This window comes from Rhinolophus hipposideros (genome assembly GCF_964194185.1).
Source record: "Rhinolophus hipposideros genome assembly, chromosome: 9".
Lineage (NCBI taxonomy): Eukaryota > Metazoa > Chordata > Mammalia > Chiroptera > Rhinolophidae > Rhinolophus > Rhinolophus hipposideros.
In genome coordinates, this window is record NC_138055.1 from 47368529 (window position 1) to 47934509 (window position 565981).

General features: G+C 36.3%; 2 protein-coding genes across 5 annotated transcripts; both read right to left on the reverse strand.

Annotated features, from left to right (window-relative positions):
* Nucleotides 1-707: 707 nt before the first annotated feature.
* On the reverse strand, nt 708-314261 carry NELL2 (neural EGFL like 2). Of its 3 annotated transcripts, none has more exons than XM_081060876.1 (21): nt 314049-314261; nt 313571-313656; nt 312990-313118; nt 267902-268052; nt 234356-234529; nt 234170-234266; nt 231768-231840; nt 231517-231599; nt 230491-230619; nt 228584-228686; nt 174448-174539; nt 170401-170503; nt 161919-162047; nt 141367-141492; nt 91956-92078; nt 89030-89125; nt 21681-21821; nt 12037-12230; nt 10613-10789; nt 8877-9101; nt 708-1442 (listed from the first exon to the last, which is right to left on the reverse strand). In XM_081060876.1, the coding sequence occupies exons 2-21, from the start codon at nt 313623-313625 to the stop codon at nt 1392-1394; spliced, it is 2451 nt and encodes an 816-aa protein (XP_080917002.1). In that variant the 5' UTR covers nt 313626-313656; nt 314049-314261; the 3' UTR covers nt 708-1391. The 3 variants fall into 3 exon arrangements, with proteins under 3 accessions (XP_080917002.1, XP_080917003.1, XP_080917001.1); XM_081060877.1 differs by having other exon boundaries at nt 313972-314205; XM_081060875.1 differs by having other exon boundaries at nt 313837-314061.
* A 102425-nt stretch (nt 314262-416686) lies between these two features.
* DBX2 (developing brain homeobox 2) lies at nt 416687-451574 on the reverse strand. 2 transcript variants are annotated; one of them, XM_081059925.1, is made up of 4 exons: nt 451043-451574; nt 437054-437149; nt 425969-426156; nt 416687-419576 (listed from the first exon to the last, which is right to left on the reverse strand). In XM_081059925.1, the coding sequence occupies exons 1-4, from the start codon at nt 451464-451466 to the stop codon at nt 419244-419246; spliced, it is 1041 nt and encodes a 346-aa protein (XP_080916051.1). In that variant the 5' UTR covers nt 451467-451574; the 3' UTR covers nt 416687-419243. The 2 variants fall into 2 exon arrangements, with proteins under 2 accessions (XP_080916051.1, XP_080916052.1); XM_081059926.1 differs by lacking the exon at nt 437054-437149.
* Between the last annotated feature and the right edge of the window lie 114407 nt (nt 451575-565981).

Below are 565981 nucleotides of genomic sequence, written 5' to 3' on the forward strand. Positions count from 1 at the left end.
TGAAGGACCAATTCTTGAACACATTCCCAACCCTCACATATTCCCTGCCTGTTGTGGATCAGTTAGAATCCTGGCAGGAAACAGATGTCACACTCAAGCTGGCTAATTAATGAGAATTTAACAAAGGGGCCATTTATAAAGATATGGTAGAAAATAAGGAAACCAACAAGAAATAGAGCAGGTATCTCCCGAGCACAAAACAGCCAGAGTTGTTACTATCCTTAAGCCAAAAAAAGCAAATAGAAGAAGTTATCAGAACCTGGAGAGGGTAGCTGAACAGAGAGGGCCACCTGTCAGGAGAGGTAGCTTTCAGTAAGGTGACACTAATAATGGTAGTGACCTGGCAGAAGGGAATCTGCAGAATAAATATCCAAACTGTATCTCCTTCTGATATCGTGCCAGTGATCTCCACTGGTCAAACCAAGCCAGAATCCAGAGGACAAAAGAACTCATAAATAAGGTTTATATAGGTCAGCCCCCAGGATACAGAGCAGGGTAGAAAAGGTGATTGAGAGGACCTAGAGAGGCAGATGAAGGAATCCATCACATCCCCCACTTAAGCATATAGTTTAGTGAAAATCACCTTTCAATTTGAAAATAACGTGGTGGATGTTTTTTTTTTTATTCAGCAGAACTAGAAAGCAATTTGTATGTTAAAGCATCTGTGGGAAAAAGGAACACACTAAACAAGACACTTGGACATGTGATAAGGTAAGAGAAATATTTATTTAATTTTGCACAAGAACGAGCTTATACTTAACAAATTCAACCAAATAATAATTAAGTGCAGTAAAACAAGGAAATAGGAATGACTTTTCCTGTCAGAAAATATTAAATAACCATGCCTGTGCGATATTTTTTATCATTACAAGAACTTGTGTCAGATTTCCTTTTAGAGTGTATACTGTACATAACACGTTCTAGCTTTTTTGCTTCGGAAAATATAATTAATTCACTGCCTTACATTAGATTTTTTTTTGCAGTGAGGAACCTAACTGCTTCGTGAAGATTCTGATCTAGAGAAAAATTTTCTGCACCAGTGAAGCTAGAGGCTTTCAAAGCTCTGATGGGTTCGGGCTTTATATCCAGGGCTCATGACGTCATGGTGTATATTCCACACCCATTCTTCTACACGGTGATGTCAGACACAGTAGAGGCAGGATTCTGATCTAGTTTTGCCCCAATAATTTTCCTTTTGTGATTTTCTCAAGCTCCAAAAATGTCATAATTCAAAGTCCACTCAGCTATTAACAAAGCTGCACTTAGCTGCCTACAAATCATCCACTTTAAGTTTTAACTTTTTAATTTTATTTTTATCTTTTTTTTCTTTTTTTGGTCTTTTTAATGAAAGAACATTCTTTGAACAGAAATCTCCTGTGAGACAGTTAACGTCACAGTTCCTGAAGGCACTGTGGATCCACTGAGCAACAGATGTGGCCATTCTAGGAAAAAGAAGGGGGGGAAGAAAAACATTGTATGAATTTTTAAGCCATTAGTAAATACTCACACTGATTGGCTGGTACACACAAACATAACTATATGGTTTGTTTGTTATTTCTGCATCCTTGGAAGTTCGATCCAATGGCCCCATCACTTTTCATGTCTCTCATATGGTAGAACTAATTATGTCCAGTTATTTGTGGCAAATTGTAGGCTAGCTTTATTTACCCTATGGCATTCTCTTATATCACATTTGTTCTTTTATTTATGTATCCACAAAATATGCATTGAGTATATTGAGTCCTAGATACGAGTATATTGATGAATAAAGCAGACATGGTTACTACCCTCATAGGGCAGGGCTTATAGTTTTTCTGGGGGTATGAAACTAATAAATATCAAGCAAAAATGCAATAAAAAATTGTGGCAAGTACTAGAAAGGAAAGAAACTAGGTGGTGTCATGAGAATGATAAAAGATGGGCTGCTTAGATTGGGTGGTGAGGGGAGAGTTCTCTGTAGAAGTGATATTTAAGCCAGACCTCAAGACAGCTGTATGAAAAGGTAGACCAGAACCACGGGGAATAGTATGAGTAAGGCTTTGAAGTTAAATGAGTTCTGTGTAGTTAAGAAATGAAAAAGGTCTGGATAAGAATTTTAAACTGGTGAAGAAAACAGTGTAGAGATAAAGTAGGAAAAATAGGCAGGGAAGGGCCAGCTATGCATTAGTTTTTATAACAAAATAATATAGTATTTTGTGACTCCGTATGGTGAACACACAATGTGATATATAAATGATATATTACAGAATTGTACACTTGAAACCTATGCAAATTTACTAACCATTGTCACCCCAATAAACTAATTAAAAAATAATATAGTGTATTACAAAAAGTAAAAAGCTTCATATCTTATTCTTTTGATTCCTTGTACACTTACTTCAACTAGCTAACAGATAATAATGATGATATTATTACTACAATCGTAAAAGGATAATACCCTTCTATTTTCCAAGTGCGTATTCTGTAGACACATTACAGGCACTCTAAATACATTATCTAATTTCAACCTCACAGCATTCCCAGTAGATTCACTATAAATAGTCACACTTCTTAGGTTCAAAAACCGAAGATTAGAAAGCTTAAATATCATATCCAAAATTGTACAGCTAACAAATGGTATATCTGGAACAAAAATTCAGGTTAGTCTGACTCTAAAATTCATCCTCTATTCAATATTTTCTCAAATAATTGACTTTAGATCATTAAAAATGTATTATACTTTAATATAATAAAATCAAAAGTGTCTGTTCCTATAAGATAAAACTTAAAAAAAGAAAAGATTTTTATACTTTAGGCTTTGTTGAAGCATACCAAATAAGGAAAAATACAATCTATATCCAACCTAATCCTCTTTCTTTATAAATTATTATTAAGCAGTGTTCTTACTCTGACAGCAAGAGAGAGTCTCAAACATCCTTTGGATCTCTAGTGGCATTTTAAAGCTTTGTCATCATGCTCAGAGGGAGAGATTTATTTTTTTTAACCATAATCTGATTACATGATTTTTCCCAATCCATTGGCCTAATGAAATGAGGGGTGTACCAGTTCCTGAGAGTATCAGTTCCTCAAGTGGTATGACTTTTGAGCAGAGAGTTAAGGAATTTCTGGAGCCTTTTGCCACCGAGTATGTGAAAGTAGCACTAGAATCCTATGGGGGAGAAATCACTAGTATGGTTCCAATGAGCATTTTTTAGGAAAGGACTGTATATTTCCCCAAATCTTCCAGGAATGTTTTCCTTATTCCATATCAATATGTTCTGCTATAACAAGATAAATGCTGTATAAACCATATCATTGGAAGCCTCTCAATTAGGGAAACATACTTCATGCACGAAAGATATTAAAGATACTAATGAAACATCCCATTGGGGTTCTGGTTTCAGTAATGGCATAGTTGTTTATATGAGACTAACCCAGCCACAGACAACTATAAAGTCTGGACAAAAAATAAAATAACTATTTGAAGCAATGGAAAGTGACACTGGAGGGGTTTCAGTTTTTGTAAGAAGAGAAATGTACTTGTGATGTTCATTTTTACTTGGCATTTCCCCTTAGGGTACTCCCTAGACTGTGCCGCTTACGGTAAGTACAACTCAAGCAGAAAGCCACAATCTGATAGGTCCTAGATGTCACAGAACAACTTCTAGGGATGTTGGAGTAGATGGAAATTCAGGAGGAAATATCTAGATAGGAGGAAGTGGGTCAGCATATAAATGTCCATCAAATCTTTGACTGACGGGGTTTTGAATAGCAGAGAAGACTTTAAATAGACAGAGTCACAGTTTAAGGGTTGAAAGGTCTGAGCAAAAATTTCAGGTGCTGCTCATTGTGTGTAGCAGTGTTTAAAACCAGGGTTTAAAGCAATAATTGATGTAAAACACAGTGTTATGTTATATTATATTATATTATATTATATTATATTATATTATATTATATCTGGTCTTATATTATATTAAGAACAGGTCTTACGTTAACTTTTGCTCCAAAAGACACATTAGAGCTGATGGTCCAGCTAGGTCTTATTTTCAGGGAAACACAGTATTACTGAACTGTATACTTGAAACCTATGTAACTTTATTAACAACTGTCACCCCAATAAACTTTAACTTAAAAATAAATGATGGTAAACCTCAGCAGAGAAATGAAACTATACATAGAATTAAGTGGAAATTTTAGAACTGAAAAGGGCAATATCTGAAGTGAAAAATTCACTGGATGGGTTTAATTGATTAGAGATGACAGAAGAAACAGTCAGAAATTTGAAGACCAAACAATAGAAATTATCCTTAAAACAACGAAAAAAATATTGAAATAAAAATAGAGCCTCAGTGACCTTCAGGATATTTTAAACCACATTACATATGTATACTTGGAGTCCCAGAGACTAGAAAGGAGAAAATGTGGCAGACAAAATATCTGAAGTAACAATGGCCTGATTTTTCTAAAAATTTGGAGAAAGAACATCCATTTAGGTATTGAAAAACTCAGAAAACACCAAAGAGGATTAAGACCAAAAAAAAAAAAAAATCACACCTAAATGCATCATAGTCAACTTCTAAAATCCAAGGCTAGAGAGAGAATTGTGAGAGGAGACGTAGGATAAAAGGACATATTGCAGACTAGAGAAAAAAAATATAGATAGCTGAATCCTTACCAGAATAAATGGAGACTAGAAAACAATAGAGTATCACCTTTAAATTTCTGGGAACAAATCTGTCAATCCTGAATTCTGAATTTAGTAAAAATATCTTTCAAAAATAAAGACGTTTTCAGATAAATGTAAGTTGGGAGGATTTATTACCAGTAGATCTGCAACGTGGAAAATGCTAAAGAAAATTATTCAGGCTAAAGGAAAATGACATCAGATGGAGACTCATAAATGTAAGAAGAAATCGAAGGGGGGTGGGGAGAGGGAGATGAGGGTAAGGCGGATCAAATACATGGTGATGGAAGGAGAACTGACTCTGGGTGGTGAACACACAATGGGATTTATAGATGATGTAATAGAGAATTGTACACCTGAAATCTATGTAATTTCACTAACAATTGTCACCCCAATAAATTGGAAAAAAAAAGAAAGCACCAGAAATGGTAAATATGTGGATAAATATAAAGTATAGCATTTTTTTTTCATCCCTTAATTTCCTTAAAAGATATTTGACTATTGAAAGCAAAAATAATAAGATGAAATTTTAGGGTTTACAGTGTAAAATAATTATAAGCCTAAGGGGTGTAATTATATTATTCCAAAGTTATTACATTTTATGTGAAGTAGAATAATATTAAATCTTATTATATTGTAATAAAGTAATAGTAATATATTGTATTTCTAGGCTAGCAACTAAAATAATAACAGAGTTATAGTTAAAAATCCAAAAGAACAATTAAAATAGAATAATATAAAAATGTAAATAAACAAATAGAAGGAAGAAATGCATGAATAGGAATATATAAATAGATGGGACAAATAGAAAACAAATGGCAAAACGGTAGCTCTAAATCCATCAATGTCAAAAATTACATTAAATGTAAACAGACTAAATACTTCAATCAAAAAATGAGATTGTCACACTGGATTAAAAGGTAAGAACTAATTACACATTATCTATAAAAAATGCACTTAAGTATAAAACCATAGATAGTTTGAAAGTGTGTGGATCAAAACAATATGCTGTGTGGCTAAATGAATACAGACAAAATTGACTCCAAGCCTAGTAGTCTTGCTAGAGATAAGAAGGGACATCACATAATGATAAAAAGTTCAATTACAGAAGACATAAGAGTACATACTGTGTGATTACAGTTATATGAAATTTTAAAACAGGCTCTACTTAATATTTAATATTTTTTCCATGTGGGATTTGTTTTGGTACGTAATAGCATATAAAATCACTTCCCTCACATTGCTGTCCATCCATTCAAATATTTGTAGAATATTCCTTTTTTCCTGCATTGAACTGCAAAGCTCTCCTGATCATCTATTAAAGTCTTCACTATAATGTTGCCCATTTATGGATATTTGTTTCCATAGATAGATCTAATTATCTGTTCTAATATTGGTACAGAGGTCTACTTTCAAAACTTTAAGTGCTGTTTCTGATAGATGAAGGCAACATTTAGGAAGTTAGTAGCTCCATCCTTATAAAACTATTTTTTTTCTACACTTCAATTATTTCAATATTACATCTAGAGTCTCCCCAGGAGTTAAAAGTGGCCACCCGGTTTCCAGTTTCCAAAGTGTCCTGCTCAATGTTTATTTACTAAAGAAAATGACCCTCTAGTCCCTCCTCCCTCGTTATTTCTCAACTAGATAGATCCCTCTCTTATTTAGAGCTCAAAGCATAATAGTCTGATAGCACTCTGACCCATCATGAGAGTGTGTCCTCTCAGATTTAGGAAAGGCAACCTCAGTAATTCACTTTTAACTCAAGAGTTTAACTTCTGAGTGGAGGGAATATTTTTTTTAACTTAAGCAAATTAAATTTAAATACATCTTTAAAAGGCAAGGGAAATTTTTACCCTATTCCACCCAGCCAACTCCGAATTATTCAGATATCCTCTCCAATGTCATTTCTTCAGGAAGTAACTGGTTCAAATGTCGTGCAGCCTCTTGGCTACAGTGTGCCTTTCCTTCGAGCATCCATCACAGTTTGCAATGTTGTCTTTATTTGTTTCATGACTTCACTAATGTCTATTTACTCCAACATCAACAATAACAGCCAATGTATTTTGAGTGCTTACTCTGATTCCAGACACTGAATTCTTTACCTAAAGTCCTGCTTTGTCCAGTAGAAAATTCTGTGTTGATAGAAAAGTTCTCTGTATGTGCTGTCTAATAGGATAGTCACTAGCCACATGTGAGGCTACTGAGCAGCTGAAGTGTGCCTAGTTGACTGAGAAATTTAATTTTAATTTAATTTAATTTTAATTAAATAGCTACATGTGGCTACTGACCACTATACTGAATAGCACAGCTCTAGACAATAAGATGTTAGGCAATAATTTCCAGGAATGATTGTGACTGTTTTTGCTTATCATTATACCCCTGGTACTAGCACAATACCCCACACAATTTGTATTTATTGACTAAAGTGAATAAGCCAGAGAGGGGTCCTATGGGGAGATAAGTAAAAATGGTGCTCTGAAAACACCAAATTAGAAGACTGCTTACCTCCAATTCAATATCTGGAGCCTGTTTTGCATAAATTTTAATTTTTAAATAATACAAATATAAACATAATAAAAATGAGTATTGGGGATAAATTTGGCAAAATTGAGTAGATTATAACAATTCACATTTAATAAGGGGATAGGAAAACAATCAAATAGCAACTTCTGATAATTAGCACTTACCTGACAAAAAGTGAATTTAATGCCAAAATACTCTTTCTGGAATACATTCCTACCACGAATCAAACAAAATTCTAGTAGTTGTATATAAGGCAGTGATTGACAAGCTTATTATGCTCCTTAGCCCAGAAAACACTCTAATGTTTTTCTGCCTATTACTTAATGCATTTTTCTTATTGAACGTATCTGTCTGAGCCATAGTTGGTGTGCTTTTCATCCCATTACGTGATATGTATTTTTGTTGTCACTGCTCAAAACAATTAGATTAAGAGTGTAAGGGGACTCAACTCTGGTAATTAAATGTCAGAAAGTATTTCCCTGTTGGTCATTAATGCTGAAGTGTCTAGATATGAACTGTTAAATGTACTTATACTAAATGTATATTAAAACAACATTGCACATACATTATAATAACTTTTATTAGTATAATAACTTTCAAATTTGCTAATGCAGTTTCAAAAAACAACATTAACTATCCACTCAGAAAACTCTGCTTGATTGACAAATTGCATTGATTGAACAAGCTAGAAATTTTGGTTTGAAATAAATAATAGTATCTCAAAGCTTAAAGCATTTTATATTTCTTTATCCTGTTACATCAAGCCATTCTAGTAAGAATTTGCACTGAGTGAATCTGAATTAAATTGCTCTAACTATTGAAAATTGTTTTTAAATGGAAATGCTCACTTTGAAAAACAGAGTTGTGTTGTGCTGGGAAAAATTTGACATCTTTGCTCTCTTGTTGTTAAGACTTCCAGATTTTTTAACTTAGTTTTAGTGTTGATTTCAAAATTATGACCATGAAAAACAGTGACCTGTAAATCAAATGTTTGTAGAAATAATCATCAAAGTAGAATGCTTTCAACTTTGTCAATATACTCTGTCTACATGATTTGTATTTTTGTTCTCATTGAAGAGATACAATGCTCTATTTTTCTACAGTAATAAGAAGGAAAATCTTGATGATTTATGTCCAACTGCAAAAATAAAATATGGTAAATAACAGATCTTAAAATTTTCAACTCAGTGTAACTGACCACAGCAAACCAAGAAATATGCCCATTTTTGCTTTATTGATTTTCACTTTGGAAAATGTAATGTATCTACTTTGTCAACATATCTTACAGACCTCATAAAAGGACCAGATAAAAATCAATAAAATAATAAAATAATATCATCCTCTATTATGAAAGAAGAAACAGGAAGTTTGGTGTTGTAGGTTTATTTTTAAAGAGGTGTACACTTAGATATTTTAGGGTAATTTAAGTAGGTTGCTTCTGTTCTGGTGATAGAAATAAGTGATCATTCGGTGTCTGGCGGTGCACCACCTTCTCCCTGCACACGCATTGGGGGATGCGCATGACATTCAGTACTAACAAATCTGAGTAGCACTTCTCCCACCTCTCTTTGAACAATAAATAGGAAATAAAATGCTTCCCATTGGCAGGTTAAGCAAGCACGTGACCATCTATGAGGTCTGGGTGCAGCTGGCCAGGTGCTCCCGACCTGAATTTGATGGGCTTTACCTTGCACTGGCAGAGAGTACACTCGGTGCCATGTTTGATCCAAGAGGAGCCAGTGAAGCGAACCACATTCATCTCATCCAGGCAAGTTTTGGTGATGTCATTGCGGATGGTGTCGGCCTGGCAAGGGTCAGTGACACAGCGCGGGCAGCACTCGTTCTCGGGGAGCACACTGAATTCGCACTCCACCTCTGGGCAAGTCAGGGGCCAACAGTCAACTTCCCCTTGCTGTAAGGAAAGCAGACATGCAAGGGCCCAGAGAGAAGGAGGACAGGATGGAGGGAGGGGAGGGGATGGGAGAGAGACGGGGGAGGGAGCACGACTTTTACTGCATACTCAGTTTATCTGATGGACATTTATACTCAGGCCTTCAAAGCCATAATCAGAGCGATGAGGTCTATAATGAGGCTGGATTGTCATTTCGTTCTCAACAATTTAAACAAGAACAACAGCAAAGCGAAAGCAAAAAACATTCTCTTCAAATAATCAAATGTGCACACCCCCATCTTTCCAAAGAAAAAGGAGAATGATTTACTATGGAAGAGATTTTTATTTAACTTTTTGCCTACGAGAGGCTTTTTTTAGTTCTTTTGATATTTTCCCCCTAACTTTACATTTATTCCCTTCTGCATAAAAAAAAGTTGTGTCTATTTATGAGAAAATAAACTAATATATGAAGGGAATTTGACAGTTTTTATTTGTTTATTTATATATTTCTCAGTGTAGGGATTTTGGGGAAAAATAATTAGGAACTGCTATCAGTCTTTTTTATTCCACCTGGGAAAATTGTGTGAACTGGATCTTTCTAAAATGTAGTTCCCACCTGTTTCCTATTTTCTTCATAATTCTGAATCTCATGGTTTTGGAGATGAAAGCATCCTTCAGGCACAAAAACTGACCTTGTTCTTTCAATTGATTTTTTGGGTTGAAAGTATAAAAAGAAAGCAACAAAAAAGCCCTGCCTTAAAAGTATCCTCAAAACTAGCCAGAACTTTAAAGGTAGCTTCTGAGAAACTTTCTTCTATGAAGACATGTAGACCAAATTTCCTTTCCATTTACACCACTAGAAAGAAATAAGAAATTTAGTCACATGAAAAAAAAAGGTGTTTTCTTTACCAAGTCTATATTTTCTTTTTTATCTACTGTTTCCAGTAGAATTTTCATAAATATATATAGACATTCAATTCTAACGTTCTAATAAGTATATATTACATATCCATGTAAGTATAAAACAGGGTGCCCACCAGAATAGCACCAACAGTAACAATCTTTAGAAGGAAAAAAATGGCTTGTTTTTGTTTTTGTTTTTCTAAGAGCACGAATGATAGAAATAGATTAATGAAAGTTCTACTTGGAAACAAAAATGATTCTTTTTTTTAATGAGTGCCATTGTTCTCTTCATAGAAAGTATTTAGGGAGTCCTTAGTACACACCATTCGGTGTTCTAGATGCTGGAGTGTAAGTGTGGCCTACACTGAATGAGGCTGAGAAACTGGGAGGGCCTTTTCTCTTTGGTTCTGGACGTACTCCTGAAAGACACACAACATGGTGCTTCACCCCAGAATACTTCTCAGGTCCCGACTATCACCACCATCTTGTCACCCTAACCAAGCTCACTTTTCATAACTGCCGACACTCTGGCCAGGTGCTACATACTGGTCGATGGGGGAGGGCCAGTTTGCCTTCCTGTTTAGATTCTGGGCCTACATTCTTCCTGTACTTCGTGTAACTAAACTTACCAAGCAGCGGCATTGTTGGCAATTCTGGACCCAGGTGTCACCACTGTTGTATAGGGTTTCTCCATTTTGATGGAGGCACTGACTGCTAAGCCTTGGGTCACATTCAGGGCAGCAAAAAAGGTCAACCGTGGGGTTCTCACAGTCACAGACCATCCGTCGACACATTACAAATCCATTCTGTAATTGAGAAGAAAATAAAGCAGTTACTTAAAGCCTCCATTTCTCAATATGCTAATATCATATATATGTGTGTGATTGTATGTGTATACACATATATACACACATATATAATATATATTATATTTATATATTGTGCATATAAAATCTCAGACGCTGATTTGAAAGTTGAGATAATTCACACCATTTACCCAATATAATTGATTTTCATTAAAGTTCCATTTTACAGCTAACACAGAAATTACGCAAGCTACAAAACTTCCAATTTCCTTTCCACAGGAAAGAGAAAGTTTCCAGAAATGGCCAGTATAAAACGATAAAATGATAATGATAACTACCACATGGTCCTTATATGTGTGTGTGTGTGTGTGTGTGTGTGTATGTATGTATGTATATATATATATATATATATATATATATATATATATATATGTTTGTTTATTGCACAGAAATTGAATGCTAACTAAATTTTGTTTTGTGTGAGGGCATGTGTGTTTGTATTTGGTTCTAGTCAACAAGTCTTAAGTATTATTAAGTTTCTGAAATATTTTAGACCTTATGTTTTTGTGCAAACTGTTGTCAATCTCTTGCATAATAATTGAGTCCTCGATACATAGAATTATTATTTAACTATAATTTAACTCTCTAGGTTAATAATTTAACTCAACTAGGTACATAAGACATCTCTTTAAAATTGAAATATAGCTCAAACAGATATTTTTCATTCCTAGTCCATAGCATGTCCATCTGTCTTCATTTATGCATTTATTCAAATGTGATATTATGACTATGGAAACCATAGCTTGTTAGCAACAGAATGTTATCAACAGGTGAATCCATAAAACACATTGTGGTATTTCCATATAATGAAATACTATTCAACAATAAAAAGGAACGGTTTACTGATATATGTCACGAATATAAATGAACTTCAAAACATAATGCTGAGAGAAATAGGCAAGACACATAAAAGCATGCACTATATGATTCCATTTATATGAGGCTCTAGAAAACAGAAATCTAATCTATAATGACTGGAAACGGTGTTTGCTTGGGCCTGGGGGTATAGAACTAATTAAGAAAGAACAGGGGCAACATTTCAGATAGATGAAAATGTTTTATTATGTTAATTCTGATGGTGGTTAAATGGATGTATGCATTTTTTTAAGTTCATTAAGTTGTACAGTTGAAATATACGCAAATTACACCTCAATAAAAAAATATTGAAGTTTTTTATTTGTACCAACCTGACATGAGCACACAGAGCACCGATCATTTTCCAACACCCAAATCTGACCATTGTGCTTAACTTTTCCATCATGGATGCAGTCCCCTGTACAGTTCTTTCCATGAGGACATCGGCAATCATATCCACCATCCAAGTTAAAGCAAATGGTATCATTGGCACAGCTGTGCCTGCCGGTTCCACACTCATCAATATCTACAGCCAAGAAAAAGCAGCAGAATTCAATGTGCTTAGAATATACTCAGTTTCAAACAACTGCAAACAGGCAAGTTGTCTCCTGACATATACGTAGTAGTCAACTGTAAATTAATTTTCATCTTACTGGCATGCATTTTCTACATATTGCTGACAAAAGCAATGTTAATCATCTAGGGATTTCACAAGAAAATATTATCATGCTTGACATCAAACACCAAATAACCTTGGTCAGATTTTTAACTTTTATACCTCTGTAAATACCATTAGGCTATATAAAACACTCATTATTCTTTTTATTAGTTGCAGGTGTACAAAACAATGTAGTAGTTAGACATTTATACCCCTCAAAGATAACCCCCCTCCCCCAATCTACTACCCCTCTGACATTGTATATAGCTATTACAGTTCCATTGACTCTATTCCCTATGCTGTACTCCACATCCTGTGACCACATATATATGTGTACATATATATATATATATATATATATATATATATATATACATATATATATACACACACACACATATATACATATAGTCCTATTCTTAACTTTCAAAAAATACAACTGTAATTTAATATATTTGTATTTTTTGAAAGTTAAATATAGGACTCAATTTATCAAACAAAAACAGTTTGGCAGTGGAAATTCTAAAAGCACCAATAATATTTTATTGGGGAAATTATCCTCAATGTTAAAATGGTACTTATGGAAAATCCTTTCTTAGTGGGAGATAAAACGTCATGGGAACCCTGAGGCGTTTTATTGTTTCAAGCCCTATTCTCACAACCATGTCACCCACATGTACGCTCTTCTCAGGGTTCTGATGCAGTGTCCTTCACTTACAGTCCAGGTATTTTCATACTGTTCTTACACCCTGCCCCTCACTCATGAAAGGGAAAAGTACCATCAGCAATTACCATGGCTCTCACAAAGAATCCACCACTTCTTAACTTTTTCATTTCAGATTATCATTTCATCTCCTGCCTGACTCAATTGGCAACTGCCCATTCTTCACCCGACCTCACCTAATTCATGGCAATCACAGCCTAAAGCATTTTCATACAGATGAAAAGCAAACATCTTGACCCACAGATCAGGTCCATAGGAGGAGACGTGATTCATTTTATTTGTCCCAGTAATTTAAAGGTCACAAGCCAAAATACATTTCAGGGATATTGTATGAGGGGCAGTAAGCAGTTATTTCCCATTTCATCTGTTTCCTCTGAGTAAAGGTCAAGAAAGAATGAATTAAATCTCAGCAGGAAAAGTAGGTTGGAGAAGAGATGGAATGCACAGCTTTTAACTAGGGGAAATGTACACCTATTTTACTTCAATTTTCAAAAAAATAGAGTAGTAAATATCTTCCTTAAGTAGTTTGATTTCAACAACATTGGAGACATGGGCTAGTCAAGATTATACATTAGCTATATTTAAATTTTTAAACACTTATATTCTGTGATGTATGCATTCCTGAAAATAAGCCACATGATATATTTCTATTTACCTTGATTTTTTTTAATAGCTCCCATCTCAACAAAACCAATGAATTGAGACAATAACTGAAAGGTTTTATTATAATTACAATGAACTCTATTAGCTTGATTTGCCAAGGACAATGATCCTTATAATTATAGATGATGATCAAAAGGAGAACTGTTAGCCAGTATGAGGATACTTTAAAAATATTTTTAAGGTACATTGGTTAATATATATTTTTTCAGATTACAGGAAATTTTCTCTTGGTACTGGAAATGACAATTTTAAAGTAGCTCTGTATTTGTTCTATTCAGAATAATAAGGTATATTTGATGAGTTGATCTTTGTCTCCTATTAAATATTCTTGTAACTAGAAATTATAGTAAGCAGGAAAAACATTAAACGTTATTTGGTCTCTATGACCACAAACTCTACAAATACCTCTTACTACATAGCCCTTTAAATACACACTGTAAGGACATTATTTCATCAACGGCAGTGGCTGGATTTTTACAATTGTTTCATTTTGCCTGACATTTAAAATAAAAGCTCTGATTATAATAAAAGCTGCATTTTTTTCCCTTAAAGGTACAGAGAGTCTTTGAATTTGCTGCAGAAGACAAAGATAAGAAGATGTCCATGCACAAAAAGAATACATGTTCTTAAATAAAGTGCACTTATAATAAAGAACTAGAATGAAAAGTTACAATAATGGTTGACATGTAATACATGGAGAAATGTGCAGGCAGAAAGATCATAATGGACTGTTACCTTTTGTTATCCAATGGGATTTGAATTAATCTTAACTCATCTTGCCTTTCCTGTTTATCTACACTAAGTTTCCCAATGCAGAGGCTATTTTCAATTTAATGGTAATATAGAATTTTGGAATTCATTTTTACATATAGTTTTATTATAAGAAAGGTTCCTAAATTAAATATGCATAAAGGGTATATAGTTTGCTTTGACAAAGCTACTAAGCTACTATAAAAATTGCAACTTTAAAAATATATGTAAGGAACTCATACAACTCAACAACAAAAAAACCAAACATTCCAATTAAAAAACGGGCAGAGGACCTGAATAGACATTTCTCCAAAGAGGACATACAGATGGCCAACAGACATATGAAAGATGCTCAACATCCCTAATCATCAGAGAAATGCAAATAAAAACCACAATGTGATATCACCTCACCCCAGTTAGAACGGCTATCATCAACAAGACAAATAATAACAAGTGTTGGAGAGGCTGTGGAGAAAAAGGAACCCTCAGACACTGTTGGAGGGAATGCAGACTGGTGCAGCCGCTATGGAAGGCAGTGTGGAGGTTCCTCAAAAAACTAAGAATAGAATTACCATATGACCTGGCAATCTCTCTCCTGGATATCTACTCAAAAAATCTGAAAACATTTATCCATAAAGATATATGTGCTCCACTGTTCACCGCAGCTTCATTTATGGTGGCCAAGACATGGAAACAACCAAAGTGTATTTCGATAGATGATTGGATAAAGAAGAGTGGCATATATATACAATGAAATACTATTCTGCCATTAGAAAAGATGAAATAGTGCCATTTGCAACAACATAGATGGATTTTGAGATTATAATACTAAATGAAATAAGTCAGATAGAAAAAGTCGGAGCCATATGATTTCACTGATACCTGGGATATAAAACTGAAAACAACAAAGGAAAAAGACAAATAAAGAAACAAAAACTCATAGACATAGACAGTAATTTAGTGGTTACCAGAGGTTAAGGGGGAAAGAGGGTGGCAGATGAGGGTAAAGGGGATCCAATATATGGTGATGGAAAGAGAACTGACTCTGGGTGGTAAACACACAATTTGACATATAGATGATGTATTACAGAATTGTACACCTGAAATGTATGTAACTTTACTAATCATTGTCACCCAAATAAACTTTAATTAAAAAAAGAAAGTATCGATAACCTCACTAGTGAGTGACTGAAAAAATAATGTTGCTAAAACCAATGGTCAAATCTCAGTTCTTATCTAACTTGATCTAGCAGTAGCATTTGACACAATTTATTCCTTCTGGCTAATAAATTTTCTTTACTTGTTTCCTATCACATGCTTCCTTGGTAGCTTTTTGGGGATCTTTCTTCTGCTCACATACATACTCTGCAGGTGTGGAAATTAAACTATGAATAAGATTTAGCCAAGCAAAGAGATGGTGAAGAGTGGTCCAGTCAGAGAAAAGAGTGTGTCTGAAGCACAACGTTTAAAGTCATCAAGATATGTGGAAGGAACAGAATGTTGGTACGACTTGACTGTCTAGGGAAAGCAGAGTGGGTAAATATGCAGCTAAAAAGGTACTCAGGGCCCAAGTAAAGGTCATGTTATGAAATTAGAACTTTATCATAAAAACAATACAATGTCATTTTAAGGAACTGCAAAAAAAAATAATCATAATCAGATCTCCATTTTAGAAAGATTCTTTTGGTTTCATTTTGGTAAAGGGATTTCAGTGGATTACAACTTGAAGCCAGGAAACAAATTAATAGGCTGTTTTGGTAGCCCAGGCAAGAGATGGTCATATCATAAAAGCAAACACTTCTATAGTGGTGGTATTACCAGATTCTAAGTACTTTCATATAATGACTCATATGATCCTCTCAACAACTGGGAAGGTATAATTATTATCCCCATTGCCCAGTTCAGGAAATTGAGGCATAGAAATGTTGCTCAACTTTCTCAAGGTCACACAGTCATAAGGTATAGAGCCCAGATGGGAACCCAGACAGTCAGGCTCCAAGTCTGTGCTGTGAAGCACAATCCTGTATCGAATGGTAGCAGTGGGGATGCATAGAAAGAAATAGCAAAGAGAATCTTCCAAGAAAGAAACAATGAATATAAAGCAGTGTAGGGACTTGTTGGCTCCATAGATCAGGGAGAGGGACGGCTTGGAACATTTGGTTGATGATTATTTAGAGAAAGAAGAGCAAGACTTTGCTGAGAAGTGGAGTGTGTGGCACGGATGAGGAAAGACATGAGTTAGTTTAGTACATAGAATTATACTTTCCTCTGGGCTTCCAAGTAGAGCTGTCCAATAAGTAATTGGATATATGGGTCTGGAGTTCAGGAAAAAAACTGGGCCGAAATCTGAATTGGGTGAAGAAATACTTTTATTATTCCCTTTCTCAAAAATAGTCCTTCAGACTCAAATTCACACTTCTTAGTAAGGCATTTAAAGCTAGTTCCTTTGCTTGCACTCTCTTTCCCTATCTCAACTTGCCAATAATAGCATCATATTGAAGTCCTAAAACAAATGCTAGATACTTAAGTCTTTCTTGATCCCAAAGAGGAAATAATTTCTCTCTTTGTTTGCTTACAGCCCTGAATTTATATTTTTTTCTCAAGTATTTATCATTTTCAACCTGTACCTTTCTCCTCTATGAAGAAACTCACCATATTCTATCTTGTATAACAATTTTTGTTATATATTTCTTATCTCTTCTCTGGAGAAGTACCTCAAGGTAACTGTGCATATAATTAGTAACTACTTGTTGAGTTGAATTGAATTCATTTCATTTTGTCCTTTTTCTTGATTTAGGTTAAGGATTTATAGTATTTAGCTGGAACATATTACCAAAAAGATACTCTCCTATGAACGTTATTTCTTTTTGGTCTTATGAATTCAAAAACCTCACCAAGCTTACAGAGAATCCAGAAATTAAACCAATAAAGTGAAATGCATGAAACTAAAATATTACTATGTGGCAAAAAAAAAAAATGTCATGGCTTTATTCTCAGAGAAAGACAAATTTTGGGGCACAACAGAAATAATGATATGGATAAGGAAAATGGTATTCTGGCACATTACCTGAGGATTAAATCCTTATACCTCTGAGATAAGTGGGTGTACAAAACAGCATACACTATGTATGAATGTGGCTTATAAACTTGTGTGTTGTGGATTACACAACCGCAGCCCCCAAATAGTGAAACAGTGTATAGTATCTAATGATGTCTGCAAGTATGAATCTTATACTTCAAAGTAACTGTAAACACACTACTGTGCTTTGTTCCCTTCTGAAATGTTTTTTGTTGCTGTTCAGCAACAGAAAAATGGCACCTGCTCAGAAATAATCATACTCTTAAAACCGCATTCTTCTAAATACTAATATTACAATTCTACAAATCACTGAAATTGCAGTGAATTGGTAGGTGTTTAGAAGAAGCATTTTAGTCTTTTCTTTCTTATAACATAGATGGGTTCAGAACACATTGTCTTCGGAAAGAGTAGTAGATTTTTTTCTGCCAAACATTATAAATTCTATTAGAAGATGATAATAGAATCATCATTCCAGAACTGTGGTTATTAAAAAATAAGATTTTCCCATTGTTTCGGTGTTTATGGCATTTCCTTAAAGCCTTTTCTGTGTAAGCATCTCACAGAATTCTTTACTTCCCTATCTTCATCTTTATTATGTATTACTTTAATGGCTAGTTTAATGTTCCTGTTGTTGTCTGAACACTCATGAATGCATTAATTATGTTTTGTCCTGATCACCACTGCATATATTTCTAACATAGCTAGTATAAATCATACTATATCTGCTTTTAACATAGGTTTTGTTCCTAACATAACTTCTGATTAAAATCATACATCTCAATAATTTTTATTATAAAAATAAAGATATCATGTACTGTGTGCCAAGAAGTGTTGTAAACCCTGAAGACTGACAACTAAACAAATTCCATGACTCTTGAAGCTTATGTTTTATAGCAGATAATAAGGAAGTAAACAAATCAATACATACAATCATTTTGGGTAATTTATAATTTGTATGCAGAAAAGTGAAGCAGAGTAAGTGAATAGCATCAGGGGTAGGACGCTATTTGAAATTGGGAGTCCAGGGAAAGACATATTAGAGGAAATCTGAATTAAATGAAAGAAGAAGCATGTAAAGATCTGGGGAAAGACCATTCCAGACAAAAAGAACAGCAGATGAGAAGGGAATCAGTTTGGTATATTTGAGAAATGTCAAGAAAGCCAAGTACCCATATCATGTAGACCCTTGTAAACCATTGTTAGGGTATGAATCTTACTCTTACCTGGAGAGTGAAAGGAGGAGCCTGTAGGGTTTATGAGAAAGTCAGGAGAGAGTGGTGTCCTCAAAACCAAGTGAATAACGTTGTTTCGAGAGGAAAAAATGATTGACGGGGCCTAACGACTCAGTTGTCAAGTAAAGAGAGTAATTAACCAGTGGGTTTGGCAAGATGACAATCGTTAGTAATCTTGAAAGGAAAGCATTCACTGGAGTAGTGCGACTAAAGTATCACTGGAAACAAGAAAACAGAGACACCAAGTCTAGAAAATTCAAAGAGCTTTGTTCTAAAAGAGAACAGAAAATGGAGGAAATGTTTGGACAATAAGGTGATGCAAAGCGAAGTTACTTTTTGTTTGTTTTTGTTTTATTTTTGAAAGATGGGTAGTATTCCAGGTACCTGTATGGTAAAAAGAATGATGCAATAGGAAAAGAGTATGTGTGACATGGAAGTGAAAATGCATAGTACAAGGGCAGAGAACTCATGTCAGGGGGGATGAAATGCAAGGTACAATGGAGGGTTTACTTTTTCATAGGAGAAATGAAACTTTAATGAAACAGGAGGGAGGGAAAGCAGCAGATACAGACATAAATGAGAGTCAGCTAATATAGTCTAGCACAAGTGAAGTACTTCTGTTTTTCCAGTTAAATAAGAAGGATGGCCATCAACTAAAAATGATGAGAAAGGAAGTGGTATCCAAGATTTGAGGAAACTGGAGAAGGTATGAAATAGTTGTATCAGAGAGTTACAGGGGAAAGTAATTAAGGACATAAAATAGGAATGCTGGACAATGTTCATGGCCCTTGTAGTAGGTAGCCTAGAAGATGGCCCTCAATGATCCTCATCATTTAATATTTAGGTTCTTATGTAATCCTCTCCCCCAGAATGTGGGCTGGACTTATTGACTTACTTCTAACAAACAAAATATGGGGAAAGTGATGAAATGTCACATGTGAGATTAAGTTATAAAAAGGCTGTGACTTCCACCCTGGGCATTTGTTCTCTCTTGAATTGCTTACTTTAGGGGAAGCCAGCTCCCATATATTGAGGCAGCCCTGTGGAGTGACTCATGTTAAGGAAACAAGGCCTACCAAAAGCTACATGAGTGACCTTGGAAATAGATCCCCATTTCCCCCACTCCCACCCCAGATAAGTCTTCAAAATGAGACCATAGCCCGCCAATAACTTGACAGCAGCCTCATGAGAAATCTCAAACCACAGGCATCTGCCAAAGCTGTTGTCAGATAATTTTTGTTGTTTTTAGCTGCTAAGTTTTGGGGGTAATTTGTTATGTGTCAATAGATAACTAATACAGCCCTCTTGAGATTTGTGGTCATAAATTTAAAACATAATAAGTGAAGTTACAAATGTAAAAGATAGCAGAGATGTATGTTTTTTTCTATTCATGTTCTGATGTGCAGAAAAGAGTGTACAGGAATACTAAGCAAAATTAAACACAGGTTACCCCTAGAGGAGAAAAGGAAAGGATGGGGAAAAGGGGATGAAATGAGAACATATTTTCAACTTTAATCTGTATATTTCTGTATGATTTGAATTATTTATAATCATTCTTTATGGGTATACCTTAAAGTAAAAAGATAATTTGAACAAAGACAGTAGCGCTGAAGATTTCTTTCTCATAATATATATAGAATATACACAAAATAGTTTATCAGGGAAGCAAAATCACACTGATCTGCTTCTTGAACTGTAATCTGTAGTTGCTGGCATTCTCCACAGGGCATGAAGTAGTCACTGTGGAACATTGAGAAGTGCAAGGTAAAGCCTCAGACCACAGAGAAATGGTTATTTGCAAATGCCAAGTTTTAGCCTCTGGTAAGGCAATGGTATTCTCATTCCTATGTGAAAATCCAGATGGACCCTCTGCTTAAGGTCCAGGGCTCTGCAGCCGCTGGCAAAGCATGCTGGGAGGCTTGGCATCTATCACCCGTCTGTTTAACTTTTCTCTGTGTGAAAACCTTTTGAGGCACAGGATAAAAGATACCTTATCATTTAGGTGTCAAGTACTGTTAAGTAAGATTTTCCAAGGTTTTCATTGACTATGCTATTTTAGCCAAATTATTCTCTCAGCCTGTTACTCTATGAAGGTATAAAATGCAAATGGAGAAAATAATGACGTTTTGAGGTTTGTTTTGTTCTCCATTCCTGTGCCTAAGTTCTGATGACAAATTCTTTCAGTGTGGGTGGTTTCCCTGGTAATTACTCACTGGCCTGTACTTACTCTGCCTACTTTCTAAAAATTGTGCCTCTCAGAAGGTATAGAAACGCAGTTTGTCAATTCAATGAAAATAATTCAAAATTAATGGTAGGTAATTGAATATAATCTTGTTGAATTTTCCACCCCTATTAGATTGAAATCTTTCAAGCAGGGACCATATCTTCTGGATTCAACATTCAGCATTCACGAATCATCTCTTACTTTGCCAGGCAAGTGATATGTTAAAAATAGCCCAGAGTAGCATACATCATGTCGATTATATTTGGCCACATCATCATTGTATTTCCTCTACCCCCTTTTTCTCTCTATCCTGCTTTCCTCATCTATTTTTTTCTCGCTCTTTTTAGGTCACATTTTTGCATGCTGCCATTCACAAACTGATCTGATACTATGGGGTTATTCATTCTAAAAATACCCTTCAACAGTTGCAAATATCCACGGAGAATTGGTTTAATGTCACAAATTTTAATTATCTAACAATCTTATCATAATTAGCAAGCAAAAGTTAGATTTTAACATGCTTCCAATCACTGTTGTATAAGTACACAGCAAAAATCACCAATAACTTAAACATTAGGTCAATGACTACTATTTACATCTTACTGTATATTCCTCAAGTTCAACAAGGTCTTCTCCTTGTACTGACCTTCACATGATTCTCCACTTGGTGAAAACATCCCATTGTCATGGTACCCATCTCTGCACTCACAGTGGTACCACCCAGGCAGGTTAATGCAGTTAGCACGGCTGTCACACTGAACAAAGCCATCAGTGCACTCATCAATGTCTGTTCGGCAAAGAAAACCAAAAATGGGATGTTAATACAATTGCTGCTGTTCTCTCAAAGAAACAAACATATCCTACTAGATGGCTACTGAAATTTTAGGGCCAGCAAATCCTCAAAACTGAGAAAACGTAAGATCAAGAACGTCTATTTGGTTACCGAAAGCTAGTACAGAAAGAATGTAGTGGATTAGAAACAGGAGAAACATCTAGATGATTTCTCTATTGCAGAACTCGTCGAACTATAGAAAATGGAAAGAAACCATTTGTGATAAATAATAGTGCCATTCACCAGGTATTTCCTGCTCTCCTGGACACAAGCTAGGATTGCCATGTGACTTCCTGAAGCTAATTAGGGAGTGACATGTGTCACTTCTAGGCAGAACTTTAAAGGTGCAGTGTGTGATTCACATGTTCCCTCCCCTATCACAGTGACCAGCAATTTCCAGAAGCTCTGATGATCAGCCCAAGTTCCTAAGTGAGAATGATGTGGGATACATTCCTTTTCTACTTGGGATGGACATTTAGTATGAGCAAGAAATCAACCATTTTGCTTTAAGCCACTGAGATTTTAGGGTCTTTTAGTACTATCAGCATAACCTATCCTAACCTTACTAATATTATCATTGATCATTAATACATAGCAATAGCATTCATGTATCAACATGCTTCATATTTTTGAGAATATATACCATTTATGTCATTTTTAATGGGTTTCACAAATATTACCTCATTTAACCCTCAACAAAAATATCACAATATAGATAGCATATCACAGATATAAAACAAAAATGAGGCAAAAGGATATTATGGGATTTAACCAAGGTCACCGGAAAGTTCACAGCTGTCAGGTGTGTTTGCCTTCATACAAAGTAGAAACAGACCAAAATTTGCAAAATTGTCTAAACGAAGAGAACTATATATTTTGAGTCTCATATATTTCTTCCAGTGGCTTATTACTATTCCCAAATATTGTGAGCGAGCCCTTTATTCTCCTGTTCAGTCTGTTGCATAATGGGAACATTCAACACCATCCAAGTCTCTTCCTTTGCTCACAGAGGAAAAAGTAATTCCTGTTGCTGCCTTACAAAGTATCTCCTTCTCAAACACCTTCTGGGTTTCTGGGGTCGAGTCAGACCCTGCTAAGTGATCTGCTGGCACTGCACCATTGTAGCTGCCCGAAATACCCACATGCACCCCTCTGCCTTCTTGACAGTCCTATACTGTGACTGAAGACTCCTCAGGAGGGTCGGCTAGCCCTTTCTTATATGCTTCCCACACCTGCGTCATACTTCCTGCTGCATTGATGTGGCACAATGGCATCCTTCATGTGGAAGGGAAGGCCAGTGAGTTTTCAGAGGCCTCTCCGCCAAGATAGTCGGCTCCAGCTTCAGCAGAATCTACTTCCTTTCTATTTTAGTCATGTCTAATTCCAAATTCTTGAAAATATAACATTATTTCTAAACTTAGAATGTTTTTGCCTCTGTGGTGACTCTTCTGAAGACTCAGTTCCCACAATCAGTAATCCTTACTGTCAAAATCATTGTGGTAACCAGATCAGCTAACCATTGACTTCCTGACACATAGCTGATGTGGACTGCTTTCATGTACTAAAGGCCTCATAGGTTTTATGAAACAGCCTGTTTGTATTTCAAAGGCCTCCATAACTGATGAACCTCTGATTATAAATGGAACTAAAATGTTATGCTCATTTCAGCTTTATATGGTCTTTTCTTCTAACCCAAATGATGCAGAAAATTGATTATGTCATTCTTAGGTGCATGGACAAAAGAAAACAGGTTGGAATTTAAGCTTTAGAAGTGAGTTTATTGGATGAAAGCCATGAAGGGAATATTTAGAACATCTCACTTTCGAAGAATTTGGTCCTTAGTGTTGGTGATTTGGAACTATGAATGGAACAGAGCCTTCTCCACTGAAGCAACTTTTGCATCTATATTTAGCTTTTAATTTAGTCGTTTCATTCTTGCCTGAACACAGTTGCGGGGTTACTTCAGATCCCATGACACATATACACATTTCAATTTTTACTTCTCACTTATTTTCTCTTGTCACTCTTTTCAATCACCAGGCCCACTCTTATACTGCCTCACCCCCACTTCTTTTTATGGCATCACAGCAACCTTCCTTGGTCTTAAACATACTCATTAAAGATTAATAGATACGCGTTGCATTATATTACTTAGTTTTCAAAAGACTGGTGATATATTGGCTATAATGTATTTTCATATACAGTTTGAGAATTATTTTATTATGTAATTACTACCATTAAGTAGTATTTTAGAGGATGAATATGCATATATGTATCACTCATTAATTTACCATTCAATATCTATTGATTACCTGTTATGTGCCAACTACTAAGTGCTGGGGAAATGAGGAATCACAAACCAGAAGCAATTTCTGCCCTCATCAGGTTTACTCCCTATCTAAATTGTGTTTTAAGAAAATTAAATTTATGAAAATCTGAATTTGTAATCATATAGGACAGTGCTCCCGCAACATATTATACATCTACCACCACGGGTATGGTAGTTAGGTGATAATAGGCAGATCTTTTATATTAATAGCTACATATTTATATTTCTGATTTTTTTCCATTTATAGCAAGTGATACTAATAATATTCATAATGCTAATAATTGTAATACTACTAATAATAGCAGAATTGTATTTGAATTTAAAAAGTGAGAAGGATTACAGAAACAATATTAAGTAAATATTGGTATAAATGGTGTATGAATATGACAAAAATTATGAAGGTGGCATACTAACGACTGAAGTTTTAAAAACACCAGTATACAGTATGGAATGATTATTCACATTTCAGAAGGATCTGCTAATTCCTTAGGTAGTGAAATGCCTTAATTCATTTAAAATATGATTCAATTTATACAATACATAAGTATACATATGTCATAGTTCAAATTATATATTTGCTACCATTTAGGATAGGAAAGAAAAACCAGCCAGATAACAGATATATCTTCATTTTATACTTTCATGTTCCTGATAATTTTGATTTGTTTATATAAACTTTTCTACTTTGGTGAAAGTCAACAGAAAATAAAATTGTGCTTGAATTGCCAGAGTACGCACTTCCTAGCAGAAAGTAACTTTGTTTGTCTCATGGTTGTAGTTAAAGCCAAAGATAAAACAAACAGCCTCCTCTGTAAGTTATTTGGTGTCCTTAGTTAGTCAGTAAATATTTAGTAAGTGAAGAATTGAAGTCTGATCCACGATTTAAGAACTAAGTATATTCTATCTATACACAAATGTGGACATTACTGTGAGTTATAATATATAGGTGTACATAAATTATGCTTACATTTTGGGTAATAACAGAAAACAGTAAAAAGAAATTTCAAAGAATTTATTTCTTGGATACTGTCTTTAGGTCAGTTAAAACCAAACTTCAAATTATATAATTGAGTAAGATATACAGAGAATAGCAGACCTAGGGGAGAAAAACGTTATTATTTTATGCCACATATAAACTACCAAGTTTGAACAAATTACTTTGCACACTAAATAAAAGTATTCAAAAACATAGCACAGAGTGTATAACCTCATATGATTTATTCTTGATTGTAAGGACCTTACTTCTACACTCTGTAGGCACATTATACAAAAAAACTAAAAATAAAGTTTTTGAAAAATTATAATTTCATTATATATTCTGGCTTAGAAAGGGACTATTTCCTATTTCCTTAGGGACAATTAGAACTTTTTCAGTAGCTACATTTAGAACAGTCAGCTAGTGATGATATTCAGAGGCTGTCCCAAAGCACAGAAAATTCTGAAATCCAAAAGACATTTAGCCATCCAGCAACAGTCATGAATAGCAGTCAGACTCTAGGGATCAAAATCGCCTTAGATAATAAAACTGGAAAGCACCACTGAGGATAGATTTTCTCGAAAGCACACATGTGTTGAGGCAATCATTAAAAACAAACCAACACTCAGAAGAACAAGAAAGGAAAATGTATGAATACAGAAAAAGCTCACACGTGTCAGTCAGTGTCTTATTTTCTTTGTTTTCCTCAGGTACGGCGACTAAAATGGGGTGCCTCCAGAATCGCATACTGGCTTCAGAGGCAGCCACTGAAAATGGCTTTTGCCATAAGCATTTAAAAGGCAACTTTAGAAAATGACAAACTATTTCCTTGTAAAATTAAATGTAGTTATAAAATGAGATACTTGAGTAATAACCTCTTTCTCACACATAGTAACAGTTATTTGTATCATAACAACATAACTAAGAACAATAAAGAATGAAAAATAGTGCAAAGGTCTAGAATGATTCACACCTACAATAGATCCTCATCGTTAGTTTAACTTGCTTCCTTTTCAGCCCAGGGGAAAATGATTAGTTGCTACTCTATACAAAGAAAAGAAAAAGCAATTATTTTTGTAAATGAGCACACTATTTTTAATGGCAAAGTCAAAGAATGAGAGTACTGTCTTTCATACCGTTTATCATTAATAAAACACTGACATTTCTCATATAGTAACTTGGGCTATTCATATCGCTATCTTACACACTGGTAGTTAAATTATATTGATAAACAGCAGGCAATTAAACATCCTCAAAACAATTAATCAACTCTTGATTACCCACATGTGGAGTATTTGCTTTCTAGATTATCTGCAACATTTTTTTTTTAAATCACTAAGTTATTTCCCTCTGTCTCTTGTTGAGCTTTTGGGGAGTCTGCTTTCACCATTTAGATGTGAGTGCTCAAGGAATGCAAACTCATGTGAGCATTATATTTTTAATAACTATGCCAGTTGTAGATATAAAGTATTGTTCAAAATTTCATAAGAAGACTGATTTTCTGAAATGATTTTTAAAAATAAAATATAGCCAATTTTAAAAATCATGAAATCCTCCTTGCAAGTTGGGTGATGACATTGCCGATTTAGTGAAAATTTTCATTATTTTATAGTTCATAACTAGGAAATTAATGGCTGCTCTTTTTAAAAAAGCATAATATGATTCATCATCGTATCATTTAGTCTCCACAACAACGATGTGATATAGCCTTACCATTTTGTCATAGACAAAGAAGTTGTGAGAGCAGATACACTGGCCAAGGTCACACAACAGAGCAGAACTCTTTAAATTCCTAGTCCAGTGCTCTCTCTCCTACACCAGACTGCCTTTCAAGACCAACTCTAGGCCAATCACAAATAGTTCAATGGTTACCAGAGGGTGAGGGGGAAGGGGAGTAAAAGATGAAGGTAAAGGGGTCAAATACATAGTGATGGAAGGAGAACTGACTCTGGGTGGTGAACACACAACGTGATATATAGATGTTGTATTACAGAATTGTATACCCGAAACCTACGTAACTTTACTAACCATTGTCACCCCAACAAACTTTAATGTAAAAAAAAAGAAAGAAAAGAAATAGTTTACACTTTGAGATATTTCAGGGTGTATCTTAAGGTGAGTGAATTCCACCTCTTTGGCTTGTATAACTTCGAATATTTTACAAAACCTTTTGAGTTTTCTGTTCCTGAACTAGAAACAATTCTCTCTCAATAGTTTGTTGTTAACTACCTCAGTTAACTATCCAAGGCCTCATAGAAATGATACCTGGCTAATAACAGGCATTCAATATGTGACAATTCCACCTCCACCTCTAAAATAACCCTTCAGAGTTTACAAAGTATGTTCACTTGTCATTTGATTAATTGAAAAGGAGCAGAGGGAAATAGTTTTACAAGTAGGGTTTAGTTCAGAGAATGTCTTTTCTTCTGTGGACAAGTGGGAGCCACTGAAGAGTTAAGAGTGGAGTGAAGTGATCTAAGGTAAACTTCACGAAGAACAGGGCAACACTTATATGTTGGTGAGATGGGACTGGGCAAGACTCGAGCCAGTCTCATATGCTGTTGAGGCTGTTTTTCCTTGTTTATGAAAAAGATTATAAAGATTTTTTAAAAAGTGGAAATAGGGTTAAAGAAGCATGTATTTTTTTCTAACTCTATGTTTAGTCAGTATACAAGGCCCTTTCATGTCCTCTCTGTCGGTGTCAGACCAGCGAAGTTCATGTTCCAGATGTCTGGGGACGTACACAGAGAAAGAAGACCAAGACAACTTGAATGTTTTGCGGTTCCTGGGAACTTATTTTATCATTTCCTTTTTTCCCCCCTTAAAGCCTTTGCATGCTCTGTCCCTACTGCCTGGAATGTTCTCTCTTTCTCATCCCGCTACCCAGTTAGTTAGCTATTTCTCATCAGTCTGTGTCTCATACTAAAATTAATTTCCTTGGGAAAACTTTTCTTGCCTCCAAAAGCTGTGTTAGATCTCCTATTGCTCATTGTTTTTATACTTTCCTCCATGTTCCTGGTATTTTGCCATAATATTAACTATCACAAGATGGTTTTTTTTGGTCTACGATTGAAAATATTACACTGACTTAATTAGAATTACTTCAATACTGAAGTAAGTCCTCCCTATCTTTTACCTCCTTTTTAAAAGTATCTTGATTATTGGGCTTTTTGTCTACCAGTTTGTGAATTTCTCACCAATAAAAAAAAAAAAAAAAGGGGGGGGAAGGAAGGAAGTCTGCATTGATTCTACAGATTAATTTTGGGAGAATTGACATCTTTACATTATTGAACATTTTAATCCATATACATGATTTATTTCTTCTTTCTTTAATAATACTTATAGTTTTTATAGTCTTTGTAGTTTTCTGAAAAGATATCTTGTGCATATTTTGCCCAGATTTATTCCTAAATATTTTTACCTTCCTTTTTTTTAAAACCAAGTTTACTTTTTTCCAGTTTTGTTGAGGTATAATTGACAAATAAAATTATAAGATACTTAAAGTATAAAACTTGATGATTTGGTATATGTATACATAGTTAAGGGATTCCACCCATTGAGTTAATTAACACATTCAACACCTTACATATTTACTTTTTTGGTGGGGAAAGGGTGAGAACATTTAAGTTGTACTCTTTTAGCAAACTATACAATACAGTGTTATCAACTGTAATCACCATGATATAATTAGATACTCAGATCTAAAACCAACTTTACTGAGGTAACATTTACATACAAAAAAAAAATCACCAATAATTTCATGAATTTTGACATGTAACCACTATTATAAGTAAGATATAAAACATTTCCTTCACCCCCAAAAGCTCCTTCATATCACAATAGTTTGAAAATATTAATGTGTATGAAAATCAACTTAATGTTTATCATTTTGAGTAAGATCCGTAATATGCAGCGACCATGCCTGTATTTTTTTCTTAACACATCTTGAGAACACCTACCAAAGAATTGAATATATGGTTAGAGATTCATAAGCATTTGCTGAATGAATAAGTGATCTCTGTAATACCGAGGAACTGAGTTGCAAGCTCACTTTGCCACCTTTGAGTTCTGTTAGGTTAGAGGGGGAATGCAGGCACAGTGTCAGTTTGAAAGAATTCACTAAGATGCCATAACAAGATGGTAAGATAGCACTTCTCAACCTACTTCAAATATTTGTGTCAAAAATATTGCCTATAATATTAAATGCAGTACAATTGTTGAGAAGAATGTGTTCTCTCTCTCTCTCTCCTCTCTCTCTCTCTCTGTCTCTCTCGCTGTGTATGTGTGTGTGTGTATCAACATTTACACACACACACACATACATTTTTAAAAAATTATTAATTTCCCCATTAAGACTTCTGATTAAAAATGGAAGATTGGAAACAATTTAAAATCTCTTCTTCCTCTCAATCTTATAAATATTATGTCAAAAGAACAAAGAAAAGTACCAACAAAGACAAAAGAAAAAACACCACCAGCAGACAAGAAAATTCAATATTTTTTGGTCTTTTCTTAGAAAGTAGAACACAGGTGAAGTGGTAGAGTCAGAGCAAAGGAAGCCACAGCCTAAAATCTATATGTAAGAATGAGGTGCTACAGCTGATACAGGCAGTAGTTTCTTCTGGAGAATTCCGAAGAGACTTGAAATACCATGTCAAGCTGTTAAGAGCCATGGAGCTGAAAGTAGCTGGGTTAATTAAAAGTTCACTGATGAATAATCTAGCCATCCACCTCCTCCCACCTTGAGCAGACTGCTGAAAGAAAGCAATTAGCCCTCAAGCCAGAATGGATAATTCTTCAGTAAAAATAAAGAAATAAACAAAATATCTGGAGGAAACTAAGGCAGCTAGTATAGGAGTTGTTATTCTTTGGACTAAGTCCCCTGCATTTCAGTGTTCAGAGATCTCAAAGTGTTAAAAACTGGCTCTCTTTTAGTTCTCGTATTGTAAGTCTGCCAGTCAACAAACTTTACCTTTGTATCAAAGCTCAACATAAGTTTTTCTATTTATTCAGTCTTAAACATTAGTGTTAATTCAAGAAACAACAAATACTTGAGAAAATTCTGTAAAAACTTAACAGAATAATCAAGCTACACCATCAGAAAAACTAACCTTGAAACAAATAGAAATAATTCCCAGAATAGAACTTAAAATATTCGTTATTAATATCTTCAAACAGATTTCAGAGAGTTCATCCATAAAAATGACAGTGCTGTAAAAAAGGGATATTTAGAGAATAAGAAATAGTTCTTCAATATTAAAAATATGATAGCTGAAAAAAGTTTAAATGCAACGTAAGGCTTGGAAGATAAGGTAGAAATAGTCTTCTCAAAAGTATAACATAGAAAATAGATGAAAAATATAACAGCATAATAGTAAAGAACACCAATCCAAAAGCCCAGTTTCTGATTAAAGACAAATTTCATACCAAGCAAAGAAAAAAACCAATGAAAGGAAAATATCAATAAAAACCCCCAAATATATGGTAATGGAAGGAGAACTGACTCTGGGTGGTGAACACACAATGCAATAGATAGATGATGTATTACAGAATTGTACACTTTAAACCTACATAATTTTACTAACCAATGTCACACTAATAGATGCAATAAAAATTAACAATAATAATGCTAATTGAAGAACTTTTTTATAGAATTGCAGTTTTCAAATTAAAAGGTCCCATCAAAGTTTCCAAATAATGAATAATGACATGATAGCCAGTACTTACTGATGGCTTACTACTATGTGGCCACCAGTTTTTTTTGCAGTTACCTACATATACTCATTTAGTGCTGACAGCAGTACCATGAGGTAGAAAATATTATTAATTTCCCCATTTTAAAGAGGAAGAAATGTAGACACTGAGAGTTTAAGAATTTCTTTTTAAGGCTACTGAGGGGCAAAATGGGAATTTGAATAAAGACACTCTAGATACAGAAGTCAAACCCTTACTCCATACAAAATAGCTTCACAAATGAATGACACAAAGACCGGCATCTAAATACACACTGTGAAATTTCACGATAAATATAAAATACAAATCTGAATATCATCCAGAGAAGAATTAGGTTACCTATAAAGGGTTGAGAATCAGTCTAGCACCATTTTTCTCGCTTGCAGTATTGTGTGCTGTAAGACAGTGAAGCAATGATTTTGACCCTAGAAATCTATATTTAGTATAACTGTTAAATATCTATAAGAGCAGAATAAAGATATTTTAAGAAATGCAATTCCTTAGAAATTTTATGTCCAATGCACTATGTTTTAAAATGTTATTAAATTTATTGGGGTGACATTGTTTAGTAAAATTATATAGGTTTCAAGTATACAGTTCTGTAATACACCATCTATGTATTGCATTGTGCTTTTCTTAAAAAAAAAAAAAAGATTTTACTGATGATGTAATCCAGCAAAATAAAGGACTAAATCAAGATAAAGACATCAGTAGTTCATCACTCCTTGAAATATTTTCCTCACTTTTCAAGGACACACTACTTTCTCAGTTCTCCTTTTACCTCAATGGCCTCTAGAGCTTGGTCTTCTTTGCATATCTTACCTTCTTAACCTCCAAAAGTTTGAGTTCCCCAAGCATTTATTCTCAGATCTTTTCTTTTCTGTCTATGAACTTCTTAGTGATTTTATCCAGTAATAGGGCTTTAAATACCCAAATACCATCAACACGTGTAGTGGATTCAATAGTGTTCCTCCAAAATCTGTGTCTGCTCAGAACTCAGAATGTGACTGCATTTGGAAATAGGTTTTTTGCAGATATAATTAGGTAAGGATCTTACTATGAAATCCAGTGACTGCTGTCCTTATAAGAAAAGAAGAGAGAAAGAGACCCACAAAGAAAGTCAGTGTCAAGACAGAGGCAGAGAGATATAGAGGAAATACTGAGGGTTACTAGATGGGAGGGGGGGTGTGGACTAGGGAGAAGGTGAGGGGATTAGAAAGCACAATCAGTAACCACAAAATCGCCACCGGGATACAAAAGACAGTTTGGGGAATATAATCAATAACGTTGTAAAGATATTGTAGGGTATCCAATGGACACTTGTCTTATTAGGGAGACCACTTCAGAGATGGTGTAGATGGTGGATCACTGCGCTGTATACCTGAAGCTGAAGCTGAATAATAATGAACGTCAACTATAATTATATATATACTCACAAGAAGTGGAGTACAGCATAAGCAATAGAGACCATGGAAATGTAACGGCTGTGTGTGTGATGTCAGAGGGATAGTGGATGGGGGGAGGAGGGTTATCACTACTACTACTACTACTACTACTACTACTACTACTACTACTACTGCTAATAATAATAATAAAAAACCAGAGGCAGAGATTGGAGATGCATAGTCATGACGTAAAGTATGTTTAGGCCACAAGAAAGTGGAAAAGGCAAGGAAGCGTTCTTCCTAGAGCCATCAGAGGGTGATACCTTCATTTTGGACATGAAGATTCCATAATTATGAGATAATAAATTCCTGTTATTTGAAGATACCTGGTTTGTGGTACTTTTTTACAGTACCCCTAAGAAATTAATACATTAACTCATTTACATTTTCATCCTAGACTCTCTCCTCTCATCCAGACCTGTATATTCAACTTCTCACTCTATATTTCCACTCGGATACCAAACTGCTCTTTCTGAAATCTTCCCCAGCTCAGAAAATGGCAATACCATCCAGTTACTTAGGCAAAAAGCCTGAGCCTTGTTCTTAATTTCTCTCTTTTTCTCATGCCTCTTTAACAAATCTATGAGCAAAATCCTATTAACAATGTCTTCAAAATATATCCAGAATCTAATCATCATTTCCAACCAGTTTCATTCTTACCACTCTAGTGCACGTCACCACCATCTGTCACTTCATTTAATATAACAGCCTAATGAATATCCCTGATTCCATTTTTCCCCTCCTCTAGTCCATTCTGAATTCATAGCAGCCAGATGATCCTTTTAAAATATGTGTCAGATTGTGTCATACCTCCACTTTGACCCTCTCTCTCATTCAGGGAGGCTGTTTGGAAGGGAACATATTGGGGGAAACCATAGGAGATATACACTGTTATAAACCATTTTCTATTTCTAAGTCTGGGGAATACATTTCCCAGAAGCCCTTTCCCTGTATAATTCTGTGTTAGAGTTTAACAATGAGAGGAACTCCTGAGATTTGCTATAGAGAAACAAGCAAGAAGCCATTATTCTTGGGAAGTCATGGCAATCAGTGTCAGTGGTTCCTATGAGATCTGGCTTCTTCACCAGTTCTAATGTCAGTCTGAAGTGATTAATGAATGTCTCTCAAATCCTCTGGCTGTAGCCTTACAGATTTCACTCCTCCACCCCTCCCACATATGTATAAACCCTAAATCCTAGATAAAACTCTTTATTCCCATAGTACTTATAGTGGCTCTGTTTTCTTGATTGAACACAGACTTATATGGAAGTCTACAGACCAGAGGATATGATAAAGAGTTTATTTTTTATAATAACTTTATGATGAAGTATAAAAGAAAAACGATTGTCAATTAGAAACTCCAGGAAAAGACAAACAAAATAAAACGTTTTAAAGATAAGAAATACTATATATATATATATATATATGTGTGTGTATATATACATATATATATATATATATATATATATATATATATACTACTCTCTCTCTAGTAAACAATATTTACATGGTCACAAGGATGTAAACAATATGGATTTTCAAATTAGATGCAAGTTAGAGCCAATGATACAGAGCATGGGGTATTTCACTGTGGTTACTGAACAGAACATATATATCAACCTGAATATATAAAAAGACAGATAACAGAAGTTGGGAGAAAGCGGAAGACAGATTGGGAGATGGAGGTGAAGGGCAGAACCAATATATCAGAACCAATATATTCATTTTACATAGTGGGGAATATTACTGTTTATAGTAGATGAAATAAGGAATGAATGTGAAATATATATATATATATATATATATATATATATATATATATATATATATATATAGCTAAAGGCTGGAAAGGTAACTTACATTAAATGAATGGAAAGGCAGTGGAAAAAGGAGGTAAATTCTTATCTATCATAGCAAGAAGTCTACTGATAATGTCTAAAATTGACCAATAAAATAAGCATAGTATAATCATATTAGAAGAATTGAAAGTGGTCCCTCCTAGTACCTTGCCTCAACTGGAGTTTCAGGAGAGAATTAAGTCCTAATGCCCTGAGGCACTCTGTGTAAGTCATGAATTAACTCCTCTCCTGTAGAGCTGGTATGGTACTAGTCATGTACCATCTTTGGGAGCTATGAGAAGTTAGTCTCTCAGGCCATTTTCTGGTTTTGTAGTTCAGATAAAGAACTCATTGTATAAAGGCTGTTAGAAAGTGAGCAGGGAGTGAGTCAGAGGACTATTGCTTTTCATTCCAAGTTCTATGTTGTTTGACATCTTTTGACCATGTGTCTCGTTTCTTCTTTCATACACATAAAGATATTTTTAAAGAATATTCAGAAGCTTCAATTCAGAAATGAATATTCAGAAGCTTCAATTCAGAAATAAGAAAGCAATTATGCTAGTAGTGATGTCTAGATGACAAGAAAAATGAGACAGAAGCTCTGGATAAAGATATCAAGACTGGAGACATGAGGATAACATAATGAGAACTGATACTACAAAACGCTACTAAAATTGGAACAGGTTAGATGGAACCACTAAAGTTGAGATTACGGAGTGACAAGAAAGAACCAAGGACATTTAGTCCTTGGGGGAAAATTGAGGGATAGAAAAGAAAGAGGAACTGTAAGAGGAATTGGTAGCAGGGAGGTAGGAAGATCACAGATCTAACCACAGGAATCAAGGGAGAGCAGAGTGTCGAGATGGTAGAAAGGGCTGTCGATGTTAAGAAACATCTCCAATTGCCTTGTGATGTATATTTCAGAAGAAATACTTCTGGTTTAACATTGCATTGAAACTCCCTCTGATGTATGAGAAACAAGTTGAACAAGGCATTTAATAAAATAGAATTCTGTAAACTCTTTAAAACTTAAAAAATGTTGCAGCTTCTTCCCTTTTACAAGGTAGTTAATGTGTAGGATATGAGACTTAGAATACTGTTATTCACTCATTCATTTAACAAGTTCCTATCAAATGTCTATAATACAAATATAGTAGAAGTTATAGGGATATACTCAAGAGCTCATATTCTAATAAAAAAGATACAGCATTAGCATAAATAATTCAAATGCAAGGTAGATATCATGAGGGCTGCAGAAATAGTGCAGATGAAAAAATATGTGAATTCAGAAAACAGAGACATTAACTCACTCTGAAACTCTGATGAAAGCTAGGCCACTAGAGTAAAACATGGCTGAGCAGCAATTTCCAGGTTTATTGCTACAAATACTATCAAATTACTTAAAACATTTATTCATTTATTACATTGTAATCAAGTATCTACTTTAAAAATAAATATGCTTTTTTCATATATTAGATGATATTATAGTTAGGTTCCCGAGATAATATGAATGTGAATCATCTACTGCTCTACACTAATAAGTAGATTGCTCTTCATCAGGATAAAAATAGGAAAGACTTAATTTTTGTGCTTCCATGAGCCACTTTCTAACAGCAAGGATTAAATTGTCTACTTGATCTACCTCAAGATTATTTCCAGAAGGAGAAGAAAGAAGCTGATTGTCTCAAACCATCCAGTAGGAATAAGAAGGCTAGAGTGTCTTTGTGTAATAATTTACTGCAAGCTTTCTAATTATTAATATAGCACTATGAAAGGCTTTATACATTTTGATGAGCTCACTTGCTGGTTATTCAGGAAAATGAGCTTGGAATGGCATGCCAGAACCAGTAAAACGACAGTCAAAATAGCTATTCTGTATTTATTTGCAAACTAACTGACAAATTTACATCACAAGAAATACTGCTTTGAGAGAAATGAGCTCACTGATGCCAATAAACACATAAATGGAATGCTACAGTTTCCATATATCTGAAGAAGAAGTCATCAGATAGAGCTGTGAGTGGGTCCTAACCATGAAGAGTACTGACGGATGGCTTCTACTGGCTTTGAGCAAGTGTCAAATCTCTGACAGACTATCTGCTTTCAAACCATTTTATTATAACAACTGCTTCCATCTCTGTTGAAATACCCATTAGCTTGATACAGGTTTCTCAGCCAGTAACAAAACATCACATCTCTTCCACATAGATAATTGAAGGGAAAAAATACTAAACAGAAAGCAGTGGAGTAACTGTTTCCAATTACAATTAAGTGAAACAGCCTATGGGTTTCTTAAAGACAGATTTGCTCTTTTATGGAGCTCTAAAACCTCTTAACCACACAGACTGATGGCATCTGTTGGGTCCCATTAATGTGATGTCACTTAATCAAACTTCTTCCAGACTAATTATATTTCTTGATCCCTTTAACAACCTGTTTCTTCATGATCAGTCAGATCTTTTGTATGATACAATTTTATCACTAAGGCTACACCAAATGCTAGATCAAAGGGTTTCCACTCTGCTAGATCAAAGGGTTTCCACTCCTGAGTGTCTGCTCTTAGGGACTCAGCCTAATTCTGCATTTGGGTAGCATATTTAAGAAGAAAGAAAAAAATCTTTAGTCCACATTTTTATGATTATCTGATATAATAAAGGGAATAGGAGAGGGAAGGTAAGTAACAATTGTTTGGCTGCTAAGAGCCAGGTATTTTCTCTCTCTTTTGTCTCTAGTTTCCATTACATCATTATTTACACACACACACACACACACACACACACACACACACACACACACTCTCTCTCTCTCTCTCTCCCTCTCTCTCTTTTTATATCTATATAATGATCAAGGAAATGACATAAAGGCACTTAAAGGAAAAATAATCTCTATATGAACACAGCTGCCACAAGCTACTTATAGTTTTCTGTGGCAGCACATGTGTTTCCCAGAAATTCATCCTGCTGCTGCTCAGAGGCAGGATCCAATAATGAGGTTAGGTGAGAAGTTTGCCCTTCTAGTAGTTTCAGTGCATTAGTCAACAACAGTAGCATTTGCAAGTCTAGTTTTAGCTATACTATCTTAGTGTCAAGCTGCTTGAGCAAAAAAAAAAAAAAATACTCTAAATTCACAATGATGAGGAAGTAATTAAATAAATATAGCATGTACATAAAATAGAATGCTATGCAGCTTATTTAAATTATGCTTCTGAAAATTATTAAAAACGTTCATTATAATTATAAATGTCGTGTAAAAAGAAGCAGAACTAAAGTTATGAACATAATACCATTCTAATACGTAAAACTAAGATAAGATAGCCGTTATCTCCACTTAGTAACATGACTGATCAGAATGGTGGTTGCTGAAGGTTCAGGTGGCTGTGGCTATTTCTTAAAGTAAGACAATGAAGTTTGCTGCATCGACTGACTCTCCCTTTCATGAACAATTTATCTGTAGCATGTGATGCTGTTCGATTACGTTGGACCCACTGTACTTATTTCGAAATTGTAGTCAATCCTGCTACTGCTTTACAATTAAGCTTAGGCAATATTCTAAATCCTTTGACATTTCAACAAGCTTCACAGCACCTTCACCAGGAGTAGTTTCCTCAGAAATTACTTTCTTTGTTCATCCATAAGCAGCAACTCCACATCCATTAAAGTTTATAGGAGATTGCAGCAACTCAGTCACATCGTCAAGTTCCACTTCTACTGTTTCCCCGAAAATAAGACCTACCCAGACAACCAGCTCTAATGCATCTTTTGGAGCAAAAATTAATATAAGATCCGGTCTTATTTTAGTATAATATAAGACCCGGTTGTTAATATAAAATAATAAGACCAGGTCTTATATTAATTTTTGCTCCAAAAGACGCATTAGAGCTGGTTGTATGGGTAGGTCTTATTTTCGGGGAAACATGGTAAATCTAGTACTCTTGTTATTTCTACCACATAGGCAGTTGCTTCCTCCACTGAAGTTTTGAATTCCTCAGTCATCCATGAAGGCTGGAATAAACTTCCTCAAAACTCCTGTTAATGTTGATAGTTTTACCTGTTTCCATGCATCACAAATGCACTTAATGCCATCTAGAATGGTGAATCCTTTCCAGAAGGTTTTCAATTCCTTTTGCCCAGATCTATCAGAGTACTCATATCAATGGTAGCAATAGTCTTTTTAAATCACAGGACTTGAAAGTCAAAAGTACTCCTTGATCCACAAGCTACAGAATGAATGTTGTGTTAGCAGGCATGAACACAACACAAACTTTGTATGTCTCCATCAGAGCTCCTGGGTGGCCAGGTGCATTGTCAATGAGCAGTGATATTTTAAAAGGAATCTTTTTCTGAGTAGTAGGTCTCAATAGTGAGCTTCATATATCCAGTAAACTACATTGTAAACAGAGGTACTGCGATCTAGGCTTTGTTGTTCTATTTATACATCATAGGAAGAGTAGATTTAGCATAATTCTTAAGGGCCCTTGGATTTTCAGAATGATAAATGAGCAATGGCTTCAACTTAAAGTCACCAGATGCGTTAGCCCCTACCTAACAAGACCGTCAGCCTGTCCTTTGAAGCTTTGAAGCCAGTCATTGACTAGGAAAAGTCCTAGATGGCATCTTCTTCCAGTAGAAGGCTGTTTCATCTACATTGAAAATCGGTTGTTGAGTCTAGCCATTTTCATTAATTAACTTAGCTAGATCTTCTGGATAACTCACTACAGCTTCTACATCAGCCTTTCCTGCTTCAACTTTCACTTTGATGTTATGGAGACAGCTTCTTTCCTTAAACCTCAAGAACCAACAACCTCTGCTAGCTTCACATTTTTCTTCTGCAGTTTCCTCATCCCCCTCAGCCTTGAAGAGATGTAGGGCCTGGCTCTGGACTAGGCTTTGGCTGAAGGGAATGTTGTGGCTGGTTTGATCTATCCAGATCACCTGAAACTTTCTCCATATCAGCAATAAGGCTGTTTCACTTTATCATTCATTTGTTTACTGGAGAAGCACTTTTTAATTTCCTTCAAGAACTTTTCCTTTGCATTCACAACTGGGCTACAGAATGAATGTTGTATTAGCAAGCTAACTGGTGCCTGTCTTGGTTTTTGACATGCTTTCCTCCCTAAGCTTAATGATTTCCAGCTTTTGATTTAAAGTGAGAGATTCTTCCTTTCACTTGAATACTTAGAGGCCATTATAGGGTTATTAATTGGCCTAATTTCAATATTGTTTTCTCTCAGTAAATAGGGATGCCCAAGGAGAATGATAGATGGGAAAGTAGCCAGTGAGTGGAGCAGTCATAACACACTTAACATTCATCAATTAAGTTTTCTGCCCTCTTATATGGGAACAACTCATGGACCCCAAAACAATTACAATAGTAATATTTAAGATCACTGATCATAGATCACCATAACAAATATAATAATAATGAAAAAGTCTGAAATTTTGTGTGAATCACCATAATGTGACACAGAGACACTCAGCGAGCAAATGCTGGTGGGAAAATGGCGCTGATAGACTCGCTCAGTGAAGGGTTGCCACAAACCTTCAATTTGTAAAAAACACAGTATTTGCAATAAAGTGAAGTGCAGTAAAATGGGGTATGCTTATACACCACATCTTCTTTATCTGTTCATCCAATGATGGACACTTAGGTTGTTTGCAAATCAGAGTCCTCAGAGGGCCTGAATCTTGCATTATTCATCTTTGATTCCCTCTGATTTTACAATACAGTCTGGTGTACAGTAGACCCCAGTAAATATCTGTTGACTGAATTCATCCTTAACAAACAGAACAGAGTCACAAATGGAAAGCATTTGGATTCACATAGAGGGTTTCGAAGCAATTGAAAGAACAATAATGTAATGAACTTAGTTAAGCAATTGTATTTCTTCAAAGGAAATGATTCTATAGTGGATTTCAGAACGTAACTTCAGTTTTGGTCTTTTAAACTTTGGCCCACAGTATCTAGCACAAAACAAGAAGGATCTTTGGACTTTAAAATCAAAGAGAAAACATGAGGGAAGCAGACTTAAAAGATTAAGCTACCAGTTTTTCGGGTTTGTTTTGCGTGTGTGGTTTAAAGGATATAATATATACCTATAGCTGCCATTTTATTTTCAATTAACCAATACTTTCGGAATTATACTAAAATAACTACTTAGAAATTACATTTGGGACTTTAAAGCTAAATCATAAATATTAAATTTGTCCCACATTTTAACCACAACCATTACACATGCAATACAGTAAGAATAGTTATAATTCATTTATATAACTTATGAAGTGATCCCCCCAGTAAGCCTAGTACCCACCCTGATGCCATACATTGTTATTACAATATTATTGATTAATTGAAAAATTACAAAATTAAAAATAAAATCACAACCCTCTTCCATCAAAAAATAAAGAATAGCTGTAATGCAAAACTATGAAATGAGGTACTTATACTTCTAATTTCCTATGGCAGATAATTAAAAAATAGGAAAACCTTCTGTTAATTCACCTTTATTTATGCTGCCCTAGTGGCATGTTCTCCCTAAACCATGGAGACAGCTTCTGTAATTTTTTCTACTGTGATATCTTCTGTGCCTAGAGAACAAAAGAAATTTACTTAAATAGAAGAAGGAAGTTTTTTAGACAGTCAGGAAAAATTGGTGAATTCTACTTCACTGGCTGTAATTTTCTACCAACACATTTAATCTCATTATTTTGGGGGGAAAAATAGAGTCTAGCACCTACAAATAAGATAAATTCCAGGAAAGAACAAAAACAGTTATAGTATATTCATTGTGGCAGAGACTGCTAACAGTTCCCAGAAAGCTATTCCCTCTTTTTCCTTGGCACACAGTTAGACTACCTGAGTTTCAGCCAATGGACCATGAGCAGCCAAGGGTTTTTGCCCCCCACTTTCTTCCCATTCTGCTAACTGAAAACAATTAACAGGGTCCCAAGGAATGGGAAAAAGGAGATGGGGAGGCAAAAGAGAGAAGTTTTACTCCCTAAATTTCCTGCCAAACAGAAACACTTACTTTAGACAGTTATAAGAGAAATAAACTTCTACTGTGATTAAGTCATAACGCAATGTTATTGCTGCTAATATTCCCCTAACTAATTCAACACTATACCATATATAAACTATCTGAAATCTCTATCATTAAAGCAAATATGCACAGGAAATGTAAGCATCACTTGTTATGTGCCCTGCTTTCAGGCTTCTTCTCCCTTGAGTATGGATGTTATTTTTTCTAGAAGCATATGCAATATACACAAGCCATGTATGTCCACATTTGAATTAATTAATTTATTCATTCAAGTACAAATTTGACTGAGAACCTGCTATTTACCAGACTTTGGGAATGCAGGAGTGAAGAGAATATGGGACCCAACTTTGAGACGCTCATAATGTAGAAAGACAGATCTGTACATCAAGAATATAATCTGATGTATTCATATGTGTGCTTCTTATTTACTTCCCTTTTCCTCTTCTCTATAAATGGCATTTTCCTCTCCTAAGGTCCTTCTTTTCCTCCTCCAGTACCCATTCCCAGCTCACACAGGAAAAATTTTGTAAACAGCAGCAAGACTGAAAAATTTAAAGAGATATTTCTAAACATATCAGTTGGTTAGGAGTGTTTGTAAAAACACTTCCTATGAGATGATGTTTCATCTGGGAAAAAAATCCAGAAGACTATCATCTGAAGGTATCATAGATAGAACCTGGTGCCCACCTTGGAATAGAGACGCCCACAGTGACTGCGAAAGTCACCAGGTAAAAAGAAGCAAACGAAAGCAAAAACTTTGACTATTCATGAGACAAAATGTTACCCTCTTGTAACACCACCTACCAGAATCTCTTCAAATAAAAAGAAATGGTCCTGGACACACAACCTTGAAGTGCTCAGAGAAACACAAGTCTATATGTCAGCATCTCTAGATATACTCTGAGGAGACTGATCCCAGAAAATGACTGGCCTGGTAGCTAATCACTAGGTTTACAGTGCAGAGGTTGGGGATATCACTGCTACTACAGTATCTGTGCTGAAGTTTGGAATGCAAAGTTATGCAACTTCTTAAAATTACTTTTAGATCATTTAATTAGGTTAGGTACTTTGCTCACTGCATATAATTTAGTAACATTTTCAAATACAGAAAACATCAGTTTTTCCAAAAGTGAATGTTATCAAAAAGTGAATTGATAATTTTGGCTTGCTTTCTCATACATTTCTTCATTCTTTGATATTATGAAGTAGATGAATGATATGCCTCATAGCCTGCCTGCTTTAAAGATGACCCTGAAATGAAAGTCCTATAATCATCTCCTAGAAGGGTTTCTAAAAAGCCTCTATGTATTTTCTTCAAAATAATTATTTTTTTTCCTAACTGATTGACCCAAACTTTCTCTCCACTCAGATTGACTGCATTTCTGGAATTTCATAGAAAACTTCAATCACAGAGTGCTTTTCAATGAAGTGAGTTATTCTAAAATTGTACACGTTTATTGCATTTTCCTGATTTAAAAAAAGACTTCTATTAATAGTTGTTACTACCAGCTTGCTTCATATTACATAGAATTGTCCACAAGGAAGGCATATACAAAATGATTTTTGGTACACAATGTTTAGACAATATGAAAACTTGAAAAAAGAACAAAAATGAACCAGTTACTTATGCTTACATTGTAAGGAAACTGTCCCCAAATCCCTGCATTAATAATAACTCTATTTTTCTCAATGTCTTAAAGTTATTGCTGTGACTTTCAAATTTTATTTTGAAATAGGCCAAGCATCCCAAAAGAGCCATAAAATATGACCTATAATTTTGATTCTCATTGCTGACGTTTTATTTGGTCAGCTTATATTATCTACCCTATTTATCTTCATATTTCAATTGGGTCATGCAAAGTTGGTTAAAGGTGAACGTTTTCTATAAATGAGTCTCTTCACCTCTATCTCCCTGGTTAATTTATGACCTAATATAACCTTTGACCCTAAGTAGGCATATTTGTAAGAGAATAACTCTGCTGGTTTTACACCATTCTTTGACTTCATATCTACAGCCAGGTAACCAACCCTATTAAATATATACAAGAATTTCTGCCTCAGAAAATATATAAAATGTCCTTTTTTTCCCTCAAAATAAAAATTCTTCTTTAAAAAATGAAGCAACATTATTGTAACTAAGTGTAATACAAAGGATTAAAAAATCCAAATATATAATGATTTACAAATACTTAAAATAAGGAGCCTATTTTAGAAAGTAAATCATAGTGTAGAAGACAATGAACTGGGCATTGTGAGAATAAAAGGGTTTAAGTCCTAACCTAATGAGAAAGCTGATTTCCACACACATACTATTAAAATACTCACACATTATTCTACACACACGCAGCTGTTTTCTTCTGGAACCTAATGCCTGAGCATCTTAGCTAATTTATACATGCTGGCTCCACTCACATATGATTTAGTCATGTGCAAAGTATTTTATGACTCACTTAGATTCTGTTGCGATAGAGGTCCTATCAGAGGACAGATTTCAGATTTCAGCTATCACGTACTCTGCTTAGGAAACTACCTTATGGTGGTGGTTGCTAAAGCCATTTACTATATTATCATACACAGGTAATTTTCAGGATGTACCCCAATCTTGAGCTATAAAATAATGTAACAGTCTGATAATAGAAATTTCAGAAGAATTGTACGTTTGGAAATTCTGAATAAATGCCATCTTGTTCACAGGCGGCAGACCACAAATTGAGCCAGGGGATGTTAACATAGCTATCTGTACATGCCTCTCTTACCAGCCTGGATGCCCTGTCAACTAACAATAAAGATCAAAGTGGGAAGAAATCAAATATAAAACAGGCAAATAATACAGTACATACTCTATGATTCCAATTACAGAAAATTCTAGGAAATGCAAAGTAACAGAAAGGAAAATTCTAGGAAATGCAAAGTGACAGAAAGCAAATCAGTAGCTCCTTGGGGGTGGAGGATTACACAGGACCACTAGGAAAATTCTGGGGGTGGTAAAAATGTTCACTATTTTGATTGTGCTGATGGTTTCACAGGTGTAATATATATATAAACTGAACAAAGTTTACACTTTAAATATGCACAGTTTATTGCATGTCAATTTTAATTCAATACAGCTATTAAAATATGTAATAAAAAGTAGTATGTGTTCTCAGCTTGGTGCACGTATACAATAGTCAGAAATAGTTGTGTAATTGTTTATTGGTGCATAACTGTCAACAACTCAACAACTTCCCAATACTCAAGTTGACAAATTGTCCTTATAAAAGGAGCCAAAATTAGCTATGGAAATTAGAAAATTAGTTATAGAAACCAGGGGGAACCACAGAAGGGGAGTGGTATAAAGAAATACTGTGTGAGTTTGGGAACCATTTACAGTTCTGAGTACTAACTGACTCAGCAGGTGAGACTCCCTGACAGTTCTTCCCGGATTGTGCAGAAAGCAAAGACAACTGCATGGGGGTCTGGGGCAGTGGAGTCAGAACCAGCTGGGGTTCAAAGGAAGGGTTGGTGGGCAGCAGGCTGCTCAACCTATTTGGAAATCAACGAACCTAGTTGTGAGAAGTAGAATCTTGAAAAGGCTAGAATGGCAGGCCCAGTTTGAGATGGAACCTCTTTTCCCTCTGAATACTTAAAGCACTTACTAGTTCACCGTACATCTCTTAACGTAACTGAGTTTCTTTATAGCTATTTTGGTGTGTGTCTTACTACCACCAACCTTCTATCTGAGCTCATATTCCCAGAGTGGAGAGCATTTCTTACAAATCTTTGATCCCTCCTATTACTGACAATAAAAATTGAGTGAAAGAATAAAATTAATGTTAGTAGGCTTTCCTAAAGCTCTTCCGCCCTGTTTCCCAGCTGATACCATCATCTACTTCAAAGACTCTGCTACAAACAGATCAGCCAGGCACCTAGTTCACCAGAGTGAAGAGTGAACATCAGAATTCCAGAACGGAATCATAATAAGATTTTAAGCCATGATAACTCTCAGGCTCGCTTTATGAAAGGTGGCAGAGGAGAATGTGACAAAAGGCATGAAATTTGAACTCAATCCCCCAATTCAGAGAGCTCCTTGGGCTTGCCTCCTGTGTGATTCAACTGGACTGAGTTTCTGAGCTGTCCATCCAAGCTGGAGACAAATTCCATAGCAAATCTGGTGGACAACATGACATTTATCTTTCATTGCCCATTTCCCTTATTTTATCAATGGAGGACTGATTGTAGAAAGGCTGTCTCGGTACTAGGCACTGGAAACCTGGGGAGGTTGAGCTGCGAAGGCTTTAGGACCACACACACGCATGGTGCTGCTGCCGTCAGGCACAGTAGTAAGAAAGCACCAATCTGCACTCCTGATAAGTTGCCAAAATAAGCTTCTGAGCTTCTTTTGTCTCCATAACACACAGAGGAGGAAAGGGCACAGTCTCTCTAATTTGATGACTCTAGTCTAGCGTAGCTGGCATGATACAAGAAGGGATACAGGTCTTTGCAGTTTCCTTCAGGGCTTTTCTGTGCAATTCAATCTGACAGATATTGTTAGAGTCTAACAAGTTCCAAACACCATTTGTGCACTGTAGATTCAGCCACGAATGATCGAGTTCCCATTCCAGGAAAGCAGGCACTTACCCCAGAGGGGCTAGTGTGAAAGCCTAACTAGGACAGAAGGTTGCTGGAACTTGCTTTGGGTGGGAGTTGTGGGGGTTTGTGAGATCAAGATCCAGGAGATGCAGGTAGGGATGAAATAAACACTAAACCTGGCAGGCAGCATTACCAGGTCATCACACCCAAAGGGTTAAGCATAGGGGGAGAAGCCAGATACACGATAATTGAAACTGAAAAAGAAGATGAAGTGAGAATCAAGGAATTCATCTATGTAAAGAAACAGATACCAGTACTTTTATGGGCCTCTTCCAGGGATGTGAGGGGATTTGTTAAGTGCACTAACCCAGGTGAGATCCAACTCTCCAGAAACTAGTTTAGTGGGTACAAACATGTTAACGAATCACTAGACGTGAACTTGCAAGGGTTATAATAGCAGTATACACTCTGCCACAAGGGCTAGGCACAGCAAGGGGTTTTCTAAAATAATTAGAAAGACAAACTGCTAAGGAATTCCAATCAGAGGGAAGCGCCTATGCATAGACAGGGGAGAATGACAAGGATCACAGAAGAGTGAGTGACTCAGTGTGGCAGGCACATATTTATGTCAGGGGAAGTGACAAGAGGCAAGGTTGAAATTTTGGATATTATTCTGAAAGCAATGTGGAGACAAATAGTATTTGGAGTACAGGGTGTTCACTCACCAGTTATCTGTTGATGCTTTCGGCATGCTGATGGCTGCAAGAAGCAGATAATGAGCTCCCACACACCCTTGCTCATTCTCCCAGGAAATGCTCTAGCTTCAGCTTTGAACTTGGGCTCCTACTCTCTGCTTTGCAGAGTTTATCCCTTCACTGTTACCCCTCTTTCCCTAGCCCCTTGTAGATTACAGATTATTTACCAAACTCATCTGGTACTCCCCCAAGGGGCCCCTGCTCTCACTAACTGCTACAGAAGTTTGGCAACACAAACACAAAAAGCACCGATATTTTTGTTCTGTCCTTGTCTCTTGGATGGGATGTTGTTAATAAAGGGTAGTGACACGGCCAAACTTGTTTGGAGATAGAAGAAGAGGATTAGTAGAAAGAAAGCTAAATTAGAGGAAGGAAGGCCAGTAGAGACAACAAATGGAGATCATGCTACCAATAGACGTAGTAGCAGAGAGGATGGGTACAGAGACACAGAAGAGGAAGAATCTACAAGACTTGGTGACTAACAGCAAGTTGAGGGCAAGATGGAGAGAATAATGGAAGGTTACTTTGTTGATGAGCTTTAAGTGCTTATGACACATCTACACAAAGAGGTCTAGTTAGCCAAGGAAAACACAGATCTGGGGTTAAAGAGAGGTTGGAAACGGAATGCAGATTTGAAATTGTTCGATATATACTGTTGGAAATTAAGTTGTGAAAATGGTTGAGAGCACTGGATTGCTAAAGGAGATTATTTAAGATAGAAGAAGATTGTGGAAGAGGAATCAAAAGAAGACAACCAAGAAAGAACACCCTCAGCATTAATAGAAGGAAAGAATTTCAAGAACGAGAATTGTCAATGGTGTCAAATTGGTTAAATCCAATGAAAATGGAAGAGAGGACACTGGATATAGCAACGCAACTGGGAGCCAGGGGGATATAAGTTGAAATAAGTTGAAAAGTGAATGGAAGACAGTGAGTACAGATTGAATTACAAAAAAGTTGGACCATGAAGGAAAGGAGAAGGGTATGTTGGTATTTTGAAAGGAAAGGAAAAGAAAGGAAAAGAAAATATTAAAGGAATAGTTTAAGATAATAAAACTTGAGTATATTTATAGGCCAAGGAAATGGGACCAGTAAAAAAGGAAAGAATGATGATACAAAATACAGACTACATAACTGAACCTTCTTCTCATTTCACTATTTCTGGGAACTTGAAAAATAGCTCATTAACAACTTATTTTATTCTCTGATGTTCAAGATAGAACAAGATAGAATGTAAAAATGGAGCATTAGAAAAAAATGGAAGTTATTCATAGAATATTTTTCTTCTTCTCCTGCCTCTGTCACCAGCAAAATCCTGAGTTCTGACTCTAAAGCAGAGAACACTGCTTCTAAGGTGGTATATTATTTATAAATGTACTGATACTAATCTCAGCAAGTCTCAGCAAGTCATCACTCAATCATATTTTTTGGGAAAGGGTGGCCCTGCTTAACTGAAGAGTGAGTATAATTAAGTAGATCATTTTATATATACCATTCAAGGACATATTTCCAAGTAATTACTAGAATAAGAAAACTCATTAGCTATTAAAACTATGCCAAATGTAACTCAATCTTTCTTTATTGGTTTAGAAGGAACTTACAGTGCCCCAGTGCTATCATTATAAATATTAATTCTCATTGAAGATACAGAACTGTTAGTTCTATTGATACTTTGAAGTAGAAATGACCTTTTCTATTTTTAGACTTGCGAAATATATTGACAGATTGGAAGAAATAAAAGGTTAATGTCGCAGGGATTACAAAATGTAGAGAACTACCAGTTTGCTTCTATGCCCTAAAATGTTATGATTATTTCCTATTGAAAACTTCCCACCATGGTTATCAGTAATCTGATTTTAATATACTTATTGCAGGTCAAGAATATAGCATGTATTGATTACATCTCTAGGACATATGTACTTTTTGGAGAAGTACATAAATAAAATGATAACAGATTTCCCTGGTTTAACGAACTACTTTGTAATACACATGATGACACATTTCCGTTTTCATGTAAATCCAGCTGGATCATTTCAATAATGAAAGATGAGAGTTGGCTTCCTAATTCAAACTAAAAATTGTCCCTAAAGTTGTTAGTGTGTTTAAGTAAGAAGGTGAATGCTATCAATACATTTGAGTGTCGTGTCCCTGCAGAGGAACGTATTCGAAAGCAAAATATACAGTTTTTGTAAAGGGGCAGCAAAACAGGCTATAGTCAAGAAATTCTTTATTGAGGAAAAAGAGCAAAAATATTGAATGTGGCTTATAATTCCAATTATGAAAGAAAAAGCTAAATGTTACAAATATTTTAACAGTCTTCAGGGCAGAGCTCCAAGAGCGTTCTCAAGGAAGTACAGCATTTTATTATGAAATAATGTCTGTGAAAGCACACTGTTGGGCTGGGGAACCTACAGTACACCAGGCAGTGGGCAAGGCCCTGAGGGCATAAAGGCACAGCCTGTGTCCTGTCAGGCTCGCAGAGTCACACACACACACACACACACACACACACACACACACACACACACTATGTGAAATACGTAAATGCATGTATTTCATACATATGCATACATATTTTATATAATTATATACAAATACTTTTACATATACAGTCAAGTGCTGCTTAACAATGGGGATACGTTCTGAGAAATGCATCATTAAGTGATTTGGTCACTCTGCGAACATCATAGAGTGTACTTGTCCAAACCTAGATGGTACAGCCCACTGCACACCTAGGCTACATGGTCTGGCCCATTGCTCCTAGGCTGCAAGCCTGTACAGCATGTTACTGTACTGACTACTATAGGAAACTGAAACATATGGTAAGTGTTTATGTATCTAAACATATTTAAACATAGAAAAGGTACAGTAAAATACAAATAAAAAATTTAAAAGGGCACACCAGGATAGGGCATTTACCATGAGTGAAGCTTACAGGACTGGAAGTTGCGCTGGGTGAGTCAGTGAGTGATTGGGGAGTGAGTGTGAAGGCCTGGGACATGGCTGTACATGACTGCAGCCTTAATAAACACTGTACACTTAGGCTAGGCTAAGTTCATAAAACAACACGAGACTAAGTCAAGCACAGAGAAAATGATGCACTCAGGAGACAAGGTAAGCATGAAATGCATGAGGCTGCTGCTGGTGGAACACTGCACAGTATTTCACAGCAAACTTTTATATATATATGTATATATATATATATATATATACATATATATATATGTAAAATGGGTACAATAACAATGTAAGTAGAAAGGGTACAAAAACAAAGGGTAAAATAACAATTAAAAGCATATATATATATATATACATATACATATAAACCAGTCACATAGTCATTTATTATCATTATTATGTGTTACGTACTGTACATAATTGTATGTGCTATGATTTTATATGACTGGCAGGGCAGTCGTTTGTTTACGCCTGTATTACCACAAACACGTGAGTCATGCGTTGTGCTCTGCTAGGACAGCTAGGATGTCACTAGGTGACAGGAAATCTTCAGTTCCATTATGATCTTAGGGGACCACTGCTGTATATGCAGTCTGTCACTGGCCAAAACGTTATGCAATGCATAGTGCGTGACTGTGTGTGTGTGTGTGTGTGTGTGTGTGTGTGTGTGTCCATGAGCGTGTGTGAAATTATCTGAGAGGAATTCCAGAAGAACACGCAGCTTGTTAGTAATTGGATCCATTATTTTAGATACAAGTGGTACATTTAAGCTGCCTTATTTTGTTTTTCCACAAAAATCACAGTGAAATATGTTTTCAGAGTATGCGGCCGTTTTCTCTTTCATCAGATGCTGCAGGAAGACAGTCTGCAAATATCCCTCTTGTGCACTGGCTATTGAATGAGGGCATTATCGGTATTATCCCCTAGAGCAATCCAATTCTGAAGCTCCATTTTGAGTGCTAAATTCTATAAACAGCTTTGTTTCCCTTAAAACAGTGGTTCTGATTCAGAATCCTCTGAGGATCACTGATAAAAGTATAGATTTCTCATCTCTGCCCTAGGTCTATGAAATCAGAATCCCAGGTAATAGAGTCTGATAATCTGCATTTTTAAAGTAGTCCCCCAGGTGATCTGTGAATGCCTTAAAGTTAGAAAGCCACTGCCCAAGGAGCCAGAAATGTTCTCCCGTCCAGCATTCAGATGTGTGAAACATACTCTCTCTTTTTTGTTTCAGCCTTCAAGAAACAGCATCAAAATTGATGTTGAACTCTAACAACTGCCATATTTTACCATATCCAACTAATTAATGAATTGTAAGTTGTACGTTATTACTTTATATATCACAAAGAAAAATGCTGCCAATTAAACAATGATACATCATCAATTGTAAGGTGAACCCTGATTTTGGAAATGTTTAAATGTAAACTATGTGCATCTTAGAATTGATGAAAGAATGTTATTCCCAAATCTTAACTTGTGTGAGAGGGTTATCAAAATTAAAAGTTTTGAGAGATAAACAGAAGTTTGCTAGGAACTTCTGTGTTAGGGGTGAGTACTTTCAGACAAAGGGAAGGGCAAGTGCAAACACACAGGGACATGAAACTCACAAGCCTGGACTAGAGAGGGTTCTAACATCAAACTGCTTGAGTTCCAATATCTGCCTTTATACTTACCAACTGAACGACACTGGGGAACCTAATTTAAAACCTTCCAGATTTCTGTTTTTCCATTTGTAAAATCGAATTTTATATCTGCTTCTTAGGGTTGGAAGGCTTAAATATGGAACACAAATGGAGTGCTAAATATGTTGTCCAATACACAGAACATATTCTGAATTACTGCTATTATTATTGTTATTATTATTATTAATTACTATTATTATTGCTAGATGGAACGGTCTCCGGGGAGGCCGTTGGGCTGGGGAAAAAGAGCAGAAATATTGAATGTGGCTTATAATTCCAATAATGAAAGAAAAAGCTAAATGTTACAAATATTTTAACAGTCTTCAGGGCTGTTAAATATATGAATGCATGTATGTATTTAAGGCAATATATACATTGCCTTAAATGTATGAAGCTGAAGTGGTAAGTGGGGATAAGATGTTGATGGTTGCATATGTCTTAGGTGATAGGGAATCACAGGAAGCAGGATAGTGACTGATTTGCATTTTAGAGCAATTACTCTGGTGTCAGTTTTGGAGGTTGGAGTCAAAAGGAGGGGCCACAGAGGTATGGAGAGTACTGAGGAGGCTCTGGCCATAGTTCAGGTGAGAGGTGATAAGAGCCAACGATCGATCGCAGTGCATATTGAGGTTGGGAACGACTTTCTGGAGAGAATAAAGTGATTTAAGTGACAAAATTACAAGGTCTATTGACTAATTTGATGTAGTCAGTGAGTGATTGGAAGTTAAGTGTATTTCCCAGATTTTTTAGAGTGTAGAATTATATTTAGACAACAGCTATATTTTAGAATTTATAACAATTTTTGCCCTTAAGAAAATTAAAAATTCAAATGGATAACATTAGAAGTCAGGTATAATTAACATTCACAGATACCACTAAATAAAGAGAAGATAATGTCAGGGAGGAGAAATGACATGGGCAGCAGGTTAATATGATCAGGAATGGATAAAGTTAATTAGGAAAAGAAAACAAATTATTAATCACATAGTTCTTTAGTCTACTAGACACACACACACACACACACATACACGCACAGTTTTATGAATAACAACAGGGATTATAATAACAGGATATATATTTACAGCTAGGGATGTTGTCCTGTAATTAGCTAAAATTAGAAATCTGAGCTCTAACCTTAGCATTGACCATTTAACAGTTTGTGATCTAAGACAAATTAGCTAACTTAGCTGATCTGGTTTCATCATCTGTAAAAACAGGGACAATTGTACCTATTTTGTAGAATTTTTGTAACAGTAGTTTTAAAATTGTTGTGTTATATTTACTGTACTACACGGATCAGTGAGACATGAAAACTGTATATTTTCATGAATCAGGATAAAAAAGGTACTTCATTTATTTATTTTAAAAGTATTTAAATTTTTAGTCTTAAAACATTAACTCAACCGTCATTATCAATTCCATTTCTTTTTCTTTCTTTTTTTTGAATTTTAATATCTTTCCACTTAGTTTTTAGCTACATCAACCAATGAGATGTAATGTTAAATAAATCTCCTATAAAAAGATATGAGCAAATAGAAAGGAGATACAAATATCTATTCTATTTTAGGGCTAAATTCTGATTTTTTAAATCAAGATGTAAATATTAATCTTAAAATAGGAATCGGAGTAGAATGACCTCCGTATTACAGCCAATTCAGAAGTTTTCTAAATAACCTAGAGTAATGAGAAAGTGAAGAAGAGAGAAAACCAGTATTGGAAGAAAGACAAACATAAGGGAAAACAGAATGATGACTTCAGCACGTACGTAAACATAGCCTAGAAATCTGAAGGGAAAAAAAGAACATGAAGGCATTTTCATTAACATAGGACACGATTCATATTGCATTTATACTTAGGTTTTCTTTTTCTTAATTTCCTACCCTAAACTAGAATAGAGAACCTGACCTTCACCCCATTTCATTACCTTAGGTACAGAAATATCTTTCCTGGGACTAAGTGAGCCTGCTTAACTATATAAAGTTGCCCATTTGCCCTGATCCAGACCCATCTTGATAGTATATGAAATGTTTAGTGCCTATTCCAAACCTTTTTAAAAGGGTTAAAAAAAATGTGTCTTTAAAATAAAAAGAGTTATTGAGTGCCTTGTCTGTGCTCAACCATATGCAACATTGGGGATCTAATTGTAAATGATGTAGGTAAGGTTTTCACGGAGATTGTCGGTTTAACAGAGAGAACAATGAGCAAATAGGTACTTACAAGTCTGGGTAACACGTGCTATGGTATAGGAACTTAGGGTACATGGAAACACTTAAAAACAGTACCTAGTTTAAATGCCGGGGTCCCAGAACAGTGGGGAAGACATATCTAAGTTGAAACCAAAAGTACATAGAAATGAGACAGGAAAAGACAGATGGCAAAAGAAATGTATAAAGGCCAGGAGGCTACAGAAAACTTGGCTTGAGATAGGAACATATGGTCAGCTTGTGTGTTTGTTTGTGAGCACACGTGTGTGTGCGCGCATGTATGTGTTGGGGGTGGAATGAGGAAAACAGCAAAAGACAAAGCTGAAGAAGTCAGCAGAGGTCAGCTCTTGAAGGTGCTTAAGGCCACCTCAAAGAGCTTGGTCTTTACTTGAACATTTTTCAGAAACCATTGATGAGTTTTTAGGCCAGGATCCAATATCATCACTAATAATACAGAAAAGAGGATTCTGACTGTGGCCTGGGAAAAGACTGGAGGGGCAGTAGAGAGTAGGCAGGCCCAGACACCAGTTAGCCACTGTCACAATGTTCTAGGAGAGGGTCTGATTCAAGGAAGTAGTCACAGGAACTGGTGGAGGGGAAGAGAGTAAAGCAACATATCATCCTGTGGTGAAATCACATCAGGGCCCCTTCACTTTGCTAAAAGTGGACAAGATATGGAATGAATTAAAACACGGAGAATGAGAAAAAAGACAAAGCCCATAGACATGACAAGGGTGCTAAAATATGCCAGTGTTCCCAGAATTATGCTCTGTGGTTTACATCAGTTATCTCATTTAATTTTCACAATTATCTTAATCACTTCCCTTTATCCATGAGGCCTTTCCCACGATTTATAGTCACTTGATAAGGAAAGTTGGGAATGCTACTGGCAAAATGTATTTGTGTTTGAGAATTTTTAAATATAAAAGTGGCATCCAAGTAAACATAAGTAATACACATAAGTAAATTTGTAAAACCATACTAATCAAAATTGAATTAATTTAAGATTTGAATACTAATTGATTACAGAAGTAAAAAAAGATATTGTGTGTGGTGGGCCTGAATGGAAAGACTGGAGTCATTAAAAGCTTTATGGAGGAAAGGACGGTTGAAAAGGAAAGGAATTTGATTTGATATATAATTGTAAAAGACATGGTTTGGAGGCAGGAAACATAGCTCAGTATTTATAAGGGATGACACGTATGCTTGATAAGAGTGAAAAGCTTAAACCTAGCACATAATTACAATTTTAAAGAAAGTACAGAATCACATAATGAGAAATCAACATTATATAATTTATTTCCAAATTATGACTTATACTATAACAAAAACCGTGTATTGGTTTTTATATAATTGTGTTTTTCCCATACTTGTGATGTTTTAGTTCTACTCAGACTGAATTTTTATTTGATATTGATATCATGGAAATGAACCACAACCTCAAGTGCATAGAAGCATACAAGTCTTTGGATTTGATTCATTTAGAATAAGGCATTATAGTCTATCTTTTACAGTTCATCATATCATCATGATAGTATTTAAAAGAGAATCACCTAGAAAGGAAAGTAATATGAACTGTTCTTAAAGGCTACAATTTGAAGGATGTATACAGAATAATAATATTACCAGAAATTGGTAAAATTGTTTCTGAATGTGAATCCTGATAGAATTTGCTTTAACAATGTCAGACGGTCACATGCTCATTTGTGATGCTGTGTGTGTATGTGTATACATAGAGCCCACAGTAACATAGAGAGCTATTAATTAGAAAGCACTATCTGCAATATACCTATCATGAGGAACTACTTGCTTTAGCTAAACTAATCACTACAACATATAATGGAACTAATCTTAATTTGAATTTATAAATGGCTCTGTTTTAAACCTCTCTAAAGATTTTTCAAGTTATGTTTAGATTTCAGTTTTATAAAGTATGAACACTGTGTCCAAAAGTTTTTACACCTTGGGACCCAGAAATAATATGAAGCAACTGAAATACACATTATGGTATTAAGAGTATTCTGAATATTAACTAAACTTGGACGTATGAAAAACCTTATGAGAAGTTATTCATTCTATTCAAAGAGGACTTTGATTGTCACTCTGTTAGGTAACACTATCTCACTGGAAAACATTTTTCTCTTTAAAAAGAACAGGCACTAATAAATTAGTTACCATTTCAAACAAGAGATTTGAAGACTGATTTCAAGGCACTGCAACAGGTTAACAAAGCAGATACGTTCTTCTCTAAAAATTTCCTATTGACATATTTCATGATAGAACAAGCCTCATCCGAAAAACAGGTAACATTTTTATTTTTTTAATCTGAGCAAAAGCATGATTGCATTTTTAAAAGTACCCTGTCTATGGAAAACCAATTTAGTTCTATTAATGAAAAGGAAGCACAATGTGATTGAGAATGTAATATAGAATTATAGTTCATTAATTCTTCAAGTATGTAATTTTCCAGACTCCTGATCCCCCATTGATTTTTGCAAACCCCCATAGGTCCCAGTAAATGTGAGCAAAAGAAAATTTAATCGTGTTGCTATATCATGTGTGGCAATGGTGGTGCTCCACAATTAGGTAGAAACATCGCGAAAGGGATTTTTCCAGTGACTGTTTCACCATGTAGCCCTGTTAACACTTCTTTGTTGTCAAAAATTGATCAATCACAGACTCACAGACAACTGGGATGGTGACAGTCTCCTATTATGTGGCCAATATCGTCAAAGGAGATGATACTTGTAACAATCGAAGCTGATAATTCAGAACACTTAATTAGGCATGATGAATTGGATGCATGCTTCAATCGTTTTTTTTTTCTTTCCTTAACTTGAATGCAATGTATTTTCCTATTGGAATCATTGCCAGAGAGTATGTCAATGCTTATTAAAATTTAAACTAAAATACATATTTTAGTTTATATATAATAAACTGTAATTTTCAATTCTGGCTTAAAGAGTTACATCCTGATTTTCTATCTTTTATAAGGATTATCTCTTTAAAGTTATAATGCTCCACTCATCTCCCCTCCAACTTGTCCTTGGAACTTAAATTGCTTCATTTACCCACATCTCAGACTTGGTGCAAAATTGTTAACCTGTAGCCCATGAATACGGTGTCAATTAGTGAATGCCATTACAGGTGGTCTGAAGAATTGGACAGAAATGCATTTTGTCCAAAGCAAATTTAGCAAAATGCTGTGTAGTGCTGCTTTCTTGCCTTGTAAAGACAGCTAATATTTCAAGCTTGCCATGGAAGCTGCACTGACAACCCCTATTGGGGTTCTTCCATAAGGAATCAAGGTCAAAACAACCGTATTGTGCTTTATTAATAGGCTCGAAGCACAGCACATACTTTATATATCAAGAGAAAAAAAAGCCAGGTGGAATCTTACAAAGAACTGTTCTGAAAACAGCTGTATGAACAAAAGCCATGTTAGCAACAAGAAGAAAATCTACCATGGAGTTCAGCCTTTAAATAGCCCTTACAACCATTCCCTCTGTTTAGACAGTGGGATAGAAAATGGGGCAATCCTTAAGGAGCTTCAGCTATTCAGTTTTTCCCCCTTTATATATTTTAATGCATAATGGTGTCTTCCTTCACTTAGCCTAGTGTAAATGGGTCTGTCACTCAGAACACACAATTCAGGTACAAGCCAGCAATTAGCCTGCGCTGATACAGTGTCTCAGATCTCAAATCAGCAATGACTGAGTTGAAATGGTAAACGGTTAGAGTTCAGAATATTTATTGAAAACCCAATTAAGTAATGACTTATTTTTTCACAGGCTAATTGTCCATCTCCTTCATTGTAAAGCTATGTAACAAAAGGGACTTTTTTTATCTCATTCACCAGAGCATCTCCAGGCTTTAAAAGAGTTCCTGCCACATGATAGGCATTCAAGAAATGTAAGATGAATGAATTCTATGCACAATGCCGGTATTTCCATATTTGGTAAATATCTTTGTTGAAATACCAAAATGAGTCTTGAAGCATTTCAGCATAATACATACAACATAAAAAGTTCTTACCTCCAGCCTTACACAGATCTCTTGGGCTCCATGACGATACAATAAACTGCACATAAAGTTGATTATAGAATGGCATTTCTCTTGACTCAGGTCTAACATGGCTTCTAAGTTTTTAACTTTATTTTAGTAGACACTTATGACTCAATATTAACCATAAGAAGTTAATAGTCTGAATATATAGATTATAGCCACATACATGCACAATAAACAAAAAATAATAAGAAAGACAAAGAAAGACCATGACAAAAGTGATATGGACTTTCTAAATTACTGGAAGAACAACACATAGCTCAAAAAAGAAATAGTTCTGAGTAGATCATGAAGGTCATTTAGTATTTTCTTCCTCTCCACAAGAAATTCTACTATTCCAAGCCCATCATTACATGTTTTATTTATATCTAATACTTCTGAGATCAAATAATTCAAATGTTTGCTATTTTTATAATAATTTTGATTTCTTAAGAAATATACACACAAAACTCAGCCAATTAGTAAAAAAACTAGGAATTTATTTTAGCAAATATAGAACTCTTTAATGTGTTACCCCTTTTAAGATTTTTCTTTGTGTGCAATTGTGTTTCAGTGCTTCTTCATCTTGCATCTGTTTACATACATGTAAATGAAAGAGATAAACTAATAATAGTAGGTGATTAGAGATTGAATGGCTTACATGCATAAAGAAATCTACATCCCTACAGCCAATTGCAGCCATGTGACATGGCCAAATGCCTTATCTCATCTCATTTCCAAGAAGCCAGGCAAGAGAACAAACCAGATTCTGAGATTCACCCAGATCAGACAAAAGGACAACTAAGTGGGTACTCTCTTCTGACTAGGGAGTGATGGAAACAGCAGCAGGGAAAAACAAGTGATATGGGAGATGTGCACAACAGGGTTGATTCTCCAAGTGACACAAGGAGAAATCAGTGGCCAACCGAGTGCCTGAGGGTGAATCTCTGCAGGAATGGAGTCTGTGGACACAACTCGAATATTAAATATTTGATGAAATCCTAGACATGTGGGCAAAGCTCAGATATCACAAGACACTTCCTCAGCTGATCTCTCTTCTTAGCCCATCAGGCTCTCAAGCCAGAGAAAATTTTTGATGGAACACAAAATACTCAGTGCTCAAAACACACTGGAAGCCACTAAAAACAGTTCTTAGATAGCACAGAAAGAAGTCAAGTAGAAACTCTAGACCAAACTGCCCAAGGGTGAGTAAAACATAAGGAAAGCAAATGGAATTGGTGTACAAAACTATGGAAAATAATCAAAAACATAACATAGAAAATATTCATCCTAAAAACAAAACAAAACAAAACAAAACCCAAAACAGAAGGAAATTTCTCACAAGCACTAATAGTAATATATTAATTTAATGATAGAATACTTTAAAATGAGATAGGAAAAAACCAAAATAACTAGGATAAGAAAATTGCAGGTCAAAAGAAAATGAAAGTGAAGACCACAATAACATCTCCACTGAAGCTAAGGATGAAATATATATGGCTTAGTTTCCAACTTAAAAGGAAAGCTTGTCATAGTCACAAAATATATAGTCGGAATAATTAGGTTGAAGCTAACAGATATGGAGACCTGAAAAATGTAATTCAGCTAAGGGTAATTGGGGTCTCTGAAATAGAGACCTTAATAAATGCAAGAAGAGAAGCAGAAGATTGAATTATCAACTTAGAGATAAAGCAGCAGAAAACACCCAATCAGAACAGCAAAAAGAAAAGACAATCCAAACAAATGAAGATAGTTTAAGGGGCCTCTGGGACAACATCAAACATACCAACATTCACATTATAGGGGTACCAGAAAGAGGAGAGAGAAATCAAGGAATTGAAAACCTATTTGAAGAATTAATGACAGATGGTGAAGGATATAGACATACAAACACAGAAAATACAGACAGTCCCAAATAAGGGTTTGGTCCTCCCAACCAAAGAGAACCATACCAAGTCATATCATAATTAAAGTGCCAAAACTTAAAGATAAAGAGAGGATCTTAAAAGCAGCATAAGAAAAGCAGTTAATTACCTACAAGAGAGCTCCCATAAGACTGCACAACCAAGATTACTCTACCAAGCAAAGCTATCATTTAGACTCAGAGGACAGATAAAGAGCTTTCCAGACAAGAAAAAGCTTAAGGAGTTAACACGAAACTGGTATTACAAGGAATGTTAGAGAGACTTCTTTAAGAAGAAGAAGAAAAGAAGAAAGAAAAGGATCAAAAATATGAATAACAAAGTGGCAATAACTATATATCTATCATCAATTATTTTAAATGTAAGTGAATTAAATGCTCCGATCAAAAGATAGGGTGGCTGAATGTATAGGAAAACAAGACCCTTACATATGCTGTCTACAAGAGACTCACTTCAGATTGTAAAACATACACAGACTGAAAATATAGGGATGGAAAAACATATTTCATGAAAATGGAAACAAAACAAAACAAAAAAAGCTAGGTAGCAATACTTATACCTTGATATAAGGTATAAGTATACCTTATACTTATACAAATAGACTTGAACACAAAGACTATATAACAAGAAGCAAAGTAGGACCCACTAATCCCTTTTCTGGGTGTTTATCTGAAGAAAATCAAAACACTACTTTGAAGGGACACCTGTATCCATATGTTCACTGCAACATTATTTACAATGGCCAAGATACAGAGGCAGCCTGGGTGTCCATCAATGGATGAATGGATAAAGAAGAGGTGGTACATGTTTACAATGGCATATTACTCAGCTATAAAAAAATAATGAAATCTTGCCATCTGCAACAACATGGGTGGACCTAAAGGGTATTGTGCTGAGTGGAATAAGTCAGACAGAGAAAGACAAGACAAATGCCATATGATTCCACTTATATGTAGAATCTAAAGAAGAAAATAAAGGAACAAACAAAACGGAAACAAATTCATAGATACAGAGAAAATTTTGATGGTTGCCAGATGGGAGGAGGGTTTGGCGGATGGCTGAAAAAGGGAAAGGGATTAAGAAGCACAAACTGATAGTAACAAAATAGTCATGGGAATGTCAAGTATAGCATAAGGAATATAGTCAATAATATTGTAATAACTATGTATGGTGTCAGATGGGTACTAGATTTACCAGAATAATCACTCCATAAGTTATATAAATGTTGAATCACTATGTTTGTACACTTGAAACTAATATAATATTGTATGTCAACTGTAATTGAAAAATAAAATAAATTATTAAAGTTCAAAAATTCCTCAAAAAAAAAGCCAATAAAATATATGCAAGAGGAAACATGTTTAAAAGTATTAAATATAATTCCCCACAATGAAGGACAATTTTAATTGTACACTACACAGAAAGAAAGAAAAATTATACACCATTTTCTAGGAAATTTGATACAGAATGCTCAACATAGCAACAGTCTGCACTCAGATATTTCCATGGCTGACATCTTGGGAGCCTTCTTGTCTTGGTTCAAGGATCACCCACTAAGAAAGTCCTTCCTATGGCATGAAACCCAAGAGCCCCCCCAATTGCTTTTCCCCCCCACATAACCAAGGCTTTGTTTATTTGTTTGTTTGATCATACTTCCACTATCTGAAAAGATCTGTGCAAATTATGGTTAGAAAAAATATTTTAAATTTCATAAACTTTGAAAATGTATAAAATAAAAACGAACAGAAATCTGGAGGAAGGGGTAGTATGTTTATCTTTGATATCAGGCACTTTATTAATGCTGTCTTCAATAGAAAAAGTACGGTATAATATCTATAACAACTACTTAATATTTTTATAATCTTTTTATTTTTTGACCTTAGGGGACACTTTTCAAATATCATATACCTTTTGATAAATGCCATTAAACATCTAGTATGCCACATTAAATGGAGTTTGGAGAGATAACATAAAAAAAGTCACTTAATCTTGTTCTGTGACAATACAGTGTTTTATTAAATATCATCATAAATTTGATTGTCTGCATTTATAATGGACATGAAGAAAAAATGTCATTTGAAACAAGAGATGCTAGTGATTCAGAGAGTTTGCACGTATGTTGCTATATTTTTCTCCTCTAACATACTGTGTATTTTACTTATATATCTTGTTCACGGTCTTCCTCTCCTCCCTATAACAGGGAAGTTTCATGTGTGCAGGAATTTTCATCTATTTTCTTAATCTTATTGGCCACTATTCTTTTTTTTTTAATTTATTAGTTTCAGGTGTACAAGACAAGGTAATACTTAGACGTTCATCATTTATATCCCTCACACTGTGAACCCCCTCCCCCCATCCACTATCCCTCCGACCTCACACCGAGCCATCACATTATATATATAAAATTATAGTTGTTGGCCACTATTCTTAATCCCTTTTTTACTTACTTAAAACTTAGCAGTTTTAAGTGAACAGAGATATAATAATAATTGAACTTTGAGGATTCACTTTTAGTCAGATATTTGCAGGCAGATAATTCTACAAATTTCTAGTATTCTTAGCTCTTGGAGGCTTAGAAGCATCTAGACTTCTTGATTTGCTGTATCTGTTCTATAAAGCACTGACCTTTTGCCTATAGCTGGCATCAGAGAGATACCCTGTTTCCCCGAAAATAAGACCTAGCTGGACAATCAGCTCGAATGTGTCTTTTGGAGCAAAAATTAATATAAGACCGGGAATATTATATTATATTATATTATATTATATTATATTATATTATATTATATTATATTATATTATAGACCAGTCTTATATGATATTATATAAGTCCCGATCTTACATTAATTTTTGCTCCAAAAGATGCATTAGAACTGATTGCCCAGCTAGGTCTTATTTTCAGGGAAACACGGTATGAAATACACGAGTAATTTATAAGAAAATGTTGCAAGATAAAGTCTTAGTCTCTGGTTGTGCCTTGGGCATCCCGTTGGCTTTAACATCTTGGTTAACATCTTAGCACTGCATTGTGCTTGCTTAATGCAGTGGGACCGGAGGGGAAGTGGAAACATGAACTTACTTTGACAGAGCACATAATTTCCCATGCAAGTTCTCAACAACGCATGTAAAGCACTCAGCATAGCATGTGCTACACAGTTAGAGCTCAATACATTTGAGTTTCCTCCAATATCATCACATTCCCATCACCTCTCTCCTTGAGTAGCCACCTAACACTTCTTCCCTCTCTCCTTTTTATTCCCTTCCAGTTTCTTCTCTACACCATGCCAACATGATCTCTGGTGACTCAAAATCTGACCATATTTAAAACATCAAAAAGTTTCTCTTTGATTGCAAGATAAAGACAAAAATAGGAATGGTCTACAAGCCCTCCTAGTTTGGCCCCAACCTAGCTCTAAAGCTTCACATCACACGAGACTCTCCCTGGTCTCCGTGAGCCTTGCTGCCCCCATCACAGGCTCTTTGCACACACTGTTTCCTCTGCAGAGAACACTGCCCACCCCCCCTACTTCACTTACTGAACTCTTACCCTTCCTTTACATCTCAGTTCAATCAATCACCTCAGTGAAGGTTTTTTGACATTTTTTAGTAGGTTAAACGCTACCCAGCTACCCCCCAGACATGGCGCATGCAGATGGAGACTTCTGTAGTTGTGCAGTGCGACAGTACTGTCTCCTCTGTAGGACTGAGTAGATTCGTACCTGTGAATTATCACAGGGACTGTTTGGTTAGGTCTATGCCCTCCCTAAACCATGGCCTCCTTGGAAACAGGTGGTGAGTCTTTGTGATCATGAAATCACAGTGCCTGCCCTAATAACAAGCATGTGTTGAATGACAGAACACGTCATCATTGTCACTGTCCCCATCATTATCACCACTATTATCATCTCACAACTGAGGAGACAGCTTTCTGACAGTTTACCTCTGGAGCCTGCCTTCTCTTAAAACTAGCTCCAATTGAACCAGTACACCTTTGATCATGGCATTTATATAACAGTAATTCCACTTGCCTTGGCCCTTAACATATAACCTGAACAAATCTCACATGCAGTGTTGAATTCTGCCTAAATCTCAAATTGCAGATAATTTCTACTCTGTGAATCTTTTGAATTTCCCATGTGTTATGTAATTTGTGTATTTTCAATTCCCTGTACTGGATTTTAAATTTCTTAACTATAAGAGCTGAGCTGCACTTATTTTGAATACCCTGCAGTACTAAACACTATCCCTTAAATACAGATGTTTGAAATATTGCTTTAACCCATAATTTCTTTCTGATTCTACTACTTTATACTATTCTTAGTCCCTCTCCTCTAACCTCTACTTTATCAGTATTTTTTTCTTTATTAACTGCCTTCAAGGAGTCACACTTTTCCACTGCAAACATAAGATCTTTAAAATACAGCACATCTAATTTTAAATATTTTAAAAAACAAAATATATATTTAAATAAATAGAAATAAAAATCCCTCATCCTATCACAGAGTATTTCAGGTGTAGGTAAAATAAAACAATATAATATTTCCATTTAAAAAATAAATGTAAAGTAGAAAAATTAATCAAGATAGAAAAAGTCTGAAGGATATAAAAAAAAAGGCTAAAAGAAGAAATAAAACACCTTAAAAGCAATGAGAGTACCAGAATAAAGTCAAGCCACTTTCTTTCTTCTAGACCTTGGTTTGATTTTATTCAACATATAGAAAGATGTGCCTGTTTTAATTAAGGTCTATACCTTGCATACTTATGAAAAGAACTACAACTGATTTAAAATGAAGGCAGCAGAAACCTTCCTGGAGAGAGTCAGGTGCACCAGCCTAGGCAAGAGAGCCTCCTGGCAGCAAAGTTGCAAAGGGAAACTTGGAAAGTTTTTTAAATCCAGTAAAATGGTGAGTCCAAGTTTTCCTAAAGAAACAGACTTTATCCTGGTTTGAATTCTAGGAGTAATTTATAACAGAAATGTATTAAGGTGATGATGGTCAAAGTTTTATTATTGATTTGAAGAAACAGAAAAAGTCTTCAAATGTCTACTTTCTAGGTGTCTCCTCAGTTCAATCATAACTTAGTAAAGGCCTTTCTTAGAGGCATTGCTTTGATTGTTGTTTATTTTTATTACCTTACCCAATACAAGGATAAAGCTGAGAGAACCCAAAGGTATGGATTTTGAGATTTCATTTATATTATCACTCTAAAAATATCAAAGGTTTTAAGCCAGCTTTTGGCAAGTGTTAGATCAAAATCATTTCCAATTTTAATTTTATGATTAGTCCTCGAAATTCTATTATTTTGCTTTATGATTAAGGAGAGAACATACTGCTTTAGATTCAAGTACATGGGCAGCTAAGTTGACAAATTTTAGTTAAAAAGTTAGAAGTTCGAATTCATTCACAGAGTTCACTTACTCTTGCAGGTATACCATGGGGCCACTTACAAGTCAAATCAGATATCCTTTTCAAAATATAAGTTTGAATCTGCTCAAGTGCATGGACAAATATTTACCTGAGACCCTGCTTGCTAAGCCAAAAGGCATAAAAGTCACCATCGTGTTTTGAAACAAGTGTAGCAGTACCCTGGCCTTATACCTGATCATCAAGAACCTTTAAACAGGTGTAGCGAACCGATTTGGGGTGGAACCATATTCAACTAGGTCCTACAGGATGTTAACTCGAAAATTTAAATCCCCAGGTATTTAGATGACTTACCACATAATACAGAATTATTTAGCACTGTTCCTTAAAGTGTGGGTTCAGTTTTAACACTGTTTAGTTTAACACAGTTAAACTGTTCTTTCTCACATCGTTAGATCCGCAGAGTTAGTTTTTGGGGTTGTTTTTGTTTTTGTTTTTTGGCACATTTGATATCAGAAGAAAATACATTAATTCCTAGTTCTGCCACTTTCTGGTTGTATGAGATCAGAAACACACACACACACACACACACACACACACACACACACACACACGAGGTCTGACAATTAAGTTTGTGACACCATCCTAGAAAAAGTGCTACATACCTCATTGCTGACTATCACTACGATCACCTTCGAATTACACCCCTTGGGAAGCTATGCACTGATGCCAGCACCTAGTCCACACTTCTAAGCAATTTTGGAACTCTTTTTCTGGAATGGCCATCAGAGCTGTCGTCATATTACCCTTGAGGTCCTGAATGGCATCAAAATTACTTCCTTTCAATATTTCCTTTATCTTCTGGTAAAGAAAGAAGTCATTGGGGGCCAGATCAGGGGAGGTGGGGAGGGTGTTCCAATACAGTTATTTGTTTACTAGCTAAATACTCCCTCACAGACAGTGCCGTGTGAGCTGGTGGATTGTCATGATGCAAGAGCCATGAATTGTTGGTGAAAAGTTCAGGTCATTTTCGTCTAACTTTTTCACACAGCCTTTTCAGCACTTCCAAATGGTAAACTTGGTTAACTGTTTGTCCAGTTGGTATAAATTCATAATGAATAATCCCTCTGACATCAAAAAAGGTTAGCAACATCATTTTGACTCTGGATTTGGACTGACAGAACTTTTTTGGTCGTGGACTTCCATTGGCTGACTTCCATTGTGCATTTTGACGCTTTGTTTCAGGGTCATATTGGTACACCCATATTTCATTACCAGTGATAGCATGGCCCATTTTTGTACACACCTTTCTCATGCCAAGATTTTCAGTTAAGATTTTACTGTTTCTCTATTGATGTTTACTTGGTTTGTAATGCTTCTCACAGTCAGCTACAATTTTGACGCACAATTCGATGAATTTTTGCAATGTTTTTGTCAGTTCTGCTCGTAACTGGCCTCCTGGACCTCTCTTCATAAGTGATGTGTTCTCTCCTCTCAGAAAATCATTTAATCCATTTGTACACTGGCATTTTCTTCATGGCATTATCCCCATATACCTAGACTAACATGTCCCTAATTTCACTTCCACTCTTGCCAACTTGAACAAGAAATCTAATGTTGGTTCATTGCTCTAATTCAAGCTCAGACTTTTTCCTGACAGCACACAAAACCACACAACAATAATGAATGCCACTCAGCAAGACACCCCAACTCATTGACATGAACACAGCTGTGAGACACTGATATACCAAGGTTATCACACCTTATCGAGCTATTTGTACAGTGCTGCCAATGTAAGCACATGGTGGCAAGTTCATGAACTTAATTGTCAGACCTTCGTGTGTTTGTGTGTGTGTGTGTGTGTGTGTGTGTGTGTGTTAACATCCTTAAGCCTAAAGTATCTCACCTCTAAAATGGGGAATATCTGTCATAAAGATAGTGCTTTCTGAGAGGGTCAAACAATATAATGTATCCCATAGGTCTGTGAAACTGTTAAGCCATATTCAAATATTTATAACAACATCACTTTATGGGGTTATTTTTATGGGATTATTTAAACTATCCAGAAGATAATAAGTTTTGGGGATGATTCTTGGGATGGTATTTTATTGGATTGGATTTTAAATTGTGCCATGACAGTATGTATTTAGAGAGGAAGTCTCTCCAGAAGTCAGTTTGAGTGGACATTGTATCCACTTCAAGTTAAGGTGAAATTTTCATTAGAGACTCCTACTCTGACACAATCTTCTTAAACTACATAATGTCATTCTCTTGTTATGCGCTCATCAGAATAGGGAACAGTAATGTGGAAGATTCAGACTGATTTAAGTTAAAAAAGAGGTGTCTGTTGAGACGAGTTGGAAGTCAGGGGCAGCCAACTCCCCTGTCTTCATAGCTATGAAGGCTCTGACAGAAAATCACCACAGAGAGATGGTACAAAGTTACCCTAAGAGGACAGAGGTAGGGCAGATGTCATCCATGAACCTCGGATGCTCTCTCCTCCCTATCTTCTTCTCTTCATATAACATGGACCTGCCCCTCAAAATGAAGTGTCCTCTGGTGTACCTTCTTAAGTTCCACAGACACTGGTTCATCTCAAGAATGCAAAGTGGTGTCAACCGCATGGATGGTCTGCCAATACTTACAAACCATTCCATGCTCAACTTTTGATATCTGTGCTAATAAGATATGGATACTTCATATAATTAAATCTATGAATGATTTTTTAAAATTCTGATACCATAGTGATCCAATGCATGGATTTATTCTCTGATGTATAATGTTCACCACAAACCACATGAAAAGCGAATTCACTTTTAAGCCAAAAGCAATTTATTTCCACAGGTAGATTATATTGCTCTAAATCACTTCTGATGTTTAAAATATAAATTATTATCCAGACAATTTCATACACTGGTATAGGAAACAGAAATTAAAGGTGTGGGTATGCTGAATTTCTAGAAATTGACTTTAAATTAAAAAACAAAAAATAAAAACACTATAGAAAAGCCTCAGGGTATTTTACCATTTGTGATCTATATATTTCATCTCATCTTATATAATGAATGCCTATATCTATGCCCTTAGAAGTAGAAAGAGATTGAGTTTGAATTTTAAATTATTGCAATGTTTTTTAAGTCAAAATAGAAAAAAAAATTGAAAAAATGGTCAATATAGTGAAACATTTACATGTTAACCTCATTTTGAGATGAATTTCTTTAAAGATTTAAATATTTGCATGAGACAATTTACATTTCAACTTCCAGAAGCTTTAATCAATTATATGTGATTCCATGTCTATTTTAGGTGATTTTTACATGCAAATAATTTTTGGTTTCAGTGAATAAATAAAACTTCCCAGTAGTTCTGGACTAAAGCCTATACTTAAAGCAGTCACTTTTTACTTACCTACGTACCACTAATGGATAAGTACTCTTGTGTATGTAAGTTTTAATTATGGGAAATGTAGCTAGAGATCTTCACGTTAACAGAAATTTAATTTAAAAGCTAAAAGGCAATTTCACTTTACTATGTACATTGCTCACTTGACAAATTGAAAGCAGGATAAACTAATGAAGGGTTATAACTTGAGTCAGAACTGAGAAGTTATCTGAGCATTAAAGATCTTTTGGTAAAACACTCTTCTAAACATCTGGAACAATTTCTTTATAGTTTCTTTAACACTGATAATCAACCCACAGATTGAAAGGTATATACCAGTAGAATGTGCCTTAGCTATAAAGAAACTTTTAATACTTAAAAAAAATGTGTAAAATCATTAATTGGCTTATTTTAACTACTTATCTTTATAGACTGGTAAAAAGAATAAAATATCCATTTTTGAAAAAATAAAGTTATCTTTGAAGGGAAAGATAGGTTCCTAAATGCTTTGGAGGCATTTTTCCTGAGAGATTATAACAAGGTAATAAAATTCAATTGAAAAACATGATTTAACTTGAACAGAGAGATTTTAGAAAATATCGGAAGTTTTGAATTTGGGCAAGATTAAATTAGAGCCTAAACATGTAAATATTGAAAAGAGAAAAATTATCCAATTATGGCTGAATTTTTTAAAATTCAATTCAACAAAAAATTTTCAGCTCATACTAAATAAACACAATGCTACAGCACCCATTTTTGTGATAGGGTGTGGAGAAATAATTACAAAACAATTGTATGCTTCCATTTCCCCCCAAATCTTTTCAAGGACAACTCTTCCTTTTTATTTAGGTATCAAAGAAATTAAAAGATAAGGTCATCAACAGTAGAGGTGGGTAAAGGTTGTGAGAGGGTAGTTAGAGAGAACTGTTAGAAGCTTGGTGAGACAAAAATGGGCATCACAGTTATTTTGGAGAGTGGAAAAAGAATATTCTAAGGAATGGTAGCTCTGAATTCCCTTTGGACATTTGCATTCATGAGTTTAAAGAGTGGCCAGTAGTGTAGCTGTGAGTTTTTCTTCAGCCATAGTCAGCTGCTCAGGTGCAGAGGGGAGGCAGCCAAGGGCTGTCTGTATTTGACAAGAACTGGGGTTTCCTGGATAATACAATATAAGGAAAAAGGCTAAGGGGGTTAATGAGTATTCATAAGGGAATGGTTAGATTGATGAACCATGGAATCAAGTTGAGTATTAGAAAAGTATTTAGATAAAAGAATTAATGTTCTCAATAAAGTCAAACAATCAATGAATGAAGGTAGCAGAGGACGTAGGTGGAAGGATAGGAGGTGGAAGCCTAAGAGTAAGATGCGTGAAAGTGAGATTTGGGGGGTAAGATAGTTATAAGTGAGGACACGTCAGGGTTATGACCAGGGGAGTAGGTGGCTGAGGAGATGGGAAGATCAAAGAGCTGAAAAGCCAAGGTATTGATTAGGTCATCCACATGCATACTGCTAGAGCCAGGAGGGCATGTTCGAAGAATACAGTTTGCTGGACTTAGAAGACTTCAGTGAATAAAATGAAGTGAACAAGAAGAAAAGTTGGGTTGTAAAGACTGATGGCACAAAATTCAAAAAACAAAAACAACTTTCCTAACCAGTGATGCTCACACTCTACCACATTATTTATTTTTATAATACTTAACACTATCATGGATCCCCCACCAACAAGTTAACCCCTTGAGTGCAGGTCCTTGTCATTTGGGTCACTGCTATGTCCTGGAGGCTTAGAATAACAATAGGCACATCTTAGGCATTGCTGAATGAGTAAATAAATGAATAAATGAAAGAAACTATTTATTAGCCCTTTACCCTATGTCATGAATTGTGCTAATTGTTAATGAAAAGACAAAGATTTATAATATTATTACCTTTCTTTATGAAGTTTTCACTCTATAGGGGAGTTTAATTCTTGAAAAAAAAAATACTAACACTAGGAAATACAGGATATGTACCCTAAGTGCGATAAAAGAGTGTTCAAAGGTACAAGTGAGGTAGGTAGTTCCCATATTTTCATTCAAATGTCACTTTAAGAATGCCTTCCCTATTCACCCCCTAGAATAGGTCAGGTACCCTGTTATATCTTTGCATAGCACGTTCAACTCTTATCATAATAATTAGAGTAAATAATTATATAATTTAATTTTAAATGTATGTTTCCCCTTCTAAAATGCAAGCTCCATGAAAAGATGAAGCCTCTTTCTTTTCCAACAGTGTAATCTCAGTGCCTATTCAGAGTAACCTCTCTACAGCACAAGTAGTTTAATGACAGGACAACATGTGAGCAATCTCATATAAATGATAGAGTGATAGAGATTTCCTTAAGGTTTGTTGACAAAACAGGCATGCAATTAGAGATTTCCTGTTACACAACACTCTTTCAGCCAACAAATCAATCTTGCTTTACAACCAGCTTTTTCAGTTTCACATGAAAAGTGGTGGGTTAAATAGCACTCCTGTATTATATGTCTTTTTTTTTTTTTAATAGTTGTTTTGTTTGGGAAGGGTTAAGGGATGAAATTATTTAATTCATGTTTTACTGATTCTATTTCTGGTCAAAATATCTCAGTCTTAGAATTCATTTATTTATGGATTTTTTTCTAATGATGTTAGTGGGTGACTTGTTTTCTGACTTATTTTCCTCTGCCATACTGGAAAGCCAAGTAGCTATAAATCCTGTGGACAATTGCTGTTACTTCAGCTACCAGGCAGTAAGGTAAAGGCAGATGACATAGTGGATCATATTAATAAGGCAGCCAGAATCCATTAACTTTCTAGTAAATTTTTCAGCACAATACAGACGGGATACACCTGCTCTGGGGTTAGTCCTCTTAATGTTATTGCTTCTATAACAGAACAATTTCTGTGATCATCACATTCTACTTTCTAATGACCATTATTATGTTCTTTGATACAGGTTGATGGGCTTTTGTGGCTTTGTCTGTCCAAACATCCTTGAAATCAAGCACAATTTTGTTTGTTTATGTTATATTCCTCTTTAATAAAACACACATGCAAAGCCGAAAATATTCCTGCTTCTCATAGACAGTTGGTAGGAATATAACTTGGGTACATCCTTTTTGGAGGACATGGCCATACCAATCTTTTAAACGATCATACAATTTGACTTTGCAATTTCACTTACAGAAATCCTTTCACATTTTTACAAAAATGTACATATGAGGATTTCATTGCAATCATTTGAAATAGCAAAATAATTGAAAATAACATAAATGCCCCTCAATATTAGAAGAGTTAAATAAATTATGATACATAGAAAAGGCTATGCAGTTTTCCGAAATGAAAACCAACTAAATGTATTGACTGAAAGGCCTCCAGCTTATATTATAGCAAGTAGAAATATCAAGTCACAGGATAATATGTACAGTATTATCCCATTTGCACAACATATGAGTAGGTATGTTCATGTGTGTATAAATACACTGAGAAAGACCTGTACATTTACACACCAAACAGTTAACACTAGTTACTTCTAATGCAGGATTTTTTAACCTGGAGTCCAGGAATTCTTTTTCCCAGGGCTCTGTCCTGTGCCTTGCAGCATGACTAGCGGCATCCTGAGCCTTTAGCCACTAAATACCAGTAGTACGACCACCTTCCCAGGTATGACTATCAAAAATGTCTCCAGACATTCCTGTACGTTCTGTGGGGGGGGGGCAAAATCACTTCTGATTGAAAACACTACTGTAGTGAGTGGGGTAGAAGCAATGGACTTTGAAGAGAGAATAGATAGATAGATAGATAGATAGATAGATAGATAGATAGATAGATAGATAGATAGAGATAGACAGATGATAGATAGATAGACAGATGATAGATAGATAGATGGATGATAGATAGATAGATAGATAGATAGATGATAGATAGATAGATGATAGATAGATATAGTTACCATATATATTTCTTAAAAAAAGTATTTTTTGTTGCTGTGACTTTTTGGAACGAATTAGTATTCTCATAGGCTCTACGTAGTAGTATTACCTATGTACTCTTCTGATTCTCAAATTTCTCCCACATTTAGCTGAGTTATTTGAAACATTATATAGAACTTACCAAACAACCACTATGATAGGAAATTCTACATTCTAAATTGTATTGCAAGTATCTTAAGGCAATTTCCTCTCATAAAATAGGTATAATAAAAATTATTTCACAGTGTTTCTGTGTCAATGGTAATAATAGATACATTAGATACATTGAAATAGCTAATTTCCCCCCATTTTGTTCTATAGCATATTAGCATCTTACATTATGTATTTAACCATTTAGGTATATATTACATTATCAAGATACAGGGTTATTTTTTGAGGGGGTTTGGAATAGGCTTCATGAGAGCAAGGATGTTGCTCAATTTCTCTCCCCACCATATTCCCAGGACATAAAACAGTATTCTGCATAAAGTAGGTGGTCAGTATATGTGTGTGAAAGTATTAAAAGCATAATCACCTCACACGCAATACAAGTTAACCACTATCTCTAAACTAAAGCACTAGTTGTTGAGTGACATATTGACTTAAATATAAAGTTACATACACAGTTACCCCAATCAGAATAAGACTAAAAGAATTAGCATGATTATTACTGATGAACAATCACAGCTCAAAAATAAGTTTAATAATCATTTAAATCCATTAAATGCATATTACATTACAAAATTATCACATGTAAAAGTTTATATGTATTTTCAAAGCTTGGTAAAGGGAATGGTTTAAGATGATATCTCTTTTCTTTCCATGGCTAGTGACGCTGGGTGGGTACAATTCATAGAATCAGAGTCAAAAAGAACTTCTGAAGTCATATAACCTAACCTTATGTTTCAAGTAGAGATCAGATTTTATTTTTAAATAATTCCAAGGTAGCAAAGTAGCTGTGTTTATATATTAACTCTAGATTTTTTTTTTAAATCCATTAAGTAGTTGAAAGAAATCTCAAGGAAAAAACTCCTACCTGTGTCTAGCTTTTTTTGGATTTTATGTTCCACATAATGAGACCCCTTGGTGGTCACCAGTCTACTGCTAAACTAGTAAAATTCTCTGGATCTAAAATGATAAACAATTTGTATGATGCTATAAGAGTTAGTTTAAATTGTGAATCCATGTGTTTGACTGCTTGACCTAAATGGAGTGAGAAGTAAAACAGCTGGGCATGTCTGGTGGAGACTGGGAAGTACAATGGCTGAGCTAGTCTCATAAAGCCTTGTCCCTCCTCTATAGGCATCCTAAGGCATCAGAAAAAAGCTCAACAACCATTCTCTACTGCCGATCCTGTGGGGATGGGGTGATGCAAGTGTCTTTCTCCTGATCCCGCACTCTAGGCACCCTTCAGGTTGCCAAGATGAGTTCCTAACCCCCTTCAGGGATATCTTGGAGGGTCTCAGAGATCTTCCCTTTTGGACCACAGGAAACCGGAGATGGCAATGAAAGTAGTTAGTGTGTTAGATCTGTTAGATCTGTAATTATGTATTTGTGTGTTTAGTGACATTAGGCAAAACCGAAAGAAAAAAATCTGAGCCTAAGTGACAGCCAGTCACCATTTATAAGCTTTCTTTCTTTTGTTTTATTGTGGAGATATCTATATATGTATATCTATATATGTCTATAGGTATAGCTATATCACAATATATATGAAATAAAATTTTCCATTTTAACCACTGTTTAAGTACACAATTCAGTGGCATTAATTACATCCACAATGCTGTGCAACCATCACCACTATCTGTTTCATCACTCCAAGCATAAAACTCTGTGCTCATAATGCATAATTCCCCAGTTCCACTCCCCACCCCCACTCCCTGATAGCATCTAAGCAACTCTCTGTGCCTATGCTTTAGTTCAGTTAATTTTAATACCGTTATTTAATATTTAGCTCTTAGTTTGTACTAGGTATTGTGCAAAGTGGTTTACATTAATTAGCTCGAGAAATACTCATAACCATCATAAGGGGTACCACTAAGAATCCATTCTCACAGAGGAGAAAACAGAGATGAAGAGAGATGCAGTCACTCATTCAGTATCACACAGCCTGTAAGTGATGGAGCTGGGAGAGTGAACTCCCACATCCGGACTATTAAGGCTCACACTTTTGACCAAGATGTTGGTATGTGTGCATTTTGAAAACTCTATCCGATGTCTAACCTTACAATGAAGCTTATGCTCATTCCTGAGTCAGTTCAGTGAAGAAGAAAAATAAAAATAAAAAACTGCTGGACACCAAAATACTCTTTTAGGGCATTAAATTCAGAGGATGAAAAAGTTTGCTCCAGGCAGTCTCTCCAAGCCCAAAGAAACCTACTGTTAAGCAATGCTTGTTAAAAGTATATCCTTTAAAGTTTCTCTTAAGTACTATTCTTGATTTTGTTTGTAATAAAAGCAAACCAAATTTTTTTCACCAGAATGCTTAAGTTCTCCTCACAGAAATTTTACAATTCTTATGCTAGAAATTGCCAATTTGCCCCAACATATTACATATCACACTTTTTCCCATTGAACAGTGATCTCTGTTACGCAAATGACTGGTGTCCAGTTTCAGTCTCACTTTATTCATATCGCCATTCCATCTGAGAAAATAACCCTACTTCCCTCTCTTTATATTCCCTTCATTGAGCCGCATTAATACCTATCCAACGCATAACTCACAGTTTAAAATATACTCACCACAATCCAATCTATAAGTAAGTACTGTTTATTCTTTTTTGCATACATGTCAGTAGCCAAATTTCTCAGAATCTGGTGAGAGCTATTATTAGTAAGTTATTAATTAGGCTCATAGTTGCTTTCCCTATCAACTAAGAACAACTGCTCTCTTCCAGCACACACTTCCTTCTTATAGTCAACATCACTCATTAGGAAAGATGACACATGGCATTTTCAAGTCCCTGTGAATGACACAGTATACAGTTTCCATAATGTAGCCCAGGTTCATCACTTAAGAGATATAGGCTATAATAGGTATTATCCTGCTTACAGTATTAAATAATATCCCTTTTCAGCAGAATTTTTTTAAGTAGACTATTGTATCTATATTTAACCGTTTTTGTTGTTGGTGTTTTTTAGTCATAAAAGCCATTCTATAAATTACTGGATTGATTTTCATGAAGAACTGAACTAAGCTCCATAAGAGTTTAAGATAATGTTCTTCAACATTAATACCAATACAAGGTAATTTAAGGGAAGTGGATAAAATTGGCAAACATGGTTGTTGAGAGGAAGACAAGAATAATTCTGGTTGGACAGATCAAGAAGTTTCACAGAAGAGTGATATTTAGTTGGTAAAATAGAGAAGGGGTTATGAGTGGACATTTGGGTTTAGGTATAACTATTTAAATTGAGAGGCTACCATATGCCTGCTATGTGACCATGGACATATTATTTAACCTCACTAAGCAATGTTGTTTTTCTTTTTTAAATGATCGAGGAAATAATTATATCCATCTCAGTGTTGTTTTATAATTAAAACAAGTTAATACATGTAAATAAATTAGCACAATATTTGGCATATGGTAAGTTTTCAATAATGACCAGTTGATGTGTCAGGAAATTAGTAATTCAAAATAATAATTGAAATTGTTTTTACCTAATAGGGGAGTAGTATGTGTCATAATAGAGGAAAAAGTCTTGGTTTAGGGAAATATATTGATGACCTCTTTGGGCATAAAAAGTGATGCTCCCTCTCCTTTCTCTCTTCCCACAGCATGGGAGACGTGTTTGTGGAGAGGAGAGGAGAGGAGAGGAGAGGAGAGGAGAGGAGAGGAGAGGAGAGGAGAGGAGAGGAGAGGAGAGGAGAGGAGAGGAGAGGAGAAGAGAGAGAGACAGAGAGAGACAGAGAGAGAGAGAAAGAGAGAGAGAGAAATTTAAAGGTTTGAAATTAAAAGTTATAACGGTATCAGGATAAAGAATAGTTTAGAGAGAATGGAAGTACTCCAGGGCTTTAAGGGGGAGATTATCATGCCTGGTTAGAATTAATTCTGTGTAGGAGTTGGAGCTGTGGGACCAGAAGCCTATATAATTTTGAGGGCCCTTGCAGTAAAAAGAGATTATCAAACTATATAGCTTTTGCAAATTGTACAAAAATATTTGACCAGGTGAGTACATTGCTAGGGATTCTTCCAAGGCCTTGAAAGAAGCCTGGGCAGGTAGGTAGAACAAAAGCTGAAGCTTCATTAGCTTAATGGAAAGTCTGCCTCTGACTCTGTAGCAAGAAATAGCCAAAGCATTTTTGAAAGCTGGGATCTCTATTTAATTTTCGGGTCTTTTTGCCTTTGCTTTATTCCTTTTTAGACCTCCGCCATTATCCTCAAAATTTTGGTTAAAATTCTGCTACACAACATTTGCATTGGTATTGCTTTGAGGGAAATGAAGGAAATGAAAGGAGACAGATGGTGTGTCAAGCCTCGGTGATTCCAATATGAAGAAAGAAAAGCGCGTATATGCAAAATGGCCACATAGATGGTAGCCCCTTGGGGTACAGGAGTTAAGCTGCCGAGGGGTCTGGACAGGATGACTCATTTTGAAGACTTGAGGGTGGGCAAGCTTTACAAAGAAGGTACTGTTAGGAAAGAAAAGAGATGATCAAATGTGTAATTTAATCTTCACATTCAGGAGATGAGAAGAAGAAAAACATGCAAGCCGAGGCAGTCAGGCTAGCAGGAAAGTAACAGAAGTAAGAACTCACATGTGCAGGAGCCACTATGATGGGGACACAGTGCAGAGTTTTACAGATGGGCTTTGGATTTATGTCGTTTTGTGTTTAACACCAAGATTTGATTGTTCTGTCACCTTGGGCAATTCACTCACTTCTCTATTTTTTCCTCCAAAAACATGAGTCAAAACACCTACTACATATGGTTGTTGCAATACAATACATTTTGGAGAAAATGTCATGTCGACAAAACCAAAGGAAAAGGGGGTTGCCAGAACGAATTTGGTTAATAACATCAAATGCTGCCGAAAGGTCAAAAAATTGGAACACTTTGGAAATAGTAATTAAGAAGCTATATTTGATTTCCAAGAGAGCCATTCTAGCAGAGGGGTGAGGTCTAAAGTAAATGAGTACAAGTGTAATACAAATGTACAACAAATATTTCCCTTCTAATTGCCTTTCAAGAATGTAAACGAAGATAAAGATCTGATCTCAGACAACATATTATGAATATTTACTAATAATTCCAATAAAATCAACAATTCTCTCCATTCTGCTCCTACTTAAGCTAAAATTAGTTGATTGATTCTAATCTAATTGATTTTAGACACTTAGTAAATCTTGCCTCTCACTCGTTTACGGTACAAAACCATCTGTGAAACAGAGTCAGTACCCTTTGGTTTAAATTAAATTTTATGATTTATGGAAAGAGTCCCCTTCCCATCTTTCATTGAGTAAAGTTTTTGGTAGTCTGTAATATGTAACTCACTCTTGTTTATTCAGGCCTGTTTATAGGCCTCTGTGTTTTAATTAATTTATTTTTGTTATAAATGGTCAAAACCAGGAAGATGATAATGAATAATAAATTGTCACGTTTAAAGAGTCTACTAGATTGATTGATTTTCAAGCAAAAATAAACACAAACAGTTGTAGTCAACTGATTTTATTTTTCTTGAATTAAATAATTTTAAAGAGAAAAATAAGAATTAGCAAAATATATTTGGCCTTATATAAAAAGAACAAAGTTAAGGTTAATTTTAAGACTGGAACTGGTCTTTTAGAACGTGAAGAATAAAACGTGCTTGAGTGATTTATATTTTAAAGGCTGTTCCATGCAGACGCAAACACACCTCAACTAAGAAGGCCAACAAAAAGTTCCACATCTTAAATGACTAAGAATATCAGAGAATTCCTTTAACTTGTTTTGTTACAGCTTTCGATTAAACAAGAGGTCCAAGTTCACTCTTATTCAGCCTTATAATTATCTTCAGACATGAATATTGAGAAAGTTGTCAATGAAAACGTTGTCTAACACTTGAGTGCGTACTTCTCACACATTTAATCAGCTGTTTGCTTGCCTCCTAGACCCCCCAGTAGGAAGTCCCCTGGAAATTACAACTGCTGGGATTCCAGCTCCAGAATTTATTCTACTTCAGAGTAATTTCTTTTGGGTTTACCATACCAAACAAGGTTGGTAGTTAGCAACCACTGTAAAGGTATTGTTATTATTTTTGTACCTGCCTGTTCATTCCCTGTCATTTAGAAGTGCTGCCCTGTACATTAGACAATCAGAGATATAAACTCCCAAGGGACTGCATTTTACTTTTTGCATCTTCATATACATGTCATGCTATGCATGCACAAGAGCTTAATAAATATTTAATTCAGATAACTTGGCACCTATATTCCACAAGTTTGTTGCCATTTCAAAGGCATTTAATAACATTTATGGTGCAGTGGAGCACCAAATATCAGAGCAGAAAGAGCACAGATTCTGTTAATCCATCAGCCCTGGGCATGATTCCTTATTTCCCCACTTTGCTGGCTGTATAGCCCAGAGCAAATTACTTAATCTTTTTGAACCTCAGTTTCTGCATCTGGTAATAACTATTTTAGCAGGTTATTGTACGGATTAGGGGGAAGGTCAAAACAATACTTAACATTCCCTGAGACAGTGCTGTTAATTATTTGTATGTATTGACAATCTTCTCAACAATGCAATAAAATGGGTATTATTCTCATTCCATTTTAAAACAAGGAAACCAAGACACATAAAAATTAAGTAACTTGCCCCATTCCACACAGGTAGTCAGTGGCAGAGCCTGGATTTGTACCCAGAGCCATCTTCCAAGCCTACTCTTAACTCGAAGCCAACATGCTAATACTGTCAGTTTGAAGAAGCTACTGTTATGAAAAATTGTAACAAGAAGAGTCCTAGATTATCCCCATAAACCAAGGCACTCTAGACCTAGTGGGAAAATCCTATGGGCACCAAGTGCTTCTAACATTTGGTCATCTACGCTCTGCTTGAACACAGCTTGGTGTGCCACATTTTCATATGGTTCTTGTGACCAGTATATTTCTTATTTGAAGCTCAAACTTGCCTCCCAATAAATTCACTAGCTTTGCACACTAGAGCTACACATAATAATCTAATCCAAATAGCAACTTTAGCTCTTCATGTATTTAACGATATTTTTCATACCACCGTTCAATTTTAATTTCTTTATTCATTTCTTGGTTAAACATCTAGGGTTTATTCAACTATCCTCTTATATGAACCAGGGCTTTCACCTCTGATCACGTTTCAATCTGCAGATAACCTCTTAAAATTTGTTAGCCAAAGTGAATACAATATCCCACTATGGAATAAGTCATACAGAATTCAGCGAGACTATTACTTACATTGTTTTGCATACTCTGCCTCTATTAATACAGGCTAAATTTGCATTTTCTCTTAGAGCTGCACATACTCTTGGCTCATTCTGAACTTGAAATCAACAGTCAAGTAAAGAATGAAACTGTTGGCTTCCTCTATCCTGGGCAATTGTTTTTTTTTCTAAACCAAATGCAAGAGTGTATTTATATTTTATTAATATTCATTGACTACCTACCCGATGATGCTAAGCCCTATGAGAAACACAAAATTGAAGGTTTCACCTCTGCTCTCAAGGAACCCATACTCCAGTAGGAAGGAATGGGGAAAAGGGGGAAGGGGAAAAGAAGAACAATGAAAGAAAAGAAGAAAGTCAAAGGGTAGGGTGAAGGACACAATGCATGTGGGCCTCAGAATTAAGAATTTAAAAATAAAACACTGGTATAAGCAGTGTGGCCTTATTTGAAAGCTAAAAGCAGGACAACTGTAGGAGGTGCTTTTAAATGTCTGTTAAATGTCATAGTGTTATTTTGATTCCATTGTTCCTGCAATCTGAATAACTTTGCGTCTTGGCTGTCTTTTGTCATATTAGTTACCCTCCCCAATTTATGTCATTTGCAAATTTCATTCATATTCTTTGTCTAGACCCTATACCCATATTTGATACTTAACTTGTGTACCACATTTTAGTTTAAATCTAAAAAAAACAAACACAAAAACAAACAAAAAAACAATAATACCCAGAACATACTTTCTTCTTTCAAAAAACAGTAAATTCATCAGAAAGACTCACCCACCTATCGGCTGAAAAATGCTAACGGCTATGAATTTGTTCTTCCTAAGTCCGTGTGGTTTTTTCCAGAAAGTGTACACAAGGAAAGAGGTGGAAATTAACCATAGATGAGACCCCTTAGGAATAAATACAGATTCTCTTTTGGAGCATCAGAAATTTAGTGAAGAGAAGGAAGCAGCCAAATCCCCAGCTCTATTCCTAGTAAATTCCATGAAGTTGTTTATATTATAATTATTTCTTCCTATGTTCCACCTCATTTTCATTCTGTCACCATGAGGTTCACCACACAGTATGCAAATTTATGAGTGATCAGAGTCCATCACTCACAGGAGTCACTGAGCACCAACAAAATCACACTTACATCTAAAATGGATGACTTTCTCTCCTATTCCAGCAATACTAAGAACTGCGTAACCTGAAAATCTTTCTACAAGTGCACGGCTTTCAAATATATAATATTACATTTATAAATATTACATTTATAATATTACATTTATAATTTGTTTTAAAAAATGAAAATTCCTATATGGCACAAGAATAAGCTGAACAGCATATTTGTGTTTTATGGCCTACATGGTGACAGTAGCGAGAACTCGGTCCTATACAAGGTCTAAGACTCCAGCACAAAGCAGGATCCTTGAAGGATTGTCCTTCAAGTGTAGGCTAGATACACACAGACACAAACACGTACAAATAAAATATCCACTAGCACAATAGTTTAGGAGAAGACACACTATTTTTGCCTGTACTTAGATGGGGAGAAACAAATGTTTGCTCTTACAGAGTTTTGAGGTTCAAATTAATACCACTTGTGTGATATACCACTTCAGTATACCGCAAAGAAATGAACTCAAATATCGATTGTAATACTCCTGGTATACCTGAAAAAGCAAATGAAAAATTTCTCTGAAGGGAAGAGACTTCAGGTCTCACAGGTCAATGAAGATACAGTCAGAAGTACAAAATGCACATGAAAACACTGTATCACGAGCAAAAGTCAGAAAACATAATAAAAGGCAGATTTAGACCCCCTTGACTTCAGCCAATATGATAAAGATTATAAGTTTGTTTAAAATTGTGAAAGACAAAAGAAGAAATCAAAATCACAAGAAAGGAATAAAACTAAGGGGAAAACTACAAAAAGATTTGAAAAAGAGAACTCCTAGAAGTTAAAGATAGTTACTGAGCTTAAAAAAAAATTCAATGGATGAGCTAAACAGAGAATTAGACAGAGCTGAGAAGACATCTAACAAACTGGGGGATAAATATGAACAAATTATGAAGGACATAACACAGAGAGATAAAGAGATGGAAAATACTAAAGAAAAGCTGAAAAAAACATAGAAAGATAACTGCCAAAATATATCTAATAGGAAGTTCAGAAGGAAAAAATAAAGAGAATGAAAAGCAGTACTTAACAAGATAAAGACTGAGTTCCAAAATTGATGAAAGAGATGACTCTTCAGATTCACTAATCTAAAGGAGCTTCAAGCAAGATAAATAAAAATAAATTCATGTCCAGATACAACGCATTGAAACCACAAGCCCCAAGGTACAGGAGATCTTAAAAGTAATTAAGAGCGAAATTGTTTTCAAATGAATTACCACTGAACTGACAGTAGAATTCTAAACAGAAACCTCAGAGGCACCAAAAGCAATGGAATGCTTCACAGTGCTTAGAAAAAACAATCTAGAATTCTATACATAACTACATAACTAACGTAGAGTCAAAATGGCACAAAGCCCATTTCAGACCAAAACTGAGCATTTCCTACTAATAGACCCACTCTAAAAGAATACTAAAGCAGGTCTTTCAGGAAAAAAGAAATAAAACATAGAAGGAAGAAATGTAAGCCAAGAAGCAAAACTAATTTCAGCATAAATAAAATGTACCTGGATATATTCTGAATTTGAGAAGACAAAGGCCCTGATAGCTGTCCACATCGTTATCACTTTCTAATGTGTCTACACAGTATCAAGTTTGTACCACCTCTAACATATCTATGTATAAAAACATTTAGAATTTATGAAGTAGAATAATGCAGAACAGTCCCAACCAATGTATAGAGACGACCAAAGGAAGAGAAAAATCTTGTCCCCAAGATGTATGTTCTTATTGGCAACCACAGAGCTACAAATTAAATTGAGTAGCAGGCTCCTTTAAGACTGGCTTTCCTATTTGAGTCATTCTGTCTAATAAGGACACATGAATAGTATGACTGCCGAGATATAGTAAGGGAAAAAGCAACGATTGGGGAAGAGGTACAAAGAAAATTTTATTTTCATCATATGCTTTTGTCCTTTTAAATTTAAACCATGCACAAATATTGCTTATTCAAAATATTAATGCAGTACTCAGCTAATTAATTTTAGAATAATATTTTTAAAATCTAAAAAGTTATTTTTTTGGTTTGCTTTGAATAAAGAAAGAGGGGATGCAGATTCTAAGAATTCCAGGGCATAATACAATATAAGTTATATTCAAGGGTGATCCATTGGAAAAAAATATCAATATTTTTAAAGCCAAAGTGAAGATCTTTTCCAAATTCCAAATAACTCCTGGGGACTTTTTTCATGGAGATCTGCCCTCTAACAACTTGAAAGCATTTTTTTTTTCTTTTACATTAACTCCATGATGTATCATTTCCAATGTTAATTAGGTAGGCCTAACAATAAAAGAGTCTGAAAAATTTCCCCATCAGAGTTGTTATCTATTATACATGACTGATATATGCAAAGAGTGAGTAAGATTTTTTCCAATTAACCTGAAGGACTTAGAAGAATGACTTTGCGATTTAACACCGAAAACTTTTAACTACTTTTTGAGTAATACCAAGATTTCTATAAAACATTAATTTTTAAGATTTGCATTAGAACTAAAATAAAGCAATTTTAAGGAAATGCAAAGAATGCACATTGCTAAATTAACCATTTTAAACCATTAAAGTGCAGTAAAATTATACTTAAAGCTGGTTTATAGATGAATCAAGAAAACTGGAATCATTTATTATTCTTAACTCTTATTTTATAACATCTCAGGGTATCTCCAGTTAACTCAAGGTCTAAAAACTTCAAACAGTTCTGTATATAAAATTTTCTTAAAATGTATAATATAATCACATCAGGTATCATGGTGCTGTGTGCCTTGCTCATATGACTTCATTTAATCTCCAGAACTAATCCATGAGGTACATATTGTCATTTTCATTTTATACAAGTGAAAATTAAGGCATAGAAAAATGAAGTAACATAGAAAAGGTAACAAAGCTGGTCAACAGTAGAGGTAGATCTCATAACAATATCTCCCTGATTTCAATTTTTGTGTTTTTGCCCACTAAGTGTTTCAAGGAGGACCAGGGTTTGGCATAACATTAAACAATCAAAGGATTATTTAAAAGAGGTTAAGTTTTACCAACTTAAGGAGAAGATATATCTTAACTACCCAAGTTAATTCATATGCAGGATATGGTCAAATAGCCGACAGAGGTTTGTTTGTTTGTTTGTTTTCAGTAGTTGTTTTTTTTTAAATTTTATAACAGGAGAAAGTAATATTGGGATCTAAACCCCTAATTTATTCAAAGTTCACAAATACATATCCATTCATCAAATGTAATTCAATCACTTCTATCAATAGAGACCAAGTTTGAAGATCAGATGGGTTTCAGCAAGTATGACTTGAGATACCGTTTTAGGCAGATTAACAGATTGCTCCATGGGTACAGATTACAGAAGCCACCAAATTATCTGCTGTGTCTTGTCTCTTCCCTTGAGAAATTCAGATCGAAAAGTTAACTTTAATAGACACTGTGAAAGATCAGAAGCTGAACTTCCTTCATCCCAAGTTTTCTTTATTACAAAAAGGTTATTTAATGATTTTTCTAAAAAAAGATCATCTTTTTTGGTAAAGCAAAGATACCTACAGTTTTTATTTCTTTTGAACTATATTATCTCACAATTTTTACTAAATCTCCCTTTTGTCCCATAAAAACATATACAGTAATGGAATTTTATTGCAAGTCAATTTGGTTAAAAAAAAATAAAACAGGTATAGTATGTCAAAAATGTTTGAGAATTTTCTCTTGCTTCTGAATTTTTTCAGTCTTTCCTATAAAACAATATAAAACAACATAAGCTTCTGAAAAAATATGCCTTTTAAAAAAACCTATGTAATCATGAAATTAAATCAATATATTCCTTTAAATGATGGAAAATGTGCTAATATAACTGTAGCAAGAAATTTAATACATTCTGACATTAATAAACTGTATATACTACTGGCAAACTAACTTTGTTACTATAAATGAATTAAAAGATTTTTACCACCTATACCATAATAGTAATATACTTTTTAAGTCAATCAACCTAAATTAATTTGAAGTTACCTTTGAAGTAAAGAAACATTCATATATACCGCATGCTTCATTTTATCATTTTGAAACTACAGATATTAAAAAGCTACAAAACCACTTAGGAATGCACCTTAAATTTATATTCATTTTACTACTCACTAAAAATAATTATAATCTCATTTCATGTTTTGATCTGTGGCAAAGAAACCCATTATTTTACACACTGGGGGGAAAAATAGCCATTTATCACCAAAATGTCTGATCTCCTTTTCTTTGATATTACAGCATATTTTTTTTAGCTTCTATTTGATACCAACATTTCCCCAGTTACAAACATTTAATTTGATTTAAATCAGCAGTTACTTATAGGGAACTGTCAAATCTTTTGGAGTTATGCTTTAAATCATGACTGAAAGATTTACTTTTAGTATAACGAGACAGCTTTGCATATTAATTAGAACATCAGACACATGTTCGCTGAGGTTTAGCAAATGTGCCATAAATACAGTATGGCAGTGATAGAGCTGTTAAACCTCAGCACATAGATTCCTAATACATTTTATTGAGTTATCCAAGAAATAATTACTCTGCTAGATCCAAGTTAAACACCTGCTGGAATATTAGGATGTTTAATTAAAACTGAAGTTATGTTGTACATGTGGGTGATTTTACACAGTAGCTAAAAAAAGGTCATGAAAAATTAATTTTAATCTGTAGAAAGCATACACATAGTCCCTTTGTAAAGTTGGTACATGGATTCAACCATTTCACTAATATACATATGATGCAGAAATAGACGAAATAAATTAGGGAGAGTGGGTTCAGGGGAGAATTTTCTCAACTAAAGTAACAAGCGTTGGTAAATATCTTGCACATTAAGATTGTTTTTCAAAAATCAATAATCCTAGTACTTCATCTTGAGTATTTCCATTGTGAGGGCCCAACAGGTGGTCACTGGGGCAGGAATTAATCTCTTTTCTAAGCTACCAGGCAGCACCCAATACTAGCAGGCCAAATTTAGGCCATTCAAATTCTTAGGATCTTGACGATCCTGATGCTTTCCCTACCTTGGGAGAGAAAACCTGCCACAGTCTTCACTGTTAAAGACAACAGGATTATTTGGCAGTTGAAGGGTGGACATAACAAAAGTGCAGACCTCATGAGGGACAACAGTAGAATAAATTCCTGAGTATGTAGCATGGCATAGGAAAAAAGGGGAGAAGGAAGGGAGGGGAAAATGATGGACTAGGGATCAGAAGACCTGCGTTCTAAATGGCAGATCTGTATCTACAATGAAACACCTTACATAAGTTACTTCACCTCTCTGCTTTAATTACCTTATCCGCCATGAGACTACAGGACCAGAGGATCCCAAAGCCCTCTTTAAACTAATATTCAAACAAGTCCAGCAAATATGTAAGCAACCACAACCTCACTTAAAATACATCACTTACGCCTGTTCATACACCAAGCATCTGTGGACTGTCTAATAAAGTGCAGGCCTTAGACTATGTCTTGAAGATTCATAAATGAACAAGATTATCCCCTTTACCCCCATGAAACTCAATGTCTTGGAGGGTGGGGATGAGTTGTGGAGACAGAGGGTCAAAAAGATGAAAACTGGGTAGATATGCAGAGCCCAAATCTTGAAGGGCCTTATATGTTCTATAAAAGAGAGGTGACCTTTATCTTGAGGGTGTTGAAAGATACTGAAGTTTGTTTTTTTTTTTTTCAGTATAGATGATATGATAAGACTTGTGCTCTGAAATTCTGTGGAGAGTGGACCAGAAAGAGATACACCTGAAAACCCTGAATGACAGTAATACCAGACAGAATGGAAAGAAATGGACCCTAGTAAAGAGAAACAAAAAGACTTGCATGGATGTGAAATGGGATAAGAGGGGGATGATTCCTTGATTATTGGCCAAGAAAACGTGATGGGTATGTTATTTCACATGGGTCTCTTCTCATCTAAAGTTATTTTTTAAAAGGGCACATCTATTTATAATTGCATCAGCAAAAGTGATGGTGTTGAGAAGTGTTGGGTTAGTATCTAACCTAGAACAATAACCGGGACAGATGCTAAGAGGCAAGTAGTAGCATTACATTTTCCCAGACAGGAGGCAGGAATGCTTGCTTCTCAAATAGTGAAATATGGTCTTGGGCCAAGAGATCCTAGAAAGCAGATATAAACTATGACACATTGTCTTAGAGCACGAATTTTACTCAATGTATGTAAGTTAAGTATTTTCATATATTATGAAATAGAAATAAATGACTTTTTAGGATAAAACAAGAAATTTGAAGAAATTTTATTTACCCTTGTGCTGGGCCATTCTAGGACCTCCCTGGACAAAGACAGTCTCTCTTGTCTGTCATTAGAGTGACTTCAATGGAAACTTTAAAAAGCACTGATACAAGTAAAAAGCCTGGGTTTAGGAGTAGAAAGACCTCTGTATTCAGGTGCAAACTCTGTGAACTTAGAAAATAAAAATTAATCACTCTGAACCTAATATTCTCATTTATAAATGGAGATAAATGTCTATCTTGGAGGAGACCTGTGAAGAATAAGTTGATATATAGAGAGTATAAGACACTAAGAAGTTATGTAACTTGTCCAAGGCCACATAACAAGTAAATGGTGGCTAGATTTTGAGCCCATATCTGTCCTTCTCAAAGAAAACTTTAAATGTTACAGACAGCTACTTAGAGTAATTCTGGGATCATCTTTTTATAGACTGGAAGTTCAGGGATAATTAAATAGAGAAAGCTAAATATATTATTGGGTTATTTTTAACTTCAGTATTATTTTACATTGCTCAGATTAATTTTACATCATTTCAGATTTTCACAGTCTCATCGCATAATTTTTTTTCCCAGCAGAAGAATGATATGTATGATTGGGCATGGCCATTATTCACCACAGATTTTCTGGGACAGCCTTTATTTCATCATTCCACATCACTGACATGCCATAAAAAAGCCAGCATTTCAGTATCGACTCTGTACTAGGAGCAGTACACAATACCATATTCAGGAAACATGATCACCAGAGGGGTTGAGACACAGGACCACAGTATACCTTGATGTATGTGAATGTACTGGTGGAGATGACGGGACAGAAAGTTTGTAGAACGATTGCATTGAAAGAACATGATTTTGATCTAGTAAATCCTATGATAGTGAATTACCAGAAATCTGTATTTTTAACAAGTTAACAAGCTTTATGGCTGATTCACATAAACAATGAGCTTGGGAATTCCAAATTTAGGAAATGCTCTCCTGAAGAAAGAGTCCCACATATCAAAAATGGCCACTATGTGTTTTCTATTAGAGACTTTTGTAACCTATTAGTCACTGAAGTTTGAAACAACACCACTTAGGGTACTTGAAGAATGAAGTGATCTAGTGATTTAAGCCCTTCTGTGAGCACCCTTCTGTGAACAGTGACAGCATCTAGTCGGTAAAACTTCCCAAATGGAGCACAACGTTTTCTGTCTCACATTCTGATCTGTCAGTGTTTTTATTAAACCAGATGACTTTGCAAGTGGGATCGAGGCAGAACATGCGTTAAAATTTATGGAAAGCACTGTGACCTGGCAACCGCCAATCGCTGGTGGCAGCAGCTTTCTCTTAGGGATTATAACCAGACTTCTGAGGTCATCTGCTATTAGAACCCACTTGACCCAAGGGAACTAAACTACTACTGACACGATTTTAATTAGAACCTAATACTAGAAACACTTTTTTATTCTTAAGGTATATTTTCCACTGAAGAAACATCTTACTTTTGGTCATAAGCTATATACAGACCATATATAGGAGGGTAGATAGATAGATAGATAGCTAGATAGATAGATATTTAATATTTTTTAAAGTTTCTAGCATTGGTAGCCATGAGAAAGAGTAAGTTTAAAGTGGACTTGAATGAGGAATAATTAAGGAACAGAAAATTTTTAATATTTTGTAAATAAACAACAATAAGTGAATACTGCATAGGCTAGGTAAAATTTTATTTAAAACTCTCAAATGTGGATGCAGGAGGTAATGTGTCCTAGGAAGTCAGTTGGCCATAAGCTTGAAGTCTATGCTTGAACGGTGTCATACAGATTCCAGAAAAAAGACTCCAAATGAGTAAAACAAATTATGAAGCATAAAAGCCTTGGCAATCCCACACATCTTTCTGAAAATGTTCGACAGGCTTCTAGTTACAGTAGCTGCAAAACCTCCTGAGAGTGACTCTGGGGAAACACCCAGTGAATATGCACCACTGAAACCTGCTCTCTCCTCCCTCCTAGCACTTCCTTATTAATAGCTCCATGCTTTGAGAGCCCACTTGGAACCTGAAACATTATTTTACTCATGGATTACTTTATATATTGGCATAAAAATTGATTTTCTAAAAGATGAAATGATATTCTTACCTGTTTCACAACTGGGTCCAGTGAAGCCTTGTAGGCAGGCACACACGTTAGCGGCAATACAAGCTCCTCCATTCCTACAGCCATCTTTGCAAAATGCTAAAATAATTTAGACACACAATTTTAGCACTTTGGAAGTAACTAGTTCCGGATAGTCTAAACCCAGCTTCTCTTTGTTCCCTTGGAGATGTGGACATCAAATCACAAATGCTATTAGAGTTTCATATTCATACTCTATTTTCCATACAGGTAAGAAAACAACACAATTTGTAAAAATAGTGTTCTTTCCAGTGGTAAAGAAATATTTCACCTGTAAAATAAAATACTGAACTCTTTGTTACAAAAAAAGTTACCTTACACAACAGGAAATGCATTAGAATTAGGATTGTATTTCACTGTAACAATCTAGATTGAAATTAAACCTAAAAAAAATGGCAAGTATCCTAGACAGTTTTCTTAGGGAGCAAACCACTATCTAGAGAATAAGATAAGGAAAGAGGAAATGACTGAATCCTTTGAGAGGCTCTGATCATCCTACACACTAGCCAAAGTGCCAAAATATTAGAGAAATGCCCTATCTTTCAAAAAGTTCTAAATAAGTCCTGGTGATGAATTAGCCAATAGGAAGAAGAATCTACACAGTGGTGTTCAGAAAGTCTTGCATTGCCCTGCTAAGGATAGGTCAAGCTATAGGTTCAAAGGCAAAGAAACTGCACAGTCTCAGGTCTTAGAGTGAGTTTGCAAGTGAGTAGGAAAAGGAGTCAAGGTCTGAGCCCATTGCAAGGGTGATCTTTGGAGATGCCTTCAAAGAAGGTGAGAGAAACAAGATAGGTAAGAAGGAGCACCCTTAGAAGCTTCTCATACCACTTCAGCTTGTGCTTTGGCTCTGTGAGGCTCAGCGGCTGGCAAGGTCTGTCATGAATAAACTGGACCAGCTTGTCACATCCATTGGGACAAAAGCTTTTTCTCTACTTTTCTGGCATGTGTTTCCTCTAATTAGTTAGAATATACTTTCTCAGAGTGGTAAAATGTAGAAATCTGAGATTCAGGTGCTGAGTTCAAAAGGAATGCGGCCCAGAGAAGCCATTTGGCTTCTTTGGTTCTAAGTCCTAATCTGTCTTCATCTTAGGCAAAAATAATATTTGGTCATCAAAGATTTGCAAAGAGATTGAGAATGTAAACCTCATAAATAATAAAGGTACATCCATCAGACCATGCATATATCTTCCTTGGAGTAATCTGCAAGGTGTCAGCCTGTTCTTGCAACAAAGGACCCAATGATTCACACCCTACATCTAAACTACTTATCGCTCAGCTTTTGACACTCACAACAGAGATATACATGGGGACTGAAGAGTCTTTATTCAGGCAACCTGTAGCCCAACTTCCAGAAAAAATTTATAGATCCTTGAACATTCTCCTTCTTTCAAAGATAATAATTATCCATCTATATCTTCTCATGACCTCAATAGTTCTTTATGCTATAAACTTTATTCTTCACATGTAGTCAGAGTTAGAGTCACATAGGAATAAAAGAGAGAAGCTATTGGGCTTGTAGATGAAATCTTAAACCCCAAAGAGTCAGAACATCCATATGCTTTGGGGAAGTCCTAAGCCTTCAGTGACACTGTACTATGCTATAGACTTTAAAAGTCTGGCTTTTCTCAGGATTTGTCTAATTTCTCCAAGGAAATCTTTGTGGGATTCAGACCCCCAAATTAGTAGGCCTTCTTCACAGTGCTCTAAATTAAAGATTTCCATAGACTTTTACAAACCAAAGTCACCCTCTTGGCCATCCATACCTGCACCCAATGTGTTATTACAGACCAGGTCCTAAGACCCTCACTCTGGGGCCACTGCATTAACAGCCATCCCTTGTCATTTCCTACCTCCCACACATACAGTGTTGTAGCCAATTGATATTAGCAAACTTCAGGATGACAGAGACAGTGTATTTGAGGAATGGCCAGTTTTGAAGCTTAAAAAGCCTAAATTAGACAAATCACAAATAAACTACTTATCTGATGTAATAAGGATATGATATGATATAATAAGGAAGAAGGATTTTATCCTAAGGGAATTGGTGGTGTTTCCAAAACAGAACTCTTCTCTCCCTCGTGAAGTAGGATATAAGCTGGGATGATGAAGGAAAAGAGGGCGTTGATGAAGACCGAGTTAAAAGATGACGGTGAACTACAGTTGGAATATTCACTGAGGCAAATGAAAGTCTGATCTCAACAGGACATTGAAAAGAATCACTGATTAGTATTGACAAACTAGCTAACATGGGAAACTACAACACATACAGATCCAATATTCCCAATTAATTAGTACTCAAAGCTCAAGAGAGAGGGCAGAGAAGAAAAAAACTGTCAGACTTACTCAAAATGGAGATATTTCACAGAGGATTATGGTAATAGAACACAAGGGCTGATAGTGCAGCCAAAAAAAAAAGAAAAGAAAAAAGAAAAACACTGGCATGTTTGTACTAAAAAAAAAAAAAAAATCTAAACCTGGTAAATTGAACGAAAAAGAAGTCTCAGAGAAATCGATGCTCAAGAGTTGTAGAAAGAACAGCAGAGGCAAACTGGAAGCAGAGGGACCTGGGGTTAGACAATAAAATATTGAAGTTTACAATTTCAAAGATGGGGGCAGTGCTGTATAAAAATGACCGGGATCTGACCTGCTAGAAAGGAACAGAGACGAAAACCATGGTGAGTGAAGTCAAGAAACATTAAGTCAAAATTATTGAGCAATTTGTCCACTGGAACACTGATGTAATCAGGAGGAAGACTACGGACCACACTGTAAAGCTCCCAGTGACTGGAAAGTGCCCAGAAGTAGGTAACAGTGACGAGAAGGGGTGGAGGGAAGTACAGATGGATTATATTATCCCTAATGGAAGAGTTGCTGGCGTTAAACCTCTTACCTTTGCACGTGGTTCCATTCCCTGTGTAGCCTGGTTTGCAAACACAGTTGTGTCCTCCAACAGTATTGAAGCATAAAGCATTTTCATCACAGTTGTGCTGATTTGTGCTGCACTCATCATGTTCTGAAAGGAGGAACACAGTTTTGTTACTCAAAGACAGATTTTCAAAGACATTATATTTTAAACTGTACCTGCATCTTGTTACTGTATGGTATTTTTTTTCAAATACAGACATATACAGATGATGTATTTAAGAAGAACTCATATTTTGAAGTATTGTATACTCCTGTTGAAGTACATACATAATTTACACAACCATACACCTTGAAAGCAAAAGGATTTGGACAAAAGGCCCACCGGTAGTAGGAAGGAATAGAAGAGAAGAGGCAAGGATGGGGATTAATGCTCAGAAGCCGATCCCAGAGCCAGCTGTGTAGGGTCTCTGTGACTAATATTTGGGGAGTTATACCCAGGAAAGAAATCTGCCACCTAAGTCTTTCCTGTAGTGTGAGAAGGGTGATGGAAAAGGATGTACAATTGTATTGCTCTGTAAATCCTGACCTACAGGATAATAGAGTTGAAGCTTTGGGTGGCAGGTGCCATCACAGCCACATCCACACTTGCAAGGATAAAGATACATATGCACACTGCTAGGGAAATGTGTGACCTCCTCAGTAAGTTCCCTCCTTCTACAAAGAAAGTATCATAGTCCTGTTAAACCACCAACTTGTCCTTATAAGATATGCAAATATAAATTTCAAAATACACAATCAACACGATACCCCCTTTAACTGTGTGTAACTTGACACATTTGTAAGCACTGACTCATTTGATCCTCCGAGGACCCCTGTAAGGGAGGTACACCTCATATCATTATCACCATTCTAAAGATGAGTCAATGGTGGTTCAGTGCTTAAGGAGCCGGCCCAAGTTCACAGGAATATTAAAACCTCAGAATTCTAGCTCAGTGTTCCGCAAACTGTAATGTACAAATATAGTGAATATGAGAAAAAAAACAGATCTAACATCAAAATCAAGATGAGCAGAAATGAAATATAAGTGAGGAAATTAGTGCATGCAAATTAGTGCAGTCATCCCAAATCCCTGCACAAATATTATTTTAAAACAATATTGTATAATTAAATATAATTTCAAGCCATTAATTCACTATTATGTAAATCATCAAAGCAAAAGTAAATATTTACCTTTCATTTTAGAACTCTTTGTATTCGAGGCAATATATATTATTCCAGACACTATATTGTAATAGTAATATACCTGTAACTTTGAAAGACCTTTCTTGTGGCATATATAGTTGAGAATAGACTAAAATCACTAATTTCAACTAATAAAAAGTAATGCTCTGTGTTTTATTTTTCAAAAATAAAGACTAACATTTCACAATTATATGTCTGTCCTGTGTTATATAAGCACAAAGTTATGGTAGTTTTAACTATAACCCTGTAATCATCTTATAGATTATTCCCAATAATTTTTCAGAGGAAAGAGAGATTTCAATCACTAAGGTTTTAGAATTGCATGAACAGATATCTTATTCTCCAAATTCCTGGCTGAATTTTCCCAAATTGTACAAAATTCCACCCTTATTATCTAGTATCAGAACATTTCATAGTTTTTATAAATTTATATATATTGATGATAGTTTAGAAAACAGCTGGACTACACATGGGTCTTCTAATTGGGGCTACCCTTGGACCACCATAAAATTTCAGAGGGTCCAGAATGGGCGGCCAACCTACCTTTGGTTCAGCTGCTCAAAGCAAAATAAATCCTCACTCGAGGTTTCATCTCCTGCCAGTTCTGTTCCCAGTGCACTTCAAAGCACTGTTGTTCATCTATAAATCTCTGTATGGACAGTCATAGGCCCCTTAAAGACAGCTGCTCATTGAATTGATGCTGTTTTTATCCCTGCCTTGATTGTCTTCTTAATTAGACTGTATACTCATTGGGTAGAGAGGTAGGGCCTGACAAGATACAGTTTAGCACCGAGTATGATAATGTTCAATAAACATTAATTACACACCCTGGTATCTGGTTTCCACTGTTGCCATTTACTCTCGTGCTCACTAAAATGAGTAAGTGTGTTCCTAAGCAAGTCAAAGGTAAAGACAGTCTTTAAACATATTGTTCTCTTCGGCTGAAGAGCATACCCCCATGGATTCTCCTGGAAAACTCTTACTAGTTTGAAGGATTACACTAAAATGTCACGTCTTACGTGAAAATACATTACTCTATCTCTCCTGCAAATTTAGGGGTTGCTGTCTGTTTTTCTAGCACATACACAGGCTCTGTTATTGTATTTTATCATAACTGTCTACTTCTTGTTGGTCTTCCATCCTCAAACCTCACCTGGGATTGTGAGTTTTTGAATAAGAATTTTGCCATTTTTCATTGTGCTAATTTCAGCATTCAAAGGATGGTTCTTGAATAAGTGATTGAAAGAATGAATGACCAAATAAAGAAAGCTAGGACCTACTTCCTCTGCCATTATTCAAATCAATCCCAATTTGTTCAATTGTAAACTGGATGCCCATTGGGGAAGCTATTGAAAACCTACACTGTTTTTACTGATTTCATTATGCCCTCCCCCCCAATTTGGGATATTTCAAATATTAATTAAGGTAAAAGAACATATTTTCAAAACAGAAAATATCAATGCCTTTAAACTATCACTTTAAATTTTTTACACTACTTATAATAAAGTTGGTTGTACTTATAATTATAAACTAAAGTAAACTAAAATATAATTATCAACTAAAGTAAACTTTAAAAATGCTATAATCTCACAGAAGAATTAACTTTAATTTCATAGCCCTTCACAAAACAGAAACTGAAAGAAGCAAGAAGCAAATATTTTGTAAGGTCATCTCAATTAACAGTTAATTATTGCTGCCCCATATCCAATTTGGTCAAATGTCAACTTCTTTCCCTTTCCTTGACTCACATAACCATAAAGACTCCACTACCAACCCATCCATCAGCCTCTCTATTTTTAACACTTCCTCCAATATTTCCAACATATAATAAGTAAAATAAAATAAAATGAGGGAAATACGAAGACAAAATTTAAATCAATACTATGTTCCAGTGTTTAAGAAGAGCATGTCAGAATGTCATACTGAATGAATTCCAAGTTTTATTTCACATGTACTGAAACACAGACATTTGAGATCTGATGTTCAGAATATTCCATAAGATTCAATGCGATTTTCACATCCTCAGTAAAATTTGATTGTTCCTGTGATATGACAGTCCAAGGAACAGCTAGGATTGAAACCAAATGTACCTCTTTCTGACTCTTCTTTATGAAAAATATCAGAATTGTACCTTTGAAACTTACATAATTTTACTAATCAATATCACTAGCACATGATTATTTTAATCATTTTTGTATCTATATTAAATTTAAATAAAATGAAAAAAATGAATAAGAATATAGAACGAAATATCATCAGTCAACGGTGTTAAACAAAAGTAATATGAGCACCAATCATTACAGTACTTATATATACAATCAATAATTTCATAGTGATAGCTGGCAAAGGTTTGTCATGTGTGCCATAATTCGTTTGCTATGAATTTTACAAACTATTGAAACTGATTTCATACCAGTGACAAGAGTCAATATAGTAAAATTCATCTACAGAAAGTAATAATATACACACCTGGATTCATCTAAATGCTGATGTTACATATAACAGCAATATTTTAGTTTCATTGATTAATGCCTAACCTGGGTAGGTTAATATATCTAAAACCATTTTAAGACTCCACATCCAACAGTTCATCAGTTATAATAACATATAGTTGGACTTAAATTGAGCTTTAAATTTGGTTTTCATATTGAACTGTTTCCAGAATAAATGTACCATCTAGAGACAAAACAGCCACTCTAAATTTCACATAGCTTTTCCCACTATGATTTCAACGCAGACATACAATACACATAGTATATGTTTTAGTCAAGAATTTCACTATGATACAAAATGCAAATATTATAGAAATTAGCAGTAAAAAGTAATCTTTTAAATATATCTACGTTTAAATTTAATTGAATACAATCTTCTTCAATGTCTATTGGATATTAGAATCTGCTTGAGATAAAAAGATGATTATGAACAGTACCTGCTTTCAAAGAGCTTATAGTTTAGTTGAGAAGATAGGACAAAAACACAAGTGCCTTTAGTGCTGGCTTCCTTATGAGAAACACTGAAGTAAAGAGGCCTCTGTTTACGGAGGGGTGCAGAGATCAAAGGAGGAAGCAGTCATTTCTGGTTGGGTCAGGTGAGAATTCAAGAATGACTTCATGGAGAACAGAGCATTTGACATGGATATTTTTTATGTGTTTGGGGGATAGGTGCAGATTCTAAATTGAAATAGCATTCATATACTTTGCCTCTTTTGTTGTGGGAATCTTGAAGCTCTTACAAATTTGAATGAACTTGAATTATTTGTAATAATCATAGCTACAATTCAGCTTACTACACACCACACACTTTATAACACGTGCTATCTCATTTAAACCTCGACTGATTAGAAAACGTTATCATTATTTTCCAGAAAATTGAACTTGTAGTGGAGAAGTTAAGTAGCTTGCCAGAGAATACACAGCCAGTAAGAGGTAGAGCTGTGAATCACGTCTGATTCCAAAACTAGGTTATCGATGGCTATGCAATAGGATTGCCTGACATAGTTAATGCCTGTGTTTACCCTAATCTGTTTTTCTGTTTGTGAATCCTAGTGTTCTTTGTAATTGCCCAGAGGTTTTAACTGTTCATACACTTTAATGTCTTTTTGTTGTATGTGGAGTCTTCTATTGCTTCACAATTAGGAAGTTATCCTCTCTTTATTATATTTTGTAGTATTTTTTAAACCTATAGGATCCTTATTAAGTTTATACAACTCCTTAGGGCAAAAGACTGAGGTACTTCTGTTTATACTAAAATCCACACTCTCACAAGGTTGAGAGAAGTTTTTAAAAGTCAAGGAAAGTATCAATATGATCAAGTTCAAATCTCCACAAAACAAAGGAACCAGCTCACAGAATTTAGACTCCAGCACTAATACTTCCAACTTAAAAAATCTCTGGAAGCTAAACATTAATGAATTTGGCAAACAGACACCTCTAATGTCTGAGAGTGCTCTCTTCCTCCAATAGCAGTGATCCGGCCCTGGTAACAGCATCCAATGCTTCTGGATAATTCTGCTTTACGTCTCCAGCAATACCCTAGATCCCCCAGCTGACACTTTTATACAGTAGATTCTACTCTTGGTAACAGAATATAATATACCTGCATAGCTAGCCCACCACCCTACAAGAATCTTTCTTTTCCTCTGATGGATTTCTTCATCCACAAGAATTAATATTGTCTATGTAGCATGTTCTATTCTCCTGCCCAAATCTAGAAATGCTGGGAAAACAGCAGCTATTATAACATACAGGTGTAAGTTCCACAAAGAAAGCTGCTTCACCAAATAGGTTCCTGGAATATAAACTTATAGTGGGTAAATTCTCTCTTCATGCAGGATATGGCTCTAAACACACCAACAGCCTACCTCTGGTTTTAACGATCATCTGATTATCCGAAACCTGAGAACAAGCTCCCTTAGGCTTGTTCCTAAGACTGAAGAAGTCTTGGTGCAAGGAAGCTCATAAAAGTGTCAATTACACTTGGAGGAGCGTATAATAACACCATCAAACTATATGTTTCGAATGGTGGTTTGTCTCAAAATTGTAAAGCTGCTTGGTCATTTTCCTCTTATATTTCTGTACACCAGAAATGTTGCCTTAAGATGTCCACAGTTTTGTAGAAGCTCATCCATGAGTTTCACTCACATACATGCCCACCAGAGTAAATGTGTAGTTATCTGCACTGGCCTATGAAGAGCATCAGAACAAGATAGCCCGTGGGTGTGCTATACTGAGTCCTCTGGTGTTACTCTAAGAAGAATGGCGACAACTGTGAGGCCTCAGATAAAAGATGCCATCTCTATTCTATCAAATGAAACAACTCTTAGGACTTCTCCACAGCTCCTTAGTACATCTGCAAGATAGTTATTCTACAAGATAATTATTGAAAATGAGTATGAACTGAGTTTAAACGATGTTCTGTATTATAACTCAACAATTCCTACATGGTTTGGGGGTCTGTAAGAAAGAACTGAAATTCCTTCTTTCCTTCATCTCCCTCCTTCTTTCCCTTCTCTTCTCAGAAATGTAGTGGTCTGGTGTGTGAAGATGTTGTGCTTGCTGCCATCAGCAGCACCAAATCCTCGTAATCAAAACATTTATGTCCTAATGATTACTGATTTTTAGGGAATACTGTTACAATTCATTAAATGGTTTAAAACACCGTCCATCTGCCATTCTGCACTGGCACCATAAGAAAATATGAAGGATAAAGTAGAAAAAAACTGAGAAAGTGATACAATATTTTAATTAACATTAGCAGGGAGGCAATGTGACAAGGTATATTTGATTTCCAGACAGGCTTGGTGTTAGATATCATTTTATCCTAGTTCTGCGGCCCTGAAAAAGTTAGCCAATTTTTCCAAGTTTAAATTGAGGAAATGAAAACTGATAGGAGAGAAGTACTGTGAAGAATAAACTTCAATGATGAATGCAAAGACCCTGGCAAATAACAGATACTCAACAAATACTAGTTACCTTCTCATCTTATCATCTACTTCAGTGGGAAATTTTCTTTTGCCTTTATTGGCTAGATAATGTCCTCTCTTTTCTATTTCAGTTCTGCGGAGAAAACTTAAATGTCTCATGGAGTTTGCTCTCTTCCTAATCTTTTCTGAAATCAAATACATTTAGAACATTTTTCTGCTTTCCAAAATGCCATTACTTTCGATGGTTCCATCAAGGGGAAAAAATTCTGGTATCATACTTACACAAATCTATTCAGTTTATTTCTTATGATTAGCTTATTTACTCAGTTGATATTACAGAGAAAAATCTATTTACTGTAATGCCGTCTTAACAGAAATCTACTTTTAACACTATTAAAGTGACTACAAGAAATTATACTTGAAACCTGCTCAATGCCCACATTAGCAATAAACCCACTACAACTCGTTTTTAACAAGGAAGCACTTTTTGTTCACTAGTTCTCAGGTTTCCTGTTCGCTGACAACACCAATTCAATTCTGACTTCTTGTTCTTCAGTTTGTTTGGCAGCTAGAAATTTGTTCAGAGTTCTTTCCTCTGACATGTTTGCTTTATTTTCTTCTAGTCTTTTCACTGATCTGCTCAGCCTCCATTCCTAATCCTTACTTGATCAATAATTTTAACAACCAAAGCACATTCAAATTTCCTCTGTCCTCTTGCAGTACTTTCTCAGAGTAATCTAAATTCTGATTTTATGGCCAAAAATTTTGTTCTTATTTTGTGTTTCATGAAATAAGTCTTGTCAGAACACATTGTAGGGCAAAAAAAGGATTGTAACTATCAACCAGATGACTTACAGTTATTCTTTCAAAACACGTTTAGAAAGCTTCTGCAATGTGTTTCTAGTGCTGTGGAGGACACAAAGGATACATGACCTTGGACTTGTGACCTCAAGGAACTTTTGAACTATTATAGGGCTGGTGATATGAATAGATAACTCTGATATATTGTAGAAGTATTTTAGTGCTATAAAAGAGAAAATAATAATAATAATGATAACGATAATGATAATAGCTAATCCTTAAGTGCTTACTATATCCATAAAGCACTGCGCTAAGTGTTTTATATACATTATGCATTTCCATATTCTCAAAAATCTTTTCAGGTAGGTACTATTATTATTCCTATATTCCAAAAGGGAACACAGTGCTTTCTTAGAGCAACAATATATCTTGCCCAACAACATATAGCCAGAATTTGCCTTCAGTGTTTAAAAAAACTGCAACCTATAAAGAGGAAAAGATGAGGGTTGACAAGAGTCTGGGAAAATATATAGCAAATAGGCCAAGCAAGTAGGTCTTGCAAGATAGAAGGGTTTTGATAGGAAAAGGAAAAAGATGGAAAAGAGCATTCCACATGGAGAGAACACAGGTGCAAAGAGAAAAGCATAGGAGATGGTAGGGCCATGAAGTGCTTGTGCTTGAGCTGGCAAACGTTATGATTAAACGGGAATAGTAAGAAAAAAAGTGTGGGTAGGGTCAGGAACACAACATGCTTTTATCTGGTGGGCAATAAAGAGCCACTTCTAGATGTACAATAAAAGGTAGCACGATGAAATTTGAGTTGCCATTTAGGGAAATTAACAGCAGTGTGAAGAAGAGGTGAGACTAACTTTCCTCAGCAAAGTAGATGTCCCATGTTAGCAAGGTAGCAATCCTCTTTCTCTATTTAATCTGTATTTCTTTCTTTTGTTCTTTTCTTTTAGAGTCCGAGTTAGATTATTATTGAGAATTGAGATCTGTGCAAAACTGAGAGGTGAAGCAAAAGGAGGAAGAGGAGGGTAGGGTGAAGAAAGCAAACAGAACTAAATGTTTATTCCCTGCCAATGCTGTGCTGAGTAATGTATATGTGCAACATAAGAAGGTACATCAGGTGGCGGCCGAATGGCTCAGTTAGTCAGAGGGCGAGCTCTCAACAACAGGGTCGCGGGTTCGATTCCCGCATGGGCCAGTGAGATGCGCCTCCGCAACTAGACTGAAGACAACGAACTGTCACTGAGCTTCTGGAGGGGCGGCCAGAGGCTCAGTTGGTTGGAGTGTGGGCTGTCAACAACAAGGTCGACTGAATGTGGACCTGAGCTGCGCCCTCCACAACTAGATTGAGGAATAGCGACTTGGAGCTGATGGGCCCTGGAGAAACACACTGTTCCCCAATAAAAAAACAAAATTAAAACAACCAAAAAAAAGAAAGTACTTCAGGACACAGTAAGAATAGTTGGGAAGCTAGCACCAAAATCATACGATCCAAATCCCTTTCAGGCAGGAATCACGTCTTATTCATTTTATACATCCCAATCCCTATGCTTTTGTGGAATTAAACAGAGGGCCTGAAGTGAAAGAACAAGTGATGGGGAAAGGGGCAGATTTACACATAGTACTGATGGTTCCACAATGTGTCAATATTTGAGCCAAGTGGAAGAATGCATTTAAAATAACAGGTTTCAAGGATAAAGGGTGGTGGAGGGATGAATAGAAGTTAGAGGGCTTCTTACTTTTAGGAATTTTGTTATTCTTGGTTTTGGTTGGCTTGCTTTGGTTATGATGGCAAAAAAAGACAATAGAATCAAGAAGTCAAAATATAAAAATAAAGATCATATTAGGAATATGAGTTTACTCTGTTAATGGTGTAACAAGCTGAGTAAAAACTCTCCACTCAGAATCTGTCTGTTAGATAAACCATTTAGATAGTAAACCCTTGGGCCAAATTCATCAATTGCCCCCAATATCCAACACAATGATTGGCATGAAGTTGGTCTCCAATGAATATCAGTTAAAAAATGAATCAATCACTATAAAGTATGTCTCAATCTAACGTGTAAAACATTCAGAGAGACCTGCTAATGCAAAATATTCAACTTATTCTATAGTGACAATCCTGCACATCTGTTTTCCATTCCCCCCACCAGTTATGCTGCTCTCTCTTCAAATGCCTGCCCCATCCTCATCCCCTCACTCTAGGCACACAAACCTAGGAACAACTACCCAGAAAACCATCCAGGTCATCAGGAAATAATGCCCTCAGGTTTTACAACCACAGATGAATCTGCAACTAAATGTATCTTTGTGCCCTTATTTCTCCAAAACCAGGAATTTGGGAGTCACCAAAGACTTCTTTTCCCTTCTTCCCATCTGCCAAATTCAGGGACCAATTTATTTAAATTCTTCTTTGGCAGTTCTCATTTCAATCCCCCACATCTCCCTCCCCACTGCTCTGCTGCTGCCCAATTTGGGGTACTAAATATCTCTTTTGGATTACCGTGATAGCCTCATGATGACAATACTGCCCCAGTTTTGTCCATCTCCAAAACATTATCAGAATGGCTTTTCAAATAAAATCTGATCCCCTCAATCTCTCTCACTCCTCCATTCTCTCTTAACTTTTTTAGTGACACACCCTTGTTTTTATAAGCCATCATATCACCTCTTACTGATCAAGACTTTCGTTACAACCCTTTGCTCCTATCAAACTGCACCATTCACAACTCCCTCATTGCATTACTTTATCAATAATATCATTCATTGAGACTCTACAAAGGCCAAAGATCATACTAGCCAATACCTGTATATTTCACACATGTGTGCTTGCTTTTTGCCCAGAAATCTCTTCCCCACTTTCTTTGCCTACTTCTCCTACTTATGTCTCACTCAGATCAAATAATGCCTCCTTCTTCAGAAAAACTCTCTTAAAACTCTCACTCTAGGAGTGATGATTGATACCACAGAAATACAAAGAATTATAAGAAAAATACTATATGCCAACAAATTAGAAAATCTGGAATATATAGATAAATTCCTAGAAACACAATTTTCCAAAACTGAGTTAAGAAGAAACAGAAAATCTGAACAGACCAATAACTGTTAATAAAATTGAATCAGCAATCAAAAAACTCCCAACAAATAAAAGTCCTGGACTGGATGGCTTCACAGGTAAATTTTACGAAACATTCAAAAAAGAATTAACACCTATCCTTTTCAAACTATTCCAAAAAATTTAAGAGGAGGATAGGTTTCCAAGCTCATTTTATGAGGCCAACATTATCCTGATTCCAAAACTAGAAAAAAAAAAAAAAACACTACAAAAAAGGAAAATTATAGAACAATGTCCCTGATGAATACAGATGCAAAAATCCTCAACAAAATATTAGCAAACCGAATTCAGCAATACATTAAAAAGATCATACACCATGATTAGATGAGATTTATTCCTGGGCTGCAAGACTGGTTCAATATCCTCTAATCAATTAATGTGATATATCTCATAAACAAAATGAAGGATAAAAATCACATGATTATATCACTACATGCAGAAAACGTATTTTACAAAATCCAGCATCCAGTTATGATTAAAAACTGTCAGTAAAGTGAGGATAAGGGGAACACATTTCAACATAATAAAATCCATATGTGATCAACCCACGGTTAACATCATACTCAATGGTGAAAACCTAAAAGCATTTTCCTTAAAATGAGGGACAAAACAAAGATGTCCACTTTCACCACATAGTATTCAACATAGTATTAGAACTTTTAGACACAGCAATCAGAAAAGAAAAAGAAATAAAAGGCATCCAAATTAGAAAGGAACGAGTGATTATCTGTAGATGGCATGATATTATATTTAGAGAACCCTAAAGATTCCACACACAAAACTATTAGAACTGATAAATGAATTCAGTAAAGTAGCAGAACACAAAATAAATATACAGAAATCGGCTGCAGTTTTTACACCAATAATGAACTACCTAAAAGAGAAATTAAGAAAATAAAACCATTCACAATTGAATCAAAAAAATACCCAGGAATAAATTTAACCAAGAAGATAAAAAACCTGGACTTGGAAAATTATAAGACATACAGATGGCCAATAGACATATGAAAATATACACAATGTCACCAATCATCAGAGAAATGCAAATAAAAACCACAATGAGATATCATCTCACATCTATGAGATGTGAGACAAATAAATCAACACATAAGTGTTGCCTAGGATGTGGAGAAAAGGGGAAACTTGTGCACTGTTGGTGGGATTGCAAATTGGTGCAGTCATTATGGAAAACAGTATGGAGGTTACTCAAAAAATTAAAACTAGAACTACCTTATGATCTAGCAATTCCACTTCTGGGTATTTATCTGAAGAAAACCAAAACATTAATTCTAAAAGACACATGCACCGCTATGTTCATTGCAGCCTTATTTACAATAGTGGACACATGGAAGCAACCTAAGTGTCCTTCAACAGATGATTGGATAAATATGTGGTGCATTTATACAATGGAATATTACTCAGCCATAAAAAGACTGAAGTCTTACCATTTGTGAAACCATGGATGGGCATTATGGTAAATGAAGTAAGTCAGACAAAGAGAAACAAATACCATATAATTTCACTTAATATGTGGAATCTAAATAACAATATAAATGATAACAAAACAAACAGATTCATAGATACAGAGAACAAACTGATGGCAGCGGGGTGGGGGGGTAACAAAAGGTGAAGGGATTAAGAAGTACAAATTGGTAATTACAAAATATTCACAGGGATGTAAAGTACAGCATAGGGAATATAGTCAATAATATTGTAATAAACTATGTATAGTGCCAGGTGGGTACTAGACTAATTGGGGGGATCACTTTGTAAATCGTATAAATGTTTAACCATTATGGTGTATACCTGAACTAATGTAAAACAATAATTAATGTCAACTATAATTGAAAAAACAAAACTAAGGTAAAAAACAAAACAAAACAAAAATACCAAACTCTAGATGAGCCCCAGAGAACCCACAGAGCTTTGAGCTTAATTGTATTGTAACGCTTGAAAGCCAGAATGTATAGTAAAGAATAAGGACTTTGGAGCCAGGGTGCCTCAGTTTAAATCCTGACTCTGCCTTTCGAGCTACCAGATCTTGAACAAAATAATTTAATTCCTCTATATCATAGTTTCCTCCTCTGTTAAATGGATCTAATAATAGTACAGGAATAAACTCTCCAGCAAGATCTGGGGCGTACTCAGTAATCAAATAAATATTTCCGTAATGAAAGTATGACTATTCATACCAAATTAGATAAAGATGAGAAATAGCATCACATCAGGTCAAATTTCGCTGTCAAAATTTTGCTGTCAAATGAATTTTAAAAATAAACATTCAATTTCCACAGTTGTCCGGACATTTCCGAGTTCAGAACTGTATGTAGATCAGGGATTGTATGTCTGTATGTTCTTCATAAAGCTGAAAGGATTAGATGAGGAACTGTCTGGAAAGCACTGAGAATAATCCTGGTGCAGGTGAATGCTTCATAAGTTAGCATTGGACTATCGTTAATTCTCTTATTCATCCCTCATTAATCAGTACACTCCTTGAGGCAGGAAACTTTTATTATAGATCTTTGTTTTTTGTGTGCGTGTTTATTTGTTTGTTTTTTCAGTTACAGCTGACAGTCGATATTATTTTATATTAGTTGCAAGCGTACAACGTGGTGGTTCGACATTTATATAACTTATGCAGTGATTCCCCCCCCCCCAATTAGTTGTTGCAACATGACTGACTATATACTCGATGCTGTACTTGACAGCCTAGTGACTATTTCGCTACTACCAATTTGTACTTCCTAATCCCTACCCCTTTTTCACCCAGCCCTCCAACTCCCTTCCCTTCTGGCAACCATTAGTTTGTTCTTTACACCTATGAGTCTGTTTCTGTTTTGTTTGCTTGTTTGTTTGTTTTCTTCCTTTAATAAAACCAACGGTTAAATGCCACAAAATAGGTGACAATGCCTTTACCATATGCTGTCATCAGGCCTGAGGCCTCTTCCATCCTGGTCAAGGGGTGTGCTAACCTTCTCTCCTTTCATATGACACTATTATTAATCTTGGAATTCTCAGTTCTTGCCATAACACTTGACACATTTTAGGTGCTTGGTAAATGTGGACAGATGAATAATGGTCAGGCTTCGATCTATACAAAATCATCACTTTCAATTTCTCACAATATTTTACACCTGGAATTCCCTGTACTGATCCAAACTCCATGCAACATCCCAAGATTTAAAATTTAGAGCAGTACCGACGCACAGCTTAAGAGATCATGATGCTTAACTTCACTAAGGCAAAAGGTCAAGGTTACTGTTCCTATGTTTTCATGTTAGTGTTGCCCCGAACTTTGGGAAAAGGAATCTTTTTCCATTTATTGACATTTATTTGAAAGAAAGGAAAGGCTTTCATGAAGCAAGGGAAAACCTCATCCCTGCCTCACCCCACGTGATCTACTTGTTCATTGACAGCCCTAAAGCAGGCCTTCTTTAATACCAACACAAAAATAAAATGGGAGAGAATATTCAACAAACTACACCATTAACAAGTACCTCAAGACAAAACGCAACATCAAAGGGGACTTCTGAAATTTACAGTTATCTATGAAAAAAACCCCAGTATTCCAACTTAGCCAGTCTTTTGAACACACTTGGAACAGACACTGTATTCTAATCTTTTACCTTCCAATTTACAGAAAGTAGGATGAGTCCTCAGATTTTAAAGAGTTGTATCTATGGGGGCAAAGGAGATCCATCAACCTTTTCACTTGGGGAGTTAATTTTAAAAACGAGTTTCATTATAAAATTCATCTCTTAGAGCATGTTATTTGAGTTTCTATCACAGCAAAATATAAGATAGAAGACGATTTTTTATTCCAGATTATTATATATATTGTTCTTCAATGTGCATGGTAAAACATAAACTGTGCATATAAAAGTATCTTTTGTGGACTTTTATTTCACACTTCTGTGTGTACTAGTAGTGTGCTTCAGAGCATTCAATTATCTCTGACATTTTAGAGCTAATATCTTTTAATGTCTACTGGCAATAATATGCTTATTGGTGTTACATTTGTGTGTTAAATTCTACTACGTATATGTATGAGATGTGATTGTTATAAGATGAATAAGTCAGAATCCCTGTCAAGATATTTATAGATGTTGTTTCCTCATAAAATGCATTTCTTTATAAAATGTATTTATGTGTGTGCATATATGTGCATATATGTGTGTGAATGTATATATGTATGTGTATATATATATATAAGTATATGTGTATATATGTATAATTGATGTGCACTAGGTATATACAGATATTAGATAGCAAGTTCGTGAGTAACTTAACCCTGTGTTTCGTTTCGTTCTTGAGTGGCAGGAATCAATGTAAGAGTATAGTGAAACCTTGTTGTTGTTTTGGTTTTTTGTTTTTTTCATTACCAGTCATCTTTTTTAAATTCCACAAAGAATTTTCTCTTCTGATAATATGTTTAGAGTGCCTCTTCTTTTAATATTATATATTTTTCAAAAAATTTCAATGGCTTTTATTCTAAACCTCATTCTGAATCACTCACTTTTACTTGATTAGTTTTCTTCAAAGGCAGTAATTCTTTTCTCACTGTTTCTCACAGAGGGGAGCGCTAGCCCCCAGGAATCAATAAAAGTGTTCAGAGAAGTTTGAGAAAGACTTTAATCTGCCAACTCATCATTCACTTTCCCTGAATAGGGAGCACCCCACCTCAACAAGCTAACAATGCTTCCCTTCTCTTTAAGTCCATTATTTGTCCTTAAGCCTTTGGCCTCTTAGATCACAATTAGATTAGTTGCTTGAATGTGAATAGAAATTCGACCTCAAGACCAGAAGATGTGTAGCTTAAGGAATAGCTGAATAACAACAAATGGGGTGGATTCTGGTCCAAACTTTCTGGACTTTCCCTTTTTATTTCACCTCTTGCCTTCTTACATCTTGGCTTCTTGCCATTATGTCCCAATTGTAAGTTTTACTCACACTCCTTTCTAATTTACTCATTCCACTTTCTTTTATTATTGAACAGTATCAATTAAAAATTTTTTAAAACTCGTAACTTATAACCTTCTCCTTGACTGCAAGTATATATTTTAATTACAGTCAGCATTGTCCTGCTCTAGGGAAAACACTTGTTCTTTGTATCCATGGTTCTCATTCCACCCCTCCTCTAATCACGCCCCATGTCGCCTTCTTTCTTCTCCTCCTTTCTCTGGGGACCCAGATCTGGTACAACTGGCAAGTAAGTGTATTTAAAGACCCCCCTTTTATTTTTATTTAAACACGTTCCACATATCTTCCCACAAATTATAACTAACCTCCAGTCACTCACTCTGGATGTCCCTTTGAGGGACAGTGGGACAAAAGGAGGAAGGCAGGAAGGTGAAATGGGAAGTATTTGCAGTCGCCAAAGACTAGCTGGCACGACTAGCCTCCTATGGCAGGCTGACCAAGCTGACTGTGACTCATTTCGTCATAGGCCGGCCCCGCTTCTCTGTCTTCTCATCCGGCCTCTACATTCTCCACCCTTTATCCCAACCCACTGTACCTCGAGACAAAATGATAAACGAAATGCTACGGACCGAATGTGTGTGTCTCCCCCAAATTCGTATGTTGAAGCCTAATCCCCAGTGTGATGGTATTTCAAGGTGGGCCCTTTGGGGGTGATTAAGTCATGAGGGTGGAGCCCTCACAAATGGGATGAACGCCCTTATAAAAGACACCCCAGAGAACTCTCTGGCCTCTTTTGCCATGTGAGAACACAAGGAGAAGAGAGCTGTCTAGGAACCAGGAAGCAGGCTCTTACCAGACACCAAATCTGCCAGTGCCTTGATCTTGGCTTCCAAGCCTCCAGAATGGTGTTTAAGCTACCCAGTCTGTGGTATTTTTGTTATAGCATCCCTGACAGACGGAGACACTAAATCAAAATGATTGTTTTCAAAGTGGACTATGACCAATCTTAAAAGTCCCAGAGCTGAGAAAAACAAAAAGATGCAATCATGATTGGAAACTTTTAAGAAAAAGAATTCTCTAGAAGAAAAGATGGAAATCATTCAGCTATATATATATATTTCTGAATAACTGAATGCAGGAAAAGTACAGTCCTGATGGTAATTATAGATTGATTTGGGGAATAGAAACATAGAAGTGCAAAGATTGATTTGTCCTCTTTCTTCATATTCCCATTCCCATCCTCATCATTGTTGTGGCTTGGCATCTTGGCCTAGCTGTTTCCTTAGCTGCTATGCTCCCTCTGTCACAGACTAACACCTTGGATGGCAGTGCAGTTGTCTATTTACTTACCAAGCTTTGCTTCTAGACTATGATCTTCTTGATGACAAAGAAGAAGTGTTTTGCTTTTATACTCCAATTGACATAACGAAGAGCAGATAAAGGGGTGTTAGCCCTACCATAATGGGCATCAACCAACTGCCTAGCCATCCCTAGACATCTAAGTAGAGATAGAATGTAGGTTTGAAGTGTCTATGAAGTTCTAAAAGGAGACCCCTAGCACCCTAGTCAAGCATATGATCACTGTCACACTTTCTGCAGGTACCCCTGGTATATCCTGAGTGTTTGGCAGAGTGCCTCACTGAAACTTAATGCTCCATTTATGTTTGTTAATTGAATGTTTTCATGCATAAAAAAATGAATCACTTTGGCATGAGACACCAAAAGAAGAAAAATATCCATCTAAGATGCTGTAAGAAGCTCCTGGCCTGACTGCTGAATATGCACAAAAAAGGCTTTTCTTCAGGTCTGATTGGATTTATACTCCTAAACTCTCCTTTCTCTGTAGCTATTCAACTATTCTAGAGAGAAATACCTGGAAAAATGTCACTTATCCATGTTTAATTGAGTCTAACAACACATTAGCATATCTCAAAATCTTTCCAAAATGGGGTTGAAAAACTCAAGCACGCTGGCACAAAGTTAGCATTTTTTTTCTCCTTTGTGATGATTCCTGCCAGTTCTACATTATCTAAGGTAAAATGAACCTCAAAGTAATACAAGGCATCAAAAAATACCAAAAGAACCTCAACTGTAATCATTAGTCTTCTCTAAGATCTATTCAAAAGAATTTCCCCTAAGTTTGAAATTACATAATTTTTTAAAAAGTGGCCATACATTTACCAATATATTTCAGAATATTCAGTTAAATATGTAAATATACCCACCTGTAGCCTTATTTCATACAACAGGCAGGATGATTATTTCAAACCTTAAATAGATCATGCCATCCCTCTGTTTTCAACCCTTCCCTGGACTCTATTCACATTTTAAATAAAATCCAAAGTCCTTGTCATGGCCACTTGTGCCCCCAATGAAGTCCTCCTAGACCTCCCTCCTCCTCCCAGCCACACTGGCCTCTCTGTTTTCCTTGAACAGACAAAACATCTTGCTGTCCCCTCTTCTTGAGATGCTTTAATATTAACCCTCATATTTTCATGTCTCGTTTGCTCGCTTATTTCAGGCCTCTACTCAGGGGGCACCTCTTCAGAAAGGCTCTGTCTCACACCCCTCCTTACTTGGATTCCTTCTTCACAGCATTTGCTCCTAACATTAAATGATATAAAATTGTTTGCTTATAGATTTATGGTCTATCTTCTTCATTAGAATAAAAGTTTCATTGAGGGCAGAGACCCTAATTTTTTCGACAGCACCTAGAAGAGAATTTATTCCCAGTAGAAACACAGACAATTTTACACAGGAAATTGGACCTTAGAGGCTGTCTCCTTCACCACATTTTGTATTAACCACATGAAGAAACTAAGGCTCAAGAAAATGAAATGACTTATCCAAAGTCACAGTTAATAAACAGCAGAATGGGATCTTAGTTACATTTTCTTCCAGCCCAATAGCCTTTGACTCGAAGAAACACACATGAAGGAGAGGGATAATCATATTGACTTTCAACTTTACAGAAATGTACACTTTTTGTTTTCTAGAAAAGTCTCTTTATAAAAGTTGTAATAGTTTTTAATCCCAGTTTATTTTTGTTTTCCTTTCATTCACCAAGAGTGAGTCCTAGTGTGATTTTGCAAATCCCAGAGCGTGAAAGCTAACAGGGTGTGACAGCTGGTATGTCCCATGCTCGTCACATTCAGTGGTCTGTAACAGGGTAAATGACACAATTACCTGCTGTAATTACTGCTACTGACAATACAGTCTCCCTGGTGAATGTTTCATGAAATTCAGAACTGCTTTTCTTGTCAATCCAATAAAAATTTCTGCCTACATATTTCAGGCAGTATTCTGCTAAATAAACAGAAATTAAAGCTCAAATTTAAGTGGACACATTACTTAGCAAATTCAACTATTATGGATTCATTCTGCTTTAATCTAATTTTTTGCATTGAAATGCAAATCTTTTAAACAAAGTTTTGCTTTAAATCAAGAATGCATTCTCAATGATTATAAAAATGTACAGAACACTTCACAGAAAAGCAGATGTACCAAAAAAGTCAGAAGAATTGAATAAATGAAGCACCCACCAAAATCCTGGTCTAGAGTTGTCTGCTGTACATCAAACTTGTGACTTATTTCATTTCACCTATAAAGACACTTGAGACTACATACAGACACAAACAAGTACAGCAGTTGGCTACTCTGAGTTTGGCCACCAGCCAAAACCCTTCTCGAATTAGAGGTAGACTGTCAGAATAAGAAATAAAAATGCACAAGGACATACTTACTGCAGATATAACTTATTTCTTTTTTCTTTAAACAAAAAGGACAGTTACCAAATTCCTGTTCTAAGACTGGGATTAACAGAGTGAAGTGCTTAAACATACCATGTTTCCCTGAAAATGAGACCTAGCCGGACAATCTGCTCTAATGTGTCTTTTGGAGCATAAATTAATATAAGATCCAGTATTATATTATATTACATTATATTATATTTATTATATTTATTTTATATATTATATTATACCCAGTCATAATAAAATAAGACCGGGTATGCTATACTATATTATATTATATTAATTATATTATATTATATTATCATATTATTATATTATACTAGACCTGATCTTATTTTACTATAAGTAAAATATATTACCTTTTGCTTTTTGTTCCAAAAAACACATTAAAGCTGATGGTCCAGCTAGGTCTTATTTTCGGGGAAACACAGAAGTATTAAAAAGCCCACTTAGGAGAAAGTAGTACAAACTTTTTGCAACCACATTCAAGGAACACACTTTTTTCTCCTTGTGGATAACAGTGATATATTAACAGAGTACAGTGGTAACCAGATGATTTTGAATTTGCAAATAAGTGGTTCCACTTCAATGACGCACTATATTCCTGGAAACCTACCACAAGGCCAATTATCATTAAGTGGCACTAATTATGTCCTTATTGGGTTTACATGTTCTAACATAGTTTGGCATCATCAGCAGAAACTGATGAAGAAATGGGTGAGGAAGTTGCAAGTAAAGGACACGTACTTGATAATCAATGTCGAATGTGCTCAGCAGTGAAACAAATGGTGAGAAAACGGCTGATGTGTAATTCAAGTACATGGTGACTTAAAACAGAGTTCCTCAGTACACAGGACAGAAAAGTTGGACTCTTAACTTTTTAGTTTAATATTCTTTGTTCTTTGTAAGAACATTAGAGTAAATAAGTGCTATCCACATATTAAGGCAGAAGTACTATAGGAATGACAAGAAGGATGAGTAAAGACAAGGGTACAAATCTCCAGACACTTTATATCTTAATGTACTAAGAAAATTTTACTTTTTAAAATATAACAACATGCAATGTTAAATAGTGCAATGGGTATTGTAGTATCACTTTTGGAAGTGAAGGTAATAGTAAATCAGGAAATCCTCTCTGAATTTTTAGACTTTGGAGCTATCCAGTGGTTGCTGAAGGATTTCAGCACTCATACTCATAGGGTAGAGAGTACTTAGGTACTTGCACTATGACACAATCCAAGTAAAAATGTGGTCTCATGCAAGCTGAAATGCAGGTGATTAACTCTGTTATTCCAATATCCAATCCCATTGGGTTCTGTATAAGTCTCCCATCCTTGAGACCTGCCCTTTGCTATTGGCCAGCACTTTGTTTCAGGGTATTTGGACCTGCGGATTTCTCCACCTATATTTTTTTTCCCCAGGCTCTTCCTCTCAGGACCTCAGTGAGGTCCTATCTGATAATATAATTTAAGCTGGTCTCTACAGCATTCTTTTATAGCAAATATTTAGCATTCAATCATATTCACCCACTGGCTTGTCTACTAGTCTTCTACATTTCCCCCAACCCCAAGATGGTAAAGTCAGAGAGAGCAGGAACTGTGTGATTAGCACGGTGCCCAGCCCAGGGCAGGCGTTCAATAAATGTGATTCAGTCACTGTATCCTTCAGACTACAGAGCCTTTTCTCACACGTTAGAACTCTATATGTGAAATTCTCTAGGTCTGAAGACTAGTAAATATGCAGTTGAGGGATAAGACGAACAGTAACAGCTTCTCTCTTCAATGTAGAATAGGTATAATATCAGGCTTTTATTTGAATGCAGTTACATATCAGGAGACATGATATTATATAAAGTGTATCTAAATTTGGGTAAAAAAGAGTCCAATAATATAATTGCATTCTACTGCACTAGTTTTAGTTATGAGTGAGATCTATTGCTCCACAAATGGCCTAAATTGTCACTTGCAAATTAAAGCATGAAACGACATCATTTCGGTTCCAGCACATTAACGCAGTCCACTATGAAAGCAAAATACCAGGTTAGCAGAGTTTAACGTACCTCTTAAAAACTCACTTGTAAATCATCTCAGGAGAATTTTTTTTAAAGTTATTAAAAATCATGTTTCCTACTGATAGTATTGTCTAGTCAATAGAATTATCTAAAACCAGATTCATTTTTAGAGGATTGAAATATGAAGACCCAGGTAAAGAAACATTGTGTTTAAGAGTGTGTTGCCCCTGCTGTTCTGAATCAGGGGCAAGATGTCAGAGGTATGTTGGTTTGGAAATGTACAGGATGTCATCATACATTAGTACAAGGTCTTCATGGAAGGACTCCGCATTTCAGAGACAGATTGGGTACATACAATGAAATAATACCTTGGTAACTCCCTCTGTCACTTCTGGGTTAAAAGGTTATTTTCCTCATTCATTCTTGTGATCATCATGATAATTAAATCAAAATGCAGACCAAAAATATTTATTAGAAAATCATTTTCCCCAGATATCACCACCCACCACAGAAGCTGGCTTGAATTATGTTATATTTGCCGATACTGTCAGAAATTTTCGACTACACCACAATTGTTATTTCCTAACCTAGACCTACATAAGTACATGAAGGGTTTTGGAATACCCGTTTACTCTAGAAATTTCTTTTCTAACCTGCCTTTGTCCTTTGGAAAACATAAATGGTACTGACTCAACTAAAAAGGGTACCTTTTAAAGGAACAGACCTTTTGCTTATGTGTTACACAGTGAAGCACTATTGCATGGTCCTATCTTACTAACAACCCCATTAATTATGTTCAGGCTGGTTCATTAGCCATACAGAAGCAACACTTACATGCATATTTTGCATATGTAACACTCTACCACTTCGGGCATATATAATTTATACTGCTGTAATCAAGTGGAGTTGATATGAACCAGAAAGCGCCTCCTCATTTGTCTGGCATTTATATCCAAGCTTATGTTCAGCTACTACTTGACGAACACCGACAATGTGCCAAGTACCACAACGTGCAATTTACTTTGTTCTTTGATTTAATTTTCACAACCCCATGAAATAGAGATTGTTAGCCCCATTTCATAGATGAGACAAATGAAGCATACAGGAATTCAATGAATTCATCCAAGGTCACAGAATTTTAAATGAGGGAGCTAGGATTCAAAGCCAGATCTGTTCAATTCCAAGTCTGAACTCGTAAATACTAAATTAAGAAGACCTAATTGATCTAATTGACATTCTAATTGAAATCTTGTACATTATGAATAGTAAATGTGTTACCCCCTAACTGTCCCAGCCACATGGCCACCACGTGGATTTGGTTACAAGGCACTATTCCATATTCAAGATCTCACACTTGATGTTTTTTTTTGTGGGTTTCACTCTGGGAACTGTCCTTTAAGAAGTCAGGCGTAATATCCTATGATAAGGGTGCCACTTTAAGAAAGATGAGATTTAACTAACATAGATCAACAGACCAGTCATAATGAAGAGACTCATTAGGAATAATAACTGAGGGAAGAATTAGCTAATTTAAAAAGGATACTCCCAGAAATTTAGTAGTTTTACGAACATTATTTTGAGTGCTATTATACGGAAGCAAGATTAGTCTTATTGCCTGTATTCCAAGGGGCAAAATAAGGACAGTCTAGTTAGTGACCAGGAACACGGTATTTATTCCCTGATAACTTCATTTGGGTTGGCTGTTGGCCTCCTTGCCTAAAGTCCCCTTCCTTCACCCAATTCGCCACAATTCTACTCTTCCTGGAGGACCTAATTCACATGCTATCACTTTCATGAAAAATTTCTGATTGAGAGAATCCCCACTGAATTTCTTAACCACAGAACTTACGGGAATTATTATATTGGCTTCTTTTGATTTCTCTTATTTGTTATAAAAACTTTCCAATGGACTAAGCTCTTTGAGAATAGGATCCATAACTTCCATTTCTTTTGTAACATATGAAGCTGATGTATAGGCACGATGCTGTGCTACCCCTCTCATTTTCTTAAGAAATAAACCAATAAAATTCAAAACATGACCAATGAAAATAAATATCTATACAAGTTATTTTAGGTAAGCAAATTAATAAAGCAGTAAAAGCAAAAGTTCCACATGTTATGAGGAAAACACATCTAAATATCCCATGGGTTAAGAACTCACAATGGAAATTATGATATATTTAGAAATAAATGATAAGAGAATATTACATATTGAAATTTGTGAAATGTACCTTAAGTAAAGATTAGATAGGAATTTATAGATTTACATGCATTCGCTAAAAACAACAACAACAACATAGCTTTCAAAATGAGTAAACCTCGGCACCAGTATTTATAATATTAGTGTGATTTTAGGCAAGCTATTGAACTTCCAATGCCTCATGCTACTCACGTAAGCAATTGGGTTAATAATAGCAAATGTATGATATTATTTTGAAAATTAAATTAAGTAAGTAAAGCATCTAGAACTATGCCTGACACATTGAAGGAACTCTTTGTTAATATTATTACTCCACTTATAAAGTCAAAAGAATAAAGTGATAAAAAGATGTTCCCCAACATTAAATCAATTAAATCAAAAATATGTAAAGGGAAAAGAAAAAGACTGTCCACATGAAACCTGGAAAAATGGAAACCGAATGGATCAGATTTGATATATCCTTCCTTCATTATCTAGGAAAGAGATACACTGACCAAATACGCCAGGATCCAGTCCTTTTAGAATCATCTCATTGATTCCTTTACTCTGGTTATAATTAAATTATTCCTACAGTTTTTGTACCAAAGAAGAATGCTGTAACTAGGCCACAGAGAGTATTCGTTTTCTTGATTGCACTAGTGGATGGGGCTACCAGTGAAAATTGTGTGTATAAGAAAATCAAAGTAGAAATAATAGGAAATAGGATAAGAAAATGGAAAGAAATATGAGCCCATAAAGGAGTAGGAGGGGAAAAAAACACTAAGGTAGGCAAAAGAAAAGTCGAAGAGTCTGGTTAATCAAAGCCAAGAGGAAGAGAGGTTTGATTAAGAGGGAAGAGCAATAGTATACAATGCCAAAGAGACATGAACAAAGGGATTGAGAGTAGACACTTAGGAGGCCACTGGTGATTTCCATGTGAGCAAATTCAGAAGAGAAGAAAGAAACCAGTTTATAAGAGGTGAAGAAATGGTGAAGAAGTGCCAGTGAAAATGCTCTCCACGTATTTTGGCAGATCCATAGAAACTCTTTTACCCAGTGTGATCAGGGTCATGTGACAGTCAGAGGCAGACAGTGATCCCACAAAGTAATACACACGTGTCTTAAACATATTAATTTAAAAATATACAAACGAACATTTACTTGTCAGTCTCTAACGGAGGTCAAATCTTTTGCTTTGAGTTCTTCAAAATCTTCCTTTTATATGTCATACTAATTATGCATTCTATAGGAGTTCCAGCTTTAATTTATTTAAAGTGGAGTGAGAAATTAAAGACACCTGCAGAAAATAGTCTGAATGAAGAATCATAGGTTTCTATGACTTTCCCCAATATTTTACAGTATTCTTACCCATACCTAATTTGATAATACATTTCAAGTGACGTGACTGAGTTACGTTTTCATATATACTCAACATATTTTTTGTGAAACAGCACTCTTTTTTGGAAAATATCAGTTTATCTCATGGGTTGATTAAGTTGTGTTTAATTAGAAGAGCTTCTACTGTATAGGGAAAATTGCTACTTTTCTTCCTACACTCCTACCATCCCTGTAAAATTATTTACCCAAAGGGAAAATATATTCAGGCATAATGAAAGCTTGCCAGATAAAAAACACTGTCTTAAAATAAACCTTTTAATTGACCACATGTCCTATATATAAATGACACGGATCCACTTTTTCCTATAATACAAGTTACAGAGCTACTTTAAATAAGAAAATGTATGGGAAGTATTCTGTAAGCTGTATAGCACTTTACAAAAGCAAGTGCTGATTATCACTAGAGGGAAGAAAATTTTATACTACCTGTCATTCATTTTTCAACCCTTCTGTTTATCCTATAATTGTTGGTTGACCACTTACTACATACTAGACACTGCTAGACCCTGGTTATATACTGGTGAAAACACAGACATGTTTTCTGCACTTGTGGGGCTTATAATATAATGAGGAAAAGAGGAATTAAACAAGTGGATCAACAAGCCATGGTAACTTAAAGGAAAAAGTTTTGGATGTTTTGCAAGAGGATAATATAGTAGACCAATATTAAATTGAGTGATCCCAGATAATTCTTTGAGATTTAAAGAATTAATTACAGCAATCCAAGACAAACAGAAGAAAGAATTGTTTTAAGTAGAGGGAATTAGGTGTGCCAAGACCCAAATACAGGAGAGAGCCTCGTGTCTGAGACCGGAAGACATGCTGTGTACCTAGGGTGCAGTTGGGGAGAGGGACCGGTATGTGACAAGTGCAAAAGGAGGCAGAAGCAAGACCGTGCAGGGCCCTTTAGGACACATTAAGAAATGGTCTATTTTTTTATTCCAAGATCAATGGGAAGCCACCAACAGGTACTAAAGATTAAAAAAATATATATCACCTTGCATTGTGGAAAATGGGTTAGGGCAAGTATGGAAGGAAAGAGGGCATTAAAGAAATTGCTGTAAACATCCTGTGAGAGATGATGGGGTCCTTGACTATAGTGGGGCATAAGAAATGGAAAGAGACAAAATCTATGTTAGAGATAGTATTGATGAACCAATGTAAATTAGGTTATTAGATGGTGGGGAGAGACAGAGAGAGAGAATGAGAGCGATATCAAGGACCAAGCTTAGATTTGGCTTGAGCAATTGGACATGTTAAGTTTGCCATGCTTGGAGGACATTCATGGGAAAATACCAAGAGGACTGTTATTTAAATAATTGCTTCATTAGTTCAAAGCAAAATTTTCCAAAGACTCAAAAATTTCCAATGACCAAATGAATAAACTTTAGTTTAGGGAAGACCCGATACCAAACAAGCCTTACAAGTTCAGGAAGACATAGGTATAAAACTGAAATACATCTTTGTGAGGAAAAAAAATGTATATATAGAAATGAAACGCAGCCTCATGAGACTAACCTCCTTGTCTAGCTGATTTGCAAAATCACTTTGACAGTATTTCTCCTACCCACTGTTTGGGGCCTTTGGGTTACACTCTGAACCAAGACATTCAAAGACTGCCTTACCTTGAAATTCCTTTGGCAGGTTCCCTCGTTCTCTCTACTCCCCTCATTCTGTTGCTTCTTCTAGACTCAGTGATGCTTTCACTCTCACCCCAGAGAATTTCCTTGCTCTATATGAAACATCGTTTCCCAAGCACCCCTTAATTTACAAGCTCTATACGTTTAGTAACTCTTGAAACATCCTTTCTTTCATATAGTTTTTCTTAACCAATGAAACAGAGGGATTTTTCAGATTTTTTCTATCCTAACCAGATGCACAAATCCTTTTTCTTCTTGTATGCTCAATAACCACTCACTCGTGTCTTTTGTAATGTCTTTGCAGAATCCACTAATAAACAACAACATATCACAGGTACCCCTGCAGGCTAAATGATCTTGCGAGGAGTTTCAGATGTTATATAAAAGTCCTCCATATATTAGTATTTTTTTTACGATGATTAGCATTGGGACACCAGCTGGCTGATGACAGTAAAATACACAACATGCAATTTTGAGTGGGCAGAACTGATTAGAGAAAATGCACAGGAACAATCTATCCTACAAATCTTGAGGAGAAAGCTAAATTTTGTAGGGAGAGCAAGAAACAAAAAGAGAAGAGAAATTAGCAGAGCTATGGAATATTTTGCAGATATCCCATGTTTTGAGCTCTGGAGGATTGACAACTCCTGGGGGTAATGCTGACTTCTAGTTTCACCCGAGGACCCTGGCTAAGTGTTTGTTGATGACACATCTTGGAATGACTCATCCACAGTATCTCGCTTGTTCTGCTCATCAGGAGTACTGCTTTTAAGAAACCATAGATGGGCAAGATGGAAGCTCACTCTTCAGGTGGCCCAGGTAAGTGGGCATGAGTTAGAAGCAATCTAGATCAGCACTATCCAACAGAAATATAATGTGAGCACATGCATAATTTAATTTTTCTAATAGCATCATTAAACATTTTAATGAAATGAATTTTAATAATATAGTTCATTCAGCCCAATCGATTCAAATATTATTTTAACATATAATCAATATAAAAATTATTGAGCTATTTAAAATCCTTTCTCTTTATGCTGTCTTTAGAATCTAGTGTGCATTTTACACTTGACCATATCTCAATTCAGTCAAACCATATTTTGCGTGTTGAATATGTGGCCAGTGGCTACTCTACTGGACAGCCCAGCTTGTTTGTGTTCTTTTCCTATCCTTATCACCCTCCCTGAGGATTAGGCCTGCCTCCAGGAAAAAAGGAGAAGAGGAAGTCTACAGAAAGCAGATACAATTGTAAATAATGATGTAAATGGATAAGCCACATACATCCATATATATATTTATTTGCTTGACATTCATAAACCCATGCAAACTAACCGCTTCCAGCTTTATCTTTCCCACCTCATCCCATCTGATCCCTCCCTGACACACACATAAATCATCCTAAGCTGAAATGGGCCACTTGCTATTTGCTAATGAGTCCTCAAGCTCCTTCACTGCAATTCCTTTTCTTAAAAAACGCTCCCTTTCCTTGCTAATCATGACATTTTATTCATTCTTTACTATCACTATATATCCAGCCGCTCAATCTAGAAATACAAGGCACGCTTGACTCCTCTCTTTCCCTCATTCTGGACAACCCATAAAACACAGTCCTGATGATTCTTTCTCAAATTATTTTGAGTCTGTCCACTTTTCTCCATTTCCAGGGCTATCACCCTTGTCTGGGTCATTCTCATCTATTTCCTGGAAGAGCCTCCTAACTGGTCCTTCCAATTCCACTCTTCTAACCAAACCATTCTCCAAACAGTCTTTACATGAATGTCTTTAAAATACAAATCAGATCACATCTCTCCTTTGCTTAAAACACTCCAATGGCTTACTACGATACTTAGACTAAAATCCTAACACCTTACATGGTTTAAGACTCTGCATGATTTGGCCCATTCTATGCCTTCATTCTTACCTCATGCCACCCTGCTCCTTGCTCACTGTGCTGTAAACACAACGCCTCTTTTCAGTTCTTCACAAACACTAACCTTTTACTCCAGCTCAGGCCTTTGGATCTGCCTGGCAGTTATTATCTTTTCTCTAGTGCATATCTATCTCCCAAATGAAACTGTGAGTTCTTTGAGGGCAAAGACTTATTTGTATGGTTTATCACTCAAGGCTAATGTTCTATAACTGTGTGATAATTGTTTCACAAATATGAAAAGATTAAACATAATGTTTTCATGACCTTTGAAGCTATCATCATTATAATCATAATTTTAATTTATCGGACACTTACTATGGAACTATGTGAAGCACTTTTCCCTGAGTCTTCACAACCCCACAAGGTAGATGATATTATCCCTATTGTAATAATAATGATAAAACTAAGGCTCAAGTGTAAATATTTTGCTCATTGTCACTCGTAATTAAATAACAGAGCTGGGATTTGAACCTTGATCTGTCTGTTTCTACAAATAATTTTGTAGTTATTCTGCTTCTCTGAGTTTATAAAAGCTTTTGATTAAGCACTTAATTTTTTCCCTAGCTTTGAAAAGCAGCCATATTAACAACTCTAAATTTGTAAAATCAGTTACATGTGTGATCAGTTTCTATGTTCTATATCGTTTAGATATCTTATGCTGACATTGCACTGCTTCAGTTACTATTTGGGGAATGTGGTTGCTTAGCAACAAGCATTATTAAACTGAATAACATTGTAGATTACATTTTGTTTGCTATAACATAGTTAACATATTATGCATATAGGAATATCCGAGGAACAAGGTGGATAAATTTAGTGCAACATATTATAAACAAGGAACTCTGCAGTAAAGCATAAAGAATACGGTGGATGCTTTTCTGTTCGGGAATGCTTTAGTTTCCAAACACTTCTTTCAGTCATCAAATGTATTTAGAATCTAACATGGTTGTGGGTGACAAGGAACTGAAAACGTTAAAACTTGAAAACTGAACCAGTCAAGAGCAGTAGGATTGGAGAGAGCAATGTTTATTTTATAAAGGGGAAAAAACTGTTCCACAGATACCAGATCCTATCCAGAATTCTCACAGCTACATTCTCTTGGAACCAGATGTAACTGAGGAACATATGGCTAGCTCCATACAAAACCATCATCACTAGTGCAAAACTAAAACAAAGCACATATCTGAAAAATGGTGACTTTAATACTAACATCTTCATACATACAAAATAAATTACTGGGGAAAATGCGTAAGTACATAATTCATATCCAAAACATGAACCAGGACCAAAGCAAAGAGGATTTCAGTTCCTTGTCAGCTAAATCATATGTCTCCTCCCTCAGCTTATTTATTAAAACATTTTAATTCTAGGAATAAGCAATAGAATTAACTATAAAATTCAAGCAAATTTGCTTCATGATAAAAAGGGATTTGGACAAAATGAAGGGTAACGAAATGGTTCATTGTTTACAAAGCATCATGTCGTGCCCAGTGTCTGACAACCTAAAACCATGTTCATTAAAACACCCCTGTCAACGCTGATATGTTGTTTAAAAAGGTAGTGAGGAAATATAAATTATATGGAAGAGAGAAAGGAAAAAAAGGAAATCATAAACACGAGTAAGGTGATACAGCAGAAAGATCCCAAGATCTGGCATCTAAAACGCTAACCTGGGCCCTGGTAATTTAAAAATTGTAAAGCCTTGGGACATTTTCTTAATCTTTGGAGTCAAAATTGTCTCCTCTGTGAAATGGGGATAATATTGCCTTCTTTGCCTAATTCACAGGTTTTCATGAAGCTACAACAGATTAATTAAGGAGGTCACCACTACACTAACTTTCCCACAGCTCAGTTTATGAGTCCCCAGGGATGGGTGTGGGCAGGTAGAATTGGCTGGTAGTTTATCATCTAGGCAAGGGTTTCCAGATAATTCTTAACCTGGTAATTATGCTAGCCAATCTGAAAAGGACTTTGAAAAACAATATAATTCATTAGAAACCAGTAAGAAAAACATGAAGAGCCAAAAAAGATAAAAGGGCCAAAGGATATGAACACACAATTCACAAAAGGGGAAAAAAAAGCCAACACACACATGATAAAACAATGTTTACACCCATTGGTAATAAAATACATTGAAAATGCCAAGGTGTATATATTTTATAAACCTATAAAATTGACAGATAAAAAAGGAAAAGTACGAACACAAATAAGAGTTCAGAGAACCAGCCTTCTTGTATATTGCTGGTGGGAATAAATTGTACGCACTCTCAGAGAGCAATCTGACCCGACATATGTGAAATATTAAAATGTACATAACTGCGGCCTAACAATTCTCTTTATAGACATGTATCCTAAGGAAATTATCAGAGATGCTTACCAAAAATTAATTTACCACATCTTATCTGTAAGAGTGAAATCCTGGTAAGAACTAACAACCATATATGACAAGTTAAATAAAGAGTTTATCTATTTTATAGGATGTTATACCATTTATAAATTATGCTATATAAATACTACTGAGATGAGAAAATATTCATCCTAAGTTGATCATTTTAAAAGATTAAAAAAACAGTATTACATTTCCAATTTAATTTAAAAAGGTGCACATGCATTGCATGCATAGATAAAAGAATAAAAACTATTTCTGAAAAATTAACAGCAATATCTCGAGATGGGATTCTGGGAGATTTTACTTTCCTTCCTCCTTATTTGGTCTTTTTTTTTCTGTATTAATTTACTGGGTGCATCTATTACAGCTGTATTGGAAAATAAATGATACATATAGAAAAGAAAACATGTAGCAATATGAAACTAGAAATGTAGGGTTTCATGTAAATATGGTATATTTATTTATTTTTTTTCAAGTGTTTCAATCTTTTTTTTTTTTTTTTTTTTTTTTTTAGTTTCAGGTGTACAAGACAAGGTAATACTTAGACGTTCATCATTTATATCCCTCACACTGTGAACCCCACTCCCCCCATCCACTATCCCCCCGATCTCACACTGAGCCATCACATTATATATATAAAATTATAGTTGGCATTCATTAATGTTTAGCTTCTGGTGTACAATGCCATGATCAGGTATCCACAGTATCCCTGAGGTGGTCTCCCAAATAGGATGCATGTCCATCGGATAATATGGTATATTTAAAATCACCAATGTCAAGCATTTAAAAACACGTGTGTTTGTTTTCCGCTGAATTTTACTAGGGTTTCTACTGATAAATATCTGTATTCATTTTGGTGGAATGGTTCTAGTATATGCATAAGAACACACAGATTTTGCAAAATTAGAAAGGAAACTTTATCTATACTTTTAAAAATACTTAGAAGACTTTTTAAAAGGTTAGAAACATGGGTAAGATTTTCTGCTTGGAACGATATCAATTAATTCACTTGGAAAAATCGAATCTAATCAGGGAGGCGTTGGATAGGATAAGACACACTCAAAAGGAATAACACCAGAAGAACAGTTAGGCTGAAAGTGCCTCCAATTTGCATTTACTACAGTTACAGAAGGAGATTCAGCCATAGATAGACTATGAACACAGAGACCAGAGCAGGGAGATTAACACCCTCTTTTTATCCCTCTGCTGGGATAATCTTAGAATAATGCATTCAGGTCATTATGTTGCAGTAGAAGAAAAAAGACAAAACAGGCTTGGTTTAGTAAAGAGCAACAAACATGACTAAGGGGCTGAAAGGACTGGCAGAGAGATGAGCTCATTGTGTGGCAAGTAACTGAGTGTAATTTGGTATAATAGATATGAGATAAATTCTAGTCAATGCAAATAAGAAATAAAAAAGAGTCATGGCAATTACCTACTAGTGTTTATAAGATAGCTTAAACTTCTCCTCAAGCGGAATCAGGCAAGTATGGCAACTGTCTGTGACAAGGAGGAAAAGCCTTCATTTAATTCAGGCTTAGCTTTCTGGTGAATTATTTGATTGTCAATCTTCCAAAGGTATTAATAAGATGCATACACATCCTATACCAGACAAGGTAAAGTTATACATACTCAACCTTCCACACTTCCAAATGTAATATTTTTACCGTGTTTCCCTGAAAATAAGACCTACCCGGACCATCAGCTCTAATGCATCTTTTGGAGAAAAATTAACATAAGACCCAGTCTTATATTATAGGAAAATAAGACCCGGTTTTATATTAATTTTTGCTCCAAAAGACGCATTACAGATGATGGTCCGGCTAGGTCATATGTTCGGGGAAACACGATATTAATTAAACCTCCAATGTGATGTACTTTGACGGTCTTGGTAGCTAATCAACAAATGTTTGTTGAATGAATTATGGACACAAATATTTACTGACACTCATTCACCTCCCAGGAACTTTTCTGAGCATCCAGAGATAAAGAAAACAGAACCAGAAGACAGTCCCCCTGCCTTTGTGGAGCTTATGGAAATGTTTGTGTGCTATTAGTTTTTGAAAGAAACATAGTAGGTGAAATGATTGAGAACCACATGGGATGTGGAATAGGCTTTTTAGATGGAGTGGACATAGAAGGAATATTTAAGTTAAAATCTAAAGGATGGGGAAAAGCCAACTGTGAAAAGGAGAGGGAGGAAAAGTGGTCCAAGTAAAAGGGACAAAACAGGAAATTCCAGAAGAGGTTTGGCAGTTATTTCAGAAATAAAAAGAGGTCTCATTAAACATGAGAAGCAAGACAAAGAGTAGAATGAAACAAGGTAAGAAAGGTAAGAAGGGGCTGCATCAAAGGTTTGTAATGGGAGCCACTGAATGGTAATAAGAAAGGGCATAATATGGGCCAATTTATTTTTTTATTTTAAATGATTGCTCTGACTGCTGCGCACACAACAGATTGGAGATAGCAAGAGCAAACATGAAAAACCAATAGGAAGATGACAAAAATAGAGTGACTTCCACTTGTATAATGGGAGGGAGATAGAGACAGGGTCTGGATTCCAGCTCTTGTTTTGAAAACTAAAACAAAGGACATGTAAATGAATTGTGTATGGGGAGTGACCAAGGAATTAGGGTGGCCTCAGTGCCCATGGCTTCAGCAAACGGTTGGTGGCTGAGACAAAATGGGGTTAGATTAGGACAGAGATGTTTTCTTTACTCTGAATTCCAACTTGTTCCTTGTGTACGATAATCTCTTTTATAGTTGAATAACAGAATATAATTTGATATTATCTGATTAACCATATATTATTTTACAACCACTGTTTTATGCAAGTGCATAAAACATCTCATACTTTTAATCCTTACAATACCTTTATAAAGTAGATATAATTCCTCCATTTTATTAGGTTGGTGCAAAAGTAATCGCAGTTTTTGCAATTATTTTTAACTTTTTAAACAGCGCTTACTTTTGCACCAAGCTAATACCAAGAGAGAAAGAGTCTTAGGAAGTAAAGTAACTGGTTGAGTTTCCCTGCTAGTAAATGATATGTCCCTTTGTATCACCTAACTCCTAGCCAACGTTTTCCTCCTCATTTCTTTTTCTCTTCATTTTGCTTCCATCTTTATAATTTTAATATAATGTATTAATTTTGCCTTTTATTTAGTTACGTGACTAACTGAATACATGTCTACCTCCTCTCATAGATTATTATAAAGTCCCCAAGGTTATAGGTCTTATTTATATTTGTATCATCCAAAACACCAAGCACATGTCTTCAAATTGCTATTTTTAATAAATATTTTTTAAAAAAAGGTTGGGCATTGCTGTAAACTTCTTACATATATATTAATTTGTCTAATCCTCCCTTTCAGTGTGCAGTAAATATTATTATTTTCATTTCCATTTTATAGAAAAGAAAACAGAGTCACTGAAAGTTTAACTTTCTGAAGGTCACACAGTTAATAAGCTGCACAGTCAGAACTCAATTCAGGTGGTCTGGCTCCAGAGCGATACTTGTGAACAATACTATACTGTCTACTGAATATGAAATGCCAAGTTCAACTTAAGGAAAAGTCAGAGTAACACCTGAGTGAATGGAGCTTAAAAATCACTCTGACCCATGCAGCTATTTTGATTACTAAGTCAAAACACTATGAAGACACTGAATTTTCTCTTTGCTAATGGCTCTACCACTGAAAAACCTACAAAATTTGCGATGCTACTTAAACTTCTTTAGCTTCAGTTTTTTTCATATGTAAAATGGGGATGATAATAGTATTGATCTGAAAGATGGTTAATAACATTGAATGAGAAAATACATGTAAAGGGTTTAGCATTGTGTCCAGCACAGAGAAAATACAAATGTTAGCTCTTGTTGTTAGCACAGTACCTTAATAATTAGCTGTTTAATGAATGTCTGGCTTTATGAGTTCTACTGGAGAAGACATACCAAAGTGCAACAGTGTATATTTAGTCTAACCATCTAGGAAAAAAAAAATGAGGATACTAGAAAACCTCAAGCATGGAGAGAAATGCAAGGAGTGGGTAGCAAGTTCCTCTACACAATTCTGCCTAGGATTGGCTGTCATACATAACCTCATGGACATGAACTTGAGGGTGGTGAGGCTCAGAGATAGTCCACAACTCTATGTTTTGCTCACATATCTATACTCTGGATACATTTTTGCTTTCCTTAAAATGATGGAAGAAGAGAGTAGCCAAATCTTCTTTCCTCTTCTTATTTGAAAAGGGTTTGTCCACTTATAATAACTGCAGACTTCAGTGAGTTCCTTGATCTCTCCGAGACACAGCTTTCTTATCTATGCAGCAGGGATATCTGCATCGTGGGGTTATGTTGATTAAGCATCAGGCACATAGGAATAATTCACAGGATGAATTCTATATAAATGCTGCCCAACTCTATGGCCTATTCTTGAATTGTTGATAAAACTACTTCTGAAAACACAAAAATGCATTGATCATGTGAATATGTTAGCCAATCACTTGTTTGCTCTCATTCTAATAGAGATACGATACCAACTTTAATTAACTGATTCCAGAAATATTTATGAAATTCACCAAGTTTTACACTCTGGGGTGGAAATGAAAAAGACATACAGTCTGTCTTCACATACCATATAATTTAATAGGGGAAGACAGATATATAAGCAACTATAAAACCAAATAGACTTAATTAAGAGCTACAGAAACACAGATGATGAAATCTATTGCAAATGTCATTCTGTGACTAGGAAAGTGAATAGTCAATCCACTTGAGCTTTATGCCATTAGCTGCTAAATTGCATTTTAATGAGAAGACTCAGAGAAACTTTATACAGGTGACACCATGTTTACTGGGCCATAGAAGGTGAGTAGCAAGTCAATAAGTAAAGAAAAAAGGTTGAAAAAAAAGTTGTTTGGACCAGTGAAAACCACATCAGCAAAGATATTCTCAGAGAATGGTATAATAAAACCTGCTCTAATGGGATAAATGGGGTCTGAAAATCTAATTGAGTAAAATGAAGGCAGCAATGTTATGAGGTTAACGAGAAACACTATTTTTAGTTGGTTGCACAGTTATTGTGTGATGGGTTGTGTGCTTTGAAGGGGAGCGGGCAGAAGCTGCTGCTCCTGGTTTTAGGCAATACGGCTATTCAGTTTTCTTGGCTGAGTCTAGAAGCAAGCAGGAGGGTTGGCTGCACACTCACTGTGTTTGGATGTGACCCCACTATGTAGCTGACAGAAAGGCTAGACTAGACTCTTGAGATCGACACATGTAGGGACACTGAAGACTACTGCCACCAGAAGGCTTCAGGCATGCTCTCTGTTGAATCCTTGCAAAGTTAAATATGCTTTGAATTGAATTGCTGATGTTTCAGATGGTCACCAGTCAGTTACTTCCTACTTCCCTTCTTCCCCTCAACCTCCCAAAAAGGTAAGGCTTTTAGTTTACCTAGTTTGAGAATGGAGGCTGGAGCCAATTACTGTATATTTGTATTACAGTTTGGTACCTCATCAAGTTTTCCATTACAGTGAGGTAATTTATCAAGTTCGATTGTAATAATTTTGCAAAGCAGAAAAAGCATGTGGTTTGTAAAAGGCTGAAGTTGGACATACAGCTGGAAAGACAGACTGTTCTGCTAAATTGTGTGTGTTTTCCTGTGGGCAATGAGAAGTCACTGAAGTTTCTAGAAAGGGAAATGACTACACTGGATAGCAAGATAAAACTGTTGACCAAGTTGAAGTCGAATAAAAAATTAGAGAGTGAGATAGTCAGTAGAGTATCTAAAATGTTTATCTAAAGGTAATAAACAACAAAAGTTTGAACTATGATAGTTAAAGTGAGAATAATAATAATGCCACCTTATATTTTTATAATGCTTTAGAAGGTACTCAGCATTCTTTTATGTATAGTCTTATCATAGAACCCCACACCAACCAAGCAGATTAAGGAGTAAGAACAACGTAGGTTCTCTCTCTTCCCCCTTATCCATCATCTCTCTATTTTGGAAATATCATCCATTGTGTAAGGCTAGGTGGAAAGCAGGAAGCCCCTCCCACTATGGAAGCCAAAAGAAGGCAAGACACTTTCTCCCCTGGCCATTCTCCTGCTACTTGGCAAATATATGGCCTGACCATGTGACATAAACTAAGCATGTAGTTACATGCTTCTGCCCAGTAATTCTGAGTGTAGAGTGGGGTGACTGGAAGGCAAAAAGATAGTTAGAATTAATTTTTGGTGCTGTATGTCCCCACACAGCATTCTGCAGTGGCCTCCAGCAGCAGGGGTGACAACATCCTACAAATGCCCCATCTTGAAAAAACTGTTACAGTTTTAAAGGCTCCAGAGATGCCTTGATCTCTGGACATTTTCCAGACTGCTCTTCAAGCTTTATGTATATTCTTTAAGCCACTTACACCTTTGCAGAAAATCCCTTTAAGCTCAAGACAGACAGAGCTTTTCCTATTACTTGCAACTAAGAGCCTTTATTACATACAAATCATATTTTCCATTTGCTGACAGGAAACTGAAAGTCAGAAAGGCAGAGGGTTGCCTGTGATTGCAAGGACAGCTAGTAGGCAGCTGCCCAGGGCTCTTGTCACTACGCTCTTTTTCTTTATCACTGGACTCATCAGATTCTGCACAGAAAGGTGCAAAGTTTTATTGCTAAAGGAGCAGTAATAGCACTAACTGCAAAGTGTGCAAAGAGAAACCAAACAAAATCAAAAGCATCGTTAATTCACCCAAGCTAAAGCCTACAGCCCCAGGATCAACTCTTCTTTCAGAGGACTTGCAAACTGTAACATACCGCCTTTTCACTGATTAACTCACAGTGAAATCCTGCAAACTGAATCTAGGCATTGCATTCCCTTAGATGATTACATTCTATGTACTATACTGTCACTTTTGTATTGTATAAGCCATTGACTGCTACCCCACTTTGAAAAATATTACAGCTATCAAATAAGAGACTGGCCATTAGAAAACAAAACAACATCCAATATTAAACAGTTTCACTTCCATGAACCCTTTCTTGTTTATCAACAAATTATATGTGTTCTTTGATCTAAATGATTTCTTCTGCTATAAACGCTGCAACGAGTTAAATTTTTAGGAGTTTGTAAAATTGGCAAACTATCTTATACTACACTGTAACAGCATACATGTCCTGCTTGTGACTTTACTCTTTAAGGTTATTATAATTTAATTTCACAAGGAAAACCAATACAGATGAATTCAAAATTTATTGAAGTGTCTGATGGTTCTTCTGGACTGTATGTCAATGTGAGTTACGAATTTAGTAGGGACATGACTCATGGAGAAGCCAAACCTTTGACATTATTTCTATATTAAAATCTCCATGGTTTAAGATGTTCATATTTATGATCACTTTAATACTACAAATCATAGGTTGCAAACTAAAAATATTCCAATTAATAGGTCAGACAGATAAAGTAACTGGATAAGGCCGACTGGCTCTAAGAATTCTGGAATTCGATGTTTTCTTACTGGAACTGCTAAGTCTCAGTAATTGTGAGATGAGGACTGGTGAACTAAACAGACCCTCTGCTAAGAGGGCTGCTAACTATCACCTGCATTTGATAGTTGGTATAGCAACACAGATCCAGGGTTAATGGAGACATCCAGATTTTCATAATGAAATCTTTTGAATGTTTGTATGTCGGATCATTAAAATGTCCCCAAGGCAAACATATCGCCATCTAGAGACAATTATGGTCCATAGGTCACTAATCTGTTACTCAGATATAGTCTTGCTGGCACGGAGCCTTCCTGAATTAAAAGGTCCTTCTCTACAACCCTGCACTCCATCCCCAAGATCTGTGGCAGCAGCAATCCTCAACAACCCACCTAAGCCTACAAATGATACTTTTAATAGTGCTTTCAAAATTATTGCCTGCCAACTTCCTTCATGTTACTAAGTTCAGAATCTTTAAAAAGGAGGCTGATGAGAAATATACTACCTCACGATTTGATTTACTATGTTTTAGGTAAATGTATAGTCTATTACTGGGTAATTGTGTGGGTCTGTGTTTACCAGAAGCAGACCAGGATGTTTTTAAAATAATGAGCACCCTAACTTTACACCAAAACCAAATATGAAAAAAACAACTCAGTCATTAAAGTGAGGAATTTGGGCATACATATGAACCATCCCTCCTGAACAAACTATCTCTGGAACTCTCCCCACAAACAGCAGACTTGCTCCAGCATTAGTAGAATTGAATTGTTGCTCCTAACAATTAGGAAACAGATGGGAACTGAGAATCATTTTAAAATATAGTTTTGGACAATTCAACAGTGTTAGCTAATAATAATAGTGCATTAGTTGTCTATTGTCATAACAAATTAAGCTAATGGCTTGAAACAACATAAATTCATTGTCTTATAGCTCTACAGGCCAGAAGTCTGCTATAGGTCCACCAGGCTAAAATCACGATGTCCACAGAGCTGCATTCCTCCCTGGATGCTCTGTTTTCTTGCCTATTCTGGCTGTTCCTCTGAAAGCTATTTCTGCTCATGGCCCTCTCTCCGTCTTCAAAGCCAGGAATGTTGCATCTCCCTGACCATTCTTCCAGTCACATCTCCCTCTAAGAACAGTTGGGGAAAGTTCTTCTCTTTTAAAGATTAATGTGATTAAATTGAACCCACCCGGATAATCTAGATAATCTCCTCATCCCAAGGTCTCTAACTTTAATTAGATCTGTAAAGTCCCTTTTGGTATGTAAGGTAAGATATTTACAGGTTCTGGGGACTAGGATGTGGACATCTTTGGAGATCCATTTTTCTGTTTACCACAATAATAATAACTATTACTTGTAAGTGCTTATTATGTTCCAATTGTCATGCTGATTCCTTTGCATGCTTCCTGTCATTTAATTCTAAAAACAGTATATAAGGTATGCAATAACATTCTATTTTAAAGATGAAGAAACTGAGGCTAAGAAGTTAGGTAAATTGCTCAAGATCATAGCTAGTAGAGAGCAGAACAAGGACTCATACCCAAAAAAGCCTAAAGAGCTAGTATTTAGCAGCTAAAACACCACAGAATGTCCATGGAGAAGAGGGGGCCAGGCAGAAGATTATGGTTTGATTGGGACTAATGAAAGAGAGAGGTTCTTTGGACGTCTTAGCTATTTCCTGTCTTGCTTTTGTTTATTGTTGCATTTTATAATATTTAATGGACATGTATATGCAAATCTATGTGTATAAAAATGCCTCAGGTAGTGACTTAATGGTTATGATTTCAGTGTAAAAAAAAATCTAAAATTAGTTCTCATTAGGCCACCCTGAAAATTCGCTTTCATGAAATTCTAAGAACACCGACAGAACATTCTGTCTTCTTTGGAATGAAATACCATATGACCTTGATTCTAGGTCATCACTGATTTGTGGAAGCATCACCAATGTAATAAACAACTTTCCGAAAAAAAGAAAAAAACATAAAACACATAGGTGACACTTCAATATGCACCTCCCAATTAAACTGAGAGAAATGTTTCAGAAACCATAAAATGTGTCTTAGAATTCTCTATAGAATTTTCTGGCTTTATCTCTTACAATTCCAGTCACTCTAAACTTGCTATTATACAAAAACCTATACTTTTGTACCTACTGTTCTCTCTTCCTAAAATGTCTCCTCTCATTTCTTTCTCTTCTTCAATGTCTGTTCAACCTTAAACACTTCAATTTAAATGTCACTTGGTGATGACTGCCCATATCCAGGCTTAAGCCAGATTACTCATAGCCTCTTCTAGGTTCCCCACAGCTCTCTGCACATTTCTTTGTTACAGAATGTACCACAGTGTACTGTCATGATTCATTTCCACTACCTCCATCTATTAAATTGGACAATAACACTACCATGCACCCATATCAAAGCTCTGATGTAAGGAAAAATGAAAGAAATGTGTGACATCGCATGAGTTTTTCACAATCACTCGCACACAGTTCTTACACAACACATGTTTATTACTTTCTCTTTACTCTTATTCTTCAATCTGGTGTTCTTTGGCTGAAGTGAGTTAGCTCTGATAACGATGTATAAAATTCAGTGTCTGTAGTAGGCAGCCTTTACAATGGTCCCCAGTGATTTCCACCTCCTGATATTCATGCCTTTGTTTAATTCCCTCCCTGTTGTATGGGCTGGACAAGTGATTTACATCTCACCAGCATACCACAGCAAAGGTAACAGGATGTCACTTCCGTGGTTAGGGTACAAAAGATGGTGATTTCCATCCTGCTAGCAGGCTCTCCCTTTTATTAGCTTTCATGTAGCAAGTTGCCATGTTAGAAAAGCCCCCATGGCAAGGAGCTGAGGGCAACCTACATCAACAGCCAGTGAGAAATTGAATCTACCAACAACAACATAGGTGAGACTGGAAAAAAAATCCTTCCCCAGCCCTGGAGGACAACTGGATTGCAGCCTAATGAGAGACAGTGAAACAAGTGACCCAGCTATTCCATCCCCAGATTTCTGAACCACAGACACTGTGAGACAATAAATATGTATTGTTTTAAGCTGCTAAATTTGGGGGCTGTTTGTTATATAGAAGTAGATAACTAATACAATGTTATTCCCTTTGATAAAAGAACTTCATTTAAGCAAAAGGGAGCCTCTTCTATGGTGTCAGAAGTTTCATGAAGAAAGCACCAATCACTAAAATAGTTGGCTCCAGACAGACAGGGAAGGCACCAACCCAGCAGGTGGTATGGCCCCACCTCACCCCAGCAGAAGCACGCAGGAGAGACAAGGCAATGAATCTGAGAGAAGAAACTCGGGGCCCAAATCTTAACCTGAATGTGACACTGCAGAGGCGCTGGGGAGAAAAGGAGACCATCAGGACAGGCAATGTCACCAGGAGGTTACACACCCATTGCCAGGCTAGATGCACAGCAGAACCAGAAGATGAACTGTTCCCTGGAGCACACGGACACCGAGGAGGCACGAGGAAGGCCACGCTTTCATTCCCACTGTCATGTCAAAGGCAACCAGATTGGAAGGAAATGGACCGCATCCACTGAACCTCAGCTTCAGTAATCCTGTCCTCCACAGGTGTCTGTTGCTAAGACACCGCTGTTATTCCACTCCTGGCATGTATAATCTTTTCATTCCCCTATGTGAGTTTTCAGCTCTGTGCTTTTCATATAAAAGTCTCAAAATGAAACCCAAACAATACAGCCATTCGAGACAGAGGTGAATTAGGGTTTACCGACTAAGCAAGTCAAAGCAGGTGAGGCTGGCTAATGAGGCAGGTCCCATCATCTCAGGGCTCAGGTGAACTTGCACAGAGGAGAGCTTGAGTGGACACATACCACTGGGTGCTCTGATGATCAAACCAAGGCTGGCTGGAAGTCGTACATGGATACAACAGCTGCACTGCAATGCTGCATAAAGGCTCTGACAAGCCCGGGCACTGCTACTTCGGAGCTGACAGATTCAGATAGCACAGACTTCTTTCCAAGCTTTTCATCTCTAAAAAGGCAATTCGGCTCCCCGAGCCTTTGAGCCTGTTTCATTTTGAGCTGACTGCTAATTGTATGCGTGCACATATGTGTTTCAGAAAAGAGATAAGCATGTTGCCTTGGCCTCCTCACTAACCGTGCAGACGCATCTCACTTCTGTGCTCTGCAAGTTGTCTAAATGGGGCCTGAAGTTTTCTAAACATTAACCCTTCCCAGTAACCGCAGTACACATTCTTCTAGAGATGCTTTCTGGATTACGTTTGTTTAAAAAATACTAGATTTTCATTATTAATTCTTTGAGTCCTAGGGCGTGATCTTTTAATTTGCTTTTGTAATAATGTTTATTCTACAGTTTCAAATTAATCTAATAACTACGTAGTTTAATAATATATAGTGAGTGACAACAGATGGATGAGGCATCTTTTAGCATTAGTGATCATATTTGAAATTTTAAAACCTCAAGGTGTCTGATTTTTATGTTTTATAAACTGCATCGCCAATTTATCATATTTGAAATGCTGACTCCAAAATAAGGAAAATTGGGAGTGGTTATTCATGAAAATGCAAGTCTTTCCCAATAGTCATGGCAACTAGTGGCCAGATGGCAGGATTGTGAGTGCTGATTGTGATTCTATAGAAAAGAAATCCACACAGAAGCAGCCGGGCTCCTAAATTCTGCCCTGCTTGAGAACTGAGAAGACTGGCTAATTCTTTAGAGGTCATATTCTCTACTCTGGGCAGATTAGTATCCAGGGTAGGGCCCGGGAGGCATTTCTCTAGCCCCAGGGTATCCCAATCACTCAGTCACAAGAACAATAGGAACCACCCTGATCCTGGAAAGAATCCTCCTATGGAAGGAGTTTTTCTGACTTGCAGAGAAAGTGCTACTCAGTTACACCAAGGTTTCTTTTCTCTTTTTAAAGCTCCTATTCACAGTACACAATAAGTACAGTTAAACCGGCAATAAGCCTTTGAATCCATTGCTCCAGCAAAGCTATCTATTTTACAAAAAATAGTAACTCAGTTGGAAATAACCAGAGAAAAGTGCACAGTCGAAAGGGTCCCAGAGAAATAAGAAATGTCTTATTATAGAGAAGACATTCCTCAAGACATTCCTCAAGAGAAGAGCTTCTCTAATCATAATAGTAACACAGTTATAGTAGCTAACATTTATTAAAGATTTCTTCTTTGCTAGGCATTTACTAAGGATAAAGTGCCAAGGCATTTTCCAACTAAAACAGCTTTATTTATTTAGGATTTTTTGGTGAAAGTTGATATGCTTATTTTCACTTCCTGTTCTTCTTGTGGCCCCCTCTAGCCTCTCTGCCATTGTCCACTTTCTTCTTACTTCCTTTACTATTTATATACCAGTAATTATTATGGTACACACACAATGAATTATCTGTCTTGTTCTGTAGTTGTGATTTTGAAACATCCATCCGGAACTCTTTTTAAATAGCTGAAGATAAAGTTATTGTCAATCCATACAACAAATTACCAGCTTCAAGTTAAGTCCTTTTCGGAAGAATGCAGAATAAAAAAGAATAATGTTATTGCTGCCTTTCCAAAATATTGTCTCTGTAAACCCTGTCAGCAGATTACCTGTTCTAGCATTGCTTGATGGGAAACTTGAAAGAAACACACATGACATAGCTATTTGAGGAAGGGGCATGCATGGATTACAACTAACTTAAAATCTTTGTTTCCGTTGCCCAGTAATAAATACTTCTCTGTAACCTTTTGTGCATGACGATAGTAACTAAAATGCTAGGAAACCAACAATAAAAAAAAAAAGTGAAGAAAACTTAATATCATTATAAAATTCATGACTCTTTCTTCATAATCACCAAACTAAACAAGCCTGAGAAACTGGATGGTAGTGATGATTTAAAACAAAACAAAACACAACAGTATTGACCATGCTAGAGAAAAAGAAGTAACTGCAACAATAAGATCATAAAATGTAAGCACTAGGGGTATTCAATGCTATAAAAAGTTAAGTACTTTTAGAAGTGAAACTCATTGGGGAACACACAGGAGGCTCATTGTTTAACAACAAAAATCAGTTATCTAATAGAATTCCTGAGCTTAGACATGTTGTGGACCTTCTTTGATATGAAAAATGGACCAAAGCCAGCATCAGAAGGCCCTGGATAGCAAAAGCAGTTCGGGTCAGTAGAAAGCATATTGAACAAGCATCAGGATAGTGGGATTTAAGTGGCCCTAAGAAATACGCTGCCACCACTGCTGAGATCTGCAATGTTACTACTGGAGAATCATTTCCCTAGGCTAAGTTAACACTAGGTTTTAATAAGGGAAAGGAGAAGGAAGAACTTGGGGGAGAGCAGGAGTCCCTTTTGTTATGTCAAAGGCTAATAAAAGGACAAGGAGTAAAAAGCGAGAGAAAGTCTAAAAGACACCTATGTGGCCTAAAAGATACTTGAGGGGGGAAAAAAAGGAAAGTTAAAAAGAAAGGGTACAACGTATGGTTTTGATGATGTGAATCTAAAGCTGAATTTTTCAACTCTGGCACTATTGGCATTTGGGGTCATATAATTCTTTGTTATGGGAGGACTCTCTGGTCCTGGATGTCCTGTGCAGGATGAAGATTAATGACTCAGTTGGAAAGCACCCCGAGAAAAACTCCCAGTTGAAAGGGTCCCAGAAAAATAAGATATTTCCTCAAGAGGATAGCTAGCCTAATAATAATATTATACAATGTTTAGCATCATCCCTGGCTTCTGCCCAGCAGGTGTCAATAGCAACTGTAAAAACTTGTGATAACATTGTCAAATAACCTCTGGCAGGTGGGAAGGCAAAACTCTCCTGGTTGGACAACCACTGACCTAAAGAATAAATTTCATCCCTAAGCTTTTCCATCTCTGCTACCAGTCCACCTTTCCCACTCTCCTGTCCTGTTCTAAAGAACTGTACAACAATGGGAAGACTGGAAGCTCATCAACATACGCAAAAGGATCAGAACTCCGTTTTTCAATTGCAATCGTCAGACCAGAGAAATACCTCAGGAAGATCCAAAATGAATGCCTTTTCACTCAGAATATTTTTATCCTTTGATAATTCCAAAAGTCTTGATTCTAGATATTTTATTCTTTGTTCATTATACAAGACCAATTCCAAAAAGAGATGTCCAGTAAGACTCAAAAATATGTGCCCGATTTAATGAATACTTATGTGAATGACCCAAGAAAGCCATTAGTCTAGATAAGTAATCAAGAAACTTCATTATGTATAAAAATTAAGTTATTTTTACAATCAGAGTTACTGAAGAATGGGCTTCTAATATCTTGCCTCATGTGAACCAAACCCTTTTCCTTTCCTTTCATTCCCTTCCCTTTGTCTTTTCCTTCTTCCTTCTTCCTTCCTTCCTTCCTTCCTCCTTCCTTCCTTCCTTCCTTCCCTCTCGCTCTTACTCTCACTTTCTTTTTCTCTCTCCCAGGGTTCGGTCTCTCTCTCTCTCTCTCTCTCTCTCTCTCTCTCTCTCTCTCTCTCTCTCTCTCTCTCTCTCTCTCTCTTCTTTCCTTGTAGGTATAATCATGCTTTCTTCTATGAGAACAGGAAGGAATGTGAGGAGAGAGATTATGAAAAATCAATTAGGAAAAATATACACTCTCACTGGAAGGAAAATTGTATCACTAAGTTTAGAAGAGTATAAAATTCTGTATCATTTGTGCAAATGGTACAACTGAGTCATGAGTGTCATTGTAAAATAGAGTCAGAAGCCCAGAAAATGGTAATTTTATATTTCTCCTACTGACTTCTGATTTAAGATTATTATAAAATCTATAGGGGAAAAATTGCTCTTGGAGTTTAAGCTAATGAACTGAAACAATCTATATGAAAGGCAGTTTAATTAATGAACATTATAAAATAAATAATGTATTTCTACATAAAATATGAATCTTTTCCCATTATTCATTTTTATTTGGTGGCAAATTAAACAAACTGTGACTCTTATATGAGATAAGAATAAGGAAGCTTATCCTGTGGCCCCTTTTCACTCTCACTAACTGTATGACCATGAGCAAGGCAATTAATCTCTCTGAGCCTCAGTTTCCCCTTTTGTGACAGTTAGGAAATTAGATGAAATTATTCTTAACAATTCTTCCATCTCCAAAGTTTTATGATCATGAGGAAAATACAATTCAAACCATCAGAAACTGAAAGAAAATACTATGCAATTCTACCAACTATAAAAGGAAATTACTCTGTAGCATACATAATTTCTACGCCAGAGCTACAGTGTTATAAAAGTAAAAAATAAAAAGGCTTCTTTTATTAATCAAAGTTCTTGATTATAAAGTGTACTACTCTTAGAGTCTCCTTTAAATTAGAATGTCTATGATTAATTTTCAGATGGGGTGAGCAAGTCTGAGAGTTCGCTGAGTACAGTGTTGAGAGTGTCAGTTGTGATGTTTTGGAAGGGGGCTCTTGAATAGGAAAAGGGGGCAGGAATACAGATGCAAAGCAAATTCAGAACTCCAAATGCTCAGCCACAAACATCCAAGAAGTGCTCTACAGTGGTGTCTTGACATTTATTCTGGAAGGCCGTCTACTGCAAGTATGTCAATGTCTGTTACATTCACTGAAATTCAGAGAAAATAAATCTCTGATAAATTCAGAGAAAATAAATCTCAATCTTTATCAGAGAAATAGTCCTACTCGGGTCTTATGGGAGCTCTTGAAAAGGTACACCCTCCACGCCTTCAGCCACAAAGCAAACCCCCATCAGAGGAGTCATTTCTTCAAGGTTTTTGTACAGATGTTAATAGCAAAGTGTGCAGGAAAAGATGCAGAGGTGGAATTTAAACATTCATTTCCTTTGTAGAAACCCTGCAAGTGTGTTGACCCTGCATGGTCTAACATGAAACGTTTTGTCAAAGATCACCTGACTTGGGACTACAAAATAAAAGCCTGTCATTTTTCCTAGGAAATCCAGCTTTTAATGTACAAATGTAAATTCTCCAATTTGTAGACCTACTCGTAGGCAGGAACATCTCTTCCGTAAGTGAAAGCAGAGAAATAATGGTGCTAGTTGGAAATACTGGTGCATCATGAAGGAAATAAATTCCACTGTCTGCCAGATCTTGAAATTCTTGGCTCTGGTTTTTTAGGCATAAAAATCATGGCCTGAACAGCTTTTCTTAAAATGATTTTGTTCTTCCTTGACATCCCTACAAAGGGATACTTCCATTATATCATTAGGTACTTTGGAATCTGAGGGGAAATTTCTCTCAAAGTAGTCAAAAATAAACTAATTAGTGGGATTTTTATTTGGAAGGAAAATGCACTGGGAGAGGTACAGTCAAAGCAGGAGAATCTCTGTAAGGGATGACAGTTAAACTGTTTTTGGATCTGTAGCCAACAGACAGGCTCAGAATGGAAATGAACCTCTGGAAAATACCCTGCCCCCCAAAAAAACTCTTCATTTGTCACGAGGCCAAATTATGTGCCGTGTAGTCTTACTTAAAATCGAACATTTGTTTTTTTAAGAATATAAGGAAAACAAAAAGAATTACCAAGAAGTACAAAAATGTGCAAAGTTTTTTAAGTCTCTAATGCCAAAGAATCAGCAGACTCCTTGAAAATTGCTGGCACTTTTATTTTTAATGAGCCCATCTTGAAATACTACTCTCTGAGATGCAGTGGTTTTATCTTTGTTTTTGCTTGTTTCTTAATCATTACAGTGGAACTCAGACTTATTGATACTACCGACATTACAGTACACTATGTATTTACTAAAACTTATTGTTTAATAATCTTTTTGTATTTTGGAAATCATCTCTGTCGTCCTCCTTCAAGACACTGTGCTACTCAGAGCGTTCAATTTTGTCTAAAGAAAAAGTGCACAGTTGTTCCCATAATGTGGAAATATTTAGGATGAGCTGACAGAAAAGTAAAAATTTGTAAATCCATTGGCAACTCTATATTACATGTTTTACCCTCAGAATATGTTTGGTTATTCTCCATCGAATGAAAAAGTCACTTATTGTTATTTTCTTATTTTCATCATTTTGTTTTTATATAAATACTATATTTGAATTTATAGGAAGCTTCCTTTGCTTTAACCAATAAATAGGATATCAAGTGGTACACAGTATGGTCACTATAATAAAGACTTAGAAGAGAATACACTAATAGAAAGGCATAAGGTAACACTTTTATTATAGATTCATATCTTTCACTGGGAAGTGTTACAGAGCTCCTTTCCATGGAAACCTCTAAGGATTATTATACATCCATCTGATGACAATAATAAAGTTGAAGGTAGAGTAAAAAGTGACAAGAATAACATTTTTAAGTATTCTCCAGTTTTATGATTCTGTTTTTCTAATATGTGATATTTTTATGTTTCTTATATTTAAAAAATAAAAAGAAATCCAAAAGAATGTCTTATTTCACACCCACATTTCCTCAAACCTCACCACCTTCAAGCTAATTGTCTAGTACCATTTTCTTTCATATTTTACAGGTCGGAACCTATAAAATATGAAGTGAGTAGGTTGTCTTATCCCAGGACCACCTTAAGATATTACTAACACTCAAGATATCTCTGAACATGACTGGATGGTACTGAAGGTAGTCATATTTCATGAAACAGACATAAACAAAATTTATTTGATGTAGTTACTCAACTGCATTTGCCAGAGGCATAAAAGAGTTTAATTCTCTTTAGTAGTCTTATTTCCTATTACTCTAAGAATCTATTTCTGAAAATCATCACATTATTTATGTCATCATTCCTCTATTCAAAAACCTACTGTCATATAAAGAAAATATTATTTAGGGGTTGTTTCTCAGATTTGCCACATAATTCATACAAGTTTTGGGTATAAATACTGTTTAAGTATAAAATCAGTATAATATTGATTTGGTTCTTTTGTTTTTCTTTACCTTCCTAACAGGAAGTATAAAACTTACTCAGAGCAAGCACATTCCTTTCCTTACAACAGATTCAAAAGTAACTACCAAATTAAAACCATATGCTTTTCTTATGACTTGTTTTGTTGTAAAGGAGTATTTATAGGATACGTCTCAAAAAAATTAGAGTTTCTTTTAGAAACTATTAAGAGTAAATTTAAGACATAGAACGATTTTATTTCATAAGTAGCCACTGTTTACCTGTACAGGAATAGTCATCGATTCTGATGTATCCAGTTTTGCAGATGCACATGAAAGACCCTGGGGTGTTGACACACATCGTATTCTCACGGCAGTAATGGCGTCCTTCAGCACATTCATCGATGTCTGTGAAGAAAAGGTAGGGCGAAGAGGTCAATAGTAGGCAATAGTCTAGAGTTCCTCTGTAATTGTCTTTGGTGAGGAGAAGGAAATATTTACTAATTGAAATGGATTTTTAAAAAGCATTCAAAACATTTCCTTTAATAGGAGTGTTTGATGTTCAAATGACAGAAACCAAAAAAGTTTTTTCCAACAGTTCTTGCTGCAGTTTCAAAGATATGTGTGTCAACTTGCATCATACTAAACATAACTGAAAATGTTCAGTGCATTCATCTACAGGTGTTTGATAAACTGAATCAGAAAATACACATTGGGCTGCCTTAGAGTCTTGGTAGCCCCCATCACTGAGTTTATCATATATTATTTTTTGATTCACTGGTTATTCTCAACACTCAGTAAGACCCTACAAGATGTGGATGTGATCCAATTTACAGCCGCAAATTGTGGGATAAGTTGGTTCATAAGATAAATAGAGATAATCTGTGAAAGAGGAATACTGTCCCTCGATTGCTTGTTGTTAGGTCTACATGCCAGACTGTTGGGAGACATTGCCCCATCCAATTTTCTTTTCCAGATGGTTCACTTTTAAGCTATTATATGATCAGAAAAAACACTAAGTTGGGTCATAAAGCAAAAACAAGGATCTTATTTAATGTGATGCCTGTTAGGAACTTGAATGATTTGTATCAGCAAGGAGTATTGGATTCATGACCGAGAGAGATGAAGTGTCAGCGTTATTTCCTGAAGTAGTACTGTGAGGGGAAAAGAAGTACAATAATAAAACACACCATCAAAATACTGTACACCTAATCGCCAAATGCCTTTTTAAAATTCACACACCCGATCTTCAGAAAAGGAATTCCCCAAAGAGCCGCATGTACATGCTAAAATTGCAAAGTTACATAAATGTTATTTCCATTTACATGTGTAGATACTCACAGGCACAACAATGGCACTACTAAGAAGTAATCTGGTGGAAAATCATGTTCAAACAGTCCAGGGTGTATTTTAGTTCCAAATCCCAGTTCAAAAATGTAATGAGTCAAATTCTCACAATTCATTTCTCTACACATTTATTGAATGTTTTCTATGTCCAAGTCTCTTTACTAGATTTTCAGTCACATCGATGACTCTAAGAGTTAGACCTTCAACCACAGGAGGATAGCACACGGGGTGCTTCAATGTAACTTTCACCTAAGCAGAGAGCATTACACAAAGTTGGAAAAGGCTGCCCCAGAAGATAGCTTTCGCCAAATAGAAGTTTTTAAGCACGAGCTGCATATGCTTGTACAGATCCCAGCAAAGGGTATATACTGGGCCATGTGATTTTTAATGTCCCTTCCAAAATTAGGTAAAAAGAGAGTTAAAGCACAGACCCTGCCTTAAAAGAACGTAACAGTCCAGGAAACAGTAACGTCAGTATCAGCATCCAGTCAGGTGCCTTCTGTGTTTCAGGCCTGCATTTTAGAGAGCAATATCTCCAAAGAGATCCATGGTTCCTTGAAAACAGAGTATTGCATGGTCAAATAAGTTCCTGGATCGTTATATTATCATACTACTCCCATTCCCCTCCTTAAAATTCACAATGAACATGAGCAAATTATAGGCTGTGCAATTTCTAGTTGTTTTTTAAAAATCTTCATTCATTTATTCAACAAGTATATAATGGACATGCACCGTGTCCAAGTACTGCAACAAATTCTAGCTGGATAAATAACTTAAACAATAATATTATGACATTATGCATACTATATAACAGAAACATATACAGTGTGCATTAAATAGGCAGCAACAACTTTTTTAACACACTGCTTGCTTGTTCTGAGCACCCATTAATGTGGAACACATTTAGGGATTTATATTTGGTGATAGAAATAATTTTATAACTCTTCCCTCCCCCAACTTGAGGATCTGATAATGAAATTAAGAAGCCAGGGCATACTTACATGAATAACAACCTGAGGTCTTATATGCTAAGTGTCAAAAGAAATAAAGAAAGAGAGAAAAAGAGGGGGGATTGGGAGGGAGGGAAAGAGGGACGGAGGGAGGGAGGAGGAAGAAACAGAGGAAGAAGAGAAAACAAAAGAGGGGAAAGAAAGAAAAGAAAAAAGCATACACTACAAGGACTGGTATTCAGAGGAAGGTTGATGATAAAGGCCAAAGATAACCAAGGAAAATTTGATGGCATAGCAGGACTTGGTGTGGATTGTGAAGTAGGCTTAAAGTGAGACTTGCACAAAGTTGGAGCAGGCTGCTAAGGAAGAGAGTTTTCTGTCAAATAGAGATGTTCAAAGATGACTGGAAGTACTGTAGAGATTCAAGTCCAGTGTAGACAGCATAGACAGCAAAATGTGAAACGCTGAGAAACAACTATTCCAGTTGATTGGAGTTTGTGCAGTTAAGAAGTGGAAATACCGTTATGAGATAGGAGACACAATGTGACTATGCTTAAATGTCCAACAAGTATGAGAAAGGTACCTTATTTGCTGTGATATGAAGACATTAAAGCATTTGGAAGGAGGGGAGTGGGAAAATGGCATGGAAAAATAAATCTCACAAGAGTTGGTAAGATGGTGCAATGGTAGAGTTGATAACAGAGGTACAATCAAGGTGAGAAGAATGTTCATGAATGAATAAAAGCCTAAGTCTTAGGTGGTTACTAAATCTAAAGTAACCTCTCCAGACCCCATTTCTCCATGTTACTTATCAGTGTCTGAAAGTCCTATTCAGTTATTTGTTAATATGTCTGTTATCTATTTATATTGGAATATAAGATTCAGGAGGATAGAGACCTTGTTCTAGAACAAGGGCTGGTCCTCACTAGACATCTGCTGAATGAATCAATGACTGCTTTCATGGCTTTTCACCTGGAAGAAAAAAAGGTAAGTATTTTCATTCATACTGGTCTGACCTGGAGCTCCACTTGGCAGAGTGAATCCTTTGACTTCCTAGTACATTGCGAGGCATTTACTCAGACACAGGCTTTTGTATGAAGAGTGAACATAAGCCACCAAGATGAAATAATCTTCAACAGTGGAAGAACACTGCGGTGGGAATAAAGGAGCCTGGATTCTAGTCTTTGGCTCTATTATAAACCTGACAGGCATTTCATCTCTCTGGACATCAATTCCATCATCTATAAAAGCAAAGGCTAGATGTTTCCAAGTCATTACCAGGCCTCATACTTTACAGTTTTAACAAAGAGAAGATGATCTATACGGTTGCAGTGGAGAATCTGATCCTCCAAGATTTTGTAGGACACACAGTCTTCACCAAACTTGAAAAGCAGAAGTAAACTGTATTTCTTATACTTGAACAACTTCTCTTGTTTCAGGATAATTCAAGCTGATCTATTTTAGAAACAGGAATTTATAAATTTATAAGTTCCCTTTTATCCTACCTGAAAGCTGAGACCAACCTTGTAATTATTGACAGCCATACATTTTTTAGACCTGAGAGGAGCTTTAGAAATTATCTAACCTAACCTCAGTCATTGACAATTAAAGAAATAAAGGCATAGAGATGCCGGAGACAAATTAAAGAGGTGGCAGGGATCAGACTGTGAAACTTTCATGAACCATGTTAAAAAATTTGGACTTCATTCCTATGTGAAATGGGAATGCTTTTAGGAAAAAATTAATGGAATCAGATCTGTGTTTTTGGAAGATCATTCCAACACAAGTTTAGACGGCCAATGAGCGGCAATCATAATAAGAACACTGCTTCCAGACCCTGGGTCCCAAATTAATGTTCCATTTGGCCTGCAGACTGGTCCCCAGACTAACCTTGGAGGCAGTGGGCACTCAGGATTGATTTCCCACTCTCCTGTGTGCTTCTGCCACACAGCCCAGCTTCTCCATCTAATGCCTTGTATGTCACTGGTGCCATTTTTTTTTAAAGCATGGTGTATTTCTAAGGCCATTGCATTTATCTCAAATTTGCCCTGTAAAAGAATTATATTAGTATATTAATGAACACTAATGCCTTCTTGTTTAGCCAATAAAATCTTGAAGTCATGCAGTTCAACAGCAAGGGTTCCACATACTGAAGAGTAATATAGATCAGTATGGATTATTTCTAAGTCTTGGCCCATCAGCTGTGAAACACTGTCTTGGCAAAGTTGACAAAGAGATCAATAACTTAATTCACAAACCGGGAAAAAGACTAAGTTCTGAGAAATGTAATAGTGGAAAAGATTTGAGAGTAATATTTGGGAAGATACAAGTATTTAAAAAAATATTGCAAGTACAAGTAGGCTGCTTAGTGAAAAATCAGTAAAGAATAAATTAGAATGTCATTTACAAATAAGGTAAGATTTAAAGTAATGTTTTAAAGTCAGTGGCATTAATGAGCTTGTTTATGAAATAGTAATTTTTATGTATTAAAACTATATATATGTATTACTTGAACATGATTTTTTTGACATCTCAAAATAATAGCCATATATTTCCTTCATTCATTTTTTAATTCATTCATTGTAAATTGTATATTCTTCAAGAAGAGTGAAAGCTATATTAGTTTTTTTTGTTACTACTCTTAATAGAATATATTATTCCTAGCTTTAGGATTCCTACATCTAAAATATATATGTGGAGACATGCAGAAGAAAAATTTCAGATAGGGTTTAGAGTGGATCATAAAATAATATCTATGGGGACAGATGAGATAATTTGGAAAACTATGGGGCAGAGAAAACAAGCATGAGTAATTTATCCATGTAACCGATGTTTATTGAATTCCTACTATGTTCAATATGTTTACCTTACCACCCATGTCATAGCCTTGAATAAGAAAACTGTAGTATCTGTCCTTGCAGAGCTTATGGTCTTTCTACAGGACACAAACAATAATTTCAAAAATGTTATAGGAGTTTGACAAGAATAGTGCCATCTGGGGAAAAAAAGTAAGTTCCAAATCTAGTCTTGCAGTCAAGGCAAGGCTTCCAGGAGGATGTGATTTCTAAGCACAGGGGTAAAGGAGAAGTAGGATTATCCAGGTGAGGTGGGAGAGAAGAGAGCATTTCAAACAAGGGAACTATGTGTAAATGTTGGAAAGTGAAAGAATGTGATATATTCAAAGAACAGCAAAACATTCCATGTGGCTAATGAAGTAATCAGGAGCTATTTTGTGTGACAATCTTAGAAACCATGTGAATTTGACATTATCCTATGATCAATGGGAATCTGTTAAGTTTTTTTAATCAATTTTTAATACATCATGAGCACAGGGTATAAAATGTAAGATACAGTAGAGTGCACAATAAAGTAAGACTGACCCACTCCCATTTGGTTCTCCCATTCCCAATCCCTGAGACAACCATTGCTACCAGTTTCTTGTGCAAACTTCCAGAGATATTCTACACCCATGTAAGCACATGCATGGGGTGTGTGTATATGCTTCTCCTGTGAAGGGTGCTAAGCAGGGGAATGAGATGGCATGAATTGCTAAGCAAGATCTTTTCATTGCAAGGTAAAGAATAGATTACAGAAAACTGGAAGCTAGGAGGAAGCTCACTTAGTAATTTGGATTCCTCTGCCTGTGACAGTATATTCTTGTTGAATATGGAGACTATGGCAGATTCAATACACACACACACACACACACACCACACACACAATGCCAAAAAAATCCATTCATATTTTAAGAAAGGAAAACTGTATTAAAATTGTAACACCCAATATACACTGATAACAAAAGATGAAGAAATGTCATATCTGACTTCTTCAATTACAAGAGGTGCTCAAAGTGGTTACCATCAGCATCCAGACACTTCTGATTAAGGTGAACTACTGCTTGGGCAACGTTGACCAAAGTGTCCACTTGTATACATGTTTTTGGCACCCCCGCTATACACACACGCATACACATACACACATACGATCTACAATTGATTGCACATGCAGATGAGGGAGGGGACTTCTCAATCATAACATCCTCTTTTCTTAACTGAGTGGATCTGCACAGTGAAGAACAGGAGGGATGCATTTGTGTGACAGGGGAGTTTGGTTTTAGACATGTTGAATTTGAGGTGCTTATGGCACATGCAAGTAGAAATGTCCAAAAAGCAGCTAGATATGTGGTCCTTGAGGTCAGGAGAGAGGACAGGGCTGGAGGTCAAGATCTAGGAGTCTTAAACACAGAGAAGGCAATTAAAGCCAAGGTGTTAGACAGCATCACTCAGGGAGAAGGTGCAGAATGAGGAGAGAAAAAATAAGATGGAGCCCTAGGGAACATTTAAGGGGCAAGAAAAGAAAGGAGACTAAGAATGATTGCTCAGAGAGGTAGCGGCATAGCTAGAAGAGTGTTCGAGGTAGACAAATGTCAAAATAGTGGCCAGCTATCACCTTTTCTACACACCTCTACAGTTGGGGAAATCCCCAAGTCCCCAAGAACGAAGTCACAACTCAAATCTTTAGTGTACTTGGCCGCTAGTACATAGGCCTGGAACCTAGGACTGCCAATTAGGGCCACTCAGGTAAAACTTCAAGATGAGAACTCATGACTGTGCAAGGTTGTGGAATCTTCTAGCAAGTGTAAAGGAGAAGGCATTCAGCATTAACGTGGTGGCAGTGGCATAGCTTCTGAAGTCCAGTCCTGGGTGTTATCAGTGAAAACTATTCAGGATTTGTGTGACACTAAGGGGCAGAGGCAGTGGGATTTGTGCCCAGATGTGATAAACATAGTCTTGGATGAATATCATCTATACCTGTCCTGCCACATAGATTGTGAGCCACCTAACATCCTTCAAAATACTCCTTTTCTTCTTAAACTTCCAGAGTGGATTCTGCTGTTTGCAACTCTGATCCCTGATCAATACAATGTATTAGTATGAAGACAAGGTAAATAAGTGTTTGAAGGAGGAAGTGATCAATAGAATTAATTGCTGCCTAGAGGTCAAGCAAGACACGGCCTGAAAGATGTCCGATTTAACAATATAGAAGTTATCAGTGACCTTGTTGGGAGCAGTTTGGAGGGGATATGGGATGAAAAATCTAGATTGAAGTGGGTTACGGAGAGAGTCTAACTTGAAGAAATTGAGACAGTGAAAATAGATCACATCTTTAAGAAATTTGGCTATCAAAGGGAAGAGGGGGAATAACACAAAACTAGACGTGGATGTGGAAGAAACAAACACTATTTAAATGCTGATGGGAAGAAGCAAATAGAAAGAAGAGGATAATAGATGGCGCAAGTTTCCTGCGAAAACGGGAAGAAGTGAGATTCAGTGCTCAGATACACCTATAACTCCTAGGACGAGTGGTATCTATTCCACTGAGACTGGGAGAAAGAAGAAAGGGTGAGTGTGAAGCACCTGGCATATGTAATGGGAGCAGGATGACAAGGAAGTTAATGCTCCTGATTTCTGTGTTGTTAGTCAAGAAGGTTCTTTGCTGAGAATACGAGAATGGGTCGAGTCAAAGGACTAGAAGCAATGGGAGGTTTGAAATAATCATTTCAGGAAACGAGAGGAAACTGAGCTGGGATGCGTAGTAAAATGACCCAGCAGAGTACCCTAGCACACAGCTCTGGTTGGCAACCACGTACATAGCGTTGTAAAGATCTACCACTTGACATTTTTATAACACCTTGATTTTACAGTGCATGTTCATATTCCTGATATGTTCATTCTCACAATAACCCTATAACCTACATGAAACAGATAGAATTACTCCCTTTTCACAGCCAAGGAACCTGTTCAAACTTGAGAAGCTCCCCATATGTTTCCTGTAGGTTAGTGGTTGGCAAATCTAGAATAGAATCACTCCATATAACCCACTGTTCCTCCACAATCTGGTCCCTAGCTTTGCAGTTTAATGTACTAACACTCCTGGATGTAAGCTTCCTGTTGCAGGAAAACTCCAAAACATGTCTTCCTCTTTCTCTATGCTTTTTCTTCTCCGCCAATCCAAATTTGACTCTTCATGGCCCAGATGACGTCCCAATTCTTCCACAATGTCTCCCTAACCCCTTGGGCTATGGAGATTCCATCTGTCTGTGTTTCCACACTTTTTGTCTCTGCTTATTCATGCCTAGTTAGTAAGCTGTTTTGGCTGAATCCAACTTGCTTGAAACTAATGAACAGACAGGCTCGTTTGAAAGACTGCCTTGTCATGCTGAATTTGAAAATTCATCAAGTTGAATGCTATTCTTTCCAAGAAAGCAGATTAGTATTTTTAAATATTAAAAACTAATTTAATAAATATATGTTTATTTTGCCAAAAACAAGGATTTCAGTCATTACAATATCCAAATTGTTGCCCATTCAGAGTTATTAGATTAGTCTATCCATTACATCAGTGCTTTCATGAGAGATATGGGCCCACTCCAATTTCCAATTGCTTGTTTGTACATAAGTCACTAACTGCGTTGCTGAATTTAACAATGTTAATATTTAATGTTGGTTATGAAGTATGGCCTCACAACAATTCAGTATAAACAAACATTATGTGTTCTACAATTTCAGTTCCATTTCTTCATTGTCACATTCTTATCTAAGGACATAAACAATCTGTAGAAATGTTTGGGAGTACATTATTCGTATTAAAGAAAAATCACTTGAGGGAAATTTTAAATGGAATAAAAATGAAAATATTCTTATGTCTGATTAAAATCCCAGGGATCTATTTTTTATCATACTCATGACTATGAAATATAATTTAGAACCATAACATGCTCAACCCTGAACCAACGCTTCATATTCATTAAAGGTAGCACCGATTTTCTAACTGCCCCTGTGTCCCAACACACGCGGCTTTCTGCTCAGCAACAGTCATTTGCCTAAACAAGCCAGTCCTTCTCCATCACATTACTGAAATGTCTCACTTTTTTCTGTTACGTTGATGATTTTGTGCCTAACTGCTTCCGGCAATCCACAGTTGTCTCCAAAAACTTTATTTCGATTTCTATTCATAATATTAACAATGAAACTAACATTTATTCCAATGTCCCTAGCTAGGACCATGTCATTTCATTTTTCTTCACAGCTTCACATTTTCACAACAGATTCCAAACATAATCTCAGGACCAGTGAATCATGTTTGATTTGTTTTATTTGTGCCATCCTGATATATTGCTAGCCATACTGTTTTCCTGCCATCAATCATACTCAAACTTCCATCGCCTATCTCCAAGCCTTTTTTCAGATGTCCTTACTGCACATGATAAAAAAATCTTATTTTATATTGGAGTTGGTTCTGCCTTTTGAAAGCTTATGAATACATAAAGGGAAGAAGAGAATTATAAAAGAAATGCTCAAGGTTGTGTTTCATTTCAAGCTAGCATTTGTTAAGTTACTTCAATACTTGTAACAAATATAACTAGAACATATGACTTGAAATTCTTGGAAGACAAAATAGAGCTGGTATTTATAATTTAATCTCTAAGTTATACTTGACCTTAAACTTAATGGAGTTGCAAAAAGGCTTTTTCCATCAATTAAATTATTAAAAATTGTTAATCATATGATACCTCATGTCACTTCAAATGCATTCTTTTTTAGAGAGGTGACTTTTAAAAAATAATTTTCATTTATCTAATGAAATGATAGCGATAATGAATTGCTGCCTCACCTAAGACATCTGCAATTAACTTAAAATGAATTGTTTAAGTCTAAGCAGACATTTTCTCCCTAGAAATAATAAACAAGTAATTATCAAGTATTTTAACCTGCTACGCATCTACAAAAAAAATAACATGAATTCCCATTTTAAGTCTTACATTTTAAGGTTACATTTTAAGTCTTCTCCTATAATTTGCAAAATGAAGATGAATTATACATACTCTATATTGCAGAATTGGTTAGAATATTATTCAGACCAGAAAGGAATTTGGAATAAAGTGGTTTGGTTCTGGAAATAAACCATGGTAACTTAGTTACTGAAGTAGCTGAAGATCTTATTATAACTGGCTTAAAATATAAGACAATATCATCATATAGATTCTAAGAGGATTGTTACCGCAAGTTTCCAATACACTAATGGCGTACTATCTTAGTTCCAAAAATAAATCCATGTTGCATGAACCGACTGTAACACTGGCACTAATAAACATACGTGAGAAACAGAGGTTTAGTGACAGACTTTCACCAAGGACTCATTTTTCTGGAAGTCATTTTCACACACTTAATCTTATTTAACCTCCATTTCTCTAATAACCTCAAGAGACAAATTCTCTGCATTTAACAGATGAGGAGACGGAGGCTCAGAGATATTAAGTGACTTGCACAAGTTCTGACAGTTACTAAACAGAAGAGGTAAGAATAAAATTTAAGTCTTTCTGTCCAATGTTCTTTCCTTAACATCACAGCTGCCCCCATTTGTCAAAAATGGAAAGATTGTGACTTGATCCACATAAACATTTTATATCCGTTTGTCTATTCAATCCAACAATTTCTTCTCACATGTATTTTAAAAAAATAATGACAGGTGGTTGCACGTATAAATCTGCAAAGTATCCATCCAGGTACCAGAATGACCATCAGTGTACAGGAGTGTGTACGAAATAAGCATTTGTTCTGATTTACTTTTCAGTATTGACACAATTGACGACCAAAAGGGTGACAATTATACTTGTAGAACATTGGTTGACCGCGAATGTGTCATCATATCATATTACAAAGAAATGCAAAGGTAAGCAATTTGGTGAGAAGAGTGGGCCAAACAAAACTCAAACTCATACCAGAAATTCAATAATGCTACTGGCTAGGAATACAAATTTCCTTGGTTTGTTGATGAATCTGAGGCCTCCCTTCAACATCTCCCAATTACTTCTGAGTGTACCCTGAGTATCCCTGTGGGTTCAGAAATAAATAAACACATACTCACCATCACTGCCCACTACCCTGGCCCTGGGCAACTTCTGGGGCTTCTCCAGATCCTCTGAGTCTCTGCCCAAGCTAGGACAAATCCCTGTGTCCCTACTTTTGTCCCTTTAAAAGAAGTTCCTATCCTCAAAGCTACTCTTGAGACACCATACAGCATCTTTTTCAGTCTTCACAGCATGTTCAGAGCTACTCAAAAATAGACTCCAAAAAATGTTCTTCCACCTATTTTGTATTGTTCTTAGGCACCTAGACACTTATAGTAGCCTTGTTTATGGTCTAACCATGAGGTTTTGTCCCCTTCCAGTCATCTCATTATGTTTCTTTCACCAGCCCAAAGAGCCAGGTAGGCCTTACGTGCTTGTACATAAATGTCATACTCATATAAATATCATGCTCACATGTAGCCATTTCCTATCTTTTACTTAGATTACACCAACGGTTCTCCACTGGAAGCAGTTTTGCCCTCCAGCAGACATTTAGCAATGTTTGGAGACATTTTTGTTTATCACAAGTAGGAGTGGCACTACAGACACAGGTATGCTGCCGGCATTGGGTGGACAGAGGCCAGGGATGTTGCCAAACATCCTCAAATACACAGGCCAGCACAGAACCCACAACAAAGAATTATCTAGTTCAAAATGTCAATAGTGTCAAGGCTGAGAAACCCTGGTTTAAAGTAACACCACCGTAATACACAGGAATATATGACCACACAGACTCAACAATTCATCTTTCTAGGCAGCAGCATATTAACCAAAGATAAAACAATATTATTGAAAATTCATCCTTAGAAGGCTCTCAATATGGAATTAGTCTAGGATAGTCCTTTTGAAACTTTAATGTGCACAATCACTTGTGAAGCTTGTAAACATGCAGATTTTTGAGACTCAACACTGACTTACCTAAGCAGAGTTAAGGTTGTATCCAGGAATATGCATTTTTAACAAGCTCCTCAGGTGATTTTGATGCAGCTTGAACCACACTATAAGAAATCATGTTGAGGAAACCAAATTGCATCCTGATGAAAATAAACTGAGACAGTGAACACTAAAGTTCCTCTCTAGCTGAGCATACAGATAAAAAACATTGCCTGACACAATAAACTGCATAGAAGAAAACATAGGTACTAAACTTATGGACCTTGGGTTCAAAGAGCATTTTATGAATTTGAATCCAAAGGCAATGGAAGTAAAAGCTAAAATAAACAAATGGGACTATATGAAACTTAAAAGTTTCTGCACAGCAAAAGAAACCATCGACAAAATAAAGAGGCAACCAACTGAATAGGAGAAGATTTTTGCAAACAGTTCCTCTGATAAGGGTCTAATATCCAAAATATACAAGGAACTCATGAAACTCAACAACAAAAAAACAAACAACCCAATTGAAAAATGGGCAGAGGACCTCAAGAGACATTTCTCCAAAGAGGACTTACAAATGGCAAATAGACATATGAAAAAATGCTCAACATCACTAATCATCAGAAAAATGCAAATAAAAACCACAATGAGATATCACCTCACCCCAATCAGAATGGCTTTCATCAACAAGACAAATAGCAACAAGTGTTGGAGAGGCTGTGGAGAAAAAGGAACCCTCATACACTGTTGGTGGGAATGCAGACTGGTGCAGCCGCTATGGAAGGCAGTGTGGAGGTTCCTCAAAAAATTACAAATAGAATTACCATATGACCCAGCAATCCCTCTCCCGGGTATCTACCCAAAGAATTTGAAATCATTTATCCATAAAGACACGTGTGCTCCAATGTTCATTGCAGCTTTGTTTATGGTGGCCAAGACATGGAAACAACCAAAATGTCCTTTGATAGATGAATGAATAAAGAAGTTGTGGTATATATACGCAATGGAATACTATTCGGCGTTAAGGAAAGATGATATAGGAACATTTGTGACAACATGGATGGATCTTGAGAGTATAATGCTAAGCGAAATAAATCAGACAGAAAAAGCAGAGAACCCTATGATTTCACTGATATGTGGTATATAAACCAAAAACAAGACAAATGAGAAACAAAAACTCATAGACACAGACAATAGTTTAGTGGTTACCAGAGGGTAAAAGGGGTGGGGGGAGGGAGATGAGGGTAAGGGGGATCAAATATATGGTGATGGAAGGAGAACTGACTCTGGGTGGTGAACACACAATGGGATTTATAGATGATGTAATACAGAATTGTACACCTGAAATTATGTAATGTCATTAACAATTGTCACCCCAATAAATAAATCAAAAAAAAAAAAAAACAAAAACAAAAAAAAACATTGGATGGTTACCAAATCATTTAGGTGATAAATTAATAAATTTATGCCTCAAACCAGTACTCTTCAAATTTTCCTATGTGTAGGAATCACCTGGCCATCTTGTTATCACACAGATCTGATTTAGTAGGTCTGAGATAAAGGAAGAGATTCTGTATTGCTAACCAGCTCCCAGTGGGTGACCTATATTGCTGGTCTTTGGACAAACACGTTGAGTACTAAGGTCTTAAAAACCAGCTGCCAAAAGTCTGTAAAAGAACAGGACTACTTATTTTAACAAAGTACGAAAACATCAATCAGAATTCTCATTTCCATCTGCATCTGGAAAATGGGCACAGACTGTATGTAAATGTTACCTCCACTAGAAAGTCAGCTCCCTGACAGCAGGGGCTTAATCGGTTTTGCTCACAGCTATACGACCAGCACCCACGCAAGGCCTGACACATAGTATGTGTTCCATAAATACCTTGAATAAATGAATGCTGAACAAAGATTCTCTAAATGAAGTTTAATGATAGAGGCCATTTATACATCCAACTATCAGAAGAGACTATACATCCACCTCAGAGAAAAGTACATGGTCTTAATCCTATTTAATACATAGATGTATCATTAATTCCTTGTTGCCCCGAAAATAAGACCTACCCAGACCATCAGGTCTAATGCATCTTTTGAAGCAAAAATTAATATAAGGCTGAGTCTTATATAAGAGCCGGTATTTTATATTATATTATATTATATCATATTATATTATATTAATTATATTATATATTATTATATTATGTCATATTGCATTATATTATACTAAAGTCCTGGTCTTATATTAAAATAAGACCAGGTCTTATATTGATTTTTGCTCCAAAAGACGCATTAGATCTGATGGACCGGCTTGGTCTTATTTTTGGGGAAACACAATTGATGACTGATTTATGATTTCTTCTCCATACAGCATCCAAAGTGATTATGAACTCCAAAAGAATTAGATAAATATTTTCTATAGAAGTGCATTCTTTGGGGGGAAAAACTCATCTGGCCACGAAAGTCACACAAGTATGGTGTTTTGTTTCAAAAGAATAGTATATGAGGAGCCTTGATTGCTTCTTCAATTTCCTTTGCATGAGAAACTATGCCTAAGAAGAAATTTAGAGAAGTTTAATCTTTATTAGGTTTGATTTCAAAAATTTAAAGTCCTTCCTTCATATCAATGGAGACTCAGACTTCAAAGAAAAAAAATGCCCTTTTCTCTGATTTGCATATCTTAATGGTATTCAAGTTTACAAATGAATGGAAATTGTTTTTGAGTCAGAGAAAGTTGAACTTAATCATCACATAAAGTAAGTGATGAATGAGCCCAGAAGTGCTAATGGAAGTTCAAATCTGGCTGTCACTTAATAGGGATTTTCAGAACTTTTGCATCAAAACTACTCAATTGGAGGAGGAGTGATTTTCAAGAAACAAAACAAAACAAACATTTCTTCAGCATTGTAAATATGTTAAATATAATAGATGTTCCTCAATGCCTAAAGACACTTTAATACTTCCATATTTCATATTAATTTTGAAAGCTGTTTTATGTTGCAACTTTTTCACTTGGTTGGATGGGTTGATGAGGCCATGAAAACGCCCATTCATATTTGGAATCATCAGATATGCTTTTCCTCTTCTCTCTTTTTTTAGTTTGTATTATAATTATAATGGTTAATTTTATGTGTCAACTTGACTAGGCCTTGGGGTGACCGGGCATTTGGTCAGACATTAGTCTGTGTGTGTCTGTGAGGGTGCTTCTGGATGAGATTAACATTTAACTTGGCAGATTGACTAAAGCAGACTGGCTGGCCAAATGTGGGTGGGCCTTATCCAATCAACTGAAGACCTGAATAGAACAAAAATGCTGAGTAAGAGGGAAACTTTGCCTGCCTGACTGATTAGCTGCCACACTAGTCTTCCCCTGCCCCGGGACTGGAAACTTCCACCATTGGCTCTCCTGATTCTCAGGTCTTTGGATTTGGCTGCAACTGCACCATCAGCTCTCCTGGGTCTCCAGCTTGCTGACTACAGATCTTGGGACTTCTGAGCCTCCATAATCACATAGGCCAATTCCTTATAATCAATCAATCTCTATCATCCATCGATCCATCGATCCATCCATCCATCCATCCATCCATCCATCCATCCATCCATCCATCTATTGTCTATCTACATACAGTTGTCCTCCTTGTCTGTAGGGAATATGTTCCAGACCCCAGTGGATACCTGAAACCACAGATAGTACCAAACCCTATGTATACTATGATTTACTATGATACATATACACCTATGATAAAGTTTAATTTATAAATTATGCAGTTTCACAGATAGAAGGTTTGTTCTTAACAAACTCAGCATACATTTTTTTTCCTTTCCTTATTATTACTACATTGAAAACTTTCACTTTTTCAATTGAAGGAAGCATTCGTGGCTTCTCTTTGGCATGTCCGAATTGCCAGCATCTTACACTTGCACTTTGGGGCCTTTATTAAGTAAAATGAAGGAAACTTGAACACAAGCTGTGGGGACAGAGCCCCAGAAAGCAGTTTCCAGGCTCTCGGCCTCACATAGAAAGGTGCTGGCTCGGGTAGTAAATGGCCATCAACTGTGATTGGATGGCCATCAGCTGTGGCTAGTTGGCCGTCAGCTGCAACCAACCAGTGAGCCAGTGGCCACTAATATAACTGCTGTGGCTATGCTAGCAGAAAATGGGGGCTAGCAAGAGCGAATTGCAGAGAGGAGGATGCCGCCAGCTAGAATATAGTGATATGACTCCCCTACTAATGGCTCCGTGGGTGTTCCTTTTTGGCCTCACCATATTCTGCGTTCTTATGTGGGGAGCAGGAGATGAGACCCCGCCTGAGACCCTGCATGACACAAGCACTGATACTGTGACAGTGTATCAGATTAAGGCTGAGAAGGCTACTAAGTGACTAACGGGGGGGGGGTTACTGGACAAACAATTCATGCCCAGGATGGGACAGGGTAGACAGTGCAAGATGTCATCACACTATTCAGAATGGAGGGCAATTTAAAACTTACGAATTGTTTATTTCTGGAATTTTCCATTAAATATTCTCAAACCATGGTTGACCAGGGGTAAATGAAACCACAGAAAGTGAAACAGCAGATAAGGGGGGTACTGCTGTATGTCCTGTTGGTTCTGTTTTTCTGGAGAACCCTCATTAATACAGTAACCTTGGACTTTTTTTTTAATTTGAAATACTCTACCATAACACACCACAGAGCATGCATTGTTAACCATAGTTTTGAAAGCCGCAGTGTCTGCTAGAATTCCCTAATGAATCCCACAGGGCTCAGTCCTCTGGTTATTTATTCCCACTCTGTTAAGCAGGCCTCCACTAGCATCACTGGGGACTTCTGCGCTGTGTTTACAATCAGAAGATTGAGCTCATTCCACATCTTTCAGATTTTTTTTTGCAGCAACTCTGTAAGGTATCCCTCACCTTAGTCTTAAAGAAATCCTCTCAGAATGGCACTATATTGCACAGTTAATGATATGCAGATACTCACTATGTCAGGAATTCATCACTAAATTAATTAATTGTGAAGTGGTAAGCCGCTGGAAAAAAGAAAGGAAGGGAGGGAGAAAAGGAAGAAGGAAGAAAAGGAGGGAGGGGACAAGGACAAGTGAGGGAGGGAAGGGAAGGACAGGTGGAAGGGGGGGAAGAGAGAGAGAGAGAGAGAGAGAGAGAGAGAGAGAGAGAGAGAGAGAGAGAAATTGCTTTCCGATTGTGTTAGTTTGCTAGGGCTACCATAATAGAGTACTACAAACTAGTGGCTTAAGCAACAGAAATTTCTCACAGTTTTGTAGGCTAATAGTCTAAAATGAAGGTGAAGGTGTAGAAGGGTTGGTTCCTTCTGAGGATTATGAGGGACAATTTGTTCCAGGCCCTTGCCTCTTCTGGTGCTCTGCTGGAAATCTCTGGTGTTCCGTGGGTTGTAGGCGTATCACCCTGATCTGTGCCTTAACAAATGGGAGCATTGGCACTCCTCTGGTTCAAAACTTTCACTGGCTTCCCCTTGTCCTCAGCATAAAACCATGGGTCTTTACTGCGCCCTGCAAGGGGCTGCTTCTCCTTCATCAGGCTGGTCTCCCTTGCTCTTCACCTTCCTGCATTTCTTACAAAGTGCTCTTTCCACCCTGAGGCTGTTAAATGCTTAGGCAATTCCCTTCTTTCCAACCCTTACTTATATGCCTAGCTGATTTTTACTTAATCTTCAGGTTTTGGGAAAAACAAAACTATTTTCTTCAAGCACCACCAGCCATCCAGATAAGACTCCCATTAACCTATTTCTCTTTCAGGTCAATTGCCACATGTGCAATTAAATGCTCGTTGGTGTAATGATCTATTTATTACCTTTCTTGCCTGAGAGAATATCAGTCATGTATATCTTATTTACTGTTTCACCTCTAGCCTAGCCTTGAACAAAGTAGGTATGCAATAAATATTGTCAAAGGCATAAATGAACTTCAACATTTTACCATTGCTGTTTTAATCCTGACCTAGTAAACAATAGTAAAAATCAATAGTCTTTAAATTATAAGTCATAGTCATATCATTAAAACAACGCCACAGATTTAGTAAATAAAATTTATATTACTTTATAGATTATCACTTGCTTATTTTTGCATATTATGACAAGTCTAGTTTCTTAGAGGACCAGAACTGTAAGACCAGCTGATAGAGAACATGTACAATTGCATAATAAGATTTTTAAATGTTGCTTCTAGGAAGTCAAAACATCCTTAAAGTTAGCAACAACAATAAGAAAATCAAAAGGAAAACCAAATTTGATTGGAATATTGCAAAGCCTATTAACATAAATAACAAAAGATGTAGTATTAAAAGTCTAAACGTATAAAAAATTCAAGATCTCTATAATATACCAACAAGTTTTTCCATCATTTTCTTAACTTGTGATGATTACAGCTTAAAATGAAAAACAAATAACATGAAGAAATGTACAAACCATTTTTCAGTATGATCCATTCAGAATGGAAAATAGCTGCCAATTTGTGCTGAAAGTGTAGGTGAAAACAGTGATCCAGTTTTTACAATTAAACCAATTTTCAGTAGGTCGCATTGTTGAGTCATCTAAATCTCTGCCCTCTTCCCTCGAATTCTTTATTGTCTTGATAAATGGCAACACCATCCATGTATTGCTCACACTCCAAACCTTGACACCCCTTGATCCCTCTTCAATTCTCCTCCACAATAAACTATCGGCAAGTATTGTTGGCTCTACTTTCAAAACATACCATGAATATGTTCCCTCCTCTTCACCTCCCTTATCCCTTTCTTAATCCAGGCCACCAACATCTTTGCCTAGACTACTGCAGTCGCCTTCCAGCTGGTCTTGTTTACACTTATGTTCTACCACAGTCAACCCTATAGTTCTTCTAACACATTGTAACCAGAGCTATCCTTGACCATACAAATCTGAGCATATCACTCTGCTACGTGAGACAAATTTAAAATCCTTACAAGCCTCCCTACATTATCTAGACTCTGCCTGGTTCTCCAGCTGTCTTTCCTCTGATCTGTCTGCTCCATCACATTATGCTTCTTTCTGTTTCTAGAACAACCAAGCTAGTTCCCACGTAGGGTCTTTCTACTTGTTATTCCTTTTGGTTAGAATGCTCTGTTCCAGATCTTTCTATGCTGTTTCCTTATCAAGTCTCAACTCAACTAGCATACCTCCCTCTCCAGTCTCAGAGCTTTCCCTGACCATCCCATTTAACTTAATCCACAAACAATCTCTATCACATCATTCTGTTTCCTTTTCTTCCTATTATTTATTACTACCTCAAACTGCCTTCTCTATCTCTATGGTTACCCACGTTCTCTGTTTTCCCCCAGAAGCTAAGCTCCTGAGCACAGGAACCTCATCAGTCTTATTCACCATTTACTACCCAATGTCTAGAAAAGTGCTTGGTACACAGTAAGTAGGTGCTTCTTAAGTATTTATTACATGAGTGAATATACTTAACAACAATAAAAGCAGCAGCTAAAAATAAAGATAATTATCATAAAATTAAGATTCAAAAGGAGGTATATGAATTTATATCATATGGTTTCATGTTATACACATTAACAATACCAGGGGGGCTTATTGTACATTGCAGATCTTAAATATTGTAATGAAAAATATATTATTTTACTAAGAAAGTTTAAGTGCATTTCTTATATAAAACCTTTCAAAATGAGTAATTTTAAATAAATTTTTATTATAAATGGGGAACAGAAGCCATGTCCTTCCTTTAGCAAAAATGGGCTGGTCTCTTCAGAACTGAATCAGAAGCATTTAACTAATTACTTTGGGGGAAAAATGTCAATTTTAAAAAATGAATGCTGATTTTTAATAGAAGAAAATCTATAGAAATCTAAGGGAAACAATAGAAATTGGTTTCCTGAGGGCCAATAAATCATCATGTAGCTAAACTGAGGCTACATGTTTTAATCTTGGAGGTTTTACTCCCCCAGTACTGAGGACACATTCTGGACATTTGATAAAGATAAGTCTAGAACCCTCCAAATGCCCAAACACCACCACATCAGTGTTCCTACTTGTAAGACCCACTAGCTAGTCGCACAATTCATGAGAATGATTCAACTCTGGTTCAGGGAAATTATAAATTACTGCATCTCATGGACTTCTAGGGTCTTCATGGATATTTATTTAAAGTCAGAGGAATTATGAATGGCAAGGGCCTCCTCACGATATTTGGACTGTTTCCATGAGAGAATTAACTACCTGGGTTATTTGCTAAAATTTTTAAAAATAACTGGGAAACCATTAACGCCACTGGAGCTATTTACTAAGTACCACAGAGCATGAATACAAGTACTGACATTACTTACGGTAGCAAACAAAACCAGCAGTGGGCACTTTATCTTCCTGTTAATTGATTGCCTTTGTTACACAACATTGTCTGGAAAAATCTAACTACAATTCTAACTGCAAGCCAGCGTAATCATGTCAATATGTGAACTATCTGAATATCTAATTATGGAAAAAAAAAACAAGGCAATTTCACAGTGGGATTATTGTTCTAATTCACGAAACCAGCCATGTTCACTTATTAGTCTGACATATAGCAGATAGCTGAAAAACTTTAATTTGAAAGATAATTATTTATAGCTGATTAATATGGTTCAAATTAAATTCACTGCTTTTAATGGGCCCATCAACTTGACAACCTGGGAAATTAATAAATTTTACATGCAGTAATCCTAGGAAATTTATACAGCTGAACTACACATCATTACAAGGATTACCTTCACAGTAGGCATTGTCCTCTCGAAGAGCCCTAAAACCATCTCGACAGCTACAAACGGCCCTGTCATTCAGATTTCTGCAGACAGAATTCTCCATGCAGTTATGCCTTTCAGAACAAAAGTCATAACCTACAAAAAGAAAAAATAGAATTTATTAAGGTAAATGAGCCATGGCAAAGCAAATAAACTTTTTCTATTTAATACTTCCTTTGATTTAGAAGCTATTTTTCCCTAAATGATTTTTTAAATTGCTATCTTTATCCAGTGTTTACAGAACCATATGCTGCATGTACTAAGAAGTTTTTTATGTGTAAACTCAATTTTTTTCTTTTATGTAAACTCAATTCCTACTGCAAGTTAATTCTGTCTTATTTCTGACTTTCTAAATGCTATCTAGTCCCTAACATTCTAATAACAGTCTTACAAATATTTGAAATAAAGCCAGAGCCTTAGAGTCCAAAATGATGACATACAATATAGAAGATAACACAATGAGAAAGTGATCTGAGACCTAGCAGTTGAGCGTTATTAATAACTATGGGTAATAGAAACCAAGCCAGATGAAATGTGCACATTGTATATTTAAAAAATGAAACAGACAGCCCAGCATCCTTTAAAAATTTTTTAAAATGTGTTTAAAAATGAAAATTACACCACTTCAATCTAATTTTCTCTGGAAATCTGCAAGGCAAAGTACGTCCACTCAAAAGAAGAAGAATATTTTTATGAATTACGTAGATTTCATAGATTCCAGAGTATTTATGAGAGGAAAGAAAAATGAAACGTTTTATAAACAGTGACATCAATCATGTGTAATTTCTCAGGATCTCATTTTCCTGTGTGAATCCCTTGTTCAAAGATCATCTAAGATGCTGAAGGGAAAAGCTTGAACATTAGAATCCATATTTAATGGAAATTACATGATTATACATCATTCAAACAATTTTCAAGTTGCCTGATGCATAAGTTATCTATCTAGTTTTACATGTCTAATGAATTAACATCTCAGTCCATATATAAAAGAAAAGAAGACTAGAAGAATATATTTCATGTAGTAAGAATAAACTCATCTGTCTACAACCAAGAAAAGACTTTTACTTGAGCAACTCATGAAGATAGAAATTCTAAACTGGCTCATATTATTTGTAATCAAGTTACCACAGAATGACGTGATTCAGTAAAAGGGTGGACTAAGCTCCACCACAGCCAGCAGATGTATCTGGTACAGCACAATGGTTGGTGTCCATTCTGATTGGTTGGTGCCCATAATGAATATGACCCACAAATTAAAACATATCCTTCATGAAATGCAACTACAATGTATACTAAAATAACAAATGAAGAAACAATAACTCATAGACACAGACAATAGTTTAATAGTTACCAGAGGGTAAGTGGGGAAGAGGGTGGTAGATGTGGGCAAAGGGGATCAAATATATGGTGATGGAAGGAGAACTGACTCTGGGTGGTGAACATACAATGTGATATATAGATGATGTATTACAGAATTGTACAAATCTATGTAACTTTACTAACAATTGCCACCTCAATAAACTTTAATTTAAAAAATTTATCTGTACAACTTAAACCTAAAGGAAAGTGATGCTCTCAAAATGCAATGATGGCATTAAAAAGGAATAGAAAAGATCAAATGAATGAATTATGTCCACAGAAATAAAAGAAAATAGAACAGAGGTATATGAAGACTAGAAAAATACAGTGGTCCCCCTATCCTTAGGGGTTATATTCCAAGACCCTCAGTAGATTCCTGACACTGGATAGTGCCAAATTCTATACGTATATACTATTTTTTTTCTTACATGCATACATGCTTATGATAAAGTTTAATTTAAAAATTAGGCACAATGAGAGATTAACAATAATAAAGTAGAACAATCATAACAGTATACTGTAACAAAAGTTATGTGAATGGTTTGGGGGCCATTAAGTAAAAGAAGGGTTACTTGAACACAAGCATCATGATAGTGAGAGTTAATCTGATAATCAGGATGGCTACTAAGTGACTAATGGACGGGTAGTGCATACAGTGTGTATACGTTGGACAAAGGGCTGGTTCACATCTCGGGTGGGACAGAGAAGGATGGAGCGAGATTTCACCATGCTACTCAGAATGGTGTGCAATTTAAAACTTATGAGTTATTTATTTCTGGAATTTTCAATTTAATATTTTTGGACTACAGTTGACCATGGGTAACCAAGGAGAAGGAGGGACTACTGTATGTAGTGAATAATAGCATTTAAATCACTTGACAACTTAAGTTTTCTTGACAAGATTCCTCACAATCCAAATTCTGATGATTAAAACTGAACATTTAGAAGTAAAAAGTTCATTCTTAAGAAGAAAACATTTTTCTCCTAGGGTCTTTTTATATCTTCCTTAAACAGCTGAATCGAGACCATATTTCTTAAAATGTATTCTATTGCCTTTTTACAATGCCTGAGGGGGAATAATTTTAGCTAAAAAGTCATCTTCATTCTCTATTGCAATAACTAAGTACATCATCAATCTAAAATGAAAAGGCTCCAAAAAATAACTTCATCTTTATTGTAAATTAAAACAAAGTTACTAAAAATACTGGCCCACTCCTTCAAATACATAAAGAATTAAGCGATCATGTTCTAACACAGTGCTAAATCTCTGTGTAATGTTTGAAACAACTTTTAGAGAGCTGTGACTAAGAACAGATACTGTTCCTGATGCATTTTTTATTTTTCTCTCATAAGCCTATTTTATTCAATACTGTCAATTTTTCCCTTTGCTGCATTTTCTCTTCTCCCATTTTTCAGACTCTGCCCAATCTATGCCATCACTGTCTATGCCATATGCCATCTCTATTACAACCCATTTCCAGTTCTGCCTAAGGAAAGGTGAGACCCTCATCTCAGCATCTAATGTGCCCACGCTCACCACCAAGTGTCCAACTGCTGCACGAACATTACAATGATAAGTCAGCAGTGTTGATCCTTTCACTGTTTTAGCTTCAGTTAGGGAGTACTTTACTTTTTGTCTGATGGTTTGGGTTTTGTGTGTTTTTTTAAATTAACCCAGAGACTTGGAAACTGAAAATTTTGTCAATAAAATTCTAATTTACTCTAAACAATGTCAGATAGCTGTTTTGATTTATTTTTCTCAACAAATAAGTTGACTGAATCTATTGGTTGTTTTACTGCTGAGAGACAAAATGCCAGGGTCAAAAGGCTAACTAGCAACAAGTAGAAAATTCAGACTCAATAAAAATGGCTTGTTTCCAATCTATAGGGAATAACTTCAAAAAATCAGAGTATGGGTTCGCAATAAACCATAATCCTATTACCTTCATAGTTGCATTTCTACTCATACGTGCTTAGCTTTTTGGATTCGGAAGACCTGGCATTTACACCTGACTTCTACCACTTACTGGCTATGTAAATTAGCTGTGTAAATTAATTAACCTTTCTAAACCTTCAGTTTTTCTCACCTGTAAAATTACGATAATATCTACCTTGTAAAAATGTGGGGTTCAAATGAGATCATCTATGTAAAAGCATAATAGTATAGTATAGTACTTGTTAATATTTAAAGCAATTAGAGAATTATTGATAAGCTACAAACCAAATGTATTGAGATACCTATCATAGAAAAAAATTCAAATATTCATTATAGATGGATGGATCAATGATCTAATACAATCTAGCTTTTCTCTTTTTCCTCTTTTGAATTTTCACCTTAAGGATACCAAGTTTTTATTCCTTTTGTGAGCTTTTCAAATGAAGTTCTGTGTCTTCTATTATTATGTAGTTCTATAAAATATTAATATGCATTTCTATATAACTGGATAAGTAGAGAGACGCGAATACAAAAGATTATGAGTAAGAACAATATACATAAAGGTTATACATGATAACTGGGATAAATACAATACACAAATTTTGCTGTGAATATTTATTGGTTTTGCCTACAGGCATCTATTCCTCCTTTATGGGGAAAAAAATAACCTAGTCATAGTTTGGATGAACATTCACCCCTAATGTCAGCCCACTTGCTTATAGGGAAGTGGACTCAACTGCCCCAGAGGATAAGGATTTCCACTGGCCTGGACACAACGATTTCTTCAGGTCTGGCCATATAATCCATTCAAGCTAATAAAGACAAATGAAACTCAATTCTGGGTCTTTCGTTCAACTCATGAGGATACTGAGCTTTTTCTTCCACCTACTTGAGTATCATACTAAAGTGAGCATAAGAATGTCAGGGGTCTACCTGAGAACACATAGAACCTGAAAATAAATTCACCTCAGAGGAGACAAACTGAGAGATGCATCGAAGCAAAAGGGCAGGATTTGAGATCTGAATCAAGCTACTTACTGAGGCCATACGTCCCATTTTTTGCTTACATCAGTTGGGTTAGGTGTTCTGTCACTTACACCTAAAAGAATACTCATTTATTTAGGTATTATTTGCAAGATGATGGATAATCCTGCTTTTTCCCAAAGTGTGATTCATACGCACAGATGAACATTTTTTAAAAAGTACTAATAGCAATGGATTTCTCTTCATGTGTATAAGAAATACATGAATCTAATAACAAATAATCCCATTATGTCATGGATACTATTGCTTAGGAATGAAACTAAATTTTTAAGAAATGAGTTGATTTATATGTGGAATCTAAAGAACAAAATAAATGAACAAACAAAACAGAAACAGACTCAGGTACAGAAGACAAACTGGTCATCGCTGGGGCGGGGGGCAGGAGGGTTGGGGAGCTGGGTGAAAAAGGTGGAAGGATTAAGAAATACAAATTGGCAGTTACAAAATAGTCACACGGATGTAAAGTACAGCATAGGGAATATGGTCAATAATGTTGCGACAATTATTATAGTGCCCAGTGGGTACTAGATTAATCAGGGGGATTACTGTATATCTAACTAGTAAATATCTAACTATGCTGTACACCTGAAACTAATATAAAATAATATTGAGTGCCAACAGTAACTGAAAATAAATAATTTTAAAAAATGAGTTGACTTTCAGTAGATATAAAAAATTTAACTAATGTTATTATTAGGTTGGTGCAAATGTAATTGCGGTTTTTGCAATTATTTTTAACCTTTTAAACTGCAATTAAAAGGTTAAAATTTGCACCAACCTAATCATAAAGTACAGAGAGTAAGAATCAAAAAGGTGTAAATGAATAATGTGGGAAACTATGAATTATTCAGAAGTTGGGAGAGAACAATCTCAGCCTCCTGCTGTCCATGCCCCTACTACTTATAATTATAAGGTTCAATGAAGTAAATGCTAAATTAAAGTGGGGTATCCAGTAAATAGGACTTGGTGACATTGCAAGCAGAGAAAGGGGCTGTTGAGGGAGAAGGAATATGGGAAGGGCTGCAGATATGAAAACTCTATCACATTGTTTCTGTGTCTTTCTAAGTCAGACTCCTCGCTGTATCATCAAGTCTCTGTCATATTATAATTTGTCATAAGCTTCCTTGAAAGTGAAAAGAACATTCCTTCTACACTGCTTCTGAGATGCTACTACAGAAGAGAGCCAATTGCAGGGTACCTAAAAAAAACAGCCTCGGTTGGATTTGATTTGGTGCCTGGAGATTTAGAGCCTTATGTCAGGGCACAGCTTGGTTTCCAACCACTGACCTAGCCTCTCATGAAAAGCTCAATGCTTTAATCTCATGCTCTGCCTTCAGGGAATATTTACTAATAGTTGTTGAACAACTTGCTTTGTCTGATGTAAGCACAGCATCTTCAGCATTAGTTAGACAGGCCTGGAAACTGCAGGCCAATTTTATTACAAATGAATCTGTCACAACATTTAGGAGTTGACTCAAACTTTAAGCCTAGAGAACTTAGTTTAAACGTCAGAGAATGCCAGGGGTACTCATTTGTTTACTCTGTATGTTTGAAGTTGGAAATTGAAGCAATCTTTATTATACATGGTGCTAAATGTTTCAAGAGGGGCCAACTTGTCCAATTTCAGTTCCAGTATTATCTAAGCCACTGGTTCTCAATCCTGGCTGCATAAAAAATAATAATAATAATAATCAGCGAGGTTTTTTTCTTTTCTTTTCTTTTTTTTAAATAATGATACTAAGACTCCATTGCATATCAATTATATAAAAATCAGGTTGGAAGGGTATAGGTCACAGTATATTTTGTCACTGTATTTTGAGTGTGCTGTGTAAATACATTAATTTTTGAAACTGTAAACAATTTAAATGTAACACAATTTTTGTAGCTTTTTTCCATTTCTGAACTTGCTTTTTGTAATAATATATCAAGGCTCTTTTTTAAAAAAATGGATGTGATCAGGGCTTCTCTTGACATTTGAAAGGCCCTATCTCGGTTTCTTACCCAAATCTCGTCCTAGCCAATCTTGACTAAGTTCTATGCTAGTCATGTGTCTAATCTCTGAGTAGCTCTAGGACACTACACTAATGGATGAAAGATGGCCACAAAATGTTAACACTCCTTCTGTCATGGTGAGGTCTATTTCCCCTCCCCTTGAATCTCGGCTGTCCTGTGACTGCTTTGACCAGTGAAGTATGGTAGAAGTGATGATGTGTCCATTCCAGACCGAGTCTTTAAGAGCCTGGAGCCACCATTTAAGAAGACTGACTGCTATCCTGCTAGAGAGACCACAGAAAGAAGTCTTGAGATTACATGGACCAAGAAAGAGTTCTGGCTTCACTCAGACTTCCTGTCATCCCTACTAAGATGTCCAGCAGACTGTGAGGCCATTTTGAATATTCCAGCCCAGCCCAGCTTCCAGCTGAGTGACCCTAGTTAACATCACATGGAAAAGAAAAATCACCTGGCTAAACCCTGTCTGAATTCCTGACCCACAATACCACAATATATAATAAAATGGCTGTTGTTTTAAGCCACTGAGCTTTGGGGTGGTTTGTTATGTAGCAACAGATAACTAATGACCTGGAGTATCAGTATCACCTGGGAGCTTGTTAGAAATGCAGATTCTTGGGCTTGACCTCAGACATACTGGATCACAATCTACATTTTATAACATCCCTAGGTTATCTGTATACACATTTAAGCTTGAGAAGCACTGGTACAGGCTACCTTGGCTGCCTAACTAAGCTGTAGACTGGAAGTCCAGTTTCCAAACATGAAACAGGGATGAGGGTTCTTCATTCATATCACATTCCACACATCCTCTGTACAAGGCACTTGCTCAGGCACTGTGAGGATACAAACTCTAACGGCTCTTCCTGTTTGTTTATTAGATTATAGTCCATTTTAGCAGTGTGCCTTAGCTCCTGAGAACTATCCTCGAAGTTCCTTGAAAACCATTTTGAAATTCCCAAAGAACCTTTCACAGAACTAAGATTTTACAACCCATAATTGAATGCATGGAAGAAGACTCTAAAAAGAAAAAGAAACAAGTGCACCACCCTGCTAAAAATGGGAGTGAAGTATCTTATGTCTACTTTTAATAAATTAGGTTAAAAGAAAACAAAATGGTATATGTTTTATAAAGTTTCTTTTTTTTTCTATTTAAGTTTTACTTTGCATCAACATAAAAGCCATTATTCAAACAAGTGTTATTAGCTCATTTAGGGCAGTTTGTTATATAGTATCAATCACATGAATTATGAGCACTAACTATATAGCCCATGTGTCATACGAGTTATTAAGTATGATGAATATAAAGAGCCAGTCCTGCCTTCAAGGTGCATAGTACAATGAAGGAGATGGACTCACAAACATAATTTTAAGATAATATAGGAAGGCAATATAAATTCACGATTGGTAGGGATCATAAAACGTTCCATATAATCAATCCTTGAATCTATAATAAAACACAAAGTGCCAGAGCCGTTAGTGATGGGGAACTCTCTGCCTCCTAAGGAGTCCCATTGCATTTCTAAAGAGCTCAAATTTTACAGTTTTCTTATACTGAACTAAAATTCCAAGTCCCTTCTACTTGTTGGTCCTAGGCCTATCACCACAGAGGCAACACAAACAAGCAACGCATGTCTGATTGCCTCTCTCTTCTCGGTCGTATAGAAGCCTAGGAGAGAAGAGAGTAGAACTGAGAAGAGAGGAATCTGAAGCAATCCAAATGGGAATTATGTCATGTCAACTATAAAAACAAACTAAAGAGAAATGAAAAGCAAACTAATAAAGTAAGTCAGCGCTGTTGTATACATTCCTTCAGCAGTGTCATGCTGACTCAGAACCTGTACAAGGAGAGAAGCTTAGCAATCCAGAGCTTGAGACAAGACACCTAGCAGAAATGCAAGGGAGCATCTCATTTTAATTCAACCACTACAATAAATACTTTGTGACTGTCTACTGTGTGCCAAATCAGGAAAGCATTTAGGGAAATATTACTAGTCTTTGGAAATAACTTGCTTATAAATATTTCTATTTTCGTCTCAGTTGAATCAGCTTCCTACAATGACTCATGCACATAAATCTGACTTTACAAAAAAGTCTTACCTTTGCAAACTTTGCAACAGCTATGAGACAAGGTAATCTGATGAGACTCTAGACAATCCAAAGCTGGACAGCCTGAACTCTCAACCAGCTTCATAGTCTGGTCCTGTTAGACAACAGAAAATAAATGCTTCAAAACTGCTTAATTAGGACTTACTAAGAAGTTTCCAAATCCAACACCTGAGAAGGCTCTTCAAACATGAGCCTAAAATTTTCACCCTGAGAACCCCTGAGAGCACAGGTCACAGGCTCATTCACAAAATGACATTAAATCACTACTGGAAAGCCTTTAAAATTGACAAGCAGAACTTGGAAAGCACTTTACAATGAATACAGTAGCCATGAGTACAACTTGCCAAACATCTGGGTAACCCTGAAAAATTCTGTTACTTTTACAATATATTTTCATATCCAGATGACAACTGTGGCAAAGATACTGCTTGAATTAGATCAACAACTCACCAAAAAAATAAAATAAAATAAAATAAAAACTGAGTTTTTTAAACATTCTCATTTCAAAATTTTCTAAACTGTTATAAAGCGATTCTCACAGGTGAGTCTGGTAAAAGTATTGGGGATCTCCCAAAAAAACTGTAAGGGAAATGAAGGCAGGATTTATGTCTCTTGTGAATGAATGCCTAGCATATTTTGTGGCACATAATTGGCACTCAAAAAAATTTAGTGAATGAATGAAAAAAACTCAATGTAACATTATCATAGTTCTAGCAACCAAAGTAGATAAAATCCTCCTCATGGAGACATCAAAATACAAAATACTTTTCTGATAAATGTAGTAACGTTGCCCTTAAAGCACACATTTGGCTTCTGAATTATCAATCTTTAATCTCTTAAGAACAGGATCATTTACTACGTTATATTATGCTTGCCAGTACATAAGTAATAAAATAACTGTTAAAACTTGCAAGCTTCCATTTAATACAGTACTTAAATTTTTAGATATCATTTCTATAAGAACTGCTTTTATGGAAGAAGCACTCATTTCAATATCTCCCTCTTCATGGTTTTTCTATGAAAAAGACCTCCAAATCATCATAACCTCTTATTGAGAAAGTGGCAGGAGATGTGAATACAGTGGAGTCACATGCTAGTTCTTCCTTTGGCTTGACAATAATATCCATCTGGTAATCTTATTTTCAGAACCAATGTTTTTCTGTGTTACTATTAAAGTCACAGTCTCCCAGGACATATTTTCAAGGCCACAAAACTGACAATAAAGGAACAAAGAAGGACTAGAATTGACAGCCCAGAAAATGGAAGCACGAGAGAGCTGTCAGATATGTAAAGGTGTAAATACTGAACCTAAGGAGCCTGAAGGGGGAAGAAACAATGGGAGTCCCCACTGTCAAGAATTTAGTCAAGAACTACAAAAGCTTATGATAATCCAGGAGAGCTGTGCTGTATAATCAATAGCCATTAGCTCCATGTAGCTCTTGAACACTGTAAATGTAAAATACACACAAGATTTTGAAGACATAGTGTGACAAAAGAATGAAAATATTTCATTAAGAATTCTATATTAATTACATGTTAATGATATTTTTAACATATGGGGTTAAATATAGAAAATTTAGCCCAATAAAAAGTACATTTGTGGCTTACATCATATTTCTAGTGGACAGCACAGCATTAGAATGTGGGAAATAGTGACTTTTGTTTGAGTAAATAAAAGGTAATATCCATTCCTTCACCCAATATTCACCCACAACATCGTCTAAATAGACTCCTCACTGAATCAATTTTAAATGAAAGCATTTTATAGCTATTTTAAAATCAAATAAGCAACTATCCCAATAAATGTCTAAAGCACAATTATCAATAGTAGTATGGAACACACTGGTCAGATGAAAAGAACAAACATACACGCACATGCACACACACACACACACACACACACACACAGTAGAGAAACTTGAAATGTCCTCAAGATTTTTAAATTTAGAGCTGATAATTCAAATTTAGAGTTTACCATTAGAAACCAGTGACAAAACTTTTGTACTTTCCTTGAAATAACTTTTCTCTGTTCTGACTCCATTTTCTCAACATGGAGTCATTAGATCTCCCTCTAAGTCTTCTAATTCTTATATCTTTAATGGGACTTACTCCACTCAAAATTGCATTGGCGTAGAGAAAAAAACTGATGGTTGCTAGATGGGAAGGGGGTGTTGAGGGATGGGAGAGAAGGTAAAGGGATTACAAAGTACAAATTGGTGGTCACAAAATAGTCACAGAGATGTGAAATAAAGAATGGGGAATACAATCAATGTTTTAAAGACTATGTATTGTGTCAGATGGGTATGGACTTATCGGGGGGATCAAGTCATAGACTATATAAATGTCTAACCATGGTGCAGTACACCTGAAACTAATATAAAATAATATTGAATGTCAACTATGATTTAAAAAATAAATTTATATATATACGTATATATATATTAATATATATACGTACATATATATTATAGTATATACTTAATATATACTATAGTATATATAGTATACATAGTATATATAGTATATATAGTATATATAGTATATAGTATATATAGTATATATATAGTATATATAGTATATATATAGTATATATAGTATATATATAGTATAATATATATTATAATATAGTATATATATATATTAATATATATATACGTATATATATTATAGTCATGGGATGTTAAATACAGGATAAGGAATATAGTCAATGGTATTGTAATAGCTATGTACGGTGTCAGAGGGGTAGTTGACTTGGGGGGGTTATCACTTTGTAAGGGGTGCAAATGTCTAATGATTATGTTGTTTTGTATACCTAAAACTAATAATAATAAAAAACGCATTTGTATAGAAATGCTGATAGAAAAATGTACATCCTAAAATAGAGTTCAGCAATTCATATTAATAATGTTCCTATGCTTCAGCTCCTTTATTTTTAAGATGATAACCTACATCATAGGAGAGCCTATTTAAAGCCAAAAGCAGCAGCTAGATAGAATACTTTATAATGGGCATGAATTAGAGCTTTCATGTTCTGGAAATCAAATCTGTCACAGTCTTGCTTCTTTACATCTCCTCTTCGCTTATCCTAAAGGTTTTCCAATTTAAGATGCATTAAGTATGTAGCTGGCTTTTGTCATATTCAATTTATTTTGGCAAAATTCTTAGGATTTTCCTTTCCCCAACATTTAATACTAATGTAAATACTGATAGTTTATTGGTGGTGCCAGCAGAGTAAATCACTTACCTTATTTTTCTACGTTATCTATACATACTAAATCATCCCAAAACCTATGTATGGGACACAAATTAAGACGAAAATTAAGAATCAAATGAAATGAAGAAAATTTATATGCAGACAGTTTCCTTCAGACAGAATATGGTTTGGAATATAACATTATGATCAGGAAATATAACCTTATAGTTCATAAAAAGCAAATATGAAAAATGTTATGAAACATATTTACTTTTTCAACTAGATCAAGAAAAGAGTGAAAAAGAATCACATTAGCTTCAGAAGCATACTTTAAGAGACCAAGGCGGTAAATTTATAAAGAATTCCCCTTCAAATCACATAAAATATTCCTCCCAAAGGGATTAAGATCAGTGTCAGTCTCATCGTCATCCAATAGCTAATTTTTATTAGGTGATTTTTATGTTTCATTTTTAATTGGACTGAGTGATATTTCTCACATCGCTCAAAACCATGAATGACAATGGGCTGAGTCTATTTTTGTCTACATTTTCTTTACAACAGAAAACAAGGAGCTGATTTAAATTTGGAAAATATAAGACAGCTTCATAAAACCTTAATTTGACAAAAGAGCATTTTTATTTATTGGGAAAATTATTTTACAACCATTAATTTACATGTTTTCAAAAATAATGGAAATTCCCATACATTTGAACTATAATTTATATTTTACATTTTCTCCTTGTCTTTGAGGAGTTTTTAAAAGTATTACCAGGGTGAGATTTTAAAGAAACATTTACTGTATATAACTCAAAGAATTTTGAAAAATTCATGAAAAGTTTTCTTACCTTGCACTCATAGAGAACACATACTCCAGAAGAGGAATAGACTGTATTTCTTTCTCCTTCAAAGTAGGTTCGTCCTTGAAATTGGCATATTGCTTTGGAATAGAAAATATATATATGTATTTATTTTTCATTAAAAAAATAGTTCAGAAGTTTTCAGATTATTCTGCAACAATATTTTATACATTCTCATGCCTTTTCAAGGTGTTTGAGTAATTATAAACCAAAATTCAATCTAACATAAGGCATATGCAGGTTCAAGTTATTATCATGCCTATTAAGTTCAGAGAGTAAAATAAGGTACAAACAGGATAAGGAGCAATATTCAGTTAGAATTAGACTCTGAAAAAGGAGCGCTGATAAGCAGACTGTCAGCCAATTATTTGTCTGCTAAATGATGTCCCACTTAGGGCATATTAAGCAGATGTTTAGAACAGCTACAAATCAGGGCAACACAAATATGAGAAAAGTTCATTTTTATATACCATTACAGAATTTGTAAAACAGAAAATTAGAAAGAAACTATATTAATTTCAGCACATATATATAAATTGTTTTATGGGTTAGTATTATTTATTTACAAGTGCATATTAGTATTATTTTATTTATAAGTACACATAAGGCACCTTATTTAGGATGTTGAAAGGTCTTAATCTGGGCCTGCCTTGCTTCCATCACAATTAAATAAAATTTTAAAACAGAACTTCAGACTTGAGGGGGAAAACATTTTTTTTAATTAGTGAAAATGCATGGAAAGTATCAAATAATTTTTGAATCTTTCAAAGTATTTACAATTCACATAAACATTTAGCCAATGGAAATTGTTTGCTTGTTTTGCAATAAATGTTTCACACTACCCATGTTGATTCATCACCTAAATAGAGACAAATTTACCCTGAAGCTAATGAATTTAACCTTCAGTATCCGTCTCTGGCTTAGAGCCCATGTAAGACTCTGAACTAACTTTTATCTGCATAATTTTGTATTGTTTTTCTTTGAAAAGGCACTCAATATTGTAGATACTTTGAAGCCTCATAACACCAAAATCACCCCAAGCTAATTACTTCAAACGACCGACCGGCGGCAGTGATCATCTGACAGGAAAAACTCAAGCAATTTGTCAGTCCTATTTACTAAATCTAACTTTTAATTTTAACTACACAGATTTTACAAAATGAATGTGTAAGCTTCCTTTTCATTTCATTGTAAGAATTAGAAGACAGTCTTTTTTCCTCTTGAGAATTTATATTCTCCCATTACCTTTAAAGTATCAAGTTGCATATAATAATTTGTAATAAAAAATTAGACATACTTTTATCAATAATATTAAATATATATGGTTGTACAAATATTCATACTTAAAGTGTAACCCAACTTTAACCTTCACTGAATAATCAACCGATTATTTAAAAGCTGTACATTTAAATAAAGGAAAGCATGCACATTTTTAAAATGCCATCCTTCAACTGATCTCCTTACTCAGCTTTTATTAAAAATTTCACTACATAATATATATCACTGGTGAATTGATTTTAATGTTTTGGAGTGTGCTAGAAAAGAATACAACTTACTTGCATAAATTATATTACTTAACTCGCTGAAGCTTGCTCACTCATGAATATTCAAAATGAGACTACAGATTTGTTAGTTGCACAGTATCTGTCATGTTATGAATTAAAATATCATGTGCATTTACTTAATGAACCTGATTGATTAAAAAATATATCTCCCCAACACATAACTTTCAAATGTGCTTTTTTTTTCCCTTATGTGATCCAGTAATCTCAAAATACCAAGATCTGGCATACTGTGTGTTCAACTGCCTTTAATAAGAACCACATTTTATAAGATAATGAGAATAAATAAAACCTTCTTACTTCGAGTCAGCACCTGCCATTCAAAGGTTTCTATGCCTATTATATGACTTGATAACTGCAGCCTATTTAAGTCCAAGGGTATGTTGAAGAAAAAAAGTGATGCTCCAAGTCTTCCTTAGACCAGAGGGGAAAGAAACACTGTAAAAAATGCAAGGATAAATTTTCCTTATACAAAGTCCTATAATAATTTAATATTCATGCAGAGCAGATGGACCTTCTGTTTTAAACTCTTAATTCAAAAGACTCAAATAGGCAACTTGTGGGACAATAGGGCACCAAATGTAGCTTGGCAGAGGGAGAAAGCACAAAAATGAATGAGATCACAATTGCTTCATTTCCTTTCAAGCAATGAGCACAAACAGGGTGAACCTGGCTTAGGGAGAACCCAAAGTGACTGATTTTTGTCCTGAACTCAGAAAATCTATAATCATTCCTAAAAATACTATTAGGACGGCTCCACGATTTAGGAGTAAATGGAAGGAGATAAAAGCTGTGTTAATTTATTAATACATTTAACAAACATGTACTGAGCTCCTGCTGTATGTTGGTGGTCTGCTAGGTACTAGGAATCAAGGATGAATTATCAAGCTGTCTGTTTAAGATAAGTCCATTTTATGTATATATATAAATGTATATTTTATGTATATTATGTATATATATTTATATATATGTTATACTTTGATTTTTTAAAATGAAATGAAATGCAGATTCTTACATTCAAGAGAATAACAATAATAATTTATTGAATAAATTTCTGGAAAAAATGAATGAGACATGATTCATGCCCTCATTATTTAATATGGCAGACAGACTCATACATCACTAACTACAATAAAAGCCAAACTGACGTGTTTTAATTAGAAATCCCTAACTTGTATGTAAACACGGGAGACTGAGTAGTGAACTTCTAAGATGGACAACTGGATTGTAACGGAGGAAACAAATCAGCGCTGGTGAAGAATCCGTTCTCTGGCAAGCAGGAAGTCAGCATCACCGTAGGGCAAAGGAACAAGGAAAGGAAATGGTTTTCTTGGAGCCCAGTATGAGCCAGTTATGGAGGAGAGGCTGGCTGCCTAGTGAGTGTAATCATGAGACACAGCTACTGCCAGAAACACAGGCTGGTGCAGACAAGGAGCAGAGAAGAGACATAGCCAACTCTCTCTCCTCCTGCCTTCCAACTTCCTGCCAGTGCCTCCCACTGGCAAACCCTACCCAACGCCAGCTGGCAAGGAGACAGGGTGATGCAGGCTGCGGTCTGGCTCCTGGAGCACAGAATAGAGCAGAGAAAGAAAGAGAATGGAACTAGGAGCATGGGGTACACAGGAAGAATAACAGCACCTAGCACGGGTGGCTATCATAATAATACTCTTTGGACCATGAAGAGGTCTGGTGTACAAGGATAGGTTGCTTAGAAGGGCATGAGAGAGTAGAACACAGAACAACTAAATTTTAAGAGAAAACACAGAGGCATTTTAAAAATGCAGATCCACCCTAAAGAAAAACCCAGACAGCTTATCAAGATGAGGTCCACTGGCAAGCAGAAAGCAAGTGGAAGGAACTGAGCCCTGGAGACATTGAGTGTCAAAAGCAGCAAGGAAGGCAGCCTATGCCCATGCCCTGATCTTAACCAAAGCTGCCCCTATAGGTATCAGGAAGAAAGCCTTGGAGATCATAATAATCACTGTGGCTACCACAGTGATTGCAAGAAAGTCTCTAGAATTCCCTAACTGAAATGTGCCTGTCTGTTTACCTTTCTCTAACAGAGTATAATCACTTCCTCAACAAAACAACAAAGAAAAATCATTTTGCTGTATTGATTTCTTGTTTAATTCAACTGTATTGACATGTTCACAGTCAGAGGCGTCATTGCTTTCTTAGTTGGGGGTGAGTGTGTGTCTGTGTGTGTGTGTGTGTGTGCGCACATGTGTTTGCATGTGTGTATATACAGCACTAACTTTCTTGTGATATAACTCTGGATTCCTATGCCACAAATCATTTACCAGTTTGAAGCAGAATTACACCAACTAAGCTACATTTTCAAGGATCTATGTTTAAATGATTTATTGAGTGTATCGCATGTATATATTACATATGTGCTTTAAGATGACGTTTCTAGGGAAATGGATATTAATTTATGCTTACGAGCTTATCACTTTGTAGACTAAGAAGCTAGGTCTCCATGGAGTAAGAGTAACCCATAGCACTACAGCTACTTGTAAGTTGTTAACATTAACCAATGTTAAATGCACATTTACTGTGACTCTGGTATATGCTGCTGTGTGCATAACTCCGAGAGGTACAATTCACATTACAGTCTATGTGAATTGTGTCACCCAGAGCTGTCCAGTGCACAGCCTCTTCAACCACAGATAGGGACAAAATTCGAACTTGGGAAAATTCAATAGGATGATATAAAAACTGGTATATATGTTTTACTAAGGCTATATTAAACATCACTGATTATAGTTATTAGCACCATAATTAAAAGGGAATCTGTAAAAGCAATTAATTTGAATTATTTTCACTTCATCCCCCCCGCTATTTTAACAATTAACAAGAACTAGGAAGACAAGAAATGATACAGATGCAAATTCGAAAGTCATCAGCTGTGGAAAAAAAAGTGAAAAGTAATTTATAGTACAGATTGAGAAACAGATAAGTGAAAGAAGCCAGTAAAACTCTAAAAGTCCTCAAACACACATTAAATTCCTGATCTACTCGTTATTAATGCAGAGACAGAAAATGCAGTTTCCTCTAAGAGATTTAAATCAACTTCTGCAAACCTTTGTAGAAAGAATTATACAAATCTATAGAAAAAAATATTTTAGAATATAAAAGCAAAAGGACATCATATTTCACTTCAAAACATTTCCTCACTACATATTTAGCTTTTTTTTATTACTAGATTGAAAACACATGAATCTATTTTAAATGTCCAAACTGGTATCAACACCTTTTGGAATGACCCAACACAATATTAGAAGTTATAGATACTAAAAAGAAAACCAGTATAATTCACTTAGGTGAGGAATGGGATTTATGGTTTCTTTAAAATTCTCTTTGAGAACACCAGGTGTCACGGATCTTTAGATTGTTTACCCATCTGTTAAGGACAGAGCTGTATATAATAATAGCTTTTATATAGTGTTTTTTTTTAATCTTCATTTCATCTGGAAGGGGTCTTAAAAATCCCAGGTACAATAGCAGATATTTCATTTCCTGCTAACATGATATTTGTTAGTGATATATAAATTGAAACTGTTGGATAAAGAAATATATCATTAACTGTAACTATATATATTTGTATTTTTGTTATAGCTTTTTAAAAAAGAATATACAATAAATACATTCATGAGGCAGGCTAAAATTCCATGGAGTCAAAGAAACAAACAAAAATTCTAACGTGTTTTGATATTATTAAAAGACTCCAATCAACTGTGCTGCATTTATCCAGCCCACAATCTTTTTTGTAATCTGGACTCATTTGGAGTCAATCTTACCAGTATGGTTGTTATAAATTTCTTGAGCATTAACTGCTATAAATTAATTTTTCCCTCTTCTACAATGCTTAAATCTATTTTAGAGACATTGATCACATTTTCCTTTTCTCTAGGTACTTGTATAGTTTTTTAATCTTCCTACATAAGGACAGGGACAGTGTCTTATTTGTCTTTGGATCTTATTCAGCACCCAGCACTGGCCCTGCATAATAAACTCCATAGGTCTGCCCAACTTTTTTTTAAGTTAGCTTTCAGCTTCCTGTTTGATGAAAAGACTGAAAACAATTCAACTGGACCTCTCTGATCTTCACAGTTCCCTTTAAATTTGGTCTTATCCTTTGATTTTGCCTCATATAATAAAGCCTCGATTATAAACTGGGTCTCAGAAATATTTTGCTTCTTTTAGTAATGCTGCAGCTTACTTTCCACTGCAGTAGAGCCGAAGTACTTAAAATGGGAACAGGTTTGTCTACCAGTTAATGAAAAGTGGCTGGCTATTCTCATAGCAGTGACTTATTAACATGAATAATACAAGGTAACATGTACAATGGAACTCAGCTGTGGCAATTTGTTGACAACACCTTCTCATTCCTCTACAGAAAACCAATTTTTGTGAATCAGTGCTATTTGAAATGATCAGAATTTAAGAGTGTTTAAATAATTCACAAAATTCATTCATTATATGATTGCTTCCTTTAACTAAATCTTATTAATCGGGAATTTAGTTGTTTGCAAAACTAATATTAGAGTTAAGGAAATGAGATCATGAAAGTAGCTGTGTAACTCTCCTTTCTCGTGTTATATGTCATGTCCTTGGGCTTCTAAAGGACCAAAGAGTGCTTCTCCTAGGGGGCCTTAATTTAGGTCAGTAGCCTATTCTTCCAAAAAGAGAACAGGCCCTGAAACACCATAAATCTAGCAGTAGTAAGGGGTTAGGAGGCAAAGGAGGATAAAAATAACTTCAAGAACTTCCAGAATAGAATAAAAGCAAAAATTCTAAAACCCTGTCCAGGTCAGCCTTTGGGTTCCAGGGGCTATATACTGGGAAAACAAGAATTGTGTATTTAAAGGCCAAAGTTGTATCCGAAAGGAAGGATTCTGTGCTTTTGCCTCTAATTTAATTTTACCACTTAAATTGCAAGTAAGCATATTCTGAATTTTTTTCATTTAGCTACCTTTCCATCACTGGCCTTATTATTGATCCTGGCTTATACAGCATAGAATGGAGTATGTAAGAAAAACAATGTAATCAATTAATTAAGTCTCATGGGGATAAGAAAAATAAATTTAATGAGTGGAGGTAAAGATTTGGAGAAAAATATAGTATTCATGTTAATACACGACTGCCATTAAAAGCGACAAAACACAAACACAACACAAGGTGACAGGTTTTATCACTTTTAAAAGAAAACATAATGTATAATATAACAAGGGAAAGTTCACACATTGTAAGTTTCAAAGCCAGGACTAGAATCATCTGACAGTCCTATATATCTTTTCTTACCACTAAAATCCAGTGAACTCAGTCAAAACTTGGACACCTAATCTTTGGTTTAATTTTGTGGAATATTTTTGCCAAAATGACTGGCACCTTTCAGACACATTTTGTTTCAACATTATAGTGAAGGAGGTGTTGAACGTGGACATGTTTTGTAAACTGTAAAGCGTGATCCTTTTCATTATAAAGCACACGTTAGTGTGCTCAATAAAGAGATTACAAGTAAAGACCATGAAACAGTGATTGTGCTGGTTTAGAACAGCCTTTTGTATACAGGCAAAACAAAGAAGAGGAAAAGTATTGGGCGGGGGGGGGTAGTAGCTATCTTAGGAGGACTTATTTTAAATGCAGTTTCCTTCCATTATGCCAAGAATATGAACCAAGGGAAGAGAAGAAGCACAAGGTGAAAGGGCGTCAGATCCGTGTAGAACAAGACATGCAGAATGAGGAGAGAGGAGAAAGCAGAGGAGGCAGCAGGGGACAGGAACATTTTGAAGTACACTTGAGATGGAGCAGAAGGAAGGAAAGCAGAAAGCAACAAAAGGTTAAACATGTGGAGAAAAATAATTTCATAAAGACTTGCAGCAAGAGTGGCAACACTTGCAGCAAGAGTGGAAATGAGAAGCATTTATGATAACCTCCTGTCTGCCAGCCACTGTCTTAGGAAGGCGCCTTCCTCCGTTCAAGGAGAATTCAGCCCAGCGTGGGAAACAAATGAGCACGTGCACAAGTAACCACATATAACTCAGAAGCAAGGTTGGAACACGAAGGAAGAACAAACTCTTACAAGGATGGAATTTAAAATGCTTCACAGAAGAGGAACATTTGAAAACAGCACTGAAGGAGAAATGTTTTAATACGATTTGAATAAGGGAAAAAATTACTCATGATATATTCAGAGAATATAATAGAATATTAACCACAATAATATACTTAGTACCTGATCCTAATGAATATCTAGTCAGGATACCTATATAAGCTGGACCTGATTTATTATAAACTGATTTTATAACCCAACCTACTGGGCCAACAGTTCTCAACTCGAGATGCATATTAAAAGAACTTGAAAAGCATTTAGAATTCTCTTCCCCAACTGCATACTAGATCAATTAATAAGAAACTCTGAGGGTAGGAACTGCACCTCTTTATTTTTTCAAAGCTTCCCAGGTATAGCTAAGCTTGAAAACTATTTTACTATGCAGAGAAAAAAGAACTAGGAACAGAGAAAAATACAACTAACGTTCAAATTGAACAGTCATAGATATTCAGTAGCCTTTTTATCCCATGTTATCTGGAGAGGTATTTGGTTCACTGACTGAAAAAAAGAAAAATCAGTTAAAGTGAGAAATTATAGACAGCAATAAATATGTACCTTAAACATTTTAATTTAAAACCAAACCCACACACATTCAACAATGTTTCGAAGTAAAACACCTTCCTTTAACATAGATTTTTTTTATTGTGTTTCATTGTAGTCTTAATTATATAAACAAAACTTATATTGTGTCCCTTACAATTTCCAATTTTTTTAAACATAGAGTAAGATAGATACTCACCAAGCAATCTGAAGAGGGATCATTCTAATACTATGTTTTCTTCTACAACATTTTACAGTTGTCTTATTAACATCTATTTCAAGAATGTATTTTTCAGTATTTGAGTTTATCAGTTTTTCTCAAAACATTCAACTTAAACTTTTATTTAAAAAAGTGTTTTTTTACATTTGTATTTCATTGTTTCACCTATTATATGTATATGTATTTATAGCAATTCCATGATATTACAATAATACAAATACAACTGACATAAACATGGTTGTAACAAACACTGTTACCATGCAAATCATGTAGGAGCATAAGTGTATAGGCTTAGCTTCAAGTTTAGTTGATACTTTATTTTTAACAGAACCAATGGAAATTGTAGATGAGCACTTTTCAAATCACCCTGAGATCATATTTAAATAAAGATTTTGAGTAGGTAGATCTGGACTGGGTTGGCTTGAGATTTTGCATGTCTAGCCAACCAGCTTCCAGGTAATACTAACATTGCTCATCCAGTGATCACGCTTGGAATAACAGTTATAGAGCACTGATTATTAACCCTGCTTGCACATAAGAATCACCTAATGAGGTTGTTGAAAATACTAATGTATGGAACCCAGACCAATTATATCAAAACCTCTAGAGGAGGGGCCCTGGCTTCAGTACTTTTTAAAAGCATCCAGGTAATTCCAACGTATGGCCAGTGTTGAGAATCACTGGTATAGATTAATCCAACTAGTTAATTCAGTGAGCTTTAAATATAAATCTCCATTCCAGATAATATCAGAGAGTGACTCACAGGATGTTACTATAAGAATCTGGCCAAAATCTTATTAATTGTATGCTACAGATAAGAATAACATCATAAACCTAAAGTTCTTAACTTCTAAATAATTATTTATGTTTATCACTTTTAAAAAGTAATAGGAGTAACTGAAGTGAAGGACAAGGGGGAGGATAAGGGAGAGGAAGGCAACGACAGGGGGTGTGGAGGAGGCAGACAGAGAGACAGACAGAGAAGTCATATACACTGTAAGACTGGAGATTGACCCTCATTAAATACAGTTGTGCTGTATTTTGGGATAAAATATTTGTTGAAATACATCACTTTTTCCTATTTTCAGACAATTTTCTGATTAGGGGGCCAATTAAGTAAAATTTTCTATGGCTATGCTAAATGAAACATTAAGTTTAAATGTTAAAAACATTTAAGTCTGGAAATTAAGAATTCAATTACACCAAGCTTAACACTTCTCATAATAATATGTCAAAATTTGGTTACATTCCCCCCAAAAGTCTCTAAAATTAAGAAGTGAAAGGGCAACCCATCATGTTTCATGCCTTCAAAAATACCATATGTATTCCTCTATTTCTTCTCATGTCCATTTACTAAGTAGAAAATTATGGAAATGTTCATGCTCATCTTCTCACTCAATAAATACTGAGTGGCGCCTTAATGCCAGACACTGCTGAGATCTGGGAACACAGCAGTGAACAGAAAGGTGTAGACTGTGCCCTCACAGAATCTGCAATATAGAGGAGGAGTCGAGGACAACTAACCAGGCAACTAAACAATAATTGGAGGTAACACTAAGTCAAGGAAACAAGCAAGAAGCTGAGGTACTGAATAACTCAAAGGCCATTTTGGATTTGATCAGGGAAAATTTTGGATTGATCAGGAGATGACATTTTAACAGAGACCAAAGTCTGAGAGAAGCCAGTATGGGGAAGAATGATGGGGAAAAAATTCCAGGCAAAGATGGAAATTAGCTTGACTTAGTTAAGAAACTGAATGAATTTTAGCATGGCATTTTCTACATATCTATTTTTACTGATTTCTAGCCTATTTGCATTGTGGTCAGATAGTATATCCTGTCCAAATTAAATCCTTAAAAATTTATTGAGATGAGCTTTATCATGCAGTGCTTAAGGAATAGGTAAACTGAACTTGAGTAATGATCTATACGTATTCATTAGGTTTGGATTGTTAATTCTTAATTGTTCAAGCTTTCTGTATCCTTAATGATTTTTTTGTGTGTATGCTTGTGTTATGTCAATTACTGCAACTTCACTCTGATTATGGATATAGCTATTGCTCTGTCAATTTTGTTTCATATATGTTGAGGCTACATTATTAGGTATATAAAAATTTAAATTGCTATGTCTTCCTTATGATTTGAAATTTTATCAGTAGGAAGTAACTCTAGTAATACTTTTTGCCTTAATGTCTACTGCATCTGATATGAATCATGAGGAACTGACTTTCTTTTCTATGGATTATCTTTTACTGTCCTTTCACTTTTAATCTTTCTCTTTCCTTATGTTTTACATGTACATCATTTAAACATCATTTAAGCTAGATTTCATTAAGTTTCAAAATATTTATCTTTTAAATTGCATTGTTTAGCCCACTTACATTCAATCTAACGCTACTATATTTAGTTTTTAAATCTACTATCTTATTTTGAGCTTTTTCTTTTGACTGTGATGTTTCTTTTTCTCCGCCATTTAAAATTTATTTTGGATTGATTAATTTTTCATCATTCCATGTTCCCCAACACAGTAACACATTTTAACAAATTTTACTCTCCCCCATACTATAATTTTGTTTTTAATATTCTATATATTCTTAAATAAGATATAAGGATGATATTATCTTATTTTACAAACATTCGTATACAATGACACACTACATATTTTATTTTTTCAGATTTTTATTTTTCTAAAACATTTTTACTTTATGCAATTTTTGAAAGTTATTCTTAAGTACAGCATTCCAGGTCAGAAGCTTTTTTTCCTTCTATGTATTGAATATAATTTCACTCTATTCTGGTTTCAACTGTTGTTATTGAAAAGTCAGTGTGCACAATATTAAAGGAAAAGAACAAAATGAGAGGATTGATGCCACCAAACTTCACACTTTCTATAAAGCTGCAGCATTCAAAACAGAGTGATACTGGGGAAAGAGAGAGAGAGAGAGAGAGAGAAAGAGAGAGAGAGAGAGAGAGAGGTGTCAATGAAACAGAATAAAGAGCCCAGAAATAGAACCCATAAATACAGTCAACTCATTTTTGAAAAGAGAGCAAAGGCAATACAATGGAACAAAGAAAGAGTCAATTGAACAAATGCTGCTGAAACAACTGGACATCCACATGCAAAAAATAAATTTATACAGACCTTACCCCGTCACAAAAATTATCTCAAAATGGCTCATAGACCTAAATGTAAAGTGGCCCAAAGCAATACACCACCCAAAGCAATATACAGATTTAATGCAATTCCCATCATAACCGTAAAGATTTTTTTTTAAATAAACAGAACAAAACAATCATCAGATTTGTATGGAATCACAAATTACCCCAAATAGCTAAAGCAAAAGTCAAATTATACTTCAATGTGACAATCATCAAAACCGGATAGTATTATCAGAAAAACAGACACACAGACCAGAATATTAAAAACAAAATTCCAGTGAAACGGAATTGAGAACCCATAAATAAACCCACGTATATATAGGCAGATAATTTTCAACAAAGGATCCAAAAACATATAATGGAGGAAAGAAAGCCTCTTCAATAAATAGTGCTGGGAAAATTGGAAAGCCACGTGCAACAGAATGAAACTAGACTGCTATCTATCACCATATACCAAAATTATCTCAAAAATGGATCAAAGACCTGAAACAACAAAATTCATAGAAGAAAGAATAGGTACTAAACTTATGGACCTTGAGTTCAAAGATTTTATGAATTTGACCTTAAAGGCAAGGGAAGTAAAAGCAAAAATAAATGAACGGGACTATATCAAACTGAAATGCTTCTGCACAGCAAAAGAAACCATCAACGAAACAAATAGGCAACCAACTGAATGAGAGAAGCTAATTAAAAACAATGGCTCTGATAAGGGGCTAATATCCAAAATATATAAAGAACTCATATAACTCAACAACATGATAAACAATCCAATTAAAAAATGGGCAGAAGACCTGAACAGACACTTCTTCCTAAAAGACATACAAATGGCCAACAGATATATGAAAAAATGCTCAACCTCACTAGCTGTTAGAGAAACGCAAATCAAAACCACAATGAGACAGCCCCTTGACATCTGTTAGAATGGATATTATTAACAAGACAAGGAATAACAAGTGTTGCAGAGGTTGTAGAGAAAACAGAACCTTTATACACTGCCGGTGGGAATGTCAGTTGGTACATCTACTATGAAAAAAGTATGAATGTTCCTCAAAAAATTAAGAATAGAATTACCATATTACTCTTCTGGATATCAACCCCAAATATTTTAAAACATTTATCCATAAAGATATACCCATATGTACCCCTATGTTCATTGCAGCATTATTCACAGTGGCCAAGACATGGAAACAACCATTGTCCTTTGGCAGATGATTGGATAAAGAAGATACACAATGGAATACTACTCAGCCATAAGAAAAGATGAAATACTTCCATTTGTGACAACATGGATGGATCTTGAGATTATCATGCTAAGAGAAATAAGTCAGAAAGAAAAAGTTGAGAATCATGACTTTACTCATATGTGCAATATAAAACTGAAAGCAACAAACCAACAAGACAAAAAAACATACAAAAACTCATAGAAACAGACAACAGTTTAGTGGTTACCAGAGGGTAAGGGAAGAGGGGGTGGTAAAACAGGATAAAGAGGGTCAAATGCATGGTGATGGAAGGAGAACTGACTCTGGGTGGTGAATACACAGTGCTATATGTAGATGATGTATTATAAAATTGCACACTTGAAACATATAATTTTACTAACCAACGTCACCACAATAAATTTAATAAAAATTTAAAAAAAAGATGGGCTACTTAGATAGGGTGGTGAGGGGAGATTTCTCTATAGAAGTGATATTTAAGCCATTAAATAATAAGACTTAATATTAAGTCTTGATATTAAGACTTAAAGGCAGCTGTATGAAAACATAGGCCAAAAGCACAGGGAATAATATAAGTGAAAGCTTTGAAGAGAAATGAGTTCTGAATGGTTAAGAAACTGAAAAAGGTCTGGATAAGAATTTTAAATTGGTGAAGAAAACCTGTTTTGCTTCTTTAGGTTTCTAGTAGTACTTGAAAAAGATATATGTCTAAGAATAACTGAAGTGTAGGATGAAGGTTGATTACTCCAGAAAGAAGATTCATTTTCTTTCATCAAGTGCGCAGTACATGAACTTAAACTAAATCCAAGGTTTGAGGCTTCCTGAACAACCAGAATGACTGCCACTCAGTCTCCTGAAGGTACGACCTTTAAGGAAGCCCAGTTTATTGTGGTGAAGGTCTCCTGAACACTCCCGCCTGGTATGTTCACTGGGCTTTTATTTCTCTCCCCTATACCCCATAAAGTCATAAAAAGAAAAGCTCAAATTTCCAGTGGTGAACAAAGTCCCTCACAACAAAAGCAGCTTCACTGGTTGTTTATTTCACTGTGCTCTCTTCTCTGGGTTTCTCTTCATGTTTGGTCTGGTAATCTCTTGCTTTTTTTATTTTTTTAATGTTTTGATGTCTTTAAATTATTTAAAATATTTTTATTTTCCTTTCTTAGTTACTTCTACAAAACTATTGATTGATATAACTTATTCTTCCTTTCCCCAAAGTAGGAAATTCTATTCTCAGTTTTCATCTTTTTAATGGATTGAAAATAAAAGAGTATAAGCACTATGTTGATAAAAAACTAAGAAACTCTAAAGTCCGATTAATCAGTAATAAAAATTTTAGTCAACCAAATTAAAAGCAAGCACTCAATTCAGAAAGATAGACAGACAGACAGACAGACAGACAGACATAACTACATGTAGGTAAATGAATAAATGAATCAATCAATCAATGAAGCAGGCAACTATTAAGGGTTGCTAAAACAGAAAAAGTCTTGACTCTCACAAAGGCCACAGTACATAGAAATAACAAGGCAAAAACTAAGATTTTTAGATATCTAAAGTGCAAAGTAGGTACTAAACAGTGTTCAATATTAAACATGCTAGGATCAGCGCTGTTTAAAAAAAAAATAACAACAGTCAGGAGCAAACATTGGCATCTTACATAATTTTTTTTAAATATTGTTTTTTATTTTTCAATTACAGTTGACATACAATATTATATTAGTTTCAGGTGTACATTATAGTGATTAGACATTTACGTAACTTATGAGGTGATCATTCTGATAAATCTAGTACCAATCTGACACCATACATAGTTATTACTTTACTGATTATATTCTTTATGCTATATTTTACATCCCCATGACTATTTTATAATTACCAATTTGTAATTCTTAATTCTATCCCCTTTTTCACCAACACCCTCAAGCCCCCTCCCATGTGGCAACCCTCAAAATGTTTTCTGTATCTATGAGTTTGCTTCTCTTTTATTTGTCTATCTTGTTCTTTAGAGTCTACATACCGTGTTTCCCTGAAAATAAGACCAGGTCTTATATTAAGGTTTGTTTCAAAAGACGCATTAGGTCTTATGTTCAGGGGATGTCATCCTGAAAAATCATGCTAGGGCTTATTTTCCAGTTAGGTCTTATTTTCAGGGAAATATGGTGTAAGTTAAATCATATACCTATTTCTTTCTCAGTCTGACTTACTCCACTTAACACAATACCTTCTAGGTCCATCCTTGTTGTTGCACATGGCAAGATTTCATTCTTCATGGCTGAGTAAAATTCCAGTGTAATAATGTACCACCTCCTCTATCCATTCACCATCAACAGACACCCAGGCTGCTTCCACATCTTGGACATTGTAAACAATGTTGCAATGGACACCTGGACGCATACATGCCCCCAAAGTAGTAGTTTGGGTTTCTTCGAATAAATACTCAGAAGTTGGATTACCGGGTCCTTCTTTCTCTCTTGTTATAGCCTTTGTTTTAAAGTCTTTTTTCTGGTACAAGTACTGATACCTAGGTGTTTTTCGTTTGTTTGTTTTGTTTTCAATTTCCATTTTCATGAAATATCTTTTCCATCCCTTTACTTTCAGTCTGTGTGTGTCTTTTGATCTGAAGTGAGTCTCTTGTAGGCAGCATATGTAAAGGTCTTGTTTTCTTATCTATTCATCCACAATATCTTTTGACTGGAACATTTAATCCACTTACATTTAAAGTAATTATTGATAGATATGCACTTATTGCCACTTTATTATTCATATTTTTTCATCTTAATGAAATTCCTCTAACATTTCTTGAATGTTGGTTTGGTGGTGATGAACTCCTTTAGCTTTTTCTTGTCTGGGAAGCTGTTTATTTGTTTTTCTATTCTAAATGATACTTTTTCTAGGTAGTGTAATCTTGGTTGTAGGTCCTTGCTTTTCATCACTTTGAATATTTCATGCCAATTCCTCCGGCCTGCGAAGTTTCTATTAGAAGTCAGCTAACAGCCTTATGGGTGCTCCTTTGTAGGTAACTGACTTTCTCTTGATGCTTTTAAGATTCTTTCTTTGTCTTTAAGCTTTGGCATTTAAATTATGATGTATTGGTATGGCCTCTTTGGGTTCTTCTTTTTTGGGGATTCTCTGAGATTCCTGGTCTTGATGTGTCTATTTCCTTCACCAGGTTAGGGAAGTTTTCCATCATTATTTCTTCAAATAGGTTTTCAATTCCTGGCTCTTGCTCTTCTCCTTCTGGTACTCCTATTATGTGAATGTTGGTATGCTTGATGTTGTCCCAGAGGCCCCTGAAACTATCCTCATTTTTTAAATTCTTTTTGCTGTTTTCCAATTGTGTGTTTTCTGCTACCTTATCTTCTAAATCGTTGATCTATTCTCTGCTTCATCTAATCTGTTGATTGCCTTGAATGTATTCTTTATTTCAGTAAATGTAGTCTTCATTTCTGACTGGTTATTTTTCATATTTTTTATCTCCATTTTTAGGTTTCCTATCTCTTTTTTGAAGTTCTCCCTGAGATCACTGAGCATCCACATAACCAGTGTTTTAAACTCTGGTATCTGGTAGATGGCTTATCTCCATTTTGTTTAGTTCTCTTTCTGGAGCTTTGTCCTGTTTTTTCATTTGAGACATGTCTCCTTGTCTCCCCATTTTGGCTGCCTCCATGGTTTGCTTTTATGTACTAGGTGGAGCTTCTATGTCTCCCAGTCTTAGTGGAGTGGCCTTATGTAGTAGGTGTCCTGTGGGGCCCAGTGGGGCCATCTCCCTGGTCATTTGAGCTGTTTGCTGCAGGTGTGTCCTTTGTGAGTTCTGTATGCCCTCCTCCTGTAGGGCATTGAGCCTTGGTTGCAGTTGGTATGTCAAGAGGAGGGATTGACCCTTGGACTGTCTGGTTGTGAGGACTGGTCATGACTACAGTGGATGAGCTGTTGTGCAGGAGCTGACTCTATGGAGCAAGATTTGCTTTAGCAGGGCTCTGGTGCCTGCCTAGGCTGCTCTTTGGATGTGTCCTCTGCTGAGGCAGCTGGGTGGTACTCCAGCTCAGTCTGAAGCTTTCCATGGTTGTGTCAGCCCCTGAGCTCCCTGGGAGGGGCCACATTATAGGCCAAGTTTAGCCACAGCCTGTGCACTGCCTGGTGCTCTCTAGAATGAACTACAAATTAATCTGAAATAACCTGCAGATGGCCACCACCTGCATTGGCCTTGGAGGTGTGTGGGAAAGGCCAAATATCAAACTGAGGCCATCTGCTGCCAATGCCAGGCTTGGGGCTGCTCGGCAAGATGTATGGGGCATGCTGAGGCCAGATGCTGCTTATTTGGGATTTGTGAACTTTGAGAGAATTTAGGAAAGTCTGCTGCATGAGCAAAGGCAGACCATTTGTATGGAAAAGTCACTAGAAGTGGCTTGTGTGTTCCCAAGAATTGGATGGGGCAGTGTCTCAGGGATTGACCAGGGCAGGGCACACAAGAGGTGTTAGCTAGGTTGATGGAGACTCAGATATGACTGCCTGAGTATGCACACCTGCAGTGGAGCGGGCTCAAAAAAGGAATAATGGATTCTACAACATTTCTGTCTGAGAGAAAGCTGCCCCTGCAAACTTACTCTGAAGCTAGACAACTCAGTTCCTCCCTCTATCTCCCTGGCACCTTTTGAGCTGCTGCCCCAGCGCTGGAGCTCAGAGCAAGTGAGTCAGCCAGCAAGTAAGTCCGAGCGTGGAACCTTTAAGAGGAGCACCTGGGACTCCAGCATACCTTGTCTCACTCAGGCACCATCTCCACTGGTTTTCACAACCAGAAGTTATGGAGAACCCTGCACTAGAACCCTGGCTGGGGAGCCTGGTGTGGGGCTGGGAACCCTCAGTCCTCTGAGGGAACTTCTGCAGCTGAGATATCCCTCCCAATTTTTAACTGCCACACATGAGTGTGGGACTGCTCATCCCGCATCTCCAACCCTCTTCCCCAGTCTGGAGGTGGCATCTTCTATATGTCCTTAGCTGTACGACTTCTGTTCAGCTAGACTTCGGTGATTCTAGCTGGTGGTTGTTATGTAGCTTAGCTGTCATTTTGATAGGTCATGAGAGGAGGCAAGCACAGCATTTATCTACTCTACATTCTTGACTCATAGGCGTTTTCTTAATTAAGCAAGTCTTTACTAGCATGTAGCTATGACAAATTCAACAGTAGCCAAAGAATGACCAGAAAAAAAGTCATCCCAAAATATATACTGCAGGAAATTAGTCCAGACTAATTATCATCAGACAATTTAAACTTTTAAATTAATTATTCTTATTGTTAATATTTTGCAAAAGATATTTAAAAAGTACAATTTTATATACAAATTACATGTATAGAATCAGCAAATGTCTAATCTACACTTGGTCTCCCACCCCCATGAAGTTAAAATGAAAATTACTTATAGTATAATACTATAGCTAGCATAATGCTTTTAGCTACTCAAACTTTTATATTTATATTTATAGTTAATATTTATAGTTATAGATATTTATAGTTAATAATAATTTTCTTTTTCAGTAAAAGAAATATAAAAAATTCTAAATAAATACCCCATAATCTACTAACATTAGTTCTTTTCTAACATTTCAGAGTACAGTTGCCATGTTTAACATAAAGTATACCCATTTTTTGAGTACTTTATTTTACTCTAACTCTCCCATATGTAGTTGCTAAATATCTGGGTTTTTCTGGTCATGCATAAGTGCTCAGAATACAGCAGTGTTGGCTGGTGTAGAACTGGGGCAATCTAACAGTGTCAGCCAGCACACATTTAGTTCACAATCAATAATTAGTTATAATAATAAAACACCTGTTTGTTTGTTTTTATAAAATTAGGCCCCTTTAATAGGCTGCGTCAGTATTTGTTTGACCATTCCTTCCATATTCCTTTCCAATTTTTCATGCAATACAGCTCTAAAGAAATTGGTACTGTTATTTTAATTCCAAAGCATCTCTTTTCCTGTAATTATTTCTGGCATACATTTCTTATTGCTCTGCAATAATCCTCCATGATAAATACATGAATCCAACATGTAGAGCATTTTTACCTGGATGCACGACAATTTTCATCAACCTCTACACAGAGACTCATTCTTCCACTCTTAGCAGTTTTTATACATGGGTTTTGCTCTTTACTAATTCCATACTGTCATTTAATTATTCAGCTAAGTCTTCCTCTACATCTCTGCATATCTGTCCTCTGTATGCATCCAAGATAGAATTCTTGTTCTCCAAGCCCTCATGATCTAATTAAAACTAAGATACAAATGAGGACAGAAAGAACAAAAGGATGGCTACAAAGAAATGTGTGACCAACTACAAATTAACAAGATAAAAATATAGACCAGCTGCAGCAGCACTCAATAATGAAGTCATAGGAACCAGCTGCTACTATTCAAGGAAGACCTCATAGCAAACAAAGTTCTGATTTATTCAAATATGACCTCGGTTGGGGAGCCTTCCCTGAATCCCCCAAATTAAAGAGTGTTTCTCTACGCTATGGAATCATGGCGCTTTCTACATATCTCTAACATGGAATTCAACACATTATATTGTAATCTATCACCTCTCGCTGAACTGTAAAGTTCTTGAGAAAGACTGTATTATTGTGTTCACATCTCACTCATCCAAGTGCCTGGAACTTAAGGGTTTGTTCAAATAATAAAAGGTGCCAAACCCCATCTATTTCCCACTCATTGACTACAATGATTCAGATACACTACCATTTGAAGTCCAAACTGTTTCTGGCTTAGAGACCTTAATACCTGCTATTACCTCTTTCTATAATGGTCCCCCACCCACACATACACACATTCTCTTTGCATACTCATCCTTTTTATTTTAAATGGTACTTTTCTAGAGAAGGCCTTCTTGAATTCCACTGTAAATTAAGTCCCAAGATTTGCCTCTCACAGCACCTTATACTTTTCCTGTATTGCACTCACACAATTTGTAATTATATGTGTCATGTATTTGTACATGCATGTATATCATTAACCATGAAATCAAAGCATGAGATAAAAAATACAAACAAAGGCCCATGGATTTGTTTTGCCAAAGGTATTTTCAGAGAAGAAAAATGAATATTCTTTAAATATCAAAATGGCATAAAATATAAACATTCTAGTACACATACAAATACCAAGATTAAAATTTCTTTGGTCAAAATAGCTTGTAGTAGAAGTGGAGTACAGCATTAGGAATAGAGGCAGTGGAAATGTAATGACTGTATGCGACATCAGAGGGGTAGTAGATTGGGGGAGGGGGTTATCACTGTATGAAGGATATAAATAAAAAAAAAACCTTTTTTTAAATAGCTTGTAGTGATCCTAGGGATTGACTCAGGGTTGGCAAACTATGTTCAACAGGAAAAATCCATTTGCCACTCATTTATGTGCAGCCTAGAAGCTAAGAATAGTAGTTTTCACATCTTTAAATGGCTGTGAAAAACTGAAAACAAGAATAATATTTTTGACATGTGAAAATTGTATGAATTTCAAATTTCAGTGTCAATAAACATGGTTTTATTGTAATACAGCCATGCTATTTACATATTGTTTATGGCCACATTTGTGTCACAAAGTCACAGTTCAGTAACTGCAAAAGAGAACATATGTTCTGCAAAATCCAAAACAGTCACTGTCTGGTCCTTTACAGAAAACAATTTTCCAACCTCTACTAAACCCAAATTATTATTCTAGACCAAACATTGTAATCCAACTGCCTTGGCTAATAAGTTCAGTTATGGGCATGTGACCCAATTCTGACCAATAAGAAATGAGGGGAAACCTATGAGACATCTAGGAAAGATTTTCTTGCTCGTAGGAATACTATACAGATATAGAAAGCTGACATTTACCTTTTTCCCTGGATGTAATTCCTGGAATTCTTATAATCATCTTGCTATGATCTAGAAAATGAAGCCAACGCATGAAGGAGGGTAGAAAAAAAGGAGCAAAGAGAAGCAGAGATGGGACCCTGGCACTCCTTTCCCTGAGTTGCTTTGTCTGTGAACTGCTTCTTACATGATATTGTCAAATGACAAAAAAATAATACAACTTAGCAACAAGTTTGATGTCCTTTTTTTCAAGGGAAGACAATCCTTGGATTGGGGCAGGACAACACCTCACAAGCAGTGGAGCGCTGTTCTGAGGGATTGGGGGCAAGACTGAGTTTTACAGAAAGTTAGAAGAAGCAACAAAGAAACAGGGCATGATTCACTAGGATGTTGGGGATTTCCTTATAAAAGTAGTGGGTCCTATTTTCTAAAGTAAGGTAAGCTAGCTAAAGCTGAGTTGAGGATTTTGACTGGTATATCTTTGGTGTCCTTGACAGCTGTTTTCCATAAGTGTAAGCTGAATTAGGTTTAGAGTTATAACATGGGCCAGGTCACTGGGGCAGCCTGCATTTTGTCAGTCCTGATATAGTACAAATTAACTTTATCAGTATCATAACTTTTCGCTTCTTTTCCATTCAGTTTACATCTATTTCTTGTATCTTGCAGCAAAATGCATACACAACTAAATCCAAAACTGTATGGTATTGGGTCATGAACTAGTGAAAAAAGAAAATGTGCCACAGCATTTACTATAGGAAGAGACATCTACATAATTTAAAATGCAAGATTCTAAAGTTAAGAAAAAGAGCTAGAACAGGAGATGATGTGAGATTTTAGCAAAGGGGCAAATGAGAAAAGAAGGAATACACACACACACACACACACACACACAGAGGGTGGCAAAAAATGTATACACATTTTAAGAAAGGAAAAAACTGTATTAAATTTTAATAATATATACCGATAATAAAAGATGAATACAAGTCATGTGTATACATTTTTTGGCACCTCCTCATACACACACACACACTCTCTCTCTCTCAAATAAACATGAGCTAAATATTCTTCAATATTGGACTTAGTTTCTCCTGTACCAGTTACCACTTGGCATGCAGGTATCCTTCTGCTGTACTAAGGGAAGTTCTAAAATTCACACATGCCCCATTTTTCTGCATGTGCCTTTGAATTTCAGAGAGAGGCAGGATACCCCATAACACAGCACAGTAGGAGGGCAGCATGTGTCATGGTAACAGCACATAGACAAAAGATAAAAACTCTGATCCAGGACTGATATGCATAATCAATATGCTCACATAATAATAAAAATTATAGCGATAATAAAAGCTAACACATATGGAGCTTATTATACACCAGGTAAAGTTTCAAAGTACTTCACACACACACACACACACACACACACACATACACACAGATATATATGTTTATATGTATACATATACATACATATATATCTCTGTGTGTGTATGTGTGTATGTGTGTGTATACATATGTATATATATACATATATATATATATTAACTTTAACTCTACCAATAAATCTACTTGACTAACCAAAGTCACTCAGATGTTAAGTAGCAATGCCAGGATTTTAAGCCAGGTGATCTTGCTCCAGAGTCCAGGCTTTTAATCAACATGTTATAGTATCCCTTCTCTGACTCTTAATTTTCTCATTTGTAACATGAGGGTTCTTAATCAGAGGAGCAATAAACTATACAAAATGTGGAGAGAATAAACTACCAGCACTTAGTACCAGCAAGAGATGGAAGTCACAATAGTCTTTCAGAAACTTCAAATTGATGGGCACGTTTGTCACTATTTCATCTTAGTATACAAATAACATTAACATTCCTGTAGACCAACAAGATAATATATAAGTAAAATTGTCTCTTTCTATATCCTTGTGTCTGAAATATAGTCAACAACAACAAAAAATTCAGTCATTTTACAGTAGATATGCTTTCAGAAAACACTGGTAAGCGTAGTACGTACCTTTTTCTACCATTTAATCTGTATAGACAAGGAATCACTTCTTTTGCATTTCCTTATGATCTTGTGCTTTATACAAATAATAAAATTAAAGATCCTATCTAGGGGCAGACGCCATGTCTGGCCATGAAGACGGCAAGAAGCTCCTGAAGCAGCCCAAGAAGTAGGCAAGGAGATGGACAAGATAAAGCATTCAAGCAGAAGCAAAAAGAGAAGAATCCTGTGGAGCTAAAAACGAAGGCTGCAGGAAAGGGTCCCCTGACCACAGGTGCCATTCAGAAATTTGGCCAAAAAAGTGGCATAAAAAATTACTAAATAAATAAATAAATAAATAAATAAATAAATAAATAAATAGTGACTGGGGGGAAAAAAGAGAGAGAGAAAGAAAGAAAGAAATCTGGGGCAATAGTGATGCTTAATTCCATTCCTGTTTTAACATCTGAATTCCCTGCCATAACATCTATTGCCACCTGTAACTAGAACAAAGTGCTGTCTTGCAGCCTGTTGTACATGTAAGAACAAACTTCTGTAAAAAATAATAATAATCATGTAGTGGCTCATCTCTTTCATTCTCACTCAGCCATTTCAACCTTAGCTGTGCAGTCAGAGTAAACCCAATCCAGAATCTTCCCAAAGTGTGTTTTTCAGTCTTTGTTCTATCCCAAATTCTATACCACCTGGAATTAAACCAACTTATTTGAAATGGCAAGGAAAACAAAAATCCTATCTAATATAATCAACAGAGTTTATTATTTCTTTTTTAATACTCAAAACACTAAACGTTACTCATGCAAAGGAACCAAACCTAAATAAATAAGTACTGGTATTAGTATCCTCACTACACCTATAATGTGGCTTAAAGAGAGTCATATAAAAAAATTGAATCTTGAGAAATGCTTAGTTTCCATGGCTCTGTAATTAAATAGAGCATAGTTTCCTTATCAAAAAGGAATAGAAACAACCAGGAAGCTTTGGCTAACACAAACCTAATTCTTCAGACTTGGACAGTGTGAAAGCAATGAAAAGGTCTATCCATTTACCAAATTAAAATGGTCAGAATTTAAGTTAAGCTTTCCAAATTAAGTATTCAAACAATAAAATCAAATGCCAAAGAGGGAATATTAAGGCTATCAAAGAGAGAGGAAGGGACCAAAAAAACAATTAAAGTTAATATTACTCCACTTTATGAGACTTGATCATGGTAAATTTGCATACATTCATAAATAATTTAAAGACTACGAAAGGCAATATGGTTCTGATAGAAACAGAGATCTCAGCATTAAATTAGTATCACTCATGCCACACTAACCTTGCATGACGAAATCAGTTCTCTCAACAAAAAGACGACTTCAAAAGGACTACCGCTGATATTTTGTTAGCATTGACAAGGGTTTAAATCAAAGATTGACAGGTAATGAACCTCTTAAAGCTGCCTGTTACTTTAGTTCAGTCTCTCCCAACAGCTAAAGGCAAACTGCAAAAGAAATTTCCCCGGAGGATTCAGTACAGCAGGAGTACAGTAAAGGTGAGAAGATAAATAATGCATTATGGGCTCCTTAAAAAAATTATTTATTACACATATTATATTCAATATCTTTTTCAGTGTTATCGCCATTTCTATCTGTATTTCCTTACCCCTTTTCTCAAGCATACTGATATATGGAAAAAAAAGAATATAAGTTTTTGTCATTGTTCTATTTTTTTTTAATTTAATTTTATTTTGTGCTGATTCTATTTTATTATTTTTTTCTTCTGGCTTTCCCTAGCAAGGACATATGTAGCACACAACAAAAATTACTACAGCCCTAAAATGTGTCAGGTGACACTTCTTATTGCTCACACGTGTTATTTCTTTTTAACATTTCAATCCCCTATAGAAAAAAACTATTTAGTCACCTCCTCAGAAGAGAAAGTAAGAAAGAATTAATGGCATTTGGGATGATTACATGGATTTCCAAGATGCCATTATGCTTAGCTAACTAGAGTGAACTGATATTCCCATGGGAGCAGGAAACGGGAATAGTGAGGGCATTCTTAGAACAACTGCAGATGGTGCAAGAAAAGGAGAGGCGACACCATCATTCAGAATGCAGTTATACAGAAAGGCAAATTGATGCCAAAAAAGAGAAATGGCCACAATGTAAGAAGCACTCTCTTGCAAAGTATGGAAATCCTGTCACTTGGTGAGTGAACATGGCACAGAAATGGTGGAAAACATTCTCAAGCAACAAGAGTATTACCACAAAAGAGGGAAACAAATTATATAAACTATGAAAACCAGCAGGTAAACAACAGAAAAATGAGAAATTATACAGGAGTTTCCGAGTCCATATAACCAAGCTCTGCGTAATGTGAATTCTCAGAAAAGTCCTTTTCTCCACCAGGGGTTGGAACTAGAAAGGTATCATTCTACAAAGGGAAAGAAAGCCACCCAGAGATCAGTTTTTCCTTTTACATTTTTCAAAAACAAAATAAGAGTTAACAAATGTGTATTGCTAAACATCACATGAAAAGGGGAGGTGTGTTTCTCTTTATGGCCTCCAGAGCAGATGGTATTCAGAGGGGCTCATAATTACTAGCAGAGCTGATAGATAATAAGAGGACATTTTATTAAAATTTCCTGTTAGAATACATTATTTTGAAACTTTCGTAAGGAGGTAGATATTTCTTAATACTTTGATGCTGGAGAATTCACCGATAGGAAAGAAGAAATTTTGGGGAGTGGGGGTTATAAGCTTATATGCTCTCGTGTGACTATATCACATAATGAAATCAAAATTAAGCAACTCTAAAATCCATTCATTCTATTAGCAGATGTGGATGACCAAGGCTAAACTGCACTAACAGAAGATAGAGTAATCATAAACATGTACTACCAGAAAATTCACTTCATTCAGGTGAGCATTACTCATGGAAAAGGACTCCTTCTTTCTTTCTCGGGGCCGCTCTCCTGGGCATCATGATAAATAGCCAAAAGAAACAAGGATGACCAATGCTTTCAGGTACGCCTACTGGCAAGCTGATTTCTTTCTACTGGGTTTTTATATATCCAGGCTTAGATGTATCCCCATCCAGAGACATAGGCATGATAACAAGCATTAAAATATTTTAAATGGAAAAATGAAAATAACAGGTTATGAATGCAGTTAAGTCAGATGTCTTAACTGAAATTCTACATATCTAAAAATGATCCAACATCAAAAGAAAATTATAACAAGAGCAAGTATAAAAGAAGAATGAGAAATGTTTGAGTTCTCCCTAAAATACCACTGACAAGAGGGAAAATAAAAACCAGGATTTGGCACCAGCCTTCTAGTTTTGAAGTCAGAAAACAGAACAAAACTCCCAAAAGGACCTCACAGAGCAGATTAAATTACCACAGAATTTCATAAAGAATTCATTGAATGCTTAAGCAGGCTCCTGTGTAGGTCAAAGAGGAACAATCAGAAAATTGGGGTCATTAAGGGATGAGAGATAGGGTAAATAGGAAATAAAATATAATTACAGAGTGAGTGAAAGGGAGAATGAAGGAATAGCAGATGTATTAATAAATATTGTTTTGGTTTTAGATAAATCATTTTTTTATTTAAAGACAAGCTAGGCCAACTTAGATATTTTTTTTCCATTCAATTATATTTTATTCTTTATATTCTGTTTTAGATGGAGATCTTGATGGCCTCAAGGGAGTGTATCAGGTGCTGGAAGCATCTGAGCCTCTAAGCTAGCTTATTTCACATGTATTTCATCGGAAGTTTGAAGCATACTTTAGCTTCCTTCTTAAAATGCTTATTAACATTAGCTATTAGCTACACATATGTAATTTCAATTTTGTTTTCAAGAAATAAATCTATAATACACAAAACCAGAAACTACTGATAAGACTAAATATCTACACCTATGGACAAGATGTCATTTCATATTTATCCTATGTTTACGTTCGAATCTATAATATTGACACTACATTATACAAACATTATTACTTCAAATTTTAAGCAAGTCTTCTTTCATTTACCAAAATTCATGGTGCAAATAATGAGTTCATCAAAATTTGAAATATGTAAACTTATAATTTTACTATAAACTTACAAAATTAAATTACTCTAGCTTCAATTAATCAGTGCACTAAGCCTTCAAGTTGAGTTTTTTTGCAAAATGATAATACCACCATTTTGCTTTATGCACATTTATATAAAACACAGAATACTATATAATTGTCTAAAATTATAAAATTAGTACAGAAACTACTACAGATGGAAAGCAGTACAGAAAACACTAAGAACTCAGTTTTATAGAAATTATTAGCACCTCACACCCCGTTTTTTTCATTATCACAAAGTTATTTCAGGTACATTATCTAAAATAATCACCCAGTATTTTAAAATGATCATAACAGCACCATTTTATATGGGGCTTATTTTGTTCCAGCAGTATAGTTGACATACAGTATCTCATTTAAGCTCACACCAAATAATCATAGAAATAAAGAAATTAAGATGAGTTTAAATGACTTACCCAGAGTCACAATGTTTGACAGTAACAGAGACTAGACTCCAGATCTGATTCACTAGTTTAATTATACTCTACAGCTTTGTTCCTAAACACAATCTTAGGAGACCAGTAAATCTCAACTCAGAAAGTCCTAGAAAGTACTCATTCACTCAGCTCAGCACTCAGCTCTCTTAGTCTCCCTCTTACCTTTCTAATCATTCCTCGTCCATTTCCTATTCTCTAAATATATAGAGGGTGCCAAAAAATATATATACATATTTTAATAAAGGAAAAAAGCTGTGTTAAAATTATAATAATACTCAATGTATACCAATAACAAAAGATGAATGCAAGTCACGTGTATGCATTTTTTGGCCACCACCGGTATATGTTCTCCAACCTCCTACCTTCAGATTGCATCTTCTTCTCCTGAAAATGATCTTTTCCTCTCTGCATAGCACCATCATTCTCAGCTACCTCAACTGAGCCTTAGCTGCCTCAAAATGTCGGTGTCATTGACTCCTCCTCCAAACTACATTCAGTCAATTCCCTGCCACAGTGACACCCCACGCACTGCCACAGCCCAGGCTTAAATCCTCATTACTATCTCCTACATCACTAAGCAGGCTGAGCATAAAACCCCAAGTTCTTACTAGGGCTCACTCACAATGATGGGCAGGATCTTGTAAGCCGGGGCTCCTTTCCCATCACGCCTCTCAGGCTCCCCCACCCCACTGCCCTGGGCTTCTTGCAGTCCACTGAACACGTCGGGGCAAGCATGTGTCTGTCCTAGAGCCTTTGCACATAATTTCTCTGAAGAGTCACATGGCTGTCTCTTTCACTTAATTCAGATTTTAGCTCAAATGTCACCTTCTTGAAAGACCATAGCATCAGTCTCCACACACTTATCCTGACTGTTCCTTTGTAGTACTTTCAACCTCACATCATTATACTTTATTTTTGTTTATTGCCTCCCTATTCCACAGCAAGTAACCTGTACTCACTGGAGAGAGTTAGCTTGTCTCCTGCCCTTTGTCCCCTGCCCTTTGACCTCTGCCTGGACCAGGGAGGCAGTGAGTTATTTGTTCAAAAAATGGATGAATGACTAGATGAAATCTAACTGGTTTTCTTTCTGCTCTATTTTCCCTCTCTAACTTTACCATTAACGGTGCTGTCAGTGTGGCTCAAAACATATCAAAACAAAACATGGAATTGATAAAATATGTGGTATTTTTAGGGAACAGTTCATAAGTTGGTTTAATGCCCTATGAATAGTGGCTTAGGACTTGCATACATTAATTAACCTTTTAATATTTTGTTTCCTCAGGGAATAATAATGAGGCTTCCCTCATAGGACTGTTCATTGATTGAATAAGGTAATATATTTTTTTAACTGTATATAAAATGGTTGATGCAACAAGGGCTGGTACGCAATAAATATTAAGTTAATATTAGTCAGTATTATAATGACTTGTTTGCTGCCAGTTTTCAGTTGCTGGTTTAGGGCTTTAAAATATCACAGTGAGGAGTTTGAACCTAACATATTCCTAATGAATATTTTTGCTAAATTTATTGCTAATGAATTAATATTTCTAATGAGTAAATTTTGGTTATTCCCAAATAAATTTTGCTTTTCCCCTCACATGGAATTCTTAGGCCACAAATCTCTGTTTCAAAATGCTATCAGTCTAGGGTTACAAAAAGTGATTCACTCTTGGAGGGAAATATCAGTACCTCACACCATATATAAAGACAAACCCCAAATGTATTTAAATATTGAAATGATACCAGGAGAAAAATTAGTGGAATATTTATCAGACCTCAAATTAGGAAAGACCATTTTAAAAATTCATAAAGGAATGAGATACTATTTTAAGTGTATGGCAATCCGGAGACACGTTTATTGTGGAGACTGTACCAATCACAAGGGACATTTCACAGACAAGTTAAAATGGCCTTCAAGAGTAAAGCTCCTGGCTTCAGATTCAAGATAACAGTGTAGGAAGATACTGAACTCCCCTCCTCATTGACACCAAAACGACAACTACGTATAGAACAGATATCTCCAAGAATGACCTGAAGACTAGCAGAACAGATTTTCTACAACTAAGGATATAAATAAAACCACACTGAGACAGGTAGGAGGAGCAGAGACTCAGTCTAGTCAGGACCCATCTCACCTGCCCCCACACCCCATGTGGTGACCCACAAGAGGAAAGGATATCACTGCCTCAGATGTCCCACCCCCAAAACACAAGAGGTCTGAGCCATAGTCTGGAGACCTGCTCCAGGAAGAGGAGTCCTATAACATCTAGCTTTGAAAACTGGTGGGGCTCACATCTGGGAGAGCCAAAAGGCTGTAGAAAACCAACACTGGGCTCTTTCTGAGTCCCAGTGCAGAGGCAGCAGCTTGAAAAGCACCTGGGTTATATACGAAGGTGCTACATTTACTAATTTTAGGGTGTATGGTAGAGGAGCAAGGATCTTTCAAAATTTCTCCAGGGACAGAGTGCTGGTGGGTACCATTTTTTCTTTCTTTCTTTACTCTCCTTCCACCTATCTGGTCTGACACCATCAGGCACCATTTCTGACACTTCATTAACCTTCCTACCAGTGTTTGCCCCACGGTGAGGACCCACCTCAGCTGGCACACCTCCAAAGCATCTCCTGCCCTGCCACACCCAGTGGGTGGCCTCAGCTGGTACTGATGCCTCCCAAAGCAGCCCCTGCATTGCCACACCTGATGGGAAGCCTCAGTTGGCACTAGCGCACAGGAGTGTATCTGGAACAGCTGAGGCTGGGCCTCGCAGCCAGCCACACCAGGGGCCCGTCCTGCACACCAGCAGACCAGCAGCAGCTGTAATCAAACTCACCAGCCAGCTGCATTGGAGGGGGCTGCTCTGCAGACCACTGTACCCACAACAGTTTTGGTTCACAGCCAGCCAGATCAGGGACTAGCCTTGCCTGCCCGTGCAGTGGTGGCCTGACCACAAGAGACAGCCACTCTCATCCACACAGGAAACAACTTTGGAGCACTTGGTTCTGATGACCATGGGGGATTGCACTACTGGCCCCCACAGGACACCTTCTACATAAGGCCACTTTTTCAAGACCAGGAGACATAGCTGATTACCTAATACATAGAAGCAAACAGGCAAAATGAGGAGGCAAAAAAATATGTTCCAAACAACAACAACAAACAAGACAAAACCCCAGAATAACAAGTAAACAAAATGTAAGTAAGCTGTCCACTAGGTAAAGAAGTCAAAGTAAAAGTCATATAGTCATAAAGATACTCAACCAACTCTGCAGAACAGTGCGTCACCTCCGTGGGAATTTCAACAAAGACATAAATATAAAAACAAACAAACAACAACAAAAACTATCAGAACTGAAGAATATAACAACTGAAATGAAAAATACACTAGATGGTCTCAATAGCAGATCAGATGACACAGAAGAATAGTTCAGTGACAGGGAAGACAGGATAGTGGAAATCACCCCATTGGAAAAGTAAAATGAAAAAAATAATTTAAAATAATGAAAATAGCATAAGGGACTTTTGGGACAACATCAAGCATACTAATATTCTCATCATATGGAGTCCTAGGAGCAGAAGAGAGAAAGAAAAGGAACAGAAAACCTATGTGAAAAAAATAGTGGGCTGAAAACTTCTTTAACCTGGTGAAGGAAACAGACATCCAAGTCCAGGAAGCACAGAGTCCCAAACAAGGTGAAGCCAAAGAGACCCACCAAGACACACCAGACAAAGAGAGAATCTTAAAAGCAGCAAGATGTTGGTGGGATTGTAAAATTGGTGCAGCCGCTATGGAAAACACTACAGAAGTTCCTCAAAAAATTTAGAAACAGAACAACTATACAATTCAGCAATTCCAGTTCTGGGCACTTAATCTAATACAGCAAAAAAACTAATTTGAAAAGATAGTTGCACTTCTATTTTCATTGGAAATATTATTTACAATAGCCATAATATGGAACCAAACTAGATGTCCATTGATAGATGAATGGACAAAGAAAATGTGAGATATATATAATGGAATATTACTCAGTCATAAAAAAGAATAAAATCTTGCCATTTGTGACATCAATGTACGTCAAGGGTATTATGCTAAGTGAAATAAGTCAGAGAAAGACAAATACTATATTGTTTCACTTATATGTGAAATATTAAAAAAACTAAACAAATGAACAAACAAACAAAACAGACTGATAGATACACAAAACAAACTGATGGTTGCCAGAGGGTTGGGTGGTAGAGGAATGGGGAAAAAAGGTGAAGGGGATTAAGAGATACAAACTTATAACATAAATAAGTCACGGGATGTAACGTACAGCATGGGGAGTACAGTCAATATCGCAATAATGTTGAATGGTGACAGATGGTTACTAGACTTCTCGTGGTGATCATATTGTAAGATATATAAATGTCAAATCACTATGTTGTACACCTGAAACTAATATAATATTGTATGTTGTTGTGCGGGGTGTCAGGCGGGGTCTCTGGTCCCGCTCCCCACATAAGAACGCAGGACATGGTGAGGCCAAAAAGGAACACCCACGGAGCCATAGAGGGGAGTCATACCACTATATTCTCGCTGGCAGCTGGGTTGGAGACACAGGAAGTAGGAGCCACACTGTCCGCAACCCTCACTGCTCTGCTTGCAGGCTCAGCCACCATCTTCTTGCTAGCCCCCGTTTTTTCTGCTAGCATAGCCACAGCAGTTATATTAGTGGCTAATGGCTTACGGGTTCAGCTGACGGCCAGCTAGCCACAGCTGATGGCCATCTGATCACAGTTGATGGCCATTTACTACCGGAGCCAACACCTTTCTATGTGAGGCCGAGAGCCTGGAAACTGCTTTCTGGGGCTCTGTCCCCACATATGTCAACTATGATTTAATTAAAAAGGTTTAAATTCAAAAAAGAGATACTATTTTATTCCTGAGGATCTAATAACAAAATTTTAAATGATATCCAGTGTTGGAGAAGGAGTATAGCAACATAGCCGGTATAACTGGATATAATTTGGATGTTTGTGGCTAAAGTATTAAATGATAAATAGTCTTTGGTCCAGTTATGCTTCTAAACATTTATAATAAGGAAATAATCCTATATTTAAAGGTGAAACACAAGAGGCATTCTCTGTACTTCTCTTATGCAAATGGAAATGTTGAAATCATCTTTAGCTCTCTTCCTTCAGACTCTATGTTCAGTCAAAAGCCAAGTATTGTATTATGAAACCTATTCCTTTTATTTTCACTGTCACTCGTCTTATTGCCCTCTCAAGGGATAGCTGTTAATGGCACTTAAACTCTGGTTTAAGTCCCATTAATTTTTACCTAGACTACTGCATAAATTTTCTAAGAATAAAACCCAGTCCTTAGCATGGTCCAATATATAACGATGATTCACCATTCACCAGAGTCACCATTATTATTAGAATTAATATAATTAGCAGTATATCTGAAGGGAGACAAAATGATCACTATTTATGGAAGATATGAATGACTACCTAGAAAAAAGAGAATCCCCAAGAAACTGTTTGAACTAATAATTGACTTATAAAATAAGTAGATTAAAATTAATAGCTTTCCTTTATACAAATAATAACCTATTGAAAAGTATATTACAGAAAATCTACTCACTTAGCAACAGAAAATAATGTAAAATATCATGAAAAGCATTGCAAACCCACTATTTTTCCATCAGGAGTTGCTACTGACAACACTATGAGGCAGCTATTTCAACAAAAAGTCAGTATTTCCTTCTTTTTCCCCTTTGTGCACCAACCAGATGAGCTTTATTCATTCCCTCCTCCTGAACAGTACATTATGGTACTCCTTTTGCATACCTACCTGTACGCAACAAATCTCACTGCCATAATCACCTGCTCCTCTGAAATTCTACCTCTGTCCCATCAATAGCTTCATCCTCTGGGCTATTTGGGCTTAACCTCAGTTGTGGTCTCCCCACAAGAATACCACTTGTCTTATTGCCCTCACAAGGGATAGCTGTATATTCTGTGACTACCATGGACACATCATTGTTAGGAGCTGAATTGTATCCCCCCCAAAATTCATGTGTTGATGATCTAACCCCTAGTACCTCACAGCGTATCTGTATCTGGAGATAAGGCCTTTGAAAAGGTGATAGAGTTAAAATGAAGCTGTTAACGTAGGCCTTAATCCAATTTGTCTGGTGTCCTTATAAGAAGAGGAAACTTGGACAGAGACAACAGGGACACACAGGCATAGGGAAAAGACCAGAGGACACAGGCAGAGGTGGTCATTGGCCAAGCCAAGGAGAGACGCCTCAGGAGAAGCCAAACTTTCCGACACCTTGATCTTACACTTGTAGCTTCCAGAACTGTGAGAAAACAAATGTTTGATGTTTATGCCACCCAGTCTGCTGTTTTTTGTTATGGAAGCCCTAGAAAAATATATAAATATCTACCATGAAGCACACATTCTGTACTTCATGGTCAGAAGGTACAGTTTCTGTCATTTCTCTACTCTCATAAAAAATAAAATCTGCTCTTTGAGGTTCATGTAACCAACTTTCCTACCATTCACACACACACACACACACACACACACACACACATACACACACACACCCCATTGGACACTCCCCTTTATTCATTATTGACTTTGAAATCTGGGTCATATTTTCCTTCTCCACCCAAATGTCTGCAACATTCTGGAAGATTTTGACATTCAGGTGATTGACCCATCCAGCATCCTGCCTCTTGGCTCCTTCTACCCCAAACCTACCCTCACTTGACCTGCATAGCCATATTCTACATTTGTCTCAACTCAAAACTGTTCCAGCTCCAAAAGCTCTAAATCAGACATTCCACTATTTGACTCAAAACTCCTTACAATTCCAAGTTGCCTCCTCAGCTACTCTCACTGCATTTCTCCTTCAACCTTATTGGTGCTTCTTGTTCAATATGAACTAACTTATTGATTACTCCTCAACTGTACTTACTTTCTTTGTATCTAATTTAAAACTCTTAAGTCTTTAAGTTTCATCCAATTTTGGCCAGGACCATAAACTTCTTTATCCAGAAAGCAAAATCCCAACTATCGATGAATCAATCCATTTTCCTCATGACTACATCTCCGATGTCAAAATGTTAGGGAGAAATCATATAACCAGACGGATAAATAGTACAGCCTTAGTTAGCAACTTTGTCAACATTTCTTAAGCAGCTATCTTTCCACCATCTCTACTCTACCTCTGATTCTACTTCTATTCCCCAATAAATCACCCTGGGTTCTACCTCACAGAGAAAATAAAAGCTGTCGAACACAGACTCAACTCCTTTAACTTCCTTTCCACCGAATCTATACATTTAACTAAATCCAAATCCACCTACTCTCCCTTCCCTTCTGTTTCTATGTAGGAGGTTTCTCTCCACGCTGCAAAGGCAAAACCCTCCAATTATACCCTGAATCCTATCCTTTCTGCTTAACTTATACCATCAATTGACTCATCCCTTCTATTTTAATACCTATATATCTCTCTCTCCATATCTCTCCATCTCTTTCTCTCTCTGTCTCTCTCTCTCTCGTGCTCTTTCTCTTCTTCTCTCTCTTTCTCTCTTACTGATACATGCCAGTAACATTTAAATATTATCTACTCCTATTCCCTCTCATATTAAAATAAGTTCCCGAACCCTAGATATGCTTCCACTATCTGCTCCATCTCTCCTCCCAAACTCACAACCAAATTTATTACAAAATTTATTACAAATGTATTTGTAATAAGGAGGACAAATTTGTAATAAGGAGGACAAACAAGGAGGACAAATTGATTACTTGCCCTCCATCCACTTCCCATAGCCAATCTAATCTGGCTTCCTGTCTGGTACCCCAAAAGTACTCTCATTGTGACAATTACCTCCACACTTTTAATCTGACGAAAAATGTTAAGTATCATCATTCCTGTTTCTCGGCACCTTCTGTTATCATGTATCACTCGCTGCTTCCTAAAACATTCTTTCTTTAGCTTCCATCATACAAAAAATACATCTGATTATCCATGTAAATCTCTAGTAACTGTTTCTCAGACTATTTTACAGGCTTAGCCACCTCTTATAGATTTTTAAGTGTTAGAATGCCTCAAAGATTGATCCTTCCCCTCATGTCCTCTTCCTATACATTCTCCCCCTGAGTGACTCTGACCATTCTCATGGCTTCAATTATTATTATATAGAAATGATTCCCAAATAACTCATTTCCCATTCAGACCTTTCTTCTAAGCTTCAAATGTATACACCAAACTTCAATACATCCTCTTAGACATCCATGGGCATCTCACACTCAATAGGACAAAAACTGAACTCATAATCTCCTCCTAAACCTGCTTGTACTTCGGTACTCTTTACTTCAGTAAGTAGCATAACCATCCATCCACTTGCACAAGTCTGAAATACGAAACTCATCCATAATACATCTCTCTCCCTCGTTCTCTGAAATCCAATCACCATAAGGAATTTATTCTACTTACTACATATTCAAATTTCAAATCCATTTACTGATTTCCAATTCCACAGCCATTATCATACCCCAGTCTTCAACCTCTCTAAATCGGACTAGCGTTAATGTTTCCTAACTAACGTTCTCACATAACCTCCTCTTCCTTTCAATCCAGTTCCCATACTGCTGCAGAGTAATCTATCTAAAATGTAATACTTCATCGCACTTTACTGCTGTTTAAAACCCTTCAAATTCTTCCTAATGCTTTGGAAATAAATATTAAGGTCTTTCAAATCACTTAAAAGACTGCATTATGTGGCCACTGCTTCTCTCTCCACTTTCATCCCCAAATACACCCATTCACAATGCTCAAATCCACTGGATAAGAAACGATATACATCAAATTAGAACATACTGTCTTTTTAATGATGATAATATCTTATGCTAGAGTGGTAATACAAATAGGCAGTTTCATATATTACTGAAGTATTGGTAAAACCTTTGAGAACAATTCAGCAATAAGTGTCAAAATTCTACTAATTTTATATAAGGTTTGACCTATAAATTTCTGTTCATCAGATTCAACCTTCCAATAATCATGGAAGTATTTCTGCAATAGTAAAAGCTAGAAACAAATAAACATTATGCCTTGTTTATCTGGTAGAGACTTTCTTTCACGTGTAGAAAAGGTCTCTTTTGATGTAGGTGATAGATGATAGATACATAGATAGATAGACAGACAGTGGAGAGAGAGAAAGAGATCCAACATCAATACTGCTTATATGAAAACTCGTCGTTGTTCTTAGCACAATCTAAAAAGACTATCCCAGTTAAACATTTTGTTTCCTGATATGATTATTTGTGATAATTACATTACTTGGGGAAATTTTCATCCTCAAAGTTTGTAAAATCAGGAAATGGATTTAACTTGCCTTCAGTGAAAGTTTATAACATTCGTGACAAAGTAAAGAATTTAGAAAAGACAATTATTTCTGTTCTTTTTAGGATGAATGGTTTTCATTCATCAATGCTATCAGCTTTGTCAATTGCTGCCACACATAACCCTTAGTTACCCTGTTTTATTAAAACTCCACTTCAAAATGTAGAAAGAAACTTGACACAGTGAAGAAAAGTACAATTTTTCTGTTTGCAGAAGATACACAAGTAACAAGGGTAATAACTTAAACTTAGTATTGATATGTATAGAAGAGATAAGTACAATAAAAATTATTGGAAAAGGAGCCAAAATATGGAATACCTTATTAAATTAAATATGGAATGCTTATTTTCCAATAAGCATTTATTGAGCATCTACTGTGTACCACATACTGTGTCAAGTCATGGAGATAAAGACGTAAATGACAAATGGACCCTGCCTTGTGTGAAAAAGAGTAACTCAATTCATTCTACTCGTATATCAACGAGGGTTAGAGTTTCTTCAGAAACGTCACTCCTTACTTGCCACTCATGTTACTTCCACCTTGAGATTTCAATCCTAAAGTCAACTACTTTTGACCTCTGCCTTTCTCGGCTAGTGTTCCTTAAAAGCGCCATACCACATTTCTGTTGTGTTCTGTTTGAAACACTGTCCAAAGAATAAAATGTCATGCCCTAACAACCATCTTTTACCTCCACCAGCAATGGCCCTACAGCTTCACCAAGCACTTGATACTACATTTGAATGCAGGCTGCACCAATGCTGAAAGTTAGAGCCAGAAGGAGAATGAGGCCCTTGAAGTCAGTGAAGCTTACCATAATTCATATCCTCTCATTCTTGACCAAAACTTCCTAATGTGAAAGCAGTAACTACAGTAGATGGTGGATTAAGTAAACACGATGCCTGTTGCCTCCCAGGACCACATCAAAATTGCAATTACAGAACAATCAACCTCAAGAGTCATCTGAAGACTAGCTGACAGAACACCTATAACGAAGCATAAAAAGAAGAGGCCACATCAAGACTGGTAGGAGGGGCAGAGATGCAAAACAGGCTGGCCCCAAACACTGGGAGGAGCACCTTGGTGGCGGAGACCCCCTGGAAGAAGGAAGAGCCCCAGCCTCACAGTGGGCTACCCAGACCAGGGGTCCTGTGCTGGGAAGAGGAATCTCCACAACATCTGGCAGTTGAAATCAGTGAGGCCTCTGTCCGTTTGTCCTAGTGAGACAGAACGCAGCTGAAAATTCAGATGTCCTCTTAAAGTGCCCACGCACGGACTCATTCATTTGCAAACACTCACTTGGGCTCCAGTAGAGGCGCAGCAATTTGAGAGGCACCAGAGACTTACAGGGAAAGACTGAGTTATATGGCTTTGCAGCAAGGGCTTGAGGGACAGCCACCATTGTCCCTGTGTGGAGCCTGCCTCATGTGTAGCCTAAAAGAAGGTACCATCTTTTCTATGTTGAACCCTCCCCCAAAGGGACAAATCTGAGACTGCTTTGTTCTGCTAAAATCTACTCATGTGCACCATTTTGGTGACACCCTGGGTCCCTGCCATAGATAGTCAGTGTTACATCGTGGGGGAAAACTAGGCTCCTGGGTAGCCGGCCCCACCCCACAAGCTGTACAAGTCTTTTACAGCAGCAGCTTGCCCGTGGCAGCCTGAGGAACTTTCAGTGGTGGGCAGTCAGCCATAACTTGTGCTGCAGCCTCTTTGGCAGCTCTTCAGGATCTGTAGGCCTGAGGTGAGTGGTGGCTGGTTACAGTATTCTCAGGACATTTTGCAACGTGGTGACTGGCCCAGCACTGGTGCAAGAACCAAATCTGAATTAACTTTGTAAAAACCAGAGCCCCCACACTGTGACTCCCTAGAACCCGGCCCCGCCCAGCTAGTACTGCATCACTGAGGACACTCTCCACACTGGGCCAACCAGCTTGGCTTGCACACATAAGGCGATTATTTCAACAGCTGAGCCTTATGGACAGCCAGCAGGTGACAACACGACTAGGGGAGCCATAGGCCTTTTGCTAAGCTGCACCAGGCCCAATACTGCTAGCAGCGAGCCGCAGTTCATAGAGTGGCCATCCCCACGCACTGTCAGGTCCAGCAGAGGCAGCAACCAATCCCATATAGCTTTATAGCTCTGACCAGGTAGGCCCAGGCTGGTCATAGGCAAGACTGAAACTGGCCCACAAGAGAGCCCCTCTCAAAAGACCCCAGAAACAACATACCAAAACACTATACAGTTAGCCTCACAAGTGGCACACCAGAATGGTGGTCTCAATAGGCACAAGAGCCCGCTCGGACAAATCTACCTATGAGGGATCAGCCCTCACACAGCAGCTCATATGCTGTGAACGTAGCCAATCCTCACAGCCAGTCAGCCGGGGATTCACTCCCACCCACTGATGTGCCCAAAACAATCAAGGCTCAACTAGAATAGGAGACCACACAACACACACAAGGGACACATGGAAAACACACACAGGTGATCAGGGAAACTGTGCCACTGAACCACACAGGACACCTACTATATAAGGCCACCCAGCAAAGACTGAGAGACATAGGAGATCTACCTAATACATAGAAAAGAAAAAAAAAAAAAAACACAGAGATATGGTTAAAATGAGGAAACAAAAAAACACGTCCCAAATAAAAGAACAAGAGAAAACTCCATAAAAAAGAACTAAATGAAATGGAGCAATCAGTCTACCAGATACAGAGTTCAAAACACTGGTTATAGAATACTTAAGGAACTTAGGAGAACTTCAACAGAGAGATACCAAACATAAAGAAAGACATAGAAATCATAAATACAAAACAGTAGAAATAATGAATACAATAACTTGAAGAATACACTAGAAGGAATCAACAGCAAATCAGATGAAGCAGAGGATCGAATCAGCGATTTACATGACAAGGTAACAGAAAATACCCCATTGAAACAACAAAAAGAAAAAAAGAATTTTGGAAAATGAAGATAGTTTAAGGGACTTTTGAGACAACGTCAAGTGCAACAACATTTGCCTCACAGGAGTACCAGAAGGAGAAGAGAGGGAGCAAGGGATCGAGAACCTATTTGAAGTAATAATGACTGAAAAATCCCCTAACCTGGCGAAAGAAATAGACATACAAGCCCAGGAAGTGCAGAGAGTCACAAACAATATGAACCCAAAGAGGGTCACACCAAGATACATTAAAAATAAAAATGGCAAAGGTTAAATAAAAAGACAAAATCCCAAAAGCAGCAAGAGAAAGACAATTAATTACTTACAAGGGAGCTCCCATAAGACTGTCAGCTAATTTCACAAAAGAAACTGCAGGCCAGAAGGCAGTGGCAGGTAATATTCAAAGCGATGCTAAACAAGGGCCTACAACCAAGACTTCTCTACCCAGCAAGGCTATCATTCAAAATTGAAGGAGAGATAAAGAACTTCCCAGATAAGAGAAAGCTAAAGGATTCATTACCACCAAGCCAGTATTACAAGAAATGTTAAAAGAACTTCTTTCAGAAGAAGAATTTGGGGGAAAACAAACAAACAAACAAAAGTAGATAAAAAATATGAATAATAAAATGGCAATAACTATGTACCTATCCATAATCACTTTCAATGTAAATGGATTAAACGCTGTAATCAGAAGACTTAGGGTACCTAAATAGGTAAGAAAACAAGACCCATGCATATGCTGTCTACAAGAGACCCACCTCAGATCAAAAGGCACACACAGACTGAAAGTGAAGGGATGGAAAAAGATATTTCACACAAATGGAAATGAGAAAAAAGCTGGGGTAGCAATACTTACATTGGACAAAAAGTACTTTAAAATGAAGACTAGAATAAGAAACAAAGAAGTACATTACATAATGATAAAGAGATCAGTCCAACCAGAGGGCATACCCCTAGTAAACCACAATGGACCCAACATAGGAGCACCTAAGTATACAAAACAAATATTGATCAACATAAAGTCAGAGATCGACAGTAACACAATCATAGTAGGGGACTTCAACACCCCACTGACACCAATGGACAGACCCTCCAAACAGAAAATCAACAAAGAAACAATGGTGTTTCTTTGGATGACCCAATTTAAATGACCCATTACATCAGATAGATTTAATTACTATTTTTTGAACCTTTCAACCAAAGCAGCAGAATACACATTCTTTTTAAATACACATGGAACATTTCCCAAGATAGACCATGTTAGGCCACAAAGCAAGTCTCAATAGATTTAAGAAGACTGAAATCATATTGTCTTCTCTGACCATAATGGTATGAAACTAAAAATTAATTACAAAAACAACACTGAAAAACACACAAACACATACAGGTCAAATAATATGCTACTAAATAATGAATGGGTCAACCATGAGATCAAGGAAGAAATCAAAAGATACATTAAAACAAATGAAAGTGAAAACACTACAACCCAACTTGTCAACATCCAAAATTACTCCACCTCTAAAATATTTCAAACCATGAGACTGCTTTCATTAATACATACAAAATAACAAATAAGAATAAGCACATTTTTTCTGTGCTATCCATCAAAAAATTATCTCAAAAAAGGTACCAGAACCAAACACACACACGACTGAGTTTTTAGAACCATTTAGGGACAGATAATTTTCATGATAAGCAAAAGTCATCTGGAAGTATATATGAGAGAAAATAACCCAATTAAAATTTAAAAAGAAGAATGATGGTAGACTTCTTTTTCCAGATAATAACTCATACTAGAAAGCTACAATAATTAAAATATTATAGAATCAGTGCCATGAGACAAATAGATTAAAAAAATAATAGAACTCCTAGAAATAAATTCAAATACATATAAATATATAACTATTTAATATAAGATAAAATGGCATGTTAATCAGTGAACAAAGGATCATTCAATAAATGGTACTGGAATTATCGATTAACTTGTTTACAAAAAATTTAACTAGAATTATTATAGCATGTACACAAATTAAATCCCAGATTGTTTATCCTTAAAATGAAAAAATGTGGGGCCATTTGTTGGTTAGAAGGTAAATATTCTAATGAACAAAGGCCTTTTTAGCATGACTAAATGATTTAGTTACAAAACATTTTAAATCTTTTTTGAACCACACTAAGTAAAAGAAGCAACATTACAAAAATATATTTGCAACATATATTACAAATGAGTTTTATTATAAAATGAACCCTTACAAATCAAGAAACAAAAACACAAAACATTGAATTTCAAAGTGGATAATGAACATGAAAAATTAATTCAGAAAATAAACACAAATTGCCAAGAAACAAAAAAAAATGAACAATCCAGATTTTTAGCTCTACCTCTGGCCTTTGTCCCAGTCTCCACACTCTTATATACAGCTGCTTACTCTACATTTCCATTTAAGTGGCCAATCCACCTCTCAAATAGAATATATCTAAACTGAATTCTTGATCTTAGCCACTCTCCCAAATCCAGCTTAATTTGCAGCCTTTCTATCTTAGTTAATAGTAACTCCATCCTTCTACTTCCTCAAACCAAAAATGTTGGAATAATCCTAATTTTTCTCTTCTACGCACACCCATATTGAGCCATCAGAAAATCCTATTGGCTCTACCTTCAAAATATATCCAGAATCAAACTTCCCATCACTTGCACCTAATGAAGCTACTATCGTCGTTTCTTCTCTGGATAACTGCAAAAACGGACCTGCCTTTCTTAAAATATGTAACATGCATCCCATCACCCTTAGGATAAAAATAAAACTCCTTAATCTGGCCCCTTCTTACCTCTTGACTCTGGACATCAGCCACACCAACCTCCCTTCACAACATCCTGCTTCCCTATACAGAGCATTTGTGTATTAAATTCTCTTGGCCTGAACATATCTTCCTTCTTATCTTCACTGGTGTAATGCTATTTGTTCATAAGATCCCAGCCCAAACATCATCTTCTGAAGGATGCCTTCCCTGATCTCTCTGCACGATGAATTTCACTTACGACAGTTGCTCTATCAGCGTCTTACTGCTACAGCATTGCACTGCCTACTTGATCATTATATGACTAATGTCTGTCTCCCCGACTTGATTGCTAAGACTTTGAAAGCACAGAACAATCGTATTTTGTTCACCACTGTATCCCCAGTGTTTAGCAATGACTAATTCATAGGAGGTGCTTAACAAATTTTTTAAATGAATGAAAATCATTGAAAAGAGACTCAGTGGTAAGACACTCAATTTCACCTTTATTCCACTTAATTTCTATATGCACAGAACAATCATCCCCATACTACTATTTCTAGGATTATTCCAAGCTCCTCAGCTCCTAAATTCATCCCTGCACATGTAGCACACTCAACGAGGACAGTTAATCCAATTCTTACACTCCACTTCACATTCCACTGATCGTCTCCCCCAGCTCTAAGTCCTTCAGCATTTAGGAATCATGGTATGAAGGGACATTAACAGATGAAATAAATCAGTGAATAAGTACAATGTTCATTTTGTTCTATACTAGCCCACCCTTCCCCTTCTTCCCAACCAAATAAAAGCGATCTTTCTGAGATTCAGGGCCTGAGAAATGTTGGGGGTAAACTATAGTCATAAACGGAAATGGGAAATTCTTAATACCACTTGCTGCGAGAGGACTTAATTTGTGATCAGAAAAGCTCAATTTTTTATTTTAAAAAGATGATGCTTACCACAAAATAGTGGAAATAGTGGAAAAAGAATGTGTTACTTGCTGCAATTTTTTTCTCTTCCTCCATGCATGATAAAGACTTAGCTTCCCTAATCTAACAACAATGACTCAGACAGAAAAAAGTTCATGTTTCCTTTGTCTTGCAAATAATGCTACAATAAACTATGAGGACCTGAAACTGATCAAAAAGGCTTGAATGGGTTGAATAAAAACTGAGACGACTATCCAGAGCTATCTGCACACACTCAGGTTTAGCATTGTGAGGTGCATTTGTGCAGGCTCACTAACTCCTCCAAGATCACCATCTTTGAAATAACCCCAGGAATCAAGTGGCAGGGAGCACAATTCTAAGGGCATGGATTAAAGGTAGGATTTTTGCAAAGGGGAAAAGGGAATTTAGGCTTGTGGAAAACACACTGTCCTAAAGTTTTCTAGTATTGGGTTGCTTTTATTAATCTTCTTATATGACCTACAATAAAATAAATAAATAAATAAACACACACACACACACACACACACACAAACAAATAAAAACAGATTCCAATGTTTGTGGGACACAAATAGTTAAAAACTGGATGAGAACAGTTGAATTTAATATCGAGACACCACAATTCATCTCAGCCTAGCCACCTTGCAAAAACTAAAGCTATATATCTTATGAAACTATAACAAGCTACTACTAAAGGCCTGGGAAATCAGACTGATGCGAATTATTCCACCAAGAGTACTCAGAAAGAGACCTCATCTGCTGAAAATGCAAAGAAAGCTTCAAAAAAAAAAAGATTTGGAGACCAAGGAGGTGGAATTCTTTATGATCACTGATTTTCAAGAATTCTAGTTAATAATCCAGGTAGGTCTAGACCTTTTCAGTCGATACTTTTTAAAATTTTAACTCAACATATTTTCCCTGTTCTTTCTTCACCAAAATCAAATAAAAATCCAACTAGAAATCATTTGCCTTTAAAATTTCTTTTCCTGAACCATCAGAACGTCTGTTCCACCTATGAGGTACCACCAAGTCATAAAAAGTGCGCTTCCTATGACAACAAAAACACTTCACTGTAGTAATAAATACTGGATAATTTGCATTTGATTTTTCTCTCCTTATTGCGTATGGAAATCAGCGTTATAGAATTATATTTCCTAAGTATTACCGTGTCCTTTGAACACACGATTATTGCTGTCTGTAGAATATCATACATTTTTAACTTCTTCATTTAAACTGATTTTCTACTTCCACTAATGAGATAACGTTACACATCACGAGGCAGTATATGAGGAACACAGCATGTGTTCATATGGTGGTGCTGCCACTTTACTGGCTGGGTTATCTCAGAAAGTGAAGTAATCTCCGGAAGCTTCAGTTTCCTCGTCTATAAATTGTAAGCCATTATGGCAAGCAAGAGAAATGATTCATGTTAACTTCTCATACTCAGACCATATTTAATAAATGTCAGCTGAAAACATAAACCCTAAAAACATGTATTTGGAGACCTTTCTCACTGGAGATCCAAGAGAAAAAAATAAAGCTCCACTGAGAACCTGAGCAACCAGGAACTCACACCCACTGGTTAAATATTTGCTCATCAAATTGTGTCCCACGTACCAGCAGTTTTGGCATCACCCAGGAGCTGGTGAGAAATGCAAACTCTCAGGCCCCATCCCAGAACCACTGAACCATCATTTTCATTTTAACAAGACCCCCATGTGATTCATATTCCCAGTAGAATTTGAGAAACACTGAGCTCAATGATGTATTCCTGAATATAGGTCTCATTGCCTATTGGGCAAAAAGTCGGGTCTTAGCAAAATCACCAGTGTATGGGTCATGGCTCATTGGGGTCACTTGCCAACAGTCAAAATCATAAATAGCATACCTGTATATTATTATACATGTACATACAATAAACCGAGTTGCTCACTTTATTGCACGAGTGTTTGTGGACATCTCTTTACAGCTCAGAAGAATATTTATAAGTGGAGACCATTCTGAAGCCAGCCAACCCCCAAATGTTTGTACAATAACAATGCAACTAAAATATAAAACAATCAATAAGCCCAAGATCTGAACCTCGAATCCTAAAAACCTAGTGTGGCCCTATAGCTTAGACCCAAACTCCACAGACCACGTAGCCTGTTCCCCAATAGAAGCAACGTTCCAGAAACATTCCAGAAACTTTCTGGGTGGAGAGAGTATGAATAAGAGCTGCTGCATTTAGAGGAAATATCTAGACAAAGCCTCTAGTATATAATGTGGGTGGAATATTCTAGTAACAGGTCATGGGAGGATGTCGCAGCCATTCTGACATGAGATGTTTTACAAGCTTAATGTTCCTAAATTGGGTGGAGCTCCATTCTTACCACCACGGACTCCAGGAATGACTTTTTACAACAAGCTCATGTGATTTCATATGTATTTTTTATAGTTAAATAGTTCTGAATTTGGGGCCTGCTTTTGAATAAAAAGAAACACGCCTGAACTGCACTCTATCACAACCATTTCTAAACTAAAAAACAAAGAGAATTCCTTTCTGACCCTTCCTCACCCTGAACTCCTGTATCATTGTGCTTTTTTCATTTAATTTTCAATCTATGCTAATTTTATACAATCTGTAAATATATATCTGAGAACACAGGCCACATACAGTAGTATTAAAGGCATCCAGTGGGGAGTCCAGTGCAGCTGAGTTGATGTTTTGTACTTTTGGGGGGGATGGTAGGTGTTTTGGCTTTATTCTCCATTGGACACTATGATGGCCATTTACCTTTATTATGCAGTTGGTCTTCCTGAGTTACTACTTTCCCATAATTGCTGAAATCAACTTGTAAGATGCTTTAAATTGCATATATCTTATTTTTGCCTATCCTGACTTCAAAATGCCATCTGTATGATCTCTATTGAGAAGAAAATAAGCTCATTTTTAAAATAATTACCTAACAACACTGCAGATAAGAAGCTGCATTTTCTGCCTAAGATGAGTGTTTTTCATCTCTCTTAAACTGAGTCTCCTCTGAATGCTAACTAGATTATCGCTCGTTGGCTCTGGTATAAATCTGAAATTCTCTCATTTGTTTCAAAGCCTTACACTACTGAGGAGGACTAGCCTTGTGATCACCTAAAGAGTTCCAGTTTTAGTCTCCTAGAACAATGCTAGACAGTTTGATTTGATTTAATTATTATGATAGGCAGATTCGCATAAAGCTCTCTTCTGAAGAGTTTTAGGCCACTTAAGCAATGTCATTAGATGGGCAGAGAAATTCTTTTAAGAAAAAGTAATGGGGCATGAAAAATAATAAAATCCACAAAATGCATTAATTCGAGGATCTTAAGAATAAAGAGAAATTACAATTCAGAGTGAAGAACTAGCGGCTGAGTACTATGTATTATTTTAAAATAAAACATGATTAAAGAGACACAGCATAATGTCTCAGAATCAGAGGGCAGTACTCTGTGTTATGGCTTTTGGAAAACCACTTTCATTTCAGAAAAACATAAACTTAATATATTCTTATGCCACCTGTAGAATTTATTGAAGGTGCGTAATTGTAACAATTGCATCTGAGCTCACTAGACAACACTGTAGTAAAACAAGAATGTTCAGGCTTCCATAAACTATTTCTCATTAAAGGATCTCCCATGAGTTGATATTAACATGTCAAGGTGGCTTGGAAAAAAGAAAAAAGCCCATCTGACGCCCTTTTCAAAGACTTAGTGAACCCAAGAGAAAAGTGTTTTCAGGTTTCCCTCAGTGCGACCATCCAGCACTCCTCACTAAAGGGGAAAAACCCAGGACTAGATTTTCATAATTTGGCAAGAGCTGACTCAACAATTCCACTGTTAGCAATTTACCCTGTAGATAAAGCCATATAAAAATGCACCAAGATCATGTATTAACGACATCCTGAAATATTGTTTTTTCGTAAGAAAAATAACAAGTTAGAAACAACCAAAACATCCCTTGAGAAGGAAGAACATTATAATAAACTAGACATCAGAATAATATGCAGCAATTTTTAAAAGTTAGTTGATATAGAAACATCTCCAAAATTAAAGTCCAGAAAAATATGTGATATCATTTACCATATATAAAAGACCTACACATGTGTATGTGAGTGGATGCATTAAAAATAATCTGGAATGGCACGGGAATAGAAGTTTGGGGAGAGAGAAGAAGGGAGATTTTAATATTTTATTTTACATCTTTTTGGATTGCTTGAGTATTTACAGTATGCATGCATTATGTTCAGTAAAAACGTAAAAAATGCTATCCTAGGCTATGGAAGAAAAAGTGACAGCACGAAGCAATTTACACTACTCAAGACTGTGGAGTAGAGGACACAGTAGCTAAATCATTGTGACAATGTCATCATCCTGTGACTCTGCCCTGCCTTTTCCTGGCATCGCACCTCTGCTACAAGCTGAATAATTAACAGTAGATTTATATTTTTTGAAAGATTATTAAAATGTATCATGTGGCATCTCATATAGTCATTAATCTGAAGACTATATAGTTAATTATTCTTGCTTATTAATATATTGCCAGTTCAGTATTTTTTCCACTGATTTGACATTTATCAGTTTTTATAATGTGTAAAAAAAATAGCATTATGCCAAATACTCTTTTGAAAAATACAAAAAAAAATCACCCAAAATTAATGACAGTGTTTGGGAAAACTACAGGATTATCCCAAGGAAATCTTTAATAAAACTTAGCTATTTGTCTTTAGTGAAAATATTCCCTCTCATAAGCTCAATTATCTTAATTATGTAATGAGCAAGTAGACATTTTCCTGCCCATTTATTCACACAGACCTATACAAATAGAAAAGTGTCCTAATTCTATTATTTACCCAATATTGTTTTAAATATTAAATTAGGGTTACTTTGTTGAGAAAAGACTGAATCCAGACCAAGGCCATACACGTGATTTATAGCAGCACCATTTAGCTCTCAGCTCACGCAACTGTTTGCTATGACATAATATTTTTAAATACTACAGACTTTCAAGAAACTTTTTAAAAATATCGTACCTGATAGTAAAACAACATGCTTTCGTTTTGATTGCTGTTTCTACCTTTTTCATTACTGCATAGATCCCCTCAGTCTGTACCAGCATTCTCGTCAGGTAGCCCCTTGTGTCTCTATAAGGCCAACTAATTTATAATTGTGTTCATGTGTGAAAATCTCCAGAGTATGCTGCATATTCCCCCTGCTTCCAGCATTACCATAGAGACAGCTAAGTTTATTGATTATGTCGCTCTAAAATTATTTCCGTTTTAAATGTAGCCTACATAAATTAAATAAGTTATGTTTTTTTCTTATTTTAAGAACAAAGAGATTCCTGGTGAATTATATCCCACTGATTTTTCTTCCTCATCCCTATATTCACACATTCAAATGTCTCTGATTCAGTAAAACTATATTGTCATACCTTTTTTAAAAAAAATCCCCAAATTATTTAACTGGCAGTCATTTAATCCCTATCCCTACTTTGCTTGCATATTAAATGACAGAACTAGAATCATATATATATGCACACTAATATGAAAATAAAAGAATCAAATCCCCCAAACTACCATTTCCTGCCCAAAATAAGAGTAACACTCTTTGGGAAAGTGTACATATTAAAAAAAATCTACTCTTATTTTCTGTTATTTAAAATTAACGAAAGTGGCCCATAGACATATGAAAAAGTGCTCATGTTCACTTGTCATCAGGGAAATGTAAATTTAAACTACAATACAGTATATTATGTACCAACATTATTTATCATAAGGTCTAAAATCTAAGAGCCCAACAATGCTAAGTGTGGGTGAGGCTGTGGAGCAACTGGAATGTTCATACATTGTTGGTAGGAGGGTAAACTGGTATAACCACTTTAGAAAACTATTTGGAAACACAAGTTGACCAAAAGGAAAGACAGTTTTGCCATAAAATAAAAGTTTTACCCTATGACCAAACAATTCCAAGGTGTATACCCATCAGGCACACATAACACCAAAAGAAACATGTGAAGAATATTTACAGAAGGATTATTTATATAACCCAAAACTGGAGAGCACCGAACTGCCCTTTGACAAAAGACTGGACTGCGGTACCTTAACAGTTATAGAATATATATGGCAATAAGTATGAAAGATCAACGTCTGCATGCAAGGACAAATTTCACAAACGTGATTTTGAATGAAAGAAGCCAGACAAAAAAGAATAGATAAAACATGATAAATTGGTTCTTAGTATCAACCTTGGTTAAGACCTATCCAAAATATTGAGAAAGAGAACGGCCTTGAGGAGAGCAGTACCAAATACCAGAACACAATTTGGAAAAAAAACAAAAAATACCTTACGTTATATACTAATTGTTTAATCTTAGAAAAGCCATTTAACCTCCGTGGCCCCATCCATTACTCCTCTGTAAAATGGGGATAATAAAACCTTCCTCCTCAAAAGCAAATGGCTATTCTGAAGATCTCTGAGGTCCTGTGTAGCTTTAAGATCTATGACCCAATAATATAGTTTCACTACTTTGTATTTTGATCAATAAAAACATGAATGATTCTTTTAATGAAAACAACAATAGCTAAAATTGTTGGAAGCACTTCACATGAATTAGTCATTCAGTCCTGACACCAACCTTATATAAACAGATATAATTGCTCTCTCCACTGTATAGATGAGAAAACTGAGACTCTGAGAGGTTAAGAAACTTGACCAAAGTCATACAGCTAAGTGATAGAGACGGAATTCAAACCCAGAAAAATAGAACTCTATAACCGACATACTTAAATACTCAATATGCAAAGACATTATAGTAACTCCATTTTATCTAAACTGACAGAGCTTTTAAAATTAAATTTAATACAATTTGATTTTTAATCAGGGCATAGAATATTAAAATGTAATCTATATTATGTATTTAAACTCTGATTTTGCTCCATCAAAAGTTATGATTTTAATATGTTCATATAAATCTGGCCTCTTTGAGAAAACAACAATTAAAATAGGTATTGCTACGAGGCAAGCACCAGCCAGATTGGATAGTCACATTCACATTTTCTGTATTTGATGTCTCTCTAAAAATACATGTAAAAATCTACCTTCCTTGTTTTTGTTTGTTTGTTTTTATTTTTAAACATAATTCTTCTGTAAAAGATATCAAAGCATTAGTTCAGATTGGCTTCAGATTTCCTATTTTCATAAATCACGTTTTCTGTAAAGCAGAGCTCTGTGTTGCAACTTGAGTCTACAATCCACTGAAACAAAATAAATGCACTGATTTTTTCCTAATTTCAGTGACTTCCCATAACTTTCTATTTCCTCGAACTTTAGACAATTATTTTCTGATAATTCTTCATTTTTCTTTTTAACCTGGGTTGAGATTTTATGTACTTTAACTAGTTTGACCTCATCATATTGCAGCGTTAAAGTCACTGAAAATCTCTATACATTTTCTAGAGCTATCTTTAAATTGTGTCAGTCGATCTTCCTGTTGGCTAGTTGAGAGCCTGTGACTGGGATAAAGGATGTGATGATGGTGGCTGAAAGGGGAGAAGAGAAAGGGACAAAGGCAAACTCTGCGTACTTTGCAATTTGACCTAGACTTTACCAGGACTCCAAATGGCTTTGTACCAATGGATAAAAGTGGATCGCTTACATTAATTGTAGTGGATGGTTTCCAAGAAGAAAATAGGCTCTCAAAGCACAGCACTTTTAAATGGAACTTCTCTGGGACTTCTAACTAACTGCATATTCTTGGACGAAGCATGTGATCCCTCGTTGGGAAGATGGAGGCAATGCCTACCTTACAGAATTGTTCTAAAGATCATATGAGGAACAAAGTATGTGCCTTCTAACCTGTGGGACTGATAAGAAACACTTCATTTGAGTTGTGATTATTATTACCTTAATGATTTGGCATTGACATTCCTGCCTTTGGATTTTACCTGCCGCTGTTCAACCGCACCCCAGTAGCTCAGCAGAAGGGGCAGGAAAGGTTAAGCCCGTTGTCCCAACGCTTTGCTTATGTAGGTTCAAATAAAGAAAAGTGACAGGCTTGGTTCTCTCTGACTTCTTTCCCAGAACAACAACTTTCTTGCTATTCAGCAGTTATTTATATGTGGATAAAGAGCTGGAGCTGAAGTTACAGAAGGAAAGCACAAAGCAGACTGCAAAATAGGGCTGCTCAGAGTTGCACAAACAATTCTGATGAAGCAAGACTGAAAGCATTAAATAAAGAACACCAAAAAAATGACTGGCACACGTACTTGCTTTGTTCGTTTCAGTCTTGGCAGAGTAATGTTCAGCAGTTAGGTTATGTGTTTTAGCTTCCAACCGCTTTTAGAAACAGTAAGTGATTAATCTCTCTAAAGTGTTCTCACTGAAGAATATATTTTGTTAATTTTATGTCACTAAAAAGCCTCTGAGCAAAGGAGGTTTAATGACAGGATGAGTGCAAGGCATGAGAGGAAGGCTAATGTTTGTGTTTTAAAAAGTAAAAGCCATTGAACTTAACTTATACTCATTTGAAATTGAGTTCTCATAAATTATAACAATGATAATACTGGGAAAATTAACAGAGGAAAATAAGACTGTTTCCTTCCCCTCATATGTAACAGTGAGTTACAGACACACAGGTCTATTGCTTCTCTCACTTTTGGCACATTTAAAAATATGAACAATCTAAACAAGCCAGTTAATGATTACCACATTTATTTTAAATGTTATTTATTTCTTATAAAATTAGGTTTTGCAAAACTTTTAAAAAGTACATTTCCTGAAATATTTTTAATGACTGATTTTAAAATTGTGCATGTGGAGACACATTCCCAAATAATCTCTCAGAAAACTAAATGCTTACTTCCTTTAGGGGGAAAGAAAATTCTATGGGTGTTTACTGCAAATATCTTGCTAGCTCTTATAAAATGCTGAATTCATTTGAACCGGAAGGTCACATACTCAAAATACAAACAAACATAGGCACAAGTCCTCTCTACATCACTGAATATGGCTCGAAAGACAAAGTCATTTTGTCTATTATTTTTAACCATATAAAATGAAAGACTCAGTAAATTATTTTGGACTTTCTTCAGTGATATTGTGGTCTCCTCACTGATTCCTTCCTTGTAGCTTTCACTATTTTATATATGAGGCAAACACAGTCGATGTTCTATCATTAACACCAAAGTATGCGAGAAGCACTTTGCATTAATGAATCTCAATATATTTCACCATTTCAGTAAGTCTAAGTACACATTGTTGGGAAGATTTCAAGTATAGTCTAATTAAGTAGGCAGCTTACTGATCGTAAGAGACAAATGGTAAAATCAGAATTGAAATTCAGTACTTCTCACTAATTAATCTATCATAATGATGCAATATTCCAATCAGCCACTCTCTAATAAAATCAACATCACTTAATGCAAATCTATTATATTCACAAATAGCAATATATAAGTATTAGTGGGAAGAAAGGCAAAAGAAGTTAAAACAAAAAGTATGATCGATGCTCTTGTCATTGTATGACTATGAAGTACTAAAAGAGGGCCCTCCTCCCTCCTACCACCAGCTATCTGCAAAGAAAACTACAGAACATCACCACAAACTTTTACTTATTAACACAAGTTCAAGGAAAGACTCAGATTACTCCCCACCAAGAAAATTAGCTAGTGACATGTATAAGAACAATTACATTCAATCCTTCCTGGTTTAGCAGACTCTACTGGATGAGGTTAATACTCTCATGCAATGGTTTGGCATCAATGTAAAGCCTAATAAAATTAAATATAAATGAGCTCCTGAGGGAATCAAATCAATGAACTACAAAACAACTTCCTGATTTTTCACTGATACTTGTCACTCTCAACAGCACATTGCACACTATGTAGGCAACAGTAAGGTATGGCAATGTCCATGGTAATGTAGCAGGGTAAATGTACCTCAGCAAAAGCAGCCATTCCTTCTCTCCCGCTCCTGCTCCCTGGCCCTTGCCTCCCTTCCCCTTTCTCTCTGTCGTGTGTGTGTGTGTGTGTGTGTGTGTGTGTGTGTGTGTGTGTGTGTGTGATTACACTGCATATACATAGCCCTATATATTCTATAAACAAACTTTATAACAATTCAGTTTTTATATATCTTACTATACATTTGTAAAAAAAAATAGCTGAATTTTAAATGCACCTTTTAACAAGGATTTAAGGGCAGTCTCTTAAACTATAACACAGATGCAATGTTTTCTATTATTGAATGAGTGCTATAGAAGTGCATTTCGGGATAGCTACGAATTCAAAGAACATTTCCTGACATCTGAAGTGAACTGCATGGCTGCTAAAAGACAGGATAGCTTCCTCACTCAGTGGTGTGAGCCTCTTTTTATGAATAAAAGTCCATGGCCTTACCCACACTGGACGATCCTATAATAATGTGGACTTCTGTGTTTGGGCTAATGGAGCTGGTGGGTGCATCATCTGTTATTGAAGGTAACTTGTATCATGGATTTCTTGGGTTATCGTGGCTGAGAATAGACCATTCTTGACCTATTTAGAAGGTATTTATGTCTAGTTTTATGAAAGAAATGCCTTACACAAAGTTTCTTACATATCTTTCTGTTATTATACAGAGTAGATTCCTCCAAGAAAAAAATTTCTGCTAGAACAAAATGGAACACTTTTAAACAGAAAAGAACTGATCAACCAAAATAGACAAGATATTCTTCCTATTTCCATCATTTCTAGAAGCTATTTAGCTTGCCCAGATTAAACCAATGATGTGTGACTGTTTATTAACATAAAGCTTTATTTTTGCCAAAGAAAGTATTCATCATAAAAGTTATGCTCACATTTGCATTCTTTACAGCACTTGCCATCCACGTATGCAAGAGCCGACTTCAGTGGGCAGTCAGGTATTGGGCAGATCAGAGTTTCACACTGGATGGTTCCATTCTGAGAAGAAAACAATATTTAAAGAGTTTTCACTTTGTGGTTTAGTCGTCTTCAAGTATTTTTCAATTTGTTTCTTAAATTTCAAACTCTTCACATAAATTGTCATAAATACCACTATTCTCTTCGGTTATTATACAGTAAAACCCAAAATAAAGAGACCCACAGCAATACAAATTGGGTCATAACACAGTTGGTGATTGGCTCCCATCTTCTGTCTAGCAAGTAATGCTGAGTCAGAGTCTCACCTTGTGTAGTGAGGTGGATGAGGACATGAGTGGAGGGAAAGTACACACTGACAGGGAACTAGAAGGCGAAGGGTAAGCCTGGGGCACTCATGTCTCCCCAGATTATCACAAAATGAGCATCAACAAACCAGGAGATTTCTGGAATAGCTGCAGTCTCAGAACTCAGAATCTTCCCATGAATATTTAAGAGGGGAGGAGATACCACCACGAGGTGGTGCTTACAATCACCACAAGAAGCACCAAGCTGCAGACAGGAAGGCAAAGAGTTTGATTCCTTGGTGTCATCCAGAATTCCCAGATTGCTAACTGCTTTTCAAGTCATTTGATTGACTTCACTACACCATATCTCGTATTTTACGCAGTTGGATTTTTGACCCCCAGTTAATACGTTGGGAAGGCTTTACTGTATTTGTAAGGTGTTATAATTTTGGGAGGAACATAAATGTTCCTAAATAGAAATAATATAATGCATGCACACACATGTTATTTCAGAGCTACCTTGACTTTTTTACATTCATGATGTTTTGCTTTTCCATAGTCTTGATGAACTAGGGAAATTTTTTTAAACGAATTTACATAGACTTCTAATTTCTTTCCAGTCTACCAGTTTTATCAGATGAATTCGTGTGGAATTTAAAAGTTTAAAACCAAACCAGTTGTGAACATTTGTTTGAAATTGAACATATGTTTCTGAAGTAATAATGAACTAAATATTCTATTTTATTAGTGACCAACTAGAAAAATCATATTTGCAGAGAACAATATGATTTCACTGATATGTAGTATATAAACCAAAAACAACAAAAGAACAAAACAAATAAATGAGAAACAAAAATTCATAGACACAGACAATAGTTTAGTGGTTACCAGAGGGTAAGGGGGTGGGGGGTCGGAGATGCGGTTAAGGGGAATCAAATGTATGGTGATGGAAGGAGAACTGACTCTGGGTGGTGAACACACAGTGGGATTTATAGATGATGTAATACAGAATTGTACACCTGAAATTATGTAATTTCACTAACAATTGTCACCCCAATAAATTTTTTTAAAAAAGGAAAAGAAAATCATATTTGTTGAAACTCTAGAATTTGTATTCTACCAGTAAACTTTTAAAGATTATCTTATTTATTTAGACTCCATTATATGTTTATATTGGACCAATCTGGTCACAGTGTTTTATGCTCAATTTAACTTCGTTTTATTAAAATATATTAATAAACACATGAGTGGAAAACCCCTGGAAATGTTAAGGATAACAGGAGAGAATACTTTGAGTATCACCTTACTAACCCAATTTTAATCACTAACTTCATGTGTGTACCATTAAATTAAATTTTATGGCATTTCTAAACCACTATCATCTTTATAATCTATAGAGTGTCTTTAATAAAGTAACACACAGTTCTTTAGATTTGACCAGGTTTGCTGGCACTTAAGTGTCGTGTCTTGAGGAAATGGGTCTTGAAATTTTCATGATTACGTTATTTCAATCAATTTTTAAAGATGGGGGGGAGGCGACATCTGTGTTCCCTTAGTCTGAACTCCAGTGAAAGCCATACCAGGCATGTGCAGTTCTTACAGCCGTCTGTCCAGGACTCAAATTCTCGGTAGGTGGTACCCTTCATGGTGCATGTCCTTTCACAATAGCACTGATCCAATCTATTCATTCGCTGTTCAGCTCGAGACAGCTGTGGCACAAAGGAAGGAGTTCATATTGTTCATCATTGCAGCAGCACAGAAATGCAAAATACTCCAGTAGGAGTCTGATTTTTTTTAGTGTATAACAGTAATAATGGCTGTACCCATCAAATATTTGTTTTAAATATATTTAAGCCTTTAATTCAAAAGAAAGGATTTTTCCCCTCTTCTTTTTGTAAATTTGCTCCCTACCTTTGGAAAGGAAACCAAAATTTATAATATATAAATAAAGGGTAAGTGAAAATAGCATCACCCACAATACAGAGAAGCACTTTCCATTTTTAAAAATGCTTAACTTCACAAATATGTTTACTCAAGTGCAAACATAAATTTTAGAATTTATGTTTGGCAGAAACAAATTATCCATGTACGATATAATTTTCAGGTTATCAGTAACTACTATGCAAAACGACAACAGTCTGATGAAATTGTAAGTAAACTTGATACATGCTTAAGACAATGAATTATCCTACAACTGTACCATAGTGGTAGAAAGCATTTGTGGGACCATTTCCTTGAAATAATCCTAGTGTCCATATTCTTTACAATATCTTGTTGTCTCCTTCCTTACAAAGAAAAACTCAATAAAATAAATATTAAATAAATCTTATTACAGTAAGCAATGTAAAAACCAGCTACTCTGTCTCACTCCTGATTTACTGAATCATTTGTTATACAGATGGCCAAGGTTTGAATATTTATAAGCCCTTTCCTTGGTCATAGATTTAGATTTAGATTTAGATTTAGATTTAGATTTAGATTTTGCCGTAGCAAAGAGTACAGTATAAGAAAAGTCTCAAAGGTGAACATCTGTGGTTATGAAAGGAATTGTAAGGAAACTCAAAGATTTCTGACCTCCCCACAGTGTATTTCTAAGTAGTTTTTACCTTGGCTGATGTTTTGGCTAAAATATCCTGCAGCTCCATGATTTTCTGCACAAGTCCATGGAAGTCATTACAAGTTGGACAGGCTGAAATTACAAACACGACATTTGTCAAGTTGTATTTATAAGTGGTTTAATCTGGTTAAGTCTATGCTACAAATCATATATAGGAACTCCAATTTCAAACTGACATTCTGGACAAAATTAAGCAAGAAGCACACTTTCATCATATAGTGCAAAAAGTAATGGACTTACTGCGATTAAGATCTGGACACTGAGCAATAAATCCTTGGGGCATGACAAGTAATTGCACATCTTGCATTATACCCTATGTGTGAAAAATTAAAATAAAAAAGAAAACATTACTTTCATCTATCCAAGTCATGTTCAACAGTCAAGTTCATGAAAGAAAACATTCCAGGATAGACTTGCCAAACTCCCTGAGTAAAATCTTTTTGAATACACTGTTCTGACTTCAAAACAAAGGGTAAGAAATACATCAGGCATAACAGATGGTTACCCGTGTACTCACTTATTGATAATATTTTTAAAGCTTTAAGATTAAATGTCAAGATATAATTAAGAGGCAATAGTTATGTTGTTTTGAGAAGTTATTTTTAGGTAGCCAATGAAGTAGAACTTGAAAATGACCTTTAAAATTCAACCTGAAAAATCACTTCTGGTTTCAGCAACAGTGAAACTGATACCAATGTTAAACGAATTGCAATCATCAAAAGAAAAGAATAGAAAAACTGAGTCATAAAAGCAATGCTCACATTTCTCACTTTTCAGTTGAATCTTTTAAAGCTAATTACTCCACTCAAAAAGGACAATAGATTTATTAAACAGTTGCTCAAGACTTAGTGACGAGTCCTTAGGAGTACAGAAAGTATAGGATTAAATTTTTTAAAATGCCATCTGGAAATAATCCATTTTACAGAGAGAGTCATATCATATCACATGTTTATAGGCAAAATTTACATGCATTCTTAGTCATAAGGTATAATGAGCTTCCAGCTTATGAGGCTCTTAAAGCAAAGGCCAAATGATAGCTCAGAAATGACCTCAACAGACACACTCCAGCTGTTCCTTTCATCCACCACTCTTCTCTCTTCCTTCATCAACTTTATATATTTTCTTTAATTAATATATCACATTATACCTTTGAAAAATGCAAACAGAATGTCTGATGACAGGGGTGACAGCTTCAATATATTATCAAGACAATTTTGAATGTACCTACAAAGAGTTACCAAATGTTAGCCTATACATGTCCTACATGTTTAAACTGATTAATAGTGTCAATGTAAATGATAGATATCTTAGTATACTGAGTGGTAATTGCTGGATCTGCTGTTTGTTTGGGTTTAGATTAAGGAGGCAACTTGGATACATACTCCTATCACTTGGAAGCAGCGATGTAAAAACGACGTTACCATGTACAGTTATGTACATCTTGTGTACTGCACAACTCCAGTGGGCAGCATTCACAGCCTACAATAAAAAGTATGATCCCTAGAGGACTACACATAATTCATGTATGAAAAGGATTCTGAAGCCACATCTAGGCTCTAAGGGAAAGCCTGTCATAATTAAATAGAGAAGAAACTTGACACCCACAACACAAATTTGCCATCCCTTACATGGGAAAAGAGCATTGATTTTCCAGGATTTGCAATAATCGGATCAATTCCCCATGACTAGCTTTGGAGAAGGTATTTAACCTCTAGGAGCAGGTTTATACATATGTAAAATAGGAAGAAAAGACCCCACACCAGGGCCAGCAAGACTAGATTTAGATGGAATAACATACTAAAAGCACTTGGCTTCCAGATAACAGATAATGTTTAAGTAAGTTTTAAATACCCCTTTCCAGGATTATAAACCTTGCTTAGAACACACTTTTAAAGTTACCAGTATCTACTGTACCTAAAAATCCATGTGTTGAACACACATCACCTATAATTCTTTTATTTAACAATCATTTGCCAAGCCACTATTGTATTACTGCTAGTGTCAGAGTCACTGGGGTAAAAATGATTATATTTATGGGCTTGTAGTCAAGCGATTTTCTGGACTTTATTTCTTTATCTTTTAAATACCGAAAGTTAAGTGGGCTGTCTTTTATATCCCCTACAATGATGAAATTCTACAAACAGTATATCTAAGTAGACACTAAAGAAGAAGATATAAATTATGACTGCTTTTTTAGTTTTGATAGATTTGTGCACATATATGTATTCTTTTCTCACTTTCTAGAGTACAGGGAGACCATGAATAATGAATATCCTTTCAATCCCTTATTATTAACAACCCTGTGAAAGTATCATCAAAGTTTACATTGCAGTAGTGGAGAGTTTACTTGTATACTAACATTTTAGACTTTTATTACTTTGAATGCCAAATTTCAAGAATGATATATTAGCTGCCCTGACTGCAGCCTTGTGACCATCTCTGTAATGTCTAAAGAGCAAAGTCATTAGGGAAAAAAGAGAAAGCGTTGGCCAGCTAAATAAAACACCAATGTACGAAAACAAAATAGAGAAAACTACACAAATCATTTTGTTTTACACCATAAAAAGCAAAATGTACTTTTCTAAACTCATTAGAAAGCATTTGTATTTACACATTGCACTCAGACTTTAGCCAAAAGATACCTTAAAGTATCCATGTGCATTATTTCTCTGTCCCAGCCAAAATGTTGTGCCCAGAGGCAAGTCTGTGGAGGGCTTTTCCACCACTCTTTCATATATTCTGCAAAAAAGAAATACCAGATAAGTAATGTGAGTTCACAGTCATTTCTTAGAATCTTTCATTTCCTGAACTGAGAACACTTCACTTACTTATTGCAGTCAATGTGTAAAATCAAATGGGAGGCACTGATGGCTAAGGAGAGCTTGTGCCACTTGTCATCAGCCAAAATGTAAGGAAACACTTCCGTGTGAGGGCGGTGACTGCCTGAGCGGTAATGCAGTCTGACTTCATTCCGGTGACCACTGCTTTCTAGTTCCAGGTACCTGCACAGATAAGAAGAGTAATATGGAACCCGTGGAAAATAAAGTTCAGAAACGACTGATATGACCTCTGTCTCCAGAACAATGAGTAGATATGCTTTCTCTATTTCTCCCACTAAGTATGACTAGACATTATATTATAAAACAAACATAAGAAAAGTCTGAAAGATGAAGGAAAAAAAAACAGCAAGGGACCTCAGGACTCAAGGAACAACACAGGCGTAAGTCTCCTGAGTTTTCTTTTCACCTCATATACTTAGACTTGGAGCTGAAGAGCCCGAAACCTGGAGAATTAATAAATGCAGACAAAAAAAAAAGCCCCAACAAAAGTCTGCTTTTTCCAGCCAAAGTACCAACAAAGGGGAAGACTAGCAAGACAAAAACTTTCAGAGAATAACCATTCTATTTCAGTCAAACACCACAGGGAAAAGAAAAAAAACTGTGCCAACAAAGGCTAAGTGGGGAGACTAGATTTCTATCCTCTTTGGGCAGAAATCCAACACCTCCACTAGGGTGGTGACAGGGAAGGAGAAGTAGAGAGTCAAGACTTTTACCCCTGCTAGCTAGTAATAAGGCCTCATGACACCAGTGGAGACCACATGAGGAGGAGCTTGGTCTTCCATCCTTATCTGACAACAACACACACTGGGATGGTATCAAAGGAAGCTTAGTGGAGAGTAAGACTTTCACCACCACGAAGCAGTAATGAGACCATCCCTACCACAGTGTCAGTAAAGACCATGTGGGGACATGGAACTTTCACTCCCACCCAGAAATAATAAAAGCTCCCCTTTCATTGTCAACAGGAGGCCCACTGGGGAACCTAGACATCTACCTCCATCTGGAAATAACAAGAAGTCACCGTCCCCACCCCTGCCAGAAAAGTATCAGAGAAAACTAGATAAAACAGGGAGTTTAAATAAGATTCAAGTCTCTTAACATGACATAAACATATCCAGGTTTAAATCAAAAATCATATGCCATACCAAGAACCAAAAAGACCTTGAATTTAATGAAAAAAGGCAATCGAAAGATATCAACACCAGATGACAGGATGTTAGAATTACCTAATAAAAATTTAAAGAAGCATTGATTAAAAACAAGCAATTACAAACATATTTGAACACACTTGAAACAAATAAAATAAAATAAAAAAACAGGAAGCTTTAGTAAAGAAATTGAAGAATGAAGTGAAGTTTTAGAACTAAAAAATACAATAACAAATAAAAATCTCAAAGGATAGCCTAAACAATAGAATGGATGGGACCAAGAAAAGAATCAGTTAACTGGAAGGTAAAACAAAAATTAGCAATAAAGGAAATAGACTTAAAAAAATGAACAAAATCTCAGAGACCTGTGATAGTATAATAAAATATCTAAATTTGTATAATTAGACTCCATGAAAGAGCAGAAAGGGTGGGCTAAAAAAGTACTTGAAGAAATAATGGCTGAAAACTTCCTAAATTTGGCAAGAGACATAAACTCACAGATTCAAGAATCTAAGAAAACCCCAAACAAGAAAAATTTTAAGAAACACTCCATCATAATTAAAATTCTAAAGAAAAAAATATTGAAAGCAGCCAGAAAAAAAAATCAACACATTATGTATAGGGAAAAATAATTAGAATGGTAGTGGATTTCTCAAGGAAAACAATGGAAGTTGGGAGCCAGTGGCACAATATTTTTCAGGTAATGAAAGAAAAACATGTCATCCAAGAATCCTATACCCAGCAAAAATATTCTCAGAAATGAAAAAGAAATCAAGACATTCTCAAATGAAGAAAAACTAAAATAATTTCAATCAAGTTTTAAACTTAGATATATTATGTTTAGGTACCTAATAAACACTCAAGAGGACATGTAGAAAAGAAGCTAAATCTTAGGTGGAGACTTAGGTGGAGACAAGTCCATAATAAAGATAGGAATTTGGGAGTCAAAGGCATATAGAGTGTATTGAAAGCAATAAAGGCATAGGGATTACCTAGGGGATTATTCTAGAGGAAAGGACACTTTAACATCTTGAGAAGGAATCAGCAAAGGAAACCAATAAGTATGCTTGGTGACATTAGAGGAGTAAAAACGTCAGAGTGGTATCCCAAAGGCCTAGCGATAAAGAAGATGTCTCAAGGGAAAGGGAGTTATGAACTGTATCAACTGTTGTTAATACGTCAAGTAAGATAAAGATTTAACCACTGGATTTAGCAAAATGGATGTATCTAGTGACCCCAATGCTATTTCAGAAAACTTTATAGAAAATAAAGTATTGAAATAGGTTCAAAAGAGACTGGGCAGAAAGAAATGAGATAATAAGTACAGACACTTTGGGAGAAATGGGAAGGTAGCTGCTGAAAGACACATAGTGAAGGTAGTTTTTTCTTTATTTTAATTGGTGAAAACATGTATTTGTATGCTGCTGGGAATAACCCAGCAGGAAGGAAATTAACCATAATTGAAAGAGAGGAGAAATTTGAATAAAACAGAAACCAGAGGTAAAATAGATTAACTACCTTTTAACTACATAAAATTTAAAAATTTCTCAACAGAAAAAATGCTATAAATAAAATTAAGCAACAAATGACATTGTGCAAGATTAAACATATGATAAATCAGATTAAACATATGATAAGATTAAACATATGATAAACATATGCAATCAGGTTAGCAATAATTAAAATGATTAATAATATCCAGTGTCAATAAGAATGTGGGAAAAAGAAGCGCTCCAATACCCTATTTGTGGCAAAATAAATTGACAGCGACTTCATAAAAGGCAGTTTGGTAAAACTATCAATACATTAAATGTGCATACTCTTTAAAATCAGCAATTCCAAATCTAAAAATCTATCTTACAAAATAGCAGCACAAAATCAGCAAAGACATACGCAGAAGGTGCTGACTGCAGATTTATTTACAATAGTGAAAATCTGATAAAATACCAACTATCCACTCATAGAGGAATTATGATACAGCCACATCCTGGAACATTATGCCACTCTACAAAACAATGAGTTAGGACAAGAAACGATGCCATAGTTTACTATTGAGTAAACAGAAAAACCTCTATAGAATCCCATTTTGCATGACAAAACTCTGTGTGTATGTATGTGTATACATGTGATCTTTTTAGATATAAAAGATCAAGAAGGATACATGTCAAATGTTAATAGTTACCTCAGAGGAGTACTATTAGGGGAGAGGATGTGAAAAACCTTTCATATATTTTTATATCCTTGAATTTTCTTCATTAATTATATATTACTCCTTTAATGTAAAATATAGAAAAATTCTACTTTAAGATTAAAAACTAAAGTAGTCAAGAATATAAATCATGTTTAAAACTTATTAAGAATAAAATCTCAACTTGTTAATTTTTTGCTCTAGAAACCACCGAGAGAATTCTTTCTGCATTGTTATTTGATAACAAATATTTATTATTTAATCAATTCAACTAGTGAATTCTATAATAGAGCTGTTGGCGTTATTTAAAAAATAATATCAGCAAATACACTGCCCCATTGTTATATAACTGTCAGTTCTTAACACATCGAGGCAAAAATCCTATTATTGATGTCCTCCTCTAGGTATTATTAGAAATGGCACCTGTATTGAAGTCCTGATCTTTTGTTATTAAAGTAGCCTTTAATAACAATGAGGCTGACACTATGCCCAACAAACAAAAACAAACTTTCAGAAGTTAAATATTTGATCAAAAGTTACATGTTCATTAGCATCATTCTCTTACATGAAATAGATACACAATATACAAAAAAAACCCCACAAACATTTAGTGAAGAGAAAAATAATGATATGAAACACTTAGAAGTTTGTCTGGCACATGGTCAGTATTCAATAAATATTAGCTCTCATTAAAATAAAGGAAAATTGGTCGAAAAGAATTGATCCATATCTTCAAAACCAGTCACTACCGTGTTTCCCCAAAAATAAGACCTAGCCAGACCATCAGCTCTAATATGTCTTTTGGAGCAAAAGTTAATATAAAACCAGGTATTATATTATATTATATTATATTATATTATATTACATTACATTACATTACATTATATTATATTATATTATACCCGGTATTATATTATATTATATTATATTACATTACATTACATTACATTACATTACATTATATTATATCTGGTATTATATTATATCATATTATATTATATTATATTATATTATATTATATTATATTATATTATATTATATTATATTATATTATATTATATTATATTATATTACATTACATTATATATCTCGTCTTATATTAAAATAAGACTGGGTCTTATATAAATTTTTGCTCCAAAAGACGCATTAGAGCTGATGATCTGGCTAAGTCTTATTTTCAGGGAAACATGGTATTAAGATGTACAAACTGGTATAGAGACATGAAATTAGAGAAAAATATGACTATTACATAATTATAATTTTAAAACTATCTGTAATGAATATTGCGTCTGTTTTAATGAATCAATTTTCTAGTAATAGTTATATCCGTTTCCCCAACTCTACTGTCCCCCACTGGGTGCCGTGTCAGTGGGAGGTGAGCCTTGCTACCCTCCCCCCAATTCCCTCAAGGCCCAACCAACAGAACAGAGAGGTTAAACACTCACACCCTAAATCCTGAACATTCACATCCCGGTACTCCTCAGAGCAGTGGTAAGCCACTTCACCTCTCTGTGCCTCATCTGGTTATTCAACTATAAAATGGGGATATGAGTTGTACTTGTCTCAAAGGACTTCTGTGAGGATTTGAGAGTTAATTTAAGACAGCACTCAGAACATTGCAACTGCCCCATACAAAACACTCAGTAAAGATAGTACATTAGCTGTCTTTCTCATTTTAAAAAACAAAGAGGTCAAATTCTCTGTCTTCCTTCCCATGGAACAGTCAGGGTCAGGTCCATGATACACCCTAGCAATGAGACACACTGTCGGAGACTCTGAATCTTGATGGAGCATCAAGGGAGGGAAGAGGAACCTGCATTGTGCTCGGCTCTACAGCATCCCAGTCACTTCTGTTAAGGTTACTTTTCATCCTGCTTCCTGTTTGCTGGTCCAACAGGACAGGATGCCTTTGATTATTGCCTCTTCCAAATTCTGGTGCTCCAGGCTCCCATCAGTTCTGTAACCTGCCCTTCCATCCACTACCTCCAGTTACTTTACAACCAAGAACCCTAACTGATACATCACCATTGTGACATAGGGAAAATACGTTATTGGAATAAAACATATCAACATTTTTAAAAGCGATTGAGTGATAGAGCTATAATTTTTAACCTTTCTTTATTGTTCTTTATTAGGTTGGTGCAAAAGTCATTACAATTTAAAAGGTTAAAAATAATTGCAAAAACCACAATTACATTTACACCAATCTAATATTTTCCTTTTTATTGTTAATGAACATTTACTACCTTAATTTAAAAATCACACTTTAGATCCCGAGAAGATAATTTGTCACACTTAAACCTATCATGTCTTCTGGATTTATTCATAATTTTGAGAGGTAATTAAAATCAGAAATAAAACTCACCCTTTGTAATAATTTATGGCCTTGTTACTTAAACATCTTTTGCATTGGCAGAAACATAAACTAACTTAAAATTAGGCTTCAGAGAAGTAGGCAACAGTGGCAGGACATCATTCATTTTAACAACCTCCTTTATAACTCAGGATCAAAGGATAAAAATAAGGTCACGTCTCAAAGACAAAAAGATTGCACACAACATGAAACAATTATTTTTCTGCTGCCTTAAATTAAACCTAAGTAGAAAAAAGATCAGCTCATTTCAGTATATTAAGCTACAAGTCAAATGTCAATTAGTCACCTGAAGAAAAGCCATATGACCCGACCTCTCATTGCGTTGGTTTCCTCATCTGTAAATGAGAACTCAAAGTGATAATCCATAAAAAGCAGGGTGTCTGAAACATAATAAGAACTCAATAAATCGTAACTATTTGTATTATTTGTCAATAATCCCAGTCAGGCATCATTTATGAAGTCCAGCTTCTTAGCAGCAATTCTGTGGATACCAAGCAATTTGAATACATTTTTAAGTGAAAGAATTAGTTGACAACATTAGTACTACGAGGTCTCTAGCATATCCAATGAAAAGGGAAGTCCAGTGCTATGGCCAAAATTATTGCATTATGTGCTTTGGTTGATTTGTTACAGAAAATTGGCTATTTCGCCTTGCCACTTCCAATGATTCCCTCAGATGTCGAGGGAAATGGGAGAGTGCGGAGAGTGGGGGTGCCAGAACATATTTTTTGGCATCCCTCATTGGAACTATATTGATTCTGTTTTGGTTAATGTTTTTGCTTGTTTTTAAATGGTATTTTGTCGTCATCAAGGCAATATAATCCAGCAATCTAAGAGGCCTGAGTCTTCATCCTGTCTCCACAGTTTACTAACCTGGCAAGTTAAAAATCTTCTCCAAGTTTCCTCCCTTATCAAATAGGGTAATAAGAGCTGTAACCTAATATGATCATTTTAATAATTCAATGAATTAAGAGACATAAGTGCTTACTTTACACAGTTTCTGATAAAGAGTAAGCACTCCATACACGTGACGATTATGATTTATACTTCCTATGACATATTTATGCATGCTATTTAAACATCAGCAAATCTTCAGGGTGAATTTTAACTGATACAAGCATGCATTTCAAACACAAAGTAGTTTAAATGAGAATCTATTCAAATAACAATGGTTGAATCTCTGTGATATTCCCATCAGTCATCCAGTTTGCTTGAATATATCCAGTGACCAACAATTCATGACTTTCTGAGACCATTTTTTATAAAACAAAGACCTTCCTTATGTTCAAGTATAAATGGAAGAGAGTTTTCTAAATTATGATTTATTCGTTCATTTATTACAGCAAATACTTACTATGAGCACTGAGAATATGGCAATGAACAAGGCCAAGTAACACGGAGGCTTAGAGATGCCCAATGAGAAACACATTATTAAGTGAAAATTAAGTTTAGCCATTTCAAAACTAATAATAATAATACTATTATAAAAGTCTTGTGGCAAGAAGAGGAATGTAGCTAAAATTGTGAGGATAACAAAGCGTCTTCATTAATAATATAGCTAGGGGCCAAAATTATATCACCAAGGGGAAAGATCAGTAGCACATGGAATTAATTCATGATTGAAGTTCTGGCATACAACATGATCACTTGAAAAACAATGTTTCCATCTTATCACCCCTCACAGCTGAGTTTACAATAATGTAAGAACAGATATAATAAAGCACTGATAATAAGTGGATACTCTGCAGCACAAGGGTATCCACGAGAGGTAAGGAGTTGAAATAAGTCACTGGATAAAGGGAAGTACCTAGTTAATGCTAGGTCTTCTCATTACCTCAACTAGGTTTTGACCATGCAAGTGGAAATGAGAGAAAGACTGGAGAGAAAGTGTTCAAAGAAGTGGCAGACTGGAGGAAGATGAGCCTTCTCTATTTTATCAAGAACGAAAGCAAGAACACACTGTCATAGGTTGCAGATCCATGGGGCATATGGACTACTTTGATGATCTGAAAATGCACATATGCAAGTGTGCAAAAAATTTGTCTTACACATTTTACAAGGGGTTCACAGACTCCATAAAGTCCATTCATGGACTGCAAGCTAAGTATCCGTGCCTTCTAGGAAGAATAAGCAGAAAGAGTGAAAACTTATGGCTACTTGGGAAAGATTTGACAACTTGGGGTATGTGTGTGTGTGTGTGTGTGTGTGTGTGTGTGGATTTTTTTGATATAAAATAATAGGTTATTAGAAAAAAATAGAAAAAAATGTAGAAAATACACAAAAGCATGAGGAAGGAAATTAAGATCACTAACAGTCCTGCTGGTAAGAGATGATCAATATTAACATTTTGCAGTCTTTTTCAATTAATTATACAGCTTTCCATACCAATAAAATAAAACCACATCCTTTTAATGGATGCATGGCATTCTACAGTACAGTTGTACCACAATGAATTTAATATCCAATTTCTTATTTCATTTTTCATTCTTAAAAAGAATGCTTCAGTACGTGTTTCTTTGTGCACCTGAGCAATTATCTACTTGGAATAAATTATTAGGAATGAAATTGCTGGTTCAAATGGCAGACACATTTCAAAGAGACTTCCTAGATTCATTCATTCACTTATTCAACAATTTTTTTTTTAATGCCTACTTTGTTCTAGGCTTTATTCTAGGTGCTGGGAATACAGTAGTGAAGCAAAGATATAAAAATACCAGCCCTCACCGAATTTACATTAAAATAATTAAGTAAAATATATAAAATAAATAGGTTACATGGTGATAAAAATCTATGAAGAAAATTAAAGTATGTATGGAGGATTAGGAGTACTGTGTTTCCCTGAAAATAAAACCTAGCAAGACAATCAGTTCTAAAGCGTCTTTTGGAGCAAAAATTAATGTAAGACCCGGTCTTGTATAAGACCGGGTCTCATATCATAGTAAACTAAGACTGGGTCTTATATTAATTTTTGCTCCAAAAGACGCATTAGAGCTGATTGTCTGGCTAGGTCTTATTTTCAGGGAAATACAGTATGTGAAGATGATATTTAAAAAAGGATGTTCAAAGTAATAATAATAATAATAATAATAAATAAAATAAATAAAAAAGGATGTTCAGGGAAAGTCTCATTGAAAAGTGACATCTAGTAAAACCCTGAAGGAGAGCAATAACCCTGAGGCAAAGGCCTGCTGGAAAGTTCAAGGAAAATCACTGAAGCCTGTGTGGCTAGAGAATGAGTAAGGGGTAGAACAGTAGAAAACTACCGTTTCCCCGAAAATAAAACCTACCCAGACAATCAGCTCTAATGCATCTTTTGGAGCAAAAATTAATATAAGAACCAGTCTTTTATATTATATTATGTTATGTTATGTTATGTTATGTTATGTTATGTTATGTTATGTTATATTATATTACATTACATTATATTATTATATTAAATACCCAGTCATATATTACAGTGAAATAATACCGGGTTTTATATTAATTTTTGCTCCAAAAGATGCATTAGAGTTGATTGCCCGGCTAGGTCTTATTTTCGGGGAAACACAGTAGGTCAAACAGGTATCAGGAGCCAGGGAGGCAGGTCATATAGGGACTTATAGTCCAACAGGATGACTTTGGCTATTGTAGGTAGTAGAAAGCCATGAGATAAGTTTTTTGAATCAACTTTCAATGTGATCAACTTGCCTGTAGTGTCAGAAATAGACTGTATGGAGAGTAGGAGATCACAAGAGCTAACGCAAGGGGATAAGTTTGACGGTTATTGCTAGAGGTGGCTCGGATGAGAGAAGGTGGTGAAAAGGGCCCAACTCCAAAGATGGTTTGAAGGGAGCAATAAAGACTTTCCTAGGATTAAATGTGTAGTGTGAGAAACGGAATCAAGAAATACTTCAAGATTTTCAGCCTGAGTAACTAGCAGAAAGAAGCTGCCATTTACTGAGCTGGAAAAGACCAAAGGAAGAGCAAGTTTGAAAACAAGGATGATAACTTTGATTTCTGACGTGCACTGCTTAATTTTCCAATTAAACAACCCAGTGAAGATGCAGGTGGGTTGTTGGATGTGTAAGTCTGGAGTCCAAGGACAAAGATCAAGATAAGAGAAAAAATTAGGAAATCATTTTTCCCGATGGGATCTAAAGCCTTTAAGACACGATAAGATCACCTGCAAAGTGAGTGGATACAGAGAAGTCTGAGCATCAAGGCCTAAAACTCAGGTGTCCTTCAGTCAGATGCCAGGGATGTAAGGAGGAAGGAGCCAGGACACTGGGGAGGAAAACCAGAAGAATGTAAGCTGTGAAGGTCATGCAAAGAACCTGTTTGGAAGGAGGGAATAATCAAAGTCCAATAGCATGAGGTCTCTGAACTGAAGAATAGATTTAGCAACTTGGATATTAGTGCTGACCGTGACAAGGGCATTTTTAGGGAAGCAGAGAGAGCTAAAGCCTCCTTGAAGTGGGTTCAATAAGAGTGAGAGGAAGAGAACTGGAGACAACTAAAGGGAAAGAGGAGCATAGCTAAACAGGGAAATGAGGTCAATAGAGGGTATTAGATTTTGGTTTTTCTGTTTTTTTTTTTCTGTTTTGGTTTTGAGATTATAAATATTATAGCATATTTGCATGCTGAAGGAAATATCCAATACAGAGAGGACAAAGTTATAATGCAAGAGAAGAAGGAGTAAATTCCTGGAGCAATGTCCTTGAGAGGAGACACAATTTAATAGGGAGCTGGAGTGGCTGGTCTTTGTTAGGGTCACAGATGCTAAACCTAAGTAAAAGGTGAGAATGAAGAGAAACTGTATCCGCAAAGATTGCAGGTGTGGTGGTATGAGTAGGGGGAAGAGCTTGTGGAAGCTCTCTTCTCATGGTTTTTAGGACACAAGGTTATCTTCTAAGTGAGGATGGGGGAGGGGTCTTCCAAGTGTAAGGAAAGAGGAGAGGCATAAAATAGTCATCTAGCAGAATGAGAGAATGAATGGACTAGGAAAATGAGGCAGCATTAAGGGCATTTTAAGTTAGGTAATCATGCATATAATAAACTAAGATCAGTCAGCACGGTTCTACGTTCTACAGCCAAGTTCAGCTGCAAGAGTACAATAGAGGCAGAGAGATGGAGTTAACAGGGTTTGGGGTTTGCCAAGCAAGTTCTAAAATAAAACAGGAAAAAAAAAAATGACCATTTCTACAGTAGTGAGATTCTAAAGAGGGTCTGTGATGTAAACTGAAAAAGACAAAAGTAAGTACATGTAGGTGGGTAAAGACAGTGAAAAGCTGGTAGAATTACCAGATAGTATGTTCTACGCAAATGTAGTAAGTCATGTTGCTAAACTGATCACTAGAATTATTGTATAACAGTATAACAAATGACTCATTTACAGACACATTCAGTTAATAGCAGATATCACTGCTTTTCCATAACATATATGTGTACACACACACACACTCCTATACCCACCCATCTCATTAAAGCCTCATATTAATTACAATATAGGTCTTTATTTATTCTTATAAGTTTATGATAAGACAAGTATAACAAATACCAATATTTTAGTTTCGAATACTGATATTCATATAAATTCATATAAAAGGCCCTACTTGGTCCTGGTATTTTATTTTTTTAATATACTTCTGGAATCCATTTGTTACTATTTTAATGAAAATGTTAGCATCTCTATTCATACATGGGTTTGTCTTACAATGTGTGGTGTGTGTGTGTGTGTGTGTGTGTTCGTTCCATCCTCAAATTTTGAAATCATGATTAAAATAGCCTTGAGAAGTGAACTGAGAAGCTTTCCTTTTCTCTTCCATATTCTCAAAAAAATTTCATAGCCTAAGTATTATCTGTTCCTTGAAGATCTGAAAACTCACATTAAAAAAAAATAATAATAAAGTCAGAGACTGGTGAAAAAGATGGAAAGATCTACTTCTTTGACAAATTTTTCTAGTCCCTCTATTGTGACTAGTAATGAGATTTTCTATACTATTCTTGAGTTGTTCCAATTTGTGTTTTCATAGAAAATCATTTATTACATCCAAATTTTCTAATCTTTTAGTATAAGGTTGTACATTACTATCATTTTATATGTTTTAATCACCTCTGTATTTCTATATATGTATTAAATCGTATTGATCAATTGTTTTATCTTTATCCTATAGTTATATTATTTTTTGTCTATTAGATCTATCAAGTTTTAGTAGTTTTGCTAAATCTCCCACTACAATTTCAGTTTTCAATATTTCTCTTTATGTTTTAATCCTTTTTTATTTGCATTTTGAATCCATATTGCTTTTCTTAAGTATTTCTAGAGAATAAAATTGTCAATATAAAATAATCCTAGTTGACACTTAATAAATTTTATCTTGAAGTAGCTGTGTGATATTAATATTGCTATTCCTACTTTCTTTTTATTTTCAATTGCTTCATTTGTCTCTTTCCTTTATCTAAATCCTCTTTTTTGAGTGTGACTCTTGTAATTTAAACTTGAATTTTATCTTTTTGATCTATGTAAGAATATTTGTTTTTTCACAGGAAAACCAAATCTTCTGTAAGTATCATTGATACATTTTCTTTATTCTTACTGTGATTAAGTTATTTTTTCTCATTTTTATTTTTTGAATTTTTTTCCTTTCTTTTATTTTGCAGTGTTGGTCAAGTTTTTTCCTTCCTCTAGCTTCAAGAATGTAAACAAATCCATAAACATCTCCAAAGTAATGCTAGAAATTTATGACATACTTATATTTCTCCTTTGCTCCCATGTTCCATATTTGGTTCAAATAATCCTGAATATTATATTTGTTCTACACATATGTTTTAAATTTCTCTCAGTAGAAAGGTTAACCTGATGTCAACTACATTGTCAAACCCAGAAGCAGAAGTAAGTTAGAAATCAGTAATACAAAATGGAAGAATCCTGAAATATTTTCAAATTAAGCAATAAACTTTTAAATAACCCATGGGTCAAAAAGTCAAAATAAAATTAGAAGATATTTTGAGCAGAATTATAATTTTAAAAAATAAAGCATCAAAATTTGATGCATACAAAGCTTCAGTGAGAAAATTTACAGCCATAAGTGTATAATTAGGAAAAAAAGGATGAAAATCAACTATTTAAGCATTCATCTCAGGAAAATGGAGAAACACAAATTAAACCTAAAGAAATTAGAAGAAGAGAATAATAAATATGCAGGGATTTAGCAATGATAAAGAAATCAGTGATTTTTTTTTTTTTTAAAAAAAGGCTAAAAAGTACTCTTTCAAATGACTAATAAAATTGACAAGACCCTAACCAGACTGATCAAGAAAAAAGAAGACATAAATTTTCAATATGGAGAATGAAAGGGAGAATGAATATGAATGAATATGAATACAGGTTCCATACACACTGAAAAAAAAATTGAGAGAGATGAAAAACCTTGTTCCAATAAATTTAAAACTTTATATAAAATGTGCAATTCCTTCAAAACTACACAGAAACAAATAGAAAAATCTGACAAATTCACATTCCTTTAAAAATACACAATTCCTGAAAAAATAACAAACATAACAAATAAAAAATCTTAATAATTTCTATATGTATTTAAAATATTTTATTTATTATATCTCTATATTATTTTCATGTCTGAATATGTAATTAAAATCTTCTCACAAACGTTTCTCTAGTCTCAGATGGACAGATAAGTGAATATTTTAAAATACTTAAGGAAAGAGTAACACTGATCTTTCACAAATTCTTCCAAAGATTAACAAAAAAGGGAATACAGCCTAACACATTTTATGAGGCCAAAACCTGACAAAGTCCTTACAAGAAAGAAAAATTACAAACCAATTTCATAAGAATGGATGTAAAACATTAGCAATTATAATCTAGTGATATATAAAAAGGGCAATATATCATAACCAAGTAGAATTTATATCAGAAATTTATGGTTGGATTCACATTTGAAAATTTTATGTAATTCACTACATGAAAAATAAAGGATAAAATTAAATAATTAGCAGTTGCAGAAAACATTTCATAAAATTCAACATCCATTCATTTTTTTAAATTCTGAATAAAAGTGAGATTCCTTTATATGAGATGGAAAATCTAAAACTACAAATAAAACAATAATAAAAATAACTATGATAAACATCATACTTAATGGCAGAATATCAAAAGTTTTTCCCATGAGATTGGGAAGATAAAGATGTCAGCTACCACATGTTATTCCATATTAAATTGGAGGTCCAATAAGTGCAATAGATAGGAAAAGAATTATAGGTATGAGAATTGGAAATAAAGCTATATCACTATTATTATTGGGAGTCAATATAATAAATAATAAACAAATTAATGAATAATAATGAATTATAAATGAATTTAACAAGGTCACTAGATAAAAGATCAATGTGCAAAACTCAATTGTATTGCTAAGAAATAGAATAGAAATTTTAAAATGATGCCAATTAAAATAACATCAAAACATCACATACCCAGAAATAAATTTAAGAAAAAATGTGCAATAACTCTCAAAAAAAAAACAACTATGAAATGTTACTGAGAGAAGTTAAAGAATCTCTAATGAAAATACATAAATCATCCCCCAATGTATGTGTAGATTTAATGAGATCCCAACCAAACACCAAGCTGATTCTATAATTACAAGCAAATGGGGAGATTTGCAATCTTGCTCCTCAGCATATGTCATCAGTTTGGCTCAAATAAACTCTTATAAAAATTTAAAATAAAATTATAAGCAAATGTGAAAAATACAAGTATATCCAAGGTAATCTTGAACAACAGAATTTAGAGGACATACACTACAATCATTATAAAACCACAGTAATTAACACTGTGCAATACTGGTACATGAATATTAACAAATAGACTAATGGAACCATATATAGTTTAGAAACAGGTTCATACAGATATGGTCCACAAAGGTGACTTTGCAATGCTAAGAGAAAATAATAATTCTTTTGAAAAACTGTGGAATATCAATTAGATACCCATATAGGTAAAAAGAGATCTCTGTAATAATTCCCAGCTCATATTTATCACCTACCTATGAGTACTGGCTATGTACAATACTGTAAGATCCCCACTTTTTGAAAACTCAAGGCATGGATATGGACACTGGATTCATTCCCCTCCACTCCTAATGGCATCTCCAAAGCTATTCTATATTGAGTCCTGTACCCACTCAGGGATGTTAATGGTATCTGAAATGAAGGAAGAAGTATAATCCTTTATTAACTCTTCAAATGGGCTCACACTGAAGTACAGTCACTGACAAAAGGTCACTCACTCTTCCTTCTCTCCAAAATTTTTGCAACTTACTATCCCTTTATAATTTAAAACATCCTTAATTTTAAAAACAATCATACTTTTCTTTATATAACTCATATTAACATATTAAAGAGGAAAACTGGAAGAGTTTGATTATTTAAATATAAGCACAAGCAGTTCTATTATAAAATACTTTAAGGAGGGGTGTGTGTGTGTGTGTGCATGTGTGTGTGTGTGTGTGTGTGTGTGTGTGTTATAGTTAAGTAATAAAATATATTTGATCCCAAGGAATTAATTAACTGAGGTATCACTTTATTTGAATTAAAAGATGAAACTCCTATCCAAAAGTTATTTTGAAAGACCTACATAAAAATATGAATTTCTCTCCCCACTGTATATGAGGATGCCAAAAAATGTATTCACATTTTAAGAAAGGAAAACTGTATTAAAATTGTAATACTCGATATACACTGGTAACAAAAGATGAATACAAGTCACATTTGACTTCTGCAATTACAAGAGGTGCTCAAAGTGGTTACCATCAGCATCCAGACACTTCTGATTCTGGCGAACTACTGCTTGAGCAACATTGACCAAAGTGTCCACTTGTATACATTTTTTTGGCACCTTCAGTACATGTTATTCCACTTTTCTGTAAATAGAAGTGTAGTGAATTATCCCTGGATCTGTGTCAAATGAGATTCAAAAAATGTAGAAATTATGTTTGATACATCAAATTCTCAGAAGATATCAATTTTGATATGAAAGGATCTAAAAATATGTAGACATAGCTAGGTAGATCACAGCATACAAGGGAATATGTTCATTGAGGAACCATTAAGTTAGTTACTTAATAATTAAGTATATAAGATACTATGTACTTAATTTTACTTTAAAATTTTAATTTCTGAATTAAAAATTTTTAATTTCTGAATTTGGTTACTCAAGTATAGCTCATTTGTAGAAAAATAAAAATAAAACCCATCTTTTCTGGATGCAATTCTACCTGTTAGAATGGTTTAAATCAGTTCTACCTAAAAGAAAGAACTTGATGGTCTCTTAAAATTCAATCTATATATAAATTAAATATTTTTGTGGTTTGGGATGAATTTAGGGTGTGTGTGTGTGTGTGTGTGTGTGTGTGTGTGTGTGTGTGTGTATTTTCTCCAGAGACTATACCACTGTTCTCTTCAATTTCCAGATACTTAGGTGGCTTTATAAGAGTATTAACATTTGCATGCAATTGCACTATTTCAAAGCACAAACAATATTTTTTGGAAGAAAATTATATGCTCAAGATGATAAATTTCATCTTCACCTTCACCTAAAAAAAAAAAATGGTTCAAGATACCTTTAGGCGTACGTTCATCTGGAGAGACTAAGTGGCTCCCAGAGACCCTCGATGCCTATGATTCATGCAGTATTTTATCCGGTTTCAAATATTCCTTTTGAGTTAACAATTTGCTATATCCTAAGATCCTCAAAATCAATAGTAATTCTTTAAGCCAATAAAAATTGGCCTGTGTAGGAAATTTCAGCAGCTTTACATGTAACACCTTCTGAAACTATGGGCAGACAATAAAGGAAAAGCATTGATGCATGTAAGACAACTAGAAGTTCTAGGCAGGCTGTATTTGAAAGAAAGGAATTAGTCACAGGGGAGAGTAAGCTGTCAACACTGCAGCATCTGTTCTCTGTTCTCTGATATGCTTCGTGGGTCATCATGTCTTCTCTATTGTTCAGAATAAATAAGAGGTAAAGAAGAAGGCAACAGGATCCATGGGTCACCCACTAAGGTGACATTTTGTTCTTAGTGAGCTTATTACCTAGAGTTCACAACTGAAACGGGTACTAAACACCCCTAACTAGAGGAAATAGAAACAACCTGGTCTCAAATTCTAGCTAACAAGGAAATGGCAAAAAGGTAGGAATCTATTTTTAAGTATTAGCACAATCTTTTTATGGAGAGGCAATTAGAAAAAAAATGAAAAGACAAAATATTTTCCCAGTTAGACAGATTATATGCATAACGACTTTATTTATACTGCATCAACTTCAATATACCATGATGATGCCGTTGAAATAAAATAAATTGTAAAGGAAGAAAACTTTTGGGTAAAAATTTTTAGTGAAAAAAACCTAAGAGGAAAAATATGGTTGTTGTCTTCAAAAGCAATAGAAAACAACAGTGCTAACCCTGTCATTAGAGGTCTTGGGTTTTGAAGGAAGTAGCAAGGCCACGGAGCTGCCGTGAAATAGACAGATAGCACTGTTGGTGGGAATGTAAACTGGTGTAGCCATTATGGAAAACACTATGGTGGTTCCTCAAAAAATTAAATACAGAACTACCATATGCTCCATCAATTCCACTTCTGGGAATTCATCCAAAGAAAATGAACACACTAATTCAAAAATATATCTGCACCTCCATGTTCATTGCAGCATTATTTACAACAGCCAAGATACGGAAACAACCTAAGTGTCTATCAAGAGATGAATGGATAAAGAAGAAGTGGTATAGCTATACAATGGAATACTAGTTAGCCATAAAAAAGAATGAAACCTTGCCATTTGTGACAACATGGATGGACCTTGAGGGCATTATGCTAAGTGAAAAAAGTCAGCCAGAGAAGGACAAATAAAATATGCTCTAACTTATATATGTGGAATCTAAGACAAAACAAACAAACAAATAAACAAAACCACCAAACTCACAGATAGAACAAGTTGCCAGAGGAGGGGTTTAGAGGGAGACAAAATCAATGAAAGGGGTCAAAAGGCACAAACTTCCAGCCATAAAATCACTAAGTCCTGAGGATGTAATGTTCAGCATGGTGACTCTAGTTAATAATACTGTGCTGCACATTTGAAAGTGGCTAAGGGAGTAGATCTTAAAAGTCCTTATCACAAGAAATAAAGGAAAAAAATATGTGACTATGCACCGTGAAGAATGTAACTATTACAATCATATCACAATGTTGTACCCCTGAAACTAGTATAACATTATAAGGCAATTATACCTCAATAAAAGTTCATACATATATACTTGTACATGCATACACAATAAAACAGCAAATAGGAAAGTTGTCAAGAAATTGGTTGGGAGAATGGGCCCTGGTGCCACTCAACCTAGTTCAAATATTGATTCTGTCAGTTATTATAACCTTAGACATGAGACTCAACTTCTCAAGTCTCCATTTCCTTATCTATAAAATAGGGATAATAATGATACCTACCTCCAAGATTGTCATGAGATTTAATGAGATTAATCATGTAAGGTGTTTAGAGGACTGCCTGACCCAAGGTAGGGTACTAATAAAGTTTTATGTTTATAATTCAGAGAAAGCATTTCAGTGCACCTAAGAAATCAGCCAGCTACTACAAGACCTGATATCAGCAGGTGCTCTAAACTTGTCCTTCAGTCAGTCATTCACCAAACATCTATTAGCCATAGTAGACCTGTAGTAGGCACAGAGGATACTGGGAAAAAGAGACAAAGTCTAGATCTTTGAGAGCTTTCCATTTTCTCATTTTTATCACTGTCTTGAATAACAATCCCCAGGATAATGATCTACAATAAATGTAGCCCTTCCTTTCTCATATATTTCTGCCAAATTTTTATTTTACACCACCAGACATTTTTATACTGTTTTCATATTTATTGGTTCATACTACTCTACATTATTGAATCTACTTAGAAATGGAGAGCTTAAAAATAAGCACCATTTTTCTTAATGTGATTGAACAAAACTCTTGCAATAGATCTTGAATTCTGACAAGTTGGAGGTTGGAAAGATTTTGTCATATGTTTATTTCGGTTACTGGCTGATGAAAAACAATCAGGTTTTTTTAAATGAAGAAAACATGCATTTATGACCTATTAAAATGCAAAAAAATAAAAATCCAATAACTAGAAGAAATGGAAATTTTGAAAAACCATAAAGAGGGAAGTTATAGCAGGCTTAATGTAAAAGCCCTTCAGCAGATGTGCATCTAATATATCTTATACACACTCTAATCTTGTTTTTAAAAATATATTTTAGTTCAGTAAGTGCAATACTGTATATAAAGCTATCAAGAGAAAAGTAGAAAAGCTAGGCAAATCACCTTTATAGAAATAAGATGTTACTTTCTCTTAATTCCATTCAGTATAAATGAATAGTTTTCAATTAAAGAAAAATACAGTAGGTAATTCAAAGATGCCTTACATAGTGAATGCTGACATGCACTTAAAATGAGAGGCAAAAAAAGGTGTGAGCTACTACTTTTTAGGAATATATTTTCACCGATATATATTCCTCAAATTTTGATAATACTAGAAAATAAATATAAGAGTTATAATGAGTTTCAGTTTTCAATTTCATCATTTCACTTATGTTCTGAAAAAGCACTAGTATCTAATACAGGTAGACACAGCCAATGAATGTCAAGGAAAGTGGGTGAAGGTCTGATGAGGAACAAAATATTGGAATGAAATTGGAATATCTCCCCCTAAAATACCAATCCAAATCAAAGGAGAAAAACAGTAGGGAACCTGGAAGGTCACCAACTTGACCTGGTGACCAAGGTTAACATCACCAGCAGTAAAATAGATTGACACAGTGTTCCTCCAGATGTGGTGTACAGAGAAGAGTCATCATTTCTAAGGTATTCCTAACTAAAATGCATGGCCTGAGTGATGAGGAAACGTCACATGGATCCAGGTTAAGTGTGAACCTACAGAATGAAATGCCTACACTTCCAAGACCAGAAAGGATATCACAGAGAGGAAAGACTAAAACTGTTCCAGACTAAAGGAGATTATGAGGGATGACAACCAAATGCAACATGTGGTCTTGGCTAGAATCTTGGACCAAGAAAGATAAAAGAGACATTGTCTATACAGTTGGCACAATTTGAATGGGGTCTGAAGATTGGAAGGTATTGTGGTGTCAATGTTGATTTCTTGATTGGAAAGTTATATGTTGGCTGTATAGGAGAGTATCTTGTTTTGACAAAATATACACTAGAGTATTTAAAAATGATGGAGCATACTGTCAGTAAAAGGCATATTGGAATAAGAGATAGAGCAAAAGAGCTAATAATATTACTATTTAGGAATCTGGTAAGAGACGTGGAAGTTCTTTGTACTATTCTTATAATTTTCTGTAGGTTATTTCCAAATTTCTTTTTAATTGAAAGCAAACATTAACCTGGTAAAACTCTTGCATATATGACTGACAGTGAGCTGACACACTTAAATATGTAAAGAATTCTTACAAATAAGCAAGAAAAATGACAAGACTCCCATATGTACGAAAAGGATATGTAGAACCATCCATCAAATCAGAGACACCAACAAATTACTAACAAATATACGAAAAATGTACAAATTCACTAATATTCAAAGAACAGTAAATTTTAGAAATGATAGCCATTTTTTAGATGTCATATTAGCAAAAACTATTTAAATATAACGCTCAATGCTTCCAAGTGTGTAGTTTTAAATATAAGTCATTTGTAAAAGCACATTGTTAGCTCACTAAAATACATCTTACTTCCCTTTTGGTGCTATTCAGGACACTTTACTGGCTAAATTAAATTGATTTAAGATGACTTATTCAGTAATTCATGTATTCTGTAGAGCATTCCACATCCTCAAGAGTAATCAAACATTTTTTTAACAAAACTTAGAGTTTTAAATAACCAAAGTTTAAAGTACAAAGGAAAGATGACAGCATGTCAATCATATCCTTCTTTCAAAATACTCACTAGGCAAAAATCAGTGAAGAGGAGAGGCAAAATATGAATGATTTTTACCCAGCTGTTACGAAACATATCAATACATGGTTTCAAACCACAAAAATATAAGATTCCTCTCCAGGAGCAATGGAATTCAAGTGTATACAATAGCAAGAGGAATAAGATTTCTGAAATAATTGAGGTAACATAAACTCCACTGTCAATAAGGACACCAAAATAACATTTTGCATGGACTTTTTAAAAAGATACATACTTCATCATAAAAAAAGAAACAACAAGACAAGTGACAAATAAACTGAATTCTACTTCCTGTCATTTGATAGTAAATTGCAGAAAGATCACTACACTTTTTAAATAAAGCTTTTGTAAAATGATTTTAAGTGACTGATCAAAGGCCTAAAGAGCATTTGGAAAATTTCACTCTGATATCAGAAGACTAAAAAGAGAAGAGTTTTAATACCAAAGAATTAAAATATATTACAATAATCCCTCAACATTCATCCTGGAAAAGATCACTGAAATGTCAGTGCATATCAATGTATGGCAGATTAAGTAAAGAGAACTAAATGAATTTTGATGGCACTTTAAAAATCTTCTTATTATGATGAGTTGCATCCAAAGAGTCCAATTTTCTCCAAAAGATAAACAAGGAAGCAATTTAAATACTATGGAAAATGTTACCTTTGATACAAAACAAAATCCATTTTTCTGGTAATATAATAGCTTAAAATTACTTTACAAATTAAGAAATATGATAGAAAAATAAAGATCCCACCTGCGTAACAGCACAACCTATAAGGTTCCTAGGAATAAATCTAACAAAATATGTGTATGCCCTTTATGGAGATAATTATACAGAAGATTTAAAAAAAGACATGAAAGAAAATGGAGAAATAAGTCATCGCCTTGAATTAAAAAAAAACTGAATATCATAAAAATGTTAATTTAACATATATTAACCTATAAATGTGATGTGATTCCAATACAAATCCCAATCGAATTTTTTCCATAGAACTTTCCAAATTGATTCTAAAGTTTATAACAGATAACGAAGTTTTAAACATTACAAAAAAAAAATCTGAACATGAAGAACAGAGACCTGAACTATAGATAGCAAGTCTTATAAAGCTACCGAAATCTGAGTAGTGTGGTATTGCTGCAGAAGTCACAAATAGATCCGTGGAACAGAATACAGGGCCCAGAAACAGACCGCAATGTTGATGGAAACTTGGTATTACATGTGGTATGTGGTAATGGCACTCGTACATTTGGTATTACATTTGGCATTACAAATCTGTGAGAAAAGAATGAGTTGTTGGGTAAATGTCATTGGGACCAACTTCATCTGTTGGATATTACACTAAATATTCGTAAGTGTACCTAGATCTAAGTTCAAGATGTCAATTTCTTTTTCTTATTAGGCAGGACAAAAAGGCATTAAAATAGATCATTCATTGAATATAGTGGGGCAGATCTCTCTCCAGGTCCCTGATTAAAAGATCAACAGTAAACTAATCAAAAGTATTTGCACTAATACCTGTGGATGTAGTATTCATTGCAGAGCCAAATATTATGCTAACTTCTTCATTATAAGTGCATTGACAACAAACTATTCTACACCCAAAAAAGAATGTTGTATAGCATCAAAGACAGATGATTTTCTTTTCTTATTTCCCAACAAATGCCCAATATCATGTTCAATTTTGTTTTATATGGTATATTTGATCATGTGTTTCTTATATAGGATATTTTAAACTTTCGTCTTTTTCTTGAATTTTCTGATTGGTTTTTTCCCTTTCTTTTGGGAAGGAGAAAATAGTATATTCTTTCTTTACTACATCATTAACATAACCTTACCCTTTAGAGATAGAAATTATTGCTTTGACTGAATAGCAATTAAAAAAATTAGTACATCAAAAATCTACATAAAAACTTTAATGCAAATGAAAAATATAGATGATATGGAGTTAATAGCATTATTAAATGGAGCTGACTTAAAGCAACAAGAAAATGTAGAAAAATTGACAAGATATCTAAATATGATATTTACAAAAAAAATACATATGCATGGCCAATTAGCATATGAGAAAGCATTCAGCTTCACAAGTAACGTGCTACTTTTCTCCTATTGAATTGGCAAAAAGTTTTAGTCACTGTTGAAGAAAATAGGCAAATAGGTACTTTAAACTACTGACAAGATTATAATGTATTCAAACCTTTCCTGTAATATATATACCGGGAGTGCCAAAAAAATGTATACAAATGGACAGTTTGGTCAACGCTGCTCAAGTCGTAATTCGCTGTAATCAGAAGTGTCTGGAGGCTGATGGTAACCACTTTGAGCACCTCTTGTAATTGCAGACATCAAACATGACTTGTATTCATCTTTTGCTATTGGTATATACTGAGTATTATAATTTTAATACAGTTTTTTCCTTTCTTAAACTATGTATACATTTTTTGGCACTCTCTGTATATATGTCATGTGGAAAATTACACACACACCAAATTGGATAAGCATATCTATATCTATATCCAATATCATAAAATGTAGAAGTGCATACACCCAGTGCAAACAGAAATAGCCATACTAGTTGACTATAGTCAGGGTCCATTCTAATTCGGCACTTTTTTGTTTTGATAGTTTAGTCCCTATGTCATGTAGGTCACTATATATTTTGAATATCACCTGTGAATACACCAACATATTCTATTTGAGCAGTGACTTTTTTGCATTTGCACTTTTTAAATGTGTTTACTGAAAAATTATGTTTATAATATGAGAAAAAAATGTAAGTTTACGTAAGTGTATTACTGGTACAAAAACCAACAGACTGACTGATGAGACAGGAGAGCCCAGAAATAATTTTTAACATACATATAAGATTACATTTATGATAAAGGGAGGATTTTTAAATAAGTGGAGAGGGGGAGAGTTAAATGAATGATGTTGAGATAATTAATTAGCTGTTTGAGAAAAATGTGTAGAGCCTCATTTCTTACTCTAAAATAAATTTCTGACGAGTTCAAGAGTTAGATGAAAGGAAAATCAAATATATGTGTGTGTGTGTGTGTGTGTGTGTGTGTGTATGTATGTGTGTGTGTGTGTATACATATATATGTATATATGTATATACATATATATATATATATATATATATATATATATATATATATATATGATGACCACCTGATCTAAGGGTAAGAAAAGCTATTTTTAAACAAATAATTGTCAAGAAAGAAATTAACTGAAATAGTTAGATAACAGACATACAAATGATTAAGAACAGAACTCTAGAGCCAACGGTTGGGCAAAAAGCCTGGCTCTGTCACTCACTACTAACAATGAGAACTTAGTTATTTAACCTCTGTGCCTAAGTTATCTCATCTGTGAAATGGGGGTAATAATAGTTGCTAACTAATAGGATTGTTGTGAGGACTGAATGGAATAATGGGATAATGTTGTGAGGACTAAGTGAGGATAAATGAAATTACTTTAGCTCAAGGACATAAAAAACAAAAAGCCATTAAATTAATGAGCAGCAAACGGAAAAAAATAATTGCGCAAAGTTTAAAAATTATAACACATAAGAGATTATTAGCTGTAATTATATGAAGGATTCTTATAAAACATTAAGAAAATAATACTAATAAAAATAATGTCTATAAAGAATGTATATGGACAGCAAAGTTATTTTTAAAAGTTCAGTCTCACTAGCAATCAAAGAAATGCAACGTATGGGGTGGCTGGATGGCTCAGTTGATTAGAGCTCGAGCTCTCAACAACAAGGTTGCCAGTTCAATTCTCACATGGGATGGTGGGCTTTGCCCCTTGCAACTAAAGATTAAAAATGGCGACTGGACTTGGAGCTGAGCTGTGCCCTCCACAACTAGATTGAAAGACAATGATTTGGAGCTGATGGGCCCTGGAGAATCACACTGTTCCCAAAATTCCCAATAAAATTTAAAAAAAAGAAAATTCTTTAAAAGAAAAAAGAAATGCAACATATTATTTCCCAACTCAAAATTTTTTTTAAATGTATTTTGTTACATAATGCTCAGTTTCAGCAAGGTTACAGTAAAACTCACATTCTCATACTTAGTTTGTGGAACTTGACATTGCTATAAGCTTTCCTAAGGCTGACAGGGCAATGTGCATTTAAAAAAAGAAGTTTAAAAAATACAGGAAAAAAAACTATTATAATCAGTTACCCAACAAATTGTATTTCTTGGAATTTGTGTTAGGAAACTATCCAAGATTAAGCACATACTACATGCTGGATACAGTGCTTGTTACATTAATTATAATTCTGAAAAAGGGAAATAATCTAAATGTCCAAAAATAACGGTTAATAAAATAAATTACAGAATATCAATATAATAAATATCATGAAACTAATGAACATTTTAGAAATATATTTTAGTGATATTGGAAAATCAATGTAATATGTTTTAGCTATTTAGAATGATCTCATTATCTCCATTTTATGCAATCTAAAAAGAATAAAAAGAAATAACATGTTAACAGTGGTTATTTTGGTAAAGTGATTATTTTTTTTTACATTCCTATGTCTTTCAAATATTGTACAGTGAATATGTATTACCTATAAAATTAGAAACACTGGGTATGCTGCTTTAAAAAACACAACAAGGTGGGAAAAGACACAAAATTTAACCTTACAATTTGGATCAACCTCAAAACAACCCCCCAAATTGGATATTAACAGTCTTCTTTGAGAAATTGAGGTTCAAAGAGAGTAGAGGATTTTCCCAGAGTTATCAAAAAAGGAACTGGTAGACTTCAAACCCAATTTAACCCATTTTAGCTACAAGCCTTTGTTCTGTCCAATGCATCAGCAGAGGTACCCACATCCAAGAGTGGGCATATAGTATGTATCCAACCAATATTTATAGACTGACTGATTTATCAAGTCTATTTATAGACTGACTGATTTATGACAATACAAGCTTGGTGAAAGACCAGAATCATAGTCAGAGCATATTCGACACAACTACAGTGTAATTGTTTTCTTGATTGCGTCAGGGATTGTGTTTTCAATGCTGAATGCCCAGGGCTTACCTTAGCACAATGTCTGAAGGACCTTAAATGTTTTCTGAATACATGGACAAAGGCATTAAAAATACCTTCCTTTTTAAAAAGAATTTTCATATGAATTCTACAGTCACCATATTTGCAAATATGTTATGTTTTTTATAATATATTTTTATATTTTTATTTACAAACAATAAAAATATTAATTAATTAGTTTCTTTGCCAAAACATTACCTTCTCTTAATGGTTTTTATAAAATTAGAAACCTTAGAGTTTTTAAAAAGTCAAAAAAAGTTAAGTCTGTTTTTAGAAAGCACGTCATACTAGCTGCTAAGGAAAACCTGTATATATGCTTAGAAAATTGCTTTTATTTCCCTAATATTTGCCCTAATATTCAGAATATATTAATAAATATCCTATTAAAGAAAAAAGTGAAGTTCTCAGAAAAGTAAAATCTCTAACAGTGTCCCATCTAATTACAAGGCTTCATTTATAAGGAAAAAAAACAACAAACTATACCTGCCAAAAGCACTTATCTTGCATAGGAAATTGTACACTTGACAGGTTTGGGCTTTTCTTAAAATAAAAAATTCTGGGCTAATGACTGAAAAAAAATCTTCATTCATGTTCAGCTTCTGTATGAAACGTGGGATTAGTTAGTAAATCATTTAGTGATGATAAGCTTATGGCTTAAAGGCAATCAGAGAAAGCTATTTCCTAAAATTTAGAAGTATCAACATCTTCAAATCCGATAAAAGGGGAAGTAATAAAGTCACAAGGGCTTATCAAAGAAAAAACAAAATTCTCAAACTTTCCTTCCAAGTGAAGAAATAGTATTTAGAAAAAAACTTAATCATTAAAAATACTTCTAATACCAGGAAAAAAATAACTAGCAAACTGAGCATTAGTAGCTAAATGGGCCGATTATTTCTGATGAACAATTAACCTTTTCTATCACATGAAAAGAAATAACACAGCAACACAGAAATGGAAAACGTGACAACATCCGAGCAGGAGCACACCAGGTTGATTTCCTAAAATACAGGAGCTTGAGCCTCGATAACAATCGCCTATGCAACAGCCAAGGTACAGGTACTCTGTCATCTGGAAAGAAGAAAGGAGATGAAAAGCTGCTGCCGGATGGATGCGGCAAAAGGGCCTAGCGGTATTTGGGGCTTGAAAACTGGACATGGTCACAATAGTGTGCAGGCCTAGAAATACCCCTGGTCATCTGCATTATTGCCTAAGGAAGTAAATACCCAAAATGAGTGATGGGAGTGAATATGGATTAGTTAGTCTGTGGTTGCTGCTGCAGCAGCCAATTAATTCAACCCTTGGCCCTGCAGAAAGAGTAGAATGCTGACTGACGGGAAGGAAAAGAATGCCTTGCTTCTTTAGCATGAAACAGAGATTTGTGCCCCAGGAAATAACCTCTATATATTAAAATGTGTACTTCTTTCCATCATTTCACCTATATACAAATTTAGTTCATATAGGAAACATGAGAAATTACAATTGCACAGTCTTAATTTTAATTCAGTTTCTTTGATGAGCAACTCACCATGTCCGCTTGGCAATCATATATGCATGCCTAACCACATTAGAATACATATTATAACTTTCTTAATAATAAGAGAGGTATTAAAATATACACTAAAGGTATAATTTTTAAACATAAATAATGACATAGAAACATACTTTAAGAAAAAATATATAAGTAGAATTTTTTTAATTATGTAGAACTTGGGGTTTGAAATTTTAATTCATAAATCCAATTATCTTTAATGTTATTTATGAAGTGCAACCAAAAAGTAAAGAGTGTAGTAACAGTTACGTCAGTTTGTTAATTTTACCCGTAATAAACAGTCATCTTTTAGTTCAGAACCATTAAGTCAAGCAAATACTGCTAGCAAGTTTAATTTTTAACTTAGTAATATCAACAAAGAGAAATGGCTTAATACATGACAAGCTCTCACAAATATGAAGATACATTTTTATCAGCCTCATATATAAATAGTCTTACTCATCCAGCATGTATAATAATTAATACTAAGAGAGTAGAAAAAATATCATTTATCTCACCTCAAGTTTATTAATATAGGAGATGATAGCAAAATATGACAGTTTTGTATTAACTGCAAAGCTATTGCCACAAATTATTTCCATGTATGTTATTTGCAAAGTATTTAAAGTTAGAAGCATAAATAATGTTTGGCTATCAGGAAAATTCCTAATAATAACCACATGAAAACTAATTTATATATCTAAAGCCCAAGAGTATCTTAAATAAAGGAGAAGTACTATAACATTATGTACAGAACATATGTACAGAACAATTATTATGTACAGAACATAATAATCTAGGCGACTGTACCAAATCTACACCATGGGATAACAAAAGGATTTTTATCTATCCTGAAGAAACTGCAGTTTTGTGAAACATGGAAGAGAACAGAGTCCTTTTGGAATCTAGGGGAATTTTCTCCTTCATTTTTACTTATAAATATATCTTTGTTTTTCAATGAGCCTTTACTGTTTTCACATTTCTCTTCTTCTATATTTCCTGTACAAATGGAGAAGTGAATCAATATCTTAGAATTATTTCTTTATTCTTTATGTTTTCCCTTCCAAAACACCATAACCAGAAAAACTATAATAATGCTCTCTTTGATCTGCCTGAATGTCTTAATTCTTTCACACATAAAGCACCATATATTATCTCCTGGTTTTAGGCAATACTATTGTTGGCTAAATATACATAGATATGGCTGAAGGGCCTACAAGATTTTTACATTGTGTTCACATGAAGTTCATGGACTAATTTTTAATATTATTCCCTACTTGAAAACACCATTTGACACCAGCAGGTTGGAAGGCCAAATGACACTTCCACTGCTGATGAGGTTCCCAGTCGTTTCATAATTATGTCACTTTGTTTGAAGCTGTGTTTCAGCGCCAACGTTTGACTTAAACCCTCTTACAATTCTGAGATGCTGTTATGTCTGCCTCTCCTATTTTTTGTCTTGCTCTTAGCTCATTTCAGATACCCTAGAATCCAGAGTGTGTCATTAGTCTCATATGTCCAAACCAACAAAGTTGTGTGATTAGGTTTCCAACTTTAACACAGTGGCTGAGATGCTGCTCTATAACTCATTACAAGTGTCGTTATTCTCTAAGATCTTGACTTATAGCTGTTTCGAGGCAGTGGCTGCCAGTTAGTGAAATCCTCATGCTAGAGCTAACGACATTTCAGGATGGATTAGGCACCCTGCATCAATATAGCAATTTGAACATTCTCCAGAGCCTGGTGAAAACTTTGTGAGGTCATTTACGATTCCTCACGCACTCAGGATGATCTTTCTCTTGATTTTTCACTCATGTCTTCATCCACCAAATATTTATTTAGCATCTAACTATGTATGACAGCATGGTAAATAAAATGGAGTACACAATCCTTGACAGCAAAAAAACTTAAAATCTAACCCAAAATTGTTGTCAACTATATAAAATTTTACACAAACGCCCAAGTACACCTGGAAAAGAATTAGAAAGCTACATCGCAGAGTGTTATGCTCTTATCTCTAGATACCAGGACCACAGGCACCGGTGCTGGTAAATGTTGAACAATTGGCTCTGTGTCCTCTAGAGAAATAATTCATTTATCCATTTATATAGGAAAGACAGAAGAAGAAAAATATGAAAAAAATTAATTCTCATGAAAAAACGTTCAATAAAAGCACACTTGAAATCTACGTAATTTTACTAACCATTTCACCCCAATACATTTTAATAAAAATAAACAAACAAATAAATAAATACAATACATTAAAAAAATGACTTTGTAGCATTTGCTGATTGCCAAGGTGTAAATAATCACGCATGGCCTAGTTCAAGCTACCACAGGAATGTCAACCGGCTCACAAAGTTTCAATTCTGGAAAACCAGTATGAGCCTGATCCAGCACATCACTGATCAGCTGAGCTGCATTTTCTCCTTTGTGCTTTTCTTATTTTCCAAAAGTCTTTAATGATAATAGTGGTATTCCCTGGGGCTAGAAACAAGGTGGCCAAGGAAACAGATGAAGGTAGATGCTATGCTTTGTTGTGCCGTCTAAATTTTGAACCCTGAAATGTATTACCAATTTTTTTTTAAATTACAATTTAAATGTTAAAAATCCTCAGTAAATATTTGTTACAACTGTGACCAAAAGCAGTAAATAATATTTTAATTTCTCACCTACAGTCAACACATGTATATGTGAAACATTAAATAACAACATAAGATGGAGTTTGAATGCCAAAAGAAGTGGCACAAATTTCAAAACGACACTGGAGGCTAATAGAGAAGAAATTCATGGAAGCTGGAAAGGTCAGTAAACGCTTCGTGGAATATGTGCGGACTTCTGAAATGTGAGGATTTGAACAAGCAGAGAGAAAGGAAGGCAGTGACACACAGATGATGAGCGGACTGGCCATGCGCCTCGCATTTATACTCCTACTGAATGATATCACTTCTCGCCATCTCTGCCAGTGCAGGGGCTGACATTCCCCCCACACACACACCCTTCTATTTCTTACTACCTTCTCCCTAGTTGATTCAGCTCTAGAACAGGCTGCAATCAGCCTGGATGGAGACAAGATTGGAGTCAGGGATTGACATACAGAGAGAAAACATTGCACATCATCTCTAGTAATGATGTTTAGGTAGTGTTTGATCTGTAGCAGGCAATCTGTGGTCTAACTCAGAGCCTGAGTCACAGAGGAATAACTCAAGTTCTTGTTCTTATGCTTCCTACCAAGCAGACAAGAACATGTAATCAGGTGAAGCACCATGACCTCACCCCACACAGCCCCAAAAAGAAGGATGAGCTAGGAAAGACCTTATGGAGAGCTGGACCCTCCCCTAATCACTGCCCTAAACACAGTTAAAGGATGACGGCTTAATATTCATTGTGACAAGCGTTTTTCGACATTTAACTGGTTTATAGCTAACCATCCTGTAGAGCACATTAAATCCATGTATTTATCCAGGCAAATAATTTGCAAACTGGTTTATCTAAGTGGATACCTCAGGTAATTATACTGACCAAAATTAGACATTTTTTGGACATTTTCTTTAAATTTTTAAATGACAAATATGAAAATTGGATTATTCCTGTTTTCATTTGTGTCCAGTCATGGACTACTCTTTGGTCTTTAAAAAAAAAAGAAAAAAAAAGGTTATAAATGAATATTGGCATGGGAAATCCTCAAAATATTTCACTTAATTTTTAAAAGTTATAAAATATTATGTGCAGTATGATTCAATGTTTAATAAAATATTATATATGTATATATATACATTATACATATATGTATATATATACATATATATATATAAACACTTTAGACATTTATACCTGAATATATCAGTGGAAACTATCCCCAGGGGATAAAATTACAGATGATTTTTACTTCCTTATTTGTGATTTTCCTAATTTGTAAAATTTACGATAATTATCATGTGTAATGTTTGAAATCTGTAGCATAATAAAAATTTCCACATTCTATAGAATCCATCCACAATGCCTGAGAGTAGAACCCACACTAATTCCTATGGAAAACCTTGGCCCTGCTCTTGGGAACTGCCTACTTTGGCCACCCACAGGCAGAGGTGGGTACCTTCCATTCAGGCACGTCCTTCTTTGGCTCGTCACTTTTTATTATAAAATGTCAGTATTCCCTCTAACTCAATTGCTGTTGATGCTCAACACTTAACTGTCAGAGAATAGTTATAATTTGAGTAGTTATCAGAGAAGACCAACTTGAATTCAATATTATTCTCCAAAGCCAAATTAAGAAAAGCTATTTCCACGGACTATTTCTTGAAGGACATGGTCTCTTATCAAGGTTTCATATAGCAGACACGATTGGCATTTTGAGCAGGCAAAATTGGTCGTACAGGACTGTCATCCACACTACCAAAGTCTCCATGTCAGTACTGTTTCAAAGATCTTCACACCAAGATGCACGTCACTGGCATCAGTGTAGATTTGCTTTTTCCAGAGTGCATGTGGCATGTCAACTATAATTGAAAAATTAAAAAGGAAAAAAGAATTATAAAATATTCACAGAAGCTGAAATTTAAAAAAAAAAAAATGCATGTGGCATGATGCCACAGCCACATGAAGCCCTCTGAACTTGTTTCTCTAAAGATACTATTTTCCCACAAAAGGCCATAGGAAAAACATGGCTCTTATCTCAGAACCAAGAATAGTTGTATTGTCTTAATCATTCAAGTACGTTTCTCTCGCTCTTTTTTTTTTCTTTTTTTTTTTTTTGCTGATTGGCACATTTCACTTTATTTTCTATCTTTTTGCCCCATGGATATCTCTATGAAGTACTTTAAATTTTTGTGAAAGAAAGCAGAGAATAAATAAATAAGTGTTCAGGAGATGATGAAACTAAAGAGATGGGTGAGAATGAGACCACGGGAAGAAAGATAACTTGAATAACAATAACAGGAAAAAGAACAACACGAACCATAACACAAGGTCTCTCAGGGTGACAGAAGGTTAGGAGATAACCTGATCCTTGAGTGAAAACAAGAATCAGAAGAAATGGGCTTGGATCCTGGCTCGGTCACTAACTAGCGAAGTGACGCCTTCAAGCCCTCAGAGTAAATCAGAGAGAGTGTGATTAGGAACCTTGCTCTTTATGGCGTCTTATTGCATTTTGTTCTCCAGATATATTTGCTTCTGTTTGCTCTTTGGCATTCAGTAAAGATTTGCAAAGTCCCAGGTGGCCTCCTCTCTGATAAGAGAAACCAAGAGACTTCTGCCCCCACTGGAACAGGATCATTAACACCTTCATATATATAAAAAGCTTTACACATACAAACTCTTTAATCTTCACAACAACCTATAAAGTAGGTACTATTATTATCCCCATTTTACAGGGAGGTTATGTGTTTTCTCCAAGGTCCATAGATACTAAGTGGTGGTGCACATATTCAAATATGAACATGAACTTCAAATATTATTTATAATATACAGTTCATATTCAAATATGAACTTTTATTGTAAGAACTGTGGTTATTATTTCAGGAGGGAATTGTTTTAAGCTGTCTGGAATTATTTACTAGTGAGATATATCTATCTATCTGTCTGTCTGTCTGTCTATCTATCTATCTATCTATCTATCTATACCATCATGAATTTATTTGTTTCTCCTCCTCCCCATTTCTTCCACCAGCTCTCCTAATCATGCTTCTACACATACTAGAACTTGGGAGATACTATACAGCATTTTGATTCAACACACATGCAAGAATATAGCTTTCACTGCTGCAATCTAAGAACTGTGTTGACGAAGAAGTTATCCATCAGTGATTAAAATTGTAAGACTATTAAACTCTAAACCCATGCCATTTCCTAAAGAAAAAGAATATAGTGTTTCTGACTGTTTCTATAGTTATTTTCTATAGTTATTTACAAATTAAGAAGAATGTTTAACTTTAACATTGTGGAAGATATCTCACGAGGGACTTAGTAATTAATGAATTTGTGCTTGGAATGGTGACTTCTGTGTGCTCTTAGCGACATCAGAAGCAGCAGCTCCTCTGCTTTTAGGTAGATCTCAATTACTTCCATCTGTGATTTTGCATCATGCAGCAAAATTATTTTAGCTACTTTAAGCCAATCTTGTACCTAACATACGTTGCTTTTGTTTCTCTTTAATGTGTTCATTTAACCAGGTATAATGAAAACACAGCAGCCACACTTACCTGTGATCCAAGTGGTGAATGGAGAGAATAACTCCGGAATTTAAGTGGGTCTGTTTCAGAGTCACCAAAATAGTAAATTCATGTTTATTTCTCAGCTTCTGAAAAAACTGTTCAGCTGCAGCAGTGGATGCTTTTATACTTCTGGGAGTATCTAAAAAAAGAAACATACATTAAATAGACTAGAATTTGGTTTTATAAAGTACCCTTTACATACAGCGTTATCCAAAAAATATTATCAAGTGACAACGATAAACACCAAGTCTCAGACTCTTCTGGTAAATTCTTTCAACGAGACTTCATGCTACATGTAACACAGGACAGTAACATGAATTACTGAACTTGTGTTTCAGGAATTTTTTTTCCCTAAATTATCATCTTTGAAGCAAAGAATCAAAGAACCCTGTTTGAAGAAGTACACTCCCAACTTTTCTTCTGACACACTTCCTAAGTCCTGGACACCAATGCCACGTCAGTGTCAACAATGAACAAAAAGATATACTTCCTAGAATAGGACCTGAAAGACCACGAAAGAGTCATTTAGTTTTTCTGACACCTCATGACAGAAAACTGGATTTAAATCTATGTGCCATCTTCCACACTGATGTCTTTAGCCAGAAGGCTTGCTCTAAATAGATTTTTTTTAAAGATCATTGAAATTAGTCACTCTCCACCTTCTGTGCAGTGGATGAAACTGAGATCAAATTATTTTACCATATTTGCTGAAAGAAATACATAGCACTTAATTCCCATGTGCCTCTTCTTAGAGAAAGCCTAGTCAAGGGAGGTTTGCCTGGGAGAGCAGAAAAGTTTACCCTGCACTTCCACCTGGTATAATCTTGCACTCCAACCTTAGGATATGGAGGATATGGGGGAAATAGATCAGGATAAAATGGATTTAATGGACAGGAAAAACCTATCATTCAAGCCATCTGCTAACTGAGCCTGACATTCTCCTATGCATAGTATGTGCAAAGGGTTGATGGGAACCAGAAACCATTTTATTGTGATCAAATTATTGTCCTCTTTTTGATGCTTTAGAGTAGGTGGACTAGGTAAGTAGTTCTCAATGGTGAAACTACTAGCATTTGGAGAGAACAATTCTCCCTTGTGTAAGACTGTCCCATGCATTGCAGAACATTTAGCACTGCAGGGTCCAGTCCCAATGAATGCCAGAGGTACCCAACCCCCAGTCACTGTGACAACCCAAAGTTCTCTCACACATTTCCAAGCATTCTCTTGGGAGCAGTGTGACAGAAATCTCATTGAGAGACACAACCTTGATGAAACAGATTATAGGACTAATCCAAAGCTCCCCACCATTCTAGCCCCACAAATTTATGGAATAAAAATATAATCACATGGTCTGTGACTATCAGTGGGAATGCACAGACATGGAGAAGCCCTTAAAATACCCATAAGCTAGATGAAGGGACAAAGAATCCCAATGTAATGAAGGAAATTCTGTCATACACATAGGTGCAAAGTGTTGCTAGATCACAGGGGGAAAGTAGCCAACATCATCTGGAAGGAAGGATCTCATAAAACAGATGTTATTTGATCAGGAGTTCACCAATTACAGAAGAGAAGGAAAAGCATTCCAGTAATAGGAGGGGCTTGTGAAAACGCAGAGAGATGTGAAAGGGCATGACATGGCTAAACAGTGACTAACAGTCAATGTGTCATTGAGCTAGATAGGAAAGCTGGACTGAATAGGCAGAACCTTGTGTGCCTGTGCAATGGACACCTGTTGGTTCATCAGTTTACCCTTTTGGGAAAAAAAAAAAAACACAACTTGAAATTAGTCACTCTTAGCCTTGAAAAATGATCCCTTCCCACTCTTAACCCATGACTTCCTCTGTGCTAGAAATCCCCTAACCAATCAGAGCATCACCTGCCCGTCTGCAGTATTTGATTCAGGAATGGGCCAATGAAGTCAGGCCCAGGATATTTGTTCAAAATTTTAGGAAAAAGAAACTCTTTTGTCTCCAAAAAAGAAAATTCCTTGGTTCCACTCAATATTCACAACTCCAAAACTTAACAATGATCTGCCATTCTGCCACAATCAACGTAATCGTTTTTCCCCAGGCTCCATCAGGGATAGGATAGACTGTAGAGGGGATTCCATATGTTCCCCCTAGCATCAAAACTTTCTACTTCCTCAAAGAGGCGCATAAAATGTAATTCTGTGACAATAATACATCTAGTGCTAACTTTTAATCCATTCTCAGTTAAATAAAATTAAATCACTCACAGACTTCATTACTTCATTTTAGTTTGACAAAAGAAAATGAAAATTAAACTATAAATATTTGTTATGCTTCCCCCCTTCCTTTTCAGGGGGGTGGAGCTGGAACAGCATCCTGTGTCTTCTTGAGCAGGATGATAGACGGGGATGCAAATGAGAAAAAGGACAACATTCAATACAGAATAATGACTGGACCCACAGAGAGACCTGAAGGTGTGGTCCATACAAGAGAGAACAGGAGTTTAGAAATGTGTGATAGCTGCCTTACAAGGCAAAACTACAGAGAACAGATGCTAAAAAGGAATTTTTAGGAGGTTTTGTCATCTCGTAAACATAGAAAATCTTCACTAAATCCCTACATTCTTTTGCTTTTGGAGTCAGATATGTAAGGAAAGTGGAGAAGCTGTGTTATTTTTGTGGGGTTTTTCGTTTCTTTTCTTTTCAGATGACATGACATGTAAAGATCAACCTTAAAATGAAAGGAGGAAGGCCCTAAAAGAATGGATTATTTGAGTATCATTAGTAAAAATGTAAGCCACCATTGTTGAAAACATGGGGAAGGAAACTGTAGGTGAAGGAAAACCATTTTTAAAAAATTATTCAACCTCCATTTTGGAAAAATGTATCTGGTGGCCATGTGGAATGTTATTTGAAGAAACAAAATGAACATGGAGAGAACTCTTGAGAAACTCTGGCAACTCGGGTGATCGATTTTTTTGGTTAGATTTCACACTATTTTAAACATCACATTTTGACACCCCTAAACCACCTTTCCCAAATCAAATTGATATTTTTCGCTTTGACCAGTAACGGTGATACAGAGCTACGGTCTTTGTACTGCTCATCAGGCAAGTTGTCTACAGAAGGGCCAAGTAAAACCCAGCATGGGTAATTGCATTGAGATGTTTAAGGAGACATGCAGAGCAGAAACAGCCCCCATCTTCCATCCTTATTACCCACATTATTGCACAGGGGTTTAAAAACTGGGGTTACATGAACTTCCCACCTCTATCGCAAAGTGGAAGTGAGGGGCAATGTGGAAAGCCAGTGAGAGGGAGAAAACTTGGCCTGACTTACCATAGCTTCAGGATGTGCTCCTCACATGGGACCTCCAACCCAGAAGCCCAGGACATAGGTGAAGATTTTTAAGTTACCTGAATGTGACAGAGAGAGCACCTACAGGAAGTATAAGTCATGACTGTATCATAATTTTCAGCTTTCTGTCAACAGAACACTATCTCTCCTCAACCCTTCCCTTACCCTAATAACATGCAAATCTATTATTCCCCTTAAAAGCACGTTTTTCATTAAGCCTGAGTCCAGGAAAGACTTGATTAGGGCCTGAACTCTGTGACAAGCATGAGAATAAACAGAAGGGGTAGAATTCAAGACGTTTTTTAGAAAGTAGGATCTAAAGAATTTGATCACTGATAAAACACATGCAAAGGCAAAAGAAAGGGAGAAAACTGGATCTAACTGAATGCAATGTTCCTAGCTTGAAATTACAATGAAAGGAAATACAGCAGGAACATGATGGTACCCAGATGAAATTTCAGTTTTAGAAATGTCACTCTGAAGCTGTGGGATATGCATGTGGAAGTGTCCAGTTGGAGGCTCACACTACAGAATTAGATTTCAAGAGAGATCAAAGTTGGCAATACAAATTTGGAAGTCATCAGAATATAGTGTCTAAAGTCACAGGAGTGGCTTCATAAATCATAGGAATCAAAAGAATGAGAGGATGAAAGAATGGACCATAAAAACACTAAATCTGTAGCAAAGCAGGGACAACATATATAACTATATAAATACATACATATATAGATAGATGACATAGATATAGATATAGCTATAGATATAGCTATAGCTATAGATATAGATATAGATATAGATGATATAGATATAGATACAATACAACATTCATCCTTCAAAATGTAAAAATGTATAGTTATATATTTTCCCCTTTGAACCCACATTCCATTTGGTTCTCACAAAGCCATGGAAACAGGACAAGGACAATTACTACTTCCGTTTTCAATGAGTGAAATGAACCGGGAGCAATCTTGTGTTTTACCCAAAAGCACCTGGCATGCTAGAGGCATAATAGGGATGACAATTTCTGGTCCAGTATTCTTTCCACTAAATTGCACTGTCTCCTGAACATGGCATCCTTTATCCATGCTTCACTGCCACTGACAAACAGAAACGCAAATATGAGAGCAATAACACAGAAAATAATCCAGAAAAAAAGTAATTATGTAAGATAGCATTTTTAGTTCCTTAAGTGAGTAACTTAGTAGTGACTTAAAGAAAGGGCACTTTCCCCATTTGCATTTCTGTTTCCTGATTTGTAAAATTATCGTTCCCATCTTCTATTTTCATTTCAAGGATTATATAATGTTCAGAGAGACTTCTAAGTTCCCATGATTACTACTACTAAAAGACCTGATTCTGTTCCTCACCAGAAAATCAAGTCAAAGAAACCTCTACGTGAGAATTGATTTTACATGATTTTTGTTATCATTTCAGTTTTCAGAATTAGTAACATAATTCAGGTATGCATTGAGCCATTTCTCAACAAGGTCTCCTGTTAGGAACTAAACACAGAAAAATAAAGTGTAGTAGTTATCACAAACTCTGAACCCAGAAGAATGGTTCCAGTGGCAACCATGCAGATTATTAGCTGCATGTGACATGTGGTAAATACCATGTTTTGGCTGTTAAAATTATGATAACTATTATTATTACTTTTACAAGCAATGAGACTGTGGAACCCAGTAAAACTACCAAGAACCATTAATACCCCTGTGGTGATTTTCTAAGCTTACTTTCATTCTAACTCTTCCAAACTCAGCCACAAAATATGTTTTCACATTTTAGAATGGACATAAAAGTTTTTGGCAATCAAATGATTCTTAAGATAAAACACTGCCTGCTATTCCCTGTTTCTAGATAACTATAAATGATCATTCTTTTATGGACAAAAAATCAATGTAAATTGAATTTCTTTTCAAAGAAAGGCTGACAAAGCCTCACAAAATTGCTTCTTCAGAGAAAAACTGGCTGGGGAAAGGAGCCTTTAAATGCTACTACTAAGACCTACAGAAAACCCTAGGAACATGCCCATGATGTATTGGGTCTTTTTAATTGGAGAACTGCTTAAGTTTAAAACAAAGGTTTCTTTCAAGATTTTCCATTTTTATTGTGTGCAGAGACTAAAAATCCCACTAAGAAAACCAGTAGTGGCATTTTAAAGCAGTTTATGAATAAATTATGAAGCAACTCAGAAGCAATTACATCAAAATATTCATTTTTAGTCATGGGTCTACCAGGATGGAGTGATGAATTCATATGGGGATGTAGTAACAATTTCTAGGGATTTAAACAATGTGCTATTTATTCCCTATGTACATAGTTAAGAGGAGAAAGGAGAGATAGGGAGGGAGGGTGGGAGGGAGGGAGGGAGAGAAAAAGACTTGTTTATTTCTAAAATAGGCTGTAGCTCAATGCAATTATGTATGTGGTAGTAAATATAGGTATTTCTCAAAAAAAAAAAAAAACGAGTCAGATTGGAACTTCTTTAAGTATTTTTAGTGCATTAGCAGTAAAAGTAAAAAGAAGGGATTTGTATATCGTCCAATAATGAAGAAATTGGTACAAGTTATTCTCTTTTGCACTTAAACTGCATCACTACAATTACCATCATGAATTAAATGAGTCTCTGCCCATTGACAGGCCTCCATCCCTTCAGTATGTAGAAACCTAAATTTATTTTCCCCCACATAACCAGACAAATAAAAATACCATGTGCAAATTCAATTACAAAAACAGTCTAATCTCAGCAGAATGTATTTGACTGAGAATGTTCCAACTCACCAAATTACCCTTTTTTTCCCCTCAATCTCTAACTATGAAAGGTGGTTGTCTTCTAAATTCAGGTTATAATATACCAAGTTAGAACTATTATTATAGTATTGTCCATTGCTCTTATTCTCCCTTCTGTATATTCATGTCTTTATAGTGCAAACATTCAAGACAAAATAATAGTAACAATTTTAAAATCATTACAATTTTATTGACATTATATATGCAGCTTGCAAAGTCCTGAAACATACACAATGTCATTTAAGACACACAGCAACATTGAATAAATGGGATTATTAGGTTCATAATAATAGAAATTACAGATGAGGAAAGAGAGGCACAGGGAAGCCAAGACACTTGGGATCGTCACCGTAAGTGGTTCAAAATCAGAGATCATTTTTATGAATTATCTATATTAGAAATTTGGTTGGAAACCTTAGGAGATTCCGAAGTGAAATATGAAACTGCCCCTCTCCCATACATGGAGGGCAAAAAGAAACTGAAGAAAGAGGCAGGCCACTCCAGATTGTTAGGTGGCAGGTTATATCAGCAAAGAAACTTATGAGACTTGACTTGACAGCCACAAGACGAGTAGCTCTCCATCTGCACCCACCAGAATCATGAAGGTTTACACAGAACCCTTAAGTGGGTTCAGACACATATTCAGTCCAGATGGTCTCAACAACACATTGTTCTCTCAGGACAGCATCCTTGACACGAATTTCTACTGTGGGAATGGTGGGGAAAGCATATGTTCCAATGACAGGAAGGAGATGGACCCCCAATTGCCCAGGTCCAGTTCAAGGGTCAACTGACGGTCACGTCCTCTCAAAGACCTCCTCTAATAATAGAATGATCAAAAGCCATTATGAGAGGATATAGGAATAAACCACCCAATTCCTGTGGCAGAGCCAGGACCCCAACCCAGGCCAATGTGCTTCCTATGGGTACATGATCACACCCTACCAACATAATGCCCATGCACACTCTGGAGGAGGGTCCATTTACCCTCATTTTAACTTTTATAAAAATATATTCTGAAGAAAAATACATTTTTCCTGATCTTCAGATCAATTTAGACTTTTTCAAATCTAGAAAACTATTCATATCATGTAAGCGCTCAGCTAGATACTCTAAACTTTTAAGTTGTAAACTGCACTAAATTTTAAAACCAAAACCTTTACCAAAAAAAAAAAAATTGAAATAATTCTTCCTGAAAAATTATTGGGCAAAATTATTGGGCAAAAAATTATTGGGCAAAATTATTGGGATGAGAAGGAGATTTCTCATCCTTCAGAAATCTGTATGTTCTTTACATTATCAGATTAAGAGAGTACAAGGACATACTCTTGGAAAGTTGACTGGGAAATTCCCCTTCTACATTTTATTCTCATTAAACTCCAAAACAATCTCAAAAGTTTCTTTCAAATCTACAGTGAATTATAATTTGATTCAATGCACAATAAACATATATATCTTCATGTATTATTTACAAAACTGTTGGTTGGCTTAATGTGACTATCAAGCCACGTAAAAACATACATACATGAATATAATCAGAAATCAGAAACATTAGCATCAACCAACCATTCAAAACAACAAAAACAAAAGCAGGTTCTACTCCTCGATTTAGCAACTAAATGGATGACTTTAAGCAAACCATTTATGACTCGTTGGAATTTTCATTATATAAGCAGAACAAAATGTAGTCAGGATGTAGGGGGGCTACAAACAACAAAATGTCACCAAAATTTGGAGCTTAACATTAAAGTATTAAAATTTTATATACATGAGCTATAACACAAGTTATGAAGATTATTCCATGTTGCTTGTTTGGATTCCATGCTGACAAATAACCATCTGATAGGAATTTCCCTTCCCAAGTACATTTTCCTTCAGAGAGAGCAGCAGAATCAACTAGTATGAGTATTCTGGTTTGCTTCACTGTTATCATCCTCATTGGAGATTAAAATTAAAATTGGCACTTAAGTTTATTATCAGATTAATGTTTTGGGCTGGTGTGAAGCAGGCCCTCAGAACCTCACCGGGAAAGTTGCCAGATGTTTTGTTAGCAGCAAAATTAAGAGGATAACTGAGCAAAACAATATTTCTCTTTATCATCTCTTCTCCCAAATTCGACACCATTGAAGACTAAGATCAAACAGGCAAAAATATTAAGCAAATAAAAGGGAGGATGATGATAACAATAACGATGACAATGAATATGGCATCCAAGACTTGAATAGGCTGGTTGTATTCCTATATCGATAATGCCTCGTTATCTATAGAGAGCAGTCTCAATATCATTTCAGCGTATGTAACAGACTTGAGAATCAGGAACTTGCTGGACCCTTATAGAAACCAATACAAAATGTTATATCAAATTGAACCCAAATTGTATGTATACAATTTGTCCGCTAATATCATAAGCCAATGTCTTAAATACATAAGGAAAATTAAATTCATGGACCATTATACTTTACGGAACATGTCTCTCTTTAATAAAACTATTGAAACCTTGAGTAAATAAAATGTTTGAATTTCTTTAAAAGGAGAAAAACATTAAGTTTTCACTGGTCTTAACAGTAGATCAAAAGACTCAACTGCATCTTCATATACTGACACCAGTTATTGGTGGATGAGCTATTGCTTAAATTAACAACTTACCTTAATATTAAAGTGTATAAATTCATGATTACATCATTTTTCTCTCTTGTAAATTATCCCATACATAGTACCTAGCTATATCTTAAATACACATATAATTATACACTTATAACTAATCTTCATAAAGTGTTATCTATTAAGAGAAAAACTGTAAGTGCAAAAGAGAAATGTATATAAACTTCAAATTTTAAGTGAAAACTGAATCACAAGTCATTCCTTGATTTTCTTTGAGGTCTGATCAAATAGTCATACAATCCCCAAGAAGGATAAAAGAAAAGAAAAATACAACCATTCAAAAAGATGACTATCTTTTTACCCACACACATGCTATTGTTTTTGGTTGGGCTTTAGTATAATTATTAGTGTAAAAAGAAGGAAAAACATAAAAGGATCAAGGTGAGATTTCTATTATACATTTTCAATGTTTGATTGACACCTATTAATTGACAAGAATAAGGAATAGAGATCTGTAATATAGTTTTACATCTATAAAATGTGAACGTTAGAAATTGTGCGACCTCAGACTGCACAAAAAGATTCTAACGGCATCTTTGCTGAATAGCCCGAGATAGTACATAGTGCCCCATCAATTATGCAGAGCTGAAGTGCTGAAATGCAAAATTTCATCTTCCACGTAATAGGCCAACTTGATCTAAACACATCAACTTTGGGAGTCGGTTCTGCTTTTATCCTTCTTTAATTATAATAATCAAATCATTTTAAAATAATATCACTTATAATTAATCACTCAATCAAAATTGTTTCTTTATTTTTAATTATTATTCTTTTTGATGCGAGAAAGAAAACATTATAAAATACCAAAGGATATGGGGCATAGTATAATCAGTTTCTCAATCCACAGTTTCAGACACTAGCCCTATGTCAACCCCTGTTGTTTCCCCAGGCCCCATATCTGCCTCAGCTTGGTTTCTGAGCCAGTTATGATAATGATGCCAGAAAATCAGAACTGGGGTTTGGAATTAAGTTTTGTTGCTCAGAGGTTCAACAAAAAGGAGCTCTGAGAATTTGTGTAGTCTCTAAAATAAATCATTCCCTCACCCCGCTATGTTGGCCTAATCTACAAAGTTGAGCTTCTACTTCAGTTTCCCAGCCTAGAAGTCTAAACTCTGCCCTGTATACCCATCTGCTTTGTTGAAGTTCTGATGCTCTGTCAGGATCTGCCAATTATCTCTGCTGTCCCTCAGGAATGGATGAATCCTGCTAACGCGTCAGAATGCTAGATCCATCAAATGATGCCTGCCTGACTTTGAACTGTGGGGGCTACTGGCCTTGCCTCACTTACTAGATTAAATATCACCCCCAACTCCCACTCACCCTCACACCTTATCGACATGCCATCTTACCACCCTCTTGGAGTTTTTCTCACTTCTATGACTTTTCCTAAATTAAATTCATTTAAAAGCTGCATCTATCCCTGAATAAAGCATAGAAGATTCACTTACTGCCAAAGCTAATCTCTGGATTTCATCTTACTAGAAGCTATATAATCTCCATTACTGATTTCTCCATTCCCAGGAGCCTTACATCTAATCCCACATACCTCCCCCATTTCAAGACTTAGATTTCTCCCTAAGTACCCATTCCTGGGGCTAAGGAATGCCTCCAGTTTCCTCCTCACTTTAACCAATTGAAAAAAAAATTATACATATATATGTGTGTGTGTGTGTGTGTATATGTGTATATATGTATATATATACATATATATGTACATATATACATATGTGTGTATATGTATACACATATACACATATACATACATATGTATACATATATGTGTATATATACATATATGTGTGTGTGTGTGTATATATATATATATATATATATATATATATATATATATATATATGCTGAGCATTCAGCAATTTGAAGATCAGGAATAATCCAAGACTATGAACCGTCCACCTCGCTGTGGTAGAGACTGCTAGGTGCCCTCCAAAGCAATAGATCTCTTCTTCCTTTTAGTAATAAAACTCCCTACTTTCACCTGAGCACATGTCTATCCAACTAGAAACTATATTCCCTGGTCTCCTTTGCAGCTAAAGTATCCGGGTGACTTAAATTCTGACCAATAAGATGTGAGAAGTAGTACATGTGCTACAATCCAGTTTTTATTACTAAAAAGGACATGGATTGCTCTCCACTCTCCTTTCCCTCAGACTAGAACAGAGGTATTGTGGCACTAAGATAAGCTCTTCAGTGAGCACAAGGCTTTGTGGTGCCTCAATCTCATGGCACAGCGACCCATCAGCCCCGGAACCACCTGCCTGCCTCTAGATTGTTACGTGAGAAATACATTTCTTTCTCATTTGATCACTGCATTTTGGGTCTCTTGTTACTGGAGCTTAGCCTATTCCCTAAGTAATACATCTCCACAAGTTTCCTAGGACTCATTCAGACATTCCCCTGGGGTGTCATTCTTTAAAGCAAGGATTAGGAAAATTTTCTGTGTAAGGTCAGATAGTAAATATTATAGGCTTTACAGGCCACATACACTCTGTTATATATTCTTCTATTTTATTTTTTTATATCATTTAAAAATGTAAAAACCATTCTGAGCTCAAGGGCTCATACAAAATTAGGCCCCAAATTTGGCCTGCAGCACCATAGTTTACTGAAACCCTGGAAGCAACAAATATAACTTCCCCTAGATAGGGAACAATTTTTTTATACCATTAGTTAGTTATGTTCCTGTCTCAAAAAGGAAGACCAAAACAATGTGATAAGAGGCTTACAGCAAGTCTAGATGCTATGTAAGCACAAAAGGAAGGAGGCAAATACTGCCTGTTAACTTGTTTTCATCACTGCTATTGATATATGTATATATATTTTTAGGTCATTTCCTATCTTCTCTCATTGTGTAATAAGCTTTCCAAGTGCAAGGATCAATTCTGTATTCTCCGTTTTGGCATAGTCCATGTAGAAAACAGTAAATATGGCCAATTGTCTCATATACTGATGATTTTGCCACCTACTTACAAAACTTTTCACAACAGTGTATTGTTGTCTGCTCAAATAACTAAGTAAAGGTTACAGATTTATTTTGCCTTCAAATATTCCTTTGCATTGCCACCGAGTTGAATATTCTGATTTAAAAGGTAAAGTAAATGATAACCCCAATGAAGTAAACTATAATACATATAAAAATTTACAATACTGTTTTATATTGCTAAATATTAAGACCAAAGACTCTCCTTTCCCTCTGAAATATGAACTGGCAAGTCCGCACTGGGGTCCTAGATTTATGAAAAGAACTTAGTCTTTTTTTAGCATTCTGAGATGAGTATGTTCCTAGAAAGAAAGAAAAAAAAAAAAGACGAATAGAGGGTCTCAGTTAATATCAGGTTCAAAACTTCCCCCCCCAGATGATTACAGTGAGGACTGAGTATTTTCTTACAAAGGCCATAAATATCTGGAATTTCAGAGAAAATAATTTCTAATTAAATGCCCAGAAATGCTTTCCAGAGCTAAATAAAAGCACTGAACTTGTATTCTCTCAGCATTCCCATTAGTCTCAGGGATAGTTGTGAACTGACCTACAAAGCCTGTTTAGAACACTTAACAAATAAATGTTCTTGTTTTGTTTTGCTTTGTTTCTTTTTCTGTGTAAGATTAGATTGTATTAAAGTGTATTGGGGTGACAACGGTGAGTAAAGTTACATAAGTTTCAGGTGTACAATCCTGTAATACATCATCTATACCTCACATTGTGCTCACCCAGAGTTCTCCTTCCATCACCATATATTGGATCCCTTTTACCCTCATCTCCCATCCCACCATATAAACTTAAATAAAAAAAAAAGAAAGAGATAAGATGCTTTATTGTAGATAATCATATATTTTTGTTTATTTTGATAGTTAATAAACTTACTCAATAATAAAAAAGGAGTATATTTTTAAAAAGCAATCCAGGAAAAGTTTGCGCAGTGGTCTACAGATAGTGGTCTCCTTCACTATATTTTACACTCTTTGAAACAGAGGAGAACTGGGCATTGCTGGTATATTTCAATCGGGACTTAACATGTCACATTCCACCTTCTTGACATTCTTTTCCTTTCATGACAATCCATAGCTCTAATTGTTTACTATGTACTTTCATTATTTTTCAATGTAGTACTGAGTGCTTCCTTATATATTTCTGTTTCTTCTCTAATAGTTTTATATGCCAATCTTACATCCTCAGAAAGACTGATTTTAATCTCCTTAAGGGCAAAAAAATATACACAATACTTGTCTTCCAATAACGACCAGTAAAGGTAGCCCAAGCCAGAAAGGAGTTCAAGAAATATTTTTTGAATAGAGTTGAATTATTTTTTCTTTTCAAGGTTTGGAAGATAAAACAACATACCTACCTTGGCTACGTAAGGATAAGTCACTCCCCAGCCCTCCTAATGCTCCACTGAAGCAAGGTTTACAACCCTGGACTCACTGCACAGCTCTAGGCAATACCTGATTATCTCACACGCAAACACAATTTATCCTGCACAAAGGTTTATGGACAGAGCCTGGGAGGCATGGCCCATACTAATTATCAGTTCCAACTATCTCATTAGTGCAGGCTAGAAATATAGTTAGGGTTTAAAATTCTCTTGAAGCTATAGTATCTGAGTGTAGTTTAAAACAAGCTGCTTTCTTTCATCCCAGAATTTCCTATTTGAATGCTATTCCAAGTCATACATTTCTTCCTCTTTGATTCATATTCCACTTCCACAAAAATGTTTTCTTTCTAACATTTGGAAGACAAAATGCTTTCTTTCTAGCATTTAAGTATTTCTACCTTAGTAACACATTTAGATATGGCTCTGAGTTACAGACAGATATATAAAAGATATATTTCTATTTCTAATTTAAGAAATTAGGCCCAAACATCAACAATATATTTCTTAAATACAAACATCCAATGAGCCATTCACATATTTCCTCATTTGCATACCTTCTCTCTCTTTTCTGTTTAATACCAAATTCACTCACTAGAAATATACTCTAATTTTGTTTTCTGATTTATTTTTAGCATTCTTGTTCACTCTCCCCTCGTTTCATAAAGTATGTGCATAAATGCAGAAGCTATGAATACAATATATAAATAGGTGTGTGTGCACGTATATAGGCACACACATACACATTTTTGCTGTGGTCAATTTATAATTTATAAATGTGGTTGTTTCAAAACATCACTGGGTGATCAGTTTCCAGGACTTTGGTCTGCATTTTTACAGAGACAATATTACACATGATGGTTAGGTCCTCACAAGAACCAATCTAATACAGTATGCTGTAGCTGATTTAAATTCAGTAGGTTCTAGTTTATGAATCCAGTTGACTGAATTCAGAAATACCTGGTACCTCAATGGGAAATGGAGAAATCTGGAAGCTAAGATGAGAGAGAAGGACGGGAAAAATGAACAAGCTGTAGACTAGACAATGAAGAAGGGAGCCAGCAGTTCAATATCTAATACTCAAAGAAGTAAAGGTGAACTCAGGTTTGGTTCAAGTTGGGAAATGCAGGCAAAGGAAGCAGTACGTGCAAAGCATGGAGGGTGCAGAAGCATAGTACATTTATGGACCTACCCGTACTTTAGATTGCTAGAGCATAAGGCATGTGGGAGAGAGGGAGGGGGGGAGGGAGAGAGGGAGGGAGGGAAGGAGGGAGGGAGGGAGGGAAAAAATGGAAGGAATCTAGATAGGTGGTTAGGAACAGATAATGGTTGTATGATCAGCCTTTTCAGAGATGCTGTGTTACTCAGACAACGGCAGGGCTAAGATGAAACTAAAGCAGAAGCCCAATTATATGAACGGGAGCAGCAGAGTGGGGCATAAAGAAAAACTATGACTCACTAGACAGGTAGCAGCACAGGGCTTTTCTTAGGAACAGCAGGTACTGGTCATTAGAGCAGTGAATACCAATCAGTTGTGCCCCCGCACTATTAGGGTGGGGTCCCAATGTATTCCTTGTCCTGACTGGCTCAAGAACTGGAAATAATTAGCATACAAGGCCTCTGTACCCATGCCTAAAAGTGCTGACACAAACCATCCATTACAGCTTTGCCTCCAGATGAAACCACAAACTTCCAACTTAGGAACCCAAGAATGTCTCCTCCCTAAACAAGGAATAGAGACTCTCTTTCCCTGAGCCACAATAAGCTATAGGAGCAAGAGCAGGAGCCTGAGATGATCCTGGCAACACTGAAGGAACAAGGGAAGGAAGGTACAGATGAAACTCAGGCCCCCAACACTGATGAAGAGAGACTAGGATATCCACAGCCAGTGGTGGAGGTGAAAGAAGGCCTGGGGCAAAGAGGACTCTAACTGGAGAGTCACTGGTATGAAACAGAACTCCCTACTCTTAAAATATGCTTGGAGATGCTGGCAGTGCCTGCATACGGATCAACGTGAGAGGTTTGTGACACTACAGCTCAGGTAAGTGTGACGGGGAAGCTGGAGCTAATTAATATTTTCCTTTTTTGGTGGATTGTTCTAAGTCTAAAAGAGAGATTAAAAAAAAAAAAAAGAGAGAGAGAGAAGAAGGATCTCAGACTTTAAGAGGGGGAAGGCATATAGAGCATGAGGTAGCCCCACAGTGATAGACGCTGCTGTCCCTGAGGAGCAGTGGTCACCTCTACAGTGACCCCTGCAGTCAGAAATACCAAGCGCCTCGAGGGTGGGGACCAGGCCTATTTTGCTTCTACTGTATCCCTAGCACCTGGGACAGGGCCTGGCACATAGTGAGCCTTCTACAAAGAAATGTTGAATGAATCACAAGAGCCAGCCTTTACTGCGTACTATGAGCCAGATGCAAGGCTGAGCACTTTCCTACATCACCACAGCTGTCCATCTAGACAGCTACCTTTGAAACCAAACACTATAGAAGAACAACTGAAAGTATTTTTCTTAACAAGTTGATCCATATTTTCCAGATACTTTTTCAAATATTTTTGGAGCACCCAGCACTACATTTTCGTTTTCTGATTGCTAAGGCCCTGACTTTTCTGTCCCACTTTTGGTATCAGCAATGTTCCTTACAGAACTAAAAAATGGATTAAATTGTCCATATTAAATCAATTCAGATTTCTATATGGCATTAAGGGCTTATATTGTGTCAGTCTTATTATACTATCCTAAAATCATCTTAAAGTAGAAGCTCAAATCACTGGAGAATAGCTTCCTTAAGATGTAAGCTCCAAGAGCAAAATGGCCTTTGTGAAACCTGCATAGGGGGTTATGTGGCTTGACAGAAGCCTGGACTCTCTAAGAACCCAATCCACAGAGCTTATCACTCTCATTTTATAAATTCATCTAGAAACTGAAGTCTGAGGGGTTCAATTTCAAATCCTCCTATACCTGTCTTTATTATTTAGAAGATACAACATGTAAATATACTTCATTAAAGGTAATAAAGCCCACTGAAAAATATGGTACCAGAATTTGGTATCATGGTGTAACCCAAAGCACAAAAAGGATGTCTGAAATTGCCAACAGAAGATTCCTTGAAAGGTCAGTAGCAGCACTTATATTGTTGACTATATTGAAAAAGCAACAACTACTACTCATGAGAAACAATTGTGAAAAATGATGGTTGTAAGTAATGTTAAAATGAATTATGTAGGTAATATACAAATTGTGAGTACTGATTCTTCACGGCACCAATATATCTACATTTTGAATACCATTTTTTATTAAGTGTGTGTACTCTGGAGTCAGTGTATACTGAATTTCTATGTCATTTCCATCATTTCCTAACTTAATTGAGTTATTTAACTTCTCTGGGCCTTGGTTACCTTGGTTCCCACCTGTAAAATGGGAATAATAATACATAGGATCATTGTCAGAATTTATAAATATGTTTGCATATAAATACACACACACCACTTATAACAATGTTGGCACATAATAAATACCCAATTAATATTAATCTCTCTCTCTCTCTCTCTCTCACACACACACACACACACACACGCATATGCATGAAACACACTTTGATATTCAAAGAATTCAAATGACATGCATGAAAAATTGGTGTGTGTGAATAAATAAATAAAGGCGAATAGATAAGTAGGCAAACCTCAATGCCAGATAACAGGACATGTCTACAGCTCTTCTAGCAGAACTGAAATACTTACATTTTTTAACATTATGAGTAAGAGAAAAGTCACAGGAAAAATAGAAAACTTCCCTAATAGATATGGATATGTACATTCATCTCAATATGCACATGATCAGCTTTTAATAGCTACAATTGTAAATAAGTGGATCAACTAAGTGGGAATATGTTGACCTATGAAATTTTTTTCTGCTGGTCTGGGAGCTTAGCTTCAACATCTGAGAAGGAGGAGGACCTGATGACTGCAAGATGGCAATTTGCAGAGTGTGATGAGGGTGTTTAATTTTGTGCATTTCCCACACCTCCCTACGCACATTTCAATCTGTGCCACATGAGTGAATTTATATTATACCACTTCCTGTTCTCACTGTGATCTTTGTAAAATTTTTCTTATTCCTTTATACCATCTGTGAAGGATTATTCTCTATCATTGTACTAATTATGCTTCTGCAGAATATTTATGTGCCCCTTTGGTAACCTTGGTAATCCAAACAAAAATGTTAAAGAAAATTAAGGCACCATAATCATTATTAGAAAAACCAGTCTATGTTTATGTTTTCATGTTACTTAACAACAATATTAATGAAAAAGAAAATTGTACTAGAGGAAAACAGAGATGATCTGTTGTATTCAAATGATAGGCAACTTAAGTCATTAAAAAAGAATTATCTGTAACAATGATCCATATCAAAGCTTTAAGCAACCATAAGATTTCTCTTCATAAATATCAATTAAAAACATAAGTATTAGTATGTAAAAACAGGAAAACCTTGTACTATCCTAAGAATCATATCAATATTTGAATAATATCAACACAAAAATGTTTTCTAAAAAAGACTCTTCAGGTCTGTGCAGAAACATTAATATGAAATGTGTACTTGTAATAATCCTATTCAAAGATCTTTCTACTATTGATTTTTTTTTTTTACAAACTTCTAACACAATGTACTCAGTGAAATTTTCATATAAGGACTATCATTCCCTCAGTTTGCTGTCAAAACTATGATCGTGGTGCAAAGTTTTCATAATGACTCCACTGAAGACCATAATAATTCTGCTCCTCTCACCCATGATAACACTATTTGCCTGCCATCTGGAGACACCACTTTGGATTGCTTTTCTGGTAGCTGGGCTTGGCTGCATTACTTAACCCAGGTTTTCTCAGCTCCTCTCATGGCCAATGGCACACACTTGCAAGACATATGCCACAGGTTGGGTTTCCATTCTGATTCGCAGAGTTCAATATTGTCTTATTGTTGCTACTCTTTCAACTTCATCCTGGGCTACTCTCCCACATGCGTGCTATATTCCTTCTACTCCAAACCACTTTTTTTTTAAGTAGGTAATGTCACTCCATAACCAAAAAGTCAAAATCAAAACTGACTTAGAGCAGCTTCAAAATGCATATCCAGTACACTGATGTTGAAATGTAGTTTCCTAAGTAAGGATTTTTTTAATTTTTCTTTCTAAATGGTATAATATATACTACATCTGCTCTTTTTTTTATTTTATTTATTTATTTATTTATTTTTAATTTATTAGTTTCAGGTGTACAAGACAAGGTAATACTTAGACGTTCATCATTTATATCCCTCACACTGTGAACCCCCCTCCCCCCATCCACTATCCCTCCGACCTCACACTGAACCATCACATTATATATATAAAATTATAGTTGGCATTCATTAATGTTTAGCTTCTGGTGTACAATGCCATGATCAGGCATCCACAGTATCCCTGAGGTGGTCTCCCAAATAGGACGCATGTCCATCGGATACCCAACAAAATCTTTACAACATTATTGAATACGTTCCCCAAATTAATTTTCAAAAAACCCTGAGGCCATCTTGTGGTTACCAGCTGCTTCCTAATCCCTTCACCTTTCCCCTTATCCCCAACCCTCCCCCCCACCCATCTAACAACTCTCAGTTTTTTCTTTGTGTCCCCAAAACTGTTTCTGATTAGTTCATTCACATATTCTTTTCTTTAGATTCCGCATATAAGTGAGATCATATGGTACTTGTCTTTCTCTGCTCTTAAACTCTAAGTAAGCAATAAAACATAGAGGTTCCCTGACCAATAGAAATTTCAAACACTTTTTTATAGATCTGTAGCTTGAAACAAATTATACTATAAGTCAAAAGTGCTACAGGAAATGCAGCAATTCATTTTCTCTCCTTTTTTCCAAGGCAGGAATAGGTCAAAAACATGGAAAAGAGATAGCTTATAAATTGCTGAAAATGTCTTTCTAAGGCAGTTGTTTACATGTCCGAATTTGAGAAGATAAGTAGTTTTGCAAAACACTAGGAGCAGTCAGACTCCTAAACTTGACAGTTTTAGTATTTTGAAATAGTGTTTTTCAGTTGGCATAATGACCTACTGCGGGAAGCTGTAATAATTTTATTAAAATTCAACAGTTTAAAACAAATAGACCAGGGAACACTTATATACTGGGTACTATCTCAGAAATCTATTAGCTGAAAGTACAGTGGACAAAAGAGAACAGAAATTGGCAGGCTTTACTACATGACATTTCAAAATTACTGCAATCTTCCTGATTGCCAGAAGTAACTGAACTTCTTTAAGTGTACTCATGGTCTCTTTCACATTCCTTCTTTTCTATCATGTACCTTGTCTCAACTTTCTATAAATCAAATTCTTAAATACTACATATCTTTAAGAATCCAATTGACTGGTAATATGATTTCCATCTTTCCTTCCAGAAGGACAGCACAGACTTCCTGTCCCAGCCATAATGCAGCAACAGCTATCAGATTTACCCTGTACTATATAAAACTATAAAATTAGACAAAAGATAGAAAGAACTATTTTTAGTCATTGGACAGCAGATAGCACAGGACTGTGGTCCCTGAGAGAACTTTGGGTTTCCATGTAGGTGCAATAGCTAAACTGAGGCACACGGAAGTAGATGGAGATCAAAGACGGAGCAGTCTTTGCTGCATGGTCAGAAGAGAGATGTGTAAAGGAACAGCCCCGGGAATCTGCGTGGGATTCCCAAGAACTCCATTAATTTCCCAAGTTTGGCCAACTACTTATCTGTGCAGGCAGTGGGCAAGACTCTAACTGATTGGCTGAAATCAGCTCCTAGAGATTCTAGACATCATCCAGTGCTGGGAGTCAGAGTAGAGAAACCTTTCTGAAAACCAACAGTACTCAAGCGCAGAAAAGCTATGCCTTGGGAGTGAAACAACTCTAGCTCTGGAGTAATGGCTAGTCCAGAGCTACCTTAACAAATCCTAAAACCAAACCTTAACAGAATACTGATAACACTCCAATAAAGTAAATCTCCCTATTAGGTAAAGAAGACAAAAAGCGAAAAAACACCTCAAGCATTATTTAGAGGAAGACAACAAAATCCAACAGAATGCAAAGTGCCTACAATAAGCCAAAACAATCCTGCAAATGAAGGAAGGGAGGGAGGGAGAGAAGAAGTTGAAAAACTTACACTACCTGATGTCGAGACTTACTATGAGACTTACAGGACAATGTGGTATCAGAGTAGCTCAGAGTCTAGAAACACAGGCATATTTATATGTTTGATAGATTTTGACAAAAGCATCAAAGCAATTCAATGAGGAAAGGGGAATGTCTTCAATAAATCATGCCAGAAATACTAGTTGTCCACATGGGGAAAAAAATCATCTTTGAATGCCATCTCGTACTATAAAAGCAAAAGCAAATTCAAGATATATTATTGAACTCAATGTAAAAACTATAAAAAGTAAGATCTATAAAAGTTCTAGAAGAAAGCACAGGAGAATATCTTTGAGTATTTGGAATAGGCAAAATTTATTAAACAGAGCACAAAGAGCATCAGCCATAAAACAATTAAAAGATAAATGGATTTCATCAAAATAAAAAACTTCTGTGCACCAAAAAACTTCATTAGAAAATAAATAGGCAAGTCTACTGGGCTGAATAGTATCCCCCAAAATTCATGTTCACAGGACCTCTAAATGTGACCTTATTTGGAATTAGTTAAAATGGTATCATTCAGGATTAGGGTAGATTAGGGCAGGCCTTAAATCCAGTGACTGATGACCTATTAAGAAAGCCATGAACAAAAACTCATAGACACAGTCAATAGTTATGTGGCTACCAGAAGGTAAGGGCAGAGGGGGGTGGTAGATGAGGGTAAAGAGGATCAAATATATGGTGATGGAAGGAGAACTGACTCTGGATGGTGAATACACAATGTGAGTTATAGATGATGTAATACAGAATTGTACACCTGAAAATCTACATAACTTTACTAACAATTGTCACCCCAATAAACTTTAATTGAAGAAAAAGAAAAAAAGAAATCCATGGGAAAATAGAGAGAGACCCAGAAACACAGAGCAAACACACAGAGATGGGGAAAGGCCATGTGATGACAAAGGCAGAAATTGGAAAGATGCAGTTACAAGCCAACAATTTCTGGGGCTACCAGAAACTAGGAAGAGACCAGAAAGGAAGCTTCAGAAGGAGCATTGCCAGCACTGGGCTTTGGGACTTCTGGCCCTCAGAACTATAAAGAAATGTCCCAGAGAATAAATGTTTTAAGCCCCAAAATGTGTGGTAATTTGTTACAACTACCCTAGAAAACTAAAACTGCAATTCATCAAAAGACTTCATTAATAGGTACACTACAGGTGAAACTATTTATACACACACACACACACACACACACAGACACACACACACACACATATCCATACATATGCATATATACTGTGTTTCCTCGAAAATAAGATCTAGCCAATCAGCTCTAATGTGTCTTTTGGAGCAAAAATTAATATAAGACCCGGTCTTATTTTACTATAACATAAGACCGGGTAATGTAATATAATATAATATAATATAATATAATATAATATAATATAATATAATATAATATAATATAATATAATATAATATAATACCAGATCTTATATAAGACCTGGTATGATGATGATATGATATGATATGATATGATATGATATGATATGATATGATATGATATGATATGATACTGAGTCTTATATTAATTTTTGCTCCAAAAGACTCATTAGAGCTGATTGTCCAGCTAGGTCTTATTTTCGGGGAAACATTTTATATATATATATATATATATATATATATATATATATATATATATATGATAAAGAATTTGTAATCAAATTGATGGCTGCCAGATGGGAAGGGGTTGGGAGACTCGGTGAAAAAGATAAAGGGATTAAGAAGTACAAATTGGTAGTTACAAAACAGTATAGGGATGTAAAGTATAGCATAGGGAATATAGTCAATAATATGGTAATAACCATATGTGGTAGCAGGTGGGTACTAGACTGACATAATCACTTCATAAATTACATAAATGTCTAACCATTATGATGTACACCTGAAGCTAATATAAAATAATACTGTACTTGAAAAATTTTTTAAATAATTAAGAAAAAGAATTTTTAATCAGAATATGTGACAAACTCCTAAAATTCAGTAATTTTTAAAACCAATAAAAGTAAATAAATTGACTAGAAACTTCACAAAAGAAGATATGTGAATGGCCAATTAGCATATGAAAAAGTACTTAGCATTATTCATCATCAGGAAAATGCAAATTAAAGTCAGAGGGAATACCATTACATACATACTCATTAGAATAGCTAAAACACCCAAACAACACTAAATGTAAAAGAAAACATGGAACAACCGGAACTTTCAGACATTTCTAGTGGGAATACAAAATGGTACAATTGCTTAAGAAAAAAGTTTAATAGTATCTTATTAAGTTGAAACATACATGTATCCTATGAGCCAGCAATCTCACTCCTAAGCATTTACTAAAAAAAAGAAAAAAAATGGAAGCAGATGTACAAAAAAAGACATGAACAGAAAATTTCATAGCAGCTTGAATCATAATAGCCAAAAATGGGAAACAATCCAAATATCAATAGTAGAAAAATAAGTCATGATATATTTATGCAATGGCATAGTACTTAGCAATTAAAAAGGGGGCAAATTTCAGATGTACAGCATGGATAAATCTCAAAAACATTACACTGAACAAAGGAATTTAGACACAAAAAGCTATATACTGTATGACTCCGTTTATACGAAGTACTTTAGAACAAGCCAGATCAAGCTATGGTTATAGAAATCAGAGTTGCCTCATAGGTGGAGGTGGCAAGGTACAATGGCAGGGATCACCTGGAAAGAGGCACGAAGATGCTTGGAATTGTTTTTACATGAAAAATGTTGGAGCACCTGCAGTAATGAGATATGGAATACATAGGTATAGGTATCTGTGCATTGCACTATATATAAATTAGAACATGAAAAATATTTTTAAAGATGAGCACAAATATAAGTCTACTCAATTTTAAAATTCAGTTCAAAATCTTAAATAAACCATGAATTTAGTAGGAAGCTTTCATTTCTGGAGATCTGAACACAGCAACTCTCTATTTTCCTTTTTTCCTATCAATGAAGAATAATATCCTAGAAGAGAGTTTTCCTTTGTGCACAATTGATTAAAAATGGGGCATAGTTCTTTAAAATAGCAATTGGTACCCATTCATTCTATTATTTCAATTCTGACAAATCATAAACTGCCATATAATTCCAACCTGTTCCTTACTAAATATGTTTGGACATACGAGGATTGATCAAAAAATATGGTGAATGTTTAAATAAAAAATTGAATTACAGTAAAAGACACATTGCCATTAAACCTGTCAAAATACTCCCCTTCACTTCAAACACACTATGCCATCATTCTTGCCACTTTCTGAAGCAGTTCTGGAAGTCCTCTCATGAGTGTGCTTGGTTGTGCTGTCGTAGCTGCCTCGATGTCCTGAATCGATTCAAAACATTTACCTTTCATGGTCATTTTGACTTTGGGGAAGAGCCAGAAGTCACATGGTGCCAGATCCAGTGAATAAAGTGGAAAAAGGACACTATAATGTTTTTAGTTGACAGAAATTGCCATATCAGAGCAATGTGTGACATGGAGCATTGTCATGATAGAGGAAGAAGTAAAGACATTCATGAAAGAGGACTTCCAGAACTGCTTCAGAAAGTGGCAAGAACGATGCGATGTGTTCGAAGCAAGGGGAAGTATTTTGAGGGGGATTAATGGCAATGTGTCTTTTACTGTAATAAACTTTTTTTAAAATTTAAACATTCCCCATGTTGTTTTTATCACACCTCCTACCTTCTAAATTCCCTATATTTTCCATTCAAAATAGAAATAATGAGTTCCAAAGTTCCAATGTAGTGTCTTAAATCTGGGATGAGCCTCCTTTTCTATACAAAATGAAAAATATTAAGTCTTTGATAACTTTATAATTTGAATAATCTGTGATTAAATGATACAGGCTCATAAAAGTTTATTCTAAAAAGCCAGTTGTCCTATTAACCATTATACATGTCAAACAAAAGATCTTCCTCATCACAAATGAGTGTACATACAAAAGGATAGAAATCATTATCTGAGTATAGCCTTTTTCAATCAGATATTATCATTCCTTACTTAACGTCCACCAAGTACATGGAAGGGGACAAGCGTGAGGGACAGTATGTAAAGCCGTGCTGTTCAACATGCAGTGGTTAGATAAGTACACTAGCCACATGACGCTACTTAAATTTAAGTTATCAAATTTAAATACAATTTTAAATTTCATTTCCTCATTCACACGAGCCACATTTCAAGTGCTCAATGCCACAGGTGTCTAATGGCTATCATGGCTACCATATTGAACATTTCCGTCACATCATTCTATTGGACAGCTTTAATTTAAAGAGAGTTGGAGGCAGGAAGTAGTTCTAAAGTTAAACGCTACATTTTAAATTCAATAGAAACTCAGTATTCTGAAGTGAAGGAAATTTCCCAATGCTAAGGATTAAGATTTGGAAGATTGTGAGCCAGAGAGTTTTCATACACACACACACACACACACACACACACACACACACACACACCTTAAGGCAAATCTGGGGATCAATCAGTTTTATTATCTTATCTACTCTCAGGTCACACAAAAGTCACTCCCAAGAGCTCGTGGCAGTAAAATTTAGTTTGCCTCCATTTCTTGCTTTGACTGCTTTGGTTAGTCTCTATGTCAAGGATTTAATCCTAAAGGCTTTTAAAATTCAAGACATTAAATTAGAAAATGGTTTGAGCTCCATGCTAAGGCAGTGCTTATTCTGGACACATAAAAATGTTAACATGATAAAAACCGGCTTGGAACATTTACACCAAGAGCACTAATAGCCATGTGGACTAATGATTGGAGTGGATCCTTTGAAGTTACTGACTTTGCCATACACATGGTTTCAGACCATTTAAGAGACAACTTATGAGCCAGATGTCTGTAAAAGTCCTCTCATAGCATCTGTGGTTCTTTACACAAGTATATATTTAGAGATTATAGACCCCCAAAGACCAGAAAAGTTCCTCTGGAGCCATCACCGTTAATGACGCATTTATCTTAAGGAAAAATTCCAGCATTGCCAGGCAGCGCTGGTGTCAGCATCAGCATGGACATTCTGTCTTTATGAAGATTCTCAATACCATCGATGGGAATGGCTTCATTAGTGCCACTATGGTCTAATCCTATCAACCCCACTAACAGAGTCCTCAGTTTATGTATCACTGAGCAATATTGATCGACACAGTTCCTCTGGAACCATTAGCATTTGTCATGTCAATATTGTTCCTGCTGCAATCTATTGCATTCTAAGGTCCTACTACAGTTGAGTAGCCTACGTTCCAGGTGGAAAGAAATCTAATTTTTCTTCCATACTCTCCCCTTCCAGACAATATGCTAAAGCATGAACACATCTTATTGTAAGCAATAGACCTCGTTTAAGATGATTGATGCAAAGTAAATCCTAAAACATATTTTTTCTAGTTTTTCTCAGGCCAATAATTTTTAAGGTGTCCAAATGATCTTTCATTTTCCATTGGACCACTCTCTATATGATACATACAAATGTTACTTGGGATTGTTCAGTTACACCACCTTCCAGAATTAAGAACAATCCATCTATCTACCATGGGATTCTGACACTTCACACACAATAATGTTCTGAAGCCAGTATCAGTCACAGGTCTTTTGAAGGTGGCTTTTTAATCTCAGAATATCTTGTGGGCACAGAAGAAAGAGAGGCTGATTATCAAAATATTCCCCCATATACACAATGCCTGATGCCAGAACTCAGACTATTATATAATATTCCATGCTTCTCATAGCTCCAGGGGTGACAGGCCATGACAGAAAAAGGACCACAGTAATCGGCTAGGGACTCTGCTATAGCGTCTCCACCACCATTATTACCATTGGCAGGGCAGGAACTCACAGCATGTCAAACTCACCGGCACACTAAGGATGCAAACAGGGTTAAGAACAAAACATGTGTATTTTCATTCCTGTGAAGTAAGTGTATTGGATTATCGTTGTATGGATATGTGTATTTTACTTCTATTAATTCTACCTTCCAAACTAAGGTACAAGTTCCGTAAATACTAGGATCATATATCCTATTACTACTTACTGTTTAATTCCACTGAGACTAATACTAGTGGACTTTCTATTTTCGGATGTGTAACGGGGATAATATTTTATGAATTAATAATGCGCCTTTCTGAATGTATTCCCCTTAGCCAGCCTAAGCACCCTTCTGCTGGGATGAAGGTTTTTGGCTCAGTACAGAAGAAACACAAAGAAAAAAGCTTAAGTAATATTCCACTTCTTTAATTCAAAAATCGGATTTTGAAAGACTATAGCCTTGCAAGCCTACTACTATCTCCAGAGAAGATTTTATAAATTGCTCAAAATCTTACTTGTATATACCAACAGCCTAGCTTGCTTAATGTGGCTTATAGTTTCCTAGAAGCGTACTAAATATGCCCTCTGTACCAATGACAGAAGGGGAGCAGAAAAGAAAACTTGTGCTAATTTTAAAAAAATTAAAATTAATAAACACCACTTACAAGACTATAAATGCTTGTGAAGAAAATATAAAAAGGAGCAAAGAGGAAAGATTTTTCATCTCTTGGGACTTTGGCCTGGAGAGAGGGAGTTGCATTAAATAAGTGAGGGCATCAAAGACAGCAGCGGAGGCCTCTTGCCAACTCCCTGTGGAACTTGGGAAGATGGCGGCTTTTGGAGCGGCACTACATCAGTTTAGCCAGAGCTGTATCACAGTAAACTCAGAAGTGCAGCAGGCCAGGGAAGAGAGGGATGTCCTGACATTTATTTTTCTCAAGGTCTGGTTGGGGACCTTGCCAGACAGCGTGCCAGAGAAGCAGTGAAGTGGTTTTACAGAGAGCATCGCAGAGAGGCCGGCCACCCAGGCAAGAGTCAGATGGGAGTTAGAGCCAGACCTGAGGAGGCCCTCTAGCACCAGCAGGACCCAGATAAGGCAGTCAGCCAGGGGATCCCAGTGGGCTCTGACTGGGCTAACGAGAAAGCCAATGTACAAATGATGGAAGCCACAGACTCGGGCCACAACTGCCAGCAGAACGAGGAGCAACATGTGGGCATGGGACATCACCCCAGAGAGAGTCAGAGAGATGATCATAGAACAAGGACACACATACACACACACGAACACACACACACACGCACACACTGCAGAGAGAGGATCCAGAAGATACTCTTCCCAAAGACCTCAAGTCTTTCTTTGAGGTATGAGGTCACCAAAGCAATACCCCTCTCCTCAGGAACCATCATCATTTTAGAAAAAAGCCAAAGGGGCATACACTCTGAGAAACGGGTCTTTTTTAATCAACAGACTGATTACTCTTTCTCACCTAAAAAGGGTGCATGCTTTAAGGAGTGATCACTGGGCAAAATTCATTTAATAAGAACCTATTTCAACCATTTTTTAAGGCATGGGTCACAAACTCCCACTGGCCCATCATCTCCAGACATGTAAATTTGAATTTGAATACCTTTAAGTGAAGCCTGCACTTTCCATTTAGCCAATGACCCCACTAGTCCTTCTAATCTCATACCTGGTTAAATGAATTCATTTATGGCACTTGCCTGACCCATGTAAAAAATAGTTTTGTAACAGTCATCTTTAAAATTTTTAAGATGATTTAAATCTGTTTCTTTCAGCTGCATTTACATGTTGGATAAAAGAAACTCACAAATTAAAAGGTTTTAAAAATTAGGTGGATGTAAGATGTGTTGGACAAGACACAAAATGCACAGACCATAAAAGAAAGAAATTATAAATTGGACTTTATAAAATTAAATGTCTCTGTTCATCAAAGAGCCCCATTAAATAAATGAATAAATAATTGGAAATGATAAGGACTTGCAACAAAGCCTTGGCAATACCATTAAATGGAGCCTACTCCCACAGGGACTGTATAAACCTTTGGCAATGACGACAATAATGTAGTTGCCAATGAAAGAGAACAGCCAGGGAGATCTGTAAGGATCAAGTGCAATTTAGGAGGAAAGAGGTGAATCTGGGTGAAGGTATTAGCTGAAACAGACAAATACAATTTGGCTCTTGGGGTTATAAGGAGGATGTGGGAGTCTAATTATCTTACATACCGCATACTAAAATACTCGTATCTATAGTGTATGTATTTATTAGGTTGATGTAAAAGTAATTGCAGTTTTTGCAATGATTTTTAATATTTTGAACCGCAATCACTTTTGCACCAACCTAATATACAGCATATTATATATCATGTATGTAACTGTGAATGAAATTAGGCTAGAATGTTATCCATATTGTATTGATCAAGTACTTTCTTAACACTTCTTTTTTTTGGTTCAAAGAATCAACAAAAGACTCCTAAACACTTATTTTGTTTATAATGAAATACCTGAAGGCATCTGGTTAGCACACTACTGGCCTGGAAATAGTAAACAATATCTGATTGGGTTAGTCCTCCAAACTCATCCACCCATGACCACCCACCCCTATAAATCAAGAAGACTAAAGAATTCACATTCATAAATAAATATTAATGGCAAACTTCAGAAAAAATTTGGTTAAGTCATTTACATGCATTTTCTTTCGGAATAAAAGTGAAACATTAACTAGATTGAAACTTCAGACAAGTCCAAATTTGGATCCTTTGCTGATGATTGCATGTCAATAACAGGATATGTACAAATTAAAAAATAGATAACCAACCACTATTAGTACATAGTACTAATAAACAGAATGATATAGATGAAGTCAAGTATTATCTTGTTTTCATCTTTTTTTTAGCATCCTGCTTATGGCTTTGCTGTCATTTTAACTTTCTAATTTGTTTACTTACAGCTAATAGCTATAGATAGAATTAAACTATAACTTCCACGATCAGAGTGCTTTCAAAACCAAAAGGCAAAAAAGCCTAATGGGTCTTTCTGGAGGTGGGAATAGTGGCTGACTAACATTTATCATAAACATCGTTCCTCCTACAGAGGGAAGATGCGCCATGTGCAAACCGGCCCATTTCAGTTTCAAGTGTTGGCAGTAACCTGCACCAGTGAGACCCGGCTCCAGAGCAGCCCGGTACCCGGTACCCAGGTCTTTGGTGCATCACATACCGACAGCTGAATCTGATTGGTGGCATCTTACATGCCATGTCTTGTTCTTCCTCAATACCTACAGTGCCACAGAGACAGATTTTGCCCTTGAAAAACATTTTTTCTTTTGTTTGCAAGTACAATCCATTTTCACATTCTCTAGTTAAAAACAAGTCTCTCTACAGCAAGAACTTCAACACATTTATTTCATACTTCCCTTTGTCTTCGTTCATATTTTTATGGATTTGTTTTACAATGAGTCCTCTCCACTTAATTCATTAAAGTATAAAGGTATTCACTGTCTAATGGTCGTCAATATTAACAGAGCATTTGATTTATTTATTTTTTCATCGAATGGAGAGCCTTTTACCTGAAACTCTACATCAATTTAATGATTTGAAATTTTCCTTCTATACTGTCGGAAAAAAAATATTAACATTTTCTTATCTACTTCTTTTATTAAGATAGTGTGGAAAGAAATCCAATATTTCCCAGTAGTACATATTTGTCTCATACTTACAGTAACTTCAGAAAGTCTAAAATGAGGTAGTTCTACATTTGTACCTCTATTCTGTGTTTTTCCTGTGAGAGAAAAGCTTTGTTACACACAGATGACTACAGTTTAAAAATTGCCTCTAGTTGTTTCATGAGGCAGCCAGGATAGTGTTCACTGAAAACCCTGCTTTTTCTTATCTGATGCCTGTGTAATTAACATCAATTCCAGAAAGTTTTAGAAACAAGACTGAACCTGCAAGTTTCCATAGCCTGACTGGCCTTTTCCCAACTTTGCCCTCTGACTTTACCAATTTGCTGACCAAAATAACAAAAAGTAATCATCCATTAAACAGGTGGGTTCTCCCCCACTCAACATTTAATGCCTGGTAAATAATTCACAGAGTGAACACTCATATTTTTCCATTAGTCTCTGAAACATATTCTAATTTGGAAAGTGTGGTATCAAAGAACAATTTAAATTACATGATTTTCACTGGAAATAAAACTCAATTATTAAAAACTGGATCCATAGCAGCAAAGGGATAAAAATGTACTATGAGATGTTTTGTTGCAGAAAGGTACCTATAAGGATAACAAAATTTTTGTAGTGACTTTTTAAAAATTGACCTCTGCATCAGTCTTCAAGGTAAGTGGAAATAACTACACATCCATTCTGCATTCTTTTCTCTCTTTTTACAGGCCTCATTTCTTACAAATTCCATACTCCAACTCAAGTTCTTATATGTAATTCATTTCTTCAAATAAGTCTTAATTTTAATGCTTAAAATGGTTATCTAATTTAAAAAGTATAATTTTAAACAAAGTTCTGTCTCTTCTGGATTATTTTTTAATCATAGAAATCAGTGATAAATGTCAGGAAGAATTTGGTAAGGAATATGGTAAAGGCAAACCAGATTTGAGTTAAAAATATTAAAAGTCCAATTAAAATGAGTTCCCATTTCTGACCCTTGAATTTTAAGTTAAAGGAACTTGGTAAAGAGATTTCTGTGAGTTTTCTTGCAGAATAATAATAAAACACTGAGAGAACTAAAATCCTAGACAAGCCCAAGGTTGGATTCTTTGGACTCAAATTTGGATTCAACAATCCTGCCTTTGAGACATTTTAAAGTGTTTCTCCGCTTTATTTGGAGTATGATGTTTCTTCTACACTGAAAACATCACTCTGTTTTCATTTGAAAGGCAAAAACATAAAGCCTAGAGTCACACAGTGCTTTTCTATTATGCTGGAATTAAATTATCTGTTAAGTATACTATATAAATTCACTCTGAACATCAGAGGATAGAAAATACTAACAAAAGCAATAACACTAATAATTACATTTCAACAAAACTTTTGAAAATAAGTCTGAGAAGAAAGAATAAACATGAATGCTAATATGAAATAATCTACCTCTCTGGAGTACTCATACACTTGAAATAAGTATATATTTATAGCATACAGTTGGCCCTTGAATAACATAGGTTTGAACTACGTGGGTCCATTTATATACAGATTTTTTTCCAATAAAAATGCAGTCATTAGAGCTTCATACAATGTTGGGACTCCACAGATGTGGAGGGCCCACTGTATGCATTGTTATAGGTCATTTTGTATAAAGGTCTTGAGCATCCGTAGATTTTGGTATCGCAGAGATCTTGGAAACAATCTTCTGCAGACACCAAGGGATAAGGGACCCCTGAAGTCTTGGAGGGGTCAAAAGTTAATGCAGATTTTCTACTGTTGAGGGTCAGCGCTTCTAACCCCCCACATTATTCACTGTAATTATCAATTTGATGAAAAGTAGTCAGAATACACCAAAGTGTATCAGTGAACAAAAAACACGTCCTTCTCCAGACAAAATCAATAGGCTCTCAGGAAACATCCAAGTTTAACATTCAGTTCTAGGAGCACTGCATCTCATTAGTAGAATAGAGCAACCTTTTTCATTAAGCCTTTTTTATTTTCTTTTTAACAATCTGTCAGTCTCCAGGAAGAACTCTGTTCAGTTACAAGTATACGTCAAAACACACAACTCATAATGAAGATGCCCTACTACAATTACTGCTGGAAATTTAAATAAATTCTAAAAATATAGGTTATGCTCCACTCGGAAATACTTAATCTGTTTGTCACTTTTTCTTTAACATGTAATGGTCCATCAGTACAATGTGTTAGATTCTAAGAACAAAGAATTAGCCCTACTGCCTGCCTAGGGGATTCTCCACTTAAACAGACAAGCAAAATAGATTAAACACTGAAGCAGCAGTGTGTGGAAGAAATAAAGTGGATCACTACCATGAAAAATGAGTATTTATAAAGCAGATACACAATGCACAGCACAGTAGTAAATGACAGGCTAGCTTTCGCGAGCAAACTTCAGACTACTAGAACAATCCAAGATGCTTTTTTAAGAAAACACTGATTTAAACAGAATATTAAGGATTGTCAGACAGATGAAAAACGAGATTCTCTGACATCAGAAGTTATAATAAAAAGAAAAAATAATAATTAAAAGAGAAAAAAATAATTTACTTTCAGTCGGAACTAAAGTGACTTTAGAAAACATTCAATCTAATCCCCATTGAAACATTTTCCCTGAAATATGGTCATTTAATCCCTATTTGAATATTATTAGAAGCACGTTTATTGGATGGATGGATGGATGGATGGATGGATGGATGGATGGATGGATGGATGGATGGACGGATGGATATAGTATAGATATTCCTTAAAGTAAGCCACTTAATTTTTAGAAACTTTATTTGTTGAAAATATATTTCTTACATTGACTCAAAATTTGTCTGTTTAGAGATCCTGTTTTGCCCTCTATAACAGTGCTGTCCAGTAGAAGTCTGAGAGCCACAAATGTGAATCATATAAGTAATTTTCAGTTTCTACAACCACATTAAAAAAGAAAAAGAAACAAATGATTTTAATTTTAACAATACATCTATTTCACTAAATATATCCAAAATACTATTTTAACATATAATCAACATAAAATATTAAGATTTTACATTTTTATACTGTCTTCAGAACTCTGTATTTTCATGCTTACATCACACCATAGTTTATACTAGACATATTTCAAGGGCTCAATAGGCACACATTACTAGTAGCTACTGTATTGGACAGCGCAGTTGTAGACAATGGTTCACAAACTCGGCAGAACATCAAAATCAAAGGAAACTTTTTCAAAATATAGATTCCTAAAATTCATCCCCAGAGATTCTAATTTAGTTTAAGAGGGGCAGAGAGTCTTTTTAACAAGTCAGTCAATAAATCACTGATCCTCAGGCTGACATTTGGGAATCACTGTTCTAAAACAATGCAAAATAAGTCTAAGTCCTATACATGACGGTCCTTCCAATATCCACAACAACAACAACAACAACAACAACAAAAGTCACATCACCAGTTTTTCATCCTTCAGGCTAACAATTCTAAGCTCCATCCACTATTCCTCAACTGACATGATTTTCAAAGCTTTCAACTCCCTGGTTGCTCTCTTCTGGATCCAATCCACCTTGTTGGGTTAATTTGCCACAGTGGAGAAGTACCATAGCATAAATAATCCAAATGAATCCTTATTTGCCCTTGAAATGTTTCTCAGTACGTCCATACAAATATCAGTATGTCTGTGAAACACTGAATTCATAATACTTCAAACTAAAGTTTCAAATTTTCACTGCTGAGAAGCGTTCAGGACATCCAGGTTCCTCAGCATGCTGCTGTTTCCTCTGCAGCACACTTCATGTTGGGACAGAGAAGAGCCCTCTTAGAATAATACAGGCACCAAGTTAAACAGAACTCCCTTTGCCCCATGCCTCTGAATCCTCTCACCTTTTCTTATGATTAGAGAAGAAAGTAGGCGTTTTTGTAGAAGAAGAGCTCTTCTGTCTTCTTTAAAGTTACATAAATATAAACCATAATATCACCAAGGTAAATCAGATTTGCAATGAATAAATGGACTCAATTCAGTGCCACAAATATTCACTCGCTGCTGCTTTACAGAGCACATTACGTGTGCCACCATGATAGCAGCCTAAGAAGGAGAAAGGCAAAGTTCTAAGCCTCAAGCAAATCACAATATAGTTAGCAAGATAAATATATTCACTTGGCAAATATTTATGGAGTTCCTACTAGACACTTGAGTTACATATCAATGAATACAACATTCAAAAATCCCTCCCTTTATGGAGCTTACTTTCTATCAGGGGAGATACATAATAAATAATTCAAATGATAAATAAATGAATTATACAACATGTTCGATGATAAATGTTATGGAAACTAACAGATCAGAATAAGAGATATCAAAAATACTTGTGGAGTGGAAGACAAGATGAAATTTTACTCAGTGGTCAGAGTAGGCCTCATTAAAATATTGATATTTGAGAAAAAATTTCAAGGAAGTAAAGAGGAAAACATACAGATAATCTGGTGGAGGAGCTTTCCATGAAGAGTAAAGAGCCAGTGCAAAGGACCTGAGGCAGGGAAGTATCTGGTCTGTTTAAGGAATAGCAAAGAGGCCAGGGAAGTTAAAACATAGTAAGCAAAAGATAGAGGAGCAGATTAGGCCAGAAAAGTAATGGAGTGAAGGTGGAAGTGTTCATATAGGTCTTTGTGAGGCATAATAACTTTTATTTTGAGTGAAATGGGGAACCACTGAAAGTTTGGGACAAAGCAGTAACTCAATATGTATTATATTTTAAAAGGATTCTGGCAACTACATTGAAAATAGACTGCAGGGAAGCAAGAGTGTAAACAGGAAGACCACTTAGGAGGCTAGTGCAGTAATCCAGATGAAAGATGGTGATGGCTTGGGCCAGAGAAGTAGCAGCAAGAAAAAGAAAAGTGGTCAGAATTTTTATATAGAAAACTAGCTATAATAGAGCCAATCAGATTGTCTATTCCTCAGATTGGCAGAGGGACATTGGACTACAGAAATAATACCACCAGTAAGTTATTCAAGAAAAGAAGCCAAAGAAGTAGCAGGAAATGTTGGGAAAGAGAGACCAATTCACAGAGTGCACAGGACCACCCAGACAGTTCCATCAACATTACACTGGCCCCTAAACCACCAGTCAAGTTTCCCTGAAACCTTATCCTCCCCCAGCAGCTCACACCCACAGACCAAATCAGAACCTTGCCAAGGAATTCCAAGGTTACCCAGACAGAGCCAGGTAAAACAACTGTGCTGTTTGTTTCTCAGTACTTCTAACATTTCTCCCCATAAAATATACTCAAAACCTAAGCTAAATCTTTAATACACTTGAAAAGTAATGTGCGTTGGAGTGACTACAGAAGAGCTATACTCTAAATTTTCTTTTGTTAGTTTTCTCTATGCTCCCTCCCACACACACACACTTCCGATACAGTGGTACAACAAGGGCAGATTATACTGTACTCCTTCCTCTCCGAATTTGCAGTTCATTCTCACCTCTCTCTACCCAAATCTGCATATCCTATTCTCTACAATAAAGCCAAAACAGCACAAATCAAACCAAAGATGCTTGAGAGCCAGTTTCCCCCACTCCAGTTTACCTTCACCTGTCCTCCCTTTATCACATGCAAGTTGCCTTAACTCCAGCATGTTGTGGAGCCCCTAAAAAATCCCAAGGCAGCATGACCTGGTGCTAATTCCAAAATAAAAACAATGTTGAACATGTACTAAGTGTTTAGTAAATTTTAGGCAGAGTTTTATTCATGTAATCTACACATCAACCCTAAGAAGTAGTACCGTTATTATATCAGCTGAAGAGTGATAAGTAGCAAGATCAAGTTCACACAACTAGTGAACAAAATACGAAGATTCCAACACAGTATGTCTCATTCTGAAGTCAATTCTCCTAACTACTACTGTACATCAATATAAACTTAGAACTACCTCCATCATTTTTCCCTCTATCTAGACCAGTAGTGGAATCTTCCAGAGTAGTGGTTTGCTATCTTCATTCTAAAATCTTCCTTTTGTAGGGAGAGATGCATGGTTGCCTGGGTTCCTTATAACTTCCCCAGAATGAAGACTGTCAACAGAGGTGCCATCAACGCAGAAAACATTTCTCAGTGTACCGAGTTCCTGGCAGCTGGTGAAATAGGAAATGGAAAAGCCATACTGCACTTTTTTTTCCCCCATCAGCTCTCTCCCTAATTCTTTTTCATTACAGTGGTCAATATCTGAATTTCAACAGATATGCATTTATGTAGTGAAGCAAAAGTCACTATAAAAAATATCCACTAATAAACTTTGCTTATAAAATGGGTATTCACATAGATGGGCATCTATGAGGTGTGATCTAATAATATGGTGACCACTGCTGCCGAGTGCCATCCAACAGAAAGGCAGGTATCTTCAATATGGGAAGCATCGCAAGGAACCTTAGTAACAGTGAGTGACAAGTTTCAACATGTTCAGTGCAGTCAGTGAAGTGTGATCTATGGTGTCCTAAAGTGTGCCGTAAATCGTGGATCACAAACAACGCATGAAATTTTGTTTCAAACTGCAAAAAAGTGCTAAAGAAATACACAAAATGTTAAAATTAGTTTATGGTGATGCTGCAGTGACCATGATCTGGCACTGTGCGACTTCTGGCTCTTCCCCAAAATCAAAATGACCATGAAAGGTAACACACAACAGCACAACTAAAGACACTCACGAAAGAGGACTTCCAGAACTGCTTCAGAAAGTGGCAAGAATGATGGGATAAGTGTGTTTGAAGCGAGGGGGAGTATTTTGAGGGGGGGTTCTTGGCAAGGTGTCTATTACAGTAATAATTTTCTTTTATTTAAACATTCACCGTATGTTTTGATCACCCCTCGCGTCTCTTCAATGTCAATTCTAAACTGAGATCCAGCAAAAGATGAAAATTTTCCTGAAGTCAATAAAAACAATGAAAGAAAAGTGCTCAAGTGCCACAAAGACACTAATTTATGATGATCTGACACAGGTAGATAAATTTTGAAAATGAAAACCAAAAAATTTGACCAGAATGATAAATGTCTCAAAACAGAAAGATTTCACATTGAAGGGTTAAGACAGAGTTCTCAGATATTTTTGCAGAAACAAACCAACAAAAATAACCAACACTTGATTCTACTCTATTTCATCTTATACTTAAGTGATTACCTAAATTTTTGTCATATATAGATTAGGACATATAATTTTCATAGTTCCTAGCTTCACTCTTTAAGATAAAGTCCCTAATTTTATTTTTGACTGCTACTAAGTTGGTTCAAAAGTAATTGTGGTTTTTGCAATTAATTTTAACTTTTTAAACCACAATTATTTTTGCACCTATCTAATATTTACAATTGAATGTTGGTTCCTATTTTACCTCCTATAATAATTTATGTAGAAATCTTCCTGATTCCATTATACTGTGTCCCATCCTCACACACAGAAGCAATGCAATAAATATTTGATCAATTGAACTGAAGTAAAATCAACAGGAGATAGCACACCGTAACATGTTAATATCTAACATCTAAGTTATCAGTTAGCAGGTATTGGATTATGGACAAATAATAACAAGAATGGGAAAGAGGATAAGTGTCTGCAAGACTGGGTTCTATGACCAGCATGAAAAGAATGAGAGGGGGAGCAGGGGTCGGGGATAAAGTCAAAGGAAGATAGAGGCTCTTCACTTCAGCTGTTAATCAGGGTGCATCTCAGCCAGGACATTCAAAGTCACCCACTTCCCAGAGTCCATCAAGATTGCTCCAGCTCCTCCCAAATCAAACCTAGCTGGCATGCCATGGAGATCCCTGGCACTTTTGATAGGAGATTTCTAGATATGCTTGACCCTGTCCATAATTATGACTACCACAATCACCTGGCAACAAACACCATGCTAAGAGCTAACCATTCGACTTCCAAAATACTCATGCCTTCTAATTTTTCCCCTTCTGCCTCTGGATTAACCTTTTGTTGGGAGAAAGGGTATATTTTTGAAAAATAAATAAAATTAAAAAGCTCAACACCTGACTTTACTCTGTTCTCAGAATGACCTCATAGTTAAATGATGAGAGAATCACTTCAAGAACTCAACATTTAGTATGAAGACTCTGACATTACACGTAAAAGACTATTTTAAGCCCCAAATAACTAAGATAACTTTAATTACCACCCTACAAACACACTCTCACACATAGTTGAGGGAGGGCTCAAAAGAAAGTATAATTCAGTTACAAACAAGTGAATGTTAAATATATATATTTGTACATATATACATATACACATATGTACATATATACATATGTATATATGTACACATATATATATAGTTTCCTATTGCTTCTGTAACTAATTGCCACAAACTTAATGATTAAATCAACACAAATTTATTATCTCACAGTACTGGAGGTCAGAAGCACAATATGAATTTCACTGAGCTGAAATCAAGGTGACTGTAGGGCTGTGTTCCTCCTGGAAGTTCTGAGGGACAATCCATTTTCTTGCATTCTATAACTTCTAGGGGCTGCCCACATTCCTTGGCTCAAGACCACCTTCCTTTCAAGGTCAGCAATGACCAATCAAGTCTTTCTCAGTTTGTATCATACAGCCACTGACTCTACTGCCTCCCTCTCCCATATTTAAAGGACGCTATGATTCTATTGTGCCCACCCAGATAATCCAGGATAATCTCCATATTTTAAGTCAGCTGACTAACAATTTTAATTTCTCCTGCAACCTTAATCCCTACCTCGCCATGTATTTTATTTACAGGTTCTGAGGTTTTAGCATGTGGAGAGTTGAAGGACCATTACTCAATCTACCGCAATCTGTCTCTTCACCCCGAAAGATTAATATCTGTCCCACATGCAAAATACATTCACTCTATCCAAGTCCCCAAAAGTCTCAATTCATTATATATAAACTCGAAGTTTAAGTCTGGTCTAAATTCTTAGCAATTCAAAAGTCTCAAATTTCATCATCTAAATTAGGTATAAACAAGGCTTTACGTATAATACATCCCGAGACAATTCTCTCCATGAGTAACCTGTGAAACTCAAAAAACAAGTTATGTGCTCCCAAAATATAATGATGGGATAGACATAGGCATAGGATAGACATTGCAATTCAAAAAGAGAGAAAATTAAAGTTAAAATTTTTAGACATCAGACATCAAAATTTTAGACATCTAAAATTTTAGACATGCAATTTTGAAATCCAGCCAGGAAACATGCATTTGGTTTCAAGGTCTGGGAATAATCCTCTGAGTCTTAGCTCCACCCTCTGGGCTCTTAGCTCTGCCTTCTGGGCTCTCAGTTCTGCCATTTCACTAAAGGTGGCATATGTTTGCAGCTGAGTAGTTTAATCAGCCTGTTTCTTGCTTGTAGAATTTTTGGGATCTAACAACCTTCTTTCCTTGCATTTTCTCACTTCCCCTTTCAGGACAAGCAAGGAATGTTTTTGCTGGTATAATCTTCTGAGGAATCTTGTGGGTCTCCCATACGTCATCAGGATTTACTCCACTAGACAAGACGCTTTTCTTGGATAAATCCATCCCTACTACTGGCTTCTGCTGAGATGTTTAAGGAAATCCATGTGCCACATGTTCGATTTTGTCAAAGAACCCTGTATGTGACTAAATAGTCTGACCTTTTTTTGAGGTACTAGCAAAAGGTTTTCTAGTCACACCATGGACTTCCTCTCCAGAGCAGGCTTTCAACAGGTAATCTCCTAATTTTGGTATTTTTTTCAAATTGGATAAGCTGAGAATTTCCTCAAATATCAATTCTGGTGCTTTTTTTCTTAACAGTTCTTCCCTCAATCTTTCTCCTTTTCCATTTTACTATAAGCAGCAAGAAAAAGCCAGGCTGTACCTACAAAACTTTGCATATAAATCACCTCAGCTAAATATTTGTGTTTATTATTTACAAGTTTTGCTTTCCACATAACTGCAAGACACAATTCAGCTAAGTTTTCTGCCACTATATAACAAGGATCCCCTTTCCTCTAGCTTTCAATGACATGTTCCTGCCTCCGATCTGAGCTCTTTCTGGCAATATTTCTACCAACACTCTGTTCATGAAAATTTAGGTACTTTCTAAGGTAACTTAGGTTTGCTCTACTATGCTCTTCATTTTCTCCTGACTCCTCACTAGTAGAATCACCAACATCTGTGTTTCTACTAACAGTCTATCCAAGACAATCTAGGCTTTTTCTATCATACCCCTCAACATTCTCCTAGCTTATGTCCATTGTCCAATTCCAAAGCCACTTCCACATTTTTAAGTATTTCTTAAAGCAGCCCCCTACTTCCATGTATGAAAACTAGTAGTTTCCTCTTGCTACTATAACAAAGCACCAAAAACTTAGTGGCTAAAATGAACAGACAGCACTGGAGGTCAGAAGTCCAAAGTGAATGTCACTGGGCTAAAATCAAGGTGTCAGCAGTGCTGTGTTCCTTCTGTACACTTGAAGTGGAAAATTCATTTCCTTTCCTTTTCCAGCTTTTTGAGACTTCCCACAATCTTTGGTTCGTCGCCCATTTTTATCGTCAAGACCAGCAATGGCAGATCTAGCCATTCTCGCATTGCATCACTCTGACACTGACTCTTATATCTCCCTCTTCCAGATGTAAAGGATCTTTGTATTACATGGGGCCTACCCAGATAATCCTGGATAGCTTCCTTATCTTAAGGTCAAAAGACCAGCAAGCTTAATTCTATGCACAACCTTAATTCTCCCTTGACATGTAGCAGCACATATTCTGAGGTTCCCAGGATTGGGATATTAACATCTCTGAGGGACCATTCTCCTGCCCACCACAATATATCTTTGTGTAATGATAAATTTTCAATTCTTCTATATTAACATGGCCTGCCGTGTAACCTGGTCCCTGCTCTCTTCATTTGCTTCATTTCGTATAACAACCCTTATGTTTCTACTACTCTGGATTTCTTCCATTTTTCTCAGATGCATCATTCTCATTCCAGGCTCAGGATCTCTGCTGATGTTATTTCCTTTGCCTGTGTTACTCTTCCTCTCTGAATCCCCACTGTCCCTTTTCTCCAGACTACTCTAATTTACCCTTCAGCTATCAGCTTAAATGACTCTTCTTCAAAGACAGTTTCCTGGATCCAGTGACTCCCTAAACAAGAATATAGATTCCCATTACAACCTTAGTTTTTTCTCATGTCATTTATCTTAATGGTGATTGAATTATCTGTGTAATTGTTTAATGACTATTTTTAAGGCACTATGAAAGTAAAGTTTTAACCTCATTTGTTATATGCCTAACACCTAGCAGAATAGTGATTGCACAACAAAATTTGAGTGAATGAACATGTTTCCTTTAATCCTCATAACAACATTAATTTTATAATTGAGGGTACTGAAGCTCAGAGAAATTAAATAACTTCACCATAGTAAAACAGTTAATGAGATTCCACTTGGGTCTTTGTGGTTTCCATGCCCATGTCTAGTCATTGTGTCATTCTATTCTATTTGGCCATCAATGACCATTGTCCCTAAGTCCAAAAATACTCACTGACCATCATACTGAAAACAAATACTCATTGCCACCTCACTTTCCATACTGGAGTTACCTTGGCCTACTAAAGTCAATGGTCTACCGCCAAATGCCCAACTTTCACTCCTGCTTTCAAATACTGGCATAAGAGGAGTCTTGCAAAAAGATTTTTTTCCTTCAAGATCTTAAAGTTCTTTAAAAATAATTACTAAACTTACTTTCAAATTATTAACTCAGGAAAAAAAATATGCTTTGATTTTATCTACTATTCTTATGGGGATTAATGACATTATAAAATCTGTGAAGACCTTAAAAGAAATTTTATTAAACCAACAGATGAAACTATCTAGTTTGGGAACCTAGCCAAACAAATTATTAAAACCAAAGATGTAAAAAGCATGCTCACATTGAGAGCTGTGAGCATCCTAGAACATCCTAGAACTGTACTTTTGTTACTCTCAGTCTTGGTCTCTCGTATACAGAAAGGAAAGAACATTACTATGATCATTATCTTGAAGAATATTTCCTAGACTGTAAACAAGGTAGATAGAATTCAATTTATAATTGCACTAGTCCTTAAGATTTCAGAACTCTTAGGAACCTTTCACAGGTCTTTTCACTGTCAGCATTCAGTCCTCTATTTTTTAAAAAACGTAAGTGTATTTTTGTGGCTACGAGTAACATTGTAGCTAGAAATCCTTAGAGGATCTTCATATAGATTCCAAACTGTTCGCTGAATACTTTTTTCTTTTGAAAATTATTATAATTGGCACAGCTCAAAAGCCATGTTTATTAAAGGATAATCTATTTTAGCACCTAGTACTTCAATTTCCGAAGCAGCTATAAATCAAATTTCAACAACAAAACAATTTTAGTGATACTATGGTTCCTGTTGTGATAAAAATCAGGTATGACTTTGAAATATATTTCCATTTGCTTTTATTATGCATATATAATAAAATACAATTATTAAATAATAGTAGATTCATAGTTCACAGTTTACAAAAATATTCATATTTTCAAAAAGTACTAAATTGGAAGCATCTTAAAAACCACTAAAGAGAAGAATGAAGTAGGCAAAAGGAGAAGCAATATTAAATGAGCAAAAATCTTGGTAAACTATATATTGAGATTATTTTAAAGCTAGAAGACAAAAGAAAATGTTTACATTACTGCAGGAGAAACTTAATCGTTCAAAAATCTGTTTCACCTATTTAGAACATATTTGATAACACAAAATAACTTATCTGATAGGTTTATATGAAATCTGAGAACATCTCACAGGTTTTGTAATTTATTACTATTCATGCTTTGACATTTAACACACTATTCAAAAATATCTGCAGCACCCACAATTCACTGTAAATAGAATCCATAAAATTTTCAGTCTGAAAGCTTTGTCTCCCTAAAATCCACGTATCCCAGTAAAGCAGTAAGAAGGAGCCAGAACTGACTTCTTAACAACTTTCACATTGTAATAACAGAGAAAAGACCTTTCCAAGGTAACTACAATGCAAGGCCAAAGGTTTCTCTGTTGTCAATTTCAGAATCTAAACCTTAGAATAAAAGAAATCATTGGAACATAATCAAATACATTTGTAATATATGCCTGCTGAGAACACAGCAGGGAGCAAATACTTGCTGATTGATTGCATATATGAAATAAGGTTCATAACTTGGCAGGAAATGAAATTCCACATCTTCAAATCTTGTATACTATATTTGTTGGGCATTTACTCTGTCTAAATATTGGGCTTGGTACCGACGAGGAAACAAAAACAACCAATTCATCAATGTGCATTGATACCTAGTTACCATGGAGAACTGAAAGAAAACATATTTCATGAGCCTCATGTATTTGCAAAACAAAGCCTACCTTGAAGAACTGGCAATGTAAATAAAAACAAGTACCAAAGATCCCTTTTAAAAAATAACCATGAAAAGATTGATCCCTTGCAAGTAGTTTTTAGAAATTGTCTGATTGTCTAGCATCAGAACATAAAATGCACAGTCCTGAAGGTTTCTGTTTGTGACCGTTCAGACACCCTTCAGAAGAAGCTATGAAGAACACTAATATAATTTAAAGGACCTCTGGAAATTTTAAGGGCACTACGACAACAGTTGTTTATCAGGAGCTTTCGCTTCTATAAAGCTTTCCAGTTACACAAATAGGCAGTCCTGAAATAACTTTCTTTCCAGTTCACAGGGATTGAAAATCAGAGGTATAAAAAAAGAAAAAGAAAAAGAAGCTTAACCTTAGTGACACTTCTATTGCACTCTGAATTTTTCTAACTGTCTCGTCTTATTTCCTTTATTAGATTTAGTCATTATTTTTAAAGGATTCAAAATCCAAGCTGCCCCCACCAAGAAAAGACCTTTAAGTAAATAAAATATTATCATCAATATTTGTCACAATAAAAATATGTAGTGGGCTCACTATAACGAAAACAAAAAATTGTATTTCAGTTTTTTTGTAAGAGTAAACTTGTTTTAAAAATGCAACACATGTCAATTTCCTCCTTCTCCAACTGTAGGCTTTGGTGTTACTGTCCATGGTGACACTTACTGGCTGTATCAGGCAACAACACCACTACAAAAACACTCAAGTTTTATTTTATGCCTATTGCTTGGTGGCAGATTTGCTGAAGTGGTTTTATTCTGCATGTCCAACTCTTTAGTAATTATGAGTTGCATTTCTTTTGAAGCCATGGCACCAAAATCACAAAAGAAAAATCTGGGTGGGACAAAGATGCTCTAGTCAGTCCATCAGGTATGTCAAACCAAACTCTCTCTTTTGCCTTCATCTTTGCTACACCATATATGAAACTCATCTTTCTGTATGTGTTTAGCTATTTTTTAAAAGTTCATATTACAGCACCTTTCCACAAACCAACCAATCTTCAAAAGATTTAGTAAATTAAAGTTAAATGCTTGATGCATTGGAATTTGCTTCTGGTTATACAACACATTTAAATATCGTTTAAAATGTAGATATCTGTGCCAATGTCCCCTAACTTCAAAAAAAAAGTTTTAAAATCCTAAGTATATAATTAATGGTAATACAGATATACTTTTGAATTGACACTTATTTGAATTACTTTCAAAATATTAATAATTGTTAAGAGACTATTCCCTTTCTCTTGCCATTGATAGAAAAGGAAGAATCATGATCTTTCAATAAGGAATCTCATCTCAAATATATTGTGTTTGTGATATACAGTAGATAAAGCTATTGAGAGGTATTAATTTTTCCAGAAAGCTATCTCCATAAAGAAATTCCTCCCAACCGGGCACCATTGTATGTGAAACTTTCAGAGAACACTGTCTTAACTAAGATTAAGCTATCTCATTTCCTACCTAAATCAATTTTACCCAAATGAGGCATTTGTGTTATAATTCATTGTTCCCCAGACTAAAATCTACCATCTGCCATTGGAGTGTCTGTGTAGTAATTAAGGCACTATCCATTAGAACCGGCAAGAGTGCAAAGTAAGGAGGAGGGGGCAGGAGGGGAAAGAAACCAAGCCACTTAAAAAGAGACGGAAGGTGTGCGTATTTCACACTGACCCCTCCACATCTCAGCTCAGATACAGTCATCCATGAGTCAATACAGAAGTTAGGAGGAGTGGCGACGCCAACTCCTCCCAGAACTAAACCGGCACTGGGGAATCAGCACCCTCTTCATACCTTGAAAGAGAAAGGCTTTCGTCCCATTATGCAGTCCGGGGACCTGGCGCACTCCGGTCGTGGACTCCCCAAGTTCTAACTCTGTGAAGACGTCGATCTGTAGGGAGGGGTCCACACCAAGCCCCCAAACTGGTGACAGTGGGAGTAGGGGGAGAAAAGAAAGAAAAAGCTACATCAAAATACAAGCCTCTTCCTCCGGGGCAGAAAAAAAAACGTGTCTGTGAGACAATATTGGGAACCGACGACGAAGGCGACTCCCTCCTCCTCCGCTGAGCGCCTTACCTGAGATCAGCAACCAAGCTTTAAATAGCGGAACACCCAGTCCCATTTCCGTGACCTACTTTAAACCATCTCGGTGCAAAGTTCCCCCATGGCCCTCAGACCCTGGACTAGGAGTGTGACCCGCCCTGCCGTGTCCAAGACATACACAGAAAAAAATCCACATCCAAACCCGCCCCCATGCCAAGCTTCCCACTCCAGACCTACTTTGGGTGGAGGAAAAGCGAGGTGTCCCCAACCAGCTTGGGTTGCCCCGAGGCGGGGGCCATCTCTTCCCGCGCCCCATCTCTGCCGCCACTCACCTGCTCCGAGACCGAAGATCAAACAGAATGTTCTCAGTAAGACCCGAGACTCCATGGTGTGGATCTGCTCAGTCCATCGTCTCTCTCTTTAAAAATAAAAATAAAAAATTGAAGAGGTTCTTGGAATCAAGCGGGAAAAGAGCGTTTGTCTCTCCTGCCGCTGCCTCGGATTTACTGATTAGTAGGATTAGTACGATTTGGTTGCCTAAGAAAAAAAAGGGAGGACCCCCCAGGCACATGAAGAACTTGGACCCTCCAAAGCGCACCTCATTCCCACACTCAGAACCCAGGCAGCAGTTCCGGCTGGGAGGGGGCCCAGCGGGAGGGGTCAGACTCGCCCCGAGGCTGCTTAGCTGGGGAATTTTCTCCGGAGCCGAATAAAAGCAGCGGAAGGCACGCACACTCAACAGAAGGGAGGCGTCTGCAAGAAAGCCGAGGCTGGGTTTCCCGCACCCGCCCGTCTTCCCAGTGCCCGAACCTGTTGTAAAGGCAGAGACAATGGAGAGAGCGCCTGGAGACGCGCGAGGAGAGACAGTTCCTCCCGGGAGGGAGGGGCGGGCCTGGGGAGGCGGGGAAAGGAGGCGAAGGGAGGGACCGCCAAGGGCGAGGCCGGCGCAGCGCTCCCTCTCGTTTCCAAGCCCCGTCTAGCGATCCCGGAGTAGCTGCAGCCTCTGTCCTCCTCCCTCCCTCTCTCTCTGACCGGGGCAACGCCAACCTCCTTTCAGAATGGAAAGATCTAAATTCAAGGTATTAAGTTGATGGGCGGTCTTTGCTCTCACCCCTTGATTTGGGGCGCGTGTCTTGAAAGACAGACGGAGAGAAAGGATCACCCAGCCGCAGAAGGCGAGGCTAGGAATCCTGCTCCACCGCCCCTTAGGCAAGGAGGGAAGCCCGCATACAATCGTGCGTGGTACTCTGGAGCAGCCCCAAGAATTGGAGAGGGACTCCCTCTCGGAGGCGTGCAGAGGAAGGTTGCCAAAGCACGGTAGACTCCCAAGGTGGGGCTGGGCGATGGAGAGAAAGACTGTTGGAGACGGGTGGCAAGTTTGGGGAGCCCTGGGAGCCCTAGGGAAGACGTTCTCTGGGCGGGGGGGGGGGGGGTAGGAGGGAGGGGCGCTGGAGAGCCTCCCTGGTGCCGAGAGCAGGGGAGAACTTAGACAGGAACTGCTGGACAGCTCCAGGACCTCGTGCGCCCCCTGCCAAACACAGTGCGGAGACCAGGGCTCTAACACTCCAGCAGGAGCACAGAGCAGGGGCAAGGGCAGCAGAGCCAGTGTGCCTGACCACGTGCAAAAGAAGAAATGGGTGAATGGATGGATGGATTGATGGATGGATGGATGGATGGATGGATGGATGGATGGATGGATGGATGGATGGATGATAGATAGACAGGGATAATTGAGAGGGGGAAGAGAGGGAGGGAGGGAGCGGGGGTAGGAAGGAGGGGCGGGGGTAGGAGGGAGGGGAGGGGGAGAGAGGGAGGGAGAGAGAGAGAGAGAGAGAGAGAGAGAGAGAGAGCACCCAGGCAAGAGAGAAGAGACACCCCACTGTTGAACATATTTATGCAGGGTCTCCCCATCCTTTCACCATACATGCCAGAACCATAACAGTGAGGTCATTTGAGATCTAATTCTCAGCAGGCAAAAGTATATTCAAGGTAGATGGCACATAATCTTCAACATAGCCTAAAATGTTGAGGTAAATCTTGAATAATGACTGATGGTAGTTTGAGGTTCCAGAAGAGCAATATGTACTATATTATACTTTAATGGGGAGAAAGGGACATTTTTTAGCTCTGTCCTTGGAATTTTAAAGGGAAAAACACAGAATCTGAAAACTTTTCAAATTAATTTTTAATTTTCTTTCCTCAAATATTCTATTTCATTCTATTTCTAATTTTGTAAACGTTGAGAAATATTCCAGCACTTACGTGTGGTGTCTTGTTGTATGACTCTTCCTAAGTTTGCAAAACTACACAAAATAATATTAATATATTTGAATACAATTAAAGAAAATTATTCATCAGGAAATTAAAGCTCTTTCTATAGCAGTACATCCAAAAATATTTAATTGTTTTAAGCATCTATAAAAGTTATATAAAATGCATTTTAAATAATTCCATTATTTAAAACTTTATTGGAAGATAAAATGAGAGGAAAAAGTAAATATACAAATACACACATATTTACATGTAGTTCTCCTTACTGTATTCTACCAAATCATAGAATCAGGGGTGCCCTCCAATCTCTCTCACTCTCACGTATGACAAGCTGATAGCTGGTGGTTAATAAGCTCGTCTCTAGTGTCCCAAACCCACTTAAGCTCCCTCCAGAAGAGTGGTATTTTGTACCCAAAATTATTCCAGTTGAACCTGCTACTATAATTATGTTACCTAATTAAATTTATGAAAACACAGAGAGTTATTTCTATAAAACTAAAAGGTAAAGCTCTAGAATACCATAATAAAGGTTAGTCATTGTATTAGTTAGGGCATGGATTCTCAATCTTAGAGCTGGATAGTTCTTTAAGGTTGGATAGTTCTTTGTTAGGATAGTCCTGTGATTTGTGGGATAATTAATAGAATCCCTAGTCTCTACCCACTAAATGCCAGTATTTTTAATATTCCACTTTATGTGTATGTCTTTTAACTGTATCTTTTTGTGTAACTTTTAAAATTGGTGTTCTAGAGAAAAGTTGTCACCATCTACTTAAAATGCACGTTACCACTTCATTTGGAATATAGAAACTTTACCACCATGTTGGTTCCTTTATCCTCATCCCTTCATGTTGTGGTTATATTAAATCAACATACACTGAAACTTCCTTTAAACAATGTTAAAACTTTTGCTTTCAATCATTGTAGTGGAAATAATAATTCCTTTCTCCCCCCGCCCCTCCACCACCCAAAATAAAACACGTCCATGTCCTAATTCCTACAATTTGTGAATGTTACCTTACATGGCAAAAGGGATTTAAGTTTGCAGATGGGATTAAGACTGCTAATCAGGTGACCTTAAAATAAGGAGATTATCCTGGATTATCTGGGTATACCCAATGTAACCACACAAAGGTCCTTAAATGTGGAAGAGAGAGGCAAAAAAGAAGAATCTGTCCTGCTGTTGCTGCCTATGAAATAGAAGAATATAGGAAGGCTATGAGCCAAAGTATGTGGGCAGTCCCCAGAAGCTAGAAATGACAAGGAAAAGAATTCTTCCCTACAGCCTCCAGAAAGAAACACAGCCCTGTCAATACCTTGATTTTAGCCCTTTGACATCCATTTTAGACTTCTAACCTATAGAACTATAAGATAATAAATTTGGGTTGTTTTAATCCACTAAATTTGTCATTTGTTTCGGCATCCAGAGAAAACTAATAAGATAATTACTAAGTGCATAATGAAAAGTTCAGTCAAAATGGTAGATTCAACTGACCAGGAGAGGATCCCCTTCTACCATAAATGCATATCAAAGCTAAATAAAATGTTCAAGAACTCTCAGGAAAACCATTTTTTAATGATTTGCTATGTAAACTTTAACACATTTTTGGTTGTTTTTCTATGGACACAGGGCAGTGTTTCATTTAACAGGGAGATTTGTTCTGTTCAGTAGCCCCTAAGGGTAAGTGTGGAGATTTCCCTTCCATTCCACCATACCCCTGTAGGAGTCTATTTGGTTGACTGGCCTAAAAACAGACATTGAGGTAAACATTCATATGCAATTGATTTACTAAGGAAATGTCCCTGAGGAAGCTGATAACATAATGAGGAAAGGGTAAGAAACTATGTGTAAAATATAATCTGTTTTGATTTTGTAAAAACAAACAAACAAAAAATTCAATAATTTCGTATTCATAGATGAGCTTTAAATTAAAAACTAAAGAAAGAAAACCCCCAGATGCTAGGGCAAAAAAAAAAAAAAAAAAAGGTAAGTGAAGATTGGCAGAGAAAGGCGTAGCTGATGCAAAGATTGAGAGAGGATGAGACACAGGGTTTCAAATCCAATAGAGGCCCTAAGACAATGGGGTAGGATTTTAACATCCAGACAAGAACTGGAGACAATGAATTACAGCCAAAGCCAGAAGATGTTACTGACCCCTCTGATGAAAGTAGGGAAATTTGAATAATTGTACAATAAAAAAAAGAAACTATAAACTTTTTGCAAATTAGCCTAAGAAATGACAAAAATGTTTGCCAGCTGCACAAGACCATAAGTGGAAAACACCTATATTGAATGTCAAATCCCAAGCCTTGCCACTGCCACTTGTAAGTACAAGGTCCAAAATTATACTTCCCACTGATGTAAAATTCTAAAATCAGATATTAGTATAAAACCTCTAGTTTCCTAAAGAAGCAAATGTAAAACTTCTATTACGGGACCTTCCATAACTTCTGGCATATAAGAGGAAGTTTTCTGATAAGGATAAAATCACAATAAAATAATAATAATCATAATAATAATCATAATAAATTTCATTAAAATATAATACCATGAAAGGCAGTCAGGAGATACACACAAAGATAAAGAGAATTAGTATCTCATGAGCTCAGAATATTAGGGGGAAAAAAATGACAAAATGTATAAAATAATTATGTTTAAATGATCCGAGTTGCTTTAAGGGAATAGATAAAATAAACAGAATTATATAAGAAAATACTAAGCAGGTTTCAAAGGAAATCAAATATAACTTCTAAAAATAATAGTATATTTGGAAACAATATTAAAAAAACATTGGCTATAAAAAGCAGCAGCAGATAAAATAGACCTTAAAATTAGTGAACAAAAATATCTGAGAACAAAAAATGAGATCTGAAGATATGATGAAAAATATGGCAAGAATGACAAAATGATGGAAAACATGAATTAAATATGAATGTTAGAATTCGAAGACCCAATGCACAACTACTCAGAGATATGGAATAAAAGACTAGAGAGAATAGAAGCACACAGTGTTTTGGAAAACATTTAAACAAATAAGAGCATAAAAAGCTTTCAAAAATTTTTTTAAAAAGTGACATGAGATTCTAGTTCTCAGTAATTCTCTAATTCTAATTCTCTCCCACCAAATGTTATCAAACCTGACATAATGCATGGACTATTTGAGGACTCTGAAAATTAAACAGAACAGGCTAGTTGAGAAAGAAAACCAGAGTTTGAAGTGTCACTACACAGGCAACGAGTGCTTCTAAGAAATAGACGATGACCCAAGTCACAGACTGGCCTCTAGGTGTTACACACATGAGATAAATTTAAATAAACTACAAATTCTTTGAAATCACACCAAAAGAAGGTTAGTCAAAATTTGCAGTCTATATCCAACTGGGTTAATTTCCAACATAAAAAGAAATTTACATACTCCATAATACTTAGCAAAATTCAGAGGCTCATAATGTTAAAATGTTCAGGACATAAATTGAAATTATTTGGCATGCAAAAAAAGCAGGTATACTTTAATTTATATGAGAAAACTCAATCAATACAAACCAGTACCAACATGACACAAATGTTGGCATTATCTAAAAAATACATTAAAAAACTATTATAAAAATGCTCCAAAAAAATAAGGGCAAACACTCTTGAAACAAATGAAGAGACAAAAATTAGCAGCAAATAAATAGAAGATATTAAAAAAAAGAACCAAGTGGAAATATTAGACCTGAAAAGCATAACTGAAATAAAAATTTTAAAAACCTCATTATAATGGGCTCAGTATCAGAATGGAAATAACAGAGGGAAGAGTCAGCTTAAAAACAGATCAATTGAAAAGATCCAATCTGAACAGAAGAAAGAAGGGGTTTTTGTTTGTTTTTCTTTTTTCTTTTTTAATTAACACAGCAGCAGAAACCTGTGGTACGGGTAGGGGGACAAAAGAACCTTAATGTCGTCAATATCCCAGGAGAGGAGAAAGCAGTTGCGGGGGAGAAGTATTTTAAGAAATAACAGCCTAAGATTTCCCAAATTTGGCAAAAGGCATAAGCTTACAGATTCAAGGAGCTCAGTGAATCCCAAATAGAATAAACTCAAATCAGTCTATGACCAGCCATTTCATAATCGAATTCTAAAAACAATTGAAATGATGAATGTCTAAGTATTACCTTGTCTTGTACACCTGAAACTAATAAATTTAAAAAAAAATTAATTAAAAAAATAAAAAAATAAAAACAATCGAAAAAGAAAGCTATCACACACACACACACACACACACACACACACAAATCTTGAAAGCAAATAGGGAAAAATGACACATTACTAATAGGGAAGCAACAATTTGAATGAATGCAGACTTCTCATCAGAAACCATGTAGGCAAGAAAGAAGGGAACAACATTTTTTAAAGTGGTCAAAGAATTCTGTCATACCAGAATTCTATATCTGGTGAAAATATATTTCAGGAATGAAGATGAAGGGAAAACATTCTCAGATGAAGAAAATCTAAAAGAATTGCTTGCCAGCAGACCTGCTCTAAGAAAAATGCTAAGGAAAGTTCTTCAGATAGAGTGCTACATAACTCATTGCTGAGTATCACTACAGTCACCTTAAGTACTCCCCTTGGGAAGCTATGCACTGATGCCGGGGTCTAGTCCATCCTTCCAACAATTTTGGAACTCTTTTCCTGGAATGACCATCAGAGCTGTTGTCATATTGCACTTGATATCCTGAATGTCATCAAAATGTCTTCCTTTCAATATTTCCTTTATCTTCAGGTAAAGAAAGAAGACATTGGGGGCCAGGTCGGGTGAGTATGATGAGTGTTCCAATACAGTGATTTGTTTACTGGCTAAAAACTCCCTCACAGACAGTGCTGTGTGAGCTGGTGCAGTCATGATGCAAGAGCCATGAATTGTTGGCGAAAAGTTCAGGTCATCTAATTCTTTCACACAGCCTTTTCAGCATTTCCAAATAGTAAACTTGGTTAACTGTTTGTCCAGTTGGTACAAATTCATAACGAGCAATCCCTCTGATATAAAAAATGGTTAGCAGCATCATTGCAACAAGTTGGCATACTTAATTGTCAGACCTCATATAATAAAGTACAATGAAGTGGGGTTCATCCTAGGAATGCAAAGGTTGATTTAATATTTTAAAATCCATCAGTATAATTCACCACATTTACAATCTAAAGATAAATCATATGATCATATTAACTGATGCAAGAAAAGCATTTGACAAAATTTGACAACTATTGATAAAATAAATCACTGCAAAATAAACATAGAAGGAAAATTCCTATCTAATAAAGGACATTTTAAAAAGATTCTATGAGTACATTAACAAGGTAACACTGTATTAGAGGTTTCAATCAATGCAATGAGCCAAGAAAAAGAAATAAAAGCCATTCAGACTGGAAAGGAAGAAATAATCATTTTTTCCCTAGATAATTTAGTCATCTACACTTTAAAATTCCCAAAGCATCTTTGAAAAGGCTACTAGAAGTAATAAATGAGTTTAGCAATATTACGGACTACAAGGTTAACATACAAAAATCAATTGTATTTCTATATATTAGCAAGGAATAATTGAAAATATTAAAAAATAGCATTTAGGGGCTGGCCCCGTGGCTCAGGTAGTTGGAGCACTGTGCTCCTAATGCCAAGGTGGCCGGTTCGATTCCCACATGGGCCAATGAGCTGCACCCTCTACAGCTAAGATTGTGAACAATGGCTCTCTCTTGAGCTGGGCTGCCCTGATCAGCAGGAGGTTGGCTAAGCTGTCGCGGGCTGTCACGGGCTACTGTGTGCCCCGGTGAGCAGCTGGTGGCCAGCGTGAGTGGCCGGCTGCCAATGTGAGTGGCCGGCAGCTGGCGAGAGCTGCCATGAGCCACTGTGAGTGGCCCTCAGACAACCCGGCAACCGACTGCCTCAGCCCTGGGGGAGCGCAAGGCTCATAAAACCAGCATGGGCCAGGGAGCTGTGTCCTACACAACTAGACTGAGAAACAAGGGCTAGAACAGGAGTGGGGGTGGGGGAAGGTGGAAGAAGGGGAGAAAAAATAAAACAAAGAAAAACAAAAAATACCTTTTATAAAGCATTAAAAAACATTAAATACTCAAGGAGAAATTTAACTAAATATAGACAAGATTTTATACTGAAAACTACAGAATAATGCTGAGCGAAATTAAAAACCTAAATAAATTAAAAGATTTACCATGCTCATTAATAAGAAGGCTTAATATTGTTAAAGTATCAATTATACTCATAATGATTTGCAGATTTAAGGCAATCCCAATCAAAATCCCAGTAGGTTACTTGGTAGCAACTGATTAGCTGATTATAAAATTTATGTGGAAAAGCAAAGAAAATAGAAAAGCCAAAAAAATTGAAAAAGAGCAAAATTGGAGAATTCACACTGACTTCAAGATTATACTATAAAGCTACAGTAATCAAGACAGTGTGGTGTTAGAATGGAGATAGACATATAAATTAATTGAATATAATAAAGAGTACAGGAATGACCCACACATATATGCTTAATTAATTCTGTACAAAGGCACCTAGATAGTTCAGTGGATAGAGGATAATTCTTCAACAATGACAATTAAACAACTGAACATCCATGTGGAAAAAAAGGAACGGAGGGAGTGAGGGAGGGAAGAATCCTTATCTGTAACCTTATCTGATACCATATACAATAATTAACCTGGAATGAATCAGAAGCTTAAGTGTAAAAGATAAAATCATAAAAATTTTACAAGAAAACAGGTAAGGGGGGAGAGGGGTGATAGATGAGGGTAAAAGGGGTCAAATACATAGTGATGGAAAGAGAACCGACTCTGGGTGGTGAACACACAATGTGATGTATAGATGATGTATTACAGAATTGTACACCTAGAATCTATGTAACTTTGCTAACAATTGTCACCCCAATAAACTTTAATTAGAAAGGAAGGAAGGAAGGAAGGAAGGAAGGAAGGAAGGAAGGAAGGAAGGAAGGAAGGAAGGAAGGAAGGAAAGAAGGAAGGAAGGAAAGAAAGTAAAAATCTTTGTGACTTGGGTTAGGTAAAATTTCTTAAGCAGGACAATTTTCACATAAATTAAAAGAAAAAATTGATAAATTGTAGTTCATCAAAATTAAAAACTAGCCTTTTGAAAGATGTCATTATGAAAATTAAAAGATAAAATACAGCATAGGAGAAAATATTTGCAAAACATGTACCTAATAAAGGTCTTGTATTCAGATTATATAAAGAACTTTTATACTTCAGTAAATCAAAAAATTTCAATTAAAAAACAAAACAGGCAAAATATTTACATACTTTACCAAAAAGGATATACCGCTGGCAGACAGTACATGAAAAGTGCCTCAGAATCAGTAATCATTAGGGATATCCAAATTAAAAACCACAATGAGATACACACCTATTAGAACGACTAAAATTAAACAGACTTAGCATTCCAAGTGTCGGTAAGATGCAAAGTGACATGAACTTTCCTCCATTGCCGGAGGGACTAAATGGTATAGGCCCTTTGGAAACTATTTGGAAGCTTCTTATAAAGTGAAATATTCACTCCTGGGTGTTTATTCTAGAGAAAGGAAAACAGGTTGCCTTAAAAGGCTCATTTCTGAATATTTATAGTAGCTTTATTCATTTTAATCAAATATAGAAACAGCCCAAATATCCACCAGTTGATAAGTGGATGAACAAATTATGGCAATTCAAGCAAAGGAACACTACTCATCAATGAAAAGCAATGAACTAACAGCTGCCACAGTATGCTTCTTTCACATCCGGTGCCTGTTTTAAAACCTTGGATGATAACAGGGTGATTCTTGACTCATTTTCCCGTTCCCTTCATTTTATATTAACAATCACCAGAGCATCTCAGTGTCTACTCCAAGGCCCAAGGCAGAATGGCTTGGATTTATTTAACGAACCATACACTCAAACACCACCCTTACTCCACATGTAATCTGAAGTAAGAGCCTAATTAACACACTTCAAGATTTTATTTGTAAGGTTTTGTAAAAACAATAGGACCACAGAAAATAATAGAGTAATTCTGAAAGTATCGTTAAACTAGAAAGGGTACAAAAAGATAAAAGGACATTGATAACATTAAAATAGCAAAAAGAAAAAGTATAAAAGAAAAAAAGATTAGAATAAAGAAGCAGTAACTTGGGCGATCAGCTGGCTCAGTAGTTACAGTGCAGTGCTCATAACACTAAGGTCTCTGGTTCGATTCCCATGGGCTGGAGAGCTGTGCCCTCCACAACTAGATTGAAAACAACTTGACATGGAGATGATGGGCCCTGGAAAAACACACTGTTCCCCAATATTCTCCAACTAAAAAAAAAAAGAAGCAGTAACTCAAAATGAAATGATTACATCTGATACGGGCAAAAGAATGGTAAGTGGCAGAAGAGAATTTATATGACAAAGGTGACGTTCCTTCCAAGGCACACTCTTACTTGGGGACAATACAAGGTGTCATGCGGGGCAGCAGGGGGGGTCTCAGCTCCCGCTCCCCACATAAGAATGCAGTATATGGTGAGGCCAAATAGGAACACCCACGGAGCCATAGGTAGGGAAGTAATACTATTATATTCTCGCTGGTGGATGGGCTGCAGACACAGGAAGCAGGATCTACATAATCTGCAACCTGCCGTCCTAACAGCAGTCCACGCTTGCCAGCCACCATCTTCTTGCTAGCCCCCATTCTCTGTTAGCGTAGCCAAGGCAGTTATATTAGTGGCCAATGGCTCACTGGTTACAGCTGATGGCCAACTAGCCACAGCGGATGGCCATCCAATCACAGTTGATGGCCATTTACTACCTGAGCCAGCACCTTTCTATGTGAGGCCGAGAGCCTGGAAACTACTTTCTGGGGTTCTGTCCTCACACAAGGTAAAAGAGATGTCCATTTGGGACATGGGAGTAGGTTAGGTTTCAGTCAATATTCTTTATATTTATACTCACACTTTGAACTACTCACACAACTCAGCTGAAACTCTCTAAGGAAAATTCAATATTGCTTCAAATACAGTTCTCAAGACAGTGTGGCAGAAACAAGCTTGGAACTTGGTCAGGAGCTCTTGGTCAAGGCTCTGTCCCATCTTTCCTGAGGCAGATACCACCGGCCAGCACCTGTGATCAGGATAGCATAATAACTCATGCCTGCCTATCACAGGGCTGCCGAGGGTCAAGTCCACTGCAAACATTACCACGCAGTATATAAGTGCTAGTTCTTCCTGTTGTTGTCATATTCAACTATGCCTCATCAGGGTTGCCCCATTTCTGTCATGCCCCTTTGAGACTCAGTTACCATAATACAAAACAATGGTAATTGAAATCAGTCCGTAGGAACAGGCAAGGAAAAGAAAACTGGAAATGTGAATGCTGTTAGCTAAGTAGCACTGATACAACTGAAACTAATCTAATGTTACATGTCAATCATACCTCAATAAAAAAAAAAAAAACAATAGCACTGTTAGTGAGCCTTGTTGATTAAAATATATATATATACTTTTTATATATAATATATATACAGAGGGTGTCAAAAAATACGTATACGTTTTTTTCATTTGTTTTTAATTAAAGTTTATTGGGGTGACAATTGTTAGTAAAGTTACATAGGTTTCAGGTGTACAATCCTGTAATACATCATCTATATCTCACATTGTGTGTATACACATTTTAATAAATGAAAAAAACTGTATTAAAATTACACTGATGGTAACCACTTTGAGCACCTCTCATAATTGCAGAAGTCAAATGTGACTTGTATTCATCTTTTGTTATTGGTATACACTGAGCATTATAATTTTAATAGTTTTTTACATTCTTAAAATGTGTATACATTTTTTGGCATCTTCTGTACGTGTGTGTGAGTGTGTGTGTGTGTGTGTGTGTGTAGTATTGGAAGCACAGGGCTGACTTACTGGCTTATCAAATGTTATCAGACTCCAGAAGCTATGAGTCATCGGTTTAAAAACTTACCCACCATCTAGACTTTATTTTTAACTGCCAATAGACGGGCAGAGCGAGCACTGGCTGCTTTTGCCAGAATGCTGCAGTACTTAGTGTTCATCAGAATAGAATGAAACCCACATGGACCCAGCCGGTCTGCCAGCTTCTGGCCTTGCTTAAGCTTTTCTATTAAAGGGTAGGGCTTTGCCTAACCTTAAGAGACAAAGTAACCCTCCCCAGAAGGGGTAGAGGCCAGAATATTCTCAGTGATATCCAGAAACCAGCTTTATTTACACCAGATTTCTCCCTTCCTCCTGTAAACTACAGAAATGATAAATATAGAAGTCATTAAAAATTCCATTTTCAAAGATTTTTATTTGATGCTGCCTCTGCTATCATCAAAAATAATTCCCTTTTTTATAAGGCTACACGTAACCCACACCTTAAAGGAAGTTTAAGTTCAGCCCTGAAGACACAATAATTCAAAATCTTTCCTGACTCATCACATAATTCTTTCTAGTGCTAAGCTACCAACGTTAGAATCTTCGTTTTGATGAACGTGTAGTTGTTACACAGAAAGTTCAGTCCAGGTTTCCCAAATGCATGTCTTGAGAACAAGGATAAATTTATGTTAGTATCTTAAGAGGCCGTCAGACATCCAGATTCAGCATGCGCTCGGCCAGGGTATCTATTCACACATATCAAATCCTCTGACAGAAAGAAATGCCTCAAGAGTAATGTCGCCCTGCTAGGGCCAGTCTCCATCTCCAGCTTCACTGTCTTGGCCAAAGGCTGAAACTGAGAATGCAAACAGAAAGGCAGAGCTGCTGAGTGAGCAGGTAAATAAATGTGTGCGCGGTACTGGGGGGGGGTCACGTCATCCTTGTCCTTTCCCGGGGAGAGCTGACTCTCAACATTCACAGTGCTAAATAAGGGACTTGGGAGACTCGCCATGATGTATAATCACATAATAAGAAAGCTTATATTCTAGAAACGTACATTGGAACCCCATATAATTTTACTAACCAATGTCACCCCAATAAATGTAATAAAAAATTTAAATAGATTTAGTAAATATATAAGCAAATATTGATAGTGAATTTTAACTTCACTTATGTTTTCAGATATTTTGTACACTAATAAATTTATGATGATGAATAAAAAGTTATCACATAAATGATTTACATCACTTACAAAGTAGGTACCTATAACCATATCAATTGTAAGCTCTTTATTTCCTTTCTCCTTAAAACTATGAATAAAAATATTACACCAAAACAACAGAAATCTCAAAAGGTTATTATTTTGCAAATCGACACACAGCCAAGTCAAGCAATTTGTTCAAAATCACACAACTAATTAATTTCAGAGCTAACACACAAGCCTCATTCTCCTGATATATGCGTTTACTCAAACAGTATTGGTGAATGCACAGCTATGTGATGAGCGCCACTTCATGCCTCAATCAGCAAATCTCAAAGACGGTCCAGGCATCACTTTAGGAAGAGTCATAGACTAATCTAAAAGTATTAGTCTCTGGATCTGCCTCTACATCTTCCAAGAAAATGATGTCCCCTCCACCGCATGGACTTTCATGAAGAGTTACATGAAGTGTTAGATCAGCCCCCACCTATAACTCTCTACCAAATCTCTATCTCTGCCCCACTCACTCTGCTCCAGTACTTCTTGGGTGTTCCTTGAACCACCCAAATATGCTCCTTCCTAAGGAACTTTGCATATCCAGTTTTTTTCTGTGGAGAATGCTCTTCTCCCACACAGCTGCTTCACTTTCAAATGTCACCTTCTCAATAGGGTTTCCAAGTGACCCTACTTAGAATAGCAACCACCATACCCATACCTAACATTTCCTATCTCCTTTCTTTGCTTGATTTTATTTATTTATATATGTATTGTATATTTGCTTATTTGTTTACCCCCCACTCCAGGAGGTAAAGCTACATTTTTCACATATTTTATTCACTGCTTTATTCTTAATACTTACAACAGTGCCTGGCACATTATAGGTGTCAGAAAGTATTTATTGAATACAAGAATACTGTATAAAAATGTATCTAGTATGTTTCTGGCATATAGTAAGCAATCAACAAATGACAGCTATTATAACTTAGAATTTAATAGAGTGAAAGTATGCAAGCTATTGAGGGTAATCCTCCAATGCATGCAAAATCTCCTCTTTAACTTCTACAGAACATTCTACCTAGTTACTCAGATATGGCAAAAGCCTACCTCTTATCTCTAGATCACTACCATACATTCAAAATGGGTTCAGCAATGACTTTGGATGGAAATCTAAGTTTCTGAGCAAAACCTCCTGTGTAAAATTTGCAGCAGTTTTGTAACGTAACTTTTTTAGCAATGAATAGAAATTGACAACTTATTTTTGCTTGTTATTTATCTCAGCACTTCAGTTGTTATTGATTGTACATAAGAATGTGCTTCAAAATGCCTCTAACTTAGGATAAAACACAAACATTCTTTTCATTTCCTTTAGTTTCCTGCTCTCCCACAGCAAAATGTATCAATATGACTGACAATATTTTGCCAACATTACAAGTATATTCTTTCAACCTTGTACTTTTCTACTCCCTTTATCCACACATCAAATTATTTTTTTCCTTTGGTTTGACTATTGCAGCGTACTGTTTCTTTCTGTAGATGAAATGTTATTTTAATTGACAAAACGCAGATGTGAAAAATGTAACTTTACTTTCCATAACTCATATTCAACTGAAGACCTCATTTTTTTTCTGGTGAAAGAATAACTACTTTTATTGAGTATATTGGTGAAGGGTGCTGAATATTGAGCATTTCCTATGTGTCAGCTAGTGTTCTAAGAGAACTAACTCACTAATTCTAATAGGCCTATGAGGTACCCACGTTACAGATGAAGAAAGGGAGGCACAGAGAGATTAGATGTCTGCACTAGGGTCATACAACTGAGAATCATACGTAAGCAGTGTGACTTCAGTGTTGATTCTTTTAACCACTCCGCTTAGCTATCCCTTATACATGTTGCTAGAGAACTTTAACCTAATGAATTCCAGACTGATTTAATTACTTGTAATGTTTGTCAGGTCATTTCGTGTTTAAACTCAATTTGCAATTCTCCCCCTCAATATGATCATTTCATTGGGACAATAGTAGAAAAGGTATCTTCTCCATCATCACCTTTCCAGATCAGGGTGTGCTACTACTATCCAAATTCCTCTTAACCTTTGCCCATTTACTCTTCGCAGGTATGCCTCACTCAGAGGATACCATCCTTTTTCCCTCTGCCGTGCCACTTTGGCCACGGTGTTTTGAGTTTGATGGGTCTAACAGATATGCAAGTAACAAGGTCAAATAGACTGAAACCAAGAAGAGCGGTCTTGGCTAGCCCAGAGATGATCATTGAAGACACAGGAGCACATCTTCCTGAAATAAAGTTTGGGCTAGCCCAAATATAGTAATTGAAGCCATGGGAGTAGATCTTGCTAAAATTCTGTGTGTTCCAACATCTGGCAGATCCATACGCAATACGTGCTCCCAGAGAGATCATTTTCTTGAGGTTCTCTTGCAGCACAGCCTGGTAAAGGGACCGCAGCTCTCAGCTCAGCCATTGCCACTGCAGGTCTATCATGACCATGGCCCTTAAGAGCCAAGGTCTTTTATGTTATTATTGCTATTGTTATCATCGTCATTTTTGTTTATTATTGAATTTTTGTTCATTCTTAATTTTTAAAGTGGTTACATGTTATTATTCTCTTTTTAAAACTTCTTTTTATTTCCATGACAATTTTTTTTTCCTCCTGTGGGTCAAGATTCTGTACAGAAAAAGCTTTTCCACCTTTCCCACTAGACTGAAAGCTCTATAAGAGCAGGGCTTGTATTTTATCCACGGCTACACAGTCAGGGCCAAAAGTACTGCTAGGCAGTAAGTTTGCGGCTCAATGTGTATTTGTTTAAACAAGTTAAAATGGAATTTTCTCTCCCTCTTCTTATTCAATTGCTTAGAATGTGGTTCCACACCCTGTCTTGAGAGGAACTCAGAACAAAATATTTTCCTAATTATACAGGTGTATTTATTGAATACATGGGCAAAATACAATATCAAGACTGAACACTTTTTTTCAAATATGTCTCAGTAATGGAATGAGCTTATTTCAAGAGCATGTTTATAATAACTGCAGTTCCTTTTCTAACCCCTGGTAATTGTCCTGTACTAGGTGAGACAAACAACAAAGTTATGAGGTTAGCACCTGCTTAGAGAATATGGATGTGGCTGGGAGTAGGATTTCATCTTTTTTAAAGATGTAAGCATTTGAAAAAGGAACCAGTACATGAAGGTCAATCTACAAGGGTACATAAGTATATAATTTACTGGAATGACTAGAACAGAGATAAAAGACATCATCAGTTCAACAGACGCCATTCCAGATTTCAACTGCCAACTCTACTATTGCCCAACTGGACAGGTCTAAGGATCTCCTCCATCATCACCACCATGTCATCATCCTCACCATAGTCACAAAAATATATAACACATAAAAGGTGCCTACTTTGAGGGGGTACTAAACTTCGGGTACCCCCTCTCATAAGAGAGCTGTACTTTTGCTTTAATAAAAGTCTTTGCTCCTCTAAAAACAAACAAAAATGCTTACCAGCTTTTAGGCACTGCACTTAAAAGCTTTCATGGATTATTTCATTTAATCATCACAATAGCCCTATAGGATAAATATTATTATCATCAAACTATTACAGATGAAGAAACCAAAGCATAGAGAAATTCAGGAAACTGGCTAAGATCAACATTAAGGGGCACAGTTGGACTTTCAATCTTAACAATTTGATTCCAAGACCCCAGTTTTTTATTTTCTCTTTTGTAAATATCATAGTCTAAGAGAGAACGTTAGTTTAACTCATTTGGAAATTCACATACCAAAGAAACTTATTCATGAAATGATCAGTACACATATTAGTTTGCTAGGGCTGTCGTAACAAACTACCACAAACTGGGTGGCTTATCACAACAGAAATAGATTCGTTCACAGTTCTGGAAGCTAGAAATCTGAAATCAAGGTGATGATCTGAGGGCTTAGAGAAGGCTCCGTTCTTGCCTTTTCCAATTTTGTTTCCCTCTAGTGTTCCTTGGTTTGTGGCTGTACAACTCCAGTCTCTGCCTCCAAGACCCAAACTCTTAATCAATTCTTTCTCTCAAACCTATCTGAGCCTCAATTTTCTCATTCATTTTCTCTACCAGAGATTAAGTTAAATACCTCACGGCCTTTTCAGCTCCAAAATTCAATCTATGTGATATACCACATAAACAAAATACAGGATAAAAATCATATGATTATATAGAGAGAGATGCAAAGAAAGCATTTGACAAGATGCAACATCCATTTATGATTAAAACTCTTAATAAAATGGGTATAGAAGGAAAGTACCTCAACCTAATAAAGGCCATCTATGACAAATCCTCTGCTGATGTCATACTTACTGGCAAAAAACTGAAAGCTTTTCCTCTAAGATCAGGAGCAAGACAGGGATGCCTCCTGTCCCCACTGTTATTTAACATAGTGTTGGAAGTCCTCGCCAGAGCTATCAGCAAGAGAAAGAAATAAAAGGCATCCAAACTGGAAATAAAAACTCAAATTGTCACTTTTTGCAGATGACATGATTCTTTACATAGAAAGCCCTAAAGATTCTACAAAAAAAAGCTATTAGAAACAGTGAACAAATACAGTAAAACTGCAGAATACAAAATCAATGTGCAGAAATCCATTAAATTCCTATGTATTCACAATGAAATTTCAGAAAAAGAAATGAGAAAAACAGTTCCTTTTGCATTTGCAACAAAAATAATAAAATACCTAGGAATAAACCTACAAAAGGATATGAAGAACCTCTACACTGAAAACTATAAGACATTATTAAAAGAAACTGAAGAAGACACAAAGAAATGGAAATTCCACATTTATGAATTGGAAGAATCAACATAGTTAAAATGGCCATATTACCCAAACCAATATGCACTAATGAAATCTCTATCCCAATATGTATTTTGGGATCCCAATGGCATTTTTTCAAGATATAGAACAAAAAATTACCAGATTTTTATGGAATCACAAAAGACCCCAAATAGCCAAACCTGAGAAAAAAAGAATAAGGCTGGAAGTATCATACTCCCTGACTTCAATTTATACTACAAAGCAACAATAATCAGAATAGCATGGTATTGGCAGAAAAACAGACACACAGACCAATGGAATAGAATTGAGAACGCAGAAATAAATCCACATATACGGGCAGATAATTTTTCACAAAGGAGCCAAAAATATACTCATACAGTAGAGAACAGAAAGCCTCTTCAATAAATGATGCTGGGAAAACTGGACAGCCACGTGCAAAAGAATGAAACTAGACTGCTATCTGTCACCATATACCAAAATTAATTCAAAATGGATCAAAGACCTGAAACAATAAAAAGCACAGAAAAAAAACACAGGTACTAAACTTATAAACTTTGGGTTCAGAGAGGATTTTATAGAGTTGACCTCAAAGGTAAGAGAAGTAAAAGCAAAAATAAATGAATGGGACTATATCAAAATAAACATCTTCTGCACAGCAAAAGAAACCATCAACAAAACAAAGTGGCAACCAACCAAATGGGAAAAGATATTTGCAAACAACACCTCTGATAAAGGGCTAATATCCAAAATATATAAAGGACTCAAAGAACTCAACAATAAAAAAACAAATGATGCAATTTAAAAAATGGCAGAAGACCTGAACAGACACTTCTCCCAATAAGACATACAAACAGACAATAGATAAATGAAAAAATGCTCAACTTCACTAGCTAGATATTAGGGAGATGCAAGTCAAAACCACAATGAGATAACACCTCACACCTGTTAGAACGGCTGTCATCAACAAGACAAGTAATAACAAGTATTGGAAAGGTTGTGGAGAAAAAGGAACCCTCATACACTGCTTGTGGGAATGTATATTGGTGCAGCCACTGTGGAAAACAGTATGGAGGTTCCTCAAAAAAGTAAGAATAGAATTACCTTACGACCCAGCACTCCCTCTTCTGGGTATCTACCCAAAATATCTAAACACTTTTATCCATAAAGATATTAGGTTGGTGCAAAAGTAATTGCAGTTTTTACAATTATTTTTAACCTTTTAAACCATAATTACTTTTGCATCAACCTAATATATGTACCTCTATGTTCATTGCAGCATGATTCACTGTGACCAAGACACAGAAACAACAAAAGTGTCCTTTGATAGACAATTGGATAAAGAACATGTGATATATATATATATGTATATACATATATACATATCACATCTATCTGTCTATATATACACACACACATATATGTATATATGCATATATGTGTATATATGCATATATATATGTATATAGAATGGAATATTACTTGGTCATAAGAAAAGATTAAATAACTGCCATTTCCAACAACATAGATGTATCTTGAGATTATCATGCTAAGCAAAATAAGTTAAACAGAAAAAGTCGAGAACCATATGATTTCACTCATATATGGGATATAAAACTGAAAGCAACAAAGGAACAAGACAAACAAAGAAACAAAAACACACACAGAGACAATAGTTTAGTGGTACCGAGAATACAGAAGGAGGAGAGGGTAAACGGAATCACATATATGGTGATGGAAGGAGAATTGACTCTGGGTGGGGAACACACAATGTGATATGTAGATGATGTATTGTAGAATTGTACACTTGAAACCTATATAATTTTACTATCCAATGCCACCCCAATAAATTTATTAAAATTTTTAAATTCTATTATTCTAAATAAAATATAGCCAAATTAACCTTTCACATATTTAGTAATTATACATAACCATAAAATCACAATGTTTCTAATAATAATTTAGCATAAAAGATCATCCCTCACTTAAATGACAATTACTATTATTTTAACACCATTTCTGCGATCTGATTGGTTTCTCTTTACTCCTTGGAGTGGGTAGAAGTTGTAATGAACAATATTTGTGGAGGAGGTACTTGTACTTGTACTATCTTAAACCAGGCTGGCTTCAGGATTTGAGATTAGCTGTGCTCCTGTTCTGAACACCTAAGCAAGCCTGACAGCTGGGGTCTCCCAAGCCTCGTAATTTTGAATGTCCACGTAGCATCCTAAATAATGAGAATAACAGCTACAGAACTTCAAAAGCTTCTTTCTGCCCTGACGACCACGTCCAAAATCCTAAACCTGCCTACAGAAGTGTTTCTCAGACTATCTGTGGTGACAAACCAATTTTCTTGTCTTCTCTTACTGAGGAGACAGACCAATTTTTAATCTCTAAGCCATGTGAATCAACAGATTAGAGATTTAAGTTTTATGCTTGTAAAGTATAATAAGATGAACTTCTGAAAAAATATATTGAAAAAGATATGCAAACTCAACAGACCTAAAGTTACATTTCAATAAATATAATCAGAATATAGGAAAAAATTACAGAAATTATATGCACTGTTTATTGAAAGTGTGCACGTAGGAGATTAAAATGGAAAATTGCTGATTATGCTCATAACTTTTGTCACTTACAGTCATAAATAACAAAAGTTACAAAGAAAACGGAAATTCCCTGTATTAAATTTCTTTATACACACTCTGAATGAACACTGTGTATGTATATCAATAGTTGAACTTGCTTTAACATATCTAGGTTGGATTGATGAAACTGCTACTCTTAGGGAATAACATATATCTATGTTTTGTTTTATTAATATTGATAACAGAAATCAGTCTCACAAAGGTATATTGACAGGAATGAGGGAAAAAATGAATTACAGTAAGCTCAGGATATCTGTCTTTAATTTTTATCTAAAGTGAAACAAGTGATGCTTTATGTTGAAATCCACCTTTAATCTTTTCTCAGTCAACAGTTACAACAATTTATCATATAAATTCATAGTTAAATTTATATTATCTTTCAAAAATTAAATTGAATGCTACTTTTTACTGCATGTATCTTCTTTTGATACAAAGTAAAATTCCAAACATTCTATCAAATTTGTAAGACACTCACAGATATGCAATGCCAAAATCATCAATTATCCCATTGATACTTTTTGTTAAATTATGGAATACGCAATAACAGTCTATAGAAACTGTTCTTCTGAGCTTCTACCTCTCAATTTTACCCTTCAGTTTTATCTTTTATTGAGATGTATTATCTATTATTGAGATATATTTCTCATTCCTTCTTTGCATGAATGTGTTTAGATCATTACAAATATCAAAGATGTCAGAGATGTAAACAAATCTATACTGCCCAATTCTCAACTTGTAAATGTTGGGGTAGAACTAATTTTTCATCTTGCATAAAGACCAAGGGTTTCTTTTCTGCTTCAAATATTCTCAACAGAAGGTTTTCCTTCTATAATCATAACTCAGCATGCAAAATCAGTTGCTTATGGTCAGATTTCGTATTCTTCACAGCATCACATAATAAAGAGAATAATGTAGTAGAATTTAACATATTCGCCTTAACATAACTTACAATTTTTACTATGTCACTAAGCATACTGCCTAGTCCAGCTAACATTTTTCTCATAATGAGACTTTTTCGATGAAGGAAGTAGTGTGTTAAATTACAAACTTCTTAATCTGGGTATTTATTTCAGAATGCTTTCCTATTATTGCAGTTGCACCATTAGAGGATACTTAAACACGAAAGTTAAGCTGCAAACCATACTGATCACATGCTTAAATATTGTGGTAATGTCAAAATGCAATAAGAGTTTCTAAACATTTGCTCTTTATTTATCTCACATGGACCATTATAGTTTAAAACTAGCAACACACTTTAAGTAACCTTGGTCTACAAGACTCTACATAATCCATTCCTCACTCAGATCTCTAGTCTTATCTCATGACACTTTCCCCTTTAGTCTCTATACCCTGGTCACATATAAATACCCCATCTTTTCTGCCTCTTCACACTCTATACTTCCCCTATTACAGCTTGTCTTTTTAAAAGTATTTGTCTAACATCTGTGTTCCCTTCTAGAATGTAACTGCCATAGGGACAGAGACTATGTGTACCTCCTTTTATCATCAAATCCCAAACGCCAGGAACATTGCAGGTGTTCAATAAATATTCACTGAACAGACTTTCTACAGCAGTTTGCAAAGTACAGCCATAAAAATGTTTCATGTCTTTAGGAAAAATAGAAAATAACATTTTCATACTCACTGAGTAGCAAAACTGAAAAATTACCCCTCACTTTGATAACATGACTGCCTCCTCCTCGGAAGTATTTAGCCTCTGTGCCTTCTGGAGGCAGAAAAAGGAAAGGAATAAAGGGGGTGTGGAGTAAGATGGGATGCAAGGAAAGGCAGAAATAATGAAGAAAGAGGCCAAGTACAAAAGGAGCTACGTTTTCTGTATTATGCCATTTGCTTTGTCTGGAATAGCCTTCCATCTCTCACTTTGCACCACCATTCTCATCCCACATCCTGTCTGATGAACTTCCATTCATCTTTCAAGACTCACATAATTAATTAGTGCAGCTACTATGGAAAACGATTTGGAGGTTCCTCAAAAAATAAAAATGGAACTACCTTAAGACCCAGAAATTCCACTCCTGGGTATTTCCAAAGAAACCCAAAACACTAATTTGAAAAAGTATATGCACCCCTCTGTTCATTGAAGCACTATTTACAACAGCAAAGATATGGAATAAACACAAGTGCCCATCAACAGACAATTGGATAAAGAAATTGTGGTACATATGCACAATGGAATATTACTCGGCCATAAAAAAGAATAAAATCTTACCATTTGCAACAATATGGATGGACCTAGAGGGTACTATGCTAAGTGAAATAAGTCAGACTAAGTCAAATACCATATGTTGTTCACTTATATGTAGAATCTAAAGAACAAAATAAATGAATAAACAAAACAGAAACAGATCTGGAAATACAGAGAACAAACTAACAGTTGCCAGGGAGGAAGGGAGTTAGAGGGTTGGGTGGAAAAGGTGAAGGGATTAAGAAATACATATTGGTAGTTACAAAATAGTCACGGGGATGTAAAGTACAGCATAAAGAATATAGTCAATAATGTTGCAACAACTATGTATAGTGCCAGGTGGGTCCTAGACTATTGGGGGATCACTACATAAATTATATAAACGTCCAACCACTGTGCTTTACATCTGAAATATATAATAATATTGAATGTCAACTGTAACTGAAAAAAGTTTGTTACTTTTTAAAAAATACTCATAATTATCTTATTTCTGAGAGAGAGAGAGAGAGAGAGAGAGAGAGAGAGAGAGAGAGAGAGAGAGAGAGAGCGCGCGCGCAAGTGCACTGGGGTTGGATACTCCCATGTCTCTACTGTATTCTTTAAATCCACAGCACTCTAGTATTCATCTCTGTTATAACACATACTGCCTCGTTTTTACAAAGTTGTTTACTTGTCTATCTTTCCTCTACCTAGAATGTATCTTCCCTGAGGGCAGGAATTCCTGTTCCCCTTTAAGATTCCATCTTGTTTTGTGCCTGAGACAGTGTAGATTTCAATAGGTTTACTGATATAATGAATGAATAAGATTTAAGTCTATTTTCCCGGCCATAAGAAGTCTGTATGGAGGACAGTCAGGGGTACATAACAGGGAAGTAGGGAAGGAAAGAAAAAAAAAACAGGACTGAGTATAGATAGAAATTAGACCAGATGGCAATAAAAGGAAGTCTCACTGAAGAGTGAAATAAATGGGGGCAGATATGTGAGAGAAGGTTGATAAGAAAATATAGATAAGACAAAGGGTACACAAAATGTCATTCTGAGTTATAACAAAAATTCTTTAATATTCTATGAAATTTTATCTTTTCATTTGCCTTTCTCTTTACTTGAGTGTCTTTGTTCTTTTGCCTGTTTGTTCATTTATTTCAACAATCATTTATTGGGAATGTATGTTACAAAAAGCATTGTACTCAGTTCTGGAAATATGAAGACAGAGAGCTGAGCTGGTAAGCAAGTAGTTATGCTACAGCATGATAAAAGCAAAAATAGAGATTTATGTAGAATAGAATAAGGGCAAGGAGTAAGGCCATCTAAACCACCAGACCCTGCATATTTACCATATGGATGTTTTTGGCCCCTCAGCCAAAGAATGGATTCAGGATGTGACAGTCTTTTTGAAAAGGGTTCCCAATGTGATGCCTTCAGATGATAAAACATTCTGACTTTGAAATTCTTTTTACATTTCTCAGTGTTCAAACTTAGAGTTTTGCCTTTGACCAGTAGTAATAACAAAATATATATAAAACTTTTCTACTTTAAGGTTTCTTCTTAAGCTATCCAGGTAAGTATATTAATTTTCACATTTTGTGGATTATTTTTTATTCCCATTTTTCTGCAGCAAACAGATAAATTCTTCCATAAATAATGTTTAATGTAATAGAGAAGGTACTGAATTCTTATTTGTCAATTTCACTTTTTTAGGACATTTTTGCCTTGAATTTTGGACATATTTAATAATAGCCTAATGGAATATATCTACTTTAACCTGATGTACTAGCATCAATGTTTGCGTTACTTCCATTCCTATAAAACTTTAAAATTTGATATCTGAGGTTTTTAGCTAGGTATGTGATTTTTAAAATTGGTAAACATGATAATTAATATATTGTAATCTTAATTTATAAACCCTATTCATTTAGAATTATTGAGTGCATACAGGACAATAAATGTTTAAGTCAATAAATGTAAAAATAAACATTTATGTAAGTTCAACTTTATACAAGTAAAATAAATGTTTATCTAAGTTCATTTTTATAGAAAAAGTTCAGATTAAAGAAAGCTACACTTTAATTACATTCTGGTTTCTAAATAGCATGGTAATATGATATAGAAGTAGAAACTGAGAGTACTGCATATTGAAATTTTCAATTAACTATTGATACTAATTGCTATGTTTTCATAACTCAAAGAGACTGAGAGGAGGGTTGGTAAGGTAGAGAAAGTCCCTTTTCGTAACAACTCTAGCTAGAACCCATAGTGGTTTTGATGACAGATATAAAATCCTGGTTAAACAACTGAGAGGGGAGCTAAAAAATATAATGAGCAACAAACTCATGGCTGAGCATATGAATCACAAGGGAAGTAGGGTGGGGGAGAAGGTGATATTTGTTCTCATATTTGATTGGTTGAAGTCATCCAGGAGAAAAGATAGGAAGTAGAAAAAGTAGAAAGAAGCCCTATGGAGAAAGGAAGTCTACTCCTGCAGCCTTTCTCCTAGGCACTTAGAGAACAGTAGCAGACTAGGTTCTTGCTTTGGTCCTAGGAGAGCAACTATTTTCCAGGGTGAGTGTGCGTCAGCTCTGATCAAAGTGTGGTATGATGAGATTACAACAATTTAGTTAAAAGCTATAATCAGTTAAAAGGAACAAAATGGAACCGCTGAAATGCAGAGGAAATCCAAATTTGTACTAAGATTTATATTTATTTTGGCCTTGTATAAAAAGAATTTTTCATTTTCTGCATCTATTTATATAATTGATTAGTATTCATATGATGATTAAATAAAAGTATGTTTTTGCAGAGAAATGCAAAATCACAGTTTAATCTAAATCTCCATTATAAACACATGGCGAAAGAGTTTGTCCTGCTATTATCAGCATCCCATATAGGTGAACTAGAAGTCCTAAAGCCATAGTTCTCAAACATTTTCTAACTCAGGTTCCCTTCATAAACATGCACGCCCATGTTTAAAATTTTAAAATGTCTTTTGTTCTTTAGTACAAGTAAATACTAAAATGGATTCTAATTTGTATCGACACCACTCAGTAAGATTTTTGTCACTCGTTCTATGAGAAAGATATTTGAAGTACTAGAGGAACACAGAGGACAAAGGCAATAGGTTAGCTAAGAGATTAGGAAAATTTTCATAGAGGATGGAGTGTTTGACTTGGACTTTAAAGTAAATAAATTGGTTTTGAAAGGTCAGAAAGGGGATTGAGGTGTATTCTAGATGGATGGTACATCAGAAGAAAATGTTTCCTCCCTGTCCAAAGAATGAAAATCTAGTTTAGATGCTTAGGGTGGACAAGTAAGAGATAAAGATGGACAGGGAAGTGAAGTCTATAGCTTTGAAAACCACAATGATTCTGGACTTTGTTTTGAAGACAATAGGAAACTACTGAATGTAGTCAAAAGAGTGACTCAATCAGAGAAAAATTTTAATATGTCTTTTGTTCTTTTGTGCACGTAAATGCTAAATATGTTATTAACATGCTTTCATAAAAAGGCCCATATATACAGTGTTGGTGAAACCAGAATGTTAAAAAGAAGCTGCGAATCCTCTCAAATTTGACAAGATGACTATGTAATAATCACCGACTAAGGTTGGCTGAATACCTGTCACGGTTGCCAGATCACAGACTATAATGCAGAAACGGATCATAACATTCTCAGAAACAATAGAAACCCAATGGAGGTTCACACTTATAAAATAAGATGTGAAAAAGAAGAGTTCTATCCAATATTAAAACTTAGCATCTTCAAAATCGAGGCAAATGAATATGTACAGTCAGGACACTCAAAACAAATCTATCAAATGGATAGGACTCTTTTGGATCATTCGCTTAGAAATATAGCAAATTAAAAGACTACATGTCATTTTACAAAAATTATTTCATTTTATTTCATTAAACATCTCAAATATGGGGAAAATGGGAAAAAGCTGGATCAGACACTGGGACAGAAATAATGCTATATATATTCAACAAACTCTATTTTCTTTTATTCTAAAGACACAGCAAGAATACATTTCTCAACCCCCTTGTTAGGAAGAGCCGGTGACTGAGTTGTAACCAATAGAAAATGGTTAGAATATTCAACACTCCCAGTTCTAGCTCCTGAAACCAATATGCTCTCTTTTTCTTTCCTTAGATGCTGGCCAGATGCAAAAATATCCAGTGGAATGCAAAAACAAAAGACAACAAAAGCCAAATGATGGAAGGAGTGTAGATCTTTGAATGACTGTATAGAGGAGGGGCCTTCCTCCTACTTCCCAATGACCCTCATTGGGTTATGAAATGAGCTATAAATAAAAGCTACTGAGATTTTTTATAGAAGTTAGCACACTCTGACAAATATAGATGCCCAAAACTTTATTCATATTTACAAGTCTGAAGATATACACTATACATTCTAATCCTTCTCAAAGCACCTCAAAGTACTTTCAAAGCTATAAAGATGCCAAAATATTATGCTATAAATTTAATTAAATTTCCAGGATACTAAAAAGTAAAGTTGAAGAGAAATGATTTATGGGAAAGGGATAGAATCACACATCCATACATTTTGAAATAAGGTGGCCTGATAGTTCATTAGGGATTTGATTATTCCATGCTGACTTTCCAGTAGGCATTGTCCAATGAGGGTCAGACACAGGTTGGGAAGGAGACAAAGGACTCTAAACAACAAATGACAGGACAAAATATTCTCCAACTTGATTAGTTAAAAAAAAATCTTATTTGTAAGAGTTGTCATATAAGAGTTCTGATTTTTTTCTTGTGCTTTAATGTAAGTTTATTTTTATATTTTTTACTCCTTCTAGTTACATTTGTGAGCTGGCATTTTCTCATTGTCTGTTTTTAATGCATTTTTCATTTTTTTATAATTTTTTATTTTATGTGGTAGTTTTTGTACTACTAAATTTTCTTTTTAGGTACTTTTTATTATTATAAGCATGTTATCATAACTGCTTATAAATCTTATTGAAAATGACTCTAATGTCGAAATATGTTCTTTCTATGAAATGTGCTTTCTTTCAATAGAATACTCTTTCAATGAGTATTCATTGAGACTAGACTGACCAAGCAAAACATGGGCATTAGAAAATGGGTAAGAAATCAATAAATATAAATTCTCTCTTTAATATATCTAGTCATCTTAGCACTGAGAAATCTATGGATGTGTCTTTCCAAATGATTTTTAAAGATAAACTGAATTATTTTATATCCTTTTCTGGTCCATATCATCATCAGAATACCCTGCAATCTATAGATGCATCAAACATTATCCAGCTAGCTCTCCCAGCCCCAGAGGGGGCCCTTTGGTCTGAATCCTCACAAGTAGACATCCCTTTGGTGTGATCATCATACATATATTCACTAACAAATGTTTAATGAACACCTACTATGCACCAGACATTGGTGATATTTCAATAAACAAAACAAACAAAAACTGCTATGCTCTTAGAGGCTTATTTCAGTGAGAGAGGGAGACAAATAACAAAATTAATTACAATTAATGAATTACACAGTATGTGAAATAGTAAAAGCACTACGGAAATAATAAAACAGGAGAGAGAAATAGGAAGTTTATGGAGAGGTTAAAATTTTAAATAGGGTGTTGAGTAAAGGTCTGATAAAGATGGACACTCGAGTCAAGACTTGGAAACAAGGAGGTGACTATGACGATATCTTAGGGAAAAGGGTCTCTAGGCAGAAGGAAGAGTCAATGTCTTGAGGTCAGAATGGTCTAGGCATGCTAACGGAACAGAAGGAAGATAGTGTGCCTGGGGCAGTGGTAGTATGACGTAGGCTGAGGAGAGAGTCAAAGGTGTACCAATATGCCGAATCATGTGAGCCTCCTGAGTCACTGTAAGAACTCTGGCTTTTTATTTACGTAAAACGGACAGCTCCTGAAGGATTTTAAACAGAGAAATGATATTAAATGACATATTTAAAACATTTAATTCTGGTTTCTATATTCACAATGACTGAAGGAGAAAAGGGTAGAGCAGTTTGAAGACTATTGTAACAATCCAAGTGAGAAATGATGATGGTTCATACCAGGGTAATAGTGTGTAGATACAGTGAGAAGTGGTGAGATTTTTGAATACATACTGAATTCAAAGCAGATGGGATTTTAAAGACAGATTGGATGTGGAATATGAGAGAAAGGAAAGAATCAAGGAGGACTCGAAGGTTTTTTAACAACTAGAAGGATAAAATTGGCATTTACTGAGGTGGAAAAACTAGAGGAAGAATTAGTTTGGGGAAGAGAAGAAGGAATCAAAAGGTAAGTCTGGGACACATTAACCTGAAGGTGACTATTAGATATCCAAAGAAAGACAGTAAGCTGGAATCTGGAATTATATGAAGGGGATTCAGAAGAAAGTCACATGTATGAAATATAAATTCAGGAGCCACTGGCATGTAGATGACATTTAAAGCCATGAGACTACCAATTAAGTTCAGGAACTTGCCACCGTGTGCTTACATTGGCAGCACTGTACAAACAGCTCGGTAAGATTTCATAACCTTGGTGTATCAGTGTCTCACAGCTGTGTTCATGTCGATGGGTGGCGGTGTCTTGCTGAGCGGTGTTCATTATTGTTGTTGCGTGTTTTTGTGTACCATCGTGAGAATGTCTGAGCTTGAATTAGAGCAACAAACAAACATTACATTTTTCGTTAAACTTGGCAAGAATGGACGTGAAATAAGGGACGTGTTAGTCCAAGTTTATGGGTTTAATGTCCTGATGAAAATGTGTTTTTTTTCTGAGGGGAGAGAACACGTCACTGATGAAGAGAGGTCAGGGCAGCCAGTAATGAACAGAACTGATAAAAACATTGCAAAACTTCATCAAATTGTGCATCAAAATCATTGGCTGACTGTGAGAAGCATTGCAGACCAAGTAAACATTGACAGAGAAACAGGAAAATCTTAACTGAAAATCTTGGTATGAGAAAGGTGTGTGCACAAATGGTCTTGAAGGAGTTCACTGATGAACAAAAGCAAAGGAGAGTCTAAGTTCGTCAAGACCTTTTAGAGAGGCAAGACAATGTTTTGGGCCATGCTATCACTAGTGATGAAACATTGGTGTACGAACATGACCCTGAAACAAAGCGTCAAAATGCACAATGGAAGTCAGCCAATTCTCCATAACCAAAAAAGTTCTGTCAGTCCAAATCAAGAGTCAAAACGATGTTGCTAACCTTTTTTGATACCAGAGGGATTATTAATTATGAATTTGTACCAACTGGACAAAGAGTTAACTGAGTTTACCATTTGGAAATGCAGAAAAGGCTGCATGAAAAAGTTAGACAAAAATGACCTAAACTTTTCACCAAGAATTTATGGCTCTTATATCAGGACAATGCACCAGCTCACACAGCACCATCTATGAGGGAGTTTTTAGACAGTAAACAAATAACTATATTGGAACACTCTCCTTACTCACCTAATCTGGCCCCCAATGACTTCTTTCTTTACCCAAAAGTAAAGGAAATATTGAAAGGAAGACATTTAATGACATTCAGGACATTAAGAGTAATATGACAACAGCTCTGATGGCCATTCCAGAAGAAGAGTTCCAAAATTGCTTTGAAGGGTGGACTAGGTGCTGGTATCAGTGCATAGCTTCCCAAGGGGAGTACTTCAAAGGTGACCATAGTGATATTCAGCAATCGAGTATGTAGCACTTTTTCTAGGATGAGTTTGTGAACTCAATTATCAGACCTCATAAAAATAGGAAGAAAATAATAAGAGCTCTGGGGCCCTCCACCATTAAGATTTCTGAAAGAGGAGAAAGACAGAAACAAAGGGCAGAGAATAATAGGCCGGTGAATTGGGAGCAAAACCAAAAGAGTATGGTAGTATCATTGAAGTGTCAAGTGCTGCTTGTCAATCAAATAAAATGAGGACTGATATTTGATCTTTGCATTTAGCAATATGGAAGCCATTAGTAACTTTGCTGAGCTTTTTCAGTTGAATGATGGAGGCAGAAGCCTGTTTGGAATGCTTCAAGAGAAAATAAGAACACTCAAAATTAGAGACAGTGAGGATAGACAAATTTTTGGAACAATTTTGCTATAAAGGGAAGGAGAGAAATGCAGTGTTATCAGGAGAGAAGGGAGAATAGGGTAAAAGGAGATTGTCCTTGGTTTTGTTTTAAGATGGGAAATATAATATGTTTGTAAGATGGTAGAAAAGAACCATTAGGGAGGAGAAAAGTGGTGATTGAAGAGGAAAGAGGGAGAATCACTGGAGTGACCTTCTTGAGTATTTTCAATAAATGGAATCTAAAACACAAGGAGAGGGTTGGTATTTGCTGGGAACATGGACAGTTTTCATCTGTACTAACAAGAGAAGGCAGAGTTTATGTATATACAAAGAAGATGGTTAAATGTGATGTTGAAAGCTTAAGGATTCATCTTCTGGTTGCTTCTGTTTTCTCAGTGGAAGAGAAAGCAAAGCCTTCTGCTTAAAGTTGCAATAGGGTAGAGATGTTGGAGGTTTAGGAAAACAGGGGAAGGTATGAAATAGACATCTAGGAGTAAGAAGAGCGAGCACCATGTGGAATTGCCAGGCAGCATTACAAGTGTACTTGAGTTTAGTGATCAAGAATGTGAAGTAAGACCAATAAGCCTGGGAAGCTATGCCTGATAGATGAAGAATAAAATAGTTGTATTTAACCAGTTTTATGATGGCCAAGGAATAAAAGGTATGTACTCGTGAATGATATAGTGATTAATCATGAAATTTAAACTAGGTTAAAAAGGTGGTAAAATATGAAGGCAATGAGGGATAATAGGCAAATAGGGGTCAAATGATTGTTGAATCAGGATATTAAGAAGTAAACTGGAGATAAGAGTTTACAGTCAGAGAAGGATACTTGGAACCAAGATTATGGCAGGACTACAACAATAAGTTATGATATAGTCTTGAATGAATATGGAGATGTGTCTGACGAAGAATGGAAGACAGGCTCACTGAAGCAAAGGATGTCAAGAACCAAGTGGCTAGAGCAATAGAAAGATCATTCACATGAATGTTTAAAATTTTTAAGAATTATGGTAGGGGGAGTGTTAGAAGAAGTAAAACTGAGCCAGGAGGTAAAATATTCAATAGATAAGGTTATATTCCACAAGGATTCTAAAGTAAATGAGTTGGTGAACCTTTCTTCTACTAATAAGGTATTCATCATAAGTAATGGCAACCTGCTTTTGTCTTTTAAAGACTATTAATGACCACACTAGAAAGGTAGATAATTGAAAGCTTTTTCAACAGTCAAGATTAACAAGGAATCTATTAAGTAGTGGGTAAATCATCCTGACATCTTTAAGGACAGATCATGCATGCCTTTCCATTCTATAGAAGGAATCCATCAGAAAAGACCCCATATGACTAATGTAGTTTGACTTCACTCAGCTGACATAACTTATTTAGATTTACTTTTAAAGTATTTGACCTTAGAAATACCTATACACAGAGCACATAAGAACAGAACAATTATGAAATCAATATAATGCTCTATTAAGTTTAAAATGTGAATAAGTTGTTATTTTAAAGTACTATTTATCAACTGTATGGGAAAGAAGAATGATAGGGAAGGAAATGATTGAGCCCCTTAACTTGAAATTATGTCCTTCCTGACCATTCTAACTACTGTAAATCAGCAGGGAAATCTGAAGTTTTCAGAAAATGGTTCAAATCATTTGGAACGTTGATTACATTTGTTCAAACTTTAGGAGTCTATTAAGAAACAGCTTATTTCTAGGGGTGACTATTTAAACTATATGATGACATTTGATTCAGCAGCTGTTAAACACTAAATATTCCCATCAGATTTTAAATTATACTCTCAAGTTACAATCTTTCACAAACATAAATAGGTGAAACACCATAAAAAAGTAAATGTGTCTGTTTAATCATTGTCTCCCCCCAAAAAAGAAAACTACAAAACTCTTATGGGTGACCTGGTTTGGGTGAATGTATCCAAATTAAAAGTAAATGAAAACTTGAACAGCTTTTCAAGATAGCTGTCCGTCATGACAAAAATGAGTAAAAGACACATCCTTTCCCACAAGTCACCCATAAGCTAGAGGGAAAGATATGCATGTAAGCAGTATGTGTGTGTGTGTGTGTGTGTGTGTGTGTGTGTGTGTGTGTGTGTGTGTGTGTGTGTGTGTACAATAGACATTTGTATATAAAATGCTAGAAAACCAAAAAGGAAGGGGTTATTAAATCTCTCAGAATCAGAGGGTCATAGGTGATGTTTGAAGTGGGCCTTGAGGATTGAGCTAGAGTTCAGATTAATGGAGGTCCACATCTGTCTGCATGTTGGGAGAAGGTGATATTGGGAAGGGATAAGCTCATGGACAGGGAAAAGCATCAGCAATGGCTAGAGGAATGAAAATGCACTGTACATTTAGTTAACTGTAAAGAGAGAGGTGTGGTTTCTGAGGAGAAACAATGGATTATAAATTTGTCAAATAAAATTGGAAATGTAGCCTTTCAAGTAATTTATTTTTAAGACTAAACCTCATCCTGTTAAGTAGTTTTTTGCCAAAGTGTATTCTATAGAATGCTAGTTCTATGGGATACTGACAGATATTTCATGAAAAAGATGGCATGTCTGATCAAATAAGATTAAACAAAATTTAAAGTATTTATTTTCTCTAGGACTTCTCTGCAATTATTAATATACTAATACACACTTGACTCTCAAAAAGAAAACTGAATATGCAGTTTTATAAGCTAATTTTACCACAGAATCCCCCCTTTTTAAAGGAGCACATTAGAGAACTAATGTTCTGTGTGAATGTATTCTTAAAAACGCTGCTGGAACAATGGGGAAATCATTGCAATATGAATTGGTTTCCTACCACATGACATCACATATCTATTCTTTCACCAATAAACACATATTTAGTATCTTCTACATGCTAAGCTTAATAGTGCATGAAACTACACAAGTCTCATAAATTCAAATTATGATCATATGAATAAAAATGATATTAGATTCTCCCTGGGTTAATCTGAATGAAACAGAAATGAACTTGTATTCATACTATATAGGATCCAAGTTCATCATGGTGTATAATAGGAGTGCAGACTTGGGAATCAAACTCCCTGGATTTAATCCTATATACTCCCTGGATTTAATCCTATATACCTATATACTGGCTGTGTGGCCTTGGGCAAATCATTTAACCAGTCTGTGCTGCATACTGCACCTCTGTAGAATGGGAATTGTAACAGTACCTAACTCAAGGGTTGTTCTGATGATTAGATAAATTGAGTGAGTTAATAAAGTGCTTAGAACAGTGCTTGACATATAGTAAGCACAATGTGTGTTTTTGTTAAATAAATAAAATAAATGTGCTAGGGTCAGAGGGAGTGTTTTTCTTTCCTTTCCCAAAGCATTTTACTGCACATTTATTGTGGGATATTTTTGTAATAAATCAGTAGGCTGTTTAGATATTGGTGGAAATGAGATAACACAAAGCCATTTGGGCTCTTTCCATAAGTAGGAAATGTTACTGAAACATCAATCTTTACCCTAGGTAGTGAGCCATAGTCTCCTAGCTCTCATTATTTTCTCCACACACCTGGTTGAAAAAGTCAGGATACAAAAATGCAGGATGAAGAAATAAAGGTGATTGCTAGTTTCTTCTTTATACTTCTTCCTATTTTTTAAATTGTCCAAAAGCAGTATTATTTTTATACTCAGAAAAACAGTGTTATTTTTAAAAGTCACCTTTCAAACTACAGTTAGAAACAAAGATAAACACAATATGGTAATTTATCTCCTTCCCAATCTAAAAATAGTAGCCAGGGATCATTGGGAGGACAATGTAAGATTAAGCATTGTGTTTCAAATTAGAAATAGTTGTGAATTTATCAAAAAAATTCTAAAATTCTTAACATATTAAAAATTCATGAACATTAATTAATTAATTAAAGGAAACAGTATGATTCACAATGAAATGATAGCTGCTTGAAAATTCAGGTCACTGTACCTTCGTTAGAGAATATTTTTAAAATGGCATTCAGTTACCTTAAAATTAAAATTGTAAGAAAGAGTAAGAACTCAAATTCTTAGGATTAAAACTGAGAATTCTTATAGAAATTTTATAATAATAAAGTCTAAAAGGTTGTTTGTTTGCTTGCTTGATTAGTTGTTTAATCCAAGTTTAATAAAAGCAGATTTCCCACTTCAGTAAATAATGGGTAAATCATTGATTGCTCAGGTCAAAAACCTTGGAGTCATTTCTCTCAGATCCCACATCCAATTGCCCAGTAGTATATCCTCTCTGCTTCTCTTCAATATATTCATTTATCCAGCATCTAATCAATTACCACCTCTACCCACACCCACCTTCGTCAAAGCCACCATCCTTACTGGTCTCCCTGTTACTGTCCTTCCTTTCAGGGTATGCTCAAAACAGAATCCAAAGAGTTTACAACAGAGTCAGATGGTGTCACTCCTCAGCCCAAAACCCTGTGGTTTTCCATCTCGCTTGAAGTAAAAGCTAAAGTCTTTGCCAAGCCTTACATGATCTAGTCCATGTTAACCCTCTGATCTCATTCTTTATCCTTTATTCACACTTCAGCCTCCCTGGCCTCTGTACCATTTATGTAAGAATCCAGTCAGTCCTTTGCACATGCTGTTCCTTCTGCCTGCAATGCTCTTCCAACAGATGTGCACATGGTTCACTCCTTCCCCTCCCTCAGTATTTTGCTCAAATATCACTTTATCAAGTAGGTTTTTGATGACTACCTCTTTTTTTTCAAGATTCATTTATCTTACTAATGTGCTTTTTTAAAATTAAAGTTTATTAAGGTGACAATTGTTAGTAAAGTTAAAGATTTCAGGTGTACAATTCTATAATACATCATCTATATATCACATTGTGTAATCACCACTATGACCACCTCTTTTTAAATTGCAACCCACTCCACACAAATGTTTCCTATGTCCTTCTCAGAACTTTCTCCAGCACTTAACATCATCTAATATCCCATGTATTTTCCTTATTTACCTCATTGTCTCTCAATAGAATGAAAGCCTCATAACGACGATTTTTCTCTGTTTTGTTCCCTGATGTATTCCCACAGGCTAAAACAGTGCTTACCACATAGTAGCTATGGTGGGTGTTAAATGAAAGTGGAGGTGTTGGATAGGCTTTTGGATATTCATTCCTGGAATCTGGAGAAAAACGTGAGCTGGAGATACAATTTTTGTAGTCATCAGTGAAGATGGCATTAAAAATAAAGAGACTGGATAGATTCATTAAAGGGAAACTCAAGAGAACTTGCCTTCACAATATTTGATAAAAATATTACACTTTTTGCCAATTTCAAATTAGCAAAAGTAACAAAACTGAAAAAGATTAAAAAGATACAAAATATTTGTAACAATTTACAGGAGTCTGCGTCACTAATTTTTAAATGCTTTCTAATTGCATTTTGCTTTATTTTATATTCAACATTATTTTGTCTTCTCAGTAAATGAAGGACATGGATGCCTTCCCATTCCTCTCTTTACCATCTGATCTTAACAACAACCATGGAAACACTAATAAAGAAATGAAACACATGTAACGTGTTTCTAAAGAACTCCCATTCTAGTCTTCATTTTATGTGACCGTTTAACTGTACTGGTGACTGGCAGGACATGCGGGAATTGAAAGTAATACACTTGAAAGTAAATGGAGATTACAATTTTCTTCCCAATAATTTGAAAGTTATTCTGAAGCTTCTCCAAAATATAAATGCAGAGCCCAAGGTCAGACAACACTTTCCTGAGAATCAGCCATTAGAATGCAGAATGGTTGCCTCAAAGACTCTGCTGTCTGCATTTTGTAAAAACAGATAAAAGTGTGGGGTTGGGGGGAGCGGGAATATTATTAAAAAACCACCACCACTGCTTGGGAATTTGGTGCTAATTATATGTATGGTTGTCAGCTTATTGTACTCCTTTAATGAAATCACTCATCAATCCTTGCAATTTCTTTCAACATGGTACAAACAGTTGGGCTGGAAGATGCCTAGCTGCAGAGTGACCTGAAAGCTTTTTCCAAACACCTTTTAATTCCTATTCACAACCACCACTTTCCAAAATGTAAGATGTCATCAGCTACTATATTTAAGTTCCTAAAATCTGCATCATATATTTCGAGTATGTTTAAATCAAAGTTGAAGTATTGGAAAAACCTGTATAATTTAACAAGTAACATGTTTAGAGAGTGCTGACTCAGCAGATGATAGGCACTCAACAGGCCAACCTAACTATAAAAACTTCAAATAACTGCAGATGTCAAGCTATGAAGATGAGGAAGCAGAGAAACAATTAAAATTTTATAGAGGAAACAGACAAGGGAAATCAAAGGAGGGGAAAAATATATAAAGGAAATAAAGTTGAAAATAGAAAAACAACCTAAGTGAAATAGAAAATCAAGTAAAGAATAGGTTCAGGATCTAACTAAGCTAAAAAGAAATTGTTATTAATCAACCATCGTACTAGACCCATATTTTTTTAAAAAATGGGAATTATTATAATGGATGTAGGGGTAAATGAAGCAAGGGAATGCTGGAATATGTGGAAACTAATATTATATAGGTCATCATTGTGAATTTTTCTTAGTCTCCTTTCCAATAAAACCTCTAGCCCTCTCTTCTCCATTATATCTAAGCAGTCCTCATTGCATCCAGCATTATAACCACCAATCTACCTTCCTCATCACGACAGGCTGATTTTCCTGAGATTTGTATGGAGTACAGAAGTCAAGAAAATGACAAAATCTGAGACCCTCCAGGGTGACCCATTATACATTATATTTAACACTTACTGAATACCAGCATCTTAAAATTATAGACTCTGAAGCTCAGAAGAGATTTCAAAGGTCTTCCAGTCCAACCAAGCATTCATTCTCAAATTCCTTCTGTAACATTCCAGCCAAACAGCTGGATTATTTTTACTGAAACATGTTAATTGAGAACCCAGCACTTCCAAAAGTTCTATTTCACCTTCAAAGATCACTTCAGCCTGTCATTTATTCCATTCTTATGTCCCTCAAATCAAACATTTTACCTGGCGCATTTACTATTAAGAAAACATAAAAACACCAAAAGACTGGAACTTACCTCACAGAGACTCTCATTTTATTGAAATGATTGTGGGATCTCTGAGAATCAGTATACTTTCAAAGCTCCCCAAGTGATTCTAATATGTAGCCAGGATTATAAACATTGCACTAGACTAAGTTTACTCCATACCATGATAGAGTTACTATTAGAAAATATCAGATGATCCATCTCCCTAAAGCTTTGATCTTAATGACACCCTGTGATCCATGAGTTAACCAGTTTTCTTCCAACATGAGAAAATAAATGCTTTCAGTGAGTCACTTTTAGGGTATTCAGTTACTTGCAGCTACAAACATCCTAAATGACATACTTACCAATCTTTAACAAGTGTTTAACCTTCCTAAGCCTCAGTTTTCTCAACAACAGAAAAAAGAAAACATGGAAATATGGTGTTTGCAGATGACCAAGTTAAGATGATAGGTAAATAGATTCTGATACCAATTCCGATGGGTGTGTTCTGGTGTGTGGTGGGGTTCCCCACACCAACAAGCAATTCTCAGAACACCAGCTGGGTATCCTACCATTCAATTGAATTCTGATACTTCTACCCAGAGATAGCATCAGATTCCACAGATTAAGCGTTCAGAACCACAAGACTGCCATCCCCCAAACCATTTCTGATGCCAGTCGTAACTCCCAATCATTTCCTGTATTTCTGACCAGTTGGCTATAAATCAGAGGTTCCCCAAAACACCCTCCTCTTGGTTCAATTAATTTGCTAGGGCAACTCACAGAACTGAGAAAAATAGTTTACTTACTAGATTACCTGTTTATTTTAAGAGGCTATAACTCAGGGAGAGTTATAGATGGGAGAGACTCATAGGGTAAGGCATGGGGAAAGGGTGAGGAGCTTCCAAGCTCCCTGCAGGAGTGCCTCCATGTGTTCACCAAACTAGAAGCTCTCCAAACCCCTTACCTTTTTGGTTTCTATAGAGGCTCATTACATACACATGATTTATTAACCCATTGGCAATTGGTGATTGATTCAACCTCCAGCCCCTCTCTCATCCTCAGAGGTTGTGGGGTGGGACTGAAAATTACAACCCTCTAACCGCATGGTTGGCTCCACTGGCAACCAGCCCCATCCCTAGGTGCTTTCCAAAACTCGCCTCATTAACATAACAAAAGGTCTTCATCACGCTCAACACTTAGGAAATTGAAAGCATTTTAGGAGTTCTGTGCCAACAAGGAAGACAAAGATCCAATACATATTTCTTATTGTAAATCACAATATCACATGAAGTTAATAGGGTGGGTCCCAATCCAATATAACTGTATCCTTATAAAAAGGGCAAATTTGAAGGCAAGAAAAAACACCAGATGAACAGAAAGGTAGACATCAGGATAATGTTTCGACAACTGAAGGAACACCAAAGATAGCCAGCAAACCATCAAAAGCTAGGCGAGAGGCCCTAGAAAAACAGCCCTGGAAAGAAACCTCTGCCAATGCCTTGATTTTGGACTTCTAATGTCCAGACTGTGAAAGAGACAATAATTTTTTGTTTTTCGAGACATCCAGTTTTATGGTACGTTGTTACAGCAGCCCTAGCAAACTAATACATAATTCAATATTAAAAATAAACCCCAATTCCAAAGGAAATCAAACAAAAAAAACAGAAAATAAATTACACTTTTTTCATAGTCATATATTCATAAGCTGATGTTTATTTTCATGGATAATTGATTATAGTACAAAGATTGATTCTCAAAGTAGTCTTTACACATGAATTAACCTTAGGTCAGAAACTGAAGAGCTTCTGAAAAGAAAAAGGAATATTCGACAGAGAAAGATAAAGGAATAATTTGAAGGATATGATTTTAATAGAATCTAAGGGAGAATTTTTGAATAACAAATGGAACAGAACAATAAAGAGGGTTAAGAGACAAGTATACTTTCTTAAAATGATGAAATCACAAATGAGAAAATAGATTAAGATGACAATAATGAGATGTGAGAAGAGAATCCATTTGGACATATCTTTTAAATTCTTTACAAAGAACTATAAATTGTTACATTTGCATATTTAATCAGTACTTTCTAATTCTTTTAGTTCCTTGAACTTTCTTACTAAAGAATTGGCAGTAAAAAGATGGGGAAGATGTTTTGTATTGAATCTGAATATATTATTCATCTAATTACAACCTTCATGTTACAAAGGTTTCCTAATGTAGTCTCATCTAAAATTAATAGATATATACTCAGTGAATCCAAATGTTTAATGAGCTACAAGGTTTATTAACATTTCTATTTTATTTATTTTTAGCTTTATTAAGGCTCATTCCTTGCCCACAGGCTTGTGATGCACATATCACATAATAAAGGCAAAATTAAATTTAAATTTTTATGTAGATTTTCCTACAAGCAAATGAATACCAACATGGATACATTATTTCAGAACTGCCAGATTTAAAATTGAAGATTAAAGTTCTTATTTGCTTTTAATTAATCTTATATTTATGCATGGAAAGAGTATAAACAAGTACAAAAGTTACCAACAGACCTATAACATAGGTATAATTTCTGCAGCTCAAGTGTAGCTCTACTGCTTAAGTAAATGCCTCCCTCTTCTATTGACTGATGGAAGAAATTATTAAAGTGACTAATTCCTGTAAAAATATGACTATTCTTTAAAGGATAACACTTAAGCTATTCTCAATGAAAACATTTGCAATTCCAGTGCAAATTTTTATAGCTAGAGGTGAGAACTTCGGGAAGGAATAAAGGAAGAAAGCATCTAAGATGGAGGCTGGAGCACCAAAACCATCATTTGTCAATTTCCATATATCTATTCAGGATTCTATTTTTCCAAATGAACATCTTCTCATGTAAACCATAATATGGAAGTCAGAGACCAGACACTGGATAGAGTATCTATTATGCACAAGATACTGAGATAGGTTTTATGAGAGATATAAATATAACAAAGACATAATGTCCAAATCTTCAGAAGCTAACTGGCAGGGGATAAAATAAATTTAAAATTCATCAATTATACAGAGAGCATAGCTTGATGTGGAAGAACACAGACCCAACAGTTAGACTGGTTTGAATTGTGGCTCCAACTTACAAGTCATGTAATTTCTCTGTGCTTCAGTTCCTCAGCTGTGCAATGAAAATGGGTTGTTATGAAGACTAATTGAGTTAATCTATATATATAGCACTTAGAACAGTGTAAGCAATAAGTATAAGGTAAGGGTCATTTGAGAAAACCAGAAACAAAGTGTTAATGGAATTCAAGGGAGGGCAAGATGACGTTTGATGAAAAAATCAGGAATGACTTTTCTAAGATAAGACAGCACATAAAGCAGACTATATTAGTGACCCACGCCCATTGTACACAAAAGAACTTCTCTATCTTTTCAGAAAGTACTTCTGCCATTCTGTTGCCTGACAGGTTCACTTTATGTTCAGGTAGTACCATAACTTACTCTTTTCCTTTTGTTTGCTCTTTCTCCTTAGTCACAATGAGAACCTGCACTAAAACTGTCATTTTATAACAAAAATATGTCAACATTCTACACACAGTCTTTGCAAAAATGTCAAGATAAATTTTTCTGATATGAGTGTCATGAATATCCTTCTACATTCATTTATTTTTAATATATGAAGAAGTAAGCTCTTGTCTGCTAAGGGAATAGAGAGCTTGAGATGAATTTGGTTCATATCATGGTATTGATTTTTTAGGATGGCATGGAAATTGGTGTGGTTAGAACTCAACTAAATAGTCTAGAACAAATAAAAAATAATTCATCATGCCTACACAAAGTAAAATAGAAATGCCTTTTCCAATATTTCAACGTGATACGTATAACTTACTTAAAAATAAGTCTTAAAAACTACACTACATAAACTTTTACAATATTAACTCTTTCAATTTTCCTTTAACTTAGAGAAGTATGTATTATGGGTTAACTTGGGTCCTCCCCAAAAGCTATATTGTAGCCTAACCCATATCCCCATCCATGTAAGTGTGACCTTATTTGGAAATAGGGTCTTTGCAGATAGAATCAAATTACGAAGTTATACGAGTTAGGATGGGCCCCGATCAAATGGTTGATAAAAAGAGGGAAATTCTGACACAGAGACAGAGCAGACAGACACACAGAGAAGAAGGCGATGTAAAGATAGCAAAGACTGGAGGCATGCCACTGCAAGCCAAGGAATGCCAAGGACAGCTACCAACATTAGAAACAAAGAGGCAAGAAAGGTTTCTTCCCTAAATGACTTCAGAGGGAAGATGGCCCTGCCGACACCTTGATTTCAGACTTCTAGCTTTCCAAACTGTGAAAGAAAAAATTTCCATTGCTTTAAGCCACCTGGTTTGTGGTGCTTTGTTATGGCAACCTCTACGACATTAATACAGGAGGTCAATCCCTTCCCTCAGCAATGCTTACTGAGTCTGCCTTGTGCTGGGCACTGCCTGCACTGAGTGCTGTGGATGCTGTGAGCAAGGACAACAAGTTCCCAGTTCTTGGCAGCTTGGGGTCTTGCAGAGAACACAAACATTAAACAAGCAAAATATACTCTCACTCATTAAATTCAACTGCAAACATGCTACCCAAAGTACTTCTCTCAAGTCATCCTCTAACAAATAGTTTAATTTTCTTTATAATCTTCATCCCTATTAAAATTATCTTGTTTATGTTTTTATGCCCTATGATTGTTGTAAATCTCTCATTCCATCTCCAGCTTTTAGATGAGTACATGACATTGTAGACACCAAATAATTGCTGAATGAATGAATGAATGAAAAAGGTACAGAACAAGAGAGTGTTTATTAAGGAGATAAAAGCTTTCCTAAAAGATCAAAATAGGCTTCCCTGTGGAAATTATATTTGGTCAGAGTAATAAATAGGAGTTAACTGCTTCCTGGAGACTAATGAACGTTAACATAAAGAATAGACAGGAAAGAGTATCTTAAGCAAAAAAAAAAAAAAAATGGCTCTTATGAAGGCCCGGAGGCAGGAAAGAACATAGCACATGTTAGAAATTCATAGGTCAAGGGCGCTAGGGCCCAAAATGTGAAGGGGAGGCTACATCAGGTGAGCCTAGTCAAGCAGGCAGTGGCCAGGTCACTCAGGGCATGGAGGCCAGGTTGAGCATTTTAGCCTTATCATAGTGGATAATGAGAAACCTTTGCAGGGTTTGTACAAGGAGAGTGAATGATTATATTTGCCCTTTAAAAATCTCTCTCTGGATCTTGACTATGTATTAGAAGCTGACAAGAGTGGACAAGAGGGATGAGTTGGGGGCTATCACAGCAATCTGGATGAGAGAAGTGGGTAGCTCAGAGCAGGAAACTAACTGTGAAGGGACAGACACAGAAGTTGTATAAGTGGCGTAAATCCAAAAGATTTCGATGGGTTAGATGTAAAGAAGTGCAGGATGAGGACAAGTTTTCTGGCTCATGCTGCTGGGTAAATGGGGTATCATTTTTCCTGATACGAAATTGGGAGAGAATCAACCAGTAAATGATGGGTAAAAGAGTTTAGTTTTACCCGTGTTGAGCTGAGGTTCCAATGACACATCCACATGTAGATGCTAAGTAGGCAGAGTCACAGATGAGCTGAATCTTGGCAGAGGCCTGGGCCAGAGGCATCAATGTTAGAAACCATGTGAGATGCTAATTGATGACAGTATTTAGAGAGAAGAGAAAAAGGTCTTGAATTATGTCTACTGAAGCACTAGAATATGTCCTTAATTTCCTTACAATCTAGAGGATTTCTTTATTTTCCTGAAAATCAGCTCTCCACTGCCTAATTAAAAAGAAAATTAACACATACTGAAAAACAAAACAAATCTTCTGAATTTTATTCTTAACATCAAGATCCCAAATTTCACTTAATGGGGATTGTAAATTTTAATTTCCTTCTGATGTCGATCAGTGATAAACTTATAACAATTAAACATTTGACTCTTGTTCTGTATACATGTCAACTCCAAGTTAAGTTTTGGAAAAACATTCCTCTTATAAGAAATCAACATGTCTTTCAATATCCGTGTTTCCTATATAAATATCTACATGCAAACCCAAACCCAAGAAAAGTTATTGTCACCAAGTTAAATTCCCATTTCCTCCTCAATTTTGAACTATTCTTTCATGTTCTGATATGCTTTTGAATTACTGAGAATCTCATGATTAGAAGAGAGGCAAGAAACAAGCACAATGACTTAACGCCGTGACTCATTCACAAAACTAACCTCAGGTCTTAAGAGTGTGAAAACACACGCAGGAGGCAGTATCATGTACAGCGTTTTCTTTCCAGAAACTGCTTTTGAAATCGGCAATATTAGGGTATGTTCATGGAATCCAATTTCCACTTAATTCAGAGAAAAAATTCTAAATTTTAAGATGCCATCCTATTATTTAAAAAACAAAAGTTTATTTCTAAACAACCCATCTTTGAAGTCTTGTATCTTAAAATTTATTTATTTTGTTCCCTTCCATCATCTATGATTCAAAAACTGATCATACAGTTCTGGAACTAATATAATAAAACAATATTGAATGTCAACTGCAGTTGAAAAATAAATAAAACTGATCATAAAGCTATAACATAAGTACTCTGTCCTCTGCTCTCCTTACTATTTACATATCTATCACTGTTAATCAGATGGAATTATAGAAATTTTGAAACTATAAACCTCTTTATCAGTCATTTAGTTGAATTTTATTTTCATAGGCGAGGAAACAGAAGCTCAAAGACATTAACTGACTTCCCCCAAAACACACATTAATATGGTAAAGTATATAACTTAGTTTTCCTTTTCTTTGGTTCAAACCAGTACATTACTGGTATGTAATAATTCATCTTTTCATATTCTGGAGGGAAAAATGTGCTAAGCTAGACACTGTCTATCATCACACACAAGTCTTACCCCATTATAAGTAAGTTTCAATTTAATAGGAGACATAAATCAACTTCCCAATTATCTTTCAAAGGTTACTGGCATCTCATATTATCTAATAAAACTCTTATGAAAGAATATCAGTGCATTTCAGTTTGAGCTTTCCTTCTCTCTGTTGCATTATGAGGTCATATTTAGAATATTCCTTTATCCCAGTACACTAGTCCCCTTTTACCATGGGAGATATGTCCCAAGACTCCCAGTGCATGCCTGAAACCGCAGGTAGTACCGATCGCTATATATACTATGTTTTTTCCTATATACATATATACCCATGATAAAGTTTAATTTATAAATTAAGCACAGTAAGAGATTAACAATAGCTAATAATAAAATAGAACAATTATACAATATACTGTAATAAAAGGTATGTGAATGTGGTCTCTCTCTTTCTCTCTCTGAAAATATCTTATTGTACTGTACTCACCTTTTCACTTAAAGGAAGCACTTTATGGCTTCTCTTTGGCATATCCGAATTGCCAGCATCACTACTCTTGTGCTTTGAGGCCATTATTAAGTAAAATAAGGGTTACTTGAACACAAGCATCACAATACCAAGATAGTCGAACTGATAACCAAGAGGGCTCAAAAGTGACTAGCAGACAGGGAGCATACCAGCTGGACAAAGGGATGAGTCATGGCCCAGGAGGGACAGAGCAGACTTTGTGAGATTTCATCATGCTACTCAGGATGGTGCACAATTTAAATCTTGTGAATTGTTTATTCTGGAATTTTCTACTTAACCGCTTCAGATTGCAATTGACCACGGGTAACTGAAACCAAGGAAAGTGAAACCTCGGATAAGAGGGGACTACTATATAAAGTAAAATCTGTATTTCTATGATGAGTCTATCTGTACTTTAATTCATGCTATGAAGGGGCATATTAAGGGTAAATCACAAATCTAGAACACTGTATCAAAAAGTAGGGATTTGACTCCCACTGTTCTAGAAATCTCACTGAATAAAAAGGGTTTTTTAAATACTAAATTTTCTAAAAATAGATTACAAATGTATTTGTTTATCTCCTCTGGGAGTTTAGCCTATTTGCTTCTCATTTCTCAGAGTGACTGGAAATATTGCAATCTTCAACTCATCAGCTGGGAAAGACATTCATCCCAGCTTTAAGGAAGTAAGTTTAGAAATGAGTTTCAAAGACAGTAACAGGGTATCACTATGGACACAAGGGAGAAAAAGATTTTTGGCTAAGTATGACTAAACACCCACAATCTCAGGATATACATTTACATAACAGGAAAATTAGATATACATTTAAGACTTTCTCATGTTCTGATTGCAAACTGAATGAACGCCAAATTCTTGACTAAGTCCTAGAAGACCCATCACCATCTCAAAACTGTCTAACTCCAGCCTCATCTCAGACTACTTCCTCGCCCACAACCTATCCACGATGTGCCTCTTGAAAATGATAGCCTACATCTGACTTCAAGAACTTTGCTTCAGCTTTTCCCAATGCCTGGAATATTCTTACCCTTGATCCTCACAAAGCAGAATGGCCTTCCCTGACCATCCTGTCTATGCACACTCTTGCTCATCTCAGGTTTCTCTGATACCCTGCAGGGCATTTGTTATTATATAAAATCATTGCTATTTTACAAATTATTATCCATCTTTCCCCACTAGATTGCAAACTGCCTGAGGAAAGGGACTTTAATCCTAATTTACTGCTTGGTCCCCAACATGTAGATCAGTGCCCAGCATCTAGCTAATGCTCAACTGATAAACGTTAAATGAATGTAAAGTTGATATTGGTCTAAAGCTACATATACATTTTATTCACTCAACTGAATTTGTCTACTCTGTGTATAACTTGCTGGGCATTACCTAGCAGTAAAACTTAAAAACTGAATTCTTCAAATTCCTAAGAACAGGAGGATATCCTAAAATTATAAAACTTTACTATTAAACTTGAACTTAGAGATCATCTAGTGCTGCTTCTTCGTCTTACATGGGAAGGAACTAAGGGACAGAGATAAAGTGTCTTACCCAAGATAACGCTGTTTTCACTGTGTTTCTGGAAATGCAATTGCTGAGTCAGCTCGTCAATGAAATATTTATAGCACTAACATGTGAAGTTTGCTTCCCACCAATAAAGTTAAATTTACTAGTATTATAATTATAAACATTACTACAATTACTACTACCACTTCTATTAGACTACAGTGTAGGTATGATATAGCACTTTGTTACCTAAATACGTGAATGACTACATCTGAAACACACACCAAATCCTTTACACACACTAAACATTTAGATCAATTGCATCACCCAAATACATAAATTCCACCAACTCTTTATCAGTTGACAGACTAACACATGTTCAAACAAACTGACAATAAAAATCAAGGACTACAGCCCCAAACAGCTAAATTAGCAGTACAGTAAAAGATATAATCACATACTGAGGCCAACACATTGAATTGGTTATTTAATTTTGTGTGTAAGTTCAGTCCTGTACTACCTCACACGGTGCCTATAACAGAGGGGTCATAAATATCCAATTGAATATGTTACAAATACTGAGTAACCATCAGGTGGCAGCTGGACAGATGGATGAAGGGAAAATGACTCAGTTCTCGAAAACTTCTATCACCAGGTGAGTGCTGCTCTGCTTTGTATCTCTGGTTGCGTTTGGTGAGACGCTATGCACAGCCAAGTTGTTCTTTCTGGAATCATTTAGGGAATCAAAGAACCTTTAGGGTTGGGGTTAATTTAGGGTTTAAATAAGCCTTAAGAATTTTGTTTCTCTAAGAAGACTTCACTTTACCCAAGTCCATCTCATCCAAATGACCACCTAGCTACTTTTGAAAGATTCGCAGTAGTACTTTCTTTAATAACTTTTAGGTACTTAGCAACAGAATATGTGGAAAAATCTCCCCTAATAAATAACACAAAAAGCCCTTCAGTTGCCATTTTGGTTTATCAATTATTTTTTAAAAACTGAGTTCTTTTAAGAATCTAACAATATTTTGGACTAGAAACATTTCATCTTTTCACTAAGTCTGTTGGGAGGTAATGAACTTGGGGAGGTTTAAGTAGTTTTAAAATGAATACAATCAGGTCTGCTCAGTAGAGCCTAGATTAGCTTTTACTTTGCACATTGACAAAACAAGATACAGGAAAGAGGGAGAGAGAGGAAGGCTGAAACAAGAGCTTCCTTTTCACCCGTGTAGCCCTCCTCTTACCACTATCCTGTGAAGAGTCTGTAACTCCCTTGGGATACTCTGCTTGTTCTTTGTATCATGACAACTTGACAAATCCTCTTTGCAAAAGCTCTTATTTTGCTCTAGACAGCACAATTAGAAAGCCTGAGCTAGTCCTTACATTAAGGACATAATATTTCATTAAGAACATAATATTTCATATTAAATTAGTAGCTTTCACCAAGAGCTACATGATACGCAGTTACATATATAGTACAGGTTAGTGTTACAAGTTGCATACACCACTGTCATGCAGGGTGTCTGGCGGGGCGGCCTGCGGGGTCTCTGCTCCCGCTCCCCACATAAGAACGCAGGACATGGTGAGGCCAAAAAGGAATACCCACAGAGCCATAGGTAGGGAGTCATATCACTATGGTCTCACTGGAGGCTGGGTTTACACGACGTGCAACCTGCTGTCTGCTTTGCTGCCAACCCGCCAACCCACCAACTCTCCTCGACTCTCCTTACTCTCCTTCAGTCTCCTCCTTCACTCTCCTCGGCTCCCCTCCATAGCCACGGCAGTTATATCAGTGGCCAATGGCTTAATGACTACAGCTGATGGCCAACCAGCCACAGCTGATGGCTATCTACTACCCGAGCCAGCACCTCTCCACATGAGGCCGAGAGCCTGGAAACTGCTTTCTGGGGCTCTGTCCCCACAACCACATACGTAAGTGGTTAGAGTGGGTAACAGTCTCTGCAGGCACAGAAACTTGCAAGCAGATCCCGGCCCCCACTCACCAGCTGCGTGACTCTTGGAACACCATCTCATTTGTCTACGCCTCAGTGTTTTCATCTGTGAAAGCAGAATAATGGTACCTGTTCCAGACCACTACTGTGTGAATTAAATAAATGCTTGATATGCCAGACACATCGTGGACCTTTAAGAAGAATAGTTAATAGTAGTACTATTAACTAAGTAGTACTAACAAGGGTATATATGGCTTAAATACTTTAAGCACCAACTAAAAGCATGGACCAACTAAAAGCTAATGTGCATTCAGAGATTTTATACTTAACCATAGTGTTTCCACCCAGTCACTACTACAAGACCCGAATAAGAGTAAATGGATTCAAGTGAGCCACAACCCATCTTGTCTTTTGCAGGAGTTTTCTAATTAGCACCTTAACTAATTCACTCCTTACAAATGTGCAATTCGTAAACACAAACTGTTGTCTCAGACATTGATAACTTCAGTGATTTTATAAATGTAAATGCATTACAAACTCATTATAATTAGGCATAATTAAGAATTGCGCACAGTAACGTATTTGTGTTGTCTTCATGCTGGACTTTTTAAATTTAATAAAGTTACTCTAACAAGGAGACTACGTTAGGACATTAGTTAAAATCTGTAGTACTTTGGATCAGTATGTAATTTTCATTAAATTGACCTTGTATGGTCAGAGTGAATCTCATAAATAATTCACTCTCCAAATATTTTTAAATCTAAGTCTTCTGAACATATTTTTAGCAGTAATCCTTTTTTCTCACTTTTCAGATCTAGTGGATCTTAAGAAAGTAATAGTGAAATTTTGTTTTCCTAGGTAGATCTTATTGAAACTGTGCTTTACACATAAAAGGGACTTCATATCATTATTACAAACTGATTCAACTGCAAATTTATTTGGGGAAGTCTTAACTTCAAAACAATAAAACTGAAAAAAAATATTTAGAAGAAACCTGAGGATGCACTTATAACACAAACACAAATATTTGGTCTGAAAAAAAAAATCAGTCCTATATCTATGATGTTTTTCTACATGAGGATAAACGAATAAAGAAAACACTCAGTTAATTAAACAATTCACTCATTTCAAACACTCAAACTACAAATAGTATTAAAGAATATGAAAACTTTGTCCATAATGCATTAGAAAATAATTCCTAATTCATATTTGAACTAAACTAGGTTTTAAAGTTTTCCTACAAACAAGAAGTTTTCTTTTTCTTGATAAACAGTTGTCTAAAGATAAAATAGTGCCTCCCAAAACCCTAATTTATCTCATTTCTGGTAATTATATTCATTGGGTACTTATTCCTGTTATTCTCTTTCTATGACTATTCTGATGGGTCCCACTAAAATCAGATAGTAAACCTGGACTTGACTGGAAGTGACAGTTTTACGTTTGTTCTTATATGTCAATTTTTATATGTAAAGAAATATGGGGAGAGAGAGATGCTTTTGAAAAAAAAGAAAAACACTGTGCTGCCATACTCCAAATGATCAGAAGAACTACAGCACCATCTTGTGGAAGAAAGTATCTAATTAGTGAAATGCTTTGAATCCATTAGAAAAGAAATGTGATAGATTTTCTTGGCCACCAACTCTATCTAGTTTCTTTTAATGATATATTATTCTAAAACACTTTAGTCTGGAATGTCTGTCAAACAGCAAAGAAAGTTATTAGCCTTGAGGACTAACATATATAATACAGAAACCATATGATCTATGTCTATTTTATAAAGACAAATACAAAGTTAATATCTTTATTATAGGTTACCCCACAACCAAAGAAGAAATCTGAAAAGAGGGTGAATGGTGGGAGAGGGTGAAGGGTGGGAGAGGAATGAAGCTGGAGATCTTGGCTTTTCCATCCTTCTTTTCAAATTTAAAGGAGATAATGAAAACCTTACATGACTGCTACCCAGTTTTTTAAGAACTTATTAAGGAAGTATTTCCTTTAATATCCATAATCAGAAAGAAGGGACTAAGTCAAGAAGGTGGGGGGATAGGTTGGTTGGGTGAGATCAAAGTAGCACATATTTCTTTATTTCTTCTACTTAGTGCAATTTACCAAACTGCATTGGGAGGTTACAGTGTGCCAAGCACTTGCTAAGTGTGGGGAGTAAAAAGATGAATAATATACATAGTCCCTTCCTCAAGACACTTAAGAGACTAGTGAAATATAAAAATTATTTCAAGGTGGAGGAAATGCCTATAAAGGCCAGTCTGGTAGTTCATGCTATCTGCAGTATACTGGACATAACCTTGAAGGGTAAGAGGAAGGGGAGAAGATTTTTCACTCATTCTCCAAATCAGAGAGTAAAACCAAATGGTGAAACCTTGGGTGAACTCTATCTGTGCTCCACCATACTTTTCAAACTACTTCCCAGACTACTGTGTATCCCATACAAACCCAAAAAAGCATAGAATTATGTTTTTGTAGAATTAAACACCCTCTCCTTCCTCTGTGCTCCCACAATAACTTATTCATAACCTAATGTGGAAATTAACTCCCTATGAATAATTATTAGTAATTATTTACCTACATGCTTTTCTTAAGACTGCAAGTTCTTTGAAAATCAAGACTATCTTACTCATCCTTTTACACTTAACACCAACCATAGTGCATATTCAGCACTCAACACAAGTTTGTTGAATTGAATCAATTCTATTTTACAATAGTATTTGTGTTTGGCCACAATGATAAGCTCCTGGGTAAGAATCATGCAGGTGTTCCTTAAGACACCCAGACCAGCTCTAAAAAATAATGATACTGATTTATTTCTTAAGGTTTCATTTACCAAACTCTTGTTTGGGGTCTTTCATCCCTGAATCTATTTTTAAAACTCCATCTCCTAAACAAACAAGGGCAGTAGGTAAAAAATCATAATAGTTTCTATATCTGTATGTTTTTATTTTGGGGGTAGAGGACTAGGGGATGATTTTTTTCCTAAAATGTTATGTCTGTAAACAAATAAAAATCTAAAGAGGTAGTTCACTTAACTGCTAGAGAAGTTAAAAAAACAAACAAACAGGCAATAAAAATCAATATTATCCAAGAAGATGATTTAAATCCAGTGTGGTAAATTTCACTTCCTCCTTACCCGTGTCTTCTTCCAACTCTTAGTTCCCACTGCCCCCTCCACCTGGATTTTATTCTTTTTTTTAAAGATTTTATTGGGGAAGGGGAACAAGACTTTATTGTGGAACAGTGTGTACTTCCAGGACTTTTTTCCAAGTCAAGTTGTTGTCCTTTCAATCTTAGTTGTGGAGGGCGCAGCTCAGCTCCAGGTTCCAGTTGCCTTTTCTAGTTGCAGGGAGCACAGCCCACCATCCCTCACGAGAGTCAAACGGGCAACCTTATGTTTGAGAGGACTCATTCCAACCAACTGAGCCATCCGGGAGCTCAGTGGCAGCTCAGCTCAAGGTGCTGTGTTCAATCTTAGTTGCAGAGGGCACTGCCCACCATCCCTTGTGGGACTCGAGGAATTGAACTGGCAACCTTGTGTCTGAGAGCCCACTGGCCCATGTGGGAATCGAACCGGCAGCCTTCGGAGTTAAGAGCATGGAGCTCCAACCACCTGAGCCACCGGGCCGGCCCCTTGGATTTTATTCTTTACCTAAAATACTAACACCTGATTACAGAAGAGTTAGCCATAGAAAGAGAATTTGTTGTAAATCATTAACAAGGAGCAATTTGGAATCCAATTTATGTTTTATATGACTAACTTTTATTTCTGTTTTATTTGGCCACATTTAGGTGCTCACCTCAAGATATTCATATCAGTGTGCTTGAGTGAAAAAAAGAAGAAACAAAACTCACTTACCAACATCGAACCAACATGGAAGTAAAGCTCTCTAGAAAAACTACCGTTAAACAAGAAGTTCAACAGGTCCTGCACTAGCTGGGCGCCTGGACACTAAAATAGGGAAGGCTAACAGTGTGATTGTAACGTATGTGTGAAGATCAAGAACCTAATTCCCAGCAACCCTATTTCTAAGTGAAAGCCAACAGCTATATAAGCTGATTTGTAAAGAAGAAATGCTTCAGCAGCCATTTAATAAAAGGAAAAAATCTTAATGTGAAATAACAATTCCATTACCTCTTTATCGGGTCAAGGACTTAAACATGGCCTCTAAAACGCAATGCTGAAATGGGGAAAAGTCATTCTAATGCACTGCAAATCTCTCTGATTTAAAAAGCCACTCTGACTTGTACTCTTGTAATAATACAAAGTACTAAACACAAATTTCATATTACAATCTATTTCTTAACTCCTACTTTTAATTACACAAGATAGTCCAGGCATAGTATCTAGTACTTAATTGTTTCCTTCCCCTTTCCTTTTGGAAGTAAGAGCACTATGAGCATGTTTCTCATTTCCTTGGAAAAATTATAACACCTCTCTGAATCTCAGTTTCTTACTGTGAAGGGTAACCCCACCGCATCTAGTCATTGTAAGGGATAAAGATATAACAGATGTAAATAGCTAATTGCAAGTTGTTGCTCAGTAGAAAGGAATTATCGTTATTAGCACCGTTATTATTTTTTAGAGTGGTTTGGTGAAGACTACATATCCAAACTTCTAACCTTAACAATATTCATCAAAACCCAAATCTAAATAGACAAACTGTGCTCGAACGTTTGTTGTTAGTGTTATAAAAAAAAAAAAAAACAACCCTCAAATGCTGGGTAACCACCTTTACTATAACATATTTTTAAAACATGAGTTTTTTCAAAGTGTCAGCTTTGGGATTTTAATAATAAAATAGAATTATCCATTTATATCCTAGTTTGTTCTTCATCAAAAATCAGTTTCCAAACAGAAAATCCAATTGAACCAATACAAAAATCCTAGTAGTAGCTGGTTGAAAATATGAGATCTTGTTGAAAAAGACAAGAATGGGTCCTTTAGCAGCTCTGAGGCAGTTACATTGAAAATGCCAAGGAAAGTTGGTTTGTTGTTTTTTTTTTTTTTTGTGGTTGCTATTTTATTACCCTTTCCAGCAATTTTCCACTTGAATACCTTTTTAAACTTGTAATTTAGCCACATTTTATTCTTTATTGTATTTCAGTCTGGGAGGCAAATAAGTTAATCAACTTAATCGAAGACCTGGAACTACCAAGAATTCTGGTTCTAGTTTTAGTATTGATTTAGCTCTTAAATTCCCGTTAATTAAATTAGGAAAATCACCTGATTACTTTCAGGAATGTGTGGGCAAGAACTTTTTTGCTTCATCTCTGTGTCTCTCCTTCCCTTTCTACTGCCAGTGCTCAGAAAACATTTGTGGAACTAAATTTATCACAGTAAAACTGCTTCCATGAAATGATCTGATATTAAGTAAAATTGATCATAAAAATAATCACAAATTATTGTCCTCTTTTTTACAAACTAAGCTTATTCCCATCTTCTCAACACGGTTCTAACTGCTTCATATGAAACCTATGAAATTAATTTCTCCTGGTTTCGGTCACTCCAATCACTTCAGCAAGCCTGAAAGAGCCAAGGATTGAGTTCTGGAAACCCCCATTACTTGAAACACATTTAAAGATCCAAAGGAGAATCTAGTCAAAGAGAAAAAATAGATGATAAATCAAGATAGTATGGTGTCCCAAGGTCAAGTGAAAAACAAAGTTGCAAGAAGGTGGAAGTGATGAATTGTGTTAAACACAGGAGACTGCAAAGTAAGATGAGGACTGAGGACGAGTCATCCGATTTGACAAGATGTAGGTGGCTGTTGGTCCATACAGGTGTGGTTTTGGTGGAATAATAGAATAAAAAGCCTGATTAGAATTGTCATAAGGTTGGGAACTGAGACTGTGGAGACATTGAGGTTTGCTGTAAAGAATGGAAAATAAGTTGGTAGCCATAGAGGTTATAGAAGAAAGGGAGGTTTCTTTTCTCTCTCTCTCTTTTTTTTTTTCTGGTTAAGATTGTTAATGAATAATGAATAGCAGGGAGTAAAGGAGACATATAATGATAAGACAGAAAAGAGAGAATTATGGCAGTAAATTCCTTAAGAAAGTGAAAAAGATGAATTCAGCACACAAGTAAAGGATCGTCCTAAACTAGGGAAAGAGACACTTTCATCGTAACAGAAGGCTACAGATGTGGTAGTCTGGTTGGTAGATAAATGTTATCTTCTTTTTTTTAAATTAAAGTTTATTGGGATGACAATGGTTAGTAAAGTTACATAGGTTTCAGGTGCACAATTCTGTAATACATCATCTGTATATCAAATAGCGTGTTCCCCACCCAGAGTCAGTTCTTTTTCCATCACCATATATGTGATCCTCTTCTGATTGCTTCTGTTTTCTCAGCAAGACAAGAAGCAAAGCCATGCACTGAGAGTGAAGAGCAGGGAAGAGGAGTTGGAAATTTGAGAAGAAAGAAGGTAAGAAACAGAAATCTATGAGAGAGAAAAACAATCAATAGGGAAATGGGAACTGTGGCTGACTGAATTGCAGAGACTGAGATGCACAGTCATGAAATCCAAAAGAAATCAGTCAGAAGAGTTAGGAGTTTTTCTCCAGCTATCAACTGCAAGCCTCGGAGACATTTACTGAGTGTTCATTATGTGCCAAGCATTGTTCTAAGCATTTTACTTTTATTAATACCTTTGAGCCCACAACAATCCCAGGAGATAGGTACACATAAGCAAACTGAGGCACAGAGCTGTTAAGAAATTTATCCAAGGCCACTAACTGCTAAATGTTGAACCCAAGGTTAAAGGGGAATAAGTCCAGAGCCCACAGCCTTAACCACTAGACTATACTAACTTTCTGCAAATACTTGGGATTAGCCAGTGTTGGTCTTCTACTATTTGAGTGAGGCAGAGATGAAGGAAAGGAAGCTGAGGGTGTTTGTGAGTAATTGGACAACGGAATCTAATCTGGAGAAGGAGGAAGTGAGGACAGAAGCAGGGTAGGGGTAGACATTAAAAATGGTGGTAATCAACTGATTGGAAGCCCCAGTGTGATCAAAGAATTATCATACAGGCAGAGAGCTTAAAAAAAGAATAGTGGTGTTTGGTGACTGGGATGTTAGAAATTGAGATTCTGGGGATAGTAAACTCATTCATAATGACAAAATATAAGATTTGACCATGAGAATTGGTAGCTAAGTTGTGAAGAAGGGTGAGAAAAAGATTGTAAAAGAAACGATCAAGGAACTTAAAAAAAATCAGGGACTGGATGGGTTTTCTACATGAACCAAGTATAGTGATGAAAAGAAGAATGTCAGCCAGGTGTTAAAATCATTACCAAATGAGGAAGCTTGATCAGGAAATTGAGAGAGCAGTACAGAATGGAAAGAGCATACAGTCACATAGCATTGCTCCAATCAGGGGTTACCAACTCATCCCAGCTTTCCCAGAACTTTCCCAGTTCCAGCACTGAAATTTCTGCATCCTGGGCCTCCATAAGCTAGGGGTTTTGAGAGAAGAGGAGGGATGAGACATTTTCTGGAAGAGGCAATAAAAAGATGATACCTGTGTATTAAGAATTATATCAATTTAAGTAAAAAAAAAAAAAAAACCTCATGTGGCAGATACTACTATTACTATACTCAACTCCTCATCGCATAATGTGATGCTTTGCTCAGATTAGTTGATTTATTTGAGGCAAGGATTGCCAACACATTTTCCTCCTCTTTTGTCTGACTTGTTCCCTTATGGTAGTGATCATGTTTCCTATCTCATTAAACCTAATATGCTCTAAAAGCTATAGCTAATTCTCTACGATTAATAAATGTCATAAGTGCCTGAATAGGACCAATAGAAAATATTGCTCAGTTGAGAAAGTCAGATCCCACTAAAGAGACTGAACACTCAGTAAAGGATTGGTATTGCAGTGTCACTGTACTCTCACATGCCTGAAGTGAGAAATATCTGTGCCACAGACGTCTACACCTCCTACCTCGCTATTTCAAAGACTTCTGGGCCTAGGATACAGAGAATCATAGTATTTCACAGATAGTAAAAATCTTTAAAATGCTTAAGAAGCTATTAAAGAGTCATGGACACCATCTTCTTTGATTAAACTCTTGTATGAACTCTCCACTAAGATTATGCACTAAATGTACTTTCTGTGTATTTCTAGTTTCACATGGCAGCCAAATGCTGTATATTTTCCAGCCTGCTTTAATACTATACATGGACAAAAATTGTGGCATATTAACTGGCTTAAAAATAGTACGTGCATAGAAAAAGGCTGAAAGATTTCACAAAAGACTAACTGAAAAATAATCCAAAAGCTACAATAACACCATTAGGCTAGTCTGAGCTGTCTTCTAGGTTTTTCACGCCTTTTAACCACACCCATCTCTCTCTTTGCCCTTATCACTAAATTTCTCAATAGCAAAATCTATATTTTTTTTCAATTCCAATTCACTCCTTTCTTTGCAATCTGACTTACCCCACACTCTCTTAGAAAGTCACCAATGATAACATTGGTAGTCATTTTTGAGAAAAATCCCAGTTTCCTATACATTTGTTATTTCGAGCATATACAAAATGAACTATGTAACTAAATATGAGCTAATTTTTTATATATTTGTTAGTCTCACAGAAATTTATTAATCATAAAAAAAATCCTTGGATAGACTGCATATCCTAATTTTGGGACTGAGCCTCCATCTCTCCAATTCAAAACCCATCCCTCCTTGAAATTTCAGCAACACTTAAAATCATTGCTACCTCTTCTTCCTAAAATTATCACAGCCCCGTACTATTTTTTACATATCTCTTATTTGCCTATTATTTTATTTTCTGCCTTCAAAATTAGGTTATTACTTTCTATATAATTGTTGAACTTTTAGCAACATTTAATGCCACCTCTCCTTTTAAAATTCTCTTTCCTTGTATATTTTTTTACATGTTTCTTCTTTGGCTTCCTTAGTAGCTTCTTGCCTTCTTCATCTAGTCGCTAGAGGCAAGTAATCCCCAGGATCCTATGCTTGGACTTCTCCCTGCTTTCTACAAGATTGATCTCTATTAGCCATGTTGTCTATTCTTGTGATTTCAACTGCCATTTCTAAACAGAATGTATTCCAAACAAAACATTTTAAGAATTCTTTCCTTCAGTTCCAACCCATTGCTGAATGTCTCTACCTGGATGTCCCATAGTCACCTCACATTCCCTCTAAAATCACACTCATCTTTGTAACAAAAACCAGTTCTTCATCTGATTTCTCTAATTATGGTTTAAAAAGCCAACAATCTTATGGACACCCAAACTTAAAACCTCTATTTTCAGTCCATTCTAGTCAGTTAAAAAAGTCAACTTATTCTACCTCCACCCTAGGTCTGACAATCATTACTTCTTACTCACCTCTACAGTCATAATTGCATCTTAATTGCCTCTTGGACTCTGTTTTTCCAAATTCTAGTCCATCTAGAATATTATTGCTAAATTAACCTTCCAAAACCCAGTGCTGTGACCTCCTTTATTCGGAAATCTTTAACAGCATCCTAATGTATGGCAAAATAAACTCAAACTATCTAACCTGGCACCCAAGCACCTCCAGGCTGTATTTCTCTGATAATATTTATCTTACAATACATTCTCAGCTCTTAGATTTTAAAATCAGAAATGAAATCTTAGATTCTAAAATCAGAAAATCAGAAATGAATAATTACCCTGGAAAAGTCCTTCGATAGGCACTCCACTGGAGACCACGAGTTAGTTCAGCACTGCCAGTATTTCCTCCAGCATTGGAACAGATTCCTGTTTCTTTGGTTGAGCATCAGATGAAGTAGTAGGCTTGCTTTTAGGGTCCATTTTATATGAAAAATGCATACATGCATATCTTTAAAAATTAGGATCACACTCAGCTCAGTAATATGCTCATACCTGCGAGGCCCCAGAACAGAGATAAACCAAGGGAACCATAGATTCAAGTACTTCCTGTCATGCTCACTCCAGACAATCATTGAAAGATGATGGGAAGTATTGCCAGGACTATTTAAATTGTAATCTCTCTCTCTCTCTCTCTCTCTCTCTCTCTCTCTCTCTCTCTCTCTCGGATTGTTAATTTTGCTAAGATGATGGAATTCCACTGTTATGTCTTTTGAAAAAGTTATTTAGATACTTACCTTTACTTCTCCCCCCTGAACCTTGGAGACAGGAATCATGTCATATTCTTATTTGTGTCTTCTACAGAACTTAACACAGTACTGAGTCACCCTGAAAATATTTTCTCAACAAATCAAATTTGTTTTTGATTTGTTTATAACAGTCGAGTGAATAACAGGGTCGTTTTTAAGAGAATATGCCTAATGAAAATGTTATTTCCTATTTTATTAAGTATCGATATCTTTTTCCATGAGGACACATAGACAAAGTCTTCTCAATTTTTTAAAAGCAGCAGCTATTTCTTTTTTTCCAAACTGAATAGGTCTATTTTAAATACAATAATAAAACAATATCAGTAAACTCTGGTGGAGGCAGTGAATAGACATATTCTTGTGATCTATATTGATAACCAAAATATACATGGTAAAGTATATGTTATGTTTAAATACAGACTCATATGTTTATATTTCAAAATAATAAGAATAATCTAATTATTATATTAAATTGATAAGGAAAAGCTACTGTGCCATGTCATCGTGATTATATGAAAATCACCAAAAGATGCATTGAATCATGTAAAGTTTTTCAATGTTATGTAAATATACTTTAGTAATATAATCAAAAACATCCTAGAAAAGCATAACTATACTATCTTATATAACCTAAGATTGTAACTAGAGGTATTTAAATATTTACCGTGGGGAAGTCCAAGATATCCAAAGGTGCTTCTGGGAGTCAATTTAAATAAACTACCCTGTGCATTTTGAAGGACATACAAAAATAAATTTTGGACTTGGTGCCACATTCTCTAACTACCTGTATTTGATTCTTCCTGAAATTTTGTGATAGAATTTACCGTGTAGCATCCAAAAGTGTACACATAGCAGGTTTGGAAAGTCATCTTGACTTGGGGCAGGGCTAATGGACATGCTCCAGAAGCCCTTAAAGGGAAGCTCTGAGGGTGACTCTAGGGGGTGTCACACAGCCTTGCTTCCCTGGGCAACATCTGCGGGGCTGTGAGAATGTTCCCCCGGGTGAAGGTTGGAACTTCCTAGGGACCACTAGAGGGCTCAGGGGGATCATTGCTGCAGGCTGCCCTCTGAGGGCTGTGGAAGGAAACAGCTTCAGCGGTGTGATGAAGTTTACATGCTGAACACCAACCAACCAGCACTGAGCCCTGAGGCTAAAAGAGTTGGAACAGACCTCGGGTATTTGGAGCCAGATGAAGATGACTTCTGAGTCACTGATAACTGCCGTGCTTAGTAAAGAAAGACTTTTCCTACCTAGAAGTTTCTAACTTTTCACACATACCCAAAAATGTTGTCTTAAAGGAGAAAAGTTATATGTCAGAATTAGAAAATAATAGAATATATGCAGGCTTTGGATTCAGACAGACTTGTATTCAAATTCCAGCTTTTCCATTTACTAGCATGATATGGGAGTGATATATATAATCTCTCTTATCTGCAGTAAAGTGCTTAGCATAGACGGTGCTTCAAAAAATAGAATGCATTTAATAAAAGGAAGTTGTACTTGTTTTGTTAATTTTATTTAACTTAATACAGTTGGAATCTCTGAGACTCTGGATGTATCATTCAGTGATGTCCTCAGCTACCTTTAATAAAAATCTCTGTCAAGATCCACCCAGACTCCAGACCAATAGGAACCAGACCAATAGAAATATGAGGTGCCCCAGAAACGTACACTACTCTCAAACCTGCTATGTTTCACACTTTGGGCATAGATTTTTAATTGTTCGCAACATCATCAGATTATAGCCCATCTACCCAAGCCTGCACCTAGTGTAGCCAATATGTCTAAATGGAACTTTAACCTGTATGTGTAGTAGCTTTGATTTCCTGGGGGCCTAGAGCCTCATCTTGAATTACAGTAGCCAGAATCAGCAAGGTGGGGAGGAAATGAAGTGAGAAGGGCCAACATACTTAACCAACCCCTGCCTGTCCCTTTGCCTGGCTTGGTCTCTGCACCTATGTTTTGCCTGTTAAACATCCCATCAGGCACAAATGGCTCCCTGTTTAATGATCCTAATCCCACCTCATGCTGCCACCCAGAAGTTTCCCGTCTCACTTTTCTTTGTATGTATTAGACCCTTGAACACTGACTTGAGCCTGAGTTTAAACTGTTACACCCTTGGCTTAGATTTTAAACTTGAGGTCTGTTTAGCATCAGTTTTCCTCAGCCCTCACCACACAAATATCCCCACAGATTGTTTCGTTATTCCTAACAGTTCTCAACAGACCAGATAGTTATGGCTGCATATTTTATAAGAAAAGATGAGGGCTAAAGACATAGTCTGGAGATATTGAACTAGCACTACGATTCTTGATAGAAGATATGGCTATAGAAAAAGGGTCAATTGATTCCATTAGTTTGTGTTAGTTAATATTGTTATCAAGGAAAAAAATTGAGAACTACACAGAAATGACTACAAAAAGAGTTCTCCATCCTTTAATCAGTAATGTAGTTAGTGCACAGTAACTGTATATTATTAACTGATATGGTGGCTTTTGTCTAATTTCTTTATGGCAGAGCATGTGTTTGGAGTTTTGTTCTTGGTTTCTTTACTTTTTCTGTAATAATAATGGATTCCCACTAATCCATCTGGTTTCTCTTTTGGAGCCCCCTAATGACAAGGAGCATGTATTTCCAACATAGGAAGATGGGAGGTGAGTAGTACAGGAATTAATTAATGGACAAAGAATTGCAAGGGATAATAAATGGTCCATACAGATATTACACTAGAGTTTAGATTCCATTAGACCTCTATGCATTCTCATAGATAGACATGGAAATTCATCTTAAAATACTATAGAGTACCTCTCATTTCCTCTTCAGTCTCAATTGAGCATTCTGCATTTTATGTTCTTAATGGTTTGTAAATTAATGAATTCATTGAGGAGGAAAAATTAATTTATCTGACTGGATGTTTGTCAATATTGCTATGAAAAAAATGTTCAAATGCTATACTGGTACATTCTGTCCTACAAAAACAAGTGCTGTCTCTATCCATATGTGAAATAGAGAATTTGCAATATCAGTCAATTACAAAAACTAATCTTTGAATTACTTTGAATTAAGCATCAAAGGATTAGATGCCAGAAAGGCAGCAACAGATTTTTTTCCATGTTCATATTATAAAACTGCAACTCTGAAAAATATTTTGCTAGGGGTTTACTGCTTTCTAGAGTCACTATCATCACATTTTGACATAAACTATTTCAGGCACCTAATTTAGAAAACAAACGGCTATTAAATTTCCAAAATGTCTATTTCCATAGATGTTTTAATAATAGAATAATGTTAATGTGTTTCTCTCTGCCTTTTTCTCAAAAAGTAGGCAGTTCAAGGTATGTTTGTTCATTCTTACAAATATATTTCCCCACTCTGTCTCACAGAGAAGCAAAATTCAATTGAAGTGTATCAGAACTGTGCTTCCTTATACCATATTATGTGACAAGCCGTAAATAAAATGAACTTTTTATGAATACATAATGCATGGGATGTGTTTCCAGGGTTGCATATAAAGAGTATTTTAATGACATACATTTTTTCTAGGTAACCAAAAGCAAGTTGCTATTTCAACAACCCTTTTACTGAATGTAAAACAATATTAAAGTGTTTCAGCACAAACTTGGTAGCCCTAGCACCTGAAATATTGATATGTCAACATAGTAAGTTTCCTTTAGAAAATTATTTTTTAAGGAAATTATGTTGGCCACCATAGACTTTTTAAAATACTTCAAGTATTTAATACCATATGAATAGAACTTCTATTTTAATGTTAAATCTCTTTAAGTGGTATCTATCACCATTTAAAGAAGTTTATCATTTTATGATTGGGAAACACATAACAGAACCAAGCATTTTATAAATTAGCAGGAAAACTAACAAATCAAAGATCATGCATAGTGTGAAAATGTTCACAACATATTATATTAAAAAGCCAGATGTAAACTTTATTTAAAGATATTTCTGACTTCACAAATATATATATTCTTAGAAAAGCCTGGAAGAAAGCCAATAAAATTCTATCGGTATATGTATCTCTTTAAGGATGCATGTTCTCATGTTCTCTGTATCTTTCTGTATTTTTCCATTCTCTATAATAAATATTAGTTTTACTTTCAAAAAAATACAACATTCCTTTATTTAACAAATGTTTATTGAGCATCTACTATATGCCAGGTGCTAGTTGTACAGTAGGACACAAAACAAATTAAGTCCCTACGCTCATAGAGCTTATGTTCTTCAAAAGAAGTGGAGACAGACAGTAACCAAATAAACATGTAAATAAATAGACTGTTAGATGCTGAAAGGTACTATGGAGGTTTAAAAAACAAAAACAGGTTAAGGAGATAGGGAAATATAGGGAATGGGGAAGTGTGATTTTATATAGGGTGGTCAGGGAAGGCATTACTCATGAGTCAATACGTAGGGAGGAAGAGAGATGCAGGAAATGAAAGAGTAAATCTCCCAGGTATGTGGGGGAAGAGAGATCTAGGCTGAAGAAACAGCAGGTGAAAATCCTTGATGCAGAACTGAGTTTGGTGTGTTTGAGGAAGGGTGAGAGCTGGAGCTCTTAGTGAGGGGAGATTGGTAACTGATAATGAGTTCAGAGAGAGAGAGATCAGAACCAGGGCTTGAGACACTGACAAGCCATCAGCTTAGGGAGATGATTGGAAGGCTTCAAGGAAAGAAGTGCCGCGGTCTGATTTACATTTAAAATGGGACACCCTGGCTACAGTGTGCAGTATAGATTATGGAAAGCGGAAGTAGAAGTTTCGAGACAGTTCAGGAGTTGTTACAGGGACTCAGGGAGAGATGAAGGTGGTTTGGATCAGAACAGCACCCACAGGGTGGTGAGAAGTGATCAGATACCAAAGTGTACTCTACGCTTTGATATCTGAATATCAATGTGAATGAGTGAGGTATTTGGGACTCGTTCATCCTGAGTTGATCTAGCTGTAACTTCAATTAAAGTTACTGTACCTCTCCTTCCCCTCACCCTTTCCCCCTCAGTCCCTGGTTTTTGGTTTTACACTTCATATAGAGTCTGTTCCAGCACATGCCCTTGTACAAGACTTCCAATAACTCTAGAAAGCTCTCTCGCTGTGTGGACTATGCCTGATCTACCTGGAGCGTTCATACATCATCTAACCCACAGTAGAAAGTGGTTTACTTACTTCCCAGACACAGCATCTTGCATTCACTCTCCCACAAAGTGGCTCATAGCTAGGTCTCTCCTGCACTCACGATCTCCTGAGTGGCAATCAGACCTCAGTTCTAGGTCTTCTAAATCTAGGAGATACATTTCAAGCATTTGGAATGTGTAGGAGCTTTGTTTCCTGGGGGCCTAGAGCCTCATCTTGAATTACAGTAGCTAGAATCAGCAAGGTGGGGAGGAAATGAAGTGAGAAGGGCCAACGTACCTAACCAACCCCCGCCTGCCCCTTTGCCTGGCTTGGTCTCTGCACCTATGTTTTGCCTGTTAAACATCCCATCAGGCACAAATGGCTCCCTGTTTAATGATCCTAATCCCACCTCAGGCTGCCACCAAGAAGTTTCCCCTGTCTCACCTTTCTTCGTATGTATTCCTGTTCTCTCCAGGCTTAAGATAAAGATGGAAAATTAATTTCAAGAGTGACGTCATAGGAATGGCGGCAGCGGGGCACATTTTCTGAGTTCTCCTCCGGATTTTATTACAAACGGGACATATAACCCATCAAACAACTCTTCGCTCATCACGCAGAACAGCTAAGAGACTCCTAAGAGACTCGTGTAAGGATTACTTGAAGCTGCGCAAATTGGGCGAGCAGGGGAAGAAAGAAGGGAGCGGAGAGGAAACGCGCGGTCGCGCGGTGGAATCAAGCCGGCGGCGGCGGCTGGCGGTAAACTGCAGCTCTAAAGACACAGGGAGATATAGAACACGCAGAACAGCGGGGAGACTCGTGGAGGAATTTGCCTGAAGGTGTGCGCGGATTACAAGCAGGGGAGGAGGCGGGACAGCGAAGTGGAAGCGCGCCCCCCCACCCCCACCCACGCGGAGCCGAGGCCGGCGGCGCCGGGACTACGGAGCGCAGACTCCTGGAAGCGGAGCACAGGCCGTGCAGCAACGGCTGCGCTGCGCGGCTCCCAGGTCGGACGGAGGCTCGTGGAAGGTTTGCTTTGAGGTGCACTAGGTGGGCGAGCTGGGGGGAGGAGCGTGCTCACAGAAAAAGTGGAGGGCAGCACCCGGGGCTCTAGAGTCCCACGGGAGCCCAGGGTGTGGCGGAGAGCGTAGGGTCCAGGAGGTGAGCTCTTTCCCTGCGTCCCACAGTTGATCGCTCCCGCCGGGGCGGGCAGCTCGTGGGCCCTAGGGCAGACAAAGAACTGAGACGCCACACCTGGGCCCCTCACCGCGCTTTTCGAATCCTCCCCCCGCCCTTCCAGAGACTCAAACTACCCCTAACTGAGAAACAGTGTCAGATTACAGAGGGGCGTCTGCGCTCAGGCGCTGGGAAGATTGGCAGCCGGCTCTGACCTTCGGAAGAGGCTGGGAGGAGGGGATTTTCGCTGGACGAGGAGAGAGGAGACTCCCACACCCCCAGCCACCACCTTTTCAGGCCTGCGGGAGGAGTGTGAGTGGCTGGCCTGGGAGGGAGGAGACCCCTCCATCCCCAGGCCCCACCCTTTCTGGCTGGCCTGCGGCGGGGCAAGGGCAACCGCGGAAGCAATCCCTGAGTTCAGCAGTAAGCGGCAGTCGCAGCTCCCGGCTTTCAGCAGCTTAGAGATCTCCCGCCCGCCCCCTCCCACTCATCCTTGGAAGGAGGGCCCTAAGACTCAGGAGTACTGGGCACAGGGCTGTTGGAGCTACTCTCAGCGTGCATTTGTGCAGGAAAGGACAGAAACTGCATGGTCTCTCTGAAAACTGTCATCCAGACCCCTCAGCCCCTCGCATTTAAATCTACACTCCCAAATTCACTCTGGGCACCAGGTGACTAGCGATGCCTGCGCACTAGGCAGGGAACTCTTTGGCACAGCGGAGGACAACCTGGAGATCACCTGGTGGGCTTAAGCCAAGACTGGTGCTGCTTTCTGTTTTGCTTTGCTTGGTGGTCTTTATTTTTATTTATTTTTTTATTTTTATTTTTTATTTTTTATTTTTTTATTTTATTTTATTTTTTTTTTCTTTCTTTCTCTTCTTTTTTTTTTTCTTTTTTCTGCTTGTTGTGATTTGCTTTGTTCTGTCTTTATTTCTTTGATATCTTTGCCTATGTAGAGTGGGGATTGTCGGTTGTATTTTATTTGTGAATGTACTTGATTTGTTTTCTTTGTTGTTGTTGTTGTTGTTGTACTTGCTAACTTTATTTGTGCTGAAACTGCCCTACCAGGGCCCAGCTTAAGAGGCACAAGATTCAACATATCCAGAAGCCAACTCTGGACCAAACCAGAGTACTACCGGGTTTGACCTACAAGTCACCCACGGAAGGAGGGCCCTAAGACTCAGGAGTACTGGGCACAGGGCTGGTGGAGCTACTCTCAGTGTGCATTTGTGCAGGAAAGAACAGAAACTGCATGGTCTCTCTGAAAACTGTCATCCAGACCCCTCAGCCCCTCGCATTTAAATCTACACTCCCAAATTCACTCTGGGCACCAGGTGACTAGCGCTGCCTGTGCACTAGGCAGGGAACTCTTTGGCACAGCGGAGGACAACCCGGAGATTACCTGGTGGGCTTAAGCCAAGACTGGTGCTGCTTTCTGTTTTGCTTTGCTTGGTGATTTTTTTTGTTTGTTTGTTTGTTTGTTTGTTTTGTTTTGCTTTTTTGTTTTTTTGCTTTTGTTTTTGTCTTGTTTTGTGTTGTTTTGCTTTGTTCTTCTCTTTTTTCCTTTCTTTTCTTTTTCTTTTTTTTCTTTCTTTCTCTTCTTTTTTTTTCTTTTCCTTGCTTGTTGTGATTTGCTTTGTTCTGTCTTTATTTCTTTGATATCTTTGCCTATGTTGAGTGGGGATTGTCGGTTGTATTTTACATGCGAATGTACTTGATTTGTTTTCCTTGTTGTTGTTGTTGTTGTTGTTGTTGTACTTGGTAACTTTATTTGTGCTGAAACTGCCCTACCAGGGCCCAGATTAAGAGGCACAAGATTCAACATATCCAGAAGCCAACTCTGGACCAAACCAGAGTACTACCGGGTTTGACCTACAAGTCACCCATGGAAGGAGGGCCCTAAGATTCAGGAATACTGACCACAGGGCTGGTGGAGCTACTCTCAGCGTGCATTTGTGCAGGAAAGGACAGAAACTGCATGGTCTCTCTGAAAACTGTCATCCAGACCCCTCAGCCCCTCGCATTTAAATCTACACTCCCAAATTCACTCTGGGCACCAGGTGACCAGCGCTGCCTGCGCAATAGGCAGGGAACTCTTTGGCACAGCAGAGGACAACCTGGAGATTACCTGGTGGGCTTAAGCCAAGACTGGTTCTGCTTTCTGTTTTGCTTTGCTTGGTACTTCCTTTTTTTTTTTTTTTTTTTTTTTTTTTTTTCTGCTTGTAGTGATTTGCTTTGTTCTGTCATTATTGCTTTGATATCTTTGCCTATGTTGAGGGGGGATTGTCGGTTGTATTTTATTTGTGAATGTACTTGATTTGTTTTCTTTGTTGTTGTTGTTGTTGTACTTGGTAACTTGATTTGTGCTGAAACTGCCCTACCAGGGCCCAGCTTAAGAGGCACAAGATTCAACATTTTCCAGAAGCCAACTCTGGACCAAACCAGAGTACTACCGAGTTTGACCTACAAGTCACACACCCAGAGGGAATTCTCTGAAGGCACAAGAGCCCATAGAGGCCAAACCTCATTTAAGTGGCCAACCCTCACCCAGCAGAACACCCTGTGGTGAGCAGAGCCAAGTTTCACAACTAGACGGCCTAGGAGTTAAGCCCACCTACTCACAAGCAAAAAGCAATCAAAGTTCTTCTTGAACAGGACGATATACTAAACACACGAGCCTCCTGTGGAGCACATGCAGAGAAGAACGAAGTAGTCCAAGTCAAATATAAAAGACACATACTACATAAGATAACCCAGCAAGAACTAAGAGCTCTAGGGGATCTTCCTAATACATCAAAGCAAACACAGAGAGTCAGTCAGAATGGGGAGACAAAGAAACATGTCCCAAATAAAAGAACAGAAGAAACCTCCACAACTGGAACCAAATGAAGCAGAGGTAACCAACATGTCAGAGACAGAGTTCAGAACACTGGTGATAAGAATGTTTAAGGAGCTTAGAGAAGACATAAAGAAGGATATAGAAATCATAAAGAACAACCAGTTAGAGCTAAAAAAGGATGTAGAAATCTTAACGAACAACCAGCTAGAACTAAAAAACACAATTACCGAAATTAAGAACTCACTTGAAGGAATGACCAGCAGGTTAGATGAAGCAGAGGATCGAATCAGCGACTTAGAAGACAAGTTAGCAGAGATCACTCAAACTGAACAACAGAAAGAAAAAAGAATAAAAAACAATGAAGATGGGTTAAGAGACCTCTGGGATAACATCAAGCGCAACAACATGCGCATCATAGGAATACCAGAAGGCGAAGAGAAGAAGCAAGGGATTGAGAACATATTTGAGGTAATAATGTCAGAAAACTTCCCTAACCTGATGAAGGAAACCAACATACAAGCCCAGGAAGTGCAGAGAGTTCCAACCAGGATAAACCCAAACAGGCCCACACCAAGACACATTATAGTTAAAATGGCAAAGCTTAAAGACAAAGAGAGAATCTTGAAAGCAGCAAGAGAAAGGCAGAAGGTTACATACAAGGGAACTCCCATAAGACTATCAAATGACTTTTCTACAGAAACATTGAAGGCAAGGAGGGAGTGGCAGGAGATACTCAAAGTGATGGAACACAAAGGCCTACAACCTAGATTGCTTTATCCAGCAAGGCTATCATTTAAAGTTGATGGAGAGATAAAGAGCTTCCCAGAAAAGAACAAACTGAAAGAATTTATGACAACCAAGCCAGCATTGCAAGAAATACTAAAAGGACTTCTGTAAATAGAAGAAAGATGAAAACAATTTACTACAAATCTAAAAATGGCAATAACTATGTACCTATCAATAATCACTTTAAATGTAAATGGATTAAACGCTCCAATCAAGAGACATAGGGTGGCTGAGTGGATAAGGAAACAAGACCCTTGTATATGCTGTATACAAGAGACTCATTTCAGATCAAAAGACACACACAGGCTGAAAGTGAAGGGTTGGAGTAACATATTTCATGCAAATGGAAGCAAAAAAAAAGCTGGAGTTGCAATACTTATATCTGACAAAATAGACTTTAAAATGAAAAAAATATTAAAAGACAAAGATGGGCACTATATAATAATAAAGGGATCAATCCGACAAGAGGACATAACCCTAGTAAACATCTATGCACCTAACATAGGAGCACCTAAATATATAAAACAGGTACTGATGGACATAAAGACAGAGATCAACAGCAACACTATCATAGTAGGGGACTTCAACACACCTCTGACAACAAGGGACAGGTCCTCCAGACAGAAAATCAATATGGAAACAACAGCCTTAAATGATACTTTGGAGCAGTTGGACTTAATTGATATTTTCAGAGCATTTCACCCCAATGCTGCAGAATACACGTTCTTCTCAAGTGCTCATGGAACATTTTCTAAAATAGATCATATGTTAGGACACAAGACAAGCCTCAATAAATTTAAGAAAATTGAAATCATACCAATTGTCTTCTCTGACCACAGTGCTATGAAATTAGAAATGAACTACAGGGGAAAAAAACCAGGAAGATACACCAATTCATGGAGGCTGAATAACATGTTGCTAAATAATGAATGGGTCAAGCAGCAGATCAAAGAAGAAATCAAAAGATATCTTGAGACAAATGAGAATGAGAACACGACGACCCAAAATCTATGGGATGCTGCGAAAGCAGTCCTAAGAGGGAAGTTCATAGCACTGCAGGCCTACCTAAAGAAACAAGAAACATCACTAATTGACAGTTTATCTTCACACTTAAGGGATCTGGAAAAAGAACAGCAAAATAAACCCAAAGGGAGCACAAGGAAGGAGATAATAAGGATCAGAGCAGAAATAAATGAAATAGAAACCAGAAAAACAATACAAAAGATCAATGAATCCAAGAGTTGGTTCTTAGAGAAGATAAACAAAATTGACAAACCTTTAGCCAGACTCATTAAAAAAAGGAGAGAGAGGACCCAAATTAATAAAATCAGAAATGAAAGAGGAGAAGTGACAACAGACACCACAGAAATACAAAAAATTGTAAGAAATTACTATGAGCAACTATATGCCAACAAATTTGACAACCTTGAAGAAATGGACAATTTTCTAGAGGCGCACAACCTTCCAAAGCTAACTCAAGAAGAAACAGAAAGCCTGAACAGTCTGATTACCACCAGGGAAATTGAATCAGTAATCAATAATCTCCCAACAAACAAAAGCCCTGGACCAGATGGCTTTACAGGTGAATTTTTCAAAACGTTCAAAAAAGAATTATCACCTATTCTCCTCAAGCTCTTCCAAAAAATCCAGAAGGAAGGAAGACTCCCAAACACTTTTTACGAAGCCACTATCACCCTGATCCCAAAAGCAGACAAAGACACCACAAAGAAAGAAAACTACAGGCCGATATCTCTAATGAACATAGATGCAAAAATTCTCAACAAATTATTAGCAAACAGAATTCAGCAATACATTAAAAAGATCATACACCATGATCAAGTGGGATTCATCCCTGGTATGCAGGGGTGGTTCAACATCCGCAAATCAATTAATGTGATACACCACATTAACAAAATGAAAAATAAAAATCACATGATCATATCAATAGATGCAGAAAAAGCATTTGATAAAATACAGCAACCTTTTATGATAAAAACCCTTAAGAAAGTGGGAATAGAGGGATCATATCTTAACATAATAAAGGCCATATATGACAAACCCACAGCTAACATCATACTCAATGGGGAAAAGCTAAAACCATTCCCCCTAAGATCAGGAACAAGACAAGGTTGCCCACTTTCTCCACTTCTATTCAACATAGTGCTGGAAGTTCTAGCCACAGCAATCAGACAAGAGAAAGAAATAAAAGGCATCCAAATTGGTAAGGAGGAAGTAAAATTATCATTATATGCAGATGATATGATACTATATATAGAGAACCCTAAAGACTCCACCAAGAAACTATTAGAACTGATAGATGAATTTAGTAAAGTAGCAGGATATAAAATTAATATTCGGAAATCAGTTGCATTTGTATATACCAATGATAAAATAGCAGAAGGAGAAATTAAAAAAACAATTCCATTTACAATTGCTCCAAAGACTATAAAATATCTGGGAATAAATCTAACCAAAGATGTAAAGGATCTGTACTCAGAAAATTATACAACACTGAAGAAAGAAATGAAAGAAGACATAAATAGATGGAAACACATTCCATGTTCATGGATAGGAAGAATTAATATAATTAAAATGTCCATACTGCCTAAGGCAATATACATATTCAACGCAATTCCTATCAAACTACCAACGACGTTTTTCACAGAAATAGAACATATAATCCTAAAATTTATATGGGACCATAAAAGACCCCGGATAGCCTCAGCAATCTTGAGAAATAAGAACAAAGTGGGAGGTATAACGATACCTGATTTCAAACTATACTACAAGGCTACAGTAATCAAAACAACATGGTACTGGCATAAAAATAGATACATAGATCAATGGAACAGAATAGAGAGTCCAGACATAAATCCATGCCTATATGCCCATCTAATCTACGACAATGGAAGCAAGAATGTACGATGGGGTAAAGATAGTCTGTTCAATAAGTGGTGTTGGGAAACCTGGACGGACACATGCAAGAAAATGAAGCTGGACCACCTCCTTACACCATATACAAAAACAAATTCAAAATGGCTTAAAGACTTAAATGTAAGATCTGAAACCATAAAATATCTAGAAGAAAATATAGGAAGAAACTTCATGGACATTACCCGGAGTAAGATTTTCACTGATATATCCCCTCGCGCGAGCGAAGTAAGAGAAAAAATAAACATGTGGGATTACATCAAACTAAAAAGTTTTTTCACAGCAAAGGAAACCATCAATAAAACAAAAAGGGATCCTACTGTATGGGAAAAGATATTTGCCAATGATATATCTGATAAGGGATTAATATCACAAATCTATAAAAAACTTACTCAACTCAACTCCAAAAAAACAAACAACCCAATTAAAAAATGGGCAGAGGACTTGGGGAGACATTTCTCTAAGAAGGACATACAGAAGGCAAGAAGACATATGAAGAAATGCTCAACCTCACTAACCATCAGAGAAATGCAAATAAAAACCACAATGAGATACCACCTCACTCCAGTCAAAATGGCTATTATCAATAAATCAACAAACAACAAATGCTGGCGCGGATGTGGAGAAAAGGGAACGCTAGTGCACTGTTGGTGGGACTGCAGATTAGTGCAGCCACTATGGAAAACAGTATGGAGGTATCTCAGGAATCTGAAAATGGAACTACCCTATGATCCAGTAATTCCACTCCTAGGCATCTACCCGGAGAAATCCAAAACTCCAATTCAAAAATCTGTATGCACTCCTATGTTTATTGCAGCACTTTACACAATAGCCAAGATATGGAAACAACCAAAATGCCCATCGGTAGATGACTGGATTAAGAAGCTGTGGTACATTTATACAATGGAGTATTACGCAGCCATAAAGAAGAAAGAAATCTTATCATTTGCAGCAACATGGATGGATCTAGAGAACATTATGTTAAGTGAAATAAGTCAGAAAGAGAAAGACAAGTACCATATGATCTCACTTATATATGGAATCTAAAGAAAAGACTATGTGAATGAACTAATCAGAGTCAGTTTTGGGGACGCAGAGAAAAAACCGAGAGTGGTTAGATGGGTGTGTGGGAGGGGGTTGGGGATAAGGGGAGAGGTGAAGGGATTTGGAAGCAGCTGGTAACCACAAGATGGCCTCAGGGTTTTTCTTTTGAAAATTAATTTGGGGAAGGTATTCTATAATGTTGTAAAGATTTTGTTGGGTATCCGATGGACATGCGTCCTATCTGGGAGACCACCTCAGGGATACTGTGGATACCTGATCATGGCATTGTACATCAGAAGCTAAACATTAATGAATGCCAACTATAATTTTATATATATAATGTGATGGTTCAGTGTGGGGTCGGAGGGATGGTGGATGGGGGGAGGGGGGTTCGCAGTGTGGGGGATGTAGATGATGAACGTCTGGGTATTGCCTTGTTTTGTACACCTGAAACTAATAAATAAATTAATTATAAAAAAAAAAAAAAAAAAAAAAAAAAGAAAATTAATTTCAATCAATCTGATTTTTCAACCACCATCCCACATTTTCCCTTCCTCGGGGTTTTTTCTAAACAAAATTACTGCCATGATACTGTTCCTTATTCCTGTCTACATGGCCCTGTCAGTCTTGGGACTCCGCTAATTTCATGCCATGTATAAGGAAATAAGAAATATTTTTGTTGTTTTTGTACCATGCTATGGCACAGACATAGCTGCCTCAATTTATAGACACTCCCTGAGGTTCTGCCATGTTAAACTCAAAGCACAGAACGCATCTATTCAGAACACACTGATATTTCTGATCTCAGTATGTGTTCTTGGTCTCCAAACTCAGATAATCATGTCCAATGGGGAGGGACAGCCCCCATCTACATTTTATATTTCTTCATTCTCTTTCTTGTTGTTGGAGGCATCTTAGAATAATCTCCTTAATAATGATGAACTTTGGGAAATCAAAACCTAAAAGGGACCTTTCTGCTTTCCTTCATGCCACACTTTCCCTGAGGCAAAGAATACAAAACTAACCACCATCAGCATGAATTAGATGAAGGTAAAGGGAGAAATATGGGGGTGGGGGGGGGCAGGAATTGGATGATGTCATAAAAATACTGTATTATGAAAAGAATTAAACAAAGGGAGACATATCAGATTGTCATTATTATTTTTTTAACTTCCCTGTCTCCTATTAGGACTACATATTGGAGATATTCAGGAAAAAGTGAAAAGAGACCAGCCTGGAAATTATTGCAGTCGTAAGAATGAGAGTGACCATGGAATGGAAAAAATAAACAGTTTAAAGATATAATGGCTGCTGCTCTTAACCACTATGCTACATTGCCTCCCAGTGAATGGCTCTGATAAATTCATTGGCCTAAGTTTAATGCCTAGATTATTGCATTTTGCAGACTAAAAGTATTAGTATTTTAACAAAGGACTTTTCCTTAATAGAATAAAGGAAATTATCAGGGGAGGGCTAAGGATATTATTTATTTTTTACCTCTCCTTCAGCTGGTTAAAATTACTTGCCCAAGGTCCCAAGCTAATGAAGAGTGGTGCTGGGATTTTAATGTCTAATTAAAATATCACAATGATAGCCTTTGAATGTCAGCAGCTGACAGGTTGAAATTGATATTTTTGAATGGAGAACTTAATCTATGTGCCTTGTTCTTAGTATTCTTCTACCGATAAACTATAAGACAAGGATAATAAAATATAGACATCATGACACCCAGGCCAAAGACGTACTCCTGGGTCTGGCTGCTGCTTGGAAGTCTCAAGGAGAATTAATCATGCATGCTCATGTGAGAAGTGTAATTGAGTAATATACTGTTTATTTATGAATAGAAGATCCAGAGTTGAGGTATCACCTTTTAGCCTCTTGCCATATATCAGCCAGATCAACATAAGACTAAAACAAGTACTGGAAGCAATTGGTTATAGCGATGGATTTCTTGGTCTTTGGAGACCATGGTGTTAGGGACCGAAGCATGGAGAGTCAGCAGAGTGTGTGGCAGACTGTGGTATGTAGCAGACTGTGCTGTGAAGCAGTCTGACACATGCATCAATAGTGAAAAATTTCAACAGTCTGCCACAGCTTTCTAACCAGGTAGGTATGCTTGTCCTAATTTTACAAATGAGTGAAGTAAGCCATGGAATGCTTCAGCACCTTGTCCAAAATCAAGCAGCTAAAGAATGAGAGAATGATTTCCATTTAGATTATTCTAAATTATTCACACATTCAACACCCATGCATGCTCCTCAGTGTTTCTGCTGAATGACTGTGTTCATCTCCAAACCAGTTCAGGCTCACCTCATCACCTGCCAATCCACCAATATAAAATTCCAAACAATTCATGAATGGCCACTGTGCAAACCCACATGCTAAATTTCACAACTGTTGTTCCTAAGACACACTTAATGTAAAGAAAAAAATAGAGACTCCATGATGGCATACACCTTCTCCTTCAATCAATAGGGCATGTGGCCCTCGTCTCTAAGTAGAAAAGGCAGAAAGACACAGAAGAAGAGAGGAAAGAAATAAGGAAGGAAGAGGAAAGGAGTGTAGAAACTAATGGTTCACATTGTCTATCTTGATCATTTTACTCTACTTGCCTCTGATGGGTGCTATGGACTAAATGTTTGTGTCCTCCCAAAATTCATATATTGAAGCCCTAATCATCAATGTGATGGTATTTGGAGGAGGGACCTTTGGGAGGTGATTAGGTTTAAGTGAGGTCATGAAGGTAGAGTCCTCATGATGGTATTAGTGCCCTTATAAAAAGAGGAAGAGACAGATCTCTCTCTATGTTCATGAACTAAGGAAAGGCCATTTGAGACCTTCAGAAAAAGGGCTCTGACCAAGAACCGGACTGTGCTAGTTCTCTCTGATCCTGAACTTCCAGGCTCCAGAATCATGGGAAATAATAATAAATGTTTGTTGTGTAAGCCACCCACCCTGTTGTATTTTGTTATAGTAGCCTGAGCTAATGTTAATGTTCTTTATATTATTCATTATGGCAAAAAGAGTATAGCCAAAAATTTTTAAAAAGGTGTTAGGATTAACTTTTTAAATCTAGTACAACAAATCTCCTAATTTTCTTTATTTTCTATGAGAAAATTAATTGGTGTTTAAGTTGTTTTGAATTGTCTTCCACTTTTCAATACATTATTGTCAGTTAAATCAAGAGACAGGTAGTCTCTTTACAAAGTTAGAAATGTATAGATCACATAATTATTATTTCTGATATCCAGGAATACAAATCATTACTTTGTCTATCTTTAAGACCCAGATTGGATAATGTGAGTATTTTTTAATTAGGAAATATTAATAAGAAATATAAAGATGATAATATCTCACTAAGCCCCTCTTCATATTACCTTTCATCTAAGATATTTTTCATTACATTATCTTTCATTTGAGAATATCCCTATGCTATTGTCTTTTATGCATCTATAAATACATATACATATATTGTTGGGAAAATATAATTAAAAACAAACTCTTCTCACAACCCAGAAATCCTCTCCACAAAGATGGTAGGGAAAGAAAACATTTTTATTTTTGAGGAAGCATTAAACCAGAATCTGATGCACTAAGAAGTTGCAAAGAGAAAGGAATGTCACCCTCTTGTATAGCCAAGCAGGCACAATACACTACATACATGTTCTCAAGATAAACAATAACTAGTCCTCAAAGAAGAGGATTTGACAACACCATTTGTCACACATAGTACACACAAATGGTAATTCATACCTGGTAATTTGAATGGCCACCTGTGTTAGATAATTGGCTTTACCCAGAGAAGAAACAAATTTCTTATATCTTTATGGTAGGAGATAGTTTTGTAATGTGGAGTAAGGCACCTACCAAAGTTAGGCTCCTACTTCCCACAGAGACTGGAAGACAGAAGTGCTATCTCCTCTGTTGCTTACATTCAAAGAGATGGCTCCCAGGTCCATGAAAAAGACATTCCTGGTTCATAAGATGACAAAAGGCCTATCCAGTTTCCAAAAGGATTTGTATACATTTCACAGAGGAGGAAGTACTTACAAGTTTTCCAAAGTAAATACTCTAAGAAAAAGGAAGGAAAATTCTCTTCCTTTATATGGTATATGATGGTATTAAAAAAAAAAAAAGTAGATGGTAAAAATACACCAAAAAATTAATATCCGTTTTGTCTGTGTCATTTTTATTTGCTTCCTTCTTCTTTTATGAATGTTAAATGATTCAACCACAAGCATATATGGTGTTTTTAGTTGAAAAATAAAAGAAAAAACATAGGTTGTTTTTTTAAATATTGAAAAATATTTCCAAAGAATTCTCTGCCAAAACTCTCCCATCTGTGAAAACAAGATGCCAATTTTTTATTAAAATAATGTTATTTACGATGCTCTATTTTATTGGTTTCATAGCAGTTTATTATTCAGTTAGGCAAAGACGAATGCTAAGTTTCTCGGAATTCTGTTCCCACAGATAGCAGTGTTCACATATTGGTAAAACAGCTAGAACAGAATTGGTAAAATAGGGGGGAAAAGTTGATTGGTTGTTAGCATGATGAGGGAAGGGAAGTTTCAGTAACTGAGTCCATGAGTAATCAAAGTAACTAGTGTTTCATACCAATAGTGATTCAAGGAACAGTAACTAAGCTGTTGTCAGAATGGCTCTCCTCTGATATATAAGACAAAACTACTGTTTTCCCCACTTAGGAATTCTTTCCTCACAAGAGAAATGGACTTCTCTCTCTTATGTCTTTCAACGCTCACAAGTGGACACACAGCTCAAGATATTTCCCAAAAAATCTTTTCAGCCTCCATGCAAATAAACTGTTATCTGGCTTGTCCCACCAAATAACCAAACAGGTGGCAAAATGTCTGAAGCTAGACATAAAAACATTCTGGGCTCAGGCTGACAATTCCACCACAAAAGGAACAAAGCACAGAAATCAGAATGTGCAAGACAAACATTCTGCTGAGATCTTTGCAATCAATAGCACTTAGAACACCAGAAGCCTTAGGATGGGAGCCCTGTGGGACAAAAGACCTCTGAAGTGTAGTGAACACATGAATGAACACAGGTCTGGAAGCCAGGCAGCAAGGACTTCATATCCCTGCTTAGCTATATATTTGCCGTATGACTAAGTTACTCCTATCTGCTTTTGTTTCCTCATCTGGAAAATAGGGATACTAATAGATTCATTAAACAGTTACTATAAAGAGTAAAAATATATGTAAAGAATGTAGGTCCTCAATAATCGGTAGCTATATAATATTCCTACAGTACCACTGTGACATGACTGGACATTGGTAAGACTTGATTTGGTTTGATATGCAATTTTAGACTTATCCCACAGTGATCTATCTCTTTTTTGTGTATTCTTTCTACATTTTTATCTATGTTATGCCTTGAAGCTATTATATCCAGCTTGTATTTTTAAATCTATTATTTTCCACAGTAGAGTTGAGTGCTTTGGAAACAGCAGCCATTGAATTTATGATAGATTCATATTATGTACTTCAAGCATATTATGATAGGAACACACCAGAGAGTTAAGTGGTACGTGTTTTCAAAAAGTGCCCCCCACCAAAAAAACATGTATATTGCCTACGTATCTGTACTTACAACTAACCATTCTATGAAGAATGTAGACAGAAAAATAATTTAATGCAATGGTTTGTGAAATTTGTGCTTATATTTTTCACATTAAGTACATAAAGTGCTATAAAGGGCTACAAAGTAAACATAATAAATGGGTTAAAAGAATGGTACAAACATTATTATATAGATTTGGTCTGAAATAAAGGGCAAAGATATTCACTTAGTCAAATTTAAAAGCTAATTATTCCTTCCTTCCTTCCTCCATCCTTCCCTCTCAACCTTTCTAGATAGTTGGCTCCAATGTGCCTTTCCATCTGCATGGTCCACTGTTCCCTGTCATGAGCTCTTTGCTCCAGCTGAATTAAACCATGTGCTCTTTCCAACTCTGTGCTTCTATTCACCCCGGTGATTCTTCTGCTTAGCATGTCCCCACCTTCCTTCTCCACCATTCCCGCACAATGTCTGAACCAGTCCCGTCCACCCTTCAAGGATAGTATCTCAAGGGCTACCACCACGACAAGATAATATTTTCCTCCTCCTAACTTTTTTTAAATTTTCTCAGAACTTTCTCTGTATCTCTCTTGTGGCATATTGCTTTGTCTGTTGCAATATTATCATTCAAGAATACATGCTAACATCTCAACCAAATTGTAAACTCACTCAGATAGAGCAAAAAGGAAAGAATTTACATCTGATGAATCTTATTCCCTAACATACACAACTGAGTTTGGAAGGGGCCAAGAAGGACATACTGTGGCTATGCCCCAATGATTCCCCTAAGCTGTGTTCTCAAAAGTCTCCAGAAAATAATGTTAATCCACTTCTAATTCAAATCTGTTGTAGACAACATACAATGTCAGAAATATACAGGTGGCTATAAAGTCTCAATACAAAGGCTTAATTTGTCCAGAAAACATACCTAATAAATTGGCGTTGTTTGGGGTGAAAAGATCATTATCCTTTCAGATCAAGGGACATTCTCCAAGGACAACTGACCTTGAGTCTTCAAAACGTCAACCGTATGAAAGATAAAACAGTGGCCTGGGAACTATTTTAGATTAAAAGAGATTCAGAAATGATAAATGTCTAACTATTACATGGTTTTGTGCACCTGAAACTAATAAAAAAGAAATGTTTTAAAAAAATTAATAATAAATAAATAAATAAAGAGATCCAGCAGGCAAGACAACTAAATGAAATGTGTAACACTTGACTGGATCCTGGGTTTTTTTCAAAAGGGGGTGTTAGGAACATTATCAGCACAATGGAGGAAATTTGAGTACTGACTGTTTATTAAATAATATTATTGTATCAATATTAAAACTGTGGGTGTAATAATGGCATTGTGGTATAACGGAAAACGACCTAGTTTTTGGGAGATAATGCTGAAGTACTTAGAAATGCAGTGGCGTGGTGCTTGCAACTTATTTTTAAATAGTTCTGCAAAATAAACAAACACACATATACACACACGAAGTGAAAGAGAAAATAAAAGCAGTGCTAACAACTGAGGCACCTAGGTGATGTACTACAGGTATTCATTCAACTTTGAAGGATTTCAAAGTAAAGAAGTTAAAAAAACACACAACTTGTCATCATCCTATAAAAGTCGGGAGCCACTTACAGATCTACAGAGTAGATCTGAAATATGGACAGACTAACATTAACAGAAATATCTATTTACTACATTATCATCAACTTGAAAAGCTCTTGTAAACAGTATGAAAATATCTATTGCCATCACTGGTTTTCATAAATCTTGAGGCAAATTGTGCCCTTTAACATTTGTGTGAACTTTCAAAGCCGAAGTAAACCTTAGTTAAATTTTCAAGCTGAAATAATTAGGAAACTAAACAGTGAATGTTCAAAGCACTGTAACAGTTTCCTATATTAATGGAAGAGCTTTGAAATGCTTAACCATAATATTCCTGTGGTTTTTTACAAGGATTAAAGTTTCAAAAGGTTTTTTTTAGTAATCTCTACAACAGTGAAGTGAGAGGGGGTAATTTGTATAAAAATCATTAAGCAGAAAATCTTGAAGAATTAGTTTTTAGAAATTCATTTCTGTTGTTTTCTCCCTACAGTTCTCCTGCACAAGAAAGGACTGAGGTTGTGCCAAGAATTTTTTACTATAAAACATTATGATGCCAATGTGGCCACATCCAGGCAACATCTGGCACACCCAGTAAAGAGGATTGCAATTAGTGAAGGGCCTGCTAAAGATGTAAGACACGTTTAATAGTGAAATCATGACTTCTTTTAATGATGATGAACGCAGTTTGGAGATAGGAAAATACAATTTCAGATGTCTATTCTTTAAACTCTCTGAACAGTGGAAGGAAAAACACAAAATCTATTTTCTCCCCACACTGGAATTTTCATAATCATTATTGAATATCTGTTTCATTGTGTGGCTTTAAAATATGTCTGAAAGCTAGTTTTGCTCTATCGCTGTATGTGATCTTGTAATAATTTCTATAGATCTTCACGGGATAGAAACATTTTCCGAAATGTTTAAATGTATGACACTTCTATGAAGTATCTGTCTAAATCTAGAGTGACCCAACAGTGCTTCATAGTATAATTCATAAAGTGCTAAATGAATGCTAATTTTTTTAGGGAGGAAAAAAGGTTATTTAATCAAATTCCCTTTAAATTTGTGTTTCCTTTTGACCATATCTCACAGTTGTAGCCAATATGCTGAGGTTTCAAAACGTAAAGATCATCAAGCATTAACTTATAATTTAACATATGGATAACTGAACCAGGAAACTAGACCATGACCACACGAGGTCACATTTTTTCTAATTTATCACAGCAAAGGCGCCATGGTCCCCTAGGAATGGTTATCCAAGAAAGCTTACTCATAAATTTCCTTGCAAACTACCATCCTAAAACAGGTACTGTTTCAAGAAAAATAATATCTCTCTGTAACAAAAAGATCTCCAAGCCATAGCACAAATGGTCCACAGTTTTCAATGAATATTCCAGATGGTAATACCTGATAGCTTCAAAATCACAGAAATCTGGTTTCACCCTGATGTCCCTTTCCTTCTATGGTCACCATTGGTGCTGTCTGCAAAAGATTTGGGCATCTAACAGGGTGCCCTTCTGGGCCTGTTTGAAGTTACATTGATCATGTGATGCATTGGCCAATGAAATGCGAGCATAAGTGCGAGGGAGATACTTCAAGAGCCAGGGCATAATAGTACAGTGCCCAGCTATCATTCCTTTTGCCACAAGGACCAGCAATTTCCAGCTTCATCAGACTGAGTCTTGAAGAGAGGACACTGGAGATTAGAACTCTCGAATTACCCATGATGGGCATGCCACAAGAAATAAACCCTGTCATTTTAGGCCACTGGGTATATTAGTTAGCACAGCATAACCAGGACTATTCTGACTAACATACCTCCCATTTTTTACTAAAGATGACTGTTAGACTCTTGAAATTTGCAAAGGATAAAGAGATATGCTCTGGTTACTTGGCTGATGGGTGTTTATTACAATCGTGTCTATAGAAGGAGGTAAGGAGTTAGAAAAAACAATCCTAGTAGCTGCAGACCAAGCCTTATGGACACAGGATACAAGACAACACAAATTTAAAGTACACAACTTGATAAGTTTTAAGATATATGTCAAAATAGTAAAACTGTCCATCCCCAAATTTCCTTCTACCCCTTTGTACCCTATCCTGCCTACCTTTCCCTGCTCCAGTCTCCAGATAATCATGTTCTGCTCCATCACTAAACATTAGTTTCATTTTATGTAACTGGAATCATAGAGTATATACTTCTGGAGAGTTGATTTCTTATGCTCAGAATAATTATTTTGGTATTCCTCCGTGTTGCAGCAAATCGATAGCTCGTTTCTTATTATTGTTGAGTAGTATTCCATTGAATGGATATAACACAATTAGTTTACCTATTCATCGCTTGGTGAACATCTCAATTTTTTCCTGTTTTGGGCTATTATAAATAAAGCTGCTATAAATGTACCTTTCCCAGTCTTTGTATAGACATTGACTTTCATTTTTCTGGATAAATACTAGGAGTGGAAAGGCTGGGTCACGGGAAGGTGTGTAGATAGTGGTATCCCGTTTTAATTTACATTTCCTTAATGACTAATAATGTTGAGCATCTTTTCACATGCTTATCTGCCACCCATATATCTTCTTTGGTTAAGCATCTGTTCAAATCTTTTCACCTTTAAAATAATTGTATTATTTGTGTTTTAAGGCTTGAGGGTTCTGTATACGTGTGTATTCTATTTATCAAATATGTGTTTTGCAATTATTTTCTCCCAATCTGTGGCTTGTTTTTCATTTTCTTAACAGTGTCTGTTGAAGAGCAGAAATAATTATTTTGATGGAGTCTAATTTATGGATTTTTAAAAATGAATTGTGCTTTTGATGTACCTAAGAAAGCTTTGCCTAACCAAAAGTAACATAAAATTTTCTCCTGTGCTTTCTTCTAAATGTTTCATAGTTTTAGGGTTTTTTTTTCTAGCTTTATTGAAATATAATTGACATATAATATTGTGTAAGTTTAAAGTGTACAACGTGATGACTTAATATTGCAAAATGGTCGCCACAATCAGGTTAGTGATCCATCACTCCATATAGCTGCCATGATTTTGTGTGATGGAAACTTTTAAGATCTGCTGTCTTAGAAATGTTCAATTATACAATACAGTATTGTTTACTATAGTTATAGTCACCGTGCTGTACATTATATCCCCAGGACTTATTCATCTTATAACTGGAAGCTTGTATCCATTGATCACCTTCACCCATTTACCCCACTCCTTCAATCACACCCTTAGCAACCATCAATCTACTCTGTTTCTATGTATTCAGGGTTTTTATAGATTCCACATATAAGCAAGATCATAAAGTATTTGTCTTTTTCTGTCTAACTTATCTAACTTAGCAAAATGCCTTCAAGTTTCATCCATGTTGTTGCAAACGGCAGGATTTCCTTCTTTCTTCTGGCTGAATAATATTCCATATGTTATCTATATCCATTCATCTTTAAGTGAACATTTAGGTTGGTTCTGTCTTGGCTATTGTAAATGCTGTGAAGAACATAGGTGTAGATATTTCTTTGAGACAGATTTCATTTCTTTCAGATATATGCCCAGAAGTGGGATTGCTGGATGACATGGTAGTTCTATTTTTAAATTTTCGAGGAACCTCCTACTGTTTTCCACAGTGGCTGTACCAATTTCCATTCCCACCAATAGTGCTCCAGGAGTCCCTTTTCTTCACATCCTCCCCAGCATTTGTTATCTCTTGTCTTTTCTTATGATAGCCATTCTAACAGGTGTGATGTGATACCTCATTGTGGTTTTGATTTGCATTTCCATGATAATTGGTGATGTTGAGCCCCTTTTCGTGTACCTATCGGTCATTTGTATGTCAAAGAGCTTGCCACCTATGTTTTCTTCTAAGAATTTTAAGCCTTTAAACATAATTTTTGTGAGTGATGTAAGATATGGTCCAGTTTTATTCTTTTGCATGTGAAGATCCAGTTTTCTCAACACCATTTATTGAAGAGACTATCTTTTCCCCACTGAATATTCTTGGTTCCATTGTCAAATATTAGTTGATTGTTTATTTCTGGATTCTCAATTCTGTTCCATTGTTTTCTATATCTCTTTTTACGCCAGTACCATACTTCGTTGATTACGATAGCTTTGGAATATAGTTTGAAATCAGAAAGCATGATGCCACCAGCTTTGATCTTTTTTTTCAGGATTGCTTGGGCTACATGGAGTCTTTTGTGGTCCATACTAATTTTAGGATTATTGTATTTATTTCTGTTAAAAATGCCATTGGAATTTTGATAGAGATTGCATTGAATCTATAGATGGTTTTGGGTAGCATGGGCTTTTTAAACAATATTAATTCTTCTGATCCATGAACATGGAATATCTTTCCATTTATTTGTGTCTTCAGATTCTTTCATCAAAGTTTCATAGTTGTTTTGGAGTTTACACCCCTGACCAGGCAGGGCCATAGAATGAGCTCCACAGCCAGTACAACCTATTGGCTAGAGGTACAAATCAGACAGAATTGCCATCTGAGCTCTCTGCCTGGTATCTCTTTTGGGCACTGTTGCAAACAGGAATGCAATCTGCTAAAACCTGAGGACCAGTGACTGTAAGGAAACCCCATCCCCCTTCTCCATCTCTATCTAATCACCAGTGGTTGAGGTCCACAGATTCCCCAAGTGAAACCCATGAAGTTAGACCCAAGTGAGTCTCTCAGGAAGTGTCCCACATACTGGAGACACTGGACCTTAGGTTCTCTTTTTCCTACTGAAGATACCCTAGGTCCAGGGGGTCCCTTGCAGTGTGGTACTGTGTCAACTCGGAGGAGGAACAATATGGTCAAGATGTAGCAGCTCTTCTTACCCTTCTAATGTGGTCTTTCTTGGTCTCTGGTGTCCAGGACAGTGCATTAACCTACCCTCAGTTTCTGGGATTTTTACAATGGTATCATGTCTATGGGTAGTTATAGTTGATCTTCTTGTAAGTGGGACTGAAGTCAGGAATGACCTATGTTGCCATCTTGGTGATGTCACCCCATCTTATTTTAAGGTTTAATTTTGAGGTCTGTGATCCATTTGAGTTATTTTTATATGTTGTACATGGGACGGATCAAAGTTATTTTTTTGCATGTGGATATCCTTGTTCAAGCACAATTTGTTGGAAAGACTGTCTTTTCTCTGCTTAATTGCCTTTGCATCTTTGAAAAATAAGTTTGCATATATGTGTGAGTCTATTTCTGAACTTTGTAATATTTTCTATTGGTTCGCTTTTCTATCTTGACACCAATTCCACATTTTTTTGATTATCCTAGTTTTGTAAGTCTTGAAATTAACTACTTTCTGTCTTGTAACTATGGTCTTCTATTTCAGAACTATTTTTGCTATTCTAGGTCCTTTGTACTTCCATATGAATTTAAGAATTCGTTCGTCAATTTCTGCATAAAAGCCTTCTGGGGTTTGAGATTGGATTGAATCTAAAAATCATAGTCAAATTTACATTTTATGACTATGAATATGTGTATCTTTCCACTTTCTGAGGTCTTATTTAGTTTCTCTCAGCAACATTTTACAGTTTATAGTATACAGGTCTTTCACATATTTTATCAGATTTATCCCTGTGATGTTGTGATTTATAGGGGGGTGGGAGATGAGGGTAAGGGGGATCAAATATATGGTGATGGAAGGAGAACTGACTCTGGGTGGTGAACACACAATGGGATTTATAGATGATGTAATACAGAATTGTACACCTGAAATTATGTAATTTCATTAACAATTGTCACCCCAATAAATAAATAAAAAAAAGAAATATATATATGTGGTCATTGTCCTGGTTCTTAGCACAGAGCTCATAAAACCCTTGTAATTTCCTAAGTGATAAAAGCATAAAGGATCTTGATATTTATAACAAATCCCTTCCAACTACACCTGAGTTTATATTCATGAGGTGACTTTTGGAAACTACTTAAGGATGGGGGCTGATTGCTAGGTGAATCAACTGTGGGATTAAAAAATTGGAACTTTCAGGCCCACCCATCCTCCCTTACCTCTAGGGAGGGGAGAGGAGCTGGGGGTTGAATCAATGGCAAATGGTCAGTTATTTAATCAATCATACCTATGTAATAAAGCCTCCATAATAACCCCATGAAGGATGGGGTTCAGAGACCTCCCCTGTTGATGAACACATGAAGATTTGGGGAGAGTGGAACTCTTGGAGAGAGAATGGAAAATCTGCACCCTTTCCCTGTGCATTTCTTCCATCTGGCTGTTCCTGAGTAATATTCTTTTATAATAAACTAGTGATCTAATAAGTAAAATGTTTCTCTGAGTTCTAGGAGCCTCTCTAGCAATTTAATAAAACCCGAGGAGGGGGTCACAGAAACCTCTGAACTATAGCCAGGCAGTCAGAAAAGTGTGTGAAAAAATGGACTTGCAACTGATGTCTAAAGCAGTGATGGAGTGCAATCTTGTAGGACTGAGCCCTTAGCCCGTGGAATCAGATGATATCTCCAGGTAGCTAGAGTCAGAATTGAGCTGAATTGTAGCATACTTAGTAGGTGTTCCAAGAATTGCTTGTTGGTGTGGGGAGACCCCACCACTACCAAACACTACGTTGGAATTGATACTAGACTTATTTCAAAGTCTAAGTATTTAATAATTTGAGACACTATTGTAAATAGCATTTTTTAAAACTTCAATTTCTGATTATTTGATACTAGTATATTGAAATACAATTAATTTTGTATATTGACCTTGTATCCTGAAACCTTATTAAATTAATGTTTTAGTTCTAACAGATTTTTGTATATTCAATTGAATTTTCTATATAAATGACCATGTCTTTCATAAACAAAGACAGTTTTATTTCTTCCTTTCCAATCTGGACGCCTTTTATTTCTTCTTGCTATATTGAATAAGCTGGAACCTCCAGTATAATGTTGAAGAGAGGTGCTGTGATCTAGTCATTCTGCTCTTAGGGATTTACTGAAGAAAAATTAAAGTATATACGTGTATCCATATGAACACTTGTACAGAATTGTTTTAGTACCTTTATTTGTCATAGCCAAAAACTGAAACAACCCATATGTCTACTAGCAAGTGAATGAATAAACAAACAATTACTCACCATTATAAAGGAATGAACTATTTATTTGCTGCAGCATGGATGCATCTTTGGCTGTTGTATTTGCTGATGGCTTCCTGAGGCTTAGAACTGTATCTGTAACATAGTAAGAGCTCAGTAAGCATTTGCCAAATGAGTGAATGGATGAATGGCCTACCTTAATTCCCACCTCAAATATTTCATTCATTCAGGAGCTGATCCCTGTTCAATTCATTTTTATATTACCCAAAATTCCTAGTTTAGAGGCTAGACCAAATAAATATTTGTTGAATTAATGACTGAATAGATGAAAACCCAAACAATTGCCTCAAGTACTCCATTTTCATTGCCTAAACACTAATATAGTCATTGAACATTTTAACTGTAATAATACACATAATCACCACTACTAGCATTCTGATCTTCATATTTAGAAGGAAAAAAGTGCTACAAATAATATGCCATCATGTTCAATCAAAGACACATACAAACTAAAATTAAAAGCATAAAGAAGTGGCATTTATGTTGTTCAATGGCATTCAAAACGTAAAGGTTGCTCAATGATTTGGAGTGTTTTTTTTCTTAAACTTGTCTGCTTTTCAATCCCAGACAATGAACCTTAAATAGTATGTATTTAATAAAACATTTCTGAAGTCAGAGCACTTATTGAATGATCAATAAAACGTGCCTTTTAACTTATATGCAGGGCTGATATAATCAGCTTTTTAATGAATCCCTTGACTGCAGCAGAAAGTTTTATAAATTCCAAATAGTGAGATTTTTATGAAAGTTATTAGCATACTTGGTCACTAAAGAACTTTACACCATTTCCTGAGATTTTTAACTGTTTTAATGAGGCAAAAATTACAAAGAAGCTTAAAGCCTAAACTTTAGATCCATTTAGCCATCACTTAAGTTGTTCCCCAAGTACTTGCATATTGGATAAGCAGGATAAAATAAGGAAGAGATTACTTATTTTCTCCAAATCCCAATGGGACTGTGTCCTTGAACATGATTTGAACCCATGTTAGTCAATTTCCTAATGGAAAAAGGTGACCTCCTACCTTTAAAAATTACATGACCCTTTGGAGACTTACTAAAAAGAAGACTTGCCCAACTTTGCTAACATTAAATGACTTATACAAAACAACATCTTGATGTATTAGTATATGAATCAAAACCATCTGTATCATGTTTGGCTTAAAATACATATTGATTTGAAAATAAAATGGAAAGTTTTTATTAAAAACGTGTGCTTTATTTCAAAGAATATAAACCATTAAACACATTTTTGATACTGTTCTAGAGTTTAATTCAGTTGTTTAAAATACAGCTCATAGAAGTCTATCTTTCTTTCTGATGTGGGACTACAGTTGACCGTTGAACAATGTGGGGGTAGAGGTGCCAACCTTCATGCAATCGAAAATCCACATATAACTTTTTAACTTGATTACCAATAGACCACTGTTGACTGGAAGCTTATTCATAAATAGTCGATTGACGTATATTTTGTATGTTATATGTATTATATACTGTATTCTTACAATAAAGTAAACTACAGAAAAGAGAATTTTTAAAAAATCACAAGGAAGAAATACATTTATAGTACTATATGCATTTATTGCAAAAACATTCTCATATAAGTGGGCCAGCACAGTTCAAAGCCATGTTCCTTAATGGCCAACTGTATGTAGGACCTTCCAGCAGAGTTTTGACCTGAGATCAACTGACTCATAGTAGGTCTATTGATGGGCTTCAAAAGTCCCTGAAACCCATGAAATTGTGCTTCAAGTTTCATGTGTATAGGCAGACATGCTCTTTTTTCCAGAGCAGAGTTTCTCAATCTTGGCATTATTGACATTTTGGGCCAAATAATTCTTTGTTGTAGGAGCTGTCCTATATATTGTAGGATGGTTGGCATTATCTCTGGCCATTACCCACGAGATACCACTGGCCTGGTCCCATTCATGACTATCAAAAATGTCTCCAAACATTACAAATATCCCTGGAGAACCACTGATCTAGAGAGAGGGTACATTCTTATCAGATTCCCAAGCAGCTTAAAAAACACTCCTTTATTGTGTAGAACAAGAGTCCTCATCACTTCCCGATTGGACCCCACAGACGAGCATGCTGGTTTGGCCTTTGGGATCCCCCCAAAATGAAACTCATTGCTGTGACTGTTTGCGGCACACAGAGTAATGGGTCTTCCCATCACCATCCTTCCCCCGCTAAATGCAGTAATGTAAGTGTCCGTTTTTTCAACAACCTTTGACAAAGATCTCCCAGTTGCGAATGGCTTCAAAAAGTGTAAGAACAGTGTTTAAAGAGTCATAAACCTCCCAGGTTTGTTGAAGTTTGACACTCATGTTGTTTTGATTCCCCATCATGCAACCCAATGCCTGGCTTGTGTAATCAATACACATTTGGTTAATGACTGGTTAACTGAAATGTGAAACCCACAGCACGTATGAGAGCTTATTCTGAATTAAAAGACCCATAGTCTAAGGTAGTTCTGGAGTCACTCCCTCCCAAAGTTCTGATTTTTCTCTGCCTCCCTCTGTAAACCTGTGGCCTCAGATCCACCCCAGGGAGAACAGAGCTCAGTGAGCCCATTCCACACCGTGAACGTGGACTCGTTGGCAGTGGGTCCTCTCATTGGTCCATGTAGGTTTGACCCCATGTGCAGGTTCCCAGGTATCCCTGATGGTGTACAAATCCAAAGTATCCTTCCCCTCTACTGGAACCCTTGTGGGGTATGGGATAGTTCTCATGCTCTGCTTTCCTTCAGCCAACAAGTCCGTGGACTTTAACCTGCTTTCTTTTCCCCTTTAGAACTGCTCCCATCACCCACTCACCCACTGTCCTTAATGTTCTTTTCCAAATCTTTTTATTTTTTCTTCTTCTTTTCCAAATCTAATTCTGAAGGGGAATACAATCTCTCTAGCACTCTACACACACACACACACACACACACACACACACGCACGCACGCACACACGCACGCACACACACGCTATTTTCTTGCCTATCCCACACAGACTGTATTAAACAAAACAAAATTCAGCTACATACTGTTTCAAGAGACACCCTAAAACATAAGGACATAAAAAGATTAAAAATACAATTGTGAATACAAAAGAGAGCTGATATAGCAATAGAGACTCCAAGTACAATAGTATCATCAGAGTTAAAGAGGTTTGCTACATGACAAAAGGTTTGATTCACTGGGAATACAAACCTACATTTATATGTACTAATAAAATAACTTCAAAATATGTGAAGCAAAATTTGACAGAACTGCACAAGCAACTTGACAAATCCTCTGTTACAGTGAGATTTTATCATAACTTCCTCAGTAACTGGATGAAACAAACCATAAATTAATAAAGATTTGGTAATACTATAACAAGCTCGATCTAACATACATATATATTTCAAATCTTGTCCATACAATCTACTCTCTAATAAAATATTTCACACCAATTCCTCTACATAAACCTCACCTCTCTCCTTATCCTTTCTCTCAGCTGATTTGCTTGCTACTTCACTGAGAAATTTTAAGCAGTAAGATTTCTCCAGACTCCCTTTACCACATCTACCCACTTACCAGCATCTGTGCCCATATTCTGCCTTCCCATATTTACTAAAGATGAGCTCTCTGTGCTCCAGTGTAAATAAGCCAGTCCCTGCCCTTGCGCACTGGGCCCCATCCCCTCTAGCTTCCTTTCTCTAACAGGCCTCCTTTCTCTCCTGTTCCATTCTGCTGGAGCATTCCTATTAGCTGTCCCATTCTCAAATCCTCATCTACCCTGCAAATACTGCCCCTTCTCTGCTCCCCTATGCTAATAACTATAGTCTCCTGACAGTCTCAAATCTACTCTAGTCCAGCTATCACACCCATCACTCCACTGAAACTGTTCTACTCAAGGTCTCCATTGCTAAATCCAATGATTTTTTTCTAAGTTCCATCTTACTATGCTAATGTCAGCACTGATCCAGCACTCTCTCCTTCTTTATTTAATTTCTTTATTAGCTTCTAGGACACCCATCCATTTGGCTTTCCTCCCACCAAAATGTTTGGTCCTTCTCAGTCTCTTATTTGATAACATTGGAAAGCCTCAGGGCTCAGCCCTTGGTCTTCTTCTCTTCTCCTCCCATATTCACTCCCTTGGTATCCTCATCCAGTCTCAGGGCTTAACTGCTGTCTATGTAATAATGAGTCCAAAATGAATATCTCCAGCCCAGACCTCTCTCCTGAAGTCTCAGTTTGTATATCCAATTACCTACTGAACATTTCTACTTGAAGAACTCATACACAACACAAGCTCAACATGCGTAAAACTTAACTTCTGATCGCACCCCCAAAAACCTAACTCACCCACAGACTTCCCTATTTCAACTATTGATGTCTCCATTTGCCATAATCCCAAGCAAAAACCCTGAAGTTATACTTATACTTATACTGAAGTTATCCTTATCCCCTACATGACTAATTATCCCCTCTGTTTCATACCACCTTTATCTGTCAAGAAATTCATTTCACTCTATCTTTAAAATATATCCAGAATTCTTTTTACTACCATGTTAACACCATGGTCCAAGCCACCGTATCTCCTCTGAGGATTGTTACACTATCCTCCTGACTTTCCTGCTTTCATTCTTCCCCTTTTAGTCTATTCTCAACACAGTACCCTTTGAAAATTAAATCACATTATATCACTTCCCTGCTCCTCCTCCCACCCAGAGTACAAACCAAAGACCTTGTAATGAAGTGCACCTTTTATTACCTGACCTCATCCTCTTACTGTTCTCTTTACTGTTTGTACCCCTCCAATCACACTGCCTCTATGTCATCCTAGGACCATATCACACAAGCTCCCACTTACCAGAATCTCCACCTATGTGGTCTGCCTTCTTCTCACTTACACCCTCTGTACTCCCTGTTCCTGCTCCCTGAAATGCTTTTCCTACATGACTAATTTCCCCACCTTCTTCAAGTTTTTGCTCAAATGTCACCTGCTTAGTGAATCCTTTCATGACCCCTTCACTTACAATTGAAAAAAACTACCCTCATCTGACCTTTGCTAGATGAGTAGGGGGGTGGGGGGGAGGGGATAAGGGGGAAGGTGAGGGGATTAGAAAACAGTCGGTAACCACAAGATGGCCACGGGATTTTGAAAATTAATTTGGGGAATGTAATCAATAATGTTGTAAAGATTTTGTAGGGTATCCGATGGACACGTGTCCCATTTGGGAGACCACCTCAGGGATGATGTAGATGCCTGATCACTGCACTGTACACCTGAAGCTGAACAATAATGAATGTCAACTATAATTTTATATATATATGTATATATATATATATGTGTATATATATATGTATGTATATACTTACAAGAAGCAGAGTACAGCATTAGGAATAGAGACAGTGGAAAAGTAATGGCTCGGTGCAATGTCAGAGGGATAGTGGATGTGGGCAGGGGTGTCTATACAGTGTGAGGGATATAAATGATAAACGTCTAAGTATTACTTTGTCTTGTGCACCTGAAACTAATAAAATAAAAACTACCCCCAGCCCTCCTGTGTTACTTTTTCCCCCATAGCCTTTATCAGATTTTTAAATACTTCTAATTTATTTACGTACTATATTCATTATTTATTATCTGTCTTCCTCCACTGGAATGTTATAAGCATTTGGGGAAAAGATTTCTGTCTGTGTTGTTTACTGATGTATCTCAGGCATCTCAAAGAATTCCTGGCACACTGTACACAGTAAATATTCATTAAATGAAAGAATGAACAATTGAATAAATGAATAAATGAATGAATGCATAGAACTCTGCATGCAGCATTCTTGCCAAAACACAAATGGAATAATTGTAAAATTTGAGCATGTGCAATGTTATAAACAAGTTTAAACAAATATGAAAAATCACTATCATACAGATTAGTGTAGAAGCACACTTGCAATTATAAAAGAAGAAATACAGAATCTATCTGAAAGCAAAAAGAGGAAGGTCTCCCCCAGAATTTTATGTTCAGGTACATATTAATGGAATAAATAATAATAATAGCTAGGAATTTTTAAAGATTTGTATAGCTGAGGATGGGAAGTGCAGTGAGGTTTGAGTGTTCTAGGCAGAAGGAAAGAATATGAGCAAAGACCTGAAGGCAATAGTGAGAGTATGGAGAGTAAGATTCACTGAAGAAAGAAAGGGATGGTAGTGAATGATGAGGTTGGATTAAAAATTAAGTGGGGGGGGGGACGGCTGGATGGCTCAGTGGTTAGGGCACGGTGCTCTTAACAACAAGGTCACTGGTTCAAGTCCCACATGGGCCAGTGAGCTGTGCCCTCCACAATTAGATTGAAAACAATGACTTGACATGGAGCTGATGGGTCCTGGAAAAACACTGTTCCCCAATATTCCTCAATTAAAAAAAATTGCATTGCAAAATCATGAGCAAATTATTTGAAAAAAATAAGCAGGGACCATTTCACAAAGGTCTGTGTATACCCCATTAAAGAATTTAAAAGTCATCCTAAAAGCTATGGGAAGTCTTCCAGTTCCTTCACTTCTCCACCAAAATGACATTTCCCTCCATCCATCTCCGTGGTCTGACTCTAAACCTCATCAGCCCTAGAAACTACATTACCACTAACAACTGAATTTCAAATATTACACTTTCCAACCACCAGGTCACTTGTTTATATATTCCCACAGCTAAAAACCTTCACCTTCACCAAAACCTCCACTACACTTATTCCGTCTGATTTCTCACTAACAATCAGCCTCTGCTTGTCTCATCCCTTTCCTCTTCTACTCAAATTCCATGGTCGACCATTAGAATCACACTCTTTCCAAAGACCCTGAGCTCTCTTTCTCTTTTATCCTGCCATTCTACTCTCCTGGCTCAACCCTGATTGTTAACCTACCTTCCTCTTATATGCACTGGCATTTGAAAATTGGTACAGAAAAATTATATATGTACGTAGTTGTTTCACTTAAAATTCGTATCATGGACCACAAATGGGTACTCAGAAAAACCTAGAAATCCTACTCTGTTTCTCTGATAGATTTACTTCTCCACTCGTTTCATTTTATCTCCTTTTCCCTCTAACCTCCCATACCTTCCCTCAGCCTTCACACTCTCAGTTGATGACTTTGCCTTATATTTCATTGAGAAACCATAAATGAGAAGACCCTTTCCACCCTCTCCCTTCAGACAGACTTGTCTCTGCACTGCTGTCCTCCATGAGTCTAGAGGGGAAAGTGCTCTCTCCTCCTAGAGGAAGGCCCCTCGCCTTGTGGCTCTTCATCCAATCCTTCTTGCTGTCATCAAGACTGACTCTCCCTTCCCTACATTGTCATCATTCCCTCTCAACTGAATCATTCCATCGTTACCCTAAAATTCTCTAGTAGCTCCAACTTAAAAGAAAAGGATATCACTTCATTGCATAAGCTGCCTGGTTCCATGCTCTCCCTTCACTCCCCTTCACAGAAAAACTGCTTCAAACTCTTTCTATACTCAACCCTACCTGCTTTCATACTTTTCATTCTCTCTTCAATCCACTCCAGTATGGTTTTCACTTCCTACCACTCGAGTTAAGGCTATTTTTGTCAATGGCATTATCATCCTCTCTGTTGTCAAATTCAACAAATTACTGCAAACTTAGCTTAAGACAACATAAATGTATTCTCTAATATTTCTGGAGGAAAGAGGGAAGTTCAGAGTGCAGTGGAAACATACAGGGAGGCATTTATCCTGAGAGACCAGGGAAGATCTGAAGGAGAGTAAGAGTACGCTAGGAGAAATAGGAATAATAGTGATTACTAATTATATAGATTACTATTATATAGATTACCAATAGTAATCACTATTACTATTACTATTATATAATAGAGAAATTGGAGAACTAGTGATTCTAGGGAGGGAGAAGAGCAGTCTGGAGTTAGCTTGGGTCAACTCTTGGGAGAGTTATGAGAGCTCAAGAAATTTAGGGAAACGAAGACTATCCAGCATGGGCAGACTTTAGAAAACAAGACAGAAAGTGGAGAGAGATGAGGCTTGAGAGATGAGCAGGAATCAGATCTCAGAGGACACTGCAAACTATGTGAACGAGTTTGGTCTTGAGCTTAGCTTAGGGGAGAACCACAGAAAAATTTTAATGAGAAGAATGGTGTGATCAGATTTGCATTTTAAAAGGATCATTCTAACTACAACCTGGAAAAGAAATTAGAAGGAAGCTACAAGGAATACAGAGACTTCTAGGAAACAAGAAATGCAAACAAGAGACAATGGTTGTTTCCATGTCTTAGTTATTGTGCATAGTGCTGCAATAAGCATACGGGTGCATACATTTTTTTCAAATTAGTGTTTTGGATTTCTCTGGATAGAAACCTAAAAGTGGAATTGCTGGGTCATAAGGTAGTTCCATTTCTAGGCTTTTGAGATAGCTCCATACTGATTTCCATAGTGGTTGCACCAATCTGCAATCCCACCAACAGTGCACAAGAGTTCCTTTATCTCCACAGCCTCTCCAGCACTTGTTCATTGATTTATTGATGATAGCCATTCTGACTGGAAATAACCAAAATGCCTATAGGTAGATGACTGGATTAAGAAACTGTGGTACCTTACAATGGAGTATTACTCAGCCATAAAGAATGAAAGCTTACCACTTGCAACAATATGGATGGACCTAGAGAACATTATGCTAAGCTAAATAAGTCAGATGGAGAAAGGCAAATACCACATGATCGCTCTTATACGTGGAATGTAAAGAATAGAATAAATGAACAACTAATCACAGTCTCAGAGATATAGAGGAAAAACTGAGGGTTGCTAGGTGGGAGGGGGTGGGGATGAGGGAGAAGGTGAGGGGATTAGAAAGCACAATTGGTAATCACAAAATTGCCACTGGGATACAAAAGACAGTCTGGGAAATATAATCAATAATGTTGTAAAGATTTTATAGGGTATTTGGTGGACACTTGTCTTATTAAGGAGACCATGGTGTATGTCATGGATGGTGTAGGTACCTGACCACTGCAGTGTACACCTGAGCCTGAAGCTGAATAATAATGAATGTCAACTATAATTATATATATTATATATATATATATATATATATATATATATATATATATATATAATATATATAGTCGCAGCATGTGGAGTACAGCATAAGGAATAGAGTCAGTGGAACTGTAACAGCTATATATGATGTCAGAGGGGTAGTAGATTGGGGAAGGAGGTTATCACTTTGTGAGGGGTGTAAATGTCTAGCTATTACATTGTTTTGTACACCTGAAACTAATAATAATAATAATAATAAAGAGACAATGGTGATCTGGAATGCATTAGTGGCTATGGGAATAAATAATACAGTGTATTGATGAGATGATTAGGAGAATGCACAGACAAGACCTCGTAATTACAGTAACTCCTCGCGTAATGTTATTGATAGGTTCTTGGAAATTGCAACTTTAAGTAATAACTTTAAGTTGACCCTTTAAATAACACGGAATTGAACTGCATGGGTCCACTTATAAGCGGATTTTTTTTCATTAATACAGTAAATGTATTTTTTCTTTCTTATAATTTTGTTAGTAACATTTTTTCTCCAGCCTACTTTATTGTAAGAATATAGTATACAGTACATATAACATAAAAATATGTTAATCGATAGTTTATGCTATTGGTAAGACTTATGTTATCGGTAAGGCTTCCAGTCAACAGTAAGCTATTAATTAGTACAGTCAGCCCTCCGCATCAGTGGATTCCCAGCCTCAGATTGAAAACACTGTTTCAATCAACAATTGGTTGAATCCATGTATGCAAAACTCATGGATACAAACAGCTGACTGCAGTTCAGTTTTTGGGGCGTCAAAGTTATACGTAGATTTTTGACTGCACAGGGGGTGGTACCCCTCACCCTCAAATGGTGCAAGGGTCAACTGTATAGTGAAACCAATTTTACCACAGGCTGACAGAGACACAAGCTAAGTTCCTATGGCATATTTCTGGTCATGAAAACATCACCAAACTGCTAAGGAAAGACCCAAAACACTTATAATATTAAACACTGAAACACGTTACTATACATACATTTAAGAAAGATGAATAAGAACAAGGAAGAGAATTCTTTTCCAACCTGCTTATTCCAGTTCACGGTCACGGGTGGCTGGAGCTTATCTCGGCAGCTCAGCACACAAGACAGGAACCCACTGGGGACAGGACACCTCCCTTCCATTGCAGGGTGTATCACACCTACTCACTCCAACTGGGACAATTTAGACAATCTGATTCACCTAACGGTGCACCTCTTTTGGATATGAAAGGAAATTGGGGGTCCCTGGAGAAAACCTACACAGATGTGGGAAGAACGTGCAAACTCCACACAGACAGTAGCCCTGCAAAAAGCAATTTTTTTCTCGTTAACATTACAAAGTAATGACGTTACTCGAGGACATGCTGTCATTATATATAAGGAGAGCGAGGAGGAAAGTGTCAAGTTGATTCCTGTGCTGTTTTGCTATTTGCTGAAGGAAGGAAATACTGGTGAAGATTTGAGGTGAAAGAAGAGCTCATTTGAATTTGAGATGTCCATGAGACAGCCACATCGAACTGTGTTTTCTAATTTTAAAAGTAATATGATTTATAGTATATTACTTGGAAAATAAAGAAAAAAGGAAAAGAAAGCAAACATTTTTTAACCCCATTACCCAGGGACAGCTAGTTGATATGTGGGTGTATACTCTTTTCTCTAAACCCCACCCCCCCACACACACACACACAAATAAAAATGCACATTAGGCTATTAACCTATTGTTTTGTAAGCTGTTTTTCCATTTAACAGTGAATTACGGCCATTTTTAAAGATCATCATTCATCTACAATATTATTTGCAATGTCTGCATAGGAATTCATTATATAAATTTGGTAAAATTGATTAACCCATTCCCTTATTGCTATCAAAAATATGAAGAGGACTTTCAGGGCCGTGAAACTACTCTGTATGATACTATCATGGTGGCTGCATGTCATTAATGTACATTAATGTACATTAGAATGTAGAATGTACAACGACAAAAGTGAACCCTGATGTAAACTACGAACTTCAGGTGATACTGACGTGTCAATGTGGGTTCTTCAATTGTAACAAACACACCACTATGGTGCTAGATGCTGACAGTTGGGGAGGCTGTGTGTATGTGGGAGCAGACAGCATATGGGAAATCTCTGTACCTTCCACTCAATTTTGCTGGAACCTAAAACTGCTCTACAACATAAAGTCTAATATGTTACAATGAACATCCTCCTATGTAAAACAATTTGCACATTTCTGACTATTTCCTTAAGATACATTTCAGTAAGTGGAATTGTCTAGTAAAAGGGTATGCTCGTTTACACCTTGTTTGTGTTATCAAATTGTGCTCCAGGAAGTTTTTGATAACATACACTCCTACGAAGAGAGTACACTTGAGTTGATTTTTGATTCCCTGAGTCAAAACTGCCCATATTGTGTTTCACTCTACACCTCCATTTACCCGAGCCTCAAAACTGTGCTGTAAAAACATTATTGGATGTTTCTATGAACAACATCCCGAGTTTTGTAACCACAATATAGTACCAAGCTCCCTCTGTCTTTTGATTACCAACTAACTGCATCTCTGAGAAAATGTATGCCATGCTAATTTGTCTTTATTTAGAATTTCAAAGAAATTTCCACATGGATCCCAGATGTTGACCATTTAATGTAAGAAGGTGTTTCCTCATTATACAAATATGGTATGCGTCCAAAATATTGACATTGTTTAGTTTATGAATCAGTTAAAATAACTGTATCACAAAAAACAATGGCTCACGTGTGAGTCATAAATTAAACAATGCCAATTTCTTGATGTGCACCACATTTGTATAATAAGAAAACACCTTCTTGGATTAAATGGTCAACATCTGGAATCCATGTGAAAGCTTTAAAAAATTAGTGTTGTATTTTCTTCATTTTTCCCAGGGTAGAAAGAAATCCAAAATGGAGGCAATTTTTACAAAAAGTTCTCTGTACCACATATTTTTGCAAGTAGTGCATCGCTTGGTTGGTACAAAAGTTTAAAGTCAAAGAAATATGTAATGTTTCTTTGGAATATTCCTGTAGTGGAATATTCCTGTACAGGAATATTCCTGTACAGGAATATTCCTCTTTGGACATATTCCTGTAGTGGAATATGTCAAATTCCACTACAGGGAATACAAAGGAAGTATAAGTCTTTTGGCTTATTCTAGATCTTTCACTATGATATTGTGGAATATAGTAATAGTAGGTTGAATAGTGGTTCCCAAAATGGTATGTCTATGTCCTAATGCCTGGAACCTGTAAATGTGGAAAGAAAAAAAAAAGCATGCTATTAAAGTAAGAATCTTGCATGTGATCATCCTGGACTTAGAGTTGTCTCTAAATCCAATGACAGATGTATTAGAGAAAGGCAGAGGGAAATTTGTGACACAGACACATAGGAGAGAAGATCACACAGACCAAGCCAAAGAATCCCTAGAGCCACTAGAAGCTGGAAGAGACAGTTTTGTAAAACTTTCAGAGGGACCATGGCCCTGATATCTTGATTTTGCATTTTGGGCTGCCACAACTGTGGAAGAATAAATTTCTGTTGCTTTAAGCTACAGTTTGTGGTAATCTGTAATAACAGCCCTAGGAAACTACAATGGAAATTCCTAGTAAAAGGATTAGATATGCATTATGAATTAATTATATCACTGTATTTTATTCTAATTTCATATGCCTGATTTTTTGGTTTTCAGTTAGAATCAAGCACTGGATGGTTCTGCTTTAGGTTTAAGTAACATTAAAGACTCCCTTTTGACCTTGGAAAGTTCTGATCCCAGAAGATTCGCCCCATAATTTGTATTGTTCAAGCAGCTTTGAGAGACTATTCATAGAGTTGTGAGATATGGGGGACTCTAGACTAAATAGGCAAAGCAGCCTTAAATCATCTCAGCCTTTAAAATGGTGACAGATGCCAGGTACCCATTTGTTTGCTTGACTTTTTGTTTTGTCCCGTGTTGGGGACAATAATATGTACTTGGAAAAGCTAAATATTAATAATATATCAATGTGTCCATAAAGCATAATTTGAGATAGAATACTACCCTACATTAGTATGTTTTCTGCTGGTTATGTACTGAAATCCAAGTGTATACACTCCTCTGGATTTTGAATGGATGGGATACGTTTTAATAAATTTCATAGTGTTTTTTTAAAAAAGACTCTCCTTTCGGTACATTTGATACTCCTTGATATTCAATGCCACCGAAAGCCCAAACTTTCTCAATTTTCACTTTACATTTTTATGTTTGCTTAGTTTCCATTGAGTTAAAAGAAATAATAAACATCAGGTTGTTATTCTTAAGTACATTTTATGATATAGGAGTCCATGATCATTTTTTCCATGACCTACCATCTCCCGGCCCCCATCCTCTAGTCCACTTCAAGAAGTGAAGGAGTTATAATGGAATATTATGTAGCCATCATATATAGTTTTGAAGAATTTTTAATGGCATGGGAAAATGTTCTCTGTATAAAGTTCACTAAAAAAAAGCAGGATAATCTGGATATACACTATATCCAAATTTGTTTAGACACACACATTTGCATATACATCCATTCAAAAGTGAAAATTTTTCACAAAGGAGCTAAATTGGCTATCTCCATATGGCAGAATCACACATAAATTTTTCTTTGTTAGCTGTATTTTCAAGTGTGTTTCTTTATAATGAGCATGTGTAACTTTTATAACCAAAATAATAATAATAATAATAATAATAATAATGTAAGAGAACCCAACTAATAGCTGGAAGTTAAGAATCATCTTTGTGGGGCTAGTCCTATCTTCTTAAGGTAGTTGTTTATTAAATATGGTTGGTTATTTCAGAAATAGTTTATAAAGGATATAAATTTATTCAGTAAAAATTTCCCTACATATTCAAGAATACTCATCATCCTTATTTCCCCCAACTTGTGTTATTTACTTTTGCTGCACTCTTTCCACCCACCATGAGTACAGGTTGATTTGAGGCTAAGAAGGTAAAAAGAAGAAAATAGATAGTAGGGTGTACTATGAACAAAAGAAAGTTACTGAATTCTACCCTTGGAGTCTTTCTGACTCCTCTTTGGACCCATGTGCCCCAAATGGCAGAGAGCACGCACAGAAACCCAACAATGCCAAGAAGAAGCTTGTATTTTTCTGAATAGTGGAGTACTTAATCCCACCATTGCAAATGCAGAGATGGGGACTTTTGGAGAACATCAGTTTAGTTTTTGCCCCAAATTTACTGAATCCAGTCACCAGCAGCCCAGAACATTTCGAAAGTCGTTTGGCAAGAAGACTAGATTATAAGTTCCTTGAAGGCAAGAGCCATGCTCTTTTTCATTTGTTTTCATAGAGCCTAAGGACAGGTCCTCACACATAGTGCCTAGTAAGTGTTGAAATCCAGGAAGAAAAAATATTTTTGTGGATTTCAGATGACTGCACAGGCAGTATCTAACAAGCTTATGAATACAATGGAATGAGCTTTACTATTTTAAAGGCCAGGAGAGCTTGATGAAATCACTGGTCATCAAGGGATGGGTCATGGAGCATGTTGGGGAGTATGCAGCTTTTTAAAGAATGCATCAGAATGGGGAGTGAACGGGACTAGAAAGGACATGTGTGGTTTGAACAAGCATGTTCAGTTGCAATTTTATATTTGAAAAGTGGAAAAACTTTAAGTATAATAATTCTCAGGGGTAGAGAAAGAGGTGTGAATGTCAAAGAGTATGTATGAAATATATGTCCAAATATGAGCACATATCTGACTGGTTAGAAGCTCTGGCATGTTCATGTGTATGGATAAAGTTTGAGAAATAACTGGACTAAATAACTGGGTTCTCCATTCAAACCACCTCATTACGATAAAAATAGAGCTGCCTTTTACATTAATGATGGTGCCTTCTATGTCTCCAGATCCAGTGATCATTCCTAATCTGCTTACATACTTCCAACCCATTATATTAAGCTTTATAAAATAGTCAGCTTCATAAAAGCTAGAGGATATTGCTCACCATCTTTTGCTTCTCATCCACTTAAGATTCATTTCACAATTTCTTTTCAAAAATTTTAAATACTTTTGCCTCCAGGTTTCTATGGCCCTGGTGCTTACTAGAGAAGTGTTTGTCTGGAAAGCAGACAACATATATACTAATATGTTATCACACGGAGAAAAGGAGTCAGCATCTAGGTAACAAAAGAAAATACATGCGTAACTACAGAGTAGGTGGACGGAAGGCTAGCAGAGCACAAGTTAAGACAGAAGAGAGACCCTTGTCAGTTACAATATCAAGCTCAGCAATTCTCTCCAACAATTCAGATAAGTGAAGGCCAAGTAAAAGCATAGCAGGCTTATTTATGTTATTTATGTCAGACCTCGTATGTGTGTACGAGGTCTGACAAGTTCGTGAACTTGTTGCAAAGATGTTCCTAACCTCTTTTCATATCAGAGGGATTATTCATTATGAATTTGTACCAACTCGACAGTTAAGCAAGTTTACTATTTGGAAGTGCTGAAAAGGCTGCGTGAAAAAGTTAGATGACCTGAACTTGTCACCAACAATTCATGGCTCTTGCATCACGACAAAGCACCAGCTCACATGGCACTGTCTGTGAGGGAGTTTTTAGCCAGTAAACAAATAACTGTATTAGAATATCCTCCCTACTCACCTGAACTGGCCCCCAGTGACTTCTTTCTTTACCCAAAGATAAAGGAAATATTGAAAGGAAGACGTTTTGATGGCATACAGGACATCAAGGGAAATACGATGACAGCTCTGATGGCCGTTCCAGAAAAAGAGCTCCGAAATCGCTTTGAAGGGTGGACTGGTATCAGTGCATAGCTTCCCAAGGGGAGTACTTTGAAGGTGACCATAGTGATATTCAGTAATGAGGTATGTAGCACTTTTTTTAGGATGAGTTTGCGAACTTAATTGTCAGACCCCATATGTTTTTGTGTGTTTTTCCTAAGCATTTCTCATATATTCAACCAAAGTGTATTTTTCCTAAAACTTAATGTATTCCAAAGTGGAAACCAATTAAAATATTTATTTGTATAATCAAATATCAAGGCAATTTAACAGAGAGAAGCCCCTGCTGGGTCTCAGAGCTTGGGGTGAAATCCTAGGGAAAGATCATTTAAGTACCAATTAGCCCACTATAAAACCTGGGTAATCAATGGCCATGACAGTTTCTCTCATTTGATTTTCAAGTTATTCTAAAGAAAAAGTGACCATAGATAAGTACTTTATGATTTTTAGCAATGAGTGATCAAAAAATACATTTCCATTTCACACTTAAACACGCCTATGCGGCTATTCTCTGTGGAAGTGTCATAAGGGCTTTTGCAATTCTTTACTTTCCTAAACTTCAAAATTAAAAGACTATTTAAGAGAAAACCATTCCCCAAATAAGAGATTGTAAAGTATAATGTGCTTCTGAATTTCTTTAATAAATCTCATGGCATTCCCCCAAATGTATGTCTTAACAATGCATCCCATTGCTGGGTGAATACATTCCACAGTGGTATACACCCCCACATGGTTGGTAAGATTTCAAGATTTGAAACTTGACTTCCAGGGTCCAAATCCCATTGGTTAATATTAACCTCATGACCATGGGCAATTACCCTAACCACACGACCTCAGGTCCCTTGTCTGGATAACAGGAATCCTGATAGAAATAGTACCTACTTTATAAGATTATTGTCACTAGGACTAAATGAGGTAACCTACCCTAAAGGCTTAGCACAGTCTCTAGCACATAGAAAGGACCCAATAAATGAAAATGAGGTTAACATCAAACAAAGAAAAGAAGCCACACTATAAATCATTTTTCGGGGTGATCCCTTCAGAAGTTGTCATTTCGTAAGTTATCTAAATGTCTCATCACTGATGTACATCTGAAACTAATATGCTACCGTATGTTAACTGTAATTGAAAAATAAAGAAAAATCTTTTTCAAGTTTTAAAAGTTAGATTGTTGTCAGCAAATCCCTACCTCTACTTCCCACAAAGAGGCACTGAGACAAGCTTCCTCTGAGATAACTTTTAAATAAAAGATTTTGTGATAAAGATAGGCTGGCACACACCAATTCAAATTCTATTCATATAAAATAATTTCCTGATGCTGACTAAAACTATTATCTTCTGAAATACTGACTTTTCTTATACTTTTTTTTATCTTTCAATTACAATTCACATTCAATATTATATTAGTTTCAGGTGTATGGCATAGTGGTAAAATACTATCTTTTCTAAATCCTAAACCCTCAAAGACTATAGCTAAGAACATAAGCAAATTAGAAGCCACTCTCTTTATGTAGCTTTCTCACTAACAAAATTCCACATCATGAACTTCTAATAATGTTTCTTGTCCACAGATTAGTAATAACCTAGTTCAAAACCACATCATTTCCTTTTTCTGCCTCATTTCCTTCAAAGTGAAGCATAATTTTTTTCTTGGACCAGGAATAAAAATTTCTAGATTAAGCAAATCGTTACCAGAAATGCAATTTTATAATAATACCATTTCAGAGACTCAAAAAACATAAAACATCTGTATGGTGTTTGTTAATACATAAAAATAACCTAATATATATAGTGTATACCACCTAAGTGGAAAATTGAGTCTATAACTACAAATGCAAACAGAAATCACTATAGATTCCACCGGTATCGTGTTTTGAAGTCTAGTTGGGAACATTTAAAGAACTGTGACATTTCTTTAAGTCTTGGCCAGAGGTTACAAACTGCTTGGCACAGATGTCTTGTTGGCAAACACAATATTTTAAAAATTATTAAACTTAAATATCTTTAGGTGGGCCATGCCCTTTTCTTACCTGACAGGCCCTTAATGACATTTTACTTTGCAAACCCTGAATAAGGCCCATCCTTACAGAGAAGAGATTAAGAGATAATCACTAATTAAATGGGTACCTCCGTCACTGATGGCCTGATAAAGTCCAGAGGCTTGGAAATTATGGATACTAATAGTTACATTCAGAAATTCTCCTAGTTTGTTTGTTGCATTAAATTTAAATGTATATTATACTTGCAGTGTAATCAGTGGCTCATTTGATTAGGATTGCTGAGTTGTTAAAACTCATTTACTGCTGAATACTGAAAAACTAGAAAATAGAGGATTTCTTGAAACATGTTCTTATGGTATAAAAATTTGTATTCATTTTACATTTTAAAAAATTAATGGTTGGGTTTTCTTCATATAAAAGGAAATGAATTTGTTCAATGCAATATTTAAAGAGAAACTAGTTTCTCTTAATGTATTTTAATGAATATTTATATATATACACACACACATAGAGACACACACATATATACACATACTTAGAGCAGGGACTGAGCCAACTGTTTCTCTCATTCTTTTCAGTTCCTTCTGGACGATTCTATTCCACTTACAAATTAAGTCTGAGTCTAGGACCCAAATAAGAGAAAACTGGGGAGGGTTTCCTAAAGCATTAGTTCATGCATCATTCCATTAGTTTTAGGCACTGATGAGGCACAAGCTAGTTGGCTTTACAGTCTAAACATTAGTTAAGTGTTCTTTTAAATTAACATGGAGGAATGCTTCCATTCAGATGACTGCAGTAAGTACACCCTTGTCTCCAGGTTCTTCTTCAGAACACAAATACAGGGCACCTTGTAGTGAATTTGCTTCTGAAGGCTGTGCCCCTGAACTCTCGTGGATTAGTCTTTCTGGAGGTTCTGGTGAATTCTCCCTCCATCTTGGACTTGAGTGCTGTTGGGAGACTTCCCAGAGTGAAGGACATGGAGAAGGGAAACTCAGAGCAGATCGAGAGAGGGAATCCTCTTGAAGGCCTACTTCTTGGATACATCTGTTGGAAAGCACTTCCTTTTCTTTGGAATTCCGCCATTTCATCCTTCTGTTCTGAAACCAAATTTTCACCTATTGATAAAATAATTGGACAAAATGATCACTTATTCCACATTACTTTTCTTCAGTATTTTAAACTGTAAGTTCCCCTATTATGCCTTCTACTTTATGATGAGAGTCAGTCTAGCAAAGTCCTTGTGGCTTTTCACATGGGCTCCTTCAAAAATATCTGAGAAATTAGTATAATACCCCCCAGCGCACACTTAAGAAATAAAACTACTTTGGTAAATTGATTACATCCTGTAAGTTTGACATCTTTGAGACTGATTTAACTCTCTTAGGTATTTTAAAACATCATTTAGTCTGTGCTAAATTATTTGTTCAAAGGAAATGTTATCTACTAGTAATAGCATCTGAGTGTTTATTTTGTACCAGGTGTCAGGTACTCTATGTGGATTATATAATTTGATCCTCACAATGACTGCAAGAATTCCTCCTTTAACATGTAAGAAAACTGAGGTTCAGAGCAATAAATCAGTTCAGGGTCAGACACCTAGTAAAATGGAAGCACTTAGACTAGAATCTATGACTGTCGCACTCCAGTGTCCAGGCTCTTATAAACATTCGGATCACATCACGAACTTTTGGAGGCTAAATAAGAATACATTTCAAAATGTTTTGATAAATTTCAGGCTTTACAGTTTCCAAGTTTGATTGTTCCCAGGATTTATCAAACTTGAAAATTAGGCTCAATAAATGACAACTGATTATAATTAACCCAAAAGTACTTAGGATGGTGGTTTCTAATTTAAGCCATACCTTCCTGCAACCCCACTTGAGTCTCTCTTTACTATTAACCTACCTTGTTACCTCCTGTGCAGTCAATTGTGCTTGAGCAGAGAACTTCACAATTGCTTTCCTGATAATCTTAAAAGCCAATCACATTGTTTTCCATGCATTACATTACATCCTTGCACAAACAAGTTAGTAGATGTCTATTTTTACAACGGAAACTGAAAAAAAAAATTTCACCTAAAGAAACAATTATTAAAGTATAACAACTAAAAATTTATTCCAATGAAGGAAAAAATTCTATCTGAGATACCCTTTCTAGACTGGCAAAACAATTTCTTCATTCTTTCAACTTGATTGACAATGTTTAAAACGGCTACAAAAGAAACCTACTCCCGGCAACTGAGTTCAAAAGACTCCCATCTCAGTTACAATCCTGCGATTAAGGCTTTTCATAAGAAAACAGTACTAATGTGTATATACCAGAGCATTTGGTTCCATTCATGAGCTCATTTATTATTTGCAGTGGGCCTTTACTCCTAGAAAGCCTGCCAAGTACTTCTAATGGATTTTCACTAAGACTATTATTTGTTCCCATTAGTGATTCTTGCCTTTCTCATCACATTCATTATTTTCTTCTTCCTTTAGATTTTGTGAATATCTAGACTTTTTTTTTTAGTGAGATCTCAATGAAAAAAACATCACGAAAGGAATTTCTTCACAACCAATGTTATTGGGACAAATGTATATATTTGGGAAAAGTCATACAGTAAAGGTTCTACCTCTTACCAAATACAAAAACAAATTCCACATAGATTAAATAGCTAAACAATAAAAACAAAATTACAAAAGTTCTAGAAGAAAATATGAGAAGTTATCATTATAGTCTTAGGGAGGTGAATGTTTTCTTAAGCATGACATAAAATACTAAGGCTACAAATGAAAAGATAGAGCTGAGTGCATAAAAATGAGAAATTTATGTACAAATACAGATACCATAAATGTGAAAAGTTCCCAATCTACCCAAAAGAATTAAAAGCAGAGACTTGGAAGCTTTTTAGTTTGATGTAGTCCTATTTATTGATTTTTGTTTTTGTTGCCCTTGCCCAAGAAGACATATCCAAAATGATACTGCTAAGAACAATGTTGAAGAATTTTACGTTTTCTTCTCGTTTTATGGTTTCAGGTATAACATTTAAATCTTTAATCCATGTTAAGTTTATTTTTGTATATGATGTAAGAAAGTGGTCCAGTTTCATTTTTTTGCATGTATTTGTCCAGTTCTCCCAACACCATTTATTGAAGAGACTCTCTGTACCTGATTGCATATTCTTGCCTCCTTTGTCATAGATTAATTGACTATGTAAGCGACGTTTTATTGCTGGGCTCTCTATTCTGTTCCATTGATCTATGTGCCTGTTTTTGTACCAGTATCATACTGTTTTGATTATTATAGCATTGTAGTATAGTTTGCAATCAAGGAGTGTGATACTTCCAACTTTGTTCTTCTTTCTCAAGATTGTTTTGGCTATTTGACACCTTTTGCAGTTCCATATAAATTTTAGGATTACTTGTTGTTCTGAGAAGAATTGCATTGAGAGGAGATATTTGCAAATGATATGTCCAATAAGGGTTAATATGCAAAATATATAAGGAACTCCTACAACTCATCATCAAAAAAACAATTTGATTAAAAAATGAGCAGAGGACCTGAACAGACATTTCTTCAAAGAGTACATACAGATGGCCAACAAACATGAAAAGATGGTCAACATCACTAATCATAATACAAATCAAAAGCATGAGATATCACCTCACACCTGTAAAAATGGCCATTATTAAAAAGTCAACAAATAAGTGTTGATGAGGCTGTCAAGAGGAAATATTCATGCACTGTTGGTGGGAATGTAAATTAGTACAGCCACTATGGAAAACACTATTGGAGGTTCTTCAAAAAAATAAAACTAGAACTACAATTCCACTTCTGGGTATTTATCCAAAAAAAAAAAAAAATGAAACCACTAATTAAAAAGGTATGTCCATTGCATTATTTATGATAGCCAAGATCTGAGCAATCCAGGTATTCATTGATAGAGGAATGGATAAAGATGTGTTATTACATATATAATATACATAATATATATTTGCTGTGTATAATGTGAACTTTTATGCCCACATTTGTGAGGGAAAACTAAGGATGCGCATTATACATGGGTAGTACTAGTTTCATTTCCCTGAAATTTTGGGCTAAAAATGTTGGTGCACGTTATATACAGGAGCGCATTATACACAGCAAAATACAGTAGCTAGTAAAATGATTAAGATACTCAAGTTCTGGTAATTAGGAAAATTCAAACTACAAAACAACAGATACCATTGCCAATGACATTGGCTACATTTTTTAAAAATTATAAACAGTGGAGAGTTTGTAAAAAGGGACCATTTGTTATTAAGAGTGCAAATTTGATATAACTAAATATATTAATATTATATTTGGAAATAAATGTTTTAATGTATTACAATTTAAAATGTACATGAGCTTATAAACCCCACTCCTAGTTCCCTACCTTACAGATATATTTTAAAAGTGCATGAAGATATGTAATGGTGAAAATTAGAAGTAACTTAAAGTCGAGGATAGCTAAGCCAATTCTGATATATCCATTCAATGGTCTGTTATGAGATATTAAAAAAGAATAAAGTAAATATGTACATTCTGGAATGAAAGGAAATATTCCATGACATTTAAATGGGGGAGAAAAAAGCAAAGTGCAAAACAACAGGCATTGTCAGCAGCATTATTTATAATGGCCCAAAACTGGGAACAATCCAAATGCCCATGAGAATGGATAAGCTGTGGTACTCCATGTGCTGATGTACAGTGATGAAGACGAAGGCACTACTGTTACACACAACATGAACAAACCTCACAAACGTCATGTTAAGTAAAAGAAGCCATATACCAAAGAATATGTACTGAATGATTCTCTTTACAAGAAGTACAAAACGAGGCAAAATTAATCTACGTTGTTAGAAGTCAGCATAGTGGAAGGAGCAGGTAGTGACTGGGACGGGTTATGCAGGGGGCGACTGGCCCAGGTGATGTTCTAATGTGTGATGTGTGCTGGTTACACAGGTGATTTGGAATGTCCTTCAGAAGAAGTCAAAATACATGCAGAGTATGATCCCATTTTTATTTTAAAAAAAAAAAATATATATATATATATACACAATCCTAGGTCTCAGCTTCTTCATTTGTAAAATAACAATGGAAGTAGCTACCTCATAGGGTCATTTTAAGGATAAATGACATCAAATATAAGGGCACATGGTAGTCGTTATGCAAGTATTGGTGACTATATGTTAGTGCATATACAACACACATGCAATTTTATTTTTAAAATAATACAATATATCCAATAAATTCAAACAAGAGCCATTTAAAAATGACAGTAGTCACCAAGGAGTTGGATTGGAAGGGGAATAGATGAGCTTTTATTTTTAACTTTTCCACTTTCTCTTTTGTTTGAATTTACCATAATAAATACCATGTATTGTGTAATTAGATATATACGCAAGTAAGAAAATGTTAAAGTACTTCTGAGATGTTCACCAAATTCCATCAGATAAAAAGCATTCATTCCTGTGGCACCTGAGTTTTAAAAACAATATAATCAAATATGTAAAACTATGTGCCTGTGGATAAGAACTGGAAGATAACATACAAAGAAGAAAATAGTTTGTTTTCTTGGAGTGGAGAGATTATGGTCCTCCCCCTCATAAATATTCTTTAACATGCTTGCTGCATTCTCTTTCCATAGTAAATTTTTAAGATTATATGTACTATCTGAGATTTTCACACTTTCTCACAGCACCATCAGACCAAACCTAGCCACTTTACATCTTTTAATACCTACTTCAAGTTTCTATTCAACCAGAGCCTCCCCTACCTTGACCTCCCAAACGTACGCATTTTCTCCCCTCCGATTCTGGACTCTCTTATCCATACCAGTGTGATGCAGGCCAGGCCTACCAAGCCATCGTGTGGTCCTCACGCAGACCCACAATTCCTCTGTGGATCAGACACTTCCATCACTAGGCTCCCTACGGGTATAGGGACCAGTCATATGGCTGTCCTTTCCAGAGATGAGAATTAATGTGAGGCTCCAGAGATACATAACGTTGAGGACCACTGATCTAGTTCCTTTTCTTGGCAGTATATCTAACCTACCACATGATGTCTCCTGTATGGTGTTCATCAGCTTCTGCTTTGTTTTCCCAGTTGGTTGTATAAATTCCTGGGGTGCAAGTGGTGTATCTTAAGGAGTACTTATCAACCTTCCCTCTTACTGCCTACTTAGCACAGTGTCATGCACACATTAGACCATCAAGATATAGCTACTGATTCATCTGTCATACACCTAAAATTGCTCGGTGACACAGAATTCCTATATTTGTCCCCATTTTTTAAGTGAGAAACTGAGGTACAGAGCAGTCAATTAAGGGTATGAACTCATTAATTACCACCCAATGAGGAAAGCACAGATGGGCTGATCTAGGCCTGTTACCTCTACCACACACACCACATACTGCTTCATATGACTACAGAAAAGGTGGGGGCAACAAATCAGTTCCTTAGGAAAGGAAGCAAGAGCTTCACCCAAAAATAGCTGGTTTAAATAAAATCCAGTTAGAAACCAGGTCATTTGTACTGAGGGAAAAAACAGAGTATGGTGGTTAATACAGAGCTTCGGCTAGCCCTTCATTGCCTTTATGTTAATTCAAAAAATTCAGGTGAATGTAGCCCTGCATCAGGAAAGCCAGACTGGCAAGCAGAGTACCTGTGGCATTTCAGTCTCTGCCATCCCCCTTAGCCAAGTGCCCTGCACATCTTGTACCTGGTGGCTCCAGGGAAGGGAGAAATCAAACTCCAGAATCAGGTTGCCTGGGGTGGGAGCCCAGCTCCAAAGCAGCTTTACTACATAACATTGGACTTGTGTTTCCTTCTCTACATTTCCTCATCTAGAAAATGTGGATGATTACAGTGCTTATTTCGTACGGTAATCATAAGGATCAAATAGGAAATGCTAGAGCCTTATACTGTTAATTATTTATCATTAGCAGGCCAAACTTTAAGTGGAGTATTCTGCACTTCCCTAAAGGCCAGAAAGTCTTATTCAAAAGTATATGAAATATCGATGTATGAGAAAGGTTTGTAAGTGTTGCAAATGTGAAATTACTTAACTCTACTTGACATAAGCCCGAAATGCAAAATAATGAAATCCATTAAGAGGTATTTATGAGTCACTCATTCATACCTTGATTTTGGATTGGAAATGAAGAAAAAGAAGAAAATTGGTTTCTGTTTGTGTAAGAATGAGTAGCTTGCTTCTCTGAAAACAGCAAACAATTTAATGATGTAAATGCCACATCCTTTGTGTTTCTGTTCATTTGGGAAGAATTAATAAGGCAAAAACCTAGACCTCTAAGCATACAGACCTATTTCCAAATAGGATTGTGATATATATTTCCACCCACTAAAAAAATTATGAAATCATTTCGATAACACTTCAGGGTCCAGCCTCCTACAACGAATATTTGCCAAATGAATGGCGTACACTGTATTCCTTCAGAAATCAGGAGCAGTGGACATTACCCTGCTCAATTAGTACCTGTGATTCCTTTAGTCCCAAGTTGATGGCAAGTTTCTTTCGGTCTGTTTTGCTGATATATTTCTGCTTCTGAAACATTTTCTCCAGAGCCTTTCTCTGGTCCTCAGAAAATACGGCTCTTCTCAAAATACCCCTGCGAGCTTTGGAATTAGAGTCTTGTGTCAGGAGAGGCAGCACGCTCTCTTCTCCTAGAGGTGGGAAAAGATACAAAAGCCCAGTTAGTTTCAGTGAGGATAAGTCCGTCTGTCTTTCCCTGAACAGTATCCTCATTCTCTGTACCATGGCCAAATAAGCTTGTCTCTGAACTCTGTACTCTTAGAGCAGTGCTTCTTTTCCACTTTTTGGTGATGGACTCCATGAAGAATCTGATAAACACTATTTGCTCCCCAATGAGAAAAAAGTACATATACTTGTCCTCCCAATTTTGGATGCCATGTCAGAAAGCCCATGGTCCTAGGTTAAAAAGCTCCAATGCAGAATAAGTAGTAAGTGGTTTAAACACTTCATTTTTTTCTAAGTCTTTAGAAAAAAAACTACTAAATTAGTTTCTTTCTAACTTATTCATCCTCTCAGGAAATTTTTGAGCACTGACCATATTTTCCAGGTACTCTGCTCAAAGCTACACACTGATAGATGTGTTTTATTGCACTTGTTACCTGTAAAATCTAGTGGAAGGCATTTATTAAACTAGCATCACAAGCATAATGAAATATTTCTAGGGAAAGTGCCTTTGGGAACATAAAATAAGGGGTCTGATCTTAATCTGAGATGTTAGGGAAAATTTGAAAGAGTCAGAGATGTTTAATCTGAGAAGGAAGGTTTGGAAGACCTCCAATCACCACCACCACCACCACCACCACCACCACCACCACCCTAATTCAACTGATCAGCAACTTCTTCAGGTCTGAGATATTTACTATTTTTTGTGCTCTGTTGTCGCTAGGACAACACTGGTCCCACCCTCTGAGAGTTTCATGCATCATTCATTCATTCATTCATTCATCTTCCCAGTTATGGTAGGCAGAATAATGGCCTTCTCAAAGATGCCCATGTCCTAATCCCCATGACCTATGAATATGTTAGATTACATGGCAAGAGAGAACTAGAGTTGCAGATGGAATTACAGTTGCTAATCAGATGACATTGAGATTAGGAGAGTATCCTGGAATATCCTTGAGGATCCAATGCAATTACAAGGGTCCTCATAGGTGGAAGAGGGAGGCAAAAAAAAAGAAGTCATAGTCAGAGATCTGAAGATGTTACACTTCTTGTTTTGAAGATGGAGGAAGGGGCCACAAGCAAAGAAATGCACTGGAAACTGGAAACAGCAAGGAAACAGATTCCCCTGTAGAGGCTGTAGAAGGAATGCAGCCCTGATGACACCTTGATTTTAGTCCAGTGAAATCATTTCAGACCTGAAGATAGCAAGTTTGTATGATAATTAAGTTTATATTGTTTTAAGACGATGGGTGTGTGAAAAATTGTTAAAACAGCAAGAAGACACTAATACACTGGTATCAGGCTCACTGGGCTAATTGCTGAGGAAACCAGACAAATGGCACATGGTCCCTACCATCCAGGAGCTCACTTTCATGTAGGAGCACTGACACATGAACATCACTCCAGAAATAGGCACCAGGGGAGTAGGGACTCCAGTTTATGGCTATAGCTGATATGCATTTTGGTGCTTAATAATTATTTCTTTAAAAAACAAGCAAATGAATTGAATGATCTACAAAAATCTCCAGTATCACGAAGGAGGAAATTATAGAAGTAGAATAGTCCAGAGAAAATAGTCAGGTTGAGCCAAGTCTAAAAGAACAAAGCAGCCCAGTGGAGAAAGAACCAAAGCCAATCCAGGCAGAGTGACTAGCATGTCTAAAAGCACTAACACACAAAGGAATACAGTCTATCCAAGGAGAAGTAAGCAGTATGCAAGACTGGGGAAGGGCATGAAGCAGAGAGTGCAAGCTTGCAACCATACCCAGCCTGCCGACGGGCTTTGTTTGGTCTTAGAGTATTGATTAAGAATTCTGATTGACTTGTCCACATATATTAACCGGGAAGTTCACAGGAAGTCCAGGTTTCCAACATCTCCTCAAAGGTAACCATACCGGGCTCACTTTCCACAAGCAAAGAGCTACATGAATGAGTAGCAGATAGCTCCTTTAGATGAAGTGTGTGGCCCCCAGTTTGCCATAGCCTCACCTAGCTTGCTTTTTACCTGCCAGGCTCTTGAAGACATTTGGACCTCTGGCATGGAGATTATGGAGTGGAATGGAGACAGATCTTAAAAGACTATAAGGGTTTGGGACATTATCCAATAGGCACTGAAGGTCAACAGAAAATGTTTAAGCAGAGTGTGACATGGTAATAAAAAACATACACTGAGCACTTACTCTATACTGTTACATTTACTCTGTGTTAAGCTGCTGACTTGCGTTATTTCATTTAATTCTCCCAACCAATCGGTACCATGAGTGCTACTATTCTTCTCCCCCATTTTACAGGTGAATAAAATGAAGAAACTTTGCCCAAGGTCACATGGTTAAGTTTCAAACCCAAAAAGACTGATTCCAAAACAAAGGCTTCTAACCCTATGCAATACTGACACAATCCAACTTATATTTTAGAAGGAGAATGTCAATAAATGAAAATTTTCATTAATTATACTGCTGTAATATGATAGCTTCCTTTCCTATTTGTCTAAAATACTGCAAACATCCCCCAGCTAGTCCCTCAGCCCTGGGTTACATCTGATTCTAGTTCATCCTCCCAATGCAAGAAGAACCACTGGCTTCTCCCTCTTTCCTTCTAGCTCTATAATACTTATGTCTCCTTAGAAGAGCCCCTAGGATGTAATCATGCCCAATTCTTTACAAAGGTCTACTTTTACTAATGCCCTATTCCTTCATCCTCTCATAGGATCTTAGTTAATTCTCCATTTACAGCACCAACTGTTTGTCTCATGCCACGGTCATATCTTGAAGTCAGGTTTTGACAACTGGATTTACCATTTCTTTACCAGAGATTTAAGTAGTCTTATGCAACAGTGGTCAATAATAAAAAATATTCTAAATCTCTCAATTTGTTCATCTTTTTCTACATGCTTTTCTTCTTGAACTTTCCTTGGTATAGAGAATGTGGAATTGGCACTTCTGCATTATTTGAGAGCACAGATTTATCTAGTGGGATGATGTTTCTCTAAAAAGTGTCAGAACACAGACTGGGGTATGGAAGAACTGGGTTTGGATCTCAGCACTTATCAGTGTGACTTGGAACAAGTTCGTCTCCTCCAGCTCATCTTACAGGGTTGCTATAAAGATTGGATGAAATCGCACCAAAAAATTTCTGTGCCAAGCCCACAAATGTATTTTCCTTCCCCTTATTGAATTTCATTTGCTTCTTATAAGAATGACATGCCACAGACATCCTCTGTACAGATGAGGACGTGTTCAGAGTGGTTAAGGTCCAAAGCTACACACAGGACACCAAGCTCGGCTGGTAGCAAGGCTTTCTGAATCCAGATCCTTGGCTCCTTCCTCTGCCCACACTGCTTCTTTACTCGGGCAGGTCACGAAGGGGAAGGAAGAAACATCTATAAACACAGCCAGGGCTCCCATCTGTGACTACGGGCTTCTGCTCCCCATCCTGGGTTAGTCTGTGAGCCTGGACCCCATGGCACTTCCTATACAGCCTAGTAACTGTGTCCTCCAATTCCACTGTGTCCTTCTCACTTGATATTTTGATTGTGGCATTCTTAGTTTATAAATATGTCTAATCTACCATTATGACCGCCATATTATAACAGTAACACTTAGGGGAAGAAACCAAACTATCCAAAGATAAAGTTACATTATGCTATATCCACGCAATGTAATTTTGAAGAACCATTAAAGATGAAGACTACGAAGTTCAGACAGCCGCAAAGAACATACTCTATAACACATGACATGTAAGATACATGCTATGCTGACAATTAAGTAAAAGTCACAGAAAAAAGATCGAAAGTCAAAAATAAACACTAAGAAAAGTTATTAATGTCAAGTTATGGACAAATAATTTGTCTCCACTCCAGATTTTAAGTCGAGGTCTAGTTTCTCAGAAAAACGAGCAAACAGTGTAGCAACCTCTTGGGGGACTAATCTGGCAGAGAGACTGAGTTGTTGCTGAGTGACAACTGCCGATGAATCCAATCCATCCTTCAGGTGCTCCCCATTGGTAAGGAGAGGTCCAAGAAAAATACAGACAGCCACAGTACGGTGAGATAAATACCCGCAGATCATAGCAGAGAAAGCAGTTAGAGCACCAGATAAGAAGCCACTTAGTCTTAGAGGCTAATAGAGTAAAGCCGTGAGAGAGCAGAGCAGTTAGAACAGAAATTCCTCCTGGGGGCAAATTAGACAAAGGCAGGCAGGGCAACGGGATTACCATTTGCACCTGCAAGCTCGTGAGAACATTTATGAAACACGGTGGGTCTAGGAATCTCACACAGCTTGGTATTTCCAGAGCGCAGGGTAGGAATGGGGAGAACACGGGAGATAAACTGGGAAGGTAGATTAGGGCCGGGGGTGACTGAAACAAGATGAGGTTAGAACGTGGCACAGTGGAAAGCATTTCAATAAGGACCTGACCAATTTAGCATTTTCAAACGACCAATATTTTCTGAGTTAATATAACTTTCTATATCTATACAGAAATGAAAAGCAAATGTATGGACCTAAATATATGGAGGCTAGTTTTTTTTTAAAATCTACATGTACTTTTTTTTCTAAATAGAGGTTTTATAAGTAGAAGTCAGAATTTTACACATTTTAGCCCCTTCGTGTTTAAATAAAACAGTGGGGTAGCACATTTAAATGCCCCTAAAACTTTTCATAGAAGCCCATAGGTTTTCCTAATGAACTAGTTTTAAGTAAAGAGAAAGAAGAGTTCCACCAAGGGAATCTACAAATAAATTATTCTCACTATTGTGGTAAGTACTAACATTTTCGGGCTCACAGACTCAAACCAGACCTCAAGGTCTAAAAGAGAGTCCTGGAGTGGTTGTGAGGGTCAGAGGGTCGACCCCTGGGTCCGGCCCTCAGGTTTCAATGCCCTGTTACAAACATGAATTCTACCAATGAACAAGCAACAATATGGCATGATAAAGAACATTACATTCTTCTTTTCTTTGATAGCTGCCTGGCTTCTCTTAGTGCTGCCTTCAATAAACGAATCACGCTTGTTTTCATAAAGTGATGTGCCTTGGGTTCCTACAAGAAGCGTGTTACAAGGTGCTGCTTCTACCACTGATGCTTCTTTTTTTTTTTTTAATTAAATTTATTGGGGTGACAATTGTTAGTAAATTTACATAGATTTCAGGTGTACAATTCTGTATTACATCGTCTATAAATCCCATTGTGTGTTCACCACCCAGAGTCAGTTCTCCTTCCATCACCATATATTTGATCCCCTTTACCCTCATCTCCCACCCCCCACCCCCTTACCCTCTGGTAACCACTAAACTGTTGTCTGTGTCACTGATGCTTCTTTACACACCTCACCCATGAGTCTTTTATGGGCTATCTCTGGATCTATTCATAAGCCACACTGAGGAACCTACACCATTTCCATACATTTCTAAACTTAAGAATACATGCTCAAATTTATGCCTGCAAACACACATGGACTTCAAGAACTTGTTAGTGACTCAAAAATCTCTCGGAAGCTATTGAAAAGTTATAAGAAACAAATACCTCCAACTATTCCTAAATTCATGACAAATGTCTGACTTGCACAGAAACTTCCAGCTGATAAAAAAAATAAACAAATGAATAATATAAAAATAAACAGATACAGAGTTTAAGTCATATATTAGAAAGGAGGCTTTAAAATCCAGGACCACCAAATCAAGGTGCTACAGGCTCTGCCAATTTGGGGATATCATTATTATCATTATTATTGTTGTTGTTGTTGTTGTTTTATAATGTGGCTTCAACATATATTTGGAGCTCAACATATGCTGATGTATGTGCCAACTACATGCAGCATGTTACATAATCTTTACGATAATTCCCAGCAGTAGATACTGTCATCCCCATTTTCCATAGGACAAAAATAGAAACTCCAGAAAGTGAAGTTGTGTAATTGAGGTCACATATCAAAGCAGAGTCAGGACAATCAATGCTCTTTAAAATTATACCAAAGATTGTCAAAGTTGTGAGTGGGCAGGGAAAGAGGTCAGAAGGTGGGGACAGTCATATTAAAATGGCAGAATAACCTGGGACAGAGAAGTTTTCAAAAGCATGATTCCCTAGATCCTGAGAGGGTCCCCAAGCACCATCCCATAGGGAATCTCCATGTGTAATGGGCCTAGTAAGGGCACTGCAAATGGAGGTGTGTGTGAATGATATTGTTGGGGTGAGGAGGGGAAGGTAGGCAGCAATAGAGAGACACAACATTAGATTAACTAGTGGAAGCCTCTGCCTCTTCTTTTTCCTTGACCTCTAGAAAACAAGTCTTACTTCTGAAGACAGGGCATTGCTATTTATAACAGCCAGCAAGCCCTAGAGAACAAAGGGGGACCTATACAGTCACTTCCTAGACATCAGCCTGAGAGCAAAAAGCTGCAGCTCTGCCCTGTCTTGTTACCACTGCAATCCAAGAGTCGTGTCCCCAGGAACAGTATGCTAGTACTTGTGTGATGTTTCGACACACCTTGACTCACTGGCATCTCTGGATTATTGATCCCATTTGGGTTAGTTTCCTTTGTCCTATATCCTTTGGCCTTACTGCTTCAGGACTGACAGAGTTTTGGACTGTTCATGCCTACTACTGCCTTTGGTCCACTGTAAGCTCCTGGACCCTGCCATGGCACTGACCTTGCTGTTTCCTATTTGGATGGTCTGGCTAGGTCTTATTTTCAGGGAAACACAGTATTTCTAAAACCACAATCCAGTCTCCCCACCTCATTCTGTAGACACATACAAGGGTTGTAACAGTACAACCCTTTCCTACTTTGTTCTATTCATCCAGTTCTCTCCCTCCCCTATACTGTACTTGTGCACTCGTTTGGGGGAATCTAAAATCAGGAATTTATCAGCTGCCCTATGAGATTTCATGTTATGTTCAGGCAGGGCTATAGATGAGGGAGAAGTACCCTATGTCCCCAACCCCCACCCCTACTACTTATGAACACGTGGGGAGAAAGGAAACTCTGCTGCAGGAATGTTACCCATATACTTCCACTGCCTCTGTAGAACGCTGAATAGAGCCATCAACCTGGAAAATCTATTGTCTTTGAGTCTCTGACTCCTTTAAACATTCTTCCCGGTTGAACGAGTGTCATTTATCTATGGAGCACCCCTCCCTTCACTATTGAGAAGTCAAAATCTATATTCAACTTATTGTACAAACTCGGCAACATAATTAGGCGTCTTGCTCTATCAGAACCTAATTCTGCATCCTCTGAAGATAACAGAGTACTAAAGAGAAAGCCTAAGGAAAGAAACTTTCATGCAGTCTTTTACCGACTTCCACAGGTCTTGGTCAGTTTCCTCAGCCCACTCACTACTCCAGCTGAAAGCACAGCCAGGTCAGGTGGCAAAAGTACTATCAGAGCATTGCCACCGTTTGACAGTAACATTCACAGGACCAACCTACATGCGCAATAACAACATAATGTCCCTTTCCTGCGGCCTTCAACAAAATCCTAAATTTAAATTTGAAGAATATATTGTGTTCTTTTAGGTTTTAACAAAGAAGGGAAGAGAGAAAAATGATCTCAAAATGGAGAATATAAGCTCATCTCCCAAGAAAAAGGCTGAGCAGTTTGTCCCAGAATATTTCCCTGCTCATATTTTTATGTTGCTCCCAATTGAAACTTTGTCTTTTAATACATAAAATTCTCAAAAGGTCAAATTCAAGTTGGGTACTCAAAGACAAAAACAAAATAATTACCTGATGAATTCAATTAGTTATTCTACATAATTAAGACTCCTGTATTTTTTCAGGTAGTTTTATTTTAAGGTCATTCTCTGCAAACATTCCACAACTTTCCATTTCCTTTTAGCTGAGAAACGTGTTATTTTTGAAAAAAAGCCTTATGGATGTAATATCAAAGGTTTTCCTCACACTGCTTTGAGGGAGGGGAGAACTTTTTAACCACTGCCTTTTAATTTTTCCCCACTCTAAGGGTTGTACTTAAATAGCCTATTAAACTATTTATTATATGTGAGAAGGGCACTGAATGAATGATCGTTTCCACATTGCAACGAGTCAATCATAAATCTGAAAGTTAACAAGAAAAACTAAATCAATTTTAAACAAGTGAATCATGTTAAAAGAGTCAAAGTGATATTTCACTTGCTAGTTATGGACATGTTGATCTGATCCTACACTTTCAGACATAGTGAAGTCAATATTGTGAAACAATAATGAGGGCCATTGATTTCATCACGTATTACAACTTTTAGTATAAACCTTAATTTTTGGCTGTCCAAGCTGAAACTTAATACAACATTACTTAAACAGTTCATTTTTCTTCTTTTGTACAATGGAAAAAAGAATTAAATGTTTGGGCATAAAAATCGTTCCTGTTATTAAAAAGAGAAGAAAAAAAAGAAAATCTAGTAAATGCCTTAAATAAAAATGATTACTGTGCAGACATAAGCCTTATTAACTGTTCCTTGGCCTCCTGATTATTTATGTAAAATGCTTTATTGATAGCATAAATCCACCACTTCGTTATTTGCTGCCAACACAATGAGCATTATAAACAACAAAATAAGAAATTCATTTCAGATTTATAACTAATGAGACACCAAAGTTTATTTTAAAAACTCGTGGTATCTCTAAACTGTTTTCAAGTGCCAACTTTAGAAATGAAAACAAACAAATTGCAGCATTCTCTTGATCTGAGCTGTGCTGATTTTCCCCTCTGTGTGCTTTATTAAATAAAAAAGATAAGCTTGGGATTTTATAAACCTCCAGGGATCGACACCACCACATTTACAATGGTTATGCCCAAAAGCATCAAGTAGGAAGGACTGGGAAGCAGACAGAGGAAAATGAGACTGGAGAAAGTAAATGTTGAAGCCATTGAGAAGATGAAGTTATTTTGGAAATGTCTTCAGAATTATTTCTATATGCTCTATTTATTAAACTGGCCTGGGCATTGATGTACTATCATGGCTTGGAGACTCTTAGTAAAACAGTTCTAAAATATGAATACACACACACAAATGTCCACCTGTTGACACATGGGTTTTTTTTGTCCATTTACACTTACCTAAACTCCATTGCCAGAGGTTTTCTAAAGTAGAAGACTAGTATTACATCAAGGTGAAATAATTGAAATTAGGTGTGGGATCTTTTGTAATCTCCACCTCTGAAATACAACACTACAGATTTAATTCCACACAGGAATGCCACTATGCTACGGTATCAGGTTTTTGGGTTTTTAGTCTCTACTCCAGCAGTTTTTTCCTGATACTCTCGTATACGGTGATAAATGTCTCCTCAATTTGCACAACAGTTTTCAATTGCCCTCATGGGAGACCACCTTGAAGGAGCGAGTAAAAGGTTTAGTCATGGTTTCCATTTTTCTATTTGAATCAATACATTCTAGTTAAATGGACAATTAATAGGTCACTTCCAAAATAGTAGTGTATCAGTCCTGGTTCACAAACAATCCCCGCAGTTGATAATGGGCCCTATGTATTCAGCAAGTCCTATATACACTCAGCTCATCCACTAAATCCCTTTTCAGGTGGACAGAGTTATATGGGAAGATGAGCTAGAATGAGTCTATAAAAGTCAGTTTCATTCACTGCTTTATTTTTCAGTCAAGTGCTTTAAATGGTGTCCAGAAATTCACTTGGAATGTGAGACAGCAGAAAAGACTGGCACACAGAGCCTTGCTTTATGACCATACAAAAGGGCAACTGACCCTTGCCCAAGCCTTTTCCATGTGAAATGGTTCCTAAAGTTCATCTGCACAGTGAAAAATCGTGGTGAGGTCGCGTGTGGATGAGTCAAGTGAAAGTGGCGATTGGTCACGGATCTGTCACCCATTGTGGCTGGGTCCCAGCCATGTAAAGTGCTCTGTGGGAAAGTATCGGCCCCCTAAAGAGATGCTCAGAAGCTTGCAGCTCATTAAACGGCCAGCATTTGCTGCCTCACTTGTCAGGAATCATTCTGCTGAGCAACTGCTCTCCTGAAACATTCATGAAACACACACAGAGAGGCAGCTGCCTTCTGAACTCAACTATGACAGAGCCCTGACTTTAGCCTGACTCAGCTCCTACTTCACTTTTCACCTGACAGAGCTGTTAACCTGAATCCATGTTTTCTCTTGGGCAGCTGAAATAAAGGCACTTCTCCACTGCACTTCTCTATTGCAAACTCAAATTCTCTGCCTGCAAGTTCTTCTCTGTCCGAGAAATCTCAAGACCAAGGTGAATGTTATTTACTTTCACTGAGACTTTTTTTTATTTACGTGTGTGTACACGCATATGCACTCTACAAGTTTTTGAAAATTGTCATTCTCACTCCACCCCCAGACACTATTAAAGTTTTGGAATGTTTGAAGAACAGTTCTCTTGCAAATATTTCATACAACGCTGACTGGTTTTCTTCAAGATCACAAAGGAGAGGCATTTATCTCTTTTTACAATTTTGACGATTTTAAATTATTTCCTACAGACACCTAGTGACCTTCTGTGTCACACATGAAGCTGAATGGAAATTTTACACAGCATAATTTCTTAGCCTTCCTTTTCTCTTCTTTAAATGGGTATTGCTAAACATTTTAAAAAGAGCCAAACTGGTCCCTCTGAAATCTTTTATATCACATGGAAAACAAGTTGCTTTCCTTGGTGTGTCAGCCCTGGGTTTCAATGCCATTGGAAACCACTCACAATTGCTCAGTGTGCTGAGGTTTGATAAATTTCTGGAAACCTCCTGAATAGGATCGCTGTGATTTTTAGTGAGGAATTAGCTCCCTGCCATTGCATTACCAATTAGTTTTCCAGAGCACATTAAATCCTGCTGCTTTGGTTTACAGAATAACTGAGGCATTGCTGATGAAGCATAAAAACTTACTTGGAAAAGCAGTGGGGGATGCAGGGCGCCGACAGGACCCACCACAGCAGGCCGAGTAGAATGGCGGGGCACTCAGGAAAAAAGGTTTGGAAGGTGCTGCAGAGAAAGCATCGATCTCATTGATTAGCCATTTCTTTGAAACAATATTTAAAGTTCCAGTTTCCCAAAAGTCATTGAGTAAAGGCACTTCATTTTCTGAGCCTTTACTTAGTTATTACTTCTCCTGAAACTAAAGTCATTTAAAAGTTCAAAGTTCTAGCCGTTATTTGTCAAAGAGTTTGCCAAATAATTTAATCAAGATTTAGAAGATGTAGTGGAAAGCCTCAAATTATCAAAACCAACCAAATATAATAGTTCATTTTCTGTGTGGTCATACTTCTAAGTAGTAAATGTCAAATACTCCTTTATTTAAAATATCCTAGAGCAACACAATCCAAGAGAATTATCTACGATGATGGAAATGTCCTTACCTGCACTGTCCTATATGGTATCTATCGATTTGTCACACATGACTACTGAGCACTTGAAATATAGCGAGGATGACTAGGTAACTGAATTCCTAATTTAAATTATTTTAGGTTTAAATAGAATCACATGGCTAGGGGCTGTCATATTGAATAGCACAGCTCTAGACATGATACCAAGAAATAATCTGAATGTTAAGTGCTTATGTTCAATTTTTTAAAGTGTTTCTATTATTCTACTGTTTCATTTCAGAAAGTTTTTTGAAATATATAGTTAGTTGGATTCCAAAGTTTATAACAGTTAATGTACTGAACAATTCCCTAACAAAAAGTGGTTTTGCTGATCATGTTTACACATTTCAAAGTGTTTGAGAAGAGCAGTAACATTTTATCGCAAAAGAAATCTAGTTAAACTGAAAGCATTTATGCTTATAGTATAGGGAGTTGTCATATAATTCTGTTCTTCTCATCTTATTAAACTATGCTGCTTCTAACATGTCCAATACACATACATGGGCTAGTTATCATTACTCTGGTAAATAAATTTTAACTCTGTTCCTCAGTAGATGAAAAATAGCTATAAAGTGTGGCATAGAACATTCATTAATAGCTCTTTTTTATTGAGCACTTACTATACGCCCGCCTTTGGTTAAGTACCTTAAATACACTGTATCCTAATGAGGTTTAATACAATGTAAATGTGGGTAAGATTTTCTGAATGTGGGCAACTTCCTTTTACCAGGGCATACCGAGCAGAGTGCCTGGCACATTCTAAATAGTCAATACATTTTCAATAAATGAATGAATGATCTGCAAATCTACGACACAGGAAACTTCTGATCATCTTAGATAAAGAATGAGGATGAGGAAATTAACCCCTTCTCTGCTCCTGACTCACCCTGAAATACAGTATCTTCTGTAACAGATGACCTTGAAATCTAGACCATGACTTCAAAATAAATGTTTTTATTACTTGCTCTACACTGGGGGTGTGCAAACCTTTTTCAACGTTTTTTACCAAGGGCCATATGTGATAAAATATACAAACAGCCAGGCCACTCACTCGAGGTGATGTATTGCCTCACCTGGTTTATTTAAGTAAACTAAATATATTTTTGGAATTTGCTGCGGGCCAATTAAAAATGGATTGCGGGCCACAGTTGGCCCACGGGCCGCAGTTTGGACACCCCTGCTCTACACACTCAATGGCAACTCTTTTCTTTTCTCTTCTTAATTACATATAGTGAAAATTATTTTGATACACATACATACCTTTTTTAACACCATAATTTCAGATTCGTATATTAACCAATTGACGAGCATGTGTTTATTTTCACTAAAGCCTTTGAAGGATATCTCCAGATAAGTGTATTTCCCATAAGACTTTTATAGTCTCAGGGCTCTTAATGCTTTCAAATTGTAACTTAATCATAAATGCAGGGTTTTTCCTCCAATATAATGGAAAGTGGTCAATATTAATATTTTTTTTAATATCTGGATTTTCCAATAATAAAATGTTTGTCTTATGCTATTTTGAAAATATGGCAACTAAGCAAAGTACAAAAAAAAGACCAATTTTGGTGTTCAAAAAGTTCAATAAAACAAAAAGAATTTCATTATTATAAGTTGTTCTTATATTGACTATAAAACCATCATAGAAATGATAAGTCACTTCATTTGAATTTAACATCTTAAAGTACATTCCAAGTGTATACCATTATTTAGACAGAGTTACATTTTCCATTATTTTTATGGCTATATGAAGTATTTTGAAAAATGGAAATGCATTTCTATGTGTAAAGGTTGCCTCATTATGTTTATTCTCAAGCATTTCTGTTAACTAACTTATTTCATCTCCAAAATAAACACTCCATTGATAATTAAGTTATGGCTATTGCGCTATTTGGCAGTTTTTAAATTGAGATAAAAGAAAGACTCAGCAATGTTGCATTTACATACATACAATTACACATTTATCACAATAGCTGGAAACACACACAAAAAGAATATTTTTGCTCAACAGAAAATAAGTACACTAACGATACTATTAATATAATGATGCAAGATATGTACAAATTACACATTTTATAACTCTAACCAAGATGGTTCTCAGTCTAACCCTACAGCCCCAAAAATGAAAAAATAAGGGGTAAAAAAAAAAAATGGGTGGTTCATCTGAGACAAGTGATCAATTAAATTCACTCATGATAAATATCTTAGTGTTAAATTTAGCCAGAAAAAGAGTTGTAATTGAACAGTTTTTTTTATATTGCTGTACATTATCTTAATATTAATACAACTTTACTTAATAGTGAAGTTGTAATCAAAATGACATGCTATCTATAGTAACAACTCTAGTGGCTAAACAACTGCATGTGTCATGACCAGACTCAAAGTTCTATTGTGCAGAATTTCTTCACCATTTTAAATCAACTCTTTAACACACTTATATTTATTTACATAGGGGATTAGTCAATTCCTGATGTCTATACATAAATACACCTTGTTTAAGCTGGTTTATGTGGAAATCACTGTGAAATCCCAATTAAGTGCTCCATTTTTTTTACATGCTCCTACTTTGACATAAGTCAATTGCTAATCCAGCTGAGCATGTGATTGCAGGCGTGTTGAATGGCGTTGGGAAATAACCATTTAAAACAATGCAATGCATTGAAAAATATATATTACAATTTAAAATATTTGTAAACCACACACTTTTTAAAGCAATGAGCAAAAAAGGAAGCTCAAGTGTGATTAAAAAAAAAAAAAACCCAAATGACGAGTCAACAGATGTGTTAAAACTTTTGGAAGCCATTAAGAACTACTTTGAAGATGTTCTGAAAAGAGCAGAAAACAAGGCAATTTCATCCTAGATGATATGCATTTCAAAGCCTATCAATGTATTCTAGATGTAGTCACTTTATCTTTATCATGTTAGGAACAATTCATTGTAGGCTTACTGAACAATACTTATAATAATATTTAAGGAGTGCCTACTATATGCGAGGCACTGGACTGGCTACGAATTTAACACATACTCTCATGTAGTCATTAACTCTCATTTATTCATTAAACGGGCATGCATCGGGAATGTGATGACGACTGATTTCAGCCATTTTTCAAAAAAGGACAATAGAAACATCAATATTTTAGCATAATATTTAGTTATTAGCCATGAGGATAAGGATTTCCTGCACAGAGACTGCCAGATTCTTATTCAATGAGAGCTGGAGCCCAGAAAATGGAGATGTGTCACCTTTAGAGCTTTCTATAAGAGAAAAACAAATGGGCTTTCCTATGGAAAAAATGCGCACTGTCAGGTTGACAGCATGACGTTAGGTTCTCTTAGCACAACACTTCAGGACACTCCAAATGTTGTGTCCTGCCAACAAATCTGACCTCCAGTTTCTGTGGGAAACTGTTACAAGTTATAAACAAATGACTTAACATTTTTGGAATTAAACTGTCCGAATCCAAATGACTAAAATCACTTATTCACAAAAAACTTAATGAACTTTTCACTTCTTAATCAGATATTCTGACCTCTCTGAGGACACAAAATCAAAATCTCTATTAATTATTTTGAATGTTAAGATGGGAAATTAGAGACAACTTGATGATGAACTGGCCTGATTTTTTTTAACTTAACCAACTAGATGGTTCTGTGTTATTAAGTATCCCACAGACATGGATGGTTACAAGCCAATAACTACAGAGAAGTTATTTCCAAAGTTCTGTTGTGTAGAAAGCAAGCAACAAATTTTTAAATTGTTTTTTGTTATTTTCATTCTTCTTTATTGATGAAGAACAATGGTTTTCTAAATGGGGTGAAACCGTATTCTTTTTATTGTCAGTGCAAACTGTGGTACTAACTTGAGCTGACATTTCAAAGAAAGAATACTGAAGACCACTAATAAAACCGTCGAATAAATTTCAGGAGCCCACTGCAATGCTATATGCCTTTTGGGCAGATATTTTAAGAAGGATGAAGAGAAATGAAAAAAGGTTCTAAGATGTTTTACCAGGCATAACAGAGTCAAAAATACCTCTGGGAAAGATTAACGGGGAATTGAATAATTTCAAAAGGATGATTTTAATGACTTCCTTCAAGTGCTGAATACATGGGCAATGGGAATAAAACAATCTAAATTTCTCACCCAATAATAACATACAGTTGAACAGACTAACTGAAGTAGAATGGATCTAAAAATGAAACTATGATGAACGGCAACCATCTATCTTGAGTTGTAAGACCTAAGAAATATCAGTTATCTAATGATGTATTATTTGTCACAAACCTGGAAATAATTCATTTATGCAATCCTCATGCAAACTTGTCCTCAATCGCAAGGGAGAGAAAGTTAAGTAAGCTCATCCTTTACCTTTTTGTCTATCAGAAAGCAAAAGAAATCAGATTTTTTGTTTGTTTGTTTTGTCTCGAGTATTTCAGAGACAGAAAAACAAAGGTCTTAACATTTTGATACAGCTCAGGAGAAGAAAAATCACATGCAGTGTCTACTTATTTGATTCTGTCTTTTAATTCCATGCAAATAATATGTATTGCATATATATCAAGTGCACATAATGCACTGTGTGTTCAGACTGAAAAGATGAAAAAGGATAGTTTCCCCTCCCTGGAAGAATTTCTGTTTTTTAATGTTAACTTATAGATTTTGAAACTGCTGATCAAAAAATGAAATTTACATTTCATTTCTCCTTACTCCAAATTTAATGTTATTCTGTCAAATATGAGGCATTTCCCAAGAACGAGATGAGATCTGAAAAAATTCATACTGTGTGTTCCCTAACCAGTGGTCCTCAGCCTTAATAGACATTAGAATTACCCAGAATGTTTTTCAAAGATACAGATGCCCAGGCCCCTCACTAGTTGTGTTAAATCAGACTGGCAAGGAGTGGGCCCCCTAGCATAGCATTTTTTCCAAAAGCTGCACAGGTAATTATAATGTATAGCCCAGATGAGACCATTGAAAAAAACACAAAACAATGCCTGACATGTAATCTCTACTTCTACCATTATTATATAATTTGAGATCAACTCTAAAAAAAAAAAAAAGACAACATATAAAAAGCAGCAGCATGGTCTGACTTCCACTGAAATGCAGAAACCAGTAAAAAGAAAAGAATATCGATAGGAAGGCTTTGTCAAAGAATGTTTTAAGCAGGAAAAACATCTTAATCTGGACCTTGAAAGGTATTTGGAATGGCGAAAGAAGACATCCCAGGAAGGAAAGATGGCATGAACAAAAAGAAAGAGGGCAAAGATGGTGGTGATACATGGGGCAGGTGAGAAGACCACCCTCACTGCTGGGACAGGGCCAAGGGAGTGAATATTAAGTAATGTGGTTGGAGGAACTAAAGGCGGCTGAGGAAATGAAGGTCTTGAAGGACAAACTAAATATAATTATTTGATCTGATAGTCAAATGGGGAGAATTAAGGTTTTTCTGAATAGCTTGGTGATATAATGAAAGCTGTATTTTAGAAAATTTCACCTGGCAGTAGTGGATGAGATGCAGTATAATAAGGGGTGGGGGTGAGGGGGCTAAATGGAAGGAGCCTACCGCAGTGGTAACATGTTGTAGCAATAGGGTAATGATAATCATTTATTTGGACACTCCCACTATCATCTTCTCCTATGTCCTTACAATACCAACAGATGGGTAGGGTCTGGTTTCTTCCCAAGCTATGGAGCCCTAATGCATTGCAATAATCAAAGGTGGTCATTACCTCTGCTGCCTCTCCCTTCAAGAAGTCTCCACTAGACAGCTCTGAAAAAAATGAGCTAAATCTGAGGAACTCCTTTTCTCTTCTTTTTTTTCTAGTGAAGTTGATGTCACAGAAGAGAATACCATAACAAAAGAGTACCCATAGCTCTCAAAACTTAGAGCCTTAAAGAAGTCTCCGTGGGATCCCACTGGGATACCACTCTACGTGATTCCTTCATTGGTCTGCTACAGCAGGACACAGACCTGGCAGGAACTGCGTCTGAAGACGGTTATCCTGATTTCACCCTGTGGCAGATATTAAATGGCTGAAAATTATTTGGTGCTCCTCCCCCTGAGAGGTGGTGTCTATTTCCCATTCTCTTATATTTGAGGTGTTTTTGCTGCCTTGCTTGACCAAGGAACATAAAAGAAGTGACATTCTGGAACTTGCAAGGCTAGGTCATAAAAAGCCTTGAGTTACTGCCTGGTTTTCTTAGAATGTTTGCTCTTAAAACTCTCCCTTTCAGAACCCAGGCATGGAACGGCTCTAATTGAGCACCCAGTCAACAGCCAGCATCACTGTCAATCATGTGAGTAGCCATCTTGGAAATCCCCCCCAGCTGAGCCTTCAGATGATAGTAGCCTCAGCTGATATCTAACTGCAATGAAATTCCAAGTGAGAACCAGCCAGTTGAGCCCAACCCACAAAAATGAGAGAGAAAATAATAAATTGTTCTTTTAAGCCTCTAAGTTTTGAGATGGGTTCTTACACAGCAATACCTCTTTTACCAACATTTACTTATGGTGGAATGATGGAAACGGGTCCTTCACAGTTTTCCCTGTATGTTATCAGTGGGCTTTTGAGCTATGTGTTTGAAAGTCAAATGCTGATCCTAACATCTGTTCTCATTTTGAAATGAGGAAACAAGCTCAAGAAGATTATAAACGCTACTAAAACCAGCTCAGAAAACTACACAGTGTTTTTGAAATTTACCCAATTTGCCATTTATGCTTTGGAGAAAGTGTGAGCAAACTTTTACCATAAGGGTCAGACAGTAAATACATTAGGCTTTGCGGGCCATATGTTCTTGGTTGCAACCTATTCAATTTGTAGTGCAAAAGCACCTATAGAAAATATGTAAGCAAATAAGAGTGAATCTGTTCCTCCTTTAAAGAATCAGACTCTCTTTTGGTTTCAGATACAATGTAACTATTGAATTGGTTCAAAACACCCAAACTCAATCCAGCCCTAGGTTAGTTTATTAGAACTTGCCAGCAATCATGATTTTTATTCTTTTAATGTATATAAATCTTCTCAAAGAACAGCTTTCTAGCTTCTTCACGTATTTTAAGAAGTGTTAGAGATTTAAAAATTTAAAGAACAAGACATTTTGAGTCCTCTTGAGAGGACTGGTAGAGATGTATACACTATATATTCTATTTCTGATGGTCACTTAGAATTAATGCAATTAATGTTGTTATGGCATGGTGCCGAAACATGCGAAAGAAAAGTGAAAAACTTAGTTCATCTTTGGACTATTTATACACAAGACAATGAAATATTCAGCAATACATAGAAAAAGACTTGAAATTTTTTTCTTCCCTTTTCTTGGATGCTTTGGTTCCGCAACAAAAGTCTAAAAACTTATAGACGCGTTTTTGATCTTTGACTTCAGAGATAATTTTAGTGCCGTAAGTTTACTGTTCATATAACTCACAGAAATGTGCCCCTGAAATATTCCCAACTAACAGCTGATTGGTTGACAAAAATGAATAATGCTATTAAAAATGAAATCCGTAAATGCAATTTTATGTAAAGTGATGAACGCTCAGCATTGCCAAATCAAGTATTGACTGGAGGCTAAAAAGAATGAAAGGGAGAGATTTCATTAAAAGTGGAAACATTACTGAAAGTAAAATAAAATATTCTGGAATAAAATATACAAGGGTCTGGTAAGCATATTATATGTTAAGGCAAAAATCCAATTTTTTACTAAGAGAGTATAAAATGGAAGCATGATCTAATGAAGTCTTAAATAGGGATTCTAACAAGCATTCCTAGATAAAAATCATATTGTTTCTTTTTACAAGTTGCCTTTTGATTCCTGATAAACGCCAGGTATATTTGAATGAAAACTTAAAATTATTTAACTGATTTAAAAATTGTTAAAAAAAACCTTCACTATGAAAAAATAAATCACTGTAATTAAGAAAAATTTTTTAGAGTCTCTGTTAACCCAAGATTAAGTGGACAAACACTGTCTTAAGAGTTATAAATCAAGTCCCCTTAAAAGATGGATTCTAAAGTATGGATAACATCAACAACAGAAATAGGGTGGTGGAAAGTAGGTTGAGGGAGGATTTGATGAAGTACCGTGTTTCCCCAAAAATAAGACCTAACCAGAAAACAAGCCCTAGCATGATTTTTCAGAGTGACATCCCCTGAACATAAGCCCTAATGCGTCTTTTGGAATAAAAATTAATATAAGACCCGGTATTATTTTCAGGGAAACACAGTATGTATACCCACCTCACCCTAACATAAGAACACATTTGTGTAAATATTTTAAAGATGATAACATTTCACTTCTGTAAAAAACTTTCATGGAAAAGAATCTCAAAGTATTTTATGAACACATCTGCTACCTATGTTGCTCCCTTACTTACAAGTCACTACCATTTCTATCATTGTTCAGCAGCAAACCTAACCATAAAATGTCTTCTTACAGCAGAGACTTTTTTCTCCTGGCACAAGAACGGGAAGAAGGTGGCACACTCAAAGAGGAAATACAACAGAGTCTAATGCACAGTTCTGGTTCCAACATCTGAGCCACATTTATCTCCAACAAATGTGGATAAAAATCACTGTTAATCCTTTCAAGTCACCCACAATGTATGGCATCCTTTGGCTTCCTGCATGTCACCCTGAACTCTGAGAATCCTACATTGATTTCTGCATAAATCCACATGCAATTTTCTGAGCATTCTTATAATAAAATAATCCTCAAATTTCTAAAGTGAATAAGAGTTAAGGGGAAACTTCTAAAATGTTCCTACTTGTCTGTTGGGTTTACTCCTGTTTTATTAAACCTCAATAGCTTCAATACATGTTAACAGATTGAGATTTCTTGTTCAAGTGAAGTAGCAAAGCATGTTAGGGGTTGGGAGAGGGCTAGGTGCTCAAGTCAGAGGCAAATTAAACGTGCATAACTTGTTACCTGGTTGTAGTTCTGACTCAGACAGTATTTTGTAAGGAGTGTGGCTTACTCAATGAGTACCAGAAGTAAGGAGACTATTGGCTTTATTGATTCTCTTCACTGCAAGAACGTCTCCTTGAACTTGAAGGAGTTTATTAATTTGAGGACCATATAACAATTTGTTCAGAGCTGATTCCTCATGAACTATGTAAAAGCTATTAATATGCTAATATAAATCTAAAGATTTGCTAAACAGATTACAAAAAAATAATCAGATGTAGTAAGAATGTTGTGTGGTATTATCTACAAATTCCACCAAAGGATGGTTGGGGTGATTGCGTGAGCAAGGAACCACTTGAATGGGGCCCATCATTATCCTTTTCTGAATTCTCCATTCTCTTTATCCTGTTTCTAGGTCAGTATCATCAACATTCAAGATTCTGTGATTTTTATTTGCCAAAACAAATCTAGAACAGTGTCAGCAAAAATAAATGACAAACTCTGGCTTAATAAATCATATCACAAAGTCTTCAGTTGAACTGGAATCCCCACTTGGGGCACAGATCCATCTTCTCCTCCCTGCCCCAAGTGCCTAAAATGTCAAGAGAAGCTAATTTATTTCATACTTTCAGTGTATCTCAGTGAAAGTGGAAAAAACCACCAATTGGAGCCGAAGTCATAAGTTTAAGGCCGTCAAGAATTAACAGGTAAATAGGGACTGGGACTGGGAAATGGACAAGAAAACTAGAGTGCACATTAAATATTAATGGTAAAAAAACAATCCTAACAGGGTGCCAGAAAAAATACTATGGATCTGGTTCCGTTTCCGTATTATACAGTTTAACTTACTTGACAAAATTGCTTTAAAAGGAAAACAGTTCAATTCACCTATCCAGAATAAACATTTGCTTTTTAATCCTTTTATATATAGCACCTGAATAAATTCAGGAAATTATCTCTATGTTAAACATTTTCTAAAATGTTTAAAATAACAAATGTTACTAAAAAGCAAGGCTCTTTGTTACACTTATTTTGAAGATAACTGATGTCATAACCGAAAGAAATTAAAATTTTTAGCTTATTAAATTTCAAGACCCTCTTTTATATATAAAAACATAAATATTTTAATCTAACACAATATTTGCTAAATAATGATATTAACAAACTTCTGGGTAAGGATCTCTGATGATTAGGATATACTTGTAAAACCTTCTGGTTTCCACTAATAAACTATAACAGATCTAAGATGTTTTTGTTTGTTTTTTTCCAGATACAACCCCTGGAGGTGAACCTTCTTATACTGATTATTGCACTAAATGTGACCTTTGCAAGCCTTGAGGAATGTTCTTTGAGTTTTAAAGTTTTTAAACTACTCTATATAAAAAAAACTTGGCAACATAGAGCTACTATAGAGTGTTCCTTTTCATAGGCTAAATACTCAAATACTTGCCAATTTTCAGGGACAAAGCACTGACAGCTATACTTTCATCTATGACCTGTAAATAAATCTGTTACTGTTTAACTGTCACCACCTTTCAGGCACATAGCACGATAAAGGGGAAGGCCAATTTCTTTTATAGGCTCAAATACAAAATCACAATCTGATTTATTATTGTGATACATATAATTGGTTATCCCATTACCCCTCATTAGTTTCTCATATTCGATGAAAGACAAATCTAAGGAATATAAAGATTTGGGGCAATTTGTGTCTCTTTCACAAGTTCACAAATGTTTAAACTGATACTTCAGACAAAAACAAAATTAGGAAGTGAAATAATCATTATGGAAAAAATTGGCCTATTATGAGGATTAAAGCAGCTAACAATTTAAAAAATGCTTGGTAAACTATAAAGCAGTATAGAACATGCAATGTAAGCCCTACAGGGCAGAGACAGTTATCTGATTTGTTCACTGATTATCCTAATGGCCTAGCACAGAGCCTGACACACGCAAGACACCCAGTAAGCATTTGCTAAAAGAACGAAACATATTGTACAATTACTAGTGGGTAACAAAAATAATGAAGAAGAAATGCACCATGCCCTCATGGTGCTGTATTTCACCAATATACTTAAAAAGAACTCTGGGCTTTCTTATTCAACATTTAGACTGGTACAATCAATAAATTAAGGTTGAAAAAAAAGTGGGCAGTCAATATGCTGACACAATTAAAAATCACATTTTGTGATCCACTCCTAAGTTAGTTTCTAAAGGATCAGAACTGGTTGTTCGCTGCCATTTCAGAAATACGTATGTAAGGGGGAGGGGGTGGTAAATGAGGGTAAATGGGATCAAATATATGGTGATAGAAAGAGAACTGACTCTGGATGGTGAACACACAATGTTACATAGATGTGATGTTACATCAATGATACATAGATGATGTATTACAGAATTGTCCACCTGAAACCTATGTAACTTTACTAACCATTGTCACCCCAATAAACTTTAATTAAAAAAATAAATATGTTTATCTTTCTGAAAACAGCAGCTTTTCTATCTCCTTTATACTCTCTACAGAACACAATCACTATTTCCTCCTCATCTAATTTTCATGTGATATCTAACATTGTCAGCACTCATTATAACTTCATAAGTCTGCACAGTATAAAATTCCTGTAACATTCGGTAAGGCAAGAATCTGTCATTTACATAAAACTGGACAATGTTCATAAAACTACATTCTTTGTCAAAATATGAAAATAAATTAATGTAAATGCTGGTTCTAAGTAGCATATTTATAGGCACAAATTTACGGGGCTTTAATTTTCTTACAATATTTTTCTAGTTTCAAAAATTAAATGCATTCTTTACAACAATGATATTTTGAAATAAAATGTTATTTCTTCAAATAAAAGTTAACCTAGGAGAACATCATATTTTCAATGAGGACTAGACAAAATATTAGGAAAAATACATGCTTAAATTATATTAGAACACTTCAAAGGGAAATGTCAATTCTTATATTCTTAATTACTCCAAAAAATCATTGTTGCATTTTGACACTTTCCTAAGTATACAAGAATGAGTATGTTGTGAAAATTTTTAAAAAGTGTAGTTAGGAAACCCTTTTCCCAATTAATTGCAATATTTTGAATAAAACAAATAGGTGTCCGACATTATTTTTCAGTGATTAAAATATCTGCATTTGATTAGCATTTGGTTTATTTAAATTTAATTTGTAAAATCTACTAAGTTAAAATTAAGTAAATTTCTATTGTTGAGTAGCCAATCATGATCAGGAGCAATATAAGAATCATTGAAAACTAACTTCTGTGAACACAATGCATCATTATGCAAATCACTAAATTTTCTTTAAAATGTTATTTTTATGAGACAACACTAATTATCTATTAACTCTTGTCTATGTAAACCTGCTTTATGTTTCTAATTTTCCTACTACTTCAAAAAGAACAGAATGGCCCATATTTCCAAGGCACATAAACTTTGCCTTAACTATATTTGTTCCTCTCCCAGGGTGCAAAAAGGCTTCCTAGAATTTAGGTTTTACACTATGAGTGCGATCCGTGCTCATATAATTATATTTGTTCCATTCTGTTAGTAACCATTTCAAACTGAAAGACCAGGACAGGTTCTAAACATGTTAAGTTCTATAAAGCCATTAGCAATAAATTTGATCCGGCAGTTTACTGGGACAATGGAATTTGCTGAAAAAGCGTCTATTAGTCATTCTGGACAAACCCACTGGGATTAAAAGAATGAGTTAAGATCTTCTAAGGACGCAGACAAAAATAAAATAATCCAACTAGATCTCAGTTTCTGAGTCTCTAAAAGGCTTTTCCCCTTTTTACTACCAATTTCAGCAGCCCCTCCATAATCTTTAATATTTGACTAAACTGTCCGCTTCTTCCCACTCACACCACCTAGGTTTTATACGGGAATTAAAACAAACCAAGACTGCCCTTCTTTTGGTAAATTCCCGTTTAGTGGTTGGTGAACTTCCTACTCCAGGTGCCTATTCAGCTGTTTCAACTCAGCACGAAGGAAAAGTCGGCCTTGATTTCCTTGCGCCTGTGATCCAAAATGTGAGGGTAGAGAAAGCCAAAACTTTGCCCAATTCTCCTTCCAAACACCTTTGCGAGAGTTCTTGAAGGGCCCCGACCATCGCCAACAGTTGAAGAGGCAAAAGCCCCCAAAGCGGACCGCGCGAAGCTCTCCTTGCCAAGAACTTTCCAGGGAGCTGGGACAGAAGCACCGAACTTGGGAAATCCCTGGAAATTGGTCCAGCCCAGAGATCTAGGCACTGGGACGGCCCTTTCCTGCTAACGAAGAGGTGCCTTCAGGGTTTCTCTAGAAAGGCCTGGAAATGTAGGTCGCCCTACCACTTGTTGACGGAAGCGGACAGAGAGAAAGTTGACGGTATGGGGTGAGGGGAAATCACGGTGAGTGGTGGCACCCTTCTGCCCCCCGAAGTGGCAGCCCCACGAGAGCTCTAGCTGTTCTCGGAAGAAGGTTCGCGGCCAGAGCGGATTTCGGCGCACCGCGGCCCGAGCGCCCTCCGTGCAGTGCGCCCTGCCAGCGCGCCCAGATCCCGGGCCAGGTGGCACCGCGCGCGGCCGGGGAGGAGAGAGCTGGCTCACCTGGGGCTGAAGGCTGGAAGGCACAGTCTCGGTCCCCCGCAACCCGGCCTGGCAGCCGTCCGCCGTCCGCCGAGGGGCTGAGCACCTGAAAAGCCCACCGCGTGCCGTAGGGCGCCCCGCCGGGGCTAACTTGTTCGGCGGCGGGGCACAGCTTCAGGGGAACGGGGCTGGCGGGCAGGGGCCGAACCTGCGCGCCCGCGGTGGCGGCGGCGGCGGCGGCGGTGGCTAAAGCGGCCCCCGGGCCGTGGGGCGCGGGGGGCTGCATCCCGGGCGGCGGGGCGCCCCCAGCCCGCAGCAAGTTCTCGATCAGGAAGCTCTTGCCCAGGTTGCCGAATCCCGGCGCTGCGGGGAAGCTGAGGAGCGCGGAGGAAGCCACCACGTCCCAGTACGCGCCCGCGTGGGCCGCCACGGCGCTGGGGAGCATGGTGAGGCGCCCGCCCGCCGGCCGCACGCACGCCCGCCGCTGACTCGGACGCCCCGGGGAAGGAGGAGAGAGAAGGCACCGAGGACGCCGGCCGGCTCGGGACGGTATTATTTATTTGGGTCGGGCGTTTTTTTTAAAGGATGGGAGGAGGGACTGTGGGAGGGGGAAACTGCTTTTCTCTGGCCCGCGGCACAGGCTCCTGGGGCACCCGGAGCGTCCCTCCCGCTCTCTATGCAGATCCGAGCTTTTTTTTTTTCTAGAAGGCTGGAAGGTGTGTCCAGCTCATCCATTCATGTCACCCAGCCTACAAAGTGACAGACGCAGCCAACAATAAGGGCAGCCCCGAGAGTCCGAGCTTTGGCAAGGGGAGGGAACGCGCGGCGGGAGGAGGTGGGCGTGGAGGCGGCGTGAACCCGGCGCGCTCTTCCCTCTCTCGGCTGCCCCGCTGGGCCGCGGCCCTCGCGCTGGAGCCCGCGGAGCCTCCGGGGCGCGAGACCGCGTAGACGCCGGCGGGCGAGGCGCGCTCTGAGGGCGGGAGGCACTCGCTTGGGGAGAGCGCTCTGCGTTCCACCTGTTAGGGGACCCCTGGCTCTCCAGGGTCCATGTGACTGCGTCAGGATCCCACGGGCATTCAGGGAAAGTGAACGCAGTAGTGTTTGAAAGGGCTGTAAGTTTTCCGAGAGACCCAAGTGTTACTGAGACCCTTGTGGTCGGTCGTACAGATGAAAAGTTACCTTTAGTGGATGGGGGGAGGGAGGTCCACACAGTGTGAGGGAGATACGTGATAAACGTCTAAGTAGTACTTTGTCTTGTGCACCTGAAACTAATAAAAAAATAAATAAAAATAAATATTGTAAAAGGGAAAAAGAAAAGAGTGGATTGGTTGCGTTTTGGAGACCTTTTAAGAAAGTTCTCAGTTCCCAGTAATTCATTGCCGGTCACTTTTAATAAGATTTGATGTAGTGTTCTGAACTGGGATGGAAAGGGAGGGGGCTTTGATGCCGGGGTTCAGACAGAGACTTAACAACTGTATTCAGCTGGCTCTCAGCCTCATCTGGATCCTGAGCTGTGCCGGTGTTCCTTCCATCTGGGGCCTCTCCAGTTAACTCACAGGGAACTCTGAAGGGTGAGGGAAGACAGTGTCTCCAGGGGAAGGAAAATGCTGGTGATTGCAACCATTCAGTGTTCATACTCCCAACTGCTACTACCTTCTAAAGGTTGTAACTTCCTCTCTTCAAAGAAGTCCTCATTCAGTTACTTTCTTCTACTTCCCACTGTCTTCCCAGCCTTGTCTTCACATTATTCTCTGCTAGTATCTCCTCTCAGGATTTCTTTGTGGCTTCTTACCTTTTTTATTTTTTTATTGTCATTTTAAGAGTCCGGAAAAGGAAGGCAGATAACTAAGTTGGTCAAGGCCATGTTAAATGGGAAACCCCATTGGGGTTTTTACAAATAAAATTCAAACCTTTCCACCTCCTGGTGTGCCCTCGGAAGGTCCCCTTCCACTCCTCTGGTCATTTTCTTACACATGACCTTAACCTTTCTTACCCTATGCCCATACCTGCCAAGCCCTGAAGGTATCTGACTCTTCCAACCTGTGCTGCACCTCATGCTCCAGTTCTAGCACTCCTAGAACTGGGCATCACAGCATGGAGAGTCTGTGTATGTCATTCGGGGGACCCTGCTTGCTGTGCCATTTGTCATGCAGGGCGTCCGGCAGGGCCTCCTGTCCAGCTCCCCACATAAGAACGCAGGACATGGTGAGGCCAAAAAGGAACACCCATGGAGCCATAAGTACGGGAGTCATATCACTATATTTTCACCGGCGGCATCCGCCTCTCTGCAATCCGCTCTTGCTAGCCCCCATTTTTTTTGCTAGAGTAGCCACGGCAGTTATATTAGTGGCCAATAGCTTACGGGTTGCAGTTGACGGCCAACTAGCCACAGCTGATGGCCATCTGATCACAGTTGATGGCCATTTACTACCCGAGCCAGCACCTTTGTATGTGAGGCCAAGAGCCTAGAAACTGCTTTTTGGGGCTCTGTCCCCACAGTGTATCTGTGACAATTTTGTCTCTGCCTTCTAGTCCCATAGGAGCCAACTGCAGGAACAATTGGAATAGACTATGGTTACATGAAGGACTCTTCCAAAAGAAATCCTATCCCAGGACTCAAAAAAATTCCAAGTATATTTAAGTACCTGGCAAAATAAAAATTTCTTCCTTCATAAAAAAAATGATTTAGAAATCACTCCATAACAGATGAAGTAACAAATTTTTATCTACAGAAGGGGATCTTAGTTGGAATTGGTTAAAAAAGGCAAAGGACAGATGGTTGGGTCCAAAACCTGGAAAGTAAAGCCCCCACCAAGTCCTCCTAACCAAACATGGTTGGGTCCTCATCCAAAGAGAGACCTCATTGAGAACACTGAATTGCTTAGGATTACAGTTCCTCTCCACCCCCAACCCCCAGATATATGGGTATTTTTCAATTTATTAACAGTCTGCTAAATAGAGATTGGACAAGTGGGAGAAAAATAAAACGTGTGTGGATGTGTGTGGTTAACTTCTTTTAACCACAAGGCAACTTTAAAGGTTGTCATTTGGTAAACTATATCCCTGGAGTGTTAAAACTGACTTCTCTATCAACTAACACTTCCTATTGCCACTCTCCTGTGCAAATTTCGATGAATTTATTTAGAATAAGGTTTTGAAAGGATGTCTGCAAAGTTTGATGTCATTATGTAGTGTTTTTCTCTTTACCCTAAGAATAATGTAGTACCTAGCTTCAATTTACTTAAACGCTGGCTGCAGTTGCCAGGATGGTAAGATAAATTCCCTTTTAGAAATTCACCTGGCTAATTTGTGTTTCATTTACCCTGGGTATGTCCAAAGCTTTTTAAAGGTCCTCCCTCCCTCCCTGCTACTAAAGGGGAGGGAAGCTATTTGCAAGGCTGGTGTATATTGCTAATATTCATTCACTTACTGATTTAGTGAACAGACCCTTACTGAGCATTTCATATTTATTTAGCACTTGTGGTGGTCTTGAGAATATATAGAGAAGAAAGATCTGGTCCTTGTCTTGTAGGCATTCACAGCCTAATGAGCAAGAAAAATAAATAACATCTGAGCTAGGGCTTGTAATTTTGAAGGAAAGATGTGAGAAAACTTCCAGAGGAAGTCTTCCCTAAACTGAGTCTTTAAAGGTGAACAGAGGTAGGTGATAAGATATAAACTAGTAACCTTTGCAATTAGCAAGTAAAAGAGATACTGCATCATCACTGCAGTTCCCCTGTCATAGCCACCATTTATCCAGTGTTTACATTCAGCCAGGTATATTACTAAACACTTTATAAACATTAACTCATTGATCTTCAGAATAACCCTATAAGTTCGGTACTATTATTATCCCAGTATTACTGACAGGGCACCGAGAACTTCAGTAACTTTCCTAAAGCTACACAACTACTAGTGATGAGGCTGAGATACAATCCAAGCCAGATGATTCTAAAGCCTTGGAACCTTTAAGTTCAAGTGTCACCCTCTTCACAAACCTGATTTGCCATGCCACGTGGTGTCACCTGGCCATGCAAGGGAGGCTGAAAAAACAAGTATTCCATTTTTCTTTAGTGGAAAATGGCAATGAAGATTTGAGTCAAGAATAACGGTTAGGGCCGGCCCGGTGGCTCAGGAGGTTAGAGCTCCATGCTCCTAACTCCGAAGGCGCTGGTTCGAGTCCCACATGGGCCAGTGGGCTCTCAACCACAAGGTTGCCAGTTCAATTCCTTGAGTCCCGCAAGGGACAGTGGGCTCCGCCCCCCTGCAACTAAGATTGAACAGGAACCTTGAGCTGAGCTGCCACTGAGCTCCCGCATGGCTCAGTTGGTTGGAGCGCGTCCTCTCAATCACAAGGTTGCTGGTTTGACTCCCACCAGGGATGGTGGGCTGCGCGACCTGCAACTAGCAACGGCAACTGGACCTGGAGCTGAGCTGTGCCCTCCACAACTAAGACTGACAGGACAACAACTTGAGTTGGAAAAAAAAAAAAGTCCTGGAAGTACACACTGTTCCCCAATAAAGTCTTGTAAAAAAAATTTTAAAAAGCTTTAAAAAATTTATATAAAAAATAATAACTGTTGGGTCAGCCAACTTGCCACAGCCAGATAGGAGGCAATTGGTGAAATCCAGACACAAAATGATGTGGAATTTAATAAAATTAATGGCAAGAAAATAGAATGGAGGGGATAAATATTGCAATGATTGAATCTATAGGCCTGGATAATGCAGTTCTCAACTGGGGATGATTCCCTCCTTCCCCAGGGGACATCCGGCAATGTCTGGAGATAATTGTCACAACTTGGTGGAGGTGCAGGACTTAGCTACCGGCATCTAGTAGCTAGAAGCCAGGATACTGCAAAACTTCCTATAATGAACAGGACAGCTCCCACAACAAAGAATTATCCAGCCTTAAAGATCGATGGTGTAGTGGTTGAGAAACCTCGTTTATAGAAGATATGGGAAGAATGTAGGATCCAGTTTAATGACTAAGTAGAGGTGTACTTATCTAGATGGGGACTTATAAAATGAAGAGCAGCTTTTACCTGGGGGTATAAACAGAAAGATACAGGTAGATGTTCTGGTTGTTTATAAAATCTTTCAGGGAGAATCGTGTAGTGAGAAATGAGTCAAGAGACAAATGCTGGGGGATACCAACATTAAGGGTGGATGAAAGAAAGAGCTGCTGAAAAGGAGACTGAAAACAAGCAGTCATGATGTGAAGATAGAAACCAAGAGAATGGTGTCATGGAAGACAAAGGAGAGAAAGTTTCAGAAAGGAGGAATGGCACACTCGTAAAGAACTGCTATAGGCTCAGCAGTTTCTTTTTCCAAGTGGACGAACAGCCACAATGCATTTCTCAGCCTCCCTTTCAGGCTATGTATGGCCAATGAAATAAGAGGAGAAGTGAAATACTTTGTATTTCTCCTCCACTTCTATCCCGTGCTAACAATACACACAGTCCTCCACACTCTGTGCTGTTCAGCTGCCAGAGGCAGAGGTCCAGCTGAGGACTCTTAAGTCCCCAGGAGATGGTGGAGCCACGGATGAAAGGAGCCTAAGTCCCTGAATCACCACTTGGAAGGCCAACAAAGATGAATACTTACATGAGTAAATCATGACACAAGGAAAAAATAAACATTCGTTAGGTAATGCCGTTAAGATTTAGGAGTTGGTTTCCATATCCTCACCTACCTTAATTAATACATTGACGCTGTAAATGCCTCAGACCAATAAAAGTAACTTGATCTTTAGTTTCTTAGGCAAGAGCCTTTTCTTGGAGAGCAAGGGAGGCACAAACCAGTCTGTGGATGATAGAAGAGCAACAGAAGATAAGGAAGCGGGGAAGTAAAGGTTGAAGAAACATAGGGGAAAAGCTGAAGGGAGTCATAGGTTCAAGAGAAGAGATGAATATATTTATAAGATGAGAGAAAAGAGGTACTACAGACAGGAGGCAAAGGGAAAAGAGAGATGGGCTGTTTGACAGAGCGAAGAGGTTTATCACAGCTCAGGCTGTGTGGGCTCTTCACTTCTTAGTAAGGAATTGTTCTGGGCCCAAGACTCATTCTTATGCAGCCAACTGAGGATGAAAGACTTCATGCAGGAGACTGCCTTTAACAGTTACCTTTAACTAACAGTTACCTTCAACTAATACCAGAGGGTGTTTTATAGCACAATAGACATTATGAATTATTTTTTTCACCTGATGAGTAAGTGGTGTACTTAAGATGTGGAGGAAAGCATTCCCACCTTCACAGTGAAAGCCTATATTCTCCAGGATGGAGCCCTAAGGCTTAATTCTGAACCAGTACTGTGTTCCATGACTGACTTGGAGAACGCATTGCCTAAACCCGACAATGATGTCAGCCTCCTCCCAGGCCTGGAACTCTGTCACCTTTCCTCAAGTGAATCTTTCATGCAGGTTGTGAACCTGAAAGGCTCAGAGATGGGCTTCATTGAGCTTACAAAACATATTATATGACTCTTTCTGTAACTGCTTGCATTTACATTTTGCATGTTTAAATGTGTTAGAGAGTTTAGTCTAACACTTGCTTTCACACCTGGTAGAGGGGTTATGGAGATGGCTCTATATTGCTTAATTTGCTTAGTTAGCTATTAGAAGCTTAGTTAGCTTAATTTGCTGAGTTGGCTATTAATTTGCTTAGAAGCTATTAGCTATTGATATTTATGAAAAAAGAACCTAGTAATTGAGAATGACCAAAGAGATTTGGGTCACTTTGCTGCAGTGTTTTCATTCCTTAAAGAACTACTTTGACATATGCTGAGATCTGGTTCAAAAAAAAAAGCATCTTCCAAACTCAAATGCCTTCCAGGTCAGATTGGTAAAAACCTATTGTGTAGCCAGGTGTAAAATAATAGAGAATGTGAGTTAGCTATTAAAGGAGGGGGACTGGGAAAAGAGGTGAGAGAGCCTGCCAAGCAAAGCATATGCCTAAACGTGTGTTGTCATTAAGCTGGAGAAAGAGGTGGGGTCAGATCTTGCCTTATATACAGCACTCAGGATTTTGGACTTTGTCCTTAAAGCAATGAGATGTGATTATATTTGCATTTTAAAAGACCACTCTTGTGGAATGGAGACTATACTAAAATCTGGATAAGACTCTGGAGACTATTAAAATAATCCAGATTAGAGATGCTGGCAGTTTGGGCTGGGTTTGTGGCAGTGGTAACGGGGAGAAGCAGTAGAATTTGAGAGCTATCTAGGAGGTGGAATCGATTCTTCCGTGAATTTAGAGTCTGGAGATGTCTTGTCTTTCCTGAGGAACTAGTGTGCTTGGTTTTTACCTATATTTCTCTCCTCTCCAACTTCTCCTTAGTTCACTTTAGCTCTCTTATGATTAGTTTGATGGCTCTGTTGTATGGGTACCATCTAGTGTGCTTTCACAAATTCTGTAAGTAATAAATACAAAAAACAGGTAAATCGTTTTTATTTTAAACACACATGCTTACAATAGTTCCACTAAGAATTGGACTTCTGTAATGAAGACTGAAAAAGCTCTTCCCTATTCCTCCATGAGCAGCCAAATTCTTCCCTTTGGGCAGGAGAATCTCTGCTTGGTGGAGAGAAAAGTCTTCTCATAACCCCTGTAATGTGGACTCTGGATGGTTAATTCCAGGATGAATTTCTGACCTCTCATTGGTAACCTCTGATCACCTGTTCCAAGAATTATACTTCTTCACAAAGAAGATGTGATTGTGAGGAGCTAGGTTCTATTCTCAACTGAAAGGAGAAAGTTTAAGGGAACCATTGTTGCCTTTTTAGTAGCCACTGGAAATATAGCAGGTGCAGGGTTATTCAGGGAGAAGCAAATAGTTCCCAATAGCTGACAACTCTGTAGATTCTCTCCACAGCCCAACACCCACTCACAACTCAGAGCTTTGGGCAGATTACATCCTAATACTCAAATTAGAGGGGGGAAAAATACATTTTAAAGAAAAGCACAGGAATATGTTAAGAAGTATATTCAACTACTTCAATAATCATGAGTCAGTGCATCCTATACAATTCTATACTTTCTTAAATATTCTCCTATTCCTTCCATCCCTCCTCATCCCCAAATACTCTTGGGTCTTTGTAATAAATTCTAAAAATCTGCCTTATCTCTGAAAGACATTTATAAATATGTTTTTGGTTTTGATCTGTGGGACTCATGCTCTTACTGTCCTACTTTTTCTACACATGTCTTTTCTGGCTGGCTCTGTTGCCTTTTTGTGTATTATTTTGCCATGCCTCAGGCATTGTCTGTCTCCGTGCCCTGCATTCTACCTTCAAGCTCTATTTTACTGACTTTCTTCTGTAACTGGGAGACTTCCCAGTTTCTTTCCAGGCCATTCAGTTTATTTGGCATTACTTGCTCATTGATCATTTCTAACCGCTTTCCACTTGTGCCGCTTGGCCCAAAGTGAAATGTGAGACTATTGAAAGATTTTGAGGAAATTGCTCTGGATGCTGCTGAGCTTCATTCTTTTCAACCGTTTCTCATTATCTCAGGAGCCTCAAAGTCACAGGTGCCTCTCATTCATATTGAAATCTTACAAAGTTTTTTGGTTTGCCCTGAATTACTGCTTTGAACCAAAGGGTGGATGCACATTGCATTATGAATTTTGTCATGTTCCCCAATGTTTACATCAAAACAGTCCCTTCACATGAACATTAAGATTTTTACATCCACTGCCAAAATTATGACGTACACACAGAGAAACTAATCCCTTGTGAAGCTCTGCTCTAAGTGTATAAATCCAGGCTCTCCAAACCAAATTTAGATGTGTTAATCTCCTTGCTTTAGGGTGTTATTTCTCTGGTAAGAATTTGTCTCATGGAAAATATAAGCATTTTAGACAAATAAATGAAAATTAAGCCATAGAGTTTTTTTCCTAGTTCCCTAGTTCTCTTTTGAGTTTCATAGCTTTCATTTATTTGGAAACTAGAGTAATATTACACATTTTCTGAAGTAATGCTTGACAGTTATCTTACTCAACTGCCCTCCCCTTTTTTCAAATTTATACATATATTTCACTCTCTATCATTTTATCTGCTAATCTCCCCCAACCCCATTCCAATACATCTGCTCTAGCTACACTTTCTTCCTTTAGCCTAAACACATTTACTCTCAGTCAGCAATGAACTTGTTAAATGGACATCACTTAAATGGATGATACACCAACATCTTTCATTTATTCTTTCATTGCAATATTGCCGTACAGATGGCATTATTCAATCAGTTATATTCTCCCAGTGTCTCCCCTTTCTAATAGCGCATAACTACTAATTCTCTATTTTTGGTTCCTGTTATATTTGAAATTAGTAAGTTTTCATTTCTTTAAAATATTCTATAGCTCTTATTTCTTACTAATTCAAAATGGCCTTCTCCTAGTCAACACTGCATCAATGTCAGGTTTCACTGTACTTGTTCCAAATATATATATGTTCAAAGACAAGGATAGGCTAGGTTATGCTCTGGTAACACAAGATTCCAAAGTCAAAATGGCTTAAAACAATACAGGTTTATGTCCATATTTGGTGGGCTATAGTGCTCCTCCACATAGAATTCATTCCTGGACTCAAGTTGGTGGAGTAATTCCTATCTGAAACATTTCTGGCTTTTTGTTAGAAAGAAAAGAAAGTGTAGCAAAGCACATACTGACTCTTAAAGTTTTTGCCCAGAAGGGGACACAAGTCACTTCTGTTCACATTTCATTGGCCAAAGCAAGTCATATGCCCATGCTTGAGTTCAATAGAGTGAGGAAACAAAATATTCCCATAGGTAGAGGCACTGTATGTTTGTGAACAGTAAGAAAGCATACTGCAGTATCCTAATCATATACCACATTTCCCCGAAAATAAGATGTAACTGGAAAATAAGCCCTAGCATGATTTTTCAGGATGACATCCCTAAACATAAGCCCTAATGCACCTTTTGGAGCAAAACTTAATATAAGACCCAGTCTTATTTTCAGGGAAACACGGTAACATATGGCAATTAATTAGAAATCCAAGCATACAATACTGCTGGGTTGTAAAATTAAAGGAAAATGTCATGATATAAAACAATAAATTAAGTTTTATTATATAAGAAATTCTGATTGGTTCGGATGAGTAGTAACAAGTAACTCCTAATAATTCAATTCAATTATTTATTTAGATACTTATGTCATTGTTTCTTTTATTTCTATTATCTGGATTTTTCGTACTTTGCCTAATATAACTATTAAATTGAGGCAGCAATGAAAACATTCACATTTCCTAGTAATATTTTTATATAATATAGATCACTGATGTCAGATTTTTAGATATTTTAAATTGTAGCTTAAATTATTTTATATAAACCACATTCTTTATTTCTTCAGTCATTAAAATAACATAACTTTATTCTCTAAAAATATGTAGTTTTGTGAAATATTCTAGTTAAAAATAGGGGAACTAACATCTTCCCCATCATTCATTTTTTTGAGTTGAAGCTATTTACTTCTATTAAATGTAATTACAGATAGGAAAAAGATAAGTACACTTTTTAAAGGTGAATTAATGACCTTCTCACCTGTACCTACTACTCACCAAACATCTGCCATGTTTATTTATGCAGAAATACTTATTAACTGCCCCAGTGCTTACAGTGGGAAAAGCACTGGTGATAGTATGGTGAATAAGACAGAAATGGTCCCTGTCCTCATAGACTTTAAATTCTAGTTAAAGAGAGAGAAAATTCATTATTAATTAAATGAATAAAATAATTATAGATTGTGAAAATTATAAGAAAAATGAAATGGATGTTTAACTTAGAGAACTAATTGAGATGGACTGAATATATTTCAAAATATATTTTGGAAATAAAATATATAAATTGTGTTGATGGATTATATGTTCAGGATGAGCAATAGGGAGAAATTGAGGATCACTCAATGTCTGGCTAGATCAGGTGGGTGGATAATTATATCATCAATTCACATTGGAAGGAATAGAAGAAAGGCAGGTTTTGGAGCGAGGGCTTCTACGTTTGACATGTTCAGCTTATGAAGCTTATTAGATACAGAAGCACAAACATCAAATAGAACAAGAGTGACTTATATGTTGCATAATGCGGTGGTATAATATGCATAATGCTATATATATTGCCTACATATGTATAGAGACAGAGACAGAATACATTTAGAGATAGAACAGAGGAGGTGGAGCCAGCAAAGAAGATGCAGAAAGAGTGGAAAACGTTTTCTGTAAAGGGTCAGATAGTAAATATGTTAGGTTTTGCAAGCCATAAGATCTCTACCACAACTACTAAACTCTGTAGATATAGTAAAAAGCAACCATAGACAATGCAGAAATGAATGTATATGACTATGTTCCAATAAAGCTCTATTTATGGACAGAATTTGATTTTCATATATTTTTACATTTCAAGAAATATTATCCTTTTTATTCATTTCAGCCATTTGAAAATGTAAAAACCTTCCTTAATTCACAGGCAGTACAAAAGCAGGCGGTGGGCCAGATTTAGTCCTTGGGGCTATAGTTTGCCAAGCTCTGAGGGAAACCCCCATGTGTTATTTATGACTGCATAAAAATTACCCCAAAATTAACAACGTAAAGCAACAAATATTTATGTTCCACAATTTCTGTGGATCAGGAACCTGGACCTTAACTGAGTCCTCTGGCCTAGGGTCTTTCACATGCTGTTGGCCTGGGCTGAGTCACCTCAAGCCTCAACTGGAGGGGGTCTGCTTCCAAGCTCACCCAGGGTTGGATGGCAGAATTCAGTTCCTTCTGCCTGTTGTCAGGAAGACCTCCTTTGCTTACCTGCAACCTGGGCATTTCCATAAGGAAGCTCACAACATGGCTGCTGGCTTCTATCAAAATGAAAAAAAGTGAGTAAGAGACAGTGAGAGGGTGGAAGCCAGAGTCTTTTTGTAATCTTATCTCAGAAATATCCCATCACTTTTGCTATATTCTGTGCATTTAGAGGCAAGTCACTAGGTCCTGCCCACACTCAGGTTGAGGGGATTACACAGGGGCATGAGTACCAGGAGGTGGGGATCATTGGAAGCCATCTTAGAGGCTGCCTGCCATACACAGAGAATGTGGTGTCACACACAGGGGCTTAGAGAGGGGAGTTGTTCCAGGATGCAGATAGGGTCAGCTGTACTAAATGTTGCTTAAAGGCTTAGAAAGATAAGAATGCAAAAGTATTTATTAGGTATAAGGGGTTGATATGAAGAATGAAATGTGGGAGAGTTAAATAGAGATGGTATGAAGTCCACTTTCAACAATTTTTTGCTGTAAAACAGTCTAGAAAAGAGGCAGTTCTAGAAAAGGCTATGAAGTAAGGAGGTGTTTTGGGGAGAGGGCAAGCAATTCTAGAGTATGACTGTACGTTGATAGGAATAGTTCAGTAGAAAAAGAGAAATTATTGATGCCAGGGAGAAGAAAAACTGAAGGGTCCTTAAGAACAGAAGAAGTGATAGGATCCAGGTTACTCGTGGAAAGATGGATCTCATGGGAGGGAGAATGCATCCTCCATTGTTACTGCACAGAACATGAGAAGAGATATCGATGCAAGCAGTTTGTCAGTTTGGTGGTGGAAAACTAAAGGAGTTCACGGATAGCTTTTGTATATTAATGAAAGTAATGAAAGTGTGATGTGGAGCGAACTGGTATGGACGTTTGAGGATAGAGATGTAGATGAAACAGAACACTGTTTTGGAAAGCAGGAAAGTAAACCTACTAGAAACACATTTTAAGATTGCCTGGCATTACTGAGCTTTGTGTTCATGTTTTTAATGTCATTCAGTCAGCCTGGACACTTGATTTTCTGTAGTAACTTTCAACTACTCAAGTTTGTGCATGGAGAAAATGGATAGTTTGAGGTTTTGCTGACACATACAATGAGGAGGTGGTATAGAGACACTGAGTCTATTAAAAAAAGGAGTAAACAGACCAGAAAATCTAGGCCAGAGAGAAATAAAACTAGAGTCCATAGAGAAATAAAACTAGGCCAGTCTGATAGTGAGAGAGTGGTGAAATAATAAAAAGTGGATGCTTCTTTATGGAAACATGAGATTCAAATGAGAAACTGACTACTTAAAAATACTTCTCTTAAAGTCTCAATAAGAAGATATTTAACATGTGAAATCTATGTTTAATCTTGAATTATCTTGATTTGATGGTTTTAAATGACTCAAAAAGGGGGTTTTCTCCTTTAAGAAATATGATACTAAAATGAAGGAATAATTCACTGTGAGAAAAGAATCATGAAGTTGAAAACAGGACATTTGTGATCTTTAAAAGGAAAGGGAGGTTTGATGAGGACAGGTAGGAGAGGACCCACTGGAGCAGTGTTTCTCTTCATTTTCTAACTCCATAATTTCAAAGCCCGGATCAGTTGTGCATAAGAACCATCCATGTAGATCTTGCTAAAACTCAGATGTCAGGCATCACTCAACACCTTCTGAATCAGAATTACAATCAGTAGCATTAACAATCACCCCAAATGTTTCTGATGGACATTGGAACTGAGTGTAATCCTTACCTGGCCTGGCAACTTCTGCTTCCTGCTTCTTGGAAGCAAGTCACTGTAATAGTAGATATACCAGAAGACCATCATACTGAGGGAAGCCCAAGCCACATGAAGAGGTCCCGGAAAATGAGATGCTGCTTATAGAGAGAGGGACAGACAGGAGAATCAGAGAGAAACAGAAAGACAGACACTAAGACACATCAAGGCAATGGACATGTGAATGAGTCATTTTGGATGTCCAATTAATATGTCCCCCTCCATTGGGTCTTCCCTATCTGCATTTAAATTTGCTCAAGTTTCTCCTATATAACAAAGTAAAACTCACCCCTATTTTGTTTTTTGAATTCCACATATACAAATGAAATCATACAATATTTGTCTTTCTCTGCCTGACTCATTTCACTTAGCATAATACCCTCAGGTTTAATCCACGTTATCACAAGTGGAAAATGTCATTCTTTTTTATTGTTATGTAATATTACATTGTATGTATGCATATGTACCACATCTTCTTTATCCATTCATCTATCAGTGGATACTTTGATGAATGAACAAACAAAACAAAACAAACAACAAATTCATAGATACAGAGAACAAATATGTGTTGCCAGATTAAGGAATGGGAGGTGAATGAAAAAGGTGAAAGGATTAAGAAGTACAGATTGCCAGTTATAAAAACAGTGACAAGAATGTGAAGTACACTCTAGGGAATATAGACAAGAATATTGTAACAACTATGTATAGTGTTACAGATGGGTACTAGACTTATCAGGCTGATCACTTCATAGATTATATAGTTGTCTAATCAGTATTTGTACACCTGAAACTAATATTGTATGTCAACTATAATTGAAAAATTAAAAAAAAATTTTAGAACTATGAAACAAATAAATACAAATAGAAGTATTTAAGAAGGGACTAAAAAATTCTCCAGAAATAGGCCTGATTAAGGAATCAATTCCCGACAATATCCTACGTCCATCTTAAATAGCCAGGTGCCTTTTATTTTAGCTAAATTAGAAATTGTTTTACCCTACTAAAAGGGTTAATTCCATACAATATGAAGTGTAAACCATAGGGCATATTTCTCCCTGGATGGCCAAAAGAAAGTTGTGTGTGTGTTATCTGTTTTTAGTTGCAAGGTACTATATATGTTCATTACATCAAGCTGTTATGTAAATATTTCACAGCCTTGCAAATTATTTATCTGTTTGAATTTTCAATTACTGAGATTTATTTAAAATTTCCCATTATGTTAGATACTTATTTCTCTTTGTATTTCATATATATCGGGGGGCTAAAAAATGTATACAAGTGGACACTTTGGTCAACATTGCTCAAGCAAGTAGTTCACCGTAATCAGAAGAGTCTGGACGCTGATGGTAACCACTTTGAGCACCTCTTGTAATTGCAGAACTCACATGTGACTTGTGTTCATCTTTTGTTGTTGGTATATATTGAGTATTACAATTTTAATACAGTTTTTTTCCTTTCTTAAAATGTGTACACATTTTTGGCACCCTCTGTGTATAATTTACGTCTTCCTTCTAATGATGTTTCAGCTTTAAAGTCTGTTTTGTCTAATATTAACATAGTTGCACCTTATTTGTTTGTATTACTACTTTTCTGCTATATTTTTACATTAATTTAGTTTTAAGTTTTCTATGTCCTTATGTTTTAGATGTAGCTGGATTTTTAAAATCTACTTGGACAACCTGTTATTTAATTAATGAATTTATCTCATTTATATTCAATGTGATTGCTGAGACTTTCAGTTTGTTTCTACTATTTTGGTTTTTGCTTTCTACTTACCTTTCTTTACTGTGCTTTCTCTTTCCTTTATTCTTGCCTGCTAATGGATTGATAATATTTTTTATTCCCTTTTCTCTCCCTACTGGACCAAAAGATATGTACTCTATTTCTATTCCATTAATCATTAATCTCAACATTTTAACATTAATCTAAAGTTAATGAGTATCTCTGTTGTTATCTTGAACAACTTAACTCTAAATACCACTCTACTAACTTACGTGCTATTTTCTGCAGTATTTTAGTTCCATCTTGTTTTTATACCTTGATGATTGATTATTTACATATACTCACCCAGTTACACATTTATTTACTTACTATTCCTTCTTAAATATCATTGATTTTTTTTTATATTTATAGTTCATCTTTATGAAATACGTCCTGTTTTCAGTGAATGGAAATTGTTATTGAAAATGTCTTCAGTTTCCTGTCATTCTTGAATGATGGTTTAGCTGTGTATATATTTTAGATTTACAGGTGTTTTCTATAGACTTTTGGAGATGTTATTCCATTGTCTTTAGTATTCTCTGGTTACTGGTGCAAAGTCTGCTGTTAGGCTAATTGTCATTCTTGTCAGTAATCTGTCTTCTCTATCTTGGTTTGTTTTTAAGGTCTCTCAGTTTCACTATGACATATCTAGTGGTTACTTTTTTCTTTTCTGGAAAAATTATCCTCAGAATCTGTAGTACTTCCTGAATATGATGATTCATGTATTTGATCAATTCTAGAAAGTTCTCAGCTATTATCTCCTTAAATATTACTACCGTTCCAACCATTCTTTACTCTCTCGTATAATCCTATAAAACCAGTTCTAGACATTTTTTGCTCTATATTTTATTCCTTATATCTACTTTTTCATCATTTCATCTCTTCAGTCTTCTAGGTAATTTTCTTGTATCTATATTGCAGACACTATTTCTGTCTTCAGCTGTTTAATTTGCTATTTAATTTGAATTGGGGAATTTTTATTTACGTGATTACATTTTCAATTTTAATTTGGTGTTCTACTAGTTTTCAGATTTTCCTGGCCAATTTAATAATATATTGATTATTTCTCATGTTATAATTCTTTTAAAAATGTTTTTAAATAATTTAGGACTACTTATTTTATGGGTTCTATCAATAATTCTGTTATCTGACTATCCTAAGGTTCTGTACCTACTGTTTTATGTCAGATGAACTTTGCTTATGTTAGATTGCTTTCTCATGTATTGCAATTTAGAGTTGTTAAGTCATTTTTAATAGAGTTGTATTTTGTAGAACTCCACTGTTATCTGACTTTTAATGTGTATCACTCTAGAGATACCTTGTCATTAACGTCTTCCAATCTTTCCAGCTCTGCTAAGATGCAGTCTTGGGAAGATGGACACAATTAAAACTAAAATCCAAACTATATATTTAAAATGAACAAACAAACAAAAATCTCATAGACACAGACAACAGTTTAGTGGTTACCAGAGGGTAAGAAGGGAAGAGGGATGGTAGAAGAAGGTAAAGGGGGTCAAATATATGGTGATGGAAGGAGAACTGATTCTGGATGGTGAACACACAGTGCAATAAATAGATGATGTATTATAGAATTGTACACTTGAAACCTTTATAGTTTTACTAACCAGTGTCACCCCAGTAAATTTAATAAAAATTATAAAAAATGAATATGTCATATTTTATCCTGTAATTTTTTGTTATTTTATACCAGTAGGGTTTTTTATTTGAGTCCCAAAATTACCAAAAATGGAAATACTTTATTTTTTTATCACCAAGCATCAGATTAATCTTTTGTAAAGTATAAATCTAGTCAGATAACTCCCCTGCTTAAAACTTTTCAATGATTTCTTTTATAAAAAACATTTTTTTAAGAATAAAATAGAATCTAAAGTCACTATCATGTTCTTCAAAGCCCTGAACGATGTGCCTTCTGAAACCTTGCCAGTCTCATCTTAATCATTATCCCCTAGTTTACTGCTCTTTGTTTAGTTTCTCAAGGGTGTTATTTTCCTTCCAAGTCCTGAGCCTTTGCACATACTATTCCTGCTGCCAGAAAGCCTCTTCTCTGTCCCAGCTTCCCTGGAAAATGTCCACTTGTCTTTTTGGTCTCAGCTTGAATGTCTCTTCCTCAGGAAACCTTCCCTGAATTCCCCAATCTCACAGCCAGTCAAGGTTAGACTCCCATGTCATTCACTTTCTAAGTACCCCGAGTATTTTCTCTAAATATAATGAAATCATTTTTTATTTGAACTGAACGCTGTCCTCTTCACCTGAATAAGCTCCATGTGAGTGTGGCTGGGTCAGTCAGTTCTATGCATGTGAATGAACAGCTCCCTGTGCATGAGGCCAGATCAGTCAGTTCTGTTCATTCCTAGCAGTTAGTCCATTGCCCATGTGGTAGAATAAAGCAAACAAAGCTTACCATTGTTTTAGGTTTTGAAGCAGACACACACGTTTTTATTTAATATAAACTTGCTGCAAAGAGTTGTATCAGGAAATCAAACTGATGTTTCAAATACAAGGAATTGCACTGAAGGTTTTAGAGTGTTGGAGAATAAAGAGCTTAATTCTAGGCAGGAAAAGGATTTTTTTAAGTAGTAATTTATGTTACACTTCATTGTTTCTGAAGTAATCAGTAATAAGTATAATTTATAAACTATTACTATTGCCTACAGTAGCCTTTGTTATTACTTGTTATTACTATTTATGTTTCTCAAATCCTGACATCCATAAAAATCTAAGAAATATAGTTTATAAAAGACAAGCTCTGCTAAAATGATGATATCAACTAAATTTAAAGTCCCTCTTTTTTACATTAAATAGAAAACTCAACAAGGAAATATGTCACTTGCGATAAAAAAAAGCACAGAGTACTCAAATTTGATCTTAAAATGTGATTAGTTAGCTAACAAAATTTAGCCTCCTTAATACACAGACATTTTACAAAAAGGTATCTGAATAAACAAAGGACTCTTTGGTTCAAGTAATTCTTTTCATCATCGCCCTTTAATTAAAGCTGATTTGCTTCCTAAAGGAAGACTCATATATTCTGATTTCATGTTTTTTTTTCTTTCTCAGAGGGAATTTGTATTACTGTCTCCTCATGTGCCACATTATAGGTGGTAATAAATATGTGCTGAATAAAATGATTAATTAACACCCTCATTTTACATTGATTGATTAGACCATACTCTACTTGTTACTATGAAGAGGGCATCGAAATGGCTCTTACTGAGTTTTTCAGGTGGGATCTTTTTTTTTCCTGATTTCTTCTGAAAACTATTCCCAAGGCACATATTCTAGCACTGATTCTTACTGCTGATTAGAATTATTGCAAAAGCATCTCAGCCAGTTTTCTTGCTTCTTATCTCTATTTTCTCCAACCACCCACCATGGCCATATACAATAAATATTTCTTCATTCCAAATTAGTTAAATGAATATTTACTGAGCATCTGTATGCCTGGTAGTGTTCTAGGTTCTAAGGACTCAAGAGAGAACAAAACAAATACTCCCCATGTCTCATAGAACTTACTTTCTCTAGGGAGACAGGCAAGAAACAAACAATAACTGTAAATTGTGTTCGCAAGTACAGTGAACTTCTATAAAAAAGTAAAGCAGAGTGAAGAGAGAGAGTGTCAGGTAATATTATTATTTTGGGTGGGGTTTTCAAAAAGGCCTTTCTAAAGAGATAATATTCAGTCAAAAATCTGAAGTGAGGGCACAAGTCATGAAAATACCTAGAAAAGGAGATGAGAAGCTGAGGACCAGCAGTACAAGGCCTGAGGTGAGTGCACACTTGGTGATTTTGAAGCACAGTAAGGAAGTCAGTGTGGATGGAGCATGGTTAGCTGGGTAGAGACTGAAAGTAATGTTAGAGACAGAGCCTGAAACAAGAACATTTATTGCTTAATAGGTCATCCAAATGCTCAGTTTTATTCTTAGAGTGATTAGCAATCAATGGAAGGTCAAGTGCCGGTAAGTTATGTGGTTTACATCGCAGAATAGTCACTCAAGTTTCTAAGTAGGGAAGTTGGAAGGGAATTACAGGGGTCCAAGTGAGGGTAACAGTGCCATGCCCTAGGATGGAAGCAATGAGAAGTTATATTTGGGGACGACTTTGAACTTAGCTCCTAGATTTGCTGATGGATTGGGAGTCAAGCATTACTCCTTTTTGTAACTTTACCTGAATACCATGACATGCAATGAGCTCACTTTGGGGTATTTTTAGATTGGGATGTCTATTAGACATATAGGTAAATACAAATGTTGCTTAGGAAATTGGATACAGGAGAGAGAGTTGGAGCTGGACATATAAATTTGGAAATAATTAGTATATAAATTGTTTTTAAAGCCATGAAATTGAGTGAGATCATCCAGGACAGTGCTTTCTAGTCTTTTTCATATCGTGGCCCACATAGAAAATTATAGTATTTGTACACTTGAAGAGTCAAAGAGACAAAGCTGCCTGAAGCTAGAGGTGATGACCCAGAGTTTCCAGGAATCACATTTTGGAAAAATTGATAGCCTGTGTATTCAAGCTGGTTAGGACAATAGTAAAATAGCGTGCACGGGCACCTCAACATTTAGAGATCAAGAAGTAGAGGAGGATTTAGCAATAGACTGAGGAGTTACCAGTAAGGTAAGAGGGAAACCAGGACCATGTGGTATTCCAGAAGCCACATAAAGAAAGCAATTCCAGAAGGAAAGAGAATCAATTCATCAGCTGCTGCAGCAAGGTTGAGTAAGACGATCAAGAATTCACTATTACCCATTTTAGAGATGAACAAACTGAGGCTCGGGGAGATTGTCCAAGGTCTGGGATGGGGCCTGAGTCTCTACGTTTCTAATGAGACCACAGGTGATTCAGATGACACCGGTTCATGGATCACACGGAGTAGCAAGGTTCTTCTAGACCAAACTCTCCTACATAGTTCTTTTTCCTTTGATTTTTAAATAGAAAACACATTTGTTAAAATAACTGACTATTAGATTTGGCAAAATTGAAATTTTTAGGGACCTTAACAATTATTATTTCAGTCTAGTCATGAAGACAAAAGCCTAATTGGAATGAGTGAAAAGAATATAGTAGGAGATGAAGAAAGAAGGAGTGATAATGCATTTTGTTTTGTTTTCTAAGGAAGCAATTACAGTGTCCTCGTAAACTGACAAAAATAACCCAATATAAAGGAAAAAGTGATATAAAGGAAAGAAGAGATAATTGCAGGGGCTCAGTCCAAGAGAAAGTGAGAAGATCCTCACGTACACAACTGGGTCACTTGGGTCCACGTACGATCATGGTACTTGGCCTTACATAGGAGTATGGACAAGTGATCTGTTTTAACAAGTAGAGAGGCAGAGATTATGACTACAAATATAAATAGGTTAGTAGACTTGTAGGAAAATAAGATAGTTTTTCATTGATAACTTTTCTGTTTTAGTGAAATAAAGACATCAAGAATGAGTGAGTGGAGCGGGAGTTAATTTTATATTTGAGGAGAAAGGAAATGATATATATATATTTTAAAAGGATTCTCAGAAAACAAGGCAGTGAATTGGCTAGGTAAATGTTGGAGAGCTGGTTTAAACTTTTGCTAAATACAAAACGAGAGCATTGTGTATGGTTGTGAGTTTAGGAGCAGGAGCAGAGCTGACAGACAGTTGGACTTAAGCATGGTTTGGGTTTTTCCAGTGCATACAAGAAGGGGATAGAAAGGCAAGAAGCTAAGTTTAGATGGAGGGGAGTTATTTTAATGATAAACCATGGAATCTAAGCTGGGTAAAAAGAGGTACAAGTATATAATTAGAGTGGGTGATACATCGAGGAAGTTGATAGGGTCAATGACTTGAAAACCCCATGGTATCAAAGAGTGTTTGAGGAACTGAGTTAACATGTAAGAGTTTGATACTCTCTAGAAAGTGGCATGCTTGCTATTGGGAGTGGTATGGACTGAATGTTTGCATTCTCTCAATATTCATATGTTGAAATTCTAACCCTCAATGTCATGGTATTAGGAGGTGGAACCTTTTGGAGGTTATTAGGTCATGAGGGTGGAGCCCTCATGAATGGGATAAGTGCCCTTATAAGAAGAGACTCAAGAGAGATTGTTTTCATCTTGGTCATGTAAGGATACAAAGAAAAGACAGCTGTCTGCAAACCAGGAAGAGTGGCCTCGCCAAACATCAGATCTACTGGAACTTTGATCTTGAATTTCCTAGCCTCCAGAACTGTGAGAAATAAATGTTTGTTGTCTAAACCACACAGTCTAAGGTATTCTGTTATAGAAGGCCAAACTGACTAAGACAGGCGAGTGGGTTGTTGTTAGTGTTTATGTTTTTTGACTTTATATATATATATAATGACTAGTACTATAGAAGTAGGTTGCTGGGGTGGGGTGAGGAATAAGATCACAGGAGAGAAGGAGGTGTCGGGGAGGAACTGAAGTTTCAGAGTTTGGGATGAAACAGTCTCAAGGAAACAAACATGACCAAGAATGATGACAGGTCATTGAGTTATATGTAGTCATGTGAAAAACAGTAAGGGATGTGCTATTATCTTCAATGATAAAGGAAAAGTGATCAGAAAGATTGTGGATGCCTGAAATATGGTGGAGTCAAAGGAAATAACCTAATATGATTCAAAAGAAGAATTGTTTTTTTAAGCAAGAAGGTAAGGATGGTTGTTAGAAAATAATAAAACGGAGTAAAGGGGCAACCCTCCCACTTCCGTGCCCAATGGTTTTTGAGACGAGGGTGGAAGCAGCCATCACTTGAGAAGGCTAATATGATGCTCTGTTCTTAGGGGACTGCGAGATTTTGATTTAGAGCAAGTAGGTGGTGGGAGCATTCAGAGAAGGAATATGAGGATAGAGAGGGCTTTGCTGATGACAATGAGAAGTTCCAGAGTGCGTAATAGAAGGATTTGGGGGTCAGCCAGAGGGAATTTGGGTTAGATTATCAGATGTACAATGACAGTAAGGTTCCAGGCAGTGCAGGAAAACCTTAAGGGCTTAGACTTCTTGTAATAATTTCAGTGGGGAAGTATTGCATAAGAGAGATTTGGTAGAGAATTTGACCCCTACCTGTTCTCAGCCATACTTCCCTGAAATCCTCTACCCATTCAGTTTAAAATTTCTCACCCACAGATATACCAGTTGCCCCAAACTGGTCCTTCTGCAATAGGACTTTATCACATATAAAGAAATACCCCTATAAGAAATACCCCATCTTTTTACCGAGTCAGGATTCATCTCTCCACATACCTCTATTATTGCCTAACATAATCTGCCAGTTACCTATTCATTTATGTATATATAATCATTTCTTTCACAACAGATTATGAGCTCCTGAACTGTAAATATGGGATGGCTCATGTTCTACCTAGAACTGTTGTCAAAGGTCAGTAGAAATGCAATTAGTTGAATTTTTCCTTTTATTCACCCTGAGGCCTCCAGACTTCAACACTATATCCACAACAGTGGTAGGTTACCCGTAGAAGACCTAGGTAGAGGTGGTCCTGCCACCTCTACCCCATTCGCAGACAAGCCTGGCTAGAGCCTTTTGGGGTAGACAGCATAGGACTGGGAATAATCATTTTTGATTTGTGAATCATGGATGTAGCCACACAAGATGTGAAAACAAAATAATGGCCCAGGTTGGGCTGGAAACTGGGGGGAAAAAAAGCAAAACAGCCATCTACTTGCTCTTTTTTCAATATAGAAACACAACTAAGAAGTATGGAGGCCAAAAGACTCTGGTTTCATAGTAATGATTAGAGCATGGTAACTTAATTTAACAGTTAATTTGTTTACCAATACTAAACACATACACACACACACACACACACACACACACACACACATGCTTACACACACTTATAAAAACTAATTTTTCTTTATATAATTAAAACTCCTTAAGGATATTTAAAATCAGTTAACTATGTTGCTTTTATTACAGGTGAAAATAGGTATAATTATTCTGTTATAATGTAATGTAATAGCATGCATATAATTTTAAAAGCACTGTGAAGTGAAAATGCAATGATTTCACAATTTTTAAACTTTTTCCCTACAGATGCATATTTTACTATTTTAACGTTGCTGAAAACAATTTATTTTAAGATGTGCCCATTTTATTTTTAAATGTGTGCTTGTATTTTGTGTTTCTTTTTCCTGCTTAGTGATCCTTCATCTTCTTATTATAAACCTTTTATGCGATTTGTATGCATACGACTGCTTTTCAAAGTTGATGAGCTGTTCTCACATTCTTTCAAACACACATAATAGATTGACTTTTAAATTCCCAAATGTTATAAATAATTATTTCTAAAAGAATTTTATGTGAAATTAAAGCTTCTGTGGCAGACAGATGAATTTTAGCTTATGTAAGCTTCTCAATGATTGTCAATTAATTGCTGTGAAGACCGAGTACAACAAAGACTTTGAGAGTGGCATTGAGAGTCAGTGTACCCAGATTATTTTATGGGTTCTGGGTAGAGAATTAAGTTACAGGTATAACTCACTGCTTACAAAGTCATAGACTAGGCTGAGACGGCATAGGCATTCAGAGAGTGGTCTCTGGAGTTAAAATGCCTGGGTTCAAATCCCAGCTTTACCATTTAGAAGTGTGACCTTGGATGAGTTACTTAAGCTATCTATGGCAAACATTATTGTCCCTTATACGAAAGGCATTCTCTACCTATTCTCCTCCTTTTTCTTGTTGACAGAGCCTTCACACCCCTACAGAGGCCCAAAATACCAGTTATTCTCCTGGCTTCTCTTGAAGTTAGGTATTAGCCTGTGATCCAATCCTGTCTAATGGGATGTGAGGAAAGTCTACCAGCAGTATTCTAGGATAGGTTTCCTTCCTTGTGAAATAGAGAATAGCAGGCAATAGACTTCTTCTTTGGCCAGATATTGTTCTGTCTCTCTAATGCCTGAGGCTGTGGCAGCCATCTTGTGAACTATGAAAGTACAAGCTACAGGACCAACCTGAACTTCGGTCCGTGATGACCTCACTAAGCCACTGGACAAATAAGGGAGCTTTTTACCAGCGTTCCTGCATCTTAATGTACTCTGCATTTTGGTGTTGAATAGATACAATGATAACAGATATCCTTGTCTTGTTTTTTTATTTTAAGAGAAAGTTTCAACATTTCACCATTAAGTTTGATGACATCGATGGTTTTTTTTTAGAAATCCTTTATCAGTAAACCATTCCTATTTTACTAAAAGCATTTTTTAAATTATAGATGGAGGTTGACTATTTCTGCATCTATTCAAATGGTCTTATGATTTTTCTCCTTTGTTGTGTTAATGTGACAAATTGTTTCAAACTATCGAACCTAGAATTCCTGGAAACTCAACTTGTTTATGATGTAATCTTTTATCTATTTTGAATATTGCTGGATTTGGTTTGCTATAATCATCTGTGCTTATAAATCAGATTGACCTTTAATTTTTCTTTCTCATAATCCTCTTGATAGATTTTGGATTGAAGATTCTCTGGCTTGATAAAATGAATTCATAATTCTTTCAATTTTCTGGAAGCATTCTGCAAGAGTGGAAATATTTCTTCTTTAAAAGGGAATGCTAGTGCACTGTTGGTGGGATTGCAGATTAGTGCAGCCACTATGGAAAACAGTATGGAGGTATCTCAGGAATCTGAAAATGGAACTACCCTATGATCCAGTAATTCCACTCCTAGGCATCTACCAGGAGAAATCCAAAACTCCAATTCAAAAATCAGTATGCACTCCTATGTTTATTGCAGCACTTTACACAATAGCCAAGATATGGAAACAACCGAAATGCCCATCGGTAGATGACTAGATTAAGAAGCTGTGGTACATTTATACAATGGAGTATTACGCAGCCATAAAGAAGAAAGAAATCTTATCATTTGCAACAACATGGATGGATCTAGAGAACATTATGTTAAGTGAAATAAGTCAGAAAGAGAAAGACAAGTACCATATGATCTCATATGCAGAATCTAAAGAAAAGAATATGTGAATAAACTAATCAGAGACAGTTTTGAGGACACAAAGAAAAAACCGAGAGTTGTTAGATGGGTGGGGGTGGGGGGGGTTGGGGATAAGGGGAAAGGTGAAGGGATTAGGAAACAGCTGGTAACCACAAGATGGCCTCAGGGTTTTCTGAAAATTAATTTGGGGAACTTATTCAATATTGTTGTAAAGATTTTGTTGGGTATCCGATGGACATGCGTCCTATTTGGGAGACCATCTGAGAGATAATGTGGATGCCTGATCATGGCATTGTACACCAGAAGCTAAACATTGGTGAATGCCAACTGTAATTTTGTATGTGTGGTGTGGTGGCTTGGTGTGAGGTAGGGGGGAAGGTGGGTGGGGGGAGGGGGTTCACAGTGTGAGGGATGTGGATGATGAACGTCTAAGTATTACCTTGTCTTGTACACCTGAAACTAATATAAAAAAAAAGAAATATTTCTTCTTTAAATATATTTTAGAATTTGCTAGTTAAACCATGTGGACCTGGAGCTTTCTTTGTAGGAAAGCTTTAAATGACAAATTATTTTTTTAAGAACTGTAAGAATATTCAAATTTTCTATTTCTTTTAGGGTCAGTATTGGACTAAATATATTTTTCGAAGAATGTATCTCTTTCACCTCATTTTTAATGTATTTGTATAAAATTATAATTCTCTTACTATCTCTTTAATGTCTTCATTGTTTGTTAAAATGTGCTCTTTTTAATTCTTAGCATATTATTTGTCTTTTTCTTAGGTAAACTCTTTGCTTTCTATTTTATTAATTTCTGCCTTAATAGTCATTATTTCCTGCTATTTACTTTCTTTGGATTTATTTTGCTATTGTTTTTCTAACTTCTTGAGGTCATTAGATCATCAATTTTAGATTTTTTTTTCAGGTATTTGCATTTAAGGCTGCATATTTTCTAAGTACTGCTTTTACTAAAGTTTTATGTCACTTCCTGCACAACAAGAGCTGTGGGAAGCAAGAAGGGCGGCAAAGGGTTAAGAAAGACAGTTGCCAAGAGTAAAGTGTAAGCAGGGCAAAGGGACTCAAGCCTCAAGGACTGAGCCTCCTAATCGGGCCAACACAAAGCTTTTATTAGTTAACAAATGAGGAAGTAAAGCTTGTTTTCTCCAAGATCTGTGAGTTTCATGCCTGGTGGCTGTTTTCCCTAAAATCCCCATTGTGCTACACACACACACACACACACACACACACACACACACACACACAACCCCAGGGGATGGAGTCATTGTTCTGAAACCATCCATTGAAGGGGAGTGACCAATATCATTCCATCAGGTCTCAGTTTGCAGAGACATCCCCTCAAGGAAGATTTACCGATCTTTTCATCAGTCTCAGTTTGCCAAGACACTCCCTTGTGATGTCCTGGGAAAGGCGCGGGGAACAGACGGTTCGGCAGCTGTAAGGCAACAGTTTTAAATTTGTATTATTTTCATTATCAGTGCAGAATGTTTTCTAATTTCTAATGTAATTTCTTCTTTGACACGTGAATTATTTACTGATGTATTTTTAATTGCCTGATATATTGGGATTTTCAAGTTATCTTTTTATCATTTTTCTTTGAGCTTACTTGGCTTTTGGTCTGAAACATTCTTTGAAGTTTGTTGAGACTTGTATTATGGCCAAGTACATGGTCAATCTTTGTAAATATTATGTACATGATTGAAAATGATGTTCATCCTGCAGTTGTTGTGTAGAATGTTACATCTTTTTCTAGTATGTCTAAATTTTTGTGTTGTTCAAATCTATATCCTTGTTTTGTTTTGCTTAATGTTTGGTTTGAATTTTTTTATAACAGTTACTAGGCATAATTGTGGCTTTGTCCTTTTTTTTGTCAATTTTGTCAATTTTTACTTTGTATATTTTGAGGTCACGTTATTAAATTCATACACTTCTATAATTGTTTTATCTTCCTGCAAAAATGAGCTTTTAAATCCTTTTATCTTTATATTTTCTTAATATATAGCATATATGCTTTAGATGTGTCTCATAAAGATATATAGTTGGACATTGTAATCTAATCTGATAATCTATGTCTTTTAATTGGGATATTTAATCCATTAATAGTTAATGTAAATATTGATTTACTTGAATTAAAACACCATTTCACTCAGTTTTTCTATTTGTCCCATCTCCTCTATGTTCCCCTTTTACTCTCCTTCCTTTCTTCTTTTGGATCAATTGTTTTTTTTATTATTTCATATTTTCCCTCAGTTATCTTGGAAATTAGTTATATGCTCTTTTATTATTTTTTAGTGATTACCCAGAAATTTAACATGCATACTTAACAAAGTCTAATCTTAGTGCTTTTCTTCTCTTCCAAGGCAATGAAAGGACCTTGGAATACTTGAACGTCATTAACTTTCCTCCCAATTTATATGCTATCATTATCTTATATTTCATGTGTTTTGTGTGTGTGTGTGTGTGTGTGTGTGTGTGTATTAAAATTCCACAAGTCATGATAATTATTGTTTTCTTTGGTACTTATTTATACTTACCTAAATTTGTATCATTTCTTTTATTATTCTTCCATCCCTCAATCTCTGACTTTCTATTTGGTATCATTTTCCTTCTTCCTGAAGAATGTTTCACGTTTCATGTACTATGGATCTGCTGGTAATAAATTCTCTCCATTTTTGTTCATTTTATCTTTACTCTGGAAAGATAATTTGATTGGATAAAGAATTTTAGATTGATTCTTTAGAGATTCCATACCATCTGGCTTTTATTGTTTCTATTGAGAGATCAGCTCTTAGGTTTCTTTAATAGTAATCTCTTTTTCCCCTGGATTTTTTTTTTCTTTTTTTAATTGTTGTGTGTGTTTTTTTCAATTTTACTATAATGTATCCAGATCAGGATATCATTTTATTTATCTTGAATCTAGTTATATAGTATCTTAAACCTGTGATTTGTTGTCTTTCAGCAATTTTTGGAAGAACTCAGCCAGTATCTCTTCCAATATTGCTTCTTCCCATTTTCTCCTGTTATCTCTTGCTGGCATTCCAATTAAATGTAGATTAGACCTTTACATTCTTTCCTTTGTGTTTCATTTTGCCTTTCTCTTTTACCCACATTTTGTCTTATCTCTTCATCTGAAGTTTAGGTATTTTCCTCTGAATTCATTTAGTTCATTAACTCTCTCTTTATTTGTGTCTAATATGTTTTTTAATCCATCCACTAATTTTTTAATTTTTATTGTTGTATGTTTTACTTGTAAAATGTATATTTGGATAAAGGTTTTTGGAGGAGTCAAATGTGATCTGTCATTTTTGTAGTTTTCTGCTCTCAGAAATAACTGAATTTATTTCAAATTTTTATCTCTTTGGACTTGGCAAGCTAGTTATTTTAAAACAAGGGTCTTATTAATTCATAAAGCTCCTGGGGTTATATTTTTATTGTCTTTTGGTTTTACTGATTTTCTTTATGCTGACTCCTATTTCTTTATGCTGTCTCCTATTTGTCATATTATTTTGAATTACGTACCACACACTGTATTTTAAAATTTGTGAAATGATGTGAGACCTAGGAAATGTTATCTTCACTAGAAAGGATTTTCCATTTGCTTTTGCCAGGTACCTGGGATGTTAGCAATCCAGAACTACCTTTATTCAATTTTAAGGACTGAGATTTTTCTAGGACACATAGATGGAAGGGCTGGATTACTTATGGTTCACCTTTATTAGTAAAATGTAGCCCTGCAGGGTCCCAAGCCAAAGTGTCCACCTGAGCCCCAACTTTGACAGGTCCTAGACTCCAACTTTTGTTGCCCAAGCCTTATGAGCCTGTAAGAAGCACTCCTCTCAGCTATCTTTTGCAAACTTTCAAGTTCTAATGGGAAAATGTCCCCCTCTTCCTGTATATCCTCTCCTCAAACACTAAACTCACATTTTTGTATTTCTGGATTTGGGGCTATAATTATTCACTACCACATCAGAAAATGTTTTTGGGGTTCCCATCCAACTTTTCTACTTATCTGTGTTAAGTGTAAATTGCCTTACCTTCCATTTCCTAAAGCCACTGATATATTCTCTGGGCTTTGACCGCCTCAAGTGTAAAATAAGGATAAAATTTGTGTCCCTATCTTATAAATGAAAGAATTAAAATTACATAAGTAAAATGCTTAGCAAAGTGCTTACATATAAACACGTGCTCAATAAATGTTGGTGATAATACTACCATCCTGATTATCAAATATTTGGAAAATATGTTTCTTGGCTGTGAATCGTCCAAAACCAAACTATTCAGGCAAACAGAACTTTAAGGAAATACTTTGTATTGACCAAATCAGATATCAACCCAAATCCTAAACATGTTCCCTAAATGTCTGTCAGCATTAAGTTGAAAGTCTTATGTCAATAATCCCATGTATTTTGTCAATCAATGATCTTGTCATAGACCATAGGAAGAATTTACTGGTCTTGAATTTATTGGTCAAATTATAAACATTTACAGGTTCAATCAGATACTTAGCTATCAAAAACACATACCCAAAAGGAAAATTGCTGAGTATAAAAATTCCGGGTGTGTTAAGCTTTCTTTTCTTATTTATGATTTAAATAGTTTAATAAGTTTCTGCTGAGCACGTCAAACTCCATTTATTACATTAACTTTTTCCTATACTTGAGTCAGATTGTATCCATTAGGATTATTTCGGTTGTGTATAACAGAGAAAATGAACATTGCTCAGGACTGGCATGATAGCTCCATAAAGTTATCAGAGATTCAAGATCCTCTCAGTTCACTTTTTGTAGGGAAAAAGGAATAGGTGAGGGGTGAATTTCTGCACATTTTGATACAGTTTAGAAAACTTGTAAATTAAATGCTAAGCCCATGGTTTTAAGATGGTATGATTTTATTTTACACCATTAGATGTATGGTCTAAAAAGTGTGCCTGTCACTTTTATGATCAATACTTTGAGAAAAGTTCCTCAAACATTTATATCTACCTCTTAGTTAAACACTAGAGAGTTTGATTTCTCACTCATGAAATACTTTCTCCAGTCCATGTCCAAAGCAGCACTTCGGCTGGCTGAGTTTGTGAGGAATTATCCACAGCACCTGCCTCTGCTGAATTCCTTGGGACTCCAGAGTATTTTATAAAGTGATGTCAAAGGGTAGTACAAGGTATTTTACAAAGTAGATTATCATAGACAATTCTAAATAATTATTTAGTTTGGGAACCATCTGTTCTCTTAAAATATTCTCCTATGATTCCTCTATTTGGTAAACTCTCCTCCTGAACCTCAAATTATAATAACACATTTATGCTATTTATTTTCCAGTGACTATTCTAAAATATGTCAGTATTGATCTCTGAATTCAAATTCTAAGTGCTGTCATTTAAAATACATGTTTTAAAATGCAAGTCTACGTTGTGGTGTGCCCCTTTTCTTCCTCTTCTTTTAGAGCATTCTTACCTCTGGCCTGGGCTTTGAAATACTATAATTTACAATAATTGGTCTTGGATGCCAGAAACCAAATTTAAGAAAATCCATTTAATTCAACAGTAAGAAAATCTTCTTGGAGGAAAAAAATATACTGTTTCCTGGTTCATTTAAAATCAAATGAAAGTTTAGCTTTAAGAGGGAAGAGAGGTAGGTCAAACTGTTTCTTTTTCCTGCTTGCCAGATGATGCTAACAAGTCATTGTCTTTTCTCACTCAGGCATAAATGCCTGAAAACTCCTTTTTCTTCTGAACTACTTGCCTTAACCAGTAATAGTCTTCTCAGACAGCAAGATACCTGAATGTCTAAACATTTATCTATACTAATACAGGCTCATTTCATGTGAATGCCTGCCAAGCAGGAACTAGGCTGTCAGCTCCATCCCATCAAAAAGACTTTCAGTCCTAAGGACTGATGGCAGGTTCCAATTGTTAAGTCATTCTTGCTTGAACTGAATTTTAAAGTCAGGCTCCTACTGTTAAAGAGTGAAGCTCAAAGAGGGTATTTAGCCAGAAATGTTACAATTTTAAATATAATACTCTAGACTATGGATTTTTTTTTTCCTTGTCATTATTTTCTAAATTTGGGTACTGTGTAAAACTCCAGGGCAGCAAATAATGTGTAAGGGCAACCAATACTGCATAATAGTTCTTGTTTTGGTACATTCACTTAGTAGTGATTTATTAAGGGAGACTGAAAAAGCCTGATTAAAATGCATAAACAGTGCTGAACAGTAAACAACCATGTCTAAGGATGAAAAAATGGGACCCACATGCTGTGCATGGAAATTGCCCTTAACAACATGGCCTATTGTTGAACAGATAGGAAGCCAAAGGTTGCTTGTAATCAAATTTGAAGTTTCCCATCACTTATAAAAGCAACACTTCCTTGTGCAAACGTTTCAATTTGTTGTAGTTAAAAACTGCTTCCTGACTTAATCCTTACAGAAACCAGGAGTTCTTTTGACTGTCAGGTAGATAGAAAAATCTAGACAGAGCCCACTAGACTAAAATAAATAAATAAGTAAATAAATAAATAAATAAATAAATAAAACTAAATGAAACCAAGTTTGTATGTTGAGGGAGAAATAAACTCTAAAGAATTGACAGGAGCAAATTAAAGCAGCAGTGGAGCTCAAATGTACACACACACACACACACACACACACACACACACACCGTGTTTCCCCGAAAATAAGACCTAGCCAGACCATCAGCTCTAATGCGTCTTTGGAGCAAAAATTAATATAAAACCCAGTCTTATTTTAATATAAGACGGGTCTATAATATAATATAATATACTATACTATACTATACTATAATATAATATAATATAATACTGGGTATAATATAATATAATATAATATAATATAATATAATATAATATAATATAATATAATATCAGGACTTATATAAGACCGGGTCTTATATTAATTTTTGCTCCAAAAGACGCATTAGAGCTGATGGTCCAGCTAGGTCTTATTTTCGGGGAAAATACAGTGTGTGTGTGTGTAAAATTTAAACGGGATAAAAAGAGTTGATGTTGACTAGGTGCTCAAATATCTTCTTTCTCATTCAAAAGTAAAATAAATTTTAAAGAAAAAAATTTTTAACTTTTAAAAGATACAAAAAACTGAGTCAAGTCTATTGGAAAAGACTCAAAAAGGAAAAAAATTACATGACTTATCTGATGGGCTGACTTACATGAGTACACATACAAGAATTACTATATAATAATTCCTTAAATTTATATTTTGAAGAATATTGATTGCTAATTAAAGAGACAAAAAATTAACTGCTAAACTTTTAAGCCATATTTATTCTTCTACTGTATGAATATAGTAGATTGTAAAGAAAAATGCATTAAGGAATTTAAATAATTTCTTTAAAATACTATTTATATTTTATTCTGTAGTGTCTTAGTTACATGAAGAGCATTCTTAAAATGTTTTATTACCCTTTTCCAAAGAAAGTTAAAGAATAAACCAAAAAGTCATCCACGACCATCTTCCTAACCAAATACCTTTGTGCAGAAATTAAAAAACAAAATCTCTTATTGTTAAGCATTCGGGTCTTTTTCATTTCCCAATAATAATATTGTAACAAACATCCTTATACTATAATCTTTGTATACATATCTAATCTGCCTGGCACAAATTCCCTCGTGTAATTTCTAGATCGTGGACATGAAAATTTCACTTACTGAAAAATGAACTTCCAGAAAAGTCTTACTAATTTTCATCCTACCAGTAGTATATGAGACTACCTCGAAACCACCATTTGGTGTTGTATTTTCTTAATCGGTACCAAATGGGTGAAAGTGGTATCTTTTAAAAATAATTTGCATGTCTTTGACATGCCTTTTTTAATTTTAATAATGTTTGTAATTCTTTCATTGTTCTTCTATATGAATTGTCCCTTAGAAACATTGCTCTTCCAACCCTATGATTTCACTGATAGGTGGTATATAAACCAAAAACAACAAAAGAACAAGACAAACAAATGAGAAACAAAAACTCATAGACACAGACAGTAATTTAGTGGTTACCAGAGGGTAAGGGGGTGTGGGGTGGGTGATGAGGGTAAGGGGGTCAAATATATGGTGATGGAAGGAGAACTGACTCTGGGTGGTGAACACACAATGGGATTTATAGATGATATAATATAGAATTGTACACCTGAAATCTATGTAAATTTACTAACAATTGTCACCCCAATAAATCTAATTTAAAAAAAATTTTAAAAAAAAGAAAGTATTTTGCCTATAATTAAAGTATTTTACTTATAATTTCATTAAAAAAAAAGAAACATTGCTCTTCCTTTAATAGAGTTAGTGGGAAAATTAAATGAGATAATTCATATAAAATGCTTAATACAGTGACTAGAAAATCTTAAGTATTAGGAATACTGAATGAGTTTCAGTTATAATTATGGTATTGATTTATTTTACCTCTTTGAATTACAGATATAACTATGGTCAATAAAGGACTTCAATTTAAATTACGATAGTATTACCATTATTCTGAAGTTACACACTTAATAGTAAAATAAAATTATCCTTTCTATGAAGAACACAAGAACACAAATCTATGGAAGAAAGTAGTTCTTGGTGAGTAACTTATTCATGTCCCTCCCAATCCCTGTAACCATCACTTTACTTTTGAGAAGAGAGCGGTGAGTCCAAGTTCTCGATCCATAAAAGTATAGGATATTTGTTATCCCAAGAACTGTCCTGTGTACCTCTTAGGTATATAGGAGAATGTTGTAGCCTGCAATCCGCAGAGGTGGCAGCTACAGGGAGAGAAATACAAGTCTGGGCAAAGTGTGATCAGAGGCCAGGACCAACAACAGAAGGGGCATTGAAGGGTCTCTTGCTTCACTTCAAAACTAGAAAATAGACTTTTCAGTACATTAAAGAGAAGTGGTTAATTTTTACTAAAATCATGAGTCTAATTCCTCATTTGGCAATAATTGCAATTATCCTGCTAACCTAACTGCATGCCTCTAAACACTTGTCCCAGCAATCTATCATTATATCATGATGTATTTGTCATCATGAAACACAGAATGGATTATGTTCTTCCCAATGTCTGGCTTTTTCTATGCCTCTACCTCTTTGCTCTTGAAAGTCTTAACTATTAGCATAACATTCAAGATGCTTATCCATCCAACCCTAACCTACCTTTTTCAGCATCAAATTTGCCCCATTTCTCAGCACATTCTGTGCCCCAGATACTGATGTACTCACCTCTTCTCACACATGGACCATGAGCATTCATTCCTCTAAACTTTTGCTCAAATTTCTGTTGCCTGAGCCTAGAATGCCCTCCGAAGCTCCCCCTCTCTATTGACAGATCCTGCGTGTTCTTCAAAGTCCTACCCGGGTTCTTTCCCAAATTTAATCCTTCCTCTATAGTCTTAATATACAATATATTTGGCACATTTCCTTCTGCTTTGTATTATTGATGGTTATTTGTACAAATTTTCCCTAATGGATTATAAGCATATGAGAAATAGTGACCATATTTTTAATTATGTTTGATTTCCCCACAGCCCAGCACAATACTTCATAAAGAGGAAGTGCCGAGGAATTATTTCATAAATTGAATTGTTTTATATGCTTTCTTATATAACTTACTAGTTTTACATGCTTTCTAAATAAGTGTGACAAGTTCCTGTATGAGAAAAGACACTCCTCATTGTTCCCGAAGTAGGATTTCAAGATAAAATACAAAATACAGAGTTAAATTTAAATTTGTGCCATATTTTCATTTGCTAAATTTGAAAACCCTAGTCCAAAGACACGCCAGTTTCATCACTTCAGGGTTAACTTCTGTGCAAGGGTGAATTGGTGTGGACATATATCTTTTCCCATCCAGTCCTGCTGTAGAAAGGTGTGTATAGCCACCATGAATCCTCTTCATACAACAGGAAGGTAATATTTTGGGGGGGAAAGAGCAGAAGAACAAAAGTAGTCATTTATAACTTGAACCTTATATTTTCACAGACAAAATGTAGTGGATATTTGAGGGACCCAGGAAAATAATTCCAGGTATTAATATAAATTCTTCAAATAGCTAGTTGATGAATAGTAAAGCCACGCTAAATCTTTGAGGTCATTGAGACATTCTGCTTTGCTTCAGGACATTTCTGCTTTTTCATTCAAGTCATGTGTGGCTCTGATTGGGCCAACTTTCCATGTTCAGTACTGAGGACCCCCATCTACACCAAGTTATTTGATAACATCTTCTAACTTTATCACCCACCCATACTTATTTCTCATCCCCACCTCTTCTCTTTTCTGGTTTCCTAGGCAACAGTTTGTTAGTCATAGTAAGTCAGTGCTTGCCATCCTACAATGAGAGGTGATCAGTAGAACCTTCAGGATTCTCCTTTGCTCTCAGACAACATCTGCAGTTTAACACTAACCTTCTTGGGACAATTTCTGGCTCCCCCTAAGCCGTCTGAACAAAGAGGGTTGGAATTTCCTGTAGGAGTGGGTGATGTACTCTGTGAGGGAATTATTTTTTGGAGAGAGAAACTTTGCAGTAACCTTCAAATCAAATTATGTGAGCAGCTGTCTGCTGATGAGTTAAGCAGAATCTCTTATTTGCAGAAGTGTAACAAGTATGTTCAGACCTTACCACTCTGACTACAAAGTAATTTCCTGTTTATCCAAATTACACCTAAGTGGAGCTTCCAGTTGCCCGTAAGGAACTTGTTGCTTCTCGGAAGGGTGCTCTCATCGCCCTTGTGTAGGCCATGAGAGAAGAAACCCCTTATGGTCTTCAAGCCGAGTCTCTGTCAGATCTCTGTTCCTATACTTCTGCAAACAGAAATTCCCAGGAGCTCATGGCTTCACTGGAAAAATACTCCCACAGAACTACAGATACATTTAAAACAATACAGTTGACTAATCACAGGGAATAAACTTCTGGCCATGCAACATATAAGAAAAGTAACTGTCATTAGGATAAAGCCAAGGAACTTTGGTCACTTTAGCAATCAAATTTCTCCACACTCTAAAGTTGGGAAGCCCCAGATGTAAGTAGTGTACTAGTGAGGACTCTGGTTGCTGGTAACTGAAACCAATTGTAGCTACATTTTAAAAAACAAAACTAAAGAGGAATGTATTCTAAGAACATAATGATTCAAGGGAATTTAGGGAAATTCAAGGGAATTTTCACAATTCAAGGGAAGAAGAGGCTAAAGGGTAATGGAAATGGGAATGTCCAGAAAATTAATAATGCTGCCTCTCAGCTCTCCTCTCTGTTGTTTCCTTTTTCCTTTTGCCATCAGTTTCCACTTCATTAAAGGATAAAATTGCCGGTTTGTTTATTACTGTATCTCATGATTTCCTTTGGTCTGAAATGCTGGCAGGATTAGCATCACCTCAGGGTCTCAGTGTCTGGGAAAGGACCAAAGGAATGAATGTACAGAAAAAGCAGGAGAATTTGGTCATTGGAGAGTGACCAGCTTCCCTTTCTCCCTTGTGGGGTTGAACTCCTGCCCTACTTACTTCAGTGTGTGTAGCCTTATTGTCAAAGCCCAGCCATGCCATCATGCCTGACTTTTTCCAATTTTTCATTTTTTTAGAAAATTCACTTTGCTGGTTTGATGGTGGTCACTTTTGCATTCATTCAGTGTTTTTTTGGCACTACAGAAAAATTGTCATGGTACTTACAAGGTCTGACAATTAAGTTTGTGAACTTGCCACCATGCGCTTACATTGGCAGCACTGTACAGACAGCTCGGTAAGGTTTCATAACCTTGGTATATTGGTGTCTCACAGCTGTGTTTGTGTTGATGTTTGGCAGTGTCTTGCTGAGTGGCATTCATTGTTGTTGCATGTTTTTGTATGCCATAGCGAGAACGAGCTTGAATTAGAACAACAAACAAACATTAAATTTCTTGTTAAACTTGTCAAGATTGGAAGTGAAATCAGGGACATGTTAGTCCAAGTTTATGGGGATAATGCCATGAAGAAAACGGTAGTGTACAAATGGATTAAATGTTTTCTGAGGGGAGAGAATGCATCACTGATGAAGAGAGGTCGAGGTTGCTAGTAATGAGCAGAACTGATGAAAACATTGCAAAAATTTGTCGAATTGTGTGTCAAAATCATCGGCTGGTTGTGAGAAGCGTAGCAGACCAAGTAAACATCGATAGAGAAACAGTTAGGAAAATCTTAACTGAAAATCTTGACATGAGAAAGGTGTGTACAGAAATGGGCCGTGCTATCACTGATGATGAAACATGAGTGTACCGATACGACCTTGAAACAAAGCGTCAAAGTGCACAATGGAAGTCAGCCAATTCTCCATGACCAAAAAAGTTCTGTCAGTCCAAATCAAGAGTCAAACGATGTTGCTAACCTTTTTTGATATCAGAGAGATTATTAATTATGAATTTGTACCAACTGGACAAACAGTTAACCAAGTTTACAATTTGGAAGTGCTGAAAAGGCCACGTGAAAAAGTTAGATGAAAACGACCTGAACTTTTCGCCAGCAATTCACTGCTCTTGCATCACAACAATGTACCAGCTCCCACAGCACTGGCTGTGAGGGAGTTTTTAGCCAGTAAACAAATAACTGTATTGGAACACCCTCCCCACTCAACTGATCTGGCCCCCAATGACTTCTTTCTCTACCAGAAAATAAAGGAAATATGAAAGGAAGACATTTAATGACATTCAGGACATCAAGGGTAATACGACAGCTCTGATGGCCGTTCTAGAAAAAGAGTTCCAAAATTGCTTTGAAGGGTGGACTAAGTGCTGGCGTTGGTGCATAGCTTCCCAAGGGGAGTATTTCAAAGGTGACCGTAGTCATACTCAACCATAGTGAAATGAGGTATTTGGCACTTTTTCTAGGGTGATTTCTCGAGCTTAATTGGCAGACCTTGTATACAATGAAAAGTTTAGTCTTGGAGAATTCATTTTAAGATGTGATTACCAAGAAGACTTTATGCCTAAAGTTGAGGACTGGCCTTTAGGACACTAAAAATGATGCTGTAGAACAACTCAACGCAGATGAACTCAGTGTCCTGTGACAATAGACCAGTGCTAAGATTATCATTCGGGTGTGGGAAGAAATATTAGAACTTCTACTTACATTTATTGTAGAGCACATATTAAAGTTTTTATTATTTGTAATGTATATGTATATATATTTTAGTAAATAAACAAATTGGAGAAATGTACTAATTTTTTTATGATAAGGGTGCACAAAAATGCCTTGGAAACGACTGTAGGAGAGGACTACAGAGTATATAACCTTTGAGTGAACAGGGCACCAAAGAAGAGTAAAAATGAGAAGCATTGAATAAGGCTTCATTCATATTTACTAGTTCCCCATAACACAGCTAAATGGCATCCAAAAGTTACTTTTTGTAAGATTGTTTTTCACTTCTTTTGATAGTATTTGAATAAAATCTGATGGCACTGAGGAAACTTACTCAGACAAGAGGTCTGAACTCTACCAATAGTAAACCATCAGTAATTTTAGAATGAAAAACCTTTATGAGCCCAAACGGAATGATGATAGTTCAAATCAGTTCAACTAAGTTATATTTCTAAGCGATATCCTGCTTAGCAATTATGGAAAACAAATAAATAAACAGGGTTTGTGGGATAGAAGTTTCGTAGATGCTATAGTCCAGTCCATTTTGTGAATTATAATTTTTTTACCATTTTCAATTTGCCTTATTACAAGTTTAATATTAGCATATAACTAGATATCGAGCATCTCTACTATTTCCTCTTCCAAGTTTGTCTTAGGCAAAAACTAGGGAAATGGTGGCTGGGACTGCATGTAATTATACCTTTTGTAGTGTCTGCCCAGCCAAATGACCCTTTTACCTCTCTGCCATCCCACTGAGGCTGGGCCCCATGTAGCCATTTTTAGAAATATGACCCTACCCTTTAAGAAAAGCTTTTATACTCTTTATGGTGCTGACCACAATATGGTGGCTCAAATCTCCATGAAGATTTGTCTGTAGTGCCAAAAACCACTGAATGAGTGTGAAAGTGACCACCATCAAACCAGCATAGTGAATTTTCTTAACAAAATGAAAAATTGTAAAAAGGCAGGCATGATGGCATGGCTAGGCTTTGACACGCTGAAGTAGGTAGAGCAGGGGTTCAGGCTCTACCTACTTCAGTGTGAAACAGAACCCCACAAGAGAGGAAGGGAAGCCAACTGGATAATGACACTCTCCAATGACCAAATTCTCCTGCTTTTTCTATACGTTCATTCCTTTTGTCCTTTCCCAGACACTTGACACCCTGAGGTGATGCGAACCCTGCCAGCATTTCAGACCAAAGGAAATCATGAGATACAGTAATAAATAAACTGGCAATGTTATCCTTTAATAAAGCCATTTTCACAAAAGGAACAACCAAATTTAACAACAAACTGAAAATAATATTTATTTAAAAAATGACAGGCAAAGGAGTCATATTTCTGACCTATAATAAGTGCATACAAATTAATGAGAACAGTAAGACCTTCCACTATGTAAATCAGCAAAGGCTACTCACAAAAGAAGAAATGTTTGGCAAATATGTGGGAAAATGTTTAATTTTCATGTTTTAAAGACGTCATAAGTTAAAATAACGTATGAGATAGGATACTCTCTCTCCTCTGTCTAACTTGCAAATATTTTCAACTGTCACAAAAATATTGGCCTGAACAGTGAAATGAGAACTTCAATTCATCACAGGTAGAACTGTGTATTGACCTGACCCTTTGGAAATTAATATTTCAATACAGATTGAAAGCCATTAAAATGTATATTTCCCTTCATGTAGTTACTCCTATTAGTTCATCTTAGAGAAATCAAAAACAAAGATTTAGAGACCAACATGTTTACTGACGCATTACATAGAGCGTTAAGAAAATATAAAACAACAGATTATTTGACAATATGGAAATAGATAAGTAAATTATGAAATATCTACATATTACATCATTGTTCAGCTTTCAAAATTTGTTTCTTAGAAGAGCTTGGTAGTATGATGGATGTTATGTTGAAATCATCAATAAAAAAAGTAAGATAAGCAATTGGCCTACAGTAATAATGACAACCAACTAAGAAAAAAAATACATAGAAAAAAGGCTGTACATAAAAATAGCCAAGAATTCTGAGTTATTTTTCTAGGTTGGTGAATCTATGAATGATTTTAGTTCTTATAATTTAGTTTCTGTTTTTATATGCCTTTTTAAATTTATATTCATGTAACAAATATTTGTTGAGGACCTACCTACCATGTTCCAGACACTGTCCTAAATGCTTAGAATAAAGCCATGACAAAAACAAAATTTCCACTCTCAATAGCGTTGCTAGATTTAGCAAATAAAAACAGACATCCAATTAAATGTGAATTTTAGATAAACAATGAATAATTATTTATATAAGTATAGTGTTTTATCTAGCAACCCTAACTTTCATGGAATTTAATTTAGTGGGGGAGTATATTTTCTACAATGAGCATGAATTAATTTTTTAATTTTATTTTTCGTTGTAGTAAAACACAACATAAAATTTACCATTTTAACCATTTTAAAGTATACAATTCAGAAGTATTAAGTTCATGCACAGTGTTGTGCAACCGTCGCTACTATCTAATTCCAGAACTTCTTCATCACCTCAAAGGGAAAACTCTATACATATTAAGCATTCCCTCTCCATTCCCCACTTTCCCCAGTGCCTAGCAACCACTGATCAGCTTTCCGTCTCTGCAGATTTGCCTATTCTGGACATTTCACATAAATGGAATTATGCAAGATGTGGTCTTTTGTATCTGGCTTCTTTCACTGAGCATGATGTTTTTAAGGTTCTTCCATGTTGTAGCATATACAAAATGTCATTCCCCTTTGTGGCTGAATAATATTTTATTGTAGGTATATATCACATTTTGTTTATCCATTCATCTGTTGATGGATATTTGGGTTGTTTCCACCTTTTGACTATTGTGAAGTATGAATTAATTTTATACTTTTAAAGATAAGTTTCATTTAAACCGTTAAAAGCCCCCAGGGGTAATGAAAATTTTTCTCAGAGCCTTCTCTATCTCAATGTTATATGCTAAAATAACTGAGTAAAGTAGATGGCCAGGCAATACTCAAATCAACACAGGATAATGTTTTAAACAAAACAAAATGTGACAGACGTAAAAAAGCATGAAATAGAGATCTTGTCATCAAGAAGCTTATAGCAAATTCTGGGAAATGGAAGTTAAGAGTCTAGCATTCGGTCACGGCAGGGCAACTCTGCCTCTCAGAAACAGCTGAGTTTAGAGTACAATTCAGGGCTGCCACTAGAACAATGAGTAGGGCACATCATATCTGCATGATTGAAAAGCTTCCCCAAAAAACTGTGCTTCCCAGGAAAAATAAAGTGATACCCTATCCAAAGACAAATCATATTTTCCAACCCTTAAAGCTACCAAAGTTCAGAGATATTGGAGTTCCTTCTCCATCGTACATAAGATAATTAATTCCTACCTGCTCATTTTAGTGAGTGTTCTGTTTTAGGTCGTCTGAGGTTTTCAGACTTACATCAGTGAATTCTCCTTTCAACAGTTGAGGGAAGCTGGCTTGCAAAACCTTGTGTTGGCATCATCTCAGAGTATCTGAAGCATTATGAAGTGTAAGAGAGACAAGCAACATGGGGAGGGGAGCACACTGCACACCTTTCACCTTTGGCAGGAGCCCAAGTAGCCAGTGCCTGACTCAGAGCCACAGGGTACACAGAGGGGTAAGGCTGTGCCAGATGGGGTGGTGAAGAGAAAAGTGGGACACTCAAGATTCCTTAAATGTCTTCTATGGCTCGGTAGGTTCATTCCTTCTTCCAGAACTTGCCAGACTTTCTTCCTTAGCCTTGCTCCAGTTACCTGCCTTGCCTTACCTACTATTGCGCACTGACTAAAACTGTGTGTTTTCCTTTAAGCCTCTAAAAAGGCTTAGCTGCTCTGCATTTACTTCTTCTTTGGGAGGCTTTGGAAAGCCTTCCAGAAAGGCTTTGCTGATTCTTCTTCCTTCATTCCAAAGAAGGAAGATAGAGAATGCTTGCTTCTTTCTTTGCACTTTATCTCACCGTATGTATTACAATTTCTGACTCTCCTAGTTATTCATGTGTTTGTGTTGGCACTTGCTCTCCATGCCCTAACATCATCCAAAATGACATAATACAATCCCAAAATGTTGTCTCTTCATGGTAGCAGCTACATTCCATTTGTTTCTAAGTCTCCCTCATCCTTTCGTTCACCCTGCCCCACACTCATAACAAGTTGAGCAGTGTTGTACACAAGTTTGATACTTAGGAAAAAGTATTGAATGGATGAATAGTTACTTATTCTTAGACTCCAATTTCTAGGGCAAAGAAGTCCTTTCAAATACAAAATACGTGAATAGAAGGATAATGGTGTTTACCTGCCACTGAAAGCTAGAGGTATTTCTTTGGAAAATGTTTTTATCGAAGTAGAATTGACATATTATATTACTTTCAGGTGTACAACATAGTGAGTTGACAAGTATATACCTTACAATGTGATCACCACACTAAGTCTAGTACCCATCCGTCACCATGTAAAGTTATCACACTGTTATTGACTATGTGCCCCTTCACCTTTTTCACCCATCCCTCCACCCTCCTCCACTCTGGCAACCACGAGGTTGTTCTTTGTTTCTGAGTGTTTCTGTTTTATGTTTGTTTTGTTTTTTTTAAATTCCACATATAAGTAAGCTGAAAATATTTGACTGGGTAGGTGGAGCATCTACGTTTTTTTATTCTTAAAAGAATTTGTGTTTTAAGGGTCTAAAAGGGAAAGTTTAGCTCACTTTTCTCTAAATACTTCCTGAAGAGTACCCTTTCTTCATTTCCATTTTTTCCCTTTAACGATTATTTTTCTACACTTTGTTTCTCAATTTAATTTTCTACATAAAATCAACTCCTGTTTCTATTTTTAATAATTTTTCTGTAGTATTAATCCAAATATTCTGAATGATCATACACGAGAATAATTTCCATATTTATGTGAAAAGTAGTCAAATAGCATGTTCTTAGGAAGAAAATAACCAAAGCATGAATTTCTTCAACCTAAAGTAACTGGGGCTATTGTAGTTTTTGTTGTTGTTGATCATGCTGCTGGCTTTTTATATCGCTCCGATTGCTGTGTAGTTTTCTACACTTCATTAACTCATCCATTCCTTCAACAAACACTAATTGGCTGACGTCTGAGATACTGAACTAAGTACTATGTACTGGCTCATTTGCTCTTATTTTCCTTTGCCAGCACGACGTTCCCACAATCCCTTAAGGACTGGTGTTTTCTGGGGTTTTGGCCATGAGTCTTTTCCTTCTGTGACTAAGAATGGCTAACAATGGATGCAGATGCAATCTCTTCCCCTTCTGGAGCCAGTGGTAGATACTAGTCATCATTCATAGCACTCTTTCCCACTATACCTGAAAGTAGCCTTCAAGTCTTTCTCCATGTAGCATCTCGGAAAGCTCTCAGATGCCATGTGGAGATGATATGCAACAGGAAATCTTTCTTTCCCCCCTGCATCTCTCTCCCTCAATGATTTAATCTACACTTGTCGCTTCTACTTTTACTGCTGTGGAGATGCTCCCCAAACTCTACCTGCCATTTTTCCTGAATTCTAGATTCATATTTACAATAATTTAAAGTCCTTCTCTTCTTAGTGTCTCAAACTCAGCTTATCCAAAGCAAACTTACTATATTCTCCATAAAACCTGTTCTTAGGAGTTACTGTTTATCATCACAGCCTAGAGACTTTAAGCGTATCCCTACTTTCTCTTAGCTCACTGCTCATGTGCTTATGCAATTGAACATTAACTTACATTAATTCTACTTTATAAGTGTCTCTTAAATATATTGTTTCTTATGCTCGTTCACTTCCCTAGTTTAAGCCATCGTGGATTGCCTACATGGATGCTTGGAAGAGTGTCTCTCATTCTCCACAAAATGAATTTCTCCCTCTCTAAATTATCCTATACCTTGCCATCAATTATCTTCCTAAAGCATTGATCTGACCATATTAGTGGATTCTTTCATTTCCTTTAATAAATTTTTAAAATCCTCCAGTGTCACCAGGAAAATACCAAATTCTTTCTTAGCATGGTATCCAGAGCCCTTAACATTCTAGCACCAAATTACTTTTCAAGCTTTTTGTCTCATCACTTCCTCAATTCCCAGCTTTCTGTTTCAGGCATACAGTAAAAGTTACTTCCTAAATGTACTGTGAACTTCTATACCTGTGCGTATTTCCTCATGCTGTACAATATGTTTAAAATACCTTTTCTTTCACTTTTTACCTCTTCATTTTCCTATGGAAATTCTCCTCTTTCAAAGTTTAGTTCTCCCCTTCTTCTTCTGCTCCTTTACTCTCCCCTTCTCCAGCCCACCCTCCATTAATGGTTCCCATTGCTGTGTTATATGATGGTAAGTTGAGTCAATTGTACCAAGTTGTTGACTTTTATAACAGTCTTATCCATTTTTGTACCTATAAAATGAATAGCAGAGTGCCTAACACACAGTAAAACATTAGTTACTGTTCTTGGTATATGCCAAAGCAAAGCATAGCCCGTATTCTAAGTCACTTTTCTCTTTAAAGAGTAGTAGCTGGTTGGTTCAAAGAAGATGATTAGTTCAGCTTACATTTGAGTCTTATCACATGGTCTTGGACTGGAAATTGTTGACTTGCCAATATTTTTCCCAAACCTCCAGTGAAATGTTTGTAGAAAGTTATGCAGTGAGGTGATTCATCCAGTCTTTGCAAAACAAGATTGTTTCTTCATTTTCTTGTCTTAGAAACAAAAATAAAACCATCAATGCTTGATTGACATAAGCAGAAAAAACCCTTTTTTATAATACAGTGTTTTCTTTAAGTAATTTGCAGAGTAGGAAGAGGAAAAGAGTCTTTGTAGGGAGTTCCAGAGGCATTCTGCCCAAGGAAATCTGATTAATTTGAAAAATAGAGTCTCCAAGCATACCTCACAAAAGCCATCCATAGAGGAAAGGATTTCACAGTAACAAACTGCTTCTATTTCTGGTTAGAAATCCCATTTTATGCTGCCTACAAGCCCCTGGAAGAAAGTGATTCATGGCACTTTCACACTGAAATATATTTTAAAGAGGGAAACCTGCTTATGGTAGTAGTTGGGCATAATAATATGATATAATCAAATGTTAGTCAATGTAATGACCCTTTACTATAAAATTTTAAAATATCACAAGGCATATCAACGAAGTAATGCACGCTAGATTTTAAAAGTAGTTTTGATGGTTAGTCTCCCATAAACCAATCTAATAATATTTACCTGCATTATAAAACTGTATTTAATAAGGCAAATGGGATTAATGAATGATAATATCATTTGTGAAAGAATAAAGGCCTTTAGTTCAGACATGGCTGTCCACAGTTCCCACTGGAATTCTTTCATGAACTGTGGACGTTTATTTAACTTATGCAGTCCAAATTTTAAGTGGAAGCATTAAGAAATGTATCAAGACAGAAAGGTGGAAAAAAATTCCCACAAAGCTAGGATACCAGTAAGTGAATCTTTCCTACAAAGAAAAAGATGCCAGATTACAAATGAGCATTCTCTTTCGTTAATGGGCTAAATCAGTGTGCAGGCCTGGATAAAGGGAACAATGGACACCTTCTGACACCAGGCTGTGTGTCTGGTGAGCATCCCTCAGTGCAAATGTTAGTACTGCAGGAGTATTTATTGTGTTTCTATAAAGTCCTAATGAGCTCCTTGGGTGAGAGTGAAGCCCTTTGCTTTTTCACACTGTGCTCAAGACCCCTAAACTTCATGGGGTCAAATCTAAAGAAAGGGTAATGGACCATGAGGTCCAGCTTAATAGACCTGATATTAACACAGCAGCAAGAATGTCACCAAATGCAAAGTTTAGGGCAAGCAATGAATGAAGTATTTGTTACACTTAAATAATATACAAAGGTCATAACAGAGTAGTGGCACTATATCAATGTCATCATTGCAGGACTTTGAAAATCTGCCATGTATGAAATAATGCTGTAACACATCTTTAGATCACAAAAGATAAATTTGCTTTGTAACAGCAAATAATAAATTAGAATAGAAAATTATACAACTACGGGGACTACCTATAATTATTTTTAGATACTGAAAATCTCTTGCCCATAGAAATAATCAGGATATGATCAGTATCTAATACTCATGGAATGGAAACGTATGGGACTCTTTATGTTAATTATGCAGTTCATATACTGAAATGTACATTTTTCTGTAAATGAAACAAAGAGTTTTCTCCTCTAGTGCTCTGACTTCTTTACAATAGGACAGATATCCATGGCTTTGAAATGAGTAAAACATAACCACACTATGATGTCATGAAGCAAAACCACTTGTGTAAATATAGGACTGTCTCACCAGACTCCTTCCCCATCCAAGTAGTTACTGCCTCATCACCATCGGCGTAGTCTGTTACCACAGTGAACTTCAGTTAAGATGATGCAGTGTAAGCCACGGACCATATCTGAAAGCACTGCACGTGGTGGTTTTTTTCATAAGTTAACATTAAAAGAATCATCACTCTCTCACATAGGTAAGAATGGGCAGATGTGAGGATATGTGCCAGTGGAAATATGTGTGTACTTGTTCACCTTCCATGTTTTTATTGTATGCTGGGTTAAGTACTTTACTTTGGAATTGACTCAAGTGGCTTATAAATTTCTTGACAAGGACTACATCTTTACTTCTGCTGCTTTGTGTTTCTGTTCCCAACCTCAAAGACAAAGCCACAGTATTGGCTACACACTCCACATCTCATGGATGTGTAAGAGATGTCACTCATTGCTTACCAACCCCTCTTTTTTCCATGACTCGATTATCACAAAAGTGGAAAATAGCATTTATTCAGGAAATTCAGGCACTATATTGTCCAATTAGTTAGCTCACATATGCTGTCATGAACTTTCAGCGGATTATTAACCGCTAACTCTCCATTTCATGTTGCATTATTGATCTGATTTCCAGGAGTCTGCCCCATTCATTAATTCATACATTATTTGAATGTCACTTTCATATTTGTAAAATTAAACCAGGTTCAAATAAATGAAAAACCTCACAGGTTTCAGAAAACTTGTTTCAATGTTAAGTATATGAAGCAATGACATTTTCAAACAAAAAAAAAATGCTTCTGGACTCTTTAAGTTCCATGGTTAAGTGTCGTCATTTCTTTTTGACTAATAGGGATGCAAAGAATTCACTTGTTGCTATTTTTAAAGGGAATATAGAGAAATTTAAAAATGGAAACCAATTAATTTTTATTAACAAAGGAAAACCAAAAGCTCTTACCTATTGATGGGATTGACCCTAAAGAAGGTACATTTAGGAGCCAGCTGAATGTGTATGATACGAGAACATCAAAACTCTGACCTGACTAAAAAGAAGTCTGCCAGAGTACATAGAATTTCGGCCATGGAATCACTGCTGTGGATGAAAACATTATTTACAGAAGGCCCATTAAAGTCCAGACACAATGCATGTACTCAATAATATCCATTATCTCCCTGGTATATGATAGTCAAGAGCAGGACACAGTCCAGAGCAGAGATTGTCTGAACCAAAAGAGAGTACAGCCTTGAGTAAAGTAGGATGTGAAAGAATTGTGGAGACTCAGGAGGCCGTAAGGCACTGGACATGAGTAGTAAGAAGGTACCACCTAGAGAGTAGGGTGACAGTGAAGACTGCCTTTTTCAAAATTGGACACAAACTCTTTGAGCAAACTCTTTCTAAATGTATCCCCCAAATTAGCAGTTCTTAAAGAAGTTATACCCCCTGGCTTAAACATATTATACAAAGAGGTAGTTTTTACACTAAATATAAGTGTGTAATTCGTTTCTTCTGATATAATTTTAGAAGTGAGACCAACAGGTGTTAGAGAAGAGATACTTGCATTTCCAGCCAAGCTGAAGTTAAATGGATCAGATTGACCCTTCCACCATACATATATATGTGCATTTATATATTTGAAACATTAATGTAAAGACATGGAACATTAGGAAGTGAAAGACAGTGACACCCCAAAACGTGGTTTTTTTAAAAAGATAGGCTTTTTTAGAGCAGTTTTAGATTCACAGAAAAATTGAGCAGATAATACAGAACTCCCAAATATTCTCTTCTTCCCCCCACACATAACCTCCTCCGTTATCAACATCCCACACCCAAGTTGTACACTTGTTACAACTGATGAACTGACACTGACACACAGTCACCCAAAGTCCATAGTTTACATTAGGGTTCACTCTTGATGTTGTACGTTCTATGGGTTTTAACAAGTCTGTAATAACTCGTATCCACTATTACATTAATAGTATACAGAATAGTTTCACTACCCTTCAGACCTATTCCACCTATTCATACCTCCCTCCCCATTAACCCCCGGAAACCACTGTCTCCTCAGTTTGCCTTTTCCAAAATGTCACATAGTTGGAATCATACAGTATGTACCCTTTTCAGATTGGCTTCTTTCATTTAGTAATATTCATTTAAGTTTCCTCCATGACTTTTCATGGCTTGATAATTCATTACTTTTTAGTACTGCATTAAATTCCATCGTCTAGATGTACAACAGTTGATTTATCCACTCAACCTGCCAAAAGAGATCTTGGTTGCTTCCAAGTTTGGGCAGTTATGAATTTCTTATGATGGCACACCTAGAGTATTTCGTCCCTTCTACCTGTCTCCTTTGTTTCCCACCACTCCACCTTTTGCTCCTCAGCTTAGCTAAAATTAGACTTTTTGCTCATCCTTAGAGGTACCACCTTTATTTTCACATTAAGACCTTTGTACTTGCTTTTCCCTCAATTCCAGAACATTCTTTCCTCATGTCTTTGCAGTGTTCTAGACCGGCTCCTCACATTTTAGGGACCCAGGGCAAAAATGAAAATAGAGGCTCTATATCTTATGTTTAAAATTATATGTTTAAAATTATAAGACAAGGCAACAAACTGAAAAATAAAATGTGTTCTTTTTGCCTTGTCAAATAAACTTTCACGGTGATAATTTTTTGTTAGTGTAAAGCTATAGTTATTATATGATATGGTAGGCAAAATACCAGAGATTACCAAGTTTAATAATTTTTCACATGTCTAGGTGTTCTGTTGATGAAACAGCAATGTTTAAATGAGCAATAAACTACATACTTCATAAATTATTATGTTTTCATCCATTAAACTTTTTTTTGTATTCTTATTTCAGCAAAATCACTGTTTTTATAGTCAGGATTATTACATACTGTGTTTGTTGACAATATTGATCTAAAGAATTAAAAATAAAATGTAGTTGTCTCCAAAATGCATAAAATTTGAACATATTTTAATAAAAAAGTTAAATTCAATGTAAAAAAATTAAAATGATTTTTCAGATTTCCAAAGAAATTACTGTAAATTTTTCAAAATTATGTGTTAAAACTAAAAGGCAAAATATACACTAATTAATATCAAAATTTTAATAAAAATTCTTTAAAGATGAAATTTGATTTCTTTTTGGAAAATTTACTTAAATTGTACTAAATATTTTTATACATATAAAGCAATCCGTAGTTGTAGTGTTCATTGTCCACCTAACTGTCAATGTAAAAAACTGAATTAATTTGTATTGCCAAAACCATAAATCAGAACATGAGGAGAGGAAACTAAATGGACATCTCACACTAATAGGAAATAATTTTTCATTATGTAAGAATGTATTCTTTCCTGAGAGGCAGAATTTGACAATTCAATTAATAACTAGTTGTACTGTGCCAGCACCGAGTGCCAGACCCTGGGTAATAGAAGTATCCATGTGTTCTGTAATAAATTTGTTTTTGTATGTTTGTGAAATGTGGGTCCCTCTGACAAGCAGAACTGGAGGAAGCTGTCCACTTGCCCAAGTCTAGGGTTGGTATTACAAATCTTGTTCCTTCTTTCAGGTTTTGATTCAAATGTCACCTTATTTTATACACACACACACACACACACACACACACACGTGCTCTTATGATTCTTTAGTCCCTCTCTCAGAGTTAATTTTCTTCCGAATACTTATTCCTACCTGATACATGTAATGTATTACTTTTTTATTGTCCATCTCCCAACTAGAATGTAAGTTCTGTAAATAACTACTCCTTTCCTCTTTCCTCTCTAAATCACTGCTGGGCAATGTGTGCAGGTGTTTAAGGGCCAGGAACAGGAGCATCAGCTGGAAAGAAGGTAGGAAAATGACCCAATTTACTGCTGCCCAGGGAGACTTCTGACAAATACCATAAAATAGTACTGTATTCCAGATTTGTATGTTTATAATTAAAACTAAGGGAATTTTCTGACAGGAGTTTAGTTTGGGAACAGAGAGATTAAGACTCTTCGTTCAGTTTTTTGTAGTGAGAACTTGAGGGAGTTCTCTGACAGACTTTCTCACCTTCTGTGTGGTTCGACTCAACTTGTTTCCTTAACGAGGTCATAAACACATTACCAAAATCAGACCCTTACTCTGACAGGTATGTTTACATGATAATATTATTTACTAAATAATACAATGTAAAGTTGTAAAGATTGGGATATTGCCCTAGCCAAATAAAACTAAAATGGGAAAGAAATGGCAAGACAACTACAATCTAAATGCAAACCAAAAGAAATTAGTTTTTGGTAAAGACTTCTCATAAAAATAAGGCTACTGTATTCCCTGGGCTTTTTTGGTTTTTGTTTTTCCCTTTTTTATTCTTTTAGTCTCTTTCTCTCAAACCATCATTTGTAGATTATACTAGTAAAAGCTGTATATAAAGGAAGTCATTGTAAAAATGAAGTTAATATATTATAACTGAAGCCAAAAATACATAGTTTCCTTATAATAGCAGTGAAGGAGTAAAAAATGGACTCATCCCATTAAAGGCATTATTAACAACACTTCACTAATAATACAGACTTCTACACTAGGTCAGCAGTTTAGCTGAAACAGCCCATGACAGTGATCAACCTCATCAAAGTTGGATTCCCTTGCTCTATTGAAATGTTTCTTCACTAAATTGTTTGTGGTGTGCCTATGCCTATGGCTTCAAAGCATTTCTTTTTTTTTTTTTTTAACTTTAAAATGTATGCTTCCCTACAGAAGTTTCATGCAGTCTTTTAAGCTGTTGGAAATTGAATCTTTTCATGGCAGTAATGATATTAGCTGACATAAACATTCAGTAGCTATTCAAAATGTCTGCATCAAACATTACGTGAAAAGATAGTATTTTGCATTTTGTTCTAAAGATTTAGAATCCTTTATAAATAGATATCGAGAATTTGTAATAGAGGGACCAGCCCCGTGGCTCATGTGATTGGAGCACCGTGCTCCTAACACCAAGGTCACCAGTTGGATTCCCACATGGGCCATGTGAGCTGCTCCCTCTATAGCTAAGATTGTAAACAGTGACTCTCCCTGGAGCTGGGATGCCATGAGCAGCCAGAGGTCGGTGTGTGGGCTGCTGTGCTGCTGTGGGCTACCATGTGCTGCCATGAGTGACTGGTGGCCAGCATGAGTGGAGCCATTGTGAGCAGCCGGCAGCCGGGAAGAGCTGCCATGAGCTGCTGTAAGCAGCCGGTGGGGTGGGGTGCAGTGGGGTAGGGGTGGGAAGCGGAAGGAGTGGAGGGAAGGCATTAATAGTGCTTTGTGGTTTCCTACGAAAATTTTGCCACCTAGAATTTAAATTTAAGAATCTACAGTTAGAAAAATGAAACAGATCTCATCATTTTAGGGAGAAAACACATTATGCAATTTTATATACAGTTACCTTTAGAAGAAGGGAAAAAGAAAGAAAGGAAATCTTAGTGACAAAATTACAGTGTTTTAGGACAAGAATCATGTAAAGTTCACAAAGCAACTTTACTTCAGGCTTGAGTAGTTCTCAGGGTACAAATTGCATACAGTTAATCATCATAGCTCTAGATCTTAGATAAAACTTCCAGTTATCTGTGGAGTATGTTTTATTCAATAAGCCTTTACTAAATTATTATGTGTCAGGAAATGTACTATCTACTAAAAACATAAAATTTAGTTCACATTTTCATGGGAAAGAGCTACCTTTAAAAAAAAGCCATTACATTTGATACTCAAAAGAATTGAAAGCAAGGTTTCAAAAAGATAGTTGTACACCCACGTTCATAGCAGCATTATTCACAGTAGCTAAATCATGAAAGCAACCCAGATGTCCCTGGACAAATGAATGAATAAGCAAAATGGGGTACATACATGTAGTGAAATATTATTCAGCATCAAAAAGCAAGGAAACTCTGACACATACTACAACATGGATGAGCCTTGAGAACTCTACATCAAGTGAAGCCAATCACACAAGCAAATCACAAAATAAAACAAAAAACTAATGTGTGATTCCACTTATATGAGGTACCTAGAATAGTCGAAATCGTAAAGACTGAAAGTAGAATGGTGGTTCCTAGGAGCTGAGGAAAGGGGAAATGAAGAGTTACTGTTTTAATTGGTAGAGTTTCAGTTTTGCAAAATGCAAAGAGTTCTGGAGATGGATAGTGACAATAATTTCACAATGATATGAATATACTTAATGCCACTGACTGTACAATGAAAATGGTAAATTTATGCCATGTGTATTTTATCAATAAAAAAATGTTTTAGGGTGGCCGGTTGGCTCAGTTGGTTAGAGCACAGAGCTCATAACACCAACATCACCGGTTCAATTCCCACATGGGGAAGTGAGCTGCACCCTCTACAACCAGATTGAAAACAATGACTTGACTTGGAGCTGATGAGTCCTGGAAAAACACACTGTTCCCCAATATTCCCCAATAAAAATGTAAAACAATGTTTTAAAACACTATACATTTAAAAATTCTAAGTATATAATATTAATAGAAACAAAAACAACATACTGTAGTCACAGAAGAGCAAGCAATTGCCTCTGTTAGGTGGGGTGGTGGCCAGAGAAGGCTTGCAGTGGAGGGGAATAGCTGAGTGAGGCCTCAGAGGATACTGAATGCATTAGTGCTTGTTGAACGAAATCCACCTCACACCAGATGAACTGACACTTCCATCACCTCTGTAAACGTACTGCGTGATGACCATGGCTACTTGTTGCAGGTTGTAGTAACCACCCTCTAAGTGCCTCCAGACGTCTCCTCTCCTCTAATGACTTGTGTACTTGCCAAGAGTCAGAGGCATTGATATTCGCTAGTGTTTATAACATTGTACTTATTGTAATTACCCAATCAAGTTAACAATTATGTAAACCAATTCTGTTGCAGCATGAAAAGGAAGAGAGTTGTTGTTCTATATAAACAAATGCTTTGGAAGGGCTCCATAAGTTAATCACTATAAAGAAATTGAAATTATTGTTGCGTTAGGTGTAGGTATGACACCTATAAGTAACTGCAAGAAAATTGTAAACATCTACATGGATTTTGCACTCAGGTTATTTTGCAAGTGCACTTAAGTTTCTCTTCCTCTCTAGTGAAGTCAAAACTAGAAATTGTAGAACAAGCAAAGAGGACAGAGATAATGCAAAATGAACTACAAGAAATTTCAGTCAGCAGACTCATTCTCAAAGAAAATGCCTTGGTCACTAATGTTTGACAACTAAATGAGACATTTATATGTTTTAATTTTAAACAAAATCATATATATACATATATATGTATACAAAATATTATATTAAATCCCTTTTTCTTCCACACTGTCAATTGCAGGTGTGATGTCCTCGGTTAAGAAGACGTAGTGGTTTAGAGCACAGACTCTGGAACGTATTGCCTGGGTTAAATTATGGCTCTACTACTTAACAGCTATGTAACCTCAGGCAAATTAATCTCTTTGTACTTCAGTTGTATCATTTTTTAAATGGGACTAATAATAGTATCTATCTAAGAGATTTATTTTAAGAATTAAATTATTTGGTATATGTAAAGCAGAACTGTACCTGACACAATAAATGCTATATAGCATTAGCTATCACCAGCGCTGGTAATGGTACTGACACTACTTCTACTAACTGCATTTTGCCAGGGAGAGAGGAGACAGGAAGATGGCAAGATGAGAGTGCGTTTGGAGAGCAAATGGCCAGCGAACCACAGAGCTGTGATCGTGCCAACAGAAGGTGTAGTACATGTGGGACAGATGAATGATGGGGTGGGTGTCAGGTCCAGATGGTGAAGGCGCTTTTCTGTCATCCCTTTCCTAACCCACCCTGTGCCTCTAATTCTCTCTGCTCTCTTGGTCACTTTGTATGTGCCAGGTTTTGAGATACTAATGAACATAATAACTGAGTGGTCTCAAACCCTAATGAATTCACAGTTCAACAGGAGATTCTGATACATAAATAATATGAGAGAATACACTTTAAGAATACATTATAGATTCTGTATGTAAAAATGTGTTACTGGTACAAAGAAGGGGGTACAACAAATTGACCTGAGAGAGTATGATAGAAAGTGGTAATTGATCTGGATGTTAAGGATGAATAAGTTTTATCCATAAATGATAGCAGCTAACATGCATAATTGCCATCACTAGCGTTAATAAACAAGGTAATCAAAGTGCCCTTTCTAAGTAGTTAGAGCAACAAGGAAACCTTCCACCTTACACTAAAAGATTTGGAAAGTATAATGTCTGTGTCACAAGGTTATGGCTATTTTCTATTTGACTTATCCTTGATAAAGCTCATAGTTCAATGAGCTAAACTTCCTATCTGTGATGACTTCTGAAGTATTCCTTCCTTCCATCTTCTCATTTTAGCTATCTAGCATAGACAAGAGGCAAGATAAAAATGAACATGAAATGTTGAATATCACCAAGAAAAGGCTATAACCATTGTTCACTGTCTTTCCCTTTAATACAATACAATAAAAGGAGATTCCATAAAGTCATTCCTCTTTGATATCATCTATTGTGGGCAGTATCATTGTGGCATTTTGATTCTGTGCCTCCTGTTGACGTTAAAGACATAGGGAGGAGGCGTGAACTTTTACCTGAATGCTCACTAAAGAGTCAAACGGGACAACAAAGAGATCAAGCACTCACCAGTGGGGTTCAGCACAGAAAAGCAGCTACGTCAGCGGGAATCCTACCCCACAGTTTCCTCCCGGGGTGACACTGGAAAAGTTACCGAACTTCTGTAAAAGGTGGACCCTACTTCTTACCCTCTAGCATCTCTGGAAAATTAAGTAAAATAATTAGTATAGAATACTTGGCACATTATAGATATTTAGTAAATGTTTCTTGAATGAATTAACTGACAAAATACAGTTGTTTTCATGTTTCACCTTTTTGAAAAATACTGTGTTGGTTTTTAATCTCAGCAGTAATTGTATTCATTTGCTTGGGCTGCCGTAACAAAATACCACCAATTGGGTGGCTTAAACAACAGAAATTTGTCTTATATTTCTGGCGTCTAGAATTCTGAGATCAAGGTGTTGGCAGCAATGGTTGGCTCTTCCTGAGGGCTGTGAGGGAAGGATGTGTTCCAGGCCTCTCTCCTCGTCTGTAAGTGGCTGTCTTCTACTCCCCGTGTCCCCTCACATCTTCTTCCCTCTATGCGTGTCTGTCTGTGTGTCTAAGTGTTCCCTTTCTATAAGGACACCTATTCCTGACTGATCTCATCTTAGCTTAACTAATTATTAATAAAGTCCCATTCTGAGATACTGAGGGATTGGACTTCAGCATATGAATGGGGTGGAGGGGGACACAATTCAACCCATAAGAGTAATGAAGGCTTTGTGTAGTAATTCTAGCAATAAAAAATTAATTGACATAAAAAATTGATCTATAATTTTATATATATATTATATATGTATATTATATATATATATATATATATATAGTCATAGGATGTGGAGTACAACATAGGGAATATAGTCAATGGAACTGTAACAGCTATATACGATGTCAGAGGGGTTGCAGGTTGGGGGAGAAAGGTTATCACTTTGTGAGGGGTGTAAATCTCTGACTAGTACATTGTTTTGTACACCTGAAACTAATAAAAATAAATTAATAATCTCTTCGTCCAATCCAATCCCATTTCTCTGGTTTTAACATTTTGAAATGTATCCTTCTATAAGTCTTTCAATGCCTACACACACCACATATTATATCGTCTTATATTTAGACACACACATGGCACACACACACACACACACACACACACACAAAGCCTTTTTTGTGTGTTATATTCAGTTATATTACACATATTACTTAGCCTCTTTCTTTTTTCACTTTACAGTATACCAGGGATATTTTTCTAAATGAGTGAGTATAGACCTGTGTAAATATTTACATAATATCCTATAGTATAGATAGATAGATAGATGATAGATAGATAGATAGATAGATAGATAGATAGATAGATAGATAGATAGATAGATAGTAATCCATTCAGTACTTGTCCTTTTGGTGGCTGTTGAGGGTATTTCTTGGGTTTGGGGTTGCTTGTTTTTTACATGCAGCAACATGGGATTTCACTCTGATTTTTCCTTTTGACTAGTGCTTTTGTTTATGTTAGATTCCCAGATGTGACATTTCTAGATCAAAGATATGCACATTTAAATTTAATATTACCAAGTGACTTTCAAAAATGTTTTAGCTATTCACACATTCATCAATAGTGCCTAAGAGGTATCAGTTTTCCTCACACTTTTGTCAAAGTAGGTTTCATCATTTATTTTTAATTTCTGTCTCTCTAATACATGAAAAATGACATCTCTATTTAATATACATATCCCTGACTACCACTTAAGTATAGCATCTTTTTAAATGTTTATTGGCTATTTGTAGCCCTCATCTGATAATTGATAGATCATCTAGTGAACCTATTTTTCTATTATATTTCTTGTCTTTTCTCCATTTGTAGGAGTTGTTATATGTAAGAGAAATTAACAACTTGTCATATATGCTGCAGATATTCTTTGCCAGTTATCATTTCTCTTTTAAATTTGTAATAGTGCCTTTTACCATTCAGAACTTTTAGGTTTTTATGTAGTCAAATATGTCCATTTTTTTATGATTTGTGGATTTTTCTGTCTTGCCCATGAATGCTCTACCTTACCTCTAAGATTCATAATCTCCTCAATTATATTCTAATATTCTGTTTGCATTTGTTGTAAATTACAAATCTATTTTTTTTAATTTATTGCGGTGACAATTGTTAGTGAAATTACATAGATTTCAGGTGTACAATTCTGTATTACATCATCTATAAATCCCGTTGTGTGTTCACCATTTTTAATCCAGATGAATATCCCATTATTTTAACACTGTATATAAGGTAATTAGTGCTTTTCTTACTAAATTGAAAAGTAAGTATCACCATATACTAAGTTCTATTTTTAAAGACTGCTTGAATCAGTTTTTGTGCTCTATGTTCTCTTTCATTGATCAATTTCTTCATCCTTGAGCCAATATTCGTAATGTTTTTATTGTAGTAGTTATATAAGTTTTAATATGACAAGTTCCTTTTCACTATTTGATTTCTTTCATAATTTTTTGACAATATCTCTCCATTTCTTCCATATTAATGTTAAAATTATCTTGGTCAATTAAAAATAACAGCAGTGGGACTCTAATCCAAATTGCTTTAAATTTCTATACATATTTGGAAATATTAACAACTTTCCCTATCCAGGAATCACACGCATCAACCACATAAGTTTAATTGGAAATCTGCCGCTTAGAAAGGTTTTGAGACCATGCAGCTGGAAAAAGACAGAAGCTACCTTTAATATCTCTCCAGTGCAAATTCTACAACATTAATCACCTTCTTTGTTCATAATTGAGAAGGAAGGTGATAAATTAAATTACTAAGATTCTCCTGACTAAACTACAAGGCAGCTTAACCATTTACAAGGCTGTCAGGAGGCAGAACTTGACCAAGCATAGCACCAGTTTATAAGCAAATCGTTAGCTTTTATTAAACTGTTTCTCATTCTTCAAAGGATATGGATAGAATAAGAATGAGAATAAACTTCCACTGAATAAGTACCTGGAAGATTCCTGGTTCAAACACATCTTTACTGATATGAAATTCTGTCATTATAGCTTCATTTTTTTTTTGGTTTAAAAACTTGTTCTTCTAAAATGTGAATACCCTTAGAAAGATTACTGCACATGTTGATGAATTAGTTTAATGGATGGTCTTTTAAGAATTAACTGGCTAATTCCCTACTGAAATAAAATTTTGATCTTGGGTGGTAGGACACGGAGATAGGAATGGATTTGGAAAATGGGATACCACCTCAGAGTAGGCAAGGTTAAATAGCCTGGAAAGGTCAATGGGTTGACAAGCAGATAGCTCAAAAGTACCTAAGAGCTGGTATATAGGGCAGAGTAAGAGGCATGGGTCCACACCAATTACTTCATACTTTCCTTTAGGTTAATAACTTCTGCCCAGCCACCAGGTGACAAATGAAGCAAATCATTTCTAAGAAATCAGGTGGGATAAAGGTTCAAGATGGAGGAATGGGTAAATGCTATGTCTGCCACATCCCATGATCGCATTACACTTACAACTAAATTATAGAACAGTCAACCTGGAGAAACACCTGAAGACTAGCTGAACAGAACCCTGATAACTAAAGATATAAAGAAAAGGCCCGTCGAGACTGGTAGGAGGGGTGGAGATGTGAAACGGGCTGACCCCAAACCCTTAGATAGGGGTTAAGCCGGAGGGACGTCTCAGTAGCGGAGATCCCCCTGAAGAGTGAGGGGTCCCAGCCCCACCCAGGGGTCCTGTGTCAGGAAGAGGACTCCCCACAACATCTGGCAGTGAAAATCAGCGAGGATTCTGTCCATAGATCCCAGTGAGAAGGAAGGAGGCTGGAAACCCAGACATCCTCATAAAGAGCCTGCACACAGTCTCAGTCTCTTGCAAACACTCATTCTGGGCTCCGGGGAAGGGGCAGCAAATCAAAAGCTGCCAGAGACATACAGGGAAAGTCTGAGTTGTGTGGCTTCAGAGCAAGGGCTAGAGGGACAGCTGCCATTGTCCCTGTGGGAACCTGCCTCACGTGTATCCTACAGGAAGGTGCTATTTTTCCTGTGTTGAACCCACCCCCAAAGGGCCAAATCTGAGACCCCATTGGTCTGATTAAAATTCGTGTGTGCATGTACGCACCACTTTAGTTACTTCCTTGTACCTTGCCCTACCCAGCTAGTGCCTGGGACACTATCAGTTTCTAGTTGGCCAGCCCTGTCCCACAAGGTTTGAGAGGCTTGTACAGCAGTAGATGGGCTGTGGTAGTCTGGGAAACTTTCAGTGGTGGGCAGTCAGCCCCAGCTTGCACTGCAGCCTTTCTTTGGTGGTTCTCAGAAACCTGGGGGCCCATGGCAAGCAGTGGCTGACTGCAGTGTTCTCAGGGTGTTTTGTGGAGTGTCCACAGGCTCAAAATTGGCACAAGGATTGAATCGACATTAACTTTTTAAAAACCACCGACTACACCCTGTGACTCCTTGGGACCCCACCCCACACAGCTAGCATACCAGTGACATGGGTACTCTCAGGGGCTCCTGGGTGGCCAGCCCTGCCCCATCAGCTGCTGGAGGCTTGTACAGCTGGTTAAGTCATGTTTTTAAATATTACTCAGTTTAACAGATTGATAATGGATACACATCACCTGAATACCCAGTGCTTTTGCACGTTTCCACCTCCTTTTTATTCTTGACAGAATAAAATTAGATTCTGCTCCTCTTATTAAATCAAAGTAGTGACGCTGACCATAAATTTTTCACTCATTCTGCTTGTGTATTGTGCATATTTCTTTGAATTATTGAATCAAGTTATGCTTATAATATTTCCTCAAAAGAAATCAATGGGCACAACGTAAACTAATGAGTGAATAATTTTCATTAGAGAGAGAAGTAATGTCAAATTATTACTTCATGATATAGGATGAAATATCAGTCAAATATTCCTCAACTCATTAATAAGACTGTCATCTATCCTAAATTTGCCATATGTGTATGTGATAGATTTGCTTAAAACGTTTTCAAATGAAAGGGAGGTTATTTTTAAATGTGATACAAAATGTCCATTATTTAAGAGTTTAAAAGACATATCTCAATATTCTGCACTAAACAACAATATTTTTAATACAGGCAGGGGTCCAAAACAATTATATGTTATTTGCAAAAGATATGTGCTTCTGCTAAAAAAAAAAAAAAAAAAAAAAAAGAACACTTGTAGGAATGGAATTTTGTGAAAGTGGTGCTGGATTAGAAATTACAGGTTCTATATAGGTTATGTTCCCTCTGATGGGATATTACACATAGTGAGTAATAGATACAAATGAGATGCTTTGAGAACTGCAAAAATCTATCAAATGCAAAACATTCTATTATCATACAAAAATTAGTGTACTTTGGTGTACCTAAGTAAAAATTTTAAATGCTCGTATCAAAATTTAAATTCAATAGAGAAACTCACTGTTTGAAGGATTTTGCAGGTTTTTCTGCAGTGTAACTATACCATCCCTACATCAATTTGTTTTTGTGGATTTAATTGATTTGGTTTTCTTAAAATGAGGTTGTTTTATTATTTATACATATATGATAGTTTCATTTTTGTTCATCTGATTGATTCAAAACATTCTGTACTCAGAGTTTCCCCTCAATGCTCAATTTGGTAGTGGACTTTCAATTTGAGCCCTCCTTGTACTGGACTCAGAAAACAATGGCAGTGCTGCCACCAACAGGAAATGCAAGTCCTAGTATCTACACTTAAACCAAAATTCTCCATTTTATACATAAAACTCATGTTCAATAAACTAAGGCATAGTATGGGCAACAGAAAAAAAATGGTATCCTGGAATAATAGACTGAAAGGCAAATATTCGGGTTGTAAAGTGCAGTATGACAGTGATTGATTTCTATTAAATATTGAGTAAAGGAGTCTCCATGAAAATATTCTTCCTTGTCTACACAACTAAAATACTAATGTTTAAAAAGCCAAAGAAAATACTAGCATGCATATAGTAAAGAATTTGGTTGGCATAATATAATTTTATGGCTATGCTGTTATATAAGAGTACAGATGCTGCACTCCACTTGCTGCAAAGTTCTGCTTTTATTGCAAAAGTGAAGGTTTCATATTACAAAAGCATCACTCAAACTGATCAGGAAAAATGGAATACTAACATTTAGAAAGTATATGATTTTTCTTAAAACCAAAAGATTTATATAATTATAAACTATAATTATATAAATTTATATATATATTACAATTTGTGTCTTAAAATTTGGACACAATTGAGGGGTAGATGTATATATATATATATATATATATATATATATATACACATCTATATACATATATCTATGTATCTATGTATCTATGTACATATATTTATATATATATATATATATATATATATATATATATATATATATATATATATATATGTATGTAAGGCTTTTCCAACTCTTACCTTTAAAAGCTATCACAGTCCTTGGTCTAGAATTATCTTTGTGATCATTAAAAGAAATTAGAAAATGTCCTTCCTGTAGTCACATCCATGAGAAGAAAATTGTGGGGTACCATTAAACCCCACAATTTTTTAAAACTCCCATCCATTTTTTAAAACTACTCAAACCTTCTCATTTTAAATAGCTCAAAATTACAAAGGACCAAATCCCTCACTCAATTACAACCACGCAATTCCCACTTTTTTTTTTTTTGTAAATTGTATCATCTGACGCTACATTTATCCCAAATGAATATTGGTATTTATGTATTTTACTTCCAATCATTATTTGTTTGATGTTAAAGAAATTTGTTAAAATTTTCATGAAAATCATCGAAAGTCCTAGAAAATCAATTTTAGTCAGTGATTTTTTAATTCTTGACTTTCGACCACCAATAAGTAGTTCATAGATGACAGTCCCTGTCTGAGGTACTAGATGTGCCAAAATGAACCAAGATAGTCTTCTTGATTCTAAAACTAAGACTTAATGAACAATTTTTAGCTCTAACCTATGAATACACTTATTCGCAGATATTGTATTTAAAAGTCACAAGATAAATATAAAGATTATAATAGCAATCATTGGTGAAGTTTGACAACTCTGATAATTTCCCTAACTTCTTGCATCCATCTTTTATGTACTCAGCATTGAGTAAGGTGACTTTTTCCTTCTATCAAATTACGTTATTTAGACCACACCATTCTGAGTGTGTGATTCTTTAAAAATGAAGATGACATGATTTAACAATTCTTAAAAGGGTGGTGGGCCCGGATCGGTTCAAAATTCCTCCAACCCCATCTCTGCTTTCTCAGAAAACTTTTGATCCACAGCACACAGCTGTAAGAAGGGGCACCACGTTTGTGATTTGAGTTGTGGCCCTCTAGCACACCATGCTTCCTTCCTTAGCTTGCATTTTCATTTTCACAGTAGCCTTTTGGCTAGAATCCTTGCCTCCATACTCACCCACATGCCAGTCTATTCTCTATACACTCAATCATTTTATGTCTGTTTAAAACCCTTCAATGTTGTCTTAAAACCATCTGTATAAAATTCAAACTTCTTGGAAGGGCATTTGAGAAGCTTCATGATCTGGCTCTTCCTTAGCTCTAGCTATACCAACTTCTTGCAGTCCCAAAAGTTTATCCTGCTCTCTTTTGTGTCCTGACCTTTGCATATTTTAGTCCCTCTACCGGGAATTCCCTTCCTCCCTTCTGTTCCCTTGTTCTGGCTGAACGTAGTGTCCTTCAGTGCTCTGCTTAGCTCTCTTCTTCGCCAGAACTTTCTCTGACACACAAAGATGCTAAGTACCTATCATAGAGTAGGTTAGGAGCCTGTCAGAATTGCCCCATAGAACCATGGGCTCGCCCCATCCTGTCTTAGTGCATATCGTTTTTTGTGACCATCTGTTTAATCATCCATTTCTCCAATTATAAAAACAGGAAGTCAGTCTTATTCGTCTTTGAATCTTCAATCCATGACACACAATAGGTGCTCAATAAAACTGCTGAAGAATTAAGGAGTGAATTTGTTCTCCCTAAAATGAAGCCTGTGGGCTTGTCTGCTCACAATAGCATGACATTCTAATCTACTAAACTGAGCACTCATGGAGAATGGATAACTCACAGAAGATTCTCTTGCTATAAATTATGCAAATGGGAATCTATATGAGGATAAGTGATTAAAACATTTTCTTTTGGCTAAGCATTAAGAATCAACTCGCATCTGGTTTTTTAATGTACTGACGAGCAGGGCAATACCACATATCAGAGAAGGGATGGAGAGCTGAATGCAGATTGAGGAGTCATAAGTCATGTCTATTTGTCCCAAAGGACTGCTCATTTAGTTGATTAACAACAACAATCAGTTGTCTAATCGCCTTTCAGGCTTTGTCAAATGGCCAGCTGTCCTCCCCAGATGACACCTTTGTCATCCTCAAACTGTAACACATCTCTCTATACATGAGTATCCAGAATTAGATGCATTACTCATATAATAAAAGACAGGTCAATACAGGCTGACTAAAGACCCAGTCATGAAAGTGGGCCTCGTCATAAAGTATTCTCACGGCTGCCATTGATAGTGATTTTCTTCATCACCCAGATAATCCACTTAGACCAGGTAATTCTTCGCAGTACCAGAAGTCTAGGATTCCATTCTCTTCTGTTTTTCTTTATTTATGTGCTGCTGTTGCTTTTGTTTTGTGTAACTGATTACACTTCAGAAAAGAAATCAGGTTCAATAAATGTGAAAAAAATACTTGGCACTAATTAAAATAAAGAGGATTAATAACCAGTTCCAAGAAACCATTTCTGCCACTGGTAGCATGTCTCTTTACCTTTAGCTGTCTAGAATTTTCACTTTAAGTGCTGAAAATGAAGCTGGGGAAAAAATCTGAAAATGAAAAATAAAAAATGTTGAAGTGCTCAATAACAGTACACAAAATTTCATATCAGGCAGAGTTATAATATGCCAGCAAAATAAGCAGTACAGGTATCTTGATAACATCTTTTTCATTCTCATGTTTCAGCACAATGTCTATATGAAGTATTTTTTCCTTATTAGATTAAATAGCATCACTGGTAAAAAGCAATATATTGGAGTTTACTACAAGGGTAGTCTCACTCTTCTAGGATTTGATAATATTTTCTCAACTGTTATTTCCCTTAGCTACAGGATGATCAATGGCATACATAAAAGTTAGCCTAAGGCACTGTAACATTATGTGCCTTGAGAATCATCAAAGAGTAATTAAATAATGGTTAATCCTGGTCTAAGATTTAAGTGTTTTTTATGGTATTTGATGGCTGCAAAGAAGTGAAAATCTAAGTTTGTGATTTGGGGCAAGGCAATTCATCATCCCTGCCTTTCTTCATTCGTTCACTGGACCAGCCAGTGAAAATGCAAAGATGTATTAGCCGGTCTCAGAAGCACTCTCTGATTCTCCTTTTCCTTCTCTGTAAAATGGGCTTTCATAATGATAATTAAAATACATTAAAGTACTTTATAAATGGTTAGGAGTCATGTAGATGTTAAATGTTATGATAACTAAAAGTGGTGATGAGAATGTTTAATCAATAGAGGACCTCATTAAAATAGTTGCTTCACATTTTGAAAATTTTGTTATTTGGAAATAAACTTGGAAAGTTACACAAATAAGAGTAGCAGAAAGAATACCCATTGATAAATCGGTTTCAAACTTATGGATCTAGATGGGATGAACAGGCAGAGAAAGAAGATGGGCACCAATGAAGCTTCACATGTTTTGCAGTTTAGTGCTGAGTCAGTGGCAGTCACAGTGGCAAAGGCCCCTGGAGGGCTGGTACTGACCTTCAGCTAAGATAAGGATGAAAAGTAGTAGCTAATGATTTATAACATGCTGACAAAGGTACAAAACTCCCCTGGAGTCACCATGTATTATTCTCTCTACATTGTTGACTGAAATGCAAAGCATCGTGGTGTGCCCCAATTTAGTGGGTTATACAGCTTGATTTTAACCACATGACCAGTGGGATATAAAAGACCCTCTGTAAACTTGTACCCTGAGACCAAGGTATCCTTGCATGTGACCTTGGGGACTGGACCTAGAAGTCTCAGAACTCTTTAATATTTGCCTGTGCTTTCTTTTTCCTGTGGTACCATGTCCTTACCTTTATTAAAGCCCTGGAAGAGCACACACACACACACACACACACACACACACACAAAAAGAATACCCATATACCTTTCATCCAGATCCTTCATTTATAACATTTTACCTTATTTGCTCACTCTGTTGCTCTCTCCATCTCTCTTTCTTTCCCAAACAATTTAGACGTAAGTTACATGCATCCTGGCCTATGATGCGTAAATATTTCAGTGTTTCCTAAGAATAGGGATATTTGCTTACATAACCATAGTACAGTTTTCAACTTTTGTAAATTTAGCATTGACATAGTACTTTTATCGCATTTGCTATCCATATTCCAACTTTTGTCAATTGACCCAATAATGTCCTTTACAGCATTTTTAGTCTTCTCTAGTACAGGCTTCAGCTTAGATCAGGTACTACCTTCTGTTGTCATGTCTCTTCAGCCTCCTTTAATCTGGAACATTTTCGCACCCTTTCTTTGTCCTTTATGATGATGACAATTTTTAAGAATACGGGCCTCCTCTTTAAAAACAAAACAAAACAGAAACCTAGCACATGCCTCATTCTTTAGTTGTTTCACTTTTTTAATAATTATTTTGTATTCATCAATTGAAGGATCTCTTCCTACCACTGGGAACCCAGAAGCCATCCCTACATGTAAAACGATAGCATACACATGGTTCCTGGCTTGGCACGAATGAAAATGTAATGTTAATTCCATCCCCTCCTTTTCCGTCCTATTTCTTCCCTTCATCCTTCTATTTTTCCATGGATCCTCAGACTGTTATATGCAACTTACTCTCCGTTCCTATGAACAGCACTAAATGGATCGTGGACAGAATGCCATGGCTGGGTCCCATCATTTCCACAGGGGAGATCGGGGGACCAGGAAGAGCTAGTGGTCCTGACAGCCGACAAGAGGGTGCCATCTGTTTCTGCTTCTGGTTCTAAATCATCCTTGATGCTTCTACAGTATCCCCCACCTTCCTAGCCTCTCTAATTTCTGCCTACTAAATGATATATTCTGATCATATTGCCCTTCCAGGTTTCCAGCATGCTACCTTGAACCTTATTTCGCTTGAACCTTTGAGTAACAACATGTGTTCCACAAGATTTATTATCACCATTTTGCAGATAAGGAAACAGAGTCTCAGACATATTGAGAGATTTTCTCCATAATCAGATGCTTAGAGGGAGATAGATTCAGGCTGAAATCCAAAGCATTTGGTTGTTGTCCGATGCTTCCCCACTAAATTTTCATTCCTCCTTTATACCTACAGATCCTGTGTAATCCCCTGGCATGGTGGCCAAAGGTACAGGACACTGAGGTTAATCTGCCTTTTCTTTTGTGGAAATGGTAGAGGTAGTTAGAAATGGCACATTTAGGGCGTATGGTGCTTAAACTCTTACATAAACAAACTTGAAATTTGGCAAAAATATAGTTAGTACCGTTGTTGTAATATGAACTTACCAAATTTGAAAGATACATCTTTGAGACATTTTCCATAAGTATTCCTCAAAATTAACCTGAGATCTCAAGAATAATAGCTTTTAAGTGAGTTCATATTTCATGGATACTAACTGGCAAATACAATCAGGAAAAACATCAAAGAGGGACGGAATCTAAGAGATTGGGCTCAACTTCCTTATTTTACAGTATCACACATGCTCATTAAAGAAAATTTAGAAAAACACAAAATTTTTAAAGGGAGGTTACTAACTACCTCATTCTGCAAATGTGAAAACTAAGAAAGAGAGGGTCTTAAGTGTCTTGTATGTGGCCACACTGGTTGTTAGTTGCAGACCTGGGCTTAGACCTTGGATCTCCTGGCTGTTAGACCACTTGCCTTCATTTTGTATGTTATTTATGAAATATAAATTTGAAAATTTTCCAATCCTCTCATATAGAACAAAAATATTGACTGACCTAAGCTATATAGAGCTAAGATAGACTTTTAGAAAAATTAAATATTAAATTGAGCAAATACTTAAAAAAAAGGAATGTTAATCATATTGGGTCTCTACTAAGGAAAATACAGGTGATGCACTGTTAACCTTAGGTGAGTAAGAGAGAGGAAGGTGTACTAAAGTTGTCTTGTTTCTTCAAGGGTTTCTTCAAATTCTACAGTTAGCTGAGGCTTAGGGTATTTGTGATAATCGCAAACATTTTAAGTTAATTTTGCATATGCTGCAAGGTAAGAGTTGAGGTTCATTATTTTGTATATGGATGTCCAATTGTTCCAGCAGCATTTGTTTGATGTTCTGAATAATAAGATACAGGATTAACTTCAGAAAATCTCAAACATCAAAACTATACATAGGCAACGTGCATATTGCATAAGCAAGCTCTTTTCCTTTTTAAACAGACTTCTCTAAGATAGAATTAATCTTTTAAAAGTGTACCCAGAGATAATGAGGCACTTGTTTTGTCTCAAAAATGTAGTAAAATAAAAGGTAAGTGCCCATATTATTGTAGGTCATAAATATTTTCATTGGAAATTTTCTTAAAGAAAAATCGCATGTAGGAGTTAAGAGAATAAAAGTTCAAGAAGCATAAGTGAAACATTATTAGAATTCATCGCACATCCATAATACAAGAACGCAGAGGGGAAAAAATATGCTGTTCCATAAATGAACTGGCCACAAATGCTCCAGTTCCAAAATGATTTGCCAGTTCATGAGCTGGATTTTTTTCAAAAACTGTCCACTTGGTGGCACCGTGGTGCTGCTTCAGGAATGAGCCTCTTGATCTGTGTAAAGGTTCAGTTAGGGACTGATTTCTGTTGGCGGGTTTTGTGATTCTTAAACATGTGGTCATACCACAATACGTGCCAACAACAGACAATTGCCCTAGTCATTTGTACAAGGGAAGAAAAAGAAAAAAGTATTTGTGGGTTGTTCAAGTAAAGACAGAAAGGGCAGGATTTAAGAGGACTTGTAGGGCAGGTTAAACAAGTGGATGGATGAAAGTCTACCCAACCTTTTATCTACATTCTTAAACAGAAATGCCTCTGAGGCTTTCTCTCTCCCTCTCTCTCTCTCTCTCTCTCTCTCTCTCTCTCTCTCTCTCTCTCTCTCTCTCTCTCTCCTCTCTCCGTATGACTTGGTTCTGAGCAGGAAAAAAAATGATTCTTACAACTTCAGCCCAAATGAATGCTCAAGTTGAGCTTCGTTTGCTCCTTAATAAATATTTCTTGAGCACCTGCTGTGCCATTATTATTGGGCACCATAAGTTCCATGATAGAAGGCTAAACACAGTTCTTACCCTCGATGTCCTTGTGATCTACCTGAGAAGACAAAGATGTATGTGTGAAACAGGAACTGCTGAAATGTGTGCTGGAGAGAGAGCCAACTGGAAGCCATGATTACGAAAGCCTTCACTGAACAGGTGGGATGAGAGCTGATCTGAAAGAATGGCTTCATTGTGGCAGGCAGCCTGTTGCCACACAGCTAAGTGGAAACAGTGCAGGAGGGAGCAGTTGTTCTGGTGGCCTGGCTGGGGAAGAGGATGGTCAAAGCCTCCTTCTCTATAGCAGTTGGAGAAGCAGCCATTTTAGCTGGATTTCCTTACTTCTCCATTCCGCTAATCCATTAACCAGTGGATCCACTGGCTCACTGATCCATTTTTTTAAATTATGTAGGCCTTTTTCTTCTGTATATTAGGGTAAATACAAACTATTGATTCATTTAATTAATATTTTATATAGTTAGAAATTTGAACACCAATGTGCAGATGTCTATGAAATAATTTGGTAAGTAATAAACCTAGAGAATAAAGCCCATACTTCTTAGTAGAGTATTGATGACATTCAGCAGTTTGACCTCAATCCACACTGAAGTATGTAGGGGTGAAATGATAGGAAGCCTGGGGTATATTTTAAAATATTTTCAGCAAAGAAAAAATAGTACATATATTGCAGTGTTGTATAATTTTGATTATTACTGATTCTGTGTGATGGGTACATAGGGATTTATTGTGCTAAGCTATTTTGTTGGAATGTTTGAAATGTTTCATAATACCTTTTTTCTTACAAATTAGTTGATGGTTTGAAAAGATAATTCTGCGAATGAGCAAGACTGAGCCTGAAGTTAAGGTAGGTGTGTCCAGGTGAGGGTGTGAGTGATGAGGAAATGAAGCAAAGGTAGCACTAAGATCTTTCAGCTGTGAAAAGCATCATTTATCAATTTATTCTACCCAAAGTATGATGGAAATAATGTCTGTCCTCATGGGGATATTTACCAGTCAAAAAAGAATCTTCAGGAAATGCATTGCTACTTCTTTCTTCAACCCACTTATCCAAATGTGACAAGTAGGAGTTAAGGAGGTAATCAGTGAAATGCAGATTATCAGGGACTCTGCATTGGAAAGATAATAGCACCTGCGAAAGAAGGAATGTGTACACTCCTAACTGTTAAAAGTATTTTTACACAGATTCTCTCAAACATACTAGAAAAGACAGTCTCACCTACCTCTGTCCTCTAGAATCATTCTGGCATTCTCTTCTCTCATCTATAGTCTAAAGAGAAAGAGGTTGGCAAGTCAAGCAAGGAATAAGAAAAATAATTTTTTATTTTTTTTTTTTAGAGAGCCATTGTGGTATTGTGAGCAGAACGCAGGACCAAAAACGAAAAGTTAGCTTAGAATTCTGGTTCTTCTACCTTTGAGTTGTAGGATTAAGGACAAGTCATTTAACTTTTCTAAAATTTAATTTATGCCTTTATAAAATAGGTGCGGTAATAACTTCATAGGTCTGCTGTAAGGAATAGACAGTGTGATTAAGTGGTTTTTGAAAAGTTAACTTGTGGCCATAATTTGCACTGTAAATACTCTCTCCTCCAATTTCCCATGTATACACCTCCCAAGTCCTCAAGTCCATAGCAGATGAGGATAAATACACAAGACGACAAATTAGAGGTTCAGTGGAGACCCGCAGGTATGAGGTGAAAGCCATCCGGGAATGATGGAAAAAGCAGAAGAACCTGGTTGGTTTCCCCAGGGGGAGGAAGGCAAGATGTAAGAGCAAGCCAACAAACAGATTGGAGAAAGAAGGAAAGTGTGGGAAACACAACACTTAAAAAGGAGAATGATGTAAGGAAAAGCACTTCTCACTCCTAATGTTTCCTTCCCTGTGGAGGGAGGTTTTCTAAAGTAACAGTACTGGCCTCTCATTGCCCTCTCACTTAACTCCTCCACCAGAGAGCTGAAGGAATGCATCTGCTTAGTGAGTTTGAAATAAGACACAGGACAAACTTAAGCTAGCCTTTTCCCAGTCCTTTCTCTCCAGGCATCTTGCCTGCCTCCCAAGAGCATGAATTCTGGTCTACTTTACCACTGATAGCAAGCACTGCTGTAAATGTAGCATGGGTACATGGCAAAAAGGGCTTTCCAATACTGAAATTCAGCATTAGATAGAATTACTCATATTACTCATAGATAAAATAATTACTCATAGATAGAATTACTCATAGATGCTAGAAAATTGTAGGCCGATCCCACAGAGGTCAAATCCCTGTTTGCAACTAAACTTACCAGATGGTCCACGCAATCTGCCATGAAATATATGTATGTAATTGTAATATTATAAATGGTATTGATTGCAATTTTGCAATTTTCAAGTCAATCTATAGATAAAGCATAGGTGATGTATCTATCTCTCTCTCTCTCTCTCTGTCTCTCTGTCTCTCTCTCTCTCTCTCTCTCTCTCTCTCTCTCTCTCTCTCTATATATATATATATATATATATATATATATATATGCTTTAAATCTTGATGGAGTAAAAATAATATTATTGACCCATAGTGGGTGGGATATAGAGGAAAGAGATGGTTTGATGGACTGAATGTATGTATCGTCCCAAATTCATGTTTGAATCCTAACCCCCAATGCGATGGTATTAGGAGGTAGGGCGTTTGGGAGGTAATTAGGCCACGATGGTGGAGGCCTCAGGAACGGGATTAGTGCTCTTATGAAAGGAATCCCAGAGAGCTCCTTGATCACACAGCTCTGCTGTGTGAAGACACATGGAGAAGATGGCCATCTGCAGGCACACCAGGAAGTGGACCTTCACCAGACACCGGACCTGCTAGGGCTTTGATCTTGGACTTGCCAGCCTACAGAACTGTGAGAAATAAAGTCTATTGTTTAAGCCACCCATTTAAGGTATTTTTGTTATAGCAAGCTGAACTGACTAAAACAGATGGTGATCTTTTAAAAAGATCAATCAGTTATCACTCTCCTGCTTAAAACCTCCAAGGCTTTCCACTTCACCTGGAATAAAATCCAAACTTTTTACTGTGATCTCCTAGGCCTTACCCTCACTCACAACACTCCAAACATTCTAGCCCAATAACAGCTTCTAAAAAATGAAAACTTTCCCACTGCTCTTCTACCTGCCATGACAGAAAAATATGAAGCCTAATGCTCACCACTCCAATTCAATTTAACTTCCTCTTTCCCTCTGCAGTATATATGCAAACAACATTTTACTCCTTTTCACTCATGTTTTCAAGATTTCTCTTTGTGGATAATATAACTTAATTGCTTTATAGTGTCCTGCTGTATGAAGAATCCCCATTTATTTATGCATTCCCCAACTGATGAACATTTAGTTTCAAAGTTTTTGCTGTTACTAGTAGATTTTTAGTAAACACCCTTTATTGCATTTTAAAAGATTTTTTGTCATCTGACAGGATGTTTTTTAATGTTTATCTACTAAGATGTTTATATATCTTTATTATGGTCATCTGCTAAGATGTTTATATATTTTTACTTTTTCAATCAGTCAATGCATTAAATTTAGTTGGATAGATTTTCCAATATTAAGCTATGCTTGATTTGTAAGAGAAACTCAACATTGGCCATGATTACTGTTTTTAAATACTGCTACCTGGATTTAATTTACTAGTAATTTATTTCTTAATTTTGCATCTACATCCATAAATGAGATTTGTCAATAAGTCGATTACTTAACTTTAGTGTACAAGGTTATGGTGGCCTTCTACAATGAGTTGAATATTTTTCCCTTTCTTCCCTCTTATGTAAAAAAGTCTGTCTACTTGAAACTTTCATGCAATTCATCTGTTGTTACCTAAAAGGTGTTCTTTTGGAAGAGTAGATCTGTTAAAAATGACACTGCTTGTTGATTATTCATTTATTTGGGCTTTTTATTCTTCTGAGTTTCTATTTCTTCTGAGTTTGTTTCAGTATTTACAATTTTCTAGAAAATTGTCCATTTTATGTGATTTTAAATTCATTGGCAAAAAAGTTGGCTAGTCTGCACAAATATAGTTTTCTGTATTTGAATTTGATCACTTTTCTTAAGGATATATGTTTTTATTGTCTTTTCAAAAAGTAGGTTTTAAGTTTAATTATTTAGTGCTTTTTCTTTGCTTTTTTTCATTTCTGCTCTTATTATGAACTTCTTATATTTTTCCTGTAGGTTTACTGTTTCATTTTTACAATTTTGTGAATTAAATCATGAAATCATTTATTGAAAGTAACATTTATTGTTTATAAGTAAATATATTTAGGTATAAATTTTCTCCTAAGTATAATAGCTGCATAATACAAATTTTGAAATGTAGTGGGTTTTTTATTCAGGCTTACTTATTTTATCATTTCCTTTGTGATTTTTTTCTTAAACCCATTGATTAATGGGAGTGTTGGGGTTTTCTTAAACTAACATTTTGTTATTGCTTTCTAATTTAATTACATTATAGTTAAAGAACATGGTCTGTGTGATAGTAATTCTTTGAAATTTGTTTAAACTTTCTGTTAGTTAACACAAATTTGATTTTTATAAATATTTTATCTGTGCTTGAAAAGAATATATATATTTATATATTAGGCCAAAGGTTGTGTGCACGGTTTGTCTGTGTATGATAAACTCTTAATTTAGTAAATCAAATATTATTTATTCTTACTATTCTTATTTATTTTTATCTATTTTATCTATCTGTTTTTGATCAAGGTTTTTAAAAAATTATTCAACCATGCTTGTGAGTTGTTCCATCTCTTTGTGGTTTGTTTGGTTTTGCTTTTTATAGTTTGAGGCTATGTTGTCAAATCTACTTCCTCACGATTATTATGCTTTCTTTGTGGATTATTCTTTTATCATCGTGTAGGTGTGTTTCAGTCCCGTTAATGTGTTCTTTTTTATTTGACTTTAACATTGCCATAATAGGTACTGTTTTGATTGTGATCCTAGTGTACTTTACTTTTTGGTTTTATTTTATGGATATGTCCATAAGCAATAAGTAGCTTGATTTTATGAAATCCTTTATTGGTATTTTAATAGTGCTGAATTTAATCCATTTTTACTTATTTTGATTATTGAAACATTTAGAATTACTTATGTCATATTGCGTGCTTTGTGTTTACCAATATTGTCTTTGCTCCTTTTCCACTGTTTCTTTCCTTTAGTTGAGTTGATAAAGTTATTTAATTAAATTTAAAGTTTTCCGTATCTCTTTCCTCATGCTAAAATTAGAACTCTTTCACTACACACCATCCTTTTCTCATTTACAGGCATTGCTTAATTAATTTACAAATGTGGTTATCAGTTAGGCTTCATACCTACTTCTTCCCTGCAGATCTTTTTGTTGTTAGAGTAAATCTTTGTAAAAAGCTCTTAATTGAGGGCCTATGGACAGAAAACTGTTTTCTTGTATCTGAATAATGTCTATATTTTAAATTTAATCTTGAACAATAGTTTAGTTAGACATAAAATTATATTTGCCTCTGGCAACAAAACTCCAAGGCATTGGGACAAACAAGTCCTTCATTGAAGGGGAATCTAAGTAGCACATCGGTGTCCTCTCCACCACAACCCTGCTTCTGTGATGACATGATTTTCAGGGACCTCACGAACTGAGTCCCATTGAAAGCAGTTTGGCCTATATGCTCATTGTTCAACTGTTTTATCTTCTCTTACCACCCCATATGGACCACCTCATATAAATTGTAAAGCTCTGGCAGGTGTCATAGTTCTCTTTAAGCTTACCTTTACAGTCAGGGGGAATATATCACAGTCCCAATTTCGTTTTACATACAATGAGGCTGTCACAAGTCCTCAATAATACACTGAGCAAACGTTGCCAACTCTTGGATGTAATTGTTATTGTTGAGAGGATTTAACCCACTTACATTTATCTTGATTTGTGCTGTTAGAACAAACTCATGCTATCTTATTTTTTATTTTCTATCTACTGTACTTTATTTCTGATTTTCTATCTTCCACTCAGAAGGTGAAATGTTATTTGATATGGAAGTTATACGTTGAATTTTTATTTTTCTTGTGAGCACTTATTCTTATATTTATATTTCTATAAATTTCTTAAACTTATGAATATTCTATTTTCCCTGAATAAGACAAGTACTTTAACATACTGTAAATTTTCTTTGATCTCCTCCCTATCCCTTATCCTGAATTATAATGATAATATCATCCAGACTTTTTAGACTTTATTAAGGGTTGTTAGACACTTTTTAAAAATCTGAATTAGTAGGTAAAAAATAGAATTTACTAAATTATTGAATCATTCTTATTATTCAAATATCTCTATTAAAATAAATGAATGTGGAAGAATTATGCATCATATGTTTGAATTTAAATTTGATATACCACAATTACTTTTGCACCAACCTAATAGTTCCTTGTGTCTTTGGTACATTTATAAAAATTCAGAGTGTACTAGATTCACTAGTTTGGCCTACCAAACAAATTTATTCTAAACCTTATTCTCTATAATGGAGACTGGAAAACTGAAAAGGTACCTACCTGTGGGCTCCCGTGTGGCTGGGTTTGCCCATGTGGTTCAGTTCAAGCCAAAGACATCAGCACACATCTGCTAGTTGTGCCTGTTCACCATCTTCTTTCTTCCTGAGTAGACCATACACAGAATACCCAAGATGCAGCACTATCTCTACGTATCGTCACAGCAGGAAAAGAGAAAGAACCTGACCCCTCATAGTGGTCCTGGACTTCCTACTATGGACTCGTTTCAGGACACAAATCAGCCTCTTACTCATTCAAGCCCCCTTACTGTGTTCAAGCCCCCTTACTGTGTTCTCTGGCACTCACCGCTAAGCACAGTGCTACTTACATGGCCACAAAGAAAACATCAATAAATACACCAACACAAATCCTGTACAGGTCAACTCCTCTAACCACAATTCAACAAAACTAAAAATAAATAAGAGTTTTAAAATCAATTATAAAATTTAAATCATTCTTCTCAACTAGTGGCAAAGGAAGAAATAATGCAAAAATATACTATTTAGACCAAAAAAAAATAAGTTATTAAGAACTCTCAAAACATAAATTAATGAATTACCAATTCCACCCCCCAGAATTTCTCATCTACCTTTTCTGCTTTATTTTTTCTCATATACTACATAATTTTCTGTATCTTTTACTTAATTTCCACCATCACCTACTAGAATGTAAGCTCTGTAAAGCCAGGGTATTTTTGTCTGTTTTGTTCATTGTTCTATCCCCAGCACTTGAAATACTGCCTGGCTCACTCTAGACATTCAGTAAATTATTGAATGAATTAATAACTCCACTGAAAGACAAATGCATAATCTTAATATTTATTGTTAAAATAAAAAGTAAAAATAAATAACCTAAGTTGTGAGAGATAAACAGCAATCAATCATCAAATAAATAAAATCCCTAAGTAAAGCAGAAAGAAAAATAATAAAGATAAGCAGAAAATGATAAATTTATGAAAAGCAGGCTTTATAATTAAATGAAATTTTTAATGAAAAACTATATTAGACTTCTGGTCAATCTAATCAAGAAAAGTAGAAAATCACAAAAAGGGGGAAAAATCTTATAACAGCTGAAAAAAAGAATAATAAGTTATGGTAGAGGATTTATAACCAATTTTGTCTTTAAAAATAGACCATTTTCTGTAAAAAATATACATTTAGTAAAATTGGCTTAAGGTCAACAAATCATCAGTAACCAAAAAATAGAATGTTATCAAATCATTATTGTAAAAAATAAAAGGTTTTCAGAAGGTATTTTTTTTCAGTCCTTTCAATCTTTCAAGGAAATGCAAATGTATGTGCTATAGAAAACTTTAAAGAACATAGCAAAACATGAAATTGGTTTTGAATTTTATCAAGTGCCTTTCCACTTTCTACTGATTTTATTTTTTCTCAGCCTATTAATTTGATTCATAGTATTAATAAGAGTCCTGATAACAAATTATTGTCACATTGTTGTGGTGGGGAAATCTTGTACTAACGATACTGTGGAATTCAGTTTGCTATTCCAACTGCACAGTAGAATATTAAACACTCTATTAAAGGGGAGGTTCTGAAAAAAATTTTATGACATGAGAAAATGCTTATGAAATGATATCATTTTCCTTATTCTATTTTGCCTCTTCTAATGTGTAGAAAATTATACGTCTTTATTCTTCCAGTATGGCATTTCTCAACTTTAAATTCCACCTTGTCTGAAATTAACACTGCCACCTTGATTTTTGATGTTTCTTACAGTGTGGTCTATTGATAACTGGGTATCTCCAGGGGTCTATCAAATGTTCTGCCGGTAGTTTCACAATTTTGGAGGAAAAAGTGATGAAAACATTTTGTTCACATACATTTCCCTAATTTGAAATATTAGATTAATAATGATTTTCACAGAAATCCTATCATAATCTAATAACCATCATGTTTTTAGAAGCTGTGCAAGTACTGAAAGGACATAAGTCAGTTCATCTCAGCTAGAATTAATTTAACAGCATGAAGTTATTCTCAGTTAATGTGTTTTGACATTATTTGCTTTATTACATATTTCTATTAATTACAGAACCTTATTCAAAGGATCTAAACAAGTTAGACCTCTTTTCTCTTCCCCAAAGCAGCTGGTAGCAAGGTCATTTGCCTCCAGATTTAAGTTGTGACAACTTCTACCTGTACGTTCTACTTGTGGAAATTAGCTTTTTTCCCACATTATTTGCCCAATATTTCCATGTTTGCATTATTTGCATGTTGTTTACATTTTCTATATTTGCTTTTTGTGTTATAGCTCAAGTTAAACAGAATGGATCAGTAGGCCAAGAGTGTGTGGTATTAAAGAGTAGGAGTAGTAATTTGACAAGCGAAATCTGAGATGGATATGGAAATATAAAGGATCTAGAAGAGTTGAAACTATCTTAATAAAAGACAGGATTTTATTTTATGAATTTTTATTATATTTTTTATGATTTTGAATGGTTTGTGTGGTATATGTATTAACTTGAATAGCCTGAACCTGTTACTTTAGGACTGAAATACCTTTGACCCTTGAACGACATGAATTTGAACTGCGCTGGTCCACTTATACATGGATTTTTTTCAATAAATACATACAGTACTGTAAATATATTTGTTCTTATGATTTTTCTCTAGTTTATTTTATTGTAAGAATACAGTATATAATACATATAACATACAAAATATGTGATAATCCACTGTTTATGCTATCAGTAAGGCTCCAGTCAATAGTACACTGTTAGTAGTTAAGTTTTGGGGGAGTCAAAAGTTATATGCATATTTTCAACTGCATAAGGGGTTGGTGCTTTGTACCACTGTGTTCAAGGGTCAACTGTATGTAGGAAATAAGATACCGGAATTTTTAATGAGACAAAGCAAATAGCACAGTGGTATAGCACAGTGGTTCCGATTACTTGATCATTTTCTTCACTTGTCCAAAAACACATTGACAATACTGGGTCTGTTTAAAAAATCACATCCAAATGCTGCCATTCTTTGTCTCCTCTGATTGGAAGAGGGGTCCAATTTCCAATATGGCCGAGTATGTGGTGGCTAGTCTACTGACAGTAAGAGACCATTGTGCTTAGTCCTGGCATCCAGCTGTGTGTCCATGTCAGAAGGCCTACTGAACTCTATAGAGATCATACTAAGTCTCGTTCCCTTTCCTCTTTCCTCCCGTTAATTGTTATGGAGTTCCCAACAACTCCAATTCTTTCTCTAGACCCACAGCTCAGCTAGACCAGCACCAAGAATTTCCTTCACTTTATTTAAGAAGAGATTGTTACAACTTCAGTCTAGGGGCACCCAGCTTGCTTGCTACCAACTGCTCGCTATGGGGAGAGAAAAGGGGTCCAGCTCCATCAGATACAATTAATTATCCTGACCATTGCCCCAAACACCCTGCCCCTTCATGCTCTTTGGGTGGGTTGGCCCTGAGCTGGAGTATGTCTGAGGCTTCCTAAGGAAGGAGCCTGACTTGTATGAGGGAGCTCCTGTGAGTATTTTGGGCAGTGTTTACTCTTCTCTTTTCTGCCCCAGCAGACAAGGAGCCAGTAGAAAGACAGAGATTACAATAAACAAAGGAAGAAATAATTGACAAACCAAGTTCCCTGAGGGTCTGGAAGGAACAGAATTGAAAACACAGGTAAAGCAAAACTAGCAACATTTTTTAATTCTGTTAAATGGAGAGAAGATGGGAAAACTGGGAGCAAAGACAGACTTAGATAAATTATCAGGGTGCCTTATGCATAATAGGGACTCACATACTTACTGAATTCAATAGATGCTAACTAGTGATACAAACTACCAGCTCGTGGTGAATAAGACAAGATGTCATTGAAACATTACATCCAGTGATCAGCCATGTGGAAGTTTAACGTAGACATTTAGAGCAGAACACTGGGCTGGGTAGGCCATGTAGTTGACCTAATAGAGTAGGTGACTACTCAGTAATCACCTGTTCTTTTAATTATAATGATTACCAGATACACCTTGTTTGTCAATATACCAAGGCTGACCTGCACTAGCAGTGTAAATCCTCTACCACCTTTACACATTTCTAGATTAAAGAAGGAAAAGTAACAAGGATTAAGCTCTGAAGTGTCAGGCTGTATGTCAAATACCCTAATACATTGTTTCATTTAATTCCTCACAAGATAACACTATTGAAGAAAATGACTCAGAGAAATTAAGTACTTTGCCAAGTCATGGGTCGAAAAAGCAGAGCTGGGATTCAAATTCAGATCTGCCTCACTGAAAAGCCCACTCTTTCCACATGCAACAGTGCAAAAACAAAAATAAATAAAAATAATAGTAAAAGAAAGTTTAATCTCTAGTAAATTCAGAGACCAAATTCAGAGACAATGACCAGCTGTAAAACAATCCCACTTAACCTGACTCTTGTCTGTAGCTCTGTAAAGTGTCTTAGATTTGTGGCTATTTTCAGGAAACTGACACCTTGTAGACAGAACATAACTTTTTGTTCATCTCTAGACTTCCTCTATTCATGTGAGAAAGAAATTTAAAAATGCCTCCTATGTCTCTCCCTCTGAATTTGAGGTCCTCTATTATTTCTGTTGTCAAAACTCAGACAAACCTTATTATTTTATTAGGTCATTGGCTATGATTTATATGTCTCCTAGGAGGAGTGCCTGCAGAAATGGAGAGTGATAGGACTTATCAGGCCCCGAGTGGACTGAGCTCACCCATTAAGTTAGCCTGTCTGCCCTGCTCTTGACAGTTATTAATGCTTCCACCCCCTACTGCTTCCAATGCTTTTTCTTCTGGACTGCCAATTCCAGATGTTATTGTTACATTGTGGCAGCAATGATAGCCTAATATGCCAGTGTTTTCTACTTCTTGGGCATCATCCTGCTGTAACCATTCCCTGGTTGCCCCCCTCCCAACCCATTATCCAGGAAGGGAAAAATGACCAGCATGAGCCAGTCAGAGCCCCTGAAACAACCAGCATATCCTTGCTTGGGTCACTTTCAACTGCAAATTGTTTCTCAGTAAGCAAAGCATTGCATGTAACTCGCTCCCCATTAACCTGACTGCCCCTGCTTTGCTTTTATCAGCCACATAATCTCATATGGCAAATGAGCCCTGGAAACCGACTATTTGCCCATAATAACATCTGTTTCCTGCCACAGAGCGGTCGAATAGAGACAGTGAGAGATGCGATTTCCTTGTATCAGTCAGGTACACTAGGTTATGCTGTGGTAACAAATGATCCCCAAATCTCAGTGACTTATAAATAGCTTTATTTCTCATTCATAGTAAGTCTGTGTGGGTTGGCCTCAGCTCTGTATCATGTCATCTTCACTCCAGAACCCAGATTAGTGGGGCAACCTCTCTGGGGAACATTAAGTCTGTGACAGGCAAATGAAACATGACAAAACACAAGCTCATGCTTAAAGCTTTCATCCCCACTTCATCGACAAAGCCAATCCCGCTAACAACAGAGTGGGAATGTGGAATCCTCCTCCAGGAAGCAGCGCCCTGTGGAGGGGGAGCAAACATTTTGAGCATTGATACAATCTGCCACTCTCACTTTGATGGAAACCTCTCATGACATCAACCAGTTGCCTTAGAAGGAGCGCTATCTATGGAGCCCAAGTCTCAAGACTTCCCAGGATTCTGCTAGGGCAGCAGAGCCCTGCTGATTTTCTCAGCCACGCCTGCCACGTTGAGTTGAGCTCCTCTGACATTGACAGATGGTGCTGGTGTCCTAGAGACTCCCTGAGGTGAGGCAAGGTGTTGCTCCTGGTCTTTGTAATTCCTAGACTGTGTGATCCCAATTCCTAAAGAGGCAGACCTCAGCGATTGCCCAGCCCCTGAGGCAGGGTAGGGAGAGGAGCCCCTCCACCACAGCCCGCATTTGTGCCTGTGAAGGACATGCTACTCTGAGTCACTTATTTTTACAGCCTGTCAGAGACCAAATTAGATCACTTTGAAGGAATACATTATGACCCATCTGTCCATTCAAATAAATCACTGACCTTCCTTTTTTTTTCTTTGCCCTAGCAGTAGAGTGTTCAAAACAGTTGTCTCCATGATAAATCCTTGCCAGTTTAGTATAAATGTTGCATGTGACATTTTATGCTATGATTATTTCTGTGTTGAAACGTATAGACTTGAAATGGACTTAAGAAGATAACGCTGTTCTCAGATTCACGAGACATACATGAAATAAAGATGATTTAATGATTTGAATTATATTCATATGCAGAAAACACCTTGTAAGAAGTTCTTCAAAATGCGGTTACTCAAAATCTAGTTGAAAATAATTTCAAAAGTGTTAATAATATAGTAATTTAAAATATATCATTTTGGGGCTACACTCATGCACGCACACCCACAGACAGATACCTATCTATAAAATTTATTGAGTATCAAGCATTTATTACTCATATAAGTCAGGGAGACAAAGAGAAACAACTTAAGAAGTGTTTCCCATAATGACATTCTACAAATACCCTATAATTGTACCATTGTTGAATTTTTAAACTCACATTAAAACAACTGATAATTCTGCATCCAAAAATATTTATTGAGTACCAATCATGAGTCAGGCACAGGGGATACAGAAGAGAATACAGCAAATAAGAGTCCCAGCCCCCATGGAGCTTAGGCTCTAGTTGGAGGAAAGACAGCAAACGAAATACAATGGCAATCTACTGCCTGCTCCTCCTGACCCACTCTCCAGCCTTCTCCACCCTCCCTGCTCTGTGCCTCTCTACAGACACATCAACAGACTCACTGGGCTTCTTATCTTCGGTTGGATATGGCCAATGGGAGGCATTGGGACACTAGAGAATAAAGTTGTGGAGTTTATTCATCATGAGATGGCTACATCCTTCTCCCAAAAGCAGTCCTCTCCATACTGCTATCCTCTCTATGTTCCTCTTTTGATTTCAGTAACTGCTTTTTCACTTTTCCTCTAGAGCCTGGAGGTGGCAATGGCTCACCACCACCACCACCACCACCACCACCACCACCACTGTCCCTGGCTCCAAGACACTACATTAGCCCTTGTTGGTCTTCCTAAATCTTGCCCATGCCTTTGTTAATCGTTCTTTTAGTACACTACCCTCAGGTCATCCAGTTCAAGGATGCTGTTTCCTGTTATATTCCTGACCAACACATAAAATAAAGAAATAAATTATATTGTAACGTAGATATTGGTAAGTGCTGTTGAGAAAAACAAAACAGGGAAGGGGATAAAGAGTGCTACATCAGGGCGGGTGGGTGGTTTTTAAATAGTGTGATCAGAGGAGGCTTCATCAGTAAAAGGTATGTCATACTACACTTTTGCATTATCTCCCAGAAGAACTTTGCTTTCAAAGGAAAGGAAAAGTGAGCAAGGAACCCCAAAATGTAAAACCTAGAGTTGAGGAACATCACTGGTTGAAGCAGAGGCAGGAGTAATGGTGAAGGCTTAGAGCTCTCCCACACGGCCAAATCCTGCCCCTGCCCCTCAAGGCTGCACAAGGTCAGCTGCCATCCTACCCTTGGCTTCTGATGCACCTCTGCTGCTCTAGGGCTCCGAGATACACGGAACCATGGTGATACAAAACATTCCGTTCTTGATCCTCTCCAAGTTTTATGCCCCATCGTTCCAGAGAAACATAAAACTACTCATCTCACCCACAGGAATAGTTTTTATTGAACCGTGATTTAATGTTATGTCCTCATCTCTCACCCACTGCCAGAAAAAGAAGTGGCTTCACGTATATTCATCTTTTCATCTTGTAAAATTGACATTAAGGATTTGTCCCTATTTTTCTCAATGTCTTCTGTACAGAGACATTGATACAGATACATCTTGTATCAAATGGCTCTCTGTAAAGAAGACATTGAGAAAAATATTTCTCTCTCCTGATGAACTTAGATTTGCCTTCTATTGGATGATAAACGTGTATTCCTTCATGATTTCCTCTTGGCATTGGCTAACAGGAAACTCAGAGCTCAGTGTCATGATAAATTGCTATGATTTTTCTCAAAAATGTTTTCTTAATATAATTTTCTAGTTTCTCTTCTATGGTTTTTGTTATATATGTTTTATTTTATTGTATTTATGATTTTCTTAGGAAGGCTATAAATAAATACTACAATAAAATCTAATTAAAGTATTTTGTTTTGATTTTGGTTGATTATTTTTCCTGACTATATCTACATCAAAATAATTTTTAGGGGAAGCTGGTTTGCTCAGTGGTTAGAGCACAGTGCTCATAACACCAAGGTCACTGGTTCAATTCCCACATGGGCCAGTGAGCAGCGCCCTCCACAATTAGGTTGAAAACAATGACTTGACTTGGAGCTGATAGGTCCTGAGAAAACACACTGTTTCCCAATATTCCCCAATAAAATTTTTTTAAATAATAATAATTTGTAATTATAAAAACGTTAGCCAATTAATTTTTGGTCTATCAGCCAATCAAAATAAGCAGTTTGACTGATTTTTCTTTCCCACTCAAGAGAGTGTTCTTCATTCATAAAAAAAAAAAAAAATTTTCTGGGTAATTTATTATTGCCAGAATCGGTGCTCAGTACTGAGGGCTCAAAGATGAATGTGGTACAGACCCTGACTTCAGGGAATTTACTCTCTAGAATTAAAGTTATTTTATTCTTCAAACTTCTCATTCAGAACCACTATTTGTAGTTAAAAACTAATTTGCAAAAGAACACATTTTCGAAAGCAAAATTAGTTTTCCCACTTACTTCTGTTCTCTCATGCCAACAGATTCAGAGATAAATGTCATGAAAATTCTAAACCTTCTACAACTGTAGCTTATCTCCAAACACACATAAGATTATTTTTAAAATACTTCCTGCAGTAAGCGTTGATGGAGGCCAGCCAAGGCTTCTGACAAGCCACCGGGGCCCTGGTGCTTTTGCTCTTGATCTATCATACTTCCTTCAGCACCAAATACTCTTCAAACATTGAAAATCGGTATTTGACTTTGAAAGCCTGAAATATATCTGCCTAACAGGTCAAGCTACCTTTTTATATCACTCATAATTCCTAGCAAAGTTTGTAGCTTTACAAGTTTGATAAATCATTTTATGCCATTGACTACGCTAAAACTATCCGCCAAGGTATTTGAAGACCTCCCAGATTACAGATAAGACCAGCCCCAGCGAATCTCAAATTTCTGTACCATTCCTTCATTTCACAAGTATTTCCTAAGTATCTACAGAGTTCTAGGCTCAACGTATGTTCTGGGATATAAATGGTAAACAAGGCAGTTGTGTTCTCTGGTCTCGTGGAACTGCATCTAACAGAAAACACAAACAGGAAACAACTCCAAGTGTGATGAGGGCAAGGATTTTTGTTGCCTTCACTGCCGTCTCTCATGCATATAACAATACCAGGCTCAATACATATTTGCTGGATAAATAGTATAAAAGAGGAAGCAGAGAGTGCTACAGGAGCATATGCAAGGAGGACCTCATCTAGTCTGGGGATCTGAGGGAAGTCATCGTAAAGAAATGGCATTTCATCTGATACTTAAATGATGAGTTGAAGATGAGAGGGAAGAGTGACACAAATGGCATAAAAACTTTGTCCAAAGGCCCAGATATAAAGAATTGAAGTTTTATAAATGTTTACATACATACATACATATATACCCTGAATGACTGGAGTGGAAAGAGCATAAAGCAGGGTGATGAGATGGGGTTGAAAAGTTTGATATAAGTGCCAATCAGACAGTCTCACCAAGCAAGTTCTGAATTTTGTACTTTTATCTTACAGGCAACAGGAAACCATTGGAGTGTTTCAAGTAAAATAGATGGGTGATGTGATCAGATCTGTATTGTTAAAAGATCCCTCTAGGTGTAGAGAGAAGTCCTTGTAGCTGATGTTAGAGAGTGATGCCTTCATTCTCATAATCTTCCTATTGCTCCACACTCTTTATTTCCCCTTTCTGCTTGCTCTGTAGTGTTCAATCTATAAAGCATCTTTGTCAAAATCCCATGTCCCTCCTGCGTGCCCAGCTTCCCCCTCAGAGAGGGCAGCATCATTGTCTCCTAGACAGAGACCTTGTTCACTCATCCGTGGTTTTTTACTCCATGTACCCTTTCAATCATAAGAATGCCATATCTGGATGTACAATACCATATCCCTGTAACTTATATCCCAAGATTCTCCTCTGTTCTATGATGACTTAATATCCATAATATCCTAACAAGTAAATTTAAACTCCTCTGCCCAGGAAATACAGAGCCCTGAACAGTTCCGAGAAAACCCAGAAAATGCTCCCATTCTTCTCTTGTTTGTCCTCTCATTTCAATCTGTGGCTCCCCAAATTCCCCTAATCATTTCTGGTGGTCTCATTACTTTTATATGCTGCCCCCAAATTCTGTCAGTCTGCAGGTGCACATGGCCCCCGAACACAGACCTCCCTTTATCCCCCAAAGGACAAATGAAGACTTAGGGATAGAAGAGAATTTTAAGGAAGAAAGGCAGAGCCAAAATTTGGTTATCAGCTGTCACTGTGGCCACACGCTTTGAGTGGGGGTCCTCTAATGGCAGTCTCCCTCATACCCCCAGCCAGCTCCTGTGTTACTGGAAGCAATGTCAGTTCAGAGGAGAGTCTGTCTGTTGCCCAACCTCTCCCCCTGTGTCTAGAGCCCAAACACTCGTTTTAACTTAACCCCAGCCAGCGGTGGGCTAAACCAGGAAGTGCTATGATAATTTGCAAGTGTTGCCAAGCTATGCAGAATGATGATAGCTATTAACACTGCTAGAGGAAAGAGTTTCACGCCTGTGTGTTTCAGCCTTTCCTTTCCAGACTAACTTCTGGGATTTACTTAACTTGGGAAACCAAAAGCCCCACTAAAGTGTTTTCTTTCAAACTTAAAAGCAACCTTTCTTTGAAAGACAATTCTATATCCCCTTAGAACACAGACATGAGGGCAGTTTTTGAAATAACATTTTTATTCATTTTACAAATGTACAAATATGTTTAATGAGGAGAAAAAGTATACATACCCTCACACAATGTTTCTGAGATTTTCCAAAATAATTACTCCTAACAAGTGAAAATTCCAAGAGGAACAAGAAATGTTATCTCACAGCAGCCAATGGCAAGCATATTATTTCTGTAGTCTTAGTATTTTATCTTCTAAAATTCACATACATTTTTTGAATCCCACTGCATAATATGCACCCATCTATTTCAATATATAATAGAATGAAATACATTTAAACCCAGCCATAGTGCTATAAGTGGGATCCACAAAATTCTATCAAGAGTAACAAGGTGAAATCATAACTTAGAATAGTCCAAAGGAAAAAGAAGAGGGAGAATTGATCTGTCTCCTGTTTTCCATTCAGGTTTATTTTAAGAAGAGAGGGGTTTCATCAAAGTTCAAAAGTGGATGGGATCCCAGCGTACGTCGAATGATGAACAAGAAAAAGAAGGAAGTGGTCAAGGGACTCGGAGAAGCTTCACAGGTTTGTGTCCCAAAACAAGCAAGTTATACAAACAGGTCAAAGTTCTACCATATTCAACAATCCCTATAGAATGTCCAGCAAAAAAGATTATCATCTTGATCCTAAGAACTTCACATAAAGCTTCATTATTGTTCCTTTAATTTGAATTCCCCAATTTATACAATTTTATAGGAGTTTCTAGTTTGCAACCCCCAAACTTAGTGTTTTCCTATACAGTTTTCTAAAGGTTTATGTAATACTTGCTCCTCTTATCATGTTTTTGGATGCTTTAAGTCAGGGACCAAAATAATATAGCATAATAGTTAAGAAAATGGACACTGGACAATTTACTAACCATTACAAGTCTCAGTTTCTTCATAAACTCATTCTTTTAAAGTAGTAAATGTGATAATGCATAAAAATGAATTTTTTGGTAAATGCCTGGCACATGGCACTTAAGAAATATTTTCTATTGTACTGTCATAATGGTAATTAATATTTTTATACCACAAATCAGTTATTAAAGTATGGAACATACTATGAATGTTTAATAAGAAACTTGTTTATTGATTGATCCATGTAGACTATGCTTTAAAATAATCATCTATACAATAAGAAATAAAATATTTCCTGGGTCTTTTTTGATTTGTCAATGAAGGGATTAGACGCAATTATCTCAAAACTTCATAAAGTTATTTGTTAAAGTTAACTGTTTTGACGAAATATCTACTTGAAGTCTGTTCTAGTTACTAGCAAACATAAATACAACAACGTGTACTATTATGGGGAAATTATGAAAATAAACTCTGGGTGTGTAAGATATGATTCATAACGATGACAGCGATGATGTTCCCTTTACATATCTGCCTTACCAAAATTAAATGTGTACAAAACTAAATCATCATCCTCCCCCATTAAACTTCTCTTTTTGTCTCTATCACAATGACTAGAATGTCCATTCACCCAGGAGCTCATGGCAGATACCAGGGTGTTGGTCTCCACATTTCCTTTATCTCAACATATCTTCTTTTTTCTATCTAATACATATATATATATATATATATATATATATATATATATATATATATATCCATATATGTATATCCATATATATATATCCATACATGTATATCCATATATATCCATATATGTATATCCATATATATATATATCCATATATGTATATCCATGTATATCCATATATATATGTATATTTCCATCCTAACAAGTAAGAGGAAGGAGTTTCACTGCTCTCTGTTTTATATATATATATATATATGTATATTTGAATCCATCTAATCCATCTCCATTAGCACCACCTAGTTCATTCCACAATTATCTCCCTTTTATAATACAATAATCTCCTTACTTGGTTCTCTACAATTATTGTTGAATCCTCTAATCCATTCTCCACACCTCCCAATGTGCCCATTTAAAAACCAAATCTACCTATCTTCCCCACTTCTAGGTTATAATCCCTCAGTGTCTTCCGTGGTAGATTATATTATTGTAGAAAAAATACTCCCTCCCTCCCAGACCTGCCTTATTTATTTATTTATTTATTTAAATTAGAGTTGACATACAATATTATATTAGTTCAGGTGTACAACACAGTGATTAAGCATTGATATAACTTGCAAAGTGATTACCCCATTAAATCCAATATCCATCTGACACCATACGTAGTTATTACACGGCTACTAACTATATTCCCCACGTTGTACTTTACATCCCCATGATTATTTTGTAACTACCAATCTTTGCCACTTAATCCACTCTCTACCCATCCTCCCAACCCCCCCCCCCCAAAAATCTGGCAATCATCAAAATTCTCTTGGTATCTATGAGCTTGTTTCTGTTTTGTTTGTTTGTTTATCCTGTTCTCTAGATTCCACATATAAGTGAAATCATATGACACTTGTCTTTCTCTGTCTGACTTATCCACTTAGCACAGTACCATCTAGGTCCATCCATGTTGTTGAAGATGGCAAGATTTTGTTCGCTTTTATGACTGAGTAATATTCCACTGTATATATGTACCACCTTTTCTTCATCTATTCATGCATTGATAGACTTCCAGGATGCCTCCATGTCTTGGATTGTAAATAATACTGTGATTAACATACGGATACACATCTCCATTCAAAGTAGTGTTTTGGGTTTGTTTTGAAAAATATGTAGAGGTGGGATTACTGGGTCCTTCTTTGTATCTTGTTATAGCCTTTGTTTTAAAATCTATTTTGTCTGGTGCGAGTATTGCTACCCCAACTTTTTTTTTTTCTTTTTCATTTCCATTTTCATTAAACAACATTTTCCTTCCCTTTACTTTCTATCTGTGTGTCTTTCAGTCCGAAGTGAGTCTCTTGTAGGCAGGACATGCAAGTGTCTTTTCTTATACATTCAGCCACTCTATCTTTTGATTGGAGCATTTAATCCATTTACATTGAAAGTAATTACTGATAAATATGTACTTATTGCCATTTTATTATTCATATTTTTTACTTGTTTTTTCTTGAAGAAATAACATTTAACATTTCTTGTAATATTGGTTTGGTGGTGACAAACTCCGTTAGCTTTTTCTTGTCTGGGAAGCTCTTTACCTATCCTTTGATTCTAAATGATAACTGCTGGATATTGTAATCTTGATTGTAGGTCCTTGCTTTTCATCACTGAATATTTTGTGCCAATTCCTTCTGCCCTAAAAAGTTTCTGTTGAGAAATCAGTTGACAGTCTTATGGGAGCTCCCTTGTAGTTAACTAATTACTTTTCTCTTGCTGCTTTTAAGATTCTTTCTTTGTCTTTAACCTTTGGCATTTTAATTATGATGTGTCTTGGTGTGGGTCTCTTTGAGTTCATCTTGTTTGGGACCCTCTGCACTTCCTGGGCTTGTGTGTCTATTTCCTTTGCCAGGTTAGGGCAGTTTTTCATTATCACTTCTTCAAATAGGTTTTCAATTTCTTGCTGTCTCTCTTCTCCTTTCTGGTACCCCTATGATGCGAATGTTGGTATGCTTGATATTGTCCCAGAGGGCCCTTAAGTTATCCTCTGTTTTTTGTTTTTTGTTGTTTTTTGGGGGGGAGGGGGGATTCTTTTTTCTTTTTGCTATTCTGTTTGGGTGTTTTCTGCTACCTTATCTTCCACATCACTGATTCTATCCTCTGCTTTATCTAATCAGTTCATTCTCTCTAGTGTATTCTTTACTTCAGTTATTCTATTCTCCATTTCTGACTGGTTCTTTTTTATGTTTTCTACCTCTTTGTTGAAGTTCTCACTGAGATTATTGATCATTATAACCAGTGTTTTGAACTCTGCATCTGGTAGATTCCTTGTCTCCATTTTGTTTTGTTCTTTTTCTGAAGCTTTGTTCTGTTCTTTTATTCTGTTCTTTCATTCCTTATCTCTCTATTTTGGCTGCCTTCCTGTGTTGGTATCTATGTATTTGTTTATGGGTAGAGCTGCTATGTCTTAGTAGCCTTAATTAGTAGGTGTCCTGTTGGGCCCAGTGAGACAGTCTCCCTGATCACCTGACCCAGGTGTTCCAGATGTTGTGGGTTGTGTGTGCCCTGCTGTTTTAGTTGAACCTTGGTTATTCCTTGCTCATCTGTGGGAAGGATTGGCCCTCAGGTGATTGATTGTGAAGACTGGCTGTGACTACAGTGGAGAAACTGTTGGGCAGGGGCTGACCATACAGAGCACGATTTGCTTTAACAGGGCTCTGGTGCCTACCCAGTCTATCTTTTGGGTGTGTCATTTGTGGACATTGTTGGGTGATGCTCTGCTGTGGTATGAAGCTGGTCACCAGCTGTGCTGATTCTGAGGCCTCTTGGGAGGGGCTCTATTTCAGGCCAAGGTCAGCCACTACCTGTGTCCTGCCCAGGGTCACTTGGTATGAGCTACAAAGTGATCTGCAGATGGTTACCACTTGTGCTGTGCTTGTAGGTGCTTGGGAGAGGCCAAACTGCAAACTAAGGCTGGCTGCCATTAGTGCTGGGCATGGGGCTGCTTAGCAAGAGATACAAAACATGCCAAGGCCATGCTTGCTTTGGCTTGCGAACCTTTGAGAGATTTTAGAAAAGTCTGCAGTATGAGCCAAGACAGGCCATTTGTATGGAAAAGCCACTGAAAGTAGCTCAGGTGGGCTCACAAATTGTGTGGGGTGGGGTCTCAGGGAATTATTAGGGTGGGGCAACTGGTGTTAGCCAGGTTGATGGAGACTCAGGTATGATGGCTGCCTGAATCTGCATGTTGTGGGGGGAGGAGAACTCAACAAAGGACAATGGCGCCTGCAGCACTTCTGTCTGGTAGAAAGCTGCCCTTCCAGTACTCTCCCGAAGGCCAGACAATTCAGTTTCATCCTGTGTGTCCCTGGTGCTTTTTAAGCTGCTGTCCCAGAACTGGAACTCAGTCTCCAAGTAAATCTGTGCACCAGCCCTTTAAGAGGAATGCCTGGGATGCAGCTGCTGTTCCTCTCACTCAGCCAAATATCCGCTGGTTTTCACAGCCAGAAGTTGGAAACCTGTGTTCCCAGCGCTGGAGCCCTAGACTGAGGAGTCTGGAGTGGGACTGGAACCCCTTGATTCTCAGGGAAGACCTCTTCAGCCAAGATGGCCCTTCCAATTTTTAACCACCACATGTGAGTATGGGACCAGCCCATTCTGCATCTCAACCCCACCTACATGTCTTGATGTGGCTTCGTCTGTATATTCTTGGTTATAGGATTTGTGTTCAGCTAGACTTTAGGAAATTCTTAATGGAGGTTCTTCTGTAGTTTAGTTGTAATTTTGATGTGCTTGTGAGAGGAGGGAAGCACAGTGTTTACTTACTCTGCCATCTTGACCAGAAGCCCCCACACCTACCTCCTTCATAAGATTACATTTCTGTGCCACACTGATGTTGGCCATGGCCATGTCACTTACTTTGACCACCGGTATGTTGGTTCATGTGACACAAGCAGAAACTGTACCTATTGTTTGCTGTCAGGCTTGCTCTTTTGTGCTTCTGCTATCACCATAAAAAGAGTTTCCTCGGGTAGCTACCAGCCCTTAGGCCTATGCTCCAGAATGATTCATGTGGAAGAGTTTATTTAGATGACCCACAGACCTGCAGTCTGAAGCCAAGTCAACCGATTGACTTGTATAAACAAGAAATAAATGCATATTGTCTTATGCTCTTGAGATTTGGTGGTTTTTTGTTGTGCAGCAATAGCTAACTGATACAACTTCATGTAAAATCAACGTAAAAATTCTTAATATGACCTAAAAGGCCTATTATGGTTTTCCAGCCTTACCATATACTATATTCCCTCTTCTTCCTCCTCACACTATAATCTAACCATTCTTTCAGTTCGTCAAATACACCAAAGTTTTTTCCCGGCCTGGAGTCTTTACACATGTTGTTCTCTTGGTCTGAATGTTATTTCTCTCTCTTGGCCTAGCCATCTTCTACTCACATTCAGTCTGTCCTTATATATCCCTGCCTCAGTGAAACCAGCCCTAAAATTCCTCTTCACCCAATTACCAGACTAGTAATCATCCCCATATTACATATTTCCACCCCACTCTGTACATTTCTTTCATAGCACTCATAAAACTTGTAATTTATTAACTTGGGAAATATTTATTTAATGTCTCTTACACTAAATAGTTAGCTCCATCACATCAGGGACAATGTCAGTCTTGTTTACTTTTACATTCATGACTAACACATGCCTGACATGATAAATACTTGAATAAACTTGAGTCACTCATATTTCCTTGATTGGAACAGACTAAAATTGTTTATCTTATATCAAATGATGTCAATAAAACTATCATATTTTAGAGGCTTTCAATTGTGGGTTGTTTTTGGCTGAGCAGACAATTTTCGTCTTCCTAGAATCCAGTCTATTTCTCGTATTCTTGTCACTACAATACATTTAAGCATGCCACCAGTCTGAAATGACAATTAACAGGTTACCTTTCCTTCTTATATCTCTAGCAGTAACATTTGACAAATTGAATTATGATATCCCATATGTAAACAAATATATTAAAAGAAATTTTAGCATGCCAGAGCTTACTTTTTTTCTCCCTTTTTCCGCCTCCCCTGGTTCCCCACTCTGGTTCAAGCTGTTGTTTCTCAGTCTAGTTGTGTAGGACACAGCTCCCTGGTCCATGCTGGTATTATAAGCGTTGCGCTCCCCCCAGCTGAGGCAGTCAGTCGCCAGTCATTGGTGGGTCGCTCATAGCAGTTCACAGCAGCTCTTGCAGGCTGCTGGCTGCTCACTCTGACTGCCAGCCACTCATGGCAGCACACGGTAACCCATGGCAGCACACAGCAGCCCACAGCAGCTCATGCCAACCTCTGGCTGCTCACAGCAGCCCAGCTCCAGGGAGAGCTGTTGTTTACAGTCTTAGCTGTAGAGGGCGCAGCTCACTGGCCCATGTGAGAATCAAACCAGCAACCTTGGCGTTAGGAGCTCGGCGCTCCAACCACCTGAGCCATTGGGCCGGTCCAGAGCTTACTTTTTAATGTTAAGGAGATCTTAAATTAAAATGTTGCTAAGAGAAAAGGGTAAAGTAGAAATATATTTAGCTCAGAATTGAGATAGAGGAAGAAGGGGCATACCAGGTATCTTTTTTTTTTTTTAAGTCAACCTGTTATCCCATATGTGCAAGAAATTGTAATTGCAAGAGAAAGAAAGAGAGAGAGGGGAAGGAGGGTAAAGGGGAAAAAAGGAAAAAAGAATACTTTCAGTATCATCAGCCCCTCTGGTTGAAATTGAATTGGAACAGAAGCTACTGTCTATAAAGGAATATCCCTCATTAGGCTTCCAAAATAGCTGTTAAGGGGTTAACAAACAGTCTGAAGGCTGGAACTCTGCCTGGGCAGCTCTTTGCTAAAGCAGCTGTATAAGCAACAGACTCTGTAACCTTCAGAACAGCTGTTAGGAGCAGCAGAAAATGAGGGTCAGCCCACATGGAGAGAATAGGTCAAATCAGCATTTTTACACAGAAAAATTCAAGGTAAACCTTCTCACAGGGTTTTTTGATAGGACCTTCTACAGTATCTAAAATCTGCTTTCCCAATCACTATGAACCATTAGCAAACAAGACTAGAGAGGTAAGATTTTATCAGGCTTCTCTTCAGGAATGACCCACTTAGATGGGCCCCAAAGCATCTGTGTTTCTATATCTGGGGATAAAAACCACTGGATGATAAACTAAGCTGAATCTTAAGGGTTGTTTGCATACTATGGCCAGATTCTCTTAAATACTGTGTGTAAGACAGTTAATATCATGCCTATATAGTGAGTATTTATGGTCTGATTTACTCAAAATAACATCTGTTTCTGGGATGTGTTATTGCTTCTCCTTAACCATGCCATTAAAGGGAAATTGCCATTTTCTTACAAATCTCAGCTAGTCACCACCATTGATTGGCCCAGGGGTGCGTATCCAACCGAAACTGAATTAGTAAGAGGATCCCACATCCTGGACACAATTTATTGGTCTGGCATAGGGTACCTGACATCTGTTGAAGTAATTCAAACTTCTTCTTAGGCTACAGTTTTTGTTTGTTCATGTTTTTGTTAACTTGAGACTAGGAAGAGAGAGTTTTGGTCCCTCCTCAGTTGTGCATTGAGAAAGAAAGGGGGAAAAAGCTGCTGGCATCTGTTTTCTGATACATAATGAAAGCCAGTGTGAGAGAATGAAAGCAACGTGCAGAGAAAGGCAGAGAGAAGAAAGACCAACCTAGTGCCTGTCAAGTCCATGTTCTAGTTGCCTCTAAAACCAGCGGTATCCTGGTTTCTGTCACTTGCAACCCAAAGTTCTGACTAATATACACTGATGTCTACAATTCAGTAAAAGATGAATCCTATTGTTTAGTCTATTGACCATATTGTAGAGACCCCAAATCAAGATTCTTAGTCTGCAAAAGGATTTCTCACATTTGTGATTTTTCTATATCAAATTCTTACAAATGTGCGAATGTCCAGCTATACTTTGTCAAATATTTTAATATATCATTTTTTTAAAAAGGAATAGAATTATATGCCTGAAATATCTAATAAGTATGGGTACCATAATCTGGTGTGGCACATATGAAAAGACACAAATTGGACTATTTCTTTGTAAATGAAAATAATTCTGAATTGAAAAAAATGAGTCACAGTGCCTAAAATTTAGAAAGATGGTTATATTCCTTGGGGTGCCAGAACAAATATTATATATATATATATATATACACATTTATATATACACTATATAGTGTATATATAAATATATATGATATATATTTATATTTTTTATTATATATTATATATTTATAAATATATATATTATATATAATGTATATAAATATATTCTGGCTATCACTGTGGAGAATTTATGAAGAAAGAATTATGAAGAAATTATGAAGAAAGAATTATATAGTCATATATATGAATTATTTATATATCTATACATATATGTATAGAGATATAGATATAGATATATTACATACCTGATATTAAAATGCATCTAAATACTCTCAAGCTCTGAACAAAACAGTTTCAGTAGCTAAGACTCCAAGACCTTTCCTCCACCCAGGCTGGAGCTAATCAAAAGTGTGAAAGAGGCAAAACCTGTCATCAGTGTTTTTCACATGAGCACGAGATATGTGCATCTTCTAAGTCTAACTGTGAACATATTTCTTAGGAAACTCTACTGGCAAAATTAATTGTTCCCTGCTCTGGACTCATAAGATTGAATCTCCCATATTGAACAGTATTTCCACTTTCCCTGCTAGAATGCAGGCTTTTCAAGGGCAAAGATGGTTTTGAAAAACAATAAGTGTTAACCAAATTGATTGTGCTCTCCTCAAAAGAACTGAATTGAAGAAATGAGTGAAAATTCAGAAGCTGAAAATTTACATTAAGATAAGCTCCTTGTATTTCTGTTCCCTGAGGACAAAAGCAGGGGCTGTGTTTGACCATGACCCAAAGTAAGAAATACATTTTACTTTGTGACACAGTACATATGTGAGTAGATGTATAAAACTAAAAAAGAAATTTCACAAAATGATGTTTATTCTTAAAACATATGACAAACTCTGACATCTATTCTAGTCTATTTTTTTTCTTTTTAATAATAGTGGTTTTGATCCATTAAATCAATTTCATGACCCCTAATGAGTCATGATCCATAGAAAACATTGCTCTAATGAGAACCTATGGCTTGGTACATCTTCATCAAAGAAGGTGGAAAAGTTGAATAGACTCCTCAAACCAGGTGAAGATTCAAAATTGGCCATTATGTCTATGTGACTACTTAACGTATGGGTCACAGAATATTTCTATAAACTCATAGAAATATTAGCCCAGAAGCAAAAGTTAAAGGACTCATTCTCCCATTCTTCAGAGTATTTTTCACCTGCAGATTACAAGATCTATATAAGGGAAAGTAAACAAAATCTTGAGGAATTTATTCATTCCTTCAACAATGTATTGAGCACTGTGTTTTAGGTGTTGGAGCTACAGAGGTAAATATACTAAGTCCCTACCTTTGTGGAGTTCACATTTTAGTGAGGGACATAGAGAATAAATACAGACCTGTTTAATTCAATGTTAGGTAGTGATAAATGTTATGAAAGAAAAATAAAATGTAGGAAGGGGCTAGGAAGTAATGGGGAAGAAGAGAGGGCTATTTTTAGACAGGACAGTCCAGGAAGGCTTCTCTGCAAAAGTGATATTTGAACAGAATCTGAATGAGCCAGTTGAATTTCTAGAAAGAAGATGCATGAAGCAGAAGGAACAGCAAGTGCTGCAAGTATATTTACTAAAATAAGGAAGCCGTTAGGCAGGCAGCATGGTCAGTAGATTTAGTAATTGCATCTATGGTATAGATGAGCCCAACCACAGCCCTTCCAAGGAAAACCACTTTGAATACTTGTCATCATTGGCCACCTGACAGGTATAGGTAGTCATAATTGTAACATGTCCTACCCTCTTCTTCCAACACATCAGCTACAATCATGTGGGCCAGGTATGGACACTTGACAAGATATCCTAGATTTGGATTTGGTTGCAATAACGGAATAGAAAATGGGGGTTTTATCCTATTGTGTTGAATTCTGTTCCCCCCCCCCAACTGTATTTTAAAGTCTTAACCCCTAATGTCTCCGAATGTGACTTTATTTGTAAATAGGGTCATTGAAGATGTAATCAGTTAAGATGAGGTCCTACTGGATTAAGGTGGGACCATAATCTGATATGACTATTGTGTCCTCACAGAAGGGGGGAATTTGGACATATATGCATACAGGGAAGACACCACGTGAACATGAAGATGATCATTTACAAACCAAGTAGAAAGAACTGGAACAACTTTTTCCCTCAGAACCTCAGAAAGAACCAAACCTACCAACACCTTAATCTTGGCCTTCCAGCCTCCAGGATTGTGAGACGATAAATGTCTGTTGTTGAAGCCACCAGCTTGCGGTGCTTTGTTAGAGTACCCCTAGCTAACTAATATGTCTCCCTTGGGGAGGAGCTGAGTGTATTCTATCTGTAGTAAGATGGATAACACATGGATGAATTGTGGGACATGTGGCAGGCTGCTGGTTGACCTGCTTTTGTAGTAAGCCTATCCCAACTTTTTACCTGAGCCAAAATACATTTCCCACTTTCTAATACACCTAGGTGTGGCCAGATCACTAAGTTCTGGCTAATGGGCTATAGATGTATCCGGCATCGGCTTCCAGCAGCCTTCCTTAAAAGATATCTGGCAACCGTCTTTTGCCCTTTTTTCTACATCCCTCCCTCCTTCCTGGTGGCTGTAATACAGATGTGATAGCTGTATTTAAACTAAGAGTAACAGCAGGAGTGGAAGCCATGAAGGACGAAGAATCAGAATAAAAGGAATGTGAGCAAGTAAAAGCTCTGTGGAGCAGAGTCATTATACCAACACTGGACTGCCCGCATCTGGACTTTGACATGAGCAAGAAAAAATCTTTTTTCTTGCCCAAACCACTGTTTTTTGTTGTTTTTCTTGAGGGTGAGAGGGGGTTACTGTTATTTGCTGTTGCATTTAATCTTAATCAATGCAAGCATGCAGAGTAAAAACAGGAGGAAAACAAACCCGAGGGAGGATTTTGGCTATAGAGGCAGAAAAATCAGACTGAGAAGGAATAATCAAAGAGATGAGAGGCAAACCAGGAGAAAATTATGCCTGGAAAGCTAAAGGAAGATCTAAAAGAAGGGAGAAATAAAGCGTTAGATCTTACTGAATCAATTGATATAAGGACCAAGAAATATCTAATGGTGAGGCCTACGCTTCTCAACCTTAATGTTCATAGGAAGCATATGGTGTCTTGTTAACATGCAAAATGTGGTTCAGGAGGTCTGGGGTGGGCAGTTCTAAAAAGCTGCAGGTGATGTTAGTGCTGCTGGGACACTTAGAGTGGCAAAGGTGCAGGCTACAGTGGGTCTCCACGTGTGGTGTGTGAATCAGAGTCCTCAGCATCACCAGGGAACTTATTAGAAACGCACATTCTCGGTCAGCCCCACCTACTGAATCAGAAACCCTGGGGATGGGGGCAGCCATCTGTTTTCACAAGCCCTCCAGGTGATTCTGAGGCACCCTGAAGTCTGACAGCCATGGCTAGGAGCCCTAATACCGTGTTTCCCCAAAAATAAGACCTAGCCAGACCATCAGCTCTGATGCGTCTTTTGGAGCAAAAATTTATATAAGACCCGATATTATATTGTATTGTATTATATTATATTATATTATACCCAGTCTTATAGTAAAATAAGACATTATCTTATTTGGTCCTCACAACAATCTATTTTATCAATGAGGAAATTAAGACGGAGAAGTTAAATACATTGCCAAGGTCACACAACAAGCAAGTGGTGGATGTAAGAAATCACATCAGTCTGACACCTGGAAACCACACTTTGCCAACTCACCTTCAAGAGTCAACAGTGACATTATCAGAAACAATTTCAGCAGGGTATGAAGACAGAAGCCAGATTGCAGTGGTTTGGGAAGGGAGGAAGTGAGAAAAGTGAGTGCAAAATACTTTTTCAAAAACTTTGACTTTGAAAGAGAAAAAGAGAAAAAAAATGACAACTAGAGCATAATAGAGAGAGAGAAAGAGAGAGAGAGAGAGAGAGAGAGAGAGAGAGAGAGAGGAGAGAGAGATTATTTGCTTGCTTGCTTGCTTGCTTGCCTGTTTTTAAGAGAGGAAACACTCAGAGATAAAAGAGAAAAAGAGTTTCAAGATAGAGGAATGTGTTAGAGATTTCAAAAGATCAAACTTGAGTACAATCAGGGGACAACGAATGAAGAAGGAAAGACTATTGATTATACTGTACACGCTTTGAGGAAATAGGATATTTAACCAGGAAAAGAGAGAGACTTAGGCAGAATATAAGAGTGAACTTTGAACATCTAGTAGGCTATTATACAGAGGGGGAACAAATCTTATTTTTATAGTTCTACAGAGCGGACCAGGGGATGGAAGTTATAGGGTATAGATTTCACCTTAACATGAGAAAGAATAGTCTAATGATTCAAGTTATTTGAAAACAGAATTACTTGCGCTCTGAGGTGGTGATTTTCTTATTACTGAAAGCAGTTAGGGAAAACCCATTTGACATCCATGAGACAAGTTATATAAGGGATTCCTATGAACTCATTGGTGATTTTAACTCTGCTAAAATTCGATGCTATATTCCAACACTACCTGTTCCTGTAGTAAACCAATAAAGTATAGTACTGTGTATGGTAAGAAAGATTTTCTTTGTGTAGTTTACATCTTGAAACCTTCCTGTTATAATTTACAAGTAATAGAGGTGAAAAATAGGTGATTTCTTACATCTCTGACATTATCAAAACAATTGGTGTACTTGAAGTAATTTAAGTCACCATTTAGATTTCAAATCAGGGATTCTAAATTCTCTATATTTTTATAGATCCTGTTTCTAAGCCTTCACTCACTTTTCCTAGATGAGTTTGATGATATAAACAAGTAACTGGATTTTTCTATCACGCTATACTGGAGACCCTTCATTATATATTTTGAGCACTTCTGCCTTTTGCAGATTTTGTTCAGAGCGTTCTGCCAATGTCACTATGACTAAATAGGCAGAATGTCTCTTCTCCCCTATGATAAACACCATTGTTTCCAAAGCAGAGAAAATTGTACTTCAATGAATTTATGAAAAGAAAACCACAAAACCTACAATCTCAATAGCCCTTCAACCTAACCTGCAGAGGCTTGATCTGTACTTTTTTCTCACAGCCTAAAGCCAATGGTGTGACCTGAAAATTTCCTGGTATCTCCACTATGAGCAACCAAGCCATTGGAAAGATAGCCAAAACTAAAGCCTTCTGCCCTCCCAGAAGATGAACACAACTCAGCCAAGTAAGTGGTAGCGTTTTTGCTCACTGGTAAAAGGGCAGAACAAAGTCACCTTGAGTGCTGGAAAGTGACACCATCTGTTGCACCTGTTGTGAAGAACAGTTGAACCCCAGGCCGTATTGTAGATTGCAGTCAGGAATTGGTGATTATAGAAATGCTATTTCCTCAGGCATTCAAATTAATTGCTATAGCAAGGGCTTTGTGAAACTTGATTTAAACTTAGATTTTGCAGTTTAAAGTGACCAGAACCCTCCACCTCTTAGGGTAAACTGAAGAAATTGGACATTGACCCTTTGTTCTTGGATTATGAATTTGGAAAGATGGTTTCTAAGGTTATGCTCAGGTTTTTAACTTGAATCACAGTATGTGGGTTTGCTTAGTGAGGCAGAATGTCTTTCCCTTCATATACCTTTGTAATATTTGGTAGACTACAATAATTAATATATAATTATATATACGTGCATATGTATACATGTGCAAGTGTGAATATATTCTATATGTGAAATTTTGGATGCTTATCTCTGAAGCTTCAGATTGAAAGTGGCAATTCTGCTTGACATATTGTCATATGATATTTGCATGTACATATGTTATTGGAAACATAAGACAGAATGAAAAGAACATATACCAAGCACAGTCCATTCCTTTGAAAAATTTTAAAGAGAAACAATACTTTTATATGACAGTATAGTGTTGCCAATATTTGAGTGCTTCTCCCAGACTTGAAGGTCAATAAAACTTACAAACAGTATAGTCTGGAAAGCAGACTTCTAAGGTTCTAGGGTGTCCATTGGAAATAATTTGCCTGTGATACATACTATAGTATTTGCAGTACAAATTATTTTAAAAGTCCCATTTGAGGATTATTTGGCACTTTAAAAGGTGTGAAAAATAAGTATAGTAGTTTTTCTCACCACTCTCTCCTATACTTATTTCCCTCACCTTTTAAAGTGCCAAATAATCCTCAAATGGGACTTTTAAAAATAATTTGTACTGCAATCATGGCATTTTAGTTACATTAGAAGAATTCTGATAGGGTGATTATTCCTAAAAATATTTGGAAGAACTAGTTTGAAAACTAGTGTAAAATACATACACGGAGATTTCTTTCTGATTCAACTCCTGAGTTGTTCTGTGAATCAGTTAGTTTAGCTAATCTTCTGTTTCTTCTTCTGAGGGAAGGGAGGAAAGGAAGAACATTTCTGTCACCAGCCTTTGGGAAGTAGGGCTATTAACAGGAGACCACTAGGAGGCAGCACGGAACTGGAATCAGGAGCCCTGGGTTTGGCCCGCGCGTCACCAGCTGTGTCTCCTTGATAGGCATATAAACTCTGAGTTTCAGTTTCCTCATCATAGAAATGCCAGAATTTTGATATATCCGTTGTGATTACTGTTTTTAGGATTTTGTTGAGACCATGACCCAGGTGGAGAGCCTGAAGTACTGGGGGACGTAGGTTGGGAATGTAAGAGTGGGCCACCAAGTTGTCTGAGGGAAGGTGGAGCCCCCTGGGGACACTTCATTCTAAGGCACCATGATTTTGTCCAAGTGCAGAGTGAGCGGCTTCGGGAAAGGGCGGGACTTTGAGTACAGCCAGTGTGTTCCTTTCACTTGCATATAATGTGGGATGTGGCGTTCAATTGGTAGGGCAGAGCATATGCAGATACATCAGTCTGTTACTCTGTAAGAAGACATTTCTGTCAGGGATCAGAATACTCCTACCTCTGTGATCAGAGCATTCTGTCCCTTTGGGTAGACTGACACGAAAAGCTAAACAACAATCAGAAGGTTGCTGGGTGGCAACTGTTGAATATAGGATCCGGGTATGGTGCATGTCTCCTACCGAAGCTGTCCTGTTGGCGGAACCAGAACATTTGAAGTGTGACAGCTAAAGCCCCCTTTCTGTTCTTGGTGGGCATACACACTGCCTATCAGTGCTGTTTTGTGACATTAGTTTTATGCACGGGCCTTGGAAAACAATGGTTTGAGTCTTTTTAAAAACCCAAATAGGGCCGGCCTGGTGGCTCAGGCGGTTGGAGCTCCATGCTCTTAACTCCGAAGGCTGCCGGTTCGATTCCCACATGGGCCAGTGGGCTCTCAACAACAAAAAAAAAAAAAAAAAAAAAAAAAACCCAAATAAATGATCCCTGACTTCTCTTCTGAGGGAGTGTTTGTGATCCTCCGGCATCACCAAGCAGTAGCGTAGCTTGGGTAAAGGAGTTCTGGCGCTGGAGCCAGACTGCCTGCCTTCAGGCTCTTGATGCTGTGGCTTGCCATGCCAGCCGGGTACATTACTTAATCTCTCTGTGACACCACCTTCTTTATCTCTAAAATGGGGAGAATAATCCTATGTATGTTCCAAAATTGTCATGAAGGTTAAATGAGTTGACACATGAAGCATTTGGCACACTGCTTACTATGTAGTGAGTACTTAAATTTTAGTTATCTTGAGAATGTACTTGCCTTTTTCTTTGCAATTTTTTTTTCTTGGCCTCAACCAATCTAATGGAAGTTATGATTTACTGTGTTCCATAACAAGGTCGTATTATATATCACAGTCAAATATTTCACATATACATGTGTACTAGTCAATTGACATAGCCAATTTTTAGAAATATTTAATATATATGTGCTAATTAATTGACACACCTAATTTTTAACAATAGTATTAATGTTACTATTATCATTGTAATGAATCACAATGCTAAAATAAAACTTTTTTTTTTAATTAATGAGCATGTATTCCTTAGGCACAAAGAAAATAAATACAGTAGCCCCCCTTATCCAAAGTTTTGCTTTCCACATTTTCAGTTACCCATAGTCAACTACGAAAATATTTGATGGAAAATTCCAGAAGCAAACAATTCATAATATTTAAATTGCATACTGTTCTGAGTAGCATAATGAAATCTCTTCCCACCCAGAATATGACTCATCCCTTTGTCTAGCATCTCCACACTATACAAGCGCCCCTCCCATTAGTCATTAATAGCCATCTTGGTTATCAAATAAACTGTTGGGTGGGATTGTCACAGTGATTGTGTTCACATAACCCTAATTTTACTTCGTAATGGTCACAAAGCCCAAGAGTAGTGATGCTGTCAATTCGGATATGTCAGAGAAGCCATAAAGTGCTTCCGTAAAGTGAAAAGGTGCATACAGTACAATAAGATATATTTTTTAAACTTTTATTTATTTAAGTGTGTTTTTCCAGAACCCATCAGCTCCAAGTCAAGAAGTTGTTTCAATCTAGTTGTAGAGGGTGCAGCTCACAGTGGCGCATGTGGGGACTGAACCAGCAACCTTGTTATTAAGAGCACTGTGCTCTAACCAACTGAGCTAACCAGTCGCCCCACAATAAGATATTTTAGAAAGAGAGAGAGAGCGACAGAGAGAGACAGAGAGAGACCACATTCCCATGACTTTTACCAAAGTATATTGTTTTAATTGTTCTATTTTATTATTAGCTATTGTTGTTAATCTCTTACTGTGCCTAATTTATAAATTAAACTTTATCATAGGTATGTATGTGTATAGAAAAAAACATAGTACATATAGGTTTCAATTTATATATAGTACTATCATAGTATATATAGTTTTAGGCAACCACTGCGCGTCTTGGAATGTGTTCCCTGGGGATAATGAGGGACTGCTATATGTACACCTGGATGAAGTCTTTTTTAACTACAGTCATGGCCCTCAAAGGGAGACAATCTAATGATCACTGCCAGAGCTGTTCCAGGGGAAAGAAAGCCTTAGGGATATGTTTTACAAGCATTCCCAAAGTCCAATGTGAGCTTTCTGCATAAGTGTGTCAGGTGCTTTCTGCATAAGTGTGCTATCTTATTTCTATCCCCACTGTAGGGTCAGAGTAATTAAGAAAAACAAATAGTTTCAAAGTACTAGGTATAAGTTACAAAATAAAAATAGAGGACAATTTTAAGCCACATAAATGGAGCTCATTTAGCAATTCTAAGTAAATGTAATTGAATTTGCTTCTTTTGCAGTTGTTTTTGACTAATTTAATTAATGTAAAATATATTATCCCTGGCAATTTTTTAATTTCATCTTTCAAGGGTTTCAGACTTAATAAGCAGCAATCTAAAAATGTAGTTAAATGTATAAATCATTTGTGCAAATAATCAATAATAGGATTTATTAGAGCATATAATAGCTAGTATAACACTTAATCCTGAGTAACTGGATAATTTGTGAAGGACTGCATGACTTTTTAAGAAATTTAGTCATGTGGTTAGATTTAGATCAGTGTCGTATAATTTCAGGATTAAAATAATAAAAAATATTATAGAATGAATTCTGAAATTTGGAATATAAAGAGTTTGACGCTGTGAAATCATTGTTTTATTACACTTTCTTTAGCTGTTGGAGTATTTCCACTGCCTTTTAGTGCCAATTTTTGTAACTTGAAAAATGCCCTTCACATTCATCTGTGTTTCTACCACTTCTCTCCCTGCTATTTTACCTTTCCAGAGTTGCACATGCATACCCCAAGGGATGTCAGGACAGGTCAAGAGACACTGCCGACTAATAACAAAAACAAAAATCAATGTTTGTTTTTCATATTTTTCAACAAGCGTGTTTGTATAGTGAGTGGTGTATATGAATTGGTATAAGAACTGCTCCCTCCTGGGGAAAGGCGTGAGAATGGGCTAGAGTTATCAGAGGGAGAGGCCCACTGAGTACCCAGAGCAACACCCAGCATCACAGTGCCTTCGGTGTCTTTCCAGGGACAATGGTTTGGCTCTCAGCTTAGCAGGTACAGAAACTCAATTTAGTCCATGTACTGTGTTTCCCCAAAAATGAGACCTAGCCAGACAATCAGCTCTAATGCATTTTTTGGAGCAAAAGTTAATATAAGACCCGGTGTTTGTTACGTTAAGTTATGTTATGTTATGTTATGTTATGTTATGTTATGTTATGTTATGTTATGTTATGTTGTTATGTTATGTTAAACCGGGTCTTATAGTAAAATAAGACCGGGTCTTATATTAATTTTTGCTCCAAAAGACACATTAGAGCTGATTGTCCAGATAGGTCTTATTTTCAGGGAAACACGGTATCTAGATAATCAGCCTTTTAGAGACTCACATTAACCAAAGCATTTCAGATTGATGCATAAATCAGAATCCCAATTAATTGGTTGCAATAAAGAATATGTAGACTTTCCTGTTAATATAATATCTAAGCTGGCCAGTGTCTCATTTCGCTCCCCGTGGTGACCAAAGTGCCTAACATTGTATTTTGCCATAGCAGCCATTCTATAGCTATTAACAAAATGTAAAAAGGCAGGGAAGGAAGGAAGGAAGGAAGGAAGGAAGGGAGGGAGGGAGGGAGGGAGGGAGGGAGGGAGGGAGGGAGAGAAGAAGCTGAGAGAGGGAGGGAGAGAGGTCAGGAGGGAGGGAGGGAGAGAAGAAGAGAGGGAGGGAGGGAAGAAGGAGAAAGGAAGGAAGGAAAAGAAGGAAGGAAGGAAGGGGAAGAAAGAAAGAGGGAGTGAAGAGAGGAAAGGAGAGGGGAGGGGAGGGGAAGAGGGGAGAGAAGAAAAGAGAAGAAAGGGAAAGAGAGAGAAAGAAAGGGAGCAAGAGTAAGGAAGGGATGTAGTTCTGAGTGAAATGTCATCCAAATCATAAAAGGTTAATATTCCATCCTGCCTCCTCAGAAAATATAGTTGTGATATACTAGTTTATACTAGTTCATAATAATTCTTCAGATTCTATTTTTTCTCTTGAGGAAAGAAAATGAATTGAATTCTTTAGCCTCTTTGATAGTCAACCTTCTTCATTCTCTTTATAACTCAGTTTTTCTTAGAAGAGATTACATTATAGCAGGTGAAGTGTCAATTTTTCCAGCCCTACCTCTCAGAGACTCCCCTGGTCATCTTGCTCAGACTTCCCAAATCTCTCTGAGTACATATTAGTAAACAGTTTCTTTGTTCTTGGAGGCAATGTCTTCCAAATTCAAAGTCTCCTTCTTCTTCACCGGTATGTATCAGCTGCAAAGAACATCTGAAAGAAGAGCTAATGCTCCACTGAGTAGATAATATATTTCAACACCCCCCCCCAACACCCCCAAAAGGTAATGGCAATTCCATGTCAGTGGCCACCACCCAGCCAAAAAAAAAAGAAAGAAAAAGAACCTTTTATATCCAATTTGTGAATTCTTGCATTTGAAACAAATTGCTGCTTGTTACTTCAGAATTATGTATATATATTGACAATACAAATCTCATCCTGTCTGACTTTTGGGGCTCAGGGTTTTGCAACAGATTTCTGTGTGTAAAAGTTAAAAAGTTCAATAATTCCCTTTCTAATTCTTGGCCCAAATCAGGACTCTGCCTACCTGACACAAAGAACCATTTACCTGACAGCTCAAGGCTTCCATGGCTGATCAATGACCTAAACAGCTCTGAGTCCTGCCTTGAAAGTGTTCAGGAGACAAAGACCAGATGGGGTCCCCTGGGCCGCCCTGTCCTGAGTCACAGCCTCAAATACCAGATGTATTGAGTTAGGAGAGAGCATGCATGGAAGTCAGACTTCTCTTAGCTTTCTTTCCCAGCAAATGCCTAGGGAAATTTCCCTAGTAAGGCTATTCCTGTTTTCTGTCTTATTAATTCTAAAAATAATAAAAATGATGTTGAGAATTATAATCATTGTCATAATGTTAATGATGCCTAATATTAATCAAAAGTCTGTTCTGGCCAAGCGTTTCCCTACTATTTTACAGATAGTGTCTCATTTAATCTTCAGAAGAACCCTATAAAGTTTTATTTTTCTCATTAAACAGATGAGGAAATTGAAGCCTGGGGGTGTTCAAAAACTGGTTTAAGATCACACAACAATAAGTGTCATAACCAGTGTTGTTTGACGCCAGAGCTTAGTTTCTTAACTACTGTATTGGTGCAAAGGTAATTACAGTTTAAAAGGTTAAAAATAATTGCAAAAATCGCAATTACTTTTGCACCAACCTTTTGGCCTCTTCTATCTTAAATACCAGTAAAGTAATTAGTTGCATGACACATACCAACAAGAGAAGCTCGTTAGATTGCTTTTTACATCTGCACTTTGGTTAATCTTGACTTATGTGGGAACAGATATGTATAGCTAGCCCTCTTCCTCATCTACTTTTATACTCTGCTAAACACTATTTCCCTTTAGGATTTTCATCACATCCTATTAGAAGGGAAGGAGGGCAACTAGAAGAGGTAGAAGATAGATCAGTTACTTGTGTTACCATAACAGCTTTGGGTGCAGCTGAGAGACTTTGAAACTAATGTATAAAATTAAGCTTCAGGATTATCTTCAGGATTAGTGCTTTATTCACCTGGATATAATGAGATGAGTCAGCCAGTAGCCAAATCCCACTTACAATTGTGACGTAAGTATTAGGAAGAAAAACTTCATATGTTATACTTCTGCCATTGTTGCCCTAAGAACATTTGCTTTATCTTTTCTTTTTATGGTTGGAATTCTGTAAATACAATTTATGAATAGCATTTGATTGCTATGAAATCAAGGTTTTCTAATTTCATCGTATTGACTCAGTCTTTTAAAAAATGTTTATAAAGGCAAGCTAATAAATATATTGATCACTTTCATATCTATTTTTTCCTATTTTGATTTTCTGTGATTTTTCAGAAATTATCAATATTAACAACAGAAAGATATACAGACAAATGAGAGTCTATCCTATTTTTAGTGATGCCAAGAGAAGACAATCTACAAGTTCCCTTCGTATTTCTTTCCAAGAATGTTCAGTGTTCATTGAAGGAATTACTCTCTAATATCTAAATCCCATTCCTGTGGATGAGTTGCATTTCCTCCTGCCCCATCCCCTTGGAGATGAAGAGCAGTTTGTCATTGGAACAAGAAAGGGTTAACTTATATGCTATGAAATGTTCTGAGTTTTAAATATATGAAGAAGACCCAGAAGTTAAATTTTAATAGACCTCCAGATTTGGACAGCAATCAAAGATTTTCTCTATAGCAACAATTACACACACCACTGATCTGAGATCAAATATTTATGTCTTCCCCACATGTTAGAGAACTAGCATTTTGCTAGTTACTGTTATTACTAGGGCAATTCAATAGAGGGCAAAAGAGACTTAAAATGTCATTTCACACTGGAAACTATAAGGGAAAGCAAGAACAAGCCTGGAAAAGATTAAGCACAATTGGAAATGAGTCGAAACTGAAATAAAATACTGTATTTGAGTAGATTTTTTTAGGGCTGCAATTTTAACTTCTACTAAAGAACTGTCATTTTGCCTATCACTGAAACACACACAAAGGAAGACAAAGAAGCTGGCTGCTAGCAGGAAACAAAAGCTCTTCCCCATTTCCTAAAAGTACTTTCTTTTCTAGAAGTATATTGTTTGAAGAAGACTCTTTCATTATGCATTGGGGAAAATGTAACCATTTTTAAAAATGAAATTTAAATTATAGTTTCCTTTGGAAACACTTTGTTCTCTTTGGAGTTGCTAACATAGAAAGCAGTAACAGAGTCAATTCTGCTCATGCAGGAGCCCATCAAACACTACCAATGTCTCATCCGCTTTAAAGGACTAGAGCTTTCTTCACATTGCCATCCTGAATCACCACCACTATGATCACCACATTACCAATTGCTATACTGTAATATCTTTGGAGCTACAATCTTGCAGCAAATTCCCCCAAACCAGGTACTTTTCAGGAGCTATTATAGAGCTGCCCTTGAAGATTTTATGATTTAGAAACTTACATTAAAGTATGATATTGCATTCTTTCATGATTTTATTTCTTTTCTGTTCACATTTCTGGTGATTTTATTTGGTTCCAGGGAAGCTGTGAAATTCTGTTATTTCTTCCCATATGACTCCAAATATACAACCCAAGAGACTTCCCTAGGATCTCTTCAATTTCCACTGGGGCCTCTAAACTGGGGATGGCTCCAATGAGGATAAGGTCCCTTGGAAAAGAGCTTGTATCATCCAGAAGAGCAGACAGGACCAGAGACAAGAGAAGATAACTAGTAATAGGAGGCAGTTCTGAATGAATGGCAAACCTTGCTAGAATTCAAAAAAGGAAGAGAATATTAAGTCTGCTGGCATCTGGGAAGGCTTCATGGAGAAGTGTCGTGAAGTAGGGATAAGGTTCCTAGGCGGCAGAGACTGAAGGAAAGTTGATCTCTAGATGAGATGACGTAAATAGCTACTGTGACGGCTGGGAGTATGAAAGGAGTAGAAGGCTCATGGAGTAGTACATAGATCTGTCTGTCTGTGATGGGGTGTTTATGAAGATGAGAAGTAGGAGATAAGGATGAAAAAGGTTGTGGCAGACCTTGAAAGACAGGAGATTTGAACTTTATTCTCCATTCATGTGGGAATTGTTAAAGATTTCTGGAATAGGGAAGTGACAGGATGAAGGTGGTATTTTAAGAAGATTGATGTGGAAGCAAAGTGCAGAACAGATGTGAGAGGAATGGAAATTCCCTCCCTGGAATGAGAAGACACATTAGGAATTCTTAAGAAATGCCAGTCATCGTTCATTCATTGACAAGCATTTACTGAGTGTTTATTATGTAATAGGCACCATTCTAGGCCTCAGGAATACCGTAATTAACAAGGTGGATCCCAATTTTGTAGGGCCTAACGTACAAACAATTTGAGGAGCCTTCTTTAAGAAAAAACTACAAAATTACATATAGGGTTTTTTAAGAGGTGTATGCAAGTGAGGGTGCCTGAGCGTAATCCTCATGAGCATCATGAAAAATCTCCATCTGTTTGACGAAGTAGACAAAGCATCTGCTCTCTTCACAATTATGTTCGAGAGGAAGTAGGGAGGAGAGATACACAATAAGCAAGTAAATAAATGAGATTATTTTTTCAGAGAGTGATACTTACTTAGGAGTAAATAGAATGGCGTGATAGAGATCTAAGAAGGTGGGGGAAGGACAGGGAGAGAGCAGCTTCCAGTGGACTGTCTTTCTGGAAAGGTAGCGTTCCAGGAGGAGGGCCTGGGGGAGACACTAAGGTAGCACAGAGGAACAAACACAAGCTAGTATGGCAGAGTGAGTGGAATAGAATATGAGGTCCAAGAGGTAGGCAGGAATCTGATCACGGAAAATCTTGTAGGCTACTATAAGAAGGAGCTGGGTTTAATTGTGTTTTCACTATCTATTGTTATGTAACAAAACACCACAAAACTTAGTGTTTTAAAACAACAGCCATTTTATTATCTCTCACTGCCCTGTGCGTTGCTAGGCCCAGCTGGGTGTTTCTTCTGTTTTACACCGTGTCATCTGAGGGCTACCCTAGGCTGGGACAGTCCAGATGGCTCACTCATTCATCTGGCAGCTTAGCAGAGATGACTAGACTGCTGGACTCAGCTGGACAGAGGCACAGCTGAGCATCTCTCTCTCTCCACGTGTTTCAGGATCTCTCCAATGAAATCTCTCCAAGATAAGTAGGCCATTTATAGAGCAGCTCAGGGCTTCTGAAAGCAGAAGCTTCCAAGACTTTTTAAAGATTCAGCCCAGAATCGGTAGTGTCACTTTTGCTGCACTTTATTGGTTACAGTAAGTGAAAAGGCACTCAGATTCAGGGAGGAAGGTGAATACGGAAGGAAGGGGATATCCATACTGAGAGACAGGGTTCATTGGAGGCCAGGTGTCACAGAAACTATTTACTTTTTTAAAGGCCACTCTGACTTTGCAGAATGCATTGTAGTAAGACAAGAATGGAAGCAGAGAGGCCAGTTAGGAGGTAATATCCTGGTGAGAGGGGGTGTTGCTTGAACTATGGTGGTAGCTGTGGATACAGAAAGAAGTAGATGGATTTGGGGATGGGGTGAGAATGGTATATTCACTCAATAGTTAGAAGCATGGCTGGCCTATGTTGAAAGAAAAAGAAGAGTAAGGTACTAGGATTTTAGTCATCAGAGAGCTATTGAATATTTCTTGAGTAGGAATTGATAGAATGAAAGTAGGGTTTTAAGAAGATTCATGTGGGAGCAGAGTGCAGAATGGATTCAGGTAGAAGCAGAGTACAGGAAAGTGAAAGAGATCTGTGATAGGAGACAAGTTAGCAAGTTTGTTCTTCTTGTGGTCCAGACCTTAGATGTGAAGCCCTAATCCATAGTAATAGCAAATAAAACAGAAGAAAGAATGAGAAGTGACAGATGTGAGAGACATTGTGAAGGCATACCGTGTTTCCCCGAAAATAAGACCTAGCCAGACCATCGGCTCTAATGTGTCTTTTGGAGCAAAAATTAATATAAGACCTGGTCTTATTTTAATATAAGACCTCGTATAATATAATATAATGTAATGTAATATAATACCTGGTCTTATATTAAAATAAGACCGGGTCTTATATTATTATTTAATATAATGTAATATAATATAATAAACACCGGGTCTTATATTAATTTTTGCTCCAAAAGACACATTAGAGCTGATGGTCCAGAGAGGTCTTATTTTTGGGGAAACACGGTAGTTGACAGAACTTAGTGACTGCTTTGATAGGGGGATTAGGAATTTAGGTTTCAAGCCAGGGTGATAAAGATGGCTGCTACCATTAATAGAACTAGGAACGTTAAGAGAAGAAGCTGGTTTTCAAAAGAAAAAGATGCGTTCACTGTCACACCTGTTGCTTTTGGCAGAGCCATCCAAATAGAAACACTAAATTGGAAATGCTTTGGAAATACAAGGTTGGACTTTATGAGGAGTGGAGCCAAAGAGGTAGATCCACCTAAACATACGTAGGGGTTCAGGTTGAAGCCGTGGGAGAAATGAGCTATTGGAGGAGAGAGTAGGAACTGAGGGTCAAGGGCAACTTTTAAAAAATTTTCAGATCTGAGAAAATGAGAGTTTCAAAAAGGAAGGGAGTGGTTGGTAAAATCAAAGGCTACAAAGAGTCCTAGGATGACATAAGCATTTAGTTTGACAATTAGCAGATCTTTAGCAAGATTTTAGAAAATATTTTGGAGTGATCGGATCAAAGATCAGGGATTCAAGATTCTAGGACTAAGAAAAAGTGAAAGCAGAAGAAAGGGTATGTGGTGACTGTGGTCCAGACAACTACCTTATATTCAGTGATTTCCTATTGGGTAGAGGGGGTAAAAAAGAAAAAAAGTGTATGTTTTACACAAGAAGGCCAGTTTTAAAGGAACCTAGGGTACTGATTATTCACTAGCCCTGTGCATCACTCTATATAAGAATTGAATTTACTTAAATGATGAAAAAAGAAATAAAAATAAACAAAGCTTGCCACATTATAGAAACAGTCATTTTACATGGAGATGGTAGTTGCCCCCCCTTTTTGAAAGAAATTAATCACTATATCTTTTTTTGCCCAGAATACACAAACATGGGTTATTCCTTTTTCATCCTAAGATATAGTTTCAAAGATGTCTGTTAATAGGAGTGATGGGGGAAAAGAAACTTAAAAAAAAAAAGGCATTTCACTCAGTCTTGCTGATTGAGTCTTCCTGCATTAGCCAACTTTAACCAAACCTATAGTTTGCTGCACTGTAGTACCTTTAAAATACCTCCTCTTAAGGATTTGGCAAGGGGATGGCAGTTTTTTTGAAGTGGCTTTTTTTTCTTTCTTTCTTCTGTAATTCATTTAATAAGCAGTTCACATGAGTCACAAGACCAGGCTGCTAGAAGTTTGAGAGATTTCTGGGAAAACTGGGGAGTATGGGAGGGAAATATTGGAATCTATAGAAAGAAATGTTTAAAAACAATACCCCTATGTTTCTGAGACGTTGACACACAATTCTAAATTGCTTGCTCCTAAACTGTAACAATAGACTACTACGATTATTATTATTATTATTATTATTATTATGCATTGCAGACAAATGGATGGAGAACCAGAGTTCTTTGTGTCCTGTGTCTAAGAGGCAGTGACATGAAATTGGATTCAAGCAAATCCAAGTTTGAATTCCTGCTTCATCATTTACTAGCTATGCCAGATGCTAAGTGCTAACTGCTTTAATTGCTCTTCCTCAACTTACATTTAGCAATTGAATATCGTAAGTTTTAGCAGGGCACATGGCTGCCCGGGCTTAGGCTATATTTCCCAGCCTCTTGTGCAGCTAGATGTGGCCATGCAACCAGGTTCAGGTCAGCGGGATGTGAGCAGAAAGGATTTCTACCTCTCCTTCAGGACGAGGCTACTTGCCCGACACATTGTTTCCCTCCCCCTCCTAGGCTAGAATGTATATAAATCGGTGAACAAACTTGGGACATGCAGGAGATGACCGTGGCAAGATGAAGGGAAACTGGGTCCCAGTATGAACTCATGGAGTAGAGCTGCTTTGACAACCTGGAATGCTCATGTTGGGGGTGTTAAGAAATAAGCATTAATTTTAATTAATTAGGCCACTATATTTTGTAATCTCTTTCTTGTAGCAGTTCAGACTGTAACCTGGAAAATATACTGGTTAAGTGTCCTTCGTGGTTAACCCCTTTCAACCCCAGACTCTTTTTCTGTATCCTGGGCATGCTGTCTACCTCACATCATTGTTGTGAAGAGTTAATGAGAAAGTACCCGAGAAGAGCAGAGCATGGCGCATGAGAGGTGCATTATGAATATTTGTTGTCTCCCCTTCAGTCATTTAGGAAGATGTGTTTTATGTACCTTTTCAGTGAATACAGAATACACAGAGATCTAATGACAAGCACCTGACTAATATGATTTGCACTGTATGGGAGACACTCACTCCAAGATATTCCAAGTGGTGTCTGAATAAACTCAGGAAATAACCGTATTAACCAGAGGAAGTCCAGTTGATCCAGCATATTTCCCATAAAATCTCCAGTACTGAGCACAATGCCTGACACATAGTAAGCTGTCAGTAACCATTTATTGAAAGAACAGCTACTCAGCCACAGACCATCGGGAGTGGATGTTGTGAGGGCTCAGGATTCTAAGTGACAACACTCCTGTTGTGAGGATTGTGTGATGTTCTGTATGGGAAAATCCCTAGCAAATGCCTGATGTACATACAATGGCAGTCAAAAGTTTTAATGAGACTATAAGCTTCTTGAGGGCCCGTTCTGTGCCTTATTTACCACTGTATTCCAAATGCACAACACATAGTAAGACGATGAAAATATTTGTTGAATGAGAAGCACATTGATATAAAATGTGAGTTAGCCATTTTAATCTCTATTACTTCCCTCCCCAGCTCCCCTACACAGGCCCCAAGGAAAGAGGAAACTGATACGCAAAAGTGAAGCAACTTGCCCAAGTTGATTAGTTAATAAGTAGCGGAGTCAAGATCTGAACCAAACCCAGGCCTTACTAGGTCCAGATTGTGAAGTCTTTCCACTTTGAACCTAAGTAGATACTCTTTCCTGACAGCAGATTGTGACAGAGTAAGATAGCTGTGCACTAACAGATGAAGAAAACCAAATTGAAAGAGAAAGAGGAAATTAGGAGGTTGGAATGTTTCTATTTTACAGATTTGCCTCAGTACTACACAACCCTGGAGTAGTGGTAATTGTTTCTATTCCTTGCTTCTTAGAGAGTAGAAACTGTTCTAAATGATCCCCTTCCATTTTCTTCTACCAGTCTATGGTGTGACTAGAACTTTTGGATCCCTATGGGGGAAAAAGTTTAAATAATTTTCCTTAAAGACTTTTTTAAGTGGAATCTAAAGAACAGAATAAACAAATAAACAAAACAAATAAACTGACAGATACAGAGAACAAACTGATGGTTGCTAGATGGGAGGGGTTTGAGGGCAGGGTGAAAAAGGTGAATGGATTAAGAAGTACAAATTGACAGTTACAAAATAGTCACAGGGATGTGAGCACAGTATGGGGAATATAGTCAGTCATATTGTAAAAACTATGTATAGTGTCAGATGGGTACTAGATTTATGGGGGAATCACTTCATAAATTATATAAA

What these genes read in the sequence shown, in the direction of transcription:
- NELL2 (XM_081060875.1), bottom strand. An exon ending in ATTCACCACTTGGATCACAG is followed by an intron (nt 234,530 to 267,901) that starts GTAAGTGTGGCT and finishes TTATCTGTGCAG; the next exon opens with GTACCTGGAACTAGAAAGCA. An exon ending in CGATGACTATTCCTGTACAG is followed by an intron (nt 92,079 to 141,366) that starts GTAAACAGTGGC and finishes TCCTCCTTTCAG; the next exon opens with AACATGATGAGTGCAGCACA.
- DBX2 (XM_081059925.1), bottom strand. Translation starts at nt 451,466, where the DNA reads ATGCTCCCCAGCGCCGTGGCGGCCCACGCGGGCGCGTACTGGGACGTG. An exon ending in CTTCCAGCCTTCAGCCCCAG is followed by an intron (nt 437,150 to 451,042) that starts GTGAGCCAGCTC and finishes CTTTCTCTGCAG; the next exon opens with CACCTTCCAAACCTTTTTTC. An exon ending in TGGGACTAAAGGAATCACAG is followed by an intron (nt 419,577 to 425,968) that starts GTACTAATTGAG and finishes TTTTATCAATAG; the next exon opens with GTGAAAATTTGGTTTCAGAA.